This window comes from Polyergus mexicanus, unplaced genomic scaffold (assembly GCF_030449975.1).
Source record: "Polyergus mexicanus isolate NDT 795.1 unplaced genomic scaffold, iyPolMexi1.0 SCAF_4, whole genome shotgun sequence".
Classification (NCBI taxonomy): domain Eukaryota; kingdom Metazoa; phylum Arthropoda; class Insecta; order Hymenoptera; family Formicidae; genus Polyergus; species Polyergus mexicanus.
Window position 1 is genome coordinate 12,007,944 of NW_027223324.1, and position 576,716 is coordinate 12,584,659.

At 36.1% G+C, this 576,716-nt stretch overlaps 24 protein-coding genes across 67 annotated transcripts in view; 14 read left to right on the forward strand and 10 right to left on the reverse strand.

The window, feature by feature from the left end:
• Nucleotides 1–51,271, reverse strand: part of Ds (dachsous cadherin-related 1) — a 323,661-nt gene extending 272,390 nt beyond the window's left edge. Inside the window, exon 1 of one of the 3 annotated variants that reach the window (XM_070294922.1) lies at nt 49,490–51,271. In XM_070294922.1, the coding sequence (XP_070151023.1) occupies nt 49,490–51,181 (1,692 nt within the window). In that variant the 5' untranslated portion in view covers nt 51,182–51,271. Of the gene's footprint in view, nt 1–32,348; nt 32,355–49,489 lie in introns of those variants that run through there. The other 2 variants (XM_070294921.1, XM_070294927.1) reach the window with 2 other exon arrangements.
• A 9,322-nt stretch (nt 51,272–60,593) lies between these two features.
• On the reverse strand, nt 60,594–61,744 carry LOC138932361 (gem-associated protein 8). Its single transcript, XM_070294107.1, has 2 exons — nt 61,378–61,744; nt 60,594–61,174 (listed from the first exon to the last, which is right to left on the reverse strand). The coding sequence occupies exons 1-2, from the start codon at nt 61,602–61,604 to the stop codon at nt 60,670–60,672; spliced, it is 732 nt and encodes a 243-aa protein (XP_070150208.1). The 5' UTR covers nt 61,605–61,744; the 3' UTR covers nt 60,594–60,669.
• Nucleotides 61,745–62,323: 579 nt separating this feature from the next.
• On the reverse strand, nt 62,324–66,324 carry Tbc1d15-17 (TBC1 domain family member 15/17). Of its 3 annotated transcripts, none has more exons than XM_070294528.1 (9): nt 66,183–66,324; nt 65,465–65,557; nt 64,882–65,383; nt 64,575–64,754; nt 64,351–64,445; nt 64,075–64,273; nt 63,771–63,988; nt 63,360–63,674; nt 62,324–63,280 (listed from the first exon to the last, which is right to left on the reverse strand). In XM_070294528.1, exons 1-9 carry the CDS (start codon nt 66,282–66,284, stop codon nt 62,975–62,977), a joined length of 2,010 nt encoding a protein of 669 aa, XP_070150629.1. In that variant the 5' UTR covers nt 66,285–66,324; the 3' UTR covers nt 62,324–62,974. The 3 variants fall into 3 exon arrangements, with proteins under 3 accessions (XP_070150629.1, XP_070150628.1, XP_070150630.1); XM_070294527.1 differs by lacking the exon at nt 66,183–66,324 and adding an exon at nt 65,894–66,152; XM_070294529.1 differs by lacking the exon at nt 66,183–66,324 and adding an exon at nt 65,717–65,887.
• Nucleotides 66,325–73,608: 7,284 nt separating this feature from the next.
• Atet (ABC transporter expressed in trachea) lies at nt 73,609–87,304 on the forward strand. The gene is made up of 12 exons (XM_070293982.1): nt 73,609–74,061; nt 77,683–77,852; nt 80,780–81,012; nt 81,942–82,059; nt 82,186–82,375; nt 82,478–82,685; nt 82,769–82,945; nt 83,229–83,593; nt 83,739–83,907; nt 83,982–84,082; nt 84,161–84,316; nt 84,444–87,304. Exons 2-12 carry the CDS (start codon nt 77,692–77,694, stop codon nt 84,786–84,788), a joined length of 2,223 nt encoding a protein of 740 aa, XP_070150083.1. The 5' UTR covers nt 73,609–74,061; nt 77,683–77,691; the 3' UTR covers nt 84,789–87,304.
• Nucleotides 87,305–89,349: 2,045 nt separating this feature from the next.
• LOC138932236 (small ribosomal subunit protein eS28) lies at nt 89,350–89,951 on the forward strand. Its single transcript, XM_070293861.1, has one exon. The coding sequence runs from the start codon at nt 89,484–89,486 to the stop codon at nt 89,679–89,681; it is 198 nt and encodes a 65-aa protein (XP_070149962.1). The 5' UTR covers nt 89,350–89,483; the 3' UTR covers nt 89,682–89,951.
• An 843-nt stretch (nt 89,952–90,794) lies between these two features.
• LOC138932894 (ATP-binding cassette sub-family G member 4) lies at nt 90,795–118,535 on the forward strand. Of its 5 annotated transcripts, none has more exons than XM_070295183.1 (13): nt 90,795–91,140; nt 92,897–93,004; nt 99,826–99,956; nt 109,154–109,271; nt 112,252–112,441; nt 112,842–112,987; nt 114,486–114,724; nt 114,928–115,224; nt 115,543–115,706; nt 115,849–116,017; nt 116,114–116,214; nt 116,308–116,649; nt 116,734–118,535. In XM_070295183.1, exons 2-13 carry the CDS (start codon nt 92,946–92,948, stop codon nt 116,890–116,892), a joined length of 2,115 nt encoding a protein of 704 aa, XP_070151284.1. In that variant the 5' UTR covers nt 90,795–91,140; nt 92,897–92,945; the 3' UTR covers nt 116,893–118,535. The 5 variants fall into 5 exon arrangements, with proteins under 5 accessions (XP_070151284.1, XP_070151286.1, XP_070151281.1 ...); XM_070295185.1 differs by having other exon boundaries at nt 90,795–91,121; XM_070295180.1 differs by lacking the exons at nt 90,795–91,140; nt 92,897–93,004 and adding an exon at nt 97,977–98,402 and having other exon boundaries at nt 99,621–99,956.
• Nucleotides 118,536–120,448: 1,913 nt separating this feature from the next.
• LOC138932148 (ATP-binding cassette sub-family G member 1) lies at nt 120,449–132,652 on the forward strand. Of its 4 annotated transcripts, none has more exons than XM_070293709.1 (12): nt 120,449–120,544; nt 123,508–123,807; nt 126,851–126,968; nt 127,637–127,826; nt 128,613–128,758; nt 129,893–130,131; nt 130,480–130,676; nt 130,823–130,991; nt 131,379–131,479; nt 131,623–131,778; nt 131,871–132,111; nt 132,282–132,652. In XM_070293709.1, exons 2-12 carry the CDS (start codon nt 123,660–123,662, stop codon nt 132,449–132,451), a joined length of 1,875 nt encoding a protein of 624 aa, XP_070149810.1. In that variant the 5' UTR covers nt 120,449–120,544; nt 123,508–123,659; the 3' UTR covers nt 132,452–132,652. The 4 variants fall into 4 exon arrangements, with proteins under 4 accessions (XP_070149810.1, XP_070149809.1, XP_070149811.1 ...); XM_070293708.1 differs by having other exon boundaries at nt 120,477–120,711; XM_070293710.1 differs by having other exon boundaries at nt 120,477–120,711; nt 132,404–132,652.
• A 728-nt stretch (nt 132,653–133,380) lies between these two features.
• LOC138932151 (ribonuclease Oy-like) lies at nt 133,381–136,252 on the forward strand. Its single transcript, XM_070293713.1, has 4 exons — nt 133,381–133,844; nt 134,447–134,981; nt 135,111–135,402; nt 135,792–136,252. The coding sequence occupies exons 1-3, from the start codon at nt 133,783–133,785 to the stop codon at nt 135,273–135,275; spliced, it is 762 nt and encodes a 253-aa protein (XP_070149814.1). The 5' UTR covers nt 133,381–133,782; the 3' UTR covers nt 135,276–135,402; nt 135,792–136,252.
• On the reverse strand, nt 135,546–137,749 carry LOC138932150 (UBX domain-containing protein 1). Its single transcript, XM_070293712.1, has 7 exons — nt 137,554–137,749; nt 137,429–137,482; nt 137,201–137,362; nt 136,803–137,054; nt 136,496–136,730; nt 136,240–136,420; nt 135,546–135,854 (listed from the first exon to the last, which is right to left on the reverse strand). Exons 1-7 carry the CDS (start codon nt 137,607–137,609, stop codon nt 135,808–135,810), a joined length of 987 nt encoding a protein of 328 aa, XP_070149813.1. The 5' UTR covers nt 137,610–137,749; the 3' UTR covers nt 135,546–135,807.
• Nucleotides 137,750–138,060: 311 nt separating this feature from the next.
• LOC138932234 (histone H2A) lies at nt 138,061–139,988 on the reverse strand. Its single transcript, XM_070293857.1, has 3 exons — nt 139,791–139,988; nt 139,493–139,700; nt 138,061–138,879 (listed from the first exon to the last, which is right to left on the reverse strand). Exons 1-3 carry the CDS (start codon nt 139,810–139,812, stop codon nt 138,702–138,704), a joined length of 408 nt encoding a protein of 135 aa, XP_070149958.1. The 5' UTR covers nt 139,813–139,988; the 3' UTR covers nt 138,061–138,701.
• Nucleotides 139,989–140,403: 415 nt separating this feature from the next.
• Caf1-105 (chromatin assembly factor 1, p105 subunit) lies at nt 140,404–142,929 on the forward strand. The gene is made up of 6 exons (XM_070294044.1): nt 140,404–140,711; nt 141,026–141,158; nt 141,253–141,562; nt 141,638–141,901; nt 141,978–142,205; nt 142,290–142,929. Exons 1-6 carry the CDS (start codon nt 140,571–140,573, stop codon nt 142,834–142,836), a joined length of 1,623 nt encoding a protein of 540 aa, XP_070150145.1. The 5' UTR covers nt 140,404–140,570; the 3' UTR covers nt 142,837–142,929.
• Nucleotides 142,930–143,220: 291 nt separating this feature from the next.
• Nucleotides 143,221–149,612, forward strand: LOC138932336 (tubulin alpha-1 chain). Of its 2 annotated transcripts, XM_070294045.1 has the most exons (10): nt 144,990–145,092; nt 145,544–145,737; nt 146,272–146,494; nt 146,624–146,728; nt 147,154–147,350; nt 147,578–147,670; nt 148,021–148,206; nt 148,342–148,590; nt 148,763–148,926; nt 149,245–149,612. In XM_070294045.1, exons 2-10 carry the CDS (start codon nt 145,726–145,728, stop codon nt 149,369–149,371), a joined length of 1,356 nt encoding a protein of 451 aa, XP_070150146.1. In that variant the 5' UTR covers nt 144,990–145,092; nt 145,544–145,725; the 3' UTR covers nt 149,372–149,612. The 2 variants fall into 2 exon arrangements, with proteins under 2 accessions (XP_070150147.1, XP_070150146.1); XM_070294046.1 differs by lacking the exons at nt 144,990–145,092; nt 145,544–145,737 and adding an exon at nt 143,221–143,331.
• A 284-nt stretch (nt 149,613–149,896) lies between these two features.
• Nucleotides 149,897–152,232, forward strand: Mrps31 (mitochondrial ribosomal protein S31). Its single transcript, XM_070293954.1, has 9 exons — nt 149,897–149,995; nt 150,211–150,409; nt 150,508–150,573; nt 150,659–150,724; nt 150,848–150,932; nt 151,017–151,152; nt 151,270–151,470; nt 151,586–151,800; nt 151,893–152,232. Exons 1-9 carry the CDS (start codon nt 149,970–149,972, stop codon nt 152,159–152,161), a joined length of 1,263 nt encoding a protein of 420 aa, XP_070150055.1. The 5' UTR covers nt 149,897–149,969; the 3' UTR covers nt 152,162–152,232.
• On the reverse strand, nt 151,913–153,466 carry LOC138932282 (mitochondrial transcription rescue factor 1). Its single transcript, XM_070293955.1, has 5 exons — nt 153,147–153,466; nt 152,904–153,046; nt 152,726–152,798; nt 152,444–152,618; nt 151,913–152,132 (listed from the first exon to the last, which is right to left on the reverse strand). The coding sequence occupies exons 1-5, from the start codon at nt 153,342–153,344 to the stop codon at nt 152,119–152,121; spliced, it is 603 nt and encodes a 200-aa protein (XP_070150056.1). The 5' UTR covers nt 153,345–153,466; the 3' UTR covers nt 151,913–152,118.
• Nucleotides 153,467–153,995: 529 nt separating this feature from the next.
• Eif1a (eukaryotic translation initiation factor 1A) lies at nt 153,996–156,123 on the forward strand. Its single transcript, XM_070295216.1, has 5 exons — nt 153,996–154,166; nt 154,369–154,452; nt 154,543–154,779; nt 154,884–154,984; nt 155,168–156,123. The coding sequence occupies exons 1-5, from the start codon at nt 154,151–154,153 to the stop codon at nt 155,171–155,173; spliced, it is 444 nt and encodes a 147-aa protein (XP_070151317.1). The 5' UTR covers nt 153,996–154,150; the 3' UTR covers nt 155,174–156,123.
• Nucleotides 156,124–157,306: 1,183 nt separating this feature from the next.
• Nucleotides 157,307–233,835, reverse strand: LOC138932899 (ankyrin-2). 17 transcript variants are annotated; one of them, XR_011446863.1, is made up of 38 exons: nt 233,522–233,835; nt 230,856–231,260; nt 209,068–209,169; nt 208,828–208,960; nt 208,459–208,622; nt 208,120–208,275; nt 207,877–208,005; nt 207,595–207,792; nt 207,215–207,511; nt 206,939–207,136; nt 206,666–206,812; nt 206,451–206,600; nt 206,168–206,308; nt 205,937–206,092; nt 205,757–205,855; nt 205,360–205,557; nt 205,084–205,267; nt 203,367–203,471; nt 194,288–194,416; nt 193,768–193,873; nt 190,309–190,326; nt 188,331–188,555; nt 187,939–188,099; nt 187,633–187,844; nt 187,174–187,378; nt 185,239–185,428; nt 185,005–185,140; nt 184,575–184,905; nt 184,278–184,481; nt 183,035–183,276; nt 182,701–182,752; nt 182,081–182,308; nt 168,126–180,209; nt 167,108–167,179; nt 164,877–166,136; nt 162,881–163,118; nt 159,243–159,321; nt 159,029–159,048 (listed from the first exon to the last, which is right to left on the reverse strand). XR_011446863.1 is itself a non-coding variant. In XM_070295207.1 (37 exons), exons 2-37 carry the CDS (start codon nt 231,060–231,062, stop codon nt 158,922–158,924), a joined length of 18,825 nt encoding a protein of 6,274 aa, XP_070151308.1. In that variant the 5' UTR covers nt 231,063–231,260; nt 233,522–233,835; the 3' UTR covers nt 157,307–158,921. The 17 variants fall into 17 exon arrangements, 4 of the variants coding, with proteins under 4 accessions (XP_070151308.1, XP_070151305.1, XP_070151307.1 ...); XR_011446868.1 differs by lacking the exons at nt 164,877–166,136; nt 190,309–190,326 and adding exons at nt 163,797–163,874; nt 191,340–191,417; XR_011446862.1 differs by lacking the exon at nt 190,309–190,326 and adding an exon at nt 191,340–191,417 and having other exon boundaries at nt 162,908–163,118.
• Nucleotides 233,836–234,703: 868 nt separating this feature from the next.
• Nucleotides 234,704–242,802, reverse strand: LOC138932901 (zinc finger protein 62 homolog). Of its 7 annotated transcripts, none has more exons than XM_070295210.1 (4): nt 242,564–242,802; nt 241,482–242,279; nt 239,116–239,289; nt 234,704–238,609 (listed from the first exon to the last, which is right to left on the reverse strand). In XM_070295210.1, exons 3-4 carry the CDS (start codon nt 239,269–239,271, stop codon nt 235,823–235,825), a joined length of 2,943 nt encoding a protein of 980 aa, XP_070151311.1. In that variant the 5' UTR covers nt 239,272–239,289; nt 241,482–242,279; nt 242,564–242,802; the 3' UTR covers nt 234,704–235,822. The 7 variants fall into 7 exon arrangements, with proteins under 7 accessions (XP_070151311.1, XP_070151310.1, XP_070151312.1 ...); XM_070295209.1 differs by having other exon boundaries at nt 242,368–242,802; XM_070295211.1 differs by having other exon boundaries at nt 241,482–241,594; nt 241,815–242,802.
• Nucleotides 242,803–242,988: 186 nt separating this feature from the next.
• LOC138932904 (uncharacterized) lies at nt 242,989–245,664 on the forward strand. Of its 2 annotated transcripts, none has more exons than XM_070295218.1 (3): nt 242,989–243,101; nt 243,616–243,831; nt 244,134–245,664. In XM_070295218.1, the coding sequence occupies exons 1-3, from the start codon at nt 243,029–243,031 to the stop codon at nt 244,925–244,927; spliced, it is 1,083 nt and encodes a 360-aa protein (XP_070151319.1). In that variant the 5' UTR covers nt 242,989–243,028; the 3' UTR covers nt 244,928–245,664. The 2 variants fall into 2 exon arrangements, with proteins under 2 accessions (XP_070151319.1, XP_070151320.1); XM_070295219.1 differs by having other exon boundaries at nt 244,203–245,664.
• Rps24 (ribosomal protein S24) lies at nt 245,342–248,362 on the reverse strand. 3 transcript variants are annotated; one of them, XR_011446875.1, is made up of 5 exons: nt 248,268–248,362; nt 247,826–247,894; nt 247,409–247,732; nt 246,520–246,593; nt 245,342–245,448 (listed from the first exon to the last, which is right to left on the reverse strand). XR_011446875.1 is itself a non-coding variant. In XM_070295220.1 (4 exons), the coding sequence occupies exons 1-4, from the start codon at nt 248,191–248,193 to the stop codon at nt 245,446–245,448; spliced, it is 411 nt and encodes a 136-aa protein (XP_070151321.1). In that variant the 5' UTR covers nt 248,194–248,249; the 3' UTR covers nt 245,342–245,445. The 3 variants fall into 3 exon arrangements, 1 of the variants encoding a protein (XP_070151321.1); XR_011446874.1 differs by lacking the exon at nt 248,268–248,362 and adding an exon at nt 248,179–248,253; XM_070295220.1 differs by lacking the exons at nt 246,520–246,593; nt 248,268–248,362 and adding an exon at nt 248,179–248,249.
• Nucleotides 248,363–248,696: 334 nt separating this feature from the next.
• On the forward strand, nt 248,697–252,232 carry Droj2 (DnaJ heat shock protein family (Hsp40) member A4-like). The gene is made up of 5 exons (XM_070295217.1): nt 248,697–248,870; nt 250,681–250,855; nt 250,950–251,250; nt 251,325–251,664; nt 251,753–252,232. Exons 2-5 carry the CDS (start codon nt 250,724–250,726, stop codon nt 252,180–252,182), a joined length of 1,203 nt encoding a protein of 400 aa, XP_070151318.1. The 5' UTR covers nt 248,697–248,870; nt 250,681–250,723; the 3' UTR covers nt 252,183–252,232.
• Nucleotides 252,233–255,284: 3,052 nt separating this feature from the next.
• Nucleotides 255,285–454,352, forward strand: LOC138932674 (uncharacterized). Of its 6 annotated transcripts, none has more exons than XM_070294734.1 (10): nt 255,285–258,057; nt 339,903–339,974; nt 384,834–384,957; nt 430,031–430,247; nt 436,651–436,805; nt 437,112–442,106; nt 442,323–442,487; nt 444,546–444,693; nt 447,207–447,456; nt 448,568–454,352. In XM_070294734.1, exons 1-10 carry the CDS (start codon nt 256,550–256,552, stop codon nt 448,800–448,802), a joined length of 7,869 nt encoding a protein of 2,622 aa, XP_070150835.1. In that variant the 5' UTR covers nt 255,285–256,549; the 3' UTR covers nt 448,803–454,352. The 6 variants fall into 6 exon arrangements, with proteins under 6 accessions (XP_070150835.1, XP_070150836.1, XP_070150838.1 ...); XM_070294735.1 differs by having other exon boundaries at nt 447,210–447,456; XM_070294737.1 differs by lacking the exon at nt 448,568–454,352 and adding an exon at nt 445,097–445,161 and having other exon boundaries at nt 447,207–447,295.
• Nucleotides 454,353–500,449: 46,097 nt separating this feature from the next.
• On the forward strand, nt 500,450–506,165 carry LOC138932847 (mitochondrial sodium/calcium exchanger protein). The gene is made up of 9 exons (XM_070295050.1): nt 500,450–500,506; nt 500,578–500,795; nt 501,881–502,206; nt 503,388–503,468; nt 503,878–503,997; nt 504,413–504,739; nt 505,182–505,300; nt 505,438–505,591; nt 505,804–506,165. The coding sequence occupies exons 1-9, from the start codon at nt 500,450–500,452 to the stop codon at nt 506,163–506,165; spliced, it is 1,764 nt and encodes a 587-aa protein (XP_070151151.1).
• A 25,798-nt stretch (nt 506,166–531,963) lies between these two features.
• The window catches only part of Timeout (circadian regulator timeout), a 91,953-nt gene continuing 47,200 nt past the window's right edge, over nt 531,964–576,716 (forward strand). The window contains exons 1-15 of one of the 2 annotated variants that reach the window (XM_070295122.1): nt 531,964–532,300; nt 532,539–532,746; nt 532,831–532,984; nt 533,092–533,272; nt 533,362–533,493; nt 533,593–533,688; nt 533,828–533,991; nt 535,568–535,685; nt 535,848–536,110; nt 536,833–536,965; nt 537,043–537,197; nt 538,006–538,139; nt 538,231–538,384; nt 538,511–538,591; nt 544,335–544,432. In XM_070295122.1, the coding sequence (XP_070151223.1) occupies nt 532,653–532,746; nt 532,831–532,984; nt 533,092–533,272; nt 533,362–533,493; nt 533,593–533,688; nt 533,828–533,991; nt 535,568–535,685; nt 535,848–536,110; nt 536,833–536,965; nt 537,043–537,197; nt 538,006–538,139; nt 538,231–538,384; nt 538,511–538,591; nt 544,335–544,432 (1,957 nt within the window). In that variant the 5' untranslated portion in view covers nt 531,964–532,300; nt 532,539–532,652. The remainder of the gene's footprint in view (nt 532,301–532,538; nt 532,747–532,830; nt 532,985–533,091; nt 533,273–533,361; nt 533,494–533,592; nt 533,689–533,827; nt 533,992–535,567; nt 535,686–535,847; nt 536,111–536,832; nt 536,966–537,042; nt 537,198–538,005; nt 538,140–538,230; nt 538,385–538,510; nt 538,592–544,334; nt 544,433–576,716) is intronic. The other variant, XM_070295123.1, reaches the window with a different exon arrangement.
• LOC138932879 (uncharacterized) lies at nt 563,747–568,551 on the reverse strand. Its single transcript, XM_070295125.1, has one exon. The coding sequence runs from the start codon at nt 568,231–568,233 to the stop codon at nt 565,465–565,467; it is 2,769 nt and encodes a 922-aa protein (XP_070151226.1). The 5' UTR covers nt 568,234–568,551; the 3' UTR covers nt 563,747–565,464.

Genomic DNA, 576,716 nt, shown 5'->3' on the forward strand with positions numbered 1-576,716 from the left:
AATACAACGAGCGCGGTACGTGTATTTATCTTCTTCAGGAAGCATTATCGAGTATACGAGCAACATCGCCGCCTCTCCATCTCCATCCCCCAGTGTTTCAGTCGACGCCTAACGATCGTAATGAGCGCACCGAGTATCTTTGTCTCCACGAACAGCGAATACAAGTGAGAAGAGAGGCGGGAGAAGAAAGCGAGGCGGCGAATTCCCCTTATACGTAAATACGTATCGTAACGTCGTGTAAGTTCCCAATTAAAGTTTCGGTAAGATGGTCCGTGTCTTTTCTCCTTCTCCACCGCGTGCATTCGCTATCTGTCCGCTGTACTTTCTCCTCCCTCCTCCCTCCTCCACCCTTCATTTCGCTTGGTACAAACCATGTGTTTTCGCGTGTCTTCGTCATCGCGTCTCCCCAAACCGACTTTGCCGGTCTCGAAATCTGCCCGGTCCATCTCGAGCGCGCACACAGAAACCGGAGAACGAGGACGGGGAGGGGTCCCGAGGGTAGAAGACCCGACGAGTCCGCGAAGACGAGAAGAGGGAAGGCGAGCGCGGAGGAGACACTCATCCCGGTAGAGTTGGCAGGGACAACCCCACCAGACAGATACAGATATGCTAATATCCGAGTCGTTTACACGTGATATATAGCCGGACTGACGGACATACCGCGAGAGGCTGACCGCTGTCTCTTTCGCGAGCATCCCGAATCCCTTCGCCCCTTTCCTCATTCTCCTCCGGTGCCCTTTTCCACGCCCCGTGCCTCCTTCTGATATAACTTCGGGCTCTCATCGTGGCAGCACCCCGCTGAAATCGCATTGGTAGTCTCCAGCTTCTGTCTCCAATACGATGTAATTTTGCAATGTGTCAGAATGCGAGGGTTTTACGTTATAACAACCGCACGAGAATGCTTGGGAAGAAATCAACCTAGCTTTGAAAATATTTGTTCAAGGGATTTAAAAAAAAAAAAAAAATTGACAATTTTTCTCTAAAATTATTATTTAAAAAAGCACAACTTGAAAAATAATATTACTACGTAATAAATCTTTAATTTCCTTGCGTCCCAAGCTGATTAAACATCGATTACAAAATGCAAACCTGTTCATCATGCCATATAATCTCTGCCTTGTAAAAATAGTTAATCGATAAGAACAATGACAACGGAAAGAAACGAACTAGAGACGAGTTGCCGACGGTACATTTAAACAAAACATCGATCACCGTCTTTGCAATGGTTTGCAAGAAGCAGAGTAGCGAAACGTAGACGAAACGAGCAGTGGATGCGCGCATAGTCATTGCCGAGAGAAGCGACGACGATGAAAACCAAAGAGAGCGAACCATTACCGCTGGAAATGACGGAAGACAAGAAAAAGAATTATGCCGGATCATTCGTCGGGTTTATGGGCGCGGTATGATTTTTTGGGTCTCGCGAAGGACACGAACATCGATGGCTAGGCAGACCGAGAGATGAAGAAAAGCGAAAGAGCTGGAGGGAGCGCGAGTGAGAAGGGACGAGAGAACGGGGCATAATCACTACAATTACCTTACCGCCATGGAATCGCTTCCGAGAAGAAAAAGGCGAAGAGGAGGACGGAGAAAAAGAAGAAGAAGATGGTAGAAATGGTTTGGTGGTCGCGAACGAGGGAGAGAAGGGAGAGAAACCGAGATATGCCCATCGTGAGCACTCGCATTATACCCGTGGCCAGGCGCAATGATATCCGCGGGGTCTTTTGTTTCATCGACTACGGAAGAGAGTTTTACGCGTTTCGAATCATATAGTGACCGTCGCAAGACAAAAAGAACGAAACGAAAGCAACGACAGAAACGATGCTCGCGCTCTGCATCATTCTCGTGAGACTACCGCATCACTTTCTATCGTATTTTTATCTTCTTGTACTTTACTACTACTACTACTTCTTCTTCTTCTTCTTCTTCTTCTTCTTCTTCTTCTTGCTCCTCTTACTTCTGCTGGCCGGTCCGACGATACGCCAGATCGCACGGAATAATGGCACGCCTCCGGGCGATCCTTGCCGAATATTATACATGTCCGTAGTAACCCGTTAACATCCCAAAGACTTTCGTTCAACATACGAAAAAACCTATTTAGGTCATCTCTAATAGTATCATTTCGTTGAGAGACGATCTATCCCTCACCTCGTTCAACGTCACGTAACAGGAAAAAAAAACACGCAACCCCAGAATTAATCTTATTCGTGACTTTGCGTGAGTCGGTTGTGTACTTTTGTTTCTTTATCATTTATTTTCTATTTCCTCGATTATCGCAGTATTAGAGCGGCAGCAAACCCGCAGTCGCGATTAAAGATCTTGGCTTCGAGTGTGTCCTTGCTTTCAACACGTATTACTTTGAGGACCGATGATAAAACAACATCTACGAAATTATTGTACCCTTTTTGGTTAAAAAAAAAAAAAAAAAAAAAAAAAAAATTCATTTCCGGCAATCTACAAAAAAGGAAGCAAAGAATTTCGTCAAAGTAATTTTCGAAAAAATGAGCGAACGTCGAACATGGTCGTGAGATAATGTTGATATCAATCCTTCCATCTTCTTGCATCCTCGATCGCACGCTGTGTACGATATGCGGTTACCACACATACAAAAACTTTGCAGGTAGATAGATTTTACGATCATCATGCCGAGGCATCGTTCGCACCAACTCGGCATTACTGCAATAAACTGTCGGCTGCTCATCGTCGTCTTGAGCGACACAGCGCATCCAAAATCTCTTCGATCGATTACCGAGATCAATTAACCAGTCGGTCGAGCAATCATAGCGAAAATCGCAATCTCGCAGTAATTTAATTTCGTACCGGCAGTAATCGTTACAAACAAACATCCCACGCTATTGTCACGACTAAGAAAGATATTCCACGTCTGGTCCATCGGCATCGAGTGAAACGCACAGGATCGTGAGAGGCGAGATCGGCCACGAGAAGAAGAAAGAAAGTCATATCGTCATATTCTCGACATATCCTCATTGGAGAAAGTGAGAAAAAGAGGAAGAATGAAGAAAGGGAAAGAGCGAGATGCAAGCATGTACGCGCGTAAGGAAAGAAAAGACAGAGGAAGAGAGAGAGAGAGAGAGAAAAAGGACGCGAGATGCCTGGACGAACAGAACAAACTCGTAAAGCCGCTTAACGATCCATAATTTTACAACGTTCTGTAATAACTATGCTCCCATCCCCCCGCTATCCGCAGCCCATGTCTTCCTACCTGGATTTCTCTATGTACGCCCTCTTACACCACCGGGTCCAGGGCGAGAGTGTGAAAGAGAGAAGCCTACGACGGGAATTCTAGGACGGTGGGTGTATTTATCCTCGCCTCTAGCTCTCAAGGACACGACCGTCCCCACCCACTCGCACTTTTTGCTCCGGTTCTTGCTAGAGCATCCTGGGAATAGTTTTTGGAAGAAGGATCTCGTTCGCGCGACCGATTCCGGTTAGCGAGGTCCCGCGAGTTTGCCCGCAGCACCTTTCACCGATATATTTACGAGTGTTTCGAGGAAAGACATCCAAACCTCTCGCGCGGGAAAGAAACAAGACGGGGATCAGTTTAAGCATGTTCCTCGAACTCTCTCGTCAAAATGCTCGTACGAGAAACATTTCGCACTCTATCCTTTTGACGGCATTCTTCCTCGTTCTTCCGGGCTTTATACCGTTCCACACGTAAACGCCTCGTATATCTCGATGAATAATTCTTGCAACACTCGTCACTCATACTAATATAAAATTCGTGTACATAACTGGCTATTTCGTAATTGTCTCGGCATTATTAGTCCCATCGTATTCCGTCTTTTATTTTAACTAATTTATATCCTCTTAATGTTACATTTTTTTTCCACCACAAATAAATTATTTCGGTAAGAAATAGCAATTCGAAGTAAACGGTAAAGATAGGCAAAATTTGAATCTATTGTTCGAGAAACGGAATTCCCTCGTAAAGACATTCGTGATGCAAATCAAGATCGTTAAGGATCACATGTGAAAAGAAATAAAATATAATATATAAAATTTAAACTGAGCGAGCATTTGATAGATAACACGTAAAGATTCAGTGAGAAATTTCCGGTACACCGGCAGTTGATTATAATCGTCAACCGAAGAATGGAAAGAAGGTGTGGCTGGTAAAGTTGAAAGGCGCTTCATCGTCAATGTCAGAGTTGCAAATGCATAAAAGCGATCGCGCATGATGACCTCTCTTGCGATGCTGTGTGACTGCGATAAAACAGCGGACGTAGAAATAAAAAAAAAAAAAAGGGATTCGTGAAGCGAAGAAAGAAGTGTCGTAACTGTGTAACATTAATCTCATTCTTTTTCTTCCGTGCCGCAGGGATTTTTTTACTTAAAATGTCGCGAAAGCAGCTTCGGCTTCCTTGTTTCTCATTCAGTTTTTCTCATCCAGCTGACTTTAAAAAAGGGTCACGTATTTTTAAGCGTCGAAAGAAAATTTAGTTAAAGATATAGAAAGTTTATTGACAAATAGAAAAGATTATTACGAGATGGAAAACTTGAATTAGATACGCTACAGAGATTTGTATCTGTATTTATGGACCAGATAATTATCCAGAGTTATCTTGCACGTCCTCCCGACCTACGCTAGTCGCCTGGAGTGCAATAGCAATGAGGAAACGAACGGGACGAAGAAGAGAAAGAAGCGAAAGAAGAGAACCGAAGACGAGGATCGACGTCGCGGAGGAGGACAGGAGGATCGACAACGAGAAGACGTATAAAAAGGAGAAGGGGGAACGTCGTGTTCGACGGAGGAGGTAATATCGATTCCATCGTGCTCGGCGCGTTGGAAGAAGAAATAGGCAACGGGAGGATAACACCGGATAAGGATAGAAGAGTCACGTAGATTGAACCGTAAAATGAGAAACAATTAAGCTTTTATAGAGTTACAATCCAGAAGGTTGGCACGGCAGCCTGCTAAAGTCGCCGCGCGACTCGCTCTCGTCCCCGTTGACCCGCGTTACAACTCGTTACATCCTTCAAGGTCGGGAATGCACACGACGCGACGGAGCGAAGAGGAGAGAAGGAGGATGATAGAGCGGAACGAAGACCCGATAGCTTCGTAGATTTTTAAAGGGAACAGAGGCTCACGAGCGTATACGCGCTCCGTACGCGTAGAGATGCACGGGTGCACGTACGTATTCGTCCGCGATCACTCTCGTCGATGTATATCGGTGTGCGGACACCGCAGACTCGGCGCGATGGATGTACTCGTAGAGTACTCTTGTATACCTGCCAGCGTGACGAACCCTTTTCCCCTCTCTCTCTCTCTCTTTCTTTCGTACGCGCTGCTTCCTCGCTCCTTCTCTACCTACGAGACCTCCTTCTCGTCTCCTCTTTTCCGTCTCTTCTCCGCTTCGATTTCTTCAATGACTTCTGATCGATTTCATGTTTCTCCCGCGTTTCTCGATGACTACCGCCACGCACGCGCGACTCGGCGCGTCCTTGGCGAGGCAGATGACAAAAATCGTATCGGCGGGCGAGCTTCTTTTTGCCGATGCGTCGAGCGTCTTGCTCTCGCAACGAGCTTCACACTCCGCGCTCTTCAAAAACGCCGCGCGTCTCTGCCAGTTTTTGCCAAGGATCCATCCGAGATCCTTTGCGCCGATCATCGGTTTAGGAACAGCCGTATACGCATCACTCGCTTGCGTACGCTTCGCTTCGCGGCACTCCTGTTTCCTCGCAAAACCTATTGTACAAGACGGAATGCTCTCTCGACTCTCTTATTCCGTCATATACTTTGTTTGCTCTATATTTTCTATTATATTACGTATTTTTGATATATAGAAATCTTTAATATGTTTCTTTGAAAATTATTTCCTAATTTCCGTTTCTAGGCTAGTACCTTTAAAAACAACACGATAATTTCTCTTCTAATCTAAAAGGGGACTCTTATGTTCTCTTCATCGCGCTTATTGATTTACACAATATCAACAAATAATCCCTTGTACCAATAATTGCTAACAATATATCGCATTGATAACGGTCTTCTTTCTTTTCTTTCTCTAGTGCCAAACTGCCACTAGAATTATTCATTCGTCTCTCTCTCATTGCAAAAGCGCTGCGTAGACACTTTCGTGTCTTCATACGGTGGCTTCTCTCGCTCGTGTACTCGGATAATACGTTCTTCCACAAACGCGCGCATATTATTCGTGCGTGCGTGCGGATCCTTCGAGATCCCTCTCTCGATCGTACGCACCTCGTTCAATCTCAGGCAGCGTTCGAAATTTAACGGCTAACGACCCTCGCACCGACGTGAACACAGATGAATGCACGACGCACGCATGCACGAATACAATTATCCGCATCGTGAAAAGATTCCGCTCTAAATCAGGATGGCTCGACGGGGAAGCGCTACTTGGAAAGGTTTTCGAAATATAGAGATACGCGAGACATATCGTACCGACCGATTACACCGTCATTTTAAAACGTCGTTTTTCCTTCTTCTTTATTTGTCCGGTACAAGGTTAACTGTAATAGGTAATGTTTCTTTTTCTCTCTCGCGATAAATTGAATTACAACTAGACGACAGAGAGTTTGTAAAAGGATAATGATAATATCCACTGTCGCGCAATAACGATGACCACGAGTTATCGTTGTAAAAGCTGTTATAAACCTTTAAGGAGCTACGGATAAGAGGAACGTGTTCCGTGTTACCCGTACTCATCGCGATCGAGACATCTAGCTCATATTGGCAATAAGAAGAAATCCTCGGTAATCAAGTCATACGCTTAATGGTCAATAGCGCGCGATTTAAGCTTCGATCCACGCTCCAATCGATTCGTATCTCCGTTGTAACGCAATTTCTATGGCCCCGATATACTTCCTACACGCGATAATCCGCGAAGAGTCTTACATTACATATCCCACCTCGTATTGAAATACAAAAGTCTGCATTCACCTTCTCGTATTTACACGGAATAGCATGAATATCCGAGAGACACGCCTACGCGAATACACTCTATACACGCAAAGCGGCGCGCATTCGCGCGTAACATCACGTATATCTCGCTTGTATCGAAATCACTCGCTCGGTTCGGCTTCGTCTCATCTCGTCCGTACCATCGGCCAGGCTCGCAAATTAAACGCACGACAACGTAATCGGGAAACGTACCTACGCACGTAGGTGTACGCGCGAGCGCAACTTGTACATCGATCGCGAATTGGCTCGCGCGCAGCGAACGATCCTAATCAGGATCCGGCGGTGTTTAACGGTTAACGATTCGCCGATTTTTGCCTGACACGACGAAAGAACCGAGAGAGAACGGAGCGAGATGGTGTCGCCTCCGCGGTTTATCCTTCGGCTTTTATAGAGTCGCTCCATTTGCCGCTCCAAGTGCTTCCACTTGGGTGCAAACGTAGACCTTGAACGAGTTCCAAGAGCCGCCGTCATCGCCGCCGCGTCTCAACCCTCGCGGATTCCCTTTTTCGTCTCGCGACTTATCTCGCTGATGCATACGCACGACCTGCACGATCACAATGTTGTCCTCGCCGCAAGAACCACCGTATATTACGCGCTTTACGGTCCACCGGCGATGCTGCGTTGCGCCATGCCGCGCCGGATTGTCCACGAGAGACCACTTGACCGGATCTCCCTGAAAATTTTCTCCTTTTTCTTGTTCATTATCCGGTACAAAAGCGCTTTACAACGACGCGTTGAGATGTTAAGTAAAATTGTGCGCAAAATATTCTATAAGTACGGTAGAACTTAAATACAGTATATTGAATTTAATTAGAGAGGAGAAAAGTTTAATGAAGGAACGTTGAGATATTTTAGAATCTTATATTATGTAAAGGCGCAAAGAAAAGAGGTGGAAATACGCACCATGCCGAAGGAATATGCGTGTATAAAGCGAGCCTGGTACAACGATTGCACCGTTTATCTACCGGTTTAGCGTAGAAACGCGGAATACTACGTATGCGCTTCTAATTCTTACAGTCGGACCAGAACCGGTCATCGATATTCGATGCCTCGTTCTGCCGATTGATATCGCATATACACAGCTACTCAAGCGTGAAACTAGTACTGTGAAAACTCGCAAATTCCTCTATCGATCGCTACATCGATAGATTAATTCGGATGCAAGTATTTCTCCAATATATAATCCAGAAAAGATGCAAAATTACAAGTCTATATATAAATACGTCTCCGATCAAAGTCGATCGCGCTATTCGCTTTGACTCCGTACGGTCGATTGATGTAATTTTGAATTTAATTTCAAACACCAGAACTAAATTTGATCGAAAACAGACATGTATGGTATTTCGCCGGATACTTATAGACCCATTGGCGTTCTATTACAAAGAGAGAGACGGAGAGCCGCTGATATCCGATAGTGATGGCAAACGATGCGTGGAGGAACAAGGTTGACGAACGTGCGTGCCGGAGCCGTTAGAAAATCGAGGAGCGATCGTGGGCGTGTGGCAGCGGGGCCTTAAGGCACCCTGTAATGCGCAGCATTGACGCTTTCCGGGTAATATTACGTCGAGCCGGTTGATAGCAAGAGCTGTACCAACTGGCAAACACCATAGAAAATACTGGATCGTCCGCAGGTACGCACTATCCGTCCCGAAGATATCGGTCTTTGAATGCAGAGCTTCCATCACGATCGTTTCATCGCCAACCACGCTTCGGATAAGCGGCCGTATCGCCGCGATATTAACCATGAATGAAGCGCATTGCAAAAGGCTGCAGCATCCGATTGCAAGCTTTCGTATAGCTTGGCTTTAGAATTTTCTAAATCGTATAATCCGATTGAAACGTGACATTAGCGTTGTAATTTTCCAGATGCGTTTCTCTTATAGTATATAAATCATAGAGATACGACAGAAATATTCCGCAAAAAATTGGGATATCCATTAATACTTGTTTAATGTCAATTAATTAATAAGGTTAAATTGACCGAGTTCGATGGGACTTTTGATTTAAGTTTTTGATTTAAGTTTTTCATCGGAGAAAATTTTACCAAAAATTCCAGATATGTATTGAATCAAATTCACATTAGGACGATGTATCAGCGACGCGAATATTCTCCGAGTTTCATTAATTTTACGAGAGGAATCCAATCATAAAATATAGCTCGAGTATCGGGCGTATGCGAAGCGTTTACACTAATGCCGGTATAATTTCAATGGCAGGGAGTCATCCAGTCTCTATGAATGTATCTCGCCGAAATCGCCGAGTGTCCGCGAGTGAAAACGACAGCGAGAATGAGAGAAATAATTGGTCGTTGGAGCACCGTTTTCGCGTTACACGAAACCCCATTAGACAGACGATCCGTTCTATCGGGCCTCAGATAGAAGTGGAAAATCAGGTCGGAAGGACGAGCGCAGCCACCCTTTATATATCCATTTCTTTTTTCGAGTCGATATCCTTTATCCTTCTTTTTCTCTCATTCAACGGGAGTCAAAGGTGCTTTCTCTGGCACAAGACATGGCTGACATTCGTGATTTCGAGGTAAAGGAACGCGCGACAAGGTTTCCAACTTAAAATTCCTCCCGCGCCACTCGTCCCTTCGACGGTCCGGCGACCATTCCCAGACCCTTTCCTTCATCGATGCGCACGAACTCCGCCAGTAAAACGTCGCTTTCACCCTTTCGTGGTTCACGATTTTAAAGCGCTGCCGGACCTCCGCCGTTTCAAAACTCCATTATCGATAACGGAGGCTCTTTTCTTGTATCGTATCGTTAAATCGCAAAGGACCAGCGACATTTAAAATATAATCGACCATCGCGTTTGATAATAGTTCTCAGATACACAATTATTGATAAATTTAAAATATACATCTCGATATAATAACTCGATATTTAAAGATGTAAGACCTCAGGTAACATACCATACGTAATAATAAAAGATTAAACATCTAGTCTGGTGCGAGATTATGTTTCCAGAATCATAAAAGATGTTTATTTAATAAAAAAATTTAATTTGAGAGAATAAATTGTATAATTGTAAAAAGATAAAATTATATATAAATTTTTTATCGTCGAATTATCGGCGGCAATATTATCATCGAAAAATAATCAATCTTGCATCATATAATATAAAAGGTTAATTATATTCAAAGTCCGTGACAATGTCGCGCGATGCCTGCAATGTTCCTTAAATTGAATCAGAATTACTTCGATACGACCGATGGAAAGCTATTCTTCAAACGATACCTCTCACGATCCCGTTTAGATGTTATCTAAATTGTGCGGCTTTTAAACGGCGTTGCGCATTATTACACGCGACAGATTTAGATAACCGTCACAGCTCGAGTCGCGGGACCCTTGCCGAGCTTCATACGATCGTTTTTATACCAACATAATTCGTCTAGGAGTCTCTCGGATCTCGCCGCGATGAATAAAAATCAATTCACCGCCTATATATGGAAATCAAAGAGATGAGAATCTGTCGATATGCGACGAGATGAGAGTAAGTTGCAGCAAATGATGTCTTTTCTACGAGATTTATTTTTTTCTCAAAATCTCTTACTATAATAATGCGGTTTTTATAAATAAAACAATAGAGATAATCTTTAATCACGAGAAAACGACAACATTTTTATTTCGTTGTATTTCGTTGATACACAGAAAACAAATAAAGCTACTATATACAGACGAGAGGAGAAAAATAATAAAAATATCCGTATTGAAAAAAATATGCCCGCTAGAAAAATATGGCTTCGTCTACGAGAGATGAAACCTCCCGCTGATATTGAAACCTCTCGAGTGGTATCGAATTACTCAAACTAGACTTAAACGAGGAACGAAATAAAACTACGTCAAAAGTTGCTATGAGAACGCCTTTTTGTTTAATCTCCTATTAAAATGATATCCGATGTTCGTTAATTGTAAAATAGATCGGTCGATAACTTAAATGTTAACACAAGCCCACGTTCAGCATGCGCGAAAGCCAATACGACGACAAAATGTATTACATACGTAAAGAGAACGTCCGCGCAACCAACCGCGTATTAACACTGTAGTATTCCGGCGTTAATGATTTTAATTTAATGCTAAGACAGTGATATTGCCACGTCGATTCCACGAAAGAGAGCGCGCGAAATAACCGAATGATTCTCACAGCGAGAGACCAACGATTACGTTTTCTGTCCTCTCTCTCTCTCTCTCTCTCTCTCTCTCTCTCTCTCTCTCTCTCGCCTGGATCGCCTTCTTCTTCCCTGTTCTACGCGCACGCGGCCATTCTCTATAATTCTCTCCTGCTCTCGCGCCCGTGTACGTCTGTACGTACACACAAGTACGTCGTTAGCGCGATCTGCTAAGGGGCTGGTCCATAAATTTGCGATTCGCGAAAATATCTCGGCAGACGGGCAATTAAGATATCGAGAGCGAGAGAGGAGGACGGGGAACGCGAAGAAGTGTGGTGGCAAAGAGGAGAAGGTTGCGGGAAGAAGCGAAGAATAAGGAGGAAGGAAGGGAGGAGAGGAGAGGAAACTAGAAGAGAGGGACGAGACGAGGAGCGGGAAGAGGGAGACTGGGAGACCTAACCAGCCAGAGAGAGAGGCTGGGAGAAGTACCAGAGGGCGTCGGCCCTGATCATCGGGAGGAACGCGGCCAGACACTCGCCTAGCTTTAATTATGGCGCCGTGGCCGCGCGGGGCGGGAAAAAGGGACGCGGGGCCCCTCGTAAAAGTAATTTCAAATCGACCGCGCCGGTCTAATTAAATTTTCGCGCAAAAAAAAAGACTCCCCCCCCCCCAGCGGCGGAGAGGGACGAGGGCGATCGTAAAAAGCGCGACGGGGCCTCGTCGGACTCTTCGTTTCTCCTCGGTCCGAGTTACTGTCACGCGCGCGGGCCCTCCGGCCCTCTCTCGATTCCCCCTCTTTGCGATTATCGCCTCGCTGGCTCGACGACGCGAAAAAACGAATGACCGTCGCGCGAACGGGAATTCGCGACCTGCGACAAGCGGCGCGAAAGTAGGACACAGCGTGCACCTTGAGGATCTGCATATTGCGATTGCGTTCCTCGATTTTCAGGCCCACGCGCGCGGCTCCACGTCTGCACGTATGATTAACCAGATTGGCGGTAATTAACGACGTGGATAAACCGGCGGTTTCATGCGCGATCGATAAGATATGATAAAAGCCGTTACGTTCTTGACGAGTTTATACAACGAGATTATACGAAAGGATCGAGTTGGCCGCGGGACATATGACTGTCGCGAAGTCCGAAGACAATGCGTAATTTATGCGAGAGTACGCGCAATTTACGTGAGTCATGAAACAGAAGGGGCCCTTCTGGTACTGCTCGCGCGCTATCTATTGCGATACCGACCGGATAAAGCGACACACCTGGTGTCCTGTTCTGTGATCTAAGATCGACAGTCATTGCGAATGCAATGGTCGTAAGCATAACGCGTGTCCCGTCTTTATCGCGCTCTGCCCACCAGTGATTGCATAATCTGCATGACCTTAACAAGACGGAAAGCAGATGGGAAACAGTGAGAAAAGTAAAGTAATTATTTATTACAATTAGCATAATCGTGTCTCTTTTATCTCATATTGTGCGACGAAGAAGTAATAAAAAAGATACGAAACTCTGTAATTTTAACAGCTAATTTATATAAATATAAAAGGTGCTATAAAATTTAAAATAATATTAATTAAAGATTGATTCCTCCCCATCCCGGAGGGCAGTATATAGGTATACGCGACTTGTACAACATTTAGAAATTTTATATCATGCCGAGATAAGGTTTAAGAATAAATCTGATCGCAACATATCGCCAATTTTCTTATCCGACAAAAGACATTTGAATACATTGCTCGTCGCGAAATATCTCGTAGGCCGAACATGAAGCAGAGACATATGAGATATCGTATGGCTTTTACGCAATATATTCCCGACAATGAATCATTTTTATTGAACACAGCGCTGAGTTACATGTTGAGAATTTCGAAACAACATTCGGAACGCGACGTTCCCGACCTTCGCGCTTAATCTTTCAAATTATGTATTGAAATGAATATAAAGCGCGAAATTAGCAGGAACGATTTGCGTGAGTTTAAATCTAAAGCCGACCGAGCTCGGTCAATAGCTCGAATTCCAACCATCTTCGATATCGATGATAGAGTCACGGGCAATTAGGAACACCAGTCTCGTCGAGCGAAAAGTTCTGGCCATCTGGCAGCCCGCTGGTCTGGGTTCAGGTCGTCGAACCAGCCAGTTCGTCGCGGTACGCGTTAAACCTCGTCTCCACGAGGTCAGCCGCGCAAATCACAGAAACGAAGCTTATTTTCTCGTGTGATGGTGAGTCCGAAGAAACGGCACCGGTTTGCTCCGGTGACAGACGTTAAAGTATTAGCCGATTGCACGTATCCGATATCCCGTCGAATTGTGACGGTGGAGGTGAAGGAGGAAGACACGAAGGATGTGGAAACGGGGAAGGAAGGAAGAAAGAGAGAGAGGAAGACAGACCCTCATTTAAACCACCCACCAAAAATAAAATTCTCTTTCCCATCTGTGCTTCGTCTTTTTCCTTCTCTACCTATCTTTGTTCCTCTCTTTACATCGCTAGATTCTTCCCTCCGGGCAGACCTTCTTCCTCGATATCCACCCACAAAAATACAACAACTGACCCTTCCAGCCGTCAAGCCATCTACCAACGAGCTCGACGTCTCTCGAAAAGAATCAATGATACCGTTTCACAAAGTAACAAGAGAGCAGAGGGAATCTTTCTCGCAAAAAGTTAATTCTATCGATATAATCTACTTTTTGTTTTACGATATTCTCAACACGGTGACGTAGCGAGTGAAAAGTTTGCGGTAGAAACGTCCGTAATTTAAAATTCCGTTGTTGCATTTCTTTAGTTTATTCGCGATTGAATCGTGAAAGTTGCGCATCGGGAGTGTGGGACAGTCGTACAATATTTGGCAGGTGAGTAGTGAGTAAAAATGTAAATTCGAGGAATCGATAAAGATAACCAACTAAAGACTATCGGATATTATAGCTTATCGACTGCCCACACTCGCTCTAGTCTCTCTCGTGCGCTTCGGAATTGCTACATTGCACCGGTCGAGTGAGTTTGAAAATGTAAATTCGAGGAATCAACGACGAGGATAAATTTGGAAAAAAAATTTCAATTCTTTGCTTACAGAAACATCTCCGTCCGTCCCCTTCTCTTTCTTTCTCATCTTTTCTCTCTTATATCCGTACAAGAGGAGAGTTATCGGAAACATCTACATCGTGCATGTGAATATCACAAAGCTGTAAGCCCGATATAAATCAACGAACATAATATATACGCCGAAAAAGCATATTTCCCTCCGGGCGTGTCGACCGCGAACACGCTCGTGTTGTTAGACACGTGTCAGTCTCTCTCTCCTTAGCAATATTTCTTTTTTATCATCAAAATGCAGAATATCGTTATCAAATTATCTAACAAGTATCTGATCACTTCATAAATTAATTATTTAATTAACAGATATATTTATCTGTATATACATATACATATATATATATATATATATATATATATATATATATATATATATATATACAAATAAATATATCTGTTAATTAAATAATCAATTTATGAATTACTATCTCGTCCTTGATCTTTGATATGATTTAAGTGTCTTTCACTTATATACAAAACCTGTCTTAAATCCAATCAGTATACATTCGTGTTAATTTCTCGTTGCCATGATATGGGGCAAAATTGTTTTGGTAGCGCGCGCCAAAATATGCAAATTTATTTATTTTTTAAATAGTTGTATGTGCCTACATTGTTGAAGTACGTATAATAAATTTTAGTACGTTGCAAAAATTGTTTGGATTAACCTTCCTGCAGAATATATGAAGAAAAATCTCAATTGACACTCGCATTTCATAGTGCGTGCCATCCAAATTTTTATCACATTCCAGCACGTATCGCTCTCTTCTCCTTCCCTTAGAGATGTGGTAAAATTTTTTTTCTCTTCCTGTCTTCTGTTCTCTTCCTCTCTCTTCCTCTCTCTCTATACTTTCCTTCCTCTCGTTCGAGCTATCGGAAACCTCTACAATGTGCATCCGAATAGTACAAAAAATTGTGAGTACGATAAATCAACGCAGATAATAAATACACCGCAAAAACAGCATCCTGCTCGGGGCGTATCCAGTGCGAGTGCGAGTGCTCGAGCTATCGAGTGGGCGCGCATTGTGTTTGGCAAGTAAGTAGTACAGAAATGTAAATGTGCTGGGGCACGGCAAAAGAAAGAGAGAGAGAGAGAGAGAGAAAAGAAGAGGATGCTCCTCGCATTATTCCGTCAGTTAAAGCGCGCTGGAGGCTCGTACGTGTCGCAGAGGAGGAAGGATCGAGCATAGTGTGAACCTGTCTACAGTTATAAATAAGGTCCAGGGGTCAGGGTGAGAGGACCGAGGGGGTTTACGGGATAAATACCGTAAGTTATGCCGTGTCGCGGAGAAGGAGCGGATAAGAGGGCCGAACGGGCTAATTCTACGATTTAACATGATCTGTTAAAGTGTATCCTAACGTCGCAGTCGCGTAACTGTCCCCTTTCTCTCCCTCTCGTGTCCCACGCCTCGTGGAAATGTTCAGAAATATTCGTAAGTCCTCCTCGGGATCGAATCGAAACCGTCACAGCCGTTCGAACGGCTCTCGGGACCCACCAATCCGTGCTCCTTCCTTCGTTTTGGGCATTCTTGACCTTTGGGGTCACTGTGCGACCATCTCTCGATCTTCCTCGTCGGTACGGAATTACTTGGAAGTGCGGGAATCTGATTCAAGAGTAAAGACCGAGAGTCTGGAGAGAAATATAGCGACGATGTCGCAAACAAATTTATATAGCGAGAAAGAGAACATTTTACCAGACCGGACAAAAAAATCATCGAAACGTAAGGTAGTTGGCAATAAATTATAAATTCACCACAAATAGAATTATTTGTCATATCCACGAATCTTCAGAAAATGTTGTCGACATTTATTAGCAATATTTTAGAATCTTACATTCCGTTAAACTGAGAGATCACTAATTCATCTAGAATTTCTCTATAATTGAGAGATATTGCTTATAACTGTCGGAGAAATACTTGACATATCCGTGAAAGAAGATGCAAGACGAAAGAAGTAAAGTGGAAAAGTCAAAGAGTAAGAAAGAAGATCCTGTTGTCGATGAATCTGGCCACGACGGCAGAATATTCGGAGGCGTAGACGATTTTTTGTAGCCGCCGCGGCAGGACTCGTCGTGGTCTCTTTCTCTCTCTCTCTCTCTCCTTTCTTTTTTTCCTCTCTTACTCTGTTATGCCGAGGCCCCGGGCAACCGACCATTGTATGCAACAAAGCTACACTTTTCTACTCGATCCCAAGTCCTAATGGATAATTAATTTTTGATAAATCGTCGCTTCGTGACTAGCGTCGACGCGCGGTCCCGATTTGTTTTTCGATTTTTCACAAAAGGAAAAAAAAGCCGGCTTTTACACGATTCTCCCTTCTCTTTTTCTCTTTTTCCCTCCCCGTGCTCTTCTCTCTCTCTCTCTCTCTCTCTCTTTCTCCTTGCCCGCCGAGAGATAACTTTGGTATTCCTCTGACCTCTTGCCGGAGTTTGTCGACGGGCCGGGCTGTCAGGATACATTAGGATAATGCGACGAATGACTGCCGTAAAGTCAAGATCTCGGATCAACGGTAACTATTGTATAGCTTCGGATTTATAACAACGGTTTCTTTCTCTCTCCTATAGTATTACGCGATAGTTATTTCTCACATGTTAGTAACGACATCCGGTAAAATAACTGCATATTTTTTAGCATTATCCATGAAATACGGTATGAAATATGCTGTGGAGTACCGCATAATTATTTCCGCTTAGCCTTTTAAACAACAGTCAACGTTTGGATAATCTATGTATAATATACGAGAGATATAACCGTGATAAGAGTAGTAACAGTAAAATATATATATATATATATATATATATATCCATGACAAAACTAGAATATCATTCCAATTAACGATCATATTTTCCTATTTGAGGAATCTATCAGAAATGTTATTAGCGTGCGCTTCGACGGATATCTAGTTAACATTTAGAAGGAAAAAAAGAAATAAAAGAGCCAAAGAAAGGAATAGTTAGAAGACCGGGGAATGGATGAAATTACTGCGGCGTAATCTGGCACGGAGCAATATAACTGTAGTCTATCCCCGGCATTCAAAGGGTGTAATAACGTAAAAGGAGGAGCGACACGTTTGAGAACGCAGAAATTATGCCAGTCGATTTGCAGGAGAGATGGAGAAAAACAGACCCGAGAAGAGACGGTAGCTCGCGTGCCTGGACGGGCGAGGAGAGACGCGCGAGGAATGGCGAGATTTTTGGGACGCGCGCACACGCGGAGCCTTCGAGTATTCGAACCAAACGACAGAGCCTAAGAAGGAGGGAAGCGAACGGCGAGAATTGATTCGGGGCCGTTTTGCGTGCGCGGGCGGTACGGGAACGTTTCGGATTCGGGATTCGGGACATCTAGGCGAAAAGCGAGCGCGCGCGGAGCAGAGTCGCCCGAAGCGCTCGCGTGGCTACCACCGGCTCTTTCGTGGATCACGCGCGCGTCTCCTGTTCGCACGCAATGCTACTGCACGCGGGCCGCACCGCGATGCGAATCCGTTGCAACGTTCGAGGAGAAGACGGCGGCGGTGATGATGCTGCGTCGGCGGCGCCGATTATTACCGCGCAAACGAGATCCGCATGGGAGGCAGGCTCTCATAGAAAGAGAGAGAAAGAGAGGGAAAACGTTTCTTGTCCGCGCGCCTCTAGAAATAATTATAAATATTTCCAATATAGATAAGAGGTCTCTCTTTTTCTCTCTACGCGTATGGATATATTTCCAAATTGCTCGCGATTAAATCCGCCGCATCCTCCTTTTCGCCACGCATCGTCTCTCGCTGAACTCGCCTGTAATCGATGCGTTACGCGTATTGACGTATGCACCAGTAGCCCGCACGGTACGAAGAAAATTAAATGTAAATGGCCTGATGATATACAAGTTCCACACGAACGTACCCTGCTTCCTGTTCGATCCGTTTATGCGGCGAATGATGGCTCGAGATCACGCGAAATTCATCGATAGATGCTTCATATTGCTCGAAACGTTATACGTTTCGTAGGAAGATTGATATACAATCTTATTCTGTCGAGAAAGAGAAGAAAGCGATGCGATACAAGTAGAAAAAAGAGTGTACGATTTAAAATAGAAATAACGATCGATATCACAACGTTAACAAACTTTGTATCTTTTTCTAAATTTGCGAAAACCTAATCTTTATAGATAATACTGCGCAACAACGATTCCAAAAAGAGAGATATCGTTTTAGACATGTATGATAAAAACAGAAATTTTGTTAAATATATAGAAAGCAGGAAGAAGCTAAAGAGAACAACTTGCGCGTAAATAACGCAACATTAGAGCGCTCTTTTAAAAAAGAAAAGATTAGCATCGATAGATTATATCGCAAAGACGATGAAAGAAGAAACTTTTTTTATAAAAGGCGGACCACAAAGAAAAGAGCTTCCAAATATAGGACTAGGATTTTAGCGATGCAATTTCACTAGCCTACTGTCGGTCAGCAGACAGCAGACGCCTCGCCGCTTACTCTCTCTCTCTCTCTCTCTCTCTCTCTTTCTCTATTTCATCCGTGCATCCTACCCTCTCAAATCCCGTGCCGTCCCATCCTTTAACTCCTCTTCTCTTCCCCTCCTGCTGTATACCGACTCTCCTCCCAGAGGTAATTTACTTTCCAGCCTCCTTCGTTCGCCGCAAGTACCAGATACGTTTCTTCTTTCTCCTCTCCTCGCCATCGTTCGTCGTCTTCTTCTTTTTCTTCTTCTTCTTCTTCTTTCCTTCAGATGCGCTCGACCTATACTCGGAACGCGCTAACTATTTTCCTCGCCGGCTAAAAATATCTGTCCTAGGTGTTTTGTAGAAATTCTCAGCTGGGATCTGCTACCTCCCGCCACGTTCTTTTGTGCAAAAACGTAATCCTGAAGGATTCTACTTGATCTCTTAACAGACGGATTCATTACGCGGGTTTGTATTCTTATATAAAATAGTATTAAATGAATCATATCAAATCTCTTAAACAGAAAAGTTTTTTTATTCTTTAACGCCTGATTAAACGCCTGATATCGAGAGGAATCTCCATTCAAGAGTTTATGTGAGACTCTCGAGAAGGAGAATCTTCTCATAAAGACTGATACCGATCGGACAAAGTCGCGCCGTCCAAAATACACATACGCGGATACTGACGAATCGCCGTTACAAAGTTATTTCACTGCATCTCTCAAAGATGCACCTCTTTACGGTTTATTCCTTCGAGCATTCCGGCTTATTGTTAGAGAGGCAGTAGATCCGCATTAGCGTACTCCTACCGCAGTCTCGGGAGAGCTGCCCCTCTTGTTTCTCCTTGTTTCTTACCTTATCTACTTTTTCTCCTCCTTCAGCTTCCACCTCGCTCATACCTGCGCGACCTACGCTGCCGTCTCTTTCTCGCATCAGAGAGAGAGAGAGAGAGAGAGAGAGAGAGAGAGAGAGAGATCGGAGAAGAGAAGGAGGAAGCAAGGAGAAACGAGTAGTAGTAGCTGAGAGAGAAAGAGTAGTTCAGAGGGAACTATCTCTCTCCTGTACTCTCGCGTAGCATCGTCGAAGCTTGGTATAATTAATACAGGCTCCGTGGAATGCCGGTCGCCTCACTCTCTTGGCGTCCTTCCCGCACCTACCCTCGCCTACCTTTCGCTTCTTCCTCGCCACTCATTCCGTCCTCTCTTGCCCCGCCGTATTCCGCCTCATCCGCCACATCTGACCAGTTTCCGTGCCTTTGCCTAGGTCCTAACGGCGGGCCCGACAACCCTCAACTGAACGAAGCGACCGAAAACCCTCTCGAAGTCCTTTCTCGTCCTGTTGCGTTTGGGGGGGGCCGCCGTCGAAGAAGAAATTAAAAAGTAGAGCATACGCATAACGAGAACGGCGACAACAACAACACACGTATATGGTACAGACAGGAGTGGAGTGCTCCTGACAGCCGCAGCCTAAATATTGGACCCGCATTATCCGCAGGCCCCACAGAAGCAGTCGAGTATCTTGGTCGCGCGCGTGTGATTTTTCACGGTGCGTCTATTCGCCTTTTCATCCCAAACGACTTTTCTAAAGTTTAACATGGCGTCTCAAGCTTTCTTTGGCACGCGTCGTGTCAAGTGTAAAGAAAACACTTGTAGATCGCTTCCACATTATCCGTGGAGCAATTTGTAACAAGCTAGACACGTTACGCTAGAAACAATAATCTCATGTGTAGTTTCTTCACAGTTATGCGTGTTATAGACTTGCATCTTTTTCGAGAAGAATCAGCTTTCACTAAGAAACTAAAATTAAAAAAAAAATAGCCAAAAGTAAAACTAAGAAAAAATAGCCAAAAGTTAACTATTTCAAAATTTGCGATAATAAAAGTATATATCTCTTCATATTCTGAATGAAACATTCATTATTAATTTAGTAAGTAAGTAAACATATCGGTTTCGTAAGAAAAAAGACATGTAAAATATAAAATTATTATAAATCGATTATTTTCAAAAAAAATATTAATTATTCTAAAAATATTCACTCGGCTCTCCGATCCTGACGAATTGAGCAATCGTAAAAATGACAATAGACGTCTTCGGTGACGACGATAAAATCATTATCGTATTACAGAGGAATCTCAGGAACTCGAGCGAAAAAGACGGGCTATTAATTAGTCCACTTGTCGTCCGTACGAGAAAGTGCGCTGTCAAACTCGAGTGAGGTTTCACGAGCTATTTCGCACACGTCACCGGCAAATGGCATTTTCTCTAACAAGTATAATTATGGTTAACGAGTCGACCGATTTAATTGTTCTGATATTTCATCGAAAATAAGAAATAGAAAAAAAGAAAGAGAGATGGAAAAGAATATACAATGAAAAAGGACAGTGGTGGTGTGGTTCGCCTTAAAAGGCGGAGTGCCCTCTCTCTTCCTTCGACTTCGCAGTTTCATAACTGGAAGCGTCGTGCCATTCTTTGCTTAACCATCGTGTAACGTAGTATGTTGCTCGCTAGAATGCGCACTATTTTACGCGCACGAAAGTCATCCGGTCGGCCACGACGCGTTCTTGAGAAAATTGTCACTGCCAACGTCAGAACAACAGCACGTAATTTCACGCTGAATGCCTCAGACAGCACGGACTTTAGATTCGTTATTCAAGTAGGGCGCCACATAGCGAGATACGACGACAGACATTTCGATCGTCAAATAGCGTAGCGTGCGGAAAATAGCTCGACGAGGATCATGTCGCCTCGGACAATCTAATATAAAACATTTCGACCCTAGAAAATAATATCGGCATTTGTAAAGGTTTTATTAAAATTCCATAAGACTTTTTTAAATTAAGAAAATTGAACATTTTTGTACCGAGCGTATAATTAAATGTCGTGATCTATGGAGAATCAATCATCATAGCCATACGTATAATTTATCATCGAAACGCGTGACTGAAAGTAGCATCGAGACGAATTTGGATCGATATTATTACCACTCGTGTTACTTATGCTCAATTTGTTGTTATTCACGTAGGACATTAGGCAATAATTAGAGCAATGTTACAATCTATCGAGAAGAAAAAGATTCAGCGCCACTAAATCATGTATCGAGTTAGTTATAATCGATCGTTACACATTGGCAAGTATATTCATGCTAATGGATCGAATTAACAACAGGTGCCAAATCAAATGTAATTTATATTAGAGAAACGATAAAGTCGAGCAAATAGCACGAACAACTCGCATTAACGTCATTTGCATCGGTAAAGCTCGTACTTAATTCACCGTCACGGTATAACCAGCCGCGACTGCGATCAAATTCGTCGAACGGCACGATAAGGCCCGATTTACTATCGCTATTCACGATCTATATTAATAATATACGCATAATTGATCGGAATTATCATATTGATTTGTCAAATAAAAAGCGCGAAAGCGTACTAGCTTAATAATAAAATAAAATAATTCGCGATTGCAAAGAGAAAATTAAATGTAATGCTATAGGTAAAATAATATTACACGATCGGTGCAATTAACAGCGAAGGAAGGAACACGATCTCCTTTCACTCTTTCGTTTCTGCGAATCAGGCTCCTACCGATGCCAGTAAAATCGAGAGCACCCCTTCTCGCTGCCATAAAATGCAATCGATGTGCGCACTGCTTATCGATGTTTTTCAACTCTCGATCTAACCACGTTCCAGCCTCGTCCCTCCGTTTCCTCGACACCTGCACGCGGGCGCTCTTTCTCGACTTAGAACAAACTAGCCTCTTATTCAATGTTCTGGCCCCTCTGTTCTCCGAGATGTTTGCCCGGTGCCTTGTTCACGGATCGGTCGCGCCTACCTTTCGTCGCGGTGCCTGTGCTCTCCCTGGTTCGAGGGATCGTGGGCTCGCGATGCTGTCTCGCAGGTCAGTTCGAACACGCCGGGAAGACGAACGAGAAAAAGGAGCGAAAGAGAAAGAGAAGGGAAAGGGGATATAGACGCGCGCGCGCGCGGGCGAAGACGAGGGAGAAATTCCCGGACGAGTTTTCTCGACGTTAGTCGGCATCCTACGGGGAAGAATCCTGACGCCTGTCTCACGACGACGGGAGAAAAAAAAAAGACGTAAAGGGGAAGCGCGGGGAATGGAAAAACAAGAAAAGGAAAGAAAGAAAAGCCATTAAAGTGCACGGTCCAAAGACTCCATTTTTCCCGGCACCTTTACGGCTGTCTGACTTTGGCGATCAGATAAGAAAAGCCTATTACCTTAATTTCTTCTCACTCGTCCTCTCTCTTATCCCTCAAATGGTGAGCCCAACTCACCATTTTGTTTACTCCTCAGTTCTCCTAGTAATTTGTTGACATTCCAAGCCCAAAATTGCGAGCCGTAATTGCGCTGCTACTTGAATTTCTTCTTCAATTTTAAGATTAAATAAAATATTTGCATGTGTATAAACGCGTTATAATTTGCGTTCAATTATTTTTGATATTTATAACACTATTATGATCATTAGCAGAATTTATTTCACTTAATTATAATAGTACTTTCATTATAATAATATTCTCTTCCTTCACGCACACACGTACACGCATACACATATCGAGAAAGAGAAAGAAAGAAATCGTGCGATCGTTAAATTTCGTTCCGTAAGTTTCAAAATTTCATAATATAGTATAACGCGTGGAACGATCTAGTATCGGATCGTCGCCAATTTAATTAATGCATGATTTCGAGAAGCTGCCGCCCAAGTTCTATGCAAGAATAATCTCACAAATTTACCAACGCTCGCGAGACGCGATAAACGCGAGAAAATACGAGGCCGCACGGGAGATAACGAAAAGCTCGGACAGTAGCCGAAACGGGACGAGACCGCGACGGCCTTGGTACCTTTGGAAATTTCTTGATGACTCACACTATATATATATATATATATATCGGCGCCGTAATTATTACACGCTGCACCGGACAAATGAGCGCGGCCGTGGGCGAGCGTGGGTGCGTAAAAAGCATTGCCGGGCACTCGCCTCGAAATGAAGTTAATTTTCGCCGATGACACGCCACGCGCTCGGCGTTTTCTCGCGTCGTATTCCACTTTTTATATACGGTGACACCCGCCGCTTTGAAAGTGTTACGCGAACAAGGATGTTTGCGGTGTCCTGTTGTCGCTTTCGAGCCTCTCGCGTTTTTAATTGCCTTAATCTCGACGAGGGCAACGACGACGACGACAAGGACAACGAGGATACGGCTCGCGCAGCTCGAAATATGGCTTAAAATATTTGAGATTCCTCGACGCTCTCTCCGCGCGTCCTTAAACGCGCGCGGCGAATCGTAAAATCCGCGAGCATCTCCGGCGCAAGAATACTTGCCGGTGAGACAAGGGAATATCGATGATGCGTGTAATGATGTGATGACTTCGATGTAAAATTAACACGACGCGTACAGGCGGCTTGTAATAGATGCACGTTTTTACGGACTTTTATATAGCGCTTTCTTCGTTATCTTTATCTTTAACATTATCACGTATTTGATTTATACAATCGTGAATCATTCATGAAATTAATAACATTTATATTATATCACTTTACGTAATGCGTATATTATACAATTCGAAGAAATATATACGGGAGACCTTCGAGAATACCCCCGAGAAAACGCGCCCTCATATAGAGATTCGAACCGCGACAAGTCGGACAATGCCGCGGCTTCAAATGTGGCGGCCGGGTGCACGCAGCGCCGCTGACAAATGAGTTTGGCCGAGTGCAAGTGAAATGCAGCCGCAAAAAGCCGTCGTGGCCCTCCGGTCGTCGGAATGGAATATGGGTAGCCGGTCGGCCGCGTGCTCCTCTCTTTCTATCTCTTCCCCCCCTCTCTTTCCCATCTCCTACGTCTCGCTGGCTACTGCCTGCGATTCCCCATTAACGAACGGGTCCCTCCGCACGATCCTCACCACCGTGCATTATCCACGGTTATGGTTTTTCGGGCCGTGGTTGCCTCGCCGGCGAGATGCATTCTCGCGAAACGCACCGGCGCGACGGAGATGTGTTGGGCAAAACGTTGGGCGGGATGGAAAGCCGATGGAATCCGCGAGAACGCTCGAGCGAAGCGATTATTGTCGTGGGATTAGGACGATCGTGGTGAGAAAGTAAGGCGAAGACTTTCGCGAAGATATAAGTCAAGACATATATTACGCTTCGTCATTAGGAGTCGCGTAAAGATATTAAATAATTTATTTTGAGAAAGAATAGAGAGCTGCGCGATAACATCAAATCAGGTTATCGATGATATCAACGTCGGATTCGACGATGTATACCCCCGTTCGACGCGAAAGCAATCGTTTCACAATTATCGCAATAATCGGTTTGCACGGGCCCTTTTCTCGAGCGAAACTATCCGAATGGCGTCCAGTACAACAGCTCGCAAGCGCGCCTTAATTTACATCGCCGATTTAAAATTACCATGATTAGGCAGCCCGGTGAGAGGCGGGCTCTGTTGAATGCATGCCGCTCGCGATCGGCGGCCGCAGCCGTATGATAAATAACGCGAGCTCCATACGTTACGCACAACGCACGCCGTAATACAAACGGAACACATACGCGATTCGCATGAGACGGAGGAGCGCAACGTGGGGCACGATAGACGGGACAGGAAAGGAGAAGAGAAACGGCGGAGGAAGAGGACCCTGATGTAAGTAACGAATATCTGATAGCGTATCCCCGGCATTTCCAACGTATCCTTCGGCTCTCCGCAAAACGAATACGGGCCCCTCTCAGCATCGCGAGGCCCCCCGCGCGCTCTCGAGAATGATCCACGCGTTTCTCTTACCTACCTATGCGGCCGTTTCGTCGCGATCACTCTTACGTCCGGAGAAACGAAACACGGTTTTTGAAGAAAGAAAGGGAAAAGCAAAAAAAAAAAAAAAATGTGTCTTGTTATGGATGAACCTTCAGGAAGAATAAACACGTGATAAATTAAGATTTTATTTTTTAACATCCCTCTTAATTCTCTCCTTCTGAATTTGCATGCGCGAAGATCATTATGTGATCGTCGTTTCGCGCGAGAAACACATTACGCCTAAGAAAAAAGATATTTTTTTCGCTAACTCGACACGCTCGCGTGACATTATTATTTGGAAGTGACCCGCTTCACGCGCTAATTATTGCAATTTCTTAATCAGTTTTGATAGAATTAAGTGTCTCAGCGAAAAGCAGTCTGTAAACCAAAAAATCGAAAGAAAAGAACCGTTTCCTTATCGACTATAAGCCTCTCGAGTTGTGAATCGCCGTTTGTGAGTAGTAATATTAATAATTCATACTCAGGATCTCACCGGCCATTTTTAATTCCCTTGTGTCCACTCCCCCCCCCCCCGCCCCCCATAATTTAAGGATAACGTTTCACCTTTTGTCGAATCTCTCGTATGCGACAGACGTATTCCATTCATATGGCGATGGACCTATTATTGTATAATCGTCGCAGCGTGTAATTATAGACGTCCCCCGAAAATCGTCGACGTGGAAAAATGTAGGAGCGTTTTTTTCTCGCCACGCTTTCTGGCCCGCCATTTCACAGCCGCGAAAATAAATCGGCACCAAGCACAATTGTTATAATCGGGCGCGCTCGTCGCGATATTTATTTGTTCCAATTAAGAATTTGGCCGGCACGCGTATATCATCGCGATATACGCACCGGTGAAAGAGCCGAACAGAGAGCAGCGTGCGTGACCTCGCCCGAATAACGTCACGGGCAATTTCGCGACGGCGACGATTATCTTAATTTTCGAATCTCGTTAGCGAAATTTAATACAAACATAACGGGCACGGCAATATACCGCGGCGTCCTTCAAATTTATACGCACCCATTACGCATTAAGAGCCGAAATTATTCGCGCACGTTATAATGCCACACGGTTGGCCTCGCTATGAGAGAATTGCGCCGAGACTCGCTCGGCAGCGCGATATCTCCGCAGCACACTCAGTTGCAAGCTTATTTTACCTCGAGGGGAAAATATCGCCGCGAAAGTGTCTTATATCGTAAGCGGACACTTGGATTATAAACTTGAATCGAGGAATTAATCACATCGTCGTAGCGATTTTAAAATGTACACGTGGAGTGGATGTACAAATAACAAGGCGATTTGATTACTAAATCGCAATTTTAAGAAACATTATCTCAATTATTCGAAAATATACGATATATATGAAATAGTATAAAAGAATATGGTTATAGAGCTGTTGCAAAAAATGCACATCTGGGGATATATTGCACAAATATATTGTATAAAAAAATGATTAGTGATATCAGATCAATAGATGTACAACGATAATCTAGTAAAGATAATCTAGCGTATACTGATATAATGTCGATTTTACTGTGCAACTCGTGTGCGTAAATATGGATGTTAAAACCAGTTTCGCGCAATTACCTGATTGATTTGAAAAAATCGGACTTATTGGTCTCGAGAGAGAAGCATGCATCCGCATAAGCTTATGCCGTCGGAACGAACGCCAAATAGAACCTCTCCTTGGTAAATATCAATATTTTCCTCGAACATCACGTGCCACCAATACGCATTCCATCGGTTACAGATGGCGAACGACGGTGACGCTTGCATTCGAGCGTGATACATGACGCGCCAACGAGCGGGACAAAGATAGCGGAAGAAGGGAAAGAAAGAGAGAGAGAGAGAGAGAGCTATAACCGAGAGAGAAGTGTCCTAAGAACGGTGCCTTTCAGTTCGAGTTACACGAAGTGGAGACTCCGTTCGCACACACGACACGCACTTTCATTCACGCGCAACACGCGCGTACGCACGCATTGCGCTCGTACGAGACGAAACGGCTCGCGCGCGTATTCTTTTCACGACGTCGTGTATCTTGCGAATCTTCAATCGCCAATGCTTCGTAACAAAATCGTGCTACGCTTTAAATATCACGTCGGGATAAATCGATCGACACGTTATTACACTGTATCGTCGCAATATATATATACGCAATGCACCACGACTGCATCCCACGCACGGCCAGACGTAACCGTTTCGCAAGCGAAAACACGTGCTAAAGTTAACAATCCTATTCTCCTCTCTCTCTCTCTCCTAAAGAAAAAACATATGTCACAATTATAAATACTATTGTATTATTAAAAAAAAAAAAAATGTAAAAGAGTGTCCTCTCTCTTCCCCGTGCTTGAATTTCTAATCATTAAAAATATTCTACAGAAATTTTAGATGGGAAAAATGCGTGTGTGTGGATTGCAGAGAAATCGATATTGAAATATGTATAGTCGTGAGAATCGTAAACATTTAATACGCGGACTGTGCAACGTAAGGAATCTCATATTACGTCATAACTTCATCACGCTCTCGGAGTATAAGCTGGTCTTTTTCTCAAACTTCGTCCTTGTAATTAATCTCACGTCTCTTACATCTACTAGGCTAGAGAGGGTATACGGAACCGTGTTAGCTTGACAGCCTACTTCTGGCGACTCGTTTCGGTAGAGAAACCATTCCGTTAACGAGGGTCAAGTTACATCTCGGCCACACAATGACTATACCGTACTATCATCCAATAACAACAACAACAACACAACAACAATGAGCGTGTGACGTAAGACGCAGTTGACTTGTGTAATCAAGACAGAGGATCGACGATCTTAAAAAGTTCTACGTCACTCTATCTAGCTTGAACAATTGGTTATAGACTAGTAAATCTGTAAAATTCAGATTTTCTTCTTCCTCTGAATTAATTGATTCTTTAAAAAATCTCGATATTAGAAATATTGAACATATCGTCTTATTTTTTTCAGATGTATTTCACATACTTTCGTTAAGATATAAGTACACACAGAGTTCGTATTTTTTTAATAACTTCGATTTCACATTCATATAGAAAATATTACATTGGATGAATAAAAATTTAATTAGCAATAAAAATTGTTATTGTTTTCAATGATAAATTCAGAGAGATTATTAGACGCCAAATATCACATAAGACAAGCATGCATTTTAACAGATACATCGACACGTGCATAACGCGCGCAGAGAAACGTCAGCCACCCGGGAACATCCTGCGAACAAAGTACGTCACGAAGCATACGAGGCTAGACGACAGGTGGTCGTGCTTCTCTCTCGAAAGTCAAGGCTTCGATGAAGATCGCGAACGATCTTCCACACGTAACTTCGGTCCGAACGCGCCGCGATGAAAGAAGATAAAGGGCCAAGAGAGCGTGGCCGGTGATTGAATTGCGGTAGCCAACGGAAGTGTGGTAGCAAAACGAATGGCAACACGGTGCTTAAAATACAATTTTGTTAACGCCAAACGCAATTTCAATATTTCAAAATCTCGGAAATTTAATAAAAGTTCATTGAATGTATTCTATTATTCTAAACATTATCTATGAATACAAAAAAATTATATCAGGAATTAAGAACACTCGATCACACTATGCGCATCTTAAATCGTACTTATCAATAATTTCAAGCAATGTATCGCAAACACGAAATACAATATCCCGACTCTTGCATAAAACCCGTCGACACGAGAGATACATATAACTGTTTAGAAACTTCCCGATTCTGTGCATTCCGTGGCCGTGGAGCTCGCTTTAGAAAAATTGCGCAGAGCCAGATACTAGATAATATTTTCATTTCCGACCCCTTGAATATGTCCTACTCGAGGAAATCGTGGCGATTATCGGACTTTAAAGAACGAGACGACGCACGGCATATACGCCCCCGCGCGACGTAGTGTCACGAATCAGTTTATAATGTCCGTATATGCACGCGCGCGTACGTATTTCCACGCGTGCATTCTCGAAGCGAAGACGCCAGTATTATAGCTCGCCTACGTGTATACTAAGTGTACCAAAAGTGCACTTTCTATTGTTTGACAAACTAAAAGTCGATTGATTTTATTTATATGAGAAAGATATCTGTAATAAAAATTGTGTTAATAAAATAAAATATAATTTCTGCGCATCCTATTAATAAAAAAAATAAATAAATAAATAAAATATTCTCTTTATTTTTACGTCTGAAAAATCAAATTTGTTTTTGTAATTTTTAAATTTCCGTCGATTTATTATAAATCAAGAATTATGGATTAATATTTGCTTTAATTCGAGTTTGTAATATCCATTTGGACAAAGCGCGCCACTTTTGAGACACTCTGTATATTGAACCGATTCCCGGGAAGGCATTTAAGCCAACCAACCACCTGCTGTTAGTCTGATGCTGCTCACGACATCTTTCTCTCTCTTTCTCGATTCTCCCCCCCCCTCTCTCTCTCTATCTTCGTTCCTCTTTCCCGCGTCTGTTGTCCTCCGCTACCAGCATCCCTCTCGCCGCTCTCCCCTGTCTTGTATTCAGATGTATTACGGCATCGTGCCGATTCTCATCCAGCGGATGAACGAGAGTTAGTTATGCAAGTCGAAAAAGCGCAAAGAAATAGAGATAGAGAGAGAGAGAGAGAGCAACGCAGCAAGGTCGTCGCACAGCGACGGCGATGATGACGACGATTCTCTCTTGACCTCTCTCTTGATCATCGAAGATATCGCTGAGATATATTCCATGTCAGATCTGATACCTTTTCCTCCAGACTTAGCTATGTTTGGGATAGCATCCCTCGATAGGGAGACAAATGTCGAATAGAAAATTACTTGCACAATTTCTATTAGCTTTTCTGTTGCATTCGTTGAAGTAGCGTACAAACGGACGGTATGACGTTTCTTAGCATTCCCAGTAGTTGACGAGGAGGGAATTTACAAGTGTATTAAAACGTGGGGACGCCACCACGCTACTTAACCGTGCGTCTTATCAGCGCTCGAGACGGCGAGGTAAAAAAGATCACGCTCGCTCTGATAATGGGACAGCGCGTAACTCGTAAGCGACGATAAACGCAATATTGCGCGCGACGCACGATTCGTACCGAGAAATGCTACGAAGTCGCGGAATTAACATTCGACGTGGCAATAGGCATACGCGATATAAGATCAGAGATATAATAACGAGTCCGGTTCGCGCTTCGTCGATCTAATTAGCACCGGATCAGTTAATTGCCCTGCGGTTTTCCGAGTTTCGTCGATCGTCTCGATAAGAGCGGATGATATGTAAATATGTAAATACATAGGTGAACCGATCGCAGACGAGAAAAAAGCTTGATAGGCGGAAAAGGAAAATTCTACCCATATTAAGTTAGCCCCTCCACCAACGCCAAATTAAATCAAATACATCAAATAATTTAGTGCTAATTATGTGCTAATTAGTTGCCGTAGTCCGAATTTTGTTGCTCAAACCGTTTAGCAGGAATTTACATTCAAAGTGGGGGGTGCTAGCTTGACATTAAGCCAGCCCCCCCCCCCATAGTGAAAAAAATATATATAAAGCTCGAATCAAAAAATAAAATACACTAGAATTTGTTGCTATTTTGTTGCTCTAAAATAACATAAAAATATTTTTAAAAAAGTATATTATTTAATTAATACCACTATATACTCAGTCTCGCCGCGCCGTACCATTCACTTGCGCGAAGTAAAAGTAAATAAAAAAATGTATCGCTCGCATGTATTTGGTACTAAAATAATCTGTGGACAATATACTGTCGAAATATATGAGAAACTGAATTTGTTGCTCGTCTTAAAGTATTAAAAATCGATACTTTGTCGCCGCGGACCCTATACGACGCGCTCTTATATTATATAAATTAACTAAAAGAATTTGTTGCTCGCATGTATTTGGTACTAAAATAATCTGTGGACAATATACTGTCGAAATATATGAGAAACTGAATTTGTTGCTCGTCTTAAAGTATTAAAAATCGATACTTTGTCGCCGCGGACCCTATACGACGCGCTCTTATATTATATAAATTAACTAAAAGAATTTGTTGCTCGCATGTTTTTGGTATTAAAATAATCTGTGGACGATGTACTATCGAAATATATAAGAAACTGAATTTGTTGCTCGTCTTAAAGTATTAAAAATCGATACTTTGTCGCCGCGGACCCTATATCACGCGCTTTCCTAATATATAAATTAACTAAAAGAATTTGTTGCTCGCATGTTTTTGGTATTAAAATAATCTGTGGACGATGTACTATCGAAATATATGAGAAACTGAATTTGTTGCTCCTCTTGCTTTTTTAAGAATGACGCGTTAAAGATATATGTTAAGATTACAGAGTGATCAGAGTTAAATAAAATGTAATCGTATTAATGATGATTTCGAATGCTAATAAAATAGTAAAATTAATGCGCTCAACGATTATAATTATGAAATCATTAATAATCATCAATGATGAATAATAGAAATAATCAAGGCAAAGATAATATGGTCAGTTTTAATTCTAAATATTTATATGATTATCAGATTATAAATAATTAATCAAAAAACAACTCGATTTTTCAATATCATCGTTTCCATAAATTAAAAAATAAATTGACATGCATATTGTTAATTTCGTTAATGCACATGTTTGATAATTTTCATTCTCTAAAAATGACGCGTTAAGGATGTTAAGATTACAGAGTGATCAGAGTTAAATAAAATGTAATCGTATTAATGATGATTTCGAATGCTAATAAAATAGTAAAATTAATGCGCTCAACGATTATAATTATGAAATCATCAGTAATCATCAATGATGAATAATAGAAATAATCAAGGCAAAGATAATATGGTCAGTTATAATTCTAAATATTTATACATGAGCTATAAATCATTAATAAAAAAAAAAACCCCCCCGATTTTTCAATACTATTGTTTCCATAAACTAAAAATTATATTGACAATTTTAAATGTTTAATAATAAATTCTACTGACCGACCGATGCACCGCCCTTGCATGTCTCACTTCTTTCTGCATCTGGTCATCGCGAGATCCTTTCCGTTTCCGGTTGCTCCCTTCGCTTCAAATTGAGACGAGACAGTCTATCAATTTGTCCACTCATGCATAATCACTATTCTCATAATCACTATTTCACTCGTAGTCCAAAATCCGCCATATGCAATGACGCGGTAAAATTATTTCCATGCCGATTATAAACATGAAAGAACATATAATCGCGTATTAATAAATGGACGGAGACGATTTTCCGTGATTCTAATCGACATTCCCGATACTCACGACATCCACTTTATACACGGGATAAACTTGTGATGGATAAAAAAAGGCGAGAAATACGGAAAGAATATTTCAATCTCGCACGCTAACGCAATACGACGGTTACTGTAACGGTTACGGAAAATTTAGGCAGGTTGAGTAGTAGTAGATGGGGAGGGGGGGACGCGTCGTCGAATATCCGTTCCAGGAAAAGGAGCGAGCGCGTCTCTTCCAAGAAATAAACCGTACGCGAAGAATCCTGCGCGAGATAAATCAAACTAGCTCGAGCGACGCTCTTTTGCGATCTCGATTTATGAAATTGTGAATATAACTCTGAAAAAAGGATTACATTTGAAAACAATATTAAAGAATATTAAAGCAGAAACGTGTCGAACGCGACGCGCTTATATTTTCAACGCAATATTATTATATACGACAGCGAGTAAATTATTTCAGCGCCTAAAAATATGTTAAATAATGTATTCATCGATCGTTGTATCGTATTATAAAGTCGATATATCAAAACTACAAATTACTCTCGATTCGGATATTTCGAATATTCGTTCGGATGCGAAATTCATTTTCGATAGATAAAAGATGCGTGGGAAAAATCTTGTCGTTTGCGAGTATATATATATCGAAAGATGCCTTAATCACGATTACACGGGTTAATATATTACACTCGGATAATCGCCTGTTATTCGATACAAGACCCCCCCGACACTCGTTCGTACGCGGATCTCACTTTCGACGGATAAAAAGACGCGAGAAACACGGAGCGCGACCGTAATTCGTCTTGAGACTCGCGCTTGTGCGAAGAGACTGACACGATTACGGAAAATTTAGGCTGGACGGATAGGTGAGGAGAGGGGAGGACCGCGTCGCCGAACGTCTCGGTACAGAAGCGTTCAAAAAAGTTGGATGAAAACATTCAGATATAAACAAAGAAGCGCGCCTCGAGAGAAAGAGAGAGAGAGAGCTTATATTACAAAATCTCGATGAATTTTCATGGCGAAACGATAATACAACGAGAATAATCGTTGAATAGAATGTGTAAGATTCAAGGAGGAATATATCTGAAAAGCAGCTCACACACCACATATGAACATTCCTAATAAAATATTCTTATTTAAGAGAAAAAAAAAATGTGTTCGGTTAGTCGACAGTTAGTCGACTAATTTTACACGTCAGGTTTAATAATATTCATGGTTGTAAAATTGACCAATCACGGTCATTCGATTCTTGATTGGTGATTGGTTAGTTTTAAAACTATGGATGTTACTGAAATCCAATTAAGGGTGACATGTCAACGTTAATCGATGTCTCTGAAATGCCGCGAGAAACCACGAGTACCAACAGCTAAATGAGAAATTTTACAATTGGTGAAGCTTCGCGTCGCGTTTTTCACACGTTTCGTATTTCAATATACTTTAATATTCTTTTAAAATATATGATTCTTCTTCAATTATATGTATAATTTCGCCAGAAAATAATCGCGAGATTGCAAAAGTATCGCTCGAGCTTCGTTATCTTATCCTTGTTCGTATCGCGAAGGTTTTTTGGCGCACGATTTTTTTCTCGCAAAAAACTCGTTAGCTCCTGTTCTTGGAAGAGATATTCGACGACATTCCCCTCCCCTCCCCCCACCTATCCGTCCAGCCTAAATTTTCCGTAACGCTCTTCGCACAAGCGCGATTATCGAGACGTATTATTTGTTGCTATTTTGTTGCTCTAAAATAACCTAAAAATATTTTAAAAAAAGTATATTATTTAATTAATACCACTATATACTCAGTCTCGCCGCGCCGTACCATTCACTTGCGCGAAGTAAAAGTAAATAAAAAAATGTATCGCTCGCATGTATTTGGTACTAAAATAATCTGTGGACGATGTACTATCGAAATATATAAGAAACTGAATTTGTTGCTCGTCTTAAAGTATTAAAAATCGATACTTTGTCGCCGCGAATCCTATACGACGCGCTCTTATATTATATAAATTAACTAAAAGAATTTGTTGCTCTCATGTTTTTGGTACTAAAATAATCTGTGGACAATATACTATCGAAATATATAAGAAACTGAATTTGTTGCTCGTCTTAAAGTATTAAAAATCGATACTTTGTCGCCGCGGACCCTATACGACGCGCTCTTATATTATATAAATTAACTAAAAGAATTTGTTGCTCGCATGTTTTGGGTACTAAAATAATCTGTGGACGATGTACTATCGAAATATATAAGAATCTATAAAAAAGAAGGAACGCGAGATAGTCGTGCGCGACGCGGATCCGATGTCAAAACAAAACGTGCCTTTATCTACTTTCAGACGATACAAAGCGCTGCCGAACATTTCGGCACGATGACATGAAAAGGCTTCTCTTTTCAAGAAACATATATACTACATATTGGCGTAAGACACTGCTATGTCTTTTTATATATATACATATATGCAAAACTGTTTGAAATTAACAAAAATGAAATTTCGAGATATAGAACGATAAAAGATAATCATATGTATTCTGTAAAGAGCAACAAATTCAGACTTTTATATATCTCGATAGTATATTGTCCACAGATTATTTTAATACCAAAAACATGCGAGCAACAAATTCTTTTAGTTAATTTATATAATATAAGAGCGCGTCGTATAGGGTCCGCGACGACAAAGTATCGATTTTTAATACTTTAAGACGAGCAAAAAATTCAGTTTCTTATATATTTCGATAGTACATCGTCCACAGATTATTTTAATACCAAAAACATGCGAGCAACAAATTCTTTTAGTTAATTTATATAATATAAGAGCGCGTCGTATAGGGTCCGCGGCGACAAAGTATCGATTTTTAATACTTTAAGACGAGCAACAAATTCAGTTTCTCATATATTTCGACAGTATATTGTCCACAGATTATTTTAGTACCAAATACATGCGAGCGATACATTTTTTTATTTACTTTTACTTCGCGCAAGTGAATGGTACGGCGCGGCGAGACTGAGTATATAGTGGTATTAATTAAATTATATACTTTTTAAAAAATATTTTTATGTTATTTTAGAGCAACAAAATAGCAACAAATTCTAGTGTATTTTATTTTTTGATTCGAGCATTCTATATATTTTTTTCACTATGGGAGGGCTGGCTTAATGTCAAGTTAGCACCCCCCACTTTGAATGTAAATTCCTGCTAAACGGTTTGAGCAACAAAATTCTGACTACGGCAACTAATTAGCACATAATTAGCACTAAATTATTTGATGTATTTGATTTAATTTGGCGTTGGTGGGGGGGCTAACTTAATATGGGTGAAAATTCTTCGAACGAGATCGCGAACGTGTGGATTGACCTGGACGATGTGAATCTCGAAGAGGACGTCTCTCCTTTTTCCTCGATCGAACGGCGCGAGGCCGTGAAGTCGGCGAACGGAAGCCTCACCCGCGGTGCACCCGGGGAACGAACGCGGAAATGCACCGACAGCAGGCGCGTAACAACCGTAGATAGACACCGCTTGATTGAACATCGGTTTAATGAAAAGTTTAACTCGCCCCTCGTTCGTCTCACTGCGTCATCGTCGCCAATGTCGGCGTCATCGTCGCGTCGCGTCTCACTCGCAAGACGCAATTTATTTCGTGAAAGGCCCACCGAAATTAAAATCAGGCGCTTAGGCATTTCGGCGTATATTTATGCACCATATTTAGGATCTTCAGCTCGACGCAACATGTTGTGTATAATCCTCGTATGTTCCCAAAAAGGAATTCAGAAAGTAAAATGTGCAAAATGTGAGAACGATAATCTACGGGATCGTATATATATATCGATAATCGAACTTGACTTGAATAGAATAACGATGACATTTCATTCCAAGTCGTGTTTATCAATAGTATTTATTACGTAATGCAAATCGTACGACAGGCATTCACATTGAGAAGCAGGCATATAAAAGGGTAATTGATACGTGATTGTGATATAGTGTTTTTTTTTTTTACAATATCTATGAACCGCGCGATAAGCATTGTTGCAAGAGATTAACTCGCCTATGATTGAATTGTTGAAGACTATAGCAGTTGCATTGACATTCGATTTAATGATCTCATTGCATTACTAATATTGTGCATACATTACTATTAAAACATCACATCGAGAGCACTGTAAAGGCCAACGGTTCCCGATTGAGAAACGGCTTAGCTAATTGAAATGTACTGGGTAACGCGAACGGTTATCTGTCCCAATTCTTAGCAACAGTTTTACATTTGATACAAATCAAGCGACTGCAAAAATTTCTTCAGACCTTTCTATTTGTGTCAAAATATACATGTCATATATGAAAAATATATTACAAATCTACATATTAATCTATCCATTTATTATATCATATTTCACGTTATTATCCAAATTTTTAATAACGTTAATATTGCAAACGATATTTATGCAAATAAAATGTGATTAATAGTCCGTGACATTAAAATTGCTAACACATGTTTATTAGTCTGACAAATGATTTCGCTGTTAAGATATAACGGAATCTGCAATAACGATTTGTTATATCCCCCTGATGCGTTTTAATGTAACAAATTACACATCATCTACTCCACATTAAACTATACAATATCGTGAAAATCATCATGGATGAATGAACGGACGCAGCAGACACATCGCGCGTATCCAACTTAAATTCCAGCTCCGAATATTTTGCGCAAATGGTCCATTGATCGAACATGAATTTAATTAAAAGTCGATCTTGTTCTGTGAGTAGCTTTCGCAATTATTGCTACATTGTTATCGTTGCCGCTGACAAGGTGTTGCAGCGATAGATAACGTTAAAAGATGTCACGGCGCTTGGAGCGTGCTATCGAGACCTAATGATGTACTCGTAGCACGTTTAAACGCTCGTAAATTAGAACGCGACCAGTTTCGGCGCAATTCTTCCCGCTTACGAGAACAGCCCTTATTTACGAGTAGCACGTCCAAGATGCTCGAGGGTCATCGTGGTTCATCGGCGGGATAGAGCACGCGCGAAGATATCAACTCGAGTGTGTTATGCGCTAATTCCGTAAATTTCTCTCTGCGCGATTTATATCTCTTGATTACGTCATGTTAACCACTTCTCATCTCGGTCATCAACCGAGAATCATGATTTAATTTACGCATCGGAAGATCTCAATGCACATCCATCTAACGATCGAGGCGAGATATCTCTGGATATTAGATCGCGAGATAACTCGCATAGAAGTGCGAGAATATACGCGAATTGATACACGTGGAGGCCGCACAAACTGGCCACGAATTGGTTTAACTCATGGATTTACTCGCCGTGAAAGTTCGAACAGTCGAGAAAATATCAAGCGGAACGTACACGAGGTCTACCGCGTCGTAAACGCCAAAACGAAGATACACGTGTTGCAGGGCGGGAGGAGAAGGAGAAGGAGGAGGAGGAGGAGGAGGAGAGAAAGAAGCCGGGCGGGTGGTTGAACCGATCGTATATCAAGCGTAATAGAGAATTGCCCCGGTAATATACCGGAATAATTCCAGGAAATTTTCTAGACAGTCCGTTATACTATAATTACAGGAGTGCGAGAGTAAGTTCTCGTATCACGTCGTTGATAATAACGCGCGAAGAATTTGCCGGGCAATCGCGGCGCGAGGAATAAAAAGTTTGTCCCAATCATACACGAGACGACCGTCGCCGCGTTGACGCGGATCTGTTTTCTGCTGCGATCTCTATAATATGTAAATTGAAGATCGACGAATGATCATGTTGTCAAAAAGAGATGATCTCTTACCGTATACTTTAATAAAATAAATCATCCACACACGCGCGTTTCTCACATCGATGAATTAATAATTACCGCTAATCATACCATTTCGCGTTACGTCTGCACTGGATCGAGTGAGTAATAATGTCCAGATTGTCCAGATGCCAGCGTATATAACGATATAATTCTACCGTATTTATTACAAATGTATCTTACGCATATTTCATTATGACTTATAAGATTATTTTGTAACTGTAAATTTTAACGATTAACTTTTATTTCGCAGTTTCCCTGTCATCAATGTACAATTTTCCTGGAAGAAAACTGTTATTCCCTTATTATGTCACGCTAAGAAATATTAAATTGCATTAAAAAAGCAAGACGTGAAATATTTCCGTTTCGTGCGTTAACGTCTCGTATAATCAAAGGAACATTGAAGTTAAAAGTCTTCGATCTCGGAAAAACAATACGGAATTTCTCACGAGCGCTTCCGCGACAAGAAGTGGCGAGAGAAGGACGAGAGAAGGACGAAAAGAACAGTATCAACCTGAGCATCGCATCGGAACGCGATCCTGTCGAGTTATCGGTCTTATCGATCGACCATAACGACGAATTTCCGTCGAAGCGAGAGAACGAGCGGGTAGATTAAGGCGAGCGCGCGTGGAAGGGAAGGCGGGAAAGGTAGGGCGGAATGGAAAAGATGATTGGTCGGGAGTGAAAAGAGAGGCGCGGATCCTATCGGAAAGTAATTACCGGGCTGGTGGTGCGGTCGTAATTAATCAAATTCCGCGTAGGGATGACGCGACGAAAACGAATCGGCCCCAGGGGAATCCATTAGCGAAACACGCGTGTCTCGCGTGTATTATCTTCGGCCGGCGCGCATACGGAAGAGTGCGAGCGCGCTTACACGCGTACACGAACGGCCGCTCGCACGGCCCGCACTCTCGGTACTCTCGCACTCGCGAGGCGTTAGCTTCCACTTGACGCGCACGATCCTTGCACCTTATCCGACTAATTGTGCGAGACTCTTTCTCTCTCTCTCTCTCTTTCTTCTCTTTTCTCGTCCGGGAGAACCGTGACGGATCGACGGGTCAATCGAGGTCGTCACTCGGCGCATCTCGCCGCGCTTCTTCTTGCCGCTTATCTCCGATTACACCGAGCGGAGCCATCGGTTTTCCGCGCGCGAGAGATGGGAGCGCGGAACGGATTAAGTGTAACTCGGAAGAAGCCGATCCAGAGGAGACTGGGTTAACTGACCCTGAGCTGGCGATTCGCGCCGTCCCTTACTGGATTATAGTGCTATAACACGCGAGATAACCGCAACGTGTCCCGCGCCAACTCAGAGCTATCCGCTACTTTGATGGATGTTTGACTCTTTTCCACGATAAATCTTTGTGAACAGAAATCTCGCCGGTTTATTTTCCTTCCGCGTCTAACATATTTTAAATATCCTATCTAAAGGGATATATATATATATATATATATATATATATATATATATATATAATTGGCAAACGCGGATTAATCCGTGATAATTAATAGAGAATAGAGGCGTGCATAAAACATATCACTTGAGCGTGAAATTTCTCTTCCTATTGTTTATCGTTTCTTACTCTGATCGCGAAAATGATTACGATTCGTAACACCAACGATTTTATCGATACGCAGTTCTTTGTTTTAGCTCGGCAACGTAATGATAAAATAAGGAAACATTCTTTATTGTACGGAAAATAAACGCGACTTTGTAATAAGATACTCGATAATGCTTTTTGTCTAACAGTATCATTATTCACGCGGTAGATACGCTCCTTCTTATTGCTTATCGTCGGTTACATTACGAGATAGACGGTACGATCGTGTAATGCGAAACGGCTTTAAGGATAATTTCACGACACATAGCACGAATACTTCTCTATTAACGCCAAGTACAATCCTTAATGTATAACGCAAATGAAGGCGATCTGTCGACGCAATCGTCGCCTCGCGTCTCGACTATATAAGTCGTAAAATAAAATTTCCCTAATAAAAGCCACTTTCTTGTAATATCGTCAATATAAGCAAGATCGTAATATTCCCGCGAACGGCACAAAGAGAGAAGGGGAAAAAAGGAATTAAATATACAGATGATCGTGAGACACGCGTCTAATAATATTCGCGATGAAAATTATCAATCGCTAATATTAGTATCTGACACGTTACTTTCCCGTGACTGGCGATTAGTATGCAGACTTAAAGCGCTGCATGCGTGTAAATCGTATAATGGCACTGCGTCGGAGAAATTCTCGAATACTTCGTTAACTGCTCCACATCCATAACTGCCTGTCGTATCGATAGGCCAATCAAATCGCGCGTAATCAACCACCTACGCGACTTTCCTGCAGCGTGCATCGATCGGAAAGTGCTTTTCCCTCTAAGCGTTGCAGCCTGATCGGTCGCGAGACGAGACGCGTGCGGCGGAATGCACCCCAGAGCTCGAGACGTGAGATCGCCGATGATCGATCGCGAAATTAAGTATAAAACTAAACTCGCACACGCTAACGAAATCCAATCTCGCGTGCAACCTTCGGATTCCGTCGATCGGGCAATGACCGACATATACATAAAAGTCGCTTCGTTTATTTCATAATCCGATATAATGGAGAGAAAAGCGGACAATCTGATGCACAGAGAGAGAGAGAGAGAGAGAGAGAGAGAGAGAAATAGAAATAGTGTACGAGACTGCCTTGGCAAATGTCATCATTTTAAAATAACCGTCCAATTAAATTTTTATAAACTCGAGAAATGTGACATCAGTCTTCATCAAATCATGTACTAATAACGTTCCAACACACACACACACACGCGCGCGCGCACTTTTAAGTTATCTAACGATAAATATAATTCTTAGCGCGTATGTTTATTTTTTTAAAGTTAATGTTTCATTAATCAATTTCGAGTTTATATTTTTATTTCTTCGGTAACATCATAAATATATATATATTACTGTTTATTCCGGCGGGTCGCAAACTTTCACAAGTAACGAGTTTTTTTTTTTTTTTTTTTTTTTTCACGGAATCGCGAAATAGGATGTTTCGTTGATGAGGCAAAGGCGCGTGATGCACGTGCAAATGAGGTCTACGCTCGGCTTAACCCGACGCTTGCACTTTCCCGGTCGCACCAAGTGCATTGGAAAGTGCGGCTCACACGCAGTTTCCCGTCCCTTTTCTCTCGCGCCTTCATCTCTCGATTGCCTTTACCTGCGTTATAACCCGGTACCGATCTGCCTATCGAGCGCTTTCTCTCCTCGACGCCTCGATGCATATACGTACGCACTTAAAACCTCTCTTCCATCTCCCCTTCCCCCTTTACCTCTCACTCTTCATCGTTTCGTTAAACTTGGAGGAAACGCTCGGCTGCAGCCAGCCGCGGGCTCCTGGGGCCATGGAATGATCGAGAGTGACCGACTTTGATCGGGATCACGAAACATGGCCCGATTTTAACGTTTTAACGCCTTTGGCAAATCTGAGGAGTTTCTTAATCGTCCCTCATCCCTCACATCTTTGTTATAACTTAATTAAGTAATTTATTCAAAGGCGTATGAAAAACGAGAAATATATTAATCACATAGTTCTATTCTTTCTCCGTCGCTTTAAAGTGGATCGAAAGAGAGAGAGAGAGAGAGAGAGAGAGAGAGAGAGAGAGAGAGAGTTCTCTGTGAGAAATTATAATTTTTCAAAGAGAAATGTTAGGCAAAAGAGAAAAATTATCAGATATGATCAAGCATAAATGTAAAATTACACTTGCGAGACTGTGACAAGTTGAATTATCACGATAATCAAATTTCTAAAAACGAGCGTCGTTACGATTTATGTTATTTTCGTTCATTAACGCAACGATATCTATACGATTTTATGATATCCGGTATTATAGACATTTATAGATATTCGGAGGACAATCATGCCGCATTGATAATTTCAAGCAACTTATAATGTCACTCGAACAGCGGCGTGTTGCTTAAATTATTTTATTCGCATTGTCCCGATAATACTTGATGACATCATCCTTAAAGTAATAGAAATTGATTTACGCGTTATTAATCTTTATATTTAGAAAAAAAAAGAAGAAGAAATGTTTTTAATTATTATCGATAAATTATTATTATTTTTTTCTTTTTACTATCTAGACGAACTTTAAAAAAATATGTGTTGAAGATTTTGAATGAAATTTCTCTCGAAACTTTATAAATTGCTTATAAATCGCTAGCGATGTGGTTATAAAACGGCTTTATTGGACGCGCTTGTAATCCCGGTATGATAACCGCGGGGTGGGGGAGGAGGAAGAGAGAGATATCGTACGATCGCGTAGAGAGCGCAGGGATTTTTCTCGGCTTGTCTTCCGCGGTCTGTAGTCTGTATGCCTGTAGCCAGGCTCGCCCAGCTGCCAAGGATTTTACGAGCCGTTCCTTTCCGAACGGCGTTATGCACCGTAGACTCTCGGGAGCACACCTTGGTCCCGGCCCTCTCGTAGGAGTTGCCGAGCAATCGCCTACTTCTTACGACGTACACATCATCTAATGTCTACTCTTGGTCAGCCCGATAGCCAGTCGGTATCGTTCGTGCCCGCGCGTGTGAAAGGAAATTTTTTTAACAAGTATCGGCGAAGCATTAAAGTAATTGAATTTTTCGCGAGATTTCGCGCGCGGAATCCAGTCCGAAATTGCAGTCCTCTCTCATGGGTATCGTTAATCGCCAGTGTAAAGTAAAACGCGGAAAAGGCTCACATTGAAAGTATTGTGACTAGCTAAGCCTTGGGCTCGTTTCTCGCGTAACGCCGATGTGAAAAACTCGAAATTTACGAGCGAGAAATACCGGCGACTTGTCTTTTTCCGCGACTATTTAAATAGATTACGGTACCCTGTGCATTTTGAACGCGAGGACGAACGACCGGGTCGTTTAATGCCTCGCCACCCACTATCGAGAAGAGGGAGAGGAGGACGTTGGGTAATCCAGGGAGACATGGGAAACTCGATAACGGATGGTTATCGCGCGCGTTGCCGCTAGGAGCGCAAGAAAATGATGGTAATCAGCTACGCCGATAAGGATAATCCTGTTTTTTCTCCCGCTAAACGATCGCTGTCCGTTAGGATTTATTTTCAACTGTCGGACCGATGCGAATTGTTCGAGAGAGGCGTTTCTGCTCAAGAAAATCGCGCGATTCGTCGCCGCGTATGTTCCACTTCACGGTGAAACGTACGAACTGATTATTGAAGCTATCTAATCCTCTGGCAGCGCATCGCTATGATTTGAAAAGAAAGAATATTTCGCTGCCCGCATTTCATCCAATAAATAAAAAAGATCCTTTAAAACAAGATATGAAAGATACGATTTATCGTCGCGCAAAGTGCTAGTTCGTACGAGTGAGTTTCCGGCATTCGTCATTAGCAAAAACTAGGTCTGTCGACCTTAGCGTATTTTTGTACAAAGAGAAATTTTGTTAATGTGCGCGTGTTTAATAATTGTGCTTTGCGCGATACGTGATATAAGCCGTTATTCGATGAGAGACGGTCTGTTTTTTTTTTTTCTTTCATTGCAAATCTAATCTCTATTATTCCTGAAATGAAGATAGCGAATGTGGTGAACGATAGTGTTACGCGTATCACACACAAGAGCGACTACACGGTATACTTTCGCACGATCTGACGCGTGATATAGATTCAATAGAGAATTAATATATGTAAATGACTGCGAAATGATATGGCGAAAGATACGAACAAACTCATTCTCAAAATGAAGAATTGTTAAGGCTTATATCGCGTTGACAATTTCTTATACGAAACAAAATGGACAAAGACATAAGTAGAGAATACCATATCGTGATGATGTCGAGATAAATAATTTCGTCCATACATATATATTTTCACTTTCAATTCTCCAGAATATATAAACGCGTTATAACGTTCATTCTCTATTTTAATTCGAAGCTACACGTGTTTGTGACGTGAACGCTCGCGGGTTAACGAGCGCGTGTCACGTTTTGCAATTCGAGTGGAACGTGCGGGCCCCGGACAAAACCAGATTCGCATTATGTAGCGCGGTATTACGATTAGAGCCGCGTGTATTCTAGCACATTGATTGCATAATCCGCTTGTACAATAAATAAGCGGCTGTGCGCTTACACTCGCTCGCTCGTTCGCATCGAAAGAACGCGAGCGTTGTCACCTGTCGGCGGGCAATCGCACGTTGTGAGAAAGTAGTGCAAAATATATTAGAAATATCGCAAAATTATGACTTTTCAGGAGCAGCACTGCGAGCGTGCCGCTTCGCAATTGCAACAGCACAATAGCAGCGTGGCGACGGCGAACGTTGCACACGCGAATGCATATACATATATCTTTGCCTCGTCGTTGCGCTCGGGAATGCGGTCTATAGCGCGTAGGATCGAGAGCGGACCAACGAGAGGTAGGAAGGGACCAGAAGCGAGCGAAGAAGGGAGAGAGAAAGAGAGAGAAGAGACGTACGAGCGTGAACGAGACAAGGGAAACGAGAAGGAGATACGAGGAGAATGGTTGAGAAGGACAGAAAGAAAGGGAAGAGAAAGAAAAAGAGAGAGGGAGAGAGATTATACGTAGGAACGAAAACGAGATAGAATGAAAGAAAGAGAGAGAAGAGGAGAAGAGATAAAAGAGAAGAAGAATCATTGGTAGGGAGGAGGATGAAGGGAGAAGAGGAGCGCGCACGGCAGTCGTAAACGGCAACAATTGCTGCGGGCGTTGCCACTCGAAAGCCCGAGTGCCTAATGCCAGATGTCAGACGGTGGTTAGAGTCATTACGGTCATCACTTCGTACCGCGATATATACCGGCGTCCGAGATAGATAGATAGAGAGAGAGAGAGAGAGAGAAAAAAAAGAGAGAGATGCATCCTCGAAAGATACGACGGCATCGCTCGCGCGATTCACGTTCGATTCATAATCTCGATACAGTGATCGCGAAAAGTGTAGCGACGAGTGATCGTTCCCGTCTTCTCGGTCCTCGAGAAGAACTCCAAGGGTGCTCGGAGGAAAGTCGGCGCGTCTCGAAGTAGAGCACGCTTGGCTGCATTTTTCTCGAGTCCCTCGTTCTTTTCGAGCTTTGTTGTTAGAGACGGACAAAAGACGCCGTGGCTTAATGATCCTCCGTCACCGGTTAGGATGCATAATGGGAGCCTGCGCGAGGATGAATTGGAACCAGTGTTCCCGACCCAGTGTAGGCCGCGCGCGTACGTGTACACGGGATATTATACGCACGCGTTATTCCGTTATTCCTCGTGCGTGAATATACGCGGATATTGTTAGATTCGATGAGTGGTGTTTTGCTAATAACGCGATTTCTATGCGAGATTGCAAACGGGAGATACCGAAAAATTAATTATGTCATAATTGAATAGCTAATCAATCTGAAAGCAATATTTGTGCTATTCGTGTGGTTTTATTTATTTATTTTTTTTTTTTTTTATACTCGTGATTGCCTTCGACATTTATCGCTATCGGAATCAAACGACCACACGTTTGGCGTTAAACGGAGACGAGAGCAGAGACAGTGGTTTCTCTTAGGAATCGAACGCGAGAAGTCGACTCGCGCGCGAGTCCAACTTCCAAAACCCGTTTCTACAGCGGAGCCGCCGTAGATCTGGTCTCTGTTCGCGAGATAGAAAGAGCAGCGAGCGAGCGAGCGAGATAGAGAAGGAAGGAGCAAGATCGAGAGACAGACGGAAAGAAAGAGAGAGAAACATATGAAGAGGAAAGGACAGGAGGCCCCGAGAAACGAAGGACCAAGGGGGTGGAGTTGCATCGAGAGGGATGGAACGAAGAGGGCGTCCGGGCCCGGGACCCGGGCCAGGATCCGATTCCGAGAGGGCCCGAACGCGAAAAATATGTAATTATAATAATTACAGTTGGGCGCGCGCGGACAACAATTATAAATTATCATTGAACTAGGCAGCGAAACGTCGATAAAATATATATCGTACCGGGGGCAGCCATTAACATCGGGTCGTCGCATTGCGCACGTATGGGCCCTCGCCAGATGCGCGCGATGCTTGCCGCGGCGATTGAAAAATGCACTCGGTTTATTCCCGTGCAATTTCCATCGGCATTCGGCGGCGTGTAGTCGCGTTGCACGCGGATGACAATCCAACGGGACAAAAAAGGGCCGAGCGTGCTCGCGCGCGCGCGCGCGCGCGAGACAGACGGATGAAATGTGAGAGGGAGGAGGGAGAGGGAAGAGAAGAAGGAAGATTTCTTCCCTTTCTTCATTTTACGTTCCTGCTTCGCGTGTGTCCCTTCCATCGCGTCTCTTCCCTCCGGAATCTACGGCCCATGAATCGATGTTGTATGAATGACGGACGCGCTTTTACGAAGTCGTTTCATGGATGAGAATATATCTCGATCAGAAATGCGACAGTCGAGATGCGTTAAGCATATGCAGCGAGAAGCGTTTTTATCGCTCGCGCGTCTAAAGCGTAAAGAAGCGCATTGACCGTGTCAGGGAGATACCGTCGACGATCGGCTCGCTGATTGCGGCGAATTAGTCTCTCCGGCATTATCGGCGTATTACATCAGACTTTCACTTTCGGTAACTTTCAGCGCCGAGTTCGAATTGCGTTTAGGTGCGGGAAAAATATTTAAAGAGAAGAATTTAGCGCCTCTCGCGTTACGCTCTTGCTCCTTGGTTGCGCCAGAGAGATCTCGATTTCTCGCGGCTCTATCTCGCGATAGTATTGTATGATTACCGGCGCGCGAGCTAAGAGGTGTAATGTTACTTTCGACGATTATACACGTCAAACGTAATACGATCATTCGTAATGTCAGACGACAGCCGGTACACGCGTAATCGCTTTTGCAAAACGACGCGATGTCTCAAATTTCAGAGACGCGCGAACCCCCCGCTATGTCAACTCTTCCGGGATTCGCTCTTCACTCCCACCCCCTGTCCTTTATTCCCCGCTCGTCGTTATCCCGTTCGGAGCGTATAGAAATGCGCGACCGCTCGCACGGCAGGATGTACCAACGCGCCCCGGCTCATAAAGCACCATCGGTGTGTCGGGACTAACTTGTTCGCGCTCTAACACCGCTCTGGGGAAGAGCGTCTCGTCGTTGTATAGCGGCGGCGACGGCCCCGCTGAGGAAACGTCGGCGGGATTCCTCCGCGAGCGCCACGTGGTCGATATAGTACCGGAATACGAGGTGAGACGAGGCGAGACGAGGCGAGAGACGAAGGAAGCAACGGAGAGGCGCTGTACTACTCATCTCCTCCTCCTCTCTGGTCGGCGACGCTACGCCCCGAGCGATTCGTGTCGCCCCGTTATCCGCGTGTCCATACGTACGCAACACTTTTGCGTACAGTATATACTTTCCTCATTCAGGTCGCTCTCGTATTCCGTCTCTCGCTCTCCCCTCCCCATCCTTCTTTGTTCCTCTCGAAAGAAGAGACGCGCGATGAGAAGTCGCGCGCGGATTTTACTTCACCTACGAATCGCGTACATCTTTCCCGGAATAAAGAGACGATGATCGATAACGCGCACTACCTGGATAACCGCGGTACTAATTGAAACGCGCCGAAGAAAACCTCTCGCGAGTACCAATTACAGCTTTCCCGTAACGTACGTGCCTGACAGCTCACGACTGGCTTACGAGCGATGCGTTCGTGCCCTTTCGCTTGTTTGGCCGCGTGCAAGGTAACCTTTAACGCGAATCTTAGCGATTTTACGCGCGAAACGACGTGGCTTATGCAAGGGTTAAACGGAAAATATCCACCGTCAACTCTTTCGAGTCGAGGCGCGACATTCGAGATATTAATTAATAGAGGCTCGTCGCGAGAGCTCGGGTAAACGTCTCTCGCGATCGATTGCGATGACGGATCAATTAGGGATTGCCGTATAAAGGCCTGATGACGGATTTTCTTCGATTGCGAATGACGGGAAAGATTAGTTGGTTCTTTAAGTATATGTCAATTAAACCTCGATTTCTCGCATCGTCGACATTCGCGAACGCGGTTCGTAACTTCTGTATAATCGATTTGTGCGCGCAAACGATGACGATTTAACGACGAATTAAGATAGAGAAATCAATCTCACCCCGGAATCGAGTTTTCTTTGAATACAAATATCAATTACACTCTTAGAAAGAGAGAGAGAGGGAGAAAGATCACCGACAGTACCGCCACGCTCGTTAAGCGAGATGACAGCGTTACGTCTGCCGACGTTTAACACCCGCGAACGCGAACGTTCAGACAAGTGTGGAAAATATTTCGCGCGTCATATAGATATCAAGCGGCATGACAAGTAATTCGCAAAATTACAACAGCCCGCGGATCTATCTCGCAACTTTTTGCGTTACAATCCGGCTAACAAAACAATCGCTGTTAGCGTTTTACTATACACACACACACATATATATAAATATTTATATTTACTATATTATTTACGATTGTTTTGTTAGCTAAATTGAAAGAGTGATATATGTATATGAGACTTGATTAAGGAGCGCAGTACTAAAACACAATTATATGACGCCGCAGCATGTGAAAAGCAGTAACGTAAACATATCGTTCATTTTAACAGCGTGCACCCACAGAAAAGATTTCCGGATCTAACGCCATTACTCTTCAATCTATCATAATATAGGATCGATATAGCGACAATCATATTTATTATTGAAAAAGGAATATTTTAATCTTAAATGGAAAATTCTTAAATCTAGAATAAAATGCTCTTGGTGCTATCCCGTTAATTTTCTCACAAAAATGAAGATGGAAATTTGTAGCGATCTAACATCAAGTTATTCTAAATGCAGGAATATATAAGCTTAGATTTGTATATGTTACTCTTGTCTCGAGATAGTAAGACAATCTTATTTAATTCGAGAGAGAAGAAAAGGAATTATTGATTTAATTTTAAAATTGTTTTATCTTTATACCGTATAAGGTTGCGATACGATTAAATACGCGAAGAATATTTTTTGTCTCGTTATGAGAAATCCTTTCCGAGAGTGTGCGAAACATTTTTCATCGTAGACTCGTTCGCCCGTCACGCGACTCGACGCGACGTTATCGAAGCGTGAAGAGAAATGATCATCGTTTTCGCGCGATCTCCTACCTTGAGAAAGCAGCGTCCGACGGGCACGTCCTCCGGCACGGTGGCGTTGTAGAGCGGCTTCTCGAAGATGGGCTCGTTGTCGTTGTAATCGTGCACTGTGACGCGTACGGTGGCACTGCTGCTCAAGGGAGGCCGTCCCGAATCGGTGGCGATCACCACGAGGATCGGGGCCGGGTCGATCTCGCATCGCACGTGCGCGACCGTGGCGATGAGTCCGGTGACGTCGTCGATGGCGAACCACGACGTTGCGTTGAGCAGGGAGTAACGTACGGCCGAGTTGGCGCCTTCGTCGAGATCGGTCGCGGTCACTCGTAGCACCGACGTGCCGGGCTCGGACGCCTCCAGAAGATGAGCCTCGTATCTCTCCTGCGCGAACTTGGGCGCGTTGTCGTTGACATCGGTGACGAGCAATCGAAAAGCGCGAACGGCACGAAGCGGTGGTGTGCCGGCGTCCGTTGCCTCGACCGACAGATCGTAGACGGGCTTCTCCTCGCGATCCAACGGACGCTCCACCACCACTAGATAGATGATGTTGTCTCGCGTGGCGAGACCGAAGTGACCCTCGCCACCGGTCAGCGTAACCGTGGCGTTCGAGTATTCCGTTCTAGAATCGGGATCGCTGACGGATATCCGGGCGATGAATTCGCCGGGTTGCGCGCTCTCGCTGATCTTGGGGGTCGCGTCGTCCGATAGGAAGATGACGGTGATGGCCGGCTGATTGTCGTTGACGTCGGTCACGCGTACGGATAGAAAGGCGCTAGCTTCGAGCGGTTGGGCGCCGCGATCCCGGGCGACGATCACCAGCTCGTGCCGTTCCTTGGACTCGAAGTCAAGGGGTTTGTTGACGTAGACCACGCCGGTCTCCGGATCGACGCGGAACATCTCCTCGCGATCGGACTGCCGGCGATTGACCGAGTACTCGATGCGGCCGTTGTCACCGGCGTCGGCGTCGGTCGCGTTCACCGCCAGCACCGGCGTGCCGATGGTCGCGTTCTCCGGTACGCGCGCGACATAGCGCGTCTGATTGAAGATGGGCGGATTGTCGTTGACGTCCTGCACCGTCACGTTCACGCGCAACGTCGAGCGGAGCGGTGGCGTTCCGCCGTCGAGCGCCTCGATCGTCAAATGATAACGCGAACGCGCCTCCCGGTCCAGCGAGCCGGAATTCTGCAAGTCCAGATAGAGGACACCGTCTCGGCCGCGATGCTGCGATAGCCGGAAGACGTCGCCGTGATTGCCGGATACGATCTCGTAGCGTTGCGTCGAGTACTGGCCGAGATCGGGATCCTTGGCCGGTGGCAACGCCCGTTTGGCGTCGCGCGGTGAATTCTCCGGGAACTCCACGTCCACGTGGTCCACGGGAAAGGTTGGCGCGTTATCGTTCTCGTCGAGGACGTTCACGACGACCTGTATGTTCTGTTGCAACGCTACCAGGCTATACGACGGACGGGTCTCGCGGTCCAGTTGTACCCTCGTCCTTATCTCGCCGGTCGCCTGATCGACGATCAGATCGGACTCCACCGATGAACCCGGCACCGACACTATCAGGTATGGCGGATTGTCGGCGTCGATAAAGCCCACCCTAGTGCCCGGCCGCGCATTCTCGGAGACCTCCAGGTACTTTACGTGCTCGGACAGCGCGCCCGGGGCGAGGGTCGCTCCCAGGACGAGGAACAGTAGCAGATGCCGCATCCTGGGGGTCTCCGACACCACGCCACGGCCGTCCTCCTCCTCCTCCTCCTCCCCCTCCTCCTCCTCTCCCGTCTTCGTGATATTATCTCGATCTTTCCATTCCTACGCGCGGCCGCTAGTCTCGCGAAAGGCCGAGTACGCGATGACCAACGAGAAACGTATCGCTCGGTGTCTTTTCGATGTCCTTCTCTTTCTCGCTCGCACAAAATTCCTCCCTCGTTCGCGACGACGAAACTCACGGTGATTAGCACGGCGCTTTCCTTTCCTTACCGGCACCTTTATTATCACCTAACCTAACCTAACCTAACATATTTAGCACCAGCACCAACGAACCACGAAATCACTGCTTTTATCCTATCCTAGGTTTCTCTCGGTTATAGCATCACTTACACCGACGCGGAGTATTATCTCTATTTTCTCGCGGGGAAAAAAAACGTAGCTTCGCGTTCAGAAAACCGGCAATTGTCTCACTGCATCGTCGACCCGTCGTGGCCGCCCGAGCCCTTTCCTGGTGCAATCCGCGACATACCAGGGTCGCGGAGATTCCTTTACTCGAATGAACGCGGTCGAATTACGACGTCGTCTCTCTCTCTCTCTCTCTCTCTCTCTCTCTCTATCCTTCGAAATCTTCTCTTCTCTCTTACTCTCACGCTGTATTCACGGTTGATTTCCAGGATACTTCTTCTCTTCTATCTTTCTTCGCCGACTCGGACACGTCCTAAGTACACTCGCTGTCACCGGGAATATCTCGACGGCGAGATACGGCACATCCCTCGCGTTAGATCGACGATCCGATCAGTACGACCGGTCGTGAACCAGGGGCGCGATCGTCTCGCGTCATAAATGGTGTCCCGTCGGACACCTCGTGCGTCTGTCCTTGGGGACACGCGTTTCCGTTCCACGCGGCTAATTCGTTCCACGATGTCCCGGGCCGATTGTCATTCTCCCTAGCTTCGCGCAAGACATTCGTTTCTTCCGTCGATCTTAAAAATCTTAAGCGAATTTCATGACCAGGCGAGAGATTAAAATAATCAGAATCGAGTATGGAGCGAACGGAAAAACAATTATATTCGTATACGTATTTCGAACTGTCACTCGCGACACACACTGCGTAACATAAATTACGCGCTTCTGCTCGATCTTGCGTAGGCGAAACGCCGCGCCAAGTAACACGATATACCCACCGACGTTCACTTGGATACTCGCGAATCGCGATTCTCTTGCCGGCACTGCCGGGACGCGCGTAATCTTGTCCGTCTCTCTTCCCCGTTTACGCGTCGATATCGACGATAGGCCTCACGATCGGAGTACTTTTGGTATCGCGCGCGCTGAAAACTCTCACGCGCGTCGTTTTTTAGGTAAACGACGGGTGGGAGGAACCCGTACGCGCGAACTCCGCGACGAGAGACTAACTGGTAAAGTTAGGCTTCCCTTGAGAGATTACGGCACGAGGTGTCGTCGCGTACTCGAGCCCAACGTTCGTTCCGCGCGGCTTCGAGGTTAGGCATGCACTGACATGGCGGCACCTGCGATGCCTACCCTTCCCCTGACTCGACGGGCCCGCACGGTCGCGCGGGAGAGCAAGGGGGGAGTTGGCGAAGCTGGACCCAACCGGCGGCCATCTTGGAGAGGGGAGCAGCGATGCTGCTCGCAACCGGGCCCCGATCCGATCCCCGGCGTTCAACGCAGCTCCTCGACAGCGAGCAGCTAGACCGTACCAAACTCTCTTACCTGCCTGCTCGCATGCCGACTCGCTCGCACTCCTCTCACATCCTTCTCCTTCTCTCCTTCATCGTCTCTCTCCACCGTCCTATCTACCTACCTACCTACCTGAGCGCTCGGTATGCGAGGAACCGACTTACCGTCGGCGCTCATTCCGCGACCGGCCCTACGTAGAGCCTCCTGTACGTGTCTCCTGTGCCAAAGTCCTGGAATTTCGTGACGCGACGAGAAAAACGGCTACGAGGGAACGTGCCGTCTCTTAGAAACGCGTGAATGTACTTTCGCGAAAATAAGCTTTTCGAGAAAGATTTTCGGAACGAAAGGACGCGTCGATGTCTCGTACGAATTGTCTAATGACTAATGACAGGGGGCAAGACAGGTTCTGGAATTTTTGCAACGTGACCAGAAAAATATCGGAGCGATTCTAGCGGTCGATATATCCCATGAATTGCCTAATGATTTAAGGTCGAATAAGACAAATCGTCGAGATTCTGGAATTTCATGACACGACGAGAGAGAACATGCGACATCTTTTATATTGTTAGACACGTAAATCAGAATTAGGAAAACGCGAAATGTCTTCTGGATATGACATACAAATCATCTAATATCTACGATCGAATAGAACAAATTGCGATCAGGTATTAGGGAAATCTGAAATTAAATGGAATAAATTTTTAACTTTTTCAAATATCATAGACGCTCTCGTGATAATCAATTTACACCAGATTTTTATCATAAATTTACATTTCGACCATATTCTACATGACTTTTATATCTTGCGTTTTAATAGATTAGAGGCTGCTAAATATATTTTCAATGGCACGTTAATTTTAATATTCCGTTACGAAACCAATCGTCTGATATTAGTTGTATAAATGTATGAAATATCATCGGACATTTCAAACTCGCCATCAACCGCGAATATATAATATACGCACATGTATAGATTTATAGAGGAGTAAAATAATTTATGTTATAGAGGGACAATTTTTACAGACGATATAAATTTTATAGATAACAATATATGTAAATGTATATTACTATTCTATATCTTTTTACATGGAAAAAGAATTGTGGAAATCATAAATGTTGTTCTTATAATATAACTCCTTCAATAAGCATTGTGCAAATAATATCGTTAAATACGATGCAAATATTTGCTTCTCCGAAATTATAAATGCTTGTCTCCAAAATGCCAATATTCTTATCGATACAATATATCGTAGGATATTCTTAATACAAATGCAATCATAATTTCATTAAAAAATCTCAGTATACTGATAAAATATAAAGTTCAAGATATCGTTAATATTAGATATTAGACTATCGTCATTTCCTCGATTGCGGAGAATCTCGTTGAAATATATAATACTTGCCGAGGACGGCGATCAAAAGTTAACGAACGTTTACGGCAACAATTAGACGAGGATAATGAACACCGATCGGGCAATCATCGTAGAACCGTCGCGAATCGGCAATTCGTTGCAACCGGCCATTACGACGATACGCTAATACGTTCCGTTACGAAGCCGTCGATGATCGCGTCGCGAGAAAGTGTTACTGTACGGCGGTTTATTATTTCGTGAACTTATTGATAATCAATGAATCATCGCGCTGGCGCGCAAAATTAGGCAGGAACGAAAGAAAGATCTATCGGTTCCGACGGCGACGACGGCGACGACGACGACGACGACGACGATGGCGGCAGCCGGTCGGCCGCCGTGCAGAGACGCGACGTGCACCGGGGGTCGAGGACCCCTGGTGTCTCTCTTCTTCTTTCTCTCTCTTTCTCGTCTCTCTACCTGATTCTACGAGTAGGCAGATAAATCCGCCGCCTACTACTATTCGCTGCGGCACGGACAATACGCTCGGGACGGTGCGGTGCATCATCGTCCGTATTGTTCGCTCGGTCAACCGCTCGGCTTTTCTCGCAGGTGCTGGAAGCAGAGCGAGCGCGCGCGCACACACACCATCGCGTAACGTAACATGACGACGCGCGGTGTATAATACCGCGGTGACACGCGAATATTTCCCGGAAATTAAGTCGTTTGTGCGCGCGGAAGTCACTTTCCGCGTGAATTTCGCGCGTAGAAATAACGCGCGATTAGCGCGCGCTCTTAATTTCGCAAAAATGACTTGAATTGGCAATATAGTTAGCTTCAATGACGTGAGAATATGCGGATCGGGTTTGAAATTGTTTGCCAATTTCGCTTCTTGGACAGATCCGAGGAGAGAGAACTTCTTCTCGGTAAATCGTCGACGCGCCTATATGTCGAGGATGGTTGCTCGACGCATCGACAGACGATCGGCAGCAAAAACACTTCTTTGTAATAATAATGACTTCCATCTGCAGCCAATGTGTATCATTTTTCGCATGATAGAAAGAAACGTGTTGCGTGTTGTCACGCTTGCCTGCGTTCCTACAGCATCGGGACGAGAGAAATTGGCGCACCTGCGAATCTCTACGTCGAGAGGAAAGCGAGGTGGTGTTCGGTACTGCCGAACGATTCTTCATCGTACGACTGTTCTCGGAACGAGACTTCCTCCCTCTTTCCCAATTCACCTCTTGCTCTCCTCTACTTATTACCTTCCTTATCTCTCCTAATTCTCGTCGTTCTCTTTCGGCTCGTTCGTTTTCGTTCTCTTCCAATCTCCTCTTTTCTCTATCTCTTCTTCTTCTTCTTCCTCCTCTTTTTCTTCTAAGGTCGAACTCACGATGAAAATGCCACCGTCACTGTCGTGCCCGATTCCCCTCTTTTAGCGACGAGGCACATTTCTACGAAATCGTTCCAGCGTACACCAATTTCGGCGCGACGTGGTGGCACGGTCGCTAGAAGAAAATTACAGAGTTTAGGGATAAAAGCTGGTAGCACGGGGACAGAGAACGAGGACGCAAAGAAGAGGAAGGAACCAAAGTGGTTCGTGGATATAAGGGAAGACGGTGCGATAATCTGAGATCAAAGAAAGGAAAGAGAGGACCGAGCTCTCGTCATTAAGCGAAATGATTGCCGCTCGCGAGGACCACCTACACTTGCAAAGAGGCGCCCCAAGGACGAGTGCACCCCAAGGATGCTGGACCGCCGCGCGCTTTTACAAGCATACGAATGGAACCCCGCGGTTTCGTCGACCCACTTCCGGCGAAGCCAATCAGCAAGCGTCGGCCGCCCAGAAAACGCTACAGAATGCAACAGAATAAGTATTTTGAAAGATCAAAAACGGAGCCGTCGTGTCATTATTCTCGAAAGTGAGATAGGTGTACCGATAAATAACTAGTTAAGGAATTTACTCGTTGTATACTTCAGATTTTTATTCTACGTCTGGATAAGATTTCGCGCAAGATATGATCGATTTTGCAGGTGTCGGCGAAAGAGAAAGAAAGAGATGTTTTAAAATACAATATAATTTAATTCTTCGTGATTTTTTATCGCGTATGGGATTAGAATTATTTCATTAAAGCTGAAGAAATCAAATTATGCAAAGTCGCAGGAAGGAATACGAGTGTTTAGCGAACGTATAGGCAGTGCACGATCGAGTTACGAGTTTCGAATGTCCGTCCATAGTCGTGTCTACCTCTAGTATTTAGTAGCGACGCTCGCTTGAATTTCGTAAAAATGCTATTTGATGGTGAGAAAAAGGGAGTCGAAATGATACTATAGGTTTCATACTACATCGGTATCGTAATAATCTGCTATCTAATTTCCTTTCACTTGCAGAGAGATAAAAAAATTAAAAAATATAAAAATATGTTAAAAAATACATTTTTAATCCTCAATTTGATTTCGTTTTTAAGTTAAAATCCTTTAAAATCGATCGATTGTTGTTCCTCTATATCGTTCAAAAAATATTCGGACAAATATTCTACAAGGAAGAGATAGTATTGTAATATACAATATATTTTCATAATTCAATGCGATATAAAGACCGCGTTGAATACGTGGATTGTTTCATTTTACAAAGAAAGCGTTCGCATACAAACATCATAAATACAATTTTCATAAAGTTCCGTACATTTTAAGCAACTCTCTACGCTGAAAAAGTTAACAACCGTGGACGCGTAACGCGCGTGTCTGGATGCGGTGGAAACCGTACGTAGGAAAGAGAAAGAGAGGTCGGGGAAGTACTTTCTCACGACGATTCACAATTTACGCGACGCGCGGCACAAACGCGCGGACAATGTCGCGGAGTGATGAAACGGCGTAAAATAGTAGTACCGAGGAAAACGATGATGGAACGCGCAGCGGAAAAAGAAAGGAGAGGATTTGTCGAGTCCGCGAGTTGGTTGTACGGAGAGGCGCCGAAAATTGGACACTGGTGGGGGTGATGGAGACCAGCCGCATAATGACAGGGTGCCTCGCGCCAAGGTCCCGCTAACGAACCGGCCCACGGAACCCAAAGGGTCCGGGCTTAGGACACGACACTGTATTATTTTACCATTTCGGAGGTCGGGGGCATCATCAGAAATCATCGCCGAATCCATATAATCAGTAGACGGTTACGTGCAGCCATGATTTTTAAGAGCTGCACAGGGGGAGGATGAGAAACGAAGAGTGACGCGGAGAGAAGCGAGGGAAGTAGAGACCTAATAAGGCGAGTGGTGCCTCCACGTCATCTCCTTGTCCTCGGTATCCTTTCAGAGAATTTCGCGAACTTCTGCTCTCTCGATGTGCTTCTCCGATATGAACTTATAGGACTCATCGGGGCCGCGCTAATGACACGAACGCGATAAAAAGCAAGCGCGAGCTACTTCTCTGTCCGCCCTGTGAATCTTTTTCATCCATGTCGACTCCATCTTGTACGGAGGTGGGCCTTGAAACGTCCCAATGAGATTGCGAATGCACGGTAGGACGATCTTAGGTAGGACGATGCGATGATGGAAGGGCGAAATTGCTCGCGAAAAGAAAGAAAAAAAAAAAAATGAATAAATTCGAGAGTCGTGCGCAATCTCTGGAAATTGACAAGACAGAGGTGAGAGATCCCGAACACTTCGTTAAAACGAGTGTTTTTCAATTTATTTTTCGCGTCTCTCTTCTTCCAAAGAACGTGTCTCTCGATAATTAAAGGCAAATTGCTTCAAGAGCCTGTGTAATCGCAGAAATGTACATATTTGACAATATCAACTCAACAATTTTTACTTTTTTCCTATATATTGAGCAAAAGAAAGTATAAACGCATCGTACTGAAAAAATACATAATGTTAAAAAATACGATTTAATAAAATGCTTATTCACGAATAATGGACAATAATTAGCGTATAATTACAATTACGTATAAAGTATTAGAATATATACATATATTCATAAAAGTTTAGTACTTGGACCATTCGTTCTTTACGTATAGTTTGCGTTATGTTTGTTATTAATTCTTGAATTAATTGAGATATTTATAGCAATTTATGAAAGCTCTCCGTAACGATCTTCATCGAAATAACAGGATGAAAAAAAAATTCGATGTACGAGTCACCGATATTATATTCCACGGTACAAGATCGCAGTCGGGAGCGAAGCAATGAAGTGCGATACGCGAGCACACCGTGAAAGTCGATCGATAAAGATCTAAATGAAAGTTGTAGAGGGAATATAAAGCGACTCTCCCGAACGCAGCTACTTTGCGTAGGACCGACCGGTTTACCAGGAAAAGAGAAGAAGGACATTTTGCATGTTACGTGTTCCACACTGATTGGAAACTTGCCATCTATAAGTCATAGCGTGTCGAATAAAAAGAAATAATATTGCACGATGTAAAAGCTCAACCGATCATATACCATGCATACGTGTATCGATATAATGATGACATTTATAGTCATCATGAAATAACGTTAAAATGATAATTGTTAATTTCATTCGATAACTCTCGTTACGTTATTATATATATATATATCTTCAGGTTTATTAAGTCTCAATTAGATCGTATTTCGTTTCTATTTGGAATAAACGACACGGATAATCTTAACTTCTTTCACGTTTACATTTATCTTCGGAGGGAAAAAAGATAGAAAAAAATGCAACTCGCGCGGATAGAATAATTTAGATTCGAAGGAAAAACCAAGATCCCGCCGTAGTCGAGTATTCCGTGGGAGTATGGTAGAAAGATAGAGTTTCGTCCGACACGTAAACGGGATATCGGCACCGCGACACGCGTTATTTCGATAATTAGGAGCTCCTTTTCCTGACGAAGGTATCGTCGTCTCGAGTCTCACGGACTGGTTTAAGAATCTTACGGTCCATGTCCGCGAGTTCGGTCTACAGATAACGTACTGACGATCTATCTCCGATATATGGCAGGGCCTGTCTTCCGTTTCCCCAAATTATCCAGCGGCACGATGTCTCTTATCGAAACGTTTCGTTCACGCTCGAGAGCCTTTCGATCGCAACAACTTGCCTCGATAAATTTAAATCTCATGAGTTCTCTTGCGAAACGTTGATTGAGCTAGGTGCAGTTCAAATTTTAAATATGTTAAGTACACTTTCGATTCACTTTTGCGTAAAATACTCGCGTGTCGTGTACGAAGCGGTTAGAAATTTTCGCGCAACGTTCGCGTTTCTCGAGGGCGTTGAGCGCGTTCTGGCAATGCCACGTTCAATCGACGACAAGAGAGACCGACTAGGACGGAGCCTTGAATACTTAATTTCAACCACTTTACCTTTATCCGTGCAGGAGTTACGGCCTTCATCTATGCGGCGCACACTTTCCCGCCTCGTCGTACACACGGTAAATCTAACGCGCTATGCAGTGCTACCAAAGGCACGAGAACACAATGCGCGATAATTGAATTACGCAGGCATGGTGTGCAAACTTCAGCACAAACTTGGCACGAACGATGAAATTGCAAGACTTTACACTGACCTGATGAATTTACGACGGAATGCTAATATAACAAGAATTTATATAGATAAATCAATTTTTTTTTTTTTTTTTTTTTTATTGTTTCGAAAGATTTCTTGATAATCTAATACCGTATCATTGATTCTTAAGAAATGTTCGATACAAGGTGCGCGTAAAATATGCGCTTCCTCTCGTATAAATATTATCTAGAAAATATTCGAACAATGTGTACTTTGCATAAAATATAGTTAATAGGTACTAAAACTTTTTTCACTACATCTATATAAGATTATTTCACACATCTTGTAATGCAACTTATTCATGCGTGCATCGCGGAGTAATAATATTTTTCAAACTGTGATAGTGTGCTTGGATCAATTATTTCTGATTCGAGTAATAATAATGTGAGTATAATTGTGCCCCGGTGTCGTTTCACATTAGTAGCTATTAATTGCTTTCCTCCCCCCGCCGTATTTCATTACGATGGGTGTCATTTATGGCCGCGCGCGGTTGCTGCACTCAAGCGAGAGAAATAACTTGATATTGCGCTTCTGTCGCGATTGGTTGAATCTAACGCCTCTGCAAGTCTAATATATGTTGCAATTCAACTCAACGATAGTAAATGCGGAAAAAGTAAATGTTATATTATAATTTCTTTAAAAGAAAATATGAAAAATAATTTCTAATTTTGTAATTGCATATTTCTTTGTTACATACACATGCAAAGACTTTTAGATGCTATTCGAACGCGAAGAAATATTAAGGTGACTCCATCTCTTGGTCGTCTTATGTAATAACGAAGGAATGCTATATTACAATGAGATGTAGGATATAAAAAAAAGATGATAAAAACAATTTTCTAATAACGTACAATATTTTTTTTTAAGTATTCAAAATACATTTTGAACTTGAGAATGAAATACTAGATTAGCTTGATTATTTTAAGGTTTCAGAGGTATGTTGGGCCAATATTGAGGATTAACGGTATCTTTATATTTGTTTGTTGCAGCTTGCAAAGCAGTTTCCATCGCTAATATTTTTGAACTATCGTCACCGTACAACAAGTCTGCATCCTGTTCCCTAGTACGAACGCTTTCAGCGCTATCAATGATGGGAATTTCTTCTACAAGGTATTCCTCCTTATACGCAATCTCATTAGAATTTTGTTTTTGCTTCAACTGTCTTCTGTGTCTCTCGCTCGTTTCAAAAAATTTTAGCATATCTTCGGTCACATTAAACTCAACATCTTCAATGTCTGATTTGGATCCGATATAGTTTTCTTTCTCTACATCTTTATCGTTATTCTCTTTATAATGATCGTTTTCCTGAATTATTACCGTATTAGGATAGGCACAATGCTGAGCTAAGAATCTCATTTTATTGCGCAACATTTCATTCTCATATTCAAGAGCAAGGCAGCGTGATCTCCACCAGGTTATATTATGTCTGCAAACAGCAATTTATTATACAATTAAATCTTTTGCAAGAAGCTAGTATCTCTCTCTTGTTCTCTATAGATATTTGATTTATAATTATTTTTCTTTAATACTATCTATTGAGTTTTTTAAATAAATTTATAAAGAAAAAAAAACTTGCAGGAAAAAGAGAGAGAGAACGCAGAATAATTGCTATTTGTTTTATAAACTTACCTTTTTTGCCATTCCTGAGCTATTGCATAATTTTTCCAAAAAGTATCAGCCTGCATCGTGCTCGTTCCTAGTGTTTCTTGCGCTTCGAAAGCATTAATATATTCTGGCAAGAGTTCCCAACGCTTTGCGGATTTAACCTCAATTTTAATTCGCTCGTGTAACCATTTTCTCTTCAGGTATCGCTTTTTCTTCCACTTTTTGCGCCGTTTTGTGGCAACAAATTCCATACCTCGAAAATAGAGCCAGTTTACAAAAATTCAGTTAATTTTTTAAAAACTCCAATGTTCAACTCCATCGTGTACATCCTCGTACGAACGCCATAACATCAGTCACGAAACGACGGAATCTGTGATCAAGCCTTTGCTTATTTTATTAATTTTTTTTGCTTTTAAAGAAATTTAGTACATGAAACTTGATATTGCGAGCGGGAGGAAGGAAGGGAATGGATAGATATAGGGAGAATCAATTTTTTAACATATTGATTTTGATTAGAATACACATCCTTATTTCAAAACGTAAACACATTTATTTTTATATAAATGGAAACTTAGCTATTTTATATACTGCACATCTTTCTTTATACTCTATAATTTTTATATTTTATATATAGGAAAACAAAATGATATATTAATGTAAGCCAACGACATTAAACAAATTATTATCTTAAATTAAAATAAGTTGAGAAAGATAAACCAAAAAACAACTCATGATCAAGTTTCCAAAACTGACTAAGCATACAGAAGGTATTTTCTGAAGAAATGTCAAATTAGAGTTTTATAATATTATAATATATAAATTTTTTTTCTAGTGCTTATATCCCAACCCTTTGAACATAGAATAAATTTCTGAAAATGTCCTACTATATATAAAGATATCATAATTCCTCAATATTGGCACAACATGAAAAAAATGCAAAAATATATGAAAGATTAAATAGATGATTTTTATTAGAAATATACAGTAATATGTTGTGAGGTTTTATACAAATCTAAAAAAGAGACTAACTTAAGTGAAAATTATGTATATATAACACTCTTATCAAGATCTGGAGACGTTACCTTTATCCTGTTTCCGCACATTCAAAAGTCGCATTTACAGTGAGACAATTTTTTTTTGCACTGAAATATCTATACATATTTTGCACACACAAACACTATAATAATTGTCTCTCTTTTTGTCTCTCTATACAGTAAATCTTATAAATATCTCAAAATTCAACACACTACTTAATTACTTCTGAGAATGTATCCATTACATTCATTTCTTTATGCTTTAGAATTTCAAGCTTATAATCACAATCAGTCAATCACAATATTTAAAAAAAAGTGCTTCATCTACTATCAATCGAAAAAAAACCTAATTACTGTGCTTAGAAACATGCTATTGTTGTTGTTTTTTCAAAGCATTTTCAAAGCATTGTTTATTTCTTATCTAATTTCGTTGAAAGCCGCGTATGGAAATTATTGTCAATAATATTTTTTGAAATAATATGTATAAGACCTCAAATAAAAACTGTAATAGATATTTGATTCTTTGAATTGAGAGACTTTCAAACAGTTTTCTATTAGTAAATCATTATAAAGCTCCAGTCCAGACCTCACATATACGTCGTATTCAATCCACGTTCGAATGATACTTCATCGTCTCCTAATTTAACATTGGCGCTACTTGAACTATTTCTCCTTGAATTATTAGTTCGAGTACCATTAACTCGGGCATTATTACCAGATGCCTCATCATCGCTTCCGTTCATCGATGTCATTCTATACAATCGCTCTAATCCCATAATTACACGAACATCATCAGGAATCTGATCTTCCATAGCCATAAGCTGATAATAAATACCTTCCGCCTTAGAGATTGTCCAAGGTAACTCAATATGAAGTGATAAATCATTTATATGCTGCAAACAATAACATTATACTATTTTAGAATTTGATAGAGATAATAATTATTGTCATAAAAAAAGCTTTGAAAATTACTTTTAATATTTCTGTAAATCCATAATTATTTTCTATTAAAATATTCTTCTCTGTGTCCAAAATAGCTGCGCATATAAGCAAATGAAAGTTTTTACAAGGTAAATCTGTCCATAATATTTCCCACAATTTTAATATATCGATCGCGCTAAATTCTCGCTTAAAGAGTACCAACAACCATCGAAAGCAAAAAAACATATTGCCGGAATCATGTCTATTTAGATAATATGCCAATTGTGGTTCCGTAGTGCACAATAAAGTATGCAATTGGCATAATTGTGCTTTCATGCCTTTCTGATCCATCTCAAAGTTGGTGCTCTGTTTTAATAAAATAAATGATCCGTTATAATTGAAATTCCATATACTTGAGAGTATTGGCATTGTATACTATTATGCAAAGAATATCAAACTCACCACTTTATCCATGAATCCAACAAAACACCAAAATGCATCAACCTCATTATCCATTAAAAATAAGATAGGACTAAGAAGATCGCTCATACCTTGAACGTATCCTAAATCAAAATTGTACATTACATAGGTCATGAGTATATCATACAGTTGTTCTAAGTGAGGATTATTATCTCCTGCATAATAAGGATGTGTTCGGTCTGTTCTATTTACATCCTTCTCTGAAATAAGATTAAAAGATGTACAATACTTATTACAAAAAATCTAAGATTTTATTTTCGTATATATGGTAACTTAATTGCTTTACCTATCAAACTTTTTCGCTCCCTATAGTCGGAAAATCGACTCTCTTGCGCGGGCGTGAACGTACGCCATTGCAATTTCATCGTGAAATATTCATCAGTCTTTTTCCTTTTTAATTCTAATCTTTCATTATACGTCGATTTCCATGGATAATAATTCAATAGAAATTTCCATATTTCAAATCGTAACGAAGGAAAAATACCCTAATGAATTGTCATATAGCATAAAATTTGTTACATTATATATAAAATATCAATATCAAAAAATATTAGATATATACCCCACGAAAGATGATTTCTTTGATAGCCTCTGGATTAATAATTCTTCCTTCTGGATCTTTACATTTCTCCCATTGTTCTTGTGTCAATGGTGCACCTGAATAAAATTAGAAACTCTTATTTAAATACATAATACATATGCAATTAAAAATTTTATATGTAAGAATTCTATAGAGAGTATTGTGATCTGTCTGTGTTGTTACATATATTAATTAACGTTATATACCACGCGGACATGGTGGTCGCGGAGGTAAATCCACTCCAACTCCAATTACTTCATACTCTTCTCCAGATCCTTCTCCTGATACAGATACAGATACACGTGGATGAGAATCGATTGTAAGAGACTGATTTAACAAATCGGCGACTGCCTCTTCAACAGGCCGTTTGACTGGCTCTTTATACACTATAATATAATAATAATAATAATAATATTATTATTATTATGCATTTTATATATATATAAACATCATTTACATCTACAGTAAATTAGAATATATTGATTTTAGCAAGATATAAATTTATTCACTTACACCAAATATCTGCAAGTTTACTGAAAGCCTCCAATGTTGTTTCATAAGGGCGATTATGTAAGTTTTTTACAAACTTCCATACATAATCAGAAGTATTTTCTTGAAACAGGTCCAACTCGGCGAAGGATTTCTTCAACACATTCTCAACTTCATCCAGAACAAGATACAAGTTCTTATCCGAACGTGATTTTACGAATTTAATAAATCCCTTCAATGAATTAACAAAACTTTCAGCATTACATAGCTGAAAGAAGGCAACATAGGTGGTACCATCTCTCTGCATAAATATAAGTTGTTGTCCACCGTGATTCACTCGAAATGACTTTAAATCGGAGAATAATATTTTAACAGTTCTCGTACGTCCAAGAGAGTCTGGACCTTCCGAGTTTGTACGAGTTCTTCTTGTATGTGTGTCCACTAAGGACCACTCTGGGTCTTGATCTTGACATTCTGATACAACAGAATCTTCTATAGGCTTCCATTCTATACATTTGCCAAAACTCTACAATATAAAAATATATGAGTTTTATAAGATGTATCTATATATATAAATAATATTAATCGCAATAACAAAAGATCTTACATATTGGACAATGTTAAGTGTCCCTGAACTATGAACCTCATCTTCTCTAGCATTTGCTCCACGAAGTACAACGCCTGTATGGATGCAGAGATCCTAATATCAACAAAATAATAACATTCATGTCAAGTAAGAATTTGCAAAGGATTATAATTGCATATTTTATCGAACACCTGTCCTGAATACTGATCTATATAATTAAACATAATTAAACATAATGATTGACAATGACTGTACGTGATAACGAATGCATACCATAATACTGTTCATAAACAGATTGTAAAATGTCAAATTATATTATCAATTCCATGAAGAATAAGAATCATCTACGCATCACGTGACTTTTTCGTATGATTCTCGCGAGACTCCCGATTACGAAAGAACGGATAAGTCACTCGAAATTTGTTCGTAGAACGCTAAAAGCAACTTAACCTCTTCGCCAAACCGAAAAAAGCACGAAACAATAGAGCGTTCTTCCATCAAATCATAGCATGATGCTTTAACGCGATTAATCGAATGCCATTGTTCCGATATTCCCGCGATTATCTCCGATCGTTGAATTTCGCGTGGAACACGCGATGGGATACATGTAGGCGGATGCATTCCGAGAACGTCATCTCTTCTGCAATCACGACAGGCGTGATCGAATTTCCTCTGACCGGCGCATCGTCCTTCGGCAGGACCTCGCCCGATGACCATATCCGGAAAAAGGTCCACTCACCTTTCCCTGTTCCGTAGGCTCGAACATCTCGGGCTTCACGAATTCAATCGTTCTTATCGAAGTCAACTCACTGCACTCACTCTCATCGCAACTATCCCACATCGCGACACTACTTCTGTCTCTGTTCTTTCTCTCGCGTGTTGATTCCCTGTCTTCCTCGCACACACCAATATCGCTATCGCTGCACGGCTTTAATCTGCCTTGTCCGTTGCTCTTTGCGAATTAAAATGGCAAGTAGGGTGTATAGAAATTGAAAGAGAAACTGTAGAAATAAAATTCAAATTCTTCACTTTTCACGTAAACGTATTTGTAAATCACAAAGATTTTATTGGACTAATTTCATCGAAGTTGATTAAAATAAATTTTTTTTCGATAATAAATACAAACAATATTAGACACGTATTAAGATATATTAACATGTGTCCAGGTTTGTAAAATAAATATAACTGCATATTGGCAATGCAGTCTGGTAAAATATCTATCACTCTTGGTTCTTTGTTTAACAAGATAGATTTAAAATTTAGACGCAGCGCGCGCCTACATTATCAAGCGCGCTAAAAGTGCACGATAGCACACATATGACGAATATAAATTTTATTACGTTTCCCATTTTCTGGAAAGGTCTTTCATATACGTAATAATGATATGTCAAATTAAGATATATATATATATATATAAAGAGATACTAAATTATCATATATGATAATCATGAATGTCATGCCGTATGTTATTACGAGACGCATGTTTTTCTCCACGCAAAATCAGAGCAAAAAACGAGAACTATTTGCTTTTCAAGAAGTTATTTGCTTCTTGAAAACACTTCCATAAAACACGCACATTTCTTTGCTTACTTATGTCAGCATAATTTCAATAATAGCGCGATCGAATATTACGACAAAATAGTAAATCTTTTTCCTTTATTTGATACAGCAAAGTTCGACCGTATATATATATATATATTGTATTATAATATAAACGACGTGTGATTTCGAAGAATAAACATTGTTACAAATGCAATATAACGAGATTCTCAAATGGAATTTTCTTCGATAGAAAAATTGCATTATAATTGAAAAGTAGTTTCTTTGTCAAGACTGGCCAATGCATGCGTATCTCCTTCTCATTTCGATTTGAACGCAGCTTTAAGTACGCTTGTACCAAGCGATGCAGCTACTGATTTACCGCTCGCTCGTTACTATCGTTCGTTTATAGATATATACGCATAATTTTCATATCTGATAATATTAATTCCGCAGATGATAAAAAATGTATAAATGTATCATGAATGAATGATTAATACCGGTGCCTAAAAAAACCGCTATTATTTTTGCATACGCAGCATATATATTGCATATATATTATTGCAAATTAAAATTTGCATTTTTCATGTTTTTTTCACAAACTATAACATAATTATTGTCATAACTCTTTCTTCTTGTAAATTTGAATGAATAAAATTAGGCGTTGTATTGATTTAACTATTAGAATTCAATTTATTTATATAATATATTTTTTATATAATATATATGTATGTACAAGATTATTATTATTATAAAATATTATAAAAAGAATAATATACGTATATTGTGCGTATAAGATTCTTCAATCTCATTATACAGATATAGAAGGAAGGTATATCTATCAGTATCTATATTATCCACTTAAAAGAAAGGTTTTTTTCGTTTACATAAATTGTAATATGTAAAATTGATCGACAATACACATACAGCAATCTATAGCTTCAACGCGCAAGGAAGAAAGGAAGGCTGTGCCGAGGCCATGTCTCTCATAGCCCTTTGTATATTTACTGGAAGCAGAATAGAGAGCGCCATACACTCTCCTTTACGGTCCAAGTGTTACGGCAAGTGCAGTTGCACCGAGTGCGTGCAAGCTGAGTCACGACCTCGTCGGAACATGACGAATTATTCGTCAACCTGGTATCCAACCAGGTATAAATATCTATCCAAGATGCAGCAAGATTAAATATTATACAGCGGGATGGCGATCCTTGTATCTTTAGGAGAAAACTAAGCGGAGTTCATGTTTCTTGTTTCATAAAAACATATATGAGATATGTAAAAAGTGTTCGACGTATGCAAAGATCAAGTAAGCCAAAATAATTGGTACAAGATTTACTTTAAAACTTTACAAATTATAGATTTATCTTATTCTCATTGAGCCATCTAATTATGTTATAACAGATTGGAAAGGGATGAAAAATCAATAGCGAATTTTAGAAATATCTCTTCGCACAATACGATTGAAAGGCTTAAGTGTTACATTTCCTAGAAATATCTTCAAGCGATTTCAATTATCGGGATATGATTAATAATTCATAACGGATTAATAACGTCTCGGAACTGCGTATTTGCTGCAGCCTTCGAGAGATAATTATATAATAGCATACCCTCCACGTCTTGAAAGCACACTGACAGAAATTAGATCGCTCATTCTTGCGATCGGCAGTGCCGATCGTTGAACAATCGATGATTTGCATGATCGAGAGTGGTGAGAAAGTAATGAAAAAGAACGAAGGAATCACGTTTACGTGCGTACATTAATGCGCGTGGTTAACGATACGATGAGAAAACCGCGGCCATGCATCTCTCTTCTCATAAACTTCGTATTCCCCGAGAGAGGATTACGAGTCCGCGGCGATTCGTAATTCCAAGTCGAATGGCGAAGCTGAAAGGAGAAGAGGGAAAGAGGACATTTAAATAGAGTCGGCGAGAAGAGCGAGAGAAAAGTAATTCCGGCTGTGTATATTTTCTCGGTATAAAGGCGTTGCTACTTTGCGCCGCAAATTGAAACCTTCGCTCTCTCCCTGCGGGTTGTTCGATTAGAAAGTAATTATGAGGATATCGCGTTCCCGGGGGAACGAGTAATTTTCTTAGCCGACTACGAACGTGGCCCCGAAAGAATTTGCATTCGAAATGCACAGCTGAGCTTCTCATTGTACAATGTCGTGGTAAAAACAACGGGCAGAAAATAAACGATCGATTGAGAATTTTAAATACTTCATTCAATTTTAATCAATCTGTAAAATTCATATCACGAATTTATTATACGTTCTATGCGCTTTGTGTTTCAATAATATTTTGTATTTGTTTTTAAATTAACAGAATGAAACGTTTACAATTCACGCGAGTATTTTCTCCTCTTTCTTCCCATTATTGCCACTTATCAACAATTAGCTGTTCTGAGAAATGCAAAAATAAGTGCATACAAGTAGGAGTTAACGAACAAAGGATTGTCGCGGTTCTTCTTTAATTTCGGTACATTCGATATATGTATTATGGCTGCAGTTTGCGCTTATTGTACTTAATTAAATATCAGACAAAACTTTACGCGACGATCTTGTGGCTTGCAACATTTTATGAGTCAATTACGCTAAGTATGCACGCCACCTGCGGCACTTTATGCATTAAAACAAAGGATCCCAAAATGTTCTATATTCTTGAGAAACGCCAGCTTCTTAGGAAAGATAAGAAAAATAATTAAACAATTGCTTTTAATATATAAATAAATATATGAATGATCGTGTAAATAATTAATGTTAATCAAAAATAACTTAATATTAGAAAATTATACGTATATTTATAATTAAAGCCATGTAGTATACTATTCTCAAATAATAGTATACTCTTTAATTTGTAAATTGATAAATTTGAATCGTGACATCTCTATAAAAATTTGTCTCAATTGATTTCATGTGATACGTTTATATATTTTTATGTTACACAGATTGCATTATACATTGTATATTTGATATTTAGATGAGAATTTTTGTGCGAGCAAATCGATCGATTTGTATTATTATCATATAAAACCGTATCTCTGCGGATATAATGAGTAATCCTCATCACATTTATTTTGCGAGCAAAGACAAGATCGACGGACGTGTAACATATAAACCTCGAGATTGCTAGATCGGGGTCATTAGTCATGGATAATCAACATAAAAATTATCGCTGCCTCGTGCATATGTACTGGAAATAACTAAATCTAAATATCCACAGTTCCTATTTTGTGATTACTTATACGTTGAAGAAGAGAAGAGAGTATGAAATTTTTTACCAGATGTACTCTTATCAATATTTTATACCGCAGAATTAATTATCGCTACTTGTTTCATACTGAGTTGTCATGATAAGTTGTTTCTCATTTAAAATATATCAGAATTATAAATGTTGATATATGATTTGGCACATTCACAATATTATTAAAACATAGGAATATCTGCGTTGCCTATCTCGGCACGTACGTTTGTCATCCCGTCATCCGTATCTCAAGAAACACCTGAGACTCTTAACACGTGTCCGGACATATTCACAGACAGACCGTGACGGCTTTATTGGCTTGCTCGAAAAACATCCTTGAATTAAAGAAATATCTCCTTAAATGAAATAAATTGTCAAAATTATCTAGAGAAATTCTCCAATAAGTAATTTACAATTCTTGTAACAAGGAAATTAGAAAATCGATTCAAGTCGCAACGCTCTCATATCTGTAATGTATACATGCTTCGTTTTATTTCCATTATTTTTTCTTGTTAAGTAAAACTTTGCAATAGAAAGCGATATAAAATTTTTTATTATTTTGCAGATAAAAATGGTACATATTCCACATTGAATTGCTCTAATCTTGCGGCAGAATTTTAAAAAAATTCAAACAAAGTGAGAAATCTAAATAATACAAATCACTTTGTCAAAACCTAGCACTACTTTTTCGTCAGCTCGTTAAAATTCGTTTCGCATAGAATAGAAGTCTTGTCTCTCGAGCAGAAAATTATTCGTGAGAATTTGTTACCAAATTCATAAAATACTAAAATCTAAAATCACAACTACGTGTTTCATTGTCTTTTATTGACCGGTATCAATTGTGTATTGATAAAAACTGATTAGATGCAAAAGATAGAGGCAAAAGAACTTTATTCTTAATCGTACAGGTGCAAAGTTTGCCGAGGTGAAACAAAAGAATCTATAATAAGATAATTATAGAATATTCTATTTTTACAGCTTGGAGTGACAAGAACGATAATAATCAAACGTTCAACGTTCAAAAGTCTAAGAAATATTAAAGAATAAAGTACAGAAGTCAAGATAATGTATATTTAGAAATGAATAAGTAATTATAATAAATATTAAATGAATAGTATTTTAATCGATCTCTTATGTTTTTCTACTATCAAAACAATCCTTCTTATTTTTTGCAAATACCAGCAGCAGTTTTCAAACCAAATGTGTTAACTTTCAGCTATTATGTTTATCTGCGCTGACAAATAAAAAAAACATAAAGTTTTGCATTTTTTGCATTTTTTTATTCTCAAAGTTCTTTGAGAAGTATATATATATATATATATATATATAAGATAGGTTTTCTATCATACAATTATCTAGAGACAATAATTTTCAAGCCATGAAAGGTGTATTAAAATGAATAAAAAAAAATCTGTAGAATAAACAAAAGCAGAAAAATCTGTATATGTGTGATATGTTAAAACATTTCTCTTTTTGCGATCATTGTTTAACTGCCTACGATACTTTTAGATTGTTCATCAGATTACACATGTGTCAATAAGAGAAGCCCAATTATTATTAACAAAGTACATGTATTCCTACGCGTGCTCCAATACGGATGTAATAAACATCATATATGTAATCGAGTACGACGTGGCGGAACGACAGACTTGCGTCAGAGAACTGAACCCAAACTTCGATCCTCATTCACGAGTGCAGGTGTTCATCGAGCGGGATTTCCGCCCTATGCTTCTACATCCCTCTCGCTTGAACGAATTGAATCTTCTCGTCGTTCATGGATACCAGGCAAATAGCCTTTGGTACCAATCTCGGTGCGGACGTACTCGCGTCGGTGCAACTGCACTCGGTGAGTATCACCAACGGGTTCAGTGCTAGAGTATCGACCCGTAGTGGCTCATGTCAGTTTTCTTCTTTCTCCTTCGTTCTTTACCCTTCCTCTTCACTTGCCCGAGGAATTATAATGTCCCACTCCTATTTTCTATCACCGTTCCGCTCGGTCCGTCCGCGCGCTCTTTGTCATGCTCTCCTAGAGTATTCGCGACGACTCGTAAGGTTCATATTCGCATAAACGTAGATAGAAATTTCCTCCGTAATGGTACAACCTTGCTTTGTTGTGCATGCGCGTGAATCAACGACGTATAAAGAGGAAACAGCACCCTGTGTAGCATCTTTAAAGAGCCGAGAGACTTGTTACTTACATCGAATTAAGAAATTCCTAAATTTATTTTATTCCTTTTATTTGAATAATCCAACAATGTCAAACATGCTATGATCTTTTTGTCATTTATAATCAAGTAATATTTTATATTTGGCAAAATCTAAAATTTATCAATTATTTAAATGTCAAGTAATAATTCGGTGATATGGAATGATTACTTTATTTCTTATATAAAGAATAATTATGTGAGCAAGTAATGAGAAATAATAAAACTGCGTGTGTCATTATCCTGAATCATCGTGGCTATACCAGAAAGCACGCAACAGGAAACGTTCCTTTACAATCACGTTCTTCTTTCTTGGTAACGGAATTTTATAAAGACAAAAAAAAAATAATGACGTGTTCATAGCTATATCACGATTTCATGATTAATGTATCGAAATAAATATTTACTATGCAAAACTAATATTGGATCCATAATTAAACACGTAACAAAGATTAATTTTCGAAATACACACAAGAAATTCAATCCCTTTAAATTTAAAACATAGATAATTAAATTACTATAATAGATACACACTTGTCAGTGGCATATCTAGTCGCTATGGTAATAAAATTAATTACATGCGCGATGAATACTCCTACCGTCTAAAGTCTAGTATATTTATTGTCGATGTGTTAACAATACAAGAACAGTGACTATTCTTAATTTAACACGTGATAGCGATAAGTAAGATACAAAAAATCTGTTAGAATGAGATAAATATTTGCGAATCAAAAACTGCAAGCGGAAAGCATTAAAATAGAAAGATAACAATTTTCTTCATTAATATAAAAAAATATATTAAATATTAATAAATATTAATAAATTATTATATATATATATTAATACGAATTCGACAAAAGATTTCTTACAAAAATAAAATATACGATTTTAAAATATTTAATTACGCAAAAAAATGATTAACGTTTTTCTTTGCTTGTGGAATGCATAACTTTGTTACAATTTCTTTATGAATCTGTGAAATTATTCTCCATGAATTGAAATTCTCCATAAGATAAAGATAACACAAGAATGCAGCTCTGATATTATAAACAAATATAAATTTTCTTGTTTGCACATCCAACAATTGTCGATGGCAAACAAATAAAGGGCCGGAGCAGCCAGGACGCCGTTGCCGTTCCTGGACCTCGCCACTCTCGAGCTCGGCTCATTTCGTCGTCGGAGTGGAGGTGTATAGCTCGACAGCTGATCACACTGGTGCGTTGTCGAGGATCTCGGCGTTCTCCCTCGCTTCAGTCGCAATATATTCGCTCGGTGCGTTCGGTCAGATCGGTCCGGGGATCATCTGGTGCGTGCACGCGTCCGCGATCGATTGTCTCTGGAACGACACTCGCAACGATTCCGGAACGAAGTTTTATAATTGGTGGTGGTACATCACAGTAACCAGGCGAATAAAGTCGATACGTGGAGTGGAATCGTGTGGAATATCCGTGACGTATTCTTGGTTTAGTGCAAAGACTAGTGTGATCACTTCGTGATCGCTTTGTACCTGGGACGCATCTTCGTTTCGAGTTTGACAGATCGAAAAATTTGACAGATCGAAGATGCAGAGCGTCATCGCCGTGGTATGAATTCGGACGTCGCGATCCACGTAGCTGAGCCCACTTTCGTCCGAGGGTGAGTTGTCTTTTTAAATTAAGGCGTGTGTATATATGTGAATATGTAACAGCTTTAGTGTTATCTTTAATTCTATGCGACACGGATACTACGAATCTACCTCGCATCTATCTATGCGTCATTATTCGGTAATCAATTGAGAGGGGAAGAAATTAGTTAATTCTCGCAAAACATTCTTTTAATTTACTGATCAATCCAATCAAATGGTTAATTAAATTTGCGAAATGAGACGTGTAACATAACGCGCCACGAAATTGAAATCTCGTCTATGCATATATAGCGTGATAAAGACACTGATCACATAATAGTGCATACTTTATCCGATCATTGAGATATCATTCTTTCGCATCTTTATCGATAGGAAAAGTGCCTTTTCCCATTCGAAAACATCGATTTCGATATTTTTTTCTATTTCTCTAATCTGCGATGCTTTGACAATTTGATAAATGGATAAAAATGTACGGCTTATAACTGTAACTTGTATGAATTATTGTCGAGATGACCGATATCGCGTAATTGCGCAGACTATTTCTACACATTTCGATTCGAACGCAATTACTTTAGACATCTTTTATTTCCGTGATACGCGGCATTATTTGCAGCACGCGGAAGAATCTTCGATAGAAATGTATTACGTACATTATTCTACGTTATTTTTGTAATCGCTATCATTATGCGTTTGTAGCATCTTACTTTATGATTTTTATAGCCTATTATTTGAGAGGACATTTAACACGTGTGATATGATTTATTTTAATCAAGTTATGAACCAACGCTTCTCGAAACTTTTGATTTTCTCCGCATATTCAATCCGCCTTTCAGGAATAGAATCAAGATGCGAATTGCTTAATAGATACTTTGACTAGCGGCAACCAGACATACGTATTATGATAAAAGTGTTGCATTGTGCATGTCGCGTATATATGCGATATCACAATTTAACAAGGAGAATTTGCGTATATCAAACCGAATGATTGCATTTCTATTTGAAGAATTATTGTCCATTGCTGGACAATGCTCAACATGTTTTACTTTTTAATAATCATTTCTTTCCATGTCTTTTGCTATTATAAAAATTAAATTCTGTTTAATTAATTATTCTATTAAATACGGAATTGACTATGGTACATACATACATTTAGCAATTTATCTTGAATTATAGTATGAAGAGTTTTAACTAATTAAGATTAGTTTTTTTGTCTATGTATGGATGTATGGAAGTATATATATATATATTTTCTATTAAATATCATTTAATTAATTCTAAAAGATGCGCAAATAAAAAATCGTGAATCTACTTTCTCAATTATTCTTTTGCATAAGACGATAGGATGCAGGTAATTATTACGCCTGAAATAAAATTTTACCTATTGGACCGTTGCCAGTATCAGCTGACGATTATTAATGTGGGGAAATGAATCTTATGAGGCTAAGCGCGACTCGTTAGAAATTCATTTAAATTCTATCTTAACATTGAAAAGAAAAATCTTTTTCTCGTATACAAATATCTCGGCATGCTTTCGTACCTTGCTTGTTGGATCTGCAGAATTAATTCCGTTGTGAGCAGAACGTTTAATTAATAAGAGCTCGAACCAAGCTATTTTGCCTTCGGCCTGATCGAGAGGTTTAGCTGTTCAAACAAAGAAGATCGCCTGGCAACCGGAGAGCGATTCTAGGACGTCATTTGGGATAATAAAGCGGATTCCGAGACCTCATCTCATCTTCTTGCGCCTAACTGAAGGTTGCTGATGCAGCGGTTTCAACGACAATGAAATACGCTGTTGTATCTCGTGTGCGCAATATGCAATTGCACGAATCATGTATCACAAACACGCAACTGACGTGATTCCTGACACGTGCGTGTTTTGCAAAAACAGCACGCGCCGTATCTATGCCGCATACCTAGCTGCAAATTGATCCTTTCAATTTTCGAGATTCTGAGTGAGCGAGAAATGCCCGGGAGTATCGCATCAATGAGATTCTGTATACATAAGAGATACGCTTTGAATTATAGTATACGATGTTGAATTAATCTCCTTTAGAGTTTTCTATACTCGGATTCGATAGAGGCTGTTTCTTTCTCTTTCCATTTTTGAAATGACAAAAAGATAATTATGTAATTATTTATTATATTATTTACACCTTTAATTTTTTTTCTTTTTATATATAAGAAATGTATCTTCTCTTTGCCTTTTTTTTTTTTTTTTTTTTTTTTGATCGGCAAATATTACTCGTCAATTTATATGCGATATACATAATTTGTCCTTATTAAGAAGAACAAAATTCAATATAGAAGTTATCTTCTATCAAAAAAGAAGAGCGTCGTAAATATAATAAACAATAAAAAGATTATATCTGTCGATTTCTTGAAAAGGAATCTAGCTATATTAAAAATCCATATATTTACAAAACATTATAATGATGCTAGTGACAATTTCATCTTTTTTTGCGTCATTAAATTTCTTCATCATACATTATTTATAAATTATTTTTGCATTTTGATTAAAATGTAATGCGTGTTGATTACATTAATTTGACGTATATTATGATATATATCGGTCACATTAGATGAATTTATAGAAATTAAAATGCGACGGAGTTTTCTCTCGATGAAACGTTATAATCTTCTCTCTGTAGCTGAAAAGGACGATTATTCAAAGTTTGCGCTCGTTCAGTGCATCTGCACCCAGAAAGCTTGTACATGTGATCGCATATTTTTTTTTGCTGATTTACATGATAATTTGCATAAAGAATATAGTGAGTGAATCTAACTATTTTTGTTCGTAAAGAGCTAAGATGATTTCGTCGTTTAATTTATGTAAGTTTTACATTAATAATGGGATAGCATTATTTTGATATTTTACATATTTAATTACTGTTTAAATTTGCACGCGCAAAAAACATCAAATGTATATATATTAGTTTAATATATTGCATATTTGTAAAGCGTAATTAATTTGATACGCAATATATAACATTGTACTCTCTTTGGTTAATTTATTCGCAATATCATATAAATCATATAATTCTCGTTGCTTGTGTATAAATTCATAAATAAAAATTTTATAACTTCCTAGATTAAAGAGTGCTGTATAAAAAGAAAATACAAATAGAGAATTCATTATATCCAAAGTTGGATAAATTTTATTTCATATAATGAATTAATTATAACAGAGAAAACTAAAAGATTTATTTATAGATAATAAATAAATTTTTGTTCAGAACTACTTTATATTTGTTGGTATTAAATAAATTTTTATTTGTATTTGTATCAAAATTTATTCGAATAAAATTTTATTCTTTATTTCTTAGAATATAAAATATAACATTAGTTTTAAAATTTTCTTTATTACCCCGATTTTAAAGAAATTAATTCTCTAAATACTCCGACAATTCTGAGTCATTACTTTAAGTGCAAAAAAGGTCTTAATGGAATTCCAAGTATTGTACATTATCTAAATACTCTGATGCGAAATATAGCTTTGACAGTTTAGATTTATCCGTAGTTTTTAGAAGCATATTTTAAAATAAAAACTATATAAATATAAAAATTAACTTATTGTTTAGCTTAATATTATATATAACACATTATTAACATATATAAATATTTATTCTTTCCAGCACGACTGGATGATGGCTGATCTAAAGAATCTTACTCTGAGCAGTGGCGGTGCCTCCAGATACAGCGGCGATGAACAGGTACAATTTATTCCAGGTGGAAGTAATCAGGTGACAATCAGATCACCCCCTCCCTCCCTTCATCTAGAAAATCTCAACAATGCGGTCCACGGGTAAGTGGATTATAATTTCTTTATTTTGTGCGCTATTTGAAATTGAAAAATACAAGATAAACATCGAGCAACCAAAAAAACAAAATTTTTATTATTAGAATAGAAATAAATTGTAGCGATAATGCAAATAAAATGTAATAAATAGCGATATACTTGCAGCCAACTTAAACATTCTTTTGATAGGCAAGGCATCACTGAATTAATATAGGCCGTTTTTAATTTGTTTGTGAGTAAATTAGACTGTTTGAATTATAGATCGATAAATATCGATTAAGATATCGATAAATAATAAATTGTTGAAAAAGCGTTCAAACGTCTACGCGATGGTAAATAAGAATAAAAGGCAAAAGGTTTAAAACATATCACGCACAATTATATAAAACTATTTTTATGGTTATATAAGAGAGAAAAAGAATTGCAAAAAATTGACAGCATAATAAAATTATGCCAAGACTTACTTATACAAGTTTTTATCTTTATATATAAGAATAACCCGGCAAACAATTATTACGTTTTATAAAAATGATCGTATTAATTTCGTTAATTTAACGATTAATTTCATCAATCATTGACTTTAAATCGCCCGAAAATTCATAAATGAAAGAGATAGCGATAGTTTTAGAATATTTAAAAATATTCGATATCGGAAGACTATATACTGCTTGGAATGACAATCGATACTAATTGTCTCAGGGTCCATATAGACGTTCACGGTCAAGGTCTTTGACCTCGTCGTGGAAGTTTCGATTAAGCATTCCTCGAACTTGGAAATACCGAGACTAAGGAATACGCGCGGCATAAGATCTATACTTGCACTAACACAAATATGTAAACACGATTGAAGTTTACTATAATATGAATTGAAATTTCTTGAGAAGAAGCATCAATGAAGTATTGCAATATACAATCGGCTGCTTTACCTTTTATGAGTCTATGATTCAGTGCTAACATAAATACAACCATAATAGATTGGACAAAGACACGTTTCCTTTGTGACTTTTTTGAATCAGTCGAGCGAATAAAGAGATTGTGCATGCTACTGTGTACTTTCATCACGCATACATTTCGTCATATATAAAAACTATACAAGTTATATATATATATATATATATTTGTTGAGATAACTAGATGTAATTTAATTTTTTACGCAAGTTAGATATACTTTGTGTATATAATCGCGTGATAAAATAGAAAAGGTAATACTTTATTCAGTATTTAAAATTTTTAGAGATTATGCTATTATGTTCTAATGTCATACATGAAAAATTGATGGAAAGCGAGAAAGACTTATAAGATAAAACTTCGTAAAGGACAAGGTGTTATAAAACTTAACTTAAGTGCGAATACACGCTTAGAAACGCTTAGGATCAATTGAAAGTCTATACGCAACCTAGAACATTTCTATTATTGCATATGAAAATATCAATCAAAGATAACATATTAGCACTTTTGTTAAATTCTATTCTACTAATTCATCAATTATATTAGAAGTTAGAAATACAAAGACACGTATCTCAGTAAAATATTCCGCTGAAGTGTAATATATTTCTGTATTCATACAAAATATAAAAATAATAAATCAAAATTAATCTAAAAAATTATCAATATTATATTTCCAACACTACTTAACTTGCGAAAAATCTTTCAAAGATGAATTTAAAAATAATATTTTTCATATAATAAAAATGTATGTAAAACACACAGATTTTTAGTTTTCTGTATATACTGATATTTACATTCAATATTTCTTAAAGATAGTCAAAATAATTTTAAATGTATTGATAGGCGGATGTTTGCGATACAAATAATCATAGGTCTGTCGATCAAACTGGTAATAAGAAAACGAGGAGAAATTCTTTCGATGAACACGGTCTCATGGGGTTTTCGCAAAAAAGTTAAACCATGATCGTGAATCTAATGCAGAGATAAAATCATACACTCACAGAAATATTTACAACCTCTTGACAGTAGCATTTCTATCGCGCTTAGTTGTAGTAATTGCGAAGGTGATTACGCAAAATTGCAGAAACAGCTAATCTCGTGCACGTTTTTTTCCATTTAATATTAGAAAATAATAAGCTTCCACGTGGCTAGAATCGCAGCAGAAAATGTAGCAGAAAATTTACGATGGAAAACGCAAAATCGTGATCAGTTGTGAGATATTGCTTCTCATATATGTTGGATCATATGGTAATAATAATTTTTTTATCAACACACACATTTCCAAGTCAATGAGTCAGAAAATATATCGTAAAAATTTAGGTAGTATAATATAAGCAAGTACCATATTTATATACTATTATTTGTGTTGAATTTAAATGTAACTATAAATTAAATATTCAGTGTCTTATTTAATTTCACATCTATATCCAACGTTTAGTAGTATTTTCAAAAGACAATCCCTCTCAACGTCACAGATTAATTAATAGGATTGGTATCATCTGTCCTGTGCAAAATAAATGCAATCTGTTAGAAAAATATTCTTAAAATGTTAAAATGAATGAGCGATTACCATGCGCATCGTTTTCTCAACATTGTGCGTTTTTAAATTAATTACGATTTGCGGATATTCCTAAAAAAATACATCCAAAATCTCATTCATTTTTAATAAATTGATATGCATTCTTAATTTTATTGCATAAACATACGCTATACGTACATCTGCATATAGCATAGCAAGGGTCGCGCGTTAGTTATTTAATTTTAATGTGTACGAGCTACGCTTTCCAAATCAAGCGGTAAAGTAATGTAACGTACAATGAACATATATGATTCAATATGTTCCATTTTTGCGAGAATACATAAGAACGGTTTAGCGGATTTCTTTACGATTTATAAAGCAAGCTAAACTTATGTGTATTATCAAACAAATGTAAATGTATTTAATTAATAAAACTCGCAATTAACGATCGGGCGAAATGTTACAGCGGTTCGCAAAACAATCTCCACTGCAGTTGCAACGGCACCACGTCGAATGGGGCTGCAACTGCGGTATGTACCGGTGGTGTTTTGGCCAGGAAAGTGCCGAACTATAGCGGCGCCAGTCCCGGGCAGGGCAATAAAAGGCCGGCAGTATCGCTAACGCATCTCCCGAAGAGGCCGCCGGTCGACGTGGAGTTCAAGAACCTGGCCTATAGCGTGTCCGAAGGCAGAAAGAGGGGTGAGTTTCGGAAAGAAAGTGGCAATTATATTTTTAATTCCAGGGGAAAGTCAATTTCTGTTTCTGCGCACAGTGCACTTTATTGAGACATCATTCAGAGGTATAATAAAAAAAAAAAAATAAAAAAAAAATAAAAAAAAATAAAAAAAAATGAAATAAAGGTAAACAGCATAACGGAAGGAGAAGGAGGATCCATGTTTGTATTTTTTATTTATTTTAAGGACGCAGTTGCTTATATCTCGAAATAATATATCTGCACGATATACTTTCAATTTTGCATTACTTCGAAGCAATAAAAATTTCCTGGATAATTCAAGATGACAGAGTGATGGGATTTAAAGTGGGAAATCGAATATGCGAAGAGCTATTCGGTAGGCTTTTCATCTATCAACATGTGTGAATGACCTGACCGAAAAAATCGATAGAAATGCACGGATAGGTTCCCATTTCGGCGCAGATGCATCGTTCTTGGTGCAAGTGCACTAGCAATAAAGAGGTCAGCCAGAGGTTTCGTCTGTTTCGAGGAATGTATAATCCTCGAATACATTCTCTATACAATGGTATGGAAAATATCACAATTTTGGCAAAAGTCTTAACGAGAATTTTGGCAATCAACGACGTCAAAATTGAAAAAGACTTGTAATAGACAGTTTCTATTATAAAATGTTGCGATCCATTTCTATATACGTAAGATATACGCAGATAATACCGCTTTTAATCACGAAATTTAATAATAGCACATTTGATATATATTTTTTTATAATTATCTAATGATGTGCTTGAAAAGCTTTCTTCAAAATTTTTGAACAAGATACTATATTATGGAAATCTCCAGTAATATAGCCTGCGTTGCAAATAAACTTTTCGATTATAGAAGAACACATGTATATTTTCATTTTCTTCATCATCTCTCTTCAATTTTGTTGCAGGATATAAAACTATTCTGAAATGCGTAAACGGAAAATTCAGATCTGGAGAATTAACAGCCATTATGGGACCTTCCGGCGCTGGAAAGAGCACGCTTATGAACGTTTTAGCAGGTTACAAGTAAGTAGGATAGAAAATTAACAATATATTGGGATAAATAATAAAATCGTATATGATTCAAATTGCATGTATCTAAGTTTCTGCCTTATTCTCTCAAAATTTTAATCGTTTTCGATGACGTCTTAGAACGTCCCATTTGAATGGCTCAGTACTGATAAACGGAAAGGACAGGAATCTCAGAAGATTTCGAAAGATGTCGTGCTATATTATGCAGGACGATCGACTTTTACCGCATCTGACTGTTTACGAAGCAATGACCGTTTCAGCAAATCTGAAATTAGGAAAGGATATCAGCGCGACTGCCAAGAAAGTAGTGGTGCGATGAGCGGAAATTTTTCTTTTATAGCGTTTAAAAAAAAAAAAATAAATAAGCTAAAGTTCAAAATTCGATTCCTAAAGTTCGTATATTCATACGCAGATTGAGGAGATTATTGAGACACTTGGCCTACGCGAAGCCAGCAATACGCAAACCCAGAATCTCAGCGGAGGGCAGAGGAAGAGGCTGTCGATAGCGCTGGAGCTTGTCAACAATCCTCCAGTTATGTTTTTCGACGAGCCAACTTCCGGCTTAGATAGTTCCGCTTGTTTCCAATGTCTCAGTTTGCTCAAATCTTTAAGTAGGGGAGGTAATGTTCTCGCAAAATTTTTTTTACAAACGTCTCGCGTTTATAACATAACATTACTGTATGTATGCTGGAATCTTTTACAGGAAGAACGATTATATGCACGATCCACCAACCAAGTGCACGATTGTTCGAGATGTTCGATCATCTGTACCTGCTTGCCGAAGGCCAGTGTATATATCAGGGCAACGTCGGTGGCTTAGTGCCCTTCTTGTCATCGATGGGTCTCGATTGTCCAAGTTATCACAATCCAGCGGATTACGGCAAGTATTCGATGGAATTTCGATTATCCTATTTCAATTGTCGTTTCTATATGTACGTATGTAGAAAATTTTAAACCATGATCTTGCGCGATCATTGTGAATTGATTTTTTAAGAATAAAATTAATTTTTTAGCTTTTAAATGGAATATATTTCGATATTTTACAAAATATATTTACCGTTAAAATTTCACAGATTGCTTTACAAATTTGTCAGTTGTTAAAATTATACTTTCATCAATAATATGCAATAATATGATACGCTAATGAAATTTTATCGATTCAGTGATGGAAGTTGCTTGCGGGGAGCACGGCGAGTGCGTTCACAAGCTCGTGATGGCTGTGAATAATGGCAAATGCAATAATTATCAGCATCATCAAGCAGCCATTTCCACGGCGCAGACAGTTTCAAACGACATCGCTAAAGAATCGCCACAAGAACAGACAAAATCGGAAGGCGCTGCTCTAATACCGAATGGTGTGGCAAAGCCACCAGCTGGCCCGACGATGATAAATATGCCGGTTTCTTGCACAACGTCATTGCTGGATAGCGTGGAAAGCATAGAGCAAAAGGTTGGCTTTCCGACAAACGGTTGGGTGCAATTTTGGATATTGCTCAAGAGGACTTTTCTGTCGCAAATGCGAGATATGGTAAATAAGATATACATTATTTAGAATATTTCTTCTTTCATTATTTTTTTTTTTTAGGAAAAATAACACAAAAACTCTCTACTTAAGATATTTTAAGATATTTTGTTTTCATCCCGTGTATCACTTTCACTCTGTCCTCCAACAGACGCTAACGAGGGTAAGATTGATTTCGCATATAATCGTTGGCTTTCTGATCGGAGCGATTTATTATGATATCGGTAACGAAGCCTCCGAAGTTATGAGTAATGCCGGATGCGTCTTTTTTACGGTGATGTTTCTAATGTTCACTGCGATGATGCCTACTATATTAACATGTGAGTAACATGTAACCGCTACGAGATATATCCCAAAGTTCGTTAATATTGTCATTTTGTCATCTTTGTCGCAGTTCCGATGGAAATGTCCGTATTCGTGCGAGAGCATTTAAATTACTGGTACTCGGTGAAAGCCTTTTACTTCGCAAGAACTTTGGCGGATTTGCCGTTCCAAGTAAGTATAATTTACGCTCTCCATGTTCAATTAAGGCCAGACTCATCGCGACTCATACACAATATTAAATTATTGCAGATGGTATACTCTATAGCCTATGTGATGATTGTATACTTTATCACGTCGCAACCATTGGAAACGGAGCGTTTTCTTATGTACTTAAATATATGTATACTGACATCATTAGTTGCACAATCTATCGGTCTGCTGATAGGAGCAGCAATGAGCGTGGAGGTAAGGTCGATAAAATATATTATATAAAGAAAACCTTATTAGAAAATGCATACATATATATAAGACTAATTTCTTCTACTCATTTTTGCCATAATTTTCGTATTAATATCCGTATTATCGTTTGTAGACTGGGGTATTTATTGGACCCGTAATGTCGGTTCCAATTGTCCTATTCTCCGGCTTCTTCATTAATTTCAACGCCATTCCAAAATATTTGAAGTTCCTCTCGTACGTGAGTTACGTGAGGTACGGTTTCGAAGGTGCCATGATCTCCGTGTACGGTTACAATCGGGCGAAGCTCAAGTGTTCCGAGTATTACTGCCACTTTAAGAGTCCGACAAAGTTCCTCGAACAAATGTCCATGGAGAACGCGGTCTACTGGGTGGACGTTGTTGCCCTGCTCGGCTTCCTGCTCTGTCTTAGAGTGGTCGTTTACTTTGTGCTGAGACTCAAGCTGCGATCCCTTCGTTAAATTTTTTGGCTAGTAGTCCAGGACAGACAATAATCACGACGCTGCGGCCGTCTTTGCATCGGGACTGTGACCTGGATCTCAACAAAGATTACATTTTTTTAAACGTGTAACAAGGCACAAAGGACAATTCGATCTCGAGATCGACAAAAATAGAATTGTCGCATTGAACGACAAAGATCATCGCATGAAAGGAATATTGACAAAGATAATACACACGCTTTGAATAGAGATATGAGGGAACAAGGTAAATCGTCTTTGAATAAATCGTTTGACATACAAACTTTTTGATATGATGATTTAAGTCGTTAGATACCGCAAGATACTTAATTTTATGTTTGTTTTTATAAAAGCATAATATTTTTTATTGATTCCATTCATACACACACATGATATGTGTATAGAATATTAACGCTTCGGAGAATGTTTAATTATTATTAATCGTTATGATTATAGCTTATGTTACCAAACTGGATCTGATCTCTGCCGTTGGCAAAAGAAAACAGTTTATCATATTTTGTTTGTCCAAATAAAAAATAGTTACCGCGACCAAAATTCAAATCTGATTAAATACGGATCACAATCTAGATCGTCTATATAGGTAGACATTTAAATAAATAGTACAGACAGGAGCTAGATTACTTTCAATCGTGTATTAACAACGGTAGGTCGATCTGCGACGCCAAATACATCGGCTTTCCGGTATTAAATTAAAATCGCAAACGCGTTTATAGCCAATTACATACTATGAACTCGCCAGGAGCCTTAGGCCCATTCAAGATTCGTGTCCCTCCAACGAGCGCGTTTAAACGCGAACACGACAAAATAGAGGTTTCTATAGATAAGCAGAGTAGAACACAAGGATCGTTAAAACGAGTCTTTTATGATATTCCACATGTTAAATTATACATAGTTTGCTATACTTATTTCGACCGGTTATCTCGGAGATAAATAAATTGCGTACTTACGATCGTAATAATGTCCTCGGACAGACGAATAAAGGAAAATTGCGAAAATCGAAAGCACATTTGTTCGCGAGTAACATTTTCGTATTAATGATAGAAAATGCTTATTCGATACGTCTCACATAATCATACACTCGATCTTTCTTCATATCGTAATTTCATCAAGAGTTTACCTAATAAATTATACAGTAATTATAAGGAAATAAGGGAAAAAAGAAAAGGGAAGAAATATGTTTATTGTAAAAAGCTCACACATGACCAATCACTAGCTGCCTGAGCGTTGCTTCTAAGTGCGAGTGTTAATATTGTTACACTTACTATATAGTATATATGACTATTGGAAGGATATTGCGTATATATAGCTGTATAAAACGAAGAACACAAAATAGGTAGTATTCTGTGCATTACTGATATGTAATTAACTCATACTTATGTTTTATAATATTGTATGATTCTTTTCCACGGCCTATTTTACATAATTACAGTCTGCACGTTTATTTATCCGACGATTGACGAAAGGACAGCGATTAAAATTCATAGATACTTTCATAGATACTTTCAATTTAATTTATACACGATCAAGACTCGCTGCAAATGTTACTAAGACTAATTAGTATGACCATGATATCAACAAAAAGTTATAAACTTATAAGGAGCAAAGCAATTTATGCATTGGTTTTGTAAACAATATAAATGTAATTTTACTTATATTGAAGCATATTTTATTTCTATCTAAGAGATTGAGTTAAAACATATTTTAGTTATGATATTTCTCTTATACAATACTATACATATAATAGCGAGATAGGTGTAACTATAACAATGAAAATATGTTCTAGTTTTTGTCTACATTCATGAGTGAATAGTGATAATATGACAAGACAATGTATAGAATCTATCACGTGAAAATTATTTCATACATCATATTATTTCGTAGAACTTATAATTTCTTACATTATATCTCATTATATTAGTTTACTTATCAATCTCTCTCGCAATGTTTTTTATTATAATTATATATGATATTCGTCGATAATAAATATATTTTTTTAGCCAAATGATAATTACATTTGTTGTTACGTATAAGTTATAGAAATCAGTATTTATACTTTGATATTATTTCTATTTTATTACATCATTTAATTACATTATTATTATATTATTATTTTTGTAAGTCAATTGTGCATTAGTATTATAAAAATACTTAAGATTAGTTAAAATCTTAATGAGATATTGATATATCGATTTTTTAACGGTATAATATTTTTAAATCGATCGCGCGATATCATCAATGCATTATCTTAACTATACAATGTTTCTTTCATGCTATATAAAATAGTTCGGTGAATTTAGAACGATTTTAAGTAATGTAATAATTATTAAATTTTTTAAGGGATCTACATAGTTACAATATACAATTTAATAATTTTTATTTCTCTTATTGAGTTATTTTGTTTGATTCAAAACTCATTAACCCTAAATATATGTATATTTTTCTGGAAGTATTCTCTCTAGATTTTTATAAAAAAATATAGCTATCAAAATATATTTTAGAAGCGTTAAAATATATATATATATATATATATATATATATATATATATATATATATATATATATATATAAAAGATCGATATACGTATAATCAAACTTCTTTTTTTTAAAACTTACGCGTATTTCTCGTGTGTTTCTCATATAATTCTAATAATAAAGAAAAAAAGATCGATTGAAAAAAGATATGTGTATTAATCCATGGGACAGTAAATAAATTTCTATATTTTTAAAGTTAAATATCGTATAGTTATTTATTGTTTTGTTGTACTTGCTGTATGCGTTTAAAAAAGCAATAGTATAATTATCGTTCAAAGAGAGGATAATTTCAGAATGCCATACGACATATTACTTCAAATTATTACATATTTCTTTCGTATGCATTATTATATTACTAATTTAAATTTCACATATTTCCTAATTACTTACCAAATAAACAATGAGTTTTATATAAAATATTAGAGTGATTCTATCGCAAATCTAGAGCGACATTAACCAAATAAAAAAGAGAATGCAGATTATACGAGATTGTGATATCCATAAAAAAAATTTTTGTCTGCCGCAACTAAAAATATCGAGACATTCGTAAGCGTATAAACCCAATAATAATTTTATATGCGTGATACATTATTGACCATTTTAATTGTTAGCATGCTTACAGATCATAATATGTTGTTTGCAAAAGTTGTTCCAGAAAAGGTACGCACTCTATCTTCATATATGTATAATAATAATAATACTTGCAATTTTTTTTTTTTTTTACAAAGTCGCACTCATATCGAAATCTGAATGTGCAGTATTCTCTGATGTATAGATTATTTTGTAACGACTAATTCCAATTATGCTCGTCGACCGTGCTATAATTTTGCGCTTGTCAAAGTCCAGATTTCATGCAATGCTGCGCAAGAAATCGCTGAGCGAGGAGAAAGATTGGAATAATCATCGAATCGATTATTCGAATCGTATCGCGAATACGTGCGCATTGTGTTCAAGCTTCGTTCGAGCGTTATCGGTGTAAACTTTTTATTATAGCGATCTCGCTCGTTATGAAGCGCAAAATATAAGGTACGAGTGTGTGCGCGTAGCATAGAAAAATCCATTCATAATTTGTCTCTTTTAGGATTATACATATATCTACATGTGTACACGCACAGACACTTACATACGTACATACACACACATGTCAATGTATAATGCATAAAGTCAGACCCCAACACATCGCATACCAAATATCGCATTTTTTCAAGTACTGTAATTTTATATGACGGAAAGATTGTAAAAGTATGTGTGAATGAGCGTGCGAATGTATAGAGACATGAGAGATTAGGCCTGTAGAAAAAATCTTCTTTTTGAAACGACGAAAATTATACGAAGATGTTTCGCGTGATAAAAAAAAAAAAAAAAAAACATCGCCGATCCTTAACGAACTGATGCTAAAGTACTTTGTATCTTGCAATTTTAGCAAGAAATGTCACGTTTATACTAAAGCACAAATGAATAAACAATTGTATTAATGGATGAATCATTTTCTTTGTCTAAGCCATCAAAATATTTAATAGTAGATATATCGGTATTAAAAATGACTCGAAAAATTTCACCGATGTATTTAGACATGAATTTTTCAGATATTATACATAATATTCTGCAGAATAGCATTCAAATTGAAATACAAAGTATATTTATAATGTAATTTATTGAGTTGTAAAGTTTGAATCGACATCTCTCAGTGACGTATCGATATCACGTGACTGCTCGGACTAATGGGGATACAGGCCAGTCTTATTTTAAGCACGCCTTTAACGCGCAACGATGACTACTAGACTACCAATCTTGAATAAATTTGAATAATTTTAAATAACTTTGAATTTAATTTTGTTTTTCCTTTTTAAAAAGAATAAAAGATTCTTGTTTTTAACTAGAAAAAAAGATTCTCTATAATTCTTCGAATAATTAACAAAGTTTTCTAAAGTCGTCTACGCAAGCGTCCTTTGCAGAATTTACTAGATACCCTTAGTTGGCATTTTCCATTCTCTCTTGGAACATTATCAAGATGTTATTTGATCCGCATGTGATCCAAGTTGGCAACAACCGCTCTTAGTGCAGCATTGCTAGTATTGCAACACGTTGTACAAGAGCTGTTCTATCGCGTGTGATTGTACAGTGAGATATAAAAATCGATAGAACATGGAGAAACCTATAGTTCGAGCGAGAGTGGTAAAGGTCCTTGGCAGGACGGGATCTCAAGGACAATGTACACAAGTCAAAGTGGAATTCTTGAATGAACAAAATAGACAACTCATCAGAAACGTCAAAGGTCCCGTGCGCGAAGGAGATATTCTGACGCTTCTGGAATCCGAGCGAGAAGCAAGAAGACTTCGTTAAACCGAAAGGAATAATTATCACATGCCTTACGTAAAGAACTGGTGAAATTTCTGAAGAACTGTGCCTAAAATTAAATCTTGATGTTGTAGCGACGAGTATACCGATAAAAAGAAGAGACTATCATCGAAATAATAAAACAGAAAGAACTGTTTTATCATTTTTTTTATTTTGGAATAATGTATCAAACATATTTCCCTCCGCTTATGTTTATGAAAGGTGAAATATGTTTTTCTGCGCCTGATTTATCATGCTAATAAATTAGTTAATGACGTGTACATGTTTTATTTCACACACAGGCATTATAATTTTAGATATGTCTAATTAAACATATTTTTTATAAAGTTCGTAGAAAGAATTTAAAATAATCGCAGTTAAGTCAATGTTAATACATTGATAATCTCTTTTTTTCAATTGCATAAAATTTAATCAATTTCACAATGCGCTTTATTCTGCTCGCAAAATAGAAATACCTATGAATCTTCAACCAAGTTTTATATAAAAAGTGAATATTCAATATTTTAAATGTTTCAAACAAATCTGTTCATAGTAATATAAAAATTTAATTATTATTTTATAAGAACTAATTTCACAATTTGTCAACGGCCGATACTTACAAGACTCGTCAGTTCTTTAATGATCAGTAGTTAGCGATTACATCGATAATGGATAAAAACTATTAGTTACATAACATTAATCATAATTTCTTTTCCGTCAAAAATAATCTTAATAATAATAAATTTTATCAATTTAAACAACATTAATTGCGTCGCATGTATGCTCTCCGCGTATAGTATAGATTTTATTCAAATTCTTATCCCAAATAATAATTAAAATTATATATATTATACGTGTATATATTATATACTTGATAATATTATATTATATAACACATTCCTTTTTCAAAACCTTGACAACTCTCATAACAAACTTCAATTGAACAAAATAAAACATTCTGGAGTCCATCGTACTTATTGCAGATGTCATGTTATAGAACTGGGGTCGAGTCAGCTGATTCATTGTCAATTAAACATTCGTCATGCGCATACGCAGGCGGTGTGCGAGCATAAAGTACAGGTCGGAAGAAGTACGTGAGTAGTAGCAGCGCGCATTCTCCTCGCCTTTCGCAAAGTTGGTGGGGCCGGGAGAGGCACGGGTGTCAAAGTTTGCGAGATGCCGAGGTTTTATCGGCGGCCAATCCGCTGCGCAAGATCCGCGCAAGAAAACGGGGATGTCGAGCCGATTACAAGGCTCCAGAGTCGCGTACAATCGATCGACCAGCTTAGTGTAATGCTGCGACGCGAATTGGTACGCGCGTGATCGTCGTCGCGCCGCGCGTAAATATCTCCGTTCTTACAGTACTCATTCACGTGCACGGATTTTAAGACCAATACTTGGCACAAACCAGAGCTACCGGAGGACAGTGCCAAGATTAACAAAAGTGTAGGTGCATCTCACTTGGGTAAATATTAGATGCCTGCTATTTATATCCCGCGTTATATATCTCGTTATATATATATATCTTCACATGTAACGTACAGTCATAAATGTACGCATTTCCATATAAAATATGAAATATATAACAAAATATATAATGTAATACATATATAACATATAATAAAATTTATACATGTATACATATATACAAAACACACATAATAGATACATATTTAGGTATGATATGTGTATTTTTTAATGTATTTAGAGTATATAAATTTGTCAAATTTAATATATAACCATGCATATAAATGTCTATTTGATATATAATTGAAATTTTTAATATAAATTTTTATGAAAATGGTAAATGCGGATAGTATTAATTTCAGACATGTTTAATATAAGTGTGCATTTATTTATTATTCGATATTTGGTATAATTGTCTAATTAATTAATAGTGATGTATCTTCATGTATCTTTTGAAAGTGTGCGAAAGCAGTATTAAAATGTATCACTCCGCGTGTGCTACGGCTTCTATACCAGGCCAGTTGCAACGGTATCTCTATGTAGGTCTATCATTATTCGACGGAGTGCATTGCACGCATGCGCCACGACGAAAAATAAATGACCAGAAATTTTTTTTTTAATTTTATGATAAAACTGTTACGCATATTTCATATCTTGTTTGTTCTTCGAAATATATATTCGATATATATTTTCTCAATAATTTTACATGCGTGTGATTTTTGCGATATAGCGATTAAGAAAATTTTAATAAGATACTGAACTATTTATAACTTGAGGAGTCTCTCAACAAAGGGAGAGAAAGAGAGAGCAGAATTATGTTTGTTCATACATTCATATAAAATTATGTACTTTCGGCGAGAAAAAGATTTTAGAATGTAAGCGATTAAAATTTTTATTGTCATAGCGATTTGCGCTGTGCGAAAATAATTCAAATATTAATAATTCGCAAAACTATGAATAATGTATATTATATATACACATGTTATACAAATAAAAATTTGTAATACTCTTCGTTTTTGAAGATAGTAACAAATAAACTCAAGCAAAAAAGCAAAACGATTATTGATTATCGATTATTAGTGACTATTACGATTATTACGACTATTAATTCCATCGCTTCCAGAAAGGCTGCAAAAATTGATGGAAAAGAAGAAATTATCAAATACATACATGTCTCTCTCTCTCTCTCTATGTTATTTCATACATAATATTATACTATAAATCTATCGTACTCTCTGCCGTAAATGTAAACTAAATTACACATGATCTCATAATCATACATGAATCATCGCTGGTATGATGTCGAACATGAACTTCTATCAGTTACATAATAAATTTTAATAAAATAACTTCTAAATTAGAACATATTTAATTAGAACAGAGAGCGGTAAGGAGGAATAAAAAAAAATATATATATATATATGCAGAGATATATCTCTCTTTTTGCATTTTATTTACGTAATATTAATAATCAAATAATAATTCAAGGTTTACTCGCATAAAACTATTCCGTGTTTTTTTTTTATGTTTTTACGCATATTCAACACATATATGTAATTATCTGAAATTATAAATAATCTTTGCGTGATTTGTTTTTTATACGATATTATTTTTCTACTGCATACGCAGCAATGTAACAGAAAACAATTTTCTTACATTACTGCAAATGTAACATATATTTTTACTAAAGGAATATATCGATTACATCGCGTTCATATCTTTTCCTAACATAACAATATACTTGTGAATTTCAGGCGTGCGTTGTTGTAAGTCGATCGTCTGTGGAGCAACATAATTGGAATTATGGTGGAAGGCGGAAAAAGCAACATGCAAAACGGACTGCTCAGTAATGGAATTAACGGGTGAATTTCTAACAAAATTATAGACTTTTGTCTTATATTCTGTAATGACTTTCTAAATGTATAGTTTATAATAAGTTTGAAAGAGGAAGAACATGAATAAGCACTCCTCCAAGCTTCATTCGAACAACGAGTTTTCAAATTGTGTCAATAATAATATATCGGAAAAAAGCGAAATTGATAGAAAATGGTTTCTTTTACGGAGAAACCTGCAATGCTCAATTTTCTAGCCTGCGAAAATAATGCAATGTGCTCGCTTAGAATGATACATTTAGAACACACAACACTAATATAAGGTCGATCATCATTATTATCATATGTGGCAGTTCAATCAATGTTATCAAAATATCCTCCTCGATATGCTTGATGATGTTTTCATTTACTTTTTACTGAATTTTATCTTTGCATTTATGACGTTTGATATTCTAATCACGTAAATGCCAATACATAGGACGTTTCTCAACAAACGCTCAATGCTCTTCCATTATTTTGAAATTATTTTGAAATTTCTTTATAATAAAAATTAATTGCAAAGTTAATCAAGAAAAGAATACCGAGACAATTTAAAAAAATTGCTTGTATTTTCAAAATATATTTATTAATTATTTATAATTACAGGGTGTCCCAGATCATTTGGAACAATACTCGTGTGCAGATAGAGCGGACCAAACTGAGTCGAAAAGTCATCTTTCATTTTTTTTTTATAATGCTTAATAAAGGAGTTATTATTGTGAGTCAAGTCTAGTCTATCAGCGGCGATCTTTAGCCAGGCCCACGTCGGTGAGCCGCGCGCCGTGAAGTGTGCGCTGCCGCATACTATCAGGCGCGCGACTCACCGACGTACGCCCGGCTAAAGATCGGCGCTGATTGGCCAGATTTTACTCAATAATATCTCCTTTATTAAGTGTTATAAAAAAAAATGATACAGGACTTTTCGACTCAGTTTGGTCCGCTCTATCTGCACACAAGTATTGTCCCAAATGATCTGGGACACCCTGTATGAAATAATTTTTATCATAAAAAATAATAATATAAGTTAATTTAGAATAATATATAATATCATATTTCTGAAAGATAAATATAGATATTAAATCGATTAAACAAAATTAATTGCAGAATATATTTATTTCTAAAATAAACAATACAAATAATTAATATTTATATACTACGAAATTTTGCATCGAGTAGCTTGTGGAAATTTTTACGATTTGCGCAAATCAATAACTTTGGCCAAAGAACCATAATTTTTCCACGATAAGGTCAATGCAGAATCGATAATTTATTCCGTCTGATAGTCACCACAAATATAGAGTGACAGAATCTTAAGATATACATGTATGTACTTCGGAATTTGAACTTTGTCGCTACAACATTACCGGCGATACTCAAGCTTTAAACATTACATCTTCGATTTCCACGAATCGTATTGCATGTTCTATTAGGTAATAATCATGAGCAATAAATTTTTTATTGTATCGATAATTTCAATAATTACCTTACTACGTTTCGCAAAAAGTTGTTCAAAGAGTATAGAGCGAGAGTAGAACATAACAAAAATTATCGCATAAACTAATCGCGTCTATGAAAGAAATTAATAGGAATATATACTATACTGATATTTAGGAAACTTTATCGCATGTATCACGAACGCAAAAACAGAACGATTAAACATTGTCAATAATAGAGGACTTTGCACCTACTCGATACTTGATTTCGTTCCGCATTATCTCATCTGTACACAGCGTATTGATCTTCAAGCAAGTTTCAAGAGATATCATTTGGAGATTTCTATATAAACATTCAACAAAAACGATTTATTACTTACGCGTAAAAATCTTATAAACAGGATAAAAAACAGATGTTTATCGTATAAATTAAATATTACGCTTATATAATAGATGTAGTATTGCATTATAGTTTTTCTTGATTCTCCCAAGATGATTACTTCTCTCGCTGTGTGTTTAGAATTATAAGAAAATTGACTTTACAAGACGCAACAACTTTTTTTATCGTTTCAACCACAGAATCGGTTAATTTACATGAAATATTCTGTTTTTTATTTGTCAATGAATCAATTAACAGAAAATTCTTTTATTCGTAAAATTCATAAATTTTTTATCTTTCTTTAAATCGTTCCTTAACAAATATTTTGTAGTAGTTTTTATATCGCTATAAAACGATAATTATTTTTTTACTTTTATTTATATTACCTTGCTACTTTTATTTATATTACTTTTTGGAATATTTCATGTAGATTAAGACTTGAATTATCTAAATATATAAATGATAAATAGAGTTAATAAAAATATATACACACACATAAATAACACGCATTTCGTAATAAAATGTTAAAGATATATAATTTATGATAAATAGCTTTAATTACTGTTGATGCAGTATTTATATGTTCTCTAGTAACATGCTAGAAAAATATTTTATTTCAACATTATTTGTAAGATTACGTTCTTAAATAAGCGCTGTTAAGAGAAGATATCTCTGAATTTTTAATAAATTTGAATAAATTTCTAACGATGCACCAGCATATTTAATCATATATGTTATTGCAGTGAAAATTAATTACATAGATGCTGCAATAAGTATCGTCCCGTTAGCATTTATATCACATAAAATTGCTCGTTTTCTCTTCCCTTTTTGAAATTGTTGTGCAACCTACAGTTCTACACTGCTGCACTTGGAAATAATACTTTTCCTATGTTTCAATTTTATAATTATTCCATTTTCTTCACGAGTCTTGCAATCTCTCATACTTCTTCGTATGTAATTTTATCGTATAATTTCCAACAGAAAAAAGATAGCTAATTGATAAAAGTGTCACGTTCGCAATAACGTGTCTAGACTTTGAATTATAACATATCGTATTTATCGGGGGATAGCAAAACAAAAATTTACTATCTCTCTTTATATATATTTCAAACGTTTTTTTTTCTTCTAAATTTATTTTATATTTCTTCATCTTCTTAAATAATCTATTTCATTTTCATAAATTCAAATAAAAATTTGATGCATTTTGTATGACTGCAACAACACTTGAGAGAAAAAGAAAAGATTATTTCATAATTCTTATTGTGTTTAATTACTATTAATAACATAAACAAGAATAATAAAATTATGAGCTAATTACACGCGGTAAGCGTTATATTATATTATTTCGATAAAATACATAATCTCCGTAATTATACATATATAAATGCATATTTTATGCTCCATCAGACTTTTCTGGTACCATCGACCAATCAGAAAGAATAAATATCTTTTATAATTAATTATTTATTTTTTGTTTTATCGATGTTGATTAACATAAAAATTTAGCTTTTATCGTAACTTTATCGCGACAATTATTTTCTTGCAGCGTGATAATGTTTTAATAAATTGGTACTTGTTTACAATCCATTTACAATCTGTACTTATTGTTAGTACAATATATTAATATTTTTATTCTTTTAATATCTGGGAAAATATGGGAAAAGTAAATCTGTTAATGTCAACAAAAAATAAATTTTAAATAGTAATAATGAGAAAACCTTATTATTATTTTTATATTCTGCATTCTGTATGAGTACAGCTACAAAATGTGACAGGATATGATTGTAAATGTGCTGAACTTTCAATCTTGTAATGCGGATTATACCGGTTTATTGTGTTGGATCAAACGCGCGAAAAATATAAATTGCATTTAATGAATACATAAACGTGCCTGTGACGTAAAGTACATATAATTTCGCTGTCGATCGATTTGTAACCAATGCTTAACCACCGGTCTTCCGGTGATCATTCAAAGTACAGAATATTCAGATTTCAATTAACACATTAAATAAATGTACTTAATCTTAAAGTAACGTAATTATTGATCGGCCAATTTAATCATTTCTAATATTTGCGTAATTTCAAATATAGAGTTATTTAAATATAACGAACAAAATTTCTTTAGATGTAATAGGGTATACTCTAGAGATTTCTGTTTAATTATTAAATTTTTTAATCATTAAACATACTAATAATTGCAGCTGTTAATCGATTGTCAGTCTCATATTCCTATTAAATCATTATCCACTTACGTCAATATATTAAAGACGATCCTTTAATGGTGTTAGTCCACATCTCTACTGCATTATGAATGAATGTATGACGTACAAACTAACTCACACCATATATAGCTATGGAAAGTTCTCAAAAATAATTTTACTGCGTCTATTTTCTTATCATCGATTGTGATTTGTGAGCAGGGAACGCAATAATTTCACTTAATAATCCCATTTGCAGATTATTATCGAACATGCGATGAAAATCTCTCTCCCAGGTTATCATCTCATCGGAATTGCAAATTAAAATGGCATTTCATTACTTCTATCATGACAGCTACGTGATAATATTATCTGTGGTAACTCGGCTCATTTTAATAATAGCTTGAAATTTAAATGGCAATGTATACTTTGCTTCGAATTCTAAAAAAATTTTCCGACCAGATTGTGCTCTTTTCTTTTTTTATATTATTACTACACGCCTCTTATCCGAAAGTCATTGTCTATCATCGGACAATATTAATTAGTTTTACTCTTTTTATACAACTCGAAATATTAATGCCGATACTCTCATTCTGTGGCGATAAATCGCATGATGTACTATCACTCGCAAATTCAAAATATTCCAGATTGTTGGCTGACAATAATAAAAATCAAGACGTGTCATCAATAAAAATCACACCCATACATACAAGCTTTTATTTAAAAAGAAATAATAATAAACTACGAAATGAGAGTCACAACAAATTGAAAAAGATGACTAAACCTTTGTAGAAAATATCATGAACATTATCAACGATAATCATCCATGTGCTTCTCAATGGGGACTTTGATCTACCGATAACGTTGTTCCCATGCATCGCAAATGCTTTCTTTCTTGATCGCATAGCACATAGTGGAAAAAGGGAAGAGAGACCGCGGGATATGAGAAAGGGGAACGAGACAAAAAGGGATGCGACGTCAGCGGTCAATGGCGGTGGTCGCGATGCTGTCGCGGCTTTTAAGTCAGTTGGTCTCGAACCGTCATAGCGAGTACACGTGAGAGGGAGGTGTCAAGCGGCTCTTTTGTCTCCCCACCAGTTATATCTACTGCAAGCTTTGTTATCGGAGCATAATCCGGTGTATCTGAAAATCGCAACGCGTTGCGCGCTATTCGGGAGTGCGCCGCGACACATGCAACCGTACAGATCGAACGTGGTGCTATCATTATCGATCACCTCATCACGCGCTTCGGAGAAACAGATTAGGATGCGCTTTGTTGCATCTCAAGGCTAGTTTCGGTGTCCGGGAAAGTTTCTCCAACAACGTACAAAGAAGTATCGCATAAAATTACGAATGCGTCGGACCGTGTAAAAGTCAGTGTATGTTAAAAAATTGCTCTTTTTCCTTCTCTTTATCACAAAAAAAAATATTTCAAACTTTCTGTTATAATTCTGTTGTAGTTCTGTCATGTTTTAAAAATAGAATTTTTAGATAGACATTCTTGTGTAAAAACTGATTAAGAAGAATTCTCTCCATCAACTCACCTTCTTTTTTACTGCACTATACTACTTTGTTGTCGAAGCTTTTTATCGCGTGTGGTTTAAATTCTGAAGAAAAAAAATTACATTAAAATCTTTCGATTGACAGGTTTTCTATAAACGCGAATAAATTATAAATGCAAAAAAAATTTATGTACAAATTTTATGTGCGATAATAAAACGATCACCAGAAGTTTGGAAACTGTTCGTATTGTTTTATAAAACATTAATTGGCTAATCGATGTACATTTATAATATATATGTTTGCTTCCTTTTCTCATATGCTAATTTTATACTAAATTAGATTCATGTGACGTATAATCTTTTTACGAGGCGCTCAATATTCAGTATTATACGCTAATATACATGAAATTGCGCGTTTCTAATGTTTTTATATAATATTCTAGCAATGTAAATGTTCATATTGCGCGCAAATAAATCTATTATCTCTAATAAACTATGTAAATCATATATAATTATCGTGATTGATTGTTTTACATGTCGTATGATTTATATCGTGATGAAAAAGCTAGTGCTGATATTGCAAGCGTGTTTATATCTGACGGATGATGAAATGACATTTAACGTGCTATAGAAATGTAACAATTTCTCTTGTTACTTATGCATTGCTCTTTCAAAAATATTATTAAATATTTTTTGTATCTTTCCATGGTATAAGATCGTCATAAAATAAAATTTTTTTTAAAGTTGACGCTTTGTTTGTAAATATTTACGACAAAGAGATTTGAAAACAAATATACATATATATATAAATATATTTTTTTTTTTTCTCAATATTTGTGGACAATTTAACGATTATAGATAAGTTTGCTTTCAAATCTCTTTGCAAAATAATATTTTTGAAAGAGCAATTTGAAAGAGCAAATTATACAATATATATATAAACAGAAGTTCATTATTAAATCAAAATTGCTCCGAATACAATATATACATTAATTGTAAGATTAATTTTTTCCCTCTCCTAAATAATGTGTTTGAAATGTATAAAACGTTTGCATGGAAAGCGAGATGCATTGCATTATACGAATGATATTGCAGGCAGTGATAAATATCAGTGGGAAATCGTTCGTTTTTTACTTTCGTGAACACAGTTACATTGATCTCGCAACAAGCTAGTAAGATCGGGACGAACTTTGATCGGCATTCGAGAAAGAAAACGTGAAAGGAAAACTCGTTGAGAAATGACGCTTGAAGGGAATTGCTCGACGGAGGACGACACCAATCGAGTTTTGTTCCAATTCAGGAAAAATTCGATGGTGCAGCTGCAGATCGTGCCGGCGCAGCCAAAAACTATCACGCGCCTGCCGAAGAGACCACCAGTCGATTTGGCTTTCACCGATCTCATCTATAAGGTCCGAGAAGGCCATAAAAATAGTGAGTACACATTTTCCATTTAATATCGATATTTGTAATCCACAGAAAATTGCGATGAGAACCATATACGCTTTTCAATCTGTTTGCAATTAAAATATGCATGAGAAAATAAATATGTATCATATCTTTTCTATCAGACATGTCTATTACTGTAATTGTTGTACATCATACATACATACATACATACATGTTTCACAATCCAATATACAGCAAGAAGCGTCACATGACGTTATGATATCACTTTTGATAAAATATCGAATTTTGGAATTTGAACTTTATTTTGTACATAGTTATATCATTTTTTAAATAGAGATGATATACGTATATGTACTCTATTCTCGATGCTGGTTACGTTGTTGTGCATAGAATGCTGACATTCGAAGAAAGAAAGATAATTCTTTGCTCTATGATATGAAAGATTAATCAAGCGTAATTTATTTATAACTTTAAATTATATTTTATATGCGCGCATAAAACATCAGGATCAATTTTTCAATACTTATCGTATAGATATCATCAAATTGCATAAAAATTATTGTTAATATATTCGAACTGTTGTAATTTGACGAAGGTTCTTTAAAGATCTCTATATTTCGATTTGAAATTTTCATACTATTGGCACACATGCGGCTAACATATTTCAGGTTTGCGGTAATTAGATAAATTTTATGTGGTTAGACAAGGCCAAATTATAAAATATTAATAAATAATATGCAATATGTGTTGGGGCAAGAAATGATAAAAAGCTAATGACTAGAGCTAACATAATATTTAAACTGTAGCCAATTAAGCATTAGCCATGACACATTCAGATATAGTGATGTGATATGTACGTGGTGTAGTAGATAAAGTAGTAGTCATATGAGAAAAAGTCGCAATAATCGTAGAAATTACATTATAAATCACATGGTATGCCAACATACCGCCCTTGAACTGCATTCTTTGAACATGCGAATATTATTCGAATTCAACATGGCCAAGTCATATGAACAAATTTTATATTTTTTTAAATTCTTATACTTGTTCCCATAATGGCTTAATAAATATATATGAAATTTTATTTTTATATGGAAATTTCTCTCTAATTATTTCCTATAAAAGACTTAAAAATGCGTTTCGTTTATATCTTATATATATATATATATGTATATGTACTTAAAAAGATACATGTTTTTCTCATGCAAATACATTATCATATATATGTTATCTACTTCCGTATACTAATTTGCTCAATATATTGCAAGGTTTTCGACGAAACATTCAAGATATTGTAATATTAAAATACACATTAAAAATTGCATATAGATTATATACAAGTCGATAGATAGAACAGTAGTATGAATTATATATTTCTGTTATTTTGAAAAACAGAAAAATTTAAATAAATATTTGATGTTAAATCTAATAATTTTCTTTATATTGCGATATATTTTTCTATTTACATTTCTGTAAAACACAAGATATAAAATTTTTTTGTTATGCTAAAATTATTTATCGATTCTAGTAAAATTGTAATTTTCTTACTTCATATCACGTGCGCAAAGAATTTTCAATCACAAACTGTCGAGTACTCGAGCATAATAACTTACTGTTGGATCGAATCTATAATTAGAAGTACTAACCAAAGTTTTATCTTGCACTTATTAGCGATGTTTCTAATTGCGAGTGGCAATAAATCTCCCATTAATATCTTTACATTTTTCATATTTTTACATTTTTCAAATATGTTTTTCCAATACGCGCATACTAATAATAGATAAATCTACAATTTACAAGCATTGTCAGAGTTGTGAATCTTACGGATCTTTTGCATGTCTAAGAATTGCCAACAAATCATGTACTAGTCTTTTTTTTCTTCTTTTTTGTAGCCTTCGTATGCGAAAATCTGTTGTTAACTGCCCCGGACATATCGGTCGTTGTCACGCGTGATAAATGTTTGCAAACTGGTTTCCGATGACATTGACCACCGAGTGAAAGTGCACGCACGCGTGCCAATTGCGTGGAAGAAATGCGTTTCCGCAGCTCCGTAATGCGGTGCAATGGCATGCAACGGACGCTCCGTGAGTGCATTTCAGGGGATTCTTATCAGAATGTAATGTAGACAGTACACGTGATAACGATAGTTTAAATGCCGCAAACGTACGACACATGTGAATTGTTGTTCGTGTTTTTTTAAACATGAGCATATTTAAGAAATTTTTTTCAACGCGTATATTTTCATGAATATATTTCAGACGCTAACTAATATTACTAAATACATCTGTTATACTTAATGTCAATATATTGCTCTCTCTCTCTCTCTCTCTCTCTCTCTCTCTCTCTCTCTCTCTCTACATCAGACCAATAATTTAATAATAATACTAACAATACGAAGTCTTTTGTATCAACTACATACTCACACACTGCGTAATCGATTTTCCATAGCTGTCTTTATATCGTGGTCACATTCTATTTGCAATATATGACATTTTGCCTCATGATGTGGATATACACACACCATAAACTATGTAGTATATTTCGATTATTTATAGACATATGACAGCGTTCATCTGTTGCCTTTTTTTCTTTTTATAGTTCGTATAGAAGTATTTTCGCAATATAAATCATCTTTTGCAAATGATATTCTTAAGTTGCGATCATGTGAAAGAAAATTGTATTATAGAATTAAGTTGTCCGTATATATTTGTTGAAGTTATTGAAATTTTATTACAAAATTAGGTCATTGTGTAACGTTATTAAAAATGCCTTGCTTCCTTCTTTTTTTTATATGAATCAATGATTCAAACTTGAAATAATAATTTTAGTAATGTAAATATGTATATGTCACTCAATTATTATCCGCTGTGACATCCAGAAAAAGCTGTATAAAGATCCCGATTAATTGCACACCACAGATAATAATCACAACAATACAATTTTGCAAGATGGTCTATTATGACATAATATCTCATGTCAGATAGGATATGTTAATTACATCGATTTGTAATCTAAACTCACGCAAAAAAAAAAACAGATAAATTTGATTTAATGGCCGCGTAAATGCCTAATATACGTATAAATTATTTAAAATATTTTAAAGAATACATTGGTTTAAAAAAAAAAAAAAACATTATGATTACATTTCTCTTTGTAAACATTAATCTCAAGCGGTGTAAATATTATTCGAAGAGTCTTTGTTCTTCTTATCGTAGCTCTCAAGCTTACAAGTGAATTGTTCTGCTTGCAATAGCTGTAGTAGGATAAAACTCTGTTTCACCGGCATCGACTGCTCGTGGTTCATCATATTCAGATTTTGATTCTTGAATTAGACACCATTTTGATGGATAATTTCATGTCAATTAAAAGATCGAATTAATTATTTTATGATTTAGAAAGAGAAAGTCGCTATGAACATCGCTATCTGAACGCTATGTATAACAGATCACAAATATATGACATAATGATATAAACTACATTTCAATCGTGCAATACTTTGAATATCAAGATTTAAATATTTATTGCATAATGCATGATGCAATCTTTGTTGAAGAAGTAAGAAATTAACTCCGATGGCCTTGATGAGCCGTTTAAAAGTTGAGATACAGCTGGCCACGTAATCCAGGATTATTATGTTATTCTAGTAATGCTACCTTGTGCAGATGGGCTTCCGTAATAAACTCATTTTGCTGTCAAGCATAGATAGAATTAAATATAAAATGATAGCATCTTTCATTTCATTTTTTCAGTAATACAATCGTAATATTGATACTATATATCACGGTTCTCAGATCAAAATTAATTGCTTAGATGTTTCCACAACTAGCAATAAATCAAAGAAAAAACATAATATAATATAATGCATAACACTTTATACCAACAGATTTTGCTGCAGACGTAGATGCGAATCACAAACGGTAATTATTATCCGTATCCGAATGAAGATATTGAGTGATACTTCAATATATTAGATGATTCTTATCGTGAAACACGCAGTAGATATGCATTCATGGATGCGAACACGAATGTTTTAATATTCTTATTTTTTAGAATGTCTTATCTCGAAAATCATTGATGAATACCATTGTTTTATATACGAAATTATATGTCTAGTGACTCATTAATTTGGTTTGACTTATCTATAAAAATGGGGGCAAGATATAATTGTGTATCTCTCTTGGCAAAAAAAAAATACTTGATTGGATAAACTTACTCATACGTATAGTATTTGAGAAGCTTTAAGGAAAACACAATGATGTATCGCTGATAAATTGATACCAGTTTGGACAGATATCACAATACACGTGAAAAACACGTGCTGCATTTCGGTTCGCATTTGTCGGCTTACATGTTGCAATGCGAAAGGAATGCAATAGCCATTGAATTGAACATTTTTCTCATCGGCTTAAATAATGAAATACATTATCTATTTAGGGTAATAATATGACCTAGATCTTCGCGTGCCTAAAAGATGGAGAATGTGCGCAATAATGAAATATCGAACAATAATTGTATATCCTATTATTCTTCTCTTTTATATTCTATTACTGGTTATCATTGTCTATGTTACCATTGAAGCATCATTTTTCCACCTCATAAAACTTTATATTTCATTGTTTCACCAACGTGACATCCACGCAATAAAATATAAATCGGTGAATCATAAATTAGCATGGCGACATTCTTATCGAGTATCCTTGCTCGCAATAATCATTTTTCTTTCAAAGTCGTTAAAATATTTATCAACAATGTAATAAAAATAGTAACACAAGTTAAAAGCCTTGAATGCACGCGTTTGATAATTTCAAACTGATAATTTCGACTTTGCCTCGATTTTTGGAGGTTTTGTTCTCTCATCACAATACTCAAAAGGATTTCATTATTATATTAAAAAAATATTCTATTCCACTTTTTGAAAGAGAGAGAGAGAGAGAGAGAGAGAGAGAACATTCCTACAAAATATTTTTAAAAAATTTTATTCTTTGAAATAATTATAATTATCTCAAGAGATCAACAGATTGTATAGGGACAATTTCATATGTCGGATATTTTTTCTTGATTATCGTTTTAAATTTACATTGAAAACATCGTTGTTATATAGAAGACAAATAAAATACGATTCTTGCCTATATGGCAGATATTACGATATACTTTTACGAGATTATGATGCAGCGTTTTGATATGACGTGAAGCATTATTGCGCTAGTCAGAAGATTGCAAAATTAAATGAAGAAAGTCCAATATGGCCTCATGAAGATAAATAGGCGGGCATAAGATTTCGAGGTTTCTTCGTCTATTTGACTTTCTCTCTCTTTGGCTCTTGCTATTTTATTTATACTCACAGATATATGCGCATAAAGACACATATATATATATATATATATATATATACACACATACATATATATGTACATAGGTATATATCCCGCATATACGGTGTGAGCAATCGGAGTAATTTAAATGCTGTAAGCCACCATGTATGTCATAGAAAGATTTTTGCAATCTATGGTTTGCGTAATTGGGCGCGCAGCCTCTTGTACACTTGAAATTGACAAACTTGATTCACCTCTCTCTAGATCCTCTCTCTCTCTCTCTCTCTCTCTCCGTGTAGATCCATATGATCTGCAATATTACATTCTGCGTACATGGCCAATCAACGGCACACAATGGTGCAATTAGTGGCACGTGAGCTTTGATATACATGTGGGAAGAAGATATTTACGTTGCATTTTTCAAGTCATAAGGAAGCGCAGCACAATCATTATAAAATTTTAAAGAATAAAATTATGACAGAATTGCGTAACAATATCCGGCAAAATTTTAAATGTAATTAATGGAAAAATAATTTTATATGTATATAAAATCAATGTGTTACATATGATTGTAGTAGTTACGATCATAATATTGTACATGAAAGCACATTTATCATTAGGTGATAAACTATCGTAGCTGGAAACTATTTAAAAAAAAGCAATAAATTTACATTAACTTCATGCATAAACATACAGGATTTCAGAAATCACGCACTTCCTGTTGATTAAAAAAAAAAAAAACAAAGAAAAATGTTATTGGGATCACTTGAAATAACAATAATAAAGACTGAGATATATATATATTTTAAATGGTTATACGGTAATTAATGTTATAATTAACAAAAACAAAACTTTATTTGTCATATGATCTAAAAAATAACATATTATGTATCTGTCATAATAGAAAAGATGCATTACAATAATGAATATGTATGAGAATTTTTGAAAATAAAGTTACATATCGACAATCTCATAAAAACTTTAAGTTTTTAATTAATTACTATGTTAATTATTGTAGTTGACTGCGTAAATTCTAGAAATATGTTTAATATTCGGGAATTTGCATATATATGACCTATTAGTTTTATCTCAATTGATCTACAATCTTAAAATTCCTGTGTACAGTCTTAATATGTTTATATAAAGCTGATTAGGACTGGTTCACCTTGGCTTGAAACGTAAAAGCGTTTTATTATGTCATTACGATTTTATGCTTCTTCATATTCGATTCGCAAATATTTGCGTAGCAATATTAGCAAGCAATCGAATTGTTATATGAAGGTACTCTTATAAGTAGGGCTGCCATCTCTGTAATTATACAAATCTAGGAAAGGTTTAAAAGCCCGGACTTTTCCAATTGAAACCTGGACAGCCATAATTTATTATGTGAAATTATTGCAACTACTGACAAAGCGATAAAAATAGAATAATTTTTATTTTAATTATTAATAATCAATAATATTATTAATAGTCATTATTATTAATAATAGTAATAATGTAATACTACATTATTTTGTTTGCTGTCAATGATCCCAATGTCCTAAGACTTGAACAATACCGCACGTACAACATAGCAGACACAGTCTCAAAATATGACGCGCGCATCGTCTTGTGTGACGCGCTCAAAAAACTCGGACTATTTTGAAAGATCCTCCCGGATGTTCCCGGACGCTCGAAAAACTAGGACAAATCTGGGAAAAATCGGACGGATGGCAGCCTTACTTATAGGTGACGTGACAATGAAGGTATTTATCTTCGTCACGGAATATTAAATTATCATTTTACGTGCATACGTTCTTATAATAAAACGTGACATTAACGCAAAATATGTATGAATGTAATGCGGAACGTTTCTTTATGCGATTATTTCAGCTGTTGCTTTTATACAATATATTTTGTACGAATTTGTAAATGAATAAAATCAAATTGCACTTTTTATTATCTTGTAAATACAAATAATGAAAAATAAAAAGAAATTCGTGCAATACTTTGAGCTTTTAAAAACTAAAATATTCTTTAAGTAACCTTCATTTATTATAATTGAAAATTTATAACGTTAATTTTTGTTGTAGTTTTGATAGAAAGATTTTAGAAAGTCAAAGTCCATAGAGTAGTCCAAGAATAGTCCATTCTACTCTAGAACTAGAATTTATTGTTTCATTGATTATATAGTTTGCGACATAGGAAATGATATTCAAAAGTTTTGCGATTATAATATACTGACGTTGACGGCGTTCGTTATTTTTTCTTGGAACAAACACTGCAATAGTATTTTAATTTTTTTATTTAGACCAACTGTTTCTGATTCTGGATTGCAATTGCGAGAGCGCCGTTCCGCCATTATCCAATTATAATTTTGAAATAAGGACACTAGAATGAGAAAGAGAGAGAGAGAGAGAGAGAAATCAAGATTCTTTATAAACCGGGAGGTCAAATTATACGACACTCGTACGATGGGCGGTTCTCGGTTAATGCGTATTGCGTCAGTATTGAATATTGATAAATATCTTTGTTTTATTTTATATAAATTATTTTGCGCTAATTAATATTCGTACAAATAGAAAACTTCTACTTTAAAATTTAAAAGATTATACTTACTGAATGCTGTTTTTGAAAAAATAGTTTGTTTGATTGTAGTTTGCAAGAAGTAAAATACAATTTTCGATGACAGATAGAATAACAGAAACCAACTATAAATATACCAGTTTGGAGGAAATTTTATGAACCGAAATTTAAATTGGTTATTTCGAATATATTAAAACATTTTTATATAACATTGATAAGATGCAAATATTTTATATTTTATGTTTGATAATACGCGAGATATTTTTCTCTAATGTATCTTCAAATTAATAATATTTTAATGAAAATATTTTTTCCGCATATATATTTTAATTTAAATTTAAGATATTTATTAAAGTGCATCCTTCATATATACTATACAACATGTATAAAATATTATTATTATTTATTTAATCAAGAAACTCTCATATTTTTTAATTATATAATATGCATAATAAATTACGTTTCTCATTTTTTAACTAATTTTGATATTAGAAAATAGAATTGTAAAATAGAAATTTTGTCAATTTTTCTAATTAATATAAAAAAATAAAATGATGTATAGAAATTACGAACATATGTACATCTGCTAATTATTATCAAAAACAATTTTAATTGTTTCACTTTTTTTATTATTGTAAAAATTATTTAACAATAGGAATAATTAATAATGGAGTTTGAAACAACTTGACTTTTATCTTGTAATCAACGAGCTCATCAATTAAAATCGCTCTTCTGGCCTTGCGGTTACATATGAGTCACACAAGCAATGTTATATACGTAAATATAATATAGTGTGTGAGCTTATTCTGGACTTTGTCCTTCTCTCTTTGTTCGATATCCCGAACACATATTATATGTATATTAATAGTTGATGTCACAAAAAGTAGAGATTATGCTTATGCCATCTCGGTACAACGATCAAGAACTTTAACAAATGTGACTAATAATAATCGTTTAAAAAAGTATTTAATTCTGATTAATTAGTAAGTGCTTAATCGTAAGAACATCATCAATATACGTACTTATTCACGAATATAAGCGTGCCTGTAAGCTTGTTATTCACAAAATATATGTAAACATTTTAATTTAAAAAACATTTGCCTTTATCAATTAATAATGATTCATTAAGTAAATATTTTCGGTTTTTATTTTTACACAGTTGCATATTATCTCGTAATAAATGTTTGTTAAAGAGCGTTCTCGTTACATATTGTTTTTTTTTTCCATCAAAAATGCCTTTTGCAAGATAAGATTGTTTAATTTAGCGTTATTTATATCAGATTGTTGTATAGCAGATAGCAAGTTCATTTTACATTGGATTTAACAATTTTATTCGATTTTTAGATACGAAAACGATTCTCAAATCCGTCAGCGGCAGACTGCGATCCGGCGAGTTGACGGCTATTATGGGTCCGTCTGGTGCAGGAAAGTCGACGCTCCTAAATATTCTTACCGGATACAAGTGAGTCAACAAGTGCTTGTGAAACTTTTACGATACAGTTATCATTAATAAAATTATTAGCGTATCTAGTAGACTAATATAATTTTATTATTAACGATATTGAGAATACGAAAAAGACTAATGCGCGTAAAGATACATGCGCTCAGTTTAAATGAAATATAAACTTGTGCGAGTTAATATTGTGCGTTATCTGATACTTATATCAGCTTGCATTGATATGTGTTTTGCAATTGACGTACGTATTCCTACATTGACACGAATAAGCTGGTAAAAATTAATAGGTAAAAGTCCACTCTTATTCATTCTATATCAGTGAATAAGCTATTGCTTATTTTATGACTCACACATGTATTTTTATGTGCATACAACATTGTTCTAATTACTTTTCCACATTGTTAAATTCTATTTTTAAAAAATCAGAATTATTTGTTCGAAAATAATGAGTCATAAATTACTTACCCAATTTATTTCCTAGGATTATTTTCGTAAATTTACAATTTAATTTCTTATTCTAATCGCATTTAATCGTCATCATAATATCTATCAAATTATCGATTATTATTTAATGCAATTTATTACAATATAATGCTATAAAATGTATCCAAATATTCAGTATGTATTAAGTAACAGTATATATTAGGAAATTCTCATTTTTCAAAAGCATTTATAAAAAAAAAGATCAAATATTTAAATAGAATTCAACCAGAGATTTTTTTGCGTAATTTATCCAATCACCAGAATACTCAAAAAAATTCCTCGACTATAGTATATGCGAAGAATTTTGTCGAAACTCGCGTTTTCTTAAGATTTACGCTAGATTAATCAAAACGTCAAGTAGATATTTCCTGTGTGAAATTCCCGTGCCTGTCGTTCATACATCAACAAACAAATATGACATATATAAGGAAAAACGGCAATACCGTTGGGACGTACGTTTTTTTCCCTTTCTCTCTGCGAAAATTGGCACTTTGACTTCAAAGTTTGCGACACGTTACTAAAATACCTTAGGTATTCGTGCGAATTTGTATGTATGTATTACCATAAACCGACCGCGCTGCGGGAAAGATTTCGTTGTACGTACATATAATCTCGGCGTGACCCCGCGCCGTACTTTCAGTTTTTATCCCAATAATTTCGCTTTCTTCGCCATACTGCGCGCGATCTCACTTTCTTCGACGAAATACGAGTCTCACTTTCTTCGTGTTTTCGTATCTTTACGAAACTGCTTCGAAACGAGAATATTTTTCGCCGGTTATTACAAAATTAAGGAGATAATTAAAAAATTATATTTTTATGCGATAGGATCGAAATGTGCGTGTGTGTATAATTTAATTGTTATCGTTTTTTTTAGTTTTAATTTAGTTATATGCTATTAAAATCGACTTCCGAGAATATTTTATTGAATAAGCTGACAAAGCACTGAATGTACACTTTCTACTTTGATGTATTGTCTTCGGTTGACTGACTACTACAAAACGTTTTGCTTGACGAAACAATCTATTCGGATTTCTTCGAGAATTCTCAAAGAGTTATGTATAGATTGCTGCAGATATAATTGTTCAACGAAAATTTATAGATTTATTTAATTTATTATCAATATTTTTAAATAAAATAGTACAGTTTTATATATATATATATAACCGCTATATCTCTTGTTTTTATATATTATAATCGTATAGGCGTAAATAATTCTCAGCATATCTATCTTAATAAAGCAATGAATCATTAACTTGCTCGTCCAACAAATAATTATTTTTCGAATCTACTAATCAGTTCGGTAGATATTGCCTAATCAGAGGTTTTCTACTTTATATTCTCTGCATTGTTAAAATTGCCTTCTCATTTACGTATAAATCGAAGAGGCCAGTTGCGGTGTCAAGGCGCATTCTTGCCTGCGCTCCATTTTGTGTAGCGATTGTAAGGTCGACTGTCAACAAGAAATCAACGATTTCTTCTTGCTTTATACTTTTATCTTTAAATTGTACATATAACAGCGTGTAAACGTTGCAATGAATATTTTGCTGAGAAATGCATTCAGATCACACGATTCGAACTGGTTTTGAACATAGCTGCATTTTATATAAGCTAACACACACAAATATCTAATCATTAATTGTCCAGTATAACGACATTGCTTGATTGCTTTTTATTAGCCTAGTCAATTATGATATAAAAAAATCGACTTTTATAATAAAAATACATCATCATGTAAATTTTCCTTTACAATAATCAAGTTTTCATATCACAGTCTGTTAAAATGAATATTCTACTTATATATATTATTTAAATATTTAAAAAATGATATGTACAATGTGGGGACAATTATAATGTCAGCAGAATATAAATATGCGGCGAATATAAATACGAGTCGTCTTCTGTTTCTCTAAATTCATCGATCATGATCGATCAGCTTTTTGATTTCTTTGCGATATTTGCAGCCTGTAGGTTTTAACACCTACAAGAAACCCATAATGTACCTACAGCGTAAAAGTTGTTTCGCTATTTATTTGTCTCTTTTCCATCGCATTTTCCAAACCGGTTTCATAGTCAGCTGCAATGTTTGTGCGCTATCGAGTCTCACGCATTTACGATCGAAGATGCTTGCGACACGTAGAGCGATCTGACATTGACTCTTTCTGTATGCGGTGGATAAAAAAAAAAAAAAAAAAATTGATGAATTATTAATAACTTGAATTAAGATATGACTGTAGTGGAGAGTGCGTTGATGGAATACTTATCATCGACTTAAATTTCTTTAACAAATTTTTTCTTACTTGTTATAACAAAAAAGACACATCTTTTTTTTTATGTATTCTGATAATTGGAAATAAAATTTGAAATACGCGTATATAAATTTTCATCTCTCACAATTTATTTTTATGATGAAATGTGTATAAATGTAAATAAACATATTATAATGCAAGCGAACGTATTAAGTTTTATGTGTTGCGAATTATTTATTAGGAAGTTTTTACCGCAGGACGATAGGTACGGAGGGTAGTATCACAATAAATGGCCACGAAAGAAATCTCAGTGCCTTCAGGAAACTCTCCTGCTACATCATGCAGGACAATCAATTGTACGGGAATCTAACGGTAGCGGAAGCTATGAAGGTTGCGGCGAGTCTTAAGCTTAGTTCACGCATCGACAAAGCAGAGAAAGAAGAAGTGGTAAGATGATCCTCTTATCAAATTAGTTGACCTAAATAGACAATCTGACATTTTCAAACATATAACAATCAAATGCAATTATTTCATTAATTGGTATTAAATGTTATAGGGATAGTTATAATTGTGGATTCATTGCTACTTTGTCCATTTTTTCTCTCTTTCTCTCCCTTTCTTGCATCACTATATATTATTATTAGCTTATTGAAAAATCTTTTTAATTATATTTAATTATCGGTTTTCTCGATATTGTATTTAATTATATAAAACAAAAATTCAACGTACAGATTCTCTCTAAACCGGTTTATACAGTCTTTTCTTTACATACCCCATTTCTCATTCTCGATTAAAATCTGTTTGTACATATAATTTTATCGATTCATTAAAACTCTTTCCTCTGTAGATTCAAGAAATCCTTGAAACTCTCGGTTTGTCTGAGCACCGTCGAACCATGACCTCGAATCTGAGTGGTGGTCAGAAGAAAAGGCTTTCTATCGCTCTAGAACTGGTCAATAATCCCCCTATAATGTTTTTCGACGAGCCAACTAGGTAAGTATGCAAAATAATTATGATTACGTTTGCAGTTATACATAAATAATTCGATTATTAATTCCAATTATATTATTTATAAATAAATAATATCATTTTTTTATAATAATTTTAATTTGCCACATATAAGACTTTTGATTCTCTGAAAATAAATTTTATGAATAAACTGACTTGTGCTGTTAACGAAAATGAAGACAAAAATTAAAAAAGATATCTACGATATTAGAAATATATTTGACGGTTTAAATTTTAAAAAATTAATTAGATAACTCGAAAAAAATCCAGCAGTAATCTCTTTTACTGTCTCTAAAAATCACGCGAGAGAAGAACTACTCTGCCTTTAAATAACTTCCTTGATCTTCGGCTCTTGGCACGGCCAATGTCGATGGGATGTGTTGGTCTTTTTGTACTAAGACTGCGAACTTTTCAGGTTCCGATAAATGTCATGCGTCGTGCGTTGAGTTTCTCCTCCTTGCAACTTTCAAATATCTACCTTGTTCTAGATTTAAAGCTGCGTAAAATCAATCTTGCGGAACTTACTATAATAATAAATAATTATACTTTTTGCCTTAAAAATGTAATGTCCATTATAAAATTTAATAAATTTTGAGTAATTTATCTTTTATTTTTTACTACGGCTGATATACAGTCGACGTATATTTTAAATCTCTTGATATATACGAATACTAAACGAATATCTTAGTTAAGATACAAAAGATTATATAGTAACAGCAGAGAAAGTAAATGCTTGATTTTTTTGAAATGTTCTTTTTTCGCCGACAACTTTCACTGAAACGGTCGACAGAATTTTTGTATCCAAACATCATAACGTTATAACTCGTTCTATAGATTATCAAACACAATGATATTGACATATGACGATCTCATCTATCTGCGTAAGAAATCCCAATCTATTTACGTACTAAACGCAAAAAATTTCCATTCTCCTATCATTTCAAGTTTAAAAAATACCAATTTCCTAATTTAAAATCACATTAAATCTTCTCGGAATATTTTCTTATTGTTCGACCAGTTTTAAAAAAGTCATCAATTTCTTTTTATACTGATAAGATCTGACATTATAGATGATTGGCACGACTGGTCTTTTCAAGGTCTATACTGGATCAAGAACTTGATTCTAAAAAAAAATTACGGTCACTTAGCATCGCCATTTACTTTTGTTAATCATTGCGGATGTTGAAAAATCAATACTGTATTAATATATATCAGTTAATATCCTATGCAGTTACCGGATATTTTTTCCACTTGATATTCTTTAATCAGTCCTTTTACATAATGCAAAGAAAGTTGTATCATGTAAAGAAAGAGAGAAGAGTATAGCAGATTACAAACTCTTTTATTTTCCCAGACCTATTTTTTTACAACTTTTTTTATGCTTCATTATGCAAATGTGCACAGCCGAATAAAAAAGAAACGCGAAAAAGATTTAAGCATGGTGATTTAGCGATACTGATTAATTTTATCCGTTTGTTTACAGCGGCTTGGACTCCTCGTCTTGTTTCCAATGTATTTCATTGTTGAAGACACTGGCACGAGGCGGTAGAACGATAATCTGTACCATTCATCAGCCCAGCGCAAGGCTTTTCGAGATGTTCGATGCTCTCTACACGTTAGCCGAAGGTCAATGCGTTTATCAAGGCTCCACATCACAACTAGTACCTTTCCTAAGAACAATTGGCCTTGATTGTCCAAACTACCATAATCCAGCATCGTTTAGTAAGTTTTATTAAATAAAAAACTGATTCTTCTTAACGCCAGTGTTTTATGATAACTATCATATTGAAAAGTAAAATAAATTGAAGAAAATAATTCACACATACGTAATCAAAATTGAGATTTTTTATTTATTGTGAATTCGATATCTTCTTTGCGATTTCTGTGTGATAGTTATAGCATATCTATTACAATCTATTTTGTAGTCATTGAGGTATCATGCGGTGAATATGGCGATAATGTCAAGAACTTAGTTAATGCGATAAACAATGGCAAATACGATATACGCGAGGGACATCCGTTTCCCGAGACGAAGGAAGAGATGAACAATTGCGCTGCTTCAACAGGAATTTTGAAGAATGGCGATAGTATAGATAAAATTAAAATCAAGGATAAGAATGACGTCAATAATCTCGAGGAGAAGTTCGCGGGACAAAAACTGAACGAGATTAGCAATGAGAAAATCATATCGAGCTATGCTATGAATGACATTGCTAAGCAAGGTATGAAATGCTTTTTTACGTCTCTATAATAAATTGCAACATGACATAATGATGATTTATAACTCGATCGTCTGAAGATAACTTTTCGACTCATATAATTAATTGCAATTAGATATGTCAATACAATTGTAAAGAGCTTATATATCATGTTTTTATATTTTACATACATTATTTCATTCATTATATTTTCAAATTTTATGTCGAGGAATTAGAATTACTTGCGTAAATTGATGTATCGTATAAGATACATACCATAAGATCATATACTATATAAAACGTAATATAATAAGTAACACGTGGAATATATTAATATTTTAGCGATGGATATGACAATCATCGTGGATACGGACAAGAAAGACAATGCTAGCATGGCTTTACTCGACGAGTCCATCGCAGTAACGCCGGAAAGATATCCTACGTCCGAATTGTTACAATTCTACATTATTCTAAAGCGTGCTTTACTCTTCAGTTGTAGAGATTGGGTAGATATTTGAAAAGAATGAGATTATCCGCTTATATTCCTAATCGTAAATTCTATAATATTTGCGATTCTAACATACAATATTACGCGACTGAATATATTTTTTTTAAATATTCTAATTTTTAATTCCTTTACATTCGTAGACTCTTATGTACCTCCGGTTCTTCGCTCACCTTCTGGTAGCGTCATTAATCACCGCGCTATATTATGATATCGGAAACGATGGCGCTAAAGTACTTAGTAATCTCGGATTTCTGTTCTTTAATATGCTATTTCTTATGTACACTTCCATGACAATTACCATTCTGTCCTGTAAGTTGCCAAATTTATGCTTATCTGCTTTGCGATAAAAAATAGCAATTTTCACATTATTTCTAAAAAATTTAAACCACCGATTTTTATTTTTAGTTCCATTAGAACTGCCTGTACTTTTAAAAGAGAACTTTAACAGATGGTACTCTCTCAAAGCATATTATTTTGCAATTACTCTTTCTGATTTACCGTTTCAGGTAAGATCGCAAAGTTTTATCAAATAAACATATGCATACCATTTTTTCCATAGCAAATAAATGATTATTCTCATATCTCTTGATTTCTTTCAGACTATATTTTGTATAATGTACGCCACTATCGTGTACTTCATGACGAGTCAACCGACGGATGTAACGCGATATTGCATGTTCGTGGGTACTTGTCTGCTAATTTCTTTCGTCGCGCAATCGGTGGGCCTTGTGGTCGGCGCCGCCATGAATGTGCAGAACGGTGTGTTCTTGGCGCCGGTAATGTCGGTGCCGTTCCTCCTTTTCTCAGGCTTCTTCGTCAGTTTCGACGCGATTCCGGTTTATCTACGATGGATCACGTATCTCAGCTACATCAGATATGGTTTCGAGGGAACCGCTTTGACTGTTTATGGGTACGGTCGAGAGAAACTAAAGTGTTTCCAGGTAGGATTAAATACAGCATGGAATGTTAGCATCAATCGCAAATACGGTCAATTGCAGAAGGCAATAATGCTTGTTTTTTTCTAGGTATATTGCCACTTTAAAAATCCGGAAATGACACTGGAAGAACTGGACATGCTCGATGCTGATTTTACTCTAGATATCCTCGCTCTCCTTCTCATATTCGTCGTGCTCCGAATTGTCGCGTATTTCTTCCTTCGTTGGAAGATAAAGAATGTTCGATAAATCGTCAATACGCGCGAGTTATTGTAAGATATTCTAAGATGATGAAGATTTGGATTTCAATGCCTCACAAGACAATCAAAAAATAAGAAAATTTATGCAAACATTTTCGTGACATTTCTCAGCGAGAATTTTCGCGGCAATAATTATTCTCTATGGAGAAAAAGCATTAATAATTTCAAAAATATCACAAAGTAAAAGATTTATTTTTTCATGTTTTATTGTTACTAAATTTAATTGTAGGAATATAATATAACTTATTTATATTTTTAATTAAGTTTATAACACACGACGACGACGGCTAATCGTTACGATTGTAACATATTTGTTCAGGGTATATATGTATATATATGTATATATAATATATATCATATATCTTCCTTTTTTTATTATGTCAGCAACATTCTCGTTAGAACGCAACCGAATACGTGCGTCGATTTTAGATTTATTATACTAAATTTAAACGTTCGCCACATGATGCAATTAAAAGAAAAGATGAAACAAAAAGAATTAGTTCGCATATGATTTTTAAAGAAAGAATTTTTAAGGAAAAAAATAGAAGGGGGTTTGTCAATTGCCCTCGATCACGTCTATCTTCCATAAACGAATACGAGGCCTTAATCGATGACGTATTTCACGAGCAATCGCTCTATTCTATCCACCAATGGCTGTGAGCTTAATGATGCAAAAAGAAAAAAGTGTTAAAGAAAATCAAATGCAAATGCTCATGTTCTTAAGATTAACTGAGACGAAATAATGCGTCCAAGAGAGAGATGATTTATAAGCGCACGAGTTTATCTTGCCAGATATTAATTTTATACGTTAAAGATTAGATGTTGTCAACGCTTTATAGAAGAAAGCAGCCCTGATAGATTATGAGATTATGTCAAAACGAGCATTTATGTGCTTTTGTAAAAATCCATCATTCTCGTAAATACAATGAAAAAATTCTTTCTGCATTACTCTGTACCGGTTGATACTTAAAAATTGAAATGTGCGAATCAAACTTTCTTAACGAAACTAAAAGAAACAAAATGATCATTTTGATAACCATTTGTTTTCTACTAACTTTTGAGAACAAATTTATTAGATTAAAATTCGTTGTTATATATATTTATTGAATTATTATTATCTTCCAAACACAGAAAGAGAGAATGTGTGTGTTGCTAGACTATTTTTCTAAATAAGCATAAACTCTGATCTTTTTATAGTGTTAAAAATTATAGAAAAATAATAGAAAAAATCAAATTTTTAAAGACATGAGAGGAAAAATGTACTTCATCACAATTCTACATATATATAAAAAATTGTCATTTGGTCTCAAAAATCGAAGTTAAAGATTTTCGATCCAAATTATAAAACATGTCGCTTATTTAAATATCTTTCATGAAAATCGGCGAACAAATTAAAAATCGATTAACAGGATTACGGCGCTCAAGCAAATGAAATAATTATTACGATAAAATATATATTTATGTAGATAAAACAAACAGTGAAAATCGATCAAAAATATATAATCGATTCTTAATGAAATACACTTTTATAAAATAAGATGCATCGAGATGTGTGTATTGGTTGGGCATAATCGTTACTATAGTTTATACTGCACTTGTATAAAATACGAAAAAGGTATGTTTTTCATAATACTGTATGTTTCAATTTTTTCGTCCCTCCTATCCTTATATCTCATCGTATTAAATACTTATTTATTATGCCATTATTCCATCTATATTAAAAAAATATTAATATTGAATCGCATATGTCATATACATATATGACATTTAAAAAATAACATTATTCAATATTATTTTTCATATGTGAACAGATATATTTATAATTTTCTATATAATTTTCATAAACTCGTATATGAATAATGAACGAGAGAAAATTAATAAAAAAACAATTTGCGTTATTAATATTTCTCTCTCTCCTTCTCTCTTTCTTTTTATTTCTTTAGTTAGTTCTTTCGGTGATAAAATATCTTAAGAACCTCTAATATTGTATTATACATTATTATCTGAGAGAATGTTTAGAAATTCCTTTGGTGGATATATTAATATTTATTCAATATTATAATAAGTTCTTACAATTAATCATTATCTTTGTTAAAATTGTACATAAATCGTAAATAATTATATACGATATCGTAATAATTATAGACATATATATGCCACAAAAATTAGTTTTAATATACATTACTATTCGATACATTAATTTTGAAATTGCATGTTTTCAATATATTTTCTTTTTTTTGCATAGTTCAAGGCTTCTATGCATGATAATTATATCATTTATTGCCTGTAATTTTAATAATAAATGTAGAATGGGAAATAATGTAGATATACATTTCTAATTATACTTTGATAAAAATATTAATCAACAACAGTAATACGAATAATTGTTTTTGTCAATGCCGCGTATTTCTCGCGGAATCGATAAGAGGATTAGAAAATATAAAATGTATTAAAGATGCGTACGTACGTCAAAATTACAAGTCATAGACATATTTTTTTGTCACAATTATCTTTATTCTAAATTATTATGTGTTATATTTGATCCGCCAATTGTTAGTTTGTTGCAATGATGTTATAAAAATTCATCCTCAATTTTTCGGTTTATTTTATGTGTGATTTATTGAAATGTTCGTGCAATCTTGATACGAAAATTCGTAATACTGGTAACGAATAACCAATAGTGAAAAATTTACAAAATGTACGCAAAACGTGAATATCCATCCTATCATTAACGATAAACAAAATTTGTGTAAATTTTCATAAAAATGCAATCCTCGATTACAACTGATATATTAATTTTTGAACGCGATCAAAGCAATTAATTTAAATTTATATGCATATAAAGATTTTCTTACCATAAAATAAAAATAAACTTTCAATTTTACAGAGCTATAATCTCATGAGAAATTATTTCACATGTAACGTTACGCAAAGATAAATATAAACAAGATAATTAAGTCGCTTGTTTGTAAATATTTTATTACAAAATTCCGTTATACGTGAATGATCTGGATTTATACATTATCCATTAAATGAATAAATGAAATAAATTCTGTCGCGCTTATTCTCTTTTATTTTTACTGCTACGATACATGTTCATAATTATTAGCAGAGCATATACATATGCAATAAATATAGATATCGGACGTGTAACGTCCCTTTTCAATCTTTTATATTATTCCAAATATAGCAATTAAAGTCATGAAAACAATTCATAATGTATTATAGAAAGTAACCTTGCATCAGGCGATTAATTGAATATTAAATCAGTGATTTAAATTGCATACGAGGGAATTTACGATAGCTGGACACGATCGATATCTGTGCAATGGTGTCAAAACAATAGATTCTAGAGACCAGCATGTATCTAGTTTTCTTTTCACTCGAGAGTCACAATCGCGTCTCGTCGTCACCTTTAAAATTTATTCTATATTTTATTCGTACAAACCATGATGCGAACGGTCATTGTAGTCACGTTATGTGTGACTGTGGCGTAATGAGTGCTCATTCTAAGAGTCACGCTATACATATACTGATAGGGAGACACAGCTGTACGGGAGCATCAAATGTTATTTCCGAGTCAGTCTGCTGCCGGCTACTGGTAGCGTACTACTGGTAGTGTTAGCTGACTAAGGTTCATGGTTCGTATATCTGGTAAAGTAGTTGTGTTAATCGATAAACAACGTTGTGCTCGATGTGACAACGTGCATTATTTGCAAATCACTGATACCGCCATATTCCCGTTTAATGACCACGTTAAAGAGGTGATGCGCGAACAGCAAAATTCAAGTATTTTAGAGGACCATTCGTAAGTTTCGACAATTCGCATGTATAAAGTTATTTTCTAGCATGTCTATTTTATTTTGATCAATTCAGATATAATTTTGTCTTATTAAAAATACTAGACTACAATAGACTAGAATACAATAATTATTAAGCTGCTAGTGATTCAAAAATTCAAAGATATTGAAGAATTATTCTTTAGAAATATTAACGGTGATGATAATAATCGCATTTTTTAATTTTATTTAACTTTAATTTAAATAAAATTTAATTTTAAGATTAATAATCAATATATAATCAAATGCATGAAAAAAATAAAAAACGAAGGAATCAAAAAGAGAACTAACAAATTAAGAAAAGAGCAGCAGATCTGAAATATTTTGCACATAAAACATAATTGATAAAATAATCGAGACATAAATATGAAACTAAGTAAGATACAATAAGTAAGATACAATATACGATTTATCACATAATATTCAAAAATATAGTAAAACAGGATATGCGGATGAAAGAGAGAGAGGGAGAGAGAGCGCCATGTTTTGTCTTTTATCTTTCTTATCTGTATTCTTATCGTTAATTGCAATATGTGGACGAAAAAAACATGATAAATAAAATATTTCCTCCACGTAGATACATCACGAAAAAAATTATTGTGTATAACTAGTTATTATTTAGGATGACAATGTGTGAATCTATTCAAATTTAAAAAGATAAAATTTTAGGCTAACGCGAATTCAGTTTGTGTTTGTAAAAATTAAAACATAATTTCATACAAAATAATATCAAATTACACAGCTAAAAAAAAAAAAAAAAACGCCGGAACGAGACTAATCGTTTCTTATAATTTTTTAGACACTAGACACGAATCCGGTTTCCAAATTGCTCCATCACGTCAAAATTTTAAGAAATTTGCAATTAAAGTTGCAAAAAAGGGTTACTTTTATGAACTTTGTCATGTTTAGATTGCAATCTAAAAAAAATCTCATTTTCTGTTGAACTTATGTATACCAAATGCGGGAAGTGCGTTTATCAAATATAACACTTTCAACACTATCGTCATATGCCGTATATGTAGATAAGTAGTTGTCCATTTAAATAAATGTCTACGTAGATACATATATGGCTTTTCTAGAACACAAGGTATAAGAACAAAGCGGAAGGAAACACGAAAGTTATCAAAAATTGTAAATAAGTCAAGTTTTTTATTCGCTATATAATCAATAAAAATTGATAATGGAGTAAATAGTAAACAGAGGATAAATCATCTGATACGTTGTAAACCGAATAATTGTACCTTCGGTCGATTTAATTCTCGTATAGAATTTGAAACAGAAAAAAGCGAAAGATTCCCACACTCACGCTCATAATGCGTTTTGTAATTATTGTGTAATTAAACAAACAAATGCGAAGAAACTGCATATATACAATATATATATATACAGGGTGTCCCATTTTAAAGGACCCACTCAAATATCTCAGAAACACTGCGTTAAATCGAAAAATGTTTCAAACAAAAGTTATGTGGCTTCAAGGGGGCCATAAGATGGTGACAATGATTTGACGTTGGAAAATCATTTGAAGGTCATGTGAAAGTCAACTTTAAAATCTTAAATGGAAACCCCCATTTTTTATTTAGTATTCTTGTTACAAATAATACAAATAATTGTTTAAAAAAATACATCGCAAATAATTTTTTTAAAAATTATTATTTTTTTATACTAATTGATTTGTATCATTATTCTGTACATAAAAGTATTACGGTAAGATTATCAAAAACTAACTATTTTATGAGATATTTAATTTTTTATATCAAAAGATGTCAGATTAAAATATAAAATACCTCAAAAAGTACTTAATGAAAAAATACTTTGTTATAGTGTTTTGGAAATCTCTCGATGTCAGCTACAAGAATACTAAATAAAAAATGGGGGTTTCCATTTAAGATTTTAAAGTTGACCTTCACATGACCTTCAAATGATTTTCCAAGGTCAAATAATTGTCACCATCTTATGGCCCCCTTGAAGCCACACAACTTTTGTTTGAAACATTTTTCGATTTAACGCAGTGTTTCTGAGATATTTGAGTGGGTCCTTTAAAATGGGACACCCTTATTTAAAATATTATATTATTGTATGAATAAGCCCAGTGATATACTATTACATCAATATAAATCTGATTTAGTTCAAAGATTTCCTAAAAGTTAATTACTTGATCTTGGTCTTGGTTGTCAGTTTTGTATCTCTTTGGAATTGACCTTAATTACTGTTATTTATTTGTGTATGTGGGACATATATTTAGATGTACATAGTTTATTAATCATAATTCTTCAATATCGGACGCTTGATCGAAGACGATCATGTCAGTTGAAGTTCAGCATTGCAGAAGATTTACGTAATGGCGCACGCGTGTAATATAAAGTCGGAACTGCGTCACCGTCATTCACTTTGGATATTTATCCGCATATTTCACACATGGCCATTCACATATAAACCACAGAGGGTTATAAAAAGAAAGAAGAATATGTTTTCTCTCTTTGGAAGAACTCCAATATCCTAAATGAAGTAATGCATATCAATAACTCGGAAATATATGTATATGCGAAAATCTCAAACACATCCTATTTGTTTGCATTTTCACCTATTCATCTCTTATTAATTTGCATTATCATTATTAAAAAATTCTTTTGATATTATCATTTTTCTCTGTGTATATACAACATCAGTAATAAGGTGATATAGGCAACCACCATGCTTCCGAGAAACGTTTTCTTTCTTGTATTCTATAGCACGTCAGTACTTTTATATATATCTGTTTTTAGTTATCACTCGTTTTATTTTCCTGGCCAATACCGAATAATTTCTTGCTTTAAAAAGAGTATATATCAGATAATGACAGTTGCAAGTTGGAGATAAATCGTTCTTGCAACTCAAGCGGAAAATCATAATTATAAAACCTACTGCAAGAAACAAAATGAAGGAAGTCGATAATAGCGAAATTACAGAAAAGACCCTTAGTCATGACAAACATTTTATACGTACTACGTTATATGCATCAAAAATGGCCGCGGTGGATATTGAGTTCAATGATTTGACGTATGCAGTGCCGAGCTCTCGAAAAGGTAAAGGCAATCCCATATATATTTTAAAATTAATAAGTTAAAGTAACAGTATAGAAAAGCCATAAAATATTATATGTACATACAATATATTGTACATAATAGAAAAAAGAAATATATATATATATATGTATATATATATATAATTAAAAAAAAAAGATATATATTGTATATATATATATATATATATATATATATATATATATATATATGTAATATATAATTTAATAATTTAGAATTGCTATTAAATTATTAAAGTTTAGAAAAGAAAAGCATTTTAGTAATAAGTGTTTGATTATATTATTTTCAAATTTTTGATTAGATAAAATTACGAGACTGAATCATACAAACTAAGAAAGATAAAAACTGCATAAAGTAGTTTATTCTGGTCTAGATCTCTAGATAACATAGTAGAGTTTTATATAATTCTAGACAAGTATTTAAATTTATTTAAAATATACTGCGTCAAACTAGTCGCATAAAATTATCATTAAGACATATTAAAGGCACATACTTCCATGTGGTTTCGTCGACTCAACAGCCGCTCGCTTGTGATTCAAACAAAGAATAAAGATTCATATATATTTCGTTTTTATTTCATCATTTTCCATTCAATTCTTGTTCTCACTATTGTTACAAATTGTAAAAAACGAGGGAGATTAAACATCAAAATAATGCTGCATCAAATTAAAGTTGCATTAATAAGATAAAAATATTCAGATTGTGTGATAATAATATTTTAAAAAGTTTAACGCGTATGCGCACACAAACGCGCATACATATACATAATAAGGTATTTAATATAAATTATATACCTAATGATAAAGCATATATATATATGTGAAATCATGATATATAGTTGTGCATTTTAATGACAATAAATGTTGCTATTTATACACATCGACAATTTTCTCCGAAAAACGATATATAATCTAAGATCTGAGATATTGAAAATTTTTTTCACGTTAATTAATAAATAAATAAGAAAATTTTTCAAATCAGTTAATTATAATTTTGTCTGGAAAAAATGATTCGCTAATCTATAATAGAGAATTTAATTTGCTACTTTGGTGACAAAATTATTTTTATAGAATTGGACTTATATCGGTATCATCCAAATAGTAAATTTATCGAAATCGTAACTTTTTTATCTACAGTAAAAATTGTGTGTGCATATATTCGTGCACATAATAAATATATATACTTCACATAATGTAATTCACATAATCATTGAAACATCGATATTAAAAGCAATGGTATTTAAAATTTTTTGAATTAGGCATTATAACATTGTGTATATTAAAACTAATAGCTACAAAAAATAACTATTCAATTTCACAATACAATCAATTTTATTGATACTTTTTGTGAAGGATATTTTGAAATCACCAGTTGTTTAAGCAATCTCAAACACATAATTTCGATAAATGTATGTTTTAACACGAATACGTAAAATTTCGTCGATTAAAGTCTAATTGCGAAATACATCGTTACTTTATAGCTAGATATACGAAAACTAAACTATTCTCATCAACAAAAAATTCGATTAAAGTCATTCATGCAACCGAATGCGCAATTCTTTCTACGATAATGCGCAAATACTTCTGCGATAAATCTATCGGAAATATTCAATTACAGGTAATTATTAGAAGCTTTTTGAATAATAAGCGGTTAATGATATATAATTATCATATAATCATTGCTAAGAAATTAATTTATCTTGTATAAAAAATGATTGATGTGGCAATTGTTATGGTCGACGGAATGACGGACGAAGTTTTTTGCTTATCATGACAAATAATGAATCATTAACGATAATTTAATTCGGATGAATATAAAGTACAGCATATCAGTTGCGCTTTCATGTGGTATTATTCTTCTTGTGATTGTATAACATTGCTTTAAAGATTTATTTTATAGCAGTGCATTATTTGCAACGCATACAAAACATAAATTTGATCGCTATTGCTATTCTCCAATACAATTACAAACAACAAATGCTGTGTAAATCTAGAATAAAAATTCAAAAAAAATTAAAAATAGAAGAATTGTACATAATAAATGTACATAATTTCACATATACATAAGATAGCAACAGTCAATAAACGGGTTACATGAATAAAATATGAGCATAATAAAATAGGAGTGTCGCGAGTTATGGTTGCTCTTTCCTCAAAGAATGCGGCTGGGAGTTGACAGACGCTAATGTAATGTCATTTGAATGTTACGATTCACAACAAGTAAAGAAAAATAGCCATTTTGCAAGAATCGTGCATAATTCACGCAATTCACGATCAAATGCTGCATAATGCATTATCTAAAGATAATCAAACAATGATGTATAAAATTCTGAAGTAAATCACGTTAAGAGTATCCTGTTTAAATTATTATGCGTCTAATAAATATGCGCTTTTACTGTCACTTGGAATAATGTATTATATCTCATCATATCATTTCATTACACAGATCTGCGAGGTTTTGTTGCTTGAAAATTATACGTGATTTCCTAATGGTAATCCTCAAACAACTTTTAACACCTTTAATTTCGCATGCCTGTGTTATTCATTAAACTCTTTTATTAATCTGTTGAAAGAATAATTTATTACTAGTCTTACACCATTTTTAAATAGATTTATTATCAAATATAGAAATCTTTTTCTGTATATTTTTCTATATGCTTTAGATTATAAACATGGCCGTATAACTCGCTTATATAATTAAATGCACAATACACAGATATAATTAAATCTATGTAGATATATGTATATATATTTTAAGCAAACTTTACGGATTATGATGCTTATATTTTCATTGAAATATTTCCATTCACTATCGCGCCGCGAAAGCGGAAATTTATTCCTTACGTTTCAACTTTGTTTATCTTTTCAATTTCTGTATGTGAATTATGAAGAATATGCTGATTTTATATTCTTCGTCTTCTATAAAGAAACATGAATTTGTACGTCAAGCGTCTTTTAATCATAAACAAAAACTTATTATTTTTTAAATATAATATATCATTCAATGTTTCGTCAAAAATTTACAGAGTCAAAGATGCTTTTAAAAGGAATTAACGGACAATTCAAATCGGGTGAGCTTACAGCGATTATGGGTCCTTCTGGTGCCGGAAAATCGACGTTACTCAATGTTCTCGCCGGATACAAGTACATAATTGAATAATCATAAATTCAAATAAACCGTTGAGATTATCCAACAAATTATATTGGCTAGTCTTATAATCTTTTTTGTTATAAATTCAAGTAATTATTGTCTCTCGCAGAGAATTTATCGGCACCCATAATGTTACACACAAAAGTCTGTAATTATATATTATGTTATAAAATCAGGCCATCTTATTTCTTCTTATTATTTCTTATTATAATTTGTTTTTTGCGCGATTAAAATCAAATTATATTATATACATACATTATTACACATACGTATTATCAAAGGTATCATATCTTTTACGACATTCTATATATATTTCTATTTTTCCGATAATCTATATTTTTATATAACACGATTATTTAGTAGGTTCAAGCTTCAATTATCTACGTCTGAATTATATAAGATTGTGTTTACTAAATAATATATTGCATAACGTTTAATAACTTTGTGATAATCTATAATTATTAAAATTAAGAGGATATAGTTTCAATTGAATAATTAAAAATATAGAAATTAACCGTATAATCAAAAAGATTATACGATAGTTTGATAAATAATTATATATTTTATATCATAAAATTGGAAGCGATAAACAACGAACATAAAAATTTCGCTGCGTTGCAATTTATCATACAACATTAAAGCAGACATTCTCCGTATACAGATATACGGACATAATTGGCTCAATAAATATCAATGGACAGCCGCGGAACATGCAGGAATTCAAGAAGATGTCGTGCTACATCATGCAAGAAGATCTCGTGCAACCGAAACTTACGGTTATAGAAGCGATGTCCTTCGCTGCAGACTTAAAACTCGGCAGAAACAAATCGCAATCCGAAAAACGCATCGCCGTGAGTACGATCTTTCGTAGCCTAATCCTAATATTATGACAGAATATTTTAACGGTCTATACTGAAAAACAAAATCAAGAACAACAACAAGACGATCGTTTCAAGAGAATAAAAGATTGAGGCAAAAAAGTGAATTAATTAACACAACTATAGTTCTTGTTCAAACACACTTATTGTTAAAACATTTTTTAACAGTAAATTGTAAAAAATCATTCAAGTATCAGTCGTTTCTTATGAAAATCAAATTATATACATACATCTCTCTTCACTGATTCATTGTCAGAATAAAAGATTGAGGCAAAAAAGTGAATTAATTAACACAACTATAGTTCTTGTTCAAACACACTTATTGTTAAAACATTTTTTAACAGTAAATTGTAAAAAATCATTCAAGTATCAGTCGTTTCTTATGAAAATCAAATTATATACATACATCTCTCTTCACTGATTCATTGTCAGACTTTTTAGCAATACTTTTATGTAATTATCAATAATAACAAAAATTAGATAATTCGTCTAAATATCTCATTTAAAATATTAGTTCCGTAAGGATAATATCATTATCAGTCTCGTCAAATTTAATGTCCAATTAACATAAGATTCCTTCACATATCAAAAAAGAAAAGATATTATGCGCATTTAGGCAGTAGATTAAATGTAATTTAAATCAAACATAGAATAGCAAAAAAAAAACAACAAAAATTGATATCTTAGGACTATTAATTTATATAAATCATAAAAATATCCACATTTTTAGAAGGTCAATACAATGATTGATTTTTATAGATAAACGAGATTCTGGTTACACTTAGATTGTCCGAAACACAAGATACGCTTATGGAACGACTCTCCGGTGGCGAAAGGAAGAGGCTGATGATCGGACTTGAATTAATAAATAATCCACCTGTGATTTTTCTGGACGAACCGACCAGGTGAGTATTGTACAAGATTTATATAAAATTGTTTGTCTCATCTTCTTATTTATAATATATACCCCAGCTTTTTATTCTCTTAAATGATTACATATATGACTGATCGTATTATAATTATAATAGTAATAAAGAGAGTAACCGTATATATTTTTTAAATATCTGCGTAGATAGAAAAACAAATTTGTGTAAATCATATTATTATTATTATTTCTTCATCTCAATATAATTATATTATTTTTCTGCATATAATTAATTACTTATACGCAAAGACTGGATTTATTAAAATAATTATATAAAGTCATCACATGTTGCAGCTGTAAGATACATAAAAAGCAGTTTTAAAATGATTTGAAATCGTAAACATGTTAAATTCAAGAAGGCAAAATATGATGAGTCTCGATAATTATCCGTAATTTTATTCTAAGATCGCAATATATTGTGCGTCATATGCATCTTTAGTATTAGTAATGTCCACATTGTAACTCGTTAGGAACTACAACATGTATTTAGATATCACGGCCATTTTTCTTTTACTATACAATCTTAACTTATTAGATGTTAATTATCGCCTGATTAACAAAAAAAAGAAGCTGGGTTTCCTCAACATGATTATCTATGATGCAAAAAGTACAAGATGCAGTAAACAAATATTTTATGTCTTGGATATATATATATATATACACATATTACATATTTGAAAGCATAAAGAAACCTATGCATCGATAAATCAAGTATTTCTAAACACAAGAGAAAAGCAAAATATTAGAAAAATCTATATTATTATCAAAATAAATTTTGGAAATTGATTGATTACGGATAATCAATTATTGATTCTCTCAATCACAATTATAATGAATGTTATGAATCACGTATATAACTAAATAAATATAAATGTAAAAAAACAATTGATCATAATATTATTAAAAAATGAGCAAACAAATTCAAGAAAATGGCGTAAACAAAACGTTTACTCATAATATCTTCGAATTTTATTAGGAAATAGAATGAAAATAACATCTCGTCTCACGCGATATGCTTTCGTGATGAGATGACCGTAGCGCACGCGCAAAACTATTCACTCAAAATATTTTAATATTGTAGAAGTATTGCAGAAAAGATTTATATTTTTTTCAGCGGATTAGACGAGTTGTCCTCTTTTTATTGCATCGATAGTCTTCAAAAGCTGGCACGTTTCGGACGAAATGTTATATGCTCGATACATACTCCCAGCGCAAGTATATTTAACAGATTTGATCACGTCTACATCATAACTGCAGGTCAATGTGCTTATAGGGGCACCTCGGATAACGTGTTGCCATTCCTACAAAGCATAGGTTTAGAATGCCCGAAGCATTACAATCCGGCGGACTTCGGTAAGTTATATGCACGTATGCTCTTTATGCAATCGTATTTTTCGATTTTCATGATTTCTTTCAATATTATTTTCAATATTTCCTTTAAAGTTACAAGTCACAATATATATTAATGTCGCGTTCTTCATAAAAAAAACGCTTAACATTTTTCGTAGGAGATCTCAGAGCTTTAAGAATTCACACTTACAATTAGTTTAATTTCACACACAATCATAACGATGTAATAATGACGCTTAGATATATCAGATTTTAATATTTTACAAATTCATATTTTATTTAATTTCATAATAATATAATAATAACGCTTAAATATATCAAAAGATGTTAAAATTTCGAATACTTATTCAGTAATAGAAATCTGCTCGGGTGATTATGGTTCCGATCTGATCGAACAAATGATTACTTGCGTCGAGAAGATACCGATTCTTCCAATTTCTCGAGCAAAGTATGAACTCGAGCTTAATACGCAGAATCCGAAAGTCTTTTGGCTCGATCAATTCAAAACGTTAATCAAGAGGATGATGTTGCAGCTTTATCGAAATAGAGTAAGAATCGAACATATATTATGTATTACATTACTAAGTGCCAAGTGGATTTATATCGCAATTCAAAAGAAATTTACAATATCGAGAAAGCTTGATTCTAAAAAACTATATGTTGAATGAGCACATTCTTTTTTATATATTCACAGAATTACATCTATCTGAAGATATCGCTACATATTTTTTTGGGACTAGTAATTGGCTTACTGTTTTTGAATATGGGCAATGATGGCTCCAGGGCCCTGTTCAATTTTGGCTTTTGCTTCGCGTGCCTAATAGTATTTCTGTACATACCCATGCTACCGGTATTAATGCATTGTAAGAATATCTTTTCTTTGTATACGTAATTAGAATTAGTGTATAAATAATTAATTAAATTAATTTTTTGTTTGCAAAATTCAGTATTTGTCAGTTTTATATTTATAGATATTCTGTTGAGAGAGAAAGATATATATATGGAAATGTCTCTCTCTCTCTCTCTCTCTTTCTCTGCAAGAAAAAGCATTCATTAAAAGCAATCAAAATATATAACATTATACAATTATGTTTTATAATATTCATTAATTGTTACCATGTTTAAAATTCGTAAAATCTTTTTTAAAAATAAAAAGGCAAAAAAATAACTAAATTATACTGTTTTAACTATATAGAAATGAGCTTATGATTGTATTTTATATCAATATTCTTCTCTCTCTTTCGTTACAGTTCCTTTTGAAATTAAAATAATGAAGCGAGAGTATTTCAACAGATGGTACAATTTTAGCGCATACTACTGGGCCATAAATGTAACTAGTATGCCTTTACAGGTTGGTTCCTTTGGTAAATTCTTTTTTGTATAGCATAAATATTTCGTATAATAAATCACTTATTATATATCTTTATTATTTATTACATTAGACCTTTATCAAGTCGATATAACTTTTTAAAAAATTCTCTGATCTTTTCTCAGATACTGTTAGGATTTATATATCTTTCAATGGTCTACCTCATTACGGGTCAACCCCTGGAGTGGCATAGATGCATCATGTTCTTTAGTACTTGCTTCATCTGCGCCTTAATCGGGGAGAGTATAGGACATAATATTGCTAGCATATTCAACTCCGTAGTATGTTTGGAATGATAATTATGAATATAATAAAAAAAAATATTTTTTTAAATTATAGATATAACAGCCGATATCTCTTTCTTTTTATTTAGAATGGTGTGTTTATCGGGCCGGCGATAACTTGTGCCATGATTTTAACCGCAGTACAAGGTCTTGGAGATTCCACTCCTCTACCAATTTATCGAACGTTATTCATGTATGCCAGTCATATTCGATATGGACTGGAGGCTCTCACAGTAGCCATATATGGTTTTAATAGACAGAGATTACCTTGCCCGGTGGAAGAAGTGTATTGTCATTTCAGTTCGCCCAAAGAAATTTTTCGAACAATAGGTAAAAACTTCATAATAATATTCGAGCTAATTATTTTGAATCGTTCATTTTAAGAGTTGTTATATACGCGTATCGCATTTATATTCTGTATTAACGATTTTTTCTATTTCTCAATAATATATAAATATTCGAGATATTAAAGTAACATCTTTTATCTGTGTGTTTCGCAGGTCTAGAAAATGCTCCAAATTATTGGCTGGATATGCTAGCTCTTATTATTATATTTATTATTTGTAAGGGAATGTTATATTATTTATTGAAGCAAAGAGTGCAACCAAACAAAACTTTTCAGATGTTTCAGAGAATCGGAAAATATATCAAGAGCCATTTCAATATGTGATCATTAAGCTCAATGCTTTTAGCTCAATGCTCTCTAAAACGAATTTTAAATTAAAAATGTAATTGTGAAAGAAATACGATTGTTGATACAATGATATGTTTAACGTAATATTAATTGTTGTTAAAAAAATGATTTATATTAATAATATAAAAAATTGATAATCTGTTATAATTTTCGTTAAATAAAAGAAAGTAAATTGCATATATTCTATTGCAAAATTTATTTTCTCCTAATTTTGTCATCATATTGTCAAATTCATATCTGTAATGATTTCAAGATAAAATAAGAAACTTTTGTATATAGAACTTTATATATAAAAACAATAATTTAAATCATGCAAAAAGAGTACATATAATTAGCGTTATAATATCTATACAAAAAGTGACTCTCCTGTTATCAATAATTGTAAACTGAATTATAAAAGAAAATGACGATGCCACATCTAATGTTATTGCTATCTCTTTATTGCTCACAAGTATGTTAGGTTGCATGTTTGCAGAAATTTTTCTCTTAGAAGTTAATATAACATGGCATGATACCGTGATTTTTTTATTGTACATATGCGTCATGTCAGAACAATAAAGAAAATAGCAAGTGATAAGTATAGTAGATAAATGATGTTAGAAAATTCGATATGTATGGTTCGTGACGATACATCGGTTTCAGCATTTTTCTATTTATTCCTTAGCATTACTTAATACTGTAATTTTAGCACGCATAATCAAATATGATAATGTTATGATAATATCAATTAAATGCTCTTTTTCTAAATTAATCGTATGCACAATTTAATATTATCTTTCAAAAATTAAAAATAACTGTGTTTTTTGATTATATTAAATATCAAAAATAATTATTGAGAAAAATGTTATAATTATAAGAAAAATTTCCTAAAACAAAATTACAAAGTATAATTATGTAATTATAAAGCAACATTATGTCATAAATTATTTTATACTATTATATGTACAGTTATGTCAATTAAATGTTCGTGACGCTTTTCAATTCATGTAGTATTTTCGCGATACATCTGCTAGAATACTTAATATTGTCAAATTCATAATATTTCATCTTTTCACAATGAGGTTGAGTGAAGAAGACCATCTGTTACACATAAAATCTCAACATTTCACAATGAGGTCGAGTAAAGAAGACCATCTGCGACACATAATGTGGAATGAAAGAGGAACAATGGGAAAAGGTGGTGGTGGCAACTGCAGAAAAAGGTAGTGGGAGAATCGAGCGTATTTAGCTTTAGCTTCGACACTGCTCTCTCGGAGTCAATATCTACTCTTCCCACGTGGAACAATTTTTTCTCTTTTCCTAATAGAATGGCCAAGTATAATATTGCATTGTGTATTTTTTTGCTGTCTTTACTGTACATCACACATGGGTAAGTGAAGTAACATTAATGTTCTATGATATTAAAATAAGTATTGTTCAAAATATTATATAACTTGCTGTGTCAATATTCTGATAAATGAAGATAATGTGCGTTAGCATTATTAGCACACCTGAGCACGTGCGCGTACAGATGTTAACGAATATTATATCGAAATGCTTAAAAGTCATTTAAAAGAAAAGTTTAGCGAGAAATATACCAATGTCAAAGCGCATATACAGCTTCCGAAAAATTACTTAATAACGAATTAATTAATATTCATGAAATGAGCCGTTCTATATTTAGATCTTTCTCAATTCTCTAACTCAATTGGTTAAATAATCGTAATTGGAAACTACACAAATTGCCTTATTAAACATTAGAATAACATAATGTTATCTAATCGCCTAATTAAAATTAAATATTTTTTGATACACAAAATATAAATAAATTAATATAGATAATATCAATTTTTTTTTCTTTTTTTCTGAATATATATATATATATATATATAATAATTAAAAAATGATATAATCAAAAAAATTTGCGTCACGTTCTGATGCAAATCGCAATTTAAAAAAAAAAGATATTTCAGTTTCAAATATTTTTAATAGAAAATTAAAAAATCAAGAACGTAGGAAGCGAGAATCCAATAAATTTGATGTCTTGATATTTACTCAACGATGGCCATTGACAGCTTGCTTTATGTGGAAAGAAAAGTCCGAGAAACACGATTGTTCGTTACCTAAACGAGATGAATGGACTATCCACGGTATTTGGCCGACGAGGTATAATACGTTAGGCCCAGAGTATTGCAACAAATCGCTGCCGTTTAACCCAAGCGTTCTAGCGCCTTTGAAAAGTCAATTACAAGAGAACTGGATTGATATTCAGGACGGATCCGACCCTTATTCATTTTGGAAACACGAATGGTATAAACACGGCACCTGTGCAGTTGCAATAAAAGAATTAAACAATGAATATGACTATTTTCAAGAAGGATTAAAACTTCTCAATACCTATAATATGATAGACATACTTGCAAAAGCAAATATTTTACCAGGGCAAAAGTATATGGTAGAAAATATGTTGATAGGAATTCAAGAGATATTGAACAAGAGAGGCCAAATAATGTGCGCGCACAATGAGGTAAAAATTTAAAATTATTTAAATATAAACAAACAATATTTGTAAAAATCGTTTTTTTATAGATATAGAAAAATAATTTAATATATTAAATTTTCTTATATAAAAGATTATAGTTTCGCTTTCTTTTAGGAAACGGGTGAATTATATGTGAACGAGATAAGAATCTGTTTTGACAAAACATTGCAGTTGATAGACTGTGATGGCATTTATAAGTTCCCTACAAATTGTGATAGATTCAAACAGATAACATATCCTAGTTCCGTACCACACAATAATCGTGTAGTACAGATATAACTATAATAATAATAATATTAAAATCATTGTGTACGGGTGTGTGTGTGTGCACAAACTAGATAAAAAATTATTAAATATTACATATATCATACATATATGACATATGCACTTAAAATAATTTGTCATGGTAAGAATTTAATAATAAATCTTAGTATATAAGAAAAATAATATAATTTAGCTTTCTTTTCATCATTAAAGAAATATTAAAAATATTAAAGATATTAAAAATTTTAGATTAACACAATTTCTAAATTAAATTATAGATGTATAGATAAAAAAAGCACAATTAGTTTAAATTATAATTAATGTAAAATTCCCAAACCTGTTTTTCTATTATCATCTAAATTTTTAATTATTATGCTATTCATAAAGAAAGAGATTACAAAGAAATCAGAAAGAAGTTTGCGTACTACAGATAAGATTACCGATTGTTTATAATAAAGAATATCATTATATTAGCATTAATATCTTATAATTAATCTGTATGATAATATACATTTTTTGCTTACAAATTAGGGCATCACTGGTTACATCATTCCACCTTCTTTTGGACGATTACAACTGCTGAAGGTACCAGACCTGCCAATTAAATAAAAATATATTATGCTAACTGACAGAATATTGCATAATATATAGCATAATATATTGAAAAATATTAATTGATAAAACTGCACTAATTGTATCAATAAATAATATTTTATATAAGTTATATTATGTATGTATATGTTAGTGATCAATGTTCAGTTGTACGCTCACTAGCAAACGCGCGCGCGCACGCGCTTCCTATGTATGCTATGGCTACGGTCGAGAAGATGCTAGAGATGCTTCGAAGCATTGCGTTAACCAATTAGAATAAAGAAATTTTTACTCTTTTTGTCCTGATTGGTCAATCAAACGCTTCGAAGCATTTCTAGCGTCTTCCCGACCGCAGCCTATACCACAATAAATTATCAATGCAACATACCTAATACATCTAATGGTGTATCATAATCTTCGTCCGTGAATACTTTCTTAGGAAAAGTAGTCATTAATTGAAAAGGACCATTACCATCTGTCCTATTCATTTCAATAAACAGCCTCACTGCGGACAATTGTTCTTTGCTTCCAAAGCTTTGTGTCAAAGTTTGTCCATTAGTAAGCCTAAGCTAAAAAATATCATTATTTGAAACATATTGCATGTATATATAATATACTTTTATGTATGCATTTTATTTTAGTACCTGAAGTCTGGTTTCAGTGTAATCCTTTCTATGATGCATAGATGTGGACGAAGTAATTGCAGACAAGGAAGCTGAAGCTGTATTAACTGACTGATCATTTTCAGCAGTTGCTTTAGCTCGTCTTGCTGCTTTATCAGCTTCAATTTGTGCTCTAACTCTTTCTTTTGCTTCTTTCTCTTCTGCCTTCTCCCGTTTTCTTTGCTCTAAGAGTTTCTTCATTTCTAACTCTTCCAATCTGTTACATAAGCAAAATATAAACTTACATATATTCTATCTAAAATTGATTATCCATTATTGATATTCTTACTTTTTCCTAGCTTCAGACATTTCCTTTCCTGACCGTATCCTATTTTTTTCCCTTTCAAGCGCATCTTTCTTTTCTTGTTCCTCTCTTTCCTTTCTTTTCTGTCTTAATTTTTCTTCCAACATTTTCAGTTGTTCCCTCTTCTCTTCTTCAGTAAGCGATTTCTTTTCTTCTGTGCTTTCAGAAAATCTATCATGCCCAGACTTCGTGGCATGAAACTCAACTTCTAAATTAGATTTAAACAGCTTCCCACATCTACAAAAATAGTTTGTAAACATAATAATATCCCATATATTCTTTCTGATAAAGTAATATTTATATACAAAAGATATAACGTATCAATCTGAATACATAATCAAATATTCCTACATTTAAAAACTTATTTTTGCATTTCAACGTACACATCACATTTCATGGATTTAGCCGTCTCAGTCGTGGATACCAGTTGATTGCTAGCACTAGCGACATTGTCCTGTATTGGTGTGTCAGCAGCTAGCGCTGGGGCACTCTCGCCTATAGAAGGTTCGGGTGCTGGTTCAGCTTCATCCGAATGAGCTAGCAACCTAAAATAAAAAATCAATAACGTGATTAATAACGTGATAATTTATACTAAAGTGTTATGTGCATACCATTCCATCGCTGGTTCCACGCCTTTATTACCGGTGATCTCCAAAGCCTTCTCACTGTGCAACAAAATAATCAAATATCATCACAGGTTAGACTAAAACGATGTAACGTTTATTTCCGAACTTACGCCTTGGATATACTAAAACCCATATCCACAAGAATATCTATAACGCCCGACGACATTTCGCGCTGTTCGTTGATACGTTCAACGTCAATATATCACTTTGAAATGTCTTTCAGATCAAGCTGCGCTGTGTACTCCGTTATCCGAAAATTAAATGTCACGTCGAATCGACGCGCTACTTATAGGCCGACTTGCCGACCAGACTGAAAATTACTTGTAGCATGGCGATAGATTCGTTAGCGCCAATTTCAAATGTGGAGCCAGGTTTGACAAGATGATTAATAACTTTCACAGATAACATTAGATAATAATGTATCGCAAGATGTATTCATCAATTATATATATATATATATATATATATATAAACACGTTATAAAAACAAACATATTAAAATATAATATAAAATGTTGAAAATATTCAATCGTATTTTGAATCAATTTTATTTATTTATTTATATATATATTCAAGTCCGCACAATCGTAAACCCAAACTTCAAGTGGAAACGCAATGTTATTTATTTTCACATTAAATATCGTTGTACATTCAACAAAAATATTCAAACGCTTTCCTTATATATGTTTAAATGTTTATTGGTAATACGATAAAAATTATGGTTCTAAATATAAGAGCGAACAGGAGACATAAAAAGATAATGAATTAAAAAAAAAGTAATAAAGAAATTATGGCAAAAGAAAATATATATAATACACATCACTTAAATAAAACATTGTACTTCATAAGTGAGGAAATGTCATTAACAGTAACATCATATATAGTCTTGAATTAACACAATTGAACATAACACAATTGAAAATTTATTATTCAGCACTGGGACATTTTCAATCAAATGCGCTTTATTGAGACTGTAATTATACTTTCAACAGTGTCCAAGATACGATAGCAATGTAAAAACATGAATGAAAATAGTATATATAATAGAATATCTACTCCAAAATCTCTATATAATATTATTTGCCTGTAGATTGTCAATTAAGCACGCAAGAAAAAAATGTAGATCCAATGTATCCAAATAGATCCAAATGTAAAATCTGCTGCTGAGATTTATAAGGGTATTGTTTTTTTCCTCTTGTTTCAAGAAAAAGAGACATATTTCTAAAGTATATGATAAAGAATTATAAATGTATAATAATCTAATATTCTTGTGACGCTTTGTCGCCTTTTCCAGAACCACCAGTACCAGTTTTCTTCGGCAACAGGACTGCTTGAATATTAGGCAGAACACCACCTTGAGCAATGGTCACACCGGACAATAATTTATTTAGCTCCTCGTCATTACGAATAGCCAATTGCAAGTGACGTGGGATTATCCTGTAGAGGATAAATGTTTGCACAAATTAAACAAAATAAATAATGACAAATAAGTACATAAATGATAAATAAATACAGAAATAGAAAATGCGGAAACACTTTACATAGTAGTAGTATGTAATCATATATAAAGCTCTTCTTTTTGTTTATATTATGTGTGTATAAATATACAAATATATTATTTACACAATTTGTGTCAAACAATGTTAAATACACACATACTTATACACACTTAACAAGTTTCCAACCAAAAACAAAGATTAATACATATCAAAATAATAAAACGTGATTGATATTTCCTTGAAGTAAATAAAAAAAAACGTAGCGTTATACGCGTTATACATGTCGGATATAACTCGTATATATTTCAAGGTAATGTCGAAAACGATCGAGAAATAATTTTCACAAATTGATCAATGATGTTATTTCCTTCTATGAAGATAAGGATACGAAAGAAATCGAACGCGAGATAGAAACAGGAAGTCGTAGCACGAAGCGCGAAAGAGAAAAGGAGAAAGGTAAACGGAGAGACAAAGAAAGCTAACGCACAAGAGGTAACGAGAAAAAGAGAGAGAGAGAGAGAGAGAAACGCTGAAATGAAGGAAGAGCTTGCCTAGTCTTTTTATTGTCCCTGGCGGCATTTCCAGCCAACTCGAGCACTTCAGCCGCCAAATACTCCATCACGGCAGCGAGATAAACCGGCGCACCGGCGCCGACACGTTCCGCATAATTGCCTTTCCTGAGGAGACGATGGATCCTCCCCACGGGAAACTGCAGCCCTGCCCTGCTGCTGCGAGTCTTCGCCTTTCCCTTGGTCTTGCCTGGAAAGAGTTAGATCGAAGATTGTCATCGCCGTTTGCCGGCGTACAGCGAAACGAAAGAAATTCTTTTTTTTCTTTTCCTTTACTCACCGCCTTTGCCGCGTCCGGACATATCTCACTGAATCGAATCCGATTCTTCTGTGTATGAGAGAGAGAGAAAGAGAGAGAGAGTCTATGAACTGGATATGTCGACACCGAGCGCTGAAAGCCGAATGAAGCAGCGGCCCGCGCAACCAACGGTTACGCGCATGTACATTCAGATATTTTGACGGCGATTGTGTCAGGAAGACGTTCGTTTGCGCGGGAACGAGCGCGCCAAGACACGTCGTTAAAAATCTCTAGTTATCTAGCGCGAATGTTATTTTATATTACTAGAATCACTAGAACCATTGCAAAATATTGTTCAAGATATGCAACCGTGCATAAATATTCTTCTCATAGGGAGTTTAAATATTCCGCAAATGGAACGAGGCAACGAATCTGGGTATCGATTCTGTAATTCAAGTTAGAGTGAAAATTACATTTAAATTACAATTATAATAAATAAATTACATTAAAAATACAATTATAATCAGCGAATTTACTAGAAAATTTATAATTTCATTGGTCCAAATCTAATATCACTGCCCAGAGTATCGATTAGCTGTACCATGTCCGCTATATATCTCATGAAATTGGACATATTAGGAGAATATTCGAACCGCGTGCAATCTATTTCCATAATACAGAACGCAATCAATGTCAAAAATTTTTGGCGCGAATACTCTGATAGCTTGAAGGTTAAGTGGATAAACCATCGCTTCTCTACTTTCTTTACTTAATACATCGTGATACGTGCGACGATCATACCGGTTAATTTTAATCGAGATAATGAAATTTACTACTCCTGAAATTTCGTATCACAATCGTGACCCGGTATTGAGTGTTGATATACAAAATGGTATATGCAAAAATTTGAAAGGAGAACCGTTTTGGAGAGTGGCGACTGGAGGAGCGGACTGTCACGTTTTGGTAATATAGAAAGATTATATATAAAGACACTATATATCATATATATAAAATTGCATTTATACATAGAAAAAGCATTGTTTTAATTAATATAAAATTAATAGAGTAAACATACTGATAAGAATAGATTTATATAATCCTATTAAAACTACCAAATATTTTCTATATTTTCTGAAAGGCAAAAATTTTTTAATAATATCTTTCTAAAGAGTACAATTAATTTTATATTATAATATAGTCAAAAGTATAATAAAATTGAGTTTGTATGTATGTATGTATGTGCAGAATATATTTTAAACAATTGTGTTTAAGCATAGATCTGGCATTTAACAACAACCAAATATGGCGGAGCTACTGTGAATTTTGCAATAGACTTGGATCGTCATCAAAAGGCAGTAAATATTGTGAGATTTTCCCCATCAAAAGAAATTCTAGCATCAGGAGATGATGGTTAGCAATTATTATATCTATATGATATTATTACATTATTTTTATATTATTTTTGTTTTGACATATTAATATTAATATTGATTTTAATATATAGAATCAATTATTATCTTGTGGAAAGTCAAGGAGAGAGAAGGACGAGATTCTTCTCCACCTTCAAGCGATACTGAAAATAAAGAACAATGGACTTCTTGGAAAGTATTGAGAGGTCATATTGAAGATATTTATGACATCAGCTGGTCACCAGACTCTAATTCTTTAATTTCTGGATCTGTTGATAACACTGCTATATTATGGGATATTAAAAAAGGACGTAAAACTGCGATATTATCAGATCATAAAGGTTTTGTCCAAGGGGTGTCCTGGGATCCCCTCAATCAATATGTATGCACTATAAGCACAGACAGGTATGTAATCCATATTATGCCAAACATTTTATATATTTCAGTTTTGTATTGAAAGACATGTTTCTTGTTTTTTAGACATTTTCGTTTAATAAACATTGCTACAAAAAAAATTGTTCAACGAGTTTATAAATCCACAATTCCAACACCATTTGGTAGCCCATTGGAAGGGAAGATGGTACGTTTATTTTACGACGACACATTTAAATCATTCTTTCGCAGGCTGACCTTCTCAATAGATGGATCATTGATTTTTGTTCCCTCTGGAATAATTGAATCACATGAAACTACAGAAACTATATCAAATGCGACGATTGTGTTCTCCAGGAAAAATTTGAAAGAGTCAGTATCAAAGTTTCTGATTCTCACAATATCATTTAGAAAAAATTTTATCAATTTTAACAATGTGTTTTTTTAGACCAATAATGATTTTGCCTACAATGAATGAGTGTACTATAGCAATACGATGTTGTCCAGTATATTTTGAATTGCGAGAGAATGGACCAAATGCGCTGATAACATTGCCTTATAGGATGATATTTGCAGTTGCAACACAAAGTTCTGTATTAATTTACGATACGCAACAAACTTGTCCAATTGGTGTAATATCACTTATTCATTATGGTAGATTGAATGATCTCTCATGGTAATTATCATATTATTAGTATCTAGTTATTACATACATCTGCTTAAATTACTTCTAATATTCAACTTTTTTTTTCTCTTGTAGGTCCAGTGATGGTCAAGTTTTAATTGTATCCTCGAGCGATGGCTATTGCTCCATAATACAGTTTCAAGAAGGTGAACTAGGTAAAATTTATAAAATGAAAAATCCTGTAAATACAGTTTTAACAGATAAATGTAAAAATTCTGGCAAAAACTCAAGAAATATAGACAAAGACAGTGTAATCAAAAGCAGCATTTCAACATTTGATGTTGACGATTGTGCAATGGATATTGATATTGTAAAATCTGATACAATCGATACAATAGTACATCAACCTGAAGAACAGAATAAACAGAAATTGAGTGAAGTAGTAGATGGTCAAAGTATTAAATCAGAGATCAGTGCTTTACAAATAGACAAGAAATCAAGTGAGAATGCAGAAGAAACAGAAGATATCAAGTTAGTGTATGAGGAAAGTAATAGTAATACGAACAAAACTAAAATCAGGAATACTCCACCAAAACCTGATGTTGCTCCTGTAAAATGTCATAAAACCCCTAGAAGAGTAAAATTAATAACTTTATCGAGTCCAAAAGAACTTAAAAAATAATAGCTCTTGTGTACACAAAAATTTTTTTCTGAAACTTATATAGTTTAATTATGTAATTATTTTTTTTATACTGTATAGCGAATGCCGACCACGAGATCGTATATATTTCTTCAAGATGAATATATTATAAGAAATATAAATTTTATATTATAAATAATGTGTGAAAGAACGTTTTTTTTCCATACAAGATATCTTTAAATTCGAACGAAGTTTAAAGAAAAGCATTCTTTTATATATATCATACTATTCTCGAGAAAAGTTTATACTAGAATATAGTAACGCACTCTGCAGATGTGCACATGCATATATGTATATAATTGTCGCGAATACTGTAGTAGTATAAGCTGATCCGCGTTGCCTATGAACTCCGATGCGAATATCGTATATAACACTATTAAATGCAAAGCAGAGTGATCGTACTATCCGCGAAGTCAGCCAGTGATCGAGTCGTCACACGCTCCGACACGTTACAGAGTATATGCAATAAAAAAAATGGTGAGTACTTTGTTTTTTCGTCATATTTGCATTAATATCGAATCTATTTTTTTAATTATAATATTTATCACATAAAAATATATATATTTTTATATTTTAATAAAAAGATCTTTCGTTTAATTTAATTCCGGAATCGGAATAAACATTTTAGAGAAAAAGAATATTACTCTAAAGTTTTTATTTTTTACGAAAAACACTTTATAGAACTAATACAATTGCATTAAAGTTAAATATACATATTTCATTCTTCTCTTTCTATTTTATTATAGTTTCTATATCTATATCTCTCTGAAATGGAGTCTTCTACAAAAATATATATCTACATAAAAACGAGTAAAAATCACGCGTGATGAGAAATTATAATTATAATATTCTCAAAATTTCTGTGATTTCTAAATTGTTTTCTATATCACGGTTTATATTGTTAATTACAAGTTGCATAAATATTGCAATCAACATAAGTTTTTTATCAATTTGTTACGCATTTTGATGTGCGTATTTATAAACATTCTAATAATAGAAATTGTATATATTTGTATGATAACATTATTCCTCATAAAACGCATAATCCATGTGTTTCACAAAGTATATAGCTCGAAAAATATATCGTACGTGTATCATACAGTTTTAAATATTCGGTATATACATACTTTAGGGGTAGTTATAGCTCATAAAATCAATTAAAAGCTTTTCCAAGTTATTTAAATGTGTGCGAAAGAAACTTGAAGAAAAATAATTAAAAGATCAATCGAAAAATTCACATGAGAAAAGAACCCCTAATAAAATGTATTCATCTTAATAAATTAACAAATATTAAAGACAATATTTTTTTTAATACAGTATGTTTTTTCATTTTCTTTTAATAATATTGAAGTCTAGAAAATTAAATGTGATCAGAAAATTAAATGTGATATGGTACATAACATTTTCAAGAATATACGATTATAATTAATAAAAATCTTGAATATTAAAGAAAATAGAAATCGATCTTGTTTTTTAATAAAGTTTTTAATTTTTATATTATAAATAAATTTCTTTTTATATTATTTTTGTGGTTTTATTACCTGTAGTTTAAATAATATGCTTGGAATATATACACATATATTTTCAAAGCTACACGCGAAACTTAAATTATATATGAAGTATCGATTCACATTACAAATGTTGGCGGCGTAATTTTATATTAGTAAAATCATTCTTTCTTCCTCTACAATACAATCCTATATAATCCTAATGCTTATCTATCTAAATTTTTTTTTTTTTTTTTTAAGTTTTACTGTCATATTTTTTAAGGATATCAAAACATAATATTTTTTTGCGGGCCAATATTCTTTCAAAACTTTAGATATTTTATAAATGAATGATAAATTTGACGTTACTCACACACATGTGAAATCATCTTCTGGATGAATCGCGCAATCAGGCATCACATATCAAGTATGCAGTTTGATGTTCGATTAAGCTGCTATGGTTACAGTATGTCAACCTGTAAAAAATCGATTTTTACTATGCAGATATAGGATGTATAATATCGCAAGAGACAATACACTATCTATGTGTGTGTGCAAGTCAGAAAGTAGGGCGACTATAGGCATGCCGATAGATGCTCACTTTTAGGACATGTTTGAATTAATAACGAAGGATATGTCGTGCCAAGGTGGGCATTTTTCTACCAAACGTTGTTGACAGATAATGTCTCTGCTTTAGTCGACGACGTCTTGGCCATCGATAATCATCCCTTGTCGAACGCAGTTTCTTGCGGTCAGTCTCGTAAAATTCGCTCGACAGATTTCGCTTAATCAAAGTATTTAGTTGATCAAAGATTATTCGTAATCGATATCTTATTGTGAAATGACTTGTGAAAATAATACAATTATTCGAATATTTATTGTTTTATGAGTAAAATTTTTGTTATTTTAATTTCTAATTTTATAAAAATTAAAATGAATAAATGAATTATTAGATATGAGAATCTGTAATCAAGCAATTGAATCGATCAATTACACAGAGTAAAGTCGATTTTTCCATGAATTTATATTGTAACATTGTTTACATACAAAATGAGTTTTGATATCTCTTTCTAAATTATCTATCTTTTATAGAATAATTATCCAGAATATTTGTGACAGACATTTTGTCAGAAAGTGCGTGAATTTAAAATATTTATATAAACTACAATAGTATATAATTTTTTTTAAATTTCATGGATCAGAATAATGTTAAGAGAGTATCTGGAACAAGGAAACAATTAATGAATCAATCAAAGTGAACGAAATACTTCCGCGTAACTTGATATCATTGTATGACTTGTTTTTGTGAAATGTACAATTTTTTGTGAGTGCCTATGTCGGTGATTGTTCTAACTAATATATAGAGACGAAGTTTTTTTAAAATATGGCGAAAAAGGTAATTGATACAACAGATTTTATAAATGCTAGTATTTTTTTCGTTTAATAATCATGTGTATGTGCACATTACATTGTCTTTCTCTACGAGGCTACAAACTTATAGTCTGTCATGAATTTTTTAAAGCTACTTGAGGTGGTAATCATAACTAACGTAGCGTAGTAGAACGAATAACATAATTTATACGATGTAATGGAACAATTTTATCTTTAATTTGTAATGTATCTATAAGATCGTTACGGATATCAGTAAATATTTACGGCAAATAATGATTTTTCTGAAAACAGAAGCTAATTATATTAACTTTTCAATTATTTGCTAATGAATTATTTATCATCTTTGTTAAAAGAAAAAAGCGAAAGAATGTATTTTTTACCAATTCTTATATTTTCAAAAAATGAACATTTTATATAAAAGATAAAGAACTGAACAAAAAAACGTCAGGCCAATAAAAATGGTTGGAGCGTAAATTTTATTGCGTATAATTTACATACAGGGGATACTGTGTAAATATATTCATCTATTTGTTGGCAGCGGGAATGCATATCCATTCATATAGGGCAGGCGGGTGTACAAATGGGAAATGCTTGTTGGGAGCTTTATTGTTTGGAGCACGGTATCTATCCGGATGGACAGATGCCCAGCGACACTACCGTACGTCATGGGGATGATTCTTTTAACGCATTCTTTTCTGAAACAAGCTCTGGAAAACATGTTCCGCGAGCGGTTTTGGTCGATCTCGAGCCAACGGTAGTAGGCAAGTGTTCCCTTTTCTTGAGCGTTCAATTCTTATAATTTTTTTTTTTTTTTAACGCTTCGCTTGCATTGCGCATTAACGGATTGATAGCGATTTAAAATGATACAAGTCATTTCTTTAATACTTCAGACGAAGTTCGTTCGGGTACTTACAAGCAATTGTTCCATCCGGAACAGATGATCACCGGCAAGGAGGATGCGGCTAATAATTATGCTAGGGGTCACTACACGATAGGTATTTGAATATATATTTCTCGTTATAATTCCTATATATCTAATCTACAATAACGCAAAAATTAATTACATCGATGTAATTGCAATTAATTGTTTTTATTAGAAAAAATAAATAAAGAACTGGCTTTCAAATCTCGATAAATAACTTGCTGCATGATCTTTTAGAAGACTTTTGATTAATATTAATATATATAGGGTATCCCATGACTCGAGGTCTATACATTAAGAGCATGTTATTGAAATCATTTAGAGTTCAAATTGTTTAATAAACATATGTCCGTAAATGCTTTCTAACAGAATTACAATCATTGAAAGTTGTATATATATATATATATATATATATATATATATATATTAAAACATACACAAATTTTTTTCACATAGACAAAACACAGCATTATTATTAATTATTTTCATAATTTTCAGGAAAAGAAATTATAGACATTACTTTAGATAGAATACGCAGACTAACAGAGCAATGTAAAGGTTTGCAAGGCTTCTTGATCTTCCATTCGTTTGGGGGTGGTACAGGATCTGGATTCTCGAGTCTGCTTATGGAACAATTGTCCGCCGATTATTCGAAGAAAAGTAAACTAACTTTTAGCATTTATCCAGCCCCACAGGTAATATATTATCCTCATTAGAAGATGTTCCAATTTTTAAAATCCGAAAATTCGGATCCTTCTAAAAGATATTCAAGTATAAATAATCTGCGTATATATACGTTTTTTCTTATTTGCAAAATGTGTCTATTTATCTAATAGATAATTTTGTTTTTATTTATACTACGAAATTATTTATTCGTTTAATTATCTAAGTAGAAAAATTCATCTCTCTATGTTTTTTGTAGGTGTCAACTGCAGTAGTGGAACCTTATAACGCGATTCTATACACTCATCCAACATTAGAGCATAGCGAGGTGGCTTTCATTGTGGATAATCAGGTCCGTATAATTATTATTGAAATTTAAAATCGACGTTAAATATCTTGATAAATTAAATGTCTGTTTTACATATCTATATAAAACTTTTAATCAACCTCAGATCGGATCTATTAATCTACAATTCCATTATTAATGAAACTATTACGAAATAACAGTAATTTCTCTTCGGATTTTATCAGTAAAAATTTACATATTCTGCCGAATGTCTTTTATCACATATAAAAGTCACATATAAAAGAAAATTTATTACAATATCTTTATCTATACATGTATATATGCTGATATATTTTAAATAGTATTATAATAAACTCTTGTCTGTCTCTCTTTTTATAATTGCGTGTTATCCACAGGCCATTTACGAATTATGCAGAAGGAATTTGAACATCGATCGACCGACTTATACAAATCTAAATCGACTGATCGGACAAATAGTCTCGTCTATCACTGCTAGTTTACGATTTGACGGAGCATTGAATGTCGATCTCACCGAATTCCAGACAAATCTAGTGCCTTATCCACGTATTCATTTCCCACTCGTAAGATCAAAAATCCTAATTTTCATACATAAACACGTTTATAACATAAAACTCAAACATTTTGATTATTTGGTCCATAAAGATGTTTTAATTATATTCAAATTACTGATGAGTTTTATCGCACTTATATTTTAGGCCACTTATGCTCCCGTTCTGTCAGCGGAAAAGGCTGGACACGAAAGAGTGACTGTTGCAGAAATAACAAATTCTTGTTTCGAACCGAATCACCAAATGGTGAATTGCGATCCGCGTATGGGAAAGTACATGGCGGTGTGTTTGCTGTACAGGGGCGATGTGGTGCCCAAGGACGTTAATGCGGCGATCGCAATGATAAAACGGCAGAAACACGTGCAATTCGTCGAGTGGTGCCCGACGGGATTCAAAGTGAGATTAAATATGAACGAGAGCAAATAAATTTAAGAATAGAAAAAAATATAAAAATTAAAATGTAAAGAGAAATATTAAAAAATTCTTTCTAACTTTAAATTTTAATTAAAAAAGTTAAAATTAAAAAAAAACTGCAATTAAATTACAATCATCAAATTGCTAATAATAGGTGGGAATAAATTATCAACCGCCTACTGTTGTACCGGGTGGCGATCTTGCACGAGTAGAAAGGGCGGTATGTTGTCTCTGTAACACAACGGCGATCGTGGACGCATGGGCTCGACTCGATCATAAATTCGATCTTATGTATGCCAAACGAGCTTTCGTTCATTGGTAAGTGAAAAAAAGACTAATTGTAAGATTCAAATCTAAATTCTACATTAATATTAATTACGTTTATGTTATTCTTCTTGAAACAATATATTTAGGCAGCACTCTCCTTTTAATATTTTTTTTCAACGTGTTCATAATACTCTTAACACTTTAATTTTTATATATTAAATTTTCTCAATATATCGAATATTTGTTTCAAATGTTAAAAAAGTAATACATTTTTAATATAATGCAAAAAGATTCTTTAAATGAGGCTCTTTTATATCCAATCTTACAATATATTTATCGAGAAACGAATGCATAATAAACTATTTATAGGTTCGTCGGGGAAGGTATGGAGGAAGGTGAATTTTCGGAAGCCAGGGAAGATCTAGCCGCCTTAGAACTTGATTATCGTGAAGTGCAAGAAGACGCTGTCAATACTGAGGAAGAGGAAGAATATTGAACTCGCCTCGTTATATTATGCATTGATTCAATACTATTATAATAATGTGTATATTATTATATAATATTCTGATATAAAGTCTTTAGTTTATATCGTACCTATCACTCTTGTTGGTGATATAATATATATATATTCGTACAAAAAAATATAAGAGATTGTATCCGTATAAATACATTGTTTATACACATTTCTTCTATCTGATACATTTTTTTCTAATAAAAATGTTCGTTTTGTAAACTAACTCTACACATTTCACATATCAATTTTGAATCATTTTAAATGCACTCCGTTTAATTATTTCCGCTTCGAAGCGTTTGATGGGCCAATCAGGACGAAGAATCTTATGCTAAAAACGGAAATAGCATCAAGCGCAATCTTTTACCCTCACTAGATTATATGATTTTGTCGGAAATGTACCGACATTTCGCATACGCAATATCAATTATCGATATATACAATTTGTTAACGAGTTTGCAGAGACTTCTACTAAGGTGACGTTGTTGTAGAAAAGCAGTCTGAAAAATTCTGCTTTCAGCAGATTATTTTTACTATTACTTTTGCATTAATATATAATTGATATAACTGACATTTTGCAAATATGTTACCTGTATATGTATTATCGAAGTAAGTACTTATAGGAAAATAATAAAAATATTGTACATTAAGAATAATACAATTTTATTTATATATTATATATATAAAATATATTTTTCATGTATTGATTATATGTAGTTGATAAAGTAATTTATTATGCTGCATATAAAATAATATATAAAGTAGTTTTTGTTATGCTATATAATTTTATTTTTATATATTGGAGAATGTTATATTTTTTGTAGATATAATATAAAGTCCTTAAATGGAGCGTTATTTCAATGGCGAAATATTACTGTTAGATTATGTTCGTCATCATCAGACTCATCATCATCTGATTCTGATTCTGACACTGAAAAAGCCAAATCAAAGAAAAATATTAAAAATTCTGCACCATCAGATAATAGGAATAATTTAGGAAATTTCTTAAACAATATGATACAAGTAAATTATTTAATGATTTTCAATTATTTTAACATTTATTAATTTAGAATATTATTTTAATTAGAATAGCTATGATTATGGTTTTATTATATTTTTAGCAAACTATATCTACAAAGATAGCCAGAGATACTGGGACAGTTAAAGATACTTGCTCAGAAAACACGGTGTGTAAAAAAAATTTTTATTTTTTAAAATTATGAAAATCTCTTACTTTTTAAAATAAATTCTCTGACATCTTATTATATTTAGAAACAAGAAACTACAAAAACGGAAAATGCAACAGATTTAACAGAGTATATAAATAACATGATGAAGGTAAGTTGTATCATTTTGAAGTAAAAAATTAATGCATTCAAAAGCGGTGTAATAACAACATATATTACTGAGAGAAAATATAAGATAATAAATTTTAATGAAAGCATTTGTTATTCCATTTAGGCAAGGAAATTGGAGAAAACCATTGATGTTGCTATACAACCTAAAAAGAAATCTAAGAATTCATTGAATAAAGCCATGTCGTATGGTAATTTCATGTAATAATAATTTAAGAAATGGGAAATGCAGACTTTGCTGAATGTATGTAATAAATAAATCATATTTGTTATAGAAAAAAAATTAATAAGTGCAGCAGAAAATGTAGCCAGCACACTTGGTGGAGATAAAACAAAGACTACATCAGATTTACTTCAGAAAGTTCTTGCATCTAGAGTAGAAATACTGAGGGAAGAACAATTGGTTAAGACGTATGTAAATTAGCACAGAATACAATAAATCATATATACTACACATAAAAATATATTTCTATCTGTAACTTGTTAAATTTCTTAACGACATTCTTGAAATTTTTCGATATTTAATAGGAATTTAAAAGAGGACGCTAAATCGCCAAAACGCGAAGAACAACAAACAAATAACAAATATTCAGAAAAGAAATCTATAATACACGCTCTGCTCGAAGAATATAACAAGCAACCAGTGGTTGAAAATAGTATAGCAAAACAATTGTTAAATAATATCAAAATATCTGAACAAAATAATGATCTAAAAAAGTCACGTGTCAGGTATGTCGTGCAGAAATGATATAAAGTATTATTTTACACAATAGATTATATAACATTAAATTATCACATTCTTATGATATACTAACATCATTTTTAATCGATTGTCGTATGATAGACAAGACATCGATTTATGGAATGGGGAGCCTAGTCGTATTTTTGAAAATATGGGTATCACTTCGCAAAATATACCAGAATTGAAAACTTGGGCAGCATTAGAACAAAGGGAGTTTAAAGCATTGATGACTTACCCACCTGCCAACATATTTCAAGAATTGATTCTTTGGACAGAACAAGGAAAATTATGGAAATTTCCTATCGACAATGAACAAGGTTTTATATACACCAGATATTTTTTTTTCAATATTTAAAATTTAATTTAATATTCATATATATCATAATCCATTTATATCATATCATTTCAGGAATGGAAGAAGAACAGAATATTCATTTTTCAGAACATGTCTTTATGGAACGTCACTTGAAAGAATGGTGTCCTAAATCAGGACCAGTACGTCATTTTATGGAATTAGTATGCACTGGACTTTCCAAAAATCCATATTTAACAGTTCAAGAGAAAATCAACCATATTATGTGGTATAAAGATTTCTTTGAATCAAAGCAAGACTTGTTGCAAGAGCTAGGAGCAATTCAGAAACCATTTCCTGATAAAACAAAAGAGATTAAAGAATAAAATATAATGTAAATATTTGTGCATTATTCTATTTTCTTATTATCAAATAAATTCTTTCCTTTTATAAATCCATAAACCATGTATGGTATATAACATATTATAGTATAATGAAAAATCAGTAATTGGTTGAATTAGTTAAGCATTATAATTATTATATTATATATTCTCATATTATTTATTATCATATTTATATTATTACATAAAATATATTTTGTTTATATTTTTATTATAGTTGTGTAATAAGTACAGTTTTATTGTTAATATGCTACAAAAATTATGCACCTGACCATGGTTCCTCATAATCTTCAATCAGTAAATTTTTATCACGGGACAATTTCATTCGTACAGAATTAGATGTAGGAGTCATTGATAGTATCACAATTCTATTTACAATAAGAAACTTAGGATTATCCAAATGTCGATGTGAAACTATATCAATTTCATCTCTTACTCCCACCTGTTATATCACATTTATTATGTTAGTTGTGTCAAATACAAAAATAATATCTTATTAAGTTGTTTGATGAATTATTCTAGTTGTCGTACATAAATATATAAACTTACCTCCATGGATTTTTTGAATATTTTGTTACCATTTACACGAAACTTGCTTGCATAAAATGCTTCTTCTACTTTACTAAGAACAAAAAAAGGAATTTAGTAATACAAAATAATTTAAATATAAATATTACATATATATAATTAATATAATAATTTTGTTAATACATCAAATTAAACATACTTGCGTGATATTCCAAATCCAGCTTTGGAAATGGTATCTAATCGAAGAGATGGAACGTTTATTGTGAGTATTTTTGAACCAGCAGACACCTCTTCGTTTTCCTCTTCTTCTTCTTCATCAGAATCCTCATCTCTACTTTTTTTCTACAAAATTTCAAAAATATTTTTATTTATATTAAAAGTCTTTAGTTAAAAAAGAAAATGTAAATAAATACATTGTAATTAAATTGTTATTATTAATTACATTATCGACGGTTTTTCTTCTATTAGATTTGAATCTTTTTGCTACGTACAAATTATAGTGATTTTGTATATTGTATTCCTTTGTAGTGCTATCGTGTGTCAAGAGATTTGATTCCAGAAAGTTTCGTATGTAGTAAAATGTACGTGCATTGTTGCATATTGTTCTCCTAATAATATTAATTGTTGCTCTGGACAACATAATATGTAGTTTAAAATTTTTTAATAATCAAATTTCTCTACATTGATTAGAGATAACCTGTCACAGGGGAACAAAGGCAATATACATGTCTTTTGTGAGATATTGAACATTGAGATTAGTATATATCTAAGGTCTGTTCTTTATACAGGTGAACTGGCTGTACGAGTTCAAAGTCTAATAGTACCAATAATAGTAGTTCAGTAGAGATGCGTTCAAAAATTCTACTTGTGTGGTAAAGCAGAATTGAATTGACCAATCGGGATAAAGAAATGTTTGCTCTTTTTGTCCTGATTGGTCAATTAAATTCTATTTTACTGCGCGAGCAGAATTCTTAAACGCATCCTAAGGCGCGTTCCACTCAACGACCGCAATGCTCATGGTATCATTTTATTCTTGTTATTCACCGAAAGTTAAACAAAGATAGATGATGCTCGCGAGCGTTGCAGTCGTTCAGTGGAACGTGCCCCTATGTTCTCTTACTTTGTAGAATTTTCTATCGCAACCAACGGAAGTCTGCGACTTTTGAGTCGACTTAATCATTAAATCAAAATTTTCTATAAGTTTTTCTATCACATACATGTTGATTCAACAATTGCAAATAGCGAGAATATTTATAATTTAGAAGCCAAGTTCGAGAAAATAGATAAATACTTTTTCTAGACTGGCATTCCCTTTAGCTATAGAAGTACAGAATATAGACTGCCAGTGCTCAAGGCCATTCAAACTCCTCGTCGCCAAAGATTAAAGGTATCGACAACGAGTATTCATAATTCTAACATCTTCAACGCTGACTGTATTAGAACATCATGCCAAAGAATAAAGGTCAGTAAGATTGCGTTGCGTTTCATATTTATCTTTTTTATCTAAATTTTATTCGCAAATATTGATTATTGCAATTTCTATCCTGCAATGTGGTTAAGTTTAACTTAACCTATTAACGTCAAGATTATTTCAAAGACGAATTATAGTTTGCTCGCAAATTTCATTGAGCATTATCATGTTGAGAATGACACTTTGCCTGCAGGAAAGGGAGGTAAAAATAGAAGAAGAGGAAAGAATGAAAACGAGACCGAAAAGAGAGAATTGGTGTTCAAGGAGGATGGACAAGGTGAGAGTGCAGTGCGGGGAATATAAATAATGTTACGCGAAAAGAATTCGCGTTTTATTTTGGTGTACTCACAATGTTTATTTTGCGCAGAATACGCTCAAGTGACAAAAATGCTGGGCAATGGTAGACTAGAAGCCATGTGCTTTGACGGAGTCAAGCGACTGTGTCACATTCGAGGAAAGCTTCGGAAGAAAGTATGGATAAATCAAGGAGATATTATATTAATTGGTTTACGAGATTACCAGGATGCTAAAGCGGACGTCATATTGAAATATACGGCCGATGAAGCACGTAACTTGAAAACTTATGGTGAATTCCCAGAAACTGGTAAGTGGTATTTTACATTATCAATACTCAATGTATGACATTTTATTGTATATTTACCTGATATAATCTATAGTGTTTTCTTATTAATGTGAAATTGTTTTTAGTACGTATCAATGATACAGTTACCTTTGTGGAAGATGGATTCGATGAAGACATTGAGTTTGGTGATGAAATTAGCGACAATGATGAAGATGATGTTGACAATGTAAGCTCTTTCATACATGAAACTATTTTATCTATACAAGTTATATTATTGCTATAACTTGTTTGTACTTTTTGATTTCTCTCATCTATTTTACCCCCTTTCCCTGCAATATCCAATTAAAAAATTTGATTCATTTTATTTATGTATTATGTTTAATAATAAAATACGCTATTGTACTTACAGATCTGATGACCTGCATTGTAATAATAAAAAAAAGGTATGTCATAAAAATGCATGGGGACATCTATTCATTTCACAGAATACTATTATTTGTCAAAGTTTTCTTCTATCGAATAGCTCATCTCTCTGTATGTATTCCTAAATAAATTGTCAGTTTATGGATAACGTGTTCCAATTTGAATAGTTATATTTGGTATTTATAAGTTTTATAGGAACATGAATTCTCTTTTAATAGAAAAAAATTATAGTTGATATTTAACATATATTAAATTTAAATTTTGCATTATTTCGAGTACACTATATGCCAGATTTGCTAGATTTATATTTGTACAGTATCAATATGTATGACCAGTTTCGTGACCATTTCTCTGTATTTTCTATATTTCATATATTATCTGCCAATAATACACATGTATATCGTCATTTAAGCAGGAAATAGGAATGTACATCATAGCGAGTACTCTTTTATATGTTAAAATGTCTCACTCTAAAATATTCATCGAGAAACGAAATAACATACAATTAGAGATCTCGTCCTCTGTCAGATTTTGACAAGATTTTAGAGCCAGTACAATTATTAGTAAATTGCTAAATTAATAAATTAAAAGACAACTTGGGATAAGTTCCTAGTGAACAAAAAAACTTTTTGTCTTAGCGTGATTATTATTATAGTTTGATTGATTACACACATTGGTAATAATGATACAGTCATTTGTTACGATAAATAACGTGTATCAGATGTGTAATTCTCGGGACATACGTTGTGTTATGTATCTCAGTGCAATTGTTCAATACATGTTATTTGTTACATCAAAAGGGGACTATAATGTGTACTACATTTCGACAATTAACATCGGCTGTTAACGATGAAAATGTACAATTAATCATTTTTATGTAATGAAAGAATCTGGAAAATAATATTATTGTTTATTTATGTACAATTAAGCGGAACAATAAGATACATTTATAAACTCGAATTTTTTTTATATGTTAAATAAAATTGCGTATGTTTAACAAATTCTAAAAATTGAAGAAATACTTTTTTCTCTTTTCAGAACCTATCTTTTCCTTATAATTAAAAATAAAATAAATAAGATACCATAATTATATAAAATTTATAATGTAAAGAATATATACTTACGTAAAATTAATTTTTTCTATTCACATTTGAAATGCAATTCTTTTAAGATAATGCTAATGCAATTCTTCTTCTCTCCTTTATGGCTGGTTAGGCTTCTATATAAAATTTGTTTGTACGCCATTTGGTGTTTATATGAATTATAATCGATCACTAGTTAATGGTGCAACAACTAGTGTGTGAAAATGATCCCCCAGAGGAAGATAAGTTGCAAAAAAATTTTGAATCTAAATTGGAACTTGCGCGAGAATGCGCTTAAACACGTTCATATCCAACCAAGGCTGTTACGGATCTAATGCTAATACAATTCTTAAAAATACTTGAAAGAAAAGTGTATTACATGACAATTGATTGGTTATTTAGTATGTATTCATATACGAATGAAAGGATGAAAATATCTCGTTCTTTCTTTTTTTATATTTCTACTATAGAGGACATCGTAATTCTGATGCAACATTTTATTTATTATGCCGCTGATAGTTCTATCACACAATATTATATAATAAATTATAGTCTCTTTCTCCTTTGATATCTTGACACCATGCAATGCCATTGTAATGATAATACGATTATAATATTAAAGAGGGACATGTAATTAGTATAAGGGGAAGTATGCGTGATTACTTGATGTGTTAAGTTGAAAATTAACTTGTACAAAAGTATGTGCAAAATATAAAGCGTTAGTTCAATATTGGTACATTAATGTTTTGATGACGATAAATGACATTGATATTAAATGCAATACATTTGTAATATATATATATATATATAGATTGACAGCACTAGATAATTCAAAATATATTGCTATTGCACATAGAATATATCATCTGTTTAATGTTCTAATAGTAGTCTTGTACTTTGCAATAATATATAATAAAATGTATATTGCATGTATAAAAGTTTTTCTTCCATCATGAGATAATCTTCCATCATCGATAACATTAAAGTACCAGCGTTGTCATGGCATTCGTAATGAATTATATATACTAAATGTTACGACAATATATAGGAGCATATCATATTTTATTTTGATGCGCATGTGATTGTGCCTTTGGTCCTTAGGTCAGATGGGCTCTAGGCAAGTTCTATTAAACGTAGTATAACAGTCATTATAGACAATAATTTATAAACTTCAGATAGCATAATCATATTATATCTTTCAATATATCATATATCATACATTAATAGAATAGCTTATTTAATTTTCGTTTTAATATATTTATATATTATATGATTTTTTTCTTTTCCTCCTCTCTTTTCTGTGCTTCTCAAAACTGTGTCATACACCAAAAGCTAACACTGGTTTAGAATATTAAAAATGAATCCAGATCCGCAAGGTTTTAAACAATGTAATCTCTATACATCGTCATGTTGTCAACTTTTGCTATTTAATTTTACGCTGTTTCACATGGCATGACAAAACGCTGATAATGTAACCCTTCCAAGCTTACAAATTAACACATAATATTTGTATCCAGAGGCTCGCTATATAAATAAAATATTCCTGTTAGCATCTTATAATTATTACAATCGTATCCATAGTACATTTATATATATATATATATATATATATATATATATATATATATATAAAAGTTACGCTAAGAAATTATCATATATACAATTAAAAATTGTTAGGAAATATCCTTTAAACAAGTTAAATTTATACATTATATTCCGATCCATAAAAACATTTATATTTCTCACTGTTAATCAAATCAACAGTCGGTGAGCGAAATAGTCGGCACTTCTTTTCTAGTTCATTTTTTTTTATTATGCCTGAATTCGCGACTTGAGTCGAGTAACAATAAGAAATTTCCAATTTCCTTATTTTCGTTTCAGAATTTATCAATTATGTCCATTGTCGAAAGTATCAATGAAGAATAAATATATATATATATATATATATATATATATATATATATATATATATATATATATATATATTCATTCATTCATTTATTGCCGATCTATTAAGCGACATATTGCGCGATAGATATACAACCATCCTACAATTTAAATGGACTATTCTTGCGAGAATAATACTAATCTAGATGATCGCTCGGCACGATCGAGACGATCTTATCCTCTGCTGCTGCACTTCCATCAGTTCCACCATTCACATTTTTTTCGCCTATCTTTCCCTCCCTTCCATTTCGCATTATAGCTTTGAACAACACGAGAAAGGCGTTGTACATGGACGGGTTGGCATAGTGAAGACTAGCGCGGATCGGCTAGTCGGACTAGCAACAACATACGTAGACACATCATCGATCGCGAGATTACAAACGCAAACAAGTAAGGTAACCGAGCGGAACGGAAAGGCAAGCAAATCTGAAGCATAGGCCATGAGCAGCGTGGTAATAAATCATCGTGCATGCTTTTATGTAGCTTCAGAAAGAGACAATATCTCAAAGGAGCGCGCGATGGACACGTCTTCATGTGCCTCTGGCTCTATATAATCGAAAACTCATCGCTCGACGCCCGAGGACACGTCAAGTTGATGAAGTCGAGATGCTTCATTGAAAATTAATTACGAGAGAATCAACTTCGAAAATACCGACGAATCCTCTCTTTTATTCATTATGAAGGTTCGAAGGGCAGCAGCGCGTTCTATTCCTAATGGTCCTTTCTTTCTTCTGTCATGAACGTATCCATGATCTTCTGCATAGATTCGCGTAAGTCATCCGTACCACCAGCTCCCACGGACGATACTGTTCTCGATTCCGTATGCGTAGTCGTTATGCTGCAAAAGATGATTCTCTTAAGATTATGTTTATCTAGATGTAAAAAAAAGAAATAAATATATGTCTTTAACTAATATTCAATGTAAATAAAAAAAATATATATATATAACAGAATAAAAACAATTAAATTTTATCACTATTAGGAGAGATATAATCGCCTTGGGGGAAAGAAAAAAAAAAAATGTATATATACCTTTCCTGTATGAGAGGATCCACCTCGATCGTTGTCGTCTCCATGAAGGATGGCTCGCTATGTTGCAAAAAGTCAGATTCTGCGACAACAAAGGAGAACAAATCAAACATCTTGTGACATTCGTAACAGATTTCGCTATTTCGTTGCTGCGTGTTTTATATAGAGAACAAGAGTACGAATCGTATATATCTCTCAAATTTTACATCATGCCCAAAACAAGGGGATAAGACTAGACACATATAAAAAAAGTTACAACATTGCTAAACATTTGACGATACATAATATATATATATATATATATATATACGCATTTTCACTCAATCAGCCAAACTAAATGCAATCCTTTTATCGTGATATCTTTTTTTTCCGCACGTGGATATATCTCACAGCAGATCTATATCTCCCGCGTAATTTATAATATATCTTTATACAACTTTTACTGCATCTACTATACATTTTTTTATACTGTGATGTTAATTACTTTTATATGTGTATGCTACAAGCTGTATATCATTAAACTCAGCCGAATTCCTATGTCTTAATTGTAATTTAAATTAATTATATATACATATATATATATATATAAAATAATAATATCTCGTATGTATAGAATGTGTTTAATAAATAATGTTACAATCGACGAGGAGATAATTCTTCGCTATATTTTTTCATACTTTTCTACAGGAAAGTGTGTCATTGATTGTACTACGATTGCTCTTGAATCTATGCTGTATATTCTCATATATGCGAGAAGATAAAAAATATAGTTATACATGTTCAGAGACTCTGAATTCTAAATAGCAGTTTATCGAATTCTTTTCAATTTCAATAATAATTAAGGATTGATATACCCATATTTTTTACAGACATAAATAAAAATACTAAAATTAATTATACTGAATTTTAATAAATTAAATTAAATTTTATATCTCTTTCACGTTTACTTAAAGTTTTTTACATAATTTTTTGGAAATGTATATATAATTATTCTGCTATTTAGGATCGAAGAATTAACTGCGTTTCATAGGAAGACAGCACTGCTTAAAAATAAATGCTCGTTGATCTGTATTTAATTAAATACACGACGACATTATATTACTGAGCAATATTCTAAATACTTTTGTCAGTACGGTTGTGCTTGAGCGCAGCGAGCTCGTGTAAAGCGCTGATAAAAGCCGCCGAACAAAGCATTTAGCAGTTAGTCGTAAGAGATGTAAGTATTCAACGTTCTCGATACAACAAAAGAGTACTACGGTAAAAACTGAAAGTGGACTCCTTTCGATTCATAAAAATTAAAAAAATATATTTCGATGCGTTTGATACATACATATATAAAATGTGGTACTCTCTCTATAATAGAGACGAGTTTCGATATACGGTATAATATTGTTTCAAAGTGTGAAGCAATGATGATTTTTTTTTATGGAAATAAATTAAAAGATTCTTAATCTTACAAATATTTTGGTACACACTACATCGCGCGTAATAAGATATAATTTTTTTTGGATAAAGCATCGTCAAAGTATTGTCAGGCTAAATTCGAAAAGAAGATATTCTTACGATTATTAGATATGATAATTTTCAGCCTACCGTCCGCTGGTTTTGACCGTAGTTTTGCGATCGTAAATGAAATGCTCCATGAAATTTTATATATAGGAGCCCGTACTAACTACATTAGTTAGTATTGTTAGACGAACGGTCAGATAGAATGCTAGAATATTCCTAGTGCGAAAAGGACGACATCTTTGCGGATTTAAATTTTTTCAGGACGACGATACAAAATCATTCTACTTGAGCCGATTTTCACACGCGTTTGACATATTGACAGGAAATATATCATAGGGATTATACACAGGGAAACTCATGTATTTAAGGATGTTCAATTAGTGTACTTGAGGATGTTCAATAAGTATGTGTCACGCGATAATCAACGCACAGACGTGTCTATGTTTTAAACTAGCGTATCGCTGATAAAAAGAGGGATTATAAGCTCGAGGAATGAAAAGATGACATAAAAGCATCTTCTATTTCGATTCTTCTTGTTCTCAGGGATTGAAATTGATATAATTTCGTTAAGTCTAATTTTCGATGCAGGTAAAATTGAAATCTAAATTCGCCCCGGAAATATATCGATTTTAATCCCTTTTATACTGCGACATACGTTACATTTTTATCGAAAGGAATCGAAAGGGAAAATTCAGTAGAATATTAAGAAGCTGTAATACATCAGTCGGCGTAACGCAACTCGCTCTCATTTTGGGAAAAAGAGAACGAGAGAGCTATCTTAGTGCTATTTTTGAGAAGTTTGTCGTATATTCATTTGTATATCGACAAGATCCAGAGAAAGCCATTCTCGCGCACACTTGTGCTTATACGTGTAAAATACGATATATATATGTACATACACTTAAATTACTTACATGACGATTCGCCTAACAATCCTAACGTGACTAAAAACACGACTGTTGGTCCCTCTACACTTTAGCTTTATCTTGAGTTGCTTATTGTCAGAAGAGAGCTAGAAGGGTAAAAGTAAACTATAGGATGCTCGAAATAAAAAAAAGAAAACAAAAAATGGAAAGAACTAAAAAAGAAAAGAGTAGGAGTTCGTTTCGTGCACAACACTAGATATAAAACATATCTTTCTATCACGATGAAAAAGTTGTTGTGTCCCCGATAATAGAACACTGCTGCGACGGATGCGAACTAAAGTCAATAAAATGCTAAAAGATGCAATCATGCGGGATATCAATATCAAAATTCATGCATAGAAACTGCATTACAGAAAAAAGAAAGCTTGCTTCTTCTTGCTTATACGAATTTACCTGTCTTCGTGTAGTAAATCAATTTATCACGCGTACGTGATGTATATTCGGTATCCTACAGAAGATTAAATCTATATGTGTGTGACAGAAGGCTGTTTTATAAAAGTATCATTCGTTGCGCGTTACAATCATCGCCAGGATTATTGAAATCATTGTATTATATACATTATTTAGTTGACATTTCACTTTCCACGAAAGTTATCATAATTAAAATAATTTTGAAAATATTGCGATTGTATTTAATGTGGAGATAGACTCCAGTATTACAAATATGCAAATCTCACATTTAATAAAATTTTCTATCAATAATATCGCATATTTCTGGGACATTGCATAATTTGTAAATATTTATATTTTTTTTTATTAATTAATATTATATAATATATATATAAGTTCCTCTCCTCTTCTAATATACCACTTTCATTACAATCGAAAATATTTTTTAATCATGTATCTCTTTTCGAAAATATATATTTTTTCAAATAATTACGTTTTTCTGATTAATATGTATTATAACTTTAAGAATTTTTGAGTTTTCGTTTATAAAAATGCTATAAATCTATTTGCAAGAATAATTATTATAATCTTAATTATATCATTTAATGAAAATTTAAGCCTTGAGAGAGATATGCATTAATCAGGAAAACTTCAGTTTTCGATTGTGTCACAAATTTGAAAACAAGATACAATATTAAGTAGCATGATATAAATCGACAACTTGAATCTCTATTCTGATATTGTAAAAGCTGTGTGTTGGCCTGATATATATACCTTTAAAAAAAACTTTAACATTACTAAAAGTGATATAGATACTTTAGTAAATGTGAAGGATGGTCGTACCCGGCTTGCTTCGGGACATTGTTAGACAAGATGTAGATGACACGTCGAAACATTTGTGGCTCCAGAGCAAGTATAAGCGCTATTAGAAGCACCAGCACAGCAACAGCTATGCTCATCCAACACACGCAGCTGGCTCTACCGGGTGTCTTCGTCCTAGTCTTCGCTTCTATCGCATTGCTCGAACAAACTGACGGTACCATACCGTGTGTTTCTGCCATTTAAAGATTATCAATTGCCATGAATTATCGTCGGAAACGTTAAATTTTGATGAATTGATTGATTGATCTGGATGAGAGACGCTCCACCGCCGTGATTAGTATAATGAATAAGCCAAAAATAATACCGAAACAGCCACATATTTTGTGTGTTGATTTGAATAAAGTTTATTGTTGATGAATGAAGATCAATGATATTATTGAAAAATTAATTTTATCATCATTTTGTAACAATATATATATATATATATATAATAAAATTTGTCAGCTTCTAAACTATTATATTATCAATTCTAAATTATCGCCAAATTGAAAGCTTCCAAAAGATACGTAAAAATTAAATTCCACTTAAATTTTACGAATAACGAGAATAATCCCATGTAATTTTTTGAAAAGCTTTTCACTTTTCTGCTTTTCTGGTCCATATTGTTTAATATTAAATAATGTTTAGTATATGTGCTGAATTTTCATATTTTATGAAAATTTCCTAACTGCTTAATGTGTGTAACACATGTTATATCATTCTATTCCTCTATAATTGCAAACTCCCGGTTTAATTAGCGCTACTTTGGTCAAATTGCACGAGGAATTTCGCAATGAATATATGTTAGATTTTTCTCTTTATATGTATATCGCTTTAACACATCGGCGTGTGATAACGCATTCAATCATACCTAGCTGATTGTAAATGAGCCTCGAATGAAAGTATGCTATAGTCCCAGAAAGCCCCTGATCATAAGATTCCATCCATCCTATAGCCAATACCAACGAAAAAAAGGAAGAAAACGACATTATCGTCAAATGTTTCCCGAACGAAGCAACATTTAATTACATTAATCGCACACGTCATAATTCCTCACCTATTACGTATCTACGAAGAGGAGTATTTACGCACTTTATGCAGACTTATATGACTGCACTTCACAAGCTTTATTTTTCCTTGCACGGGTTGTTTACTCTTCTATACTATGCCGCCGACATAGAAGATATAACACAGCAAACACATTATAGATCATGCATTTCCCAAGCAAATAGATTCCGTTTTACTGCTTGAAAACATATTCAAGTAATAATATTTTGAAGAGTCGAAGTCCTTGCCCAATTGAAAATTAATATAATCTAATTATATTTCGAGTTTTTGCAAGAACATTGATTATTTTATCAACGTTTAAAAAAAATTTCAACTTTTATAAATATTTAATAACTATTATTTTTGCATTTTTTGAGTGGGAAAAATATATTGTAGTAAACTGAGAAGACATATTCTATATAAAAAAAAATTCAAAGTATAAATGAATCAACAGAGGATTTTTGACTGTCTCCTGTTTCAATTTCAAATTTTCATCCTTGAAATACTTGTAAACTCAAAATATCTATATAATCTAGAATTCGAGCAATCATCTCTTAATTCTATTTCAGTGATGATAATTCTAATCGTTCAAGCTCGATTACCAATGTAATTAATTCATATAATTAATTTTCTCCGTCAAACAATTGCAAACATCAATACGTGTTTTCAAGTCACAATTAGCAGAAAATACAAAAAGGTTTGTAAAGGATACATGCAAACAATTAAAGCTCAGCATGCCACTATAATCTATATATATTTATATATATATATATATATATATATATATATTTCTTTCTTCTATTCGGGCTCGTTCACAAGTATCCGAGAGATAACCGGTTAGCGAGGAGATTCGGGGTAATATGTACATTGCTTACTTAGAAGATTAGCTGTTAGAGTGCGGTACCTTGGTCATCCTCTAACGGGGACAGCTCCGCACCTTCGTGCAGTGCTACATCCGACCCGCTGGAACTGCCTAACGTACGCCTCTTGCTCGGGGATCGTCTTCTAGGTTGTGGTGAACCATCACTATCGGTGTCGCTGTGCATATCGTGCCTCGAGCTACCACCATTCTTGTTGTTGTTGTTGTTGGCAACAAACACATCAACGGCGCCGCCGTTGCCAGAGCCGGGCGATGTGTCTTGAGAATATTGCGCCATCGTTTCCCATTGCTCACCCGTCGTCGAAATCCAAGAAGTTGTTTCTTCAATCTCAGATTTCGTTAATCGCTCCCGAAGATTCTTTAAGGCATAAGCTTCCGCGTCGCCGAAATCATCGTCACCATCATTACTGGTAGAGATCACTGTTCTCACCACCTTCTCGATTCTTTCAGTCTCCGGCATCGTCTCTTCCATTGTTATCCGTTGCACGGTCGTAATCGTCTGTACATCATCGGATTCAGACCTGTCGGTCTTTATCATAGTGGTGGAAATATCTGGAAACTTGTTATCGCCAAAGTCGAAGATCTCGCTCGGTAGAGCGTTAGCGACTTGGTTTATCCTCTTGACAACCTCCTCGCGTGTCATGGGTTGCAAAACATCATCTTCCGAGGTCAAAGTTACGGTTCTCACCGTTTCAACGACCCCACCTGTCTTCAGAAGCTCCTCCAGTTTTTCAGGATCGATTGATGAATCGCTAGTTACAATTGTAGTTGTAGTTCGTTGTAGTTGTTCTTCTGTTGGAAGAGTCATTTCCACTCTGTTGTTTATCATAGTTTCGATCATGTTGTCCGGTTTGATCGTCGGAATTGTATCACTGAGCGATACGCTGTTTTCTTTCGCTGTTTCCTTGATCAGTTCTCCGTCCGTGTATTCCCTGGTAACGTATTTAACGGTTCGCGAAACCGCTTGTGGAGCTATGATACGATCTTTGGAGGATTCTAATGGAACGGATTCAAGATTATCGCTTGTTTGGGGTGTACGAGAATCGATTTTAAGAGGGATCTTGCTCTTTAGATTACTGTTCTTGCTCGATGATTGCGCTTCTTGCGGTTTGAGCGGCTGCTCGACTGTTTTACGTATTCGTGAGGCGTCACTAAGTTCCAGATGGAATTCGGGTTTGATAGACGGCTTGGTGGTGGAGTGACGCGGGGCGGGAACAGGTTGCTTTGATGGAGCAGAAGTAGCATGCCTCTCTACAGTCCCATCAATCTCAGCCGAATCATGCCCTGACCCATCCAAAAGGACATGGACAAGAACAGGAACAAGGACATAAAGCACATTGATACACACTAAGAATTTCAACTCTAGTCCAGTTGCCAAAGTTGGGCCCAAAAAGAGATTCGGAGCGTGTCTGCTTCATAGTACGTATGTATACGCGCATACACACTAATAAAGAAGGAGCGACTCGCGCTGGTGCACCCACACGCACGCATGCACGCACGCACGTGCGATGGGTGAAAGGGAAAATAATAAATCGTAAAATGCGCTTCGCGTGTATGATGCGTGTGCGCGTGCACCGTTATTCTATTCGCGTATATTTAATTTTAGTTAGTATCAATATTGCAACAAAGATTAGTCTGTTTCGGAAACAAAAAGAGTACACTCATTAAAACGATGTTTAGTCATAGCGCTTGAATCTTACTAAAATGTACCATCGTGGAAGCAGGAATAACACGCTTTTGAATATTATATGTAATAAAATAAAGACACATACTGCTTTGATATTCACAATAATTTTTTTCGAAACTATAAAATTAATAAAAAAGAAAATATCTAATCTATATTTTTTATCAATTCTTTTCAAGAAGGATTACTTCCCTGCGGGAATTGTATATCATGATTTATTGAATATTCTAGACTACTGATATATCTAGACTACTCGACGAATGTATAGTATATACAAATTAATTTCGATAATAAACGAGAGTGAATTGCAATTTCGCAGACGAGAGCTATCTTTCTTCTTTGCGTGTAAATATATCGGCAAGAAGAGATCACGGTAACTATTTAGTAAGAAACATGCGCACAGTATCGGTTAGTGTGAAAGCGTCGGCAGGTGCTAGCTATGGAAGATAAAGCTAAATATAAATGAGGGTACCAAAAACAAAGTCTGCTACCGTTATTGATCTTCGACTGAAGATGATGATCCGTATACGTGTGAAATCTTTTATATTTTACTCGAGTTATTTTACATTACCTGCTTTCGTCGAGATGTACGACGCCTGTTCTGCCAAATGTTGGGCTTGTCTCGCAGCCTCTTCGGTTACATCTGAAAAGGTCACACAGAGCACAAATTGAATTCGCATCGAGAATCGACAAATATGACATTGAAAGCAGTGATTCAACAAAGATTAGATGATGAATGATGTTTTCCCTGTATGGCATACCTCGGTTCATGCTTCGCTAGTTGTAGTACTCCTGTTAATTTCAATGAAACATATTACTGTATAATCGTAAATATGTGATCTCTATATGTTATATGCTATAAATGAGAAAAAAGACTGATTGGTGACAAAATAAGATTTCCGATGTTCAGTAAATAGTACTTAGAAAATTATCCATTATCATGATAAGAGACATTATAAAATATGGCATAAAACCTGAAAACATGCATTTCAACGAATGTTATTCAAATTAATGTTAAAATGTCAGATATAACTGAAAATAAGTACAGCAAATAATTAAACGTAATATACAGATATATCGTTTATTCTTCTCGATATCGAACGGATGTCTTTGAATCTTCTTATTATAACAAGTGCTGTTCCTGATTTAAATTTCACATTTCAAATATAACCTCATAATTAAATATATATCTCATTTGTATAAAATTGATTCCAATTAACAATATACCCATTCGATATATATAAAAACAAACAAATCCAAAACAATACGTAAAAAATTATAGTAGGAACAAGCAATAATATGAATGTTTCGAATATTGTCAATCGGTTCTACAAGTTGTAGAACAGAATTAGTGGACTGTAAATGACTAAGATTAGAGTGTTAGGTTTCATTAATGAATGACGAAGGTGCATGAATATATATCTCTTTCTTTTTTTCTCTCTGATGTCACGAGAATATAACTAGTAAAACTGAAGTTATAGAAAAGCGTCAACTTAATCATTAATTATGTTACACACAGCTGGTATATGTAATATATATAATATATATAGAGATATATGGATATATAACGCAAGATTATTGCAAGATACCTTCGGTTCTACTGTCAGTGAATTCGGCGAGTGAATCGGGTGGTGGTGGGGTCGTTCGCACAGACTTTGTCACGACTGTGGTGACGGAGTGCCGTGTGCGAGGCTCGGGATGCCCTATTGTAGTTACTGTCTCTACTACTCTACATAAACCTGAATCGTCCAACGTCGTGACGACGTCGTTAACTGTCATTTCCTTGCTTGGACTAATCTTTTGTGGAATGCGAGATATTCTTTTATCCCTAACTGTCTCAATTAAATGCTCAACATCGCCTGACATCTCTGGTCTGCCAATTATCTCGAAACTATCTCGTACAACTACTTCCTGAACACGCTCGTTTATGGACTTAGATTCTAGTTTATCACCGGCTTTTCTTGTTTCAGTTGCTAGCGGTTTTGTTACTTTGCCCATCTCTTTGGGAGTAGATGAGACTACATCCGCCGATGTGCCTTCCGCATCACCTGGCGATTTAGACCCTTTTTGAACAATCCTCTTCTTTGATGAATCTTTAACGACACCGACAGATTTGTCCTTTGCGTCAGTTAACAATTTGGCGGAATTATCTTTCGCTTGAGCGTCGCTCTTAGCACGCGCTTCTTCAGCAACTGCTTCCTGTTTGGTTTCTTCCAAGAATTCCTTCATGTCATCCGTTACGTCTTCTACTGCATGTTTAGCACTCTTTACCATGTCTGATAAAAAACCGCCAGCCTTCTGTTTAGCTTTTTTAGCTTCTTTCGTGGTCTTGTCCTTGGCAATTTCCGCGGAGTCTGCGATAACGTCCGCACTGATTGTTAGCTTTTCTTTGACTGCTTGTGTGTCTTCTTTCGCTTCATTCACGATTGCGCCTTTGGCACGTTTAGCTTTCTGCGTCGCGTCATGGCTAGTAGATTTAATTTTCTCGCCGGCTTGCGATATACCTTGTCTTATCTTATCTCCTGCCATTCTTACAGTAGAAATCGTTTTTTCCTTCGCACCTTTGCCGGAAAGGCTCTTCTCCTTGACATCTCTCGCGTCTTTCACAGCTTTATCTGTGACAAACTTAACCTCGTCGGCAGCTTTGTCTTCGAGCTTTTTCAATCTCGCTGTCGCTGCCTCTTTAGCAAGCGTTTCATCGGCAGTTGCTTCCTGCTTGGTTGATTTCAAAAAATCTTTTACATCATCGGAAACCTCCTTTCTTGTATGTTTTGCACCCTGGATAACTCCAGAGAGAAAACCTGAACCTTTGTCTTTTGCCTTTTTGGTATCTTTTTCTAGTTTCTTCTTAGTTGCTTTGGTACTTTCCGCGACACCATCAGCACTTGTTACTAACCTATTTTTCACGGCCTTCGTATCTTTCTTCATTTTCTTACTGACACTTTCCTTGACATCTTTTATATCATGTAAAACATCTGTGGCTTTAGATTCTATTTCACCGATTTTTATCGTTTCAATTGCTAGTTTATCGATAACAGCCTTCGTCGTCTCTACTACTTGAATTGTATCCTCGGAAAGTTTATCTTTGACATCAGTCGTTACATCTTTCGTAACGCTCTTAGCGTTGTCAACTATAGTATCTTTTTTATATTCTAGTTCCTTCAAACCAGCTATTGCTGCTTCTTTAGTACGAGCTTCCTCCAACTTCGCTTCGTGCTTTGTTTCGTCCAAAAATTCTTTCACATCGTCCCTTGCGTTTACAACAGCGTGTTTCGCACCTTTAACTATTCCAGATAGAAAGCCAGACCCCTTATCCTTAGCTTTTTTCGCTTCTTTAGTTGCCGTGTCTTTAATAGTTTTAACATCGTCAGCTACAGTTTCAATTTCAGCTGATAATTTTTCTTTGACCATTTTTGCATCGTCCTTAATTTCCGTAACAGTTGCATCTTTCACATCTGAAACTTCTTGCGCAATGTTCCGTGCTGTCGAATCTAATCTTCCACCAACTCTTTTCATTCCTGATATTACTTTATTTTTGGCAGCTTCGTCTACCTCAGCAGTTTTGTGAATATCTTCCGATCCTTTCTCCGCAGTTTTGTCTTTTGCATCTATGGCAGTTTCGTCTTTAGCATTTTTTATCTCAGCAAAAGCTTGATCAGCTGTATTCTTAAAGTCACTAGTAACAGTATCCTTTTTATATTCTAAATCTTCCAATTCTTTAATTATAGTTTTTTTCATTTGATCTTGTTCTAACGATACATCTTTTCTCATTTCATCCAGAAATTTGTTCATATCGTCGGTTGCGCTTTCTGCACTCTGCTTTGTATCTTTAAATATACCTGAAAGAAAATCAGCATTCTTGTCTTTCGCTTTATTTGTTTCTTTTACAACTTTATCTTTTGCCGCTTCCGTCTTATCCGCAGCAGCTTCCGTTTCGGCAATTAATTTTTCTTTTTTAATTTGAGCATGTTTTTTATCTTCCTTTGCAATTACATCCTTCGCATCAAGATCTTGTCCTACAATTTTTGTCTTTTCGCTCACTTCTTTTAAGTCATTTGTTAACTTATCGCCTGCATCTTTAAGATTATCAACAGCTTTATAAACATCATCAGATAATTTTTCTGTCATTTTATCTGATGAATCTTTAAAAGCTAATTTCACTTCATTTTTTGCATCCTTTATACTACTAATCGTACCGTCTTTTTTATGTTTCAAATTTTTCAAGCCTGACTCTGTTACATCTTTAAAGTGTTCTTCTTCAGAAACTGCTTCTTTCTTGACGTCTTCCACAATTTCTTTCGCGTCATCAGATATATCTTCAGCGGTATGTTTTGCGCCTTTAAATATATTCGAAAAGAATCCAGAACTTTTTTCTTTAGCTTTTTTCGTTTCTATAATTCCTTTATCCTTGATTGCTTGTGCATCCTCTGCAACAGCTTCAGCTTCCGAAACTAATTTTTCCTTCGCAACTTTTATATCATCGCTAACCTTTTCCGTAATATTTTGAATACCACATACTAAATCCTCTGATTCAACTTTTTCGCGAATCTTCTTTGCTTCCGCTGCTAGTTTGTCATCTTCTGCTTTTGTAATAACTACTTTCTGGATGCCTTCAGATATCTTTCTCGCTATTTCATCTTTTTCATTTCTTATTACAGACATTGCCTTCTCATTAGTGTCCTTAATATTCGACATTGTTTTATCTATAATATCTTCAACAACGGCAATGTCTTTCTTGTCTTCTATATCTTTCAGTTTTGTAGCAGCAATTTCTTTAGCACGCGTTTCTTCCAATGCAGCTTCCTTTTTCGTTTCGTCCAGAAATTCTTTAACGTCGTCAGTGGCGTCTTCTACAGCATGTTTTGCACCTTTAAATATACCGGAGAAAAACCCATTTGTTTTTTCTTTAGTTTTCTTCGCTTCCTTCGTCATTTTATCCTTAGCTCTATCTGCAGTTTCTACAACGGCATCAGTGCCTGTTGATAATTTTTCTTTCATTAATTTTATATCTTCTGCCACTTCTTTAATCGTTGTATCTTTAGTGTCTTTAACATCCTGAATAACATCTATTATAGTTGCTTCTACTTTCTCACCTATCTTTTTCGTTTCCGATGTTATTTTCTCACCAGCTGCTTTCGTAGTATCAGCAACTTTCTGAGTATCTTTGGAGATTTCTTCTACAATTTTATCTTTTTTATCTTTAACAGTAGAAATTGCTTTATCCTTTACATCTTTCGTATCAGCAATTTTCTCTGCCGTCTCTTGAATTTCTGTAACCATAGCGTCCTTTTTATCTTTCAAATCTTTATGATCCGCGGCAAGTTTTTCTTTTGCGCGTTTTTCTTCCAATGTAGCTTCCTTTTTCGTCTCATCCAGAAATTCTTTGACATCGTCAGCTGCATCTTCTACAGAATGTTTGACGCCTTTAAAAATACCGGAGAAAAAGCCACTAGCTTTATCTTTGACTTTTTTCGCTTCTTTTGTCGTTTTATCCTTAGTCCTGTCTGCACTTTCTACAACAGCATCAGCGCTTGCTGATAAATTTTCATTCACTAATGTTGTATCTTCTTTCACTTCTTTTACAACAATATCTTTAATATCTTTAACATCCTGCGTAATATCTGCAGCAGTTACTTTTATTTTCTCACTTATTTCCTTTGTATCCGATGTTATTTTTTCATCAGCTACTTTCGTTATATTGGCAATTTTCTGAGCTTTTTTGGAAATTTCTTCTACAATTTTATCTTTTTTATCTTTAACATCGGAAATTGTCTTATCTTTTACATTTTTCGCATCAGCAGCAGTTTTCCCTGTAGTTTCTTGTATTTTGGTAATTACAGCATCCTTTTTATCTTTCAAATTTTTGAGACCCGTGGTAACTTCTTCCTTAGCATATTCTTTTTCTAATGAAACTTCTTTTCTCGTTTCGTCTAAGAATTCTTTAACATCCTCAGTTGCGTGTTCTGCAGTATATTTTGTACCTTTAAATATGCCCGAGAAAAATCCACTTGCTTTTTCTTTTCCTTTCTTTGTTTCTTTCGCCGCTTTATCCTTGGCATCCTCTACACGTTTTGCGACCACATCAGTACCCGCTGTTACTTTGTCTTTAACTAATTTTATATCTTTTACCACTTCTTTAATCGCTGTATCTTTAGTGTCTTTAACATCCTGAACAACATCTACTACAGTTTCTTCTACTTTCTCATCTATCTTTTTCGTTTCTGATTTTATGTTCTCACCAGTTGCTTTCGTAGTATCGGCAACTTTCTGAGTATTTTTGGAGACTTCTTCTACAAATTTATCTTTTTTATCTTTAACAGCGGAAATTGCTTTATCCTTTGCGTCTTTTGTATCGGTAGCAACTTTTTCTGCGGTCTCTTGAACTTCAGAAACAACAGCATTCTTTTTATCTTTTAAATCTTTTAAAGATACCGCAGATTTTTCTTTAGCACGCTCTTCATCCAACGCAGCTTCCTTCTTCGTCTCATCCAGAAATTCTTTGACGTCGTTAGTTGCATCTTCTACAGCATGTTTGGCGCCTTTAAATATACCGGACAAGAAGCCACTAGTTTTATCCTTAGCTTTGTTCGCTTCTTTCGTCATTTTATTCTTAGTTCTGTCTGCAGTTTCTGCAATAACATCAGCGCTTGCTGATAATTTTTTTTTCACTGATATTGTATCTTCTTTCACCTCTTTTACAACAATATCCTTAGTATCTTTAATATCCTGCGTAATATCTGCCGTAGTTGTTTCTATTTTCTCACTTATCTTCTTCGGTGCCGCTGTTATTTTTTCACCAGTTAATTTCGTTGTATCGGCAACTTTCTGAACTTCTTTGGAAACTTCTTGTACAATTTTATCTTTTTTATCTTTAACATCAGAAATTGTTTTATCCTTTACATATTTTGCATCAGCAGCAGTTTTTTCTGCAGCGTCTTGTATTTTGGTAACTACAGCATCCTTTTTATCTTTCAAATCTTTAAAATCTGACGCAACTTCTTCCTTAACATACTCTTTTTCCAATGAAGCTTCTCTTTTCGTTTCGTCTAAGAATTCTTTAACATCCTCAGTTACGTGTTCTCCAGTATGTTTTGCACCTTTAAATATACCTGAGAAAAATCCACTTGCTTTTTCTTTCCCTTTCTTTAGTTCTTTCGCTGCTTTATTCTTGGCATCTTCTGCATTTTTTGCAACTGCATCAGCATCCGCTGTTACTTTGTCTTTAATTAATTTTATATCTTCTGCCACTTCTTTAATCGTTGTATCTTTAGTGTCTTTAACATCCTGAACAACATCTATCATAGTTGCTTCTATTTTCTCACCTATCTTTTTCGTTTCCGATGTTATTTTCTCACCAGCTGCTTTCGTAGTATCAGCAACTTTCTGAGTATCTTTGGAGATTTCTTCTACAATTTTATCTTTTTTATCTTTAACAGTAGAAATTGCTTTATCCTTTACATCTTTCGTATCAGCAATTTTCTCAGCCGTCTCTTGAATTTCTGTAACCATAGCGTCCTTTTTATCTTTCAAACCTTTGAGATCCGCTGCAACTTTTTCTTTTGCACGTTCTTCTTCCAACACAGCCTCCCTTTTCGTCTCATTCAGAAATTCTTTGACGTCGTCAGTTGCATCTTCTACAGCATGTTTGGTGCCTTTAAATATACCGGAGAAAAAGCTATTAGTTTTGTCTTTGGTTTTCTGCGCTTCTTTCATTGTTTTATCCTTAATTTTGTCTGCTGTTTCCACAACAGCATCAGTGCCTGTTGATAATCTTTCTTTCGCTAATATTATATCTTGTTCCACTTCTTTTACTGCTACATCTTTAGTATCCTCAACATCCTGCGTAATATTTGCTACAGTTACTTTCATTTTCTCACTTATCTTTTTCGATTTTGCTGTTATTTTTTCACCAGCTGCTTGCGTTGTATCGGCAACTTTCTGAATATCTTTGGAGATTTTTTCTTCAATCTTATCTTTTTTATCTTTAACGTCGAAAATTGCTTTATCCTTTACATCTTTCGCATCAGCAACGGTTTTCTCTGCAGTCTCTTGTATTTTGGTAACTACAGCACCCTTTTTATCTTTCAAATTTTTAAGACCAGCCGCAACTTCTTCCTTAGCATATTCTTTTTCCAATGAAGCTTCTCTTTTCGTGTCGTCTAAAAATTCTTTAACATCCTCAGTTGCGTGTTCTGCAGTGTGTTTTGCACCTTTAAATATGCCTGAGAAAAATCCACTTGCTTTTTCTTTCTCTTTCTTTACTTCTTTCGCCGCTTTATCTTTGGCATCCTCTATACTTTTTGCGAGCACATCAGTGTCCGCTGTTACTTTGTCTTTAACTAATTTTATATCTTTTGCCGCTTCTTTATTCGCTATATCTTTAATGTCTTTAACATCCTGAACAACATCTATAGTTGCATCTATTTTCTCACTTATCTTTTTCGTTTCTGATGTTATTTTCTCACCAGTTGCTTTCGTAGTATCGGCAACTTTCTGAATATCTTTGGAGATTTTGTCTTCAATCATATCTTTTTTATCTTTAACGGCGGAAACTGCTTTATCTTGTACATCTTTCGTATCGGCAGCAACTTTTTCTGCGGTTTCTTGAACTTCAGAAACAACAGCATCCTTTTTATCTTCCAAATCTTTTAAAGATACCGCAATTTTTTCTTTAGCACGCTCTTCTTCCAATGCAGCTTCCTTTTTCGTTTCATCCAGAAATTCTTTGACGTCGTCAGTAGCATCTTCTACAGCATGTCTGGCACTTTTAAATATACCAGAGAAGAAGCCACTAGTTTTGTCTTTTGCTTTCTTTGCTTCTTTCGTTGTTTTATCCTTAACTCTATCTGCTGTTTCCACAACGGCATCAGTGCCTGTTGATAATTTTTCTGTCACTAATGTTGTATCTTGTTTCACTTCTTTTACTGTTGCATCCTTAGTATCCTTAACATCCTGCGTAATATCTGCTGCAGTTGCTTTTATTTTTTCATCTATCTTGTTCGTTTCCGTTGTTATTTTTTCACCAGTTGATTTCGTTGTATCGGCAACTTTCTGAGCTTCTTTGGAAACTTCTTGTACAATTTTATCTTTTTTATCTTTAACATCAGAAATTGCTTTATCCTTTACATCTTTCATATCGGCATCAATTTTGTCTGCAATCTCATGTGTTTTGGTAATTACAGCATCCTTTTTAACTTTCAAATCTTTGAGGCCTGCGGCAACTTCTTCCTTAGCATATTCTTTTTCCAATGAAACCTCCCTCCCCGTTTCATTTAAGAATTCTTTCACATCCTCAGTTGTATGTTCTGCAATATGTTTTGTACTTTTAAAGATGCCTGAAAAAAATCCACTTGTTTTTTCTTTCTCTTTCTTTCCTTCTTTCGTCGCTTTATCCTTGGCATTTTCTGTACTTTTTGCGACCGCATCAGCATCCGCTGTTACTTTGTCTTTAATTAATGTTATATCTTCTGCCACTTCTTTAATCGCTGTGTCTTTACTGTCTTTAATATCTTGAACAACATCTACCACAGTTGCTTCTGCTTTCTTACCTATCTTTTTCGTTTCCATTGTTACTTTCTCATCTATCTTTTTCGTTTCCATTGTTACTTTCTCACCAGCTGCTTTCGTAGTATCGGCAACTTTTTGAGCATCTTTGGAAATTTCTTCTACAATTTTATCTTTTTTATCTTTAACAGCAGAAACTGTTTTATCCTTTGCGTTTTTCGTATCGGCAGCAACTTTTCCTGCGGTTTCTTGAACTTCAGAAACAACAGCATCCTTTTTATCTTCCAAATCTTTTAAAGATACCGCAATTTTTTCTTTAGCACGCTCTTCTTCCAATGCAGCTTCCTTTTTCGTTTCATCCAGAAATTCTTTGACGTCGTCAGTAGCATCTTCTACAGCATGTTTGGCACCTTTAAATATACCGGAGAAGAAGCCACTAGTTTTGTCTTTGGCTTTCTTCGCTTCTTTCGTCGTTTTATCCTTAGCTTTATCTGCAGTCTCTGCAACAACATCAACGCTTGCTGATAATTTTTCTTTCACTAATGTTGTATCTTCTTTTACTTTCTTTATCGCTGCATTCTTAGTATCCTTTACATCTTGCGCCATATTTGCCGCAGTTGCCCCTATTTTTTCATCGATTTTTTTTGTTTCCTTTACAATTTTCTCACCGCCTGTTTTCGTAGTGGTAGCAATTTGTTGTGTATCTCCAGAAATTTGTTCTACAATTTTATCTTTTTTCTCTTTTACTATAGAGATTGTTTTGTCCTTTGCATCTGTCGCATCAGTGACAGCTTTGTCTGTAATTTCTTGAACTTCAGTCACGACGGTATCCTTTTGATCTTTTAAATCTTTGAGACCCGCTGCTACTTTTTCTTTGGAATTTTCTTCTTCTAATACAGCTTCTTTCTTTGTCTCATCTAAAAATTTTTCAACATTGTTAGCCGCATCATCTACAGTATGTTTTGCACCTTTAAATATTCCAGAAAAGAAACCGCTTCCTTTTTCTTTAATTTTCTTCGCCTCCTTGGCTGCTTTGTCGTTGGTAGATATTGCGGCATCAGTAGCCAAATCAGCATTGGAAGATAGCTTTTTTTTCATAGCTTTAGCATTTTCCTTTATTTCCATTGTAACCTCTTTTTTAATTTCTTCGCCAGCGTGCGCGACGTCTTTTGCAGTGATCTCTATTTTTTCTCCGATCTTTTTTGTATCTGTTACCTTGTCGGTAATAGCTTTCGCGTTATCCGCTGTCTTTTCCACATCTTTTGAAATTTTGTCTGCAACTTCTTCCTTCTTTCCCTTCACAGCAGATATTATTTTATCTTTGGCATCTTTCACGTCAGTCGCAGCTTTATTAGTAGCATCTTTTGCGCTAGCTGCTACACTGTCCTTCTTTTGTTCCAAATCCTTTAAACCAGTGGTTGTCCCTTCTCTGCCTCGCGCTTCCTCTAAGGCAGCTTCTTTCTTCGTATCGTCTAAGAATTCTTTGATATCATCGGATACTTCTTCCACGGCATGTTTCGCGCCTTTCAATATTCCTGAGAGGAATCCTGATCCTTTCTCTTTTGCTTTCTTAGCTTCTTTGATTGTTTTATCTTTCGTAGTTTCAGCGCTATCGACGATATCATGTATTTTTTCCTCTACTTTTTTGCCAATCGTATCTTGGTCATCCTTGGCAATTTTACCAACATCTTCTGCCGCACTCACAATGTCATGTTCAATTTTTTTCTCATCTGCTATCAATTTATCGTCTGTATTTTTTGTTTCAGTTGTGATTTTATGTTCCAAATGTTCTGTTTCTGTCAATTCTCCTGTAATAATCGGCACATTTCGAGAATCTTCTAAGAATTTCGCTGTTACGTTTCGTAGATCCTCGTGACCATTATCCGGCAATTCGAGCGACGGAGTCTTTTCTTTTGATCTACTCCTAGAACTTCTTGCTTGTTTGGGACTTCTAAATATACTAAAAATACCGCTTCCCTTATCTTTTTCAACGACTTCATCCTCGTGGATGATAGATTTTTTCTCCACATGATCGATGAGCGGAGTTTTTGTAACTGTTTCTGATATTTCTCCAGTTGGATGCTGTAGATCTTCTGCCATCTGTTTCGTATTTTCCAGAAATTTTGCCGTTGTCAATCGAACTTCCTCGTCTCCACTATCAAAGGAGGTATCCTTCGAAGAGCTTTGTTCTCGGGATCTGCTTCTTTTCTTGCTTTTCAACTTTGGACTTTTAAATATGCCGAAGAAGCCACCGCTTTTTTCTTTGATGTCGTCGTTTATTTCTTTTTCCATTTCGAAAATTTTCGGTTCAGCTATTTCAGATTTAATCTCTGAAGCGGATTTCTCAGCATTTCTTTTTTCTCCCTTTTGATCTTTATTCTCATCCATATCCGCTTTTCCGTTTATTTCTTCGTGAATAATAGTTTTCTCAATCTTCATGGTTTGGACAACATCGTAAGATTTGCCGATTTTATCAGCGGGAATATCAACGTCGTAATGAGTAGTCGACACAAAAGTCTGTATCTCTTCATTAGGGATGACTTTCGTATCATCGTTTTTATATGCAATTGGTGATTCATTGAAATCAGCAATCTTTCGTGTATCGTCTAAGAGTTTCTTTGTTACGATTCGGATCTCCTCGTCGCCGCTGTCGAAAGATGTTTCTTTCAATTTGCCAAGTTTCTTCTCCTTAGACTTTGGACTTTTAAAAATGCCAAAGAAACTGCCTTTCTCCTTCGCCTGTTCTTCTTCCTTTTTATCATCTTTACTGTGCGATTGCTTATCTGTTGTAGTAATTGTCTTTTCGATTTCTTTGCTCTCGATATCCTTGGCTTTCACATCTTTCATTGCAGCTTTTTCTACTTCTTTCTCGATTGTACTATTAGGTACTTCGGCTTCTTCCGCCTTTTCCTTCATTTGTAATTCCAGCAACTCCTCCTTTTCCTTTGCAAGCACTGCCAGTCTCTTTTTCTCTTTCTTCGCAATTTGCTCTGCACTTTCTTTCGGTTTTTCAACATGGATAACTGGTATAACCGTTCCATCGTCATCCTTTTTAGATTTGTTTTTAAATAAATTCGAGAAGAAGCCCGTTTTATCTTTACTATCATCGTCGCTTTCAGTGAACTCTACTTTTTTATCTTCCTTTTCTGTTGGTTTAGGGAGACTTTCATAAGGCACGTCCGCGGCAATACGTCTGGAGTCATTTAAGAATTCAATGGTAGCCAATTTTACATCAGGCGCGACAATGATTTCTGGAAGTCTATTGTCAAAAGACGAATCTATTATTTCGCTAGAAGAAAGTATTGGCTGCTGTTCCGAAACTTTCGTTACGATAGCCTTCGGCAGTTCCTCATCGCCACTGTCAAAGGACATGTCCTTCGAACCTTTCTTACTTTTCTTTAATTTAGAACCTTTAAAAATATTCGAAAAAATTCCGCTGCTTTTATCCTTCGTTTTCTTCGTTTCTTCGTCTGGTTTTTCGTCCGTACTGTCTGCCAGATGCTGTACATTATAAATATCTTCATAAGCTGATGGTTTCATTGATTTCGCAACAGTATCTTTATCCTTTTCTTTATCTGTTGCTTTATCTTTATCTTTTTCCTTACCCATATCCGCTTTTACTTCCGACATTTTCTGGTCAGTTCGAGTTATACTTTCTACCTGTATAGTTTTATGCGTAATACCCGTAGGAATTGCGCCTTGAATCAATTTTTCATCAATTTCCTTACCCTCTTTAGATAGTTTCTCCTTTTCGCTAACAACATCTTTCTTATCCGGTAAAACAATTACTGTTTCTTTAGTGGTTATAGTCTTAGTTGGCGTCTGATCAAACTGTTTTATTATCGTACTCTTAGTAACTACTGTTGGACTTACTTTCGGATCATCACTAACGGAAATTGCTGTTTTTGAAATACTAACCCTAGGATCCGGTTTTTCACCGTGATATTGCCTAACCATCGGTGGCTCGATACTAGGAACTTGTTCGGCAACTGATTTTTTGAAAACTATACCTTTCGGCTCAGCGGCCGTTTTATCTAATTGTATGTTAATTAAAGTTTGCCCTATCGCATCCCGTGCCTCTTTACTGTCCCGCGCATCATCATCATAAACCACCGACCACCCTTCCTTCGCTAACTTCCCCTTCTCTTTCTCTGCGTCTGCTATTACACCTGTTAATTAAGTATCATATATTTTAGGCATCTGTATATGTGATAGAAAATAAAAGAACACAATTTTATTGTCAATTTCGTCATCATTAGTGTAAGCTGGCTCGCTCTTTGATTGCTTTTTTCATTGAACTGCGGTTAGAGTATTGTAATGTGGTTTGTGCGTGGAGTGTATGTGCTGTGGAGCAGCCATCTTCATACTATCATCATTATAAACAAGGGAACTGCGATTCAAGAAGGAGAAGTAACATTAATTATTACCAATAATCAACATATGAAATGAATTTTTTGCTTAAATGTTTTTCAATAAATTATTTTCAAAATATTTCGCAAGTAGCTTGCAATTTCAAAATATGAGAGTGTATGCCTCTCTTGATTAATACTATATATATTAGCTATAAAACAATGCTGAAGGTTCTAAAATGAAGCTGTTAGAATATAAACGGCAGTAAGTATATTCAGCTTCACAAAATCTCATAATTATTATTTTAAATAATACAACATTCGATTGCTATTAGTATAATGACCTAGTAATTTTTAATCAATCTATTAAAAACATAAATGAGAACAGTATTTTGATGGCTATACAACAATGTATCTAGCGATCTTTTCAAATGACAGCTGCTCCGTGCGCGCACACAATTGGGCCACACAACATTGGCCATTCATGCAACGCCAAATAATTGCAGCGAAACCTTGCTGAAACAAATTAATCCAAAAATGTCGCGGAATAGAAGGATATTAGTGAGGATGTATGTGATTAAATGAGATATAAAAATTATATTGTATAGTATATAGACAAGAGCTGCTTGTATGATATATAGGCGCAATAAAATAATTCGTTATATATTAAAATAAAAGCAAGCTTTTCTCTAGTAAAATTCCGAAGAGAGAATCCATATTGGCTTCCAGAACCTGTGAGTGGAAGTAACAGATGGCATAAAGATATAAGTGTTTAGTGCTGATGTACATTATTTGCACTCTGCAGAACGTACAATGTTCTTTGTAAGCTGAGACGTCATTTTATGTATTGACAGGAATCGTGTCCAGAATCATTGGATTCTACTATAGTAAGAATATTTCTGTATTAACGTTTGCAACGTTTCGCTGAAATAAGATCCTGTGCATATATCGTGTTGATTTAATACTTACATAAAAACTACAGATTATTTTATGTAAATGACAATAAATTACGAATAAAATTTAATATTAAAACAATATTATCAGCATTAAAATATACCTAATTAGAAATTGTATTATTGACATGTATAATCTGTATATGTAAGTTCATATAATCAGATATGAATTACGTATATATCGTGACATAATTATATAATATATAATGGCAGTTATATCATTTATTAGATATTAAGATAATTACCTATAAGAATACAACGAAAAATTCATTGAGATATTAATTATTAAGAGAAGAGAAAATAATCTCGAATATAAACAAATGTATAAAAACATTCGAGAAGAATAGTTCAATATGTATTTCTTGCATAGTTCGACACTCTTATAAACGAGTACATTTCATAACTATGAACACGATATTATCAGGGAAGGATATAAGTATCTCCGATCTAGCGAGTTCTTATAGCGAATCTGGTAGCAAAATGCAATTTATCGATAAATGGTTAATAATCGAGTAAATTGATTTCCTAGGATCAAGCGTGCGCCCGCAGCATTAATCCAATCATGCTGCTGAGCTTTAATTAAATGCGTAGTCTCGCATTTGGCGATGCAGTTTCGCTAAAATCGATTAATTGGCTACCGGTTTTGCCAGAAGTAGTAATGATAGTAGTAATAATAGTAGTAAGCACGGCCCCTCAACCCACCATTCATTCCAATCGCGCTTTCAGTCGCTCACTTACCAGAGACTATCTTGTTGGCGTCGGCGATCACCTTCTGGCGTTTTTTATCCAGATCATCCAGTTCGTCGCGCGATTTTTTGCTCATCGTGTCGGTCGTGTGACATTTCTGCTCAAGGTAATCAGCCATCATGTCGCCGAGCTCTTTCTCATCGCTCGCATATTTGTCTTTGATGGGGGTCGAGGTTCCGTTGAATACAGTGCCGTTTGTGATTGTGATGTGCTCTTTAGCTGTGAAGTGCAGAAAATGCGTAAACAAGAAGATATGAAGAGGTAACATGAGCTGATGTGAAACGTTGCATGACGAAACGTAATGTGACCACAGTAAAATTGTCCGGCAAGGGTTGACTAACACATTTTCTAGGTAAGCACGAGTAAAAGTGTGCTTGCTATTTCCATGTACTGATACAATCAATAAGCACACGTTGTGACTTTACGTGCATTATTCATTCGAGGATTGTGAGTCGTGACGTCATACTTGTATTGCGTATAATAAAAAAATGTGTAATGTATTCAACTATCTCTGACGAATTCTGAACTGTATATGTAATATAAAAACGCAATGCAAGAGCGAGTATAATACATAATGAAATTAATTTTATAAATCTTATTAATGTACTTACATTTATCATGCGTACTTCCAGTGATACTAAGGTCCTCGACCGATTCAGATTCCTAGAATAAGAGAATTGCGTTTTATTTTGGCAATTGTAAGACTCCTACACTTATGGGAATGCAGTTATTTGAATAAATTACTGTTAGGTATAAACGTTCTAACTGTTACATATAAACGAGCTATAATAAGATGTAAAGTGGATGAATCATGTCTTTCTTAATTGTATTCAGTAGCATTAAAAACGATAAAACATAAAATAACATTCTTTTTCAATGATGGTTTAACGTTGCATATAGATTTGATCTCTTGTAGATTTTTAAAGATTTGCATAAAATGCGCACCTTCATTCTATCCGGCTCTTCATAATCAGGATCCATCTTGGGATCCATAGTTGCATCACGGCGAAGCGACGTGTTTCTCGACGGCCCCAATTCCTCTTTTAGTGAATCAAATCCTGGCTGATCCAATCTTACCCTCGCTACAGCTTTTTCAACATCGTCGGTTACTAACTCAACATTAAAGATACATTTGTTCACTATGTCCTCTCGTCCAATCTTATTAAGAGCCTTTTCTAATGTATTTCCTGTATGCAAATGAAGAATAAAACGTCACGTTTTAATCATGATAAATTAAAAAAAAAGCATATTTTATTAATTTATCTTACATTTATTATAATATATTCAACATTCTAAAACATTTTGTATGTGTTCAAAATATGTAGTATTGGAAGTATTATGTATGTGTGTAATAGATTTGACATATAAGGATATATATATCCTTATATCAATACATACATACACATACACATACACACACACAAAATCAAAATTTATAGTCAATTATACACCTGTTCGTTTTCCATCAATTTTGCACAAACCTGAATGTATTGCACACTGTGGATGAAAATAACAACACCTCCGAAATATTAACAGAAGTTCACTTGTATAATGATTCTGATTTTCATATTCTTGATACAAGGTTATAAACATTGTTATTTTAAAATGTTTGTATTGAGATCGACCTAAAGTTTAAAAATATTTACGCAGCACTCTTGAGAAATATATTACTTCATCAAGAAATGTTGAAAAATATCTCGAATAATTCAGATTCAGATTAAAAAATTTCGCCAAATAGTAAAACCAAGATACACAAACAACAAAAAAACCGGCTAAAGACACTCAAATTTTAATCACTTTTGCTGTGCGACCGAGAATCACATACTACGGAATCACGACTGCGTGTTACTTTTACCGATTGCAGAAACGCCACAAGAGTTACGTGCGAGTCAATGTCATTAGCGGGAAGAAGAGAGGGAACGAAGCGTGTATGTGAACTTATGTCAGGCATAATAATGCACAATGAGATCATCATCTACGACGTTCCTAGGAGAGATTCTTCGCGCCTGACTCAACTATAACGCGCGTGTCTAATTAATTGACCTTGCTTGAAGAAACAGGTTTTTTTTAAAGGTTACCAAGGCAGTAGCTCTCATTCATCGAAAAGTCACACGCTGTGCTCGTGTGTTGAAGGTAATAAAGATAAATAAATTGTAGGATATAATACAATATCTGTAGAGAGACTCACCTGTAGCTTTGTTTCCGTTGTTTTGCCAAATTTTGAACATAGCAGCGGCCTGTTGTGCGGGTTTATCAGGATACTCTTGCTTTATTAAGGCTACATCATTAGGCGGGATGTTTAACTCTTCCGCTAGCGGTTCCCAATCTTTATCTAATAGATTGGCGATGTCTGTTAAACGAATAGTCGCTCTATGTATGGCATCTGGTCTACCTAAGAATAATACATAATTCAATAATATAAATTTTGATAAAAAAACATTGTTATTAATTAATTCTTTTTTTTTCTACTATATTATTTACATACTTATTCCGCCATCGCGCAAAAAACTATAGTTCTTTGATAACTCCAATAAATCGAGTTCAGAGACTGCAGTATCCGGAGAAATCTTCTCTGGCAGTAAAATATTTAGCGTGCAGATCGGTGTTTGCGGCAATTCACCCCTCGGAACTTTGGGCTCACTCATAAACATAATTCGCCCCATCATATCCGCGGCATCTGGATCTTTTATTCTTGCGGTGAATGGAACTCTATTTTCTTTGAAAGCTCTAAATGGTAACTGAAGCTGTTCGCCAGTTTTCAGTACAGGCACAAGATTTCCCGAGAATTCCATATACTGCGTTTTTCCCTCTAAAACCTATAGCACAAAATAATATTTAATAATGCCTTAAGCATTTGAATAGTTCTGTATTATGCGTTTTAATAATTAATTTGCATTTTTATCGCCAACATTTACCTCAACGTCCCTACTTTTTGCGACTTCCGTAAAATGTTCCTGATGCTCTAAAGTTTTGTCTTCTTTGTCATCCGTCATACAGAATACACGTAATCTCGCTTCCAATGGATCTATCCGTTTTGCAAACACTACAAACCTATCAAAAAAGCGTTAAATAATATAATTGTTTTCTATATAATTCGCACACTTATGTCATCACCTAAAATTTGTTTTACGTAATTTATATTAACGTACTTAGCCATAAAGGGTACATGTGTCGCGTGCGTGTAAAGTTCCGTGGCCATTTTCGTAGCCTCGGATATGTTACGGCAATCCATCAACCAAAAGCGAGCGGAAACTGTAGTAGTGAAGGAGACGCAGTCTTTCACAAAGGTTAACGGCGTCGAGCCTGTGACGTCCTCCCAGACTGCCCGAGTCTGACCCCCTGAACGACATACATGCCAAGTCCAATAACATTATTAAAATATATCCGTGTTGCAAATACGCAAATGACATAGATGAAATATAGTGTAGTATATTTTCGCGCGACCGAAATTAAATACTGACGATTAATGACCAGATACAAATCAGTGTAAAAATAATGTTGAATGTACAACTATCAACCCGAGAAAAAGTTTCGTATTTAAAATGGTCGCTATAAGTGCGTTATTATTAGGTGCTTCTTCAATGTGTGAGTAATATAAAAATAGATATGTGATTGATGGAATGATAATGCTTGCAAAATTAAGAAGAAGCACTATTCATGTGAATGGTGTAAAAAGCAGTTGTAAAAATATTATATGTATGGGTTTAGTATAATAATTAAAGAATTTATACATGTATATGTATGTGTACACGCACGCACGCACGCCCACACACACAGATGCACCCCCCGCCCCTCCCACACATACATACATACAATATTTTTAATAATACGTATGTACGTATGTACGTATGTAGGTATGTATGTATGTATGTTTGTATGTATGTATGTATGTATGTATGTATGTATGTATGTATGTATGTATGTATGTGTCTATAAATTAATGTGTTTGTCATTAACATATGTTTTTGATAAAAAAAACGACTTTTAATAAAGTTGGAATAAAAATTAAGAGCATAATTAGATACATATACTTGTTTTAAAAATAAAGATTATTTTTTATGAATATCGTAAATATTGTGTGATGCTTAAAATAGATTCTTAACAGATTGTGATTTAAGATAAGCTTGAATATTGGTAATATTCAGTGTATGTGTAATATTGTTATAATAACAACATTAATCCTTTTCTCTCTCGTTTATAAGAGTGGATATTATATAAGAAATATTGTAACAACTTAAAATATATATATATATATATATATATATATATATATATATATATATATCATGAGCACAATTTCATGTAAATTACAAATTACTAATGTCAAAGCGATTACCAGTCAAACAAATGTGCTGAAACAAAACCTTTAAAGTTAACGCTTACAACGGGCTAGGTATATATAATAAAATGTTATCTACTTTAATTGATAATCCATACCTAAATGACTCAATCCTAACAATATGCAAGCATTAACAATGAATTACAACAAGATATGTATACAATAATATGATACTCAACGAAATTTTTCTATGAGACATGCAGCTACCATCTCCCTTTTAAATCTCTATCCGAAGGTCCTCGGGACATTTTCTGACAATATGGATGTAAATAACAAAAAATTGTTTAAAACATTCATGTAATACATGTCATAACAACATTGATCCCCGCAACATTGACATACATAAATTAATTCTCTTTGTATGAACACTTAACGTTGGAACATTTTTACATTTGCTAGTGCAAATCACAAATTGTATAAATCATTGATTATACTGAACACAAAAAACTTAAAAAGTGCTGCTAACATTCAAGCAACTTTCTCGTGAAATATACGATATTTTAGTTCGCTATCCCGATGACCTGAGAACAGACGAGATAGCCTATCGACTGTGTTCATGCCTGCTAAACTACAGTAAATTGAGATATTTGAATGCGCAACAACGTAAGTTCGACAAGAGCGTATATGTACACCAAAGGTGTATGCGGCGTATAATATTATATATTAGTTTCAGCCGTTTATCGGTAAGAGATTCTCCAGTAAGACGGTACGCTGCTCTACAATGTTACGTGCAAGCATATATTACCAGTTATGCTGCACAGGAGTCTCAAAGTCGGCGCGTCTCCAGAGTACTGGTTGATCATGCCTTTATTGGCTGCCTGTGGCACTGGGATAGTTAAAGTTATCGGTTTGTGGAACTTTCTTCGTCTCGGTTCCACGGTAACGATCGGCGACACAGCTACTCTATTTCCGAGTAACTTAGCCACGAGATCCGCCGGTATAGGATGTGCCTGTACAAGAATAAAGAACAGCTCTTATATTAAATGCGATAAATAAATTATAAAAAAAATAAATATACTTATTAAAAATATTTCTAAATTATTTTACTTTTTTAAAGAATAAATAAGCAAGCAATTTAAAAGATTTAAGAAAAATCTTCGTTTATGGAGTATAGTTAATTATATTTAAATATCAAGAATGTAAAGAGTTAATAAGAGTAGATGTGATAAATTTAATTATATCAATAAAGGGAAAGGAAAAATACCTGTAAACCGACTCTGATTTTCTTAGTAAGGGCTGCTTGCGGGAAGACAGCTTGTACTTGTGGCACAGCAGACGACGATACAGTACCACCCTCGGGACCGACCGCATGGACCTCTTGCCTGATGCGAGATACTACCGCGAAGTAATGCGGAAAATCTACGGTGAGTATCCTAACGATACGAGACGTTTGGAGATCTTCTAGTTGGCTTAGCTCTAAAAAAAGATATAATTCAGAGCTTGTTATACATTTAAAAATATATATACACATACGCACACATACACGAAGGAATTGTTTTTAAAATGATACCTTCTCCCTCAAAGCTCTCGTTAAGCACATCTTGAACAGCCTCCTCGCTGGCTTCCAAAGTGTGCTCGCGCCAGGTCTCTCCATTGTCCGATCGTAGAATTACTATCTCCCGTTCTTTTCCGCGCAGCGACGCGAAGTGCGGTACCTCTATGATAACAGGGCTACGCATGAAAAATTTCTTAATGTTTGACAAAAAGCTGTCACTGAGAATAATTAATAAAGTATGTTATTTCCCGCTAAACATAGTGCATATGTACACACGTGCGAATTCTTTATTATTTTATATTCTATCTGAAAGAATTACAACCGTTTCATCATAAATTTCCGATGTCGTGTATCTAATATGAGCAACATTAAGGAACGAATCGCGAAATATGATGTAAGCGACGTACCCTAAAAATTTTGCACCCACAGGACCCAACTCGAGGATGCGGCTGGCTAACGCTTCTCCCTCCATCAAGGGTGGTGGATTGGTCAGTTTGTCCCTCCTTAAATATCTGCATGTGACACGCATAGGCATCGCGGCTTTGCGTGGCGGAACAATCACGCGGACGCCGCTGTGCCTGCATCCGCGCATTGCGCCGCCTCTCGCGTCCACCAAAAAGGAAACCAGAAAGCTGTAGAGATTTAGAAAGCGCGTTACTTGGATTAACGATATGCTATCAAGAACTGTCAAAAATATATCGCGAAAAAATAGTTGCGATATTATGTATATATGTAGGTTGTATACAAAAAGTCAAAATATTGTATATCCTTTTGTACATCCAAAATATATGTATCTTCGACAAAAACTAATATAGGTGTATGTCTTGCTTGTTTGAAACTTTTATAATAATTTACATTAATTTTATTCTATGCAACAGGAAAATAGAATGTATAATATATTATACATTGTAGCTTTTACTTGAAAAATCCCGTATTAGAAGATGTAATGTAAAAGAAGAAACAATATAATAGATATCTATAATTGTTATAAAGACATTTTATATTCAAATTTCACAAAAATCGTAATAAATTAATATTACATTAGAAAATGCAAACTATTATGTGTTTAATATAATTTTTTATATTAATATCAGTCACAATGCATTGTTGTCAGTCACAATTGCCGACGCGAATTAACTAGTATTAAAAATATTCCGCAAAGCCAGAAAGCATAATTCTCGAAATTGTACTATATATAAAGCGTGACGTTGGTAGTTATATAGCGACTTTATGAGATTTTGTAAAAATCTTGAGACAATGCGCATCAGTCGCGTTAATGATGCGATATCATTAGTTGTGATATTATCTTTTCAAAAGTAAATGGATTCACATACTATGTTGTATTATCGTCATTTAATTATTATGTGTAAATGTAATTACTCTGATATAATGCAATTATGTGAAATAGATAAAATTACGATAATGAACTGCGTATAAAAGATGTACGGCAAAATAAAAAGAATGGATAAATAAAACAGCTATCTATATTTAAGTTTAATCTCCATATTTGCATAAGACGACAAATATGAGCTGTATGAAATATATGTGTCGCAAAATAAGTGATAAATAAAACAGCTACCTACGTCAAATCTATATAGGTGTTCATACTAGGCGTTTGTATTGGATGGGGTGTAATATAGCCGTAAGCGTCAAATTAACGACATTGAAAGTGTCTAATCTAATTCGATTCAAACGAGAATTAGGTCCATTCTCAATCGCTCTCAACTACTACATAGTGTAGCAATGCTAGCGCTGAGAATTCCACTCTGATGAACCTATAAATTATTCACAAGAAAATTATGCAATGCGGATTGCACAGTGAATGCATTAGTTTGACAAGGACGTTTTCAGGACGTTTAACGCATGTATTGACAACATGGTTATTATTACGACTATTCGAATATGAAGTCAATAACGATTATCTCCGTAAAAAAAAAAAAAAAATTTGTTTTTTTTTTTTTAATGATTTTAAATTAAGATTCAGTAAAGCATTTGTATAAATTATGCGATTGCGATATCTTTCATCGTCGTGAAGAGCTCGAGCAGTATAAGAAAATTCAAGTATAAGATAATTAAGAGAGGCGTATCTGTCGTTTTATTCATTATACCCATATTTTTCAAAATAAATTTTGCCGATTCTTGAAGATTCAATCATATTTAAATTCATGAATCATCCTTTAATAATCGTCGAACAAAGCTATTCACTGAGCAATACGACGCTTCTGAGAATAATAAGAATCAGCAGCTACAAGAAATTGATGAGTGATGAGTGTAGTGCAGCGACAGATAGGCTGTGAATATGACAAAGAGAAAAACTGAAAAAAATCGAGGGAATAATGAATACGGCAAACTGCAGAAGCTAAAATTGAAGAGAAGATCACTTACTTTCTCCATTGTGGAATTCTGCGAGAGTAGCGCAAATAAAATAACAGAGAAGATCGGGAACACAATAAAAAACGCGTTAGTATTCATTCGTTCATAAACATGATGATGAGATGACATAGAAAAAGAGAGAAAAAAAGATGAGATCGTGATATATCGCTAACGCTAGCACATTTTTACATAGATTTTTGAACATATTCGATTATTGGATTTATAATTAGCACGATGTTACACTGATTCTTGATAACTGTATATCAAACAATATACCAAATTTTTTTCTAATTTTCATTTTGTTTTTCGTAAAAAGTGCTTCTAGGTTGCGACGATGATGGTTCGAACACTTCGAAAACCTGCACTCATCACACGCAAACACTTTTCTATTGTACATGATTACGAAACGAGCAGCAACAATAATAATTATGTATTATAGTAGAGAGACGCCACGCAATATACCATTCACACTTTGCGGAAAAAAGATATATCTCGCGGAAATAACTTAAAATAATGACGCATCGAAATCTGTTCGTTGAAATTGCAATCTTGGCAATTGCATAAATTAATAATTCTCAATTTGTGTATATAAAAGTAAATTAATTTTTTATTCTTTTCAGATTGAAAGAGACAAAGTTGTTTAAAGACAAAAAATTACTGCGTATTTTTATTAAATACGCTATTATGATTAGTGCAACAGATTCCGTCACATTTTTATAAAAAATAATATAATTTTAATTGTTTATATAATAGAAAGAAAACATCCAGCAGCTGTTGCAACAATGAACTCTCCTCTACTTTCTATACAATTTTTTGGACAAACGATTCTTTCTTTCATAAATATGCTATAATATAGCATGCTCGATATCTTTTCCTATTTTCATTTCTTCTTTCAAAAGAAAATTGCACTTATTATATCGTTTAAATTTTATATATATATAATCTTTTCCATTTTAATAAATATTGTTAATGTTTTCATTATCATTAACAATTATGTTTCGCATTTGTTATCGTGGAATAAAGTAAGATTTGCTGGTGTGTACCTGTCCCTCCACATTCCTTGTCCTTTCGGCGCGGTATTGAAGGCTGCCAACGAGATGCATAAGGACTCTAGGGATTCGCTATTCTCAGAACAGAACCGATTTAAATTATCCGATTATAATGATCTCGTGTCATGCTCATGCTGTCTCATTTGTACAAATTGCATCCTTTTTTGTTTGCAGTCATTATATCCGTTTTAAATCACTCGGGAAAAGTGACCTATGCTTTTTTCAAATGATGCCACGTGCAGAATTGACGAGATGCTAAATCCTCATACGTTGTGTTAGATAGTATAATAGAAATTAACTGATTTACGATGGTTAAGATTTTCCGCGTGAAAGGAAACAGGTTCGCAAATCCCTTTATTCGATCTGTTGCGGACATTCTTCAAATTCATTTGGTCAAATTAGCCAAGTGGTTAGTATAAATCGCAATAATAAATGATATCATTCACAATGTCAAAGAATCGTTCATCCAAATAAAACGTGAAAAACAACATGCTCAACACTAAGTAATCGAACTTTGCTACAAGTAAGCAGGCTGTAACGAGAACATCAAGCGTTCTTATCGAGCTGGCTGAATGACTGTAAAGTATCGCGTCTTATAGCGAATGTTAAGTAACATAACAGACAATATATATACTATAGAGTGTTGTGATCTTATGTGATTATTGTATTTTAAAATAATTACTCATTTAAAAAAAAATTATTGAAATAAGAGCATATTCTTCGTGTGTATAAAAGATTTTAGCTAGAATTTGATATACATGCTATACTATTTTCTTTTCTTGTGCCATAATTGGACATATTTATATCGAAAAAGTCTAATAGTAGCATAATTTAAATGTATTGATTTATAACACTTGTAAACCTAGCGCAGACGTGAAAGATGATGCACATACTGCGTGTGATTTCAATAGAATATAACCATTATAATATTAAGTAGATATTAAGATGAGCTATATATCAATGATCGTACGCTCATAATAGCGATGTATGGTATACCTTTATAGTTTTTATATCCCATATAAAAATAAATATAAAATATGCGATCATACATGTACAAAATTTTCATCTAAATTCACAAGTGCATTGTTATATTCTTTTCAATTTAATACCTGTTATCATTGACACGCCATTTGATCTTGATAATGCGACAATTAGATAATAATAATTCATTTATCGTAATATTATGAGCAACGATAAATAATCTTGATTTTGAAAACGATATTTGAATAAAAGCATCAATTATCATATATACATATATTGTTTGTGCCTATCACATTACCAATTCAGAATTAAGATAATAGAATTAAATGGGTAATTTATCGAGCAGCCAATCATCTGTTAGGTTAATCAGAGCAGAAAACTTTCACCAACACACATATATTGTATCACACTATAATACACATCATTATTGTTTCGTAGTATCAATACAATGTCAATCGCGATATGTACACGGGAGTACAAGGTCGTGCAATATTACAGATCACATTTCTCGTAATATTGAATAACGTTATTTTTACATTGTCCCATTCTAGGTTTACAATAGATAAAAGTTGCTGCGTGCAAAATTGAACCAAAATTTTAACATCAATATATTTGAGAAATTCTTTTTTTACGACATCTTACATATTACATTATATATCACGATATATTCAAAATTGGAAAAAATGAGTACTATATATCTTGTTTAAAATATCGAAACCTGACAATATTTAAGATTGATAAGAAAATTATAAAAATTTAGTTTTTATAATCAAGACAAAATCGATGATTGCATAGTTTCTGGAAAACTATGATAATCTTTCAAAATTATTTCTCGTATTAATAATTTTCAGTTTTATATATATATATATATATTATTCTTCATTCTCTCTCTCTCTCATAGCTATTAAATTATAAAAAAACATGCATCAAATTTTGAGCATGTCTTAATTTTAATGTCATTTTTTAAATCTCAATATTGTAGTATATTTATAAACTATATTCACGCCAAACCATGCAATTATCATTTGGTCTCAGTTATACTAATTATTTAACTTTTTTTCTGATATCTCGATGAGCAATAAATATTTTCTTTAATATTAAATAAAATTTACAATATATATATAAAGATTTGAAATTTTTTGTATGCACATATGCTACATTATTATCTTTTTTAAATTCACATAGTTTATATCAAAAATATTATAAAACTTAACATTTAAAACAAAATTTGTAGTAAAACTCGTAGCAACATAATTTTTTAATCCAATACTAAAATTTGTGTAATATATCTTTCAGATTTATACCGCGATATTCAAGTGAGATTTTCAAGGAAATCTTTTATCGACATTTCATTGAGAATGGAATTTCATAGATTTACCCAATCTTATTTTAATTTCAAATTTGCGATAATAGATAAAAATAGATACAAGATACTACATACCCGACATGTATAGGATGCCTGTTGATATCTACATTATCTGGCTTAAGATTGGCCGCGTTCGTACGTTGATAATTCTCTTTCGTAATCATATCTGTTATGGTTGGCGCTAGAGAATATATATATTATCATGTTAAATTTATTTTCCAAGAACAATTTAATCCGATAAACATGGTGCAAAATAATTGAACATTTGTTTTTCAAATCGCATCACAGCATGTCTTATTAAACTATAGAATTTATATAGCTATTACTTTACTTTTTTGTGTAATCTAACAAAATAGTTATGTAATCATCACCAAAATTGTATAAATAATAAAGATTAAATAGGTTTTATATAAAAAATTCTATCATGTATCTAAATATAAAAAAATTTCATCTGTATTTAATTTCTCTAATAGAATCGTCTATAAATTAATGCGAAAATTTTGAAAGCAAAAGAACAACAATATATAAAAATGTCTTTTTTCAATAAAAATATTTAAAATGCATGAAAATACGCGCTTCCGATATATTTACTTACCTCCGGAATGTCGATTATCTCTTTCATCGTCCGTCACGTTCACGCGCATCGAGTCATCCCCCATGGATTTCATGTCGTCAACAGTCATGTAGCGGTACTGCTGTTGGTCGCTGAGCATTGGATCTTCACCTGTGATAAATATTAGACGAATAAAATAAGCGAAGATAGCAACGAGTATGCGCGTAAATTGGCGAGAAAAGTTGTATTCTCTAGAGTAATCAAGTGAGAAAAAATATGTGAGCCTGCAAATAAAGAAGAAATCATTGCCAAGTCAATACCATTGCAATCAAGCTAAAGAAGCGAAATTCGTATTGATGTATTGTAAGGCACGCAATTTGTCCAACTAATAATGAATTATGATATTAGAGTTTCCGCTAAACAAAACTATATATAATTCATTTCTTAACGCTTGCGAGTAATAAGACAAAGCGTACGAAATGAGAACGTTATCGAATGGCAGATTAAATATATTCTAAGCCATATATGATATAAATTATTTCAATAATCTTTTCGAGTGTTTTAAATCGCAGACATCACTCATTAATCCGAGAGCAAACACAAAACTGCAACGCAATTGTAACAGTTATTTCTAATCCTATGAGAGATTTTCTAAGACACATATAATGTTACTTTTTCAGAAATTTAATTCTAATAATCTTTAACCGTTTTCATATACGATAAAAATTGTATTGTTGTGTAAAATTTAATAGTAATCTTCTCTCTTTTTCTAATTTATAACTTTAAATATGCAATCTTTGAAGTCAATTAAATCTTTTTTCTTATCGATTTATTAATTAACTTTTTAGCTTCATATATCAAATATTTCTCTCAAAAAATTCTACATAATATTATATTTTAAATATATAAAATTCCTTTAATATGTATTTGACACATTTAATAAAATGCTCAACAGATCTGCCATTTTTTTACCAATTTTATTTAAGAAAATTTTAAATATTACAGCATCGTTTATCAACGACAGGATAAACGTCGTTAAATCACGTCATACCTTATGTCAATTGGGGTCACGGTTGGATACATCCTACACCCAGGGGATGTACTTATAAACGAGCGCAATTTAGCGGAATGCCAACGTGTACGAACCGTATCAATTTTTTTATACGACTGAGAGCAACTTTTGCTTTGCGATCCCGCGTTATCAGATATTTCAAGAATGTAGGCTGCAATTATCTAATAAACGGTCAGCCTACAAATTTGCCTCCCACATCCCTCTATCGTACCGTTAGCATGATCATAAATTAACTCCATATAGTTTAATACTGATCGAGATTGTTTTGTAGTTGGAGTAAAAGAATATCTTGCATTAATTATTGCATTAATGTGACAAAATTATTCTGATATCCATAAGATTTTTTTTTTATCTTAATAAATAATATGTATAAATATTTTTCATAAATAAATAAATTATAAATAAATTATATATAATAATATATTACATTAAAAAACAGATTTTTCCCCAATAATACCCTAACAATGTGAAATTAATACTTAATATTAAAAAATACATATTTAAGTTCCTTAATTAATATAACTACTTTCAATTAATGTAATTATTTCATAAATTACTGTCAAGCAATTCAAATTTCATTCGATATCGCTCTTTCTCAGTGGAATGTAACAGATTGGTACGTGTGTGTATGTATAATGCGAATATCTTTGGCACGTCGACGTCGGCGTTCTCGAGGATACTCTTGATCTACATTTCACGACGGTTTCGGAGCAATTCTACAATAGAAAGATCGAGTGCCGTTACCCCCATTCTCTTATGGTTCGCCCGTAGTGACGTCACGCGCTATCCGCGGAACTCGCAATGCAAACGCGGACTGGCTATATAATACTCCTACAGGAAATTGTAACGCAGAAGTGCTAATTTTAACGATGTTCAAGGACACCTTGAGTCGAGGAGTCACGGCGATTGCGCGCTCTACTCGTATCTCTTCCTCTTCTCCTACTATAAAAGACGCCGCTTCAACCTACGCGACCTTATAGACAGTGACCTATATATCTTCCTTTGCTGCAAACTACCAATTAGCGAAAAGACAAGCTATACAACGATCATGTCGAGTCTCATTTAAGTGTAATTAAAACGTTGACGCGTGCAGCGTCATGTACCAGAATAGTGTTAATCGTAATCGGAAGGAAACAGAAAGAGAGAGAGAGAGAGAGAGAGAGAGAGAGAGAGAGAGAGAGACTATGTTTCTTACAAACATGACGACTAATCGGATCGGCGCGTCGTCGTCAATGAGAGATTCGATAACAAGTTCGGGGACGAAACCGCGCCGGAAAAATTTTTTTCTTCGATCGCGTAACGCGACCTTTTTATACGCCCGTCATATTTATATCGTTATTTCGTGCACGCGACATCTCGATCGTACGTGTTATTAGCCTGTTCATGGTGATACAATAAAAATGTCGAAAATTTGTTCGCAATAATCCCTTTTGAATTAAGTAATTATCAGTGTATCGCGTCTGTGTTCTGCTCATATCGCAAACAAGCCAGAATAAATAAACTTACGAAATCTTACGAAATAAGTTACATGCATCAGCCGCATGATTCATTTTAGACTCATAGATTCAAGATTTAATTTAATTAATCTTGAATGGATCAAGACTGTCGTTTTACGACAGTTAAATGTTTTGCATGACATCAATACATAGAGAGAGAGAGAGAGAGAGAAAAGTGGAAAATCTTATGCAATCATCAAGTATAACATATTTACAGCTTTATTAGAATTAACGAAGCGTTTATTAACGCCTTGGGGCTATTAAAACAGATTAACGGAATATTTTCTCGCGCAATGGCGTAATGTTTATTATTGCCGAAGTTCGTTTACCGGACAGCCGACCCGGTTGCTCGTCGCAAGAGCAACAGCAATTAACCCGACTACGATGATACTCGGCGACTTTACTCGCGGCCGTATACTACGGTTGCGTGCGTAGGCGCTAAAAATACACCGAAAGAGAACCGAAAGTCAGGGATCATCTATCGAGTCACGGAGATGCTCCTCTTTTGACGTAAGATCCGGCGTCCTTGATCGGCACGCCGATGCAATATCATTGTTTACTCCCTTATGTCATTAATGACATTGTCCGCTTCATTGTCGCGTCCGTGTAAAATGGTAATGGCAGTAATGTAGTAATATATCACCAAGTCATATTTCTCAGATCGCCCTTGATTAATCGCGCGCGTCTATCGCGACTGGGATACATATACGTAATCCCCGGAACCGTATCATCTCCGTCATCGCTCTGAATTTGCTCGGAAAGACAATGATAGTTGAAGTATACCTGATCCCGTTGCACGATAAAAATGCGCGTCCGCGATTCGCCTACTTCGGGCGAACGACGTCGTGTCGGACGATGCGTTTTCCGTGGATGCAACGTGCTGCACTGAGCGCGCAACGCGGCGCGGCGAAACGCATGCTATACGCGTAATAATGTTTTTTATGCCTCTCTCTCTCTCTCTCTCTCTCTCTTTCTCTTTCTCTTTCTCGCGACTGGCGATATCTCGCGATATAAAATCGAATCTTCGTGGCTGACTTGGCGCGTTCGTTGTTTACTCGCGACGCATAATCGTACACGAATTATGCTTCCATTTGAAATATTCGAAGATGATCGAAGGTCTCTTGAATCCGCATTATCCATACAATGAGAATGAGTACAAACAAAAACCAAGTTATCATTCACGCACACAAATGTGCTATGACTTTAAGAAAATATAGACTTATACGCAGATAATGCGACAATTAAAATAATAAAGCGCGTCGAGTTTTAATCACTGCCACAAGTAATTTTTACGTCGCTTACGAAACAGTTTCTGTTTTTCATTAGCAAACGTAAAATTGTTTCAGACAGGAATCTCGCATCGTACAGAAATACACACGAATCCAAACAACAGTGCCATTCAGTGCTAAATGCGCGCTGAGAACGTTTCTCGAAATCAGGATTGATTTTAAGATTTGCGATGTGTGCGCCCTAAATCTAAAATTATTGTATAAAATTATATAAATTTCAGCCGATAATATTTAAATATAATTTTAACTTTTCAATGCTTAGAAAAAAATCGCTTCTGCAAAAAATTGATATAAATTATACCGCATTGTTGAAAATGATTTTTCTCAGATTTTTTCCCAGTATATTATTTACTCTTTTTAATTTTTGCGAGAATCTTTATTACGAGAACGTGGATTCTAGAGAGTTGAGGAAAAGAATTTAATACTTTTTCTGGATTAATTCGAATCGCAATCCTCAATTCTTAATACGACGCAACATTCTACGGATGAGATCGATTCTTCAAATTCTTCGGAACAAGCATCTCGTTCTCGCGTAAGAACACGACCTCGATATCGCTCCGATATTTGCGTACGCACCACGCCCAAGGATATCTGTCATTCACTACGACCACGATGCGCCCTCGATCTAGACAATGAGCCATAGAGCACGAGCGTTTAGCTTTCATTAACACTTACGAGCTTAAGAAAACACGGTCGCGTGGCGCTTCTGTTATCTCTTCGTAAGCATCGATTATCACGTAGTAGCACCGGAGGCGTCAGTAAATATACAATGAAGAGTAACACGTGACAGTTTACGTGTTGAACATATGTTGCCTCTAATTGTAAGGCGAGAATTTTTTGAGATATTTCGAGGAATATTAATGTCTTTTTAGAACTCTTTTGATCATCAATTTGAAATTCACTGTTCATATTTATCACAAAATCTCTATTATATATTATGTAGTTCGTGCATTTGTATATATATATATATATATATATATATATATATATATATATATATATATATTTATTTATTTATATTTATATATATATTTTTTTTGTATTGTTACATAAGTGTAAACATCATTAGAAAAATAACTATTTATTATTGTTTATATAAAAATAAAAGGTTTTTATTATTTAAAGAAGCAAAACTCTTTCAGAATCTATCTGTTTGTTTTTAATAGACTGACAATTTCTTTAATACATGTTATAGGATTATGTAATAAATAATAATATAATAATAGTATAAGAATAATTTTTTTCCTGAAATTGATTATTTATATCGCATCTTCAAAATGATTCTTGATGTCATTGTTAAAAATATATTCCAATAAATCGATATATTTATAAAAATAAGATACAAAAAGTATATGTTCAATACAACATATGTAGATATATAGATTTTGATAAAAGAAAAATTTGTATTAAAAAAATACATCAGAAGATTAATCATAATACTTTTTGAATGGATAACATAAAACATTCTAAAGTCGGTATAAGCTTGATAATGTTTAACTGTTGTAAGAATGTGTTGTATCATATGAATAAAGACTTGTGGAAAATCAGTATTTAATGTTTGTTAATATACTTAGGCATTAATGTTTGTTAATATACTTGAGCATTATAAAAACAAAGTCGCGTGGTGCCACTTGTTATCGCTTTGTAAATATTGCTTATCAGGAAAAGCTTAGAACCATCGGATTGTAAAAAAGTTCTTTATATCACTCTTACTCATCGTGATCACGCTAATTTCAAATTCATGATTTAATATATTATATGAAATAAAAGCAACGTGAACGCTCTTAAAAGATCTTTCCGATAAATTCCTATTTGCGAGTGACAACAAGTTAATTTACTATATCGTCTATAATAAATCTATGAAAAAAGAAAATTAAAAATAATTTCTTTCATATTTTCTTATAACAGAGAAATTTTATCCTGCAAAACTAAACTTTAAGTAATATTCGTTGCAAAAGGAATTATCCACGATGATCTAATCCTGTAAATCAAAGGAAATAGAGGCCTTTATTGTACTATATAAGCGGTTGGAGATTAAAAAAATAAAATAAAATAAAATTTTCGACATTTTGCCCAGCAGTTTCTGCTCGCTCGCGCGAGTGATTAGATCGAGAGCGTTGCATCCGCGCAAACCAACGGCTGCAATGTTATAAGCGATGATATATAACACAACAGATGCACGATATTTACATAATACGTCGCTGTTCCTGTTGCCACACCCGCACGAACAGCTGCGCATGAATCCTTTTTTCTTCTTTTGTCCCTTGGCCATGCTTATTATGATATGTTTTGCTCTCTCGAAAATAGATGAAATAATATGCGGCAGCGCAAAATTCGCTTGGTGCTCTCTTTCCTCTGGAGGAAACGTTCCGTATCCTCGAGCGTCGTTAACGCACTGATGCACTATCGCGTTGCAGCGTCCGATAGGCTGTCCGAAACTTCGTATGCAATGCGTGCATTCGATATGCAGGTGGCATAAACCGAATGGAATTATTAGCAGTCTTAGTTTCGGTCGATTATAGAGCGATTTCAAGAGCAATCACGTGGATTATCTTTCCTTCAGGAAACTGTTGATGTGTCTTTCAATTCGTTCCTTCGTTTTTCATCCCACGTGTAAACGGCTTATCGAATAGGCCGTGGTTCTTTACATTGAATATCACACAGTGGCTCCCGGTTGACAGGGTAAGCGGCGACTAAGCATTCACCCTATTAGATTCAATTCGTTTAATTGCGTTAAGCACGCGCGCTGAATATGCTGAATACTTCCTTTATTTTCGCTCGCGCGCTCGGCAGCGGCGATCGATGTGGGGTCAGGAACAGCGACTGCTCGAGAAGATTAATACAAGTTCGACCGGCACTAGAAGAACTAGCTCGCTAGGAACGTGACCTCATTCCGTGAATCACCAATTTTATAATAGTAACTACTTTCGAGCTTTTCCTATTACTTTATTTACCGCGCGACTATCCCCGCTGGAGCTTTTCGTCGCACCAACGAAAGAACAACGAAAACACGCAAGGATATTTTTTATTAGGCAATTTGCGTAATAAAATCGCAATAACACAATAGATAAAATCAAATTATAGTGTAGATGTCACGAAGATGTTTCGCTTAAGGTCAAAGTTCATCCTGCAATCTGCCGCGAGCGCGAAATAATCGAAATCGATCGAATTATTTGTTATTCGTTATGGCTGTTTTTTTTTCCATTCAATAATATAATAAATTTTTTATTCGATTATAATATATAAAACTGCAGACAATAAAATAAATTTCATAACTTGAGCAATTAACGATTCGACAAAGAGTTTAAATAATTCATTTGTTTTATTAAAAGAATCCTTTATATAATTTATAAAATTTATATATCACAGTGTTATTTCGCGAGCATCGTTAATTATGATCCGTTTAAAGTGCACTCGAATGCGCTAGTTTATACGAGTTTGTTTATATCTGTTTATACGAAATACATATTTTTTCGTTTCTAATTGTACACTTTATCTTTTTTTTGTTTCTCTCAATCGATGGCCGCTGCGCGCGTATAGTGTTATATAAATTTGAGATTATTTCGGTCCGGTATCGTGTATTTGGCGGCATGCCAGGGGTTGAACTAACTGCACTAATAACGCGGCACGATACGCATACTGGCTGTTACATAACAGGTAGCCGAAGTGGAGGGCAGTATGTAATAGATACAACTATGACGATGACGACGACGACAAAGCGCGTTGGTCGGTTGGTATAACGATCGCGCAGCTCATTATTATGTAAATTGCATTTACAGCGGTAGAAGCACGCCCTATTTCAACGCTGTTATAACGTATATAAAGTTGCATCGGTGCAACGGGAACGAATATCTCCCGTAGCATTGAATTCGTGGACTTCCTATTCTTGAGATCGTCACAAACGAAGATTACACATCGACGCAACGACTCGGTGCATTCATATTTTGCAAATGTGTGTTTTCGCGTAAAAAATTCAGGTGAAACGTCTAATATCTAGAATGTAGTTTATCAAATCATGTGCAAAAAGACAGAAAGATTTGTTTCTTAAAATTGAAAAAAAATTATCTCTTACTTTTAAAACAAATTTTCTTTGTGTAATCTCTAAAGTTTGCTCGTAAATGTCATCTTGGTGTAAAATTATTAAATTTTTATTATTTAGATCATCTCACGTTCTATAATATCTTATTTATGGCAGCAAATGCTACGTTAATCTCTATTTTTTTTTTTTTAGCATTTGCTCCATTTCCTTCATAGATTCCACTTTTTGCTGAATAGAGTTATAAGTAAGAATGTTGTAGGACAATGATAATAATCATATAAGTGATACGCACGTTGCTTTTTATAAATAAGATTGTGTTGATTTCGCTGAGAATGTGACTACATAAATAATAGTATATAATATGTAAATGCAAAATATTCTAACGATTGCATAATATCGGAGTAAATCAGATCAAAATATCCTATCTGTGTAGAGATAAAAAAAATCGCCTGTATTTAGATCTAAATTTGTTTAAGAAAAAGAAAATCTTTAACAAATACAATAAATATAATGCATCTAAGCACATTCTTGAATAAAGTTTAAAAAAAAATTTTTTTTTCAAAAGCTTTACTTAAAATAATAAAATGCGATTATTATATCAATTTAAACGACGCCTTTTCCTATTAATAGAAACTTTTTAATTTTATGGACAAGATATATAATTAATATAATCATAGTATGATTTAAAATACAACTTGCTACGACCATTGATATAATTTAGTATACTTTAATGCACTACTATGATCGAAAAAAAAAAACAATTCTTGGAGAGGACAATAGGAAGACGAATGAAACAATAAATATGATAAAAATAGCGGGCGAGGGATGGTTATGTCTGTGTGAGTCTCTGTATGCAAATTCGAATAAATCGAAATGTACATGAAATATACATGAACGAATGGGGAGCATAATTCTCGCTTTTACGAGAGATACGGATATGTAAATTTTGCCAGAGAAATAATAATGATAACTAATAATGATACTACTTTCGACGTTATATGACACCGTAATGTTACGATGCTTTAATCGTCAAAAATAACGAAGCAGCTACTACATCTCCAGAAGAGAGAATGACAATCAAATGTATTATCTAATGTATTACGTCGTTCGGAACAATGCTAGAGTATGTATGTATATATATTTGCCGCAGTGATCTTCCGCGTTAAACGCGTGAAAGAGAAAGAAAAAGAGAGAAAAAGTGAGAAACAGAGTACAGACAACTTACGGGTATAGGTCATTTGGCCCTGGTAGTAAGAGGGAAGGTACACGTGTTGCGCGTGCGGAGGCTGCCCGTACACATTCATGGCTGCCGTGCCGATTTCATCACCACCTACATACATCGTATACGCCGTCGAGGTAAGGTCATGGTTTCATCAGAACGCTAATTTCGCACCATATACACTGTTTTTCTAAATTTCGCTCTGTCTATCACTGGGTTGTTAATGTTTAAAAATACTTAATCGCGATGCTAAAACGTGCGGAATTGAGAATGAGATACGCGTGTAATTCTAGTTTTTTAATTAAGTAAACTGGGAATACCACTAAATTACAAACCGGCATCAACTACTTCTCTGTTGATAGCTAGCGTACTACAAGTATGTCTTTCTATGCATCAACTTGAGTATAGATAACTCTAAGATAAAAGTGGGGGTTTATTTAAATGTCCCTATTATTGGAAATGAACTGCCGCGCTAAAATAAATAAAGTTTAATAAGAAATTTCTAAATCTACGAGTTATTTAGATATACTTATATTAGAAAAAATTAGTGCAATCTTTTAATTTTGCATATTTAACATCTGGAGATATAAAATCTTGTTTTATTAAAATAATGTTAGTAATGCCCAATTCTCTGCTCTTATTAGGAATAACTTTAAATTTTATATTGTTAATATATTTTATGATTATCTACTTTAATTTTGGAAAAGTTCTAATATAAAACAACCCAGTGAATATCTGCTAAATGCATGCTTTTGCAAAATGAAGATAATGCAACAATCAAGCAAATAATAGTTCCATTTAGCATTTTGATATTCATTTTGTAGCTTTAACAAAGATAAAGAACTAAAAACCTAGACCTTTGACAAATAAAACTAATTTAAGATTCGCGTTTGTTTTCATTTATTCTTGTTATTTTGTATAGTTTAATATCGCTGTGATATATGGATCGGGAAAGGATACGAGTTCCTATCAAAAGTTGAGTTTCACATGCTAATAGTATTCGTGTCATGCAACGCGCATCAAAAATGGTTTCTACTACTAATTTAATATTTCTATCTAATCTTCATGTATAATGTGTAAATAGAGGACAAAAATTGTATATCTATTTATCTATTATCATATATTAATATTTGTAAGTGCTACTTTTTTAATATTTTCATTTTTTCTTCATGCAATAACTTATCATCAATTTTGTTTAATCCTGACGTGCAATTGTTGTATTTACAAAAGCCTATGTCTTCATTTTGAAATCTATCCTATTTCGTCTATATATGTCGCGATAATTCGCTGCAATAACAATCTATATGCAGAAAGTATTTTGCCTTAAAAACTAAAAGAATTTATTAAATATTTTTATCTATACGCATTATAATAGCTAAAATAAAAGCATTGTTGTAATATTCAACTTTCAATTTCTCTTATATCTATTATTCCTGCATTATCTTAATGCTTAATGCAAGACAAAATAGTTATATAAAGCGGTAAGCTATCAAAGTACATGTTTACAAATGTTATTGCGATATCAGAAACAAATTTTTTTTTTAAACAGCAATAATAACATATGATCAAGATTCAAGATCATATGTTGTTGCATTTTTTAATGATAGTTTGTTTTTTCCAATATCGCAAATGTTTGTCAATAAATTAGCAGCAAATAGACATAATAAGCAGCAATAATAAAAGAATAATTAATGTTTCTACGATATCAAATATGAGTACTCACCCCCTTCGTCTTCGCTGTCACTCATAAATGTCTCCTGCATGGATTCGGGTGCTTGAACTCTGTATTTCTCTTCAATAGTAACAGTATGAGTTGTTGTAATGATAGTCTCTGTCACAACTTTTAATGTTTCAATGACGCTAATATAACCAAGCTTTTGTGCAATATCCAAAGCAGTCTGTCCATTCTGTGTAAAAAATATTTTATATTGAGTGTATGATCATAATACTCTGGTAGTGTTCAATATAGAATTTTAAAATTCGCTAAAATAAAACTTACGTTAGTTACAGCATTCGGTTTAGCTTTACTCTCTAATAGTAGATTAATGACAAGCGTATGTCCTTGTTGTGCTGCTTGGTGAAGAGGTGTATAGCCAGCATTAGTGCTGCTGTCAACAGCAGCACCAGATCTCAGAAGAAATCGTACCATGGCTGCTTGACCAAAATGAGATGCCACATGCAATGGCGTATATCCAGCCTAAACAAAAATATATAATCTATATATATGTAGAACATACAGTCACTATATTGAAGAAATTATATCATCTGTGATAATTTAATTATGTATAAAGTGCTAATAAAATGTAACTAAAGATACGATAATAGTCATTAATATTACTACATTCGTATTCTTTCATAACATGCATAAATTGGAGAAATCTTATCAATTATATTACCTTAGTTTTAGCATCAATCTGAGCGCCATTCTTCACGAGAATAGAGGCGACGTTCACTTTATCTTCTTGTGCGCATAAATGTAGAGGTGTAAGGCCATTCTGTAAAATATATAAATAATATACAAGGTTTTTTATAAATAGACAATAGTTAAAATTATATCGAGCTCCTTTTTTACCCACCTTTGCTTTGTGATTCGTATCTGCTTTATGTTCGATAAGAAGGGTTGACATATCAGTATGGCCTTCTTGTGCACTTAAATGTAACGGCGTAAAACCAGCCTTTGATTCTGCATTAGCTTTTGCACCATATTCTAGCAAAGTGGTTGCAATGTCCATCTATCATAAACAATTTGATGTGCCATTACACAATTATTAATTCATAATTCAAATTATATAAATATGTAATTGTACCTGATTTTTGCGTGCAGCGATATGCAAAGGTGTATGGCCATTTTTAGCCATAGCATGGGGAGAAGCTCCTTTATCGAGTAAAAGTAAAGCTACGTTCTGATGATCATAATGAGATGCTACATGAAGAGGCGTTACTCCATTCTGCAATTAAAAATATATTTATTAAAGAGTTATAAAATACTATTAAACATATAAAATAATGTGTAACATGATATACATGTATTTTTATATTAATTAAATTTTATTTAAAATGCTAAACTTAAAGAGAGAAAAAAATACATACTTTTCCCTGAGCGTCAACAGGTGCGTTTTTTTGTAATAACAGTCGAGCTACATTCATATTGCCGTATTTGGCCGCTAAATGCAAAGGAGTAAATCCTTTCTTGGTCGTTGCAGTAAGCGATGCACTATTTTCTAATAAAACGGATGCAACCTATGTGATAATATAAAAATGTTATAAAATATATATCATTATATGTATAATATTTATAATTTTACCTCCTCTTGGCCTTCTTTAGCAGCGATATGAAGCGGAGTATATAAATCCTTCGTTGTTGCATCTACGCCCGCGCCATGCTGCAGTAGTAACATCACAATATCGACGTTACCCAAACGAGAAGCGACATGAAGAGGCGTCTGTTCCTCCTACAAATAAATCGCACGCGCGCGCGCGAACACACTTCTTTACATCTATACTATTAAATAACAAATTCATCTTCTCAATAACTTAAAATTATTTATATTAGTTATTATTGTAATAAAGGTACTTACTCTTGCTCTGGCGTCGACTTGGGCGCCATTCCTAAGAAGTATCCTAATAATATCAGTTTGGTTCGCCCTGGCAGCTAAATGTAACGGCGTTTCACCTCTTACTGTCGGTATATCGGGGCTAGCTTCATGTTGTAATAAATAAATCACAATATTCATACACCCCATAAAACTCGCTACGTGTAATGGGGTTAATCCAGACTATAAAAAAACATATATATGATATTGTTATCTTATGAATGTATTGAAGGTGAAAAAAAAAACTTAAAAATTTCCCACCTCAGTCGTAGCTTCGATGCTCGCTTTGTGCTTCAGGAGGAGTTCGACTACTTTTATACGATTTTTCTTACACGCGATATGAAGAGGAGTAAATCCGTTGAGCGCTCGCGCATTGGGATCAGCATTTCTATCGAGAAGTAGTTTCGCTACGCGTACGTGACCGCAGTGTGCAGCTACATGCAGAGCAGTCAAATAGTCCACCGTCACTTCGTCCACGGGTGCACGGTGATACAATAAAATTCTCGCAGCATCGACGTGATCTCCTTGAGAAGCCATGTGTAACGGGGCAAGACCGTTCTGTCAACAGAAGCCAAGTAGTATTTCGACAAATAATTGAGAAACTTCTCATTTGCGAGATATATGCGTTTGATTATCGTTACCTTCGTTTTTGAACCTATGGGGGCCCCTTTCTCGATGAGAATGTCGACTACCTCATGATGGCCAGATCTGGCCGCACAGTGCAGAGGAGTTAAACCATCTCTCGTTTTTGCTTCGATGTTTGCTCCCTTGCTCATAAGGAGATTAACCATCTTAATCTTGCCCCATTTCGCTGCCACATGCATTGGTGTGATATTGTGCTATAATGAAAGAGAGAATATATTGTGTTTAAAAAATATGCAAATAATTTTAAATTCTCTTGTCCTACAAAATACAATATATACCTTTGCTGCGAAATTAACATCCGCGCCTCTATCGTATAGCAAGGAAGCGATTCGGTCGTTGCCATAATGTGCGGCTATGTGAAGCGGGGTGAAACCGCTTTTCGATGTTACATCGGGATTATGATCGTTCTATAACAAGAGGGAAATTGGAGAAATTATGCCGTGAAAACTATATATATGATTTCTACTTATTATTATAACAAATACTAGTCGCGACTGACACAGGACGTAACAATAACTTACTTGCAAAAGTAGGGCAGCCGCCTTGCAGTCGTCTTTCTTAGCGGCGATGTGTAGAGCAGGCAGTCGAACTTTACCACGAGTGTCGTTTTCTAATAGAACAGCCACTACCTTATCGTGACCCTGTTGCATAGCTACCGCTAATGGTGTAAAACCGTCCTATAAAAAGAGAAACATGCACATATTCAAGTATTAATAAAAGAGAAATAGATATTAAATAATAAATTATTAAATAATAATTTAGCTTTGAACATAAGAAACATATTAAATTTAATAACTGATAAAATATTAAAAAATTTAACAACGATAGAAAATACCAAAAATGGAGTATTTGACACGAACCTCGGTGGCTAATGTCTGATTCGCACCCTTACTGAGAAGGTACTTGACCACGGAGTCGTGGTTTTCCTGAGCAGCCATGTACAGCGGCGTGAACCCATTTTGCGATTGTGCATTAACCGAAGCATTTCGTTGCACCAACAATTGTACAACCTCTTCTTGTCCAGCTGAAAGAGGGTATCGATGTCACGCGAATAATATTCATCTCACAATATCATTTTGCGACGCGAGAGCTTGTAAGACTCGTGAAATAAATGTTTATTTAAAATCACTCGCGTCCTTGTCCTGTATGCATTTAATGAGCGACGAGACATGAGGCCTGCGCGAGAAGGGACAAGATGAGAAGAGGATGAGAATAATGTGTTCGCTCACCGAGAGAAGCTATGTGCAATGCCGTGTTTCCCTTTTTGGTAGCGGCGTCCACAACTGCGCCGCGATTTAGGAGTTCTCTCACGATTTCCAAGTGGCCGTCTTTAGCTGCCAGATGCAAAGCGTTTAAGCCATTCTATAATATATAAATAAATATAAATATATGTAAACGCATATTTTTCGAAATTTAAATAGTATATTGTTATGTAAAATCTAAAAAGATGATAGATTAATGGAACTTACAGCGTTAGAAGCATTGATATCTACTCCAGATTCCAAATATTCCAAGACCTTTTCGAGTTGCCCAGCGCGAGCTGCCCGCAAAAATGCAGTACTCGGATCGCTCTGAAAATAACGATAAAATATTTCATTATATATTTGAGAGCAAGATAACATCAGATGAAATTTAACCTTCATCATTCTTTCCTTCCAGATTTGTATCTTCGTTCTTTATATATCTGTTTTTTTTTTCTGTGCTAAATTGGCTAAATTTAAACGCACTTGACATCAGAACCACATGTATGAGGCAAATATCGGTCGAATTAATATCCGTTCGAGATATTCTTGTGCAACTAGCTCGATTCTTTTTTTCTCTCAAGTCACGTTCGATACGTGCTGCTGCTAATCGACCATCCCGTTTCCCTTTGTATAAATAACAATTCCAAGTGGAACAGTATTCTAGCGAGAAACTTGTTTGTAAATTCCATTCTTTTCAAAATTGTATGTTTGTAGAAGAAAATTTAAAAAGAATCTAATAGTCAATTAATTTGGTAAACAGATTGGTATTATTGTGATTTCGCAAAAAGAGAAGATCTCAAATAATTATCTCAAATATTTAATTGATATAAATAAAACGTCCAATATTATCCTCAGCTATGTTTATTTTTGGTCCGATCGCTTTATCAATCATGTTTAATAAAATCGACATTAATTCCGGAGAGTAGGTCGTGTTGACCGGCTTATTTCAGATCACATCGTGGGTTAGTAATTAATTATAGATTTAGAGCATGGGGCGCCGTACTGTCTGTAACAAGAGATGACGGAAATTCAGCTCTCTCTGTCGGTTACCCATCTCTCTCCCTCAATTCGACCCCTTCTTTCTCTTCCGATCTCGCATTCGATCCTTTATTCGGGATCACTGAGCGGGTATATATCCTATGTCGTTGTAATTGGTTCTACAGGGTATCGCTCAACCCCACCGGATGTGCCTTTTAACCGTAGTTTTTTTGACCAATGTTGATAATTATTATTTATCAATCATTTTTCAAAATTCTTTATATATACTATATATTTACAGAACTACATTTTTTAAATTAAAATTTTATTGAAGTATCATAAAGCATTTGAAATTGATTAAAGAATATGATTTTGTCATTTATCTTTTCGCTTTTAAAGTTTAATTCGCCAGAGATTCTTTGCTTTTAATTGCTCGAAAATTATATGGCTAAACATTTTCAATAAAGAAAAGATTAATTTTAAATTGCTCCAAAAATCTAAGTGAAAAAGAACAACCGATGGTTTTGAGATTATAAGTTAAGATATTATTTGACTAATCTGTGCTAGATAAAAGCCAAGCGAAGCTCGAGTACGAACCGAGTCAATGGATTTGATTAAAGCAATTGCACATTCTCTCTCCTCACGCAGAAAACAATAAATATCGAGATTGACAATCTCCAATTAATCTGTGACTTATTGTTAGTAAATATCCTAGAAATATATTCAGTGGCAGAAATTGTGCCTCAATATGACAAACAAATATAATTATTACAGTTTCATAATTAAAGTTATAAAATGCAGAAGAAGGAAATAATCCATTAACTAAAGTTTTAAAACACAATTTCGCTTTCTATAGTTTAAATTTATATGGATTAATATTAGCAAGATAATCCTTAGCTATTTAAATGTTTCATATTAAAAACATAAGATTTTTTAAACAATTCAGAAAGATAGACTTATGCCGCTTTGCATTTTACGATATTAATTTATGAAGTATAAAAATGTAAAATATTTTATTATGCTGGATGGTTTGCGATCATTATATAAAATATTGCGTGCAGAAATGATGCAAATTGTATAGCTAATTGTAAGGTGATGGAAGGTGAAACTACTATAGCGTACTTCAATTGTGGGTGGTTTTGTCGAGAAGCAATGTTTTATCGTCATGCGCTCAAAGTACAACCTGGCGATAAATCGATAGTCAGTTCCTTGCTGCTCTTGCGCTTACATGCGACATTTACCATTGTTTTTTTGCTAATATTGAATGTAATTTATACATAAATAAAACAATCATCATAATTTTTCTATCATAAATATTGTACATGCTCAAAATACCGAGATGATTATTTCCTTAAAAATATCGATTATTTATAATAGACCTCAGTTTTTAAAATTTATCTTATTATTAATTTCCACGATCAAGCAGAAATTAGAGATGTGAATAGAGTTTGTGTCGCAGTAATCATTATCGCGTCCAATCATATCGCATACAACTTTTATACGATCGTGTTCTCTAGTTATCAAAATAAAAAATTATTCATGTCAGCTTTAGTTTTGTCGCACACAGATACAAGTGCGGATCAACTATGCGAAAACTGACGTGTTGCACCGGTTTGTCAGTGTAATATTTTTCTGAATGGTCAACAGATTCCGTATAAATAAACTTCCACTGTATTCATACTGCGATGTATACTTGATCCATACCGGAGAAAACATATCCGAACGAAATGTGTAATACATGGTTTAAATGTATTGGAAAGTTTTCTGAATCAAAATTATTACGGAACGAGGAAAGTGAAGAAGGAATAGTTCTCTCGAGTTTTGCGATTTGATTTTCGTGTATCATTGAATCATCCAATAAATAATATGACCGTTTAAAGTTAAAAAAATAAAAAATAAAAGAGGAATATAAGATATATTAAGATCATTATCCGTGGTATTTAGATATTTAATGTATCCCATCAACAATATTAATTATTATTTTATTATACCTTATATTATTCCGTATATTATCTACTTAAGATAAAACACATTATTTATGGAATAATTCATAAAAATTTTGCGAGCTATGCAAATTTGTGACAACCTCGTATACAATAGAGAGAAAATATATACTGTATTTAATTCATTCATTAGTATGCAGAGGCTGACGAACGTGTTCACACGGATACATGCTAGTATGTATTGCGAATGCAAGGAATCTTCTGTTTCACATGGACTACTCCGGTAAGTCTTAAATAATTCAGTAGACCGTTAGTTCCTCATGATGAGATATTCCTTACCGCTTCCCCTACTCTCTTTTTCTCGGTAGTCTCTCACTTTCTTTTAAGAATTCCCACGTAGAAAAATAAGCGAGCATAGAGGAAAAAACTATAGCTATTGTATATATATGTTTGTAATAAAAATTATGGCACTTTTATTATTTCTTAAAATATTCTCAAAATATCAGTGAAATAATATTACACCCAATGAAAATTCGTATTACTGCCCAAAAATAAATCCCATAATATATATAGTCAAAAAGATCTCAACGCATCAAACAAAAAAATTTTTCAACTGCGCTTACTTATTACATTAAACAACCGTAACAAAAGGGTAGATTCCATTTACGGAGCGTGTAATGTGAATCGACATACTTTTCCTTAAAAAAAAAAAAAAGTAGCGCACGTCACTCCCAGAAATTGAAAGTAATCGATAAAGTGTATGCGAATAAAATGAGCCTCTTTATTCAATAAGTTCAGAATAAACTGTCAACAAGCGCAACTATAAATAAACGTCTATCGAAATTTATGGTTCAAAATTTCCTTCGTGTATGCGACAAATGCGCTATAGATATTTCTTCGCTATTACGGAAGGCTTCTTCGAGACGCGCAAATGCCACTTAAAGAGTTGTTGCGTGCATATTTAAAGTGCTTTAAGAAGGTCAATTGTACGTCAATTATGTAACATAACTGGTAACTTTATTACGATTTATTACGATAATCCATTGAAACATATAATAAAAAAATAATATATTATATTATTTTATAATATATTTATTTGTAACTCTAAAATGTGTGAATTAACTCACTGAGATGTGTTTGATTTTTCTGTGCAATTAATTACAGATATAATATAAGAAACATTTAAAATTATTTAGTTATTATGTAATTATGATAAATTTTAAAAGATGAAGAAAAGATCGTAGAATACAAGATACAAAATTCGAGGCAACTTTAATATTCTTCCTTTTATCAGCGATATAATTAAATAATAAAGTTTTTAAATATACCAGCAAGTACATTTTTTTTTTTTTTTACCGCGGATGGTCTAAAGTTGCGGTTTTCCACGGATAGACTTTAGCATAAATGTTTCAACGATCTCTGCGGTTTTCTCGGTGATTCAAAGTAAGGAACTCGTTCCCAGTAACTATACGCAAGTGTACTTACTTCACTTGCTGTCTAGGCAGGGATGCTTTAAGGGCTTCCGGGGCCTCTTAGGGAGCGTGAAAAAAGTCGCTTAACATAGAACGCAGACTACGACGTCACCGAGTCAGAAACTGCGCGCTATCAACTCTCGCAGCAATTTATAACGTATGAATTTATTTCGGACATTTAAAAAAAAAAAAACGCTGCGTCACGATATATCGGCGCGAATTATTTATAGTCGCAATTTATAACAGATCTTCCTTTCCGCGATTGCGACATCGGGGAGATAATTAAAGTCGCATTTTCATACAAGAGAGGATCGAAATACCGAGATGGAATGGTATGTTCTAAGCAAAGCGAATGTCACAATGATCCTGCACGCAAACCAACTGCAATGAGAAAAGACAAGGAATAATTTAACAGATAACTCGAGACTTGGGTCATTAACCGAGTAATAGCACGATCGTGCACACGCAGGCCATGACAAAGTTTAAAATTTAGTGGCTGTTAACGTTATATTCTCTATCGTTGTCGATCCAAGAGTCCGTTCTCCTTTTTTTTTGCGTCATATCCTTGACGCAAAGGAACAGAGTATGTACTTCCGGCTTGTGACAATAGCTCCATGACCTCTAGTGTTCGCCGTTTATTCATCAGAGTTACGATAAAAGCATTCTCTTCTGTAGTCGTCCTTTATCAGATGCAACTTTCAGATGCGAGTACTACTACATCAATTGTAATGATCGTAATGGCTATGCGCCCGCCTGCAATTTCTGGCGGTGCATCGAGCTAACTATAGACGCACCATGCGCCAAACTAACGAACAGCCATAGAATGCGTTCGAATGCGGCCGCGATAGTTTCGTTCTGACAAAAGAAAAGTAGGAATTGGCACTCGCAATCATCTACGTGATAAAAGAGATTGTATGCTCGTCAATAATAATAATTCAACTAAATATTTATGTATTCGAAAGAAGAATGAGCGTTTACGATTGTTATTGATGTAGATTTTTAAGTAAATTAGATTATTAATCTAAGTAAATTAGAGATAAAAATAAGTATGGATTAATTGAAATGTATTCATGTAAAATAATAACGTTTTTCAATAAATTCAATTTTCTAATAATAATTTTAAAATCGCGAATCTGTCACAGGCCATAACCATAGATGATAGTACAGCGGAGAGTGCAACGACCTGCTGCATGGGGATCAACGGACCTCGTGCAGGTATCACACTTTTTCCCTTTCACAAAGCATCCTTGCAACGGGCCCGACGAGCGCCACAAAAGCGTGCGATTAAAAAACCGTGACTATACATTTAAGCTCTATCAGCATATAAATAATAGTAGATCGTTAACTTTATAGAAGTTAGCCTTTCAATGAAGAATTGCAAAAAAAAAAGATAACAAAAATAAATGATTTCGAGAAATTTAATTCTTAAATGTATGGTTGTAGCAATTTCATGGAGAAAAGATAAGATGCTTTACGAAAAATTATTGCTTGTATAAACTTTTGATGAAATCGTGTCTTAATAAAATTTACTAATACAATATTAAGATTCATGAATATATTTAAGCACAACAAAATTCATATACAAATATTCGATATATGTAATTACTATATCGAAACAAATGTTTTGTTGCGAATAGTAACTTTTAATAATAATTTCTATTTAAAGAACGACAAAGTCCTATGTTATAAAAAATTGCTTACGTAATTAACGATAGTTGTTGAAGGTCTGTTCTCATTAAAACGTAGTCAAAGATATGTAGGCAATAAGGACGATATTACTCGTGCAAAGAACAGCAATTAAAGTCACGACAATGATAAAACGAGGCCGAGTTCATTGACTGACTAAAGATGCTGGCTCGAGCTTGATAGAGAAAGGATAATAAAAATGAAAAGAAAGGAAACGGTCCATGGAGGAGAGCAAAGGAAGATGAGAAGAGAAAGAACACGGAGTCAAGCTTTCTCGAAGTGTAACCTACGAGCGAACTACGTGTTTGCATTTTCCGATCAATGAAGTAATACGCCGGAGAAACGTCAGCTCGGTTAATAATGTCGTAATGGAAAATGCCAGACAATATTCAGATAGAAAACAAGAATATTATGTCCTTCTTAGATTACGTAGGCCGGAATAAATTTATACTTGACGTATGCTGTCTACTTTCAGAATGCTCCTCTTCGCAATGAAAAAATAATTGAAATTCCTACATGACGTTTTAATGCATCGCGTAAAGTGGAATAAATATAAGATTTTTTAGAGTTGCGAATTAATTAATTAATTAAAAAAAAAACACTAATCTCAAATAAAAAAAAATCATATTACAATATATCACGTAGACATCCTATTAATTTATTGTAAATCTTTATTCGTATATTTCTTTCTAAAGAATAAAGTTTAAAAAATATATATATATATATATTTCATTCGCTGCGTTTAATAATCAAAAAAACTTTAGTTCTCGAATGCGTTAGAATTTAATAGTCACGCGACGAAAATAGTTTCTCAACTTCTGCGAAAAGTTAAAATTAATAGCACAAAAAAATTTTCAGAATAATTTGCCAGTATACAATAAAAAAGGGATTCAACATGTACATATTAAATATCAAATTATAATAGTATATTTCGCTCACTATATTCGTATACCAGTAGTGGTAGGAAATCTATTCAATGATACTATTAATCACACGGTAATAAACAAATGAGAAATAAATTTCATGATATTAATGATGTTGCTCTATTATATCATCGCTCGCGGACATACTTCAGAAATGTAGATGTCAGACATGGAACTGGTGCAAGTGATTGCTATGACTGAGTAGTCAGACAATTAGTAGTTGCGATAATAATGACGGAGTAGAACGTTATAATAATCTCAGCTATATAGAGCGTAGAGACTTAACTGGCTGTATACTTTGTATTAAAAGTAGCGGTTTCATCAAATTAGTCAGCTATTATACTTAATAAATCGACGTGCAAAATTGATGATTGATAGTCATATTACGTTATTTCAAATGCATTAGGCGCTATAATTTAACCATTAGCCCTGTTAAAACGAAATATCGAAAAATACACTATTTATACGATACATCCATGATTAGTTTCTTTTATATTAAATTTATTAAAATTTGCAATTATTTTATAAAATTCAAAGATACAAATCTAGAACCCACAATTGAAATTAATTAAAACACAGATTATACTTTTTTTAAACCGAGTTTTTTCGACGTAATAGTTTGAACATTTACTGCGTTAAAAGTTTAATACCGTAAGATCACGACAGAAACATTTATTATATAGACGTGTTAGCAATTGCTGAGATTTAGTTACAATCATAAGAGTATAATGAGTACGCCTTCTCTCCAAAGACTCGGGATATAATAGGGATATCCCCCAAGCAATGCTCTGGATATTAATGTCTTGACTTATCAACGCCAATGATTAATGACAATTTGCGTCGGTCACTGACCAAAAGAGAGAATTAGAAGATCGTGACCAGAAGAAACATAGTCTTCGTGAAGTCTCATCTTCTACCCGTATCCCGGCAATGAATTCAAGTTTACCGCGTTACAAAACAAGTACCGAGAAAGATTATCTTTACGAGGACGCGATATCGTTGACTGGTCTCATTGGCTTTTCGTAAAAACATTCTCCATTAGCGTGTTTTAAGTGTTGGAGATTCTATCTTCGTTAAGAAAATACTCGATGGACGCGACCGCGTTCTTGCAGAATAAAATCGATTTATATCGAAAAAGTGAATGACGATGAAAAAGCAATTATGTATGTATATGTGTATGTATATATATCGGCAAAAAGTACCATAATCAATGTTGCCCATTACTAAGAATGTAATAACACTTTTGCAGCCATGTCGGCGAGGAACCGGCGATCTACGTTTAGCCGAGACGTCAACCCGCAACATGCACGCTGCGTGCTGGACATAACAGTTAAAAATAACGTCAAGGTGCGAAACGCACGATGCCGAAGTTCCGGCTTGTACAGACAAAATTTAAATTTTCTTGAAAGTCTGTATAAAAAAGATGGTTAAACATGTTCACATTAAAGTTATTATCCAATACGGTACGACTTTCGACATAAGAAAATGTCATATCTTATAGCATCAAGTGTTTAAAAACATTTTTAAATTTAAATATTAAATAATAACAATTAAATAATAAAATTAAATTCAAATTTTGAAATTTAATCACAAATAAAATATCACACTTGTATAAAAAATGAGAAAACGACCTATAATTTACAAGAAAAAGGAACTTAAAGCGCAATTAAATAGATATTTTTTTGTTGTACCCATATTTTTTCAATTATATATATCACTAAAAGCAGTGGAATTGTATATAAATGTACAGAAAAAAAAAACAATTTTTACAAACAATTAAAAATTTTTAGGATACTTCGAAATGCTCAGAAATAATTATCAATGAAGATGTTTTGCAATAATAAAATATATAATAATTGTTATCGATATAATCTATATTTCGTGTTATTTCTTTAAAACGAATGAAGAGTTAAGAACGGTAAAATTTTTCCGTAAAATTATGCGTCATATGACAGTGCATATCCGTCTCTATCGGTCCTTTGAAGAGTAAAGATGTAGAAACTCTTCCCCTCTTCCATGTGTATTCTTGGTAATTGCAATTAAATTTGTCTGTTTGGCTGGGAATCCTCCTGCAACGCGGTTCCCTCGAGTCCTGCAAGGAGATGAGGTTTCCCACGGGCAAAATTTAATATCGCGACCTCGTGATCGCGTTGCCGATAGGATTTCGCGACATTCTTTACTACGTTAACGACCGCTTTATGAGTACGATGTGCCAGTTATTAGAAATTTTTTCAACTTAAAGCATACTCATGTATAAAACATCCTTTCAAAAGAACGCTTTATGCATAAATATAAATTATAAATAAAAAAAAACTTGTAATAAAAATAAATCACATGTAACAAAAAAGAGAAAATAAAAGAAATATAATTTACAAGATATTTATGTAGAATATATATATATAAAACAGTAAAAGTACATTTTAACAGAGTCTTGTTTTGTCTTTCTCTGTCTCTTCTTCCAATATATCAAAATCTCTTCCATTTTTATTCATAAGTCGGTCTTATGCAATCACTGCGCATTACAGGCCGGCAATGACATCATGTCCAGCGTTACAAGCTGAAGTCATCAAGTGCCAACTCTGACCAATACTGAAGATTTTTTTAATGGCCATTTTGTCACGTATAACGGTGTGTATACGCAGGTAGATTAAATTTCTTAGCAAAGCAAACGTACTTGGTTTACGTCTAGAGATTAAACTCATTGTCAGAGTAAAGCGTGATGATTATTCCACGATTTATTTTCCCTGATGATTTTTTTATATTTTCAAAAATATTTGCAGATTAAATGGCGTATGATGAAAATAGTAAAAATATATTTGCAAATATATTTTGATAATTATATAATATCTCTTGTAATAAAATAATATTAGTAAAGTCTCGTAATAATAGATAGTTTTTATTATAAAATGATAAGGATTAAAGTTTGATATACTTGAGATACTTATTGTAGAACATTTTTAATAGAAATTTTAGTAGAATAAATAGAACAGAAAACAATTATGCGCTGAAATAACTGGCTTTACATATAGTTCGAGTATCAAAATTCTGCTTATTCCCTTAAGCAGTTTTGGCCGTGAGCTAAATATAAATAGAATGCGTTAACCGTTCAAGACTGCGAGAAAAACATTGATCGATTCAGAAAAGAGCACGTACTTTAATATAATAACTATTAATTAACCGCGGAAATGACTTCTCAGTGTCATATAAATATTTAATCGCAGAAACTTCCGTGATAGATTTCTTCGGATATTTATACTCCAATTATATACGAATAAAAGTAACGAAAATACTTTAAAAAATTTTAAAATTCCTAGAACAGAATTTATATTACAATAAAAGTAAAACAAAAATGTCTTCTATACAAAATGTATTTTACATAAATAAGTTCTTTATTTGACTGCAAAACATTTAATTTGCAAATTTTGTAATATCTGCACATAAATATTAGTATGCTGTCATAAGAATCAATAACACGATCATATAAAGTATACATATGTATTGACTTATAACAGACAATATATTTTTACTGTTCATATCTCTGTTTCACACACGCACGCAATCAATCTGTTTTATGGGCTATTTACTTATAAAGTAAACGTTAACTTCAAATATAAGCAATTTTATTATATAAGTGTATCCTTATATCTTTAAATATAAATATATAAAAATATCGATTATATATGTGTGTATATGTATATATCTGTATTATAAATTTGCTGCGCGCATAATACATTCGCAACGATTGAATTTACGACACGAATTAACCGGTTGTCCGAAGGGTACGTCGCCATGTGCCAATTTTCACTGCAAGCAAGGCAGAATGCAGTTCTGACTCATCCATATCGTCATCATGAAAAGTATACAGGATGAATGTTATTGTATAATGCCCAAAACATCCAAGCGCGATAAAGCGACAAACATCTCACGAACGCGTTCGCGCGGGAGATACGCTTCTTCGCTGTGAACGCTCTATCTATGCGAAATTATTTTCATTTTATTGTACGTCTCTGTAATGATCTAGATCTTCGAGGTCATATTTAAAAAAGGTATGTAGGACTTTTAAAAATTATAATATTATTCCAAGAATACTATCATAATTGGCAATGCGATAATCTCATTATTATTCAATAAACGTAATCTAATACATAATATATTGATTTGTAATATTGATAAAATTTCAATAAAATTCCAATATTAGATTTTTCGAATAAAATTCTATAAACGCACAAATCTAATTCACATTAATATATAATAATAATAATTTTTTAAATCATTTATATTGCATTAGTGTAACAGATATTAGTCTATTTTTCCTAACTATTCATAGAGCGAGATTTGATATCGCGCTTAATTACTGAGACAAGAACGAAATTTATATCTGCGTCATTATTAACAGCTCTTCGAGCTGTTAACAAACCATATATGCAATGTATTGCCATATATACAAGTGTCAAACAATTGAACCCTGAATCCGTTGTACTGTTATATCAGGTTCTAAGACAATCTCTAATTGTATCTTACGCGACGTAAGCGTTATATTCTAACGCGCCATTCGTTACGGTAAATTAAGCGTTGCGGGAATAAATTTAAGATAATGAAAATGTAATTTTATAATGTAACGTTGCTATTAATTAATGGTAATCACAATTTTTTGCACCGTCTATGTTTATCTCCATATATATCGTGTATAAAGACAAGAATAATAAAATTTTTTTTTAACGAGATTGATATAATAGCAAGGGGAAAAATCACTATTATTGAACATTTGTAAGAAATTATCAGAGCTAACACGCACGCTATGAAAGATAAAGAAAATTGTATTATTGGATTTGTATTATTTCAAGCGGCAGAATCCCCTTTCCGTTCGCATATTCGACCGTTCTTAATATACGTATATATGTCACCCAATGTTATCCAGTAACGTAATCTCTTTATCGCTACGTTCTTTTCATTGAGGCTTAATTAAATGTACTCTCGGTATGCCGGTGGAGGAAATGAGGGCGAGAGGGCCCCTGACTTCTCCGACTGAATGGGGAGCAAGTGGAGAGTACGGTTGAAAGGGTCGAGGTCGTTGGTATTAATGGCATATGCATAGCAGCAATGAACTAAATTTTAGGATCTTGTCATGGATACTTTTATCAAGCGGGAATAGAAACTACAATATATCCTTTCTTTTACACAATGCTTTACCGTAAACAATTTTTTATTGCGAATTTCTTTTAAGTCTTAACGGATTCGCTACTGTTGTATACTTCATATAGTATAAAAGCACATAGGTAAACTATACATACACTGCAAATGAATTCTAAATTTCTTTCTTTTTACTTTTCCTGTTGTCATTTAGATAATTATTAGAGATTCATTAAATAATAATAAAAATAGGATAATCTATTAGCTGCAGAGATAAAGTTTTGAACAAAATAAATTAAAATAGTATATCAATAAAGTTACACAGATAAACACATATTCAAATAATTTCTAATAAAATAATATATAATTTTATATATATATATATATATGGGACAGGCAAGATGGAGTCTCGGAAGCACGGGTCGATATGAACGCGGCAACCCTATTGCAGGAAACCGCCCCCTATTCGTTTCTCCGTAGTCTCCGTTCGCTCCTCTTACCTTCTTTGCTTGCCTCTTTTTCATGTGCACACTATCAATCTCTTTATCCCTTTATCCCTCTGCCTCTGTCCTTGATATCACTATCGGCATCGTTTGTTAATCGATACATGTCCAACTTTTTTTTAAAACGCACTTTTACTTGTAGATAAGTGAAAGCAAGAGGATTGATTACAAACGCGGAAGGAAAGTATGTTGTGACTGCAGTGCGATGATGAAAAGATTTTTAATTATTTGATAATCACATATATATTTTCGCTGAGAAAATAGTTATCGTATAAATATAACATTCTAAATAATTTTGTAAAAATTTCAGTATCTTATAAATATTGTATATAAAATTATTGACTGTTAAATCTCTTTAATCCGTTAATAACGATGATATCCATAAGAAATAGCGTCGATAATTTTGATTCGAGCGAGAAAAGCCACACAAATGTATTTAACGAATCTTTGCGCTATTAAATGTTCACTGCTTCATCATCGAGATGATTCAATGCTACCTTGACAATATAAAACTCGATTTATATTAACAGCTGACACGGTGACGTTGTAATAAAATTGTCAGATCTTCTCACTATATCAGGTAAAAACGGTCAGATTGCGAAAACATTCACGTATCGCAAGAAACCAACGCATTACCGAAATGGACTCGTTCGTGATATTTCGTGTGTGAGTATTTTTTATTCTCTGACCTTTCAATTTCTCTAGCGATGACGTAATCTCGCCACGTGCACGTATGCATATAAATAAAAATAATTACGTGATGTGATCACGATGGACATACGATGCGTGGAATAAAATTTGCATTAAATATGCGCAAAAAAAAAAACTCGTCGGTATCTATTAATTAATATTGATATTGACTATCTCTCATAACAAATATCGTATAAGTTATATCTGTATTTTCACAGAAACATAGGGTAATATTAGGATTTATTAAGGGTCTTATTTTTCGCTTAATTCGTCTTATCTATAAATGTGATTTCAAGGAAAATAGAGTTGTCGTCTATATAAAAATGCTATTATATAAAGACAAATGTGTTATTCATATACATATATGATACGGCAGTAAAAATGCCAGATGTTATACGATCAGATACTTGCATTCCGTCTCAGCCATTTGTCTCTGCAATTATCTATTTTCTCTGAATAATGATTTTTACTGGCATCACAATTGACAACAATTAATCCGATTTAAAGGATAGTATCAACGTAATATGTTACTTATTTTCTAGGAGTGTCTCTCTTTAATCGTAATTATATTTGATTTCGATTAATTGATTTTTTCGTCAGCGCACACACACATACACACACACAAAACACGCTCACTTAATGTTTCAATTGCGTTATATTCCCTTGATATCTTTGCGTGTACGCGTTTAATTCTTTGTGCCCGGTACGTTAAGAAAAAGTAAAATATGATAATATATTTAGCATTCCTTACTAAAGAAACGTTTTTTATATAACTTTAATTTTACATATGCTCAGAATATTTCGAAAGTTTTCACTTTATACTCTTTATCAATTATTTTGATTTTATATTTTTATTGAACAAGAAAGCATGATAACAAATGTAAAAAGTATTAGATTAATGTTTTTAAAAATAATTAAAAATTAATCTAATCGATTCGCAAGGAAAAATATTTCTTCAAAAAATACGTATAACGTGCGTCAAGGAATTTAAAATGGAATGGAAAATTTTATTTATCTCTCTTTAGAAACATAATTAAGACGCGAAATGCAGCGAGACAAAAATAACATCATCATTTGGTCATTGGAAAGAGATTTAAAACGTGAAAAAAAAAAATTAATTAATTAAAACGACGTGAAAAAATAAGTTTCTCTCTCACACACACTTTCTCTCTTTCTATTTCCCTCGACGTCCTGTATTTGTGTTATTATAGAAAGTAATTAGTCTACGCCATCGTGATAATTTTAGCCGGTTATAAATGCACTAGCGATTGATCTAACCCTCCTTGAATCTGATCGATGAGGATTGTTGCACCAAGTTGTGAACAGTTGTACTTTTGCCTACGATATCGATACACATTTTGATATTCCCACCATTCCATCGTATCAAAAGCGCAATAACGAGTCCTACTTTATTGCATATCGTATATATGTACATATAATCTATTTTATATACAAATATCTACTAAAAGTTTGGAATGTCATAATGAATGATATTAATGGAATTTTTCAATAAATAAATCAAATATTATGATTGCAAGAATAGTTTCCAACATGCATCATGTAATATTTTCAAAGTAGGTCAGTATCGATTATATGAAAAGCCAGCGTAAAAGCGTGTGTTATAAAATGTCACGCGGGAATTAGGGCAACAACAAAAACGCTACGTAGCCTATTCTATATGCTAGATACTTCTTTTATCCGGATAATTCTTTTGTTCGAATCGAAGCTGATACGTGCACTCTAGTAATCGAGAACAAACGTCTAGTCGGAACTATATGTAAATGCGACTAATGCTGCGTAGTCTATTTTTCAATCATTTTACATGATGATTTAATAATATTCAAATTCGCTGACAAAGAAATTCGAAAAATAAACTTTTATTAGTAAAATAGAATGAAACAAATGTAAAATAAATATGTGAGAATAATTGATTCATTATAGATAAACTTGCAACTTTTAGCGCGTCTTCACGAAAATTATTCTGTATATTATTAACATTCACGGGATACATAATCGCGAACGACGAAAGAGTGGACATTCTAATCCCAAGTGGCAAGAGTTGCATTAAATTATCTTTCGCTCGTTTATTCTCGAGTTTCTTGTGCGCAGGTAATAGGAAAAGAGAGAAGGGATAAGATTTTCTTTTTCCAGAATCGATGGGAAACCGTCAGCATAACGAGTTCATTGCCATATCTCTTCCCCTCTTAGACGAATTAGAGGGCTGAGACGAACCCTTTTCGATTACGAAAGCGTGGTGAGACACTCTGGTCCACGGCATTAAAGGGCGGAAAAAGTAAAGAGGGAGAAAGTATCGACGACGCGAAAAGGGCTATAACCCCTATCGAGTTTACACAGCTCGCTACTTATTGAGGGTGTGTTTAAAGAAGTGAACCAGCCGAAATGCGTATTCGAGTTATCGCACTTTGTCGACTGCTTCGTTAGGTACTTTGAAGTCTGTTAATTGAAGATCTTTAACCCGATTAGACATTTATAAGTAAAACAACGCTCTCAAGTGCATCGATAAAAAGTGAACATAAATATATATTAAATGTGAACATTTTTTTTTGCCAAATATAAATCTTATATTAACGAGAAGAGTAAAATTTAATTATATTCTATCTAATTTTGATTTTCACAAATACTAGAAGTCTTTATTCTGTAAACTGTTAAGAAAAAATATAATAAGTTATGCATACATATTATTTAATATTTTTAGTTCATTTTGCTTTTTTATAGACAAAGTTTCATAGATTCTAGAATTTTGCTAATGAAAAATCCATTTCTGATCTCTGTATACATAATTATGTAATCAATTACACAGTTAGTACTCTCTTAATTCATATAATGTACCTTGAATACTGCATGTCATGTGTATTCTCTAAAACAGACTAAAATTAAATTATTAAGATTATCTGCAGCATTTTCCGGAGCAAGCTCGCTAAATATTCATTTCGACTACTTTGAAAAAGATTTATGTGACATGAGTCAAATTTAGCGCTTAAAGGGTTAAGAGCCCAGCTGCTTCTTCGAAGCTGACACGATTTAATAATTAAATCAAGTCCACATAGTAAGAGTTGTATCGCTGCCCATTGTTAGCGACGAATAACTCTGTCCACCTTCGCTACTTTTAACGACACAATGGCATTTTACGAGATATTATTAAAGTGGATTCATCAATCACGGCAATTTCCGACATTGCTTTTAATGCTCAAGTACTTGTCAAGGGAAGAATGCTAAATTTCTATGGAAGTCATTGTCAATTTGAAATAAATACTCGCTACAGAGAATATAATAATAATTAATTTAAACTGCTTTTTAAGCTAACATTTTATAGATAAACATTATTTTTTTTTTAAATTATCATTTATTAATTCAATAAGAAACTTGACAAATAGAATAATACACAATTATTTTAAAATATTGGCTTATTAATTTTCTATAATCGGCAAAATTTATGTTTTACTTGATATATTTTAAGCATAAAATATAGTATTTTTCAATTATTATTAATTATCGTCACGCATATTATTAAAGCGTTGATTTTCTCCAGAATTAATGATATATTCTACAAACATTCTTGCTCATTTTTTTCTAAATATTTCTCTAAACTTTGTTTATGTAAAAATAATTATTTTTATATAAGAAAAAATCTTTATAATCTTAATTATAAAAGAAATGTTGAAAATAATTTGGCATATTTCATAGCTGTTATCCTATTATAATAAATCTATTATATTATATGCCAGTTGATGCTATAAACCCGATGATTTTGAATCGAGACGCGTCTCGAAGTAAAATTTCACGGTGACGCATACGCGCGAGCGTTTGTAGACCGTTCATCTAGCGTAAAGCGTGAAGCCACCTCGCATTCAAGCTTGAACGCCATTGCGGCAGCGTACCGGCGCGAAAACGTTTATTTTCAGTCCACTTTTACAGCAGACGGAAGGGATGCACATGTATTACATACACGATATACATATATACGTTAGTCGACGGTTTCGCAACGCGCGGTTTCATCCGGCGAGGAATCGACGAATGGAAAATAACGTATTCTTAATGGTCATATAATAGTTTCAATTGTAAAAACGGCACAATACGATTAATTCGTTGATCGATATACGGGAGATTGCTGCATTTATCTGATCGCGCCGCGTGAGTTATGCAAAATATTGTTTAAATGTTTTTATCGAACGCGAAATATTCTCTATAACTATCTTGGCGCACACTTAATTTAGCATATCTTCTCCTAAAATGCAAAACGATTATCTTTGCTTAAATTACATTCTTACATTTTTGGGGAAGACCTGTTCCAGAATAAAACCGTTTATCCAATTTTAATGACTTGTTTACTTGTTATATGAAATTAGCGCTATGATCACATATTGGATATCTTTTTCAATTATATCTCTAAGTATTTAGGGCTTTAGGGCGTTCCTGGCTAAAGTATTTCACGGAAGAGGGATGACGCATCGCTATAAGAAACGTGCGTGCCTTCATCGTCTTATTGCGAGCGATCAGAAATGTAGCTCATGTCAGAATTACATTTTTGCTTTTGTAAATCTCCGTATACACGTAACATCGTCCCCCAAAAGCGCATCGCGATAACGACGACGTCGAACGCGAAAAGAATTACCAAACGTAATAGTCTAAATCCTGTAATGCGTCACGAGTGACCTGGATTCGTGATCGCCGCAATATCACCTTCGTGTCCTTTATCGTACATGCGGGCATCCTAAACGATGAGTATGCGGCTTTAAATCCAACAGTACAGTTTTCTAATGCGATTAGTCCCATTGACATTTTTATGACGAACGTCTGGTCGCAACGCGATTTTAATTTCGACGACGAATCCTTCAACAAGAATTTCTGAAGAGAATTCTTAGTTTAAAAATTAGTATCCTATTCTGGCTGTTTAAATTTTAATTAACGAAAAATATCTTTCTCTTCTATCGTTTCTCGTAGCACAAATTAGATACTCCGAAATTTATAATCGCGAATGTTTTGGAATCTCCTACGTACCTGATATTCGCGATAAAACACGGCGACCTTGATTTACATGAGGGGAACACGCAACTACCAATCTTTCAGCTATACCGGCCATTGAGTCTCGGTCAATTAATCAATTCGCTTAGCATGACTCAATTACAAACGTAGTAATGCGACGGAAACATATTTTTATTTATATCAGAGAAACGCTCGAATCTTTCTTTCTCTTCCCAGGATTGATTAACCGTGGCCTCGAGACATTGTTCAAGGTTCGTTGGCGAGGGTTTATGATGAAATATTATGATGTAATTCTCCGCGAGTCAAGAACATATAATACACGAAGAGCGATTAAATGTTAGCGTATAAAACCGGATGATGAACGCATCGTAAGTCGAGTCAATGAAGTCTTAGCGATGTGCGACAAACTGCTGTTGCAGACTTCGAGGAATTTAAGCGATGCTGCAGCGACCGGTTTATATTGCTTATCGCCTTGAATATTATACGCCAACATTTTATTTTCGTGTTTCAATCGCCATGATAAAAGTTATATATAAACTTTAATTTAAATGTGAATCTTAAGCTTGTATTTTTTGAAAAAAGATCGTCATATACAAGTGTCAAAAAGAAATTATCATTTATTAGCTGTACTACGAAATAAGTATATAATCTATATTTCAATTATATTTTTTTACGCGTATTCATTTAATTCATAGATTTTCCTGAGATTCGGCAAAGTGAAAAATGATAATACGTTTGTGAAACTGAAACATCATACGACATCACGAGATCTAGAGAAATGAAATAATATTCGTTCCCGAATTACATTTGGTGAACATAACACGTACCGCTCTGTCACGACACATTTTTAAAGAATAAAGGAACGACTGTTTCCGTACGAGAGTACTCGTTAATTAACGTAAGAGCGACTTGATTTCGTCATAACATAATGACATATATATATATATATATATATATATATATATATATATATATATATATGTTTCTCATATATATATATATATATATATGCCTGAGAAAGTATCATATATTGTAAAAAATATTACAATATATAAGACTTTACATTTATTATTCGTTAATTTTATATATTTTTTTACAATTTTTTACAGCTACTTTTCTACCGGCTAATTTCATCTACGCTTACAAAAAAAATATGTAATTCGATGCAAATATATATACGTATATACATATATGACACACCACGTATCATAAAATACACGTAATTCTTTGAACATAGTTCTACAAATATATATTTAAGTACAAATGTACTTGTTACAAAAAAAAAAAAAAAAATGCCTAAATACAAGCGTAGTATCCAAAGTATTGGAAAGAAATGAATGAAATAGAATTAATGTATTCTGAAAAAATCAAGTCAAAAAATAAATTTATAATACTTCGTATTAATATAAAAAATTAATTATGACATAGAATTGAATCGTTTATTGATTCGCAATCTCCTTCTCTAAATCTGTGTCAACCGGTTTCCTATGCCATCCTTAGGTAGAAGATACTTACCTTATCCCCTCAAATTTTGTCACCGTACCAATTTGCTCTCATCTTTCTCGCTTAAATAAAATAAAATATTTCAACCTATATTACCTGAAGCTATTGAGATAGTTAATAGCTTTGCATTTTACTTAACTGATATTTTCCACATTGAATTGGTTTTAATGATGTAATAATTCACGCGAACGGAAAGAAGTTGCAATTAACGAAGCAGTTTGAAACTTTCTATCCGGTAGGCTTTTTTTCCTGTAAGATTACACGCGCTCGCCTGATTTAGAAATTTTTTGCCTCTCTGTCGAAAAGAAGCGGCAAGATCTTTGGTGACGTAAACACGAACACGTGTACCATATCTACTTGTGCTGTTGTCTTCACAGCAGCCTACGTCCTACAGTAACCGTGACCTTTGAGTCGCAACAATCGGTCGGTCAAGCTCGTCTTAATGATCGTTTTGCATGCTAATACGCTCGACGTAACGATTTGCGACAAAGGCATTTTTTTGCACTCTCGACGCCTCCTCAGGTACATCGTAAATAGAACCCCATAAAAATTGCGTGATTCGTAAACAAATGATATTGCGCTATTCGAATTATGAAATATTCAATAAAACATTATTCGAGTATCCAGTTATTTTAAATATGATATGGTTTATTGTAAAATAAAACTAAGAAATATCTAAATGTAATTATACAATAATTTAAATTTATAATTTATATTATATCCAAAAGATTTCTGGAAAAGTAAAATGTTACATAATATATAATGTATATAGTCAAAAAAGGGAAAAACTTTAAATAAAATTTCATTTAAGTGAATAACCGTAAGGTTCATTGATGCTACCGTAGATATCAACTACGATGCAGAATCAAATAATTTAATGTAATGTTTAAAATCATTGTGCAATGCATCGCTGTTGAAATATTTTTCTTACTAGCGTAAATAAGCCAATAGAGGGTTCGATTTTTATCGATATTATTTTTCTCGAGATACTCATTGTCAGATATTTAAATAATATATAATTATAATTATTTTTAAATAATAATTATTTTTCTCGAGATAGTCATTGTCAGATATTTAAATAATACCCGAAATAAACTGAATAATCATCTATTAAATAATGCTAGATATAGCAATTGCAACTACTATCGTGTTTCTCGTAGTTCTCTTTGAAATTGTTAGCAACAAATATTTTAAACGAAATTAACTCGTAAAAAGTATTAAATGCGTGAGTACAATTGTACTCTAAACCCTCTTTTCGTATTTTACTCACGCAATCGAAATTGCGAGCTGACATGCAGCAAAACAGCAAAATACGAGCCCGTATATACTATTATACCATATATACATACGAAGCCTATTATTTACGATAATACTATCTATTTCCCTTGTCTCGTCGTCAAAAATACATATGTTCGTGACGAACTAATGCGCACATGCAGCACTTTAAAAACTTTCGATGTTACGCAGCAAATTTAAAAAAAAAAAAGTATAGTCATACATACAAGTATTCCTACGACCTTAACAATATAACACCGCGAGCAATAAAAAAGTACTTCTATTATATTATAATAGAATATTATTATTGACTTGGTTTTTAATGTAATTTTTTTATAAACTTGATTTTTAACATTTACTTAACATGCAAAATTATGATAAAACAATATCGCACTACGAAGGACATCTTTCGCAATGTATAAATTAATGAAATGAAGAGATAAGTATGCAGCGTAAAATAACGGTAAGTTTCTTAATGTACTATAGATAAAATTGAAACACTGAGAATGATATAAGCCTAAGTAATTTTCTTGTCTATTTCGGCGTAGTTTTAAAAACAGTTTCTTTATCAAAAGAAAAAAAAAAGAAAAAAAAGCTCTTTTAAGTATTATATATTACATATACTCTTTATTTCTTTTTCTATTATATTTACTGTCTGTGCATTGGGATGAAACAAATATTAAAAAATATATTTACAGGGGAACGAATCAAACATCGCATTTATATAAAACTAACGTTGATTAAATAAACTTTGTTCTTCCACTTATGTCATTTTAAAGGAGAATGTAAAGAAAAGACGATCCTCCCCCCCCCTCCCTCCCCCTTAATACGCTAATTGTAAGATTTATACTACTCTCGATGCTTTTATATACATATAGATTAAGGAAAAATTCATGGCAAACTCACCTGTTTTCCGGCGCGTGGTAATGTTTCCACATTAGTACCGCCGACAACGGGTGCCTTCTCCGGTCCGCCGTTCTGCTGGCTGACGTTTATGTTGGCGTTAACATTGGCATTAACGTTATTGGCGTTGTCGGTGACGTTTGCGTTCGTGTTTGCTCCAGTTGTAACATCGCCGGCGCCGCTACCGCGCTTTCCGTCCTCGCCCGTCATCCTTCGGCCGTTCTGTCGATTCACCCTCTCGTCGTCTCACACCGTCGTCGCAGCCGCCGCCGCCACCGCCGCCCCCGCCGCTGCCGCCGCCCCCGTCACCACCGCCGTCGTCGCCGTTCTTGTTTCCCCCACCCCGTTGATACTTCCGCTTTCCCTCGTTAATTTTCCACGTCGGTCGACGGTGCGGTATCCCGATATCTGTACGACCGATTAAATCGATCAAAGCGTGGATCAAAATGCGACGATTGACGCTTAATCTCGATAAAACGCAATTTATTTCAGCCCCTTAATTCCCGCGGGGTTTCGTTTCGCGAAACACAAAACCGAAACTTATTGATAGAGCAATCTTGATTTATTAACAGACAGTATACGGGAAATATATGTAGATATCTCGTTCGGAATCTTACTACCAATGGATCTCTCCCTCCCCCCCCCTCTCTCTCTCTCTCTCTCTTTCTACCTCCGCCCCTCTATCTATCTATCTATTTATCTTTTTGTATCATATAATTTGTAAAGTTTATCTTAAATATAACCAAATATTTAAAGTAGACGTAAAATTATAGATTTAAACCATTTTAATTCTGAATGCATAATTATTAAAAAATAAGAATTTCTTTAAAAATGAAGGATAGAATATAAGAACGCGTTTCATCGGGCAACGATGACCAAATTAGTTTGGTTGTTTCTCGAGGAGAACGCTATTTTTAGCCTCTACGAAACGATACGGGTGGTATAACCGTACATGACAAAACGATCCAAGCACATCGCTATCGTCGTCCTACCGTTCGCTATTCGCCGAGGAAAAAGATCGATGTAGCGAATTTTGCTCAAAATGCAATCCTCTATCGTTAACATTGCTATCGAACAACACGAAAATTCGAAAGTACGTTTCGAAGATGTAACGTCTTTTAGATGCCTCGACAATAGAGATTTAGACATTCATGTCTTAGGATACACCTTTTTTTAAAATACTACTACAGAATATCCACAACTCTTTCTTTCATTTTTTTTTTTTTTTTTTTTTTTTTAAACTAGTCGCGTTCTAGTAATTATTATTTTGAACGGAATAACGACAATAGCGAAGGCCGATCTTTCCGAGCTTTTGGGCGGGAACGTGAGGATACCTCCTTTATCCAGAATCGCGAACGCTTCGACAAGGATCGATGAACAAACGAGAAGCCAATTTCATATGGACGATGAGATGACATCCGTTGTCGCGCGCGAATATTCACTGCAGCAAAATAACGAACGATCACACAGCTGGCGATCTGCGGGAACCCGAGAAAATGTACGAGGCCTAAAAGCCGCACACACGGCGCACAGTCGACGGTAGAAGCACGGGGAAAATCGATTCGAGCGTGTCCGTTGGAGTCACTGCGCGCTTCTCGGAGCCGCAGCGATAAAAGCTGCCGCGCGCGCGATCTTCCGGCTTTACAACTGAATATTCAAGAATCGGAATCTCGTTATGCAAAAATGCAAAATTATTTCGCGAATCTAAAAAACGATTCCTTCTTTTGTTCGCGGATTGATTTTGTTCGCGGATTGATTTTGTTCCATTCGCCTCGCACATATTTACTACGTTTTTACTTCAAATGGTCACCGATATGTATTAATCTGGTCTATTTTGTATATATATTTTAAAATAAAACAATTATGTAGTCATTAAAATATTACTTTGGAATATACAATGGTCGTCGCATTGGAAAAATAAAAATAAAGCAGAATTAAAGAAATGACGATACATATATAACTCGAGGTATCTCTTTATATAATTCATAATTTAAGAGTAAGACTAATTTTGAAAGATTTCGGAATGATTTTGGAAAGTTCAAAATAATTGATTTAAATATAAAAGAAGAGAATTTTTAATTACTGATTGAATATTTCACAAAACGTGGAAACGCTGGAAAAATTTATGTTCGTCGTAGCAAATATTCTATCATGCAATTGATATGGCGGAATAAAGTCCTTAATGACAGTAATTTATAGATGCTGCAAATTATCGAGATCGAACCGGATTGCGATCTATCGTCCAGTAGGAAACGGGAAAGCTGGTAAACGCGCAAAAAAACGATAATATACATATACATCATACATTCCGCGAGCGTCCGCAATTATTAAACCAGAATTCCAGAGTTGTCGTTTATACGCGCATGCACATATATACAAACGTATATATATATATATATATATATATATCTATCATACATATACGTACTGGCGTCAACGGTACCCGATCTGGTTCTTCGCGTACGATCGATCTCTCGAACTCTTTTTCCCGGCACTTCAGAGCCGAGTTTGCCGCGGTTCGATGATGCGCGGCGCCTCGAATCCGCACGATTATCGAACGATTACGTACATTCGAACGCTACCCTACGCGCGAGCGAGTATAGAAAGAATAGAGAGAAAGAGAGAGAGAGAGAGAGAGAGAGAGAGAGAGAGAGAGAGAAGGCACTAACCAGAATTACACGCAGGGTTGCGCGCACAGCGGATACCCTCAAGTCCGCTTGTATGAGAACCACCACGGCAGTATTTAACGAGACACTTTTCCCATCGAGCGCTTCCTTCCCCACTTGTCAAATCACACGGCGGCGCGCCATCATTTCTCGTTGCGCTGTCGTTGTTCTCGTTGTCGCGTTTTGCTTCCTCACATCGACCGGCCGCCGCGGACCGCGCGCGCGCACACAAGTATATAACTCGCGTCTCCGCGAATCGACGAAGGTACTGAGCGTAACGCAACCACCCTCTCCGGCACTCCGCACGGCTTTGATCACTGCGCAGTGCGCACGTCCGCGCCGCAGTCAATGGCGGATCACCGCGTTTGCCGCACTAGATCGCGACATCTACCGGCCGCGCCGCATACTACTAGTCATTTCCAATTTTTCAAACCGCCGAATTCTAGCGGACAATATATAGGGTGACGAAAATATCTATTGCCCCACCTGACAAAAAAAAATATTGGAATACTTTGCGTTTTTTAAAGTAAATATATGTATACAACAACATGTGATTTTTATGTATCGAGATTATGTTTCTTTGGTTAATTATGATTTTCATGTAAACAAAAAATTAATAAATAGATGGTATACTTAGTAATACAAGTAACACGTTTTCAAAATACTTTCTGTAAAGACGTTGTATTAAATGTGTTGATAATTTTATAGATATAATTCAAACATCTAATAATTTAAAATTTGAATAAAAGCGAGATAGCAGATTCTCTCTCTCTCGTCAAATATATATATATATGATTAATATGCAATTGTAAAATGTTTCGACTAAGATAAAGAAATAAAATTAAGTTATTGCAATAGATTGTCGAATTCGATTGTTCTCAATTACATATTATTTTTGAGTATTGTTGTAAAACGTACAAATTCGTAAATAAGTTTTTTTTATACTCATAAATTTGATTTTAACATTATTATAATTCCAAATGAAATACCATATTTATCATATGACGTATAAAATCGCCGTCAATTTAAAAAACACAATGTTAGCAGATTAATAAAATATGACTATATCTTTCACATTAATCAATTACATATCACGAAAATGGGAAACAGTCAAAATTTAACAATACATATATATCATAAAAATATATGTATATGTTCAAAGTAAAAAATTTATATCTTTCAATTTCCAAGTACTGTAAAATTAACTTCACTATCATGATATTGTTACGTATGATGCAATATAAATTCGATGCATAAAAAAGAATACATATATACGTATATAATAACATATGATACCCTTTGTGTACCAAGATTATGTTCCTTTGGTTTATTATGATTTTCATATAAATAACAAGTTTAAAAATAAACGATATACTATTGATACAAATAACATGTTTTCAAAACACTTGTTCGTGTTATTAAACATGGGTTGGTAATTTTGGTTGGACATTTTTTGTTGTTGCTTACTCATCTCTACATCAATAATGAAAATACAACATTAATATTCAATGCAAATATCATATACGTTCAATGCTCTATTATTATTAATGCTCTATTATATTCTTTGAATAAAGATATACATCATTTATACAAAGATCCTGTATTCTTAAATTTTGTACAATTTTATAAAAGATATCAATATCAATAAATTTAGTTGAAACATCATTTGCATATATTAATATCTTGTAAAACAATAACTATAATTAACAGATAATATAGAAGGAATACTAAAAACGTTTAACACACAAAAAAAAACCAATTTTAATCATTGATATAAAAGAGATATATCTATGAAAAATTTTGTTTCAAGAAAAAATTTAGTTTGCAAGATTTATAAGATATTAATATTACACAGACGATACAATAGACATATGTGAGAATGTAATAGAACGCGAAAATATTTGTTCATAATCGGTTTATATCGGTATATTATATAGAACATTATGGAACATATGACAAGAGAGAGTTACAGGTGGTTTTACAAAGCATCACCCATGTCTTATACATAAAAATAATCGAACATATATTCATTTTTATTTTACATGTATTTATGCGCATTAATCGGTATGTGCATGTTAGCTATATAACAAAATCGAATTATACAAAGGTTTGTTCTATATATATATATATATATATATATATATATATAGCAAACTTAATTATAATGCATAAAAACTACCTGCACATCTGTACTAAATTATAAATAATTTGCAATGGAAAAGATTTTTAATTATGTCTGATATTAATTCTCACATTAATCTGTTTTGTGTTTATATATACTACTATTCTTAAACAAACATATTATTAATGACGCGCTGCTGTATTTCTATTTTTCACTCCTTGTATGCCACTATTACATCCATCCACCTTTGCATGATTCTCGAGTTGCTTTTTAGTGAAGAAACGCGTACCACAGATATTACACTTTAATTTAGACTGTGTACCATGATGTATCATGGTGTGGAACTCTATACCCGTTTTGTTAGAAAACACCTTACCACAAAAATAACAAGCGTTATGTTTATGTGTGGACATGTGAGTGCGAAAACTTCGTACTTTTACAGATTTTAAGCATATGGTACAAGTTACTAGATTATCAATCTTTGGATGTAATCTAGACTTATAGTTATGATAAGAAAGATTCTTTACATTCGTATAAGCTTTTTTACATTTATGACAGGGATAACCAAAACCTAAATGATAACCTTCATGTAAGGCTTTAACTTTAATAGAAATTTTTTCATCACAAAATCTGCAGGACATATTGTTATGCTCTAAACTAATATGTTGTAATCGCGCTTTATTACTTGGAAATCGTTTGATACATAGGTAACAATGATACGCATTATCAAAATGTTTGACTCTCATATGCTTATCATATTCATTGAAATTATGTAAAACATCTTCACAATGGAAACATAATAACTGTAGTGAAAATTCATCAAATGGTCTCCCCTGTTTAACAGTACACTGATGATTATGGTATGAATTAATTGTCTCAAACTGTTCGTTACAATATCCACATACCGATAATGGATCAAATTTCGTCGTACAAACCTCCATTCCATTGTTTAAATGATCAAACTTCTTTTCATCATTTCGACGTCGTTTATTTGAAGATCGTAACTTTCTTTTCTTTTCCTGATGTATTTTTTGACTTTTAATCTGGCTATTCTGATATATTTCTTGATCTTCAATCTGGCTATTTTCCTGACTTTCATTTTTTCCTACACTCTCAGATTTATGTGCAAAAATATCTAGAACGTTTTGACATATTCGTTTTGATGTACCGATTTTATCAGAAACTTCATTTTTCAAATTTTTTATATCATTCTGTTCCTTTGACATATACCTTTTATTATCTTGTTGCGTAATCATTTTCTTTGATGTATTATTTTTATCAAATTCAATTTGTATATCATCTTCGATATCAATAATTACATCTTCATCTGCGACATGTAACTTCAAGAAGCTATGATCTTTACTGTAATTAGATAATGCGGATTTATCTGATTCTTTTTGTTTAACGCATACATTAACAGACTCTTTGGTAGTATGATCAGATGTGTTAGATATAGACAAATTATTTTCTTTGAAATGGATGTCAGATTTTTGAAGTTTACTTTCATTATTATCTTTTCCAACAATCTCATAGGAATCATTTAGTTTCTTTATCGTTATGTTAATACCAATTCCAGAATCACTACTGACACTTGTATATTGCGACATTGTATCTTCCTGTTTATTTAACTCACAGCTTTTTTTATGAATGAACAAGGTATGAGGATTTCGAAATGATCTTCCGCATATACAAGTAGTTTCACTACTCTTGTCCATTTCTCCATTGTATTGAACTGTTTGATTAATCTTGGAAATTTTGCCATTTTGTACATCATTTATGCTATTGCTAGTATTTTCTGCAGTTGTATCAGTTGACATTATGGAAGACAGCAATAATTTGTATTTCTTATTAAATGGCGAATTATGATATCTACATTTGACATTGTGAATATTTTCTTTAGTTTCTCCACGAAAAATGTGATTGCGTCTATGTTTGTACAAACTACGATCAGATGCATATATTCCTAAACAAATGTCACATTGATACGATGTACGATTGTTGTGTCTGGTATGAACAAAAGACACTTGTTTCTGTGTTACTGCAGGCCCATGTCGAGTAAATACATAACGCTCGTTGTTCAATTTTAATCTTTTCTTAGCATTTACATAAGATAATGTATACTTTCGTTTTCTCTTAACTTGAGATGTTTTATGAGTATCAGCTTCATTATCCATTATGCGAAAACCATCTTGCATATTCATCTTAGCAGATTGTGGAGATTTCTTGGAGGAAATATTTTCTAATATAGTTTTCTTATCCTCAGATGATGTTCCATTCTCAATTAATAACGAAGATTCTAGTTGTTCCACTACGCTTGAAGAACCACCAATTTTATGATAATAAATTAAATGTTTCCTTATAGATGTTACTTTCTGTTGACACAATGTGCATTTGACAAATTTCCTTAACACTGTAGATTGTAAAGCAACAGTTTTAGCATTTACAAATTTTTTCTTTGGACGTGAATCTTTGTCATTATTAAGATTTTCAAAATCACTACTTTCTTTATTAAGTGAAGTAACTAGATTGACTTTGTCGAAATTCTTTTTGTTAGATAACAGTGAAGTATTTTTGGCACGTCTACCTTTATTTAGTAATGGTATAGTAATCCCATGTACTCTTTCTGAATGCTTTCTTAAGGATCGTCTTTCCAAGTATTGCTTACCACATATAGTGCAAGGATATAATTTTTTTGTTTTTTGGACAGAAAACTTGAAAGGTAATGGCACTGTATTATGATTTCTCAATGTAGGTTGATCCATGATAGGTGATACAGATTGTTTGGCCTTATCTGAATATTGTATTTCTTCCTTTTTATTTTCTTCATTGTCATCATTGACTGGCTTCTCAGTTTGTATAATCTTTATCATTTGTAACGTTTGCCAAATTTTATCACATCTTTCTAACAAAACAATTGGATTTTTTATCGTAGATACAGATATTGGAGTGTAAAATGTTGATGGTTCATCCTATAATAAAAAATAAAATACATTATTTCTAAATAATTTTTATATTTTAATATAAAACTAAACAAAAAAAAAGACAGCGTATAAAATTATAATTATAATTATATAACATAAGATTCTACAACAAAACAAAATTTATATATGAAACATATAACCTAAAAATGTGATCTGAATTTTCCTACTAAAGAAATTAGTAATCACAATTAATTTTTCATTTATTGAAAAATGATCGGCTATGCAATATGCATGATAATAACATTTAAACATGTAGCAACGCAAAGTATCAGTATATCTAACTAAAATGATCAATCAACACAACATGAAAAGCGCGGTAAAGTATGGCTACCAATTTCGGCAAAAGTAGTATTTTCACACAAGTACTCTTTTCCAAAGATATAATAAATATTTAAAAAATTGAATAATATTCCGATTTTGATGCAGACGTGGCGTATATAAGCGATAAAACTAATCTATATAATATAATATCACACAAAATACTTTCAACTTACAAACACCGGTAGGTCCTCGTCGGTCGAGTTAGGTACATTGGAGCATGGTTCTGGTTTGCACTGAATTTCGAAATCGGTGAGAAGAGGTGATACTAGTGATGCTGTGTAATCGCTATCGTTATTCTTATCTCCGTAGATGGTGGTGATGTCGGCCATCTCGAGATAGGATACAATCTGTGGAGAGATGTTTTGGGTTGAGTATTCCAACAAGCACGTTGGCAATGCTATCTATTTGCGAGCCTCTGTTTGTTCTTGCCTGAGCGTCTTCTCATCTAATAAAAACCCTAAATGCCCCTTTCTCTGTACCTTTCTCTTTCCGTACCTCTTTACGATCGCTACGATATCTCTCTCTTTCCGTCGCGTTATGACCTTACGTAACGCGTCTATTCATCCGCATTGGACAAACAGGGACACATTTGTGCTGAATGTTTTAACCCTGCCTAACGCCCAACCTCGACCCTCGACTACTAGCACGATAGTTCGATGGTCACTGGTGAACTGATGGTATTGCTGGACAGTGCTGGATGTGGTACTGGCCCAAAGGGCGCCGCATAGCGTTACATAGCAATTGGGCCTGTTAGCTTCGACTACACACACGCTTTCGTTCAGCTTATGCTTATAGTATCAAATATATTTAAGCTTTAATGAAAAAGGAAAGATAGAAGCAGCATATGTAGAATGTTGAAATACAGACTTATTGTTAGTGGCATAAATTAACAAGGTTAATTAATTAATTGACATCTATAATGTCAATCAATTGCTTACAAAGCTGATTAATCATTCTTTATACAAAATTTTTTTAATACATCTCTAATTTCCGTATATTGGTAGTATGTACATATATCCCGATATCGATAGATTATGACATAATCAATAATTATCAAACTTCATTAGGAAAAAGCAGAAATTAAGATGTTATAAGATTATCATTAGAATGAGCAGAATGAGGTTTACTTAAAAACGTAATAATTTCTGCAATTTTACCATATATTTTAATTGACGCGTACACAATTTACATGTCCTAAGAGCCAAATATCAAATCGTCATATAAACGATTTATAAAATGTGGATGTAATATGATTTTTCTAGATTTCTGTTATAAAATATTAACGGAATATCAAATAAAAAAATTTAGATTATCGTTATTCACACATTAGAATCGTATGATTGTAGTCGACATATCTAGCAAATCTTGGATTTTCGTCAGCTGATAGTACGCTAACAGTTACATACTGACGTCGTTTCCGAATATTGATTTAAGAGAAGACACTTCACGCAGAAAAGAGACACTATACGCTATTACGTAGACGTAGACGTAGACAATCAATAAAGAGTTTAACAAAAATGCAATTCAATCTGACAAAATTGTGGATATATTTTAGTAAGATTTCCAAAGAGCAGCTGTTAAGAACACAATTTCGACCTGATTGGTTTAATCCTTCATTAAGTGTAACTTTTCCTTATTTCCATAGTTTCAATTACTTAATTGTCATATAAATGGTGTCATGCGAATTTTTCATAATTTGTTTAACAATGTTTAACAAGGAGTAAGCAAAATTTATTTATCGAAAAATTACTTACACAGGCAACATGGTACCATATTTAAACTAGGCAATACATTGTTAATTAAATAGTTATGTATTGGAAATATGTAAAAATTTCTAAAAATCTATAGTTTTATTATAAAATGTTATTAAATACCATCCAAATAGAATTACTAGAGGTACAATCATCTTGTTTGACCAATACTGCTACTAATATATTAATATTGGCACGGGATAAAACTAAGATATTGATGGATCTGCGAGAATAAATATATTGTAAATAGTTTTGGATATATATTTCGTCAAAGACACAAATAAATTATGTGAACATTACAAAAAAAAATATGTAAACATTACAAATGTTCTCATCTAAATCGTTTTCTATTTTTGTCAAAATATAGACGTTAAAAAAAATTTCACTTTATGATTGGCAAATTTTTAAGAAGTAATGGGCATTTATAGTTATTGTTCCGCCACTGTATTCTACTACGTGATTGGATGATACAGACTCGAGAAACTTGGGCGAGTCCATGTTTGGAGATTAGCTAAAATTTTCGTAGAATTTTATATATATTTTACTTTATTTTCTATGTACTATCCATATAGGTATTTGTAATCAGCCTTTTCCTGTGCAATATCATTTATTTCCAAGAACGCAATCAGCTATTCTACGTAACATAACCCAACCACACACGTATCCACGATATTGTAGCCTCTACAAAACTTGGGATTCGTATCATATGTATATAAACTGCGTCCCATCGTGTAATTCGATTCCGTACTGATAGTGTGTATTCATGATTTATCGCAAAACCTGATTACCTGATACTTTGATGAACGATTGATCCAATACGCCGTTGTATAACGTAGACAGACTGCACCACCGGATTCTGAATGAAGCGTCGGTATCCGTTGTCTTCACAGACTCATGCGCACTATAGACAAATTTTTGGAAGACAAAGATAATGCGGGGCTAAGTAGAATAGCTTGAAATATTAATATTCCAGCAGTATTTGACCGAAAGATGACGAGAAAGTTGCGAACGTAGCATTTTCAACCGCTCTGGACGAGTCCACTTTCACACCTGGCACATAGCAGATCAAGCAGCTTTGTTTCGACCAGCTACGATTTAGGGCCTGCCTATAGCATTAATACCTGAAAAACTGGCGAGTTGGGCGATTCTCTAGAGGGCCAAATACTTCACTTCCCAAAAAGTATATTAAATTATCAATTAATTGAATTCTGCCGATAGCAATGTATAAACAATGGTTGAGAAAAACGCATCTCTTCAAGCTCTACTCAGTCCTTTCTGGCACTTTGTGTCAATAAGTGTACAAATGATGGGCAATGAACGGCTTGTAGCACCTTTATCATCGACGGTTATACGATCGATCGCAAAAATGTAATAGTTTATAAATACACTACTAGACACATGCAAAGTATTATAAGTAATTCTCATTATATTTTATACCAACTCTGCCGCGAACACGTTTCCATTTTATAAGGTGTTTGCGCTGAGATATATGCACGAATAATGCATCCCGAACATATATATTCGTGTAGACTACTTGATATAAAAATTCTCCTATCTCGCATCCATATAATTCATTCAAAGCTAATCTGAAATTAAAATCGTTTGAACATAGCGCAATAATTATAAATAGAAGACCTGTATATATCCTTTACATGCTACGCATCAACTGTAAACCTTTTTCTAGAGTTGTTTTTGTTAAAGCAAGCCAAATTGTTTTCTTCTTGATTTGCATTGATATATATATAAAAAGATAAAAAAAAAAATAGCACAATATATTAAAATAAAATAATGTTTTTCTAACGTTAGAAACGCGGACAAACGCATAATAGTAAAAAATTGTATAAACTGCAAGTTTTTAACAAGTGCACACAATGCAATCCATTGATAGTCAGTTTGAGAGGCTGGTCAGTCCCAACCCACATAAGTAATCGCACACATGAGCGCATGTACGTAATTTGTATTCATACGTAACACAACACAATAGCATAATACTACGGCTTTAGATTCGCGGAATAAGTGATCGTCCGCCTTACTGCACATCGCGCGCTATATACGAACTTTGGATCTCTCGGTGGTTTCGAGTTATATATTATGGAAATGATGCGGAGGGGGGAGAGAGAGAGAGGGGGGGGGGGTCAACCCGTGAGGGAGATCAGGATCAGGATGAACAAGGTCGATGCTATTTAACGATATTATTGCGAGGATACAATTTGATTCCTGATAAAATTGTGGCACTAACGAGATTGTCATGCTATGCACTTCCGCCGGAGGACGCATATAAAGCCACATACGTTCCTATCTGCACGCAGAGTGATGTTGTTTGTCCGATTGCAAAATGCAACCACTCGGTGTATTGCTGTTGCTTCTCACCTGGCAACTCGTTGCACCGATACCGATTTTCGATAGAGGTTGTGTACAATGCAAACAATCGTTTACGTTAAATTGATCGTGTATACGGGAGAAAATTGAAAAGTAGCCAGTGCTACATTGAGATAATCAGTGTCAAAGTTGAATAAATTAAACGTACATTAAGTGTTTCAAGCTTTTAAAGTGATTAAATGAAGTAAATTAAATCTCCTCTGTTCTAAATCCTTTAATTATGATGAAAAGAACATACTGATAATTTGTAATAATGGAATTGTATCATTAAACTGATTGCGTCCAAGTTATTCCACTAAAATTCAACATCTTTAATCAATACATGAATAAATTTACAAGTATTAATCAATATCGATAAGATTTAATATGAAATAGTTTTTCAATTTTCTAAATTATGTCGTTTCATGTTAAAATTATACAAATTGAAAAAGTTCAATGTTGTAGTGAATTAAAATTATTTTGTATTTGCACATAGTATATAATAATCAATCCAGTGCTACTATAAACTTTTGATATTTTATTCAATCCAAACGTTTATCGCAGATGGTGCAGGTTTACATAGTGGATATCGATCAGCTGGATTCGGAGAAACTATACGAGATTGGTTCAGAATACTCAAAAATCGAGTCGTGGGAAAATGGCAAGAGTGGTTCGGTAACGACAATCCAACTCCAAGTTTCTCACCGCAGGATATTTTCAACATCGATAAAACTATAGAAACTCGAGTATCGGGTTATCCAGGTTTATTCTTGGATTTGTGTAAGCAATTTCAATCGTATGAAATTTTAGAGTTAGAATACGTAGTATTTCCTTGTAACTCGTTGTTACGTCATAAGGCTGAAATTCATGTTCGAGCTGAATGTTAAATCATGTGTTTATGCTTCGCTACAGAACATAATTGAAAGTATTGCGATTTCGACAGGAAAGTCGTACAGGAAATGCAATTAACATTGCGTATAGTATCAATTCTTTCCGAGATCTCTACAGTTGCATAGTCTCAAGCAATTTCTACACGATCTTGATTTAACATTCCTATTTTATCAATTTTTTTATGGTATTAGCTAGCATATCCTTCGACCCAAAACAAGATTGGGGCGTTCGAGTTGGTAACTGGTACATCATCCGGAAAGTTACAGGAAATAACTACAGTCCAGATAGAGATTCAGATGAGTGGGACACGAGACCTCTGATGCCAAACCTGCCATCACCTCCCATATTCGGGATCGATTGGACTCCTAATATACACGAATTCGAGATTCCAAAAGCTACGCAACTTCCAACGACTACACCGAGAATTGAATTGACCACGCCGCGACAACCGACATCTCAAACTGTTACTCAGACTGAATCAGTCTTAACTGAGTCTACTGTAACTTTTACCGAACCGATTCCACTTATTACCCAATTAACTGCAACTTCCACAGAGCCGATTGCAACATCGACCGAAGAAATTCTAACTTCTACTGAATCGATTGTAATAAACGATGAATCAGTTATGACATCTACTGAATCAATCTTAACATCTACGGAAACAATTACATTTTCTACAGAATCAATTGTTCCGTCTACTGAGTCTGCAGTGACTTCCACCGAATCAAATATATCATCCATCGAGACAATGTTAAATTCTACCGAATCAATCGTAACATCTATCGAATCTATTGTAATTGTCACTGAATCAATTGCGACATCAACCGAAGAAATTGTAACTAGTACTGACACCGAATTGTCTGATCGAACGTCCACCGATCTAATCTTACCTATCTTCAATAAGAAAATAGAAGAGAACGAGACTGTCAATACGCGTACTACAAAAAAGCCTCGTCCAGCATCCGCTGAAGTCATAATGTTTTAAAAACACATCAAACGAGATCCCATATACGACAAGATTCAACTTTGTTCACTTAACAAACATAAAATTTAAAATGAGTCTATTGTAAATATATCTTATAATACAATTAATTTATTTTGACAATATTAATATATGCCAGGAAAAATTTATAGAAAAAATAATTTTCTGCACTACAAGAAATTTAAAAAATTGTTTAAATTTTGGTATATTTATAAAAAGATATATATAAGAAAAAATAATTATAGAATTTCACAACGGACTCAGTTTAATGTGACAATGAGATGTGTTAGTTGAAGTATTATTTTGGTAGGGATATTGGCGCATCAATTTAATATACGAAATAGCATTAATTTTACATTATTTTTTTTAATAATATTAAAATGCGACAATTAATTTCTATCAAAAAGAATGCACACGTTTACTCCGCAAAATTTATTATAATTACAACTATGTTCCATAGTACAATATTATAATAACTTTTACGTCGGTGATGATTGCGGTCTTCATAATAGCTTGTAGTTTTACTGTAATATAAAAAAAAAAAAATTGTGTCCAGATCAATAGAATATTTTTATCTCTCATTTAAATTGTTTAACACATGCACACACAATATACACATAATGAATATTTTTAATATATAGACAAATTGCTGTAAAAGTAAGAAATAACATACAGCTTCAATTAACATATAAGGCATTAAATTCCAAAATAAAATATGATTAAATATGAAATATATAACACTCACTAGCATGTAATTAAATATAATTCCATATTCAAATACATATATTATTATTTAAACATTAGTGATTTTGTGTATTTTTATTTCATATAGCATGCATACAGAATGTATTTTGAAATAAAATAAAATTTGTTACTTTGTTAGAATTATGTACAGTTAAGTTACAATTACAATTAATTTATATCAAAACTTTTCGAGAAAAAAAAATTTAACTCTTTATTAAACTAAAAAACTTTGGTAAACTAAACATTTTTGATAATTTTCTAATTATTAGTTTTTTTTTTTTTTTTTTTTTTTTTTTTTTTTTTTTTGGTTAGAATAATTGTAATGACATATTCCAATCTACAATTTTTCTCTATATTTATTATTTTGAAGAAAATTTGTATTTTATAATAAAAGTTTAGTATTCATTTAATTTTTGATATTATAAATGACATATTAAACTTAAGTTGTGAATTAAATGATTAATAAGATTATTAAGATTATTAAGATGAATAATCAAATTCTGTACTTGCTATGAATTTTTTTAAATATATATTAAAAAAGCATAAGAAAAATTATTTACAGCATTTAAAGCATAAGATATAGCATAAAAATATGAATTTTTATATGAAAATGTAATTATATATAACACTACGTATACATTTCTATATTGCACAAATAAAATATTAGAATTTTATAATGATTACTAGTTTAACAAATAAATCACAAAGATGAAATTATACATATACATATGTATATGCTCTCTACACATAAATAATATAGATAGCAAAAGAATTATCAGCATGCTCCTACAAGTAATGTGCAAGTAACAAAAAACAAAAGTATTTTAGAACTTAAAGTTTTGCATGCTGACCCTGATCAAGCAAAAAGATATTCCCTCTCCAGAACTATGTAATGCAAATGATGATCATTTGTTTACTTCCTTCCCTAGAATGTGAATAATAAATGTATACTACTATGGCTACGTTCCATTTGGTGATTGCATATTCACAAGCATTATCCGTCTTTGTTTAACTTTCGATAAACAACAGAGATCAAATAATCCCATGAGCATTGCAAATATCAAGTGAAACGAGCTTCAAAGCATGCATAATAGAAAGACCAGATCAAAGGAAACTTTGTTTCTAAGAATTTGTCCATGATTAACTATTATTAAACTATTGTTATATATACATCACCAATAAAAAATGTTTTAATTTTCCATTTATATTTCCTCATAAATATCATATATTATGTATAAAAATGTTTTGCAAGATCTAAATATTATAAGGAATATATATCAACAAAAATAATTTAAACTAATCTAACTTTAGAAATCTTGAATTTAAGTTTTAAAAAATATATATATGAATAAAGTTGATTATTCAATATAATATATTAGTAATTTAATTATATCAATTATATAAAATTTGTTAAAGAAAATTTTATAAGTATATATTTCAAGATTGACCAAACATGATAATTTACCTTTAGAATTATTTGAATAAAACATAGAAAAAATTCCCATATCAGATAAGAAATATAATTAAAGCCAATTATAATTTTGACAATTAAGCAAAAGCTCCTGGCATTTGAAAAAATTATTGTTTCCACATGCATAAAATAAGTTTTTATACCAAGATTTAAAGAAAGAAAAAAAAAAAAAAATAAGATTTTTAAAAAATTATGTTAACATATTCAAGTAATAGAGCAAGACATATATGTTTATACATAACAAATACATTTTACATTAATTAACCTACCTTTTTAGACGCTGCTCCAACTTTACTCTTCTTAGTACCCCTAACTTTTTTCATTCTGTTCTTGCGTTCTTTACGTTGTTTCCTGGTTTGCTTTTGTTTTTCAAAGAGACCATGCCTCGCTAACCTATATTTAGGTTCAAATTTCTTTGCAAAGTCCAAAGTATCGTAAATAAGCGCAAATCCAGTAGATTTGCCACCGCCAAAGTTGGTTTGGAAGCCAAACACAAAGACAACATCTGGTGTTACTTTGTACATTTTGGCTAGTTTCTCGCGTATTTCGGTTTTACGAACCGATGGTTGGCCAGGATGGATTACATCTACGACCTGTAAAACAAAAAGTATATATCATATAGAAATTTATATGTCTCGAATGAATAATAAAGATGAATATTTTACAGATACTGTTCGCACACTCACCATTTGTTTTCGGCATAAAAGCCGATTGGTCATGAACTTTCTTGTTCTGATGGTAGCTGTACCTTCCGTCTGTAATCAAGAATCAAAACATGGCAATTAAAAGTTTGGTTCCTTGTTGAAGATCAATATATCCATAACTATATGAGAAAATATTACAAATTTTATCGACAAACTATGCAAAATATTCAGACTTAATGCAATTTATTTTATTATTATTAGATAAAGTGGCTCATAAGAAAAATTATAAGCAACTCTATTCATATATTAATAAGGTTATGCGTCTTGGGCCACATTTACTATTAACATTGATTTTGCAATTGGTATTTTTTGAAGATTATATATATAACACGTACTTTATTGGATGCCATTATTAAATATTTAATTAAAGACTATACGTTTCATTAAACGATTACTGCAGAATTTCTCGATACAAACTACATACCATCTTGCTCGACTATAGCGTACCGTTTGAGGACACTTGAGAAAAAGACACGCACGGAAATGCACACCGCCATCTATGACAACATGACGTCGACACACATCCGCCTTTTAAACAAAATAACTTTATTATTTATAGATACTTATATCTAATATATTATTTATACATTTCGGAGAAATTGCGGGAAATAACCGATTTTTTGGATATGAAGAAAATAAAAGAATAAACATCACGCGGCAAATAATATATATTTTTTATATTCAATAAAAACTTAGAAAGAAATTTTCTTTCTCTTCGAGTTTCGATGGTGAAACTGCATTACCGTGTGATCGAATCGACGAGAGAGTTTCTCAAGGAGACCAATACTGTGCATGTGGTGTTACCGTCGACGGCATGTTGGCAGCTGATTGGCGCTCGGTTAACGTCGAGCCACTGCTCCTCTAGGAAGTTTCGAGAACGAATACGAAGTAATATTGGTAGGAGACGTGGTCACTTGGCGCAGTTCAGTTCGTGAAACGTTATCGCGTAGCTACGGGAGAGAGAACGAACGTTGTGCGAAACGTGCGCGGTCATCCTTCATCGACTCTCGTCTCGCCGTTTACGCAGGTAAGTCTTCGCGTGGCTACGTGGATTTTGCGATTCTTCATCGGGAGATCCGAGAACGGTGCGGACGAGAACGAACAGGCTGCCGGAGTCGCGCAGATCGATCAGTGGCCTTACACGATTTTTCTATCGAGCGCATTCCCGACTGGCGTTTGCACGAGGCGTAGACTCGTCTAGAACTTCTCGGAATCGCGGCAGCCACTGCTATCGTACAGTCTCGTCGCGATTTCTTTCGATTTAACCGCGTAACGATATATATTCCGAAACCAACAGAGGGGACTTGGCGGACGGTCGAAGGTTGCAACGATATATTCATCGGTGCATACAAGCGTGAACGAACGTTCTCAACATTGTAAAATATTACGAATCGTCGAGAGTTGATCGCTAGGCGAGTATTACTTGCATTATAATAACGGGCTATGTAGGAAAAAAAAAATGGTAGACAATGTCGGTAAGTGTTAGCTTGTCGTCCCTACCCAGGCTGTATCGATAAACGACGCAACGAAGCATCCGCTGTGAGAGAGGAAAAGAAACTCGTTTATCATTCCCGCGCGCGAAGGCACACGAGGATTTTTCTCGCGATAGCAATAAACGCGTTCATTCGATTAGGTAGAATTTTTCGCGAGCTATTTGGCAATCGCTGCACGTTTTGCTATAACGTATACAATTTTCGCTGCTCGGTTTGTACGCTCGATATACTTATACAATAGCAGAAGGATCTAGAAAATGTAAAGACATCTCTTTGTTCGGCAAGCGGCCACGACGCGCGCCACGCCACAAATTCGCCTTTTAATTTCTCCGTTCGCTAATCTATTTAATCATATATTCTCAGCATTTAGACGCCATTTTGAAACTCACAAATCCGCGTGGACATTATACTCCTAGAATTTACAGTTTTAGCTTTGGCATATTCTCCATGAGCAAAAAAATTTTTACACAATCTTAATAATAAATCTTACAAAAAAAAAAAGCTAAAACAATTATGATTGAGATTAGAAAAAATAAACAGTTTTTAACAGTACTCCGATTTTCATACCTTCAATATTTCCATTCAATAACAGAAACAAAATCGTTCAATCGTCAAAGTCGTTGAATAGGAAATTCCGTTTTGTCAAAATCTTTTTATGTCGTCTATAAATTTTCATACGTTTGGAAACAGATTTAAATACGTCTCAAATGTACTTAATTTCATATGGGAAATTTCATTCAAGGCGCGCGTTTTGTTTATCTTAAATAGTAACTTAAATATTTATTACTATAAATATTTACAATTATCATAAATGATTCATGATTATATTATGCGTTGATCATGATTTGACTATATTTGTATCTGTACGCGTCATATAAACTTTGACACATATGTAATTATATAACATTACAAAAAAAGCAATGTGTTCAATTGAGAAAGATGGAAGGAGGAATATATGAATTAATTATATGAACCAACCAATGACAGCATATTTGTGCTGTTTTTAGTCACATAAATTATATTATGCTACTGCGATACTTATCTTATTTTTTCATCAATATAATAAATAAAATATATGTAGTCACCATATATAATAGTCTACCATTATTATTTTATCAGTTGGTTATGGAACACTTGTGTCTGACATTTCGACAAACAATTCATTGTGTGCATTTTATTTATTTATTTATTTTTTAAATATAAAACTAATATTTTGACTATTTCTTTTAATAAAGAAACTTGTTTATCATTATATCAAGTATCAGGAATATTTAATATTAATTTTGAATATATATATATATATAAGAGAATTTATTATAATATATTTTTTATTTTTATTAACAGAAACGAGTTTATCATAATACACATTGTTTAGCATATTGTGAAAATGGTTAAGGAGACTACATTTTATGATGTGTTGGGTGTGAAACCTGGATGCACGCAAGAAGATTTGAAGAAGGCCTATAGAAAACTTGCTTTGAAATATCATCCTGATAAAAATCCTAATGAGGGCGAGAAGGTTCGTTTTTTAATTTTGAATTTAGAATATTTACTAATTATATGTATTATACATGATAAAATTTAGGATTTATAAAATATTGCATATGTTTCAGTTTAAGCAAATTTCGCAAGCATACGAGGTATTGTCAAACCCTGAGAAGAAGCGTATCTATGATCAAGGTGGAGAGCAAGCTTTGAAAGAAGGTGGTATGGGCAATAGTGGCTTCTCATCTCCTATGGATATCTTTGACATGTTCTTTGGTGGAGGATTTGGTGGACGAGGTAGGGGAAGAGGTAGAGAGCGCAAAGGTCAAGATGTTATGCATCAATTATCAGTTTCCTTAGAAGAACTTTATAAGGGAACTGTACGTAAACTTGCTCTGCAAAAAAATGTTATTTGCGAGAAATGTGAAGGTAAGTATTTTACAGAAATAATAATTGTACAAAAATCTATCTAGAAAAGATGATTTTCATTATTTTCTGATTAGGTATTGGAGGAAAGAAGGGTTCTGTTGAGCAATGTACGACGTGTCACGGCTCTGGCTTGCAAGTACAAATCCAGCAATTAGGTCCAGGAATGTTGCAACACTTACAAACTATGTGTTCGGATTGCAAAGGTCAGGGAGAACGTATCAATCCTCGTGATCGTTGCAAGCATTGCAATGGAAGAAAGACTATTAGAGATAGAAAAATCCTCGAGGTCCATGTTGATCCAGGCATGGTAGATGGCCAAAAAATTGTTTTCACTGGCGAAGGTGATCAAGAACCAGACTTAGAACCTGGTGACATAGTTATTCTTCTTGAAGAAAAGGAACACGAAGTATTCAAGTTAGTACTACAATGGAATAATTATATTGCAATTTACTCATCAATGTAATTAATCATTCTACTAACGTTGCGATAAATTATTTTTCAGGCGTTCAAGAAATGATTTGATCATGCGGATGCAACTAGAATTAGTAGAAGCATTATGTGGATTCCAGAAAGTTATTCGTACTTTGGATGGTAGAGATTTAGTGATAACATCTTATCCTGGTACTGTAACAAAACACGGAGACTTGAAATGCATCTTGAACGAGGGCATGCCGATTTACAAGGATCCATTTACACACGGTAGGCTCATAATACAATTCATAGTCAATTTCCCGAAGAGCATAGAACCGTCGGTTATCCCGACACTGGAGCAATGTTTGCCACCGAGAGAAGAAGTTATAATTCCGGACAACGCTGAAGAGTGCTTGCTCACCGACTTAGATCCTGAACAGGAGCAAAGGCGGAGAGACACGAGACAGGTGTACGAGGAAGACGAAGGGGGTCCATCGCGAGTCCAATGTGCCACACATTAATTTGATTACATTAACGTTTTAATAAACATAGCCATTTCTTTCATTTCGAACTTTCTGTCCCATTCGCTCGATTTCGCGTATCACGTTAAAAAAAGAAATAACATAGAACTGGATATATAGGAAATATACAAAAATGAATTTGAAACAATTCATATCTGGATGCGCAGAACTGTGAATATACCACAGTTGATTCTTCAATGAGATCCTTACGCGATAATTAGGCGTTGCGACTGAATAGATGGATTATCACCTGGTGATGAGAGAAATCTCTATTATTATGCTGGAAGTGGATTGAAAGTACATTTTAAATTCTGGCAAAACATCTAAGTGAGATCTATCAGTTTCGCTTAAGTAGAGGATCATTAAAAATATGTACTTATCATTACACAGTGATAAGAAAATTTATTTAGTAATTTAACATAACGTTTTATGATGTCAATCCTGAATTACAAGCTATAATTACATGTATCTTCAAACATCATTATTATTCTTCACTATTTGACCCAGTTATATATATATATATATATATCGCTCCAATAATCAGCAGTTTAGCATTGATTGCTACGTATAAAGCTAGAGTTAAAATTCATATACATACGTTTAGTTCAAATTCGTGAATTATCCATGTATACTATTATTTCTGGTCCTTCAAATGTTAATAGTAGCATTTGATTACTACACAAAAGTTTTGAACGGTTTAAAAATTTTTATTTTTTACAGTTTTTTTAGAACTTATAAAAGTAATCGAAATGTGTCAATCGATGTGCAAACGATACGATTTTAAATATCTAGCTAAAGTGCGGGATAATATAACATCGATCCCCATCAGTGGTCTTCGAGAAAGAAATGAAACATTATTCCATATTCATATTAAATTAGTATATTTAATTTTTTCCTCAATCGCTTTTGTATACTGGCGTGTGACGATAATAACGGAAATATATAATTTTGTTTGCGAATAATGCAAATAAAATGGAGAATCAGGTTCCTGTGTATGTGTGTGTGTGGACGATTGCGCGTATTTATAAGCAGCTCTGTGCAATTATACGCTATTGGATCTAATAATTCACTTCTTTACATTAGCCCATTCTAAGATTTTATTGCATATCCTTATAATAAAATCTATGGTTGTAAAATTAGGAATTTTGAAAATTTAAATATGATCTTTTATATATAAAGCTATATTCATTTCTATAAAAATTTATTCCGTTATTTTTACTATAACTCCATCAACGCGCATGAACAAATGCTCTAGACTCTAGCCTCTAGACAATTTTGAAACCTTGTTGTACTATATTATAAATTAATATACTTTTGAAACACATACTCCCCCCCTCCCCCCCACATTCACATAATTTACTGTATACATGTACTCGCAATTACTATAGTGAATTTTACTAAATAGCCACATATGTCTCTCGTAACCTTATTTATTATAGGAAAAATTGGTGATCGATTAGTACTTTTTTTGAACATCTTAAATAAATTCAAAACTGTGAAATGTGTGTATGAAATTATCGATTTTACGCCCTTGCGAGATCCGTAACTCCTTGTATTTTTCATTATATCCGAATGTACTTTTGTGCCGTGAATTTTCTTTAATTTCCTGTATTAATTCATTGCGAACTAATATAAGTTAATTGTTGCGACGTTATATTATTTAATTCTTTATCAGTTTTATTAATGCTCTAGTAAAGTTTGTGTATGACTTGTGTCTTTCTAGTTTTAGAAAAAGTTAATTAAATGATTAAAGCGCAAGCTTGAAATTAAGTTTTATGATAAAAATGATAATTTTTTGAATATCTTAATGTTTTATTGATTTTTTAAAAATATTCGTAAAAAATAATGAAATAATGTGGAGCTATGTTTTTAGTATTTATAATCGATAATTATTTAATGAATAATCCTAGTTTTACAAATCTCTGATTATTCATTAATCCGTATTTTTAATCCTTGTAAGATATATCTTGTATAGATACATCTCCGACTTGTGAAACGTAAGCAATCATTTATTATTACATTGCTGATTTTAGATTGAAGAATGTGATAAATTCGAAAATTGTTATTTAAAAGATGAAAATTTCGGCGATTCAAATGAGAGAGAGAGAGAAAGAGAAGCGAGATTTATAAGCTCGTAAATGCGACCGCGAAATTAACGCGCGCATTATCCGATAGATAGCGGCACCATCGCCATCGCGCGTGTCGAGGACCGATGTTTTTAGCGATGTACTTAGTGACGTGCGAGTGGCCTCGAGAGATTGTCGTCGCAGAGGTTTCTGGGTATGCGGTGGGAGCCATATTTTTCCAATATCAGTTACGCGAAAAACAGCGTAGCGTACGGCAGATCATCTGGCGGGCATGGCATTTCGATCGGCGATGCCGCGCGGTGTCTGTGTCGGCCGGTGGTGAGTGATCGCTCGCGCGTTAATCGCAAGGACAACGAACGCAATCCGACGCGCGAGTTGTCGGAGCGTCGCGCGCGACCGTTGCTCGTCACAAAATATATAATAATAATAATCGACCGCCTTATACAAGCGTGCGAGCGAGACGCGAGAGAAACGGAGTAGACGCGGACCGCGCAGGTGTTCGGCTCGGCAAGAGGGTTAGTTAACTTAACCCGAGTTCGTAACCGCGCTAGTAGTAATGGTGAGATGGTGGTGGTGGTGGTGGTGGTGGTAGTAGTAGTAGTAGTAGCGGTAGAAGCGTAACAGTGGTCGTTGGTAGTGGTGGTCGCGGCACGAGGCAGTGGTAATGGTGGTGGTGGTAAAAGAGTGGTGGTGGTAGTGGTGGTCGTGATGCTGCTGCTGCTACTGTGACGATGACACAGCGTCACAACACGACGTTCGTCCGTCCGTGCGCGATTTAACCCGAATCGTTACGCCGGCGGTGTTTTTTTTTCTTCTTCTTTCGTACGGCGAGCGCGTTCGCGCCATATTACCGATCGAGCGCCGACTCGAGACGACTCGAGCCGAGTCGTCCGTCGTCCGGCGCGATTAAAGCGCGTATATACGCGGTCAGTGTCGAGGGAGATGGCACGCCGCCCGGCCGCGATATCGTGAGGCTCGCGAGATCGCGATCATTGTAACGCGACACGCGGACCCGCGACCTTTCGTTTCTTCACTTTCGGCGATCGATCGAGTGCGCGTCTTGGGAATGTAACGCGATACGGGACCAAGTGTGGCGTATAGTAAGTGAAAAACGCGACTCGAACCGTGACGTCATTGACACGACCTATCAGTGTGTTGACTCTCGCAAGGTAAAGTGAGGTGAGGTAATTTTCGGTAAGCGAACGCGCAGTGCGTCTTTCGCGTATCAATCACGGATTCTTCGCGCCGGATTTAACTCGCGATGTAATTGCGCGCGCGAAGCGACGTCAAGTGCGCGTGTGTGCGATCATCGCGACGCGGAATCATCGCTCGTCCATTTTCGCGCATCGGGGAGCATCGGGGAGTTGAGTGGGTGGCGCGGACCGTCACCTTGAGTCGCGAGACCTTGGCGTTCTCTCGTTCTCGAGAACGTAATTCCCTCCGATAGACAAGCTACTCGCCTACGCGCGTCGGGCCGCGCCGGCTACGAGTTTCGAGTGAACTTGGCAGGGACAGCCGTCACGTTGCTCGACGCCGTTTACGATCGGAACGAACATGCCGCGTAACGTCTCGCGACGCTCATCCGCGACGCGGCGAAAGGATTCGGCGTCCGGAAAGGCCGAATCGCGAGACCATCACTTTTGAGAGAAGAAGCCGACGATAAAGCGAAAGACGTCAGCCGGCTGACTCCGATGGCGGTATCTCGAATTTCGATCGCGTTCGCGTGTGTCTACGTATCATCATCCGCGATATTTTGACGAGCGTGCAGCTACTCGAGTGGGAAGGAGAAGGAAGAAGGAGCAAAACCGAGGAGCGAGGAACGGCTTTCGCGGGAGAAAGACGTCGTCGGCGCGTCTCGCGTCTCGCGCCATGCACGGCGATCCCCGCCGCGTCAAGAAGGTTAGACGGCCATTGACCGGCGAGCACCGGCGGTGTGTACTACGCGCGGCAAACACGCGCCGGTTTTGAGTTACGTACGACGTACGACCATCACCGCGCCGTTGGAGGATCCGTGCGCCGCTACACGCGATTCGTATATTATGTCGTGCTACGAGCGCCGCGCGGAAAAACACAACGGGACGTGGAACAACGGCAAACGCGCGACGATCTATCAAAGACTATCGTCGAGTGCGTGAGGATCGTGCCTGCGGAGGATGCGGCACCCGTGGATCGAGTATCCGTCGCCTGTGTCTTCACGTAGACCAACTACCACGTGCCACGTTGTGCCAGTGATGTCGTGGGTGTCGTCGGAGTCATCCGCAGCGCTGCTGGACCTGGACCATGGCCGGCAAGCCTGAGCAGCCGTCCACGCTCCCTGCTCCCCCGAGTCACGGCCATCAGCATCACCAACGACATCATCAGCATCCGCAGCAAGCGCAACAGCGGCGTCAACGACAACAATCGCATCATTCGCAGCAGCAGCAGCAGCAGCAACAAGCTTTACAGCAAAACAGCGTTCTAGTGTACGTATCGGGGGAGAACTTTGCGTACGCCACGGCGGTGGGTCAGAATGTCGCCGCGACCGCTGCTGCCGCTATCGCGGTCGGTTATCAGTCACAGCCGCAGCAGCCTCAGCAGCAGACGACGCAATACGCTGGCATTCTGCAGACGCCGCAGGTGGCGACGGCGCAGGCGGCTGCGACGACCTTTCCCGCCAAAACCGCCGTATACTGCACCGACGGTAGTGGCGGCGGCGGCCTCAACGTAGGGAACAACGTCAACATCTCTGCGATCGGCTGTTGCCGTCTGAAACCGTCGCTCGAGACGACGATGACGATGACGACGACGACGACGACGACGACTACGACGACGACGACGACGACGACGACGACGACGGTGGCGGCAATAACGACGGCAGCCACGGTGAATACCAACGCGGTTGGCAGCGAGTCCAAGCGAGCTTCTTCTCTCGTTAGTAACGAGGAGGACGAGGAAGACTACGCGATGCTGTATCGACAGGCCAATCTGGGGCAATCGACGTGCACCACGGCGGCGATGACGACGATGATGACAACGTCGCGCGAGAACAAGCGAGCGCCAGAGAACGGAGATTCGACGGCGGACGGTCTTGGCAACGATCATCCAATGGTATCCGGCGCCAAGACGTATCAGACGCGGCTCCAGCACGGCGACGTGTTCTCTGCGAGGATGAGTAGCGAGACGTATAACGCTACGACAGGTAATAGAATCGTCGCGCAAGCGAATCCCGGTGACGTAGGACTTATCGGCGACGACGGTTGCATCGCGTACGATACATCGACGTCCGGTAGCAACGGTATCGTGCTTCGAAACGGTGAGCAGCAGGCCTTAGACGACAAGGGCCGGCAGCGGGACAATTTCGATAATCAGCAGGCCGCTTCCTCGTCAGCGTCCAGCGCGACGGTTATCGCTGTTGGTGATATCGGTAGTGGTGCGGTAATCGGTGCTTGCGACTCGATACGATCCGACGAATCGTCAACGACTTACAGCAGCCTCAGCAGCCCTGATGAGGGTCAGAGTCATCAGCAGCCGGTGGGACAGCACGACGGTGTTTTGCCGGCGAATAACGATCATTCCGGAGGTGGTAGCGCGTGCGCGCAGCAGGCTGCGCGCCAGCAACCGCCGTTGCGTGTCAATGGCAATAACAATAACGGTAATAACGGTGTGCAGCATAACGCAGTGGTGTTGACAATGAACGGTAGTGCGGTGATTACGCAGCAGCAGCAGCAACAACAACAACAATCAGCGGCGATCACCGTGCCACTTGGATGGAAAAGGATATGCACCAATGGGGTCATCATTTACATCAGGTGAGTTTTCAATGTATACCGCTATTATTCATAGCCAGTGATTCTCAACTTATTTCGCGGGCTATTTCAGGTGGTACCATCGCGTGAAATAAGTTGGAAGGGACAATAATAAAATTTACGTGCGAATATGTATATTCGCGTAGAATTATTAATTGTTATATTTATATTTTTTTCCGCGAAATATTTTCCAACTTTTTGAATTATCCTATCTCGTTATAATTTTGACCAAGTTGGCAACCACTGGGCCTAATGCTTGCGTAATACACATACGCTCGAAACGTGGCGCCGATTTCTTGGAACGAGAAACATCCTCGTGTCCCTGATCTTTCCGCTTCACGAAAATGATTCGGACGTATAAAGTTAAAAAACGGGCCGCCTATTAACGGGCGCTTTTAATTCGTCTCGACTTAACAGAATGACTCGCCGATTCGAAGCATCGATCCGAAATTAAAGCGCCGCACGTGTAGCTTTAATTGCGCTAATGGATTTAAATTACGTTTAGTTTAAATACACAAGCAAGTGTGTTTATATTCCTATCGAAACCGATGGAATATGGTGTATATACCCAAAGATTGATTGATTTATAAAATTTGAAATAATTAATTATATATGCAATTTAATTCGATAATATGAAACGTGTTGCACTTTAATGTCGATTTGTCAAAACTCTCTTCAATGTTTAATGTCGGTTAACCATTTTTCTATGAAATTATTCAATCTTATCAAGTTTCTATGTTTTCGATATCATAATCGAGTATTATTTATTAATTCATAACGATTCACGTAAACTATACTTTTCTTATATCTACAATATGGAAAATCGAATTTGCGAATGGAATTAAGATGATTTCAATCATCGACAGTTTTTTTCCTATATCGCTACCGGCGATCGATTGATACGCGGGTAACTCCGAGCGACACGTTATTTATTTCATTTCACACTTACACGAGACGCCTCTAAAGTAGCGCGTACCGCTTCGAGAGAGACGGCAAATCGCGCGCGCGCGCGCGCACACAATTATCTAAGTTTAGATCAGTCAGCTGTTCAGAGAGATCTTAAAAAGGTCACAAGGTTGTTTTTTTTTCTCGAAATCTTTTTGACTTTTTGTAATCCGACCGTGCAAAAAAAAAAAAAAAGCACGACTTTTCTCAGAGCTAGAGGTTTCGGTTTTACATCCTATCCCCCCCTTCCTCCTCCTTTCCCCTCATCGCGTGGAAAGCGTAGAACTCGCCCTCCTACCTAACTCATTGTACTTTTATGGTTCCTTTGAAAAATCTGTTCAAGGGTCACTTTCATCTTCCGTCACTGTTCTGTTTCTTTCTCCTTTCCGGCTATCTTTACCGAGATGCGATACTAACGTTTCAGTTTGCCTCGCAAAGATGCAAAAACACGTTTACTCCAAAAATGCACAATAGAAGACAAATTTATATTTTAATGTTATTCGTATACAAGAGACACTGATGTTGCTTTTAGAATTCTTTCCTCAAACACAGCATGCGATATTTCGTCGCCAATTACTTTGCAATGTATGCAAGGTTAATATCGCGTATAAACGACAATCCGCTATGAGATGAATTTTTTTTTGTAAAAATACAACAAGTAGAAGAGAAATAAATTAATAAAGGAATCCATACACTTATATAAAATTACTGTAATAATATAGTTAATTAATTGAAAGATATAAATTGATTATAAATTGAAATCTATTGCAGAATCGAATAAGGAAAGTGCTGAATATATTTCAAACTCGACGATTTAAACGTTAAAATATTTATCTATTTAAGAGTTAAATCTTTCTCAACTTTCAAAATTCCATTTTAATATGTCGCGTTTCGCGTTGTGTACAAAAATTGGGAAGATCTTTCTCGAGGGGGAGGCACGATTGGTAGACAGGCTTATCCTCGACGATCGCGTAATATGATTTAGAGGATCAGCTGCGAGAAGCAGCAACCTTCGTCTTTGTATGGCGGCGGAAAGGCGGCTGATTCTTGAGAGTGAGCGCGAGAAGCGTAAAGGGCAACGCCTCGTGGCGTAACCGTAGAGCCGCAACGTAGGAGATCTGACCTGTTCCGTCTGTCCTAAAATCTCCTCGTTAAAACGATCCTTTCCGGGTTGGCAGGAGTCACGCTTTAAAAAACGTTTAAAGGGCCCCGAACAAACAATGCTTAGCCTTAAACGAATCCGATTGTGTGCGTGCGTGTGATTCCGACCTTTTTTCTCGGTCCATCGTATCTCTTCGGACTGAATTAGCGAATCGCGCGGTCATTCCTTTAGTTTCGCTCAGGATAGTATGTGAATTTTCTTTGCGTTTCTTTTTTGTTAACACGTGAATTTGAAAAAATAAATATACAATTAATTTCGCATATTGAGGAAAAAAAAATAGTTACGTATATATAAGTATGTAAGTATTTATACAGTTACTTAGATAGAGGATTTAAGTAAGTTATATATATATATATGTGCGTATAAAAATACAAAATTTTTAAAGAAAGTTACACAGATTCGTAAACAGTATCATGAATAATAAAAATGTACATTTTATTTAATTGAATTAAAAGTTGCAAAAAAATTAATTCCAAATTAATTGAAACTCTTGCAATCAAACGTTGCTGCTAAATTACTTGAATGTCTAATAATCTATGGACCGAATAGGAATCTACGATTGATTTCGGCATTTCCTTCGGCTCACGGAATGAAGCTTTTTCGAGATTTCTCAGCGTCATCGATTTCGTCGAAGAGTACTATGTATCGCAGGATGGTGAGAGAGGGATAGATGGGGAAGGGTCCAACGGGTTTTCTCGCGTACAGGAAGCGAAGGAAGGGGAGTGTATAAGCAGGAAGGGACGAGGAATTTCGTTGAATCGCGCGCGTTGCTCGTGCGATCATTGATTTACGGTGGTACCTCGTAAATACCGTCGGTGATGTACGATCGTGACCGCACACACGAGTCCTATTCCTCTCTTCTCCCTCCTGCCAGGCGCGTCTTCCCTCTTTCTTTGCCATCGACATTTCCTTTATGGAACGCACGGGTTTCTTGATTTATAATATGTATCGGTCCCTTGTCTCTCTCTCTCTCTCTCTCTGTCTGTCTGCGTACATGCCTCCTAGAGAATCTCTGAGACTTTTATCTCGCTGACCATGTCCAGGCGCCCTCCTATCATGCCGCTCGCTTCTTGACTCTGCCGACCGCAACGAATTTCTTTCCTCTTCGTCTCACTTTCGTCCTTTTTCGCTTCTCTTCTTTTTTACCACAGGGTGACTTGATCTGTTTGTCCATTGTGTCGGTCTCTTAAATATATAGACTGGTCACCTGCAATGAAATAGTAATCGGTATTCTTATTGAATCCTTTGACCTGTTACGTTCGATCGAGGTAAAAGACACTTTTAAGAATACGAGGAAAAATGTGAGATTAGCCTATGGAGATGTAATTAAAGTATTTTTAGAATTGCTATTATCTCGCCCAATTGTTCTGAATATTCATTACGATATATTTGCTTAGGTACTGCTGTTGCTAAGTGTCTTGAATCTTGAAATATAATTTTGCCAGAGTCAAAAGCTAATTTTAACAAAGATTTAATGTTTTTAGTTTTACGAAAAAAAAAGCATTGAACAAAAGATTTATATTGAATTTCATTATCTAGTTTATAAAGTAATCTAAAATTTTGTGTGACATTAACATTAGAAATAACGATATCAAACGATATTAACGATATTAAAAATAATGATATTAACGATATTAATGATATTAAACATAACGATATCATTATTATAATATGTATAATACCTTTTTATAAAGGTATGAGCATTTGTATGCCAGACGTGCCGCTAAATGATATCAAAATGATGTTGCGTAACGTCATTACTCGGCGGAGCACGTGCAAACGAACGGAAGATTAAAGCTCGTGATCGGATCCGTTGTCGCCGGACATTTCGAACGAATGGCAATCGGACCATTACGGTCGGTAGCTGGCTCCTAACAGCGGTTACTACTCGGCCAATTCCTTTTACGAATTTCTACACGATTCTGGCGTAACTCGTTGCCGGCTTGCGTAATGATCCGCTACACGCGCGCTCCGTAACCCTATTCTAGTACGATCATGATCCGCGTTACGATAAGATTCAATAATAACCGAGATAAGTTTTTTTATACGGATGTATAAAAAGAACAAGCCTTAAATATTGAATTAAAATTTAATGCGTACATATAAATATATACTATGCTTTTAAAATATTCTTTCATTAATCGATTTTGTAAAGTTGAGATTTTTCAAACAGTTGAGACTGGATAATTGACAAGATGTAAAGTGCAGCGCATAATTGTTTTATAATAATAATATAATGTGTAACAAATCGTGCTTTAGGTGCGCACTTTGAATCAATTAAGGGGAAAAAAAAAAGGAAGATAAGAACAGATATAGCGGAAGATTAAATCGCATTAGCAGAGATGAATTAAAATTATTGACACGCATATGATTGGAATCGTGAGATGATTGGTACCGGACGGATGGGATGAGAGAGGCTGGAGGAGGAATCGGTGGGATCCGGGGGTTTCGGGAGGATGAGAGCCAGAGCAGAATGAGCGATAGTTGCGCAACCACACCTCTACCGCCGCCGAGCGGCGATTACGCAAACGTGATAATTAATTGCCAGTGTTCTCTGTTTAATGACTCGTCAAGTCGTTCGCTAAACACGCCAAATTGCCGCTACGTCACGAAAATCGCTATACAGGTGCATCGTTGCGTGTCGAAACTGTTAATCCGATGTCGCGGCTTTGCGTAACCGCGGAGCTCTTTTTATCATCCTCACCGCGACGATTTTCTCGGTTGCCCTCGAATGAGGGCTCTCAAGAATGATATATTTATAATCCGGCACGCGTGAAAAAGAAACCTGATTTTATTATCAACGAGACTTTATTAATAATAATAGAATAACATATATTACATTTGGACAATTATTTTATTTTATCGTTATGTTATGTTTAGGAAAAGAATATTATATTATTTTTTAGATGTTGCGTATTATATATCTTCATTTATTACTAATAAAGTTCTTATTAATACCGACACAGATCGGGCTATTATTTCTTCTTACGCCATTTTCTTACGCTAATATCATTTAATCTCTTTCGACGTTGTGGTTGCCACGATTAAGAACAATAAAAGATTGGATCTCGGAATAATACCTCGTATAATAGACGGCCTTGGCGGAGTAATTGAAGTCGTATGATAGTCTCTTAGCGTTTAAAAATAGTATAGATTTATCTTGAAGATATTTAAGAGTTCATCTCGCGTGAGGAATTTAGAACAATTTTTTTAAAGAATATATAATAATTATATATATCGTCCGTTTTTTTTTTTTTTTTTTTTATTAAGACATCAAATTAAAATGTTATTAAAAAATACATTTCATTTGAGTGAAAAATTATAATAAAAGTTATAATAAATATAGGTAATATAATATTTTAATGTTGTTTTTTAAGTTTTGATCGCTGAAATTTATCTCTTATATTATTAATAATTGATTAGAGAACAGATTTATAATTTAGATTAGACGAGGTTTTATATTTTTTTTTTTCTGTCCAAATTTTCTTTATGATAAAATCCATATTAAAGAATTTGCTCTCGACGTCGTAGATAAGTCTTACGAAATATGCACTCTGTTCGCGCGACATAGAATTGTACTATTTTTAGCGATGCAGCATTTTATATATTGATTGATAACGACATTTTTCCTAACGATTTTCTTTAATGTTCGCCGTAACATTCGTGCAATCAAGTTTTCGAAATTTTGCTTGTATCTGATAATTAACAAAAAATTATAATCATGGCCAGGATAATCAATATAGCAAAAGAGACACATATTCTTAAAAGACATATATAACGGTTACCATCGAAATTAGCTCGAGAATCTTTTGGACCCTTACTTTTTCGAAGAATATGATCCCTGTAGAGGAGTGGTCTCGTCAATAGGTTCGCGGAAAAACTAGAAACAGCAACCATCGGGCTTTTCTTTATCATGGATGCCAAGTTGACATCTTTCCCATTCTATCCCAATCATTTTGTCTCCCTCTGTTTCTTTACCTTTGTCGATCTTTCATCTTCCCTGTCTCTTCTATTCTCTCTTGTGTCTGTCTTCGATTTGTGTCTCTCTTCGATTCGTTCTTCTCGACTCGGCTCTGCAACTTCGCGGGAAGCTATTGGTGGAGGTCGTCCGGTCATGCCGATGGAAATTCCCACGACTCGTAATTTCAACACAATCTCAAGCCGTCTCACCGCGAGGAATCTCAATTCAGATTACTCTGATTTTGGCCTGATTATCTGATACAAATTATTTTGCTTTATTGAACATTTCTTTCCATTATGTTATGTATAAATAATCATTTTAAAAAAATTCGCTGGTTTAAGTTATTTTGAGAAGAGGTTACAGCCGATAGAATTTTTTTAGGCATTCTTTTCTTACGATTCTTTGCACAAAAAAAAAAATTAAAGAAATGATCTATATATACACGATAGAAGAGAGAGAAAGAGAAAATTGATTCTAAGTAATAAATCTTCATTTATAAAAATGATTAAACGCCATAAGTATGAAATGATATGATTTCTGATATTTTATTTAAATAAGCCAAATATATGACTAGTACGACACAGAAATAAGAAATTATTATCTATCAGCATCTATGGATGGCATTTAACTGCTCAGCCTCCGTCGATTGAAGAATGCTGGATATTTTTGTCGCGATAAATTCATTTCTACTTGTCCCATTTCTAATCGCTTTTAATTGAGATATTAATAAAATTAAGTGGAGTAATTATTTTTGACGTTGTTGCAGCGTGCAAGTATATAGTTGAAGATCTCTCGCGATTTAAATCCAGCGTGATTGTCAATTATAATTTGTCGGTCGCCGAAATAACGTTTAGTTGCCGACCGACACGGTATTTTTGTCGAGGCCTTGGATCACTTTCAACACATTCGGTATTGAGTAATGGGTTAATTATAGTTTTCACTTGTTCCGAAATTCTGATAGAAATTAACAGTCGTCGAACAGCTGTAGAGCTGTAATTATTGTAAATTCAATCGCAAATTTTTTTTACAGCACAATTGTTAAAACTGATTCTTGTTTCTCTCCTTCGCGATTAGATCAATAATATTATTCTATATTATATCGGGAACAAGATTGATGATTATTTTAATTAATAACTTATCGCTCATCGAAACAACGATAATTGCGATTCTGCATCTTTTCATCTTAAACATAACTATATAAATTTATAAAAACTATATAAATTTATAATTGTTTTAATCGCGATTTTGGCGTTTTAAAAGGCAAATTGAAAGTTAAATGTTAATATATTACAAAATACCGATGCTAGATTTCATCGCGTATCTTTATTTCATATACATGACACGTTTCATTCTCTCGATTTTTTTTTTTTTTTCTCTATCTCTGGAACGACGGAGATTTCCCACGTATGTGTCGACGGACATCTTTTTCAAACTCGTCTTATATCTCTTTTTGGTTTCCCGTCGTTGAAGATCTATGCGAAGAACACACGCGGAACATAATTTATTGCGGTGCTGATTGTACGCAGTACGGCGCCGCGTGGCGTGTTTCCGAGCCGATAGCATCGGGAATACGCACCTGGTTGTGTTCGAAGTATATGTACCATGTAGCGTTTCGTAGCGATTAAACAGACACACTATATAAGCATTGTATTGATAAGCCACCGTTAAACATTTGAAAAATTTGTATTTGTTCGTGATTACTGGTAAAATATTTCTCATTCGCTTATTATTATTCTGTTAAACTTTTATATATTACTATATTTTTTAATTATGTATTATATATATGTACGTTAATACGATGGAATAAAATATAACCGCATACTTTTAGCATATTATTATAAAATATTGGTAAAAAAGGGAACTTTTCATAATAATGATCAAACGAAAAAAAAAAAAAAATCTATAGACAATTCTCTGGAGTAAATTTTTTAATTCTAATTCTTTAATGTTGATGAACATTGCATATTGGAGAGCTTATATATTAACAATATTATTCATAGTGTGTAATCTTATGCAACATGCATTTAATAATTTTCATTAACGATACAAATTGTAAAAGTTGTTTTGGATTATAAAATTAAATACTTTACATAATATATTACATATTAATTAATCTTTAAAAGTAATTAAAACAAAAGGCACGAAAGCTACCATATATATAACATTATCGCATGTCTTTATATTTTACAATGGATCTCTGTTACATTATTGCGAGCTATACAAGAAGAGGAGACAATCGCGTATTGTACGTCTTATCGCGATCGCGCTGTCGGCATAACTCGATTTGATCTTAAATTGTCGCTATCATCGATCCACGGCAATTTCGCGGGTCATGCGAACATTATTATTGCACGGTCGGAACTAAATTAAGCGCGTAGGAGCAAAGGTAATTTGTGCTGATAACGAGCCACCCACGTACGTAAGCCACCATTGAACGAGCGAGCAAGTAGCTCGCTGTGCAGATCGCCGCCGATCGTTCCTTGCGCGTATTAATTCTGGCATAACAACGATAGAAAGCCATTATAATCACCGTGATATCGATTTAACTCTTGTTCTCTCTCAGATGTGCAACAGGGATTATTTCGACCCCGCGGCGATCCCGGAAATTAATATTCTCCAACCGCGAATATAATACATATCGGCAGATTATCATCGCTCTTAAATTTGTTTTCGCGGAATTAATTTTAAACAATGATTTTATATTGTTTGATTGTTTATATTGGTACACCCGCCCGTGCACGCATTCTTTACATTCGAACCATTTGCAGAGCCATTCCGCCGGATTCATAAAATTTTCACGGCTCGCTCGAGAGGCGTGGTTGGAATAAAGGCACGTTTAATTTTAAGGCGCACTTCTCTTTCTTAGTACGACAATGAAACACGCGTTAAACTTTTTTAACACGCTCCCGATAAAAATTTATCATTTCGCTTGTATGGTACAAAGAAATTTTGACTCATCTTATTTCCTACTTATTCATATACAGGCACTTCTTCAACGTCGAGAGTATTCCGCAAACCGAGCAATAATTTCGCGAGACACATTTAGGTGCCAGACAGATGCGTTTAAATTTATTCCTCTACTCGACTCTATGCCAACGTGGCAGCCACTCCTTGTCCTTGTTACTTCGATGTTAACGGGCTTCGTTTAATTTATGTAACTCACATAATATATAAAAGCTCCCCGCGTGCGTCTGTGGAGTGCGCTTATCGCACGATAAGGCACGACGTATTTTCCTTCCTACTCCTACGATTAACTTTGGTAACAGTGCTCCGATGCCAATCTTTTTAATTTGTTTTCTTGGAAAAGAAACACTTTGCGTCAGCGCAGCGTGAAAAGTGGAGCTAATAGCGGCACGAAATGAGAAACGTAATTATCGCGCCGTCGAAAATGGGGCTACTGATGCAAATCTGCATTAAATGTCTACGAGCACACAATAGTCGAATGTTCAAAAACGAGATTTAATAATAATAAATAGTATATAGAATTTACTTTAAATATTTTTACTTAAAAAAATGCTTTTATGTACTTTATTTATTTAAGATTTTATTTTCTGTTGAGATGTAACGTGTCGCATGATAAGTTAGACTAAAATTCTACGTTTTTCCAAAATGCTAAATAACGCTTTGCGTGCTTTGCATGTCAAGTTCTATATTTATAACGAGTTATCTCACCTGACGATATGAGTCACGATATAATGAGTTATGATAATACGACGTAGAAGGCATTTCTGTTAATAAAACGATTTGACATTGAACTTATTATATATATATATTTTTTTTTATACATTATATGCTTACAGATAGCAAATTATCATTTTTATCTTTAAATAAAAATTATTTTCATTTTCAAACATCCATATAGAGATGCTGCATCGTATATCAATTCTACGTCGTAGACATTTAAAGATTATTCACACGTTTATGAAAGTAATTACATATTTATGAAAATAAGTTGAGATTATTTCAAATAAATATCTATATAATGACGCGATAAGGCATATTATCAAGACATATAACAAGACAAAAGGTACTTACTACTTCTTTTAAAAAGCCTTGACCACTGAATAAGATATATACTTATTTTGTTAAGAAGGTAAGATGTAGATATAATTGAGTTTTGGAATATATTTCTCCGAACGATGCGATTATACGCGCGCGAATTTATTTGCTCGAAATTAAAACCTCACGGCAGAACGCGAAATTTATTTTACACATGGGTGCCGAATATATTTATGTATGTATACACGTATAGTGCTCGCCGTATGAATCGCTTTCATAACTCGTAATCGAATTGCCCAATGTGAAAGTCGAACGAGAGGCAACTGCGCCTCGATTTCTTTTACTTCCACGTAGAGTTCAATTTGATCTCAATTGCCGCGTAAAGTATATCTCCGCCTTTCTCCTTTAGTATTTCGGCCATCCGCGGTACGGCAAACACGAGAAACGATTGTACATTCGTATCGCATCGCGTTAATTTTATTTTTACCGGGGCTCCTATTCTCGCTCCAATTTCTGCAAAAATTCTAAAATACCGGCTGCCCGATTAATTCAAACATTCCCGATCGTTATTTATCGCGCGATGAAAAGTCGACTCGCATATTGCTTTAAATTCGTATCATCGCTCTCGCTCGCAATGTTTCCAATATTAAGTCGGCATTTCTTCCGTTTAGCGTCTACCGATATTAACGGTGTAATGCTAAAACATGCTGAAAGTTCTCTATATATATATATAAAAAAAAAAAAATATATATATATATATATATATATATATATATATTGCGAGTTGCTGATCGTAGTTACTTTTTTATTGCCACTCTCTGGTCTATCTGTGATTAGGACGAGCGCCATTTACTAGAGGAGGGAAGCATCGACATAGAAGGTATACAGGGGGTAATGTTATTTAATAACCCGGAATAACTATGTAAAACTTTGCCATCTCTCCCGTTCTTGTTGGTTCCTCGCTAAAAACTTCGAGACTTCTCTCGCTCTCGTCGCGGCGACGGTGGCCGTCGTGCTTTTTTCCCAACAGTTTTCTCTCAAACTTTCGACGCGCGCGACATTTTTTTTAGCAATAAAAGAGTTTATTATCGCCACGCAAAAGTTGACCGAGAACACTTTCAAAGCAAAACTAACGGAACGGTCGATTATCTTGAATAATTACGTCATTGTTGATCGCTGGCGAATTTATATTTTAAAAATATTTCTCCGCCATAAAGTTTCGTGTTTATTAAGGCGCGAGCGTGCAATTGGTATATCTACAAGTCGAATAGGCGCCGCCATGGTTATATAATTAGCATATCGTTATTCGAATCTTCCTGACACGGAACGATCATTTAATTCACGCGCATAACATTAACATAAAACATTTGGCAAATTCTGTTATATTAATATATGTGTATACAATAAAAAGAAAGATGAAGATTTCATCTATATATATATATATATATATTTTTTTTTAATTATCTTCGATCTAACGCACTTTTTCAAAATAAAATGATAATTTTCTCATTCTTATCGAACGATATGTAAAGAGCGACGAAGGTATTACCGAATCCCACAAGTCGCTTAAATCCCGTGGAATTTATTCCTTCGCCATCGTCGGAATCCAGAAGGGAAAACGACGATCACCTCGAATGTAATTGGTGCAACGGGACCGACTTTGCCTCTTAATGCGTTCTCCGCAGTATTTTGATACGAGGAGAGGCCTCTCAGGAGTGAGTGAGTGAGAGAGAGAGGGAGAGAGAGAGAGAGAGAGAGAGAGAGAAACAGAGGAAAGAGAAAGAGAGACGGCGTGGTAGGGTATCGGCTTGCTCGGAACGAAAGGGGAGACGCGCGGGAGGGCGAGACGGGGGCGGAATAGAACCGGGATGAAAAAAATACGTCGTAAAGCCGGATTAATCCGTGCGCTGGTCGCGCCGTCGCCGCCACCACCAGAGCTCATTGATTGCATGGAATCGGTGGGGAGGGGGGGGGGGAGGTTGGAGGGGGGCAGGAGGAGGGTGGATAGTGGACGGAGGGGTTTCCTGCTTTCCTATTGTCACACACGCGGCGAGAGAACGCGCTGGCGCGCTTTCTGCCTACGGATAAATTGGCAAGTGCCTCGCCTCCCGCGCGTAATCAATAGGCGGATCGCTTTTATACGGGGGGGTGAGCGCAAGGTCGTCCCGATAGGAACCCGCGCACCCTCGCGCGGCCGATGTTTATTGTGTGGAGAATTATTTTTTTTATATAAAAATTGAGAATATATAATAAAATAATTCTAGATTCTGGGAAAATAGATTTAAATACTATCGTATAACACGTTTTTAAATAAGTATTATTATCTTTCACGCGAATTTACTTCTATTATATAAATTTAAAGTGAATGTTGTAGCAAAATCATCAACATATTCAATTTGACTTCCATATCGAGAAATGAATATTCATCTTCTTAACATTCTTGACATTGATAAAATACTTTTGAGTAGAACGCATATACATATAGTAAACACGATATCATAAGATTCATAAGCAATCAGAATCAGAAGAAGATACAGAAGATTAATAATCCGATCAGGATGATTTTCAACGCCACGTCATTGTTTACGGTATATCCACCCCGGTCGTATATTATGCTCTCTCGCGCGTTCCTAAAACTAAATGTCACCGTAGGCTGCAGTGCGAAGCGCATAAAGATTACGCATAGAGCGGAAAAGCGAACAAGCGGCATTTCTCCACCGCAATCTGTGCCAAGTATTCAATAATACGTGAAGCCGGGAATCGCGTATATTTGCCACGGCTCTTCCCAGAATAGGCTTTCCGATGCCACGTGCATCGGGGCATATTCATTCGCCGTTACGCGCTGCATGCTACACCGAGACAATCCGATTTCCGCTTTGTGTTTTCCGCCGTCGAATCTCGCGAATCGCAACCGCCGGCGCCGCGCATACACGGGGATCGTTCCTATCGCGGATGAGAAAAATTTGTCGGCCGGCGTCGACGTTCAATCGCGTTTGTGATTTTTTTTCCGCGCTTTTAAACTCGCGGCGTTTCTCGTTCGCGTGTTTTCGTTTACCCCCGCGCATGTCTATGTGTTGTTTCGCGTGTCCGTTTTCCGGTGCCGCGCGGACACAATCGCGCGTCCCACAAAATAAAACGCGTCGCTTCGACACGCGTCGCCTTCGCCGACCGAATGCATTGCTCGCGTTGGAAACCGGCAGCCCACGCCAATAGAGGATTACATTTTGGCGACTGGTGTAATATAATATATATATATATATATATATATATATATATCGAGGTATCTTATCGATCGGTGTCAAAGTACACTCTGCCCATCTGTCTAAACTATTTTCTATGTATTTTTTTATATAACTGCGCATTCTCCCCGATTAATTTGAGATTCATTATTTTTCGTTGAAAATATCGAATCATTTTAGGCTCGCAGGTCAAGGTGTAAAAAAAGAAGCACATACTTAACATAAAAAGACATTTATTAGCTAGTTTACGGTAAACTTTTAAATATAATTACACAATTTCATCCGTTGATCTTTCCTTCGTGTCAAATGACGCTATATGTCTTTGATCGAATTGCTTATCTTACGCGCTAACAATTATTCCTGTGTTTCGTATAATACAGACGATACTTGAAATTTATACAAGCGCGTGCTGCGTTAGAGATGTTGTCTCTGGAATTTTACGCGCTGCTTCCTTTTCGCGCTTTTAGCTTTACGATCGTATCGCGCTCAGTCTTTAATAAGATCGGCAGATTGCACACCTGCAACACGTTCCAAGGATCTCTACGAAATAACGCTCTTTAAATACCACGTTTTCCGCCGAGCGGAACCGCTCGTTTCCTCACTGTGGCGCATAACGTCACGCATCACGATTTGCGCACCGAGTACATATCTCGTGCGAGATACAATATAGATTCGCGTTTAAAAATAGATAAAGCGCGGTGTGATTCAGACGATGTAGGTCACACGCAACGCACGTCTCTGTCTGTCATCTTCTCTATCTTCGACTTTGTTTGACACGATGCACATTCGTCGAGTGCGAGCGAGCCGGGACTTGGAATAATGTCGTCGTTAAATTCGCGCCATCGCGAGGCCGTGGATGCGTAACCGAGCGTGTTCGTTAATTAAATGCGAGTTCTAAAAGTCGGTTTTACACACGGCGGATGCGACCTGCGCAAATTAACTCGATGCGGAAAGACTATGATATTTTACGCGCAATTGCGTACAAGATATATAATGATACATGGTTAATTTTATACATTAATTTCATAATTATATTCAGTACTTGTTTTTAAACTTTACAGATTTTATACGCTTCGAAGAAATAAATATTTTTATTCCTCTGCATTGTGCACAAGCATTACATATTATGCGACATTGAGTGCATCCGTATCTCTGCAACTGTATCTCGCGGATTGGCGGACGGTAACGCGATTCGTGCACGATGTCGGTAACCCTTGGTATTCTAAGATCGATGTTGCCGAAAGAACGATGCGATTGATATGCAGCTGCATGATTGACGTACGGGCAATCAAGGAACAGTATCGATCTAGAAAAAGAAGGGAGCTCTAAACGCGCATTATACGTGCGTGTTCTTCTTTATGTCCCTATATTCATATATTATCCCTAAAACATATTATATACAAATTTAGAAGAAAAAGATCAAGATGCTGAATATAAATCTGCGGAACAATATAACAATTTATATGAACGTATTGTCGAAATAAGAAAATTTGAGCAATAATTTTTCATGTTTGTCTTTTTAATTATACGAGAGATATGAAAATTATTATTATTAACTAATTTCTTTAGAAGATAAATTAATCTGTATTTCTATGTAAATTTTAAATTCCGAATTATAAATTACCGTTGGATTATAAAGATAGACCAATGTTTCGGTCGTGTGGTAATTATTAATGCACCTTGCCTCTTATCTTCAGCATACTATCTAGCCATTTGTTCACTATGACTTATCGTATGTTGTATCGTACATTAAAACATAGACGGTAGATTCAATCGTATCGAGATGGCGAGATTGCGGGAGCAGGAACGAAATTCTTCGAATTAATTTGTATTTCATCTCATGTATGGAACGCACGCGACTATTTTTTTCTTCTTTCTCCTTTCCTTTTTTTCTGATATTCGCACTAAGCACTCGCGCTGGGAACGGAATTCTTTCGACCGCAACGATAATGCGATTTTCGCTCGAATGCCGCCGCGACCGACCACCGGAAGATCGTGCGAGGAGATGCATCGCGCCGACTACCTCGAGCCGCGGAAATGGAATACGGTCATTAGCGTGTCGAGGGAGCGAAATCCAATTAGTCTCTTGCGCCGAGGCTTCGTACGGATACCGCGAAATAAGGGAAGGTGCCTTGCCTTCTCTCTCCCTCTTTCGCCGAATGAAATCGAGGAAGAGCGGAAAGGGGTGTATAGAGGCGGATGATAATTTTTTAAACTTGTGTAACTTATACATTTAACTTTTTTTTTACACATTATCGAGCATGAACGAGTGACGTATAGCGTAAAAAGGATGTCTGACTAAAAAAAAAAAAAAAGTTTGAAATTCGAGTTTCATAAATCTATACAGATCCATTCTTCGTTGAAAGGGAAGGAAACAGACTTTAGTTGTTCGCCTCATGTGTGCATTGACGGTTACGCTAATACGTCTAGTTGCGCATCTCGCTTCGCACGAGGCACGCATGCGTAAGCCGTCGATAAATATTTATTGATGTAACGTAAGACAAGCCGGTTGAATAATAATAGATGGTCTTTATTTCGCTTCTCGTCCGGCGCTCGTTCTCCTCTTCCTCTCCCCTAATTCTCCTTCTCTTCTCTCTGTCTCCTCTCCGCCCTTGCATGTGCGCGCGCATCTATATACGTGTTTATTGATGTAACCCGAGACAGTCGCACGCAGTTAACAGCCCGTAAACACAGAACGTACCGAGAATATACGAGTGTTTTTCGTGTTCGCCTCTGGCATCCACTCTCCGCCGAAGCCAGAGTGGCGCTCGAGATTTCGCTATGACATTAATCCTTGCAACTATGTATCTTAGCCACGAGGACCTCGCTTTTGAAATAATGTAGCCGCGGATTCTGAGAACGAATTCTGCTGGAAACAATGATAAAGCGGCCGAGAATTGTTCTACTATATATCCGAATGTCTCGTATACACAGTAGAATAACGTTATTAATTTTTTCGACTGCCAACGCGAAATATTTACTAGATGATTATCGGAAAGCTATTTATATGTTATTTATGATAGCCATTTTAATAAACTTTTTAACGCAATATTTATATATAAAGAGAATTTGACTCTTTACTTTAGATCAGCAAAGTAATATGACTCATCCATGCTGTACGAGTATTGATCTGGTCGAACGGCAGCTTGAATAAGCGTCGCAATTATGCGAACCGGAAATATCGATTGGCGGGCAGCGAAAAAAGCGCGACTCGGAGTCTCGGCGCCGTGTTTCGAGGCGTCTCACGATGGGGTTGCAACGGCAGCCACGAAGAAGAAGGGCGCTCGCCCTCTCGCGCTCGCTCTCCTTCTTTCTCGCAGAGTGTTCGCACAATAGACGCGATTTTATTCGAAGGCAGGTAGAGACGATGCAAACGAGAGAACGTTCTAAATGACGGTTTAAAATGCGACGATGGTTCTCTCCCTTCAACGATCGAGAGCTTTCGTGCGCGTTCTATCCGTTCTCTCTCTCTCTCTCTCTCTTTCTCTCTATTTCACTCGTCCACCGCGTGAATCCACATTTATCCACGCATCCATACATTCGCGCTGAATGCTGCCTGTAAGTTCAGTGATCCGAATACTCATCGCGGTGAAATCGCAGCCGGCGATGTTCGCAACGTGACGTGGCACGGGCGACATGCGTTATATTAGTCGGCGCGAGAGAACGTTCGTTCGGGAATGGACACAAAAATGGATGAGCTCGTCAAATGGAATATTCGAAAAACGCGAGCTTCCCGAGAGTAGTGACCCGTCGAATTTTGCGCGAGTTAATTCTGTCATTCTCGTGTCGATTTCAGCGAAGTTTTCAAACGTTGTTTACTCGCCAACGGTAAATTGTATTTTTGCCAAGTTTTATAATGCTGTTTACATGTATATATACATATATATATCTTACAAAATAATACGTACGTTTTTATCTATATACAAAATAGATATTTCATCTATCTATATTAAAAATCTATTTCTGCATTCTGCGTGCGCGCCTGTTTGCGTATAATATAAATTATAAAAATATATATTATTTAATTTCTCGCATTTAAATTTGTTACGCGTCAAATTTAATCGCGTTCTAGTCGTTATATGATTATTCGTCAATAATATTGTTTATTTAATAGAAAACGATATAAACGCCAACGATCGATGGATGCAAGGTGACACATCGTTGCACATTCGGAGCAGGTTGAAATATTATTTATAACGCTCTATATCACATTTCTGTTCGTTGAGTTTCTGTGTAACGAGTATTAATGTTATCGATTAAATTGTGCCTATCTATTCATAAAAGTTTCAACCTCTGGGAATCTTTAGCTTGTACATCGTGATTTATAGCGTCTATTAATCTTTTACATTCTTATTACGTTCTCTTTACTCAGTTACATAGATGCGCGAATAGAACGGTCAGTTGTTTTTATTTTATTTCTTATATTATCTTGAAGTAGTTTTAATTAGTTTGACTTTAATCCGATTACATGACACGGATATAAGAATATAATTTGTTTCGAATCGATCAACCACACGATAATTGTTGTAAACACGAATCTATTTTGTCGTAAAATTGTTAATAGAATTTATCCACTTAACGAGACTAGCGCGAGATAAAGATTTATTTCGACGGTATCTATTTTATTTTCGTAATTCTCTCTCCCGTTTAAGATTGAGCGATTAATCGCGCGGGATATTAATAAATACCGTACGAATCTGTTTCTATCAGTTGTGAGAGAGAAAAAAAAAAGCTATAACAGCTGAGTGGGAAACGACATGCTTTTGATTATGAGCAAAAGCGTATGTGGTTTGGACACTCATCGCGGAGAGGGTTGCTTATATCCGCGAACGCGCGCGTCGCGGTAATACGCGTCTTCATTTATTCATATCTTTCCGCTTCGCCGCTGAGAGCGCGTATCGATTTCAACATACTTGTATGCTTATGTCATCGGGGGACGAACTCTATCTCCGGGATCTATCTACGTCTACATAGTTGACTCGTGCGAGTGATTAATTAAGAAAGGTTAACGTCTAGGTGTCTCTATCTTCACGTATGCGTATCGCAGAAAAAGTATATAATAATTGACCTCGACATTACCGTGAGACTTTCGCCACGCGCTACTTTAGTTGTTCGCCGATGTCTATGTCGGTTTATTTCAGCTGGATTTCTCTTGCGGCGCGCAACCGGTTATCGAATTTAACGTAGCTCCTGCCCCAAGTAATTTTCCGCATGATCAGAAATGAAATCTCCGAGCTCGTAGCATTAATTGGTTATGATTTTGCGTTCCATCTCAACGAGAGCGTTCACTTTGCATCGTGATTTGCGATTTACGTCCGCGTGCGCCCGCGCCCGCACGCAAGAATGACGCAACTGTTTAGAATATTATAGCGTACAGTGTGCTTTGTTGCATTGCGAGATCTTATGAAATGGCTCTAATTTGCACTGATAGCCTTTAGCTCGCAATTTTGTCTTATCAACTATATTACAACTGCTCTTTATATAGAAGATACCCGGATCGTTTAGTGCGCGCTATACAAAAGCGATTGCAAAATAAACACTTAAACGGGGACGATGGCAATGTTACGACATCGTTCGTGCGTATGGATTATCGCGGAAATTGCAACGGAAAAGTTTGTCGAAATTTATGACACATTGTCATTTCGAGAACAATCTCCGCAGTCTCGTCGCGATAATTACGATAAATGACGCTTTATTATATCGCGGAATGGCGCAGTTTAGCGCGATAGACACGTGCTTCGCGTCACAAATCGATGCGACGCGCGCTGGTCTTTCCTCGTTAGAAAATTCCACCTGTACACGAGCGCTGACTCACGATGCACGGGTCGCTTGAACGTATCTATTATAATATAATTAATACTGTCGTGTATACAAAATGCTACGAATTTATCGAGCTATCTTTATCGTGAATCTTGGATCAATTTTGAATCGATTTTTTTTGGCGTCGATGTTATTTTATTTCAATTATTACGATCGACCTTTACTTTTTAATAATCTTCCTAAAAATCGTGACTTTTAATATGGAAATAAGCTGTATATAATATCCGGCCGAGTATTATCGTTGCTGATAAAAAAAGCGGCGCGCAAAGAATGCGCTTTTGCTCGCACGATAACGATCATCGACACGATGTAAACGAGAGAGGAGAAGAAGAAGAAGAAGAAGAAAAGGAGAGACGGAGAAAACGTCAATCCATTAACTAAACGCTAGGAAAATGTTATCGCTACTCGCAATGAAATAACCATCCGGCGGAGTACGCCGCGGTTCGATGTCATCTATAAGCATCATTATCATCTCATTTTTTTTCTCTTTCCAAGTCGCCACGACGATGGCGCTTTTTTGCCGATTTCTCGCATCTTTTCAACTCGCGATAACCGCGGACTCGAGATAACCGGAAGCCAATAATCCGACCGGCTGTAGCGGCGAACTTCGACGACTGTACTTATTTACTTACTTTATGCTATTTGAGTCTCTCTTTGTTTAGTTTTCTTTCTCTCTCTCTCTCTCTCTCTCTCCTCGTTATACTTTATATAGCTAAGTACTTAAGTATATTATAATTATATTCGCTTCGTTTGCCAATCTTGCAGCCGAGAAAGGGAATGAGATTATTCGTTGTTATGTGAATGATTACGTATAATCTTTCCCATGCTTTGTAGAAGCCCTAATTATGAGCCATTGTTGCGACAATTCACAGCACTTGATAGCGTTACAAATATTCAAAGTTATATAATTATAAATAAAATTGTAAAACTGCGATTTATATCGCAGGTACCACACAGTTGAGATAATATATCCCGTTTTTTTACAATTTAATAATTAAATTGTCGTAATAGAATACCATATAGCATATTTTTTTATCGGTGCCATTTTTCTGAAGCGCAGATGTGTTATCGACTACGCATTAGATGCTTAGCCGATCTTGGATAAAATTGGCGACGCGCGCGCGCGCGCGAGAGAGAGAGAGAAATATGATCCCCGGCAGTCCAATGAATCGTCGCGTCGCGTCGCGTCGCGCAAATCATCGGCGTAATAACGTTAAATCGGGTATACTCGCGCAGCTCACGGGGCTAAAGCCCGGTCGCGCTGTGGCACAAGGTGCAAGCAAAAGAGGGTTGCGGGCGGTACAGAGGCAGGAGGAGAGGAAGCGGTAGGAGGAAGAGGGTTGCGGCGGGGTTTGAAGGGTGAATGTGGAGGAGGGTGGGTTCTCTCTCGCGTGGGTGGAGGAGGAGGTGGTGGTGCAGCGGAGAAGGCGATCGATGCACCGTGCCCGGCCATACGGCGATGCCTGAGTCAGCTTTTCGCGAGCATTGGCCGCCGGCATTACGGCTGCGCTCGTTGTGCAGAATAGAGAAGGGCGCGGATGGAGAAGAGGGCGGTGGAGGTTTGGGGCCGAAAGGGGGTGGAACATCGAATCGTTTCCGGTAACCCCCCTCCCCCTCCCTCCCCCCGCGCGCGCGACGAGTATACCGGCGGCAGGCTGTAGCGGGTAGAAGTGACGTACCAAATGAATATCAACAAGCGCAGCCTCCTCCACTTCCTCCTCTTCCGTTCTTCTTTCTCTCTCCTTCTCTCTCTCTCTCTCTCTCTCGTTCTCACGGTACGTTCGCGGGGAAACGAATTTTATTTCCGCGGGCGTGGCGCGCGCGCGGACACGAACGACTGCTCGGATTCCGTTTTTCCTGCCCGCCGCACCGCCAGCTGCTTTTCCGAACCCCGGCTATAGCCGATCGAAGTGGCCCGGGGAGAAGACGTCGTCGAGAATTTTCTCATCGTGACGCACCATCCCCTCTCAAGATGAAGCCATTTATTCTGATCATACAGTAGCTATTATGACTAAATGTATAATACATGTTTGATATGTGTCTATGATTGAATTTTTTGTAATAAAACGCATCATCAAAGTTTTATAAACGACGAGGATTGAATAGCTCGTTTCAGAAATAACACGGCCGCGCACGCGTTGCATACAAAAACTTGAAGGGAAATTTCTTTATTTCAAAAAAATTATTACAAAATACAGTTCCGAATATTATTCGAAAGTACGAAGCGAATAAAATAAAAATAAAGACAGATGAAATACAAATATTATCGCGTGAAGTGAAAAATAATGTATAGTTATTGGATCACTAGGAAAATGCGCAGCGCGAAAAGCGATTCTATTAACATGTCAAATCCGAAAATAGTAATCGCGGAGGCAAATAAAGTAGACTCATTCGAATGAATATCGACAAACACGGAATTCTTTCTCGTACGAAGATCGGATTTTATTTTCGCGGGCGTGGCGCGCCGGAGGATTTTTCCTCGTCTGTCTTCTTTCATTCGTCTCTGGTTCTATTTCTTTCGCTGTTTTTCTGCCAATCCTTCTCTCCTCGATTACTCTCCGCCCGACTTTTTCATCGGCAGTCGTATAAACGATTCTACGAATCGATGCAAGGACGATGCCAAAGTCCGAAAAAACAACGTGATATATGAACGTTCGCGATCTCGTAAACTCACGACGGATTCAGAACTACTTATGATCAATTATTTTTGCTAGGTGCTTAATTCACAACATTAAATATTTCAACAGTCTAGAATTATTATTGCCAAATCCATATTATTTGCGCACATTCAATTACTATACATGTGTCAATAATTTTGAATTATATTTAACATTTTGTAAGAAATATGAAAATTAAAAAAACCAACAATTGTGTGCGTGACACAATTTTGAACAATTTTTTCACGTTTACCGAACTCTCCGAGTTCAATTTTCATTCATTTATGCTGACGAAATTTTTATGGGAAAGTTTGTTTAAAAAATGAATAAAAAACGCCGGGAGGTATTTGCTCGACACGCTTTCTGTGAAAATATTCTCCATTTTTTTTTTATCGGCTGTCGGATAACGCGATTCGATTTCGAGCGATTGGTCTTTCGCGAGTAAATTTCACGAAGAGCCGCATTATAACCGGCGGATATTCGGATATATCCGCGGGTGTAGCGGCGTGACAGATGGCACTCCCGGTAATTGCATCGGGGATATAACGCACGAGCCGGCGTGTTCGATCTGCACCTCCGCGTATCAATTGGTCCCACAATGCTAGAGGTGCGGAGAAATGCGGAGGGAAAGGAAGTCGGAAGAACGAGGAGGCGGAGGAAATTGTATAGGGTGATTCTAAAATATGTCTCCAAAGGCAAATGTATTTTTTCATCTGTAATTACTTTTTTTCTTAGGAAAAAAGTGAATTTTATGAAAACAGTAATTTTTTTTTTTTTTTTTATTTATTTAAACTCGAGGGACCTTTATTTTGATAGAATTTGAATTTGAAATTTAGTATTATATAAAAAAAAATTAGGCAGTTACGAAAATAGATTCGATGATAATTTGGTTTGGAAGAAATTTTGTTTTCAAATCTCGTGCGATATGTCTGTAAAATCTTGACTTAATTTAGAATCACCCTATATAAGAAAGTGCAGCGTGTGTCTGTGTGTATGTTATGCGTGTAAGAGAGAAAGAGAGAAAGGGTTCATACGCTCGAAACGCGGTCGAAGAGGAAGGTAGAAGGAGAAGCCAATTAATTTTGCGATGGCAAACAGTGAGACTGTCGCAACGTCGTTTCTGCAGTTCACCGAAGTAATTAAAGTTTAAATTGTTTTGAAGAACAATAACACCCGTTCCTCCCCTACCTTCCGCTTGTCCTGCTCCTATACTTTGCCGTGTCTGCTCTGGGACGACGTATCCTCGTTCTCTCCTCGTCGATGCCCTGCGACTGTGCTCTAAAAGGAACACGAGGAGGGAGGGAAGGAGAAGGGGATACATAATGAGATTCAGACTGAGACGATCCGGAAGTCAAAGGGAACATTTGTTCCGCGGATACTGGTCCGCATCTGGCCGCAACATCCGCAAACACGCACGATGTGTACCGGTGATTGTATATCGATTCCATTACAAGCCATTACGTACTATCGCTCTAATTATTCTGATGTAGCGACGGATCGGCTATTGCGTGTCCGCCGTTCGCTGGCGCTTGATAATTAAAGTAGTAACGAATATACGTCGGATTCGATTAAATCGAAATTAACCACCATTAAGCGTAACGACGTTGTCCGCAGGTGAGCCGCTTCTCGCACCAAGGTTTTTTTTCGCGAAAATAATTGACCGTCAGATTTCTCGGCTGATAGCTCGATGTTATATCGCACCTTGCGAAGAAGAAGGCAGTAAAAATAGATAGAAATAAAACAGAGAATGACCCTTGAAAACTGAAATTACAGGCTTTTATTTAGTTTTTCGTTACAGTGGTAAAAACATCATGTGCATCGCGTAATATATATTCTCTGTCTTTTAACTGTGTGTATAAGCTGTTTGAGCTCTGTAACTTTCTTTACCGAAAATTGGCTTATTGATTTATGACTTTGCAAGGTTTATCGTTAGTGGGTCCTTTTGGGCCGTTTTTCAACGCCCATAAAGTTTTATTACAACGGTGCGTGGCTACCGCAAAATGAGCGAAAGAATATCGATAATTCCCATGGGGCCGCAAAGATCATTACTCCGATTGATACGATCACGAGGATCGGCAATAAAAGGTGTCCTGCCGCAGGTGTTTTTAGACGAATCAGCGCGAGACTGTATCTCGTAAACTGCCCGATGACTAACGAATTACTGACACTCCAAGAGAAACATTCGAAATTGATGGTAATCGTCCATGAGAATAGGATCAAAAGGTCGACATGAATATAATGTTCTTTTTTAGTCACAATAGAAGAAACCCAAACTTATACAGCAGGTCAAAATTTTCCGGTTCTTTTTATTTACTCATGGTTTTCAACTAAACGTTTCTCCTGTCTTAGCTTTACATCATCTTAAATTACTTTCAACATATTTCTCTTTTGATTGTGTTAAGATATTTTTTTCGTATTAAATATATGATTCTGTTTTACGTTTTTTACTTTATTGATAAAAAAAGAAATTGTAGATCGAAACAATTTAACTATCTCTCAATAAATCACTGGCATCTCTATAATATCGCGGACGGGGCTAATTATGATCGCGATCAAGCCGCGCATTAAATCTCCTTCCGCAATAATTGTTAATGAGAATACGCGAACGATCGCATTAGAGTGCCAGTTTCCCCGTTTGTAATTAGAATCATCCCTCCGGGCGTGTATACGAATAGACAGGCCGTCCGCATTTCTGGATTTTGGGTCTCGCCCTTGTTCCGGTGTCCGCGCTTTACGCTTCCCCGGCTTCGCTCTGAGCCGTCTTTCTGTTTCCGTCGCTCCTATATACGGAGTTTAGAATGATTTTCCTCCAGGGTTTATAGGGAAATCGAGAAAGCATCGAGAGGAGAGGCGTGAGTGCGAGATAACGGATTTTACCGCGCCGAGGTTTTACGACGATACCATCCGGACGTGCGGGAACTTTAGCGCATTTTTTATAACGCTATAAGCTTTTTACAAGCGGAGAATTAAGTCAATGAAAGAAATATGGTTAGTGATATTCTATCTTCTTGACATTAATATTCAAGTGCGATTACGATGATTAAGCAATGTGATTTGATATCGCGAATCATTTATTTGTGACGTAAATTTACATCGAAAGGACAAAGAGAGGTAAATGTATTATTTAATTTTTAACGAGTATAGGATACATTTTATTAATTTTTATCGGAAGGGTTAAATCTGTCGATTCAGCATTGAATAAACCGCTCCGTTAGCGCATTGTTCCGTTGCATTGATCGCGTGATCAATGCGAATGATGCCAAATCTTTGGCAGCACGAAGTCGACTCGGCCAACACGATCCGATTTCTCCTTGACCCAGATCCAACCGATATATCGTTCATCGTATCGCTTCGCACTGCTGCAACGCGAGTCGTCTCCGTGCTGATAAATCATTATAAGCGCATCGGGGGTCGCGTTTATTCGACCCGCATTTAATCATGTCACGGTGTTTAACGCGGACGGTGCTTAAATCGAATAAACAGAGCTGCAACTCCGGGAATTATTTTATCAGATGCATGACCTTTCTCGCTGCATTAATCGGGAGATGCTTTTAAGACTGAAAAATTATAACGTTGCTTTAATTTAGACAATCATTAATATAAATGTGACTGTATATATGGTTTGAAAGAGAGAGAGAGAGATATTCTTTTTCACTTATCTATAATTCAATTACGCGCGTCTCAGTTTTAAAAATCGCTCCTTTTAAAAACCAATAAATTGTTGAATTGCCATATTGTCTCTTTCTGAATCAACTATTACGTATTTTATTTGCGAGTTATTCTTTCGCCCGTAGCTTCAAGATTACGAGAGAGCGAATCCGTTTCCTGATATAAATTTAATTTTCCCGTTTGCCGATCCGGCGCATCCGTGCGGCGCGCTAACAAAGCATCTCTGGTAGAAACATCGGTAACGCGGTCGCTCAATTCTAATATTAGCGGCTCCGGCTACCGGTCCAGATCAGAAAATTTCAACGCCGTGTGTTTCGCGCGATGCTGGTCGTCGCCGCCGCACGCGAACCCCACGATAATCAACGCTCGGATCTAACTATTCATAGCACGTGCACTCACGACCCCGTCGTTTCCCGGCACGTTGCCCGGTTCTAATCGTAATATATCCAGTTTCTGACCGAGCGGTACGTTAGGCGCACGTAGGTGCGAATGCGCATCGGAAATTTGTAGCTTAGATTACTTGAAATATCTTATCATATATAATGAGAAATATTATATCTTATTATAATCGTGAATTTTTTTCTCTAAAGAGGTGTGACGCATCTTCTATCTATCTCAATAATGTTTTAAAATTTGCAGAAGCAGACATATCGACGCCACGAGACCAAAAGAAATTAATTAGCCACTAACATAAGAATGCAACGCATTACTATCTTGGAGAAACGAAGCGACGCGCATGTTGATTACGCGGATAATCTAGCAGTGGTCGTAATGATTTGCCTGGCACGAAGGTTGCATTAAGCGCTGGCGTGCAAAGCGAGCGAGCGAGCGAGCGAGCGTTGCATCGCCGCCGGCGACCCCTTTACATCTTCGTGCTTTAAACGGTGCTATTAATCATCAATGGAAATTAAAAAGCGCGTCGTAAACAGATCTATCCCTCGTACCTCTCCGAGTATCGCGAATACAAAAATGATTAACGACAGTCGCGGTACACGCCGCGATCGATACGCAAGACAAAGTGTTTATTTATTGTCCACGCTGACATTACGCATTGAATGCGCTCGGTCGTGTCGCCGCGAGGTCTCATTCCGTCGACTAGTTCTCCATTTTTCCGTATGTATATTCTACTAATGGCATAATTTATCGCGGATAATGAGAAATATCCGCGAAATATCCGGAATAGAGAAATTATTGACGCGCCATTCTATTAGCTCGCGCTATATGTAAGCAAGCTTTCGCGCAAGTTAACGAGATTGTGTGGAGATTAGATCGACATCATTAGGCTAAGGCCTATAAGTTTTTATGAGATTTAAAAAAAAAAAAAAAAATTTCTCGCAGCTTGCAATAGTAACTTTCGTTGTTACATACGGATATCTTTTGTACGAATCATCTAAAGTATGAAAATTTTCTTGGAAAATTGTAACAATCTGTATCGTTGAAAATTTTTCTTATGAATTTTTTATTTATTTTTTTTTAATTTTTTAATCAAATTTAAAGAATCAGGAAAATAATAATAATAATAATAATAATAATAATAATAAAATTTCTTACTTTACATATTTTGTTCAAAATGGATTATAAAATGAAGCAGAATATAATTCGAACGATTATTAAAATTATCTCTTCAGAGTTTATATTTACCTACCAGACTTTTTTTTTTTCTTTTTTCATAGAGAGCGACATGTTGCGAACGACTCATCGTCAGAAGAGCTGGTGTCCTTCGCTATCTTTGGTCGGCAAAATGACCGAGTTAGATCCGCCACGGCTATTTACGCTTATCCTTTGGTATCGCGCGAGTTGCCGCTCTTTCAACCTGATACGCGTAACAGCGTATAAAGTCGGGGGTCTACGTACGTAATCATGTCGGACACGCGTGCGCGTAACATCGACCTTGACGTAGTATAAGTACGTGAGATTCTGCGATTGTGTGTGTATTACTCGCGTCGCTTGCGGGCGAGACGATGTATCCGCCAGATTCCCCGAAGTCTTTCATTATTGCTAAAAGCATCATTATTTTTATTATATGCGCGCGCACATGGCAACGACATTACGGCGCGGCAGATTGCTCGTCTCAGGTAATAACTTTTGCTCGACGTAATGATGGAATCGTCAGTGGTCAACAGGGGCATTTTACACAAAGCGGCCGATCGTCGACATGAGTATAAGACATGGCGATAAAGGCATGACGCGCGCACACATTCGTACGTACGTACATATTAGGGGGATGCCGATAGTGATCTTCGGAAGACACGGCATGAGAACGCGGCGTATTCGCGCCGGCATTATCCTACAAAGTGTCGATTACCCGTGACGATGATCTCGCGTACAGGCCACCATTACCACCAGATAGGCAAGACACGTTACGTCGTGACTGTCGAGGATAAAGCCCTCGAGATTCGCGCGAAATCGCGAGTACGTTCGTCATTGGTGCTCTTTTTTAACGTGCAGTTCTCGACAGTTTCGGCTTTAGGGTGAATGTACCATGAAGCGATAATGTATATGTTTTTGTTTTCTTTTTCTTCCCGCTCCTCGAGCGAGAACGTTAAGAAAGATGGAATTTTTTATATCGTCGTCTATACTCGGTATATACATGCTATCAAAATTCAATTACAATCGCTCACGCCGCTTCTCGGCTCTTTTATTACGTAGTATATTATGCGGTGTGACATTACGAACGCGCGATCGCGTCTATATATAGGATCTGCGCATTTCTATATATATTATACATTCTATAATTAATTTATTCATGCGCGCGTAACCGTGACTTTATCCGATTTATATATTACCTGTTGCAATTTCCCGTCATGTTTTTACATTAAAAAAATCAATTTTCGCTTAAACGCCCGTAATGATTCCAATCAATGAGTCCTATTAACGTTAATCTTTTATCGCTTAGTTTTATAATAAGATAGTGATACATGTCGATGTTTTATCTCGAGCTCTTTGCATATAAAAAAATGATGATAATAAATATCAATTCTTTGAGAGAGACTAAGCTGACCGCGCGCTTTTCATTTTCTCGATTAAAATCGTTGAATAAATTGCCGCGGGGTAATCGTGATTCAAGAGTCGTTTGCGAATCGTTTTTCGCACGATAATCCGTGTGACTCGAGTAACCCGATAACGGGCTCGTGTTCGCAACGATATACACGCGGAAAGTACTCGCCCGAAGCTGAGGACGATCGGGAGTTATGCTAATGAGCCCGGCAATTTGCGTTCCAGTCTGTTTATCGTCGTGCTCTTGCTCGCAGAACTGATTGTCTCGATTGGCAGAACGAGATTAGGCCGTTCAGTGCCAAGCGCGCGCGATAAGCCCATTGTTCGGCCTGTGTTTGGCTTTGAACAAAAAATCGTATAAAGAGTGCGCGCGATCGATTTTCGCCGCGTGTTTTTGGGAAAGCGAGGGAGGGCGTGGTTTTTTTTTTTTTTTTATCCGTTTAACAATGCGCGACCTCGTTATCTCGCGTCAAAAAAACGCGAATGGTCTTCTCGCAGAGCTGTTGTTACGCAAAGTTAATAGCTGGCATACGGCTGATTATAGAACATGTTTATTATAATTTACTTCGTACTAGTTTGCTTTACGTGTCCGCTCCGTGAACCATTAATTCGCGCACCTTTGCAATGAATCGAATATTTCGTGGGGGGGGGGAAAAAAAAGAAGCAATCTATATGACTCAGCTTTTCCCGATAACTGTATCGAATCCAGGAAAGATCGGAGAGCTACGCGCTCACGAGCTATTAATATTCGAAACATCATTCTTCGATACGCCAGATGCGCGATTGTAACGCGACTCGTGCGTCATCACGGACGCTATGATTGGGATACTATGTTCATTCGCGAATGAAAGAAAATCGCGATCAGCGAAATGGATACATAAACGATTCTCGCATCCTCATTTCAACGTGTCGCGCTCTTCCGATACTTCCCGCATCTCGTTACGGTCCCCTTTGATTGACGCGAGAATAATCGCGATCGACACTCGATTGTGCGAGCGTGTTTACCGGCGCATGCAATCTCCTTTCGCGCGCATAATATTTTTATCGTTATACGAATCGCGCGGGTGCATCAATCTTCTTATTCTCCGCCGTCTTAGCGAGAATACGCGTACGATTTTGCTCGGACGTTTTTGCCGTATACGACTGGCTGGCTAATGGTTTCCGCGATACGATCGAAGGATCGCCCGCGGTGTGTCGTATCTTTATAGCGCGTGCAATGACTTCTTCTGCTCTAGCGCATGCACCGCTCATGCACTGGCCTCATAAATCCGTCAACTAAACATCATTAGCTCGGTGTTATTGGTGCTTGGCCGCGACTGGCGCAGCAGTGGTCTTGGCAAGTTGCAAACAGGCCCAGCTGATGAATCGGGACAGCTACGGAAACGTAGCTTTTACCCCACGCGCGCGCGCGTTTCCATCATTTTGAAAGCGGAGGAATTAGCGAGGAATACGATAATGTTGAAAATGCGATTCTCCTTCGTATAAATTACATATACGTTGCACTTGTTACTTGATATCGCGCTAAGCGCTTTTACCGCAAACTTTCCGTTTTTCGAAACGTTAATCCGTTTTCTATCGTATATTATTCAGGATGATTTAATTTATACATGCTTCGTTTTTGGTTTCAGGTAAGAATCGTTTGCATTTGTGCAAACTACGAGATACATCATCGACATATTCGTATGTATTTTAATAACTTTGATCGCACGCTTTTATATCGTATAAAGAAAAATTGTTTCATATGATAATCATGCTTTCGATACGTTTAGAGTGAGAATTCTTTCATACAATTAAAAATTATATAATAATATTTAAACATATCTAGTTGGAAAACTTGCTTTTGTTAATAAATTTTATTTCATACGGTATACGCACACGCGAAGAAACGATATATTATGACAAGTACATTTGTATCAACCGCTTAAGAAGTTAACATTTTACGCGAGCACGTTTGTGCTCGTGATCGGGTGTAATTCCCCCCCCCTCCCCCCTCGAAAAGGAGAGTAGATTGTACGATGAAACCTGAATAGAGCGGGCGGAAATAAAGCGCCTCGTACTAAATCACCGAAGGCAATTCACGAGCTACGATAATCGCCCTTTGTCCGTTTTATCGCGGCGCTCTTTATCGCGCGATGATCGATTCGCCGCGGCGCGCAATTTCCCGCCCTCGCGCGGGTTGAGCGCGCGAAACGCACCCGCGACGTAGATACACGTGGTGGCTTTAACGTAACATTTATCACGCCGGCGATATGTTATTTACGGAGGCTTTTACCGTGAATTGTTGACGTCTTACGATCGGCGATAAAACGAACGATAAACTTAGCGCGCGAGGCGACAGAGCGCCGGCGCCCGCGAGTGCGAATGTTCGCAATCGAAAATGGAAGTCAAACAAGCCGAGGGAAGTCCGAGGGGATAGGAAGACGCGTTTTACGGTCGGCCCGGAGGCGCACTCTGAAAACGCGCACGATGATGTATCATACGTGACAGTTATGGTGCTCTCGCTTTACGCCAGTCACGGCGTGCGCGAGATCTTCTCGAAGCGCGCGTGCATCGCGAGCGTGCGAATCGCGATCTCGTTTTAACCCGCGGTTATCGCTGAATTGCGTATCACGAAAGGAGGAATTCGAGGCTTGTTTAAATTCGAATTTAAAACAGAGGATAAAGAGAGAGGCACGGGAATGAAGGAAGTAATTGTAATTGCAGTAGGAATGTTAAGTTGATTATAATCGAGACAATTATAAATCTTTTAAACTTTTTCTTCTTACACTCGCGCAATGTTAATAATTTTAGAAAGTTTTAATATATTCATTAGAGTTGGGAACAACTTTGGAAAGATGCAATAGCTTTCTACGAGATAATTTCTCATTAGGCGAAAGATTTTAGTATTCTTTTAATATTTGTCGAGCTATAGTTGCGACGATATCGATCGTGGAATAACAAATATTGGAATAACTACTTTACGATGGTATTATGAAACATATGGGGGATATTTGCGCGACTCGGTTGCGGTGGAAAGTAAGTTCGCCTCGGCGAACTATCGATTCCGTAGTATCGTAAGAAGAAGGCATAAAGCGAAGAACGTATATTTTATTCATGTTATAGTGTAAACATTTGCGTTAGACGTTTAGAATTGAGGAAAAATGAATATGGAGCGGAGAGAACGTTATTCGTCATAGTTTATGAAATTCCAACATTCAATATCTTAATACCAAAGTTTTGCGTTTATTAAAAAAATACTGTTAAAATAAAATTAAGTTTAAATTGAACGAGGAGAGCAATTTGCATTTATTTTCGCTTTCGAGGTAATTGGCTAAAAGCCTTTTTCCAATGGCTTGTAGAGGTTGAAAAAACCATTAGTCTTTCGACATTCCCGCTTCGAACGAATGGATTACATTTTACAAAAAATAACGCTGTATGCTTTTGCCAACTTTGAATAGCTCTGTGTATCATAAATCATAAATATCCGATAAATATTTACGATCGTTAAACCTCGACGCGACAGCTGGCGATAGATGCGCGATTCCGCGAGCAAGCGTGAACGTGCGCTCGCTTCTCTAACAAGCGTTCTACGAGCTGGAAACCGGGGTGACTCGCGCGAGTGAAAGCTAATGATTCGTTCCGAAGGAGAAAGTCGGAACTCTCGAACGAACGAGCGAACAAGCCGGTGACACGCGGTACGGACTCCCGTCAGTTTCGACTCGTTCGGATTGACGTTATAAGGAAATCGTGTCACGTGAGCCACAGCGTCGTGCGAGGAAATTATTCGTGCGGAATACGGCTTTGAAAAGTAGTCTCGGAATTTAGAGCGATCGCACGACGTCGCATTAAATTTAAATATTAATACCAAGGAAACAATCACGAGATCTCGGCAGAGTGTCAGATATACATATATATATATATATATATATCGAAGAATGATAATTCGTTGCCGCACTCGATTTATACGTTAATTTCGCGGTTTACCGATCGCGGCGCGATGTTGATTTTAATACGGCTCGCCGTACATTGCGAGATATATCATTTTTGGATGCGCGTTATACAAATGATTCGCCATTCGTGAAATTTATTTACGTCTGATCGGAAAAGCCAACTATACAAACTTGGCGGGGGTGCGCGCGCGCATCGTTATTTGCTTTCAATGAGCCGAGCGTTATTATGTTTCGCTTAGTAATCAAATCCGGTGATATCGGCGTATGAACGTGACAGCGCTTTTGGTCGCGAGCATAACGTAATTTCCGCGATTTTCAGTTCAATTAATGGAAGCGGGCATGTAGCCGATCCAATATTCGCGCGCTCCGCCCCGCCCTCGATTAATTCTTTTTCGATGTCAAACACGAAATTATCGTTAATATTCCCAACGCGAGATCGTTTTAATTTATGCATACAGCATTTATTTTAGCAATAATTTCTCGCGCTCCGTCGCTGCAAACTTAAACAAGACCATTCGTATGGCGGCGTGATTTATTATTACGAAATATTATATTATTACGAATAATTTAAAATATAAAGACATTATAAAAAAATTCATTATCTCTATGTTTCACAATTTAAATTTAATTAATTAAAAGATTATAAATTATATATCATATTTTCTTTTTATATGAATTTTTTATTTCATTAACAAACATTTCACGAATTATGCCTTTTAAATCGCCACGATTTTCCTGATTTCTCTCTTTGTCGTAATGAAAGTATAATTATATTATCCGATAAATATCGCGTTATCGTTTTCCGTGGATTATTTTTCTTTAGCGGCTAACGCGATATTATCGCGCTAAATAGCGAGAGACTTTGTTGTCGGTTGTGACGCGAGATCGCTTACTATATTTTCTCTGTAAGGTTTTAAGCGAGCGTCGCCGGACACCCGCGGATCGATCGTTGGATAAACCCAACTAGATAGACACAAAGCGTTGTGGGTAGAGTAGTACGATGCAACGGCATGTGAGAGCGCAGAGGAGCGCTCACATTCACCAATACCTTCTCCGGGCAAACAAAACGATGAACAAATGCTGGATACCGTACTGATCCGGAGCTGCAGGGGCGGATCGCGCGTTTTGCTTTTCCTCTTTTATTAACACTTCGATCACACGACAATCGCGTACGAATCACACCTGCGTTTTCTCGGGAAAAACAGAACATTGCGTCAGATATTAATGGTCTTTTTCACGCTCGATTCACGCAAGCGACAAATGCGAATACAAATGCAAATTATACAGTCGTAAATAAAGTCCATTACTATTTACGAAACGTATAATTTTTCAGAAAATACATGTGTCTGTATCTGTGTGGTAATTAAAGTGTTAACAACACGCATGTTTGTACATTTTAACAACCCATACGGTCATCAATTTAGTCGTTTTGCATTTTCGTAATTTAACGATAAATAATACGCGTGGGTGGAATCGCGTTAAATTTCGAATATCCATATAATTTTAGTTTAATGACATCATCGGCTTTTATTACATCCCCTGGGGCTTCCCCCGTTCAAAGCAAGTAACGCATAATATTTTTAGCGCAATAGTTTAACGAGAAAAGTAATAATGTGCGAGATGTCGTAGATCTTAAGATCGATAGGAATGACGATGATACGTAATTTAATATCGTTATATTCGGTTTATTGACAGATCACTCGTCGAGTTTTACGCGATGAGAAAGAATGTTTGAGGGATACATCGGCGGCAGGAAAAACAGAGATACCATATTTGCGACGAATCCGTTCCTGCGGTAGAGTCCACCTCGTGCCGGTGTCCGGAGTATACGGTGCTGCTCTTCCTCTCTCTCTTTCGTCGTTCTATTCCAGAGCTCGTTATTGAATTTGTGCGTCGAGCGAGCGAACCGACGATATCGCCTTTCAATATCGCTTCATTTGGCTCACGTTCATTCGATTTGCGCGAATATCTCTGACTGCCGACCGGCGACCGCCTATACCACTCCGGGCCCCTTACCAATACTCCCCCTCTTGTCGCCGCTCGTTGCGCGGCACCTCAGACGAAAGCTTTTTAAATATTAAATGTTATTCGGTATCAAGCGGAAATTAATCGGATCTGAGAGCTCTTGGTGAAGGCATTAGGGCGCGACGAGCAGATTCCGGTGATATTTAGAGCTGAGAGAGAGAGAGAGAGAGAGAGAGAGAGGTTGTGTTTTAATAAGAAATCAGTGAAATCTTCCGTTAAAAAGCATCCATGATTATTCTAGATATTAATTGGATATTATTTCTTTTCTTCTCTTTTGTATTATTATCACAAATTTATTACTATTAAAAAAGAATGAAAGGTTTTAAATTTCGATTAAAATTATTTAAAAAAACTTTAATTAAAAATTTTTAATTTTTAATGTTTTTTAAATTTACTTTTATCTCGCGAATGTATATTTTTTATAAATCTATTATTAAAATGACAAATGCGTGTGTGTGTGTATATGTGTATAAAGAGGGGAGGATCTATCTCTCATAATCTAACAAATGTAAGTAAATTATCTACATACATTATCTGTCTATTTAACACGACAAAGCAGCGATAATAAAGGAAATAACGGCGATAAATTAATGGTGGATATTGTATGCACCGACAGGATGGAAGCAAGATATGACGTCGTAGAATAACACGAAACGAATAAACGCGTCACAGCGAGAATACGCGGATTAATTATAGTAATTAAATAAAACAGTAAGAACGGTAGTAATTAGAGCATAAAAGTATGGGAAAGTCAGTTCAGTCGTCGCTCCTGACGACGACGACGACGACGACGACGACGACTCAGGAAAGTTATTCGACTCCGCATTCTAACTCGAACGTGGCGCACCTGGGCGATTTCTCTCTTAGACAATACGGAATACCGCTGTGTGCACTTTATCTTGGCCCTGACGAGGCGCTATCTTAATTATATATCGCGCGAGCTGACGATGCTACGCGATATTTCTCCCGTCGAAATGTATCGCGCTGCTAAGATCGCGATATTATCATATATTGTATCGGACTCGTCGAAATAATATGCGATGATGAATGCGACAGAGTGTTGGAAAATATTCCGTCGACTTTACAGCGTTAATTGTGAAACGCGAGAACGAGACGTACGTTGTCTACGTAACAATGAAGAGCGGGTACGTAATATCTGTGATCGAGTACGAGTGTATAAAGGCCGCGGGCGTAATAGCGTTCGAGACGCCGCGAATATGAACGTCGCGAACAGATCGCTGATCGCTATATCGTCGAAACGGAAAGATTTATGAGTCCGTAGAAACATAATCAATCTTTCTCAACATGCTTCATTCAAGGATTCGGATTAACGGATCGTAACGCGATTCGATTGGCATCTGTAATTACGTAGAAATATTCTCGCGGTGCGTTGATCTTCGCGTAGTGAGCGCGCTCGAAAGAGATGGTGTATTTATTAAAACACGCGGCTACGCAAATATCACGGAGCTTGCTCTTTCTGGTAGAAATGATTTCTTAACGAGGGGGCGTAAATAATTTGCTTCTTCAGCGAAACGCTCCGGAACTGGAGCGTTTCCCAGGCCTCGTTTCTTCGAGGCCTCCGATAATTTTGTCCTTGAAGGGCGAAACTTCATCGAGGGCTTCGTCGCTCGCTCGACTCTCTTCTCGCTTACTTTTTCCTCGCCAAGCGTGACCTTTTGGTCCCTTCGCTCAAAACCTACTTTCACCGAAATTAAGAGGCTCGCTCCAACAAAAATCATTTACGTAACGACTCACGCGCGGTATCGAGACAACGGCCCCGAGACTTTTTATACGAAGATGGTGGAGCTTGACGAGTTTACTTTTTTAATTTTCGCTTTGATGTTATAATTGCGCAATGAAAACGACATTTTTTTTTTTTTTTTCCTAATAAGAATTAAGAGATAAATGTTGAAGGACAAACGCAGGTGAATTTTACTTCTGCATTGTAAAGAGAAGATTTAATAAAAAGATTTTAAGAGAAAAAATACAGTAATAAAATTAAAAATTTTATTCGAATACTTTATCATCTCAGGTCGTCGTAAAAATTTAATCTATTTTTAAATTATAATTTTCGAGCATTGCGTTAAATGATATTATTTTCAATTTAAAATTGTGTAAAATTTATTTATCACTGTACACTATGATTTCACCGAATCTTTCGTATGAAAGAAGGTTTATCGCGCACATAATATTTTTATTACGTAATTTCGTAACGCGTTACTTTTGCCGAGATATACCGGAGCAACGAGTTATTTTTTGCCCACATTTCGGACACGATAATCGAATTGGCGACGTGGATTGACAAATTTAGGGACCGTAAAACGGACAATGGGATGCGGCGCGACGCGTCGCAAAAGTTTGGGAGACGACGACGACGACGACGACGACGACGTCGATGACGACGCGGCGTAACCAGATGTCTGCAACCGGCCATAAACGACGACCGAGCAGACTGTAGCTTTCTCCACGCCGTTGTACTGTCGTGATTTCACCGTGATCATACGATGAAAACACAGCGCGATCGTATATTTCATGTCGCTGACAAAAGTACATAACGGAGATCCATGGCAATAAATTTCTTTTGACGCTTTCGTAAAGACATACATTATATCGCACTCGTTATTTGCATATATATGGTATATACATATATAGATAAGATATTTTAAAATTACTGTAATTATCATTCTCTTGTAACATTTCGATAAGTATCGTTAATCTTTTTAATTAATATATAGTTGAATCGACGGGGCTCGTGTTGCTTTCGTAACTGCGTCTTTGTGTATATCGATCTCTCCTTCCCAAAGCACATTCGTAAATAATAACGTGGATTACAATAACAAATCGAGCGGTGATACACGCCGTGATCCTTTAACATACTGAAATCCAATTTATCGGAATGCAACGTGCATTGGAAATGGCGATCGCGCGATTTCACGTCGATCGAAATGCCAAATGGCACACGGAGGCGTGGATGCACTTTTACCAGTATTAATTCTGAGCCTATCGAAAACCTAATGATTTGAACGGTTTTATTTCGATGTTTTAACTTTCGTCGGAAGAAATTACATTACGCGTCTTCGAGAAATTGAGGATAACTAGGGTTAATATGATAAAGGAATATTTTTTATTGCCATTAATGATATAATTATTATCTGTCATTTCGTAATAAATTAATTAGGATATCTATTAAATATGAAGAATGTAATTATCATTTTCAACTACTTCATATACAGCGATCGTCATCGAAAAATATTTCCAGTTTACCTCTCCGTGTCACAATTGCCCTAATCAAGTCAATCGACTATAATCTTTTTGTTTACTCTTCTCTTTCAATACATACATATTTATATTCGTGTATACGTATTTGATATGTATACAATTGAATTTTTAAAATATATGCACGCGAGATAACATACTTTACAGGCTATTGGTAACGCGGTGTGTGGCTCGTGTGTAGCGCGAGTCTAATAGAAAAGTAGGCCAGGAACTTCACGTTCTCTGACACTTTGAAGTTCCTCGAATCGTTGAAACGATTAACTCGATATATACGATGCTAGTAAAACGAGCTTTATCGGGAACGTCTGTTAATCGCGGGAACACGCTCGGTCAGAATGGCCTTGGATATTATTTTTACATCACTTTCTGACATGTGCGGATCGTTCAAAGGTGGTATCATCATGACGGTATACAAAGATAATAAACAACTTAACGGGATTGTGAGATGTTATAGAGAGGTGAAACTTTTTTGTATGTGAGTTTGAGATGATTTGAAGTGTTATATAAACGATCTTAAAAGATATATGTATCATCATATAATAAAATCTTAATAAAATCACCAGCAATAGTATCGATATAAATAGTAACGTTAATTATTTGGAAATGTTTCAATAATTAATTAATAATAATAAAATAAATTATATTTAGTAATAAAATTATCGAAATTATTATGTGAAATTTTGTAATGCGTGACAGCTGCATTAATTTTAAAACCGCATTTAAGCGACGGTTTGATTTTGATGTGAAATGAAAGCGGCGAATATCTCTACGTTTTACATTTATATGTAGCATGCGAGCGCACGGCCAGCACAAAAGTTTCGCAAGCTTCAATGCTAGAAACTCTTAGTTAAACACGAGTGGGAGCCAGCTTATTTTAGTATTTCGCAATCCGGACGAAGACGAATTTATTCAATCGTTGAAACACGCGATACGTTCGAGTAATGACGCAGGATGTTGATCAATCGCAGTTTTCGCGGAAATGTCAGTGGGTAATAAAAGAAAAATATTGAAATCATGAAACATGTTATTCTTCGTGTTATAAATAAGCAAATTTTTATCGAAACGACTTTTTTTTTTTTTTTTTTATAACTAAGTTTACAATGAATCAACGTGTGATTCATATACGATTCTAAGAATATAAATTTACGTGTAACATAAGATATATCACAAACAATAAATTCAAACAACGTTTCACATATCCAAGCTTCTCTAGTTAAACTTGAAACCGTTTCTCCTTGCGTCTAAATTACGACTTCAATTTCATTTATCTTCTGTATGCACAATTCAGACAAGCACGGTTGACGCGAGCACGCGTCGTAATGTTGATCTCTCTTTGATTTTGTTGCATGCCTTTGCGACGGAGAGTCGTCGTTGTCGGTTAACAATTGCGCAAGCAAACCTCGTAAAACCGTGTCTGCCACAGCGAAGACGCATACAATGGCGGAATTCGGATCGACTTTATTATCACGCGCGTTGCATCTTTTCCCATATTTCTCGATTGCAAGAAGTCGATAATTGACAATTCGTAATCAATACCACGTGAAACGAAGAGATCGCGATAAAATAAAAGTTGATGGTAGGTAAAGTTGGACTTTGCTTTACGATCATGTTGGCGGTATATCTTTAAATCCTGTTTTACAATCGTAGAAATTCATGCATATTTTTGCATGTGTATTTATTACCGAATGTCTCTTGTGTGTGTGCGTGTGTGTGTGTGTGCGTGTGTGTGTGTGTGTGTGTGTGTGTGTGTGTGTGTGAGTGAGAGAAAGAGAGAAGGTAGTATAAAAATTTAAATGAATTATTTATAAATTATTATGTATTCATGTAATTTGTAATTAGTTGTTCTTTTCCATCGTGTTTGATCTACGTGTATTTTCTTGCCAGTCATTGATTACGGCAACTGTAGGGTATTATTTTTATTGAATTTTTTTGCTTATTTTTCTTGATTAATATCGATTACCTACTGAAACACAGGTATTATTGTTCTAGGTATGTTACAAAAATATCCTCTCTTCTGAAAATGTATTATGCATTGTTTTTGCATCGCAACAGGTAATATAGCTTCGAGTTGAAAAGAAATCGACAGAAATGTGTTTTTTCAATTTTATCTTGATATACCGATCTCTCTCTCTCTCTCTCTCTCTCTCTCTCTCTCTCTCTCTTGATAGTCCCGAACGAATGAACGAACGTGGGAATAAAAGCGTCGCGGTAGAATCTTGTCGCGAACCTCGCAAAAAAAAGAAGAAAACGCGAGAAGAGCGGGAAAGAAGATGAATGAAACGGGGGGAGGTCTGGGATAAAGAATCGAGTTCTTTGCTGCTGTATCGCCGCCGGTTGTGCATCCCAGTGAGACCGCTGGCGCGACCAGATGTGAAGGCGCATTGCTTTATTGCTCCCCCCCCCCTCTCTCTCTCTCTCTCTCTATAAATACTATAAAATATATTACTTACGATTTTACAACCGCGTTATTGCATCGTGAACATCGACGATCACTGATCTTATTGCCCTGTGGTACTTCAGGGCACGTTCACGATCGACAACCTCTCTAAAACTTCACGTAATACTCATCTGTCTTCGGTTTCCCGTTTCTGGCGAAACGCTCAGTTGGTTGCTTTTACGAGCCACGTGTGAGTTTGAGAAAGTCTGTTGTAGAGTTCTTTGATCCTTTCTGGTCTTAAGGAAAAAAAAAAAAAAAAAAAAAAAAAAAAACCGGTTGATTTCTCAGTTGGTGCCGTAAAATTTACGAGGATTTCAGATTTATAAGGATTCTTTGCAAAAAATTGCAAAAAAAAAAAAAAGACAAGGCATGTTTTATCATGGAAAATGTCACAGATTATGAACTCTCTTAGCAATTTATTATATTATTCAATTTTTTAGATGCAAAATTCTAAGATTAAAAAAGATTGCGCGTCAAACTGAGTTTATTAGAAAAATTGTAATATATCTATAGAATAATTATTTTTTCGATTAACGATAGAGTTCGGTGGAATTAGGATCACAGGCATTTTCATCTATGCTGCGATGTACATTTCAAATGCGAAAAGTAAACTGCCGATTGTGCGTAAACGAAGGTCGACGCACGCGATTGTAATGACAGTTGTAAATTGAAAGCAGTACCTTCGCGTCCCCTCGTCCGAGTCCATGCAAGACTATCGTGGATTTTTTTTCTCTGTCCGTTGACGAGCAAAGGCAAAGAACAAAGGGTATATCACCCTTCGTCGGTTCGCGTGCCTTGCTTCCATTATACGTATATACATGCACAGAAAGTCGCGTTGCACGAGGGTGCGAAAGGTGCGGGGGTGGCGCCAAGAAGGGCAACAATGCCAGCATGCAGTGACGCACGTATGTGTCGTGTGTTACATGCTTTTTTCACTCTTCTGCACATGTACACATACACGCACGCACGCACGCACACATACCCGTGCACATATACCCGTACACAAGCGTACGCTCACACGGTGAGCGATCTTCCTTCCGTGCACAGGGATGTATGCCTTCTATGTGACGAGAGGGTCGTATTTTATATCATCATCGAGAAGCGCGTGTTTGATATTTTCGTATTTTGATGTATGAGGAATATTACGACATGAGAAATATATCGAGATAAAATGCATAGATTTTATTGCATGAGATTTCGAAGAAGATGTATAATATTATGTGTGTTTATATAATTCAAATATCCTAATATACAAATTAAAGTTCTCTCTTTCTCTCTCTCTCTATCTCTGTTAAAGATTTGTTTTATATATAAATTTGTATGCTAAATGAAATTCATGATGCAGCTTTAAAATATGTTACTGATCTCTCACACGAGTGTAAACTTTGTACGCGGAAAGTTTTTTCAGCGTAGGCGTGCGTGAAAAGCGAGCCGAGTGTGAGCGATCGTGCGTCGTATCTCTCGTGCGACTGTTTACCTGGCGAATCAGAAGGGGAGGAAGTAGAAAGGGCGAGAGGTGAATAAACCGGCAAAAGCACGGCTTCTGCTTTGGCGAGCGCTCTCACCCATTGTATGCCGTCGAACGCGCTTTTCAAAATGTCTCTGGTACATGTCTGCCAGACAAACGATCCCGTGGGAAAAAGCGCTCCTCTGACTAGGAAAGAGACAGATATCACGAACCAGACGTGTGTCGGCTCTCCCGCTTTTTATCTCTGTCTCTTTCGTCTGAAGATGTAACGTTTACTTAATCCTCTTTATTCAAATCGTGTCGCTTTTAGACGGAGAAGAAACAAATAGATATACTACTGAAATAATTTACGAGATAATGTGATTATATATTAATAACGGAATAAATAATTGCTGCCGTTATAAATAACTTAATTCGATACAAAGCATATATGATGTCTAGATTTTTAGTACTTTTACGGTTAAAAAAAAAAAAAAAAAATTATAAATCTTTTTTGTCCAACTAATTCTTTTTCTCTATTTGTTACAGGTAAGATAATCTAGCAAACAAAAATCTAAATTGTTAATTGAGATTATCGGCGTAATCGGGCGCGAGTTTTCGTAGCAGCTCCAAAGTAAGTCTTTATTTTAAATCTAACTACGATTTTCACAGTGAATACAAATTTGTTTTAATATTTATGAGTCTTCGATGAACAATTGTTTCTCTTACTCGCGCTTTCGTCTCGTTATCTCGCGACGTATTCTTCTTTGAGAGCGTGTCAACGTGTCCAATAACAATAAAGCCGTTTCAATTGACACATATTACGCGCCTGTGCGTGCACAGGTACATACACATATACGGGAAGATCGAGCGTGTGGTCACGCTTGGTTCTACGCAATCTCATTGTGCCCGCAGCGTGATTAGCGAAACCGGGTCACTTGCAGCGCCGCGTGATATGATCATTTTGCATGTGGACCAATTTTCAAGTTATTGTAATTACACCCTGCGTCTTGTCATTGTTTATTCATCGTCGAAATTTCTACACGTCTTTATCGAACTTGATCTCACAATCGGTTTAAAATAAAGCTTATTACAACAGGTTCATCCTTTCTTCGATATCAGATATGTTAGATTAAAAATTTTTAGATTATCTTGAAGCAGAGTTTGAGTAAGATATTTTTCAAAATTATTTTCTCCTTTTTTAATTTCATGAATCCTCGCGTTAAGAATGACTATATATTAACGGTTGAGATATTTTCTCTCTCATTACGTTTATGCGATCTGGTCCATATTTATTTTATAATACGCATAATAATGTAACGTAGTGACCTTTCCCGGAATGAAGATTTCACTTTATATCGACCGCAGTGCGGCCTGCGCAAACTCGAGCTTCCTCTAGTCTCTTTACCTTGTTTCGTTCTTTTGTATGCAAATCATTCGACACCTACCTACCTACCTACCTACCTACCTATCCATCTACGTGGCGCTTCGTGTCTTATCTCTATTCTCACGAAAGATTCCCCCCGGGAATAAGATTGCGTGCAACATCATTCCTGATTCGCCTGTTTCGCCTTCGGCTTCGCCCTTCCATCCTTGCCAAATTCCTCCGAGAAACGTCCATCCACTCCTTTCCTCCCCTCCTCCTCTTCGCCTTCTTCTTTCTCACATCAGTATCGTCGGCCCGATGTATTTCTGACGCGCACCCTCGACCGATAACGGTCCATACTTCTCCTCCTCGAGCATCTTCAGAGGGTGGTGAAATATATGACAGGGTTCTTTGCGAGTCGAGATAAATGTCTGGAAAAATTATGACGCACGATGGAAGTCGTATTCCTTTAATCTGTGCAAAGGGAGCTTTTGTCGGACCATTGAATGCATTGATTATTCAGTATTCAGAACGACAAATTAAATTTCGCGTCCTAAATTGGGATGAGCGACATACGCGAATACTAACAACAGCGTTTATTTATCAGCTATTAATTGTTTGATCGATCAATCAAAGCTATATTTGTGAACTAACAATAAGTTAAATAATGCCATGGACATTTATATAGAATTTTGCTGAAATTTAATGTTTCGCATTATGCAGGTAAATTAACATTGTAGGATGGTCGTTACTTGCTAATTAATATTATCGCATTATACTAGCTATAATGTTTCTGGCATTATGTTATTAATACACGATCACGTGTTTAACAATTATCCGGCTTCATAATTACAACAGATTTGACATTGTAGCGTTGTAATCAAAGAACATGCTTTACAAGCATGGAATTATCATTCCGTTGATTTTTAGAATATTATGACGATTTATCGCTTTTATGAAATATGATTGTACAGAAATTATATTGCTTGGGTTCCTCAATGATCGTCATCAGGCGTTCGTTTTATTATAAACGCGTGTGTTAATATTTATTAGTCATTTATTATTTCTCTCTAATATATTTTTAGAGAACTTAGATTCTCTCTCAGAAATATAAGTTTTAAAAATAGCATTTTCGTTAAAACACTTTCTTTTATAATTAATAACTCGGTTTTCCATTGTAAAAGAATAACACTTTACTTAAATCTTATTGTTTCTTTTAACTTTCAGAATATGTAAAAAAAATTCAATTTTTTAAGTTTTTTTATTTATATTTACATATCTTTTAAAGCAATGTTATGCGAATAAAGAGAGCGGTGCGAGATGTAACGCGCGCGTCACGTATTTTATGTAATCGCGAAAAATTCCGCGGCTTTTCGCGGAATTCCAAGAAGGATAAAAGGAAAGCCGGGGGTGGAGGGGGGGGAGGGGGATGAGAAAGGCTAAGGGATCGGGGACGGTAAGCGTCTTACGAGCGGTGAAAGAAACAGTTGCGTCGCGGTAATTGCCGGAGCCTTTAATTAACAGAGCACAATGGTGGAAACCGTAGCCTGTTGGCACCCTCATTGTCTCCATGTTAGATCTGTTTTACGTAGATTTCCCGGGTTGGTGTCGTTTATCCGCGTGTATCTCTTTCTCTCAATAGTATCGGTCGATTATTTAACTGAATTATTCTTTATTCCTCCGACGAGCTTTCATCTTCTTTCTCCACGCTGTGGTTCCCTGAAGCTTCTATTGTTTCTTCTCGATCATATCGATTCGAGATACTGGTTCGACTGGTTTCTGTTCGTTCTCAGGATGAGAAGCAAGTCGAGCGCCGGGCGCGCTCTCGATAGGAAGGATAATCAATTTTTCTCGATAGAGTTTATGGTCGACCGCGTCAGACGATTAACGAGATAACTCGAATCGCGCTCGCCGCGTTTCATTTCTCTATTGTAGAAACAAAGTTTTCTTACCGTTTTGAGAAGAATAAAATCGTCGATAAGAGAAGCGTTATCTCTGCGTACCGGCGCTCTTTTGTGCGGCGTGTCAGTAAGTCATATTACTTGACATAGGGTCGATAACCCGTTGAGCAACTTGCCTAATCTTTATTGCGTGTAATGCCTCGTACGATCACATAATGCACTTTCCAACTCGTATAGACTCGATTATAAAAACAGACATTCGACGTTTTTATCGCGAATTATATATATAATCATTTCATATTATGTATTATTACTTATTTACGTTACTTTATGAGAGAGATTTTAAATAATTATAGACACGTTTGTATATTTGAACAAAATAATTAAATTATGATTGAATTCAAAATTACCATTTGAAATATACAATTTTACAATCATATTTTTAAAATTATACGATAGTGTTTAAAATATATAGTCGTGGTTGTTTCTCTTTTGATCGCGATTAAATACTCTGCGAAATGGACGAATTGTTCGAAATACCAGTAATTACATTCTAAACGAATCTCGGTGGTTCTTACCTCGGATCCTTTGGTGGGGGTGAAACGGATTCGTCTGTAAAATTTCTGCGTTATTCAGTGAAATGGGAGCATCTTAAAGTTTCCGGCGAGAGAAAAGACTGCGCCGAGGTATTCCCTCGCGATCCTCTGGGATAAGGGAAACCTGCAAATGGTTGTTGCTGGAATCGAGGACACTCAGTCGCGGATTCTCTCTCGACGGGGGATGGCGGTAATAGTATTAGGGTTAGTAGCGTATCTCGAGTGGTTTGGCCTCCATACGGTGACTGGAGAAGATGGCGAGGGCAAATGCGAAGAAGACGAAGAAGCAATCTTGACGCTAAGCAGAGGTGAAAAGGTAAAATCAACAATGAAATTGGATGGCCCCGAGAGATGTGAATCCGTTTCAACGAAGTCGCTTTTATTGGCTCGAATTGCTTGAGGATTCATTTTGGATTTGAATTTATATCGCGTAGGGCGGAGAAAAAAATCTTGGTTAAATATGATAATATTTGAATTAAAAGTTGGTTATTATTTTTTCGTTAATAGCGAATTTACATTTTTTCTTATACATATATTAATCCCGCAGTAAATCTTAAATTTATTTTCTAATTATATACGATATTTAAAAATAAGAAATAAAATAATTTAAATAAAGAGTATAATGATTAATTATAAATATTTAAATGTGGAAAAAATAAGATGTAATAGAATATGATTTTTAATAATGTTATACGCGGAAGATTATGTATGCTAGGGTAAAATTACGGCGTGAGAATCTAGTCGAAACTTTTGAAATCTGTCAGGAAAGTGAAATCGATTTTGGAAGAGATCTTTCTCGGCTTATGAGAGATGTGAATCCCCGGCGCTATTGAATCTCGATCGGTTCAGAGCGGCGCCGGCGTCTAGGCGTGGAAAATAACGTTAGCGCATCTCATTAACCTCGTTCGCAAATGGCGGGCTTAACTTCCGTCTCGTAAATCATGCTTCAGTATTATTTTATATTTTTTTATGAGTTGGAACTCGTCAGGTAGGATATTGTCGAGTCGTTCGCGTAATTACGTCGGGCTCGATGGAAATATCGCGATGAAAATCTCGTCCGAGCTTAATTGATTGAGAATTAATTTTGCGTTGAGGAAGAGCCCGTGAAAGGTGGTTCATTAAAAATGGTAATATTTATACCCTCAATTACCCTACCGTCGTCCCATCCTTCTGAAAGTCGCGGGCAAGAGCCGAGCTTTTTCTTCGTAAATTCAATTTTATCTTGAGTAAGTGGCTTGTTCCGGCAACGAAAGGCGGCTCGTCTCCTTGTATATCGACCGTAGAACGGGTAATTTCCCAAGAAGTATTCCAAGATATAATAGCGACGGTTTTTAATTGAATGACCGATAATGAATGTTGGTATTTATTGATTATTAATCCATAAAAACGTATTATTTAATATACATATTTGCATAGATCGATTTTTTCCCATACGTAGACACAATTCACTTTATAATTTCATCGTTTGCAGCTCTTAGATTATGATAGTACCTGTAAAGTGTACGACGGAGATGTAAATCTTCATCTTAAATTCAATGCCGGAGCTTGCGCGAGGGATTTAAATCTCGTTTAAATTTAAAAGACGGCTTCTCGAGAGCTTCGCGCATCGTTTAAGCGACGCCGGATGAAAATAGGACGATAACGATCTACGTTTTTCAATTATGAAATAATAATACTCGTAGTTGCTTCTTCTTTCCTCTTTCATCCGACAAAAGTATCGTAGATGCGATCTCTTAATGCTCCAATTAAATGGAATCTCTTATATGAATGCTCAGCATTATTATTTTTCACCGTTTCCCGTTTGCGATCTAATTTTTCTTAAATTCTCCCGGTTCTATCTCGGGCGGCGATAATTTGTGATAATCTTGAATTATAGCTCCCAGCTTTCGGCGTGGAAAAATACAATATTTGCCACGTTGTTTGGTTCATTGATGTTTCGTAATAATCTGTGTGTTACTCAAAGACCACTAAAGCGTTACTCGCTCTATGGGAATCCTCCGTTGTCGTTTATATATAGTTTATTCGGCAAACTCAGCATTATTATTTTTCACCGTTTTCCGTTTGCGATCTAATTTTTCTTAAATTCTCCCGGTTCTATCTCGGGCGGCGATAATTTGTGATAATCTTGAATTATAGCTCCCAGCTTTCGGCGTGGAAAAATACAATATTTGCCACGTTGTTTGGTTCATTGATGTTTCGTAATAATCTGTGTGTTACTCAAAGACCACTAAAGCGTTACTCGCTCTATGGGAATCCTCCGTTGTCGTTTATATATAGTTTATTCGGCAAACTCAGCATTATTATTTTTCACCGTTTTCCGTTTGCGATCTAATTTTTCTTAAATTCTCCCGGTTCTATCTCGGGCGGCGATAATTTGTGATAATCTTGAATTATAGCTCCCAGCTTTCGGCGTGGAAAAATACAATATTTGCCACGTTGTTTGGTTCATTTATGTTTCGTAATAATCGGTGTGTTACTCAAAGACTACTAAAGCGTTACTCGCTCTATGGGAATCCTCCGTTGTCGTTTATATATAGTTTATTCGGCAAACTCAGCATTATTATTTTTCACCGTTTTCCGTTTGCGATCTAATTTTTCTTAAATCCTCCCGGTTCTATCTCGGGCGGCGATAATTTGTGATAATCTTGAATTATAGCTCCCAGCTTTCGGCGTGGAAAAATACAATATTTGCCACGTTGTTTGGTTCATTGATGTTTCGTAATAATCTGTGTGTTACTCAAAGACCACTAAAGCGTTACTCGCTCTATGGGAATCCTCCGTTGTCGTTTATATATAGTTTATTCGGCAAACTCAGCATTATTATTTTTCACCGTTTTCCGTTTGCGATCTAATTTTTCTTAAATTCTCCCGGTTCTATCTCGGGCGGCGATAATTTGTGATAATCTTGAATTATAGCTCCCAGCTTTCGGCGTGGAAAAATACAATATTTGCCACGTTGTTTGGTTCATTTATGTTTCGTAATAATCGGTGTGTTACTCAAAGACTACTAAAGCGTTACTCGCTCTATGGGAATCCTCCGTTGTCGTTTATATATAGTTTATTCGGCAAACTCAGCATTATTATTTTTCACCGTTTTCCGTTTGCGATCTAATTTTTCTTAAATCCTCCCGGTTCTATCTCGGGCGGCGATAATTTGTGATAATCTTGAATTATAGCTCCCAGCTTTCGGCGTGGAAAAATACAATATTTGCCACGTTGTTTGGTTCATTGATGTTTCGTAATAATCTGTGTGTTACTCAAAGACCACTAAAGCGTTACTCGCTCTATGGGAATCCTCCGTTGTCGTTTATATATAGTTTATTCGGCAAACTCAGCATTATTATTTTTCACCGTTTTCCGTTTGCGATCTAATTTTTCTTAAATTCTCCCGGTTCTATCTCGGGCGGCGATAATTTGTGATAATCTTGAATTATAGCTCCCAGCTTTCGGCGTGGAAAAATACAATATTTGCCACGTTGTTTGGTTCATTGATGTTTCGTAATAATCTGTGTGTTACTCAAAGACCACTAAAGCGTTACTCGCTCTATGGGAATCCTCCGTTGTCGTTTATATATAGTTTATTCGGCAAACTCAGCATTATTATTTTTCACCGTTTTCCGTTTGCGATCTAATTTTTCTTAAATCCTCCCGGTTCTATCTCGGGCGGCGATAATTTGTGATAATCTTGAATTATAGCTCCCAGCTTTCGGCGTGGAAAAATACAATATTTGCCACGTTGTTTGGTTCATTGATGTTTCGTAATAATCTGTGTGTTACTCAAAGACCACTAAAGCGTTACTCGCTCTATGGGAATCCTCCGTTGTCGTTTATACATAGTTTATTCGGCAAACAAGTTTGCGCGAAAAACTTGCCATCGTCCCTCTTTATAAATTCAGCATCCCCCGTCTAAGCAACGGGCCACGCTCTTAAAATATTGTAGAATCTTGCGACGTGACGTGACGCGGCGCGAGAAGCGATGTAACGACGACGGAGAAAAGAAACTTTTTACCGGCGATCCGGAGCGTCGTCGTTGTCGTCGTCGGGACGTTCGTGGTATTACGTTGGCCCTATCGATAGAAATATCGCGACGATAGAAATCTCGGCTCGTGATCGTTCCTTTGTGAAGGGCGGTTGTAAACAGGGCGAGCTTATCTTCTTTTCCCTTTGGGTTCGAAGGTGCACCCTCTAACCGAAACCAAGCAACCTCGTCGATAAACCTTAAGTTCCGGGGACGCGGATATGTTCGCTCAGACGAGGTGAAACGAGAGCAGGAAGGGAAACGCCTATATCTCTCTTCGTATCTATATACGTATACTGTCGCGATCATAATATTTTAAGAAAAGCGAAATCAGCAATGGCTTCGATCATAAAAATTGACATCACTCGTCTAATCTTATACATTATAACGAAATGTTAGACCGTAATATGATAGGGAAAAGAGTCGTGGAATATTAGTAGAAGAGTATCTATTGTAGTATTAGTAAAAGTATTAGTAGAATAAAGAAATAATAGCAAAATTATAAAATTATAATAATAAGTGTCCTAAATTGAGAATACATGATCTATTATACGAGATATTACTATAAATCCATGGGGGTGGGGTGGGGGGGGGGTTGGTTTGGTACTGATTGTATTTGATAATGAGATATCGTAATTTTGCGAATTCTGTAAAACTCGATGTGTAAGCGCTCTCGAATAAAAGATCGTCGCGCGTAATCCTTTATCTCTGGGTATTCAGCGGCAAATGCGACAAGAGCGCTTTTGTCACATCCCACCGGGGGTAGACGAAAGCTCGTGATGGTGCGGTGGCATGGGATCGATGCCGGAATACGAAAACAGCCAAGGCTCATCCTCTCGATTCTCCTACCTCCCGTCCCCTCCTTACCATCACCCTTCGCCCACGCCGCGGTCGCGTATACATATAACCGGGCTCTTTTATCGGCGACGGTCGAATCCGACTGCGCCGTCGAGCGAGCGAGAAGCAGTGAAGGGGGAAAGAAAATATACTGGCTGCTGCAGTTTCAGAAAATGCAATTCCTGTATCACCGCTTTATCGCCATCCGCCGCCCGAGCGTAATTCCGATCGCGCTTCACTCAGCTCTTGCATAACCGCAAACTGATCGCGCCATTCCGCTTTCATAAAGGGGTAGCGGAATTAAAGGAGGAGGGGAGGGAGTAAAATTGTAGCGCAGTTTTCGCCCTTCGATTTTATCTTTTTTATCTTTGCGCGCGCGGAAAACAACGATACACGTGATATATATATATATATGTTATTTCGTCGATGATTCTGAGACAATTTATGCGTTTTCTCGATCCGATTGATTTGATTGACGAGTGCTTATTTCAATCTCGAATATTAGAGATTGATGAAACATCTATTGGATAAACGTTTATACGTGAAATTTTTGCGTTTGAAAATGATTTGGCACGTCGATCGTTTTATTCGCATTTTTTAGATTTAGTACATGATTATACGAGACACTCTGTATAGTTAGCGATTTCATCGTGCATAATCTTGCACGAGAAAACGAGTTAAAGAAAGGAGGGTTAGACAAGCGGAATGCGAGAGAGACTTTGACTGAAACTGTAATGAACTCATACCGCCTCGTCCACGCCTTCGTTCTCATCTCTTCTTCTCGCACTCGGCCCAAGCCAAGGGAATCAATAACTTCCTCGCGACGGAGTCACCCTCTCGTTCTTCCGCCCCTAACCAAAGAGAGCCTCTACCTATAACCCCATAAAACGTCCGCGGGAATGACTCGCAATACATTCACCGCGTAGCTTTTTGCTCACGAATTTCAGGACTGAATGCGGTAATTGATGGCGATTCTAAGGATAAATATTATCGAAACGCGTCTTGTGCGATTACCTAAGGATCTGCATCGAAACGGTATCGTCCGTTATAAATTTATAAATTGATAAATGATATTAGTTGTGATATTTGTCATATATATCGTAACATCGTAAATATCGTAAATATTTATTTCTCACATTTGTAAACGATATTATGAACCAGCGCGTTATTTATAGTCGATTGAAAATTATGTAGTTACATCACAATAAAGTAGTTTGATGTTTAAAAGCCGCGTCGTGAAATAATTTTAGTTATGGTAGTTTTTACGTCAATTCTGTTCTCAAATTACGGAGAGCTCTTGAAAATTGCGAACATGTGTTGGCTACGCTACAAATTGCAATTTCTAGCGCGATTGTTCGCCGCGATACGTAATAGTTTGCGTAGGAGTTAAAAAATGAAATTACAACGGACAAGTGTGTGAGTGGCGTTGTTAATTTATTAGATTCCGGAATGCGCATTCGCGTAATCTCATCGATCGGTGTTTGCCCAACTGAGTGCGCCCGTTAATCTCGCGCAAATGAAATAATGGTTTCAGGCTTTATCGACGGATAATGAATTTTAAATCGGATCAGCTGACAGCGTTAATGCCGCGTTCATCGTCAGCTATGCTAGACTGCATTGCAAATTGGATAAAGCATCTCGTCGTCAGAGACGCTTCTCTGAATTTAAATAGCATGTTCAGGCAAATGTTGCGGACATCATCGAGATATTTACTCTCTTCGAGAGAGAGTTTTCGTATTTTTCAGAATAAAATTTAAAGAGAAAAAGACATTTGAAACAAAAATATTGAAATGTGAGAGATATCTTTTCTTAGATATATTTTTAAAGTATATATATATATATATATATATATTCATAAAAACGCTAATTTCATATTAAAAAGACAATCACTTTTTTCTTATATTTACAATTCCCCCCCCCCCTCCCACCCCCACAAATTACTCCTCCGTCGAGAAAAAGAACTATCGATACTCGATCACATAAATAATGCCCCTACCAAAGTCTTTCAATTTCGCCGCGTTTTATTTCTCCGAAAGACGCCGGTCGGCTTTATCATTCTGATCTCCGGTGATATTGGCGCCGCTCGCTCCGGGATTCTATATCCCGACGGTTGACACAGCTCGCTACGCTTTTACGATGGGGCAATTTTGCGCGATAGGATCCCGGTAATGCGAATTTACGCGACCGCGCGCTTACACCGCTCTACGTAATTCCGTTTTGCTCCCGTTACCGCTCTTCTCTCTTTATTATGATCCTGGCAAACTGTCGGTACGTAATGATACTTTAAGAGGCAGGCCGAGAGAGCGCCGGAATCTCCATCCGCCGAATTCATAAGTATTTTCCGCCAGGGCCATAAAGTACCGCCGGCCATTCTCATGGACCGTGACCGATCAGATTACGACGGACGAATTTATCATTCGGCCGTTCTCCTTCCGCGGGAAGACAAACGGCGTTCGCGGGACGATTAATTCCGTCGGATTTGCATGCGAGACACGCGCGGACGAAATAATCACTTCCTGAAGTTGAACGAGCACGGCGATATGTACGCGTTTCCGACTACGAAACGTGTTTGTCGCGATAATACTTTTTTTTTTTTTTTTTTTGCGTTTGCGTTTGCTCGCGGAAGCAGTTTGACGATTACGAAATTATCGTTATCGAAGTGGACCTTGCTATCATTAGCCGCCGAACGGCGGCCAAGTACAGGCCTTTTTTTTCATTGTTTTTCTTGATCCACATTACATTTTACGATTCTCATATAAATTTTATCGCTGGCGGAGAACGTCATCTATATAATATTATACGTTGGGATGCTAAAATATTTATCGAAATAATGGCGCTTTGTTTTACGTCATTTGGTAGCGATGCAAATTTGTTAAAAGCGTAATGACGATAAATGATAATCGTTGCGCACGGTGGGCGCATTGTGGCATCGAAACGTTAGATTCTGTAAATGCGTTTAACGGATAACTCTTGGTATCGAACCGACGAATTGGTTACTCGGATTTGTACCGCGAGAAGGACGGATTGATGATAAATGGGAAGGTAAGAGGGTAGAAGAGAGGGTGGACGGGCCATGTTAACCTAGTTTCTGTCCAGTGATCAATACAACAACGTTCGTGCGCCGCAGCCTTATTCATCCAGAGCGTTTTACGCTTCGCTCATTTCTTTTAGGTGAATAAATCGCGACAGAATAATAGGTATTTTGCGTAAACACTATTGAAAACTGGTATTGTACGAGAGTATGCGTAACGTATATATGTTATATTATTTTAACGTATCCGTTGAATAATAAATATATTTTGACGCGCAACGCAAAGCGCTCAAAAATACTGAAAGAACGACAACGTGGTGTCGTATAGAAATGTGATATCGCGAATCATAAATCGTGTAAATATCTCGCAGAAATTGAACGATTCGAATAACTATATCGCGATGACGTTTCACGCGGTGTAATCGTCTGTCCGGATGCTCTCGCGCTCTCGCGAAGACAATATTATCGATCGTATTCTTATCTAGCGCCTCGCGCCGCTATTATCCGCCTCCGTTCTTCTTCTTCGGACGCGCTTTCCAATCGTGGCGATCGGAGACAATGGCCGAGTGATATCGGACCCCGAAGATTCTATTGAAAATCATCGCGGCGAAGACGATCGAACATTCGATAGTATCCCCATAAATGGTGAATTACACGGTGGATCGAGATACACGTAGCATCGCGTGAAATTCCTTTATTTTTTATTTCGAAAAGAATACGTTGCGTCCGTAAATTAGAATAGAAAAACGAAGGAAATTGTTTTATTCGAGATAATAAAACACGATAATTTTAATATTTAAGAATTACATATTATAGACTGAATTTTCACTTTTTAATCAATTAAATAGAAAATATAGGTATATTTTTACAATTACACGCTATGAACTAATTATTAATAACTTAAAATTCTCTTTCACCGTCAATTGCGTCGGCTGACGTTACCGTTTTCTCAAATTGCGAGCAGTCATAATGCAGAAACATTTACATACTGTCGTTCCGAAAATATCTATCTGGGGAAGGTGATGGCATTCACACGACGGCGAATGTAAACGCGCACGAGAGAAGCGGTCGGCATTTTGCGTTTTAGCATCGCCACGACGCGCCATTGCGATAACGATAAAACGGCAATAATCCTGCGCGAGCGGCGTATCCGTTCAGAATGCACGTCCGCGAAGGATCGTCCTATATATATAATCGTCCGCGGTAAAATCGCACCCCCTCCTGGCGGCGGCACCGCTTTTCCGCATCGGATATTTTATCGGCAAGGAGAGCACCTGGCGCCCATCTCGCCGTTATCGTTCTTTATTTGTTCATCGAGGCCGTTTCGAGCCCGGACGATTTTTATCGTTCGCTACCGCGCCGGAAATTTGGCCGGTTCTCCCGCATGTAATTCGACGTTTAAAGCGCCGCGTTATAATTTCACTTTGTGTTTATCTTACATTTGATATCGACTGTGCGCGTTTGCCCGTCAAATATCCGGGCTTTTATCAGACTGGAGTTTTTGTATTCATTTGAAAATCTCGCAATTTATCTGTCCGTAAAATATTTTAACCGGAAGAGTCTTTAAATCAAAAATGTACTCACTACTCGAAATTTATGTTATTTCTCGTTATGTCGAGAAAGTAAAAAATGAAGCAAAATTATATTTTTCTGTGTAATATTGTGCTATTATAAAATACTAACTAAAAATCTTCGACTAAGAATGAGATGGCTAAAACAATCATTTATATAATAATTGAGATAACGTGTTGATTTTTTCAAAAATATGATTTCGATAATCGTTCATTTGTTTGAATAGGAAGACTATATCGCTATCGAGTTTTTTTCCCCGATTGTCGTGCGATCAAAGACGTGCGTACAATCCTCAAATAAGTCCAATGAATCGGCTTTATCGGCGAGAATGTAACGACGACGATAAAAGTCCAAGAGACTACTTATGTTGGCGTGACACGGAGTTATCATTTCTGTAAAACAAGCCATACAAGTCGAACGACATCTCTCCTCTCGTGATTCTATCGTCTTGCTCGTTTCCATCGCGACGCGACGTACCGACGACGACGACGACGACGACGACGACGACGACGAGTCACGACTTGGTGAGTTTCTAACATGGCTCATATGGCGCAATATTGGCGGCGTACGAAAGGGGGTAATCATTTTCTCATGATCCCTCTCGTCCCCGCCGTGAGTATCGCTTTCTACGTACGTAACGGTCGTTTGTTCGTACATCATAGTCTCGAGTCGATAAACCTATTAACGCTAGTAGCTAACAATGCAATCGTTGTATTTTTCTTTTTTATCTGCTCGTTGTATATCAAAAACGCATAGCGAGAAAGTAAAAGTAAAGTTTGAAATATCGATCGATTTTTTTTTTTTTTTTACTCTTACAGCTTTTGTCTCGCGAGAAGACAACTTTTCGTATTCGATCATTTGTAACTTGAAAATTATTCGTGCGATAAAATGTTTACGTTAGGAAAAAATTAGTTTAAAATTAACCAATTTGTTTGTGCGCTTGTTCTTAAAAATACGCTCGTGAATTGTGAATTCGTGCAGGCGATTTGTGTACACGATACGTATAACTTATCATAATCCGCGTTAAGTCGCGGATGAGTGAATTCTCTTTTCACGAGGTTGTACCTTAAATTGCGCAAAAATACTAAATTAAAGGTTTAACGGATCATAAACGCGCGATACTGCCGACGAAATTGGATCTGCTTCGCAATATTGCAGTGCATTAAATCGCAGATTAATTTCACGGATGAAAAAGCAGCGCGGAAAAGATCGGAGTGGATTAACGATGTTATGATCGCCTTTGACGCTGTATCGCTTGGCGTGCACGTTCTCGTCGCGCTTTCGATCCCACAATTTGTGGGCGCTCTTTTCGCGAGAGGAAGTATCACGACGACGTATCACCGCGTTTCGTTGTAAGTGCATGCGCTGACGATGCAAAGGTGAGAGGAAAAGATACGACACAAGCACATCTCGGTACATATACGGGCCCTGGCTCCGATGAAGCCAATTAACTGTAACCCGCTGGATCCGCTTGCCAAGTCAGGCTTACCAGAGGTAATGCCCTACGAAGCCCTACGTCAGAGGGGGTTCCGCTCCGTATGTTAAGATCAGGCAAGAAATGCGCGACGATGCGCTTCGCGATACGCTCGATACCCACCGTCGCATCGCTCTATCTAAATACGGATAACGTCAACGTGGCACGGTAATGCCGTGGTATCTCGTGATTAATTCACCTTTCGAACGATAGCACCGTAGTAATAATGTCCGCGAACTCTGGATATCCGCTCGGAAATTACTTACGAATTACTCAGCGCAACTGATCTCTCCTTTCTCTTTCGATACATTTATTTATTTTCGATTACACACAAAAGTACGAATTGCTAAAAATACCGGCATCAATAATATCCGCATTAATCGGATAATCGAGTACTTTCACTCGATATAATCGCTACGCGAATATTACGTACACGATCGTGTGCCCTAGTGATCTTCTCGCGGAGTGCTGAAGGAGAGAGTATAGCACTACTAGTAGCACGGTTGAAGTTTGTATTGGTTAGTTAACTGGAAAATTAGACGTTCTACTTGGGCCTAAGAGGGTTTCGATGCGGTACATAAGTGCACGCGCGCAATTATCGACCGTGCAACTGAAAGCAGATAGCCGGCTATCCGATTTATCTACTCCCACATACACGAGACAGGCCAGGCAACGGATATCGCGTGCGGACAATGATCGCGAATTAGCGATCGCAAATTATTAACGAGCTACTACGCAGTCAGGCGTGACCTTCGTCCAAGTCGTCGGCATCGGCCTCCTTCGAGTGTCCGCTACATCGTATACGTTACGACGTTAGACGAGATGCGCGGATTTCTCAGAGAAATATCGATTACTAAACTTATTGTCACTCTTATAAAGTAATAATTGAATTTTTAATCAGATACAATTGAATGGAGACATTTTCAAGCCGTATATATCCGGTATAATAAAAACCTTTAATATGTTATATTAAGAAAAAAACTTGTAAAAATATTTTTTTAGCTTATAATGCGTGTAAGGAGAAAAAATACATGTCAAATAATGTCAATGATATTCAAAATTGATTAATGAAGCGGTAAAAAGTACCGTTACCTTGTGGAAAATAAAATATTAGATATACAGGAGACTTACCATTATTTATCTGTCAAAAATTGATGCGTTTTTTTTATAATGTACCTCTTTATTTATTTATAGTGCTTGAATACATTTGACATGTTATTAAAAGTTGTTGTGTAATGGGGGGGGGGGGGGAGGGAGGTACATGCGGGTATACAGCCGGTTCTATTTTTTTCCTTTTGTCTTTACAATTCTTTGTTCTCGCGTTGGAAGCGTCCGTATGACGTATCCGCACCTTGACGAGAAGGGTTACCTGGAGTACATCCAGATATCCTCCAGCATACTCGAGCGTTCCGCTATCGTCGTAAATTACGAATGACTGACAGACATCAGCGAGGAATTCTAAGGGGGGGTTCTCACAGCCAACAGTTGTTTTGTGCGGTGCAAGACCCTCTTGTACCTCGCTCACTTACTGTCCATTATTATGATGATAATTACGGTGCTATTATCCGGATAAACCGCGACGCGCACCGTAATAAACCTCAAACTTGTCCTTCTTAGGATAGCACAGAGAAATCGGGACTATTCATTACGAGTTACAACAACACGTCTTCGCTTTGATCGATCGGTTTTCTAATTCGTCGTCACCTGTCGCGTCTAAAATTCGTCATTAATCTTTTAAATAATGAATTATCTTTTTTACTATTTACGTTACACGAGAATTGATGCGAGGGTTATTAACCAGAATTAATCCCGATCGTCGAAGAGCGAAGCTGATAAATTCTCATCGTTTATCGAAGATATATTCGTCGTTGGTTTTGAGGCGGTTTGACATCTCACGAAGCGAAGAAGGAAGAATAGAGTGGATTTATAGCCGCGTCGCGGAGGTGGTGGTGCTCGTGAGATCAGCGAAGATGGAAGTAAGGAGGGAGGAAGAGGCCACGTAAGGTCGCGAGCGAGCGAGCGAGCGAGTGGCCATTATGCAGCAACAATAGCCTCATTGTCCACTGTTTGCAATGTGACATGCTTAAGAGGCCTAGCCGAGGCATCTCAGATGGTATCGCGCGATAATATTGTCCGGCATATATACTGCTCACCGCTCGCTTTCCTTCCTAGCTCCTCTTCTATCGTTTTCCTCTCGCGCTGGAACGTCTCGCCTTCCTCGATCGCCCGTCAACCTGGTGAACATATGAGCGAAGTGGTATGAAACTCGTAATGAAAGCTCTGATCGATTCGTCATTCGAACACGTGATTGACGAATGATTACATTAGAAAATCGAACAAATGTGCCAATTAGTAAAGTCGATGGAAGAAAGTATGAGAATCGGATAATCTTTTGTTGCTTGGTGAAATCTATCATGGATCACAGCATTTCAATATCGAGAATGTTTCTCTGCTCATATATATATATATATATATATATTTCTCTCCACATATATACCATTGTGTGAAATTAATTTGCTTTGATTTGAATTAAAATGTGATTTTTAAACGATTCGTCAAGTAGAAAATTTAAAATTATTATTATTAATTCTATTAAATTTTATAACAAAAAAAATGACACATTTTTCTTTAGAGGTCAATCATATTTTTTTTTTCATATTTTAGAAACGCCTGATTATAAATTATTCATCTTGACAATTACGCGATTAGCACTAGTCGCGATAAAAAAACTTTTTTTTTTTTATTAACGCATATGCAGCTTGTCTCGCGAAAGAATGACGAAGGTAAGGAGAAAAATCCTTCGCGCTCCGGATACATCAATTTGCATATTAATATAACCGCGTAAAGTCTTATATAAAACTTTTATGTTTTTCAGTCGCGAGTGTGGATGGTATGAGATCGTTTAAAAATCAAGGGAAAGTAATGGTAAATTTTTTCTTTACGACCAATTGAAACCGCGTTAACTGCAAATCCATATGCTCGCGGCAGCTGATAAAAGACTTCGAGCCCCCTTTTCCACCGCGTTCTCGTTGCAAAATGGCATTCCTATACGTGACAGTTGTGCCGAGCGCAACTGTGAAAATCTAGATCTCGTTTAGCAGCCTAGAAACGCGACTGCAATCTCTGTTCGCAACGTTCTCTTCGCTAACTCCCCATCCTTCGTCGTTAATAACTTCGCGGGAGCGCATTCAGCCGGCGAAAGGAGTGAGTACGGAATGTCGTCCGTGCAGGAAGTGCATGATCAATCTGGCGTTAGTCACCAGCCGGAAGTGGCGATATTGCGAGAGATGATCGACGCGAAGTCGATGAAAAAAGAAAAAAAGTAATTGTGAACGCGCGAGGGATCGACGGGAGGCTAGGAAAGTGCATTACGCGGATAGAAAGATTTTCCGGAAGTCGATCATGGATTGGAATAAATATATAGAGAGAGTATTCCGTTAAATATGATGATCATAATCGCAGTTATTTGCACACATATAATTTATTAATACTGTGCTTATACGCGTGGGAATAAATACGTTTTATATTATAATTCCAGTATAATTAAGTATCGCATTTTCTTAATTGAAGGAAAAGATAATATAAGGAAAAATAAATTACATATGAATCCACATACGAATATATAAATTTAATCAAGAAATTATATATAGTTGTCTATAACTTGTAAAGAAATCTAAATAACTTGTAAAAAACATTTAAAGAATATCTTTTATTAAAAAAATTACATATACTATTGTATTTCGTAAATCGTAAATAATTCCTTTTTCCACAGCACTGTCTAATTACTTTCTTTCAACTAATTTTATCAAATGCTAAATCGCATTTATCCCGTGATAATTCTCATTAATAGATTTGACATTGGTTCTTATTTCTTTCTTGTTTCTTTTTTCTCTCCCATCTTTCGCGTCATCGATGAAACGATTATCGTTAACTAATCGCTATTTGTGGCCAAACGAGCAAGCGAACCGAACAAGTTTGTCGGTAGGCAGGAGCCGTTCGTTATCGCGTGACGGATCGTCGTAGAGATCATCTAGGTATTTTCGACGACGGCGAAAAGGTCGCCGTCAGGATCGGTGCCGATGTAAGCGAGAGGGAGAACGCGTCGATATATCGCGTATTGCAAGAGCGCGAAGATTGTTAGATCGCACGAAGGTGGGCGGCCACGCGCGCTATTCTAAATAAGTTTAGCTCTGGCTGGGTTATTGGCCTGCGGTGAACCTAACGGCATGCCCAGCCGGCATGCGGCATTTGTGACATTGTGATTCGTCGTTTGGTGCCGGCGACGGGAGACGAGAAGTGCATCGAGTGCGGTCGACGCGCGTCACATAGCCGTCTCTTACAAAGAGACGACGTTACGCATTACGGTTCTTTCGCGCGCTGTTTGCCGATTCCGTGAAATACAACATGTATGCAATGTACCCTCGGTATCGCCGCGAGAAGCATCCTGGAACGAGGCCATAGTCCGCGATAACGGTAAAACACGGTACGCATAGAAATCCCGATGGAAATATATGTGTCCGATCACGGGCACAAACTCGCGCCGACGTGTGAAAGATCATCAGGCTCGGGCAGTGCCGTAACAACAATTCGATGTATCTCACTTAAAAGAATTTTCTAACACGTGGCTGGATATACTCTTATACGAAAGATCTCGAAAAGATATTAGTACTATTAAACGCGGAAAGAAAAACTATTGTACATCGTATTATAAAATATTTATTTTATTATATAGCAAACAATGCAATCTTTAGATTGAATTATTTTAAAAGTTTCAAGTTTTTACTATTCTCTCGTGGAATACAAGTCGTAGAAAAATAATATATCGTGCCATTTTTAATTTACTATATTATAAATGGAGGAGTCTCTTCATCTGACGTTTGTAACATTGGTACAGCGTTAGCTTTACGCGATATGCTTTTCGATTGAAACTTTCTAGATGGGACGATAGAAATGCAAGAGATATTTGTCCCCGCCGATTTGTCGGCATAGCATTTTATTCATCGGCGTTGTAGCGTCAGTCGAATCCGAGAAATCGTTTCCGGAATGGTCCAGCGTACCGTTGATCTAAAGAATATCTCACGCGTCGGCTATCGGCAGCCTCGACATATTACAATAAAATCATTCGGGCCGGACATGTTACTCCGGCGGGTGGTCTCGAGGATGCTGCAGGTAGACCACGGACGTTCTCCACCACCTCGATCGACCGCAAGAAGGACCGCAGCATCGTCGAAGCGCGGTCGGTAATGCCAGGAAATTAACGCCGACCCGATAGCAAACACAATTATGCGACAAAGCAAAGGTGCGCGGAGGCGCAAACACTAATTTGCGGCGCAAACAGACGTAGCCACCCTCTAAGCTGCGAGATAAACACCAAGGTGTGTAGACTTATCCGACTTAACGGCTATTATATATCTATTTACAAGTTGGCTACGATGTCTCGTATTATTTCATCTCTTGTAACGTGTTATTTTTCTTTTTTATCCTTATTTTTATTGTCACGGTCTCGTCGAAATTTCTTTTACGCCATTTTATTCCATATACTATTATTCTAGAATTGAGAATCGTATTTGTAATTTATCTTTGCGAGAAATTACTCTATACGCATTTAATAATTAATTTACTATAAATAATTTACTATAAAAAAAGATGTCTCGTAACGCGACAATTACAGACTCAAATGTCACGTCTCCCGTCGTTACGAGCGAAGAAACTTTATTGATCGCTAAATGGCGAAGAATGCTCGTAATTATAGGCAGGGATAAATCCCGTTTTACATAGATGTATAGAATATAAAGAGAATCGATATTGTCGTCTTGGTACTAAAATGGATCGTCAACGAGGCGTCTCCCGCTCTCATTGCGCGCTTCGTTCCACTCCGCGTCGCATTGCTATAATAAATGCACGTTTGCAATCTGGGTTTACTACCGACAACCCGTTGGCCCATTTTCAGACCGCTTTCCGGGCGTTGCACGCGCGCGTACGTTGCTGGCGCGTCGAGAAATACTCGGCGGTTTCGTTCCGCGGAAGCCAGGGGCTTTTGTTTTCGTCTGTTATCGTTGTAAGTCTCTCATCAACTGACTCGAATTTACTCGATGGAAGCGCGCGCTTACGTAGCACGCGCTTTGTTCCGCCGATATTACTCCGCAATTCGTCGCATTAACGGGCTGCGGGTCGTTTAATAAAAAGCTTTAATTACAGCTTTTTACAGGATCATTCGAAGCAATCAGAATTTCAGAATTATGCAATTAGTAGTCTTTTAATAATGAAAATAATAAATACTGAAAAAAATGCGAAAGTAAATTGGATGATATCGTGTGTGCGCAATCTCATATTTAATTATTACAACTATACCGATCATTTTTAGCGAGCTTTCTTCGCTTATACGATTTACGCGACTAACTATCGTAATACAATAGTAAAACGGATACTCACTCGTGCGTACACAGAATTATATCAATTTTATTCCGCACGAACTCTGCTGAAAGACAGACCGGTTTCTTTCTCGCGGTGTTAAATAAAATTTTTTTGCGGTTTTCACGCCGATTTCACTCTGGCATTCGACGAAGCGCAACGGTGCACTTCCGCATTCCCGTGTTTATCGCGCACGCTGCCGGTCAGCGCACTCGAAAAGAAATTTACGGCCGCGGGGCAACACTGACGTCGGCCGCGGCCGTAGATTAAACTCCGCTTCAACATTGTTCCTGAACTCTCATCGCTGCTCTTTCTCTCCCGTGATGCGCGATCCGCGACGTATCGCGGACGGGTCATTAACGATCCGATCGTTAAACGGATCCCACGTGCCGCACAAGGAAGTTGTTTCTGACCTTTAGAAACTTGCTTTCGGTACGCATAAATTTTACTCATCTCTTCCGCCATGTATAGCTTTCAACTAAAGAAGATCTTCGGGTTAAAGATCTCTTTGTAACGTCATTATTTCGCAACCGTACTCTCCTAAAACATATGATATATTATTTTTTGGAGTATCTTAATAATTGAAGTTCTTATTCGTCAAATATTATCAACATTTCCGTTACGGATATTTGAAACGAGTTCGTACATTTTCTTTTAAATTGTCGGACAAATGGATGGTTAATTTTATTCAGACGCGAGATTAACGATAATTTCGCGCGGTAGACGGTAAAATCGGAACGCGCGCGATTAATCGCGACGATGACATTGGAGCGAAGGTTTCTATTCGAGCGAGGTTCCAGATTCGTTCGTCGCGACGTTTCGGATTTAGGTCATGGCGCAACGCGATACACATTATTCTCGGATTCCACGCTTTCCTCGCGAGCCACTCGCCATCGTCGTTTTTCTCGCGACGAGCCTTTGCGCCAATAACAACCACGGTATATCCAGGCGCACGTTTGTCCGCCGCAACGCATGCACACAGGCGAAACATGCGTGCGTTAACGCAGCCGTATAGGCACATTTACTCGCGCGATACTAACCGAGAGTGTCAATGGACGAGCTTAGCGTAGCCGCAACAACTAATTGTTTTGTTCTTCTTGGTCTTTGTCCCAGAGGCGAGAATAAGTTGCCACGAGGTGCGATCGCGAATGGAGAAACCAGGAAACCAATCCAGCCGCATATCTTTCTGTCTAGAGAATATTTACACAATGTTTTATGAAACTAAATATTATTTTTAGAATATAAAATTTTATTTATATAACTTATGTCTTTCGTGATAGTATAGCATAGCTGTCGTAACATAAATTGAAATAAATTTTGAATAAGAATGAAACGAATATCCATAACTTATAAAGTATTCTTTAGACACCCCTTTATATTTAAAGCGCGCTTACAAAATAGTTTGTTTCTTCTACTCCGAGTTCTTCTTCAATCGTCGAAAGCTTTTCTGGATTCTACGCGACTGCATAATGCCCGTAACGTATTTCTACATGTATCACGCCGACAATAGCCGCTTCATAAAACCTGAAACTTTCGATCGTGCAAGGGCAACCACGTCGAGCAACGCGTCGACGCGAGGTAGAAAGGAAGAAAGAAGAAAGGAAACGGAGAGGAAAAGAGACGGGCGCCTTGTGAGGCGAGAATTCGGGGCTCGGCGTTACAGAAACACGTTTGTAACCTACCCGGACAGGTTTCGGCCGAACATTTGTAAGATAACCCGTCCGACAGCATACCCAACGATCTCTCTCTTCTCGGCCTAATTCTACGTCGTCTCTCTCGCGCGGAGAAAAGGAGAGCTCTCGTAATCGCATGCTTCCGATAAAGCTACACGATGATGATGATGGGGAGGAGGCCTTTTCACCTTTCGCAACTGTCACGTGTGACCCGTGTTACAGATTCAGGGATCGTAAGTAGGGATAGGACATTTCGTATCAACACGAAAAGTATAGAGAAAAGGGATTCGCGTTCGTCGATCATCTTGATATTGGGTTAGACACGCGTTCTTCGTATAGTATAGTTTTCATTAGAATGAAATAATATAATCGGAAATACGTCGCAATTTTTTTATACGATCTTTAAAAATGAGAAACGCTCACGTGAATGTAAATTTGCTTAGTTTATTGCTATTTACGATATTGTTTATTGTTTTCTAACAAATACTCGTACGTACGAGTTAGATGATCCGTTAATATCAGTGCTGGAACATTGTATTAGAGTAAAATATTATATAAACTTCAATATCGGTGATATTAGATATCGCATTCTACTCGAATGACGTTTATTTCTATCGGAATTGAATTACGAAGTTTCGAATTTCTAACTATAATGGAAACCCGGCTACTTTCCGGATAAACTCGATTTAGAGAACATACTTCGTTTAATCGGCAAATTGAATTTTACGAGTAATTGAAATCGGATAATTGGTACCGAGTGCAATCGACGAGGCCGGAATGTCGCGGAAAATTCGATTACACGAGCTCGAGCTTCTTCGTCAACCACGGTACGTGTTTCTTTGTATAACAGCGCCTAAGTGTCTTTTATTTCCAGTATCGAAAATTAATCTACGTAAAATCTCGTAAAATTTACATTGTGCTCTCTTTCTGTTTGATAGCATCATTCGTACAAAAACGAAATGACTAAAAAATTTATATACCTTATAAATATAATATGAAGCCTAAGAATATCTAATCAGGGAATAAAATAATTTAAAATAATGTAAGATTTTTGCAATACACTCGAGTAATTTTTATTGAAAAAATGTAATTATGTTATAACATTATATTTTCCAATACTGTATAATTTACGAACTTATTATTTCTTGATTATGCGATAAATTTATTAAAAGTAATAAATTTGGATTTAATTTTTTTCCGTCTTCCGTACAAATTTATGTAAATCCTGGAATAATAATAATCATAAAATAAAGAGAGAGAGAGAGAGAGAGAGAGAGAGAGAGAGAGAGAGTTCGCGCATTGTCGAAATATCGATAAGCGATGAAATGTGTGTTCTCGAGCGAACGAAATTGCTCGGGTACTTGTTTAAGGTTGCAATTTTCTCTCGACTTCACACTCGCACACACGCTGTTTTATAAATAATTGACATTCGTGCGAATCGGAGCGACCGACACCACGATTGCCGATCTCGATGTCGAGAGAGAGAGAGAGAGAAAGAGAGAGAGATCGCATATCTAAATTATGACTTACGACTCGTAATTTGCACGAGTCTGTCCGGTCATTTTGGTCATAAATCAGTCGCCTCGGAGCATCCTTATGCGGCGAACTCTGGTGTCCTCTTCGTCGTCGCGAACCTTTTGCCGTAGCGATCGAGTGTCCTTCGTGTCGTTGCACCGACACGTTGTCGGTGAATAATTTTTCATTTGCCCGAAACAGCTCGAGCATTAAATCCAGTTTCGTTGTACGCGACCTGACGAATCGCTGCCGCTATCGTTTGCGCTCCGACTCGAAATTGCAACTCGCTTAATCGCAAGCTTATTGCTCGTGTAAGTAGATGAAGTAAAGAATGATCTGTCATAACATTGGATTTGAACATCCAATAAAATGATTGGATATAATCCAATGTTCTCTCTCTATTTTTGCATAAGATATCTGATTACTTATTGTCTTACGCCTGCGTTTTTCTCTGACAATGTGTCTTCTCATCGACCATTCTCTCTTGGACTGGATATACAAGTATTCAGCGAGGTTTCCAACCGTCCTTCGATCTCGAGAATGTTTTTGTCCCTTGCAAGCAGAAAATTGGCCGGCGCGGCGTAAAACACGGGAGAGAAGAACGCGTCTCCCTTTTCTGCTTTTCGGAGGTCCGCGCGCGCGCGCGCGCGCACAACGCGCGCCATTATCATAATAACTGGTAGCCCAATAAAGCTGCGGGGCACCTCATCGGCCAGCGAACCACCCCGGTGCGTACGCACACACGTGCGTGCGAAAATCGTGCACGTTCACGGGCGCGCCAGCGTCGAGATCACGAAGACGAGCGGAGTCGGGAACTGGTTTTGCTCGACGACGATCAACGCCCGAGGCTTGTCACGATGCCTCGCGATTGTGCGCGCGCGAGCTCCGACAGGCCGCTGCTTAAACGAAACTCACACGGATCCGCCGATCGTCGCTTTATATTGTATCATCGATAATGCGATTCGACCGAGTCGGAGTAAGAAATAACAGCCGCGACCCCTCGGCATTTCGAAAGGGGCTCTCGCGGTATCTCGAAGCGAAAGTATAATTAAACGGTGCGCGAGCAATGATCGCGCGGTATTAATGAAGCTATTACAAGACATCAAGACCGATTTCGCTCTAGATTTAATCGGTAATTTAGGATCTCTCGTGTCGCGATATCAGCGTCTCGGAATACAACGCTCTCTGTAATGAACATGAGAGTTTAATTCAATGTGAAATCTCGATTAGATACTCATTAATAATAATTTTTTTCTAATTAACAACAATTAGATTTTATTTATTTATTTATTTATTTATTTATTTATTTATATCGATGGTATATATTAAATCATTCGCAGATCCTCATTATAAGAAAAATTTTATGCATACGACGACAAATCGATCGTGTAAGAAATTTTCCGTGTTAAATTATTTTTTACAAAACGTTGTCCGATTGAGAAACAGCTTCTTTAAATGCGGACATTGTTTAATATTTAATATTGCATTTTTTTTTTCGCTTTTTGTTTAGGAGCTCGCAGACCATACTTGCATCCCCGAAACAATTAACGAATCCTTGCTAATGAACAAAATTGTCGGGCGCGTTGCGGATCGTTCCACATGTAACCGAAAGGAAAATAGGATAAAGCGGGCGCTAAATGGGGCAATTATACGCGGGAATGGCGACGAGGGTGTACGGAGAAACGCGCAAAGTGGACTACGTGGGGTGGTGGTAATGACGGTATCGCGAGGATGTGCCGGGATACAGAGGAAAGCTCACCAGAGCCAGAAATTACGACGGCCCCGAAGAGTTTCTTGGTGCACTCTCTCCTTCTCTCTTCCCCCTCCCCCCTCCCCCTCCCCCATTTTCTCTCTCTCTCTATCTTCCCTCTACATCTGTGAACTCGACGCGGAGTTTCGTTGTCTCATCGCGCGCGCGTAAAAACGCTGCTGAGCTTCGTAACTTGATTTGACCCTTTGACGCCCGCGTATGCAAATGCAATTCTGTGCGTCGTAACGCGAGGATATCGTTACTTTAATTGCGCGCGTCGAGAGATGACCGACGAGTCGCGCAATTCGTAATATCACTCGCTTCAGGTGACGCACGTCGCCGAGCTTTATCACGGCGCGTATCTTTCGGAATAATTTGATACATATGAATATTTGCCAGTAATTTGCACACACGCCAGGATCTCGTCTCAGAACTATAAGATACATAGCAGTATTATGCAATGATTATTTCAATGATACATACTTTTGAATTTACACTACTATTTATGAATTATTAAACTAGAAATGTGAGCTCAATTTTACGAACGAAAATCCACACGTAGATATTAAATAATCTTTACGGAAATATCGCGATATATCATTCTTTGATATTGTCGAAATTGATTACGACACTCGATTGATCTCCGTTCAAGTTTATTGCTGCGAGCATTTTTTTTTTATTTTTTTATTTTTTATTTACCATATGCTCAGCAATGTTATCGTAATGATACCCCCGTGGCGTACATCATTGAGGTACGTGCGAACAATTGTTTGCGGAACACGCGAAATATCTGTCGGTGGACTGTAATAATCCACGCCGATAATAATTAATCTACCGACGAGACAGCCAACGTGGCGGGTGCCGGGTGCAAGGTTGACAGCGATTGATCTAGGACCTAATAATCATCTAGGTATTAAATGTCGTCCCGCCGACGTATAATTTCTATCTATCGCTGTATCACAGTGTCAACGTCAGCGATCGTCAACATTTCAACGGAAATCGCAAACGTATTGTATTTCTGAAAACAAAAGTATTCTGCGAAGAAAAGTCATGCGAATTAAACTCATATATTTTACCCAATTTACTACATATAATGAAGTAGAAGAAATTAAATTTTAAGAATAATTTTAAAAACATGTATAATATTATTTATTGAAAATGATATATGCATTTATTAAGGGATATCGAATCATGTTAGATTACAGCGTAATTATTGAGATTGATATTGATAGTTAGTCAAAGTCAACAAGCGACCAATTACTGTCAATTGTCGTAAATATTGAGCGCCGGACATCTGCTAAGTTTTAATTATCGTGCTTCGTCGCGACGTACAGTGATGATCTCAAGTGACAATCTCTCGTAATTGAAATGATGAAAGAAGCCAATCTGCAAAAAGGAAGCCGCTTGTTCGTTAACAATGGGGAAAAAGAATTGGCGAGCGATTATCCCATCATATCTTTTCTTATATTGCTACATCGCCTTTATTCGAGCTGCATTCTTCAGTTTTTGCCACGAAAATTTTTTTCCTATTTTTGCAAAATAATAATAAAAGAAATACAAATTAATCGCATTCTGGCAATGACATACAATGATACGATTTGGGATCTTTTTTATTATTTTCGTAATGTATCATTTTTTTTTTTTTTATACTTTGCAAATTCTTGCATTAGCTTAGTATAACAAAATCGTTTTACGCTTTTATACATTGATGCAGATTTATCGCGTACGAATGTCTCTTCTTTAAAAATGCATCTAAAGTCGCCCCTGGACAAGGAAAGAGCGAGAAGAGACGTGGCAGATGCTGCTGAGACGAGTGAAGAGCATCTCTCGAAGAGGGGAAAAAAAGTACGCATCTGCCGCGACTTGAGTTTATAACGGGTGTGTGATTACGCGCAATTACCAGGCGAGTATTTTCACAGAGATTGAGGAAGGCCGTGTGTGTTTGATGAAAGAACGAAAGAGTTAGCGCGGAAAAGAGACAGAAATCGTTCGAAAGATGGATATTTAGCGTGAGACAAAATCGGCCATATCATAAAAACCATGACTATTAAAACATTTTAAGCACATTGATCTTAATAACAGGTCCTCGTTGCCACGGCTACCAATCAATCGGCAGGTCCTATTTAGGGAGAGGATTCTAACATTCTCTTTGCTCTTTTTATTCTTCTCTTCATCATCCTTTCTGTCTTTCTCTTTTCCAATTTTTTCATTAAGTCGCAAAAAGTACGAAACTTGTAATGCCCGCACCATTCGCGCAATTTCCGGCAGAATATATCTCGCATTTCTCTCGCGAAGAGAAATTTTGTCTCGACGGAATTCATTTCTAAAACTGTCATCGGGGGTCTATGATTCATATTTATGGGTAAAGATTAAACTCGGCCGAATATAGCCGGTTGAATTCGAAGAATATCGTCGTCTCACGTTTCACCCATTGAGAATTTCGCGATAATTATAGACTTTATGGCTATTTTAGTTGAAAGTCACAGAATACGTATTTTCATATTTATAACGGAGTATAATTAAAAATAACCGCGGCGACTTTCGCTTAATATCTTTTTTATTACTGAAATTAATGCGGTTTTTTTTTTTTTTTTTTTTTAATCAGATCCCAAACCTTCCGATTTTTTATTTTTATATTATTTTAGTAATTCTTTTTAAATGATACTTTACTTAATTTTATTATTTCGCATCGTTAAAGCTAATTCTCTGAAAGTTCTTGATTAAAAATTTGAACATTAATTATTAATATGTCAACAGTTATTAAGAAAATAATCGATGACGAGTTTATCAAAATATTCGTAAATATAAAATAACTCTGTAAATTTGAGCTTTACAAAAATCGAATCTGTACGTAGGTTTTTATACATTGTCGTATTATCTTTTCAGTAAAACGTAGCAATCGGTTTGAAGTCAGATTCGCGAAATTGAATCATCGAAAGGGAGTCATAATTATTTTCGCATTTATCCTCCAGAGTTTCTTTCTCAGATCCTTTCTGAGAGTCTCGAGTGGTATACGAGAACATCGGCGGTAAAAGACTACCAATTCTTCTAGAGCGTCTCTCAAGCGGTCGAACATCTGTCGGAGTGGCTTCTTTGCCCTTACAACACTCGGAACGGTGTTGCGCGACAAGATACAGAATTGAGGGCTAGGAAAATATTCTGCCTTTTCTTGAAGGAAAGATAAAATTTTTTCCCTTTTTTCTCTCTGTTTGTCTCGAAGAAATCCACATCCGAGTGTCGCGAGTTTGTTGAAATTATTCCGTATCTTTATATTCTTGTTGCCAATCCTAGGTTGTTGCAGATTTGCAAGATTGTTTTTTTTTTACATCATTGAAGATTTAAATGTTACAGATCAATAAATATAATTTTGATTTCTATCTTATTTTTTTAATCGACTAAAAACTTTAATCTCAAATTAAAAAATATTATTTATTTTAAATCAGGAGAATCATATGTTTAAGGGTTTAAGCGGATAACGCGTCACAGGGTAGACATAGTGTCAAGTCTATCGGATAGAGGATCAGATTTGCTTCCCTTTCGACGATCGATCACTGGCTAATGTCGTGATAGGAGAGATCAAGGACATAATGGCACCCAACGGACAGGCTCGATAAGGCATTGCTGCCTCACGGCAAGATTTCGTGCACACGGTATATAGACTCTCGCCTCACCTTTTTGCCCGTTGAGGCTAGAACGAGAACGGTGGTGGGCTAATCCTATTGTAAGGGGTATAATTGGATCCGTCCACCCCTGTCCACTTCATTCCTATCCGCTTGTAACCCCTGCGCGGAACAATCTAGTCCAGTGCCAACTCGTCTTTCGCCAGAACTACTTAGCCCTTTGTCTAATCCGCCTCTCGTCCCTCGTAACTTCGTTATACGACCTTTCGACCGTGCGTAAAAGGCCGCGCGCGAAGAAGCGGGCATCTTGCTGAAAAATCAATTCTATTCGTTGAAGTAAACTGTCTTCTTGAACACATCTTGTCATTCTCTATGTAATTTTATTTTTTAATCGTATTTCGTAACACTGATATTTTTGATTTATTCGACAAAATAAATAAAGATTTTTATTAAGAGAATCTATTTTAAAATATTCTAAGAATTTCTTTAATTAATTTCTATTATTATTTTTTATCAGTTAATTGGTAATTTAATATTGTTATTTATTGTTATTTAATATTGTTAATTATCCTTTATTTTTTTTCTTTATTAATCTTAGATTTTCACTTTTGCTGTTATTTACCATATTATTTGTGACCGATTTAATTTCATTTTAGCTAATTAGCAGAGAGCAGATAATGATTTTACACTATTAATAATACTAATTATTTTACTTTGGTTTAATGCTAATGAGGGAAGACAGAGCACTGATTAACTAATAGCATTTTAACGAAACTGATGAAAAAGAGACCCCGTTCTCTTAAATTAGGACTATCCTGCCTAATAATTACATGGTTTATCCATTTAGACGTCCATAACGGATGTTTTACATACATCTTACGATTACGGCATTGACGTGAAAATCCCTTAATTTAATTACTTTCGATACCAGCTCGTTACTTTCTATATTTTGAGCATCTCCGAAGACCGCCCATGGTGTTCAGGCCCACCATAATGGAAGGACAGCGGGAAATTATCTAATGTGGATTCTTAACCCTGAACTAGCATTCAGCTCTATACACCATAAAGATAGTTTAAACTGCTTCCTTATACACCGTGTCCGATTCGCCTAATCTCGCGTGACCACATTTATTGTGACGCCTGTATCATGCTCCCTTAATTTCCATGTTGTTTCAAACAACTACTTTTATATGGAAATTAAAATAACTTTTTTTTTTAAAGATGTACATATATATAAACCTGTTAAAAGTATTTAAGGAACTATTAATTTAATTTTTTATTGATTATATTTTCTTTTATTTCACGGAGAGATGAAAGAAAATAATTTATTTAATAAAAAAAATGTTATTGAAGAGAATAATTATACTAACTGGTATGAGAAATGTATATTATGCACGGTGATAGTTTAATGTACTTATCAATGTGTAGCCGATAATTTACTACGGATACACGCAAAAGCTGAATGAAGCGATTATAAATTTCCGTCTTATATATTCTTAATTTCTTAGTTACAGTGGTTTTAATCGATAATTACGTGCGTTCGCGGCGGGAATATAGATTTCTGTTCTGGCAGGATAGAGAGAAAGCTGTTGTCGTTTGACGCGGATAACGTCAGATTATTATACGAATCGAGGGGCGAACGAACGTACCGATTAGCCGCGGGTCCGCGCGTTTACGTATAAATTATTCGTCACTGCTATAATTATTTATACGTCGGCCGTGCGTGTCGCTTCCACGAAGCCTGATTTGAATATTTTGAAAGTGGTCTTTCGTTTAGACATTGCGGACACCTTGTTATTAAAGCTACACGTTCGTTCGTTGCGGGAATAAAAAGGGGTTAACATACGGAATAAATTACAGAGTACACGTGGATCCTTGTATCCGCTATGTAAAGAATTTAAATTGTTCTATTGCAGGCAGTAGTTTTCGCAATTGAAATCTCCGTTACGACGACATTTGACATGAAACGATCCACGGCGATTAAATTTTCTATTTACCTTTTTATACTCGTTTGTTACTCGGAATAATGCGTGAAGCTGATCCTAATTATAATTTTTTTTAAAAGATTTTACGATCAAATATCGTATATTAAGCCCCGTATTTTATTCCGCGATTTTATCCCGCCCAGGCTTTTTGGAGATTGTCCGCACATAGAATTTCTATTGCACAATCTTTCGCAATAATGATACAAAGAGACGTTTATGTGGCCAGCGTGCTGTTTCAGGAAGGCGGGAGAATCGAACGAAATTAGAAAAATTAAAAATCTAAAAGCGATACGAAACACGTTTCAAGAATATTCGCAATATATTTCACGCGTTGGACACTTGTCAGTTTAATGCAAATTTTCGCTTTACTTTGCGGTAATTAATTAAATATTCATGGTCAATTGGGCGGGTCGTTGACTGTCACATTTATACTGTTTATCGCATTATTTCCACAGCAAATATTAAAACTTTTTTCTGATCTCATGATGATAATTTGTACGGAAATTTCTAGTCGATAGAAGAAAAATGGTTTTCGTATTTTTGTTATCGGCGAGCGATCTTGCTTAGTATAGAGCAATATCGATAACGACTACAATGCTCGTAAAACGAGCAAGATTATTTTATACCTTGCAAATGAAAAATCTGTATATAATCTGTGTATAATGTTTTTTGGTTTAGTTGGCGCATTTTTTTCATACCTTGCATTATTTACGACGTAATTCTTTATTTTTTTATTGTTTTTTTATTTGACATTAATATTGTATCATCATACCATTAATTTCTATAGTCTCTATTTTATGAGTAAGTCGGGAATGTATGAAAATATACACGATAGAAATAGTGACTGACACTACACAATTTTAGATAAAAATAGAATGTAATATTTTGTGATGTTTATCGTCACGAGTCAAAAAGGCGCTCGTTTATATTAATTAGCTAAGAACTTACTCGACTTCTTAACTGTCGAGATTATCGTTAAACGAACTATACTTTAAGTGTATCTCGATAGACGATATATAAAAATTGTCTAGAGAGTCATGGATCGAATCGAATATTATTGATCATAAAATTTATGTAAATTAATGTACATGTTTTCTCTTTTTATATAAAACACATAGAATGGCAATTTTCATACATTATATCGATCACATATACTTTTTACATTGCAAATTTACGTCATATGCTTTGCAGTGAAAACCAGAAAATAATAATGTAATATAAACGAATTCGCGTCCAAATAGAAAAAATCTGATGCAAGAGACTTAATTGCCATTTCATGGATTAACGTACGTGTGTGCACGACGTGTGTACGTCAGAAAACGCGAATGTTACCGCATCGCATTTTTATTACTGTTATTTGTCTGTCCGGTATAATCTCGGAATAACACGGCCCCGAAGGATTAAATTCAGGTTGGCTCCTCACCCACAAGGTCGATCTCATTTCGTACTGTCGCTCTCATATCCATTTAAGTCTGCCAGTTTCAAACAGTGGTTCCCATCGCGCGATAACTACAGCATTAAAATCCTTACATGCATAAAACTCTACGAATAATAAAATTGCAGGATCTTATGGATCTCCATTAATCTTGCCGAAATATTATTAAAATACGATTATGGTTACATAAATTAGAAATAAAATTTTGAAATATATATATATATATATATATATATATATATATATATATATATATATTAATTGTATTTCTAATGACGATATGTAGAAATAACTCTTCAAAATAAATATAGTGATAATACAAAATGACACGATGAAATAATAAAGATGCGCAGCCTTGATAAACGGCTCGTTTGATATTTTGATATAAACAACCGGTATGAATCAATATCGATTCGATGATAATCTTTAAAATAATTGATTTTGAAATTAATTTTTATTCTCATAAAGAATGATTGTTCTCGACTGAGGTTTGATGATAACTAAAAGAAGGGGTGCGGACAGTGAGGCCGTAAAAATAAGGGACGGCTGCGTAGCTGGCGATACCTCGTTACGATAAGGCGGCGAGGAGTTTAGGGCGATTTTCGTCAATGGCGTCTTGGCGTCGCAGACGTAGAAGATAACCTTCTCGAGGAAAGTTCCTTCATTAGCTATGTAATTAGCGTCGTTCTGGATTAAAGTCGTGTGTACACATTGAGATTGAGACAACGTGGTGGTCCCTTTGTCGCGAAGACGTCATTGTTGCACGGAACGAAAGAGAAACTTTAAACGAGCTGCCTGTCGCATCGCAATGTCTCGAGTCGCCGTTTAATAACGCATGCAATTACGCTGCAATTTACTTTCCGTATTTGCTGTAAAGCAGGAAAATCGCGGCTAACCTGTCGGATATGCGTGTTTCGCTCAGCACGGCAGCTCGGCGCATGTCGTCTTTTGCTCGCTAAATGTAATTAGCGAGACTATTTTTATCTCTTATTCACCAAACGCAATTATGGCTCGCTCTGTCACGCGGTGCGAGAATATAAATTTTTAACATGACTCATTAAAATAGTAATTTAATTATTCGCGAATTGCGCGAAAGCATTCCTAGGAATTTCCGATTTTTTTTTTCCCCCCCAGCTAAAATGACGATCGCCGAATTTTTTCCACGGATAAAATTGGGAACTTTAATAAGTCGGCGTAATTTTTACTGTAGTTGCAACTTTTATAAAAGAGCACGGCTCTTTTTGTAATTTATTCTTGATGATCATCAAAACTTTGCAGCAAAAACTTTATAGCCATAAGAGATGCAAGGCGACTATTTGGAAATAAGCCGAGGAACAATAACTGAAAATCCGCGAAACAACTGGATTTTAAGAAAATCGAATTTTTTTTATTTCTGCGATATTGGAGATTCTTGCGCTCAACAGTTTATTATTTTATCTCCAGCTGCGTTTGATTTTTATTTCGTACGTGGCGGAGAATAGGAGTTTCATTTTATAACTTTTTCGATATAGAACGGATGGCCAATCTGCAAGAATAAAATGTTTTTAATTTTGAACATGTTACTACGGAATGGAAAACTGCTTTTGATAATCTATCCTATCATACGCGAACACTGGACAAGATAGCATAAACTTTCGTGAAATCTTCTGAAATAGTTGAATCGTATTGTTCCTTAAGAAATGTATAGCGCTAAATGAGATCTTGCAGTGGCAAAGGAATGGAAGCTATTATCTTGAAAGATATTCCATATTTATTTGCCAAGAAAAAGTTATCGCAAATAATTTACTCTTGTCAATATTTTTAATATCTCTTAAATTTTGCCTTTATTTTTCTTCTTTTTTCTTTGAACAAAAAGTTAATGAATCCCTGATCGAATCTCGGCGAATAAAAAAGGCAGAAAAGGTAGAGAAGTCGTCAATCTACGGATAGTCGGCGCTGAAAAATTGTAATCGATCAGAAGAACGTACACACGTACATTGGTTTTTTCGTCACGGTCGATCGGCGAAGATCGCCGGTAATGGTGTCTTCCTGCCGCGAGGATTCGAGGATATCGCGGCGTGAATTTGGAACGCGGCCAGGTAGCGATAACTGGAAATCTGTCGGACAACTCGATTTCGTCGAGAGAGAAACGCCGTGGAGAAACTTGTTTACCGCGCTGATAATGGTATTCCGGCCGATGCATCGCCGGCGGTCGTGTTCCACCGGCACTGTTAATGGTCTTACGACGAATCGCAGGGATTTACACGGCATTACAAACGCGTTTGCGACTAATCTCTCTTCGCGTGTGAGACCGGTCGGTCTGTCGTTGACAGTAGTTGCTCTCGCTCCGCTCGCGCGCCCGCGCGTTACTCTATCTGCGGTCTCGGAAGCAATTTTCGCCCAGATTAGCGGTTTCAATCGTGTAACGTCATTTTCAATCAGCGACGCCATATAGATCTCGAGATTGCCAGTTGATAGTTGATAGTTTGAGTTAATTCATTTCCGAGAAAAATCTTTCAAAAATAATGTGTACTAAAATGTAGAGACGCGTAGAAATAAACCGATGGCTTGCAAAATTTTATGGATAAAAAGTATGATTGAAGTATGTGATGAATCTCTTTTTTTCAACCAACGATTTAATCTCGATTATATCGATTACATTGTTTACCCAATTAAAGATAGATACAGTAATTAATTAATTAATTAATTACTTCGTAAAACACGCACGCAATAATTTAAAATTGACAATCTTATCTTATCTTATCTCTCTGTAAGGCTTTTATAGAAACACTGTTACGGTTTGTAACGATGCGAATTTTCTTCGGGACACATAAGTGTCTTACGTATCCATATGAGGCGCGTGTCCGGATCGATAAATTTTTCTGACGTAAGCGTAGTCCTCGCGAACGGGCGAGGCATTAAATTTGCTGCGTCGTTTATCTGATTTTAAACGACGCTGACGTCGTCTTGTATCACCAGGAGCGGCAGTTTCTACGATCGAGTAATTTGCTTTGCATAATGTGATGCCTACGCAACGACTGCGCGTTGGCCGCGGGTTGAGAACCCTCGTGCACTTTATACCAGCTATTAGTGATAATTTGTTAGATCGACGATGGGGCACGATCGAATACGATTACGCGTACAAATGTGTAATAGCTTCACAGGAACGTGCAAAACCGTCGGAAAATTTTGCCGTATGATAAACGAACTATCTTTTGAAATTGTTTAATTCCACGATTCCTAAAAATAACGTGCGATATATTCTTGAAATTTGAGATAACAATTTTTAGCTCCATTTAAATTGTCCAACAATCCAACAGGAAATAATCACGCCTTTTGTAATTATCTCTAATTGAAAAAAATTTTGCTTCTTTCTCTCTTTAACATTTTATACTAATTAAATATTGTTTCTCATCTAGACGAAACAGTCGTTGGGATAAAAAATGTGCAATTTTTCACATTGACATTTGACATATTTTTATCACGCCGCAATGAATATATGTTCGTTTCGTACGACGAGTAATGACATTGTTATGGTGAAAATTATGGCGAGAATCTTTCTGTGCCGTCGCGCAGCCGGCAAGAAATTATTTTCTTGCAACGCCTTCCACGAAGCGCGCGAGTCCTTAAAGTTCTCAGGGCTTCATTCCCCCTAAAGGCCGTAAGAGGAATCGTACGTACCTTTTGCGGCGCTTGTTCTTACTTAACGAGATGCGTGTTTCTCGCGCTGAGGATATAACCGGCCGTGGTTTTCTTACGATCGGCGAACGTTGTTTTGCGACTCGCAAGGTCACGCGAGTTCCAGCACCGAAAAATGTTCGACAATAAAACGCACGATGCACGAAGCCAGTCGACCATTAAGTATACTGTGACCATTTTTATTCGTGTCGTTTGTTACGGAGGAAAATATTGCAAGATCAGTCAAAACAGAGAGAATAAGCAACTTTATATATTTTAAATATATAAATATAATGTGTGTGTGTGTGTATAAAATAAAATAAAAAGCATTAAATATAATGCATTAATTACGCGAAAAAGGATTGTACGATGCGAGTTTTTGAGAATTTAATTTTATGAAAATATTATTTTTTTATTTTGAAAAAAAAAAGCGACATTATTTTTCCAGATATATTATTGTTACGTTTTTTATTTTGCGACATTATTTTTCCAGACATATTATTGTTACGCTTTTTATTTTGCAGGCTATTCATTTTTTTTTTTTTTTTATTACGAATGCTGCCGTTATTATTTTTATTATCGTAGTATTATTAGTATTGTTATCGTTGTATAGTTAAAACGATCTTAATTACGGGCGGTATCGTATCGCGCCATCGCGGATATATATACGGAACGATTATTGTTAGCAATCGAAAATACAATCGAATATTCCCATTAAATGTCAGCCAATTATCGCGATAATATTGTTTCATCGGATAAAGCGAATTTTCAATCGGTAGCATGTGCTTATTGGACGGTAAGCCGATGTAACGCGTGTAAGGTAAATCCCGTGCGTGGATTATCCAGATAGATTAAGCCGAACCGCGTACTGATTTCGATTACTTGACATTGGTTATTCGAAGAGCGAATCGGGCAAATTATGCGAAACTTGTACAACTCCATGGCATTCGAGCGAACGAACGGAATGAATCAAGATTCAATCTTTTATTTTTTACGAGAAGCGGAAAGGAGAGACGCGCCATCGCGGCCGCTCGAGTTCGCATTTATCGCTCTTTCCACGACAAAGTTTGAATATTCAGCGGCTTCAGCGCGAAGGGGGAATTGCGAATGAGAGAGAGAGAGAGAGAGAGAGAGAGAGAGAGAGAGAGAGTGAGAAAGGGAGAGAGAGGGTGATCCCGGTAGAAAGCGCGCTTCTGTATACAGGGACAAGGAGGATAAGCCGTGCTGAATCTGGTATACATCCTCCGGTTTAGCAATTAGCATCTTGTATTTCGGATCCAATGTTTCCGCCACGATCGCGGATCCGTAGGAAGAAACGGACTGAGTCACGACATTGCCCTTACCTTCGCGGGCCCTTACTATCTACCCTCGCTTGGGTAGACGATGTATAAACGTTATTGCATTCACGCGGAAGCCTCCGACCAACCGACCGACCGACCGATCGACCGACCGACCGACCAACCAACCAACCAACCAACCAACCAGCCAGCCAGCCAACCAACCCGCTCCTGCTCGTAATTTAATGGAATTATTCGTCGGAGTTACACGCCGTTTTATGCTCGCGTTGAAGGCGCCCGCCGCTCGTGCTCGCACGCCGGCATAAATATGTATATGCAAATGCGATGGCGAATAAAATGAAGAAAATATGGAATGATAACGCGCGATGTGCGTTTGCAAATTGTGTCAGCACGTCCGGAGAATCGCGCATTTTTTCGATAACTCGTCCGCCTTGGTTATCATATTTTTTCGCTTCACCTTTTCCCTCAGGGATTATCCGATACTACTGCGAAATAAATAACAGGATATATTCAATAATGAATTTATAAACGGAGATAAAAATGAATAAAAATATACGCGAATTTAAATTGTATTTGCGTCTAAATCTATCATTGGATTTCTCTCTCTAGAGTGCATCGGATAATCTTTTTTTATATTATTATTATTTATATCTATATTTATATTATCAAGTAAAAATACTTTAAAAAAAAAAAACTGCAAATCTCGTGATTCGCTTGACACTCCTAACATTTTTATGTACCTTTACTTTTTTTACGTGATCGGCGTGAGGGACCAAATTTAACGTTCTCGCTATTCTCTTCGCGTTTAGAACTTTAGGGGATACATTTATCGGAATAGTACGCTTGAACGAGCTCGGGCTCATTACACGCTCAGCCACTTTTTACAGTCCGATAGAAAACGCGCGCGTTGCACACGATCGGAAAACCAATATCGCCGAAAATTCGTGATATTTTATCTGCTGTGTTAGAATCGATTCTTTGTCGTTCGCGACAAACACGCGCGCGCACACGCCTTTTCGACACATTCGTTCGGAAAAACCAATGTAGACAGAACTCGACAGAAGCCCGACAAAACCCCGGGAGTAGAAAAGGTGGTCCCGGCTTTTCGTCGCGATCCACGGGTCTCATTTCCATGAATTTGAAATTACACGCGGCGATGTCACGAGCGTTCATGCCGCACATGGTGTATAGGGACGTTCTACGCGCAAATACAGACACGCGAACGCGTGCATGGAGCCAGCAGTCAGTTGGAGGCGCGTTCAAAGTCTCTTTTAGTGGTGCTTTCAACGCTTTTTCCACAGAAGCTCGCCTGCTCAAATATTAAAATAAGCGAGCGAGAGAAAGAGCAAGAAGTGGAAACACGCGCGGGCTTACAAAAGAGATTTTCCACTTTGCCTTGGTAGGGCAAACCCGCTGAAACTTGGACGAGAAAAGGAGAAAAGGGGTGCTGGAATGTGCCGAGATGCTTGTTCACTCCTTCTCACCGTTCGAGCGAGGGAAGTTTTCGTCTTCCTTCCGTTTCCTGTACAAGACATATTTACCCAGACGCAGGGTACCTCCTCACTACGCTGATCGGAATCTTTGATCTTGTAGTAGAGGGTGAAGAAAGTGATAGGGGGGGTTCATGTGAAGAAAGCCGTTGAAATCTGACCGCGACATAGTTGCTGCTATGCTGCTCGTACAATGTATCGCACAATCTGAATTACAATTTTTAGGATAATGTAGTCTTTGATTCCGTCAACTTTGTATTGCGCGCATCTTTATAATACCAAAATAGAATTCTGTAATGATTACGAGGCAAGAAAATTTAGGAAAAAATATTTAATGAGAGATAAAAAAAGCGACATATGAAAAGCAGAAAGAAAAATCTTAATTTTTATTTTCGTAATATCATTAGTTGTATTATTATTATTATTATTATTATTATTATTATTATTATTACAATTATGATATTTCTAGAAAAATATCTTTGATTTTTGAGCAGTGAAAATTTTATTTCATATTCTTTTTATATATAAACTATTACAATATATTTTTTCATTGCATTGTAACAAATTAATTTAAGACAGATGAAATATATATATATATAAAGAAACGCACTATAAATGAAGAGATTATTTGATTGTTGATTTTTCTTTTGTTACAGGTACGTTTATCACATTCCTCTCTCAGCGATACATCGCTTGTTTAGCGATCGCACTATTCTTACTTCAATCACGTATGTATCTTTGCTCTATGTCGCTATTAATAATGAATGAAGTCGTTGCGTATATGTACCTATATATATATGCTTTGTCCTGTTTGTTGAAAATTCACGCATATGTCATTTCCCTATTAGCTATTTAATTATTCGTCGTATTTTGTTCGCGTATCTTAGCGCGTATTCTTGTATTCCGCCTTTTTTTCGATGCTGCGCTTTTTCTTGACATTGTGTCGAGCGAAATTAAAGTCGGCGGGAAATAAGCAGGTGGAATGCGCGTAGTAGAAAGACATCGCGAGGTGGATGGCCTGGATGGAGGTTAAGAAGCGAGATAGAAAAGATTATAAGTGTCGCATTTCATTTGCCATTCTTTCCCCTTTTTGTCGTGCAGAAGAGCGGGCTTTTTACTCTCAAGCCCCGGTTCTTACGGTAATATCCGTAACCGAGTCCTTTCCTTGGAACTCGTGCTCCATTGCAGCGTCCGTCGTTAAATAGATCGACTGTAAAAGAGGACGATTCCGCTTAAATTGGAGTCGGCAAAAATTAAGATAAAACGCGCATAAACCGCGAGACGAAACTCGTTCGTCGTTATTGTTATTCCGAGACTCTTGCTTCTTGCGATAATCGCGTGAACGGATGAACCCTCGTGCGAGAACAGTGATAAGAGCGAAACTTATCGTACAATTTGTCCTCTCACTTTTACTTAATCGCTCAATATTTTAATGTTAGAAGTATACGTATATTGTTGATAAATCTTGGTATACATATACATCGCTGAGAGGCAAAAGAAAAAAAGATCGATGCGGATTCATAATTTTATATAAAATCAGATTTTTTCATCAATTGATACGAGATGATATTATCGTCATTTATTATATCATCTATTATATCATTTATTTATTCGTTTGAAAAGAAAGAGTTGCGTAAAATGCGTCGGTGACCGTCGCAATATTGTGTCGCGCGATTCAACGCGTGTGAGAAAATATCGTTTTTTTTTTTTTTTTTTGTTTCCCCGCGTGTTGTTTCGCCTTTCGCGCGTTGAAAAACAAATCATCGTCGGAGTACCGAAAATATTTATACGCTCTCGTCGTATGCGACACCGCTCGTTTGGTAAACACCTAAATCGGCCAAATAAACGTCAATGGAAACGTAACACTCACAATCAATACTCGGCGTGCTACCGTGGGATCGTCTTCTCCGGTTAATTTTTAGATATCGCTTTTTTTTTTTTTTTTTTAAATACACAGAAATATTCTCGATAACTGTAAAATTGTATACTCTCTATTATGGAAACATTAAAGTCATTATTTTTCTAATTTCTCTGATTTCAATTTAATTGCTCGTTTTTAGTAGAATTGTAATCGAAACGTGCTTATCATCCTGATATCTTTTATCTATGTAAAGACCGAATCTTTGCCGTGTGTGGCTCTCTCTCTCTCTTTTTCGTTAGTTTTCCTATTTTGAGGATAAGACAGGAAAAATATTTAATACGCGTTCGCCGCTTTTCGTTTTAAAGAGTGTTTTTATTGTGATTCTCTTTGCGATTCAGTGAGCGTGTCTCGTGTTCGCGCGGATCTTTTGTCGGCGAGAAAACGGGGGAGAGGGAAGCAGACACCGGAGGACGAGTCTTTCGGATGAAAGTCGACGGTCGCGGAGGCTCTTACGAAAGTTTTCCTGTTTTTGTGTTTACGCGCGAGGGGAGGCAAACGCGCGCGGAAAAGCCAGCCGACTGGCCACGAGGATACCCATAGATACGCCGGCCGGTCGTATCTCTACGGCAGTAAATACGAAGATTATCTAGCCTGTTCGGTGCAGGCGGGCGGAGGAGTCCTGATAGAAGGCTAAGTGCATTTGGCCAGCTTCCAGCCGAACGACCAACCGTACACGCGGCTTTTCTGAGCGGGAAATCACCGTAGCAACCTCTCTCGCCTCGTTTCGCCTCATCTCGCGTCTCGGTATCCTTGCCACCTGTCTTCTTTCTTCTTCCTTGCGACTCGTCGGTTCCACTCTCTTGTCCACCGTATCGGGTACAGCGGTACTCATTTGAAAATTGCCGAAAATAATATATTCGATTCTATACGTTACATTATATCGCGTTGAAAAAATTTCCAAAAATACAATTTTATATAAGAGAAGCGCGAAAGAAGTGAGGCATTTTAAAAGCAAGATTTTTGAATCTTGGATGCATAAAAATAATAATATATTTAGTTTTTAATATCCATAAAAATCTTTAAATTAAGCATTCAGTATACATGTGAGAAATTTGACAAATTATTTTCTCTTAAGTTGTGATTCGAAAACATATTTAAAAAATTTGATTTGATACATCGTTACCGGGAAATTCATTAATCTTTTTTGAACATATTTTTATCTTAAGAAACGAGAGTATATGTAGCGATAACAATATGTGTTTGAGATAACCTCGTGGAGAAGAAGATTGAAAGCCACTGTCCCGAGACATCGTCGTAGTCTTTCTAGCGTTCAATCCCCTCAAAGTTTTCTCTCCGGTCTCCACTGTCATCCCTTAAGCTAAGGTTCAAGCTCCGCTTGTCTATCTGTGTTGGTAAAAGTTTCTCGGGATCGTATCGGAGTTTTCGTATAAACGTTCGCCATAAAGGAATCTGATAGAATTCTCGAAGATGTCTCGCGATATCTAGCGATGTGATTTAAAACACAATATTCACGTGAATTCTACAACTCGTAGATCGATATTAATTTTTTTAACGATTGAATGTTTAAATATAGAAGAAGTTGACTCAAACACATGTGTCACACGTATGGTTTGTTTTTACATTTATAAATATATTTTTGCTGAAGGAAGGATTTATTACAAAGAGAATTTTTAAAAGAATCCTTATCGTTGTAAATCACATCGCTGGTACAAAATTAACAATGTGTGAAATAGATTTTAATGAATCAAAATTTGCTATAACGACACTAGGGTCTTTAATTCTCGTCGCATGCGTCTATCCCGAGTGTAAATTGTCTTTTGCTCCGGTGATGATAGAGCCTCCGTTTTATTTCGAGCTACAAACTCCCTTGTGTTTCGAAGCTTGCTTTGTAATCCGGAGGACAGTCACTTTGGTATAGAGCGTCTTGTAAAAACCACTTGAGTGGCGGAACGTGAAGGCGCACTGCTGAGGGATGCGAAAAAGCTTGCTGAGACACATTAGTCTCGGCGAGGGTCAACGAGTGAAAATAAATGGCCCATTACTTGGTCGTGAGGGTACCTCTACCACGATGTCCCTGTTATACATCTCTCTCCTCTGCGTTTTCTCTTCTGCCTCTCTCTCTTATTCTCTTCGGTCTTGGAATTTAACGGACCGACGATATACGAGCTAGCATGGAGAATAATAGAACATAAATACTGCGATAAAACGATAGAACCTGTTACGCCATTCTCATCCAGCCGCGTATGCATCGTAAATTATCTCGTTTATTATGGAGAAAAATTCATGAAGCATTAATTGATCTGATTAAAAAGAAAAGAAAAAAAATTTGTAATATTGATATGACGCGTGCCCGGAATCACCTTTTGCGAGGATTTTTCTCGACGAGATATCGGCCGAATAGATACGGCCAAAATTCTCATGCAGTCTCTGCCGGCGATCGACGATCGGATTTTCAAATCCGATGGTTTTAAACCGATATCCATCGTGTTACGTATCGGAAAAAATTCGGTTCAAGGTTCGTCTCGTCTCTCAAATATCGCATCTTGCTGACAGCGATGTTGCGAATAAAACATTGATATTTTAAAAAATTGAAAATAAAAATCAACAAAAAAAAAGAAGGAAAAAAAAGACAAAAATTGAAATAGACTTCTTATTTATTTCATTTTAATCAGTGTCATTTTGATATGTAGCTGAGATTATTAAAGAAAAGTTACATTTTAAGACTATGCATAATACCCATCTCATTTGCAAATGATTTATTTCTTATAACAAATATATCTGTGAAACGTCAAAATATTTAGAATCGAAATATGTTTGTGGACAATCTAATATATATACTCGCGAGAGATGCGACGGTCTGTCTGATTCTAATATTGCCAAGGTTACGTTGATGATAGCGGGAAGGGAGCATGACCGCTTTATCTCGCGCTGAGTTGCGACGAAATCAATGCCCGATGGGCGAGTAACTTTCAAGTTCACGTTTATAACCCTCGAGTAGAAGGAGAACGTACACGAATGAAGGAGCGATGAAGGAGTCGGAAGGGCGCGTGGGCGGACGGGATAGGCCTTGTCGCTACCTTAATTACGTTAGTCGCATTATGCGACGTTTCTCCCTTGTTTCGTGAGTCGCCGCCACGAGACCCCCGGGTAAACGATGCCGGCGTTAACGTCGGTATAAAGCCGCTACCCCAACCCGGTCGGCTTGTACGACACCGACGAATCGACCGTGGCGTATCGTCGGTACGGCGCCACCGTTTTTCCCTTTAGTATTCCGCGCTCCCCTCTACCGCCCTCTCGCTTTCTTTTATCGTCTGGCGTTAATTTAATTCCGCCAGGTGCGACGTTAATTTCGCAGTGAGTTCGTTGTCCATGTGCGTGTTTCGGGCGTAGCGCGTAGGGAAAATGGAAGGGTAGGACGGTAGTTTGGACACGCGAGTAATAATTTAGCTCGATATGAGTGATTAGATCGAAGGGTTTAGGACACAAGAAAGCGTGAGTCAAGTTTGTTTGAATTTGTAAAGGGTTACCTTGAATATCTAAGGTAAAGTAACCACGTTTTATGCCAGTCGTCGTGGACTTGCTTTACTTGTACTCTGGAATTTTTTAAATATATTTAATTATATCATATACTCTCTCTCTCTCTCTCTCTCTCTCTGTAATTTATAATTGATTGTTGAAGCATATTTGGGGGCGATGTCAATATTAATATAATTAATAATTTATCGATTATAATTAAAGTCTCATTAACGTCGTCATTAATAATTTCATCGAAAGATAATGTCAAAAATATGGAGACCAAATACATTCCTGATCTAATTATAAACCTTGTTAAATCCGACGAAGCGACAAATGTCTGGATAAATAGTCAAAGCTACCCCAAATTTAACCACTTGAGATTAAATAAGCTTGTACGCGCTACCTAAAGTCAGATTAAAATAACGTATTCGTGTATCGCGCGACGTTTCTCAAAGATACATGGCTCGTTTGTGTCGACTGATCTATCGTTAACAACTTTGCCTCTTTTCTCTCTCTCTCTCTCTCTCTCTCTCTCTCCCCCCTTCTTTTCTCGTACCATTCCCTTTGATCGTCCTCTTGCTTCCTTTTATCGTTCGGCGTTAATTTAATTCGGCCAGGTGCGACGTTAATTTCGTGGCGAGTTCAGTAACCGCACGGCTTCTTCGAACACGATGCAACCGCAATGGCGTAGATTGGATATTTTGGCCCTTCGAATTCCGATAAAATAAAGTATTCAAAGGAAACGCGTCGCAAGATGAGCGACAGGTATCAGGATTATAAAATGCTACATGCATTTTATTTTAATATCTACAATTATTATATATAGCTTAATGTTTTCTAAACCTCATTTACAAATGTGTTTCCTTCTAATTTGCATTTTTAATATTTAACAATAAAATTTTATGAATTACGTTTCTCTACGCAAATGTTAGAACGAAGAATACACATGTCTAGCCACTCACATTTTTAATTGAAAATTCTAGTAATTGAATTTCAGTACTTCTTTCCATCGTAATCTCGAAATTCGAAACATTCGAGATTTTCGTTCTTCATTTCAAGAATCGATAAACGAAAGCTTATCTTTCGACTTCTCCCCCGATCACTCTTGATCAATTGTCGCGTTCGCGTGATCCCGCAAAACATGTTCGACAGGGGAACACTGTCCGACAAGCAGACGAGCGATGAATAGAAAAGGAAGACGAAGAAAAAAGAAGAACGTAGAAGGTGTACACGTAAGTGGGCAACGCTTCGTGCATGCCAATCGTAGGTCGTATATCTCGTAGCACTTAGGACGATCGTATCTCGGAGGGCGCGCTTGTACAGCCGCATAACGAACGTAGGAACGATCCGAACGCAGCTGGAACAAGATGTTGAATTTTATTCCAACCGCGATATCGTATCGTCGGATACAAATTGCGCTTTTAACTTACGATGATGGATGACAGCGATCGTAACTACGAGGAGCGGATTCGGAGATCCGTCATCCTCATCTGTGAGCACGTTGAGCTCGCAGTTTTAATTTCGTTTTCAGAATTCGCGGTCTGTTGGAGCAGGAATTATATATGCGCGGATTAAAAATTTTATCTAAGAGAAGTTGAGCGTGTGTCCGATTCTCGTTTCACTTTTATCGCGTTTTCGCTCGCCTTTTTCATCGCAACGCTAGAAACGCGCCGCGTTTTCCGCACGAAAAGCCTACGCTGCGGTTTAACTCAAGGGTCAACTAAAAGCGCGCGAGCCTTTAATTAACGATTATAAGCTCCCACGGTCATAATTCAGACCACGAGTAGTATGGTACATCGACGAGAATCCGGCGTCGTTCACCCTTTTCGTTGCGTACCGTGCGGTCGCGCGGGTTCCTTTACCCTTTCGCCTCCCCCCCCCCCCACCATCTTTGACTTATGATTTTCGCGGTGCGGTTACGACTACAGAAAAACGAATGATCCGTTTCCAGCCGGCGACACGCGGACGGAAACCTTGCGGTCGTCGTTCACCGCAAACAGTGTTGAACGGTTAATACGGGCGATTGTATAGGCGTATGTAATATATCTTTACCGAGAACAAACCAATGACGCTTGACCAGGTATATTTTGAGACATAGCGCACATTGCAATTTGTAATATTTACACATTATCATATACTTAATTACATGAAAAGTATTTCGCTCGTTATTAATTGTACAACGAAATTTTATTTCAATTTAAAAAATATCGTCATTAACAATAATAAAAATTGAATAACATATGTGATTTCGTTATATTACCTTAACTTGTATTAAACACATTAAACACCCTTAGACAAGAGTTAAGTTTTATCTCGAGCAAATTGAGATACATTTCGCGAGGTTACTTATAAATCTCTTGGCGCTACATCGCGATGCTCGTGTCGTTCCGTCAAGGTCGTACACAGCAATCGTTTTCAAAAATTATTTCCCAGAACCTTGAGAGATTCCACGTCGATCGGAGGCTCACTCCCACGCGCTCGTACCGCCGACGCGTGGCTCGCAACCATAACTCCGCCAGTCGTTCAAGGTGAGACACATCACGCTGGAAATCGTGCATCATTCTCGTATCCTTGACTCGACATCGCGGACCCGCATTTCATGCTAGCGAGAGGGGGAGCAGCTCGTGGAAGTTTATCGGCCCCGATACACCGCTCTAGCCAACCTCCAGACGACCCCGGCGTGCGGAGGATAAAATAACGTTGTCATAGCGTTGTCCGGAGAGAGTCGTCGGGACATATGTGTCGTTTGCGCGCAATGGCTTTTGTAGATAACTAGCAATTTGCAAGAAGCGTCACTTTGTGAAAATCTAATTAATTAATTAAATGATCGTAGTACGCGATCGAAGCAGTTAGAGTTTGTCCGTAAAGTATTTTTTAACGCATTTAGTCGCACAATCGGAATTCTGATAAATTTTAATTAACACGGTAGTAACGCAAATTACGCGACAGAGACCATTCAGGATTTCTTTGATGAAAAGTAATTTCTTCAAAGTATAATTATCAACTCTTTATTGTTCTATTTTAAAAACAGTAGCGCTCGATTATTCTTTCAAGCAATGAATCTGGAATTTTAATCCTCGGCAATAATTTTCATATTCGCGTCACTTTGTATTGCTCGATGCCATGGCATTGTTGGAAATAGAATATGTATGTATTCTCCACGCTCGACTCTTATTCTCAATTTATTCTTACGCTCGTGCTGTCACACACGATGGACCCGCATTTTATGTCCGCGGCAACCGGCACAAGTTTATCGTTCGTAGAACACGTCGCTTAAGTTGCAAACGATTTAACGTCACGTATTCGATGTTTACTGTTGCAGAATATGTTTCTCTTGTTTCACCCAAGCTAATAAATTTATCTCTACTAGCGCGCTCGTTTCGAGAAGGATTTTAATCGCTTCCGATTCTCTTAAGTATTAAAATTTATGTCATTCATTCAGTAGAAATTCTTAATCCGCTCTTTCGATATCGATAAAATCATGATTTTTCTTCCTCCTTCTCAAATTAACAGTCATACTTTGCATTTTGCAAAAATAATAACATCTATATTAATATTTATTAAAAATTAAAACATGATGTTTCGCTCATGCTAGATAAAATTGAAGTGTTTTGTAAATTTTTTTTAAATTGAAAGATTTTTTTTTTTTTTTAACACGTAATTGAATTATTTCCTATTTTGCGTTAGTTACTCTTGTACAATTTTTATAAGATAAGGATATTATTTAGCGAAGGATGATGCATTAAAAAATTTGAGAAATTCCGATTTATGGCCTTTAAAAATCTGACATTTGGTTAGATTCTTTTGTATAGAGTTGTTATACCTCGTTTGATGCAGATTACGCACTTGACGCGACGCGCGTGTCATTTTTATTGTCGGCGTGACTCTCGTGAAAATTCAGTGAACTCTTGACCTAACGCCGCCATCAGGCTGCATTTTGCGTTCGTCGGCGGTTACATCGCGTTCTCGGTTGACGACGCACGATTTAACCTCCAGACGGCCCATCGGTGTCTCGTGTATATCAGATGACTACCTCGTTGCAGTTCTCCGTTGGGCTCGGTATATCTATAGATGCGAACACATCGGTGTTTGTTTCTTCACGGTCTGATTCCCACCACGCAGCCTCTCAACCATCACATTTTATCTTGCAATTGTAAAACGTTGCACATGCCGCTCATGATGTTATCAACGAGAACAATATATTGGCAGTATGTCATATCGTTTTCTGTAAATATCGTAATGAGAATTTTATTATACGATATCAATTATAAACGATCGACAAGATTGATTTGGCTAGATTTTAGGCACACAGAAATTATATGGAGCAAATAAATTTATCTTTAGATATCGCTAGACTAGTGTAGTATTTGCAACAATCGGCTTTTATTCGGCGGGATAACTTGTGAGTCTCGTCATACATTATCATACTATTAGCATCGATGAATTCGTAGAAGTGTCTCATTTGCATTTCGAACCGCTATACATACACGCGTACATATACCACGGACATCTCCATCGACCGGCGTATCTCGCTGACTATTCAAGGTCAACGGGATCTGCCACGTGGCAGTGACACATGTGTCGAGACTAAATAAAAAAGGCCATCCGAAAAATGGTCGACGAATGGTCTCCGTTGAAAGGCAGGGTGTAAGCTTGACAAATGATTTCCTTGTAAATGGAAGTGATTTCTGTGGAATCCTTCGCGCGACCCAAATTTTAATTGAATTCCGCCATAGATCTCAAATGATGAATTTTTTCGAATTTTATAGAAATGAAGATAAAACAGGAAATGTCTCTCCAAAAGTATTACTTTTATTATTAGAAAAAATTATTATTTTTTTTTTTTAATGGGTGAAAGAATAGAGATTTTCTCGCGCTAGATGTGAAAAAATTGAATAAACATGAAAATATTTTGCACGATCTTTGCTCATCCGCATAGATAGATGTATAATCGCGCGTATAAAAGATCGAAGAATTGATTTACCAATCCCGAGCGTTTGTACGAGTTTCCGGCATATAATGTACACTAGCGTGAATCGGCAATGAGTTACGACAGCCGCAATAAGTTTTTCGTCGTTATATGCGCCTACCTTTGAATTACGCTATTTGTTTCATAAGCCATTACTCGAACAACAATAGCCCGTTAAGATAGGCGCTGTTTCCTTTGTTGCCTGTCGAAGATAACCACGCGTTACGTAATGGCGCAATAACGCTTCACATTAATAATCGGGGAAGCTCGTAACTCGACAGAGTCAAGGCTAAACTTTTTTGCTTCGTCGTTCTTAGTCCGATATAAAAATAACATTTCCTGAATAATGTGGCTGAGCACACATTTGTTACGTGTATTTGTCGATGACTAAATGCGTTGATCGAAGATACAAACTTTTTGCGATTAAAGAATGTTGGGTGACCAAGTTTTAAAATGAAGTGGAAAAGTTTCTGATATTACAAATGAATAATATATACAATATATATATACACACACACACACAATATAATAATGTCACTAAAATTAATTATATTTAAAACATATACAAGCACATATATATAAATTCCAAAAATATTTTTTTTTGAAAACTAATTTAGCCTTATTATGAAAAGAAATTATACAAACAAATTTTTTATGATTTATGTAATAGTAAAATTTGTTGAAAATATTCCTTACGCGTTTTTATATTTATATTAGTTAGTTTTATATTAACAATTTAAAATTATGGTTATATAATATATTTCTAGATTTCAAGGAAATCTTCGCACGCTCATTTGAATAAAATTATTATTCGAAAAGAGATTTACTCTTTACACGTTCGACTCATTTTCATTACTCTCTGCTGATATCTTTGTGTGTTTATCCGCAAAAATGTATAAAATTCAATATTTTTCATTAAATCGCGTTAGCCTCAAGAGTGCAAGATGAATTATTAATGACTTGTCGTTGCGCTCGCGCGCTGTGCAAACATTTTTTTCTTAGATTTGAAATGAAAATAGTTATTTCGTTTTAACGACTACGCCTTGATCTAAATATAAATTAAACGGAATTGTGCGCGAGCACGGTACAACACGAAAAGAACGCTCGCGCGAGCGTTGCTCTCTTAAGTAACGATCGCCGCGAGATAATCGAGATGGATACGAGACAGTTCCCACGCTTGTGCCCGCTATGTTCCGTCGTTTCTTGCTCGTGAGGTGAAATTAGTGGAGATCGTTTACCGATAAGGCGATGCACAAATCTGCCGCGTAGCGGAGAGAACGATTAAACTGACCGCGGATCGAGCGATCGAGAAAACAGATGGGACGTCGCGTTGGTATGCGTTTCGTTGTCAAGCACACCGATCAACTATATGAAGGTAATGAGAACTGTCATCGTAATGACGCGGGAGACCCGCCAACCAGTTCGGCAAAATATATCCGGCGAGAGATCGTCTCGCGTGCGTCGTCCTCTTTTTCGCGGGACTGTATTTAATTGAAGCAGCATATTTTCGTCTCTCTCTTTCACGCGCGATCGGGAAATGATCTTTTGCATAGTCCCGAAGGCGGATTCTGCCAACACACAACGTCGTCGTCGTCGTCGTCGTCGTCGTCGGATTTATCCGCGAACGTTATTTTCGTCGTCGACCGTCGCGTCGAGACTGCCGCGAGATTGCATCCCCGTGCGAGCCGTGATTAATTATCGCGTGCATGCCGTTGATTGAAATACTTATAGCTGTCCCGACGGTGTAATACATATAAACCCGCTGTCCGACACTGCAATGCGTCACGGTAGCTACGGTGCGATGGTAATGTTTTTCACCCCGGAATGTTAATCACATTTTTTTTTTTAAACGTTGATACTACGCTCGTTGAAAATTTATCTATCATCCTTTTCTTGAGATCTGTGCTAATTTCTGACGTTAATAGATTCATAATTTTTTTCTATTTTATTATAAAAGATAATTTTATAAAATTATTTGCAAATATTATAAATATAAAATAAGGTATTTTTCTGATTAATAGTCAATTGGCTAAAATAGCATTCTAGAATTAATATACTGTATATATATGGTATATATGAATACACAAGGAAAGTTCGTAAAGCGAGATTATTTTTAATATTTAATATCGATTAAAAAGTGCGCTGGGGAAAAAAAACCACGCTTGAGCTTTATTTTACCACGGAAACCACGTTTGCACGCGATATCGCGATACGTATGTAATCGTTGAATACTATTTTTGTCGCACGTTTGCGATCCCATCGAGATTACGTCCAGTCAGGACGACTCATTATTACCACCCGCAACGGCTGTCGCGCATAACCACAGCTGCTTACGTATAGTTGCTGTTCCGCGAATAACGCCAAGTTATGCATCATTTTTTTCACTTTATAGCGCCATATCGTATTTTCGTTGCAATTGCCGCTTTATCCATGCAAATAGGAAGAGCGTCGCGAAACGAGTTATCGGTAAACGAGAAAACGAGAGCTGTTTTCCTCGAGCGGTACTCCGCATTCTCGGCTTTCTCAATTTTAAGGAATTTTATGCTTCGAGCGAGAGCAAGAGAGAGAAAGAGAAAAAATTATTCGATCTCATTGGGATAAAAGGTGAGTTTAGTGCCGTTTACGATTATAGATGCCAGTCGAAACGATCGGTATCGGTCGCTGGCTACCGGCGTTTATGCAACGTCAGGCGTGAACCCACGATAATACGGTAGTAATCGGACTGATATCTTTACGGCGATAAGACGAGGGAAAGAGAGAAGGAGAATGCACACGATCGCGCTATAATAAAAACGTAGAACGCGATCTACGGCACACGCATGTCAGATTACAAGCGCAAAATCTTGGCAATATCTTTTCCGGCGCCGTTGATCGTGTGCCTCGTACACCGGTTCGCGCGGGATATATCACGCGTTAATTAAGTCCTTATCTAGACAATTATCGCTCTTAATCTATTCGGACCTCGTACGTGCGCGACTGAATGAAAAGCGCGACGGAATAGTTGCACGTAACAAGGGAAGCGCTTTTCATTATACCAAAGTGAAGTTATTGTTACTATAGTTGCCTCATATTTTGTTTTTGTGTTAAACATGTATTATATATATAATATTTTTATAATTATATTTCTAGGAATATATAATATTGTAACGCTATATTAATTATTATGAGATATATTATCGCGCGGTAAATGGAAAGGCAGCATTCCGAAGAAGATATAAACGACGAGGCATTATTTAAACATCGATTTAGATTGATTTGGACTTGATTTCGCTTTCGAAACCGAGGACAAAACTGGTCGAGACTGTCGGCGACCGGTGAATATCCTACGGCAAGGGGGGAAAGGCAGCAACGGGGATGAGACAAGTCCTGGCCACGACAGCATTCCATCTCAATCAGAGAGAATATGAATAACAAGCCGCGGCTATGTGGGCCGCGATCCAAGAACGCATTTCCGAGAGCGGATGTACGCACGCACGCATTTGTACGCGATTCGTGCACGATTTATACAGTACCCTTCATCTTGGTTTTCCTCAACGTACGCTTCACTTCATCCGGAGGATCATTCCACTGGAATTCTCCGACGTAAAAGACATCTTTATTATTTTCCAAGGAGAAAAAAAAAACGAAAACAATTATAATGAAAAATTGAATATTTGAATACAATGGAAACATATTATGTTTGTTACACAGCTCGTCACTTCGGTGGCTGCTTAATCAAAATACAGTAATATAGCTGCGAATTTTCAATGTTCTTTAAGAGTTAAGACAACATGCTTGAAGCCCCACACTTTATACGATCCTTTGTATACGTGTTATTTCCATCTTCCTCTACCTCAAACATCGTGCACAGCATGCTAAATCAATGGAAGCATTATACGATGGGGAATCGTAATACAAGTTCTTTTATTAAAATGAATAAATCTATTTTCAAGTATGCGCAATATATGCACGTCCAAATTTGATTTATATTCTTTGGATATTTAAATATCTTTTCGCTTTTTCCCTTTCATTTATCTTCGTCCCACAATTAATTACCAACTTTTAACGTAATTTCATATCTGCAGATAGTGTACTTCCTTGGTCTACCGTCGAGGATAAGTTTACCAATCTCACCGGCTTCCGCCTTTATATTTTCGAATTAAATACACGTGCCATTTCCTCCGTGCGCATATTTCCTTCGTTTTATCACCGTTTAACCCTTCGTAAGATACTTACGGCTTGTCTCTCTCTCTCTCTCTCTCTCTCTCTCAATTATTTATGATTTAATAGACGAGGAAACTCTTTCATCTAATCGCTTACAATTGTAACTCTCAGGCAATGCAAGGATAATTTTTCAAACAACCAAACTTGTTAGATTTTTATATAATATATAATTCAATCACGATTACCTTTTATTATTATATATATTTTATATATATATATATATATATATATATATATATATATATATTATTCTCTGTAAAAAGTTAAATGCTAATGCGCTAGCCATCGTCGAGTAAAGTCAAAAAGAGAATTTTTCTTTTATTTTTCTGCCCGTTAACTCATTTTTGATTCAACCCTGCGTTCCACGCTGGTTCTTTGTCTCTCGCTCTCGCGTCATTACGCGCGGCCTCTCCTTTATACGACGAATTACTGGAGATTTATGCTCGCTTCGTGTCCCGGCTCGCGTATAACCGGCCAGCCAATTATTTTCAATTACCTTGGCCGGGCGCGTACCGGTTCATAATTTTCTAGTTCTCCATTTTCGGTTTGGCTTCGAAAGCAAAGTTGCGTCGGTTAATTTTTCGTTTTGTCTGGGCTATAGTAATTATCGCCGTCTGATATATCCTTTCAACAGAGTCGTCAATAACGAGAGGCAATCTCGACGAATTAATTTTTTTTTTTTTTTTTTTTTGTTTACAGATAGAAAGTATTATATTACGAGAAATTAAGAAGATATATTTCTATAAATATTTCTTATGTAAATGTCTATTTAAAAAAAAATATGTTTTTTTCTGTCGAATTTAGCACTTACCGTGAAATTTACAGCCGTATCTAAGACACGTGTTACTCTTGATTCTCTCGCGCACGGAATTAGGCGAAATTTCCAAAGATTGTGCCGTCTCTGAGATTTAGCTCGGCGTGCTGTTAGTATTCAACGCGCGTTGACAGTTTCAGGAGATATTTGCTGTCAACGCTGTGCGTGGCTCGCGTTAGCGCCATTAACGAGCGCTCCTCCGCATGGACGACGACAGACGAGGACTTGGATCCGCGTGGCATCATCGTTGTCGCTAATTGGTTACGCATCGCCGGAAATTGTAAAATCGGCATTGCCGCGCTACCTGCTTACGCTAACGGTGATGAGATTTCGCTGCGAATTTGTTTCCAGCCGATACCTGTGGCCGACTAGTTAGAACCGCTTTTTGATGGAAGATCGTGCCGCTAAGTGGTCGATCTGTGGTCGCGGATAAGTCTAGGTTTAGTTAGCACTTCTTTGCCTTTCGATGCTGCGTAGGTGGAGTTTTTTTTTTTTCAATTCAAGGACGACTAAATGGGTACTGTAAAACGAAGAGAAAGAAGAGAAAGCGCTCATTTACTGCGTCCAATCCGAAAATATTTTAATGAGAAAGATATTTGATAATAACATTTTATAATTTTGAAAATTTGCAGTAAGACACACTAATATCATCGATAATTATTGTATTGTATTAGAATTAAAATATTGGACATGATAAAGATTTGATAACAAATGCCACCTTCCTTTTCGCAATATGCGTCCTTTATCATCGATGTTAAGACAATCTCTATATTGTAAGCGTAAATAATGTAAGTTCCATCGATATTGCCTACGCTGTTGCCCTTCGAAAATATGTGCTAGATCAATGATCGAAAACTATGTTATGAATCTCGCCTCCCACGCGGTCGAGTCCATCGACAGAAATCGACGATCGAGATAAAACTTTAGACAGAGAATTTCGCTTTAAATATTTCTTTTTCTTATTCAAAGTTATATAACCACTTTTCATAGATCACGGTTGAAACGCTTTTATATTTTATGGATAATGCCGCTTATCAGTCGCGATATTTCATGCTTTAATGACGTGCCGCCCATACATCGTAAAACTCATTCGCCGCACGCGTTATAAGAGTGCACGCTCTAGAGTACCTTGCCGTTTAAAGAATTTTTTTCTGCGTTACCTCAAGCGTGTTCTAATTATTATTCCGATGCGGTGGCAGTTTCAGATAACACGTGTTACGGTCGGTTTTACGATCGACTTATACGACGTTTCCCGTTTGAAATTGATTTGTCGAAACCAACGGCAGTAGCGGTATCATTGTGGGTAACGCATTTCGTTACAAACACACCCGGTATGCAACATTTTTATATGGCGATGCCATAAAATAGCTATATAATATCTTACAAAATGAATTTTTCAGATTATCCCGCGTCCCTTTTGCCTCATATCTATCATACATGCTTTATGCCTATACGTCGAAGAAAATATCGTTACACGTGTTTCGCGGCGCGTATATTAACACACGCATGTCTGTTCCCATATCCCGATAATATTCCGGGGTAGCGTGCGTGTTTTTCATTGTCAATATTAAGGGGACAGCCATTGTCGGTAACATAGTTTTTTCGATGCCCACACGCCGATTGGATCGAGATGTTCTTGGAGATATTCGAAGACTGTTTTATGAAACTGAAGCGAGCGACTCCCACGCGCGTGATTCCAAAGAACGAGCGAGCCTGCGCATGATGTGCCAGATGATACTGATGCCGGTAATACCTACGTCTATCCATCCACGTTCGGTCGCAAGTATATCTTCCCATTAGTCTCTGCCCACACCAAGCAACTTCATGGCACGTGGGTCGTTGACTTTGACTGCTCTCTCTCTCTCTGTCTCCTTCTCTTTTTCTCTCTGGCGACGAGTTTGTATAGAAACTTATCGACGTGCTGGGTTCGCTCATTCCCTCTATCTCTTTCTCTCTCGGCATTAATTACGTACGTATGAGCTCGTTCGAATGGCTATTTCGAAGTCACGTCTCGTCGGCGTTGTAAAGTGCCCGAGCGGGGCTGTAAAACGTGTAAACCGCGAGTAATTTATGCGCAGAATTTAACGCGAGCAAAACTACGCGGATCATTTTCACACGTGATCGCAGGAGAAGCGAGATTAATTGACCATGGTGAAAAAGATTCACTAACTCGTTGCCGTTTTAATCATCGGCGGATTAGATCGAACGATTGGCGAATGGTATTCGTAATTAACGCGACAGTTGTAATCTGCCAATCTTGGGAATTGCGGGAATCGCGCCCATTTAAATCGGTGTGAATGGGAGATAGAGAATCGTTATGGATAATTGCGGGGAATATCTATATCGTAGATCGAAGTTGAAGTTTACAGTGATCGCGAGATTTATTTATCGCGAGAAACAGATTCGAGTCGCCGAGTATCGTTTAGGATACAGACTTTATGTTTTACAAATAAAGATATATAATCTTAATAATGAAAAAAAAAAAAAAATGATGATCTCTTTAAATTTTACTCGTCACGAGTGGATTCGATTCTTAATGTTTGCCCGAACGTTCTTGCGTGACTCGGTGGTGGCGGTCGGGGTGCGCTTACGAAGACGAACGAGCCCCTATTCTTTCGCGTGCGTTGTCACGTGCACTTTTTCTCCGAGACGTGTTACTCGTGAATCCGGCCAATTACGCTCCGTACACTTAACGAAGAGAGGGTGCAATTTGTTCGTCGTTCCGAGGACGACCATCTCCCCGCAAACGTGCGCGCAACGGCCCTTCCCCTTCCGGCTCCCTTTCCCTTCGCTCCGGCTTGTGTGCCGGCCGAACAACAACATTGTAAGATTGCCGTGACAACGAAAACCACTAAATGCCGCTTAAGTCATTGGATGTACAAGCGGCAGCGGCGAAATACCGCCGCGGCGGACCACCGGCCGTAATTGTACGGCATTCCTCTCTTCGGCAACGACGCGGTGTGCATCGTCATTATACAAGGGGGGGGGGGAAAGAAAGAGGGAAAGGGAGGATGGTGCAATTCGCCCTTGCAGCGCCTCCTCTTTACTACTTTTTTTCATCACTTTTGTAATCTGCCCCTCTCGCGCTCCTATACGCTCCTTCGCACCGCAAAAGTGAGGTGAACGCGCCGGGATGTTGCAGCAGCGGCAACATTCTTTAGAGCGGCGAAACGACACGTTACAAGATATAGGGGCATGGATTTTTATAACGATTGATTGAATTGTGTTCGAAAGATAATCGTCTATATTCTCGGAACTGTTTATTTAAATTGCGTTTTAATTCTATACGACATTTCTCCATTTTGCTGATTTTTAATTCGCATTTAATAAGTTTATTTTTTATATTATTTTATATAGATAATTTTTAATGTGGATTATATATCGTTATTATAGAATTTTTTTTATTAATGCTATTTTTTGTGCCTAGAATCAAAGTTACAAGTTTAAATTTAATATTTTTATAAACAATAAAATAGAATTTATATATATATATATTGAAAACATTTATTTTAAGAGAAAAACACATACAATATATGTATATATAACATATATTAATGTTCACGTGCACGATGTATCATCGTTGCCGAAGTAAGGAAATGGGTCATGCGCGATACTTTTTGTTTCGTATTTGACGTTACAAGTTAATGTAAATCGCTCAATTAATTTTTTTTCACTACTGGATAGACTCGCTGCATCGGTCTATATAATTAGCGAATAACGTGTGTTATTAAAACTCGATTTACATTCGTATAATTAGACTAAATGTTCTCTTTCTCGCGCACACGGTTCTGAATTGATAGTAGAGCAAATCCGTGCCTCGCAACAAATTGCTTTCTTTTTTTTATTAATGATGACACATGAATAACATAATGCCAATTCGCTTGAAATTACCTCCCTATATTTATACCAAACCGGTATTTTCGCGTGAGAGTCAGCATTTATATATTATTATTTTCACATTAGGTATCGTGATTAAAAATTATCAATAGTTGCAGACTCGTTATATTTAGATCAAGAGTGCTGATTTCAAGAAAAGAAATTCTCGCGTGCAAAGGACGATTCTTATTTCGTTGAATTCCGTCACACGTAGAGATTATTAACGTCGTCGAAATATCGCGACAAAATGAAGGACGTGAAATATTTCCTCGCGATACATATCGCATTTGTTCTCCCACGCGCAGACGACCATTTGACAATCTCTGGCGGCGTTTAGCGGCTAAACCTCCTATTACGGGCGCGTGGTGTGCAATTTTGTTGCCGTTCATTGGGACAGGCATGACCTATCGGCGGGAATTTACCGTACGCCAAAGGCGATGCCTTTTACGTGATAAATTATTGCTTGCCGCGCGCGTTTGCGATATATCTCGTTTACGTATGGACCATCGAACCGATTTAACCTTCGCTCTCGTTTGCGCGCTCTCCCCTTTTTCCGCTCTCGCATATAATCATCCTCTCTCCGTGCGCCACGACGAAGGCATTAATCGCCACGTCGAATCGTTATTATTTGCTCGTACGCTCGCAACGTCTTCGACAGCCATTGATAATGGCTACGTGGCGTCCCTCGGATCATGAAACTCGTAACAAGAATCGTTAAGATTCAACCGTGGCGTATCGTTAACGAGTCAATAGGATCCATCATTTCTGTCGTTATTGCGTTCCAAGTGACACATGTTATATCGTATATGATAGCTAACCGGAGCCATCGTGTTCTCTTTGACGTTACACCAGTTAAATGTGGTTTAGTCTACTTGGACTCGTACATCATTCATCGTTATATATATCGTGATATAAATACATTGCACACAACCACTTAATAAAGAAACTTTTGTACTTGGTTGAAAAATTTATTTTCGACATAATTAATAACGCATATTTGATTTACTATATTTAATGCATAGAATAATTTACTATCGCAATATCCTTATGTTTTACACGTGTAACAAGTATTTTCTATAACATAATAAATTTCAACTTTAAACGCAAATTTTCCGGTGCATTAACTCGGGAAGAAGTATGCCGGTAATATGGCATTAACACTCGCGAGCGCAAAAGAGTGCGGAGCCTAAGAACCGTGAATCAATCCGTTCGAGCGTTCTTGATGCGTTCAATGGATATAAATATGTGGACGACTCGCGCCTCTTTCGCTCGCGACTGAAGACAGTTTTATCGACAAAAAGAATAGCGAGCACGCTCTGGATAGATTTATCCAGCGATTCCCGTTTCTCTCCCGTTGCTTTACCAGACATAATGATTATTCCTTTTCGACTATATTTCACCAACTTGTTTTTCTCCATATCCATATAATTGTTTCTCAAACTAAAAATATCGTACATTACTGGAGAGTTGTATCTCGAATTGTTCTCGGCTAATGAAAATTTTCTAAGGAATTAATATGGCGTTTAATCTCTTCTCTCTCTCTCTCTCTCTCTCTCTCTCTCTCTCTCTCTCTCTCGCCGATTGTCTCTGGCAATTAATAGTATAAATTTAATTATCGTTTATGATAAATATTAGTTTAGTATTAGTTTGATATATAAAAAAGTGACACATTTGTAGAAAAAAATTATTAAAAGAATATATGAGAGAAATGATAGAGAATTTCAAACGTGCAAAAGTGAGTTACATATTTCGTTCGCGAAGCGATGAAAAAAAAGTTTCGACAGCACTCTCGATACATACGTCATCATAAATCTATCTGGCGGTTCGGTCGACATCGGAGCGAAAAAGAATGGTTATTGTCGAGCGATGCAAAACTCGCGTGTAATATCTGGCAGCGAGTCGTTGTCACGTAACACATTTAATTATGGCAGTCGGGAGTAATGTGCTTACCCAAGCGATGCGAAACATTGTCGCTAGGGTACGACAGACGCACGCGACATATTTCGTCAGCTGTCTTTCGTCTCGTGCACACTCCTCGTCGCTCGCAACCCCTCGTTTTCACGCGATGACAGCGACACGACAGTCTCTACGCGATCGGCATTAAGAACATCAGTAATTAATATATATGTGCGTGTAGTGTATCAGTCTCTTAACAAGGATTACATATACGGGACGAGTCTATTTCGCAACAAGAATTAAAGAAATTTTCCCTATATCATATATTTTTCATAATTAAATTCTATAGATATTTCAATAGTTACATATTGGGGTAATAAACCATTTTCCACGCTGTATAAGCAGCTTTTTTTATTCGCTTCACCGCGAACTTTTCGCAGACGCGTAATTGCGGCGCGTATCTCGCCATAAACGTCGACAGAAATCATTTATAACGTTGCCGTTGATCGACATCCGATCGACGTCCGCGATAAGCTCGGACGTTTCGTCGGTGCGAACGCAGACGGCTCCGGATAGCGCGCGTTGATAAGTGCAACGCGGACGCGTGCAGCGACGATAATGCATCGCGATAACTCTCGCACCCCCTCCCCCTCCCCTCCCCTTCCCCCCTTTATCCTCTCCCTCTCTCCCATGGTCTCGCCGGTTGTACAATGCCGTGGCCGTTCGGGGAGCGTAAACCCATTTCGTTCAATTCGTGGCGATTCGAGTGCGATATCGCTGGCGAAGGGGGATACGAGAGCGTCGCCGCGCCGTTTTAAATTAAACAATTCGCGTTAATTGGAATCCAAAGGGCATTAGCATGTTCGCGCGGCTCGTTCGCGCTACGCGTCGAGAATAATTTCGATCGATGATTATATGAAAGTGGCCCTAGATTACAAATATCGAATTAGCTGTAGTTTCTTTGATATCGTTGTATATATGCAAAGTTTTTTTTCTCCCCCCATTTCTCTCTTTCTCCCTTTCATGAAATTTTAACGTTATTGGAAAGATTAACACAGTTTAAAGAAAGTGTTTTAAAAATTTATTGAAGAATGTTAAGGGGTTAATTATCTTAAAGTAAAAGATACATAAGCATCTTTATATATTTATGAGCACATTTTGTTCGACGACTGCTCATTATTAATATATTTGCAAAGATTAATTCACTAATAGTTATACGCCTCTGCGTGTAATAAAGATTCTATTACAGATCCGTTGCAACGAGAGCGTTTCCGTAAGATAGAAATATAATAAAGTGCTTGACGAATGCGAATGGCCGTAAAATGGCGACGTAAACGCGATACGAAGCGGGAGATTTCCGCCCTTTTTATTTTCGTTTTCCATTTATATCGCGATATTTCGCACGAAATGCATTTAAAAGTAACGAGGTATACTTTAGGAGATGAAACATAAAATTGTTTTTTTTTTTCTTCGAAAAGAGAGAGTTACGTCTGCAAAAGTGTTTTACTGTGACACTCTGTGATAAGGACAAAAGAAATTTTTAAAATTGAAAGTTGTAGATTTTTACCGATTATTTTGTCGAATGAAATTAATGCGAAGATATTCTATTGTTATCAATCAGTCGTCTGATGTGTTTGTCACTCCGCGACTAGCCTAGTGTATCGAAAAAAAAGTTTAAGCGTTTGATATCACGACTCACGGGAGTATCGATTGTTTTAAGACGGGGGAAGTTTTCGTGTTTACCGATCCCCCGAGATGTGCCCCTAACGCTTCGAAACTTTTATCATGGCTATTGTCAAAGTCGTCGCGACTCGTCGAAAAAAAAAAAGACAGCAGCCGCCTGGGACAATTTGGGCCTGGACATATTGAAGTGGAATAATATCGTTGTTGATTTATTTTCAATCACGCAAAAACAACCGCACACAAAAGAGTCCGCGGTCACTACGAGCGTATTTATCTTCCATATTCAATCTCTCGCGCTCATTTATCAGCTGTCAGCGTTAGAAATCCCTTTATTGAATCTCTCTTCAACTTTTCGCCGGCAATGCCAGAAATGCAATCTCGGCACAAACAGCCTTGAGAAATTAGAAGCGCGTGTGAGTTATTTTCGAGATAATAAAACAATTTTTAGTGTCAAATACAAATATGTTGAATGCTACTTTGTCATTATTTAGACGTTGCTAAATTAGATTCTCCCCTGCGCAATGAGAAAGGACAGGGGATAAAGAGGATGATACGGAGACGATTTCGTCCTGAAGGGGCTTCGAAAAAGTACGAAGGAAACCTTAACGCAATGAGATTTATCGGTGAGACGCGGCGGACCATTATCACGGTTGGATCGAGTTTTCTTCTTCCGTAGGCCCGTTTTCTCCCCGAGGTCGTCTCAAGATGAGGTGTCGATGGGGAGGGAAGGACACAAGCTTTAATCCCACGGGAGAAAAGACGCCGCCGCCACTCGACAAGTGTCCCCGAACGATCTGTCTTCAAAGAAACTGCTGTGCCTCTTTTTGCTCCGTTTCTTCCTTCCTCGGCAACGCGTTATTTCTTTGTGGCTTATACGGCGTTAGCGTCTCTTTTTATCGGCCACAGAAATGCCTTTTTCTTTGCCTCTCTTGTGTATCACAATTCGGGCGTCTCGTAATTTCTAATCGCTTCGTCCGTTTTCTGTTTCGTTATATCACTTGTAATGTGCCGTAACATGATGCGATGCAATAGCTTAATAATAGATTTTCTAAAAAAAATGGAAAAAAAAACTTGGATATAAAAGGGCTAGTACAAAAAAATAAAATTAAAAATAAAATTTCTAATGAAAAAGCGAGATGCGATCTTGCATGCTTGTACGCGCGCGTGTTGAGAAATATATCGTCGACAGCGCTCGACGTACAATAAGTATTTTACGCGTTGTTTGTACACGTGCTTCGAGATTCCGCGGTGCGGAGTCTTCGCGGCTCATCGACGGATTTATTTTCGTACGTCCGCAGCCGCTCTTCGCGTTGTCACTGTTACATATAGTGGCACTGACGCCGAGGCGAGCTTCCTCGCGGTCGATGTCGAGAGCCCGGGGATCGGATATAGTGCCTAAATATAGGAATGAACAAATTATGAGACGAGTGACTAACGCTCTTAGCTGTTCTTCGCCGGTCCGTAGCTTCAGCGATTTTGCGCCGTCCAAAAGAGCTAATAAATTAATAGACAGGACAGAGATCCGCCTCTCTGTGTCGATTAACGTGCACTGCCCGTCCCGTACACGTTGTGTATGTGTTTTACTACGAATTGTATCGAGAAAGAAGCATTTTTGATATATCAGATATATAATTAAATTTTCATTGTTACAGATAAATTATCGAATCAATAATTTTTAATATTTTATTTTGCGAGAAAGGATTAGAGAAAAATTAGAAAGAACGAGATTATATTCCCATGATTGATTATTTTATTGACGATGTGGCATTAAATTATTGCAGTATGCGATGTATTTATTAAAATATTCATTAGAGATAGAATAATTTGGTAATTGCGATTCTTTAGCCTTTTTTTAAACTTGAAAAAATTAAATAAGGTAATCGCAATTCCAAATACGTTGCGTATACTCGTGTGACAAAAATTTATTATATTTTGACACGCATTAGCGACATTTTTAATTGACTCATTTATGTATAATGCGTTTATCTCAAAAAATATCCCGAATGTTATTTCACGAGAATAATTTTTTTACGACGATTAAACTAAAATTTTTCTACGACATTAAACTAAAATTCAAATTTTTATGGTATGTATCCGAAAAAAAAAAGAAGATAAAAAGTTTTTTCGTACAAATACATCTGCATACGCAGATTATTCGGTAGCTGTTATGTCTGGCATTAAATAGGGAGATACGATCTAATTGTACGTCAGTAGCGTCGCGAATGAAGAAATCACAACGCGTCCTTCGTGTTCGGACATCGAGGGATGGATTATCATAGAGAAAAACGCCCGTCCTTCCTTCCTCGTGCGTCAAAGCAGACCGGATGATAAACCTTACCAGCTTGCAGCGCCGCAGACGCTTAAGCTGCTTCGGGCTCGAAACGGATTTAACCGGCCACTAATGGTAATGCGACAGTGACACGTATATGTCGGCTAATAAACTCATGTTCGTCGACGTCTGGCGCGCCATGAAATTCAATCACATTGCGACGCCAATTGATTTCAATGCATGAGCGCGACGAACGCAGAATATTCGGAGCGGATCATATTAAACAAAAAGCCGAATACGCCGCATCTCTATTTAGGATTAATTACCTCATTTTGTCAATTTGTAAAAAAAAGAAGATAATAATCCACAAACGAGAAGAAAAGACTCTCTGGTTGTTTTAAAAGAATTATGAAATATTTTTTTGGGGAAAAGCTCGCGAATCTGTGGAATGCATTAAATTAGCAAACTCTATACAAATCTCTGTCATGATAATTTAACGCCATCTCTCAACTCTCAACATTCTCTCTAATGAATATACTAATCGAAACTGAAAAGAGATAATTTTTGAATCGCGATGACCCCCTCTTAAATCAATGACACATCGTGAATAAATATATATATATATAGATATCGCGTAATATATAAAACTATTTAAATAACCGCAAGCATCCGCTGCGGCGGTCGTAAAAACAGTAACACGGGATTCCACTATATGTCTCCGAGGAGAACGATCAGTGGCAGTAATTTCGAGGAATCAGTGATACATGTCTCGGTTAGACATTTGCGAGGAAGCCGAAGAGTAAGGAGGGAGGGAGGCTGAGACCAGAACAAGGAGAACGTCTCGTCGGTGACGAGGAACGGAGGAGAAAGAGATCGGACGGACAACGGACGGTCGTCGAACAAAGGCGTTGCTATTTTCGTATGAACGCCGTAGAAGGTCGTCTCTCATTGAGCCAAAGATAAAAGAAGAGAGACCGGTGAGAGGAAGAGAGGGGACATTGGTAGCGGACGATGATGACAGTGTGTCTTACCTGGCGCGGATCGTCGCTCGACATCGAACGGACCGGAGCACCGAGAGCTAGACCCTTAATTCGACAGGCGACCGGATCGAAGAAGAGAACCGAGGAAGAGAGAAAGTCGGAGTGACTCGGCTTTGTCTTGTCGAGGGGGCCTTAATGAGCCCCACCAGAATATGACATTCCTCGACTCGAACTCTTTCCGCTATGCATCACGGCTCGATACCCATCAATAAAGCGGTTAATGCGTGCTGTGAATAGACTGTTCGTATTTTCCTTGAACAAGATATCATGAAGAAAGATATAGATGTCTATTGAACGAACAATACGCTCATAAAAAATAAATTAACTAGGCTTTAAGCTTTAATGTAAGGTCAATTAAATCATAGTAAACAATATAAATTTTTTAATTTAGAATTTAATTTATTAAAAAAAAATTTTTTTTTACTTTGTGGATTATAACTTATTCTTGCGATAACATTGAAGTAACTTTATTATATATATTAATTCGCTTTCCTTTAGAATTATATATTTTTATATCAGAATAAATGCTACAATATGTTTACTTGCGAATACATCCGGGAATAGTTGGGATTTTCAGTGAAACGAGACATTGACGTTAACTTAGCGATAGCAAGTTGTATCCCTTCAGACGAAGAAGTTTGCTCGTGACTGATTCGAACTTTCCTGATTCGATCTGACCACGTCGTATCCGTGCGTGTACCGATAAGTTAACAGCGATTGCTGGACGCGGGAATGGCGAGGGATCCGAGGATCCGGTAGTGAGAGAAAGAAAGAGAGACAGGATTGCGAGAAAGGAAGAAAGAGAGAAAACGAGAGAAAAAGAGAGAAATGAAAAAGAAGGCGGAAGAACAAAAAAGGGGAGTTGCACCGGCGCAGTTGCATTCGTTTACTTTCCCTGCCGGCATGAGTCACACTTGAAAGGGTCTAATCTCACGCGATCGCGTCGTGTCCGGTGACCCCCGGTCGCCTTGGTCGCCTTCCCCGACGACTTGCCATCGCACGGCCTCCCTTTCGTTACACGCATTTAAATGACGCTGCTTTACATTTTTCTTTCCCAATATTGTGTTTCTATTTATCGGCTATCGTCGCCGCCGATCTCTTCCTGGCCTCGACAGCGCGCCTCATTTATTCCCGAACGTGTCACCCTGTGTTTCGCGTGTGGACTGACTCGGCGAACAACGGTGCGGGATGCATTTCTGCCTGGTAGCGGTTTTTTCACTATCTGATCTGTTATCAAATTCTCTTTTCTCGAACGACTTTGTCTCTGGTTAAAGCGAAATATGATTTAACTTGCAAGAACTTTAATACGTCATACTGACAATTTGTTAATTCTCAAAAATTGAATATATTTGATTATTATTTGTTACCATTTGGTAGATCAAATAATCAAGAGTATAATAAAAATGATTACTTCTTATCATTTATTATTTCTCAATATTGTATGCAGGAATTTTAGAAAGAAACTAAAAATCGAAATTTTACTATCTCCAGTTTATTTTCTCGAAACATTATTTATACAGGTATTAAGAAGCATTATTTTGATATGCGTATATCCGATAAATTATCTGCGAATGAACCGAATCATACTTTATTAAATGCATTCCGAACGTGGAATAAATTGTCTAGGAATTTCCCCGATCCTGTTTGTAACTTTGTTTACGGTCAGGCAATATCGTTTCACCCCGGGCTTTCTTTACGCACCGGCGATCGGTGCGTAAAGAAAGTCCAGGGTGAACTTCAGGTCTATCCAATTCGCCAGAGATACCTATCCCTCGGTACGAAGTGCCGAACGGAAGTTACGTAATTAATGTTTTTTTACCATGCTTTTTTTTCGAGACTATCCCTTCGCCGACCACCCTCGTGCCGGCAGACGACGATCCAGGTGAATCGTCGATATCCGTAGCCACTCACCGCATCGACCTGTTTCTTGGATCGTGCCGATTTCACGGTCGTAGATTGTTCGAGCGATAGCAGAAATTATTGGTCCCGCTAAAGATTGTAATATGTAACGCGAAAGAGAAATTGGAGTTTACTACTTTGCGGACGATATTTTTTATTAATTATATAAAATTTTTTATCAAACATTTTAATAAAATTTTTAATAAAGATTAACAAAATCCAAAAATATCAGAAAATAAAATTATAAGATTATATTTTTTATATGATAGTATAATTTAATTATACATTCGGATATAGATAATTCAAAAAATATTTACGAGAAAAAATTATTTAAAAATTATTGCAACATTCTCGTAAAATAACATTAAGAAGTGAAACGCTTGCAGGACGATCTGATGCGATTGTTGTTTGATACTACGGGAATAGGTAATCGCGTATAATTGTATAGGTTTGGTCGCGAAAAAGAAAAAAAATTGATCGATCGGTTACAGCTACCTTCCGTTATATACAGGATGTCCTCAATTTAAATGGCAAAACTTCAGGAGCGTGTAGGAGACCGAAAAACTAAGACGAGAAGTCTTTTAGAGGTTTGCTCGTTTTTGCTCCATTTTAGAGAAAATCGCAAAAATTCAATCTCTCATTGTCAGTCGCTCTCTTGAGTCGATTGACACCGAATAAACTTTCTGCTTCAAGGTTCCTTACATATGTAAACACTTGATGTTATTCTTTATGGTGCCAATCAATTCAAGAGAGCAATTAAGAGACCGAATCATAGATGCAGTACACCAGATATCACTAGAACAATGTCTAGCTGCAATTAATGAGATCAGTGCTAGATATAATGCTTGCATTGCTCCAAGAGGGCAACATTTTGAACAATATCTGCATTAAATAGACGATAACATAAATAAAATGTAAATAAGTCAACGAAAACTTGTTTTGTTTCTTTTTTTGCGATTTTCTGCAAAATGGAGCAAAAACGAGCAAACCTCTAAAAGACTTTCTTAGCTTTCTGGTCCCCTACACGCTCCTGAAGTTTTGCCATTTAAATTGGGAACACCCGGTATAGCTGCCTTGCAACTCGACACAATTTCGGATTGGATCTAATGCGAAGATTTCAATCGTAAAAAGTGAAACTTAGACGCTGTCCGATGTCCGTTGGTGGTTCTGCAAAATTATTTATCTCTTGTCTACGTCGTATAGCGTCGTGCGGTGATCTCGCAAGTACTTTTCCGATCAAATTCAATCTTCCAAGGTGTATATTTAAAATTTTATAAACAATAAGGTAGAGAAAGAGCTTTTTGTGCCGTGTTATTAAAATTTTATTCCATTAGATACATCGCGCAGTAAAGTATCTATTAATACCAATTCCGAGTATCTAACTAAATATCGATCAATGCTGCGTACACGAGATATTGATGAACGGCCGCGGTTTGAGCACGCCGGATCGGCTGTGAGTTACATCACTCTACAGTCTGATACAGTCGTGCAATTACGACAGTAATGTAATATCGTGGCTACGATGGCAACTACTAGTAGTAGTAATAGTTGTAATAACGATGGCGATGGCGATAGTGGCGGTAATGGCATTGAACGTGCCGATGGGGTATGTACAAGGGGTACGTTTCCTGTTCATTTTAATTGGGTTATTAACGGGTGCGAGTGTTTCCTGCCTCCTGTGACAAACACGGGGCCTTCTTTTGCAGCTGCCATCTCGTCAACGCCGCCCCGCGCCCGTGCCACTGCCGGAAACCAATCTGTTCCGTTTGTCTTTCGTTCCTCGCGCTGGCGAGCATATAAATATGCATCGTGCTACTTAAAATTGCGCCGAAAAAAAGTTATCGCCGATAGAAGAGAAAAGGGAAATCGTCGGGTGTGTTTTCAGGAAATAGAGAGAGAGAGAGAGAGAGAGAGAGAGAGAGAGAGAGAGAGAGAGAGAGAGAGAGAGAGAGAGAGAGAGAGAATTCGGAGATACGACGACATGTGGACGAGCGGCAACTTTTGCAAAATTTATTAATCGTCATTGCATCGGTAATCCATACTTGGTGTAACGGTGCTCATTATTGGGTGAGTAGCCGCGATATCGTATTAGTACAACATTAATACGCTTAATACGCTGTGTCGAATGTTAATGGGACGATAGGAAGGGATTAATTCATACTGTTTGCAGATACGCCGTACATAATTAACACATTGCGCATCTCAACATACATAATTTCAATTAACTTCCATGAAGCGTGTATTGACTGTATTAACATAACAATCAATTGTCATTATATTACAATGGATTTGGCGATTTGGATTTTCGGCATAACAATGAGATAAATATCGGGCTGTATGCGGAGGTCGATTTAATAATCTCTCCAAGATTTCTCCGCTACACTTTATTTATGAGAAATTATGAAAAAACTAAAAAAGTATAGGGGAAATAACGATGACTGTCAGAAAATGCGTTATTGGAGGAACGGACGGATCGATGGTGGATTTTTGTTTTACTTTTTCCGTCACTATGGCGACAACGGTAGTAGTTGTCATATTTCGTGCAACTGGCACGTCATTCGACTGGAAACTCGCGCACCGGCGTTTAACCGAAGTCTTAAGGGGCGCATGGATAAACGTGCTGCATAGCGCGTGTTGCATAGCCGCGTATGCACCGCGAACGATGCATATTCATGAAACGACGTGCATATTTACGAGCGGCTATTCTGTGGGATTCACGGTACAACTTTACAACGCTTTCGCGAAAGGGTGGGAAAGGTACAATTATCACCGTGCGCGAAAGAAAGCCGAAGATATCGCACTGATATAATTGCCGGTCGAGATTGAGAGAAACACATTGAATTACCATATATTCTTTTTTTTAACTCTTCGTATGAAAAAGAAATTTTTTTTATAAGATCTTTTTTTTTTTTTTTTTACGGATATTTAACGTGCCGTCAACCGAATAGTTACATATTTTTCGATTTTTTTGACACTTAATAAGATCCATATACATATTCACTTTATATGAGGAATCATTTTATATTGATTATATTGTAATATAATTTGTGTACATTTTCAGTAGTGTAAAAAATTACAAAGCTTACAATTATTAATGCTTACAATTTATTATATTATAAATTGTAATACTGTACCATATCGTAATTATTAATTTTGAAAATTGACGCGAGTCAGGAAGAATAGCGTAGATAATGCGAAACGATGCGGTATTTGATAATTACGTTAATACAAAGAGTCATAGCGTAGCTATGACATTAAAGGATCAAAAATAAAATTTCTCGTTATCGCACTTGGACATACAATTAAGCGCGCTGGCATAAAAATTGCCGTCATTCTCGCCGGGGGGGATCTCTTCTTCTCTTTCTCTCTTTTGTTTTTTTTTTATTTCTTTCACCAGTCGAGTCTCGCGAAATTTAGGTCAATTAAAATGCGCTTACTCGTGGATTTGCCGGCACACGGCAACACGTGCGCGCGCGGAATCATTACGATGCATGGACGTCAGAGAAAACGGCGTAAAAAAAGAAATGAGGGAGGAAAAGAGGAAGGGAGGGAGGGAGGAAAGTACAAACAAGTCGTCCGGTGAAACGACGTTATTAAAAGTGGCTAATTGCCCCGCTTTATTATTGCCGGTACAGCTGGATGGGCGAGAGAGGCTGTTTTTCATTCGCCGGAGTTAATTAATGATCTACGCAGGAAAAAAAGAACTTACGAGGCACTCGACGCACTCGTTAAAACGTTTTATCGTTATGGATGCTCGCGGAGCAAAACCCTGTCGAGTGTTCGCTCCGAGTATTATCCTTGGATGCGGATCAATGAAAACTACATAACAGGGAATCTGTGGAAACTTATGTAACGTTTCTCATCGTGTTATTTCGTTTCGATACATTTCGAGACTCGTTTTCATATTTAAAATATAACTTTATATAGATATTTTACACTAAACTTTCAAACTTTACTTCTTTTGTCGATATTTTTTATTTTTAATTATGCGTATTTATAAGATACAAAAAACGAATTTATACATATCTATATATTATATTTAGAAACGTATCAAAACGTATCTAAGGTAAGCTATCTGAACCCGAGCTTATGAATCATCTAAAATGAACTTTATATTCGTAGATGATATCGCGCGGTTGTTAAACAAAATATTCCCCTATTCGGCGCACGATTACCTTCAAGATTGCCTCGTCGGGCTTCGTGAAAAAGCAATCTCTCACGCATAATAGTTCGCACATGCGAGCCCTCTCGAAATTTGCAAACACGTAACGATGTAAAAGCGGCTTGGCATTGCATGCAAGCGCCTGTTACGTGAAACACGGGTCGTTCGATAAGGGAGCACGACTCGTTATCATCGATCATCGTTAACTCGGCAACAATTAGCCCCGCCTGGCATGATCGTACGTCTTGCCGTGATATCCTCGTAATTCTCACGATGATTACCTTTAAATGCTTAATTTCAATATTCTTACGCAATACTTAGGCGAATTATCTATCTACGCATTCTTCGTCGTTGCGCGGAAACAAAGCGATTATACAATAGTTTTCCATTATCGTCTTTCTCACCGCGTCTCTTCGTTGCGTAATATCTCGATTCGAATAATCGCGAATTGTTTGAGATCTTGGTATCTTCGCTGCTTGAAAGAATATTGAAACATATAGTTTCCCCCCACACACATAGTTTAATAATTTTTCTTTCTAACTCGTATGAAACTATATGATAATAATTGTGAGAATATAAAGCAGTTTATACGGATGTAATGGAAAGTTACGTTTCGCACAATTATTAATTTATTATACTCGCGCACACACTCATGAATTATGAATGAAAAGATGTGATTAAAAAAAAAAGATCTCAATGATTATGCAAATTTGTCGCTTTTTTATTATATGGATGATGGACGTCCTAATCGTGTAAATGTAAACGTATCGGAATGATGCTTGTAATCCGGAGCACATAAATTCTACAATAGTCTACTCGTGTGCAGACGTGCTAACACATGCAGCGTGATGTCATGCATCGTCTCCGCTTATTTGCGGTAGACACGTAATTGCTAGGCATTCAAGGCCAGCTTTGGCCGTTACCTCGTGCGATTTTTTAGAGAATCATGCTTGACAAATTGTCATTATACGCCACCTGTCATTGTTCTTCGTTTTATATTTGAGGAAAATGACGACTCACATGACGCATATTCATTAGCATGTCATATAGAACAAATTTGTAATTAAAGTAATACAAACATACGCTTAGTCACGCGCCGCGGAAATTAATCTCTCTTCAAAGAAAGGTCGGGAAAAATAATGTGACGTGATACTATGTATTTTGAAAACCGCCCGTGAAGCTACATGTAACTCGTGTAAAACCTTCGTAAATTACATTTCATTTAAAAATATATGCATCCCGACTGATAAAAAGGCAAAGTGAAATTGAACATTCCTTTGATTACCTCTCTTGAGGAATGTAACGTTCGAAGTGATACGAGCGTAGAGTTATAATCGCGAGAACAAGTTAGAAGCGCGCTCGCTAAAATATGCAGATCGCAAAATGCTTTATACCGGCGTATAACGGATAGCCGTGCGCCATATTCAAGAGATGTTGCGTCCGTTAATCGCGCGCTCGTGAATTAATTAGAGTGGCGCAGTATGGAAGATATATCGACAGCGGCTATCGTGCAATTTATCCCCTTCTTACTAATCATCTTAGTTACACATTCGCGCCGCCGATGCTCGCGTCTCGCCATCGATTCACAGAATTAGTCTCGGACATGGATCCTACAATTAAGTATGATTGTAGATATAACATTTTGCAAAGTCGTTCAGAAATACAATAAAAAATAATACGTTAAAGAAAAATATTGATATTTGATAATTATGTATAAAACATTTTTATTCGGAAATGTCAGATATAATAGAATGCACACCCGCAGAAAAGATTTCCGGATCTAACGCTATTACTCTTCAATCTATCATAAAATAGGATCGATATAGCGACAATCATATTTATTATTGAAAAGGGAATATTTTAATCTTAAATGGAAAATTCTTAAATCTAGAATAAAATGCTCTTGGTGCTATCCCGTTAATTTTCTCACAAAGATGAAAATGGAAATTTGTAGCGATCTAACATCAAGTTATTCTAAATGCAAGTATATATAAGCTTAGATTTGTATATGTTACTCTTGTCTCGAGATAGTAAGACAATCTTATTTAATTCGAGAGAGAAGAAAAGGAATTATTGATTTAATTTTAAAATTCTTTTATTTTTATACCGCAATTGTCTCGTTATCGGAAATCCTTTCTGAGAGTGCATGTAACGTCTCTCGATTATGCAAATATCATTTTTAAATTTTAGGTGCGTTAATTCTCTCTGTTTAATAAATTGTTTATTTTTTCAAGGATGTTAATTTTTCTCTTTCTTAAGCAATACTCTGTGGAATAAATGCTTTGTGGATCCTACGTATAATATATCTTGTCCGATGAGTGATTCGATCCTGGATGTAGTTTATTAAATGGGTTAAATTGGCAGCCTGATGCGCATAGAATCGTGAATCGCAGTTAGTTTGCGCTTAATGGAAAATTCGTTTTATGTTACGCCGGTACTAGTTGTTGTGACACGGCCGATTTCGATAAGCGACTCACTCCGGAACGGGTTTCCATTCGACGTGCGCGTGTACGCGACGCATGCGTGTCGCGTGTGTATATGTGCGTATACGTAAGAGCGCTACTAGTTTATCACGGCGTTTAATTTATCGACGAGCGCGTTATCGGGCAACACGAGCAACAATTTGCCGGCGCGTCGCTCTGCTGTTAATGTAATCGAAATGTAATCGTGGATAACAATAATCGAGAGACGCGAAACTTTACGTGGAGGACGGGTAGATAGTCGGTGTCGTCCCACGCTGAAATTGCGGGATGTTTCATTAACGTACCTCTCGCGCCCACGCAGTAATTGGAATTATTTTTACACGCGTGTGGTGTTTGTAGAATCGCGATATCACTGAAACGCATTCTCGACGAGATTTCCGAGCTTACACTGAAACGGATGTACGATGCTACTCGAGTAATTATGGCAGCCGTTTGGTTACTAAAATGCTGGATTATCAATAATTAATATACCTTTCTTTCCATTTATCCCGATCACGTCGCATCTCATATCGAGAAGATTAAAAATTTACAATCGAGAAATGTTTTTAACGGTTAAATTTAAGGAGGAAAAAAGAAAAGAAAAAAAAGATTGTATTATTCGTGAGCTTATACATTTTAAAATGATAGAAATTGATTATGCTTTATGTAATTTATTAAAAAACTGTATACTAGTCTTATTCATCTTTTTCTACAGTTTTACGAAATCTTAATTAACTATTTACGGTGAAAGTATGTTTTGTGAGAGTTCTGAATCTTGTCGAGTTTTACGTAAATAATTCTCACAATCGAGGACATAATCGAAGCAAGATATCCGAGAAAAGTAGGACGGCGATAAAAAGTCCGGAGGGTCTTCATCTCCCTCCTCCCGCATATTGCCTCATTATGGCGTCATAACGCAGAAACCATAATGCACCGTCGGCAAATGAGCGGTTAACCCCGATTTAGCGGGCGCTTGCGCGGCTGCCTAGCGCTAAATAATAAATCAATAATGCAAGCTAATAATACGCGGAGTCATGGGATTTACCGGGACGTACAGATGGTGATCCTTCGACTCGGGACCGAGAGAGAGAGAGAGAGAGAGGGAAATTGGAGGAGAGGTACGTCGACTCCTCGCATTCGCCATATGCTGCTGTTGCTGCTGCTGCTGCTGCTGCTGCTGCTACCTGCCTTCGATAATAATTATACCCCCGCTTCTCGTAACCCCTATAAGCCGCCATCTACCCCTCGTGACTACAGACGTAAATTATGTTGCGCTGGCGAAGCGTCTCGGGAGAGCAGCCGCTTCGCGAATAAGCTCGCTGATCATTACGCGAAATTAGCCAAGTACGATGCTGTTACGATTCTGTGCCATTTCGTTTCCGTTGCTAGTTTTGGAAAGTATAATAAATTACGAGATGATCCCAATGCGTCTTTATCAAAGCGAGGTGCGACACCAATTTACGTTTATTTCTTGAACAAACTTCCAAAACCAGATTATTCAACTCGTAAATGAAAAAAATGACGAGAAAAAAAAAGACATATTTTTTATTATAGTTTCGATTTCTTTTTTATCGTAACAATTCAATAATATTTTTAACGCTCTCTAAACTTTATTATAAAATATAGTTTTATTATCTGCATTAATACAATATATGAAATTTTTTTTAATCAGTGAGTTTAATTTTCGATCTAAATGCGTTTTAACGACAAAAGAAATACATTGATGCGATGCAATTATCTCGTATGATTACTAAAGTGAGAGAAACGTACTTTTTTTTTATATCGGTTATATAATTATATTCGCTCGGTTTACGTTTGTCAGCCGCTCATCCTCTCATGTGTTTAATGATGCTGCATTGCTACAGTATCCCTGGAGAGCGATGTTTTACAGACAAAAGCTCATCGGTCGTTGCGTGAAATTAGTGAAGTGTGATGCCTCGCGATTATCTACTTTGCTCTCGTTGTTTCATTCGGGTTCATTGACGATTAATTAGCGCAAATATCGTTTGAATATAGCAAGCATGCAATTGCAAGTATGTAACGTTGATATTTTTTATTACAGCTTTCTTGCTGTTTTTTTTTTTCAGTCAATAGCCAAAAATAATCAAACATTGTTCGCCCTTTCTTTATACAAGCACGCGTTTATTACAGATCCTTATCCGTGATATGTCATACGCAAGAAGGATTTAATTTTGAAAAATCGACAGTAGCTGGCTAATTAACTGGCATAATATTATGTTCAAATCTTGTAATTGTATTCCTTAATCTTTTTGTGCCTTCCGCCTTTCAACGTGACAACAATCGACAACAGGTTCCGTGAATGGTAGCAAGGTATACGAAGTAGTTTAAAATACGACAATTCTTTCGGGAAACAATTTTCCTCGGGGATAATTAATATTTAAAAACAGCCATATATATATTTCTCTCTGATAGAGTATTGTTTGCGTAGAATACATAGAAGACTAGAATACATCAAATTATGTCGCAAATGGATGCATATTACGTCTTGTTGCGGTGTATTCTGATGCACATTGGCGTATTTTGGCATCGTCGAGCTGCGGTCAACGTATACAACGAGTCGATTTGTCAACAGTTAATTTGCGCGTGTATACATAAAGGGAGGAGAGGACGAATAATGAGATCGTAGCGTTGATATAATTTCGCCGTTCTAGCGAGATAGAATTTCACAAACTGAACGCGATATCTCGCTTGTTGGATATTCCCGCATCGGTGCGTCTCTTTGCACATTAGTTAGAAAGCGATTCCCCGTAGTCATTTGTCGGCGTTGCGAGCGAGCATACGGTGCTTTCGCATCACGAGCGATTGATAAGCTCCTCGCGGAACAACAGAGTCCCCGCGATCTAGAGACGGCGTGCCGGAACCACCTGGGGCCATGGTCGTAAAGTTGGCGGTAAGCCTTGTTTATTGGCTACGGGCTCGGGGAAAGATCTCTTTTATTTGAGGAATGAGTTTTGAGAAAGCAAGGAAAATTCCATTTACTCGTGAATAAATAACGAGCGCGCGTGCGGCGCGAATGCCTATCGGAGTTCGCGGGGCAGGCGTCTTAAATAATTTTCCCGCGGAATAAAACGCTCCGCCGCGTCGTGATAAAGTTACTGTAACGGGACAATTTTACGGGGCGCGTATTTCACCGTCGCGATAACCTTGCCCGTATGTCCTCAATATAGAGATCAGACATAGAGAATCGCACGAGAAGTAACTTTGCGGCGTAGCTTTGCGACAGATCGTCTACGACCTACGACATCTGTCTATAGTTAAAAAGGTAGTTTATCGCCGTCACGAACGCTAAAATTATCGGTGCGCATGAATTTTGTAACTCGTTGCAATCGCGGTAGTGATGTACAGTCTGAAAAGACAAACATAAAGTTCGCGCATCTATCAATATAAATCCTCGCCAACTCTTACGTGAAGTCGATTGCCTGAAGAGTCGCAATCGCGCAATCGCCGAGCTGCGATTCGCGGGTATAGTCGATTGGCTTGCGCGATCGATCTTTCGCGCATCTATGTCCTCTCGTTCGCTCTCTGATCATTTATAAAATTACATTTTCAATACACAATTGTGAATGTTCTCGGTTAATCGAATTGATTTATTTGAACGGCAACGAACAAAATATTCCTCAAATATTAATTTAGAAATTAAAGTGTTATCGATCCGAGCTCTTAATTTATTTACAATGTGAATTTATAATATGATAAATCAGTAAAATTGAGTAAAAAAAAAAAAGATACATTTTCAAATGATTTCTGACCACATTTCGATTGCATTTCACGAATTGTCTACAATCTTTCGTATTTAATGTATATGAAAGATTGATAGTAGATAAAATATATATATATATATTTTTTTTTTTTTTCAAGTTCAATGGCCATAGTAACGAATGTATATGACTGTGCGATCTTATTTAAGTATATACATTTACGATAATCATCGTAAAAGTCGTTTTGTCGTTGAAATTTGCTGCGTTGTCGTGATATCCTTATCACGGTTACTAAATGTACATTGACAAAACTCGTTGCAAATGGTGCGAAGCTACTATAGCAAAGTAAAAAAAGTATACGACATTTTTCGTTATGCGCAATGAATATTTCAACATGATTTTTCAGCATTATAATAATGTTTGCTCACATATATTATTACTTAACTGGATATACATAGAGGGAGAACGAGAGAGAGTTCTCGTTTTATATTTGAATCAATCGTTGAATATCGATATTCCATTCAGCTGAATTACTTATCGATTATTTAATACTAATAATATTCTCCGTTTTATAAGCAGTCAATGCCATAGTAACCAACTCCCATATGCGTGTTCTTCGTTTAAATAAAATATTTGAAATTATAGGTTGGATACATCACTATGCCGCGTAACTACATATATTAAGTAAACTTTTTACCGCAAAAAGAGCGATAGGTCGCGTTGCCATTCGTTTGAATAAATAATGATTTAAGATAATCATATCGCATCGACATATTAGGCGCGAGTATGGTTGTACACTGTTGAAAATATACACGTAACGGAAGCCGTGCTTATTTATACGTTGCGAATCGATGAAAGCAACAATTTGGAGGGCTCGCTCGCATCCGGAATCGCGGAATTTCGGCCGATCCGCGGCGATTTCGACGCGCCCGTGACCGCTTTCGTATTCTGCGCACAAGACGATTATCCGATCGTGCAATTTATGCCGGCAAATGACTGCAATCTGCGCTCGATTCAACTTGTGAAACAATTCTCTCCTTCTCTCCTCTTCGACTTCGACTTTCGAATCTCTTACCCCTCCTTCCCTTCCTTCGTCTCTCACTCGCATGCAGAAAAGTGCAAAACAGCCGGAGGAAACGAGCGATTCGTGATCGGACGCCGTTAACGTTTCACTTTTCGTCGTCGAAAATTATTTGTTCCCCTAGATATATAGTGCTGTACGTTCTTTCGATAATATCATATCGCTTACTTGCCCGCGGATAGAAATTGTTTTTCGAAGCGTAAAGAACACAAATAGATCGAGGATACAATAATACAGCCCTAACATAGAACGGCACTAAATTATACGAAAAAAGAATCACGTCGAAACAATATAATCTCGACGAGTTTCAATATTAATTTTTGAGAATTAGGATTTACAGAATTTAAGAATTTACATGTTACTTAAAAAAAGATATATATATATATATTTTTTTTAAATGAATTTTTTTCACAAAAAACTTTTTTTTTTCTCTCTACAGATGATAGTTACAATATTATGCATACAATAACTTGTTTGATTAGAAATAATTTTATAAATTAATTTTCTCGATATACGCAAAGATTTATATGGCATCGTTGCATGAGCGTTTTTATAATCCAAGAAGCTTCGAAGAATTGAAATGCTGACGAAACAAGATTAATCGGAGTACTTATCACGTTGCCGCATTTGGCACGTTAAATTCTCGGCCGCTTTTATTATTGAACGGAAGGGACATTTAAATCTCGATGCCAGCGTTACTCAACGTCATTAAAGCACATCCTTTAATATCCTATAATTATTTAGGTTGCATAACGTATCACACATGCGTCGTATAGAGGATATCACATTTCAGCGAAATTTAATGAACGTTACGATCGATGGAGAGCGCCAACGTTGTTGCGATCGTAGTCGCGATTTCGGTTTGGAGATCAAAACCCTGCTGCGGAGCATGCATGAACGATGTTGCGAATCGATTATCGATTTTGGCTACGGCAGTAACGCGGAACATCACTCAACACGGACGATCTTGCGAATTGATTATTGATTTTGATGGCGTAGCGGAACATCATACCCGGGTAACGCGGACACGAACAGCGTTACGGGTCGGTTATTGATTTTGATCGTAGTCGCATGATTCGGTCTAAAACGCGAGCATGCCGATTAATTGCTTCTCTTTCTCGCGCGCGCGCACAAACACACACACACACACACACACACTCGCGCATACCATACACACGCAAGGCTGCTGATAAAGCGACACGAAATATAATTACTCAGCTTAACGTGTTGTAAGCGCGGATGATGGAACCGATTTAATTTGAGATCGTTTCTCTCGCGTTTCGCCGCGATTAATATCAATATTGTGCTTTTGCGCACATTATATTATTTGCGACCGCTTTGCGGCCCGTTATTCGCAATAATTAATATCCATTTTTCGCGATTATTAAAAACGAACATTCCATTGATTGTGCTTTGAAACATGTGCAGTCAAACGAAACTGTACCATATTCTTACATTATGCAATAATTTTGATGTTAGTGTCGAGGATTAATATCGTATAATTTAATATATAATGTCTCTTTTTTTTCCCCGTTCGCGAAATATATTCAGATATTTCAGAAACGTCGCGCGACGCTCGTCGGAACGATTTAAATTTTCATCTCGCATACGACGAAGCGGGTAGGTACGCAATCACGCACTCGCGCAACCCCCGTTAACGAAGTACGTAGATACCCCGCCGACGAACGTTACAGGGTAGGTTTCATTTCATATTGTTAATCGCTCTTTATTCCAGCCAGTCGGCCGCAGTTTCCGCTCGTCGTAAATTATCGCTGTCATAAATTTATCCCCGATCGGTAATTATCGGACCGAGCCGTCCGTCGGAACGAGGTTGGAATTACGAGCCAATTCCACCAATTGGCGTTTCGGTCTATATCTCTATCGCGCGATGGATTATTGTTACCGGGAGGCGACTTCTCGACGATTTACTGCGCGGTGATCTTCGTTCGAGCCACACGCAGCGCACGCGCGACCGTTAACAATTTCGGGCGTTTCGTGAATTTCCTATTACCGTCCTATTGCCGTCCTATTGCCGTCATGCTTATCCGCCGTGCGGATGATACGCAATTGCAGTAACTGCGAGTTCGGCGATAATAGCTGCGCGGCGCGGATTGAATCGCGTCGAACACGGCTGCATTGTTAACGCGAATTATAATTGCAGCGAGTCTCACTGCATTTTCAATATTCTATCTCTCTCTCTCTCTCTTTCCAGCATGATGCATCCTCTTGTGCATTTAATAGCATAAATGCAGGCATGCTATGACAAGTGCGTTAAAATTCCGATAATAATTCATATTTGCGATCAAATGTTTCGAATGCAACGTAATTATGCGAGATTAACGCGATACGTTTTAAGTTTGTTTTATAAATGTTCTCGAAATGTATGTATAATTTGCTGATTTTGATTAATTTAGCAAATAGCAGCAATATGACTATGTTTATTCGTTGTTCGTGCAATTTCTATATATTAATGTAAAAAAAAAATATTTCCTTACTCTACACACCTACGCGCATACATCGCATTTGTATCCCTCTAAGTATTTAATGCCATTTAGACAGAATAGTAGATAAAAGGATAGACGCGATAAACGATAAATAAGGATTGCGGTTGCTCTATTTTCACGATCAATGTCGAAACTGATAGGTATCTGCGCGTGTCTAACGGGTGGACACAATTAAGCGTGCGCGTGCAGGTTACTGAAGGGCGTTTGCATTTCGCTCACGCGAAAGGTAAAATGCACGCGCTCGTAGATTATAGATAAGTACAGTCCAGGCGCCAACATCATTTTCAGCTTTGAAACGTACAATCGTGTCGAGGAAATCTGACCGTTGAAAAGCCATGCCTCATCAGCTGTAGGTAATAATATTATTTTTTTATGTATCTAAGAAAAAATATATTATTTAAAAAAAATTATAAACAAGAACGGAAATTATTTTAGTAATTCAATAAATAAATCAGGGAATGTGTGAAAAACGAAAGAACAATCGGGATAGAAATTTAACTAATTTTGTAATTTGATTAATCAAATCGATATTTGTTTAAATTAGGTTCGCTCATTTAAACGATAGTTTTATTTATTTATCTCATATTCTTTTTTTTTTTTTTTTTTTTTTATCCGATAATTTTTTCAAGATCGATTGCAAACATCGAGAAATATTATTCGTTAATTAAGAAATTCATTCCGTTGCGCAACAAGATTATTAATTTACCGTAAAAATGGCGGTCGTTTGCGACATCGTATGACAAGCCCGACAAAGCTCCCTTCATAATTGCGCATTTGTCTTTGGACGCGATGTTAATCCTCACTGATGATATTTCAGGTATAACGCGCAAGCACGCGTCTCTTTAGCTGGTGGCAATTGCCCCGCGTCCCCGTAAACGAGTCTACTTATCTCGGGGCTGATTTACCTCCCTCGCAGCACGTCGCCGCAACACTGCTTTTTGTTGGCAGGATGAGCAATGGCTTGAAACGGACGGGAACAGCTTGTTAATTAACTCAATTAAATTGTCAGATATTATTTTCGTTTTGCCATCCTATCCCTCCGCCCCTTGTACCTCCGTAATATTTCCATAACGGAGGATGGGTCGTTGTCCTCGAGCGTGTCGTAAATTAAAATAATCCAAATGTACTTCGTTATATAATTTTTGTCGCGGTTCCTAACTCTCGTGTGCATCCGCTCCGAGAGACAATTAGAGCGTCCTGTACGGAATTGACGGACACTTATCGCGTTTCCGAAAAGTATCGCGCTGCACCAGATCGTCTGCTTAGATCGTTCTCGAAAACAAGAATAATTACGTGATTTTGCAGTAGTGGTCGGCGGAAAATGTTGGAAAAGGGGACACGCGAAAGGGCGGAGAAGGAAAAGCTGACACCGAGTTTCGAACGGCGCGGTTACGTGCTTTACGAGGACAAGCGGCTTAACCGATCCAGCCAACAGACATAATTCATCCGGCGTAACATGGTGTCTCTCTTCTCTGTTACCGGCGTTCCAACGCACTTTGCGTGGAACCAGGAGAGGAAGTCTGCCTGCCCTTATTTATGGTATCGCCCGGGGGCGACTGTACATTCAGATTCGGTCGTCTCACCGCGAAATACGGAAAATGGCCTTTGCCAAAGCGTAGAAGCGTTAGCGCATTATATTCACGAGATAGAGACCACGTTTCCAGCGGGTAGCACCGAAATCCGCGCAATCGTATTCGTTCGGAGTTTATTTCTTCGATGGTCGTGCGAAGTGAACTTAGTTTGCGGCGGGTTTTATATGTCTATAATAGTTGGGTGTAAACGACGCGTTTAAAAGCGAGTCTCGCGATAAAAATGCTATACTTATGTATTTCGCTTATTCATTAAATGAACGAATCTCTAGAATCTAGCCGATCTCTAGGAAAATCGCGCGATACAAATTCAGATTTGTAAAATTTATTAACAACGCCCTAATTTGTTATTAATCAAAAATGGATTATTAGTTTTATCACTGATTCTTCTCACTTTTTTTTCTTACAATTTTTCTTGTCTTCCAAAAAGTTTGCTATAGTTGAGAAGCAACATTTCCATTAAAATATTGCTTAAGATTGGAGAAAGATATTAATTCTTAGATAACTTAAGTCAAGTGAAAATATAAACTTTATTATTCGCAAACTCTTTTGTCTTATACATATTTATAGGGCAGACAGGGATGGCGGACTCGCGTGAACAAATCGAATCCGGCGCAAATTAGCGGCAGAGTAGGTTTACGAGAATCCGTCTTGTTGTCACGAGAAATAATTGCCATGAGCATTCCCGAGGACGAAAGGGAGAGTTTCGTCTTTTCCCGCGGGATTATAATACCGGAGACGAGGCGCCCGCGGTTATTAGTTTAGGAAGCTGCAAAGTACCCCGAAACAAAGTCTCTTCTCTTCGTCTCTCCATCGGGTAATCAATATACAGACGACGATCCCTGCCTTGTTTTACCTTGTCAGTTTAGCCCGAGCCATCGGCGAGAATCCTTGCTTACTTGTTTTGTTCGTTCCAGGCGTTTGGAATAACCGGTAGAGAGAGCGAGAGAGAAAGATAAGACAAGCAGTATCTTTAGCTAATAAACCATCCCTTTTCGCTTTCTTCCCGTTCTTCTTCTTACGGAGGGGCGGTTCACCAAATTATAATACGCCTACCTCGTGTTTCTTCCCTGAAATGCTCTTAGGCTTGATCGCTTTTCATCACGAAGCCGATTACGCGAATAGCATCCTCGGATATTCTTTTGCTGACAATAACCTCGAATATTTTTTCTCTCATTTAATATAGTTACAATTGAATAGTCTGTAATTACCAAGAAAGTAGCGCTTATAAAGAGACGATTGATAATATTGGAGACACAATTTTTAAAAATTTATTTATTAAATATATAGAGAGAAAGACATACACATGAAAGAAGGAAGCGATAAGAGACATGCGTCAAAGTCTTTTATAAATTCATGGAGAAATAATTACTTCTTGTTTTATAGATTTTTGAAAAATATAAAACAAACGTACGATTTTTCTCGAATTGTTTTTTTTTTGCGGGATTTAATAAGTATGTTTATCACAGCGTAACATCTGATGCGTTTCGAACTTTCCGGTAATTTTTGCATGTGTCTGGTGAACATCTGCCTCGATTAAGTAGTTTAACCTGTAATTTATTCCATCGGCAATGGTCGGATGCTCGCAATTTACGTTTTAAATTGAAATGTAGAATTATCTGGTGGTGCATTGGATGTCCGATTGAAGAGTTCAGAGTAGTAGTGCGTAATTTGTGAGGCCCACTTTAAAAATCTCTCAAGTATGTAAAATCTTAGAAAATTATATCCTTACGTCTGCTACTGTTATGAACCCTTCAATTTTATGCTTTGTATATATTCTTGATAATTTTGTAATTTTGTAATCGATAATCTTTAGTCGCTTACGCGACTAATAAGTTGATAATAAATGGAAATTTTATCGTTAATATTACAAGAAAAAGGAACAATCGAGACGCGTTCGCTAAACTCGGCAAACATTATTGCGCAATTTCACGTCGCGTACGCATCATATTTTCTTCGCACGCTATTAAATCGTGAGGAAAGAGAGGTAGAGAGAATAATTGTGTTTATTTCTCTATTTTAGTCCAAGCAGTACGGCGCTGGGTTCGCTGGATCAATTGAAGGAGTATCTAACAACAGTGGGAACCTGCAAATGCGGTCTCGAGTGTCCTCTCAGACCCGAACAGGTCTTCAACTTTGATCCCAAGGTAAGTGAAAAAATTGGAAAATCTCTTTTCTTCTTAAAATTTTGCTTTCTTTCTCTGAAGGAGAAAAAAAAACGCTTTTGAAAAAATATAATAAAATAAAAAATTTTTATTTAGATATAATATTATATATATTATTAAACTTAGTTAATATATTTATATTTCTTAACCAAAGTCATGGATCGTAAATGCAAAAGTTTTTTCTGCTGAAAAAAAATTTATTTTACATATTTATGTTTTTACATATTAAATGTTAAAATTGCGAATGTCAAACATTTAAAGAGGAAATGAATGCTACCCCATATTTTTCTACTTCCAAGATACATGAAATGCGTGACAATCGAGCGGTTAAAATCTTTCTCGAGATTTCACATCCCAATTACATTCTCATTTCGTGGTTGACGCGCGCGATGCTGCCATCGCAATCGAGAGAAATCTTCAAAGTTGACGTAAGTCAATATATACATAATCGGCCTGTCGCATGACGATACACAAACGCACATTGTGGCCAGGTTATTGCACATGCATAGGCGGTGGCGCGTTTAATCGGTGAAACGCTCATTACACTTTATACCTTTATCGTTTGTACCAGAGAGTTATTTCGATGTGTCTCGCCATGGCAAAAGTTCACAGAGTATGTACAACCTGTAAGCATAACTGCGCGTATGCGTGAAAGCGTGAGCGTTAATCATGCTTAATCGCCGGTGGCGATTAGGCGCCGTTTATTTATTTATCGTTTATATGCTCGTAATTGGCACGCGCTTTTCGCATATACAATCCTGTGAAGCTCGTGACTTACCGAGAATAAAATATCGCTATTGTGCGTGCAGACAACGACCTCTTGTCGACAGCAGCGATCGCTGCCGATTTTGTCTTCTTTCGAATCGATTAAGAAGTGATATTTTTTCTCGCGACAATTTAAAAAAAAATTTATTTCCCATGATCAAACGAAAGGGTCAATTAAGTATTATTATAACCGAAGTATGCCGATGCAAATCTGAGAAGAAATTTCATTTTTGAAATTTGCAATTCCTTTAATGTATAAGTGAGCAAAAGAATGTTAATATAATCTAGATAATATATCAGTATGATCAGTATCTTTTATGATCGATTTCCATTAGAAATGGCCGACACTATTGTTAAGGTTTCTATGTATATCTTATATAATCGACGAGCGGCTAAGAAACTAAAAAATCGACTTATATTAGTTTTTCGCTATCTTTTTCACGAAAGCTTGCTTGTAAAAAGTAACCGTTTAATGTTGCATCAAAAACGAAAAATAGAAGCTATAGAAACGAACAAAATGTTATTGATGGGGCATTGACTGTACTACTCTTCTGAGCATAGTTTTTAATAATTTCTTTATTATGTTTTATATAGGCGAGACTTAAAATTAATTATGGACATTAATAATAAAGCAAGCTTTATATAATCCTTATCTGTTACATAAAAATAACACGGTGCCTTAGAGATCTAGGAAGAAATATCACTGTCGAGCATGTTTAACAACGGTATCTTATTAAGCTCTATCATTTCCTGGCGATCTAATGTTCTCTCGATTCGACTCTAAAAACTGCTTTCTCTCTCCCCCTCTCACCTTCGTTTCAAATTCATAGAAACGACGATGAATCACGTCACCGTGGAGACCGTTCCGGAAAATCGTACTTCTCACGAAACATCTCGTCGCGAACAAAGCGTTGATCGGGCGCTATTTCTGTCGTGCGGCTGCGCGTAAATACGTAATTTTTCTTACTTCCGCTATTTAGATATTTATGGTACATTCACGAGAGCTAGACGGCACGTATCTCGGACCGCGCCAACGATCTCGAAGAAATATCGCGATTGTGCGTGCCAACGATCGCGGCTTATTAAGAAATATCGCGCACCGGGCGCACGTTGTTCTTCCGAAATGAAATGTGCACGTTGTTCTTAAAAGACAGAGGCAGTGTCGTGCCTATTTGTTTACGACGGTAAACCGATAGTTTCCGGTGTGATATCTAAACTTCATCAACGGAGCGATAATCGAATCGCAGCGATCGATTAATTATATAGTCGTGCCTTCAATTCCGCGAGATTAATTTACTAGTACCGATGTTGCGAAGAAAGGAAAGAGAAGAGGGAATAAAAGGGTATAATAAGGTTAATTTCGTGCCGGGCTTCCACACACGTAAATTAAAGATTCAGGAAAATATACTGGACACGTCGCGCTCGCTCGGTGGATAGCGGAAGGAGACGACGTTTCTGAAGAGAGATAGAAGACACTCATCAGTTCTGCTTAATTATTCCGGTAGCATGCGACGATATACGAGGAAAACGTATAATTATCCGTGCACCTGCTTGCTAACCACTCACTCAGCCGCTGCTGCTTGCCGTTCTATATGCACCCGGTGCATCACGTCGGTGCGTTAATACATTTCCTAATTAAAGTTTATCGTCTTTCACTGATCTGAGGAGAGAGACTCCACCGCGATCCGGTCCACCGTGTCGACGACATAACGATCAACATGCTAATAATTAATAATCATTTGCATATTCCTAATACTTTTGCAACACGAATAACTTATGATTATCGTTGACATTTCTCATTGCTATTATCGAATCACGTGAATTCTTCGGAAAGTGAAGAATGTGAGATTGATAATTTCACTAATCGTAACCAATAATCATTTATATCTTGATTAATGAACAAAAAAAATATATATATATATATATATATATAAGAGAGAATATAAATATATATTAAAAAATGAGATTTATATAAACTGAAATAAAATTTTTATTCTTAGAATGTACATATCTCAATTGTTTTGAAAAGTTGAAAATAACAACGACATAGCACAATTATACCGAGAGATATATGTTAGACATATTTCTACGAATACCTCTCACGCGAGCAAAACAGATTATCCTTTGGCATTCTTCGAGGAGTAGAAGATATCGTGGCATCTACAATGCAAACCCGTCTGGACAATAGCACTCGAGTATACTCATCTATCTCGAACAAGAAGAGACGACTGTGTGGGGTGAAGAAGTATGCGGTTTGTCGAGTGAAATCGGCACGGTGCCCGGGCACTTTGCGCTGCATCTCGAGATGCATCTCGCGTTCATTCGCGACAGTAAGCCTCTCGAATCGCGACACGCGGCTAACACAGCGACACGAGATTATTATGGTAATCGGACAGCATTGCTCATGGCCCCATCACCCACGCTCTATGCTTTTTTGCTAAGATCTCAATGCAAATCCGACTGCTCGGACGTATATTAGGTAACTCTCTGTATAGTGTAAATAAAAATTATATATTCGGGGAAACGCAAGTTACGATTATATTTTATTACTTTACATCTTTTTATTTTTAAGATACTAATTCTCGATCATCGAATATGATTTTAACGATATATATCGCTAAGTTTTCTACTACATTGTCAGAATAATAATAATAATAATAATAATAATAATAATAATAATAATAATACGTAAATCGGTTTCATCGTCTCTAACACACACATAATAAATAAATATATTTTTAATCGTTTATATTTACTGTACAATATTAAAATTTGCCGTTATTGGCAAAACTATTGCAGCAAGTAGATAGAAAATGCGGTTTTTAATGCGGACCTGACACAGGCCAGGTAATATCAGAACACGCCGCGATAATGGATCGGCTTCGCGATATACGTAGCTTGATATAACGTCTTTCTCAGGCAACTCGCTCCCGAGGCGCATTTACGAGCAACGCACACGTTTACGCGCGTGTCCATGAGTATCTCCACCTGCATTAATCAGGCACCGTAACTATCGGGCCGATCTCTCACGGTCTATACCATCTGCCGGAGACAGCAGCCTTAACGTCTCTCTACGGACCTTTGATTTGGCTCGATTCTTTATCGCCCCCGCGCTACCGGCGCGGCCAGCCAGCCCGGTTCCCTTCTTTCTGCCTTTTCTCCCGATGCTCCTTTTGTAACCGCCGACGTTTCCGCCTATTGTTGCGCATACAACGGCGCGAGAAATCGTCGATGCGGGGAACGATTCCTCCGGTTTCCCGCGGCCGTATCCTTCGAAATGTTATCGCATAAACGAGCATCGCGTCCGTGAACTCGACGCGAGGTTCAGTACCTCTGTGGATACATTTTTTTAGAACTTTGGAGATTGCAAGATTGTCGGAAGAGTACGTAATGCTAACATTGTCAGAGTTTTATTTAATCGACGTTTAATCAAACAGGAATAGATGAAGAAGGGGCTGCGTGTAGCGATATAATTCTCCGCGAGTGGTATAATTAACACGCGAAATAAATTACCCTCCCCCTATTAGCATCGGGGCGTAATGGCATTTCGGCACTTAGAAGTCAGTATGAAGTTCCCGTTTGTCGTGAGTCTATCCTGTGTCTGTGTTTCGAGGCGTTAGTTTATGAAGTTGTTGCTATCCATTATCGCTTTCAGGATGTGTCTCGGGTGTGTCTCGACGAATGTATTAGGCGTGCGCGCGCGCGCTTGAGCTCGCGCACGAGTTGCATCGTGCGACACACAAAAGGGGTAAAGCGAGTAGTACCCTTTTATTACACCAAGCCCGTTTCGATTAAGCCCGCGCGTAAAGTAATTTGCCTTAATGAATTTGCATCTTCTCCTTCTATCGCGCATCTCCCGTCTCGTTTCTCCGGCTTGCATTTTTGATTCGCAATTAAGCGCCAGTTAACTCCATCCGGGAAAAATCTCAATGAAAATCTTTTTCACGCTTCTCGGATTGGCTGGCTACTCAACCGCTTAGCTTTTGCGAAAGAATACGCTTAATTCTTTGCATTAATTATAATGCTCTTTCTCAGTTTTTCTTTCAAATGTCATATAGTACTTTTTGCTTGGCAATCAGTTTGCACACAATAATAATAATAATAATAATAATAATAATAATAATAATAATGATGATGTTAGAATGTTATGCAACTAATATTGACCTAGAAATATATTTTTACAACAAAATTTAATTTTCTTTTTTAAATATAATAATATGCACACATACATATGAAAGGATTAAAATATCTCATATTTATCAGCTTGAGTATAAGAAATTTTTCTTATTAATATAGAAATAGTAACAATGGTATATCTCGTAATAAAAATCTTATTTTTCAATGAGATTCAACATTTTGTGTCCGTGAACGATAACGAAATTGAGTTTCATTCTCAATGGATATTAATTCCTCATACTTTCAATTAATTTCTTTCTCGATTTCCGGCATGCTTGCATACCGATTTCACGGTACGAATGAAAAACTACTCGAGCGATGTACAAAGCATGAATTTTGCGAATAGGGTGGTGGAGAAGGGACCATCAAAGATCGTACACCTCAAAAGATACTCTTTGTAATCGGCACGGGCCATTGGCGGGGAAACAAACTTTGTTCTTACAAAGAAAGTAATCTCGCACGACGTCTCGGCGAACCTCAAAGTTTCGCCAAGAAAAAAAAAAGCGAGTCTCCAGGATATCGTGGATAGCAGAAGGGATGGGAGAATTTCGGTCTGCCTTTTGTAATTGCCAAACGGTCCGAGACCTTCCGAGAGGAAGGGGCAAGATCGTCGGAACCTGTGATCGTCCGGAGAGACTTCAACACGCGATGTAATGTATCAAAGAGCCGTTTCGAAACTTCCCGCTTCGTTTCTCGTTTTACTATTGTGTTTTATTATTTTATATTGACAATTACCGTATTGCGTCATTGACCATGTTTTAATGAATTGTGTGTTTCGCAAGAGCTATTCTTAATTACACGAAAAATGTAACGAGTGCCACGCGATATAACGATATGTACGCGAAAGATAATGAATTTTGAAAATGGAGCAGTTTTTATCGTATAAATGCGCCGAATATAATTATCCGCTGTTTTGATTACTCGCGAGATATCGCGATCTCTCGCGCGTTTCTTGCAAATCGTGGCTTGATGTACCGAGAGAGAGAGAGAGAGAGCATGCCGTATAGATATATAAGGGCATGCGGATATACCGCGCGCATTCCCGATAATACCGGGGTAATACGATTTCCTCAGAATTGCCGCGCTTGCTTCGCTCAAATTGAATTTCTATTAATAAAAACGAGGTATCGGTCGCGCTTGTGTATTCTCTTTCTCTCTTCTCCACTTATATCACTCTTCTTTTCGCGTTCTTCCCTTTCCGTCTGTCGCAACTCTGTATTTCTCTCCTTCCCCAGCTTTTCTCGTCTCCCTCTACAGTCTCATCTCCACCCTCTTCCTCTCCCTCTCTTCGCTTCTCGCTCGTTCAATCTCCTTGTCTCCCTGCCAGTCTACTGCGACGTATAAATTTATTGCGCTCATTAAGTTGAAATATGGCATCGGGTACGTTCAAAGTTTATGAACGTTAATGCGACTGCGGTGAATAAGACCGCGCGCGGCTTGTTGCTCACGCGACGTAGAAAACGTGTCGCGGCTCCGCTCGAAAGAAAATCGGCTTGACAGGGCGATTCGCGACGATTCGAAGGATATCGCTTATAATGATCACCGTATACATATCTGTTTTTATCGATTACCATCGAGATATCGAGTCGTTGCTCGTGTTAAGAGTTACACGATAATGTCGCATCGCAGGAACTTTGTTACTTAATATCTTGAAATTTATTAATTTTTATTATATTATTTATTTCTCCTAATGATTATCGATTATGTTTACCGATGATATTTTTAATTAGATTTTGAAGCTGAGAGAATTAAATGCAAATTATGTCTATGCTTTTAAAGAAATGACACGTTGCTATTACAGTCAATCCTTCGATTTATATGTCCAAAGTAACTCAGCCTTGCGACGCAATGTTTCTGGACCATTAAACGGCCGAAATTCAGCGCGAAGCAATTTCATTTGTCGTTTGCGTTTATCGTGAAATACTGGGAGTAGCCGGACATTGTGGAGATATTTTCACGGCTCGCCGAGCTAAAGTGCCGGTCGTAGGTTTCTCCCGATGATCGCCGATCATTGAGTCCTTCGATCCCGCGGATTGAAAATCGAGAGATATCGTTGATACGATATTTCTGACCCCGCGACGTTCGGCGCGAGTGACGGAAAACGAGAGAGGGATGACTACACACCCCTCGTTCGAAGAAGGGCCCGCATTGCAGCGAGCAACGGAGGAGGGCATCGCCGGGGACACTTGAGGTGAATGTTTTGCGAATGGTCGGTAGATGTCTGGTTTGCTCGAGGCTGATATCGACCTGGGTCTCGAGTCTGGAGCCGCCGCCTTCGACCCCTTCTCTCGGTTCTCCGCCACCGCTACCATCACCATTACTACTACTACTACTACTACTACTACTACTACTACTACTACTACTACTACTACCTTGAACGCCGGCACCATCACCGGCGCTATCGCCATCAGAACGGCTCGTTTCCACCACCAGCAGCGGATACACCTCTCTCGCGCGCCGCTCAAAGTTCACGTCCGTTTCATATGTCTCACCTCGTCCCATCATAGATTCCAGCTTCTCGTCTCGCTCCCGCGGGAGCGAGCTTCGGGCGACCCGCTCTTTGCCTTCTCCTTCCGCGTCTCTCGGTCGTCACCCAACCCGTGCACTTTCCCACTTTGGCATCTCTTTCTCTCTCTCTGTCTCTCTCTCTCCCCCTTCGCTCGTCGATCCTTGGCGCTTCGTTTTGTTTGGCCCTGTCTATCCCACGAGCTTCTCCCCCTCGCCAAGTTCCGGGACTCGATCTCCTCACCCTTCTCCCGTCGAGAACGTGCCGCTACCCTTCCTCGTCTCTCGCGCTCCGTCGTCGTCGCGTGTTTCCGTTGCTTTTCTCCTCCAAATTCGTCTCTGGCGGCGGAAGATCGTTCACCCTACCTACCTCGATTCGTCGTTTCTACGCCTCTCATCCCTGGGTTCCGGCAACGGCTCTGCGTTCAATCCACTCGCCCGTCCGTTCCGACGATACGAGTTCCACACCGAGAGAGTTTCCAGTGGGGTGGGAAAGAGCTCTACCGCACCGCACCGCACCGCATCGTACCGCACCGCACCGCACCGCACCGCACCGCACCGCACCGCACCGCACCGCACCGCACCGCACCGCATCGTACCGCACTGCATCGCATCGCGACGCACGTCGCTTAGCGGACATAACTCGCACATATCTGTCTCAACGAATCCTCCCGACAATCGCGGGGGTGAGAAGCCGGACGGGTCAAGCTTTTAGGGTAGATCGACTGAAAGCAACGGCGTGGTTGTTTCCACTGTCTTTCGCGATGATTAGTGGAAATTTAACGCGTCGTCCTTGCATCCAGATGCGAATAGATTACTTAATAATATATAGCGATTACATACGTATATAATATATATTTTTTTTATATATTGATCGATTTTTCTCTTTTACATAATCTTTGCGTCGCCGTCATAATCTTATTACTTTTCCGCAATCTGGATTAAAAATCTTGACATTATTTTTTTCTTATTTCAATTTTTCTAATTCTTTGTCATATCTTTTTAGAATTAAAGAGATATCCGGAAATGAGTAATGTGTAACAATTTTTCTTTACATTGTATTGATATTATTCTCACGCAGAAATAGTTCGAATATCCCGTCTTTGGTGATTAAACGGTGACGGCTGACCACGTGAATTTTCTTAACGAACGCTTCGCGCGGCGCCTTGTCGTTATTCCCTGCAGAAAGCAGGAGGGTCTCGACTAATTAAAAGTAATGAGAGCAGAAGTAACGCATCCGAGATTATTACGTCGCGGCTGAGCATGCGGGTTACTTAAGTTCCTTCGCGTTATCTCCCTCCCCCCTCTCTCTCTCTCTCTCTCTCTATTTCGCTGCAAAAGCAACTTCGTTAGGACGCGATTCAATTTCGGTCGGACGGTGGTTTTCTCCCGCTCGGCAGTCTCGCGTGAGAATCACGATTCGGTCGGATTGTCCGTAATCTCTGGTCCGTATAGAACCGTCCCTTACGGTCGACAGGTACGTTAGCTCACCTGCAGCCAACAAGACTAGCGGAGAACGGCATGCTGGGAGAGTATAGAGAGGGCGGTACGGAACGGAACGAGAGACGGAATGAGATAGGGTGGAAAGATACTAGCTCCGACTATAGAGGAGACTGCTAAATCCTGGCCGTGGCCCCGGCTTGTCCGTGTAATTTATGACGAGTGAGAGCGCGAGAGAGGAACCGAGAGTTCGTCGTTGGAGGGACACAGATAGGAACAGTAACAGTCTGCTTCCTCCCGTGAAATATAATTCCCGCGCAACATTCACGGTCGGATAATCCACGTTCGCTTTGCATGAAAACTTATTACGCTCCCGGTAACATAAGCACTCGCCCGCCACTCGTGAGCAAAGCCGGTCCCGAGACTCATTGTCGCTCGGTCGCTCTCTCTTCTCCACTCCCCCCCCCCCTCTCTTTCTCTCTCTCTTCAGCGTCCGGCATGACAAGAGCAATTACACTTTTAAATTACGTTACACGATATTAAGCTCTTTCCCTTCTTTTTCTCATTCGTTTTTCCGCGTTCCTTCCCGGCCACCGTGCCCGCTCTGTCCATTTTTCTCCCTTCGCGCTTTCCTGAATTTTCCAAATACTTTCGCTGACTCGACTCCGTTACTCCTTCTTATTATCTTTATCTAGATTCCTTGTCGCAGTTTTCCTCGGGATGAAGGGGAGGGGGATGGGGAGGGGAGGGGAGGGGAGGGGGGTCGCATCTCGAATACCGTTTTCAAACTAAAAAGATTTGCGAGGAGACGCGAAAGATACATATTGATATTTCACGTCAGTGTTATAAATGTTGTAGTTTTATACAAGGGGGAAAGAGACTATTTTTTTTTTCTTTATTATTGTAAATTTATAATTATTCGTCAGTTACTGACATTTTTTTCGCTTCTTTGAAAGAATTCTGTCATGGTTAAACTCCTACTTTGCCTCAAGTAGGAATAATTACGCTGGTTAATTGTATTATACGATATTAAATTCTTGCTTTATAACTTTCATTATTCCTCTCTTCTTAGTTTCCTCGTCCGTTCCTCGTCCTCGTTTCTGGTCGTCGCCTTCAATATATCCGGTATACATTTTCTCATTCTCGCCCTGTTTTTGCCGTTACGTGCGGATTCTTGCTGTCTCGCTAAAACTGTTGCTCTCAAACTATATTCATCCTGCATCCCCCTCATTTCCCTATTCTAATTTTCCTTTCTTTCATTTATACCCGTTTTTCCATTTCACGCAGTTCTCTGTTCTCTCGTGGCTGTCCTCTTCAGCGTCGAGTCTGACAAGAGCAATTACACTTTTAAATTACGTTACGCGGTATTAAGCCCCCTTCTTTCGTCGTCTTTTTTATACCTCGCTGGCCACCGTGCTCGCTTCATTTTCATTTCCTTTTTCGCCATTTCGCCGTTCTTTCCGGATATCTCTCTCTCTCCCTCCCTCTTTTAACTTGCATTCTTTTCACGGTTCTCCTCGTGCTCTTCTTCGGATTTTTATCATCTGTCGTGAAATAATTACCGCCCGAGCTATCGCGCAAATATCCTTCCCTCGGCGTGTTCTTTCTCAAAATCTCCCGTGTCCGCGTATTTTTTTTCATTCCATTCGGATTTTCGTTCTCTTTGTCTTCTTCATGATATATATTGTACTTGTTTCTCTCTTTACTTTGTCATCTCATAGTCAACTCGATGTCGTTAATAAAACGATCGTAGATGCGACCGCGTATCGCGTTATGTTCAATTTTCTTTCTTTACACGTCGCTTTTCCGCTCTTCGGCCCCAACTGGCCGTACTTGTATTCAATTTTCTTCCCCTTCCCGGCTTTTCTTCTCGCCTCGTCGTTTCCTGTAGCACCCTTTCGCCGTCGGCGCATTCGCCGCGGGAATAATAATTTATTTTTTGTAGCACCCTTTCACCGCCGACGCGAGGTCGAAGAATGGAAGGAGGGTCGTTTTAATTATTTTATCGCGTGACCAGCAATCGCGACCTCTGTCCCTTTTCTTCCTGTCCCCTCCCTCTCCCCGGGTTGTCCTTCATGATATCGGACACGGATGGGATGCGCGACGTGACTGACATTTCATTAACGTCGCCGTATTGGCTCGGGTGTCGCGATGCTTGCATTAATTTCAGCGTTTATGAACTCGTAGAAGAACTCGCTCTATTAAATTAAGTAGGTAAACGGCGGGGCGATCATTAATTTACGAAGAAAGCGATAAATATTATTTCATTATCATCAATGTACGTTTTTCCTTTTTTATTAGCAAATTTTTTAAATCGTATAATTAAATTATATCCTTGTATTTTATTTCTTGTAGTTTGTTATGGATCTATTAATCATGCAAATTTGATTATATTAGAAAAAGTTAGATATTTGTCACATTTTTTTATTTAGAATATATGCTTACCTATGCACGATTCTTGAATTTTTCTCATACGATACCATTTTTTATTTGTCGGCGGTGGCACGCAAATTTTCCGGCAGCAATAGTGCGGTAATCTATAACTAGAGATGATGTCGTTTTCTTTGACGGTTGGCTCCTAATAAATCAGGCAGAGATCGGGGTGGATATGCACGAGGGCGCACGGATGGTGAGGGTGCGCGGGGGTGTACGCGACAGGTTATTCGCGTTGCTTCGTTCCGTCGGTATTTCCGCCAGCTATTCAATTTGCGGGCGTTTTGCCGGTTCGTCCCGGACAAATGATTTCACGCTGGGGCTGTTTTCTCTCTCCTTTCGCCATTCTCTCTTTCGGGTCGTAGATGTCGCGCACATTGGGACATCCTGTCAACGGCGCCTACCCATTCAGGGGTAGGTAGGGAAAGAGATACCCCGTCTAATCTGAAGCAGTCCTAGGATGACGTATAACGAATAAACGGATTCGCATTTTAATCGATATGTACATGTCGCTTCACGAGGAATTTCTCTCGCGGAATTCGATTAAAAAATTTATTTTCGTATCAGCAGGAACGATTAGAGAGAACGTTCACTAAAGATCGTTCAAATATGTTTCGATGATACATGAATGTAACATTTTTCGAAATCGCACATTATATATGACAATTAATAAAGATATCACTTTGTATTGATAGTAGTAATAATTATTTATTGGTGACATTATCAATAATGACAATTAATGCTATGATTGATTTTATATAATCGGACTCGAGTATTCTGAGATAAGAAGCTTCGATCGACGATGTTTTTTCGCAGTTTCCAGATAGACAATCCAAGCTTTCCGAGTCGCAAGTGGATATTGCAAGAGCCGTAATCCGGAACTGGCTCGCGCACACACACACACACACATACATACACAACAAACTGTCGTACCTCAGGGAGAAGTGCAGAGCATTGTGAGCTGCAGAGCAGACCCGCGAGAAGATCGCGCCGGATAAAAAGCGAGAGAAGGAATGGACAAGGGACAGAGCGGATCGTACATTCTCCGTTCGTTCGTTCGTTCGTTCGTTCGTTCGTTCGTTCGTTCGTTCGTTCGTTCGTTCGTTCGTTCGTTCGTTCGTTCGTTCGTTCCTTCCTTCGTTCGCTCGTTTATTCGCTCGCTTGCACTGGTCTTTTTTTGTTCGTTGCGACTCCATATTGTCAAGTGCCGTACATACGTCGGCTCTTGAATGTCTCCTTTTTCGCGGACACGTGTGGGAGATGTATCCCGACGCATAATGTCGGTCTCGACATTTTTCCACGTGTTTTTTTTTCTGTTTCGCGTTGCAATATTTCTGCGAAAAGGAGGAAAAATTGGTGTCACAGTATCACGTATACGTATTCCCCGTAGACGAACGATGTTGCATCGCTTATATGCGCCTGAACATATATTCCCCTTTGTGATACATAGATATGAGTATCGCTGAGTTCAAAAAGAGACACCTCGCGAAATATTATATTATATATTGGATTTTATGTCGCGATAAAGTTGAGCAGAACCATCTTCTCCTTCGTCCTTCTCTCTTCTTATATCTCGTACGATTTTTTTAAGTTACATATATAAAATATCGTTACGACAATCTATTCTCTTGTAGTCGTTCAATTTATTGTAATTTTTTAATATTGTAATCTACAATATTGTGAAGAGACTGCAAAAGAAATTTAGAAATTTTACTCCGCAAGTTCTTTTGATATCTGATTAATCTTGATATCTCGTAATTGAATTTTTCAGACGATTTTATTGATGTATACATATATATTATATATACACAATCAATATCCTAAAATACGTCTTTCATATGTATATTCAGGATTTTTCTTCTATCAAAAAAGCTCCGAGTGCAATATTTCTGAATTCTTTTTTACAGAGCATACGAGAATCTCGTATATGTTGATTTATCGTTCTAAGAATTTCAAAGAATGTATCTCTAAAATGAAATTATACATCAGATCTTCTTAAATGAAATAAAAGCATACAAATTACTATATTTCCATCACACACAAAACAGCGTATATTGCATATATGCTGTTTTGTAATAAATCCTTCTTTTTAGTCATCTAGTCATATATATCAATTTTCTCATGATATTTCTCTTATCGATATTTTATATAGATTGTCATTGAATAAATTTTTCACGATACCGACTTGTCATCGAAACATCCTCATTCTCCCTCTTTCACGTTTTTACGGATAAATCTACTATCAATAAATATCTATTGAACTGTACGCATCGCAAATATTCGTTTCCTCCGCTCTGTGCTTCGGATCTCCAGACTACAGTGTCGCCGGAATATATCGTTGAATTTTCTACACCCTGTATGCGTATCGGAACGAAGCCGCCGGTGCGCCTGGCATTATTCGCGGACTACGAGACGCGGCAGAATATTTCAGTATGTTTGTATATTTGACTAGTTCGTTGTATCGGAAATACTGCACCGCACGCTTGTAGCGTCCCCCGGGAGATTTCCATCCCGTTGCGCAAACGAGACGTATCTTGAATTCGGCGCTCGGGGTCGCGTTTCCCTTTCGTCACCCTTCTCATGATTCCCAGCAATGTGCGGCTAATGGCACTTTAAATGCCACGGCGGTACACGCTGCTTCGTGAAAGTGCTGAGCCTTCGTCACGTGCTACTGTGATCTAACTGTGCTTGAGAAGCGATCGAACGATCGGTAATTGACCGAGCCTTTTAATATTTCTTTTTGAGAAAAATGACACGAATGGTAAATCTTTTTGCAGAAACTAATAATGTTTATAGTACATATATATATATATATATATATATATATATATATATATATATATACTCTTGCACACCATATTATAATATAAAGCTCACTTGACTTGATTAATTCGATAATAAAAAATAATATATTCAATATCTGATTTTTATAATACATAAAATTTTATAATTCTCTCTTGAGTTCTTTATTCGCTTTGATACTCTCGTAATTTTATTGAATTATTTCTTATATACATATATGTATACGCGCGCGCGTTTTTTCGTAACATATTAATCACCGTTTACATCGATTTCCGATAGAGATGAGCTTTTGATATTTTGTATTCAATCGTAATGCATGCAAAGTAATTTTGAATATAAATTGCTCTCACTCCACAAAATCCCTGCCGTATCTAAATGCACCGTTTGCTAGCACTTGGTAGCAGCGATTTACACAAATTTCCAATTCAACGCGCTCAATACAAATATTAGAATGGAACTCTTTCGGGCTGTGAACTCTTCTCAGATTCGCGCGATCTTTTCGTTTATTTTTTTTCGCATTCAAACTGCACTGTATCCTATTCGTTGTCAACCTCGACAATCTCAACGAGCAGGGACATATCGAAGACATCTAACTCTCTTTTACGCATCCCCAGCATCAATAGTTATCAAAGTTAAAAGCGCGGGAAACTATATTGCGTTTGCAAGCAAAAAGAGATTTTTTTTCTTTATTAAGTTAATGGAGAGAGAGAGAGAGTAATATTTAATTTAATACATTTTTATCATATTTGAATTTTGATAGTTTATATCGATATTTCAATTCGCCTTTTCCGAGGCGAATCGTTTCTCTTACAGTTCTCTTAGTACGCCATTGTCCCTGAGCATTCTCGTCGGCTCTTGGTTTCCAATCTGGCGTTTGCATACACACATTTCGAATTAATTGAACGATACCCGCGCACAATGTTACATTGTACGGTGGAGATTAATAATACCCGTCCGCGTGCGAGGGGGATTGGGGGTGGTTGGAGGGGTCTAGCTACGGAACAACGAAGATGGGGAGATTGATGACGAGAGAGGGAAAGAGAAAGAGAGGAGGGATGGTGACGGGACTCGCGAGAATAGAGAAACGAGGGAATTAAATTGCTTTTCAGTCGTATGGAAGTGGTGTTTTACAAGGCGCGGTGTAAGATCAAGTGCGCGCCCTGGCAAGCTGCCACACGGTTCTTGCCCGATAATAAATGCTCATTCAAGAAGAGGAGATAGGCTGTGGCGGAGGGTCGAGCGGCCGAAGAGGGGAAAGAGCGAAGGACCGGTCGGCCCTGAGACGTTTTTCTCCTCTCGTGGTCAAGCCTGGTTATAAAGCGCAACGAGACGGCCTCGGTAAGTCTTGCGCTCGCTGTGCTTGCCTCGCTCACCTCTTCGTCCTGTTCTTCTTTTTACTTCTCTTCTTTCTTCTTTCCTCTCCTCGAGGAATGGCTCGATTGTTTTCGATGCGCCAATTTAACGATGCGATGCAGCCTCGCCTTTTTGCCGTCGCAGGTGAGAAGAGAGAGCCCGAAGGGGGAAGCACAGAGGGGACTCGCACACGCTTAACTCTTTCGCGCCGCCGGGGCTACGCACAGATTTCATGTGGTCGCGCAAATATATCGCACCCTTGGGAGGAAGAGCGGTAACGACTCGGAAGAAATTGATTTCGTATTTTTCGCAACCATGTAAACGCACCGTATTCTACATCCTGGAAAATTGCCGCATCTCGAAGCATAATCTTCCATTTTAACAAAAATAAAACTTATAATACAATATGTAGAAAAATCATTTTTCTGACGAAATCTTCTCGCGGCAAATTATTACACGTACAATGATTATGCGCGAATAAAGACAGAAGATGGCGATTAGCGAATGGATGTAACGGCAGCGTAATTCATCGTTTTTATAACTGCGGTATTATGTACTGTATAAAATGATGAAATACGTAGGTATTTTATCGCCGGCGAATTCCCGGCGATACTTTCGCAGCCACCGCGAATTGTTCCGTTCCCGTTTTAGCGATACTCCCAGCGGCGTCGTCTCGTAAATTTTCGCCGAAGCCTGCGCGAAAATCGAGATTCGTGCGCGTGAATTTTATGCCGAGGGAAAAATTCTCATCGCTCGGAACGAACATTCAATGATAATCCCTCACTACTCTCGCGTTATCGTAGTTTCTCTCAAGACGTGAAACCGACGCGGTCGAACGCCGGCTCCGTTAATGAAAATATCCATCGGCTTTTTATGACGAGTATTAATTTCAACTTTTACTCCCTGTAACCCGTCCGGATCGACCTCGAGCGGATCCCCTTCTCCATCGTGGTAGCCCTTCTGGAGCGATTGTTTCCGATGCGGTTGTCCGACAAGCGCGGTCGATACGAACGTGTGCAACGTAAAATCGACGAGAAAACAGTCGTAAGAAACAATGACGGTGACGGCGGTGACGGGGGAGGAGTGCGAACGGCGAGGATTAATGAATTTATCGACCGATCATTTAATTTCCTGGCTCATGGTCAGCCGGGCGAAATTGCCATATTTGAGACCCCTATCTCCGATAAATCGATTTAACAACTCTGCGATGTACACATATTCGCCTCCTCCTATTCTCCTGTTCGCCTGTATATATATTTCGCCGAGATACGTTTACACGCAGCACATTGTAAGCTTAACTTTTAAGTTTATCGTAATTTAAATTAATAGCGCTTATGTATACCGTAATATAGACTTTTATTATCTAAATAATATTTTTTATATATTTTATCTCATCATCTCTGTTTTCTCTACACATTTATATATGCATTACGGCAATTTAAAATTGTAACGCACTTTAAAATCACTTTGGACTCTAATTATGATGATTGAGAATTTATTTTGAGAATTAAATTGCAAAAAATTGATCAATCGAGTATTTCTTTTACTTTAAATCAAATTACATAAATTAAATTTTATTTTTATTATAAATAAATTTTACAGAGAATACATCTCTAATCTTTTATTTAAGACTTTGGGGCGTAAATGTAATTAGTATAATACGTTATAAGAATTAACTCGATCTATTTAAACGATTTCTCATAATATTGTATTTCCAATTACTTTAAATTGCTCGAGCCGCGCGCATTGTTTCGATTTCAAGCAAATTTAATTTCTGACAATCGGCCAGCTTTGTCGACGATCATTACCCGCTTGAACGATAAATTTCACTGCGTACATCGCGGCGAAACACGATGGTAGTGATCTAATTATCGGTGGAAATTGTGCTGGGAGTGCGCCGCCTCTCTATGGTGGTATAGATGGGATAGAATCGCCATGGTAAAGGCCGGATAGACTGATAGACGACCGAACGGATGGATGGATAGATGGATAGATGGATGGATGGATGGATGGATGGATGGATGGATGGACGGATAGACGGACGGATCGACAGAGAAGCAACCCTAACGTTCTTCCGGCGACCAAATTCGCTCGGCGATGATCACGCGTATGAGTTAAGCGCACAAGCGCGCAATTTGCACGTCGGTGTGCTTATCGTCGATTGGACTACTCCCACGTAGTTGACTTTATCGAAACGTATCTATGCATTGCCGTGTACGCGTCTGTCTCCGTAATTTCTGTCGGCGCGTTAACAGCCGTCTCTTCGGCTGTTTATATGTCAGCGTTGCGTAAATTAGCGTTAAGATACAACGCCGATTAATCGCCGTTTGATAATTAAGCGGATGATTCAGACAGATAACATGTATCCTGATATGTTCCCTTCTTCTTTTCAGCCGTTTGTTTCTGGATTGCGCAATATAATGCCAAATATTGCTATTTTTAAGATATTTTTCTATTTTCCGCGTGTATCTCGTACATTTGTGTATCATTCTATTATTTAAGAGCGTTTCTCTGGGCTATTACTGAAAATACCACATATCGTTAATATCACATAATTTTCGTTGACAGCCCGCGCGAATAATATGATATCAAACACGCGTACGTTTATTATCGCGACGCATAATTGGCCGCGTGACGTAAAAATTTTCGTATTAATTATCACCGTTTGCGAACGTATTGTATTTCGCTCGCCGATATATGACGCACACAAGAAGGGCAAATAGATGGGAGCGGGGTGCGCGCGTCGGCTCATCCGGTCAGTCCACATTTAATTAAACTTGCACGATATACCGCGGAATATTCGATTATGGACAAATTAGTTTAGTCCCTGGAGCGCGGTTAATTTCGCGTGAGACGCGATGTAAGCGGGCCGCCTTTTACGCGCCGCTGCTGAAAGGGGGAGGGGAGGGGGGGGGGTTAATTAGAAAAAAATGCAGGTATAAACCGTGGCGAGTTTCGCGACTTAATCATTTACATATTTACGAAGTAACAAGTTGCACTGGTTAGTTAGTATCTTATCTTATCTTTCTTCAAAATCTTTAACTTCTCTTGTCAACAACTGCAAATTATCACAAAAAGATTATTGAAATTAAAGAAAACATTAATCTTTTATAATACAGAGAATAAAATTGTAGTGTACTTTTTGATGTGCTTCTCATATTTTTTATTAATTTATATAAAATATAACTATACGTGATGTATAACACCATACGTTAGTATTACGCGAATGATACTTTTCCTAATTGTATTCGAGATTCAAGTGTACAAATGCTTGCGATAAAGCACCCAACTTAATCAGTTTAATCATCCTGTCATTATGCCGCCTTAATAACGGCGGTGGGGGTAACACGGGCGTGGAGGAAGTGATTCATGGCTGCCGAATAATTTCACCGGAAAGACAATAAGCTAAGTGGCGCGGTGGAGGGTTTCGCGTTCGTGCACGACGTCATTAATTAACTGTAGCAATTGAGCGAAGATTAATTGCCAGAAAGAGGAAGGCGAGTGGGCGGGGGTCTGTAAATGAAGAGGGTACACTAAACAATAAGATCACTCTGTGGGATGCTCGACCTTCGTTTGATGATAATTTGAACGCGTATCAATTTAGCGCTCAGCTATTCCGATAATTATACTTCGCTGTCCTCATTACGCGACCCTGGAGAGATACGAAGGAAACTATTTATCTTGAAGAACGTTTCATTGAAAGTTAAACGTGTAATCGATGATTACAAAAATTCAACTTATCTCAATCGCAATTAAACTTATCTATCCAAAGAATTTAATAATGAAGTACTGCTGTTTTTCATAGAAACATTTTTTTTTTTTTTTTTTATCTATCTTATATCTTCTCCTAATCATAATAATATCTTTCAAATTAAATTTTATTAAAGGTATTATTTTTTAATCTAAAGTATGATAAATCTATGAAAGAGATAATCTATATATACCGAATTCTGTGAATAAAATTTTGTAGCTTAATCCAGAATCTTATATTTACGAGAAAAATTCTTTCTTTCTGTTACAGGTAAGAGCGATCTTTTTTTTATACCAGGAGAGATATGGGGCGTAACGGGTGGGGCACATGGACGCATACACGTGCGCCGGAAAAATTTCGAGGGTAATGTAGCAGAGTAAAACAATGAAATCCCAAGAGAGTAGGATCAGAGGATTGCCTGCACCGCCGCAAACGTCTGATTTTCACTCGAGTCTTATCTTCTTTTTCTATTTTTGTACGCTTCTTTATAAAGGAGTAAAATGTGATTAATCTTTCGTAAGAATTTATATCCTTTTGTTTGCCACTGCATATGTCATAATTTGTTCTTTCTTTCTCTCTCTCTCGCTCTCTCTCTCTGTCTCTCTATTTATCATTAATCTATAAAACATTAAAATACATTACTTATTTCAGCTCCATCTAATAATATTGCCATATGCGGATAATATTAGAGGCATAGAGAGGCAAAAGCATGCTTGTATTAATACTGTTTCGAAATTTATCATCTTGCCAATTATTGTGCATAAAGGACACGATAACCGAAATTATCGCGATACAGCAACGATTGACATTTAATCCAGGCATCTCTTCTCTCGTATCTATCCTTATTAAGCGCGGCGAAATTCTCGGAGTTTGTGGATCCGGTGAAATCCTTGATGCCAGTTCCGTACGACGTATATTGGAAGCACGGTCTGGTTATATCCGCGCCGAAATAGATTCTCCTCCATTCAAAACCATTCTGAATACATATTAGAACGATTTACTGAGCGTCAGAGAACAGAACTGAATACGGTATTAGAGAGGCACTTCAGAATCTCCTACAGAAGCTGGCTGGCTTGCTTCCCTATTCGTGATCCCACGTCTTAAGATCGGGTCACGCTCCTTTATGGTTATACTCCATTACAAAGCGATATCTGTCTTACACGTCTCGAACTTCAGTATGTTGAACTTGACATTCCGCTTCGTTTATATCATATTAATTCGTACGTGAATGTAAGGAGCGATTGGTATTGATACAAAGTTCAACTATTATACAGTACGCGATGCAAGGCATTGGCAAAAGTCCCAATGTCGATGAGGTTTCAATTTTCAATTAAATTTTGTTATCAGATTGTGAAACATTGAGACGTCTATCATGTATAAAATCTCATGAACCTAATTTTTTCGAACAAAATTTCTCTCTGTCGTCCCGCAATATTTAATTTACAAAAAATATTCTTTTAATATACATATCCTATATAAAGATCATGCGAATACCGATCTTTTTAGATTTTAGTTTCGAATCGGCATTCATGTATTTTGATTATCGCCAATAATTAAACGATCGAGGTTTGTTCAAGTTTGTGTCGAGAAAAAAATTAAGAATATTGAATTTCTTACAAGTGCTACTCGAGGGAAATGATTAAATAAACGAAATGCAAGCGCGCTTGTACAAATGGTAGAAAATGCGCTCTACTGTAATAGGATAACAACATACCAATGTCGAGGAAAAGATTAAATTCCATTGGCAAACGCGGTAATGTTAGCAGTTACGCCGCATTAAACTTTCGCCAGCAATCAACATTTAGATAATGAAATTACTTGGTTACGCGCGGAATATTATCTAGAACCAAATCTCGCCTCTCGTGTTTTCATCGCCGGAGCACGAGTTCTAGGCGGATATGCGTCAATTCACATCGTCATGGGGGCAATTATTGGTTGTTAGTAACGCTTCGTCGCTATGGCTTCAGTGAGATTAAATGTGAACTCGTTCTATAAAACGTTAAAGAATAATCGCGATTATTTTGCACACACCTCTATTTTGACATAACAGATTTTTATCTCTTTTAATTCGTAATATATTTTTCATAATATTTGCATTTTTATTTATTTATTTTTTTTTTTTTATAAAAGATATTTATGTGTATATATATTACACACAATATAAAACACACAAATTGTTATTTGTTTTTAAGTAATTTGATTTATACACATATATTTATGTTTAAAATTTTGCAAAAAATAATATTTGATAAAATATTGCGGAATTTAATATTACTGAAAATATATATTTTTATAATTTAATATATTTGAATGACATTTCAATGCGTTGCGCGTATATTTTACCTTTGGTGTATCCTAGGATCAAACCGCGTTTTTACACAATATACATCGACCCATTGCGTCAGCTAATGTAATTAATGTCTCGTTAATGGCGGGTAATTATACCGGTCGGGTGATCCGGTAATCCGAAACTGTAGCTACGCAAATATTTCGCTGAAATCGTCCGGTGCGGCTGTATAGATCGTTTGTACCGTATCACACCGCTCCCAAACTCAAACTCGCCAGAGTCGGAGAGTTACCCGCGCCAGTTAATTACTATTCGATTGATTTACCGGATCCCTATTGCAGCTCGCCCGTACCACGATGCATCTTGCTAATGAGAATTCGTCCGACTCCTCCGCTATGGACCAGCTGCAAAATTCAATCCTGTCAATCGCACGCTGCTCCGTAATTTCCTACCGCGCGTACACTCTTTCCCATCTTTTTTCTTCTTTTCCTAGGAAGCTCATCGGATCAACTCGTCATCATATTCCATACCCGACTATTAATTACGTTTCACGTCGATCTACTGATCACTGTTATCTTACCGCGATGAACATTTAATACATTGAGCAGATCACATAGAATTTTTCGATTAACTTTTGACCGTAAATACTTGGTTAAATATATTGTATATTGGGTTATTGTATCCAATTATTTTAAATATTTATTGAGATTAGTTTAATTTGCACTTTTACGATAAATCTTTTCATTGAATCAATATTATCATTCTCTTTTATAAAAAAAAAAAAATTTATTGTAATCGTTTCATTCGAATAAATATTTGTAAAAGATATACTTCTATTTGAAGATTAGATGTTTGTAGCGTGTGCGAGTTAAAGACCGATGAACTTTTGATCTCTTACGCAAGCTAGATTGAAATTTCATAAGAAATTATTCCGCGTTTAAGAATCGAATGTGAATGCTATGTTCGTAGTGATTCGTAGTTTTTTTTTGTTACGTATATCAGGCAACCTCTTCCCCTCGTTTTTTCTGACTTTTCGCTCTTGACGTCAGTCGATTTCCACGTCAATGAAAAAGAATCCAGGCTTTCTCATTTCTTATACAAGCATCTATTACTCAGTTTGCCTTGCCCTTGCTTGTCGGTCGTCTTAGTTGTGTCATCTCATTAACGTCATCTTTTTCTGTGTCTCTTTTTCTTTCGCAAGAGAGAGAGAGAGAGAGAGAGAGAGAAGGAAAATACTGATTGTCATTTAATAAAAGTTTGATATTTATGAGCATTGTAGATGTAAATGGAATAATTACTTTTTTATCGTGCTTCTTATAAAGATATTAAACTATTATTTAAAAAAAAATAGAATATGCTATACAAGCATGATTTTTCGAAACAAAAAATTTATTTGATTGAATTATAAAAAAAAAAGGTACAATATTATTTAGATATTATTGACCGATATCAAACATGTTCCAATATTCTTGAACAATAGAAAATTCAATAAAAGTTTTATCTATCTATTTTTATTAGAATACTAGACTGTAATAAGAACCTGTTTGACACGACGTATCACTTCTTTCCCGAGCCCGGTTTACGTTTTCTGGGGAAAAATCTAATAATTCAATAAGAGTGTGTTTTGTACGAAACGGGATCCTCCTTCCATTTTGCAGCTTGACAGTCGAAGCGTAGAGAAATGTCAGATATTCGCTTTGTCCTCGAATCGCCTCGGGCTTTATTCGACGACTCCGGGAGAGCGATGAATAATAAAAGCATTCCGCCGACTTTAAAGCGCGGCCTCCTCTCGCCTGGCATCAGAGCGACCCGATCGAATCTGCATAATTTCGGATCAGCATCTCGGCATCGCAGAAAGATGATTTTTATATTAAAGCGTCGAGATCACTTTCTTTATTATCTTTTCGCAAAGCCTCTCGTTATCCAGTGGATTCTTATCGTCGCGCTAGATTTCATCGCGTAATTAAATTGAATGCGTTATAAGAAAAATGTATAAAATTATTTATCATCGAGAGAAAAGCGTATAATTAAACTTTTATATTTAATTTTTAGCTTTATTTAACTTTTATCGTATTTAAGTTTTATGTAATTATATCAATGTATTATATCGCGTGTAGAAAATTAGATATTTTTATTTGAAGAATGAGAATATATATTTTTATATACCATACGTCCAAACATTTAAAGTTTCGTCACTGTATCAAACGTTACAGGCGAAGAGGAGGGAACGGACGAGATATCGGGAATATGTAGGAGGCAGTTGCCCTGGCAATTTGCACGATCGCCCTCTGATCGATAACGATCAAGAAGATTCGCGGGATACTACGCGAAGAATCATATTCGCGCAGTTTGGCATCGTGGATGCCGTAAGTGGAAACCAAGTGCTAGCGGGTCGAGCAGGATGTACGGATGGTACAAAAGATTCTCCTTCTCCCTTCCTCGACGATCTCGCAATTAACCTGCTGCTCCTCGTACTTTGAAGGTTCCCGCGGAGAAGTGAAATTGGCCCTTTTGCCGCCATGCAATTTGCTACTTAGGCATTATCATTCGATAGCCGCACCAATGCATTTCGAGATCCCCCGATCGCGTTTCTCTCTCGCGGAATAAACTGCATATTATCAAGATACTTTTCGTTTATCCAACAACATCCGACGAGTCGAATCTTCGTAACTGATTAGTAATCGTTGGTGAGAAATACTTATAGATACGATATTGCAATATTTTTCGATCATGAATTATTAAAATGCCGACTATCAATTATATTATTGGAAAATATACCGCAGAGAGAATGATATGATTATTTTAATTGATTCTCTACGATTTTTTCCAATTTTTTCTAAGCACATTAATTATTTACAGGCAACTTTATTAAGCAATACTCTTAATACGATATTGCTTTTTCGAACCACTGTGACATGAACATTGTAGCCACTTTGAAAGACTAAGACACGCCGCGCAGTCGCGTCTTAATTATAACGATATAAACTGGCGGATATATGTTAGCGCCGAGGTAACGATCACTCGGATATACATATACAAGGTTGGCGCGAGCGACATGATTGGAAACTGCGGTCCGCCATTGTGATCCCATTTACGTGATATTAGCACGGTGTCAGGCTGCGCCAGCGTGCGAAATTAATCTCGCGCAGCGACAGAAACCGGCGTTTCTCTGTGTCCGTGGGGGGATACAATCTCTGCTCATACCGCGTATAACAATGTGCCACTGGTTAGCCGGGAGTTTGGAATCCCTGCATGAATTCTATTCGGTTAAATTAGATTTGTTTGTTTATTGTATGCGAAGCGCGCGCACTGCGTCGATGCCCACGGATATACACGCTTTCGACTTTGCTCTCAACTTGTCGTTATCAGCAGTAACGGATATTTTTAGATGTTTCTGCGACAATAAAATCGTGTCGTTATATCTGTAATCCCTCGAGAGGTTGATAGTAAAAAAATGAAAGACTTCTTTTACTATTATTTCAAAATATTTGTATCGTATTATTTTTAAAGATACACAGGGTATATCTGAAATGATGCACTAAACTTTAGGAGCATATTCTACGGAACAAAATAAGACTTTTTTTTTCCTATGAACATGGGTCCGCGAATGAACCCTCCTCCGAGCTAGAGGCCCCTGAAGTTTGGGGAAAAATTTAAAAATTGGCTGTATTTCAGGGGGAAAAAAAAAAAATGGCGGAAGATTGAAATTTGGTATAGCCAGTAAATTATGAAGTAAACTAAGCCACTAAAATGAAAAAATTAAAACATATATTATGAAAACATTAATTTGCCATGCTCGGAGGGGGGTTCATTTGCGGGGGATCATAAGAAAAGAAAGTCTTATTTTGACCTCTAGAATACGCTCCTAAAGTTTAGTAGCATCAATTCAGATACACTCTATTAGTATTTTTATATATTTTCTATTATTGATTACAATTAAATTAGATTCTAATTATCTTTAAAGATTATAATAATTATCTATACAATTCCGATATATTACTCGGAAGAAATATAGATGTTTGACATTTCTAAAATTTTAATCGAGACGTATCGGCGCTTAAGAAGCGTGTCGAATGCACTTGAGTCAGCGCGAGTATCTCTGGGTGCCTGCCTCGCGGCTTTCGGTATGCAGGAAGGAGCACAGGGATCCGTGTTCTCTCCCGTCTTTTCTCCCCGCTGTCGCTGTTACACGACGGTGGAAGCGTTGCTCCGGAATAACGTATCGGTCCCTTATCTATTTATGTGCGACAGAACTCGATGCCAATCTGCCGCAAGGAAACGCTGAAACAGCCCCGGGAAGAAGAAAGACGCGGTAATCGATTTTCCTGCCTAGCAAAGAGAGTTCTTTGCCCGCCAGGCAAATCGTTTCCGCTCGTCCATATCCATGCGAGGAATCTTATTCGGCGGCAATTCACCGTCGTCGTAGCGACTATCGGATTCGAAGCTTCTATCTCTTGGAACGACGAGAGTGCGCGAGAGTACATATATGCATAACTTGTATACGTGAGATCAATCTTGAATTGAAAAGCTCGGGGGGCCGTTGCCAAAGTATACGGAGAACATTTTATAGACGAAAGAATTAAATTAGATTCTCCTACTGTATACTGTAATATTAATATCCTTACTCTAACTACGCAGAATTAATAATTAGCTAATAATTGGCTAATTAACTTGCAATATTACATACACGATATTATTTTTGACGATGTGACATGTCAACAATGTGCGGTTTTAAACGTCATCCGATCGATGGTTTCTCGTTACACCGTATACCACGTATGCGCAATGTGCGAACATCAGCGTTGAAAAGCATTGATTTTATTAACACGTAATAATATGATGAATGCGACGCGCACATGTGTATTACGTGCGCGATGTTCGAAGCGCACATGACGAGGTTCGCGGACACACACCGCGGATGTGCAACGAGCTAACAGCGCATCGTGGAATGCCGTCGTAGTGGCGCTCAACTCGTCTCTTTAATTCGCACGTGCGCTCACCGTCGACCGATAGATTGGACCGGTTGCGGATCGACATCACTTATCAAATAAGTTTTCTCTCGCTGTTTATATTACAAGATTCTAATCATAGCGACACGACTCGCAGTCATACTTAATTAATTTTTTTCACACTAGTTGGTGCAAGAAAAATGCGCGATTTCTTTTAAAAACATGCGCGTGGCAATTTCATCTAATTTCTATAATTGCTGTAGTAGATTAATTCACACCGCACATTATATACCATAAAATACGTATCGATCGATCTGTCAAATGGAAGGAACGAGAGAGAGAGAGAGAGTCGTTTGAATTTTTTTTTAAATATAAAACCTGTACTTTGAGTATATTAACTCATGTTGTTAATGCAATCAGATCTTACCGCACACGAAGGATCGAATCCAGGATGGCAAGCTGCATGATCAATCGATCGAATTATCGTGAAATGGCGCGGCTCGCTCGCGCCGCTCCACTCCACTCGTAAAACGCCCGCGAACCGATCGAGTATTGCGGGAAGAAAAAATTGTTACCTCGCGGCGGTCATCGAACGAGCTTCATCGTCGCGAATTTCCGTGAGCAGCCAAGCATCGAGATTCACTCGTGCCGAATGATTCATGACGCCATTGAATCGCAGCAAACATCTCTAGGCGATTCGTTCACCGTTGCTGCTGATAAACTCTCAGAAATTGTAAGATCGAAATCGACTTCAATTTATCTCGCATATTTGAGAGATATTTCCGCATAAATAATATTTTAAGCAATAAATCTGTCAGAAAAATTTAGATTAAATATTTTTATATACGTATTTAATTTTTATGGAAAGTCCGGTCTCCTTCTCTGATTTCTTCGTTTGAACGCGGTTGCGCTTACCTTCGATTAACATTTATTATGTACGGTCTCGATAAATCGTACCGCGAAATGATAAATTTATGTGGAAGCGAATTTAATTTTTCAGCCGACCTTTTCCGTACGTCAACCCACTTCGAATACGATTTGATACGTTCCTCTACGCGTTTCGACCTTCCTGAAAAAGGTCTTCGAAATTCGTTCTCGTCGTTGGATCGGCCAAGATCCGAATAATTTATCCTCCACGCGTGAGGTCTGAGAAGTAATTTTCTCTCTTCATTCTCGATACATACGCCGAAAAATTTATTATACTCGCAAAATTTTCGCTCGCATTACGCAAATTTAATTGGAAAGTCAAAAATTTTCGCCGTTTGCATAAATTTATATCGGCCGCGGTGGAAGTAATTCGTTAAGACTATTCATCGCGAGCGGGCTCTTGATTTCTAGCGAAAGCCGTGAATCCGTTTGAATTGTCGAGCGTATGCCATCTCGGTAAGTTTAATCGCGACGAGTTGCGCGTACAATTAGCGGAAGGTATTCAGCAATCTCGGATTAGAACTCGAGCACTCAACGTAGATGCTGCGAAGTGCTCTTGAAAGCACATTGCCGCGGGAAAGAGCACGAACCTCTCTATACGCGTATAAAAGCGTAGACAAGAGATACGAGCCTTAACTCGTCTACGTTATTTCAGTTTCCCCCCTTTATTCACAAGTTAACGCGGATAATATTTACTGTTAAATGATATCTACGAAATACGGTGTATATTACATAACCCAGTTTTATTAATCATTTCGATTCATCATCATATTGATGATATTATAAAGTCTCTTTTATAATAAGATATTCTCTTTGACATTAATTTAATTTGTTGGAATAATATTAATAAGTATCACTGCATTTTTGAAATGAATAATATGTTATAATGTTAATACGAATTATTTTACTTTTTATTTAAAAAAAAATTACAATATCAAATAAAAGATCGAAGGTAATTATAAGAGACAAGGACAAGGATTGTACAATATAATTGATCAAAACTAATCAAACCGAACGAATAGAATTCATTGAAACGATAACGAGCGCAAAGCATTATTGTTTAATTCAATCGATTTCAATCTACTTTTCAAATCGATTTCAGCCACTATAGACGGCTGGAAATACGAGGTAACAATAGGCATTATCCCAGATTAGGAATCGCGCGCTTAACGCTCGCGTTAAGCTATCGCGTGGAGAGAATTATCGCGGGAAAACACGATAGATTCGCTGTGAATTCCCTCAAGAAGCTACGAGACGACTTCCCCGATCTTCCCCCGGCTTCATTTCTCTCTTTCTTTCTCTCACATATGGTATATCTCTTTCTTCTCCGCGCAACTGGTTTTGCGCGCGAGCCAATGGACTCTCGATTTCGAAAGGAATACCAGAGAACCAGAAGAACCAGCCGGTTGACCGACACTTGTCTCGTTACGAGAGCGCGGTGTCACGTGCAGACGCATAAATACGATCTCGTGCCACAAGCGGAAGAATGTCAAAGGTAACAGTCGATGTTAATGCTCATTTTCGTCAAACGCCTCGCTTATTATTTAGAGTAGAGGAGAGCGAGATTTATCTTATTTTTGTGGGCGTATAAAATATGCAGATGCATTTTTATTTTGAAAATGTCTCTCTCTCCGAGAATAAAGATATTTACGTGACGCGAATTGTGTATGGAGTAACTGTTCCGTTGGTATCAATCACGTTCGCGATTCTCGTAAAGTCGCAAATAACGTCTGGTAAACGGAAACAAACGTACTCTCATAAAGCTGCAAGTAACCAGAGCTCCGTTTCTTCGCGTAACGAATAAATGTCGAATCGCGATAAAGAAAGGATACGATTGCACCGTGCAACGAAGCGTTACGGGATTCACGCAGCGCGGCTCAAGTATCTGCAATGTACTCCGTGTACTTCGCGCTCTCTCTCTCTTTCTCAGCTACTTGTAAACATAAATAAAAGGGAGAGAGAGAAAGACAGAAAACGAGCGCGACTACGAATATATACTCGCGCCCGAGTTAGACTCGTTTCGCCATAAAATCCTCGCCGGAGGAGCCCCCTTGTCGCTTTCTCATCTTCATCCCTTTCTCGCCATTCGCGTGCGATTTTCTCCCTCGTCCTCTCTTCTCGTCATCGCCTACCCTTCTCATTCTTTGGCCGCGACCTCTCACGCTCTTCTCTTCGTCGTGCAAGCACTTTTTTCTTCCTCTCTTTGTTTCTCGCTACCTTCATCCGCCACTCGGACGAAGCTGTTTTAGCCGTGCGTGACTCAAGGTCGCCGACTCGTATAGCGTTTATGCAGCGCTTATGCGGTATGTACGCGCCAGTGTGATCGTTGCTAGTGGGTCGGTGCGAAGAGGCGCCGTATTGCATCGTATCTTTCTGTACCTTTTACATTTTCATCGTACTGTACCTTTTAGCGGAGGCTGAGCAATAATCACGACGCAGATAGAGACGAACGCGTTCGCGTGAAAGGAGCGTATTGTTCCATCATGCCAAGATAGATCTCTGCGATCGTAAAGCTCATCTCTCGATGTTCGTCATTTTGTAGCTCGTGAATTGCGGATGATCGTGATTACGCATAAATATTGAAATCTAACATTACGATACGAAACGCGTGATAAACCTTTGCGTATATATAAAAATTTGTAGATTTTTGTTAACTTCCTTCTTGCGTCTAAAATCTATTTTTGTATCTTTAATTTCCGAGAGACAGCGAGTTAATTTTTTTTTTTATTTATTGCAGTCAAAAGTTTTAACACTCATCTCTTCAAGCGCGATATTAGATAAAATATATTAATATGTGCTATTTAAAATGGGTTATATGGCGCGCAGATTTTGCGCCTTCGCGACATTACACAGTAATTTTTTTATTGCGGAAGATATTCAGGCAAGCGTTCCGCGAATTAGAGGGCAGAGTGCACCACGCGTATTTTATTAGATTCATCACGCCCTCGTAATTCTTCGTGATGCCGCCGACTCAACATCGTGCTAAATAAATCATCCGGTTAGGAAAACTTACACCAGTGACGGTGCAATCCGTGGCGCAGCGTTTAATTGTCATTATTAATAGCTCTGCTTTTGTAAAATACACGCGGCGAGAAGTTTCCATCGAACACTTGTCACCTGTATTTTCGCATTACTGGCTTTCTCATTTCTTTTTCTCGAGAGTGAGATGATAATATTAAAACAATAAAGCTATCTTTTAAACGATCCATAGATTTTTATGTTATTAGTAACAAAAATGAATAGATAATTTTCTTAAAGTTATGCACAAATTTTTAATAAAATCTAGCGAGCAATATTTTTTTCCATCCCGCGAGCATTGTATATGTTTTTAGCGTATTTTAACGAGACCCCGTAGTTGAGCATAGAAAATTTCTAGCTTGCCTGATTACCACGCCAATTGACGATCGCGGTTTATCGATGCATATCGTTGCCGATTATGCAAATTTATCCGGGCGTCTGTGTTACTCAGCCCAACACCATCGAATGGCGTTGCCCGTTTGACAGCTACATTATTTGTACGCGCTCGTTTGCATCGTAAATTCCACACGATGCGTCGCGTCGATTTGCTTGCTCAAAACCTTTTCGTTCCCGTTTGATTTGCAATGCATTTAGACGTTTCTTTATTTGCCGTGACACGCCGCATGTCGCGCATTTATCTCTTTCATTACCGTGTAATACGAGGTAATGAAATGTTCAACGTACAGCGGATCCTTCGGATCTTGAGAGATCCGTATACGCGTTTAAGATCTGTACGGGATAAACGTTTATTGCCCCCTTCACGGATTTTTTTCTCGTTTATGGCTTATGGATTTAATTTTTAATATATTCTTTAAGGATACAACTCTGTCCATTCGTAGTTTCTACAGTTGTGCGAGATAAAAGATTTAAACGTATCTTTTCCAAATGCGCTTTTTGTACATCTCAGTTTATTATCATTATCGAAAGCTTTTCAATAGTATGGTACACACAGAGAACAATTTCGTGATTTGCGTCCTGGAAAATTAATCTGCGGGTTTCAATTTCGTGAACTTCCTTTATCGGCTTCCGGTACGACGAGTTCAGGAGGACACGGGGAAGCCGAGAGGGGAAGAGCGAGAGGGATACGGAGGCCCTGCGACGCGTGACGGCAGCATCGGAATGCTCGCTGGGTCTATAAATCCCAGGGGAGGTGAGCGTGCGCCGGTGTAATAGAATGACGGAATTTACAGCGGAATAGAGAATCGGCTTGTTATTAGCACGTTCTAACATAACTCGGATTCAGCGATGCGTACGGCAGCAGTAGGTGGATGCCCGGAAGGGGGGGCCGCCGAATATTTATAGCGAGCGCCAGTATGATGTAGCTGTGTGGACCTCCTTGCGTCGCCCAAATATATGAATACGTTGATCGATGCTTCTTATCTTTAAGGTATATATAAATCTCGATTCGTTAAACTCAACTTTCCAATAGCGACTTTCCTGTAAAATGTGAAATTCCGACAACAGTTATAATTATCGTAAAATTTGTATAAAAGTTTTTTAAAAATAGGAACTTTAAAATTTATTGTATAATTCTTTAACAGCTGTTTATGTCATCCGTATCGATTGCGTATCGGGACCTGTCAAATACAGACTCACGAAGAACTTTCGAGCGCGAGCGTACGAGATTTCTGTATAGAAGACACGATGTGGAATTGATGCAGGATAAGAATGGAAGAGAAGAAGAGAGAAAGAGAGACGCACAGTGATATAGTTGAGTACGATTTTCTACGATATGCTGGAGAGACGAAGAAAGCAATAAACGCGGCGGTATGTCTCGTCTTCTCTCCTCGTCCACGTGCAAAATAAAACGGCCGCGCCGGAGATTCGAAGACGCGGGACAAGAAGGAACGAAGAGAGCAAATATATAAAATGCGTGTGTATATGTATATAATAAATACAAAAAACAGAAGGAAAGAGAAGGGCACAGCATCCACGGAGTTGTTGTTCGTGCCCCGCGCGCGAAACCGCACGCCATCTCCGCTCTCTTCTCTTCATGCTGCCCTTCGCATCCGGTTCGCCCGTTTCTCTCTCTCTCTCTCTCTCTCTCTCTCTCTCTCTCTCTCTCTCTTTCTCTCTCGTAATAAAACGATTCCCCTCGACGTTCAATTTACGCCTTTGAGATCCGCAACGGGGCACGATAGTTCTTCTCGAACCCGTCAGTTCATAGCCGATAACTCCATTGCAACGTGTCATGGGTCACGACTCTGAAATACTCTCTTCGCGGCTTCGTTTCGCTCTCTTCTTCCCATCGCCCGCTTGTATGGGAAGAATACTACCCCTTTCTCTTTTTTTGCTTCTTCAGCGCGATCTTTCCTCATGTCTCTAATTACACTTCCCCGGGCATCGTCGATATTTATACCATCGTACTTTATTCGAGCATCGTCGTCCTCGAGGCTTCGTTGCCTCCGTAACGACAAAAGTATCCCTCATAAAGTATTCCTCGTCTGCTATGCATGGGCATTAATAAAATTCCTTAAAAAATCATAAACCTGTCGGATATCATGTTTTTATATATGTGTTCGTGTAGCGGATATCGTCGCGTGATTATTCGCACCAAATGAATGTTCCACGATGGAGCCGTCTTGTTTCTACATATTTGAGCAAAAATATCTGGAAATCTCTCATCTCATATTTTATTCGTAAGACTTTTGCGCTCATGCCTCGATATGCGATAAAATTCAATATTGTGGAAAAGTTTAACGTATCGAGAAAAGTGCACAAAATAGTTTCAATGATTCTTCATGCCTTTTTATTCGTTTATCGCTTAATTTTATCAGTTATACATGTTAATACAAGGTTTCGAAAGCAATCGAACGAAAATGTCCGCGAGCTATTTTGAGGCCACCGCAATTATTAAGCTGGTGTGTACGTCGGCCGGAATATTTAGCGAATTATTTATTTCCAATTTGGACGTATGCTGCGGTTTGTAACCCCGTTTGTCAATTGTTCATAAGTAACGCCAATCGACTCGATAAATTTTATCGGACATTAAAGTGCGATAATGCGTCGTACGATCCTAAGATTGAGACAATTATCAGTTTTATGAATATATCCCTCGCTATACACATACGTTTAGCGCCAGTTGGAACTTTGTGTCGTCGTTATTATATGTGGAACGATAAAAACGCTGGAGGCCATTGTTGCGGATTTTATTGCACGAGAAAGGTCGTATGGCTACCGAGATGAATTATTGGAGCGAGGGAGATCTTTCGATTGCCAGGAGATCATGAATGTTTATGTGCGCGTAATAAATTCAGAGCAAATATCTTTTTTTGCGGTCAAAAGAATTATCAGTCCAATTATTACTTGGATAAGATCGAGAAGATCAAGTGGATTAATTCTTTTATAGGGCGATATTACAAGACAAGGGATTAAAAATAGATTGGATATAGATATAGTTTATAATATAGATGGGCAAGTGGTAAATATATTTGCTAGCAGCAAAATGTGTAATTCAAGTTTTCCAATGTATGTCTCGCGATAATTGAGATCGATTCATTTTCCGCGCGCAGGCACTGCTATTAGTATTTCGCCTTGAGGTATCGTTTACTGTTCCTCCAACATTTCTGGTTTCGTTCCATATAAATGACCCTATCGATTCACAAAATCCGACTAATTATTATCGATACAACTATATAGATGTCAAAAACGAGGGAGGTATAATGAATGGATTATTTTTCCGTTTATCGTTTTCTCAGGTTTTATAAGGGCGTCTGAGTTTGAAATTATGTATCGATAGTGTGTGTATGTGTGTGTGTGTGTGTGTCATTATTTACGCACAGGAGACGTACTCCAAGTCGGCTTTCTTCCAGTAATTACACCGACACGCGAGCGACTTTTTTCCACCGGCGAAATTATTGCATTATACATTCGCGTCTTATTATTATTGAGACCTTGAGAGAGAGAGAGAGAGAGAGAGAGAAAATACGTGGACGACTGAGGTCGGCGTCTTCGACGGGAATCGACGTTCAAGGCCGGTATATGTAATTATCGTGCGCGCACCAAACATCGAAAACGATTTTTATTCGATTTATCATTGAATTATTTATGCAAAATGAAGCGGATGTTCTCGATGTGTTTTATTGTTTATGAAATTTTATAAATTCTATATAAAATGAAGAATATAATATATCAAAAGATCACGCGCGGGTTTGCCTCGTTATAGATAAGTGTCGCGCCAAAAACTGGCGAGTCACCATCGTCAAGAAAATAACGATTCGACATTTCGCTTTTACGAGAGTCGCCTCATTTCATCTCACGCTGTCGACGGCAAATAAAAATGTTAAGATTTTTTCACGCACTTGGCAGAACAATTACTAAAGCCACGTTCAAAGTGCTTTTTACGAGAGGGCCACGAAATCAAGAACATTTTATTTTATTTTCATTTTTTTCCGCTTTAGTCATTGTAACATAAACGCTGAAAGTGCTCCATATAAACTCTCGTGGTCGTTACATAGATCATACATGCCACGCATTTCTTCAAGTATTTTATAACTGGTACATCAAGATAGCAGATCATCGAAAGAGAAGAAACTCGAAACGGACTGATCGCGCTCGACGATTTCTTTCACGATCTCGTCACTCGGGATGCAATTATTGAGCGCAAGCTACACGCCAAGTCGATCGCCTTATCCAGTTTCACAGAATGTCTTGGATGGCAATTATCAATCGATGACGTAAAAATCAGCAAGCAACCCGAGGATTCAAATTTAATTCAATCAGATAATGCTTCTCTCAGTTAGACATTTATAGCGGGTGATCCGATAACATATACAATACATAAAAATGAAGTTCGTAACCGCAGTTGCGGTTACAATTTATTAGTCTTTGATATTCCAGGACGGTTATATAATTCGCGTTTTACGCGATAGATAAAGTATTTTTCCGTTTATGTGCCCGTGTCGGTTTTATGCGTTTTATGGTACAAAGTTTAGTCGCGATCGTAAGACACGGTTCATTATATTTAGCAGCGCGATATACATTCGTGCTTATCCTTTCAACATTTAAATGTCGTATGTATATACAATCGGTTACTTCAGTCTCGGAATTTATAAAGCACAGTATACGACGACATATGACGCAAATAGTTATTCGCTATGTTTGACATTTCGTGTTTCTATTTCGATTTGCTTATCGTGAATTTGCTTACGATGATTTATATATTTTTTCTAATATTAGACATATATTTAATATATTATTTTTCAATTATTTTATTCTTTTGTAAAAGTGTCAAAATTATTTCTTAACAAAGTATGGAAGTATTAAAAATATATATATATCAAACTCGGAAGAATTTTGAAAAAAGATGATGTCTAATGAAATTTTCGTGAAAGAAATATCGAGTACGCATATTTGGTCGGGGATATTCCGCGTAATTTATTTGGTTAATAAGATAATCCGCAATGAGCTATATGCAATGTATCGATCGGTACACCCATGTATCTGTAAATCAATTCTAAATTAACTTTCGTCCGAGATTAATATCACCGATGGGCGCGTTCTCTTTCTCTTGCAGACGCGGCGAGCTGCGACAGCTGAAAAAGCGATTTTGCAGTATGACAACTCGATCGTATCGGTCGGCAGGATTTCTCCAAGCGCGCACGTATTCGCCCCGTGTTCGCTATAAGCCGCGAGAAAAAGCTGTCGTCTCTCGGAACATCGGCGTAATATCGTCGATGAGGAGGAGGAGGAGGAGGCAACGGATGGCGGCAGGGAGGACGGCGGAACGAAAGACGATTTTATCTCGGCGCCGTACCTCATACCGGTTTTTCGATACCGAGTGGCGAGCAGGGTGGCGCGCGATTTCTTGCCAATCAGCGTGTCCCGGCGAAGGGTGGGCCTTTTATTCGGGAATCGATTAAAAGCGCAGATAAATAAACTATGCCGATGGCGGTTTATTCTTCACATTACCATTTCGGTCGCCAACAGAGGCGAAACCTTCCCGGTTTCCAATTATACCGACTGAAAATTCACAACATTTCACTTGCATTATTCCACGGTATCTTTTAGCCAAATTCATATACACTACGTGTGAATCAATAACGAGGATGCGACGCAAACAGACAAAAAATATAATACACATATTATAAAATCTCTATAGAAATAATTTAAAAGTTTAATGCGAGTAACGCATTAAACATTGCGCACGCACTCGTGCACAGTCGCGGCAAGATTTAATCGTCAAGCGTCATCTCGACGCGGAATAGTTATACAATTACTGGTATCCTGCGGCCGATGTATAGATACACGCACGTCGATTCATCGAAGATTTATCTTTTTGCCAAGGTTCTCTCTTTATGGGCAACCTGTCTAAGCGCGTATTTCGCTACGCTACTCGCGGCGCTCGCGGGAGCTATACGGGTGCGGGAATTGATTTTACATTTAAATTTAATTAAACGACCGTTGTGGCGCCGGCCATTCAGCGTAATCCGCTCTCGTTGCAGCTTAACACGCGCCATCGCATCGGAGAGCGCGAATCCCGACATTCGCTTATAAACATTATTACATCCCGAGGATGGTTAGACGCGTGAGCTGTAAAATTGCGCTCTTTACATATTTGTGTTGCTGATGCGTTTTGCGAAGCTTAATAACCGTCCCGATTCCGCTGTTAAGCGACAAATATCTACTTGAGACGTGAGTTGTTTTTTTCTGTCTACTTTTCGCATACATAATTTCGTTGTTTTACTCGCGTCGAGAGTGAATTCGCGAGCCGAATCGAATTTTATTTTTCGGCTCACGCTATAGGAAAGTAAACATCGGTTAAATAAATTTATAAACGGATACTGATACGAATTAAGTTAAAATGATTACTAATAGATTGTATGATATTGATATTAATAAGATAACGAAGTAGTTGAACGAGTAATCATATTGATGTATTTTCAACATTGATGGAATTCGCAGATCGTGGACAAGCGAAGGGGCAAACTTTTCTTCTGCAAAAGTATAAAGACCCTAATAACTAATATAGGTAATACAAGCCCGCGGCGATAAAGAGCGGCTTTAGCACACCGGTCCGCAGAAGTCGATACACGCAGAAAATCCATACACGGCGATTACCTGTCGGTGTTTCAAGACGCGATATACAACGTGCGTGCTATATTCTGACATCATAATGCGGGTGATAAAACGAGAGAATCGAGCGTGACCGTCGTTGTCGTCGTCGTCGTCGTCGTCGTCGTCGTCGTTATTTATCGAGACGCAGCGGACCCTCGTCGACGCGATTATCGTTCCAACAACGTAGTATTACATGTCGATCGAGACGTATGTTTTGCCTGTCATTTGCGGATATTAATACTCCTGCCCAACAGCGTTCGATCGTCCAAATTGCAATTTGCCTATGCGTTTGCCTATCGAATGTCGCGGCGATATATACGCATCGTGGTTGACTTTTAAAAACGATCAGGCATCTCTTTACAGAATTTATAAACCGGAATATAGGTATTTCTACGATCGGTAGTCTAATTGCTGTTTTGATAATGATAGAGAATAATACGAGAGATATAACACTATTAATAAAATAATCATAGATTGTGTCCTCAGTATTCACGCTGATACAATGGCGTATTATGTCGGTTAAAATGTAACGTATGCTTTTACATATTGCTCGTATAAAGTCTGAATAATATTTATTAGTTTGAAATTTATAAAGATATTTCAGGTATCTAGTGAAGCCGCACATAGAAAATGGAAAAGAAAAACCATTTCCACGCTTGTGCAGTTATGATTTGCGATCCGTATTATTCTTAAAACTTTTTTTTGTCGCGATGAGAGAGAGAGAGAGAGAGAGTCGCGCGCGGTCTCCCGTTCGATAACATCGTGAAAAAGTAAACTCTCCCGCCTACTCGAGCATCTTTTATTGAATTCGCGGAACCGTCGCTCGTCTTCTTCATTCAAGCTTTATAAATGAGCCCCGGAGCCGCGAAGTTCGTAAAACGCGGCCATTATAAAGGTTCCGGCGCATATTCTTCTGGGAATTTCGCGGGAACGGGCAAATTTTATTAATGTTAATTTCAGCTAAGTGCTATACGCTTATCTGGGGCGTATTACGCTGAATTATACGGACTTGCGTTCTTTTTAATCGAATTACGGCGACCGTGATGGATGCAATTATAATTTATTTTCCGTTTTTTATACGCTTTAACTTTTATAACGGACCGCGCGCGCCTGGCAGTTACGATAGATTACCGCAATATCGCGAAAAGGTCGGAGACCTCGTATTTCTATCGGGTGGAGTCGCGTTAGTAATTTTTTTCCCGATGCACTGAAAACGTTCGGCTGCTTTACCCGAGAGTTATATATTTCGCTAGAAATATTTATTATACAGGAGAAAATATTCAAAAGTTAGTCACGCTATTATTTTCACGCTAAGTCGAATCCAAGTCGTTCAACTTTTTCTTTCATCAATTTTATGGTCGATCCTTTTGTGAAACTATTCAAAACCTGGAACATATTTTGCGATATTATACGGCTGACTATTATTAAGAAATTAAGAATTTTAATAATTAAATACGTAAGATCTGGATTTTTTTTTCCACCTTGCGTGCGGCTTTTAAACTACAAATTATGTTCTATAAATACATATCGCTCCGACGGAAAACAAGATGAATAAACCGCTGGGAACGAAAATAATTCAGCATGCTCCGTTTTGCCCCGTCTCTCTTTCTCTCTCTCTCTCTCTCTTTCCGAATAGAAAAACCGCTGTAAAAAAAAAAGCGGCGCGTTGCATCGTTCGCCGGTTAAAAATCTTCAACTCGCGAAATATCCGCGGTCGACGAGATGGGAAGAAGGAGGAGGAGGAGGAGGCAGAAGGACGCGATAAATTCCAGATACGAAAATTAATGCCGCACGGAACGATACTCCGTTGTGCACGACGACGACGATGCAGTTCGCCGCGAATACGCACTGCATACTGAGCGAAACATTACCCGACATTATAAATGAGAATCGTAAAACATTATGGCACATCCACTACCTCAGGTTTTTTTTTTTTTCCCCTCTTTCTGTTTCTCGGTGTTCCCGGACCGTTTTTCTTCTCTACCGTTCTGTACGCGCGGGGCCCCTTCTCTCTTTCTCTCGCCGCCGCTCGAGATAAAATTACAATGACCGACGCGTTGACCATCGACTTCTGAATTATCGCCCCCTCGTTTGCGCTTTTTATAACGACGACGACGACGACGACGATGACGGCGACATATCCTCGACCCTTTGTTCCCTCCATGGAAACGAGCGCGCAGCAAAACTCTCTCGTTTCCACGGAAAACGGAGGTCGAGCGAATGTTAATTATCGGATATCTACTCAGTGATTTATGAGGATTACTTCCATTGTTCGAAATGCTATATCCCAGTATGTGTGTATGTGTGTCCCTGCTAAATTAGTATTAAACAATTATATATCTATTCGTTAAATTCGCTGTATTAAAGTTTCAATTCAATTCGACTCGGCTGATAATGTTCTTTCTTTTATTATATTCCTGTAAAGCGGGTTAAACGGACGGCAATTAAATGCTCTTATCGTACACGAGCGGTAATAATCATTAATTGATTAAACTATTAAGAGAGATCTCGGGGAAATAATTGCGCCGCTATTACAAGCACGGGATGATCAAGAGAAAAGTATTATCAAAAACAAAATGAGAGCAAGTGTAATTGTCGGTGATTATTCGGCAATTAAGCGATCGATTAATAATTTAATTACTCGCGAAAATTACGATGAAAGGCAATCGATGTCTATTATCTTTTATTAATTTCTGTTTAAATTAACTTTATCCATCGATCGATCGATTATTTTATTACATCGTCAGTTTTAATTTTATCAGTATCTCGTGCAATAAGTAAAGTTGTAGCAGAAGCGTGAACATTTAGATCACTCGTTCATGAACGAATAGTAATTAAGCGAATATCACGGAGCACGCGCTCCCTTTCATTTCTACTCCGAACGTCATTAACATAAAGCGTTCCTTCCTACAAGAAATTACGTATATCTTACGAGAGTGACTTGTCGCGTAATGAATTAGTATCAGTTAGCCAATCAGATAATTATCATCTATTGATCGAATACCAGACCGTAAATCGTAGAGCGTGCTTTTTTCTTTCTTGCTCTTCTCTCCTATTTTTGTACCATCATGATCCTCGATGCGATATGGCAACGCCCACGCTTCGATGATTGACTTTTGAAATATTTCACATCATTGAGCTTACTATGATATGCAATAATATACCTTTAATTTTGTTATCCGTTGTCTCCGCAATCTGTAATAAAAGACGCGTTTGACATATATCAATTGACAGAAATTATAATTCTCGTTCATTAAACGAATAACTAATTATTTGAAAGTGAAGGTTGCTGCACGTGTCATAATCTAGACAAGAAGCTTTTGTGAGAAATGAGGGCGAGCGCACGATTATCGAGGTGAAGAGCTGCCAATTAACATATTAATTAATTATCGAGCAGTTACGTAAATACGCGTTCTAGATTCTTTGTATCGTGATAGCAAATTTTTTTTGATATCGTGAAAGATACTCGCATAAATCATTTTTCCATATTAATATTTTAAAAACAAAATATTTGAATTTTAGATCAAATATAAGATTCCTTTCTCACTGTCAAATAAGAATTATTTGACGAATAGACAGCGCGCATTTAACGTTCTCTCATTTTATGCCATTGTTATGCTCTTTTGTATATATAATTTAGATAATCGGTTAAATTAATTACACGTCATCGCTGTATCTCATTTTGCAATGTGGCTTCAACAGCGAGCATCGAAAGTTCTTTGTAGACCGATATACGTGGAGATACCTTTCATTATGTGTCGGATAGTTGCTTGAGTTTAATAATGGCGATATTAATGCGGGAACAGCAGCGTCGATCGTAAATTAGATATTCGCATTGACGTCGACGAACATTTATTGTCGATCCATATTCCCGGTTTTGATGCGAGACGCTTAATAGTGGGCAATTTTAATAACGCGAGTCTATAAAATTTTATATTATCATCGCACAAAATGCACAAAATGAAAAACGTATGCACAATGTCGTGTAAACCGTGTAACGCAGAAAAATCGGGTCAAAATAAAAATTATTAAAATTGAAATTATATCGTTAAATTGATTGCATTGCACGTAATACGATAATCGTGTTTTGTTGATTGTTGCAATGTATTACAACTTACCGCGACAAGTGTAAATAATAATGCGCACAATAAACGTGTATATACTCGATATAATTGATTACATAGCGATACACACTATAGTATACATCGTAGAAAATTTCTAGTAAAACTCGTAATAAAATTTCGAAAAATCCTGATGATAGCTTTAACGAGATTAATCTCGTTCTACGCAACAACGTGTTCGTTATTTCACTCATTTATATTTGGTGCAATATTTAGAGAACATTATTATTTGTACTTGTGCCGTAAGAAATAAGCTACCGCTTGTTACGAGAAAGAGGCGCACAGTTTCCCGCGCAATCAGCGAACCGACATTCTCTGGGAATGTTACCTGCGAACAATCGTACGCGCACATACGTACCCACATTTAATTATCCATGGTTGACAGATACGTACGACGTATTCCCGCGTGATTGTCTCGAGAGCCAATTTGTGTGACTTGGGACAGACGGAGAAGAGAGAGAGAGAGAGAGAGAGCAGTTTGGTCCCGCTGTCACGATTAAAGTCGTAAAATCGCAGACTAATAGCCTTGTTACGTTAATTCAACGTAATGTCGCGCGGTAACGATAAACGCATATGGTATATATGCGAGGCGGAGGAGGACGTCGCGGGAATGACATAAATTTAATTTAACGACGTCGAGGTCAGCGCGTCGCTTCGCTTCGCGTCGCGCCGTGAGGAATACGACTCTGTGTATGTGGAGCTGATTGGAGGATCCCGAGATCCCAGAGTCGGTGAGGAACGTGGCGGCACGATGATTTACCTTCCTCAAAATAAAGCTCGGGGATCGTCGCGTTCACTCGCGTACGTACCCCGTCACGCGCTGTCCGATGCAGAAATTTTGCGATGAAAATATTCGCAATTGACAATGAGAAACGAAACCCTCATAAGTTTCGTTATCAATTTTATGCTCGTGTGTGTTTCGATATCAGTTGTATCGATTTAAGTGCCGACACATTGCATAGATTATGATACATTTTATATAATTAATGTATATTATTTACGAATATCTATTTTATTAGTATTAATGAATAACAATTTCATAAATATTACATCTTCAAGTAAATTATATATATACGCGATAATTTTATTACATTTCCAACAACAAGTTCCTCTTTTTCATTATCATTAAATTTTATTCTAGCATTTTTTAAATTATACGATAGTTATCCGTATAATTGCTAAAGAGATGAAAAATAAAAAACGTGATCTTATATCTGATAATGCTTTTTCACATATATTTTATCTTCCCTTATTTAGCACGCGCTAAAGTTTTTCCTGTAGACATATTTAATTATAGATTTTTTGCGTAAGGTTTTGTGATATCAATTTTATTTTTTTTTCCTACATAATAATTCATTATATATGCGATACAGAAACCTATTATCTAAAGCAGTTCATATAAAATCATTAACGTGTGCTAGTTGGCTGATTCGGTTTGTGATAATTACAAGTAGTGCGTGTGTAGTGGAGTTTATTTTCCCTTTCGGGATCGTCTAATCAAGAGGGAGATACTCGGCCACGTTCCGTCCGGGTACGGGAACACGGAGGCACAGATAGGGGGATGGGTAAAAGCTATCGTATTAAAGTCGTTTCTGTCGCAGTACGGCGTCTCATTTCGCGTCCGAGAAAAAGGATTAAATCGCGGTTTCCGCCGCCGGTCGCCGTATGATTACTTCGCGTGCAATGGGCGGCGTGTGACGGGAAATAATGCCGTGGAAAGCGGCGACTGTGTAACCCGCGTATATACTCTCAGCGACGAAGGATTATTTAGGTAGTGATGCAAACACCTCGCGTACGCTTTGCTAATATACGACTGTACGACGTAACCGCGATTGCCGCACGCTTCGACACAATTTGCCTAGCAAATACGAATGGAGGGGAAAAAAAAAAATTGAATTTTCACACATACAATATTTTGTCCCTGATGCTTTGTTCCCCGCAAAAAAATGCAGATGTCTTTTTAAAAGCAGTTTAATTTTCTAGAATACGCTTATATATAACACGTCATTACTTTGTATATTTTATTTAATATATAGTGATATATTATATTTATTTTCCTTTTGTCGCACAAAAAATGCAACTTTTTTCTAAACGTCACCATTAGTACCGTATCACAGATTAAGACCACTTTCTTAATTGAAAGATCAATCCGGCGTGATAGCCGATTCATAAATTATAATCTGTTGCCTTTTTATCGCGACTGGATTTTTGATCGATCCGCGATATTTTTAAAATCAGTCACAAACTGCGACGCAAACTCTGTTTTCGTTCTCTCTTCGGTATCGTGTTGGGTGTGATTAACGCGATAAGCTGACGAGCACCTCGTCAGAAGCAGAAAGAATGATAGACCAGTCAGAGAAAAGGACTGATTGACTTAACTGCTTGTATACATCATTACACTCGTCGAGTCTTGATGCCAAGGCCAACCGGCGCCGTATTCAGGTCGTTCTTAATTAAGCTGTTGGGTACTAGCTCAGATGGTGTGACAAATCTGTTGTGCGGAGTATATTTATATTTTCCGTCAACTTTGTAAAACTCGAGACGATCTGCGTCTTTAATCCAAATATTACATTGTTCGCGAATATAGATTTTTTTTTTTTCGCGAAATATATCTTGCATGCGGATCTTTTAATTAGTAAATCTATAACGATTGTAATTTTTCGTTTATTGTTTTCATGATTAGCGATTAGTGATAATGTTTATCGTATCCTGCCTATCATCAAAGACTATCGAGGAAACGACGATTAACATTTCGCGCGAGGCGCTTTACGGATAGCTCTTATATATCAAGCGTGGCATTATCTTGCTTACGATACGTTGTAATGGCACCGTGTTGGCGGCCGTAAATTGCTACGGAAAGTCTCCCGAGCTGACACGTAACACGGCGAAGTCCGGCGTACGGCCATTATGGGCATCGGCCTTTCAACTCGGGGGCATTTTAACTTCGCTCTCAACATCGCGCATCGATCATGAGATTCATGAGCCTCGTCAGCTGGGGCCATCGACTCCCTCAGTCTCTTCTTTTTACTCGCTTCGCTCGACCATCTTTCGCTCGTTTTTATCTTGCGAGCGTGGATATTCGCCGATTATGGCAATCCTCTCGACGAAATCGGACAAAAGTAAAGAAGATTATCATTTTATATGCGAGAATAAAATAAAATTGTAAATGTAAATCATCAGTGTGATGTTTTACATATTGATCGATGGACGCGAATAGAGATCGATGAAAATATCGTTGTCGAAAATTTTTGCCGAATTATATTTATTACATTATATTATTTTGTCAAATATTAATGTAATTCCTCGAGATTTAGATCCTCTAAAAAAAAGCTCTATGTACTTAAAAACTTTTAAACGATATTCCGTTGATAATTTATCGTGCATTCGAAACGATTCAAAGTTAACTCGTTAGCTGATCACACACCGGCTCCGCGATACAATCAGGCGAATAACGAGCACGTTCTTGTTTCAGGTTGCGACACGACCTTGGAGCCCGGATCAGGGCAAGACGCGCGAGATGACCAAGCTCTGCAACCATAAGAGGAAACTTCTGCTGCCGTCCGCGGCCTCCAGTCCTGTCGCGTCTTGTACACCGGCGGTCTCATCGTCGACTTTATCTTCTGGCCCGACAACGACCTCGATTCACGCGAACGCCGATTCGCCCACATCGCCGGATAAAGCCAGAAAAGGTAAGAATGTGTGATTGCAAATATGAAAGAGTATTATTATTTGAATAAAAAAAAAAAAATCGCTTTCAAAAAGGTACAATAATTGTAGAATCAGACATAATTAAAGAATATAAATGAAAAATGATTTTTAAGAAAATATAATTTCTCGAATCTGTAGGCGAGCCAAAAATTTTAACAAATGTGCTATAATATTTACTCTAATAATAGCAGATTTGCATTATATATTTTATTTAAGTATTTATGTCTATAATGTATTAAACTTTCCTCTCTCTCTTCTTCTTCTTCTTCTTCTTTTTTTTCCCCGTTAAGCGATTCCCGCGATCGATCAAAATTAAGATTTCTTCAACATCTGTTTTCGTAATCTCGACGACTTCGATAGTCAAACTCACATACGTACTCGCAAAACTTTTTCTATCGATCCGCTAGTATTAACAAAGTTTTCTGTCAAGTCGTACGTCGAATCGGCGCCATAATCGCCGAGACGTTTATTCACCGTCGCGCGGGAACACGTGCCAACTTTTATTGGAGGAAGACCAAAAGTTTTTCCATCCCCTCCGTCAAGTGAGCCGTGATCATTAGGGAAAAAGATCGAGTCGGTGGAAGAAGGACGACGAAATTGCAGCATTAGTCGGTTCGCCCATCACCCCCCCCCCTCCCCTCTCCCATTTCCCCCCTCTCTCTTTCTCGTTTCAGGATCGTCTTTTCTTCGCCCGCCACGTTGGCACATTAAAGCTCAAGAGAAGCGCGGTAAAGGGCGAAACGGGGACAGGGTGAAATGATGTATCATCGTATAACCGCCAAACTCTCCACCGAATTTCATTACCAAATCCCATAACCGGACCCATCCCGCCGCATTGCTCCTTTCCCTCCTCCTCTCCTCTCCTCTCCTTTTTCTTTTTTCCTTATTTCCGCGACGTTAATTAAGCGGCTGTTGTAGGACGCGCGACAAACGCGTTCCCAGCGTACCTCTACCTGTATTCGAAATTGCGTCAGCTAGAAATTATAATACGTTTGTGTAGATTGAATGCCGGACGCGACCGTGTCGGCGACCAACGGTTATTAAACTTTCACCTTGGGCTTCTCGCAACTGCACGTTTTAATATTATTCGCAGAGGAGGTTGGGAGGGCATCTCTCATTTCTCGAACATCGAATTACTCGAATATCGTGAAAATGATGTATCTACATAAGATAAATGTATATTTTAGAAAATAGTACGATTTTTCATACACATATTACAAAATTAAAGATTAAAATTATGTGTCTTTATTTGTAGTCTTGTAAAAAGAGGATAGATATATTTATTGGGTGATTGCATAAGTTCGTGCCCGATTTAAATATAAACTTCAATAGATTATATTTTAGAGATAACACTTTTATTAATCAATTATATAGTCTCCATTCTTTTCTACAATGGTTTTCCAACGATCTATAAGCTTATCGATTCCATTTTTGAAGAAAGAACATGGTTTTTCTTGAAAAAAGTTGTAAGGTGGTTTTCGACAGCTTCCTCGGAATTGAGATTCTTGCTATTTAAACTATTCTGCAAAGACCGGAACAGATAAAAATCTGAAGGCGCAATATCTGGAGAATATGGCGGATGCTGCAGAATTTCCCATTGCAACTCCTGCAGTTTTTCTGCAGCTTATTCCTTTCAGTCAGGAGATGCGGCACCCGTATCAAGCTTGGAAATGTATCCAAGCTTTTTTAAATGACGAAAAGCGGTTGAATTATCGATGTCCGGCCTCTCAGCAATATCCTCAGTTGTAATCCTTGGGTTTCTTTCCACTAAGGCATGCACAATGTCATCATCAATGCCAGAAGGTCGTCCAGAGCGGGGTTGATCCTCCATGTTGAAATCATCATTTCGAAATCTGCCAAACCACTTTTTTGACTGTTCGGAGAGCAGGAGCGCGGTCCAAATAAACGCTTTGAATATTTTTTTGTGCAATCCCAACACTCACGCCTTTCCGAAATTCATATAGCATTACATGCCGCAAATGCACCTTTTCGTTCTCCATTTTTAATGATTTCTCTTATGCACAAATGGACTTATCTGAACAATATCTGACGCTAAATTGACATAAGACAACGTCATCTATTCGGTGTAAGCGACAATTACCACACGAAAGCAAGAGAACTTCGCCATGCAGTAACTTAATGCCATCTATGAAAATCGGGCACGAACTTATGCAATTATCCAATATATAACATTTCTCTCTCTCTCTCTCTCTCTCTCTCTCTCTCTCTCTCTTTCTTTGTATGCAGTCTTTCTTAAAAGTCTGCTCTGCAATTATCAACAACAAAGACGGATCGATTCACGGTGTCCGCTCATAAATAGATTACGATGCATTCGAGTGCGTAGATGCACTCGATGCGCAGCATCGAGCAAAGGGTGAATAATTTCACGTTTGCGTCTGGATATCTAGAGCTAAAGTTTAACTCGAGTTTACGATTGGCGCGTGTGTGCGGGTACGGATATACATGCTTGTCGTTGGCGATGTTTTTATGGGACTTTATAGGGTCGTTTTAACATCGACGCACGCTCGCGCCGCTTCGATTCCAATTCTCCGGTGATATAAAACGACACGCTGGATATGGGAGGGTTGGTAACTTTTTTCCCCTCGACTTTCTTCTCTTTACCACGCCATCGATCTCTGCGCAAACATACATACATACATACATACATACATACCAACGCACATCCTACGGCAGGAGGAAGAACGGTAAAGGGAATAAGTAGAGAATGAATCTTTATCGTGAAACGTCGAGCTCCGAATTTTCATAACGCGCTCATCCCCGTTGGGAGCCCGATTTAATTCCCCCTTTTTCTGATTTTCAGTTTGACTTTGCTGAAAGAACTAAAAAGGGAAGGAAGGGTCTTTGCTTACGTACGATGGATATACCGCGCTGGGAGTAGAAATGATCGAACGCCCGTTTTGGTTTTATCGGTCACGAGAACAAAATGGAAATCACAATTATTTGAGGTGGTCCGCTGCTGTCAACGTTCAATAATATGTTAATTGTCGCATTAACTTTCCTCGAGTTATGCAAAATGCTTCATTTTTTTTTATTGCGTATTTGTAGAAATATTGAAGAAAATTTTAATAAATTATTTAGTCAATTTTGACAATGAAATTTTTTTTCATAAAATTGAAAACTGTCTCTATGCATTTAAATGATGAAAAGTAAAACATTAAATAAAATGTTTTTTGCTATGTATTCAGAATCTATTGTAGAATCCAATTGGCTTAATTAAAATAGTAGTTTAAACTCATCATGGAAAAAAATAAAAAAGAAGTTTAACGAAACTCACGACACGTATCATACAATTATTAAATGATTAATAATGCTTACATTCGAGTTTTGCGCGATCTTTGGCCGTTCCAAGCAATTTTCCCCTGCAAACAGTTTTCCCTGGAGCTCGATCGATCACTTTTGTCCTCGTGGCAGTTCCTCTACGGCGACATCCAGAGAGCAACGAGTAGAGATTTTACGGGCGACGAACCCTGACGATTCACCCTCGCACGAATTACCGAATTTTTCGAATGCAGTGACGAACGATGAAAAATTCTTTGGTGAATTTGACTTGTAGTCGAGTGTGTTTGTTTTCGTTGTTTATCGAGGATATCGTGTTGTGTAAACAGATTAACTCTACCACCTACATCAGACGAGTCTATTAGATCTTGTATTCTTTTCGAAAGGTGTGTTTGCATAGGATATTGCTGAGAAAAATAATCTTCTTGAAGAAGTATAGGGGGATGAAACGAAGTATATAAATCCGATCTGCATGGAGTGAGCAGGAAGATCTTAGTTAATGAGATATTTAATACATTGTATAATCAAATAGAGAAATTGGTCTTTGTAAAACATTATTGCACTTATCGTTGATAATTGGTAGGTAAAACATATTAATTCGAATTAGCCCAGTTGTATTAAGAAAGAATAGATTGCGGGGGAGGTATTTTCTATCTACCACATCGTGACGAGATCGCGGTGTAGCGGCCATATCCTTAGACCAATCGGCCGCGAGCCGGCCTTCTTATCGCGGCGTCGATCAATAAAGTCCCGGGAGGAGAAAAGAATCCGTTTTCCCTTCGCTGCGACGACGACGATGACGACGACGAACCGCGACCGATGGCGTAGATGATGGATACAAGAGGAAGGGGTGAAAGAAGCCAGGCTATAAATCTTGTGGTGGGGGTCGTGGAAGAAGGTGGTAGACACAAAGCTGATAAGGGTTAATTTTGTACGAGGAGCGAACTACGATCGTGCGTATAAGAAGTAGGGGGAAAGAGAGAGAGAGAGAGCAGTCTCGCAGTCCAACGACTATGTCCGGTTGTGATTCTTGCGCCTGCCTCTGAGAGTGACGTTTGTTCCCTCGACGGAGGGTCCTTCCTCTTCTCTTTATCTCTCTCTCTCTCTCTCTCTTTCTCTTTCAAGTCACCCTCATGTCCACCCCCGTCGGTTCGTCGCGCAAGCGCATTTCAATCTCCACTCCGTTCAGTCCGCATCAACGCCTCGACGTAACGGCGTAACGACGCGATCCTGGCGGATTTTCATGCTCACGCTAAAGAGAGTTATTTGCCGTCGAGATTGCTGGAGCTTGAAAGTAAATTCGCGACGCTCGTGTCTGACTCTTGTTGTAGGTGTAGTTAAAGCGCCGATGATGCCACCAACATTCGTCCTTGCTGCATCAGTGAGACCGATGAAAACTGGATTTATCTCGCGAGATTACGAGTATCACCTTTACAAGTGCGTTTGTGTCTTTAACTTTCCAATGAGCGAATTGATGCCCATGTCACTGGAATTAACTTGCTATCAGAAATTCTTCAAGTTTTTGTATAAAGTTCATAAAATTTTAAAGAAATCGAAAATTTTTTTATTACACTTTTATGTTTTTAATGCTTTAAAACACGTTTTTAGTAATTGCAGTTCTGAATATTTAAATTAATTCAATAATTCAATTTTTAATATTCAACAATAACAAATATTCATTCTATAAAATCAATTATTTGTTACGAGTAAATTAACAACAAACATCATTTCTTCAAACGAGTACCTGGAACAGTTAAAAACAGCCGCAAACGACCAACTACATCTTCCAATTACTACTCGCCCTCTTTCATTCGAGTTTAACGACGAGAACGTTTATCGCTCGAGCCATTGACTGCAGGCATTCCAAGTAGATGGGTGCGGGGAGACTTTACGCGCTCGCGCGAAAACCCCGGAAGCCACAAAATGGATCCAAAGATTTTACGCAAATCTTCCGTCTCCCTTAGAAAATCGGGTTAAACTGCCGTTAGGATGAACAAGTTGCCTTAGATTCATTACTACGATCACCCTTCCCTTTCGCTTTCTCTTCTCATCGTTTTCATGCTTTTCCCCCTTCGCCGAGAATTATCCGGCTCTCTTCCCGCGCCAATCGACGCGCACAAAGAATAATTATCTTCCGTAGACTTACAGATAAAAGATCCCCTTGCCTGTCGCCTCGCGTTGAAAATCTTATTCCTCCTTCTTTCTAACATGGTATTCTCATAAATCACGGTAATTCGAAAGCGTCGATAGTCCTTGCAACTGTTCTAAGACATGCAAATGATAATGTTTTTGAAGTATAATAAATTTGTTTAATCCTTTCATCTCTTTCCGAGTATATGGTATTTATACCGTTTCTTTTATTAAAGTATTCTCTCTAATGTTGATATTACAATACATAACTTGCGTACACTTATTTACACTTACACGTTATCTCTCTCTGCTTGTATGCCATTTATTATTTGTCAAATTGCAATTTCGAAATCTTTTATAAGATTCTAGATTTTTATGATTCACATTTTGTTTTTCATAAATTTTAAAGATATATGCGGAGATATATTAAATTCAATTCTGTGGTTTTAAATTTTATAAAGCGCTTATTAAAACTTTCAAAAGTCGCACGTGTGTGATACAATCATTTAATATAATAATATAATTATATCAATTTTTTAATACATGTGACATATTAAATCTTGGTTTATTACCGACAATTTTTTTTCGTGAACGATATTTTTCGGAATGAGAATGCAAATCGAGAGAAAGGTCGACGTTTTAAAAAAGTGGAGAGTTAAAGCACGGAAATGTCGGGCTAAATACAATTTAATCTTGCGGCGGGATTTCAAATGGAACATTTGCTTCATTAAGGAGCTTGGAACATCGCCTGAATAATAAGCGAAAACGCCAACGGCGCGGGATTAGGGCGAATAAGTCGTATTTTAATTTCTCTAACACCGGAGACTTATTGTCTTTCACAATTGCACTCTCGGGAAATGCTTTCGGCGATTTATTTTTAAGTAGATACCGGCGAATCGAAAATATAATTGAATTCCGATTCTGGTTTACTAAGAGACACTTTATTCGCGTGCGCAGATGGTCACAGCAAGAAGAAGAAAAGGAAACTGGGAGGCATAGGCGGCATTTATTCCGGCGTCTCGGTTTCGCAACTTCTGGCACAACGGGAAAGAGCTATTGCCGCGGTTGCGGCTTCTGGAGTTCAAGGTTCACCGGTGCCTAATGGATCGCAGGTAATTGAGTCGTAGTTATAATAGAATTGCAAATTATCGGATTTCTTTCTGAATCGAAAATCATATTTTTGTCGTGCGTCTTATATAATGTTTAAGCAGCGCAGTATTCTTATTATTTTGTAAAAATAAACTACAAAATCTATATAAAACAAATTTATATTTTATCTTTTTACAAAAAATTACTCAGTCGATCGTATATAATACGATTAGTGTGTAAGATGCATATTTTATATATATATCTGTTTTACTTATGTCTCACTAGAGATCTTTGTTGAAATATTTATTTTATAATTATTTAATTTTTAGGTATGGCCAATCGCGATCCCGAATCTGCAAGTCCAGCAAAATGGCCAACAAATCTGTCATCAATCTTTAAATTCGCCTTCTCAAAATCATGATGTGAACAATTGTCCAAGAAATCCTCAACAGAGATTAAACCAACACAATATGTCGGGCATGCTGATGAACAATCCGCTGATAATGAATCAGCAGGGTACAAATTACAATAATATGACTCAACAGCAGCAGCAGCTTTTACAACAACAACAACAACAACTTATTCTACAACAGCAGCAGCAGCAGCAGCATCAACAGCAGCAAATCATTCAGCAGCATATATCGCAACAACAACAATCGCAGCAGTTGTTACCACATCAGCAGCAACTGCAACATATGCAGATTTTACAACAGCAACAGGAACAACAGCAGCATCAGAACACAATGGTAAATCAATTAACGCAAGCTCCTCATTATATCAATCAGCTGAATCAACAGTCGATGCATGTAATGCAACAGCAGCAGCAGCACTTGAATTCGCAACAGCAGCAGCAGCAGCAACTGCATTTGCAGCAGATTCAAAAACATAATATGCAACAGCAGCAGCAGCAGCACTTGAGCCAGGAAATAGATCAGCCACAATCGACAAATTATTCTCAGCATCTTGCCGAAAATTATGTACATCATATGCAATCACCGCAAGTGTCGAATCAAACCGCTCTCCATCCGCAATTACACCAAGTTCACCAGCATCAGATGCAGCCGCAACAGCCTCAACAAAGTCAGCACGCTATGCAGCCACAATCAACGGATCATTTTCAGATGCAGATTCAGCAGCAGCTACAACAACAACAACATCAGCAGCAGCAATTGTCGCAAGTATGCATTCAGCCGCAATATCCGAACCAACAAATAAATCATCACTCCGTGGACGTTATGCAACAGCAAACTGGCTCCGCCATCATGACTAATATCAATGCTACCGATATTCAGAATAGGCACAATCGAGCATCATCAATTAATGATGAAGATTTAAACGCAAAACAATTACAACAACAACAACAACAGCAGCAGCAGCAGCAGCAGCAACTTTTGTTACATAATCATTCAATGCAACGACACCACGTAGTTCAAAATGGTTTGCCAAACAATCCTCACGAGAACGTTCAGCGGATGTACGCGCAGAACCAAATACAATATCCGATAAGGAATTTTGATCCTACGAAAGGAACAAACGCAGATGCAAAAATGGGACATCAACAGCAGTTCGTTCTATCCAATCACACGGGAAGAAGTTCGAACGCCACTCATGCCGTCGAGGCGCACCAGTCTGGTATGGGACCAAACGGGCAACCCGGCAACTTGCATTTTAACAACAGGACACCACCGTGGCAACAGAATCGTGCTGCAACCGTATCCCATCAACCGTCCCTTGTCACAGTGCAGAATATCACCTGTAATTCGTTTGATCGCGTGCCGCCACTTCATCATCACATTCCACAGCCCTCCAACTGGACGGACGAGGCCGCGCGGAAGAAAGCGAAATCGAGTAAAATAATAGTGAAGAAGCAGCGGCAGCACGGTGTAGCGGAATCGTCAAGAACAAATAACGGACTTGAACATTCAGCATCAAGTCCAATAGATGAGTTTAGCGAGAAAAATCAGCAGAATAATAGTCAGATAGGTTCAACGTTCAACAACAGCGGTCCTTCGTTCCTAGAGGATCCCAGCGGGTACCTCGCCCAACAGACGGCGCTGCTCAACAGCACAATATCGAGGCAGACTGGTGTCAGTAGCTCTCAAGTGGGCATGTTGAATAACAATCCGAAAGTGTCGCCTCAGACCAGTCACAGCATGCATGTCTCTAACACCTATAATTCTCAACCAAAGCCTTCCTCTATCGCCAGTCCTACGAGTACCTCGTCGTCGTTTGCTTCCGTAAAGAATCACGCGACCTCGCCGGTTGTCGTACATAGCAGTATGACACCGACTTCGAGCAACAACAGCACGGATTCCGAGAACAGTCCGTGTCAAGGCTGCGTCACCAGCGCTGACACACAATCTTATATTCAGGATCAATATAAACAACAGATGCAACGACAGTACCTGATGAATACGGATCAGCGCGAGGATCCTGTCACGTCGTCAACGTTCGGCGAACGATATCAAACGAGTAATCAACAACAAATTGACTCTAGACCAATACAAGGCGGTACTGTGAGCACCAGTCACGGATCTCCTATCGGTACGAATAGTCCAGCTAATTCAGATACACCGGCTGCTTCAACACCCGGGATCTCGCAACCGGCAACTCCACAGAGCCTTATCTCATCGCAACCAGCGACACCGCATAGTTACTCGCAACCGCCGACGCCTCACTCACACGTGTCAGGCCAAATGCCATCGCAAACGCTAACTCCGCAAGGGCAACAACAACCATCACAGTCCTTGATTGGTGGCAACATTCAAGAACAAAGATCTGAGACTCCTAATTCTGGCACAATGAGTTCCAGCTATATTCCACCTAGCACGTCGCCGTCTCAGACGTCTTCTTCCACGTCAGACAATTTAACGTCACAAATAAAAAGACAAATAACGACTAGGCAAAATTCCTTGGATGGCTATCAACCTCATCCGCACACTGTAAACGCGATTTCCAGGATATCTATGAACACTTTCGGCGGAACATCGTCCGTGATAACAACTATGGCCAGCGGTCATACAGTCAGCAGTAATACAATTACGTCTGTATTAGCTGGAAGGGCGAATACCGCCACTGTCTCCATAAATACACCATCTGCGATACCGAATCCCGCTATACCCAATCTTTTGCCGAATAAGTCGCAGCATCAAGCACAGTCAATAGCGAATGTGCCAGGTGCTTTAGTTACAACTCACTCCGCTGTTTCGCACAATCAATCATTGACGATGGTGTCTAAGTCTCCGCTTGAAATGGTCCAAAGCGTTGTTAGTAGCATACAAGTACCTCAGACGAGTACGAATTCGTCATTGCAGCCGCAAACTCAGCAGCAACAGCAGCACCACCACCACCATCAACAACAACAACAACAACAACAACAGCATCAGCAGTCACAACAGCAGCATCCTCAAGCCAACGTTCAAGTTCACAACGTTCTCACTTCTAGTGGTATATTGAAACATTCTGCCGGATCGACGCTACCGCCTGGCCATATACTTGTGTCTAGCGGCGGTCAACTCATTATGGCAAGTACTGGATCGGCCATCAATGGCGTAATGGCACCTCCTCCACCGAAAATCATTTCGAATGCCAGTTCTATGCCACCGTTGTCGGTATCGCCAATGGTCACCAGCGTAACCGGAGCCGTCAGCCAAGTGATTCCTGCGGTAGGTGTAGCCCAACAAGTGATAGGGCAACCGACGGTTCTCGTGAATACCATTCAGACGCCGGTGCTGATTCAGCCTGGTGTGATGACGATGGACGGTATAGGTCAGAACGTGCAAATACCGCATCTTACAGTCGCTACCGGCAATGTTATACAGAACACTCAATCAATCCTCGACGCGAATCAGGATGTATCTAGGACTGTCAGTGCCAACCAAGGTATGACGGTGAATCGACAACCAGCATTACTATCGCCGGAATCAGCAATGACTAAGAAAAAGGCGTACAAAAAACGGAAAGCGAATCCGCAGACCGTAGCGTCGATGCTACACATTGCCTCGTCCCAGCAAAATGCTGGTATGCTGATGCAGTCGCAATCGAACTTTGCGCAACAGAACTTTCAGGCTCAAAGTATAGGCGGGCCTATGCTTCAGGCGTTGACTATCGTACCTGGAAAAGGTGGAGCACCGGCACAGTTAGTCATGAACGGTCAAACTGGTGCAACATCTGCGCAATTTAACGCTCAGCAAATAATTACGAATCCTCAACCGGCTCAACAAATAAATCTTCTTCAACCGGTGAACTTGTTGAACGGAGCGACTGGGATGGTTCAAAATTTCCCAACTATTCAGCAATTTATTGTGCCTGGTTTAGGTAGCATGGTTATGTCTGCTGATGGAACGGCCACATTGTTGCAGGATACGGGTAATATCGGAATGCAGCTTCAGATACAGAACGTCAATGGTCAGAATGTGTTGACACCAGTACAGAGTCATAGTAGTATATTTAATCCCAGTCAAAGTATATTGGCTGCTGGTCCAGCCGGTATGGTAATACGGGCGCCGCAAGCAACCGGTGGAAAAATAATTCAGCAACACAGTCCGGGAGCACAATTTCTTTCACCGAACAGCGGCCAATTCCTGGTAAACGGAACAACATCTTTCGGGAATCAACTGAGTCCGATAGTAGCGAATGTCAGTCCGAATCAGCAAGTGACGTTCAATGCCTCGCAAGTGAGACCGCCGAATATGCAGGGTCAACAGGAATTCATACAAATGAATGGGCAAACTCTTATGGTACCTTGTGCTACCGCGCAGAACATTGCTGTTTCCTCGGCACCGAATCAACAGAACACAACATTTGTCCAGCAGAATACGACAATCGTGCAGCAGCAAACGACTATGGTGTCAAATAATCAGATACCAAATTTTCAAAGCGCAACTTCTAACACTGGACAAGCAGTCGAACCTTCTTTAAATCTCGACCACAATCAATCGTATATCTTGAGTTCCGGCATGATTCAAGGAAAAGCGGCATCATCTTCCCCTAAAAGCGGAGTAAATTCACCATTGTCTGACCAAAATATCGAGCAGCAACAATATGTGCTCGCTAGTAGTAGCACGACTGTTGTAGAAAAAACGGCTCAGCAGAATGAGCAACATAGTCCGCTTATGGCAAGGCATTCGGTATCAACACAAACAGCCGGAAATCAAACCAATGTGGTACAATCGGCAATGATGCGGCAAGGATCGCCACCAGATACGACTACTCATAGCCCAGGAAATAGTCAAAGGTCCAATAGTCCGGCCGTGGATACTACAACACATGGTGCAGCTTCGCCAGCGCCTCCAATCACCGCCAGACATCACTCGTCGTCAACGGTAAAAAATTATTTAAAACAAATAGAATAGTTTATCTAATTTTTTTTGCAACATAAATTCTAATTTCTTAATGTTGGAGAAAAATATAATGTAATAATTTTTGTTTAAATTCTTATTATTATAGCTTAAAATAAACAACGTATAGAATTTTTCTCCTTCTACAAAGAATAATCGCGTTTATTTTGAATTATTACGTGAAGCGCGATTTATTTTCAGCCTATGGTTCATTGCGTCTCAAGCAGTGAACCGGATTCAGGCGACGCACAGGTAGCATCGGAAGATTGGAGAATGCAGAGTATCGCCACCAAGGAGATCACGTTGAATCAACCGAGCTTGCACGGAAAGACTTATGTGGAGTCCACAGTGACCACTGGGATCCAGGTTGGTACCCACGTAGAGCAGGTCAACCGTCATCTAACTATAATAGACATGCACCAGCCAGCCGATACGACACACCCAGAAAACACATACGCTGACTCACAGGAGTATATGGACACTTCATCACCAAATCATTCCATTAATTCAGACACAATGGACCACTCTACCGTGGAAGATCAACTAAGCGTCAGTAAAGAAATGACGGATGTTTCCTATTCGGAGATTGAGGTCAATCCGTTGCCAATCATAGGTCACGGTCATTATCAACCAATCCTTTATCATGGTCAACATTATGTCCCTAATGCGAACGTTTATCGACAGCAAGCCTTAGTGCCAGATCACGCTCATTATACCATGATGCCACAGATTAATAACAAATTCAACGACAAATCGTGCGTAAATAGTAATCGCGTCTCTGAAATCGAGCAGCGTGTCATGGAACAAGAAGAGATGGAGCAAAATTCCGCAGAGAAATTATTGGAACGACATAACACCGGGGTATCTTACTGTCCACAAAATATCGGGTATCCGCAAAAATTTGTCAACGTTGGCATCGCGCCGTCCGAACTGTATCCACATTTATATAATTATAGGTCTGATCCTAATGGCATTGCTGTTGTTAATTACACACCTAGTAAGCAAACCTACATTAATCCATACGTTTATAATCAATTCGTATATGCGCAAGAGGGCGATGACGCTGACGAGAGTGATTCATCGTCAGACGAGTAATCATTTTTTTTCGCGCGGGCTACAAAATTAATTAATTTTGTAAATTGAAATGAGATAGATATACCAGTGGCATTATTAGGTTGCGATCGGTTTACATTCGATAATATTAAGTTTGTAATTAGTTTGTATTTAACATTAATAATTTTTACATCCGCGCTATGGCGGAGAGCGCTCGTTTATTCGTAGCGTTATTATTTAAATCGTATATTGCAATAATGTAATTGTACTACTAATCGTGTGTTGATCGGATTAATCAGCAAAAAAATCACTCCTTTTTATATATAATAACAAAAAAATAAATTTTTACTGAACATTATCCTTTTCTCTCTCTGATAAAAATTATATATAATTCTGAACATATACAGGGTGTATCTTAAAAAATGGGAAGTATTGCAATGAGGGATTCGGGACACAGAAATAAGAGAAAAAGTTCATATAAACATATGTGCGATATGACCTTTCAAGTTATAGCTTATTTTATTTTCCAATCGAGTTAATAAGATAGCATACTTGGATATCGTGGATAGACCGTGCTGGTCCTGTTGCCTGGCCAGCTCGTTCTCCAAACCTGAATCCATTCGATTATTACTTGTGGGGGCATCTAAAATCCATTGTTTACAAAACACCCATTGACAACGTCAAGATACTTCGTCAACGTGTTGAAGATGGTTGCCGGGAAATTCAAGCAACACCCGGAATTTTTGAAAAAGTTAGATAATCTATGATGAGACGTGTTGAAGCCTGTATTCAAGTTAGACGTAATCATTTTGAGCACTTCCTGTAATCGTAATTATCTTAATTCTGTTGAGAAATAAACAAGCTATAACTTGAAAACACGGTCATATCGAACATATGTTTATATGAATTTTTTCTCTTATTTTTGTGTCATGAATCTCTCATTGCAATACTTCTCACTTTTTAGGATACACCCTGTATATACCTTGCAATGTAAGCATGTGTAAACAGAGTTTGAGTTTGTCTCTTTTGGTATCATTATCGTTTGCATGCATCGATGAATCGCGTGATTTCTGCATTAAAAGCATCGGAGATATCGGTCAAAAGATCTTACAATCTTTCTATTAATTTTTTCTTTTAATTTAATTAGTTTTTTTTTCTTTTGTATTGTCTAATCCTTGTATATTTTAATTGGAATTTTGCGCTTTTGTCTCCTATGCTCGATCGAGGAAAATCATAAGGTCCTTGTGAAATATGAACCGGAATTCTCAAGTAACGAAAAATAATACATCGGCACTGAATGATACACTGTGAAATGATATTAGCATGCGATTGGTAGGCTTGTGCCTGAGTTGATCGAGTTGTATTTGACAGATCTATACGTCAGAGACGTTGAAGCAAGCCGAAGGTGTGGTGAGCACGGTGAGGTGCGAGGGCAGGGAACATGCCCTCGGCCGCGGAATCAAGCGAAAGCTGGACTCCATCCATTCCATGCATTCTACTCTGCATGAAGACCAAGATGGTCAGTATTGTATAGTACTCTTAGACGTTAATCGTATACGAGTAGTCAAAATATACTTCCGCTTAGTAGCGATAAAAGCATTCTACGAAGAAACTTTAATGATATAATTAATGTAAACGAAAAAAGAGGTAGTATGAATTTACAATCAACATGTACAAGTTTCCAATTTTTAATAGAGTAATATCGGAATTAATATTTCTACTTATAGATTTTATGCGAGAATATATTCTCACTTATATAAATTACTTTATAATTTAATGACGAGTATTGAAGCTCATTAACATTTTGTTTCGATAAACGTATCGTAAGAAAGTTTCTTCTTCAGGATGTTTTTTGTTAGTTGCTTTTTGTGAAAATGAGAAATGCAAAGCGTCGCTCATTGTTTTGCCAATTCATTTAGTAGACGCTGAATTCGTCTACACAAGAGAAAAACAATGCGCTCCTGGTCCTTGTCGCCAAATAATCATCGTATGAATATTATTATTAAGAGTATTTCTTTAAAACTATGACTTTATCTTTAATTGAATTGTTTGCAACTTAAAAAAGTACACATGCTCGCGTACATTATTTAATTTCATTGGCATTGTCTAACTCTTTTTGCTGTTTCAACCGAGTACCACGTATATCACCATTTTGTCTGTGTGTTAATAGTATTTATTTATTAGTTTAATTATTATATTTCAATTATGCATGCTTGTTGCATGATAAAATATACGCTTGCCGCATTGCAATTGCTTTGGTAGCAGCTTTTTTCACAATATTTGACATTCTGCGCATGCATGAACTAGACGCTAAATCGAAAGGGATCGTTTCCCTCTTCGAGGCTTTACGCCGGGAAAATATTTTGTGCAAATCAGAATTAAGTTTCTCCGAATCAGTCTATGATAGCGACTTATTCGTCATAACGTCGCATTACATATTAATCACATTAAACGCGAGAAGTCGAAGAGAACAGGTAAGTGGCGTCAGTACTAAAATACATCATTCATCACGTATGTGTTTTCGAGAGCGCTTGGGGAAGTGAAGAAAATAACTTTTGACGTTTGTAAATAATGCCCGTGAAGAACCCCTTTTTTGCGTTTACTAATTGGCTGTCAGGTTTGTTAATACCATCACCCATGCAATTACATTCTCATCCGAGTGGTCAAGGATCTTGAATCATATGTTCATTTCGGAAGGGGTGTGGCTCACTACCGTGTATTATTTCAACGTACCTTGTACATATATACCCTTATGTCTTACATACAGCATGTGCATATTCCCGAGGATATAAAGGTCTTTTTCGAATTATTTCATAACGATTGAGAAACAATGATTTAGGTGCACATAAATGTGAAATAAAATTAGATATCAAAGTATAAAGTTGGATTAATACGTCTAGGACGAATTGGAAAATACGATTGTTATATTATATTTATAACTATGATTATACTCAACAGTAAATAAATGATTGGAAAGTATAAATTCTTTTTTATAAAAAAATCCGTATTACAAAATTAAAAATAATAATTGAGTTGAGAAGGGGAAAAGTTTCTAATAAATTGTTAAAACTTAAATTGTTAAAAATCTGTTTTGTTTTTTTTTAAGTATTATAAATTTCTATAAAGTGCTTATTTGCTTGAGCCATACACATATGAAGAGATTTCGTCTTACAAATAGATAATGGAGAAAGGGGAATATAGAACAAATAATATTCATATCGATAAAATCATTGCATGTATTCGAACCGTCTGATATTTCATTCTGCCTTTGAACTCGCCTATCACCATTGAATGAAGCTACTAATCATTTTTAACGAGCACATACGCGAGCAAGAAGCACATTGTTACGATACTATTCGACGAGTAGTTGAACCATCAGTTTCGAATATTCCTCTGCGACACGCACTATAAGCATAACATTTCGCTGTTATGCGTTGCACATCTCGCAATCGAGATTAATACAGATGTATCAGATGGAAATAATGCGGTACCGTATATGCATATGTACATTTATGTACATGAAGACAAATTATTTATGTATATATATATATATATATATATACATATATACTAATAATTATACTAATAACTTCTATTGATCATTTCAATAATCGTCTTGTAGCTAATCATGGCAAATATTACAAATAATACAAAATATTAATATATCCTTTGTGTGTATCAAACAATTTATAAGTCACAAATTAATAAGAACAATTATAGATATTTTATAAAGTAAATAAAATCGCGATATGATAAAAGGAAAACATAATTTTAAATTTCTGATAGATAGAAAGTAGCAACAATTTAATATTATTAATGTAATTAGTATATATAACATATACTAATATTATATCTAAAAAAAAATTATTTTTCTCGTTTATACGACTCCATCACAGTTTTCTATCCAATGTGTCTGTACAAAACTCTTTTCTCGGAGATGGGCTTTCTTTGCAATTTTTTCACAATCACGCGAAAACAATCGAGATGCAAACAAATCTCTGAAAGATACCGTACCTTCTTTGGAACCCCCAGTAGCCGAGACAAAGGACTTAGACGATGGAAACCAATGGAAACTGATGGTCGGTGACCTAGTGTGGGGTGCAGCAAGAGGAAGCCCGGCCTGGCCGGGAAAAGTCGAATCTTTGGGCCCTCCGGGTACTATGACGGTTTGGGTCCGGTGGTACGGGGGCGGGGGCGGTCGCACCCAAGTCGATGTCAAGACCCTCAAGTCCCTCTCCGAAGGCCTCGAGGCGCATCATCGCGCCCGTAAAAAGTTTAGGAAGTGAGTCAGCCACCCCGACAGGGATGAACTATCGAAAGATGAGAGCCTCTTAAAATTACCTTATTGTTTAATAGTCATCGCGTTAATGTTAATATTCAGGGGAAAACAGAAAACAGGAGAGATGCTTGAGTATTTTTAAATTTTTTCTTTCACGTCCGGCATTCTCGATCCTAGAATTGTGATACAGAAATTACATGATAATTTACGCTTTTATTCTGAGCATTATAAATGTCGAATAATGGAGTTGCATTGTGTCGACTTTTTAAGATTGGATAAAATATGCACGTAATGTTATATAAATTGTATTACATTTAATTAAATATAATTGTACATTTTTAGAAGAGAAGAAGAATAAACAAAGAATGATCGCGTGCTACACGAGATAGATATCTACAAACTTAGTATACAAGATATTTAATTTTTATCGCATTATTGGGATATATTGCGGTAAAAGTATGACATAGGAACCTATCTCGTAATAAACTCATACTCTAACAGTAATAAACCTTCTCTTTCTTTTCTTTCTGAAGAACTCTTATGGTGATCGTGTAGCATTTATTAGCAAGCCAACAGCCAATTAAATCTATCCCGCATAGCTTACTGCGTAGCTGCGGTTCAATATTCTTCTTGTTAACTTAGTTAAAGAATATTGATACTTTTATGTGCTGGACATTAATATGTTAAGTGGTACTACTTCAATTTCTCAGACATCTTTCTTCTCATTCCCCTTTCTTTTTATTCTGTATTATTAAATATATAATTCTAATTTTCATAACACACGCACGATATGATAGACGATTGTATAGAAAAATATTTTGAAAAATCCATATCAACACAACCTGCAATCATCTGCAAATTATCTTTAAGAAAAAATATATTTTACTATGAGTCGTTTATATGCGGTTTTTCTTTTTGACAAGAAATCATATATGTTAATTATAATGTAGCCAATTATCACCATTTATGCTTGACGAGTCTATTAGTCGCGATTGTGTGTTTAGCTTTTATACTACGAGCTCAGTTATTCTGATCGGTTTAATCCGCACGTGCGGTTGCTGGTAATCATTTGTCTAACTGTAACAATTTTCTCGTTCCTCCCCTATTTTTCTAGAAGTCGTAAATTGAATATGCAATTGGAAAATGCGATACAAGAGGCGATGGCGGAACTGGACAAGATGACGGAGACCTCCAGCGACCAAAAAGACATGAAAAAGTCATCCAAAGTGACATCGTTGCCGGCAACCAGTTCGAAGAGTATCAATGGCGCCGGCAAATCGGAGGCCAAGAGATCGTCGAAGAGAGCCGTCATGGACCATGCCAAAACCGAACAGAAACAATGCCGGTGATCCGTGTTGATCATGGTTGTTTAACGTGTCAGTGCAAACATCCGCGCGATCGACAATACATTTGTCGTAAATCGCAAAGTATCGAAGATCTTCGCGCGGAAATGTAATTTTTAGCCAGCTTTTCGTTTAATAAATTATTAATAAATTCATATAAATTGTACACGCCCTATAAATTACCGATACACTTCACATTTGCTTCACAACTGACAATTTATTAATTTGATAGAAATAATTGCGACATAATTTTGAAGGGTCAATCCAGCGCGTCTTAATTTAATTGCAGTAAGTTTTATTACACACATAACGATTCTAACGTGACAAATTAAGTAAGATGGTGCAAAAGTACGTGATGCTAACGCTACATTGATACGTGATATAAATGACGCAAAAATATTCTTTAAAAGAATCACCTTGAAAGTACGAATACATACAGTCATATATATCTCGGTGATTGTTCTCTGTGATTTGCTACATTCGAACAATCGAAATTCTTTTTAGAATCATTATAAGAATTTCATCTCTTGGAGCAAAAAGAAGATTGTACAATCCTATCTCTAAACATTTTAAAACTTTTTCCCATTCCTATATATACATATTACGCTTGAGGACGCTCACAGCATCGTATGATTATGCGAGAAGCGTCTCCGATAATATAATCAAAAATTTTGTCTATAATTTATTAAATTGAAAGAAATGTTTTTGACGGATGCAGAAACGATGGCCATGAGAATGCAACGCTAAACATAGAATTGTATTATAACAGTCTCATATAACAGTGACAAGCATTTTTCTCTTTTTTTTCTATAAATTTATTGACAAAGCCTAAGTAATATCTGCTGTAACATCTTTTAGCGCATTCTGTTTTGTGACGAACGGCATCTGTTTAATAAAGGCAAATAATCAGGCATTGGTAAAATTGCAGTTTTGTGTAATTAAAATAATGAAATTATATATATACACATATGCGACAAATATTACGGCCAATTCATACAAAATAGGCCTACAACATGCATTCTCTCTTAGATTATTTACTCTAATACTAAATATCTATATAACTACGTACAGAAAGTAAAATGTTGAAAGCGATAGTTTTTCACAGATGTCTTTGGATTTGGTAGAAGGAGATGACATTTATCATAAGCGAATAATTTGTCACACAATTATTTTAATTGATGAACATTCGTCTATAGATAGATTCCATTATCGAAGTAATAGAAAAGACGATGTTTCAAATGCAAACTTTCTATGATTGATATATATTATACAACAATCTCTCTTTCCCGATTACTACGTGGTTTTTACAATTTACACGTGCCATTTGAAGGCATGGATGTTTCCTGAAAATATGTATTTGCCCATATATTTGGGCGATCGTGTAAGCAAACGTGTATAGGTTTAAAAAGATATTTTTGCGAACAAATCTTCATTACACTATCCATAGAGAGTAATGCATTTTTTTAGAAGGCTATATACAGAGTGTGAATAATTGTTTTAAACCGTGACAACATCGGCTACAGGCTCGTTGAACCATTTTTAATCTACGTCTGCAGAGACATTCTTGATCTGCGCGATCATCTTTTTAACAAAATGTTCCTCGAACGATATTAACCTGGCACAAGCTGCAATTAAATAATTTTACGGGTCGATTTTGTATAGTATATAATAGCGAAGCAATCCGCTGCAAAATGTGGTTTCCAGGTATTTTTTAACAAGTGCACATGCGAGCAATTGACATTTAACGTCGTTTTAAATATTCAGATTTTTCAGAGCATATATAACAAATTTATAGATATTTAGATTATTTAAACGAAAAGAGATTACATATAGCTAATGGTTAAATAAAACGAAACGAAATTTTGAGGTAAGACTTAAAATACACCGTCAATATTTAGGAAAATGCAATTCGATTTTTATTTCAAGGATAAGATCTACGATATAAACGCTGAATTTTTCAAGTTGAGGTAAAAATCACAAGCTTATTTTTATTGAAATAATTTTGACGCGTTCGGAAATGTACAATAGACAATAAAGAAGATGCAAGTATCAAAAATTATTGTACGATTCTTAATTTGCGTTTTTTGCGATTTGTGACTTTGATTTCTTCGAAAAATGCGCATAAATCACGATCGATCTTGAGAAATGTTGCTATAATTGCATTGGCTGTATAACTTGCAATTAGCTATAAAACGGGTCCGTACAGATTTACTGTTATATTATATTTAATCTGTAAATATGTCAAATATGACGATAAACATCTTAATAATGGATAAATGCAGATATATATGTAAGAAAGGCCAACAGTGTAACAAGTTTACAAATAAATTATCGTTAACAAGAATGCGTATGCGACGAGTCTGTAAGCTTAAATTTGCCTCTGATTGTGAGATTAAATCGGAGCTACTGTATATCAAAAGATAACTGCTTGATGTCACCATATATATCCAAGAGGAATTATAAATCTTTCACGAAGATTGTTTCTCGGTTCAAACAAAATCTTGTCTAAAACGGTTTGTTGTCTTAAAAATGTTTTCTGTTTCTTTTTAAACCAGAAAGTAGCCTGAGTCATGTCTTTTACTTCGAGATAATAATTTTTATGTATCAAAAAATATTTGTAAATAGTCTTATCATACTTAAATATAAAATATTAATCTTTTTACTTGTTGTTTTTCGTAATTGTAAAATTTAAAGTACACTCCGTGTATAACTTATAAAATATGAATAAAACAAGGAACATATGATAAAATTTTCTCGTGTTTGTGACTTGGGCCATTTTCATAATCACAGATATCATATACCGTAAAGCTTGTGGAGATTTTACGAGCAGTTGTTTTCCCGGTGCGCATCTCTATTTAAGGACAATTATATCAAAATAAATCAAAAGATTTCGCGATATCACATATTACTCACTAAGTTTCATAAAGAAATTGACAGCGGAGAATCGTATTCTCGTTTCCTGCGATACGGTTCGTAACGTTTCATCTTGACCAAGCGCGTTGCAACGCAACGTTTCATTTGATGAATGGCGAAAAACATATCATCGGCCGCGAACGACAATTCTTCGAAATCCGCATGTTTTCAGCAAAACATATTGTACGAAAATAAAAAAAAAAGATGATAGAGAGAATTTAAAGAATACGTAAATGGCTGGCATCGCTGTACATACACATACATACACACGCAAATACACACACCCACACACATATAACGGGACCGTTAAGAGTTAAGACATTTTTAATTTTTTATTCAATTTCTCTCGCTCCAACTGGCGTTTCAAATGATTCGTAGTTTAATAGTTGAGGGCCGCTTTTATATAACTCAACAAAATTACAGAATTTTTTTTTTGTAAATTGAATTTTACTAATTAATTTTATAATTTTTATAGCAATTTAATTATTGTTTATCATATTTACAATACATATAAAGTATTATAACAAATTTCGATGGGTTTCGCAGTAAAGTTATCTATAATCACATATTTTTCAATAAAGATATTTACGGAGATAATTGAAAAAAAAAATGTATTTCTTATAAAAATTTTTAATTTTTATACATGCTGATTTGTGTATAAAAAAAAACGGTCCTCAATTCGGTGTGAGATTTTGCTATTTTTTTTTTCTCTGGAATCGATATAAACCAGTTTGCCGAGAGTACTTGTCCCTTCGCTCTCTCGAGCATGCAATGCGAGAGAGTGTGACCGTAGTTTAAAAAGAAACCAGTGAAAACTTACCTCAGTGACATATACGCAAGAATCAAACGTCTTAAAAAGAATCGAGAATATATACTGTAGTGCCGATGCTCTTTGTATATTTTCCATGATATTGTAAATAGATATATACATATATATATTTACGCGCCTTAATAATAATCACGCCGTGCGAGATGAGCAGTCGACGAGTATGATTGTTTAATGCTAAATGCGAATGTTGGCGAATGAAGGTATTAATTATTACACGAGCTGTCGAGTGAACGATTTTAGGCGTTAATAATGCATCTCCATCAACAGCGAACATTGTGGCTTCTAATTATTTAAAATGTCGCGAAAGACGACTGGGAAAGGAGAAAAAGAAATATTTATAGGGCTATTTTATAAGAACATTCTTTACGGGTCGTTACATGATGTAAGTAGAGTACGTTTAATATATGCCACATTTTTTCATACAACGCCATGAAGTGAAAGTAAAAGGAAAGAAGTAGCTCTTAAATTGATGTTTTATGCAACTAAATAAAAAACTTGTCTCATATGTTTATTATTAACTTTTTCACCTAACGTGAAATTATTTTGATCAAAAATAAATCTTTTATGGGCAAACTTCTTCCTCGATGGCTCAGTCAGCTCGGATATTGCAAGTTTTAACGAAGGGCCTACATCGTTGAAAATCGTTGTGTCGCATCGACTGAACGAAGAATTGTGACATAGTGTAAGGAGATAGTTGACAGTTTAATCGAACGGACGACATTAGGTGTGCGCGCGCGGCGAATCTTTTGGAGAATTATATACCGATAGTTATTAGAGCGTGAAATAAAATTCACGAGATTTTTCGGCAGATATATTTATTGCTATTATTATTTATATCAAAAGTAGAGTATTTACGGAGCGGTTTCGTTCGCTTGTTGTGTTTTGAGAGAGATATAACGAAGAAACGAGAGAATAAGCAGGCCATTTTTGTCCCCTGTAACGGAATGTACAGAGTGCGTGTGCGCGCAAAAATGTATATGACGAAACGCAGCGTGTGTGAAAAAGTCGAAACAAAGAAGGAAACGGAATCCTTTTAGCGAACGGACGCGATTGTAAGTGGCACCAAAAAGAAAGAAAAAAGGAAATGAAACGGTCTTATTAGTAACGACAGACGACTTATCGTGATTGAAATTACTGGTTAATAAATTTAGGAGAAACGCGACGAATGCACTTTCGATGTACATTATAAATATTGCAGATAACATAGTTATATATATATATATATATATATATATATATATATATATATATATATATATCTATATATACGTATATATTATATCAATCGTCAGTGGTATTACAATAAGAGATGATAATTTTATATTTACAAGATAGAGAGATCATTAAATCTCTCTAAATAAGTGTAATATACATATGTACACGATTCCTTCCCCAATTCCTCCCCACACCCGAATTCCGTACTAGGACAAATTAGCAAAAACTATCTTATTTAATATTTGGCATAATATTTATATATATAAATATAAATATATAAATATAAATATATATAAATATATAAATATAAATACAAATATATATAAGAATATATATATATATATATATATATATATATATATATATATACATACATGAGAGATAGAACATAAAGTAAAGAAAAAGATAGTCTCGGAAAGAGCAATATTTGCCAGATCCGAGAAAAAGTATGAAGCTATGTGATCCACTACTACTAGTAGCTTTTAGATGTAAAGACTTATACTTTATTTTGTAAATTTTGTTTATACAATGTTTGACCGTTCACGCATAATACTATTGTATGTGAAACTAAGTTAATAAATCATTAACATGTGAAGTTGAATCCTGTGTAGTCTATTTCGTTGGCAATTTCGTGATAAATAAACTTATACTCTGAGAGAGAGATGATTCTCTTTTTGAATTTAATAATAAACAAGATATTCTGTATTATAATATATTTTACGAGTTTTCAATTATTCGCGTCGCAGCTTTCGATGAAAGCTTACAATATTATTCATTTGATGAGATCTTTTTTCTGTTATATAATTTACCATAATTCAACAACTTTTCTATTCAATTTACAAGAAATTATATTATATTTTATTATTTTTATTATATTGTTTTTCATTATGAAGTGTTTATTCAGGTAGAAATGCTTTAAAAAGATATTTATTTAATACAAACGATTATTGCTTTTAATGGAATTAATTAATTTTATGTTTGTCACGCGTACGGTAATCTAAATTTAGTACCGATAGTCAGAATAGTAGTATACTAAATGTTATTAACCCTTTTGTTTAATTATACGGATTTATTCGTTTGTTTCCTGGTATGCCGATATGTAAAAGCATTTATGAAATGGGCGTGTAAAATAATTTTAATTAAAATAATTAATTTTTTTCATATATAGACAGGAGAACAATACCATCTATTGAGAGGTGGTTAAACTTACTGAGGGTTAATTTGAATAATCGATTTATATCAAATTTCGTGTTATTTTTGCGATAGAAACAATCTTGTAACATTTAGAGAATGTATGTTATGTAAAATATATTATTGAAAATGTGTGTGCTCTCAACATTAAAAAAAGAAAAAAATTAAATCGGAAAAGGATAATATATATAAAAAAGTTGCCGACGCAGTATCTATTTTAGTGACAAAGATAGATGTCGGGATCATCCTTGTTAGAGCGATGTTAGAATCAACATCAGAAACTCTAATATTGATTTTAAAAAAGACAATTTATATATAAATATAGAAAATTCTTGTTTATGTGTACGAAAATCAAGAAGAGGAAAGAAAATGAAGAATTCAATTTCCGTATTTATAATTTTACATACATTTATTGATAATTTTAAGACTCTTTTAATTGAACTGTATAATGAGATCTACTTGCGAAAAATGTAGCAACATGTATTCTTTTTTCTCGATTTATTAAAATCACGTAAATTCTTCTCGGGATGCGAAAGTTTAAAAGAGAAAAATAATAATAATGAATTATGAAATTTTCATCTTACAAATGTGAAATAAAGATAAATTTTATTCTTCAATTTTAGATTAACGTTAAATTCATTATTTGTACAATCTTTTATATTTTTATTAATCTTGCGCGTGTCAAAAAAAAAACGACTTCATACACATACATCGTCACTCGGAAGAAGGTAACTTCAATTGCTAAATAACACATATTGATTTTCAATCGAATAGTATTTCAAAGGTTTAACGATCAGCCTTTTGTGAAATTTCTCTCGCATCAGGCTATCGTTTTCATGCGTCATAGTATCGGCAGCTTTCTCTTATTGTTAGTCGCACGGCTTCGAGGATATAAGAGTAAATCGATCGCTCTCGTATACGGAAAAGAAAAACCTCGGGCTGAGATTGTCTGTATGAACCTGACGGCTGTATAGATTGGCACTGAAATGATCGCGTTGCCTCGCAGGCACAGCGTCGCGATGCAGCAGCCGATTCTGAAACACGCGAAACGAACGAGATGCGTTTTCCGTTGCTTATTTTCCTCTCGAGAACGTACCCGAGCGTGTGCTCGTATAAGAATACGTCCATATGCACGAACGTGTACCAGGATCCATTCTTTTGCCAATTTGATCAATTTTACAAGGATAAAAACTGATATAATTTCGATAAATTCTCCATTGTACTTGTGTAGACACAATGAAAAAGTATCTTGCATACTAATTATTTTGTTGTTATTATACACAAATGTAATAAGTATTTTCCTTCATCGAAATATATGCTTTAATGAAATATGAATTCGAAATTTTATTAATTTGATGCTTGCCGATATACAACCCCATATTTAAAGAAATGCTGGTAACAAGACACGTATAAAATCCCGAAAGGATCTGACGTATATGTATATCTGTAAAAGTCTTTAACGCAAACTACGCTAGTTACGCTACTACGAGGCTATAGCCTTTGTTTCGGGAACCTTAATAAGAACCTATTGTGACTCACTAAGGCCGTCCCTGTGCACACCCCATAACGTATGGCACGTACAATCGATAGCTCACTCATCCGGCGCTAAAAGGGTTAATGATGCCTGCCATGCGTAAATGGCGCTCATGGCATCGGACAAATGAAACGTAATGAGCGGATCGTGCACGGCGGCGTGTCAGAATCGCGAGATTCGTAATAATACCCTATCTAGGACCGGCACTCCACTGTAGAGACATATCGTGCCGAGGGCGTGAAATCGTACAATACGATTAGCGGCTACGTTGCATCTTTTGCTGCGCGCATACGAAGTGTCTCGGCAAGATACGATCGGCATAATATGAACTTTCTTCTAAGCGATCCCGGATGTAATTATATATTTATTTCAAAAACACATATTTATTTCATATTTTATAAATGAAAAATTTTTTTAAATGAAAAAAATCTTTGTCACGCAATATCTGCCAGTATTAAAATCTAAGAAATAAGCTTATGCAGCTCAGCTTAGATTTGTCAATAAAATATTTCTATTGACATATATTTTTGACAAAATATATTTTTTGATATTGATCAAAGAACCAAATAAAAAGTGCTAGCAAAATTGCTAGTTAATTGTCTGGAGATCGTAAAAAAATTAGAGAAAAACCGATCTTCCTGTTTAAAAATAAATTTTAAACTTATTGTTAGATCAATATTCGCTATACATGCGATCTCACACGTCATTAGTGCATCCGATATACACTTTTATATAAAGTGTCTATTTCCGCGTACGAAATCGACGCGAGAATAATTCACAAAGTACACTATTGAGAAGTATCGATTCGCTAGCTCGTTTCTACAGATATGTCACGGTAGACATTAGTTGCAAAGACGGATAAAGTGCTATTTTAATATCCGAGTCGCAGAAAAAGTCTCTTTATGTTTAAGTTGAAATATACATTTGATTATCCTATTATATAATCGTTGTTTATTAAAGTAATGATATGATTAAATAAATATTCACGAAGAGAAAATCAATGAGAGCTTCAGTTTCAGCGAAAAAATTGAGGTGTTCTGACTATTTTAATACCTCTGAAAATAAAATATTAAAATACGAATAAAGAGATTGGAAAAAATATCACATATTATAATTCTTGTGCGAGGTGAAAAATCTGTTTATTTCATAATTATTTATAAACATTTTAGTAAAATCAATTAGAAAGAGAGAGAGAGAAATTAATATAGCTAGCTTTTTCTTTAATTTTATGATATCTTTTATTATAAATGAGAAAGATAATGGAAGAGGAAGTGTGTATATCATCATCTTAATATTTTTCAAGCCACTATTGATTATTCTATTTATTATTACCCATAGTACTTCGGAAATAATCCATCATTAAAACTATTCTAATGTCGCATTTATTCCTTACTCTTGATATTTAAGAGATTAGCTAGATTTATATCAATATACAATATATAATAAAGCAGATCTTGTTTATTTTGGGGGATCTATTATCTGGAATTAATAGAGAATTAAGGCAATATATCCTCTATACTAAAATTAATTTCACATGATCAGATCGTTGTGCAATTTGTAATTTATGTTCCATTTGCGCTTCATAATTAACGTTCTATTATGAAACACATTTTTACTAAAATTATATTAAATTATCTATTCGCTAATACTAAAAGATTTGCTACTATTTGTGAATGGTGAAACGAATATTATAGTCCATATGGGATAAAAATAATGCACGCATCATGTTTACGATACGCATTGTGCAGCTATGCTTTCGTGTTATTTGTTGGTTTCTATTCTAGTGAATCATATAGCGTATATGTTACACGCATACCGTATTTGATGGGTAATAAGTGGATAATCAGATTATATTAGATTAAAGTGTACTTCCGCTTCAATGATCGCGCGATTTAAAAGCATTAATTGTATGTCGCATGTCGTGCATTGTTCGAAAAAAATATCACATTACGATAGGAACGATTCGACAAATACGAAACGTATTTTGCATATTTGTTACGCGATTGTTTTTCGTATTCATATTTTCACTAAAAAAATCGATTTGCATAATTAGTCCTGTAATTTTATTTTTAATAATTTTTATATTTTATGATATATATATATATATATATATATATATATATATAATTTAATTTGATTAAATGACCAAAATAACTCGTGAAACTTGGTATATTGCAAGTAAAATCATACTCTTTGCAAGTGCACTCTATGGTGCATAGTAACTTCTATCGATTTACATGTTGGAGTTACAAAGTTCGCTAATTAGGTGCAACGATATTCTGTGTCAAACCAATACATGAGTTCATAAATATGTATTTGTGTTTAAACAGTTTCGCAATTCCACTATAACGCATACATTTAATGAAACAATGACCAATGTAAATTATACGCTCTTTTTTGTTCGCGATATGCTTAATAAGCTGAAATGGCGAAGTGAAATATACCGGTAGCATATATGAATGCGCGATAACCGTGAAACGACGTTAACGTGATCAATATTACGTTTCGAAATAGGCGTTGTATCGACGATGCGACGTTTCAGACCATCCCCTGTATGTACATATAACTGTAGGTGTTCATATGTGTTAGTTCCGTGAAGCCCCTTCGGAGCTGTCCGGTACGGTCCATCGTTTCCAACGCAGTTTGCCATTCCCGAGGGGACCAGTGATTTGATAAAGTCACACGGAAGTGGTCCGACACCAATTTGCAGTCGGTGTCTGTTTAATTGTTCACAGTAAAAGAACCAACTTCCCGTTTTTCCCTTCGGCAATTCGGCAATCTCTGTGATTCGATTCCGTTATTACAATGTCGCGACAAGATCAGAAAAGAAAAACGATCTACATATGTATCTTGTTTCCGAATAAATTCATTTTTCACAAATATATCTATGGAATAATTCACGTGTGATTCCAACTATTTTGTAAATAATGAATAGATTTAATTTTAATTCGTATTTTCGTCCACGATCATCGCGAGTAACATTATTACATCAATTAATAAGAAATTCTTTACCAGATATATATATATATATATATATATATATATATATATATATATATAATAATTTACTGAAAATTTATCAACGAATGTTTCGCATCCGATACTATCTTATCTCGCGCGGACTTTCGATGTCTTGCAACCCCTTGCTCAAAAAGAGAGTCGCGATTTATTCTGGAGATCTTAATGCGCAGCCCTTCGCGTTCGTTTTTGTCTCGGCGGCTTCCGTACATCGTTGGAATGTAAGGGCGCCGATTCGTCGTGTCGATTTTCGTTGCGCGGCAACGACGCGACTCTAAGCTTGTTACTACCTGCAGAACTTTGCTCTTTCAGGGAAGCAAATTACTTCATAAACGGAAGGTTGGGGTTGGGCGTATCTCAGGGCTTACACCGCGGCCGCGGCGCTAGTACAAGGTATCTAATGAATGTCGGAGAGAGGCGACGATATTGCACATCGCTATGGGGGTAGGTTTCTTTCGCTCGCACCTTTCTCAATTTATGCGTCTAGAGTGGTAACGAGGCCAGCCAGAGCTTGGTTGGTGGAAAGGTACCCTCGTCGGTGGAGAGAGCGGAAAAGATGGTGCCCTGACGATGAGAAGAAGGAACGAGAGACGAGGGTTTCAAAATGGCCGAGGTAACATCTCCAAGATGCTTTCGAATGGTTTGTATCTGGAGTACTGATTCAATGAGGAAGCAGTCGCGTGTAGTATATTTCTCGTAAGCAAAAGAGAGTGACTTTCGTCAGAGTAAAGTGATACATTGAAATTTTTATTTTCATTTTTAAACTAATGTTGAAACGATGGCAATCGACATTTTAATTTTTTTCCGCTTTGATTCGTCCTCTTCTTTTATCCTTTATTTTTTTTTATTAATAGAACAACATAGGCGCGCGCTACGCGCACGCTTTTTTTTACGGACATTTTCCAATTTTTTTTAACTTTTCTTTCTACATATAGATATATATAAATTTGAACTTTTTAATAATCCTTTTATAAAATTTAGTTTCACTAATTTTAAACAATTATCTTTATATATATATATAAAAATTTATATAAAACAATATATATATAAATCTAAACTCCTTTTATAAAATTTAATTTTATTAATATAAAAAAATTATCATTTTCTATATTTCAATATAACTTTATCTTTAATAACTTTTTTTATTTAACGACCTATAATATTATTAATTACCATTTTAATTAATATGTATATTAATAAGATTTTAAGTTAAATTAAACTTTAAATCTTCAAAGTATATATATTCATAATATATAAAAATATATATTTTTATAAATCTTAATATATATATATATAATAAAAAAAATTATTATAGATAAATTTATTCTGAAATATGAAAAGAAAGATAATTTTATTTATTATATAAATATATATATATATAATAAAAGCATAAAATATATTAAAAGAAAAGGATCTTTCTTTAATCCTTTAATTTATATCTTTGATGTATTTTTCAATTTATTTTTAAACATTGATTTTGTTATAATGCTTACAACAAAAATTGCGAAAAATCAAGTAATTATTTTAACTCATAATCGTTTTTCTAAAGATTTAAGATTGGTTATTCAGATTTGTAATATATGATCTCAATATATAAATGAAAAGAAAATGGAATAGATTTTACAGAAGAAATTAAAAATTACGAACAAATTAAAAATTTTCCATTTTCTATTATATTTGAAAAGAAAATACCTGGGAATTTAAAGGTCGATTGTAACTTAATCTTATTTTATTTAGAAATGATTTGGCCTGTAATAACGTGGTTACAATCTACATGCAATAAATTTGGATTATGTTAAATTTGAACACAATTGAATTGGAAAAGGTTTTCGGAGCTCGGTAATTGAATTAAGTCGGAAGTATTTTGCCGGGACGAGTATAGGACACCCGGAAATTTCGCGTGGTGGGTTCTAAAATTGCTTAATCTGGCGTTGCGCGCGATTGCCGTTTCGATGTTAAATGCGAACGCAGCATTCGGAAGTTTGGCCCTCGAATTGCGCGAGAGTCAATTGCCCCTTTTACCTTTCTTCTCTCTTCCTTCCCTTACGACCCGCACGAGTTCGATGGTAGACGGAAGTTGAATCGTCCGGTACGCTTAATACGAAAATTTCCGCCTGTGAGCGCGCGTACAAATCGAGAACATGCTGCGAATATATTCAAAACGTCTATCTTTTGAGAGTCCTTGATTCGTCTAAAGGTTTCAACAATCCTTTCTGAATTTGGAATCTGTTAGCCTGTTCGGCTAATTAATATGTACAGAGACCGAATTTTAGATGAACGGGGAACGCTTTAAATATTTTACGAGAGTACTCGAAGAAATTTTATATTATATATAATATCTTCTTCCTTAAATGCGTGTGTCACGAAAAAGATCGTTGTTTTCCTCATCCCTCATAATTAGGCATCATGCATTATAATTTCAATTAATTAAAATTTATACATTTATTATATGTGACGCGATCCGCGTTAAAACAAAGAGATGCCCCGTGAAATTCGCAAAGAATTATTGGTTTCAATTTCGCAAATGCTCCATCGTTCTGAATAAATTCCAATACTACGCGATGGCTAGCTATCGGCAATAATCCGGAAAATTCCACACGTGTGAGCGTGGAAATCACGATCGTGATGATGATATTTTGCAAAGAGCTTGGCTTTGCAAAATGGCTTTGACTTACGCCGTAATAATATATTTCCGGTATGCATAAAATGTAATATAGATGAAATATGAAAACATTGTTTCCTGCTATACGGTAGATCATATTGAAAAAGAACTTCAATAATTGAAAAAGTGAGTGAAGCTACAAATGTCAATCTTGTGTGTGATATTATAAAAATTCCGAAGAATAAAATTGTAATACTATATTTGTAATATTACAATACTGTATTTAAGTCTGTGGCATATAATTATCACGCTAAAATATCTCTTTTTACATTTGTACAAAAAACATAAAGGATATTTACAACCTATCTAACAAAATGCACATAATTATATAAATATTATCTATGATCTATCTAACAAAATGGATATAATTATATAAATATTATGTAAAATGCACATAATTTTACAATCAGTTATTTGCAACAGATATAAAACAGATTATTTAAAAGATTAGATATAAAAAAAAATTTATATAAGAAACAACCACCGTTTCATCGTGTACGGTATTTCAAGTTCTTCGCAGTGATTTTCTTACGCACAATCAGTGATATATCAAGTTTGTAATGCTTGTAATTTTCCCAAAAGTTCGGACTCTCGCGAACAGAAGCCCGCGAAAGCCAAGTACTTTGATTTCAGTCGATTTGAAGATACGGAGGCTGCAGTCACGAAGATATACGGATGCTATATACGCGAATGCTCCTTGATGTTAAGTGCAAACGCAGCGTTCGGAACTTTGGCCCTCAAACTACAGAAATCCCTCCAGCTACCGCTATCTTCTATAGTTTGAATACGCCGGTAGGAGAAAGGGATCGAATCGCCTTGTGCGCCCTTCTAATTTAGAAAATTCAAACCTGCGAAATGCAAACTCACAATCGCGGAGTCTCTTCAAAGGAATCGATATCGCTCGCGCGTCGTTAGAGCGCATATTAATTTTGGAATGAATAAACTTTAACGTAGCAATGGCACACAATCTTGACACAAGAATAATTCTTAACGTAAGAATCGCATTATTGAGTTTTATTGGAAATCGATTGTACTTTATTTTTTATATCAATTTATTCCACAATGATTTAATGCCATTTATACATTTTACAGTAGGGTTACGTGCCAATTTTACAGATATACATATACACTGCTCTTACAATATGCAACGGACGAATTGAATTGCAAATTAAAATTGAAAGAGTTATTCCGTGAAACCGGCTGTCCACATTAACCTCTGATTTACTAACAACTTTATCGTTGCAAAAATTATTGCATATTGATTAATTAATTTTTTAAATTTATTTCCGTTATTCTGTTGTGCCTTGCACTAATTTTAAAATTTTTGTCAATTATATATCAGACATATTTCCGTTTTACTTTTTTATTGAAAAAAGTAAAGATCGCATTACTATCAGTGAATTCGTCTGATTAAATATTGACTACTTCTCCTCGTCAAAAAATTCGATCTAAAATACTTTACGGACAATTTATGTATTATGTAATATATAACAAATATAACAAATTTTTATTCCTCGACTCATCGTTTATGTGTATTGTAATCATGATTAATCATTAATTAAAAGAATTTATAACTATTGAATAACACATTTATTTTTACTTATCAAGAAACAAACAATTTTTCTTTATTGCACGTTTTAAATTCCAAGAGATGCAATATATTCTAAACTTGATACGATGCTTTAATACCTTTATTTATTTATCAAAGAATATTCTTCTATAAATTATAATAGTTAGTTTACTTTTTTATATAAGCCATTGAGTTCGTTTGCACAGTACATTTCGTGCAATCTGTCCATTATAAAATGGATCATCTCGATATAATTACTAAATTATATGATTTCCGGTACATCCGCGGTCTCTCCCGCGAACCATCGAGGGTGTATGACCAATATTTAACAGCTATTATTGTCAAAGAGAATTTATCTTACCGTGCCGCGGGGACTTCCGGTCCCCTCAGGGCTACAGGATGTACATCGTACATGCACTACCACGCGCGCAAATTACGCGACAGCGGGTATCTGCTATTGATTTACCGGTAGCAGGTGCATGCAAACGGAATGAATTCTCGTCCGCCATATTATCAGGACGAATTTGCCTGCTCACGTGGCAGCGATCGTTGCGAACACGGCACGTTCAGACATTGAGACCACTTGTGTAAGCGCATCGGTCATTCTGTCGTTCTCATCTCCTTGTTTTACAATTGAATTACTTAACCCGAAAATACTAGCAAATACGATACACATTTAATAAAAATACATACATATTTAAGACGTATTATATTACAAAAACATCTGCAAATAATATTTAAAAGTTTCCAGTATTTTATCAACAGGTATATCTTTTGTATTATCAAAGTTTATTTCGTGCAATAAAATTGGTGGAAAAGTACTTTCCGATTTAAATGTTATAATCGCGTGATGATGCGAGTTGTGACACACTTCTGCCGACTCTGCTCAAATAGATTTGAACCTTAGATATATAATGCCTTCGATTACTGCCATGTAACAATGACAGTGCTATGAAATACAGAAACGTGATGTAACCATTACAGTAATTGCGACTATTGTCCCAAAGTAATGTCATTTGTCATCTCTGCCTGGATGCTGTTGTAGCGGCAATTATCAGTTCCTCAGTATTATTAAGAGGCGAAATGACATTGAGACACATACATACAATAGAGATGTTTGTTAAAAGATATATATATATATATATATATTAATTATTAAAACAATATTAATTGTTTTAAATCATAAAACTTTTAAAAGTAAAATTAAAAACAAGATTTATTACACATTACTTTTTTAATGCACAATATTGAGTTAGTAGTGATATATTTAATTTCTAACATTGCCGTATAAATTGATAAGGTAGAATTTGTCATATAATAAAATATGTAAAAACGTGATATAACATTTTTCATCAATAAAATTGATAAATTGGTTTTCTCCACACAATTATTATAACACTCGTTTATTACCGTTTAATAGTGTTCGTAATATTTAATAATTCTTTTTGATATATATATTTAATAATTCATTCTTGAATTTTTCTTTAAGACGTCATCGAATAATGAGAAAAAGAAGCCCAATATGCAAGTGGATATTGCCGGCTGAGACAATGCATCTGTTTGACGAAAACTGTACGTAACTGTATGGCTATGCATGCATACGGTTAGAGAGGGGCAAAAGAAGGAGAAGAGGGTATGTAGATGCTGAAACGACATTTGTATTTATATGTGTTTCTAAATCTCTCTCCTCGTTTCTCCGGGTCCTGAGAGAAAACCAGTCGACGCTCACGTGCCTGTTCAATGCCCGCCATCCGATAGATACACACGAAGCAGATTTCATTTTATTGAGATTGCCGTGTGACTGTGTGGTGCCCTCGCACCACATCAGTCGGATCTGTGTATCTATCTATACGGCTTGGGTCCGATCCGACTTTTATCTAGATTCAACGGCACGAAGCGCAGCGTTGCACTATTCATCAGCGTCGTATTTCGCATATTTCGCGATGGCTCGATTTTCGTCTTATCCATCTCCCATTAAACATATATATGAACCAGGGTTGGGAAAGTTACTTTATAAAAGTAACTCGTTACCGTTACCGTTATTTTTTCTAAAAAGGAACTCGTTACCGTTACAGTTACTAAAAAGTAACGAGTCGTTACAATTTCCGTTACTTTTTTACAATACAAACTAATAATTTATTTTGCATAAGAAAAACTTTTAAAAAATTGTAAGCAAGATTTCATTCAAGGTTTATTACAAAATAAATGATTAAATTTTATCGAAATTCTTTATTAATTTTTAATAAAATTTGTTGCTCCATAGTATCATCATTTAAATGCCCTCTTTGTGGTGTTAATACAGAGCCACCGATGCTAAACATTTTTTCTACAGATGCACTGCTTGGTAGAGCTGTATTATATTTAATAAAAAGTTTTTTAAGTTTTGGATAGTCGTTTAACATTTCTATATTACAATTATTTAATTTTAAAAACCGTTGCAATTCTTCTTGTTCAGATTCATTTTGCACCGTTTTTTGCTCAAAAATGAAAAAATCATCGCGATCGTCAGATTTTCCAGCTTTTGAAGAATTTTCAGTTGATCGGATTCCCAATAAATCCTTTAAGTAATTTTCAGCACGTTTTCTTTTTTCTCCGGTTAACCAGTTTAACTTAAATTTTGGATGTAAACATGCTGCTATTATTAATTCTTTTGTTTCAAATATCGTAAGAAATTTAAAATCAAATATAGTAAATTAAGCGACATTGTTTGTTTTATTGAAATTAATACTTTTGAATCAATAGTTTAAAATAAAATAATATTTTTCAATTAAATCCTTATTTAAAATTAAATAACATATGTATTAATCAAATTAATAAGTTACCTTTTATTTAAACCTTGCTGAATAGCTTCAACTAATGAATGGCAATCTATAAGGTCAGATTTATTGAGATTTTCTAATTTTCGTTGCAAGGTACTTAGAACTGGTAGTAAATGAGAGCTCTGCTTTTCCGAAAAGATAAAGCTCTCATTGGATATCGCGCGTCGCGTCATCGCACTGGTCTGCAAGAGCCATAAGTTGATCAATCACATTCAAGCATTTTTACAACATAATAAGAATGCTAATTGGTCGATTTGCTTACGGCTTTACGGTTAAGATAAAAATTTTATCACGCACAATAGCAAGAATAATATCTTAAATAAATCAAAAAATTTGAAAAAAGTAACGATAAAAGTAACTGTTAAATTCGTTACTCGTTACCGAAAAATGTAACGAAGTTACTTTTTCCGTTACAAATAAAATTTGTAACGCCATTACCGTTACAGTTACCGAAAAAAAGTAACTGTAACGGTAACGGCGTTACAAGTAACGCGTTACTTCCCAATCCTGATATGAACTCTCGTAATGCTTCATCTGTAAAGTAATAGAACGAGCCAAAAGGCGATTGTAATCGCTTATTGTTACAAATGCTCTCTCTCTCTCTCTCTCTCTCTCCTCTGCTTCTCTTACAAAAAATTATTATAAGTAAAATCAATGAAGATTTTTTTAACAATCTAGAGCAAAAGTCTTCAATGTTATCTAATATTAATTATTCGCTTGATACGTATTTTCCCCTACTCTATTAAAATAGTTCGAGATAATCCTCCTGGAATACGATTTAGCTTTAAATTAAGCCGCCATAGCCGTAATAAAAAGTAAAAAACATTTAAGGTTCATAAGTCTTTTTTGTGTTTTCTCCTGTTTCGCTTTTTACCGTTTTACCCAGTTATTCTCCCTCGAGTACACGCGTTGATGATAACGCAGTGGAAGAAGCATCACAGCCGCCATCGTGCACGTCGTCTGGGATGGAAAAACTGATTTATTGCTTCGTAGCGTCAAACTATCGACTACTGTAAGAAATATACGAGTAAGCCGAAGGCTGCCGCACGATATATCTAGGAAAACGCGCGATGATGTTAGCGGTGAGATGCCGACCGCCTGAAAAACTTGAATGAGCCGTCGACTTTAATAAGGCATCGTAATTCACGTAGTTTTCTAAAAGCTTAAGGACATCATCGCTAATAAAGACTGACGTCGCGATGGCGATCGTATCGTAATTTCGTGAAAACCGTGCGGAGGATAAATTCTCGTCTCCAATCTACTGGATTCGAAAAGCAATACTCGTAGGATCGAATACTTTATTCCGGGAGTTACGACTGGGCCATTCAGGAATCTCATACTTTATTGATTTACGTCGAACCGTCTCGTCTGTCATTTCGTCCTACGTCGGTATCTCCGCAACGGAGGAGCTATTTCAGAGCAAGATATGTCATCAAAAGTATACTGCCCTAATGCATGAACTCCGGTCCCTACAATCTCACTCATGTCACCGGGACATCAGTCTTGTCATGCAAACATGAGGTACTCGATTTCATTCTTGTCCTATATGTAGCTGGGGCTATCAAGTAGGGCTGACAGATAAACGACGGAGCTTCTTGACCGGTTGAAAGGGAGGCTATATGTGCATTATTGAGAAATATATGTGCGTAAGATAAAAATAGTTTTATATAAAAAAGCAGGAGAGTGTAGAAGGCTTTTATTTTATCATTCTTTTGAATTTTTCATTTGTAATCTTTTTTAGAGAATTTGTGTAAATTACGCGGAAAGCAAGCGGGATGAGAAAAGCGTTTAACTTTAAATTACACGTGCAAAGGTGTTCTCCACCTCAGGGATCTCTTTACCGCTTCCGAGTGTATTAGCAAGTAAATGAATTAGTATTCTCGTTACGAGGCCACGTTAACAAGAGGCAGTTTTTGTTCTCGTAAAAACGACCGGCGGAAGAAAGTCAACAAAGATTTTATTCGCGTCCTGGCTCGATGCCAGAGTGATCGATGAAGGCCAATATTAATTGCACCGATGGAGGGATGAAGTCCGGCTGGCTGTTTAACGATGTAAAACCAGGGACCTCGCAAAAACGTTGGATACGATGAAGTGAGATTACGATTAAATAAGCCACGTCATAAACCGTAACGGATTCGCAAAGTTACCAATTTCGCAGTAGTACGATGCATTAAAGGTCAGACATACACAAAGTTTTAAGATTTAAGTAAGTAAGCATTTTTGAAATACGAAATAAAAATAAGGGCAACTTAAATTTTTCATAGCGTAAGACGCAGTGAATGACACGTTTGAGAAAGATTATCAAAGTAGCAGTTAAGAGAATAAAAGAAAATAGAATTCTATAATATTTTACGAGAGAAATTAAAAGTAACAAGAATGTAATGGTTGACATTTTTTTTATAAATACAATAATTGTTATAAATGTTATTAATAGTATATGAGAAAATACTTTAATAGAAAATAATTTGATAGATATCATCATCAAGGGTGACAACTATCAATTCTATCATTTGAAGATATCAATCAAATTGGACGATCAATCAATAAACGATAAAGCGAGCAATCGTTTATGAAAATTGATGGCTGTCAATGAGAAAAAGAGATTCGGAAGTCGCTCAGCTCTGATTTATAACTTTAGAACAATACAGCGTAGTATCATTAACTGCGGACAACCTGTGGACAACAAGTAAAACTGGAGCAATTTTGATATCACAGTGACACGTCATTTCATGCAATATAAAGAAGCTGTGATATAGTTTGTATATAGCCATCCTCGTTCTCTCTCTTGTCAGATTTTGACTGACATTTGCGTGAATGCAATATTGTAAACGAATGCAATACTGTGAAAATAATGGCGTTGTCACAAAGATTGCTTTATATAATTGTTTTTATATTTCCTAAATAATTATTTGATTATACAAAAATTACTCAAGTTAACAAACGCTTTTTATTTAATATTATGACGTTTCTTGTTGAAAGCTCTTTCTGAAGTAATTTCTATTTCTCCAATATTTATAATACTTGTGCACACTATCGCATTTTTTCCAATCGATAATTTATAAATTAAGTTATCAAAAATAATTAAATAACAATTAAAATTAGACTTTTATCAAAGTTTTCTTACAATTAGCTGAGTAATAAGATTTTGTTATTTATTTCTATTTTTGAAAATGCTCAAAAAATCTTTCCTTTTCAAACATTTATCAGCTTAAACATATCATCTTTATAAATGTTGTTGGCAGTTTTTAATAAAAATTATCGCAAGTAAATGTAATAAATGTAGTAAATGCATCTATAATCAAATATACTCGGTAGATCCAATTGATATAATCTACCAAGAAATTCATGAAGCGATCTCTAGAGATAGTACCAGGTAGCCTCGTAATGCGTAGTTCATTCATAATCCGCTTTTAAACGTAATGGGGTATTTAAGATCACTCAAAAGTCATTTGCAGTAAAAAAGAGACGACATTAAAGGGGGTTAAGCCCCGTGGTGCGCCTAGAGGGTAGAGGGACTCTGGACGGTAGGTGGTTAACGAAACACGGAGGGTGTCAAGAAACAGTGGCCGCGTGTGATTGCACAGAGAATGGAACGAACGCAACTAGGCACATAATGGCGCTGCAAAGGCAAAGAAAACGTACGCTCCGTTGAAGCGATCTTTTTATTTTACACCGACGGCAAGATTAAAGATAGAGTAAGATTTACTCGCAAAAAAAACGTGGAGCGTTTCGAGAATTTTTTCTTTCTTTTTTTTTTTTTTACTCTCGATCAAAGCCGACAGGTACATGTAAATTGTTCGTTAAATTGCGGAAGTCGGGTATCCGATTGCCGCCATCTCTCGGAGCTCCTTTGTCTATTGGATTATAGAAAATCCAATAGGAAAGAAGAATATTCTGCGTTCCGTTCTTTCGCGATACTTGAGTCCTCGCAAATGGAAACGAGAGCGAGATCAAGAATAATCGATTATTCGAGAAACCGAGATCATATGTTCTTTCAGCTAAACGCGTATTGCATTATCAAATCTATATCGAATGTAATATTTTACTATGAAGAAAGCGTACGTATTTTTTAATCATAACTACTATTAGCGCATTAATATTGTAAATTTTTTTAGATACGAAATTTAACGAGATACAGCGCCATTTTAAATCATTTATAGGCACTTTACGACGAGATGATATCAAGTTTATCGTACGCTTGGGGATTCATCCGGGGATTTTCCGGTACTTTAAAATATCCTAGATACCAATCTCTTACATTTTATTTGCTCGAACGTAGGAAGACTTGGCAATCCCTCTTGGACAAGCGTCAGGGCTTAGATCGTGAAGATTACGTCTAGATGGTAGTCGATATTCAATCGATTGTTAAATCATTTTATTGTGCTTTTTTTTCTTAATAAAATCGACGGCAACTAATCGCGTACATCGAAATACGGCGACGCGGTGTCGAAATCCCATCGGACAACCCTCTGGTCGAAAGTTACGCGGGGCGATTAGAGATTAGAGTTTGCCGTAACGCGCGCTTCGAATCCTTTCGAGCGAGCCGCCTTCGCAATCCCACGACGCCACGGAGGCGAGAAAGTAAATCGCCCATTAAAGCGCGGAGAGCCCCAAGTGTCACGACTTCGCCGGTAGCGGCGAGGAGATCGTAGAGAGAGTACAAGTTTGGCTAATCAAGGGAAACGGTTGGGTGATTACTAAACGGGCGTGGAACTAATTTTGCAGACGGTGAGATACCGCCGAGTTTTCTCTCCCTCTCTCGTACGTCCGTACGCCCTTCCAGCCTCGAATCCGATAACGAGTCGATACCTTACCGCGCCGCCGGTTACACCCATGTTTAACTTTGTCTTTTGATCGGCAAACAACCGGCAGAGCCGGGCAATTAATGAAAAACATCGCGATCCAGCGTGAGTATACCCTTCCTCTTCCAAGTCCTCTTTCTTCTGTGTATATATATGGGAGTGTTACGAACGGCAATCGCGTGATTGATCGTCGCGCAGCGGCCAATTTGTCTTTTAAAGGGTCCGTTAATTAAAGGAAGGCTCCTTTTTACGTTACGGAGATAATAACGACGAGTGTACAGACAGACAGGTCTTTATTGGAATAAGAAGAATCGATGTTGCCGATAAGATGGAGTAGAGAGCGCGTAATAGTAGCGATAAAAAAAAGTATTGCACGAATGATAAAATATTATAATAAACGGCAAAATATTTATAATGTTATCAAAAATGTTTTCAATACTTCGCATTTAAATAAAAGAAAGGTTAATTGATTGATATCGAGTTCCTCCCAAATATGCTCGAATATCTGTCATTTAAGCAAACGCAATGCGTTTAATTTATAAAATGTCGCATTTTAACACAGATTTTTTTAGCGATTACGAATATTTTCGCAAGCATAATTAATACGTTGATTAAATATCTCTTCATTCTATTATTTTTTCAATCGGTTTGCTTGTTTCATCGATGTTAATAATATCGATCGAATGGAGCGTCAATATCGAGCTGTTCCATTAGAAATTTCTAAGCATGAAGCATCTTCTTTTCGCATTTAGCATTTTATTTTTTCAAACGTTTTCGTAATATCTTGTTTTTACAGTTAATTAAAATGTTTTTATATAAATCTGAATAACGGTCGGATTACGTAACTTCTAATGATAGCGATATATTCATAACACATGTTATTATATCTCTTCCATGTGCCGATTTATGCAATCGTTTATTCGAAAATTCTCAGGAACCTCTTTCTATGTTTTACATGCACAAAGAGAATTTTAATATATTCGAATTTAAGCCGATCCTCTTTCTCTCTCTCTCTCTTATTTCTAGGAAAGCGCTTAATAATCACATATAATTTTTCGTTATCGCGGTTAGCAGCATGCACAATTTCGAATTAGCTTGCCCATGCTCGAAATTAATCTCCTTTATCGCTAATTATCTTGTTTTAATACGCGTATAGATGAATACATTATTATAACGATCATATAAAGTGAACGAATAAAATAATGTATTAGTTGTTAACAATAGTATAATTACAATTTTTAATTTTAATATGTCTTTCTTTCCATTATGCGGTTAATAAATATATTCAAACTTCTATTTGAGAAAAGAAAAATAATATTTTTAACGTGACATTACGTGCAATACAGAACGCTTGACTCGTGACAACGAGATTCTACGTATATATTACTATATATTAATTGTGATCGTTAACTCTCAAGTCACGTTCTAAGAGTGAGCAGAACAGTTTATATCCAGCCGCACTGATGAGATTGATCGACCTCTATAAACGTCAACATCATAGTTCAACTTCTGTTGATTTCGATATTTCCTCTACAATGAATTTATTAAAATCGAGGAAATTGCAAAAAATAAAATGTAAGAAAATTTGTAAAAAATGAAACACAGATATACATATAATTTGCATCATTTTAAATGTGCGAATGGAAAAAAGAGTTGGTTTAAACAATTCTGATAAATTATATAATATATTATAATGCAATATATAATTATTATAAATTTTTAAATTATGGTATTTTCACATGACATCCTTTTTATACTGTGAAAATATTATTATTGTAAATATTGTTAATTTAGGAATGTGTAGTAATTAGAGAGAATAGAAGTTTATGATTATATGATAGTTTTCTATCTTATCTTATACCGGTTTTATTTGTGCTCAACTACGTTATTGCGCGTGTTTGTACATATCTTATAATTAGATAATCGCAAATCTACGACCACGCCATATATTTCAGTACTCTCGTATAAACTAGGTAAATTAATATTTATAGAGAAACTTGAACGCGCCCTCTCGTACTATAGTGAAACAGTAGCGGTAGTATGGGAGGAATATGTTATATAGAATAAGTAGCTTAGTAAAACCCACTTCTCTCCGAATGCAAGTGAAATTTAGGTATAGATTGATACTGCGCATTGCAATTTGACTATAATTGCTTTTAACTTTAGACTATTACAACTTCAATATATTTAAATTTCTATTTACAAAAATATTTCAATTGTATATATAGTATAATTGTTCTTCAATATTACTTGTGTAAATCAAAATTTGAATAATCTAGAATTATAATATATATACCATTAATAAAAAAAATATCATTTTCTCTATTATTTTATTATTTAAAATTATTTATTAAATTATAAAACTAATATATTTTAATAATATTATATTTTAATAATACACGTTGTTATACTATTATAATTATAGTCCGTTTGCAACTACTCATTGAGTGGAAATATCGATACGTCACTAATAATAAAAATTAATCCAGCGCACAAGTTTGCTGACGCAATCTTTTACTGTTGTAGTTACTTAAGTCTCGTGGTTCTTTTATTATTGATGTTGTACAAAAGCCGTTTATACTACGTTGGTTAATTAGTTTAATAGAGCGAGGTTAATCTATACTGAATCAATATAATTATACTTTGAGTCTCTTTATATATATTTTTTTATTTCGTCGATACATTAATTATGGCGCTCCTAGAATATGAAAATAATACAATTTAAAAATATCTCTTACACAACAATGTATACTGATGAGTTTTCTGGTATTTATATAATTGAAAGATCTTTATAATAAAAATAAATATAAGGTAATACTCTAATAATATAGTTCTGAGCGTAAAGATATGATAATTATTTAATTATTTCATTTCTTTATATATTTGATCTTTTTCTGTTATCTTACAATTTTCAATATTATCTATTTGTATCATATTATTGTATATTTGCGGTATAAATTTATCTATACTCTCTCTTTCTCTCTCTCTCTGTTTCGCAACACATATATGAATTTATTTTTTATTGTTTAAGAGTGTTATATTAAGCATAAATTTGACATATAACATTTAAGACTTTAAATATTCTATATATTCTATAATTCTATAATTTGCGGAGTGGAGAGATAGATCTAAATCCTATGTTAGAAACTTGAACTGGATCCCCTATCAAATGCCAGTGTAAAGGCCGAAAATAAAATTCGAAATAATGTTACCTCATATTGAGAGAATAATTTTAACTGTTAAATTATATCCTGAAAAATAAAAATACGAAGCATTAAAAATATTTTATTATTTCTCGGTCAATATATTTAGTTAATAATTTAATATTTATATTTATTGATTGTAAACCGTATTGTATTTGATGTAATAGTGAAATTAACCGCAATTAATTTTCCGTAAACAGTACACTTTTCTATATGAAGGTAGAAGGTAATATTGGCTTTCTGTTCGTATTATTCACGTCAATCTAAATTTCATTTTGCCTTTTAGTGCAATTTACGACTGACACCTCTCTAATTGCCAACTACAAAATTTTACTTTGTATTGAAATTTATTATTCACCTTTATGTATAGAGAAATCGCTCTACATAAACGATTTAATATAATATAAAATATTTTATCTTCCTCTCTTCTGTAGAAAAATATTATAATTTAACAACTATATATTTATAAGTAATAAAAAAAGACAATCAAATATAAAATTATAACTTTTATTTAGTTTAGCGTTTTGATAAATAAAATTATGATATATTATAAAATTTTGCTATTAATTGTGACTTTATAAATTCGATTAAACTTTATCATTTTGTTTTGTTAAAATTGATTTTTTTAAATTATGACTTTTTCTTTCTAAATTACGGCATTACAGGCAAGGGAGAAATTCGAATAAGATTTTATAGAAGAAATTTGAATAAGATTTATCCCGTTGGTAACAAACGAATCATTGTAGTTGCACCAACTGACGTTTCGCGATATATGTATAACGTAAGCCGTATATTCGTCCAACTTCAGCGATTCCTAGCAGACTGCTCATGCAAATCCACTAGCTGACGAGGCAACTGCGGTTACCGCAAACTGGTAGACGCATATGTAGTCGTGTCTCAAACAATGGAACAATGAGAATAAAGTAACGATTGAAACATTTTATGTAGAAAATTCAATGCGCAAAAAAAATCTTCCAATATAAAAATTTTCAAATTTACAGATTTAATTTCATATAACATCATACCCATTCGAAATATCGTAACGCAGAAAATTATGATAAAATAAAAATAATCTACATAAAACAAGAATGCTTCATATTATATGCTATGATTTTAGACTTCTTTTATTTTTTATAAATCTTTTTTTTTTTTTTTTTTTTTTTTAATAAAGTATATGTTTTGTAACAGAGACATCTTTTTTAGCCGGGAATATGGCGGATACTCTCCGTAATGTACCCATAGCAACGAAAGTTTCGAAAGTTACAGGAGTCATTACGCAGCCGCGACATCACCGCCGTATCCATTTAATTGCATTATACTCCCGACATCCCGTGACGTGCATACAATCCACGGTCGTCTATTAGGCTTACTTCGGCGACTCGTCACAGATTATTCATGCAAATCCTACAACAGATGCGGCTACGATGCGTGGCGCACGACCAGCAGAAATATGCGACGCCTAATCTCGTATCTTCTTTAATTAAATCAGCGATCGATGAAAGCGCGACGCGCTAATTTGTACGCTCCTGTCATTATCCGTTTCGATCACAAGGCACACACCGACGATCGCTAATGTCGTTCTAATAATGGGTACACGATCGTAATTGCGCGAACTCGTGAAACCGAATCGAGATACGCTCCGCGAATTTGCTGTGTTAGTTTGCAGCACGTTCCCGATATATTCATTTTTGTCGCGTCTCCGACTCGATACGTTTGTGTGTATGTTTTCATATATGTGCAATAAATTTTAGATTGTTCAAGTTTATCACGGACAATGAGCTGAAATTTTTTCGAGAAAATAATGACAATATCTATTAGCTAATAGTTAATATTTAATAAAAAGTGCTAGATTATTTCATATAAAAATATTTTAGCTATAAAGTATATCTGAAACGATATTGAATGTATAAATTTCATATGGAGAAAAGCAACGAGAACAATACAATATATAAAATTTAATTTCCGACAAACAATTTATATATTTGTATAAATATAGCTATACAAATTTGCATATTTTCAGATAAAAAATATGAAATAATTTCACTTGTGTTAATTTATCTATTTTTCCTTAAAAACCATTCTTCTCGCGGCTATTCCAGGCTATCACCGATGGCGAAGTGGCGATTAAACTGGTACTCCTGTAACGTAAACACGATCCGCATATCATATTGATCTTACTTGAGCTCTAAACTCCAACGTGTAAAATTTAGATTGTAACCAAGCTCGAGCCTAATTATTGCTTCAACTATCGACACAAGAATCTATGATAGCGTTCTGTTATACTTCCATTAGCCGTCTAATGAAAGTCCTAACGAGCAATCATGCATAAAATTATATATCCGCATGAAATTTGCAAATACGCAATTTTATACAATCACATTATGGTTCCTTGCAGCAGTTATTGCAATGGAAAATAAATAAAAAATGTAAGAGGAATATTCATCAAGAGAATCCAATCTCATCAATTAAGAATATTTAAAATTCAGAGCTAACATGAACTGCCTCCATAATTTATGACATCGACATTAAACATCGACATCGTTTTAAAGCAGATTTTATATTAATTTATCCCACATTTGCGATTTAAACTACTTTCATATAGTCGATCGTTTCAAATACGATTCATCGACCGAAGCCGAATGTACAGTAGCGATCTTTTTCATTCGGCTGAAAACAGGCGGTGTTTATTAAAGCATCGGCATCGCGGAAATGCCGCGGCGCTGGATTGGAATCGTAATGTGCTTTTCGATGCAATGATGGAAACGATATATATATCTGACTGTTCTCCGATCTTGCTATGCGCGCGCTCTCGCCGTTCAATCTGTTCTACGGTTTGGTTGCGCTATTGTGCCGGCAACCGGAAGTCGCTTAGTATGGTAATTTCGTAATTTGTTTCCCATTGTGCAGCGGCGTATGATGTCGCAGCGGACGATCGATTTCTCGTTGGATGCAAGCGCGTGAGATTGCCGTGTGTTGACGGATACTGTTCGCATAGTCGAATATATGGCTAAATTTGCACATACATGTGACGCGCTTTTTTAATAACTTTCCATCATCATTCTTGTTACAGCGAATAAGAACGTTTTATACGTCTGTGCGCGAACTCTCTATTATATATTTTATTAACAAAATATGTATATAAAAACGAAATACTGCTGGTATTTAGTAAATTAAAGAGCTAATAATTTTTAAATCCTTAATCCTCTAATGACTCTTTTCTCTTATAGTTTCTCTTATAAAAAATCAATTTTTAACTCGAGATATAAAAAGATTTGTAAAAGTGAAAGAAACACGGCCAACAATTCAAGTTATTGATCCCGGCACAGGATATGGCGGGGACGGATATGCAGTAAATCCTAACTAATTAGTCCGAACGACGATAACATTCCCCTACAGTCGCGCGATCTGTCTCTCCCTAAACTTCTCTCTTCTCTTCTCGACTTGCAATGTCTCCGCTTGTGTTCCACACAATTTCTTCTCTGTGGGGAAACGCAACTTTCCCTGTGACAATCCCTAAACTGTCTGCACGTTCCATTGATTAAACCAAATGTCGGCTAGCTCCCCCTTAGCTATCTGCCGCTGTTTCACGTGTCTAACGTTTTCTCCGGCACACCTAACGAGGTCGCAAGTGGAAACTCGCAAAGATCGTACCGGGAAAGTTCTCGGCGTCTACAGGTTCATTAATAAAAAGCACGGCTCGCGCAAACGGAGATTGTTGACAAAACGATGAGCGCTCACGCCGTGTTTCTTGCCCGATGAATTTAACTGTGAAATTAAGACGGTTGTGATTACCAAAAGGTACCGACAAACTAATTATTATTAGAACTGAACGGAAGAAAAGGATACGCTACATAATTCCACATTTTGTTTTTGCATCTTGTTTATCTAATTTTGATCGGAATTATCGAATAATATGTTAATTGTGTACAACTTAATTAAAATATTAGTTAAATATAAAAACTTTCTATGTAAAGTCTAACCTTCCTTTCGATTTGTGCATTGATGCCGCACATCATATAGTTTCAAAAAATATTAATAATAATGCCGATAAAAAACCATTACTTTCATTTAATAAAATTCGATAAATTGTCAGTATATATGTAAGTATAAAATACTGAGTATTGTGTAAGACGTATAATAATATATCATCTTTAAAAAGAAAATATTTTATTTATTAAAAGGAAATTTGCCTCCCCTTTTTCAAAAAAAGACATTCTTCATATAAATTATTATTATAATTAATGATTACGTGATATTGAAGTTTGTACAATGTGCTACGTGTGGAAAGACCTAACAATCCCCAAAGCGTCTGTACGTCCTGTAGATTAAAGTAAATGTTGACAGGCTTCCCTTTACTTCCCTACGTTCGTTTCGTGCGTCTAACGTTCCCAGACAATCAACTAGTTCGCAAATAAAAATTTTATTTGCTAAGGAAAGAAATCGTAGACGATATAGCTGATCGTTATGGAAAGTTGCTTGAATTAAGATATCGTTAAAAAGAAGAAACATAATAACACATTTTTTATACATAGCCAACATATTTCTTACACATAGCCCACACAGAAACACTTTTGCAATTATTAGCACTTTTTTATATATTCAACCGTCGAATAATTTAGGTGTTATATAATTTCACGTGACTTACGATCGTTTTATACGGCCAATAATATAACTTAATGGGGTAGAAAAACTGAGCGTTGCTACGTAAAAACTTAGACTTCCGCCACCTTCATAAAAATTGAGAGAAAAGTTCTTTTTTATGAGATTGCGGGAATGTCTCTGCGTAAAGTACATATAGAGAAGAAAAAAGAGATAAAGTTTCAAACCTATTGGATAGGAAAATCTCAGGAAATTTATGAACAAAAGTAAGAATATTTTGTAAAAAGCTTGAATATACAAAACAGAAAGCAGAAAAATTTAATTTTTTTCTTCATTCTTTAGATTATCATAAGTTTAATTGCCGATTGATTGCATATATTTGCATATATTAAATCAATGACTATTAATTTAATACTAATGTAATCATCACAAGATTTCCATATGATCGAGAATTTTTAGCAAATTTTGTCGCTGCCACATTGGGAAAACGACATGTGTGCCGAAATTTTCTCGATGACATAAAACACGCGCGAAGCAACATATTAAATCAATTTTGCGTTTTTTTGCGATGCAGCGTTGAGCTTGGTGCATGTTTTTTTTTCTCTCGTTTGTGCTAAGCGTCATAAACCATATCGAGTGCGGCAATAGCGACAATTTACTGGTAGAAACTAAATTGCGCTGTTGCCCCGATGAGATAAATCTCCGTACCATGTCGAATAGCTGATAAAAGCATAGAAGGGTACAGGAAACGCGCGGTATCGCGTATTGTTCTGCGATCTGCCGTTTAGCTCGATTGTTTTATCGAAGCATGATGTCCAGCGAGATCTCTAGCCATAAATGCTTTAACATTATTGGATGGACATTTCTCGAGAGAACGTATAATTTCTAATTGTTCAAAATGATTGATTGTACGTGCTAAAAGTATAGCCAATATTAAACCGTAATTAACAATAAATTTATTATAAAACTAAAAACAAAATAGGACATGTAATAATTTTTTATCAGATAAATTGGAAAAAAAAATCATTTTTGACTCTTTCTTGTATTAGCTGGTTTTTAGTTTTTGCTCATTATCTCTCTTTCTTTATTGTAAAGAAATCTAAGTGTTTATATCTTGTAAATGTAAATTAGCCAATGACATTGTCGATTTACAAATTACTCAATATACGACATGTATAGTTGTATGCCTGGATTGACGGAGAAATTAATTGATATAATTAAAAGAAAATTAAAAATGTTTATCCATTTCGTCTAGGTCTTTACAAGATCGTAAGAAGGATCAATTAAATTTTATTGTCAGCCGAGAAGACATCTCGCCTCTAGCAATTTGCCATCATGCATCACGCTAATGCGAACTAATTTTAAGGATGGTAGACAGCAGGTTTGCCGGCGCGCGAGGGATATAGACGGAAATAAAAAGGGCAAGATAAACTTTGGAAAGAAAGAAAGTTTTCGTAGAGAGGCACCCTCTTTCTCCGAAACAATACTAATTGAATTCAATTGTAGAACGGTTGAAGGGGATGTGAAACGTATTTCTAAATGGTGAACATCGTGAAGGCAACAAACTCTCCCTCTGGAAAAGAGTGACTTGTGGAAAGTCAACTGAGATTATAATGGACGAAAAGCTGGTATCGCCATGAGTTGAAATTTCTCCTTCTCAGAAAACATATGTATACATAGAGCCGACATAACTATATCAGAATCAACGCGAGATTTCTGATTATATATAGTTCACACAGCAGTAGATATATCTCAAAGCCGATGTTAATTAATTAACTAGATTTTTGTTCTTTCTAGAATTTCAGTATCAGAGCGTAACAGGAGGATAAAGTATATAAGAATGCAAAGTTTGTCTAGTTGATCTACAGAAATTAAAGCTTTATAATTTTTGTGAATCAAACTATCGCGCCGCAATATATTGTGTATATATTACATATAAAAATACAGAGACTCTACGTTAATTGTCATCAACTTAAATAGAATCAAATTCATAGAGATTGTTCAATGAAATTTATCTTATTATTATTCTGGAATAGAGTATCTTATAAATAATATTTGTTGAGATATTTCTTATCTAAAAAAGGCAGCTGTCAAATAATGCGAATTTTGACAGTTTGACAATTTGTGAAAGAAAAATTTAAAGTTAGGAAAGAAAAGTTAAAGAAATTGGAAAATGTCCATAAATAAAAGCTCGTGCGCAGTGCGCGTCTGTGTTGTTCTAGTACGTTTAAAAAAAAAAAAAAAAAAAGGTTGTATAATATTTTATATTCAGACTGTCTTATTTCTGTGAAATATTAATGTATAAATTTTGCTCTAAACATATAGTATACGCTTTAAACAATTACTTGGAGACTTTCCTATCCACTTGCGTAATATTAAAACCGCAGATGTCGCGTTTTCCGCTGACGCAGTTCAAAAATTTCATTCCGCCATAACAATAAATTCACGAATTTTCATTTCGACGATAACGAAAATAGACTGTCGTGCGATTCGATGGAATGATACATTAAAATTTCATATTTTGTTGTAAAAATTTCTAGAATAAATGGGTTTGTATTAATGTCATCACGTGTTGATAAAACTCTACGTAACCCTCTAGCGGTTGTTTATCCATGTAAATTCAAGTTTGTATTCTACATTCCGTGATTTTATTGATCGCCTCTACTGCAAATTTCTTTGCATAGAAACCCTCCGTTAGGATAATCTTGTAAAAGCTGCAAGGTCTTTGATAGGTTTTCCTTTGCAAGCGTCTTTCTCTCTACTTTCGATCGTATTTCAAACTCGTAGGTGGACGACCCCTCTCTTTTCGGAAAGCATACTTTTCTCGCCCCTTTTGAGTCCCACTTCGTAAGAAGATTCACGTCCCTTTGGGACTCGAGATCAGCTATTAATTCTCGTTTAGCCGAGTGAAATATCTTTGTCGATTAGGGAGTCATTGACAGATGCGAATATCAATATTTTGCCGCTGGTTTCGAGTCCATAGTTACTGCTGTCGTTAAAAGTTATCTCAAGTTCACACACGTGAGCGAAATATGAATATTCAGTTCATAATTCTGCGCGCGTGAAATCTGCATTTTTATTTTCCATTTTGAAAAAAGAACAGTGTCACCCAACAATTACGTCTTTTAAGATCCTTGACTTTCCCTCCAGTTTTAAAATAATCCGCTATTAAATATTTGGATCATATGAATAAAAATGAAACAAGTGCTCTTGAAAAAGTAAAAGCAAAAGCATCTGCTCTAAAACAAAATTATAATTTTATAAAATTTTATAAAATTATATTTTTAAAATTATAATTTTATATTCAAGAACAAATTTGGTGTACAATCGGTATACAGCTTAAATGGATTCTATCTATCCAATAATTAAGATAAATTATAACAGAGAGAGACAATGATTATTTATTTATACAATATATGTATAAAATTGATTTACAAAATAAATTTTATATTATTTAATTGCAATTTAAATTATACTCAAATAAAAATAATCAAATATCTATTTTGTATATATTAATTATTATTAATATAAATAAATTTATATGTAAGAGAAATTTGCCTTGTGTGTTATAAGTATCACAGAATTTTATAAACGGATAAAAATCTTTCCGTAAAAATTCTCATTTCGTTCATTTCCAAGTATATATTAATATCGTACAAAAGATTTCCTGAGAAAAGCAGGAAGCATATTATGTGTATATTTCACATATATTTACAATACATGTATACAGCATATACAAGGCAAACCCTCTTTCCGGCAAGTTATTAAAGAGAGATTGCTTTTACCGTTGCTTGTAAGGAGAACGGGTGCTGTTCTGGAAGGAACCCGAATTCAGCAATTAATTCCCGCTTAGTTCAGCGAAATATCTTCATCAGCCAGCAAGTTTTTGGTCGGTACCAGACTGAAGTGTGATTAACCCTTATTTAATAACGGTGCTTCGGGTATCATTATCGAAAAGTCTAGAGCCCGATTAAAAAGAGCTTTTTTTAAAGAGCACATGTCTCTTTATAATTTATCAAAAAAGTGAATAAAATTAAAATATATACACATTGCATACGAAATGTTTTACAAAAGAATATTTCTATGCAATATTTTTATGCGATAATAAAAAATTATATTATCTTGACTGTACGATGATTCGTTTAAACAAGCAAGCTTATCTTAACATGTTCCGCATGTAATCATCGATATTCCGATAGAGTCGCACGGTTGGAACTGCATTATTAAGGTTTTAGCGAGGATTGCTTAGCCAGGGTTATCTAGAATGAGCACACGTGGAATTACGGGGAAACAGCGTCGACCGAAAATTCACCCTTGCTCGGCTGCTCCCGGGTTTCTCTCTTTTCGATTCCTCGCTAACAACTCACCTCGTTCTTCTTTTCAGCGGCACGGACTTCCACCCTCGTTCGACGAGTTATCTCGGGGTACCCTTTATCCCGGCCTTTTGCCTCGTCCAGCGAATCAAAGGGACGCTCCTACTCAACCCGAACGCTCGTCCGGCCAATTTCATTATGTACATCCTGCCGACGACAGGACACCTATGTCCGAAAAAAATGGTTGAATCCGCCGGGCATTTGAGCGGCTAAAGAATGCGAGCGAGAGTGATCGCCCCTAATAATTGTGATCTCTCCGAGCTCTATGCTTATATATGTTTTACTGCAATTTTCAAATTTTTGTACGGCAATTGCTCGAAATATCAAGTAATTCAATGTTGAATTATCGAACACGTTGGTTCAATAAATTTCTCATCAATCTTTATTTTTTAATATAAAATAATATAATAAAAGAGAGAGAGAGAGCTAAAGTTGAACCTTGTAATAGTGTACCTCGAAATAGCGCGCAAAATCACTTCAATACGCACGTGAGTAGTATAAGTGTTAACAGTTCAACCGCGCAACAAGGCGTATCTATCTTTCGGTGGTGTACTGGAAAATAACATGGACGAAACGATACGTACGCTATGGCTTCGAATCTTATTGTTTAGTTTAGGAGTAAAGTGGAAGCAACTTCATTATTGCGTTTAGAGCCCCAAACTGCGCGCTATTAAGATGTTCTACGTATCATGTCTCTTTCTAATATATCAAAGTAAATGTCACAAATTAAATTTGCTTTGCATAGTAAAAGTTATAGCAATGTATTATTTTTCCAAGTAAAAAGAGATATCTATTGATATTTTTATATCGTTCTATATTATTAAAAATAAAATAAAATAAAGAAATATTATTTTTTAAATATTTTAGTCAATAATCTAATTAATATATAATTAATCTTCTAGTCAATATGTTTCTTCTTAATATGTAAAATACATGGCTTCCTTTGTACAGCATCGTATAATCTATTTTTCAAAAGTCCAGTCCGAAATTTATATGCCAACGTTACATGCTAGTCGTATAATTAAGGGAACATCCATCGCTACCCTTCTCGTGCACAGATTCACCCTCGTTTACCACGTTACCACGAAGGCTTCGCTCGGCAATTCGCTCGTTGCCTTCTCTCAAATCAAAGGAACGTCTCTCGTTGCACGGTACATCATGGTCAATTTCATTACACGCGCAATCTCTGTCGCTGGATAGACACCTTTGAATTTACCATTAGTGCCTAACAAATTGCAGACTGCGATTTGCAATGCGTTCTTATTCGATTTTCCGTTACGCGGCAAGTGTTAAATTCTATTGTAACAATTTGTAGATAGTTCCTTCGGAAAGAACTGATAAATATTTTTTAATATAAAATATTAGTTAAGAAAAGATCTTAAAATTTTACGCGACTATGAATAAAATTTCTCATGATTTGAACTTTGAAAGAAAAAGTATCAAGTAAAAAAGTTAAATGTATTAACTATTAAAAATATATAAATACGAACAAAATTTTAATCTTTGTTTAATTTCAAATAAATTTTCCTTTAAAAGAGACTTTAAAATTAAGGTTTAATTATAAAGATATTTATCTTACAAATAAGAATAAATTTTTTTCTTCAATTTTAGATTAACGTTACATTCATTAATTGTATAATCTTTTATATTTTTATTAATCTTAACAGCAGAGGAACTCTTTTTCTTCATAAAGAAATAATCTTCATAAAAATATAGCATCTGTAGCGTTTTCTGTATCAAGTCTCTCTCGTCTGTAAGTAAATATACAACCAAAATTTTAACATCTTTTGTGTATATATATATATAAAATAATATTAATGATTAAAGTTAATGAGCCAAGAAATAATTTAAAAAGTCTTTAAAAGTTTTAAAAATCATATCCTTATTGTGCGGATGTACGTGGCTTTCGTATCATTTATTTTTAATAAACTATAAGTGCGCGTAATGCGCGCGCCATTTATTTTTTATATGTCATATTCATATATATATATATATATTTGAATGTAATATATATAACACATTATGCGCACTTACATTGTTCCAGTTAATTAAAAAGCGTGTAATTGTGAGACGCGCACAAACAGAATGACGAATATATAAATAATGAAAAAGATTGGGTGAAAAAAAAATACGCGTAATATTATTTTATTAATTTAATCTATTAATTATCTATTGGTGTTTTGATCTCTTTTACAAAACAATATTCCATAAAATGTAAACTAGCGTTGTGTTAAATTGTTGCGTTAATTAAAAATAAATGACGCAAAAGTCATGTACATCCGCACAATGAGAATATGATTTCTGAAACTTTTTAAATTATATTCCTTGGCTCGTTAACTTTAATCATTCTAGCCTCGCGGCGCGTAATTTTAGACTTTTGTTCGCTACGTTTCGATGCGCTATAGCGTTGGCACGCAAAAGCGTATAAGGGGAAAAGTCGAGAATAAATCCGACCATGCGTTCTCCGTAGTTTCTGGTACCAGCGAGAGGATGTGGCTTGCTCGCGATCCTTTCCAATTAGACGACCGCGATGGTTGGAAAATAACGAGCTACTTTTCGCGCGACATTTTCTTTCAAGGAATTAAACAGCAAACTAACGACCCCTATTTGAGTTTCTCCGTGAAATATATACTGCCACTACCGCAATAAAAATTCGTCGCATGCAGAGAAAAAATTTGAAATTGTTTAAATCGCTCGGTTATTTTTTCGATTTTGTTAAATGAAATAAAATTTCAATTACATTAAAAATCTGTGCTTACACAGATAAATGGATTATAAGATATCAAATTCAATTGTATCACAAGTAAATAACGATCGAATTTCTTCGGCGTGTTTATATCGCTCTGCATAAAAATGAGCAAACTATATTAATAAGAATACTGTATTTTGTTAATTGGTTATTATCACAATGCGTTTGCAATTTAAATGAGCGGAAATTAATAATTTTTGTTACAGTATTTCAACATGATGCAATGCTTCATTACTGAATGTTATTAACGAAAGCTTGCGATACAGATGGGGGCAGCTAGTTAAATTCTGCATATCGCCATTATTCTGTTAATTATAACATTGCACAGCGACTAATTACTGCGTTAATTATAGAAGTAATATACTTCTAAAGATATTATAGATTGCAAAATAGGTCATTCAGCATAATATTAATTGCTATTTTCAATATTTTTGATTTCTTTATTATGAAATAAAATCACCTTTCGAAAAGCGTTTTGTGTGTCGCTCTCTTTCGCGATAGTCTTATTCTAAATATTTTTCATTATCATTTTCACGATTTAAACTCTAGTGTAGAAATTTATACTTTTAATTCTTATAGAATAGACTATAACAGCTAATAAATAATAAAATCAAACGACCAATTCGTCATCTCTCTTTCTTCTATAAAAATTCATTATATTTATCTCGCATTGTCACGTATAAAAGCGAAATTACGGCGTTTCTTTCTTCGAGATACATTTAATCACTTCTGGTGGCCGGCGTTTACCTTTACACGAATATCTCACGTTGAAAACTATGGTCCGGCAACTTTCGCACGTACATACGTACACAACATCAGACTCGTACAAAGGTGACGAGGTACGAGTAAAGTATTTGTATTTTTAGACGTCCCCTAGGGAGAGTACTCGTCGTAGAGTAAAAGTGGGGTCGTCTTTTGTCCGTCGCTGGTAATGAGCGACGCGCGATACTCGGGGTGGGACGAAACCAAGCTGGTTGGATTGGTGCTCGCGGAAATGGACAGATTGGACATTTCTGGGCGCCCGTTGTCGCCGTATATGTAGAAGAGAAAAACGAGCTCGCCTTTTCCTCGAATTCTCTTCTACGGTATACTATCCACCGTGTAACGAGCGACGGACGAAACTCTAACGAGGCTTGCGCATGACTATCGTTTCATCGCAAACAGTCGTGGATGTTCTCTGGTCTCGGGGCCAGCGTGTTTGCGGGCTAATTTACCACGAAAGGTCGACCACGCGTTCCTTCATTTAGCGCGCAAGATTCTGCGAAACATGCGTTATCTTTTGACTGAAAAATATTTTGCCAAACGCATTGCGTTGCAGATTTGCGATTGATAATAATTTCGCGTGTAGATTTAAATTTTCAATGCGGTAAAGAAATCTGGCCGAACCGTTCGTCGGAGCAGAACGTGCCCTCAACAACCGATTCTCGAACCCAAGTTCAAGATTAATCGCGCGAACATGCATCTATACTATGCACGAACATACGTTTATTAATATATAAATATTTATATAATATAGTATTAATATTAACTGATATTAATATAAAATTAATTATATTAATAGATATTAATATATTAAAGATTGCAATGCTGAGAGACATCCCATTTAGCCGGCAACGAAGTATGATTCTCGATGACAATTATGAAAACGAGATAGAAGTTCAACGCGAAGACGCGACGACGCGAAAACGCGATATCGCGACAACGCGACGCATCGTTGCTCGTACGGCGCGATGACGGCAACGACGACGCACTAATGTGCGCACAAATGCGCGTGCCACATATGAGCCATTGTGCGACTCGTGGCAATGCTGTGTTGACACGCGACGCGAAAGACGCGAAAGCCGTCCGTGGCACGATGACGGTACCGACGACGCACCGCTACTTTATTGCTCGAGTATCGCCGTGCGAATGATAACACGTAAGAAAGGAATTTGAGCGTCTCGCCCCACTACAGTTCTATTCAAGTGCTTTGTATGAATGATAACAAGGGCGTGATATGTAAATGATGTTTACGCGCGCCAATGTTTACGCCGTTAAGGCTAAATACATGTTAGGTATTGTCCTAATTCGCTGCCGGAATATTTTACGTACTATTAAATAATATAATATTTTATATTTTATATATATATATATATATATATATATATATATAATATTTACTATACATATTTATTTTTACTATCAATATTTTACGTAATATTAAATTGTATAAATATTTTGAATTATAGATCAATTATTTATTAAATTATTAATGTATCACGCAGCTGATCGTTATATTAATTATTCGATTTTGCGATTCGATCGTTTTACAGCATCTTCTTAATACAAATTATATCTAAATCGTCGAAAAGTCAAATGCTATAGCATCATGGACAAAATATATTTGACTCTATGTGTTGTTAAAAAAATAATTTGTGTTTGTCAAAAAAATCGCTATGAAACGATAATTTATAATTTGATTTTCCATTACTTTAATTTTTATTTGATTAAATGAATAAATTACAAAATATGTGATTCGAGATCTATCGTCGTGATATATATTGTATATGTGTGTGTGTGTGTGTGTAGTTACATATTATTTATAAATGTTAATTAATTATTAATTATATTATAATAGGAAATAATTTATTGACGACTTTAATTTTTTTTTTAAAAAGAGTATTATTTATACACTGATTTGGTTTTATACTGCATAATTGCGGATTCAATCCGGGGATCCAGAATATCCTATAACTTCTCCAAGAAGTCAACGATCTTATATACTTTTCAGGATACGTATGACATTATAGTATCGCATGTTATATCTTGAGACGGATGTTTCTGAGAAGTTGAAGCTTAGCGCATAAATAATTTATTGACTTTAAACGCGTGAGTGCGCGTCGGGTGTTATTTGTCAGGCAGTGTTTCATCAGTGTTTAGCAGAAAGTCAACGATGCTCTCGGTAAAGTCAGGACGAAGTTCAACTGATGGAGAGTCACGCGATGCTCGTTCTTGCAAGCAAAGACAAAGCCATAGAAGAAGAAGAAGAAGAAGAAGTGGCCGGGGGATCTGAGTAGGGAAAAGACGAGAGTGAGGGCTTTCTTATCTGAATTTCAAGTACCACGTCGTGAGAGGCACATTCGCGTCTTCTCAGAGATTTGTGGTACAGCCTGTAAAACTTTTGTGACGCCATCGAGATTAATTAATGCAACAACTTAAGCGCGTTGTTATCTTCGGAAGATATATGCCATGTATAAAATAAAAATACGACGATATAATGGTGATGAGAATGATACGTCATGAATATATCGATATTTTTTAGTAAATACATGTATCAGATGATTGGATTAAATCGTCTAATAATATCTTAATTGTATAACATATATGAATTCACATTTACACATTTAAATATGATACGTCAATACTGTATAATATCGTATTTTATAATATTGTTGAAAAATAAAGTAAATATATATACATATTACAGAGATATACATACATCCATATATTTGATTTCTTTCAGAATATCTATTGAATAATCAAATCGAATAATCATAATCGGTCTCATCACAATTTATAATATTTAATAATATTTGTTTTATTTTCGCCAATAATTCGCGACTATTTAACTGACGGAACATGTTTTCGTAAGACGATCAACTATTCGCATCGTACGTTGGCACGACTATTATAGTCTCTTATCTCAATTTCTAGCAGACTACAGAATGTAAGAAGTACGTCTCCTGGTAGGGTGGTGGTAAGCCAGTTGTAGGAAACTTTCGCGATATCGTCGTGAGCTAATTAATGCGCGATGTAAGAGGGAGCAATTACCGAGTTGGCCCCATTTAATTTGGGAGGCAGAATAATTTCGAGGCTCGCTTAAGGTGGAAGTGGGTCGCGGAATAGGATATTAGCATACGATCGTGTATGCGACATTGCGTCGCTTTTTTATCTCTCTCCTGAAGAGAAGTCACGTCCTGCTTTTCTCAGCTTTCCCGTCGGTATTTCCGCACGATTGCCGCGCACAAATGCTTTCCTTCGTTATAAATGTTACTGCTGTATAATGTAATTTACTATTGACATTGCATAGAACGGATTTATGGAAGGGCTTTGCTTTGATGATAATATTGCTAATGATGCTTCGCATTTTAGTCATTGCCGCATCGTTGGATTCGTGTTTAGATGCATATATTATTAAAGTGCAATTGAACTTTAGCAGAATTAGGTTGGTGAATTAATTAACACGAGAGCCAAGTATGATGTAACATGCCCGTACGATATACACCTAATTTTCTTTATATGTAAATAGTCGAGTGTAATACTAACATTTCAAAATCAAATGTATAATTTATCCCTTTCCAACTTTTATATAACTTTTATTATCATTTTTTTTCATGCAAATTTTACATTTTTATAATTGAAACCGAAAAAGACCATTCGCGGAGATATATTTCAATCAATTCCTTTTCAGTAATATAATTGTGTTTATAAAAAATTTAATATTTTTGTCACTAAAAATAGGAATCAATTAAGCAATTCTTAAAAAAAAAAAAAAGTAATAAATTTGTTTTAAATCAGAAACGTGCTCGTTATAATAAGCCGACATTTTCAAAAAATCCATCGTATTTCGCTGAGATTTTAATTTCATTTCTGTTGCTTGAGTATAGATGTTGGGAAAATCCGAAAAACGAGCGGTTTAATAATCTTCCGCATAGAAACTCGGATGAACACGTAGGATTTTCGAACACAGAACTATAACCTGCGGTTAGAATAGGTTTGGGTAGCATAGCAGAGAGAAAGAAAGAGAGAGAGAGAGAGATAATATATGAACATGCTGGAAGCAAATAAAGACGAGTATCCAGACTAGATGCACCTGTACTGATACTACAAGAAGCGCAAGTTATATCATTTCGCAAAATTGAACGCGCTAGTGCGGCTTTACTTAAGCTCCTCTCTGGTTGCAATAACGAATTTAACACGCTGCTGTTGTACAAGTACGATTATCTATCTTGCGATCCGATCAATTCGGAATGATCAACCCTGTATAACTATTTCATTTAAATCGTTCCTGTCTTTTGATCCATTGCCGAAAAAAATTAAAAAAATATAAATAGATTCCTATTCTTAATAGATTATATAATTACATTATAACTACAATATATTTCTCTCTCCTTTATTTATAAAATATTTTTAGAAATACATTTTTCTTTAAAAATAAAATATTAAATAAACTATGTTTAGTTGTTAAAATTTAATAATTAAAGAAGTAATTACTAAAATGTATAAATTATATGAATGCACGTATCGATCATTTTGCAGGAAAAATAAAAAAAAAATTTTGCTTTATTTTAAATGCGTACGCTATATATTTTAAATATACTTCTACATTATTTTATATATTTTGTCGCAAAACTCTCCAATCGGAAAGAAATTTTCACTGAGATTGTTTTTATCGCCTTTTGACGCACTTCGTGCAATTTATAAATTTATGCATTGATGGACTTCGTGGTATTTCTGATATTTTTTAATATTCCACATCGTGATGCACGGAAATAATAGAGAGTGCCATTACAATGCGAAAAATTGCATGTAAATTAAATTCAGTAAAATACCATTCCACTTTTTGTGCTGTAATCGCGATTATTCTTTATTCGGAATTGATTCGTTTATAATTCACAAAATGTATAGGTTTTGTGTACATTAATACCATATATAAGACATACCGGAATAAGCGGGTTAAGTTAAACTGAAAAATAGAAATACAAAAGAAATATTGTACTCTATCTAGTTATATTCGCTGTTGATTTTCAAAGTCTTTTTAATCTTTAATCTATTAAATACTTCGAAAATTTTTATTTGTTATATTATTGTCGCAAGAATAAAAAATTAATTTCTATATTAATGCAATAGACGTGTTTTTCGTCTCTAGATTAGTTCGTAATTTTGTATGTGTAAAGCGATTTTTAAACCTTTTACGGAAATTCTTTGAATTTCTTTTTCTGCAATATCTCTACATTCTTTCAGCGGCTTTAGAAAATCCCTATACACAATCCACACGCTGAAGATTCCGAGAATGAAATAACGCCAGCGATATATCCACAATTTTAAATCGGCAAGTATTTCGTCAGTAAATTCTGGAGAGTGTTAATAAGTTATAGTAGGATTATTATAAGCACAGTCATATTAAATAAAACTTTTCTATCTTTAAAATATTATATAGTTTTTTAAATATTTTTCTCCGTTGTATTAATATAAAGTACTATAAAAATATATAAAAAATAGCAAGAGGTTATCTTTCTTTTCTCTATGAAAGTGATATTTCTGAAATTAATATGAAGAATTTCAAATTGTGAAACATCACATTGAGAATATTATCTAATTTAAAATGCAGAATACTTTTATTGCGTTAAATCTTACTAGATAGCGAGTAAAATTTCATAAAATTAGCAAAAATATTCGCTTTGTATGCGCAAACAAACGTGAGCATCTCTGTAATTCCACTAATATTTCATCCGCGACACACTGCGTTTTCAATCTTGTGCGGTTTGAGATGTATATGCATACTTGGAGAGTGTATTTGTGTTCGTTGTTTGTCATTTCGAAAAATGTTCTGGGTAATTGGGTAAATGGAGAAGTTGCAAGGCTAGTAAGTGGATAGATGCGAACGATATACGTGCAATCTCGAATCGGCACATTTTCCAAACGGATTAAGCGAGAATACGCCTGGGACTTCCTCGAAGCAAACGAACGGCATAAGCGCTGAAATCTTTTCTTTCTCAATTCGCCTTTCATTTCCTTCGCTTCAACCTTCCCTCGGTACATTCTCGTTCCCTGATGCATTTCTTAATAAATGAATCACTTTAATCTCGCGCTAGAAAGTACCCGAGGCTCGAAACTCGCGTTCCCAATTTCGTCGATAGTACGAGACAATTAATCAGTATTGCGTCTTGAGAAATAATTCGATCCGCGGGAATTCATTTTCAAGTATATACGAGTTTCCGTCGAAGATTTGTTGGGTACGTTTCTATACATAATTTTTGATTTTTTACTTTTAATCTTTTACATTTAAGTTTAAGTACAAAGATCTTTAAGTATTATTTGTTATTATTAACTTTATTACAAACAATGCAAAAATCATCTACGGTTTTATATTTTTCATGTCTGAAATATTTAAGAAATCTGGTTATTTATATTCAATATTTTATTTACATAAATGCTTAAAATTATTGCAACGGAATAGAATGTGAATATTTTTTTTATAATGTATTTTTGAATTTAACATAAGAAAACAATTATTAATATTTTCAACTTATTTGTAAAAAGATTGCCTTATGTTTCTTTTCACCGATTTAACTTGATGCCGTAGGTATATTTTTGATAAACAATTCAAAAACAATAAGATAAATAATCCGAAGTTTATCGTTTTTGATACACGATAAAGATTACGGCGACGTCGTTAGACGTGATCGCTTGTTTGCTCGGTACGGTCGATAAAGTCTAGGGTACCGGTGATATTTCCCTCCCAAGCGAAGAGCCACTACAACGTGTATGAGCCCTTACTGAAGAGGCTCTCCGCGAGAGATCACGAGACCGTCGCGGTGACGTACTTCCCTCGTAAGGATTCTCTTGGCCAACGTGGACATTTCGTCCACTTTGGTCAGCACTCGATCGCTCATTCAGCTTCCAGGATTTCACGATTTCTAGGCGGAATATTAGATACCTGACCTAGAACGTCGGTGTGAAAATTTTCTATCCCGTGCTGGATCATCCGAAAGTGAAGAGGATCATCGACACGAAAAATGCGAGGTTTCGATATATTCGTAAGCGAAATTTTTGCCACCGAATGCTTTCTGAGTATCATATCTATGCTTTAAATATATCTAGATTGGCGTTATGAGCAGCGTCGCGCCATCGCATCGTGGTCGAACGAGGTCCTTAGGAATCCTGAGAATTCGAGCTACATCCCTAACTGGTTCAGCCCTTACACCAGGCGAATGAGTTTTCTTGAAAGATCGATTAATACGACGGCGGTTCTACCGATCACCAACCTCGCTTAGATAGGGAAGCAGATGCGCGGAATTTATCTCAAAATTACTGTTAGAAATTCCGCTTATCGACGATGCTATATTTTTAGTTTGCGTGAGTTTGGTATGCGCCGCATAAATGCTCGAAATTTCATTTAATATCGATAATAAAATTAATGATAATATCGCAGATAAATGAGTTATCGAAAAATTTTTACACAGAGCTTTTAGCTCTTTTATATACCATAATAATCATACAAAGCGAATTTATATTTTCATTTTTGATATAAATTAATTGTTTTCATAAATATATATAATAAAAATATAAATAATAGTCGTAATGATTATTGCTACAAAAGTATGCGTTAAATAAATATTATTTATGTTAAATAAATAGCATTAATTTATGTTACATGACCAATCATATTAAATGGTTAGGTATCAGTTGAAAAATTAATCGCAAATTTGTACAGAATGTTGCTTTCTAGTAAATCGTGTTACGAAATCGCGAGGTCAAGAAAATATTGCGAGCATGACATCGATATCCTCCGGTTCAGAATATTATTCATCTTGACGAACGACTGTGAACGCGGCACATCATCTGGCGCGAGAATTTAAGGAAATCGGAGATATTTATATTCCGATATCGAGCCCGAAGCCACCGTCTCGTAGATCTTGAGGATTATCTGGACTCTCACAGCGGAACGGCGTTATTTACTTTAGTCTGGGATCACAAATAGACCCGTCCACTATACCGAGCCAGGTGTTTGCTGCCCTTTATTCGAGCAAGTACCGCAGCAAATACTGTGGAAATGCGCCAAAGAGAGAGAGAGAGAGAGAGAGAGAGGATGACCTCGCTGCTGGAAAACGTTAAGTGCATCGAATGGGCGCCGCAGCTCTCTGTATTGTGTACGTATTGCTTTTTTGTTTCGGGGCGGGATTAAATGTCGAAAGAAGCTTATCCGCGCGAAGGTCACGGAAAGAACACTCTTCCGTAGCAGGTACACCAAGCAAGAGAAGTTCTTGATAATGGAGTGGATGTCGAATTAAAAAAGTTTTCAAGCGCTTTGATTTCTTCTTTCTTACCGCATGTGTATGTGTCGTGTAAAAATCATGTACAAAATAAAAAAATTTAATAATTAAAATATTCTCGATTATTTCAATACAATCACTGATGTATACAAATATCTTAAAAAATATCTGACACTGTACTTTATTATTAAATACTGTTATTTATTATAAAAATAAAAAAATTTTATCAACGTAATCGTTAAAGTCGAATCAAAGTAATTTATCAAAGTAATTATAAATGTTGCTACGATAATTGACAATTATTGGAATAAAAGGCACAGAGGTATCGCTATATTTCAATGATTATAAAAAATTAAATTTAATCAAAATATAATTTTTTTCTCTTTATGTGATATATTCTTTTTATATATAATATATATTAGTAATTTTCAAACCTTTTCAATCTTTCTAATCCCTCACCGATTACGCCATTGTGGTATTTGTGGCAGCGACAAATCCACACAACACTACCTGCACGTAGAGGGAATAATGCATATTGCGGTACTGTAGAGCGAGTAATTTATTTATTGCGATATCATTATCCAACGATCATATAAAACCCAATTGAAGTTTGCATTATCGTTAAATAATCCGTAAGTCAATTTGTACGTATGTATATTGAACAGCTTTTAATGTCTATTACAAATTTACCGTTTGTTATCAAAGTGATATTTGTGATATTTGTCAAAATATATAAGGTCAGGCAAAAATATCAAGCGAATCAAAGATAAGAGAAAAGAAAAATAAGCTTCAAATTGCTCGAAAAAATATGATAGTAAAGATACGTTTAAATATATACAATATATTAAAATATTTATACCTACCTATACGTTCTTTTATGCGAATTTGAAGAAATGCTTGATAATTGCCACATAATTTTGTATGAAAATTATTCGATTTTATTTTATAATAGAATCTTTAATCTAGCAATGTGTTGCGATATGACAGAAACAAGCAATTATTTTATTATTTAATTATTAAAAATAAATACATACCCGCAGTGTATATACTCAGAATTATATTTGATAGTTTGACATTTCTTAAATATATAATAAATACGTTAAATATAAAGCTAAAAGAAATAACACGTATAATGTGAAATAAAAAAAATATAAATTTGGATTTGTTAACTAATAACCATAAAAAATGTTTTATCCGGAAATGGAAGATACTAATAATATTTGATACAGAAGAATTTATATATCAAACACACTTTTGTATTTATGATGCCCGGCTATCTAAACAGAATGCAGCCGCTCAAAAATGTCTATTCAAAAAGTGGAAATTAATGCTATCTAGTGTGTAAAAGTCATACAATCTATATTCACGTGGAAATGGACGTGATCTGCGCTGTTTTTTTATATTTATGGGAGAACCGTCCGCATGTACGAGAGAACAAATTATTTTCAAGTATTCGCCCACGTGACCAATGCTTTTCATGAAATTCCATTTTTACTATATTATGCAATCAAACTTGTTATCGTTATTACCTCGTTTTATCCGCTATCTAGTCGTTTTACGGCTTCGTTTTCATGCGTAAATTTTAAATTCACTATCCAAGAGTCTCTGTCACAGTTACTAATTGCAATGTTTTTTTACTTTTAAATAAAAGATTGAGCAGAAAACTATTCAAATTTGTAATTATTTATAAAATAACACTTTATAATTATGAAGCTTTATATACAGAATCCAAATAACTATAAAGAATTAACTCAGAATAAAAAAGATGCGAAAGACTTAAAAACTTGTAATTACTTTTTATTTATAAAAATTTAATAGTTCAATTCACATTTTCTGTTTGTGACTTTTTTGTAATATAATGTAAATGTATACAGTGAACAAAGGTAATAAGCATCTTTTTATCATATAAAATGTCCGGACACGAATGCGCGACACTTCATCACTCACGGAGGGCTGCTCTGGACACAAGAAGCGATTTACTGTGGGGTGCTGATCTTAGAAATGTCTTTTCTCACCGATCAGTACTTGAACATGGCCTACTTCGTGCGGAGAAGGGTCTGATACTGCTAGTTCGATTTCCAACGGTTCTCATACAAAAGATTATCGAGCAGTTTAAACGAAATATTATCAAACAAGAATTTTTATTCTAAAGAATCAAGATTTTTATACCGCTTATGGAGAATATTTATATATCGCGCTTAAAACTTTTTATAAATTATGTTATAAGTTTTTTTTATACTTCTTTATATTACTCGATATTTTTTGTATGTATCAACGATCACAAATACGATTAAAATGTTTGATTTTATCGATAAAAAGAAAAATAATTAGATTAATTGATAAAAGAAAAATCTGTTTTAATATGTAGTCAAAACCGATCAAGTTTCTGTGTCGGAACAAGTTATTCGACGCCTGCCAGTAATTGTAAGACGAACGATCGTAATTTCAGATTAATTGAATTTTTTTCTCGTTACTCGAAATTCTAATACAGCTTAATATAGTTCGACATGATAAATATAATTGAGAGGCACGGTTTTTCACACGCAATTTTAAAGAGGAAAAAAATGTCTCTCCTTTTAAAGCAAAATTATTGCGAATGAATTATGTGTTTTAAATTCTGATCTAAATTCAATTCTTTCAATAGAACGTCTTGATACTAAAGCGAATAATTTATATTATTAAAGAATAATACATATTATCTTGCCAAAACTATTAGTATTGTTAAATTTCTTTAAACCAATGCATGTGTATGCATGCGTGTGTCTTTCAATTTTTATCCTATATACATATAATGCCCGAGGTGAAATAGTATAATTGATAAAAATATCAAAACTCGATTTATTTATTTTTTAATTCGTGGATATTATTAAGCAAATTGTGCTATTGTATTTTAAATAGATATATGCTTAGTATAAAAATTAAATTAATTTCCACGGTAAAACTTTTTTTTTTTTTTTTTTTGTACAAAAATAAACTCTCACGAGAAATTATACTCATATAGATTTATAAAAAAATTCTGTCTACTTTTCGAAGCAGATAGTTTTATGAAAATAAATTGCGCCATTATTTTAACATTTATAACCAGTTTTGCTTTAACTTTGATATGAACTATTCTTCAAAACACACGGCAAAAAAACTGCTCGAGCATAACCGAGTGTGTACACCCGTACATACTCGGTTTCAACAACACAATGCCGACGCGCTGTTACATTAATTGTAAGAGTCGTCTTATACTACGGAAAGAAGCTTTTGCATATTCCAGTCTTATATCACTCACGCGCTTTATTATAAATGTGTGTAGACGGCACAGAGAGAACCAAAACAGGAAACCGGAAAAGCCAAGCGAGCACGCTTGGCTCTCGTAGGAAGAATAAAAGCGCAGTATAAATTGGGGTAAAGCCGTTGGTTCCTTTGTGCTCCTTGTGAATGCAATTCAATAAAGTGTTTAGAGCGAAAAGCAGCACAAAAGAAGTCTGGCGATAAATGACAATTTGCTGAAGTTGGCAATTACGGTGAAGTACGCTGCTGTTGAAAGGTGGTCTTAATGGAACATTGTTAAAAAGTACGCAACAATAGCAGACAGACTGATAGACGTCGGAGCGCGGATTCCGTCATGATTTTTCTTCAAAATAATTTACGCAGTCAAGTATTCGTTAAAAAGGTCTCTGCAATTTTATGCTAAAATAACAAATCTCTTGTAAATCTAATTTATTATGGTTCTTATCACACTATTCGAGTCTTGCCCAACCCAGCTGATTTATCGTTTTTGCAAATTCGTTGCGTATATCTGATAAGCAAGATTTATAAAGCTAAGGTTTCTCGTTAATGATAAAACATACTAGTTATCTAGTTAAAAATCTGATTTCCAACACTATTTTTAACTTAAACAGCGACGTAAATCTTATTTAATTTTTTAATTTATTTTTAATATTAATAATATTCATAATACCAAAAGATTCTGTAATTATTTTAATATATTTGTAGAAGCTCATTTAATGTCAATTTTTACAGTTGAAAGTTGATTTTATATCGATATTCGATAAAATATTGGAAAACTCAAAATTGTTGGCATATATCTTTATTTTAATTTATTTTAAAGAGAGTGAAGTATCATCGTGCGAAAAAATTCTATCTAATACTTTAAATGTCGGGAGAAGCACAATGTGTAATTTAATAACAATGTGTTATATAATAATAACATTGTTGATTTTTTATCAATTCAATTAGCGAGCATTTTGAGAGAAATAGTTTTTGCGTTGTTCTGCAAACGTTGACTATCTCTACGTTGAATATTCCTTTATAAAACTGACTACTATACGAAAGTTCTGGGTTGATAATAATGGATTTAACAAATTGGCGACGCCGGCTTGCAACACATCATTGAATTTTCATTATCGTAAGTTGACAATAATATCGAATAAGTGTCGATATAATATCGCACGTTGGATGACAGCGTAACCGTTTGTTGCGAGAAGTTTCCTTCCGTGTGCTTGTTACCTGACAGTTTTTTTTTTTTTTTTTTTTTTTCATCATCTTGTCATGGACAGAAATGGAGCGAGATGGGAAAAGAAACGCTCCGCGTCTAATGAGCTTCTAGTTGCCATCAGACTAGTACGGATAAGTGTTGTCAAGCAGCGACATTCTTGAATGTACACTTCCGTAGTAAGAGAAGTCTACGACCGTATCATTTTTTTTTTTACGAAGAGAAATGTGCTACATCGTCAACATTTTTATCTGAATATAGCTGAAAATTGTATATAATCTAATTTATATAAATTATGTTTATGGAGCATTTTCTTTTTATTATATTTAAATATCGTTCTTCGTCGTAAATGAAGAACTAATATATTGTAAATTGCATAAAATATTCAGTATAATATTTAGCATTGATCAATATATACAGAATGTCCCATGTTCTACGTGTATGTCATTGTCAAGAATTCTCTTTATGTGTGCATCGTATTGAATTTATGTTTCAAACTGCGTGCATAGTATACGCTACGTATGTGACAGCATTCTGTCTGTATCGCTTGAAGTTTCGCTTTTGCTTGAATAGGCAACGATCGAACGGATCCGTGAAAGGCAAATACACAAAATATAGGTTACATATCGCTTCGTTGCGCTTTTATGCTTTTTCGAACATGAGGTCGCAAATATCGAGCTCCTTTTTAAGACACGGGCATCTGCCTATACGAAAGGTAAATTGTTATCGACGTCTCTCTTCCAGTTTGCGCGTCTCGTCGAGTTCTTCGTCAAATCTTTTTTTCAGGATGATTGCTCGTACGTTTGGCAAGTTTCCGCCGAGGAACGTTGCGAATGGGTGTGGAACACCGAAGACTGCTATTCAGACTCTGTGATTCAGTACACAGTATTGTTGTTTTGCTTCTTCAAATCCGAAAACGTATACCTGTTTGTTAGTGGCTTAGTCCTCACGCTCTTATGGCTTCTCTATTTATTCTTGATCTTGGGAACCACGGCAGATAATTTGTAAGTTGATTGATTCTGGTATTTATATAGCCGGAAATAATTATACATCATTTTTCAATTTCTATTCAATTGAAAGTACAATTATCGATAATTATATATAAACTTTTATTTATAAATTTTATTAAATTCCCGAATAAAATATTATATACATATTTTAACACGGTGCAAATTTACTTATAAAAACTAAGCGCAAATAAATTCTATATGTGTGTATATGTGTGTATAAATGCAGATTATGAGAACACAACGTAAACATAGATAATAAAAAATTGCAAATTTTCTTGGTACCAAAATTAGGAACTTTGGCCAAGATCAATTCCGCCTGAAAACGTGCGTTACCATCTGCGGAATATATGCAAATGATTACGTAACTACAACACAAATTTTGACTTTTGGCAAGTAACCAAGCCAATAATCGAAAGATACATGTTTTCTCGTATTTCAACAGTCTACATTCTACGAAGCGGTTTCTTTCAAAATGATAAACGAAAAGGGTTCCCTTACTCTTTCAAGTTATATAAATATCAGGGAAAGATGGCAGACTGCCATGCATTCAATAATGTGGTCTCAAAATCCCCAAAATCGAGATTTTTTAATGTGATTTTCTTTTTCGGATTTATAATAATTACTTCTATTGACACAAAAGTATCGTTGTTTCATTCTGATATTTTTTACTAAATGAATCATAAATATTTTTCTACAAAACTTTCTTGTAATAATTTATTGTGCTCCAGCTATCAAATATAAATGAGGACTATATTCTATAATATATAAAAAACATGTTATAAATTTATAATGCGATTTACTAAACTTTTATCTAATATTTTGCTTTTTATGAGGAAATATATATATATATATACATTATAAGAAAAAATATTATATAATTAAAAATAAGAAAAATTTAATTTAAACTAATAATTTGCTAAAAAAATTAAATTCGAGAGTCTTTAATAGCATTATTTATATTTACATTGCAATTAAAAAACTTGTCTACAAACTCTTAATTGTGGCGTAAATATCAAACGATGATATATATATATATATATAGATGCTGTAAGTAAATCATCGCGATATTTTTATTTCAGTTTTTGTCCAGCACTGGCGGTAATAGCCAGTGTAATGCGTCTATCGGATAACATAGCTGGGGTGACGATATTGGCATTTGGAAACGGCGCGCCTGACATCTTCACGTCCCTCGTGTCGAGAGGCGACAGAGAGATAATAATGTTCACCGAATTAATCGGAGCGGGTGTCTTCGTGACCTCGATGATTGCCGGTTCCGTGGCGATAATTAAGCCCTTTAAAGTTTCACTCAAATCTCTCATGAGAGATGCCTGTTTTTATATCGTTTCCGTGTGCTGGATAAACTACATAGTGTGGGACGAAAGGGTTCACCTCTGGGAGGCCGTAAGTACGTCTATTATTTTTATTCAAATTCGATAGAGTAATATCAATCGACTTTTTCCTATCTATCGCTATATGTTCTTTGTAAACATGAATCAATTATTTCGTTCGTGAATATGATAAAATATGCAACTTATTTCTTCTCTTTTTATCACATCCCATTTTTACAACCACTGGCTTGTAACGAAAATACAATATAAGGTTGTAACGACACACAAGCGTGAAAAAATTACATTTAGAAAAAAAAAATATATATAGTGACATAATATTGTCTATTATCCTAATTAAACATTCAAATGTGTAATTGCCAAGCAAGATGATTAAAATGTGATATTAATTTTATTATGTATAGTATATATATGAGAATAATTAGAATAGTATTTGGCAAATTTTGTCGATATTTTATTATTTGTTATATATATATATGGCAAATCAGACGCATCATAATGAAAGAGGAAGTATAACTGCGGGAAGCTATAAGTGGTTTCATTCTGGAATAACGATAATTCTTCGACGAATTTAATTAAGCTACGCCGCAGTCTCTCTCTCCACGACCTGCCGGCTGGGCTTGCAATCTGACTGTCGATGAATTTTTGCGGGATTCCGCGGCAAGGAATCCGTTTCACTGGGAAAGCAGGGATTATTGTTGCAACGGATAAAGTCCAGGGAAATAATTTTGCGCTCGTACAAAGCGCCATTGGCGGAGATTATTGTTGCGCCACGTATAAAGCCATCAAATATCTTGATTCGTTTTCTTCATATCGCGAAACGTGATAGTATTGTAAACAGACAGAAATTCAATTTTATTCATCGAGATGCTTCATAATTCTCCCGAGCAACATAAATTTTAATATAGCTATATGTATATAAATAAGCAAATTTCAAGAAACAGACAACTCATATTTAATATATGCACATTTATTTATTACTTGCTGCGTTAAAAGCTCTTAAAAGAATTCTGTTCTCGGCAGCATATCTTTTTTAATTCGGATTAAAGAATTAAATTTTTTTTTTTTTTTTTTTTCAATTAAGAAAAAGACGCACAGTGTCATCTAAATCTTTTTGCGTATCACGTATATAAATCATTTATTCCAATTCTAATGATATATGTATGTAAGAAAATAACTTTGTAAGTCGAGAGATAACACACATTACTATTTTTTAATACTTAACAAATTTTAATTGCAGGTTTTATTCTGATCTATGTACTATTCATCGTGGTGGTCGTAATAACGCAGATATATGACACCAAAGAGGAAAAACTGAAAAGTAAAATATATTACAGATTCCTCGGCTTACGTCAACGAATTATTCGCAAATTTTTAGTATCTTATTTAAGAATTTTGGGTAATAAACTAAAACTTTTATAACTTTCAAGAAACGCAAATAAAATTATACTCGTCGCTACAGAAGTCTCTATAACTCTTACTAGAGAAATATATTTTTAAGATATCTCTGTGTGTACCCCCGGAATTTTTATAACGCGCATTCAAAAACTATTTCTATTCCACAATGAGAAATCTCTCTTCACAATCCTTGAGTTCGCTGCAAAGATGTATAAAAGAGACAACTAGCTTCTATTTTCCCTTTCCTTCTTTTCTTCTTTATCGCCTATAAAAAATTTTCTCCGTACTAAGTATCGATCCCTTTTCCCGAGAACATTCTTACGTACTTTCAGCCAGGATCCCAAGTGTACCCGATCCAGACGTCCTGCATACTTACTTGGCGAACATAGACACAAGCACCATTCCCAAGATTCCCGCTAGAAGCCGAGCTTTTGGCTTACGTGCCAAACTAGGTACCGAGCGTCGTTTTTACGACTCGTCGCACATATCCATGTCTTTCGTTCTTTTGAATTTTTCAATAGTTCGAATCTTTTGCAGAGCGATACGTTCTTTCTTACATCAAATAAATTTATCTCTATATTCTCGCATATTTTCCAAGATTATTATTTCTTCGAAAGTGAGTTTTAAATCGTAAAATAATTTTTTGTCGCAATTATGTCGATCATGCATTATAAATATTTGCGTATTTATCTCACAACTTTTACATGTTAAACACATAATTTTTTTAAATATAGTTATGCGCGAGAATAAGAAAAAGAAATTTATAAAATCTCAATTTTATATTTAAAAGAGTTTAGCAAAAGTTTTTTAATATTATAGACTCAATTGATTCTAATATGATTAAACTTGAATGTTTGTTTAAATCAGATATTGCTGTCGCAACGGAAATAGAGAGATCAAGAATACGAGGCGATCTCGTCCAGTTGAGCCAGGAAATTAGCGACTACGTTTCCGACCGACCAATAGGTCTTTTCAGAGAATTTTTATACGATATCAATCCGATCAGCAGAGAAGATTGGAAGAACTCGAGTAGATTGTTCAAGATGATTCTGGTTGTACGTTCGCCTGTCATGTTGCTATTGCAACTCTTTATACCGGTTGTAGATCCTACTGCTGAGAAAAGAGGCTGGTCAAAGCTATTGAATTGCTTTCAGTTATGTATAACACCTACGATAGCGCTATATCTATTAAACGGTACGTTTCATCTTTGATAATTTTTTATAATATTACAACAAATCGCGTGTATAATAATAACAAAAAAGAATTATCTGATGTTTAACAATACTAATTTTTGAAGAATATTTTAACTTAAAAGGGAGAGAAGTATCATATTTTCTAAAAAATTTTTCGTAAATAAAGAAATAAAGAAATTATATATAATCAAAATTTTTATTGTTTGTTATATAAAGGCAAAAATATTAAAGACGTTGCTTTATTGCTTTCTAGCATATCTTTCTTATGAATAATTTCCAACGATATTATAGAAGTGATCTTTAGAACGCGTTTCATTACAATATAGATAGATGTGAAATCCAGACATATAGTCAATAACGCATAATCATCGTATCGACAATCAATGCATATAATGCAATCTGTACCACTCGACTTCAATTTTATTTTAACTATTTTATCGCAGTTTGGCAAATGACTTTTGGCAATGTGCCGATAGTGACGATATTCCTCGTTGTTGGCACCGTAATTGGTATAATTGTGTTTCTAACGACTCATGTGGACCGTGTACCAAGATTCCATAATGTGAGTATTTTTTCTTTCCCTTTTACGCAAGAAAATGATCGAAGCTTTAATAAGTGCTCACGAAAACACGTCGAAAAATGCGAAAAAGATTAGCAATTTTATTAATATCGATGGTAAAGCACGTAGCATAATTCTAGATATTTGCATTTTTGGGATTTTTCGCTGCCATGTTGACGGTTTATTTGGTGGCCACGGAAGTCGTAGCGGTACTTCAATGCATAGGATACGCATGCAGCATATCCGACGCTATGCTGGGTATCACTTTTCTTGCATGGGGGAACAGTATCGGGGGTGAGTCTCATGTTGAAAAATATTTTCAAACACGATAAAAAAGACTGTACAATATTAAACAGATTAATCGTGATGTTACATATTTTCCAGACTCATTACGAAATCTTAACAATAACTTTTCTTCAAAGTTCTCAGTTTAATTTGTATATCTCAATAATATTTTTGTATATTTATACAAAAATCCATGCAAGATAATTTGAAATTTTGTCTAGATCTGATATCGAATATCGCTATTGCCAGACGGGGATTTCCTCGTATGGGATATGCAGCTTGCTTTGGCGGGCCGATGTTTAACACTCTGCTGGGACTAGGGCTGACTTACGGCATTACCACCGCTGCCGATCCTGAACAACAGACAAAGATCAGGATCGGCGATATGGCACCCGGTTGCCTAGCTTTCCTCCTATGTTCACTAGTGGCTACCATAATTTATCTGAACATTACGGGAGCTATCGCACGTCGTTCTTACGGCGGTCTCTTATATTCCCTCTACTTTGCTTTTATTCTCATACAATTTTTAAGCGAATTGCACGTTATACATCCGCTTGGCACTGATCACAGACCCGATGTGTAATAATAATATCACATATATTCAGTCTTTAATGCTATCTTTTCATTTATACTATTATGTATATATAGATGCAAATTAATAAAAAATAAAAAACTATTTATAATTAGTTATGACTCGTCTTCTATCTTGGATACAAATTAAGTACTGCAGAATAAGGTATCTTTAAATAAATAATAGAAAATATATAAGAGCGCTTCTTTCTCATGAATTATGTTAAATGAATCAAGATTATACCTATACACGCAGAGAGATGCATTTTTAACATGAAACGGAAGAGGCAAACTTTGTAGGAAAACATTTGGACACTAGATATATGTTTATATATATAAAAAGAGGAAAAAACGGGCAGAAGCGAGAGCGAGTCAGGTCGTTTTTAGACATTTCCCCGGAGAGAACGAAGTGTCCCGTTTCCGACCGAAACCGGTTAGTATGGTCACCATAACCGCCGAAACGGAAACCACAAGTCATGAGGCGGTTAGCAGTCTTGGGATACGCGTCACTTTTAAATTTTACATTGCGCTATATATCATGGTAACCTCGAGTGCTACACAGACCGGCGTAATTGAATCCGTTATTAGGCGAGGGACATATTTCCTACGTGCAAACGTCTCTTATATAACGTTTCTCATTTTCTTTCGAACGCCATAAAAAGATGAACGCGAATTGTTTTTATCTTCTTATATATCTGTCTTCTCCAACCTATATATATATATATATTCTTTTATCTACTATATATTTATACATGGCGTCCTACTTTTGCATTATCTTGCGCTGACTTTTCTTTGGCGATTTTATAAATGATTGTTTTTCAGCGGAAATGTTGAGTCATCCATAAATCATTTTAGAATAATTAGCGATTACAGATAAAGACTTTACAGATAAAGGCTAACTATTGTTGCTAATAAATAAATGATAAATTCGTGTCTTTTAATTCATTTTACATAGAGATTACTTTGAATTTTGACTTGTTGCTTAGGATTTAAAAAAAAAAAAAAAAAAGGGTTTAATTATACATTTAATTTAAAAATTCTAAAGCAACGGAGAAGTATAGCGACAAAAATCTAATAAGAGAACTATTATTTTAGTTTTTAACAAAGAATAGTGTATTCTTTATAAGAAATAGAGAAAAGTCAAGAGAGCAACAAAGATATAACTTGTTCATTGTCTTTTACACCTTTTCATCCTTATGTCTCTTGCTATAGATTGCCGGAGAGAATCGTCCCTAGCAGTCTCTCTCAACATGTATACCAAGGTCTCTCTATTGTCTCTGCGAAAGTTTAATTCCGAACTACCTCTACTTTCCGCTCCCCTTTTTGCCCCATCAAAGTGCCGATAGGACAATGAACAAAGATGGTTTGTCGCGAAGATAGACCAAAGTTTTGCCACTGCAAAATCTGGATCTTCTCTTGTGGTGGTATCTGCGTGTATAGGGAAGAGCCGGAGTTTGCAAAGGAGCTTTAGAAAAGACTATTCATGAAATAACTCTATTCATGTACACATGTATTAATGGAATATGAAAAAAATTTATTTTAATCATTCAAGTTAATTTTTCTTCCAGATTCAACATTCATGGTAGCGATATATTATTTCTTGCTACATTGATTTTGAACTTTAAATTTTGTTATTGTTTTAGCATGTTCGATATATACAGAATCCGTATATCCGACAAGGTAATTCACTACCCTCAATCAATTTGTCGTATAGGCGCGATACCTGTTGTTCTCAATACACATAAATTGAATTTAATTATGTGCAATTGATGTCGATCTCACTCTAAAATATACACCTAATTTAATATTTATCAGGTATAAAATGTATGCTATCAAACGTTGCAGAATGCCAACAAAAATTATAGATGAAGAGCTTAGAGAAAGTTGAATATTTATATACTGATTAAGTTATATACTTATTTGATTAAAATATAAAAGAATCATGTCAACTATCAATAATATTGTAGCATCGTAAAAATAAAGCGTTATATTACACAAGTAAAAATATTTCACAAGTATAAAGAAATAACACAGCAATGTCAGATAGTAATATGCTAACATTATATGCACAATATCACATCTACTTGTAGTCTATGCTCTTTTGTGTGAATCGTTCTCAATTATTCAAAAGCTAACGGCATGGAAACTGGACTGGCATTTTCCTTTCAACCTACGGAATTCTTTGCGTACGTTTTTATGAAATAAACATCATTTTCTCGCATGTTATTCAATTTTTTATATTTTCTGAACGCGCTTCAACATTTTCATTGTCAGCAATATTGATATTATGTAAAAATAAATGTTCGTAGAGTAAGTATAGTGTTTTTTTAATGAAAGAAGAATTTGCTGACTAATATTGAATAAGTTTGTGAAAGTAAAGAAAACTTTATCGAACCATATATTAGGGTCGCGATCTCCCCCCCTGTCTAGAACGACTGGATCGGTGCCCAGTATCCGTAGATAAGAATCCTGTCTAGTCTCTTCCGTGCCAACGCGAGTTAACGACCCTCTCATCCGGATCGCTCGCTCAAGGATAGCGAACGGAGAAAATATTCAACATTAGCAAATCGGAAAGCGTTGCAAGAAAAAACGTTAATATCCTTTTTATAACATTATAAATATACTGGTATATTGGTATCCATAATGTTACAAAGACTTTTGCAAAATCAATCCGCTTTAAGTTTAAGCTGTCTATAAATAAATCAGAGGAAGAGACTCTAGCACGCAAACATATAAACATGAATCACAGTAAATTGAATTATCCGATTTAAGCGCTACACATAATAACGTTATCAAATTTTTAGAAGCATTTTCTCCCAATTTATCAATTCTTTTTCCAAAACATTATTATATCACCGCTTCATACATGTATTGAAACGCCATATTAAAATAGTATTGGTAGTAGTAACTCTAATATAGTTTAATGTTAAATGTTTGCCCAGAGTACACTTCGTTGACATATTAATTATTTACTTTTGCGTAACATTTATAGCATTATATTACTCTCCGGCGATATAGATATATCATTCATAATCACCGATGAATATGAAATTATCTAATAGATGAGAGAGAAAGAAAGAGAGAGAGAGAGAGAGAGAGATTAATTAATCAAAATTAAATATGCCCTCGTATAAAATAACATGTAATACTTTTTGCAGAGATAATTCACACGTACTTTAATTAATCCGCATACAAAAAAATCTCGATATAATCTCGATCTTTATCATCAATTATCTACTTATTTCCAACGTTTTTAAACGTTCGGAAACTCAATAAAAATGGGCATTCGAATATGATGTATAACATTACTCTTATTTTGAGATGGAATGGAATCTCCAATCGATGCTCGATATCAAGACTAAATAAAGTATCCATTATTACTTCCGGGAAACTTTTATCATTAATTCGACTAGAGACTAGAGGACTTTAAAGGGAAACGCCACTGTAATATCTGTCTCGCATTTGCCGTGGTTCAAGTTTTTATTCTTACCGCAAAATAACTCTTCGCGAAATATGTTACGATTGCAGTTCCACTTTCAACATTATCGTCAGTCATATTTAAAAGAAAAAATTTCATTCTTAGAAAAGATACTTTAAAACATATTTGCTTTGATTCAAAAATTATTTATTTCATATCTTAATAAAATTAATCTATCTCTAAAGTGTTAATTTAATATTGTATATATAAAAGAAATATATTGTAAATAAGAAAAATATAAATCAAATATAAAAATATAGATAAATTATTAAATTATTCCTAGTAAAATTTTGTACAAAAATTAACTTTAAAATACATTAAAAAAAAAAAGAGATGTGTGGAAAATGCATTATCGCAATCAGGAGCACGATAATGCGATAGTATGCGATTGTATGAGATGGTTTAATTTAAACAATATTAGGCAACATATATGTAAACCGGATTGTACCGAGTTGACAAAAATTATTACCAGTTATCCAGCACACTTGTACCGTGTGTGTTTACACACTCCTAGAAATAACGATAATAATGGCGGTGTCGCATATGTTTCGCTCGATTAAACTTTCGCGTTAATGCGTGCCACGGGCGATAACGTTTTATAGCATTGCAGACATTTGTTACGTACATATTTCAATGATTTGCGCAAATATGAGCTTCGATTCAAAAATTAAATAAAATGCACACTGTACACATCGCAACATCATGATGCATTTATCTCCGCATTTATGTAGAATTATTAAGCACAAGATTCTTGAAGAATTTCTCTCTGACTACTTTTTACTCAACCAAATTTAAAAACTGACATATCTTTCAATATAATACGCACACAGTCTCATCTCTCATTTGCCTCCAATATCGAGTAGTTTCAGCCTCCAACTGAGAAGATCATTTGAAATGCTATGTTGAAATTCTACGGGGAAATATATTGTAGCTAGATAAAATATATTACACTTGTGTGAGATATTATTCTCTGTGTGTTATTTATTCCGGCAAAATAGGAAACGGCTCAACAGTGATAAACTGCGTACTTATACGTAATTCGAATGAGATGGACAGATTTTTTTTTGGTTTTTAGATCGATTCACGCCGATGATTTATAACGCATTGCTTATACGCCGCAAAATTTTATACGTTGACGGAATTCATAACTCTCAGGTATTACAAGAAATTTAGCTTCGATATACGAAGGTCATATAAGCGGTATTTGTGAGACGCCAGTTTGGATTTTGCTGAATCACGATTCTATGAATTATTGACGATAGCTAAACTGGAAATTGATTTTCTGATGTTAGTAGCGGTATATCGTATTCGAACCAAACATTTTTTATTTCCGTTATGTATTGAATGTTTTGTGTTGATGACACAGCTCGACCGTTCGCGATATCCGGAAAAATTAATCTCTTTGCTGAAAAATCAATACGATATACAATATCGCCGTCAATGAATAAGTATATACGTATAAATGTAGAAAATGTAACAAAAATTCCCGGATATAGATGAATATACGCTATATTCTCTCTCTCGTTGAAAAAAAATATAAAAAAAATTTATAAATATAAAAAATAATTCTAAAAAGAGTAAGCTGTTTTGTAAATTTTGCAGGTATATTTTGAGATCATATTAAAGCCGACTTTTTTTCTTTATTTATTTTTTTTTTGTTAATATATTTAGTTAAATTTTTGTTAAAATAAATACATAAAGGAAATAAAATGGAAAGATTTTTCATGTAAAAATTAATAAATAAGTTTTTATCAGTATTTTGTTTGACACGAAAATCGCATTGTACGAAACGCGAACTATCGAAGAAAATAGCGATAAACGATATCGAGCGCAGGGAAAAGACATTTAAGGCCATAGCAACAAATACTACTTTAGAGAGAAATGGAGAAATCGAAAAACACTTAGGTGGTCGTTAGGTTTGATCGCGAAGATCGACGAAATTACGCTTGTTGTCATAGAAACGAGTCATTGAAGTGTTCAATAGACATAGACTTACATGAAAAATAAGAAAATGCGTTTTGCGTATAAGAATAGAAAGTTGTATAGTTTATTAAATTAAAACGTATATTATTTTGTTTTTTATATTTTAATTAAATAAAAAATATTAAAAATAATAACAAACAATAAATATATCAAAATTTATATCTTCTATTTTTTTTTTTTTTTTTTCTTAAGCCGAAGATTGTCGGTGAGAATGTATGCATAAAAAATAAAAGTTTAAAACATTAATTAAAAATATATCTGTTGTTTTATGCACATTATGAATTGTATCTATGCGTTAAGTGAGAAAATTAGTGCAATTGCAACATTATGAGTATAACAGAATTGTAATCCCAGCAAAGATAACAAATATATTAGGATAGCATAAATAATTGGATACTGAGTGCCTTGACGCATGCAAAAATCGATAATCGTTCGTATTGCCGTTAAACAAAAACAAATCGACCAAATATACAGTACTTGAAATGGTAGAAATAAATTCTTGACTCGCATGAGTAGAATTTAATGGAGGAACGAGATGGCTTATCGCTTGAATGGCTCGATACCGTTAACTGTCCAAAAAACATTGCTGTTTCCTGATTTTATTATCCTGTCGTTTCTACCTGAAATAATCTCGTTTACCGTTATATATAAAAAAGGCGAACAAATACATATTAATTTTCATATATATACGCTTCGCGAAAAATAACACAATAATTCCATTATTAATTTAACAGTAAATACAATGTCTTTATATCGATAATCGATAGCGATGTTTTATAATTTAAAATTTTATACGCTTTTTACGTACGCACATAATGTACATTGTAGATTAATTTACAGTTTCTGCTTTGTATACCCGTTTATTGTGAATAATAAAAAATGTGAATCAATTTCGAACAATCATTTAATTTTGCAAAATGCAATAGAATAAAATAATAGTACAATGTGAATATCATACTCGATATTAATTAATACCAAATTAATATTAAAATCTATTCTCGTACGCGGAAGAATATTTTTAAGAGTCTTAAGCTTTTTATTTTTAATTGATGCAATCTTATGTCAACTATTTGCATTGAACTTTAGATAACAATAAATTGCTCGATTTAAATTATACATAGAATTGTGAATAATAATGGATATTTTTTTTAACGCAATTCCTTATGGTAGAATACCTATAAATTGAATAGACTGAAATATTGTATATACAGAATGCCCCAGAAATGGCGAAAAGAAATATGTAATATTTTTTCACATAAAAAATTTAGTTAATCTTTTTAGCAAAAAATGTGAGATGTCACCAATACTGATTCACTTTTGCATTGACAAAAATGCATTTAAAATTTTTCAAAAATTAACTTTACGCGTTCACTTTCTGTCAATTTTGAAACCCTTTGTATGAAGCCAGCAAATCGAGAAATTTTATTATAAACTAGCTAAGGAGATAATAACTTCAGGGAAAGAGTTACCGAGATTTGCTAACAACTAGACATTACGTGTATATTACGGGTACTAGACGCATTCTTCGATTTGATGCATATTTGATACAGAGCTTTTAGCTACGTTTATCCGTGCGTCTTGTGATTTATCGATACATTACTTTTACGATACTTATCGATCAACTTGGGAAGAAATGATTTCCGCTCAAAGTATCGGATTACGTAAACATCGATTTTAATATGAAAAGCATCTAAGCTCAGAGTGCGCGATTCATCTATGGATGCATTACGGCGCTGCAGCGTCAGCTAAGGGGAGGCCACATCTTTCCTACTGGTAAATAGAATTTTCACTCTTGCTACAGAAGCAGCGCAGTTTATAGTTTCATGACGGAGATAAACGAGAAAAGTCGATGAAAGTCGACAGTTTGGACGAAATGGCCGGGATGTATTAATTGCTCTGGGGAAGGCCATGAACAATAAAAGATAAAAGGATCCACGGAGGATTCTTACAGAGAAAGAATCAGGCCAATCATAACGTTCCAAAGAGTCCCCAATTCATCGAGAAATATTGTACAGACAGGATAATTGTGACATCGTCGCTAAGTGTGTCTTTAATGATTTTATATGATTACTATTATTTTTTATAAGAAAATTTAAAAGTAAGAACATATAATTAGTAGTAATATGCGTAATTAATTAATCGTAACTACAATATATACAAAGTGGAAGAAGAAAAGAAAAGATCTAATTACAAAATATTATTATTAATTTTTCTCTTCAAAACATATTATTTTAAACGGTTGAAAAATTAATCTGACAAAATTGATTACACAATTTTGATAAAACTTTCATTTTGCATCTGCGAGAATGATTAGATCTTTCCATAATTTTTCCCTATCCGTATCTTTAGAAAGTCATCGTCAGAGGATTCGAAATTGGAACGATATAGTAAAGATCGTCTGGTCGTAAAATCTACGGGAATCGAATCGAGAGGCGCTTTACGAAGCTGACTGCTATCAGATTCGTTAACTTTTACGACCAGTCTACGTCACTAGTAAACGGAGATGTTGATGTATTCGTATTTCCCAAGTTGTCGAGAGAGATGCGATTTTGCGAATTTTCCGGAGCACTGCCATATGCCAAATGTTTGACAACTGCAAGACAGTGGTCAAAAGTTAATTAATGTAGGATATTAATTATATGAAGATATGGCGCATTTACGTTTCTCTCTTCATATCTCTCTACACATAGATATATAAGCAATCGCACATATGTAAAGCTATCTTGCCATGAATATGTATTCATCTCTCTCTCTCTCTCTCTCTCTCTCTCTCTCTCTCTCTCTCTCTCTCTCTCTTTCTTCTTAAAATTATTTTTTCTCTAATTTTTACTTTAATTTCAATAAGCATTAATAATAATACCGTCGTTGACAGATCAAGATTTTACGTGTTCTACAACAATAATTTCAGAACAATAACTCCATAACGCTTTAAAATTTTGTAGAAAATTCAGCGACATATAAAGAGTAGAAAAGGCGAAAATAGAGTAAAAGCGTTGGAAAACGGAGGCGCGATACTTTTGCGGGGAATGATGAGAATGCTCATGAAAGCGGCGAAAATTTTTCGTCACGAGAGATTATTATATGTATGTATAGGTTTGTGAAGAGAGAGAAAGACAGAGTGAGAGAGATGAAAGGCGGAAGCGAGCAGGGATTTTATATGCCGCGTTCGAGCGTAAGATTTATCTCTACGAAACTTACGGCGGACGCCCGTTCGCATGCGATTCGAGGGAATATCGTTGCCGCGCTGAACGCGCCGCTTTTAATTAAATTGTATATTCGTGCGAGCGTCGACGAATAAATTCCCTGCAACTGACGCATGATCGTTACCGAGAAGGATTGTTCCAGAGCACGCCGACGTCTTAGCGTACAATTTACGCGTATCTCGCGCCGTCTCTGAAAAAGCGAGCCTCGTCGGATTCTTTTGTACCGTGCGACGCTTAAAATGGGATTTAAGAGGCAGTGTGGGAAAGGATCGGTAATGAATTTTTAATTGGTCGCCCGTTCTCTTCGATCCGCACAGAAGTATAAATTGTCCGAACCGTCTTAATTGCTAATTTATACTGTACTTGAGATGCTAGTTGAATTCTGATGTGATTTTGCGCGCGCAAGTCGGTCGTTTTTTTTTGTTTTTTTTTATATTCCAAACAGCGCTTTGCTCATTCAATGATATTTCTCACGGGGGACTGCAATTTTCACTGGCGTTGATATTGATTTTCGCAAAATTACGATTTCTCGGTACAATGCCGGTTTTAATAACGACGCTCGGTTGAATCGTCGTATGGCAGACACCTCGAAAATAATATAATGTCAGTTTTAAGAAGTATATTTATATGCAATAGTTTAATGTTAACCGGTTTTAACTAAGCGATAGATTAAAACGAAAGATACGCATGATACTCGTTGAAATATACAATTTTATTTAAATGGGAATATATTATAATATATATTAATTAATTCGCGTTATATCCAGATGTTCTCGGCTGCAGCCTCAAAACTTGGCTACATATTAATGTCACTTACGGCTAATGCTGCCTGTTCTCGTCTAATTATGTCACATTCAGCACTATGCAAAGTCTGTTCTTAATTAGCATTAATTAAGGGCAATCGCGCTGACGTGACACAAATTATTTGCTTCTTACATACCTGCCACGAAATTGGATTAAGATATTTAATAATATATCACGACACTTTCTCAGCCAAGTTATTTTATAACGTCAGCAGAAGTTTAATTAATGTTCTTTCCGAAAGAGAGTGATGGACGAGGAAATACCCTTACAATATACATAAAAAGAAAAAAGTTTTTATAGAAGCTATAAACTTTCAAAACTTACGATAAAACAAAATTAGATAAAAATTCATAGATATTTTTTTTCATCGTTCTGGATACGTTAAGTATATATTGTAATCTATTAATACTTACAATATATATATATATATAAATTGACAACTATTTTGTTAATTTCAGCTAATAACTCAACATAATAATTGTTTCATAAAGCTATTAACATCGAACCAACCGCAAATTTGTGATAATGTCACAATCAGTTCATATCAGAATCTCGATGTAATCTCTTAAGTATCACAAGCTCGCCCAAGTGCCACCATATCCCTTAATGGCTTAATATTGCTTAAACGGCGCTACGAATCAGATAGTCATTTTCTCGCGTGTGTGTTAGTATGTTACCCTTCGATATATACATATAGATACAAAACATAAAGATGTATGTCACACGTTATTCAAATAAGAAATATCTCCTTAATGTTTTATACGCGATATGCACATAAATTGTCCTACAAATTACCTCTACACACTATTTACTTTGTAAATCGTCGGTTAAAATAATTTATACTATAATAATAAAGTAATGGGAGATATGCATCGCTTGAGAGAAGGTCACGACTTTAATCCGGTGATTTTTCTCTTCTCTAATGCCCATAATGTAACGAGCGAAAGGAGGCATAATTATCTGCCGAGAGGGCTATTTTGCGAGTAGATAGCTAGAATTCCCTCGGGCTACCATAGAGCGCCCGCACGTACGCAATCTGCAGTGCGTTAATACGCGCGTTATTGTCCCCATGTATATGTAGACAAGACCGACACATACATACATCGTCATGAGCGTAAGTGCTAAAGCAGGATTTCTCAACTTATAATTCGTCCGATTATCGTAAACGGAATAAGATAATGTCAAGCAATAGTGTACATTTAAATGCAAAGTATTAGTGATTACAATCTCGTTTCGCTAAGACAATCTCTTACAATTATATCCTTCATCAAGTTTCTTAAATGAGAATTTGTCACATAATTAATTTTCTCTGATTTTAATCCGAGTGCAGTAGGGATCAATTTTTGTAAAATCGTGTATAATAACAAATATATTCGTTAAGTACAATATTTTGCGCTTCACTCTTTAAACTTTTGGATTTTAATTCGGAATACGTTTCGATTGAAATACGCCTGATGAAAATCGTACTTAACTGCACTCGAAGCGATTCGGATTATATGAATCAAAAACGCTAATTACACTGATCGTTAAATTAAAGTGCTCGATTTCTGCTTTACACGTCAGACAGATAAATCATTAAATTGACATAGGAGAACACTTTTGACAGAAATGATTTAAATTTGAAAAAGATATGATTATCTTGAAATAAAATTGGCTTGCATAATTCTTGAAAATTTGTATAAAATCCGAGAGTTTATATAAAAAAGAATTAAAACGCGCCGCTAACAATTAAAAATAAGTAATTGATTACTTTCAGAAAAAACACAAAATATTCTTAGAAGACAATATAAAAATATAAATTACTTGGTCTTCAAAATAATGTCAATGACTTGCATAAAGTGGTACATTAATTTCGAATACATATATTATATAATATACGCGGCTTACATAGTATTATATAATAATTACGACTTTAATTACGCCGTTATTAAATAATGCATAGCTAAGGCCGATTCTAAATAGAATATTTTTGACACGATTAAATACTCATATCAATGCCAATCAAATTAAAATATCATAAGCGCATAAAATAATCGAATGGAAAGAGTTGAGTATTCCTGCGATAAAGAGACGATCAACGATCAGAATTTGCTGCCGTGTGCCCTTCTCTCTGTACGCTCGTATTCTCGATCATATCTCACCCGTACAATGGTCACGCCAAGCAGATCCTACTAATTAACAGTCGCTATTAGCCAACCTGGTCAATTATACCTGAATTATTCTGGCTATGATGCCGCGTTGATGATGGCTGTAACCGGCCACTGATCACGGTACGTACGGACGTACAACATGACAAATTGCCACGTCCCAACGTTTGTCGTATGATGTCTCCGAGCGTAGGTAAGTATTTAGAGCGCTAGTTAACAGACGGACCAACGTGCGTTCTTGATTTTGCGTCGTGTGGCGTGTTGATTTTGGCGCAGCGCGAAGCAGCGAGTTAATAATGACGGTGCGTTTTAGTAGGAAAGTAAGTTTGCCTCGCGTATTATTATAACAATCCTGGTCTCACCGTTTATCAATATCGTATAAAAAAATAATTATAATGTATGAAAAAGTTATTAATTATTCAAAAAGAGATGAATCGGTATTTGATGCTGACTACATCGAAACAATAAGTTAATATTGATACCATCATTTAATGAAATCTATCCTCAAAATTATTACAATGCAATCAACATAATAAATTATATGTCTGGTGTATATGTTATAAATTTTGTAACAGTTGCGATATAGTAGAGAAGCATCGATTTTCATTCTGATATATTTTCAAATATGAATTTTAGTATTTTAATTTTAGTAATATCGCTCATTTTACAATATAAGACTATAAGTAATGTAATATTATATGACTGTAACTGTATTATATAAAATTATTGTACGATACTACAATATTTAGACTAGAATGATATTTATCAAAATAATGCGCAGATTTTGCCATCTAATTATTTATTGATAAATAAATTAATTCCGAAATCTGTACAATTAGGTTTAAATATAAAATCTCTTATATTTAATAGAAACTCTCATTGAAAGAGCTATTGCGTGTGTGATTTTTACTCAATGTGCGCGTTCGCTTATTTGTAAGGAAATTTTCTCTGGGAAATATTAGATACTGACGAAAATATCGGTGGACAAATATGATTAAAGATTAATCTGTACGATGAGTTACTCGAGAAGGTAGCGAAAGATATTTATCTTAGCACAGTCTTCCCTCATCGTAACTTTGACCTCTCGAGATCAACTCGTTGGTGCACGTTATCAGCGACGCGATACAAGCTTGTGGAAACTGAGAGATAAGAGAGTGAAAGTACCTTCGGGATTCTCTCCTTGAGTTTCAAAGAACTTGGCTCGGACAGACTGGTGTATCTTGTCTTTGATTCGGTGATTTCATCTGAAGAGTTTTTATGACTTTTATCGCGATAAGGGGAGGCTTTCAAGTTCGATTACTTTTCATAATTAACTTTATCCGATAAAACATCTTTTACGTGCATGTATTTTTACGGAATATTACGCGGGCTTATAGCAAACATTGTAGAAGATTATAGAATCAAAAATTAATTCTACACATTGTATTGCGTACTACGTGATATATTGTCATAACTTAACACATTCCTCTCTCGTCTACCTCACAGTAACAATTTCAACAATTCACTTCGTTAATTCTCTGTATAAGCTTGTTCGTATAATAATAATAATTAACACTGAAACCTTATTATATCATAATATATTGAGATAATAAATTATATAATTTCTCTTCTACATAAATATACGTATATCCAATATCTGACAACACTATATTTCTAAACGATTGGCGTGTTGGAGCAATAAAATATGACATTTGAAAGGAAAGCGCGGTGAGCTATTACGATACTGATACATAGCTGTTCGTTTATGCGACATGAGATGTGTGTAACGCAAACGTGAAATACAGTTGCAAGAAAGTAAATGCCAGAGAGATGGATAGGAGAAAACGGATGAGAAAAGATATGGATATATTGTAAAAGAGACGATGGAAGAGTGTATATTATGCGGGAGCTACGACGGGCGTCAAGCAAGCTTTTCCGCAGGTTTGTATTATTCTTTACTCGAAAGGAATTCTGTGACACTGAAAGCCCTAAATATCAGGTCGCACAAATTGCATTCAGTGTTCGATGGGATTTAGCACACGACGCGTATAGAGTATCCAACAGTGTTGAGAGCGAGGATGACTTCTCTATCTCTCTTTTACACGGGTAAGACGAAAAATACATCTATCTATTTCGTACTACGTACGCTGCATCTTGCTGGATACCGACAGAATTTTATTTCGAATTCGGGATTAGATTCGTACCGAGAATTTTGATACAAAAAAAAATTTCGTTAACGTATTCTGTGATTTTTACGAATAAGAGAGCTGTCAGACAGAGAATTGAGATAGCAGACAGAATTATATAAGATTTATGTTAATTTTAGAAAGTATTTTTTAAAGAAAAAAAATGTTCTTTTTGAAGAAAGAATATTGAAATTTGTTGTTTTTAATTAAATTTATTATCTAAAAATTTTTCTAAATTTTTTTAGTTTTTTACTATTTGCAAAGAGACATTTGCTTTATGCGTGTGTCTATAATTCGATGATACAATATTTCACAATTGTTATACTAATGTTACTCTTCATGCCTATCTTTCTGTTTTCAAAAACGAAAGAAACGCAAAATAATTTAATTTAGAATACCGATACTATATTATTTAGGATATAAACTTTGTACTGCTGCATGAGTTTATAATTCAACGCGACATGACATGTGTTCTCATTATAACAATATTACATATTCATTAAATAAATAAAAATCTCACATTTTGTTAATAAAACAAAATTTATTATATATTTATAATTAAATTTTTTTATCTGGAAACGCAACGTGGTCAAATGAAAAATTAAAGAAGAGGGAATCTCAATTTTAGCTGATTCGAGTACGACACTTTCGTTATTGCTTGATGCGATAGCGTGTAGAATTCCGTATTGTGCGAGCAGATAATCTCTTCGAAAAGAACATAAATCTCTCTACTTCATCGGTTCAGAAAAATACAAGCTATAAGACACCGTACATCAAAATATTAGAAAACAAAATAAAGACGATTCACTGAATTATTTTCAATATAGAATGCGAAATGAAATAAGTTTTCACGTGATAATTTATGCATGTTATATACAAAAAAGTTTATATCATTTAAATTCATTCAGTTTTACTGAATAATCTTTAATCTCAATGAGCTATCTATTATATAGTAGTAATAATTTTTTTATAAATCGTACATTTCGCGTATTTCGCGCGATATTATTTTTAAACACTCTACTACTTGCTAATATAAATTATAAAGAGATATAATAATTTACATGTACAAATTTACACCAGAGTTAGGTTTTAATCCAATTTTCACGGTAAATTCGAATGCAGACAGCATCATTGCGTAGAAATTCGAAGCTGCGCTTTACCATCATTGAATCATTTGATCCCCGTCAATAGCATATTAAATCAGTGTCCATCACTTTGGTGCATTTAGCGCGTGCAGCCGTTAATAGTCAGGTAATCTCTTGGTACGTGAACGGAACAATAAGTACGTCATGTCAACATGTGCCACAATTACACGCTATTTGTTAGCATTTAATTATTTTATTTCAATAACCGCGGGTAATAACAAAAATTTTATAAAATTTTTTGTAAAATAGAGAAAAAAATATATAGTACATATACACATATGTATATATAATAATAATGGCGCTAAAAAAAAAAGCAAAAAAACTAAAAATATTTATAAAAATATTTAGATAACAAATTTAATTAGAAACAACATAAATTGCATAAAAAAATTATAGAATTATCATGTGTGCGTGTGTGTGTCTGCGTATGTGTATGAGAGAATATATATATTCTTAAAATATTAATTTCTTTTCCTACAAAATTATTTCGCACAGATAAATACGTGAAATATCTTACATCCAAATATAGTACATGTACAATAGGCAATTCGTGAACGGTATAAAGAAATCCGATTGGTCGAATTTGACGAATCATCCATCCACACTATTCACGAATTATAAACGAATCGCGAATACGCGCATAATCTGTCGCTAGCTTTATGAAATATTTCGACCGGTAACGATTAATCGCGGCTTCAAGTCGCTCGTGCAGAAATAACCGTCTTGTAACCACAAAATAATTTATCACGTTCACTCACCGCTCGTTAATTTATTTCGCGTGACGGCAGAGGAAGCGCATCCTTCAAATTTCTATTGCTTTATGCTCGTATCAAAGCGTTATAATTTTTGTACTGAAAAGATGTAAGCAGTAGCTATTTTCCTCCTCTCTCTTTCTTCGTCTTAATTTTTAAAAACTCTATCAATTATATCAAAATTCTACATATGTAATATTAACGTCAAAGATGTTTAAACACTCACCGTTTAAAAAATTTTGAAAATCCAATCTTAATATCAGAAAAAAATTAAATAGTATAATAAATCAATTATTGTTGTTATGAAAAATTATGATAAATGGAATAAAATTTTTTCAACTTTTTTTAAAAATGAATTTTTATAAATTCTTCAAAAATTAAATTTGGCTACTGTCGTACTAAATTCGTCAATTAATATATGCAATTCATGTAATACGATTATTATATTCAATAGTAAATGTCGCACAGCAAATTATGCAGCAACGTAATTTTCAAGTTTAACTCAATATCTTTGATATAATCAACATTATCGATCAGGACAGCGATGTATTGAATAAACAAATGGCACAGTTATCAGTATAAGCGATACATAATTTATTACACACAATATATGTTCCGTGATTTATATATATGTAACTCTTTTCATATGATAACTCCTAAGTTTCGATAAGAAAATACTTCTCTCTAAGAATACTTTTTTTATAAAAATGATGTCATAATATCCTGTATTAATCTTTGTGCTGTTATTAGTAACATGGAGTAACATAATTCTATGCCTGTTGCATGAAATTAAAAAATGTTTCAAGCCATTTAACAAAGCCAAAACAATTAATTATTTTCCATTATTCTTAACACGAGAGCTGCGAATGATTCCGATTAAGATGCGCTCGACTTCTTTCTTTTCCGTAACAGCAATGAAAAATTATGAGAAATATTTTTTGCGGGATAGAGTAAGTTTTTACCGTAAACAAGAATAAAGAAAAAAAAAATCCGCGCTTCAAAATTTCTCAGAAAAGTTTCCTGGAGAGTAAGCCGGCAAACATAGTTTCATCCTACGCATATGTGTTACGACTCGCAGATAAATTTTCTATGAATAAAATAGACCGATTTTTTAAAAAGAATATATCTTTAATTTTCTACTCTTTTAAATGGAATCAGTATATTATCGTTGATGAGCAATGGCTTTTCAATTCTAAGTATATTGAATTGCAAATAGTGAAATTTATATATATATTATATATCCACACACTTGATAATTCGCTTATTCGCATTTATCGAAAATCGTTATTGCAATTTCAATCGCTTATCGTAATTCCCTATAGTGTGTACACACGTACAAAAGAGTGAGTAATAAAGCGAGTATTACTGTACGTCGTGACAATATCGTAAAAATACATTTTCTTGAATAAAAAAGAAAGACAGAGAGAGAGAGAGAGAGAGAGAGAGAGAGAGAGAGAGAGAAAGAGTCGTATTTTATTTTTACCTAAACAGAGTTGCTTCGGAATTGTAATGGCATGTAAACAACTGCTTAACGAGGGCTGTGTTATATAGGGCGGGCAACCTAATGGTGTCTACATTAAAGTTTCTCACAGGTTGTAACGTTGTAATGTTTATTGCCACCGAAGTGCTACCAACAGTGGCAGAACACATATTCTACGAAGTAATATAGTTTTCATCCCACTTATCCGATTGCTAATAAACGCGGCACAACCGAGGATCTCTCGAAATTAGAAGAAAATCTTAATAATAATATTTTATTTTTATTTCTATATTGCTAATAATTTTTCAAACAAATATGGTAAAAAATGCAGAAATAATTACAAGAAAAGAAAAACCGATAATCTCTATTGTATTATATACAAATCTTTTCGTGCGCGATTATTTGATGGAAGATAAAAATTTCGTGAGCGTGCATTCCGCAGAATTAAAATATCCTATGTCTCCCGATATTATTGAATGTGATGATTTTCGTCCAACTATGATGTTGTATCATAATGAAATCGTTCCTAAAACATGGATTTCCGCTTTACTCTGTGACGTTTACCATGGTCGATACTATTGTAATATGGGTCTACTGTGTCGAGCTCAACAGCCACTGTTATTGTAATACCTTGTATGCTACATCCTTCCCTCTAGCTCCCTTACCTTCCTCTCTCTAGAGTATTAGACATCGCCTGGGTGGTCTTACACGTTCAAGTCTGATACCAGAGACATGCCGTGCGCAAGTAGATTATACTTACACACCTAAAGGAGCGTACAAGTTTCGCAAACTTTAACCGACTGCGATTATAAATTGTCGTCCTGCTCTTCCAGCTGGCTACGTTCTACAAAAAGGAGTTTTATCGAGTTTCGAGATTCTAATTATTTATTTTATGCTCTGCGTAAATAATAAATTGTCTTGCCAAGCATTGATTACTCCTCTTATATATCTTTCACGTCAAACGCGTTTTACGCAAATAGCATAAAATACCGCGAAGTTTGATAGCATAAAATTTGCAATGTAAAACCAAGACCATGCTACGCCAATAGTAAAAGCTCAATAGGCCATGATTGTGAATTATCGTCTTTTTGGAATTGAAGCACAAACTTGGAAAAAGAAAAGTAGGTACATCCTGCAAATTAAGTTTGCTTGAGTGAAACCTTCAAAGGGATACAATTTATAATCACAGTGCAACATCAGGTAATAATAACGCTTCATTTAACAGTTATAAAGCGGTTCTAAGAATCCTTTTATCGTCTTTGATACAAGAATGATTTTAGAAATTTTTCTTTTCGAAGCAGAATCCACGATTTTCTTGATTAATCTTACGGATGAAATGACATGTCGCTGATATATAGAATGATAGATTCTGTAAGTTTATTTGTGACAAATAATACAATCGAGATCAGAATTTAAGACCATCTACAAATTAGATTGATATGAAATGTGTGTCAAGAGAGAGTATATTTTTTATTTTTTAGTTATTATTTAATAATTCACGTCGTCCAATTTTATATAATAAAGATTTGACATATATAAATTTTTATACAAGCAATTTAATAATGTGTGTGTGTGTGTGTGTGTGTGTGATTATCTGAATACTTTCAATCCTAACTTGTGACTTCATAAAAATGTGAATATAACACGTGAAAGCGATACCGATATTACTTTTTCATCTCTCATTCGTGATATTGATATTGGCAGTATCGAATACTAGGCTTTCCTTCTTCCCTTTTTGCTGAAAGAAATCCGATTCGCGGTGAAAGATACATAAAAGCACACGTCTGATACGATATCTGCAGATTTCGTAGGCTCGCTGTTTAACAAAATGTTCGTATTTTAGGTATTGCGAGATTTCGCGCATCGTTGAATCGGATCAAAAGACGTCCTTAATGCAATTACATAACGTTTGCACGCTATCATAATATTTGCGAACCATTCTTCTCGCTTCCATTCCGTTCGATTTCGGTTTTGCAAGATGCACGAACGTCGTCGCGACGAGAAATCGGCGAAGAGAGATTTACGATCACGTAAGAAGCAAAGCCATCTGACGCGATGCTCGACGCTTAGCTCGACAAGAAATCCAACGGTCCCGCAAAAACAGATTTCGAGGCAATCCGAGCATACTTGTATCGTCAATAGGGCAAACCACCCGTTACTGTGTTTTCGCGCTCTTTGGTACCAAATTAGCTTTCAGAGAGCAATCTTCGGGCAATTAACATCACGCCAGGGATGATGTCTGAGAGATGGCAAGCTGAGATTTATCAAACGATAGTCTCTATATATTTCACGGATCTTTCTGGCATGCGCGATATAATGATAATGTTGCTGTAATTATTTCCTCGCGTAATGATCCCGTATTATTGTGCTAAAATTAGATTCATTTGTTCTAATTGTATTTCCTGTATCATTTTCGAGAAATAATAATAAAAATTATGTTTTTAAGATAAAAATAGGCTTCTGTCTCTAATAAAGCCTTTAAACAAAAACGAATGCAAACTCATCAGTGGTATAAAGTAAATTTACTATGTAATAATATAATTGAAAATTGCGAAATCAAACGCGGTAGACAAGCGAATGGTTATTCAATGGGGTAAGAATCCCTTTGCAATCGTCCATGCGTAATATTTGTTTATCGTGTTTTGCTTCCGTCTGGCTTGGATCTGTTTCCACCCCGATATGAGCAAGCATGAGGGAGAGTTGCAAACTCGTATAGGGTGCATCGCCACCCTCAAAGTATCCTCGATGACGAATCGCTGAAAACATTAATGAAAGATTTCATCTGATATTATAGCTGCCTTCTGTTATAATTACGCGTTTGAAAATTTCTGATTAAAATTACCCACATCATAAGTTGTGAATAATTATATCCATATACGTCAACACTTGAAACATATATTTATAGTATATTCGGAAATCCGCTTACTTTATATACTATAAATATCGCAGGCGTATATACATATATTTATACTATATACGTATATCTATTTCGATAATGCATATAAAGTGTATTGGTCACAATAATAAATTAAGGTATAGAAATAATGTAACATATAATTCATTCCATTTTAAATATTACCTTCATGGATTTTAATCAATGAATTACCGATAGATGCAATAAATTATACTGACATAGAAGATGATTGGATCGTCATGTTTAGATTACAATTATTTGAAAGATGCGCAAATATTATTACGATATATAATAATATTATCAAATATATTCACATATTTGCGTGATAAAAACAATATCATTTGTTTGCATATCATAATCGCATATGAAAAATTTTGCTTCTTTTGTAGAATTTATATGTTGTATCCTAACGATCTAAGTTTTAATAAACCCAGAAACTTGGGGGGCACTCTATTCGTAAACGTAATATTCATTCTTCTTTGCGACTGCTCGAGAGAGGTCTCGAATTTCGAACGTAGTCGCGCGTTTGATGACGCTTGAATGCAAGTTTAATGTAGAATTTGCTAAGAGTGCGAGCGCGCCGGTCATTCGCGGCGGTTGCGAGCCATTGAAAATCAGTCACCTCATTCAGTCGGGAACATCGTGACGAAACTCGAGGAAAATCGATAGAGCCGGCCGGCTCCGACGAAATACAACGCCGACTGTGCGATGCAGTCCGCGACGATATCGTGCGCGCGGATATAGACAGGTGCAACATAAATAAAAATGATTTTTGATGCATTACAATTGACACCGATAACTCGGAGAGATCGCACAATTTTTTAATAAGCGTAAACGCCGCGAAACAGAGTGCTCATGGAGATTTGTCTTTCGTTCGATTCTGTATAAAAATTAAAACATATGGCTTTGTATGGTCAACTATTCCACATGGCGACAAGCGGTACCAAATCGAACATTGAATCCTATAAAAAAAAAAAAATCGATAATCTTTTGACGCGTCGCCCAATATCGTTTGTATCTAACACAATGCATAGTAATATAAATATAAATAAAAGACCTAAAACCGTAACGTTAAAGTTTAGACACACACACACACACACATCTAGTAAAAAAAAAAAAGTACTTGAAAAAAAAGATAAATAAATGGAAATAATGGAAAATATTTTATATATATAATTAAAATTCAATATTTGTATATTTTCGCAAATTATATAGTACAAAGTATCCTTGTCACGTTCCTTGTCAAAGAGTAACATCACATAAAGGTACGATATTGTCTTTATTGGCATTGTAAACTGCTGTATTTTTAATGAGTGAAAATGATTATTAATGAATGATTCTTCCGCTTCTCGTATAAAGCAAAAAAATTAAATAACTAAACGTTTAATTCCTATCGCTTAATCATTTTGTCTGTCACGATTTGATCGGTGTACGCGACTGTTCTTAAGCCGATTTCTGGGAATAAATTCCTTTAATTAAAAGTCTCATTAGTAATTGGAAATATTAATTGACGGTTTTATTACCGCAGTAGAGTAACAATAAATCGATTGTGGCAATATACTTTTACCACAGGCAAATATACTTTTACCTGCCATATAATATCCGAATTATTTACTAAGTTTAGTAGAAACGTCTCTATATCCACTTTTTATTTCTACAATTCTGAATAGTATCTTACATTGTTATGTTTAATAATGTTCTAATTATCTAATTAATAAGTTATGCTTGATAATAATCTAATTTATTGAACATTTGATAATACATTTAAATATGTAATATACGTATTTGTGGAACGATCAAAAATATTGTATTATTTGCCTATCGATTGATTTAATAAGACAATATTTTTAAAATATAGCGAGAGATAATAGAGATAATATTCTGCATCAATAGATTGCTGATATAAAAGTATTTTCATTAGAATTTCGCACAGTGATTCGTCGTATTAAGAGCTATTGATACCAAATATAACAAACTTTCAAGTTTGCATTTGCCAAGAAATGACGAAGAGTATTAACAAATAAATTATGTACACGATATTTAGGTAACTTCACGAGTCGGACTGATATATTTGTAGTTTTTTATATCAAAGTATAAAATAATCCATAAGATTTGTCGTAAATTAAAACCAAAGCACCATTATGAAAGACACAGAGATATTTAATTAATTTTGAATTTTAATCTTTGCCAGTAAGTATATAAATGATTCCGTGATATAACAAGTTGTACATATTTTATATTAACCCTAAATCAAAGCAGACATATTTTACTTCGGAAAAAATTACGCGTGTGATTTCATATCCCGTTGAAAAAGATTGAAATATTTTATTATTATTATTATTCCCTTTTTCTCATCCATAATATTGATGTTATTTGAAAAAGAATATCTGAATAAAAATATTATTTAAAACATAGAAAAAATAAAATTTTTCTTACACAATTAAATAAAAAATATATTCATTTCATGTTAACCAACATATGTACATATTCCACACATGCTCGTATGATCGCAAAAATGTGATATATTTTGCGAATTTATTTATTTAATTACTATAGCTACACTATATTTTTTTATAACACAGACAGTAGTATAAATCATCAACAATTTTGCAATTGCCGATACCAGCCCATCATGAATTATTAGTGATACGCGACTATGTTTGGAAAACAAACTCTCTCTTTGTGATTTTAATGCATTATATATTTTTTTTTTATATAAAAAGTCAAGAATAATTTTTTGAAAAATATTTGTAGAAGAGAAATTGTATATCCTGATATGCCTAATTTGATTCCAAATTAATTAATTATTCATTGTTAATTTATATAATTTGCATTTTATTATAAACTTGTCTTAAATAATATTAATATAATATTTATTTATATATACAGGGTGTCCATTCGTAAATGTTCGAGCAAATTTCTCACAACTGATTAAATATTTCACGATTGATTGAAATTACAAGAAAGTTTATAATAAAAGAAATTAGCACAGTTTTTAGTCCGCAATAAAACGCATGTAAAAAAATTTTGTCCTCGTATCCCTTTCAAGTTATGAAGATCACCATCGTCTTTTTAAATGGAGCCTCCTATTTTTTATTATAGTATATTCTTATGGTCCTTCTTGAGACCTTTTCAAAACACTATAATAAAGTATTTTTTCATTAAGTATTTTTCGAGTTATTTTATATCTTAGTCTGACATATTTTGATATAAAATACATATTTTGTGCATATCATGCATATTTTATATCAAAATATGTCAGATTAAGATATAAAATAACTTGAAAAGTACTTAATTAAAAAATACTTTATTATAGTGTTTTGAAAGGATCTTAAAAAAAGCCATAAAAATATGCAATAAAAAATAGGGGGCTCCATTTAAAAAGACGATAGTGATCTTCATAACTTGAAAAGGATACAAATAAAAATTTTTTTTACATACGCTTTATTGCGGACTAAAAACTGTGCTAATTTCTTTTATTAAACTTTCTTGTAACTTCAATCAGTTGTAAGATATTTGCTCGGACATTTATGGACACTCTGTATATAGATTTTAAATAAAATAGATTTTAAATATGAGAAAAGGAATATAAAAATTTTCAGAATTATACAGATCTTTAATAAAACAATTATTTTGAAATTTTTTCGAGCGTTATTTTGATGTGTGTATAATAAATTCAAATCGTACTTCAATCGAGATATTTATAATGCAATATCTATTGTTTCTTTAATGCAAATTCATTCGCGTCTAGATGAAATAACAATGCTTTAGACAAACAATAATAAACTCGTTTTTGTATTTTTTATTCATATATCGCGCTGTTATTGCTTATTATTATATCGCATAAAAGTGGTTTTTCTGTTGCCATGTAACGGCAAGTTCATACATATGTAATTTTTGCGATAAATAAATAAATATATATATATATATATATATATGTGTGTGTATATTGTATATATGCACATATATTTGTGATCAGAAGTTTTTGATTTTATAAAATATTAATATAATTATAACAAAAAATTTTTAATGAGTTTTTACAACCAAACATTATTGTTTACCCGGCAAACCACAAAATCCGTCGCTTGTTCTTAATTATGAAACTTTATAAAACTAATTGCATTTGTAAAATCATATATTATATTTTGTGAAATTACATCATGCTTTAGTTATTTATTTTTTTTTTGCTTCAATCTATTTCATTAAATTTCTAGCGTTATCTTCGGATATTATGGCAATTAAATTTTCGCTATTTAATTAATTTTATAATTATTTTTGCTATTTAATTAGTTTAATAATTATTTTTGCAGATAATATAAATAATTCAACATATTTTCATTGTACTGTGTGTACATTTTGTACAATTAATATTATTTTTATATTTTAATCTTTTTGTATTAGATGTTTTATTCGTATTAAATATTCCTTTTGACATTTTCCTCAAAAACGAGTCTGTGCGTACTGCGTTGAGCGCAGAGCAAAAATATCAGATCACGCATTCTTTGTTGAATCGCGCCAATCGATTTGAAAAGAGCAATCGACTATATTCGGGCAATTTTCCGGACGTTCACAGGGCGAAAACCGCCGGGCGTGCACGTCACAAAGCTCAAAATGTATAGAGCGTGCTGTCATGGAACGGCACTGATGAAATAAGCGGATAGGTGCGGACGACTGGCCGATAACCCGATGACCCAGATACCTTCAATGATATTGATTAGCCATCGAATTCTATGCAACCGCAAATGTCAAATGCGTCGGTATCTCGTACATCTTCCCTTCTTCCTCTTACCCGATCTTCGTCCGACCCTTTGTTCTTCGCTCTCTCTTTCTCTCTCTCTCTCTCTCTCTCTGTTATTATTTGATCTTGTATCTTTCATACTTACCCGATCTCGCCTGTCTGCCACGCGCGATGTCCTTTTCCGTTACCCTCCGCGACAAAATTGGATTTATGGCTTTATTTTCCTCCTTTGTGGACAACGTTTATCGGCAGATTGCACGCCAAAAAAGCGCTGCTCCGTTATTACGGCGAAATAATGGAGTCCGTAGTCACCTTCACGTCGTAAGCGGGAAACACCTTAACACGTATACGGTATTTTGTAATATTCTGATATTTGGGGAAAGAGCCTATGTTTCTCGTTGAGAGAAATTGTTTAACATATCTCTATTAAAATATCGACGCGTCCTATATTGATAATTATAATTTAAATCGAATTATTAAAGTATTGTTAAAATAGAATCTACTTGAAATCGATTCAAAATGATTATTTCCCTCTCTCTCTCTCTCTCTCTCTCTCTCTCTCTCTTTCTGTCTTTCGTTCTCTATTTTTACGTATTTGTAAAGAGTAATTCGATAAAACAAGTTTAATCGGCTACAGAATCTATATTAAAATCTCTAAAACGCGCCATATTTAGAGAGTATTAACATTTATATCAGAGAGAGCATTGCCAGTGACATATATTTTTTATATTTTCATACATTTTTACTTCTCTTTCGTTCTTTACTCCAATTGCACATGATGTCTATTTCTTTTTAAGCATAAAAATAATAATAAAGTACAAAAAGTGACGAAAATAGACGTATTAAACAATTAAATAAATGATAATTTACCATTGGCCTTCCGTGCTGTCCGATATGTATCTGCGTATGTGTGAAGTGTGAATACAGCCGCGGCAAGTTCATACGGCGGAAAGACCCGAAGGCAACCGACCGATGACGGTGACATATGGCGGCAAGGTCAGATTGCTGCTACGCGCGCTCTTTCTTTACCTGTTGCGTATGACAACACACGCGTTGTGTGATTCGCTCGGAGATACGCCAAAGTAATAATATAACGCAGGCTATTACACATTGTTTGCATAAGTATTTCAAAGAGTGTATTTCGGTGTTTAAAGTGTGAAACGGTTATATTACGTACGCGCATTTATCACTCGTGCATACAGTATAACCTAAAATTGAAATTGGGTAGTGAAGTTGACGCCGGCGCGCGCCAAATATAATTACGAAATGTGGCGATATCAATTGCGTCATCATTAACAATTAGCTACTGTTATTGTCGTCGCTAAATGGACTTTTTTCGGTGAGTATTCTCATATCAGAATAGAAATTATCTAACGCTTGTGTGTTTAAGTATCTATAAGATTTGATTCATATTAACGTTTTTTATCAACTAAGTTTCTTATATCATAGTTAAATCTTTAAAAATTGATGAATTACAATTTTTATGTCTGTTTCCAATTTTATAATTCATATTATATAAGAAAATTGGTATGAATAGAAATTTTATTTTGTTGTTTATTGGATTTTATTTTTGACAGCAGGCTAATGAATTACGCACATTATTTACTGTAACACCTGTGCCATATGTGAGAATTATATAGTTTGGAATATATATTTGGCATTGAAAATTTTGCAATATTTATTATTTGAATATGGAAGATTATCTTTCTGCTGAACTTACAGCCACTTGCGCTGTACTTGGATACTTTGACGGAACTGATTATCACTTAGACAAAAATTGTTTAGGTGAAGATATCTACTTTATGTATATATTTCTAAATATAAACGAGAAAAAGTAATTAATTAAATATAATTAATTTCTTGACACAGATGTTATAAAAGATCTTATTAGATATCTTAGAAGAGACGATGATATACATACCATAAGACGCTTTCTGGGTCGAACAAAATTATTACAAACAGATCTTGTAAAGATTTTTATACATCATGTTAAATATACTGAACTCTGGGATGTTTTATTACGGTATGTAATATTAATTATCGGCTAAAAAACATATTGTGTATGAAAAAGATTACAATCTTTTTTTGCAAGCGTAACTAAATTTTGTTATTTTTTTTTCTGTGTAATAGATTACTTATTAATTTAACAAGTTCCACGTTTGTAATTTACAATGAGCAGATACCAACTGAGAAAACAATGTATAGTTTATATCAACAAATAAATTCACATTTACAAGAATATAAGGCAGCATTAACGGATGAAAATGTATGGTTAACAGTAGCTGAACGGTTGGGAAAATTACTTAATATTGTGAGTGGCAAAAATCTTTGTCCTCTGATCAGTATGTGTGTGTGTGTATGCGTGTGCACATCAGCTATAGAATAATTCTTATTTTATAGGATAGTACGGAAAGGGGGGAGGAAAATGAATTAACAATTGAAAGAATACTTGTTTTTATTAGAAATGTATTGCAAGTACCACCTAATGATAATGATAAAAGAGGTGATAATGATGCTACTGTTCATGATGAGGTGTGAATTACTATATTAAAATAAATCTTTCGCATTTTTTGAAACAGCATAGCATATTGAGTATTATTTTGAGCGACAATAAAAAAATTTTTTTTATAGATATTATTTGCGTTTCATGCGTCAGGTATAGTGGATATACTGTTGTTTATTGTCAGTAATAATAAGGAACAACAATATCATATGCAAATTTTGGAGGTATATAAAAATATGAATTACATTTATTCTTTTTATTTTCATATTTGAGGATAATTATGGGAATAATATTGTATGTTATTTAGAACAATTTATTATTCGTAAATAAAAAACAGTATTATTTCTTTATATATTTGGTTAGATTATATCTTTGATGTTACGTGAACAAAATGCAAGCCAACTGGCTGCATCTGGTTTGCAACGCAATACTGCTGAAAAAGAAAATGACGAGGCTAAACTTGTAGCATTACGAAAAAAGGAATTACACGAAAAGATGGACAAAATAAAAAAATATGCTGGATCTAGGTGAGTTCATATCATATATTTACTATTATATCAATTGATGAGAGAGAGAGATATTATTAATAAAATTGAAAGTATTAAATCTATGATAAACATCCAATCACGTACAAATTAAAAAGGGAAGGACCGTTATTATACCTAAATTAATTTCCAACAAATTTAAAAATGTCTGGTTAAAATATCTAACAATACGATATAAAGTGACGCTTTTCTAAGTAATATTAACGTTTAAAATAAATGTACAAAAAAATACAAACTTTACTTGAATGATTGAAAAGATTCATCCAGATTCAATTGCTTTCAAAATTAAAACATTTTTCTAAACATCTATTCTATTTATAGATATTTTATTCGATATCAGCGTACGGAAAATGTCATATAATGAGGGCTAAGTACTTTACTCATACATGTTTATTCATACGTTAGCCATATTATTCGATGTTATGAAAAACGGGAAATGTACTTTCATGAATAGCTAGCGCATAAATCGTTTTAATGAACGCCTACAGTTAAAAGCTCGCGATCGTAAAAATGGGATGACTAAAAGGTGCCGATTGCTACTTGACGAACGCCTTTGGGGATTTTTACGACGGCGCGGCGATGCGATATGCGTATAATGAATATGACCTAGTTTTTAAAACAGGACTACCCGAAGCATGAATAGAAGCTTTTATCCACTTGTTGGAGAGAAGCGAGCCATATTCTTGTAACGAGCGCGCGTTCCAGAAGCCCGTGGATGCGCGCATCTCTCCCGTCTTTGCGAAAGGCTTTTTACGACTTGAAAGGGAATGTGCGATGAAAAGATCCCTTCACCTTCCTCGTGTTTCCTATCGATCGATGAAAAGATAATTTGATCGAAAAACGATAAAACAGCGCCTAGCTGTGTCACGAACATAGATCTTCTTTTGATAGCAACAAGTAAATATAGTAACGAAATTGGATGGCTATGTCGTATATGCACTTATCATGATACACAATGTTATATATATAATTTTAGCTTTTAAATTATTTTTATAAGAATTATTTTATTTGAAAAAATTGTTGCTTTTGGAAATTACAACTTTCTCTCTGAATTGAAATTCAAGAAATTGATTAGTAGAAATAATAAATTATTAAGCATTTTAATTTTTTTTTTTTTGTGATGGGTTTCTCGCTTTAACAAACTCTTCGGAAAATTAACTGCTTGTATAAAAAATATTTGGAGGTGATGGAACTAAGTTTCTTGCAAAAAAGTAAGAGAAAATGGATTGGGGATGCGCGTCTTCGTCATTTAGGAAATATCTGTTCTTGACAAGTGTCTTTTATTCCGTTGATTGAATTTTCGGGAGTCATGGTTGAAATTGAATTTGAATGATCTGCTCCTTTTTTTAGTAGCATTATAGACTGCATATTATTTTAACTTTGCAATATGTGCATATATAGAGGCCGAAGGGGAGAGTGAAATCGAGACAAATTTAATTTTTGTTTCCTGATATTTTGTATATCCTAAGATGTTATATTTGTATTTTTTTGAAAAATACTTTTGCACAAAAATAGATTTAATCTCTGAAATTATATGTTCTCTTCCTCAATTAATTAGACATTCACGATTTGGCGGTACTTACATTGTGCGGAATATGAAAGCAACCGGAGAAAATCAAATGATATGTCATAAACCGTATCAAAAAATCGAAACCTTGGAATTTGGTCACAATAAGGTAAATTTTGCAAAATCGATTAGTAATGCATTATCTTTCTTCACTTTCTTATGATATCCAAAAACATCTAATTGTAAAAATAGTTTCAATCTTGTGTTGTATGAATTATATGAAGAGGAATCAGTAAATAAATAATTAGAAACTACATATCTTTTATAATAGAAAAGAGTGAAGCGACGTAAAGACAAAATGGGTGTACAGGATGCTAAAGTGGAACGTACATCTGTTCTCAGTGTACGACTTTTTCTGAAAGAATTTTGTGTAGAGTTTCTTAGTGGAGCATACAATCCCGTAATGAAATTCGCTAGATCTTGTATTATCAACGTTACTCACGGCGAAGCATCTGAAACGACTTCCTATCTCTGGGCTTTGCGTTTTTTTATGGAATTCAATCGTCATTACAAGTTTGAAGTGAAATATGTGAGGTAAACCTTGGTACTTTTCAACTTTCTTATAACAAAATCCACATTGTTGCCGAGTGCATACCTCGCTAAAAGACAGAAAGCAAGACAGTTTCCGAACTCGTTTTACGCATCGTCGCTTTCTTTTGGATCTTGTGTCTAGAAAGAGTTCTAAAAAATTTCTTTAACATCTGTGTGCGAATCTAAATCTAAGTTTATAACATGAAATAATTTTTATAATTATTTTAAACGCGAAAATTATTAAATAACCAATGTGGGGTTTTTCAAAATGTATTAATGTTTGCCCGATGTCAATAGTATATCAACATTCAATTATCTTCTTTTATACTAGATGAATTTGTACGAAATGATAGTTAGTGAAAGTTATTTTATATATTTATACATATTTCTCGTTTAAACAATATATAGGACATTTGAATTATTTTTATGATTCGGATTTTATTTACCATCCAAATTTTATTTACAATTCATTATTTGTAGAGTATCGAGCAGCAATGTATATGATTTATATGTTTCTGTATTTTCTAATTCTGTTTTAATGATAGAATGTTTGATTTATATTGATCCTTTTCATAATCGCAAGCATAAAAAAGATTGTACCAATTTTATATATTTTTTGCATAAGTTTAAACTCTTATATTTTTTGTATTATTAATAATCATCAAGTGTAATCTATTATTTATTTTACTTTATTACTTATTGATCCATTGATTTATGGATTTTAGCGAAACCATATCCACAGAAGTGTTTTACTTAGCACAAAGGCAAATGGAACAATATTACGAGATGATGATAACCGATAAGAAGAAGATACCGCTTTGGTCTCGTAGATTGCATTTAGCATTAAAAGCATATCAGGTAGGAAATTGTATGCAAAATCAGTATTGCATGCTGAATATCTAGAAAAGTTGGCGAGAATATATTTTATATTTTAGGAACTTCTTAATACTCTTATAGTAATGGATAAGAGTATAGATCACGGTGTTAGAGAATCCAGCAAAATAATTAAAAGCAACATCTTTTATGTCCCAGAATATCGGGAAATGATACTCTCTCAGCTTTTGTGCTTTGACGAAACTAAAATGTCACGGTAAGTGAATAGAATCTTATCCAGAAAATTTTGGAAGGGAGCCTTATAGGGATTCCTTATAGCTTTTAGTTTACAATCGGCAATCATTCGGTGTATTTAATTCAGTAGAATAAACCGCGAATCTGTCGTGAATTTTTAGTAGGCCGTAATAAAAATAATGCAGGTATCGCGAAAAGTTACGCGACGCGTCGCCGAACAATTGCGTCTGTACCGGGCGAATCCGCGTCGCGTCTCGTGGAGAGAGAAAGAACTCTTTACCGAAAGTTTTATCTACCGCAGACAGATTGATTCACTTTCGGATCAATCGGTTCGACCAGCCAGGAAGCCACTCTGGCTCCCTCCGACGCCATTTCGACTATTTCTCTTCTTCGGCTGGGTCTCTCTTCGCTAGCTTTTCGTACACACCCGTCCCGTTTCTTCCTCCCTTCTGCGCGATTCCTTGGCGGAATAAACAACTTTTATCGACCTTCCGGTCGGCGAAATGGGAAAAGGCGGTGGGCGTTCAACTTGCTACGAGTTTGACGGGTTTTGCCCTTACATTTCCACGACGGAAATGTAAGGGTGGTGCGACGTACCGCAATGCCACGTTGCTGCTACTTTGACGTTATACGGCAACGACGAAAACACGACGACGTCAAACTTTAGTTTTCATAGTAGTAACGTTACCGAAACTAAATTGACAAATTAATGCACGGGTAGCGAGATTAAATTAATTTCTTGTCACAAGGAAGGAGAAGGCGGTTGATCGTTATTCTTGTAATTATACACATAAAATAACATAATTATATAAATATACGCGTCTTTTTAGGCAGTACTTAGTGGACCTTATAACGACTGTTCACATATTTTTGAAAATGCTCGAACATTTTTGCAAGAAAGGCCAACGGCACCTCGTGGTTCAACAAATGAAGTTAAAGCGAAAAATGGCTAAAAAACGAAAAAGTAAGATTTATTTATATAATGATGATTGAGAAAAATGTTTAAAATAATATATAGTAAGTTAAATTTGATATGCAAAAAATTGTTTAAACAGAGCCTGCTTATCAGGAGAATGTAATCCCGGCTCCTACTTTGGAAGAACGTTGGGACATTATTGGTCCTGAATTATCTGCTGTAATGCGAGATGCTGTCATACCAGAAGTGATACCATTTGACGCAACCTTAGATACATCTATCGACGATCAGAAGTATGTAGCTTTATATAATTGAATTAATTGGAATAATCTACTTTTCTCAAATATTTACGTTATTGTTGATGTTTTTAAAATACAATTGAAATTACGCGTCTAAGTTTTAGTTTTTTAAATTTATAGATCAGATGCTATGAAGAAAATACAGAAATTAATGCGGCAAAGGAACTTAGAACAGGCGCTTGGTCTCTTACGTGCAGCCAGGTAAGATATCTGTTTGTTTTAAAAAGCGATTACCGGAAAGTAACTCGTCATGAAACTTTTTATGCCAAAGCGTTTGTATTTTAAGAATCAATTTTACACTTAAACTATCATCATGTAATGTAACGAGATTCTAACAATCAATTCTAATTTTCTTGCTGCTTTATGGATTTAACTAGAATTATTTGGATGTTTTTGCTGTAATAAATTACGTGTAATTTTTCGTTTATAACGTTATAATTTAATATACCGCAGTGAATTGATATATGAAAATTTTATCAGTTCTGTATCGCGATAAAAGACTGTCTTTATATAGTGTGTTTTTGTATAGTGACCTGTATTTACATTTTTTAGTATTTAATTTTTAATTTATATAATTTATATAATTTAATTTATATAATTATATGATTAATATAAAGACACCTTTATCTGTTTGTCTTTTCACATATTTGTTGCAATATTTATATAGTAAAGTATAATATATTTTCCGACGACACTGGAGATAATCTCATGATAAGACTGATATTAATTACAGAAATTTTGAAAACTTTATTTTAATAAGTTAAAATGCATTACGTTAGGGTTGAATAGCCGGTAAGAATTGGAATCTATTTGTAAATCCGAATTTTTTATGCGCGCTTTGAGTTAGAAAGATTATAATACACGCAAAATATATAATCTTACGAGATATTAATACAGACAGTTTTTAATTATGTAATAATTATAATTTGATACATTTTACTCTTTTACATATAATATATGATGTAATGATATATATATATATAAAATAAGCTTCTTATAATTAGATTATTTCCACTTAAGAAATTAAAGGCATCTTTAAAAACTTTGACAAAGAAAATATTAATGAAGAACATTATATAATTGTCTCGCAACTCTTATTAGGAATTATTTTACTACAATTCTGGTAATATATATTAATTATACATATTGACTTGTTGAAAATTTTTTCGGTTTTGTGCACCAACCAGTCATACGGCCAATTAACTGGCGAAAAGCCAGGCGTTTGCACTGCGGCAGATATTTACATTACATTAAATCTGAAAGGGATCTGCCGCGCTCTCTTGTAACGCGCCTCGATATACACCGGTTCACCGAGGTGAACGGGTACCCAACCAACTCTTTGAAGTGTTCCAGCTCTAAATGTGCCTATGAGTCATGTCCCTCCGTCAACTTGTTTCTGCGTTCCACCTCGTCAAACCTTCTCGCTCTAAGGTTTAATCGCCGCTTCAATGCTTCCGCGAGATTCGATACACCTTGATAAGCTCATCGACGTGTAAATAGATTTCTCTTTACGTCTCTTCGTCTCAAAGCTTTTTCGCCTTTACGTTGAACACAAATGCGCATACATATCTCGTGAACGTCTCAAGCTCTATTTTTTTAAATAAAAAAGGATTTGCAAATACCATTGAAGAATAACATTTATAATTTGAAACGAGAGCTTGTCAAACTCGAACGTTTCAAAATAATGTCGTCGTTCCACTATAAAATATAATTTCAACTGAAAATACATGATCCGCGAACGTTACTAATCTTTAACTTTATTAGTTCTGTCAGATTAGAGTGCCATGATATAACTGCGGGTATAGAAGAGCCGTTTTTATCTCGTCGCTGCCTTCTTCTGTCATAAAGCTATGAAATTATAGTCCTTCCCGTGATTTTTCTTTACGCGGTATCGTTGCTGCGAACTATTTTGGGAGATTGTATGTAATATTCCATCGTCCATTTTACGGTGGGGAGTAATGTTTACTATGACCGGTACACAATGGGAGTCTGCAAGATCATGCCGACCTTGTGCACACAAGAGAATAAGAGTAGGAGACTATTGACTACGTCATATATAGACTATGTCTGGGCCTAGACTATATTATTAATAAGACATTTACGGTAATATATAGATATGTAAGTCAAACAGTCTAATATTTCATCCTTTTTGCATACACGTCTTGGTTTCTCGGTTACGGATAGTGCTTCTGGTAATCATGTTTCGTTTGCTTAGCAAACACTCCGTCGTTGGGTCCTAATTTTAACTCCCTAATTTTCCACTTACGTCGTCCGCGTTCTTTACAGTGATTTTAATTTTCAAGAATTGCATAATTTAAAAAAATATAGAGAATGATTAATTACGAAGAAAAAAATTGCGTCAATTTATCATTTTTTTTTCTTTGTTTCTTAGGGGAATAAGTAGTGCAATAATGTTTTTATCGCTCGCGAAAAAAAAAAATCGTTTTAGTTTTCCTTTTGCTTTTCTATTTATTTTGAGACATCGATTTGTGATTATTTTACAGAAACGGATTTTTAGATTTATTCACAAGAATGTTGAAAATATAGATTGTTTATAAGACGATTATTAAATTCTTTTTTTACATTATGTGCTAGACTAAAAGAATGGTAAAAAAGATGAAAATAATTACAGTACTTAAAAAAAGAATTACAAACAGTGCCCGACAGCATATCTATATTTTTAAAGAACTATTTCGCGATAATTTAATATTTAAAATCACGAAGGCTGATTTATCACTTTGCCAAGTATGAGAATGAACGTGTCAAAATTATCCATTTCGTTTCTGGCAAAGCGGTATCGGCTTGTAGTATGTCGGAACGTTGAGTCGAAAGACGACGGCGGTGACGACGACGACGATGACGACGACGACGACGACGACGACGCCGACGACGACGGGCACAGCGTGTCTGAGAGATTCCATTGTCACGGAACTTGAAATCGGGGGATAATGGGAATTGTATGCTGCTGAATTTCTATTCAGGCAGCCAGCAGCCGCGCCATACGAGCCACTTCTTCCGCTCGGGGGACAGCAGCCTTTCTCTTTTTTTTTAGCGTTTTCACCCTTGCGTTTGCTTATTGGATTCATCTCTAGTGGGGAAAATTTCGGAAAGCTTTCGAGGGTGAATTAGACTTCCTTGATCCGCAATTCTGAAACGCCTTATACGACGTTAGTCGAGACATAAAATGATTAAACCATATTTCTTAAATAGAATCTCAAATTAAAAGTGATTAAAGAATGGATGTTTTTTTTATAAATCGAGCTTTGATTATGCAAATCGATAAACTATCGAGAAATTATTCATTTAATTTTAAGTAAACATTACTTGAATAAAATTTTTAATCCAGCCTTTTAACTAAGCATTGTTTAATTTGATATATTTAAAAGTATTATAATAAGTTAAATGATTTTGTTTGATATTCTTTCAATCTAACGATTTTTGCCTTAGATTCAAGAGAGAAATTTGTTTCTAACGGAGAAAATTTATTTTACATACGGTAGTTGCAACTCATCCGATGTATGGATTACATCTCTGCTCGTGTGTAAACGGGGACAGATCATGTCCGGACTTGGATACGATCGAAATCCTATATTGTAAAACGTACGAATGTGTGTTGCGTGTATACGCATATAAAACGAAACAGTTGTAGGTTCATATACGCGTGTCTGCTGCGTTAGAACCGTCCATACGTTTCGCTTTTATATGGTAGAATTGCAATTTAAGTGCGATTTCGTGTCAAGTGACCAAATCCAATTCTCGGATTTTAATGCGACTCCGGCGCTATTAGGATGATATAAAGTAAGAATGATTTTCATTATCAATCGTGCGGCTACAATGAAAAGATTTTCATTGCCATTGTTGTTTTTACGACTGAGAGACTATGAGTATATCGTAAAAGTATATTGATGGAAAAATTCATTACGGTAATATTATAATTTTTATTGTATTTTATATATTTTCCCTCGCGATTTTTTGACATTTGGATGTTGGATATTATATATTCTCAATTATAAAATTTAAATTTTTTGTTTTACGATAGTTTTTTGTAGTTGCAAATTTAGAGAGAAGTAAAAATTATTTTTATGTAAAATATAATAGCCAGAAAATTTTTTCAAATTTAATTATATGTGAATTGAAATATGTATTTAAAAGTGGAGTAAATTGAATATGTAAAAATCAATTTACCACGATTTATACAAATACTTATTATATATCTCAACAATACATACATATTTAAAAATAGATAAAAATATATGTTTAAATTTTTTATAGAATTTGAAGTTTTCAAATAATGGTTCTTAATTATTAAAATGAGTATTTATATATACATATATATAATACATATGTAATATTTATTTTAAAAATTGATTTAAAATTAGATGATAATGCAAAGTTTTTTCCTTCCGTGAAAATATATAATTAAAAAATTACAGCAGATTTTTTGGGAAAATTTAAAGGAAATAAAATAATATTTGAAAGTTATTTCGCTATACAAGATTAAAAATGTTTCATCATTAGCTACATCCTTCTTCGGAATGTTTCTGCAAACGTGACTTCATCCTTGTCCTCTAATTATGTTCGCGCATGAGTTGTTTTCTTTTTTCTAAGTTCTTATAAAACATATAGTGTTTCGGATTTATTAAAAAAAATACAGTTTTTATTTCTATCTTATTGTTAAATGTAACTATTTTGTAACAAAAATTTATGAACGATAAAAAATAATCACTTAGAAAAAATTATATAAATAATAATTTTTTTGAAGTTACAATATGAATTGTAATTACCACAAAATTAATTTTCCTTGTTTTGAAATACGTAACTTCATATATGATTCAATTTTTCAAATATTTTAATTATTAAACTTGATAAGAATTTTTTTTTCCAAGTGCGTATTATGTTAAACTTTTGCGATATATTTAACGTGAATTTAAATAGATCGAAGCTGTTCATCTTTGCAAGTTTTACTACTCTCACACTTGCTCTTTCCTTTATACGACAGGCGATGGTACTTTTCGCCTCGTGACCCTAAGATACGCAGGTACTTTGTGAAGGAGATGCATGTGTGTCGGCGTCAATGATAGACTAGCATAAGTCAACTAAAGGTCGACGAAGGTTAGGTATGAGCACTTGACAAGTATTTTGTAAGTAGCCCGATGTTGGTGTAGATCGTGGTGAGGTTTTCATGCTCAAAGAGGAGTCTTCTGCGAGTTCCTTTGAGTTTTCCACTCGGATCTCTCATTGTGCCTCTTCTCGACAACACTTGAACGAATCTTCTCTCTCTCTCTCTAGTCATGTAATGCGAAATAATGGACTTATTTTATTTAATCACATGGATCTTATTAATAGCGCACGAACTAATTATTCGTATTTGATTTATATGGTTAGAAATCTGTTAAGTGATACATTTTTTTTCTGATACATTTTGGAAAGAATAATATTATTATAAATTATTGTAACCCTAAGGAATTTTCAAGAAGAGAAAGAATTTTGTTTAATTTTATCAACATTATATTGAAACTTGCAACTTTTTTAGAAATTATTTTTTGTTTTAGTCGTGACATACATATACACATACACACAATTCTTTTTACAATGCGATGTAGTTGGTATTACAAATAGTTAATATTTTGTTTCGTATAATATATCAAATATAGAAATTATAAATAATATAATATTTAATATATGATATATATTATAATTCGAAACTTTATGAAATATGAAGAGATTTTTTTTGCAATTTTGCTCTGAATTATATATACGGAAGTGTTATATATATATATATATATATATTACTGTGTATACTACAGTACATTAAAAGCTGCTTCTTCTTAAGATCGTGTAACATTATCATGCTGTTGAGCTGTCGTTGTCGAATTTTTTGTTTCAACATTATTATTATACATTAGAGAAGCTAAAAATAAATATTTGAGTAATTATGTTACAGAGAGATCTGGTCCGAGAATGATTGCTTTGGAAGAGCGGATATGCCTCCCGAGGAAGAATTTCTAGCTCTTCGAGAAATTTTCTTTGCAGATTTGGGCGGTGAGTGATTTTTCAAAAATTTCTTTTTTGATTTTATGTTTAACTAAGATAGAAGAACATTTGGCGCTTCTCTCATCGCCGTTTTTATAATACAATTATTTTAATGAAATCCGTGGTAGTGTGCGAGCTAAATCACGTATTGACCATCTCCAGTAACTCGTCTAAAGTAAAGTTAAAACTTGGTACCTCCAAAGCATAGTTAACATTTTTTGCCCTCCTGAGGATTGCCAGTGCAATTTTAGTCTATCGCGAGAAACTTATATCCTCTTTGCATATGTAACCCTGTGAGGAAAGAGTAGTTCCTGTTTTGCGTCCGCCTAATTATAAAGAGCAAAGTCTGTTATTAGATTAAAGTACGAAAGTAATGAGCTGTTTTCCTTCCTTTACGGAGATGACTTCGTTATGTCTGCTAATTTATTGAATTATGAAGTTTACTCGAAAACATTTGAAAGAAAAGTGAACGCGCCGAATATATGCGAGCTGTAATAATATGTATTTTATATTAAGAAAGTATCAAAAGAGGAAAGAAAGATATATAAATACATGAATATATTCAAGGTGCTCTTCCCTTGCAGGGACGATTTGTAATAACTGGCGCGTATATCATGACGCAAATTTAATTAAACGCGCCGTTGGTATTCATTTCACGCGTCTAATTTATGTGTGAATAACGCTATTCAGTGCTGAGATTTCGCGACGATCCGGGTCCACCATGTATTTATCTCTGTTTATTACCAACACAATAATAGCTGCTGTAGACGTTTTAAATCTTTTAATTTTTTTGTTATGCTTCTACAAATAGAAGCAATTTATTTTAATGCCAAAAATTATTCTTGTGCTTATGTCTTTTTTTATTGGTAAAATTTTTTCATCAGTATATATTGTATAAAAATTAAATCATTTTATTTTGCAAAAGTCGTTATTGAACATTATATACAGATTGAAACAAAGCACAACACAGATTGATATTTCTTATAAAGAAAACGTTTTAAGAAAAAATAATATAAGTTTATTATTTTATTCAATTATATAGACAATTCTTGATCGAATTTATGAGTCAAAGTCAAAACAAATATTATTTAATGTTGTTTTATAAAATCGGTATTTTTTCAATTATTAATTTGATTTCAACCTGTATAAAATTATTGATTAGAGAGATGTCTCTCTTTTTTTCTCTATTTATTATGGACATATTAGTAATGTCTTATTATCGAATGCGCATTCAACTTTAGTTATTATTATTATTATACATATAGATGTGGCAGCAACTGACAATCATATGACGTCATCATATAATATTTATCCATAGAGTATATAAAAAATCTCTCTCTCAGTTTCGAAATATATATCCGGACTGTGTGTGTGTTTCATTTTACGATATAAATAGAGAGTCTGAAACATTCATTATCTCCACCACGGTCACGTGCAATCTATACGCTTTAACTGAATCTTGTTTTGCTTTTCTCAGACGAAAGATTCTCAAGAAGAGTAAAATCACTTATTTTTTTATTCATTTTTAAACCCGCTCTAATTGATTGACTTGTGTAATTTGAAAATTACTCGTATAAATATTTAATGTTAACAAAAATTTGCAATCTATGCGTGTGATAATTATTCTTGAAACTAAACGCACTGAAAAAAATTAATTTAACGTCAAGAAACTCATAAAGACGAAACGTAGCTTGCTATGGTCTTCCAAAATGCTCTATATTTAATTATTTGTATTCTATGCATATATAAAAATACTGTCTTTAATATCATATAGTATATAATGGCAATGTCATTCATTGTTACATCTATTAATATGAACATGATAATACGTGGATTCAAGGTTGTAATGAAGAGAATCACTTGTATAGATCCGTTTAAATATTTTGGTGCTCATGTAGCACAATGCATGTATGAATTTTGTCGGAGGAAAACGGAGTCGCAGTCGATCCGAAGCGCACATTGGCTTCATCGATCGAAGTTGTTTTTCCGTTTCAACTGCTTCCGCATACATTTTACGCGTCTGGATAGCTACTTTGCGATTCGATCGTATCCCGATAGTTTCGCATGCATTGTATATAATAGAGTATCTGTTTCGCGTTGATAAAGCACATCGCGGAAATTGGCGGGTGTGCTTCGCGAGACAAGCTTTTCCGTACAGCTTACACTTCGTTTACATCGAAAAATACGAGAACTGTGAAACATTATTATCACAATTTGCTTTTCTTGCTATTTCAATTTCATAGTTGAAAACAGATTTAAGAAATCTCTATGAAAGATTTTTCTATGCAATATATAATTTCTTGTTTTTAAATCCCGCTCAATATTAGACTAAAATAATGATGACGATCTTGCTCGTAGTAATGTCACATTTTGAGTTAACAACTTGGACAATTAAATATTTTTCGAATAAACTGCTTCTCTCTTGAACTTCTTAACGATTTCTATAGAAAATAACTTCGACAACTTTGTAGATAGGAGGTCAGAGAGATCAAATCACGAGAGAGGAGTAAACGATTATTTGTCATCCGTGACAAGGATACTTCATCAACAGCATTTATAAATAATCGCGATCGATATCGAGGAGGTTGCCTAGCATACCGAAAGCTTTTATTTATTCATTATAGTCTGTCTGCGAGTAGAACGGTATTGTACTAGCATGTATAAAGTATACGTTTCATCGACTTACTCGGACTAAAGTATGAGAATGTAGAGGATGTAGAGGAAGATGTGTGCTGTACTTGGGCGCGATTTTTCTCTTCTCTTCGCTCGATTCCAACTTGTTAGACCGAATGGGTGATGGATGCTCGCGAAGAGTCAGCCCATGTATTCTTTTCTCCTCGAAGTCGAAGCTTTGATGAATGAAGGTCGAATTGAAAAGTTTTGGAACGGTGAAGCGCAGTGACGAAATTTGCATGCCACGATCGTACGAGCGATTCCTCCTTTATGTCTACTCCATTTATATATGTTTGGTTAACTAATGCATTTTACATCAAGCTTTTTCCCCTCTTGTACTTATATCTACAATTTTATATATATATATATATTTATTATATTAGAAATTAATTTTACTCCTTTATTACGATAATATTAAAGAATCGTAGATATACTCACGTGATTTCTTAAATTTTACAAGTGCGAAATTTTTTCACCATTCCTCATCCTTGAATTTGTACTACTATAATAATTTTGCTCGTTTACCGTAATGCGGAAGAAAGTCATTTCTAACATTTAAAAAAAAAAAAATACCGTATATCTAAAATACGTAGATTGGATAGTGGCGGATTTCGACTATATGTCGAGGAAGTAGAAAAGTAGCTTCGAGAGGTATGAAAGAACTTTTATGGGGGTGAAAACTTTGTCTTCCTTTCGAGCGGCGTGAAACCATAGGAACGAACGAGAATAATTTAGTACAAGACGCAGAGTAAACAGCAGATCTACTACCAACATTTGTTCCGAGTTTTTACCCCCCGCCCCCTCCCCTCTCCCCTTTTTTCGTAACTCTTCTGAAACGATTCTCTGACGATCCCTCTTTTTAGCAGTAATGTTGTCGGAAAATGTGCATTATTTGCAATCAACTTGTACTTTGCGCTGTTTACCGATTGAAGTTGAAGTTAATTGCGCAATAGCGAGATTGACGTTTAGAATGCAAATTCTATAACTTGTATTTCTGAATCCTTTACAGAGGCACTAAATTCAATTGAATATATATTTTGCTTCCTTTTTTCGCGCGATATACTTTCGCATTGTAGTATTGTTCTTTTTATCTCTCGCAATGGCAACGCAGGTGAACAATAATCAGATCGAATCGAAGTTCCGGGGAATTTGAAGCAATGCGAAAGCATGCTTGATATTTACATCCTACGTTTACTCGAGCGATCGCTATCATATGTTTGCATTCTCGTAACGTCCTTCCTCTTTCCAGGACATCGGTCCGTGAGATAGTTGGGCCAAAATCGGTACGTCACGTCCGCTTTCCTCCGATCAAATTGCGATGCATCGTGTTACCTCTTGCAATTTCGGAGTAAGCCAATGTCTATCGTTGGATTTGCTGATTTTATACAAGATTTTATTTTTTCCGATATATTTCGTAATATGTCAGCGTATTTTTTAAATCAGTACATTTTCTTTAAATTCTGCAATTTCTCTCTTGAAAAAAAGACATTCTTGTAGGAAGTTTCTTTTATTGTTCAGTAGGCATTTATCGGAATACTTTTAAAATATTTCCTTTCGGGAATAATCTTGTTTAGACAAGTTTTATGATTGTATCATAATGTGTTAAACATTAATTATACCATTAATTATAATGGTTAATTATAATGGTAGCATTTATTCACATTTCTTTGCCATTTTATGAATAGTATACTTTTCCTAGAAAGCAAATGTAAAATAAATGTTTTATACGAGTTTAAAAATTCTTCAAACAATTTCTTGCGAAGAAATATAAATGTCTGTACTCTCAAGTAACACCCAAGTATTGAGTGGAGCGTTCAGAGGATACTTCAACCTGACATTTAACGGCGTTCCGGTATCGAAGAGACAACCGCGGCGCGTTAATGTTTCTTTTTTGTCGTGTTCCCTTCCTCCTGCCGACGATATGATAGCCTCTTCCCTAACGACGCATAACCATTAATATGCAAAAACGGTACTCAACGAGTTCATTCATTTCATCATGCTTTCCCCTATCGCTCGTTCTCCCTTTCCCTTTCTTCATTGGCGGTAGATATTTTATCTTTGCCATTCTTGTTCGGGCATACCTTGGGAGATATTCATGTAAAATATATCCGCTGGCTTTTCTTTCTTCTAGCTCTCTAAACCTGTCACGGGGAGAATCAGTAGTTATAAAAAAAGAAAGATAACCAAAGGAGAAAGAGGATAAACGTTAACTCTGGGCTGTATCCGAAGCTGCTATAGTTATACAAATGATATGCAGAGGCTGCACCGAGACTCTTTAGATACTCCTACGTAAGCTCTTACGGTGTCTCTCCCTCGGTAGCAGTTAATGAAGTTACGATTGAAGGTTAAATTCCATGAAATTGCCTCGGTTATGCTCCTCGCTATGAATGCAAATCAACGTTAAAAATTTGGCGTTCAAGTATAGCGAAAAGGTTGACATTTTTATAAAATGCGTGTCGTCGCTGCGTGATTAGGAAATTTCATATTACACTAATTGAGATTATGATATTTGAATATTTTATTAGCACCTATTAACATTAAACTCTTTCTCACTCAGCCAAGTATAATATAATAGCGCATAACACACACGCACACACACACATATACACATATTGGTCTTGTAAACGTCGAAAATTTAATAAATATACAAATACTATACGTATACATAAAGTTAAGAGAGGAACATAGAATTAATTGAATTATTTGAAAAGTTTCTTTGCCTCTATTTTTGCAGAATAAAAATGACAAAATTCTGATTATTATTCTCGACAAGTTTTAAAACAGAATTATTCTGTGACATTTGAATATTCAAATATATTTCAAATTTGACAATTTTGTTTAATTGATATACGAAGATAATCATAAATCACGTTATTAATTATTAACATCATTACGTACGAAAAATCATCTGATTTCGCGTAAATCACTGATTGATGTTTCGTTTCCGTGCGCTTCTTGCTGTTCTCGTCCTACGCACCCTTTGTACGCAAACGCGACGCGTCGCACGGCAAATTCCGCCCGGCGGCGTGCGACTCGATTAAATAATAATGCATTTACGAGTTGCGTAGAAATTGAATAACAGTCGTGCTTGAATAATATAGATATGTAAATGGGTCGGGGATGGTGGTCGGGCTGGGATCGGTGATCTCAACGGTGGAGGGTGGACGCGGACGCAGAGAGAGACGGGATCATTTATATTGTAACTCCGGTGCGCTCTGAATCTCTCCCCGCACCGCGCCAGGTGCGCGTTTCACTTTCTATTTCCCTCTATGTACCGTTCCTTCTTTCGTATTCCATTTATCGGCTTTCACCTGCATCTATTCTTACGCGACCAAGCACCTCCTCATCTTCGCTTTACCTTTTTCGTGCTGTTTGCCTTTCGTGTTCGCCTCTGACGGGGGTTCCCGTTTTATGCGCTCGTTAAGTATTTTCTATGATTCTGTGTTTTATTGTTTGTACGAATCCTTTTATCCGGCTTTTCTTCTTGCCGTAGCGCCAGAGACATTCTCTTGCGCTCCGTTACATTCTACGTGTAGTATCTTTTATCACCGAGACTTCAGATTTCTGTAGTTCGATTTTCTCCTTCGCTTGTTCGCTTCTTTTCTCCGTTTGAGCATATCTTAGCACTTTTAAAACATAGATTGGATACTCGGAATATCGCATAAAATTTTTGTACGCGAATAATTCGAATAGTCGTCATAAAAAAAAAAAAAAAAAAAAAAAAAATTATTATTCGAATAAATATTAGTATAAAATATTTTTAAATAAAAATATTTTTTATATTAATATTTATTTTCGAATTAAATATGATTCTTGGAATACCTCCAACTTCAATCGTAAACTCCGACTCTATGTAAATTGCACACGTATCCGGCAATTGTACGTACGTCGTTTAGGCCCCTCACAATTGGCATTCCGGACTCAATATATTCCTTCGGGCTAATGCGAACGTAATGTTCCGCGAAACACAGAGTTACCGCGGTCGCCCTACGACGAATGGGGGACACTAGTGTTTCGTCGTGTGCGCTTTTAACTTGCACGCCCAAAGCGGCTGTTCTAGGCACCCGGACGTTCCAACAGAATATCTAAATCGGATTTGCGTGCCCTACTAGAAATAACTGAAATTTCTGCAGGATACGGAAGCCGCGGGAGCCGAGCAAGTTCTCCGGAGCTTTAATAACTGCTTAACGGATTTTGCGATGGGTTATTCGATTGCCACTGAAATTCGAGAGACCATGTCAGGCCAACGACGGTCTTTCACCGCTGATCTTGTCTGCCTTGTATATGTCTCGTACACGAAAATTGATTAAGTCTATCGCACGTTTACATGGTTTACGAAATATTGTAAAAAATTGAAAAATTAAGAATTCTTTGCTTTAACCCCTTTACGTTGTCGAAAATATTTACCGACGCTATTTTAATTAGCATATATTATATATATATATATTTATATACTTCTGTGTGTTGCAAAAAATTTATTCTTTCGATTAATATTTTTTAAATACGAGTATATTATATGTGTGATTTTATATTATTTTATCTATGAAGTTCATGTTATTTAAAAAATAGTATATTAATGTTGGAAAAAATTATTTTTCAATTTTTTAGAAGGGATATAAAATTTGCATGCGTAAACTTTCTATTGTATATGTTTTTTCTAGAAAAATTTTCTGCGAGCATTTATGTTCGCTCGTGACTGAGATAGAACTATCACTGCTACCAAAGCCATCCCTATTGCCATTTTGCAGCACCCCCTGACAGATAATACTTCTCCCCTTGCGGGACCTCGCCAGAAAATTGAATTCGGATTGACGCTATGTGCTGAATGCGCGCCGGATTTATTTATTTCATGATGAGCCGTATGTACGAGGATGAAAGAACGAGAAAGGGAGGGACGAATAGATGAACGATTCTCTTCGTTCTCGAAAATCAATGAATGCAATAATCAATTATCCTTTCTTTTCGCGATTTGCAACCGAAAAGTTTTATCGTGACATTCTAAGTGATCGAGTATACGTATGCAAATTGGCGTAAAGCTTAATCCTCCTTCGAATTGGCAAACCGTAAACTAAGCTTGGGATTTTTTGTTATCGACATTGTTCGTTGATGCATTTTAGGATATCGAGATTATCTCAGAACATAGAAAAAAATTCTTATCCAAAGATAGATTGGACAGCATTGTGCGAAAATGAATTAATTCAAAAAACATTAATTTTTAATAAAGTAAATTTAAATAACAGATTCGAAACTCTCTTCTTCTCTCAGTAACATGATATTTATTTTTTATGTGCAGGTATAATGTACACTGTAAATATCAGCTGATTTAATTTTATTATTAAAAGCAGATTTTAATTATTACTCGCAAATTTTTTACATCCTAGAGAATTGAAATTGTTGGGCGTTACAGTATCATGCTTAGATTCTATAAATTAAAATCATTCGGATACATTACACTTTTAACTGAACTTGTTAGAGAACCGTACTATTTAAACTGCATCTGTCATTAGCTGTGGCCTGCCTTAAAAGGATGTATCTTAATGACTTCTCGACGACACAATTATGTTCTCGTTCTCGCGAAACGACGTGAGATAAATTTAAATGCATATCTTTGCTCAACGTAATACTATTTCGTTGAAAGCGAGAAGAATACCGGTGAGAGGACGAAGTTAAAATTCTGATACGAGAATGAAAGAGCACCGTGCTTTTTTTATCATGATCCACCATCTTGTAATAAAAGCAAAGGATGGATAGGTAAACGGCGATGTAGGTTACCATCTTGAATGATCTATATTGAAACGGAATTACATTGCAGAGAGATAATGCACTCCTTTTGAGCGTGGCTGCGACTAACATCATTTTCTAAAGACATTTGCGCAGTTAATGATATCTCGAAGGAATATCATTTGAGTCTCTCTGAGAAATTGGTCCTTCTTATTGAATCTCACGTAAATAACCGCACGTAATATTTTCAATTCGGATATTTTTTGTGAAAGTTAACATATAAGGTATTAAATTGATTTGAGCAAATATTTGGATGTTAAAAAAATTATGTCAAATAATAAAATTATATTAAAAAATAGGTGTTTTTTATCATTAAACTTATACCTTTAATGCAATGTTTATTTGAATTAAATTTCTTAATTGTATTAATTAATATTTAAATTTATAAAATATTAGGAATTTTTTTTCATAAAAATATATTGATTAATCCAAATATTAATTTATATCTTCTAATGATAATGTTAGAGCTATTTTTATCTTTTTAATGCATATTTCAGAAATATATAACTCTCTTATGAAACCATTGATTTATATATTTACTTTCCATGTATACATGTATATACATATAAACGAGATCTCACATTACATTAGTAAGCTTTATCATTAACTATCGGATAACGCGATCATATATTTTCATAAGCAAGGCAGTATCATTGCCTTATCTGCGAAGAATTCCCGTTCTTCGAGAAGTACGATGCATGTAAATAACCGCGAATGTTAATTTATGGGCTGAATAACGACTTTCCGATCTTGGACACTTGCCATCGTGTGGGACTTTAGCACGGGAGCGGTTTTACTGCGTGGAATAAATTTCCGGGAAGTACGCGAACTGATCCATAAAGTAAGAAATCTCCGATAGGCGCATCTTTGGTACAGTAATTTCACTTTCTTTACGTATGTTCCTCCTTCTTCTCCATTTCTCACGGGAATAATTTCATTACGCTGGAAACTGTAGCTAAGTCGATGTGCGACTTATTTTTATCTCACTGCAACGATAATTAAAATCATATAACAGTTAATACAGTGCAAAAATAAAAAAATGCATTGGAGAAAAATTATTACATAAAATAATATAAAAGTCGTTTTTTTTTTTTTTTTAATAAGATTTTGGTCTTATATACATTTAGTAATATGTATATGCAATTTTGCATTGATTGTTTTTTAAACTCTTCTCACGAACTTTTTACCTTGTAAATCATTAAAATAATGGCGATTTTTGCAAACGGCATTAAAAGGAAGGAAAATGACGCTTTTGTGAACCATGAAGAGATGTCAGCGAAAGTCACCGGGGTAGCTCGTTAAGCCGACGAACGGTGATTCGTCCGATTTGGCAGAAAATCAATGACGAGCTGTCAATAAGCAGACGTCTGCTTTCCGCTTCTATCCCCCATAATCTTCGTACGGCGGGTCGAATAAAGCGTGGCTCCCTTTTTTATAGAATATAGAGGGAAAGAGAGAATCTGATAAAATCTGGCAGACGCACAGTTGTCTCTCCTAAAATTTCATTCTATGCTATATTCACGACGGAATCGCGGAATATTCTGATATTGCGTTTGATAGATCGAAAATATTATTATTTGCATAGCAAGTGTATCGGTGTATCATCTGAAGATTCTTTTTTACGAATTTTCTTCTCATATTTGAAATTCCAAGAATAAGTATATTTTTTTTCCATTAAACGTTTATGACTTACAAATATTTGAAAGCGTTCACTTTGCTGAGACAGAGAGTTTCAGAGAGAGTTCTGCATCTGACAAGCTATTAAATGCTGATATTTCTTATATATATATATATATATATATATATATATATTAGATAAATCCTTTTGCATTTAAAGTAACATTTCTCGTTACACTTTGATGGCTTATTTATTTAAGTAAAGATTTAAGAAAGCATAAATGTGATTATAAAAAAAGTATTAAATATAAGCGGGAACGCGCGTATCGAAGCTTTTCATTATGTATTTTTTCCTCTTTTATGGGAGAATCATTCCGACGAATGTTGTAGTCAAACACTTCTTTCGACATTACTTATCGGGATTCTTGATTACGTCCGGGATCTGAAAGAAGTATTGCAATGAGTGGCAGGTTCACCACAAAATTGTATGTAAATTATAAGGAAAAGAGGAAACTACAGAGGGATGTAAAAAATGTTATTATGGTTTTTGGGGGATGAACGGGCCGGATTGGCGTCTGGTTTCCAAGATTGAACGAGCGAATTAGAAAGTTCTGTTAGAAGTGTCAAGGCTTGCGGGATGGCAACGCAGTGACAAGAAGGGATGAAAAAGAAACTCGTTTCGTCTAGATTTAGTTAGATAATCCTTCTTTTTCGGGAGAGGATAGCTTCCGTGACAGAAACGGCAAAGAATGATAATTTTACCCTTGTAATTGGTTTTAAGTGGATCTTCTTGTGATCCACTGGAATCTTTATCTGAATTGAATTAAAAAAAGGAGTTTTTTATTTTAGATAATACTTTAACGTGATTGAATATCTCATGCCAATTACGATTTGGAATTTTCAAATAGTTTATTTAATTACTTATTGAATATTCGTATTTTGAAGATATCGTATACTTGGAATTTCAAGAGCTAAACTCAGAAAGTTTGATCGGTGAGATGACTTCGAAAAAACTTGTCAGGAAAACTTCCGCTATCGACTTTCTCGATTTATCCGCTCAAAAGACACGGTAATTAATATGGTAATATCTGAAGCGCGATCGAAATTGATTTTTGCCATTTTAGTTAACCTTTGTAACTGTTTTCGCCGCGCTAGAATCCGGAAATCCGGCTAGATCAGATATTTGGCGCCTGTTAAGAGCAATATCCTATAAATAAACATATACACGCACGCACACAAACGATATCGCCAGTTTCTAGGACGAAATTTCTCCTTCGTGATGCGTTTGTAGATTGCACCTACGTAATCCCGCAATCTTCACCTGTCGTACCGGTGCCGCTTTGGCACAGCTCGAACCAATTATCTGTGTTGCCTTTGATGTCACCCACCTTTCGCGGATGTTTGCGCCAAACAGCGACGGGGTCTCCTTGACAAAGGATCTTTCTGGAAATTCTGCGAGTATATGCCATTCATCCGCCATTTTCTTCAATAGCTGTTTGCGCAGTCCGCGTATCAGCTTCGTACTCTAAAGGTTTTCCGTAATCGAATACAGAATCAAAGAGTCGCTTTCAAATTGAAATTTATCCCTCTCTAGCGCGCAAAGTATTAATTGAATTTTTACAGCTGCATCACACCTCTTACCCGCATCTGTCGGATTTTTGCGATGATTTAAACAGAAATGAAATCTACGCTATGCTACAACTGTTGATATTTCGATATTATGACATAATCTTTATATAATTTTTTATTAACCGAAATGAATAGCTTAAAGGCAAAAAACATATATCACGACAATGAGACGACAGGGGGGGGGGGGGAAACTACAAAATTATTGCAGAGCTTTTACTTTAATCTGATCCGCGATTCGGGAAATCGTAAAGATTATCCCCACCACGAAGATAGCTTAAAACGGAGACGTGACAGAGTTACGAAGTCTTAGATGAAGGTTTCGCGACTTTCCGTTTTCAACCGTTACGGAAAATTTTTCTTGACAAGATTCTATCTCGTATTTCTTCATTGCCATAGTTATTTCTCGTGGCTTAGAAACTATAAACTTTTATGTGACACATGTGGGCGCACACAAAGTCAATCCGGATAATTGCGATACGGGATAAATGAGGGATATCATCTAATGACGAAACTAAAAAATGATAGTAGAGAGAAAAGTGAGAGAAGGAGGAGAGTGTTATCTTTGATTCATTTGCTAAAATAAAAATAAAATATTATTTGGATATTTTTTTTGTCACATACGCTACTGATATTAAATTATTGTTAATGAATGGATTAATAAAAAAGGAAATGGCACTTTACGTATCTCTAATTTAAAAATAATTATTTTATTCTGATTTACTGCTTGAATTACGTTAATATTTAATATGTAATTTTTTATAAATAATATTTATAATTATAATCTTTTATGCATACACAATTTTTTATACATAGTATGCGTTTGCTATTTCTAATATTAAAGGGAATATTGATTGCAAATGCTATTTCCTTGTGTTGTAGAATTTATAATCTTTTAAATTATATTTTTATTAAAATTATCTCTCTCTACTTTAAGCAATAATTTGTTACATCTCCTCGGGTTTATCTAATGTATCGTGGCAATTATATTCGCAACATACGCAAGAATATTTTGCGTACTTCTTTCGCACGCTGTTTTCGCAGTGTCTGTATCGAATTTGTACTCGTCCCCAGCAGACTCGTTTTTTGTTGCGAGAGAAGATGCGCGAGCGAATAATGTCTCCACTCCCGCAATCCCGATTCTAATAACATCTAATTTTTTTTTTAAGAAACGAGTGCAAACACACTTTTCACGTCAAAAGAATAATTAGGTAAGATTTAATATCTTTCTCTCATTTTCATAATTGGATCCTTCATTAAGGAATGAATCGTTTTATATAATTTTTATGTAATTACATAATAAGTTGAAAATTATCATCAATTCGTTCTGCGAACATCCTTCAGTATGATTGCGTTATCTCTGATGCGATTTAGAGCTTTCTTTCTTTTTCGTGCACACTTTTTCTAATCTGAAATATAGAGTTATAAATGCAGTAAAATCATTCACATAATCCTAGGTACTTAAATCGAGAAAGTACTTTAGATGTACGAGAGAATTGCCATTTCGAGCATTTCACTATAAGGCAATAATCGCAAGTTCTATAAACTCGAAAAATGGAAATTTGTGTGATAATTATTATATTTATTATTATTTCTATAATTTTCAAAATAAAATTAAATTTTGCAAGTTTTTAACTCCAAAAAAAAAAGAAAGAAAATAAATTCGTGCAACTTTTATATATATTTATACGTTTTGAATAAGTAAAAGTAAAGTATTATAATAGAAATATAAACTAAAATACGCTTTAATAAAATCTTATGTAAATTTGCGCAACTCTTTTCTTAGAAGTAAATGAATCGAAACTAATGCCTTTTTTCTATTTTATACAGTCCGCGATTTATTTTGAACGACACTTAAGTACATATGTTACATGCATCATGTGCATCATTCTGGAATTTGGTGCAATCTTTATTTGTATGTTCGGCACTCTTCGGTGCTCGATATTAAAAAACAAAAAAAAAGTCGATTCGCCTGGTTTTATCACTTGATGTATCGTTGGGCGGGTCAGGTCGTAAATATTCCTGGAGATTCCGACCTAGGACTTTCGTAATCCTGAAATATACGAGGGAATAAATCGATTGACCGTGCGTATTTTTCGTGGCTCGCCGCAATTTAACAGACGGCAGCAGTTGCATTCATTGCGGAAAAAACGCCGGATCAAATCTCAGCTTGAAGGCGTGAAATTATCCTGATACTGATGGACAATATTAATATCAACCAGAAAATTTTTTGATCATTCTCTTCAAGCTTAAATATAAATCTGAATTTAGATTGAAAAATTGTAATTATTTTCTTCTGAAACATAAATCATTTCACTCCAATAATATGTACAATTATTAATATTCCAAAATTGCATTACTGCTAATTCATAACAGCAATTTACGTCGCGGTAACTTTATAATGGAAAATATAATAAAAACACGATGTCCTAGCGGTGTACATATTATAACAAAGGTCAAAAGTCAAAAGCATAAAGTGTATCGAATACTCTATCCGATAAAATCATGTACGTGACAGTAAATCTGTGGTTAACAGAATCACCGTTGTAAATGTGATCGCCATTTGAATTACATTACATGTGTGCAATTGTTGAAACGATCATTATGATAATTTTTTTTTTTTTTTTTTCAATAACGGTAATACTAATTCGTTAATAGAGTGCCGAGGAATTGTGCCGCTTGTCTAGATATAATAAATGTTTTTGTAAAAAAAATAGAAAATTAAATAATTTTTTTATAAAAATTGTTTAATAAAAATAAATAAAAATTTATGAAGGAGAATGCGCGCATTAATCAACAGTTTTAAACCTTTTAAAAATTAGTGAAACGGGATTTATGTATGTACCTATAGTTCTCGACGCGCTAGTTAAAAGGACGAGTGAAACAAAAGGAAATAGAAGAGTCATTTTCACAACGATTCATTTCAATTATTTCAGCAGTCGAGTAACTTTAGTAACCACCACTGTGTGCGAATATGAGCGTCTACGTGCCTTTATGTGATTCTCACTTTTAGGCCATTTTAATCCGTATTTTTATGTCGGGGCTAGTAAGATTATTTTCACGTAAATAATGGAGTCAATTAGTACAGCTAATTATTTTCCAGAGCCTCGGCGCTTGAGCTCGTCAATCATTTCTAAAAAGTATAATAGAAAATAACGATCGTTGGCGTGGGCAAGCTTTTGAAACATTGCATATTCAGGAAAAAGGAATTTACATTTATCCGTCACACGCGCGCTTAGCATATACGCGCTTAAAATATGCATACAAAAAGCTATTGATTATTACGCGTACATTTATTTAATTAATAGGATTTTATTACAATACTATAAATGCAAAAGTCCAATACGTGACACAAAATCATAATTCTAATTTTTTGGCTTCTGCTGAACAATTGCAATAAGATATCGCAATAATAATATATAATTTATATATTAAAATTTTTCACACAATATTTTTCTTTAAATTTATAACAATGCGTCGCTATTACTGTGGATATCTTCATTTTTTTTTATTATAGCGCGTTTCTTTCTTTACGGCAAGTTAGGGAAGATAAAAATTATTTCAATAATTCACCTAAGGTGTACCATTGACTTTAGCTTGCATATTTTTATAATATTTTATAAAAAAATAGTGAAGAGCCATAAAAAAAATAATTTTAAAAACTGAAAAAAAACTTTAAAATGTTCGCGAAATTAGTAAACTGGCATAAAGTTCCAGTATATTGTGGTAAAAGTTTTTTGCACGGCTTCAACACACAAAAAAAAATCCTCTTTTTCTTTTGAATTGTTTTACTCGTATATTTCAAACACACATATACCCCCTATAAGTTTTTAGAATGAGTTTTATTCAGAAATATTGTTGTATAAAATGTATATTCGTATATATGTTGCTAACAAAAGATTTTTTTTTCTGATCCATTTCAAGAACTTTTTATATTATTAGTGTCATTTTTTTGTTTCGTTTATTTGATACATGAATTTCATATATACGGAGCACATATTGTGTTTCTTTCCTTTTGTAGATTAAAATAATTAGAAATTGTTTTTAAATTAAACGAGGATTGTAAATCATTCCAGATCTGCATTTTTTCTTGAATAAAAGTTAGAAATATATTTTTGATATACTAATTACGTAAATGTTAGATCTGATTGCTACTAGATCATCGGTAGAATTCCATAGTAGGTAACACGCGATGAGACTGGAGACAAATAGAAAGACCACAAAGCTTGCGGAATGTACGATCGGAAAGAGCGCAACGGAAAGGGCGGCGGTTTGCGGTGATCGGAGATGAAGAGGATCTCTGCTTCTCTTACCATGAAGACCCAGTTTATCTTGGCCTCGTGTCAGTGCTCTCTCCTTTGTACAGAAAATGTCATAGAGGACGTGGCTCTCGATCAATGCTACTGTGTTTAGAGAGGAGTTGCGTTTCTCTCTATCTAGCTAAAACTACATTCGTGCTTCTGTGTCGGTCATAGGGATTAGTTCAGCTAAGCTATAGGTATTTTTTGTTATATTTCTTATAAGCAAATTCTTTTACAATTTACAAGTATAATTATCGTCAAATTTTGAAGGAAAAAAAAAAACGCAAATATTTTTAGCTAAAATTTCTGGAATTTGTTACGTTTACTTTTAGAATTTTTTTATTTTTACATTAATTTTAGATTAATTTTGATTCTATTATTAGAATCAACGAGCATTTCTTTGTGCATATTTTGCTCATCACATATTTCTTATGTGAAAAACTTTAGCATAAATTTAGCATGGTTTATTAAAGTTTGGGTTATATCACAATTAATGAAAATATCAATTTTTCTTCTCGATGCAAATAATTATATGAATAGTTGAAAGACGACATTATAGAGACAATGCGCGCATAAATTTAGAAAATGCATGTTTATCAAATTTTGTTGAGTTTATAAATAATAAATCGAGACGCGGAAGATGGTAAGTAGGTTGATCGAATTTGCCATTTGCGAAACAATTCTACAAATGAATTCGTAGACCAATTTGCGTAACAAAATGTCTTTCTGTTTTCGTGAAACGCTACTGCGTTACCACAGCGTACATAGTTATGTACATTTAATCAAAGGTACTTGTGTACAAAGTGCTTTACACCATATTCGTATACGAAACATTTTATACGTAGCTGTTAAGTACCTGTTAAAGTTATTAAACACAAAGACAATTTGTTCACGTTATTAAGCAATTTTTGCAATCCTTATTACCATAAATAAATTAAAAACAAAAGATAATAAATATCTATGTGCAACTTTTTGCAAAAGTTTCATATATATAAATATATAATTTTTTTTATTTATATGCAAAATAATCTTACTCTCATTGGATATTTCATATTTCTTACATTTGCTACCGCTCATGTAGAATATGAATAATAATCTTTTCAAATGCGTACTTCTGTATTATAATGATTGGCATATATTGCATTGTAACAATGTAGCTTGCAATCTCCCGTTGGGAAAAGAATAATTGCGTTGGGATCGATGTGCAATTGAGTTCGAAATTGCAATATATTTTTTATTGCACGTGTCAATACAAAGTGGTGCGAGTATAATTGAAACTCTAATCAAGTTTAAGATTTAAAACACGAAATATTATTTTAAAAATATCAGATTATAATCTCTATTATATATTTTTAATGATTCAATTTTTTATTTTATTTTGGCAGCATTTTATTTGATATTTGCTTGGTTTACAAGTATAATTTTTTAACGCTTTTAAAATGAAAAACTGCAATATTGTCTATGCTGTTGTCAGCGCTATACGTGGTAGATTAATGTGCGATAAATTTTTCTCTATCAATGTCTCTTCTTATTTTTGATGATTTTTTTGCTCGATCATTGACCACTTGAGCGCAATAACGCGTACCATACAATATTCGCGCGTGAAGAGAGTACGTTCATTGGGATCGGTATATGCAGATGGATTCCAAACTGGATTCTGTTTTTCATCGATGAAGTCAATATTACGAAATAGCACGGGCGTCTTGGTAAACCGACGACGGCACAGAGGGGGGCAAGGATAACGAACTTCTGCAAGATGTTACTGAATTTGCCAGTTCCGTAGCCTCGGGGTGAACCGAGAGCCGCTATACGGTGATTAAATTCCCTAGTTGCACGATGAGTTGTTTTATAGGAAATTTAAACTGAGGCTCAAGACTGCAAAATCTTGCAAAATCGCTGTATTCAATATACTTCGTAGATATCGTTTTTTCTTCTTGCCATCTCGATTTGTTATTATTATCGTTGTTCAGAAATTTCCTCGTAAGTTTTAGTAAAACGGTAATGCTTCAAATTATAGTTAAAATTACTTTTGCGTAAATTCGAGAACTCGCAATTTAGTAACGAATCTTTAGTACCTTAAGCCTTAGATAATTCTGCAGTAGGATCTATTAATATTTTGAAGAACGATTGTCACTTGGATGCATCATGTATATTCTACTATAAAGAATTGTTATTTATTAAAATTATTTTATTTATATTTGATTAATTAATAATTTTATTTTCAATGTATCTGAGTTTAAATATCATGGAAGTATTAGTTACGAGCAAAAGAAATTTTTGCTAGTTATCGCTGGAGTTAATGAGGTTATAATGAATGCGATAAATATTTGTCTTGCTTTAATTAACGTGTGCAGTTAATTGTAAGAAAGCTGACATGGATCTGATTAAAATCAAAATTTCTTGCAAGAACAAAGGTAAACGTTATCTATGCAGGCGATCTTATTAATCTTTCCAGAAAAAATGATAAATATTTGTGCAGAATATATTTATATATAGTTATGTAACAATAGCTTTATTAATAACCAAGATTTAGTTTTAACGAAGCAAAAAGAAGACTTGTAAGTAACGTTTACTTTTCAAAAGAAAAAATAATACTTTTTTTAAATTATTATGAAAGTTTTTTAATTGATTTGTTTTGATTTGTTTTGTTGGTTTAAGAATGAATGGTTAACAATAATCTTATTTTTAACAAATATTTTAATTCAACGATTTTTAAAATAAAAAGATGTCAGGCACAATAATAATATTTCTGACATTAAAATGTAGAGGTGCACAATTTTGACAAGTTTACTCGTCAAGGTAAAGTATAACATGTTTAGAATCGTAATACAGATATATATATATATATACATGTAATTAATATTAGTTTATTATACGTACCTATTTAATATATTGATGATGCCAAATATAATTGTCCTCGGTATTTATTCTTATGAGAACTAAAGAAATGATAAGAATTTTAATATATCATCTAACTCATTTTAAAAAATCAACATAAACTAATAAATTTCTAAAATTTGTCGTATATAACAGCCTTTTTTTTTTTTTTTTTTTTTTTTACATGTATACTGTTTAGACTAGTAAGAAAATCATTTATACAAGGATAATTATAAATAATCATATATAAGTTTTTGTAATATATGCATTATTATATAAAGTAAAATGTATATCTTTCTCTCTAGAGTAATTTCTTAAGAATATTTATGTGAATATTCTTTTGTGCATTACGAAATATTGTATTATATATTCTTTTTCTATTTTATATGCGAAGAATATCGAAAACAAAAAATTGAGAAAGGCAAAGAGAAGAACGAAGATGCATCTTTGTACATCGGTTTATTATTATAGCGGTATTTTGACACTGGTTATTTTAAGAAAGATAATATTTAGCCTCTTTGCTATTTGTCTATCTGCTCTCGCTCTCTCTTTCTCACTCTCCCTCTCTCTCTCTCTCTCTCGCAAGCAAGCAAGCATTCTCTCTTTCATTTTTGTATTTATTAAGAAGTCTTGACGGCTCACCAAGCTTAGTGGAATTAAGTATGGAAGCAATATTTCTGTACATCCCGTTTTTTTTACTGCATTCGCGAATGGTTTTTCGGATTATTCTTCTTTCCTTTTCTTTCTCTCTTTCTCTTACACACTCGATTTTTCGTACATGCGCACACTGTTCGATAAAAGTCTAATTTTATCTATTTGCCACCGCAAATTTTTCATACTTTTTTTCCCCCTTTCTCCTACATTCTGCATTATTTTAGCGCTGTCCTACCTGTTTCTCTACCACGTCCACGTTTCTCTATCTTTTGCTAGCCTTATGCTCTCTTCCTACTTTTATTACACTCGCACTTTATTTCAGTCACAATATAGTCTTCTTAGGAATTGAGCGTACCGCGAAGAGTCAAACTCTCGAAACGCGGCATGTAACCATTATTATTGTCACTATGTCCAATTTATCGGTCTGATTTTAGACAATTTAATTAAATCGGTAAGTCCGCTTGCTCGTCAATATTGTCACTTAATTACGACACGTGTGCGATACCGAAGATGTCAGAAAATATTAAGCATTAATATCGAGAATTTGGCGAATTTAGATTTCTCACGCGTATTATCTCATTTAGCTGTTTTCATTTGTGCGTTTCTCTTTACAATTGGCAATTTATTATCAAGAATTGGCGATTTATTATCTCACGCGGCATCGATCAGCCGTGCTCTGTACGATTCGAAATTTTGTCGAATTTTTCGCACGCAGTTTTTTCCCCGAGTTTTTAGTTTGTAGGATGCGTTCTGTATTTTTCGGCATGTGTTGCTCCGGATGTGTTTATATATGTCAAACTCTATATGAAATGGCGCGGTGATTCTCGTGCTTTTAACATCTTGGTTACAATGCTTGACGTCCGCATCTCCGCTGTTGATGGAGTTTGAACAGCGTTATCGTCGGATAATTTTCAGCGGATAGATTATACCGATATCGACATTGAAATGATTTTACAAAGTTATTCGTGATTTGCAAAGAACTCGATAAGCCAGATACATGCGTGTGATTAGAAAAACTGATTTTATAAGTAAGACTATTTTTTATGTCTATATGGATATTTTCCTCCGATTATGAATTTTGGATTCTCGGTAGTCTCTCACAGCAATGTTGTGCCTTTATTCATCGTTGAATAATTAATTATTTTTGCAAGATATTTCGCCTTGTAATCCGCAACGTATTGGCGGTTTTCGAAGCGATACGGATTAGCTCGGAGTATCTCGTTTCCAACTTCGACGTTTAGTCGCCCGTCCTCTTCTCTGTAGTTTCCGCAGTCAGAAGGACGCTTCCAACTTTCTGATTAACACTTCAGTTATCGTGCTCGGCAGATCCATTTAGATCTCGTCACAATAACGAGATTGCGCTTGTTACTTGAAAATTTTTCTCAGACACACATCGATCAGCCGTAATTTTCTTCGTGATTGTTGAGGCAACGTCGCCGATGCTTCTCGGTCGCGATTCTCGATGTCTAATTGCCTGTCTCTTTCGAACAAACGAATATATTCCGATTCGGGTCACCAAAGGTCCGCGGTAGGCGTGAGAGTGTGCACCTCGATGTTTTCGTGGCGATGATACCGATCCGTCCTATGCACGGTTGCCCTTCGCGAAAGGACGACTGTGAGCGCCGCGACAGCGCCGAGAGCCGCGCCGACCAACACCAACATTCCGGGATGAGCACCGGCGGATAGAGCTTCGGAGACTCTAGCGCCGGCTGAATCAGTCGCTCGACTGTTCAATTCCTCCGCTATCGTTTTCGAATCGTCCGACACCGCGCTCTCCTTTGCCGAGTTATTCATTCCGCCCGAATAAGTATTCTCGATCGTTTTTCCTTTCACGTGCAAAGTCGCCGACGAAAGAATCTCACCGTTGCCTGATGCGGCAAATTTGCTCGTTTCGTTTTTTCGCGTCTCGCCATCGGCCCGATTATCGAAAGTTTGCGGAGGCGATTCCGCGTCTTTCATTCCCATAATGGATGATAGCTTGGGGTCGTGCGGCGCTCGAGAGGCCGACGGGATGACGGCGTTCTTGATTAAATTCTGATCCATCGAGATACGATTTGTTTTATCGCTCTGTCGACCCGGTTCCCTACTCGTTCGCGTCGTGACTGACGATGTTACGTTACGGAAGGACGTCGGCGCCTCGTAGATTCGCGATGGTTTTTTTTGTATTTTCGTCGTAATGGCGATTTTCGCGGACGAGAAAACATTCGAATCAGCTACACCTTCGATTTTTGATTCGGTTTTCGCGTTTTTTTTAGAAAATAATGCCAGAGGATCCGTGAAGTTGCGCTGAGAATTCGCATCTTCGATATTGGAAGACGATAATACTGTGACGTTTGGCTGATCAGTGAAGACGACAGATGCGGTAATCGAAATGCTCGTCGTTGCTGCCGTGATGGTTGTCGCGATCGTGGAAATGGAATTCGGCGGTGGTGGCAACTCGTACAAAAATAATCCCGCCAATTTCCGCGGACTGAAACATCGAGCCGGTTGGCTCGATTGTTGATTCGATTCGCGGTGCTGTCTGATCCATTCGCCCAACCAGTAGAGATCTCCCGTGCAATTCCAATTGTTTTTGCCGAGCTTAAGAACGCGCAGCTGCGGCAGCATAAACGCGAGATCGGATCTAATAGCGCTGATGTTGGTTGCCGAAAGATTTAGCTCTATTAGGCTCTTACAGGCGGACAATGCAGCGTCATCCGCCAATAATTGTCCCGCGAGAACCGGACTACGCGACACGTCTAACATTATTAGTCTCTCCGGTGTCGGTACAGGGAACGCCATATCACTTTGTTCTTCCTGGTGTCGTTGAAGCGATGTTAGACCCGACATCCGGAGCTTGGCCAGATTACTCGGCCCACTTAGAGTATTAGTTGATAACGCTTTGATAGGATTATCAGATAGATCCAGTTCGGCGAGCAGAGGCAGTTGACCAAGTGCGCCTACTTCGATCTCGCTGATGTCATTATCGTTCAATGTCAACGATCGTAGGCTGTACAATCCATTGAGATCGTCGAGCTTTAGCGCAGTTATCGCGTTTCGTTGAAGCTTAAGCATCATGAGACTGCTTGGCAAACTTCCTGGTATTTTCGAAAGTGCGTTTCCAGACAGTTCGAGCTCTTCTAAAACTTCCAGTCGCCCTAAAGCATCATTCTCGATATCCGTTAGACGATTATCGGCGATATCCAACATACGTAGCAGGGGATAACTGTCCAAGTCGCCGCTGCGAATAGTAGTCAATTTGTTACCAGCAAGTCTGAGCGCCCTGACTGATCTCGTTAAAGCGGCTGGAACTCTCGCCAATCCAGTTCGAGATGCGTCTACTGTCTCCAATCTTCTTCCGGTACCCAATAATAGAGATACATCTCTCTCTTTCAGCGGATTTTCCGCGAGTCTCAAAACAGAGAGCCCCGATAACGGTTGCAACGTTCCTGAGGCCGCTCTGGCCAATCCATTTCTCGAAACGTCGAGTTCTCTCAATCTGTCGAGACTTTCGAACCACCTGGCGCCTAAAACTTGTAACTGATTGCCACTCAGATCGAGTTTCTGCAAGGAATATAACGGCGTAAGCGCGCTATCCGGCAAGTCTGCCAACCTGTTGTCCGATAGATCGAGAAATTCCAATTGATCTAAACCGCAAAACGCCTTCTCGTCCACTATGCCGATCGCGTTTTTACGTAAGCTCAAACGCACGAGTCCGATGAGTGTCCTAAAAGAACCGACACTAATGTCCGACAACGAATTGTCCGATAAATCGAGGCATGTCAACTCACTCACATTCACCGCGCGAATCATTAGCATGTCCTTTACTCGCGGCAAATTGTTGCACGACAGATTCAGCGACCTCAAGCGCTCGAAACCGCGCCACGACGTGTTTAACGATATCAACGAACAATTTGTCACCGCGAATTCGATTAAATACGGCAGCGCTTCTGCCGTTACGTCCGCTAGTTTCTCCGACGATGTATTGTTTGTCCCCGACGTGTCGTTCATCTTGAGATTATTATCCGGGGTACCGATCATCCCGTGATTTTTCACTAGATCGGCCGTCTCTAGCTCACTCAAGAAAACAGCGATGTCCGTTCCCTCGGCGCTGTTCACCGAGAAACTTCTCACTCCCACGGGTATTTCCGATAGACCGGGTACGCGTCCACGACACGTCACGTCTAACAAAATCGGCGCGAAGTCCTTTTTCTCGACACCATTCTGGCGATGACACTCGCAAAGGTCCGGACAGGCGGAACCGCTCGCCATCAAGGCGAGCAGTACTAACGGAAGCCACATCGCTTCCAAGGCGACGTCTTCACATCTCGTCCGCTGTCCGGTGGAATCTCGCGACGCCGCTCGTCTGCTCGCGGGCAAAGTGACGAGACAACGACAATATCGGCAATCGCGACAACGCGTGCCGCGAGTTCATCTACGGGGCGGAATTGACGTTGCACGATTGACGATGTTATCGACGATGATGGATGCCGCCAAAAGCGTTATATATAGATTATATATATATATATATGTGTGTGTGTGTGTGTGTGTGTGTATGTATATATACGAATGCCAATATCGGCGAGTACTATCGGTCTCATCGAACGTGATGTCCATACGAAGGACTGACAAACACTGCGGCGCTCGCGCGACTCGTAGCTGCACCCGCCACCCTCCGCGCATCGTTCCTTTCCTCCCCTCCTATCTACCCTACGTTTCATCTTCCTACCTACCCTTCCGCTGGTTTCTCTCCCTCTCGCACCCTCATCTCGATCCCCTCTATCTTCCGATACTCGGCTGTGTGCCACCACCTACAATCATTTCATCCTCTTCTGCCGCACGTATATTCCGTCTCTCTCTCTCTCTCTGTCTGCCTCTTCCCCCCCCCTCTATATATATATATATATCAAACCTGTATACAGATATATAACTGCCACTACTACTACCATCACTGTCCTCGCCACCACCACCGGCAGTCGTCGCTTTTGCTCTCGAACTCGATAAGAGGCGCGAGCGCGCTTGCGTCGTCTGACAGCGTAAGCCGGTATTCTACGATTTCACCAAGTGTCCTTGCTACCGGCCGACTCACTAACTACTACCTAGCAAAGCTTTTTCTTTTTTTTATAATCATGCTCTTTGTTAAATCTGAATTTGTTTTTTATCTATTATAATTTTTTATATTACAATTATTTCGCACGTATCTTAACATACTTTTTGACAAAATCAGAAATACATAAAAGACAAATGTTCTTGCTGAAGAAGAAGTTTCTCCTCTTTCTTCATGACTTTTTTGCGCGATAAAATTTTTGACCGTTCTCCATATATATTTGTGTTAATCATTTATAGCTCATGATCGCTTGTCAGATAATGGCACAAAATAGTACATATATCGGGGCTATAAAAAAATAATTGTTATCTTGTATAGAGTTTCGCTTGCTTGAACATTTAATGCAATTAGCGAAGTAGCCAGCGCATGTGGTTTACCCTCATTCTTGGAACAACCACGAAGAGGTCACGTTCTCGGAAATATTATAGATACTCGTTAAGACAATAAGCACGCACTAAGTTACTAATCCAACTAAAACTTTGCCGGCAGTTTCATGAGTTTTAGTCGCTAGTCGGTTTTCTTAGATTCGATTCGCGTGCCGAGGTTACGGAGGCGCAAAGATGCAATTCTCACGAGATAAGGTGAAAGATCAGATAATATCTTTTTGCACGTATCCTATACATGTCACAAGCGCTATATTATTTTATTATATTATATAATATGGCATTTATTTGTTATATTTTTTTCACATGAATTTTTTCATTAATGTATTTTCACATTCCAAAGGATAGCACAATCCAAGTTTTCTTTTCTCTTAACATTCTCGCAGAATGCGTAAGCCATATTTTAACATTATCACTTTTTTTCAAATATTTTCTCTCCGATATTTTTTTTTTCAGCATTGATATTGCAAAACGAACTGATTACATCCGATATTTTCAGTAAAAGAAGATTATGGTTTACATTTATGTATATAATATGCATGGTGCTTCGTAAAATAAACACGTGTATATGAATGTACGCTAAGTCTCTAGTTCGTTGAGAATACGAATGTTTTCGACTACGATAAATTTGTAGCTCTCTGTTTCTAATCCCTGCGGTATCACCGTATTACTTGCTGAACCTAGCCGAGCGATCGAACCGCCAATGATCTCTGTACATAACCCGGGAGTTTTCGATATACTATATCGAATCGCCGATCACACTGACACCGTTACCATTATCGCGGAGGTTAAATGCTTGAGCCGCCGGACTTAGAGAGATTTCCGCCGTGCTCGATGAAACGGTAATCGTGGCTATCATGGGATATTGGCGCGAAAGAAGCACAAAAAGTAAAAACGGTTATCGACTTGACCTCGTGGGAATCTATAGATAAATCATCGATTATAAAGAAAATCTTCTCGGACGGAATAACAATCATTACCTGTCTTCGGGAAAAATATCGTGGTTCATTTCATGGATGAATTTGTGATATGAACGTGTCTGGCATGCACAAATACAATACAAATTTTTAGTTCGTAGCATTTCGATCTATCAGAGATTTAAATATTGTATTTAAAAACAAAATGCGTTTATACCGTGAAAATAAATGCGAGTTACAGATCACGTGTTTTTAATTTGAATTAGATTTTTATCAGAAAGGCATTATATAAATTATATGAAACAAATATTAAAAAAGCATAAATATGATAATGTTTATCTTGTTAATTAAATAACAGTGTCTACATCGTTCACAACATTCTTCATCAGTTTAATATTTGGCCAATTATTTTTGTACATATATCTTATGAGAGTCTATACACTGCTTTGGAAAGTTTTTTGACAAAAGAGTTAGAGTTTATTTGAAAACGTGTTGTTTCGTTCACATATGTAAACGATTTATTACGCGCGTCATCATCGATTCTACACATACTCATCCTCGATTAAGTACTCTATAAATTGATCTGAAAAATCTGACATCAGTTTGGTGCCGGCATTTGCATGCGATGATTTAATCGCTCTAAGCGGCCATAGAGTAACGATGGGTCGACATTTGCGATGCGACAATTTCACCAAATACCAGAAATTTCCAACTTTCCAGAGTGGTTGATACGTCGCATTCAAGAGGTACGAGTAAACATTGTGATCATGCAGCCATTCCAATACTTTTCGAACGATTTTCACGGAGCACTCTGCCTAATGCGCTGCAATGTTCAAACTTCTTCGCTCATTTAAGTATTACCGTGTGTGTATCTGTGTGTGTTTCTATATTTTTTTGATATTTTGAAATACCCAACGCGGTTTCAAGCATATCGAAAATCGATATAATCGATTAGTTAGAAAGATAAGATTCGAAATACATCCCACAATGGAACATATTTTTGCAAGAAATAATTGTTTTAATAATTTATATATTATTAAACAAATTTAATATTGCATTTTTTAGATGTCAATAATTAGTTATAATAATATAGTTATGACTGTTGAAAGAAACATGTAAAATTATTTAATATATTTTTATATTATATAATATTATATTTCTTTACATTTTAATATTTGAGAATTGAAAGAAATAAAGAAGGATAATTTTATCGTTAACACAAAATCGTACAAGAATATATTGTACTCCATTATGGCGTTGTTCGAATCTTTCGTGCTGTTGCATATATTTTTCGCTTTTATCCGCAACACCGGATAACATTGTCATTCATAAAAGACATTAACTCTACGTGAGACATAAAATTAGCAATCTGTCCAAAAAGCATATTAGGAATTTTGCATGTTACTTATGTGCGTGTCATTGTACGCGGAAGGGGTTGATTGCTGGGTGTAAGTGGACATTCAGTATGCGGTGGAGAACGAGTCGGGATGATAGAAGGAAGCAGCGCTTGATAAGGGAAATCTTCTTTCGAGCCTGCGGTGCCGACCGACATGTAATTTCCCTGGAATAGAGGACAGAATCCTGGCTCGGATACTACTGCCCGCACGGGTTACAAAGTTACTTTTACGAGAGTAGTGGGCAAATGTAAATGGGGCCGGTGAGCGGCGACGTAGCGCGGGCAAAGCGAGAGAAGCGAGCGAGGGATCGAAAAGGGAAAATGAGAGAAAGAGTGGAAGGAACGTGGGGATGGGTGGTGAGAGGAGGACGAAGGAGTACAGGATGGAATAAAGGGGATGAGACTGTCGGAGTTTGTAATTGCAGCGGCTTTAACGCGCTGCTGATGGCCGATGGCACCCAGGACTGGGGTAATGGTCTGCACCAAATGTCTCTTCTTGTTAGAGAAGAAGGAAAGAGGAAGAGAGAGAGAGAGAGAGAGAAATGAGAGACGCTGGAAAAAGTACTCGAAGAGACATTGAGAGTGCCGGAGACACGTGGAGTCCTGCCGTTTTTTCCGCCACTGATTTTGTGTGCTCATTCCTTTCCCAATTGACATTTCATTACCTTAGAATATTGCAAAAATCGGAAAGATTAATCAATCCATTCTTAAAAATAGGCCTACAAAATTAAAACTGAAAATTATCGTGGTAAAAAGGATTAATGATGGACAAGTATGAAATAATAATAACTCGAAAATTATGTTCTTTTAAAATAGAAAGCTTATTTTAGTTTTTATAAATTTTACCGTTAATTGAATCCACGTACCATGTTTTTATAGACATTGGTTTTAGTTTATTTTACGTCTTCGTTAAGCTTGATTGTTGGCAGACTATTTTTATCAATATAGGTAACGTTGAAATTTATACAGGTAAATTGTGGTTGTTGTTTTCCCGAAAATATTGTTTGTGTGAATTGCTAAATTTTTTCTCTTTAGGTGAGATTTTATAACATAAAGAGAAGGAAAAGGGGAAGTTGATTTATACTTTGATTTATTCATAAATACAATTTATCTTTTATAAAAAAAGAATATATCATTTTTCCTTCTCTTTCTTGTTCACATTAAAACATATGATTGAGCTATTATTGAGTATTATTATCTTCGAATATTCGTTAATATTATGTTTTTTGTGATAAAGTTTAGTAGAATATACATATAATATAAAGTTCGCACGTCCTCTTATAGTACACTTGTGTACTTTCTCTGTAAAATCGCAAATATATAATTCAGTTAGTGTGTATTCATAGATAGATTTTAAACCGAAATATCAGTCAATAAGAGAGTACCGTGCAAGTTTCTCATAAATATTTAAAATATTCGATAGAGTGTTCAAGAAAAAAAAAAAAGTTCTCAAGTTACCTTCGGAATATTTACGTACAATTCATCACCCGAGAAAGAATGTTTTTCTTCTGCTTTTCTCGAGCACTTAATCCGCCATTAGTTTAGAGAAACGCTTGTATAGCAAGCATCTAATTACTGCGAGTAGTGTACATGTAAAAAGTCGATCGTCGAAAATGATTTTTGATGAGTCCAGCATTCAAATTCAACGCATGCTTTTCGCTCACCGCCATTGATCGTTATTTCGATGTCAATTTCTCACGTGCCTCACCTACTGAAAGATTGATAAAGACAATTTAAGAATCCAGAGCATCCTTTTTCTCTCGGCATCAATGCCAAGAATTCGCGTTGATCTTGCGATATCCAAGGAAATAGAAAATTCCTGATCTCAAAGTAGGACGCGGGAACGAAAGGAGCGAGGACGTGCTGGCGAACACGTCGAGGTCTCTTTTTTTAGATAGGGTTTACCGTGGTGGCAGGAAGTCACGACGAAGGACGATAACGGGTAGACTCGTAAATGTTGACTCCCGTATAACGCATTCTTTATATCCGCTGTAGTTATTCGCGCTCGTACAATTTCTAGTGTCCTGCTCGAAACGAGCCGCTCGGCCGTTTTTAAGGGAATAGAAACGAAAGCGAATGACTATTGTAATCTGCTATAGCAGAGTGGAAGTAGATATATTGGTGTATCCCTCTTTAGAGCAGCCTCGCGATCTCGTTCGAACGAAATATGGAGCTCTTCTGCAGATCTTCTGATCTACCCAAGATGGAGTTTTAATGCATGTATTTTACAGGACAAAAAGTATAACTCTTACTATCTCGATGCACAAAGTCAAAGAGCAAAAAGACATATTTCGACATTGTCGGTTATTAAATTGGATAAACGCTGTTTACATTACGCGAAAACAGTTTACTATCTTAAAATTTAATTAGCAAGTTGACGCTTTATTTTATGACAGACATTAGCTATAAGACTGATTTACAAAAACAATCGTTTAAAATATTAACTGTGCGGGATGATGTCTCAGGTGTATGATATCTTGAATTTTTAATCAGTGTTACGACGTCTCTCATCCTGACGCTAGTAATTAGTAAATCGCAACATTAATAAATGTAACATTGTTACATGAACGCGAGTAAACGCGTGCGCAGATTTTAGCACGTATAATAGGGGCGATTCGGAATAGCCGGAACGCGAGACAGATACAAATGTGGCTGGAGATGAGTAAGAGAGAACGAAGGTGTCTAGGGGGTCATTTGATATCTCTAGATAAAATAGGACCAGCGGAATGGTCCGGAGATAAAGGCGAAGGTAAAAGGAAAACTGCGGGTCGCGTAGAGAAATGTGTGTCAGAAGGTATAGGGCTGTTCTTGCAGAGGTAAACGTGTACAAGTCGAATCTTTCTTCTCTCTGTGTTTCACAGAGACATGCTAGTGTAAGGGACGCGCAGCATCTAATTGCGGAAAGCCTGGAGAAGAGATTATAAATGTGTGTCTATTTGCATTGTTATATTGAACGTAAAGCGATATCAATACGAAATTCCAAAAAAATAAAATTATATTATACGGCTCTTTAAATATCAAAAATTATGATTATTTTATATGATATAATATTTATTTATATTACGTTCATTTATCTTTATATTAGTTTTATATATTTATATATAAAAATTACATGTTTTTGTTTATGTAAAAACTATGTATTTAACAAATTACATTAATTATTATATAGTTCTACTTGCATGCGAGTAATAATCATTAGCGCGTCTCTGTTATTCCTAGCCTCGAGACTTCTCTTTTCCGTCATTCACAAGCATTCGCTGTTTCCGGTATTTTACATTTTTACGGCTCCCACAATCGCTAGCAGAATCTGTAGAATTGGGAGCACCGGGTGAATCATGCTATTGAATGCAGCGCTGCCGCTGGCATCGAATTCTCACGACAGGGTATTATTCCCATTTCGTATTGCCATGCCCATTTGCTGTGCGCCGAGGCATTTTCTTTTGGCTCTTTACATGGACGAATATTACGTCCAGTAAATTATAGAATCGACTTTAACGACAATATTTTTTTGGCCCATGTATAAAATGTACTTAATTCCTTTTGATCGTTTTTAATACACGTACGCATTTCTGTCAAACATAAACTTTGCGCTACTTTCTCATTGATCAATATTCTTGAATTGTACAATAATAATTTTTATAAAGATAATAATAGTATACTATTATAATATAATAAATATTTTAATTACAAATACAGAAAGAAAAGAAGAAAAAAATTTTGCAACAAAAAAAATATAACGACCAAAATACATAATTGCATATTAAATTACAGACAGGTGGAACATTTTTGTGACATAAATCGAGCATGTATGATCTTTCTTTGGAATATGAGAGCATAACTCGATATTCCGTAAAAAAGAAACCATTTAGTTTTTGTTTTTACAGTTGTTTGTACAATTGTTGAGTTAGAAGATATCACATTTTAATTACATTTTTTTTTTTAATTTTATATTTTTAGAAGAAAAAACTTTTTATAACGTTGAAAAGACTTGCATCGACATGACATTATTAAAAAGATAGTTGTGTAGAATGCGTACGATATATCGTGAGAAAATTTCAAAAAAATAAATTTCTACATAGTTCGACTGAAGATTAAAAATACTTGAAATATATAGGTAAATATAACTAAAAGATAATCATATTTTATTGTATATATATTCAAAGAGAGAGAGAGAGAGAGAGAAAGATCTAGGAGATAGATTGTGTGCCAATATATTATTATGTATTTCCATTATTGCAATATATTCATGTATAGTTGTGAGAAAGAAGAGATTTTACCCTTCGCTTGTTCTTCTCCTCCGAGTTTCCTGATTTCAGCAGTAGATTGGTCGAGAGCCATTTCGCGGCCGTTGGGTACTTGATGGATCTTTTGGGACACGTTTCCAACGATTTGAGCTTGTACACAGCACGCCAATCTCACTTGATTCCTAAGTTATATATAATGCTACAATATTACATGTCATAATGTTTATATATCATATATATATATATATATATATATATATATATATATATATATATATATATATATATTTGAGTATTGTTGCTTTATATATTCGAAAATTACATCTAATAAATAATCTCTCTTATTTTTTCCATAAAGAATAATTATGCTTTTATATTATATATATGTTTTTTATAATGGTTTTCCTAAAAATCCAGTATTGAAAAATTTTAAGCGTTTATTATAAATAAAATTTAATGACGAAATAGACTCTTTCAATGCAAACACGTATTGTATTTTTTATTGTACCATTGCGTGCATAGGCAGAAAATTACAATATAAATGTGATGTTTGGCATTGCGTAATTGCTACGTCGAGAACAATTTGGAGAAAGCGTCCATTGGTGGTTACCTGGCAATGTGCAAATAGTACAGCGAATGGAAATACGCATAACATTGTTCTCACGCATTTACATAGATTGCGCTATTTGCATTGCCTTGTATTTCGTAGTTGTGCGCACCGATTGAAGACGGAAAACA

Coding starts and splice junctions, on each gene's coding strand:
- LOC138932361 (XM_070294107.1), bottom strand. CDS start 61,604: ATGGAATTTGTTGCCACAAAACGGCGCAAAAAGTGGAAGAAAAAGCGA. Junction 61,175..61,377: donor GCTCAGGAATGGCAAAAAAG/GTAAGTTTATAA, acceptor TGCTGTTTGCAG/ACATAATATAACCTGGTGGA.
- Tbc1d15-17 (XM_070294527.1), bottom strand. CDS start 66,064: ATGCATCCGCCTACATGTATCCCATCGCGTGTTCCACGCGAAATTCAA. Junction 65,558..65,893: donor TTTTTCGGTTTGGCGAAGAG/GTTAAGTTGCTT, acceptor TGTTGATATTAG/GATCTCTGCATCCATACAGG. Junction 64,446..64,574: donor GCGACCACCATGTCCGCGTG/GTATATAACGTT, acceptor AATTTTATTCAG/GTGCACCATTGACACAAGAA.
- Atet (XM_070293982.1), top strand. CDS start 77,692: ATGATGGCTGATCTAAAGAATCTTACTCTGAGCAGTGGCGGTGCCTCC. Junction 82,060..82,185: donor AACGTTTTAGCAGGTTACAA/GTAAGTAGGATA, acceptor ATGACGTCTTAG/AACGTCCCATTTGAATGGCT. Junction 82,946..83,228: donor TCACAATCCAGCGGATTACG/GCAAGTATTCGA, acceptor TTATCGATTCAG/TGATGGAAGTTGCTTGCGGG.
- LOC138932236 (XM_070293861.1), top strand. CDS start 89,484: ATGGAGAAACCTATAGTTCGAGCGAGAGTGGTAAAGGTCCTTGGCAGG.
- LOC138932894 (XM_070295180.1), top strand. CDS start 99,764: ATGACGCTTGAAGGGAATTGCTCGACGGAGGACGACACCAATCGAGTT. Junction 109,272..112,251: donor AATATTCTTACCGGATACAA/GTGAGTCAACAA, acceptor TTTTTACCGCAG/GACGATAGGTACGGAGGGTA. Junction 116,215..116,307: donor TTTCTGATTTACCGTTTCAG/GTAAGATCGCAA, acceptor GATTTCTTTCAG/ACTATATTTTGTATAATGTA.
- LOC138932148 (XM_070293709.1), top strand. CDS start 123,660: ATGAAGGAAGTCGATAATAGCGAAATTACAGAAAAGACCCTTAGTCAT. Junction 126,969..127,636: donor AATGTTCTCGCCGGATACAA/GTACATAATTGA, acceptor CTCCGTATACAG/ATATACGGACATAATTGGCT. Junction 130,132..130,479: donor TTACAATCCGGCGGACTTCG/GTAAGTTATATG, acceptor ATACTTATTCAG/TAATAGAAATCTGCTCGGGT.
- LOC138932151 (XM_070293713.1), top strand. CDS start 133,783: ATGGCCAAGTATAATATTGCATTGTGTATTTTTTTGCTGTCTTTACTG. Junction 133,845..134,446: donor TTACTGTACATCACACATGG/GTAAGTGAAGTA, acceptor TATTTTTAATAG/AAAATTAAAAAATCAAGAAC. Junction 134,982..135,110: donor TAATGTGCGCGCACAATGAG/GTAAAAATTTAA, acceptor GCTTTCTTTTAG/GAAACGGGTGAATTATATGT.
- LOC138932150 (XM_070293712.1), bottom strand. CDS start 137,609: ATGTCGTCGGGCGTTATAGATATTCTTGTGGATATGGGTTTTAGTATA. Junction 137,483..137,553: donor GGTTTTAGTATATCCAAGGC/GTAAGTTCGGAA, acceptor TTTGTTGCACAG/TGAGAAGGCTTTGGAGATCA. Junction 137,055..137,200: donor AAATCCATGAAATGTGATGT/GTACGTTGAAAT, acceptor CTATTTTTGTAG/ATGTGGGAAGCTGTTTAAAT.
- LOC138932234 (XM_070293857.1), bottom strand. CDS start 139,812: ATGTCCGGACGCGGCAAAGGCG. Junction 139,701..139,790: donor GTCCGGACGCGGCAAAGGCG/GTGAGTAAAGGA, acceptor AACTCTTTCCAG/GCAAGACCAAGGGAAAGGCG. Junction 138,880..139,492: donor AGGGACAATAAAAAGACTAG/GCAAGCTCTTCC, acceptor TATCCTCTACAG/GATAATCCCACGTCACTTGC.
- Caf1-105 (XM_070294044.1), top strand. CDS start 140,571: ATGAAATTTACTACTCCTGAAATTTCGTATCACAATCGTGACCCGGTA. Junction 140,712..141,025: donor GAGCGGACTGTCACGTTTTG/GTAATATAGAAA, acceptor GTTTAAGCATAG/ATCTGGCATTTAACAACAAC. Junction 141,159..141,252: donor TCTAGCATCAGGAGATGATG/GTTAGCAATTAT, acceptor TTTAATATATAG/AATCAATTATTATCTTGTGG.
- LOC138932336 (XM_070294045.1), top strand. Junction 146,729..147,153: donor TAGGGGTCACTACACGATAG/GTATTTGAATAT, acceptor CATAATTTTCAG/GAAAAGAAATTATAGACATT. Junction 147,351..147,577: donor GCATTTATCCAGCCCCACAG/GTAATATATTAT, acceptor TGTTTTTTGTAG/GTGTCAACTGCAGTAGTGGA.
- Mrps31 (XM_070293954.1), top strand. CDS start 149,970: ATGTTACCTGTATATGTATTATCGAA. Junction 150,933..151,016: donor GAATAAAGCCATGTCGTATG/GTAATTTCATGT, acceptor TATTTGTTATAG/AAAAAAAATTAATAAGTGCA. Junction 151,153..151,269: donor GAAGAACAATTGGTTAAGAC/GTATGTAAATTA, acceptor GATATTTAATAG/GAATTTAAAAGAGGACGCTA.
- LOC138932282 (XM_070293955.1), bottom strand. CDS start 153,344: ATGTTGTCCAGAGCAACAATTAATATTATTAGGAGAACAATATGCAAC. Junction 152,799..152,903: donor GGATTTGGAATATCACGCAA/GTATGTTTAATT, acceptor TTTTGTTCTTAG/TAAAGTAGAAGAAGCATTTT. Junction 152,619..152,725: donor TATTCAAAAAATCCATGGAG/GTAAGTTTATAT, acceptor GTGATATAACAG/GTGGGAGTAAGAGATGAAAT.
- Eif1a (XM_070295216.1), top strand. Junction 154,453..154,542: donor GTTCAAGGAGGATGGACAAG/GTGAGAGTGCAG, acceptor TATTTTGCGCAG/AATACGCTCAAGTGACAAAA. Junction 154,780..154,883: donor TGGTGAATTCCCAGAAACTG/GTAAGTGGTATT, acceptor AATTGTTTTTAG/TACGTATCAATGATACAGTT.
- LOC138932899 (XM_070295204.1), bottom strand. CDS start 231,062: ATGACGGGCGAGGACGGAAAGCGCGGTAGCGGCGCCGGCGATGTTACA. Junction 205,856..205,936: donor ATACGAATCACAAAGCAAAG/GTGGGTAAAAAA, acceptor TATATTTTACAG/AATGGCCTTACACCTCTACA. Junction 182,753..183,034: donor AAGAGCCGGATAGAATGAAG/GTGCGCATTTTA, acceptor CTCTTATTCTAG/GAATCTGAATCGGTCGAGGA.
- LOC138932901 (XM_070295210.1), bottom strand. CDS start 239,271: ATGGCCGACATCACCACCATCTACGGAGATAAGAATAACGATAGCGAT. Junction 238,610..239,115: donor ACGAGGACCTACCGGTGTTT/GTAAGTTGAAAG, acceptor TTTTTATTATAG/GATGAACCATCAACATTTTA.
- LOC138932904 (XM_070295218.1), top strand. CDS start 243,029: ATGCAACCACTCGGTGTATTGCTGTTGCTTCTCACCTGGCAACTCGTT. Junction 243,102..243,615: donor GATACCGATTTTCGATAGAG/GTTGTGTACAAT, acceptor CGTTTATCGCAG/ATGGTGCAGGTTTACATAGT. Junction 243,832..244,133: donor AGGTTTATTCTTGGATTTGT/GTAAGCAATTTC, acceptor TTATGGTATTAG/CTAGCATATCCTTCGACCCA.
- Rps24 (XM_070295220.1), bottom strand. Junction 247,733..247,825: donor TTTTATGCCGAAAACAAATG/GTGAGTGTGCGA, acceptor TTTGTTTTACAG/GTCGTAGATGTAATCCATCC.
- Droj2 (XM_070295217.1), top strand. CDS start 250,724: ATGGTTAAGGAGACTACATTTTATGATGTGTTGGGTGTGAAACCTGGA. Junction 250,856..250,949: donor ATCCTAATGAGGGCGAGAAG/GTTCGTTTTTTA, acceptor CATATGTTTCAG/TTTAAGCAAATTTCGCAAGC. Junction 251,251..251,324: donor TATTTGCGAGAAATGTGAAG/GTAAGTATTTTA, acceptor TTTTCTGATTAG/GTATTGGAGGAAAGAAGGGT.
- LOC138932674 (XM_070294733.1), top strand. CDS start 256,550: ATGGCCGGCAAGCCTGAGCAGCCGTCCACGCTCCCTGCTCCCCCGAGT. Junction 384,958..430,030: donor TCTTCAACTTTGATCCCAAG/GTAAGTGAAAAA, acceptor TTCTTGTTTCAG/GTTGCGACACGACCTTGGAG. Junction 430,248..436,650: donor GCCGGATAAAGCCAGAAAAG/GTAAGAATGTGT, acceptor TCGCGTGCGCAG/ATGGTCACAGCAAGAAGAAG.
- LOC138932847 (XM_070295050.1), top strand. CDS start 500,450: ATGAGGTCGCAAATATCGAGCTCCTTTTTAAGACACGGGCATCTGCCT. Junction 504,740..505,181: donor AGCGCTATATCTATTAAACG/GTACGTTTCATC, acceptor ATTTTATCGCAG/TTTGGCAAATGACTTTTGGC. Junction 505,301..505,437: donor GTGTACCAAGATTCCATAAT/GTGAGTATTTTT, acceptor GCATAATTCTAG/ATATTTGCATTTTTGGGATT.
- LOC138932879 (XM_070295125.1), bottom strand. CDS start 568,233: ATGTGGCTTCCGTTAGTACTGCTCGCCTTGATGGCGAGCGGTTCCGCC.